The 576,716-nt window shown below is 41.5% G+C and overlaps 1 protein-coding gene across 3 annotated transcripts; it reads left to right on the top strand.

Annotated features, from left to right (window-relative positions):
• Positions 1–212,289: 212,289 nt before the first annotated feature.
• On the top strand, positions 212,290–526,721 carry NTRK2 (neurotrophic receptor tyrosine kinase 2). 3 transcript variants are annotated; one of them, XM_073633556.1, is made up of 18 exons: positions 212,290–212,436; positions 213,314–213,837; positions 251,614–251,688; positions 257,486–257,557; positions 259,031–259,099; positions 269,162–269,319; positions 278,974–279,110; positions 279,191–279,323; positions 280,676–280,981; positions 294,566–294,595; positions 306,992–307,095; positions 308,145–308,244; positions 435,561–435,749; positions 471,072–471,202; positions 473,570–473,742; positions 483,274–483,508; positions 520,520–520,678; positions 521,527–526,721. In XM_073633556.1, the coding sequence occupies exons 2-18, from the start codon at positions 213,632–213,634 to the stop codon at positions 521,710–521,712; spliced, it is 2,463 nt and encodes an 820-aa protein (XP_073489657.1). In that variant the 5' UTR covers positions 212,290–212,436; positions 213,314–213,631; the 3' UTR covers positions 521,713–526,721. The 3 variants fall into 3 exon arrangements, with proteins under 3 accessions (XP_073489657.1, XP_073489648.1, XP_073489663.1); XM_073633547.1 differs by lacking the exon at positions 212,290–212,436 and adding an exon at positions 212,861–213,042; XM_073633562.1 differs by lacking the exons at positions 212,290–212,436; positions 294,566–294,595 and adding an exon at positions 212,861–213,042.
• The last annotated feature ends 49,995 nt before the right edge of the window (positions 526,722–576,716 follow it).

Genomic DNA, 576,716 nt, shown 5'->3' with positions numbered 1-576,716 from the left:
CCTTCGTGGTGGAGCGCACGCACCGGCTGGCAGCGCGACCTCCTGCCCCTGGAGCCCCCCCGCGAACCTTCATCGCGAAATTACTAAACTTTCGAGATAGAGACACCATCCTGCGCCTTACCCGGGAAAAGGGTAACATCCCATTTGGAGATGCACATGTAGCGGTTTACCCCGACTTCTCCGCCGAGGTGCAAAAAAAGAGGGCACAATTTTCAGAAGCCAAGCGCCAACTACGCAACCGTCACCTGGCATACGCCATGCTGTTCCCAGCGCGCCTCCGCGTAGTCCGGGACGGCAAGGCACACTTTTTCGAGGATCCCTCGGCGGTCATCTCCTGGCTGGAGGGCTGAGCCGCGTCAATCCAGACGACATCATGCACTGAACACCACTTCTTCGCTCTCCCATCCTGCGATGTGCAGAAATCTATCATCCTGGAGTCCTACACCATCCTAACAGTGAGTTGTCCTGTTCGCTCTCTCCCTCACCCATGCTAAACCCAAACCCCTTGCTGCTTTCAAGGATACCTGTACTGTTTGACTGCACATCTCTCTCTTTCAACACCTAAACCATCCCCCAACTTTTGTCAATCCGACATCTTATTCAGCCCCCCAAGACGAACTGAAAGCCCAGCCGGACTCCAGCAGGGTGAGGCACCCCCCTGAGACGTTCGGATGCTGATTTGTTTTGCACCACCATGTTCTTCAGTTAACTTTTGTTCGCCCTCAACAGATTATGGGGTGGCACCTGTTTCAGCTATATCCCTGGTTTTGAATCCCCCGCATATGGTACTAATCGACCTGGGTGCCCCCCTACATCTGCATAAAGCAATGTTTCCCTGGCCAGCAACAACCCCCACGGCTGTGGAGGGTTGCCACAAGTTTGATGAGCCACGCTGGTCCAGAGTTGGCACAGTTTTTGTTTTTTTTCTTCTTTTAATCATTAATGCTTTCGGCTTCTTTACATACGAGCAATGTCTGACAATATATGCCATACAACACACAGATAGTCTGTTTATGCCTGCATTCACTGTACCGTTGTTATGTGGGGCCTCCCGCGGACTGGCGGAGCCTGCGCTACGGTGCTGGTTTGCCGCTCTGCGGGACATCCCAGCCAGGACCTCTGAGATTGGAAATGTTTATTATTTTTATACTATGATACCCGGTGCGGGAATGTCTCTAATAGCTGGGATGGTGGGTCCTCTCCTGCTGGTCCGACTAGTTATCACATTCCACTCAATTACTCAATGGCCTCTTTAAAGATAGTCACATGGAATGTGAGGGGGTTGCGCGATAGGTCCAAACGCTTAGCCGTATTGTCTCACCTTAAGCACATGCGCGCGGATATATCAGTATTGGTGGAGACACACATTACAGGGCAACTTCAAATCGCCCTAAAAAACCATGGGTGGGCTGGTTATACCAGGCTCCATTCACCAACAACTCCAGAGGTATAGCTATCCTCATAGCCAAAACAGTTAATCTCCACCTACATCATATAAGGTCGACCAGCAGGGGAGGTTTTTATTCTTGCATGTAACTGTGGGGGGTCTTGAAACCCTTTTACTGGCTTTTTATATACCTCCACCCTTCCAATTTACTGCCCTCAGAGAGGGGCTGGCCTTCATGTCTGAACACCCCACGGTACAAGCGATTTGGATAGGGGATTTTAACATGGTAATTGACCCTTCCCTGGATAGGCTCCACCCAACAGATGCGCCACAGACCAAGCAGACCCTTACCAGATTTGGTAGATTCCTTTCGGAGTTTGCCCTATCCGACACATGGAGACTTAAGTATCCCAACACAGCTGCATACTCTTGCTTCACACCTGCACAAAACGCAATGTCTCGTATAGACATGATTATTCTCACCCCCACTCTCATTCCAGGCCTCCTCGCGGCGGGATTCGGGGCGAGAGTTCTTTCTGACCATTCACCCTACTGGATCACTCTGAGGCTCCAGTCCTCCCCGCCGTCTCGCCTGTGGAGACTAAACCCATTCTGGTTCACAACCCTCACTGATATAGAGATCATACAGCGTGAATGGTCTCTCTATTTCCAGACTAACCAGGGATCGGCCTCGCCCGGAGCGGTATGGGAGGCCTTCAAGGCCCATGCCCGCCTGATTCTATCCACCCACATCAACAGACACAAAACCTCCTCCAACAACATTCTACTACAGGCCGAGGAGCACCTGGGCTCCCTCGAACAGGCTTTCCTGTCAAACCCAACTCCCTCAAACTCTGCCCAACTGCGTTTGCAATCTAGGCTCACTGATAACTTACACTTTGAAAAAGCAAAGAAAGGAATATTTTTTAGAAAACAAAGGATCTTCGAGCATGGTGAACGAGCGGGGAAACTTTTAGCCTACATGGCCCATCTGGACCATTCGCCTCCGGTGGTGGTTCAGCTCCGCTCACAAGATGGCACCATGCTCACGGACCCTGAACAAGTTGCCCACGAATTCAAAAGATTCTACGCCGACCTTTACACCTCTAGGACCGACCGCCCTATGGACGAGCTACATCTCCTCCTAGATAGCATAGACTTCCCCTCCCTCTCAACCACTCAGGTAGAAACCCTGGAGGCACCTATAACTGAGGAGTGCATCAAAACGGCAATAGCGAGCCTTCCAGCGTCAAAGGCCCCTGGCTCAGACGGCCTTCCTCTGGAATTTTACTCCCAGTTCCAGGAGGTTCTCATCCCTAGATTGGAGGCTTTATATTCACACATATACGCATCAGGCACACTCCCGCGCACCATGAGTGAGGCATTGATTGTCCTCATTCCCAAACCTGGCAAGGATCCCCTCCAACCTGGGTCCTATCGCCCAATTTCTCTCCTTCAATTGGATGTGAAAATTCTCGCTAAAATCCTAGCCATGAGACTCAACAACGTCATTCTTAGTCTAATCCACCCGACCAAACAGGCTTTATGCCCAATAAGAACACTGCATTTAACCTGAGAAGGCTATTTACCAATCTTCAAGCTACACATGATGAGACTGGGTCCAGGGTAGTGGTCAGCCTGGACGCCGCCAAGGCATTTGATTCTGTGGAGTGGAGCTACCTTTGGGAGTGCCTCCATAGGTTCGGCTTTGGCCCCAGATTCATCAAGTGGCTCCAGCTCCTCTACCAGGCTCCCACTGCTCGGATCCAGGTCAATGGGAAAATGTCCACCCCATTCTCACTGTCAAGGGGAACACAACAGGGCTGCCCAATTTCCCCCATGTTGTACGCCCTAGCCGTTGAACCATTGGCCATAGCCATCAGAGCGCACCCTGGCATTAAGGGCCTCCATCGGGGGCAGTTCAGCGAGGTACTCAGCTTATATGCTGACGATATGCTACTCTACTTATCAGATGCTGGTCCCTCGCTGGCTGCGGCCCTGCAGCTTATCCAGCAGCATGGGACCCACTCGGGGCTACAAATTAACTGGTCTAAGTCCCAGGTGCTCCCCATCGATATCTCTGTTCCGGCGAATACTCAGGTGCCCCTCCCATTGGTAAGAACTGACCAGCTCAAATATCTAGGCATACAGTGCTCACGATCCCCAGCAGATTACATACGCCTGAATATTGAACCAATTTTCAAATACCTTAAAAATAAGACGCAAATTTGGTCCAGACTCCCTCTGGGGGTGATGGGTCGCAACAGCTTGGTGAAGATGATTCTACTTCCCAAGCTGCTGTACCTATTCTGGCATGCCCCTGTGTGTGTCCCAGCTCATGTGTTCAGGTCCCTTGAGTCCATACTTAACACATTTATATGGGGCACATCCAGACACAAACTATCATGGCAGACCCTCAAATGCCCTACCCGCCTGGGGGGCACAGCCACCCCAGACCTCGCACTTTACTATCTAGCTTCTCAGCTGTCCCACTTTTACTATTTTAACAAGCACGACATGCTTCGCTACACTATTCTAGCATGCACACAAGCCTCTGACGTTGTGGCCCATCCCTTCCAGATAATCTTCTGCAAGCACAGGGGTATCTCTAGCTCTACGGGTGGGAACCGACTATTACAACATCACAGCAGAATTTGGCATCGTGCACTCACCACTATTGGAGCTCCCCCTATCCACGCTCACACTCCGCTATGGGATAATCCCCAGCTCCCTGAACTATTGACTATCCCTGATTACAAACTATGGATCATCTATAAAATCATATACTTACATCAAGTCGTTGCGGGGGGAGTGGTCAGGCCCTTTCAAGCTCTGAAAGATGAATTTGCCCTTCCTAACCATATGTTTTTTAGGTACCTCCAGTTACGCCACGCCCTTCAATCCCAGTTTAACAACTCTATCCCCATGTTGGAAGTGGTAACAGTCACAGATCTACTCCTGGGTGATGACCCCAAAAAACTGATCTCCACCCTATACAATATCTTACTCCTACCCGCGGCCACCAATCACACACAAAAATTAAGAGCTAAATGGGAGGCAGACACCGGGGCCTTTGATGATGACCAGTGGGGGGACATACTTGAAACTTGCACAAAAGTTTCCCCGAAACTATCAGATCTTATCTCACCCCTGCACGCATCCTTAAATATAGGCCAGAGGCTACTTCAGACTGCCCTCGATGCGGAAGCACCCCCAGTACATACTATCACTTAATATGGTCCTGCCCAATCATTCAGAACTACTGGATGCAGGTAGTCAAATTCCTTCATGACCAAATGGGCTCTCCTCTGACACTATGCCCTCGCCAATGTCTGCTTGGTCTGCTCGCGGTCTCAGAGGAGGAGAAATACCTATCAATATTTATGCAGGAATCCCTCTTCATAGCCAGATTGCAAGTTGCCCAACTATGGCTTCGGCCTGACCCCCCCACGGTGCAACAGTGGAAGAGAGCAGTGAATCTTACCCTTCCCTATAAAAAAGTTCTGTATACCCACCGCGGCTGTCCAGCCAAATATCACAAAATATGGGACAGATGGATAAACGAGGCCTCCACGTGCACGGACGGGTAATGCACAATATGTATGTGACTGGTGGTTTAATGGCATTTAACTCCACTTATGATCAAACCTTTTACTAATCCAACTGAGGGGTACACCCTGACATCGGTTTGTAATATTCTGTCAAGACTCTAAGTATAGAGGCTAGTCCAATGGTTTCCAGTGTATGCATTGTACTTCAATATTTCCAATATGTACTGTCTATTATGCTCAATAAACTTTATCTTTGATTTAAAAAAAGATTCCCCCAGAGGTTCTCCCCCCAGTGTATAGATTGCATTCATATTTTTGCCACCCAAAATGCATTATTTTACATTTTTCTACATTTAAACCTCATTTGTCATGTAGTTGCCCACCCCATTAATTTGTTCAGATCTTTTTGCAAGGTTTCCACATCCTGCGGAGAAGTTATTGCCCTGCTTAGCTTAGTATTGTCCGCAAATACAAAGATTGAACTGTTTACCCCATCCTCCAGGTCGTTTATGAACAAATTAAATAGGACTGGTCCCAGCACAGAACCCTGGGGAACCCCACTACCCACCCCTGACCATTCCGAGTACTCCCCATTTATCACCACCCTCTGAACACGCCCTTGAAGTCAGTTTTCAATCCATGTACTCACCCTATGGTCCATGCCAACGGACCTTATTTTGTACAGTAAACGTTTATGGGGAACTGTGTCAAATGCTTTTGCAAAATCCAGATACACCACGTCTAACGGCCTTCCTTTATCTAGATGGCAACTCACCTCCTCATAGAAGGTTAGTAGAATGGTTTGGCAAGAACGATTCTTCATGAATCCATGCTGATTACTGCTAATGATACCGTTCTCATTACTAAAATCTTGCACAAGCATTTAACACCTTCCTTTTCTCTTCTCACAGAATAGGGGGGATCATTAACCAAATTGTAAATCACAATGATCAGGTTGCACAAAGATCTTCAAACAAATTGCAAAATCTCAGTGTGTGATAAAATGTGCTGCCAGTCTTAGTGGTGCTTTTTGTCACCTCCAACAGAATTATATACATGAATTTGTAGATTCTCCTTCTGACTGCTGTATGTCCATCAAGCTTTGCAGTCAATATCCTTGCTGGACAGCTGCTGAGATAAAATCAACTATCCAGTAGCCACATTGACAGTGCATTATATTTACGCAGCCTGAATTGACAAAACAGACAAGTGCTGAGAGGAGGACAGCAAATCACAATCACTGTGCTGTGCTAAGTAGCGAAGCATAGACTGTATATGCAGTGAAAAAAACAGAGATACTTTGTGTACATGTATTAATGTAACTATAACATATATTTACAAGATTATTTTCAATTTGCTGCCACAAAATTATTATTTTACAGGATTTATGTAGTGCCAACAGTATGCACAACACTTTACAAAATAAAGAGAGACATAACAGTTACAATACAATTGAATACAAGAGGGTATTGAGGGCTCTGCTTGTGAGTTTTGTAATCTAAAAGGGAAAGGCAAGTGATACAAAAGGTAATAACTTCCCTGCACAAGTGATTTTTCTGGAATGTCCTAAAGGCAGACCGTGGGGGTGATTTATGAAAGCCGTGCGCCATCAGTGGAGGCACACGGCGAGGCGCAACATACATTTTCATATTATCGAAATGGTTCCGGTAACAGAGCACTATTCCCCATTTACTATAGTGATCTCGGCGCACGGGTGAATGCAATCTGTGCACCACTATGGACATGGCACACGGCATCTCCAAATCAATATTGATAGAAGATGGAGGTGCCAATATTATGGGGTGAGGAAGTTTAGTAACAACTGCCCAAGTAACAAATATGCCCAAAATAGAATGAGAAAGTAAGTTTTTCAGAGAAAGCCTTCTGTGCCTGCAAGAACGTTTAGAACTGCGTGAGATCGATGTAAGCAGTGCGCATGCGCAAGCGGCTCTTGAGTCACCGGGTGCGGTTTGTTCACTGTGCGGCCAAAATCTTAGTAAATGTTAAGCAACGTACATGCAATTGCATGGGTTGATTGGGCACACCTCTAAACTTGGAAAAATGTTTTTTACGCTGGTTCACCTTTATGTATTTTTTAAAGGAGATTTGCACACAGGTCATGTTAGCACATTACGTTGCCAACATGTGACATGCACCTTGTTAAAATTATGTAAAAAGACTCTCGCTCCTCTAGCTCCTCCTAAAATGGCATTTAACCTTTCCCCTCTAATGCATATGATTTCCTTGGGCTAGCTTTTGCTTTTAAAGGGGAACTCCACACTCCATTCTACAATGTTCTTCTCTCCCCCCTCTAATCCCTTGGATTTCCATGGGCTAACTTTTGCTGCCTTCACCAATCCAAACCACATCCTTTTTCAGAGCATACAACAGGGCCAGCTAGGAAAGGGGCGAGAAGAGCGATCGCCCAACCCCCTCCTGAACCATACAAGGCCACATGCACTCAACATAGCTGGCTGCCTTTGGGGCATGTTGGGCTCAGCCCAATACCAACTACAAAGCACCTTGTACCCACTAGTTTAAAGGGGCTTTCCACATTCTGTAAAGCCCCCTGTCTGCAGCCCCCCACATCCCCCGCCTAGGATTGTGTGGACGAGGCCCTTGTCTCCCTGAATATGGGAAAAAGGTGGTTGACTTTTAGGGTGCCCAAGCCCATCCTGCCCCCAAGCATACACCCCCCTTTCATGGGCTGGCTTGCTGTGTGTTTGGCTAGGGGTTTGTTAGTGTGTGGGAGAGGCACAATATTTTTTTAGTTTGGGATGGTATTTTTCATGTGGGGGTTCTCATTTTAAGCCTTAACAGACCCAAATGGCCTTGTATGTATTGGGGGGGGCAGGCTATTTTTTGTTTTTGGTTAAAATTTTGCTTGTGTGTGTGCATTGCGTGCGTGCGTGTGTGTGTGTGTACGTGCGCGTGTGTGTTACATTTGGGTGTCCTGGGGGTATTTGAGGACAGTTTGAGAACCACTGATTTAAAGCACTGAGCTAAAATCTAGCTCAAGACTATCCTATTCTAATTGTGGGCATTTGAGGGAAACCAAGTGAGTGTTAGAACCCCTGCTTGTCTTTTTTAGGTTGGGCTTTGTGTCCCTTTTCTGAAAATTGCCTTCACTTCGTGTCACATAGCCAAACAGGAAGTTAGGGTAAAACCCTGCCAATGTCTTTCCCTGGGGATACACAGGTCAGTCTAACTAGTGTCCCTATTAGGCAAATTGCACTCTAGCACTTTGTGGTGTACACCCCAAATTATAAGGTATATTGGGGTTTATTAAAGGCAAATCCACTCTAGAAGACAAGTGTACTCGCTGTAAATCTGAGGGGAAGCTCTGCTGATTTTATCATCCAATCATGTAGAAACAAAAATGCTGTTTTTTTATTCTCCTTGCATGTCCCCCTCGGATTTCCAGCAACTGCATTTCCAAGTGCACTTGTGGTGCAAAATGGATTTGCCTTTAGTAAATAAACCCCAAAATCCAAGATACCTAATAATTTGGACTGGATACAGCAAAATGCTAGAGTGCAATTTCCCTAATGGGGAAACTATTTATATTGACCTGTGTGTCCCCAAAGAAAGACATTGGTAGGGTTTTACCCTCACTTCCCGTTTGGCTATGTGGCAGGAAGTGAATAAATTTTAAGGAGAAACTGGCAAAATTTGTGAGGTGTCGTCACCCTATCAGGGGCGCAGACATCCCCAAAAACTGACAAGATTTCTAATCCCTCTACACTCTATCCCCAAGCAAAAATAAGAAAGGATTTCATTTAGTTTAACTTTGCAAAGACACATTCCTAAGTTCAACTGTGATGCATGTCAATGGCCCATTTAGACCTTGTTTAATAGAAAACCCCAGTTGCCTTTTACTAGAAACATTTGTTAGTCCAGTCCAGGAAATCTGCATTTGTTTTACCATTAATTTCCATAAAAATTGGGTTCCTGCAGCTAGATGCGCCAAATGCATCTAGATGTGTATGTGAGATGCGCAACTGCTTTGTGCGTGGAGGTATGTACCCGTGGCACATATCTGGTTCCCGGAAGTGGTGGCCAGCACACAGGAATGACATCACGCCCCTCCAGGAAGTTGTTTTTACTGCTGCTAATTTCTTCTCACCACCATGCCCCGCTCACTGTTCTCTGAGGAAGATATTATCCTTATTTGTAAATTAACCGCTTCAGCCCCGGAAGATTTTACCCCCTTCCTGACCAGAGCACTTTTTGCAATTCAGTACTGCGTCACTTTAACTGACAATTGCCATGCGATGTTGCACCCAAACAAAATTGACGTCTTTTTTTTCCCACAAATAGAGCTTTTTTTTGGTGGTATTTGATCACCTCTGCAATTTTTATTTTTTGCGCTATAAAGAAAAACCATACTTTTTGCTATAAAAAATATCCCCCAAAAATATATAAAAAAAACTATTTTTCAGTTTAGGCTGATATCTATTCTTCTACATATTTTTGGTAAAAAAAAATCACAATAAGCGTATATTGATTGGTTTATAGCATCTACAAAATAGGGGATAGTTTTATGACATTTTTATTATTAATTTTTTTTTTAACTAGTAATGGCGGCGATCTGCAATTTTTATCAGGACTGAGACATTATGGCGGACACATCGGACAATTTTGACACATTTTCGGGACCATGGGCATTTATACAGCAATCAGTGCTATAAAAATGGACTGATTACTGTGTAAATGATACTGGCAGGGAAAGGGTTAACCACTAGGGGGCGATGAAGGGGTTAAGTGTGTCCTAGGGAGTGATTCTAACTGTGGGGGATGGACTACAACTTACATGACATCGATCACCACACCCGGTGACAGGGAGCAGTGATCTCTGTCATGTCACAAGCCAGAACGGTGAAATGCCTTGTTTACATAGGCACTTCCCTGTTCTGCGGCTCTGTGACACGATTGCCGGGAGACCGGCGGACATCAAGTCCGTGGGTCCCACGGGCATGTTCACGCTGTACGCGGCAGGCGCGCGCCCATTAACCCCGCCAATTAAAGGGTACGCCCATTTGCCCACCGCTGCCATTGTGCCGACGTATATCGGCGTGCAGCCGTCAGCAAGTGGTTAAGATAATTTTTGATTTATTCTTACATGGGGTGGTGTTTGTGTGGGTCATGTGTGTATGTCTACACACCTACTACCTGTGTACAGATTCACTTCCGGCCAATGTATATTGCTTTCTGCTTCAGTGTGTATATATAGATATATCTATAGATATAGGTTCTTGTGTCCACCAGCAGAGAGAAGTTGGGTAGATGCCACACTCCCAATTCTGGAGGAATAATAATGGTCTAGCACAGGGGTCTTCAAACTATGGCCCTCAAGTTATTCAGGAACTACAATTCCCATCATGCCTAGTCATGTCTGTGAATGTCAGTTTTACAATGCCTCATGGGATGTGTAGTTCTGCAACAGCTGGAGAGCCGTAGTTTGAAGATTCCTGATCACTCTAGCATGTCTTGAAAAAAGGTGGTTTTTCATGTGCCTTGTATAATGCCCAAGAAATATCGTTAGGAAAATACAAGTGGGTCATGGCACATCTACATTCCAAATTTGCCACTTAAGATGGACATGCACTATGCAATCTGATTGGGCAATCTCTGTACAACTCGACATTTAGGCAAAATAGGTAAAAGGAAGATGCACTTGAACAATTATTGTATATACTCGAGTATAAGTCGAGATTTTCAGCCCTTTTTTTGGGCTGAAAGTGCCCCCCTCGACTTATACTCGAGTCACCGCCATCTGCATACATGATCAGAGTGTCATGCAGGCAGACGGTGGTCAGCATGTGCTACTACTATTCGGCGGCCAATTACTGTTCAAAAGCCGCGCCTCCTCCTCGTCTGTGATAGGCAGAAAACTCCATTTCCCAGCAATCAGTGTACAGCCTATCACGGACATTCTCATCCTCGTCCGTGGTATAAGGTTGAGAGAATTTCCATGATAGGCTTACCGCTGACTGCTGGGAAATGGAGTTTTCTGCCTATCATGGATGAGGAGGAGGCGCGGCTTTTGAACAGTGAATGGCCACCGAATATTAATAGCACACGCTGATCGGTGCAAAGCGGCACACGGAGGCATGCACAGGACACAGGTAGGATGCACACATACACAGGACACAGACACATGCACACATACACAGGACACATACACAGGTACAGGACACATGCACATATACACATGACACATGCACATATACACAGGACATATGACACAGGACAGACAAATGACACATGCACATATACACAGGACACAGGACACTTGCACATATACACATGACACATGCACATATACACAGGACACATGCACATACACACAGGACACATGCACATATACACATGACACATACACATATACACAGGACACATGCACATATACACAGGACGCATGACACAGGACAGACAAATGACACATGCACATATACACAGGAAACAGGACACATGCACATATACACATGACACATGCACATATACACAGGACACAGGACACATGCACATATACACAGGACACATGCACATACACACAGGACACATGCACATACACACAGGACACATGCACATATACACATGACACATGCACATATACACAGGACACATGCACATATACACAGGACACATGCACATATACACATGACACATGCACATATACACAGGACACATGCACATATACACAGGACACATGACACATGCACATATGCACAGGACACAGGGAGGTATACAGCTGCAGATGGGCATTGTTGACCCTCTTTTTCCACTTACAGTAGCTGCTGCATTTCTTACCCTCGTCTTATACTCGAGTCATTAAGTTTTTTCCCATTTTTTTGTGATAAATTAGGACCTCGACTTATACTCGGGATGACTTATACTCGAGTATATACAGTAATTCAAATTATAGGAAATCAAACAGGCTCTTGCACTAAATCGAATTTATTTAAGATCTAACTGATTGCAGTTTATGGTCACCTTTAACGATCTGAAAATATAAATTTAATGGGTTTAGAAACGCTTCTCTGTTCTTTGTAATGTATTGAAAGATTTGGGGAAAAAAGTAAAAAACACATTTCAAAGATATATTAGAAGTGATAGGAATGAGATTAGCATCAAAAGGGTTAATTAACTGAGAACACCTACTAATTGCCTAACAAGACACATCCAATGAAATGAAATTAACCAATTGTATTGGGCGTGCGCTATTATCTATAATAGATAATAGGGTACTAGGGTAACCCGCAGTTACCCTAGCGACAGTTGCAGTTTGCATATGCAGGTATTTATTATCGTTATTTGCGCTTCAAAATGTGCCGGTTTGAACGTTCGGTTAATGACTTTTCCGGCGCACCAATTAATGTATGAACTGGTACAGTGCCTTCTTCTTAGTAATTCACCCCCAGTGCAGGAGATGGCTGCACAGATTATGATAGGGAGTTTTTTTTTTTTTTTTTGCATATATAGGGAGGTTTGGCGTTTTTTTTACCTCCATTTACATCTATGTAAAAAAAATATATAAATCTTCAGATTCTAAATTCCCAAAATGCCATCCCAAAAGGGTCATTTATGCAACATTATCCTGGTAGTCTTAATAGAACAGGAAAAAGCTGTGTTTTAGGTAACAAAAACAACTCACTATTATGAATTCAATAGGTTTGGTTGGGTCTTCAGTGACCTTTGTACATTGTGCCACATGGGGGAGCTCTCTCCTTCTGTTCAAGCTAGACTTGATTATCCAACATTATATTGATAATACCTTGCCCTACAGCAGCCTTTGGGATTTCTTAGGAACTGGATTGAAATATATTTCAGTAATCTGTCTCCCATGACTTGTAATATCTCTATTAAATATACATTATGTTGTTTTCCGGTCACTTGCATAACCTGAGATTTACATTGTATTTTGGACAAATGATTACTCAGTGGGGTTGATATACTGAAGGAATAGAATGTTTATTTAAGCTTACTAAAGCTCCGCTCACTTCAGGGATCCAATCATGCAAAAGTAATGTCTTTTTTTTTTTCTTTTCTAGATTTCCATGACTCCATGATTGCACATGATTAGGTAATCTAAATAAAACAGATCTTCACTAAATTAAATTTCTATTTTTTTGGGGGGAATCAGCCTCATTAAGAAGGATAATGATTAGCATCATTTAGCACCTTTTGTATTTGCGTTTCATTAAAGTCAAATATAGAAAATGTCAGAAATATGTAAAAGAAAATATGAAAAAAAAAACATTACAATGTAAAATTGTATTTTTCAGCTTTGTTTACTGATCTAATTTTAGAAATGTATAAAAAGATAGAGGTAAAGTGAAGTTTGATAAGGATCCAGCTTGTTTTTCTTTTCAATATATTTTTTATTCACAAGAAAATTGTGTACATTTATTCCATAACATTTGTAACATGCAAAAAAATGATGCAATACATAGATTGATCCACAGATTTGTCAGCTAAAATTCTTCTTGCTGCTGTGAAAATACAGTATCTCAAAAAAGTGAGCACACCCCTCACATTTTTGTAAATATTTTATTATATCTTTTCATGTGACAACACTGAAGAAAATTACACTTTGCTACAATGTAAAGTAGTGAGTGAACACCCAGCTTTAATTACAGTATATTGGACACGTTTTCTCCACACTGTTTTTTTTTTTTTTTTTTTTAATGACTGCAAGATGCATAATGAGGCACATCTGCCCCAATCATTCACCTGTAAGGTTATGATGATAAAGTTAGTTGGTAATTATAGAAAGATCAATAACTAACATATATGAGTTCAAAGGTTAGTTTTTGTATCCTCCACACTGTTCTACACATAATGCTTGCTGTCTCACCTTCCACAATTGTCAGGTGCACACACTGCCCCGTCATGCCCTCCAGACTCCTCTACTGCACACACTGGCCATTATCATACCTTCCACACTCTCCTCCTGCATATGCTGCTCCCTGTTATGCCCTCAACATACCTTTCCTGCACATACTGCCTGCTGTCATATCCCCTACACAGGTTTTTTTTTTTCTTTAATTTGTTTCTCTTTACAGCTTTTATGAAGCCTCCTTTTTGCCCTCTGCAGCCAACTACTTGGCAGTGAAGGGTTATTGCCCTGTGATACTGGACCGCACTGGCCTTGCCCCGTTGGGCTGCCGAAGTATGTTTGTGTATATGGGGATGTTTGGGACAAAATTCCACCACATGGGAGTATTCCCGGGGTGTTGGTTCATTGGGAAGGGGGGATCAGACTCTCGGCACCATGCCGCCAAATCATTCAGTGACATGCATTATGTTATTGTTTGCTTACTGTTTTTTGTACTATATTTATGTTTCTGTTCTTTCTTTTTTTTCTATAGAGCCACATTGTTTTCTATTATATTCTTTTACTCTGACGAAGCCAATGCCTTGGCAAAACTAGTAGGCAAGTATTGACCTGCTGTCATCCTTCTTTGGTCAATAGAATATTGTAAAGTGCTCCCTTTTATATGTGATTCAACGAAATGTACCAATGTTTTTAATTCATTGTAATAAAATTGCTTTTTTATATAACTTTTGTATTGAGTTGTTGCTGGCACCGCAATAATCCCCTCTTCTCTGCTCCCCACAATCCTCTACACTCCTTTTCTGCACATACTGCCTGTTGTCATATCCCTACACTCCTTTCCTGCACACACTGCCACCTGTCATAACCTCTACACTCCTTTCCTGTACACACTGCCACCTGTCATAACCTCTACACTCCTTTCCTGCACACACTGCCACCTGTCATAACCTCTACACTCCTTTCCTGCACACACTGCCACCTGTCATAACCTCTACACTCCTTTCCTGCATATACTGCCTGCTGTTATTACCTCTACACTCCTTTCTAACACATACAGCCTGCTGTCATATCCTCTACACTCCTTTCTGCACATACTGCCCGCTGTCATATCCTCTACACTCTTTTCCTGCACATACTGCCTGCTGTCATTACCTCTATACCCCTTTCCTGCACACACTGCCTGCTGTCATAACCTCTACACTCCTTTCTGCACATACTGCCTGCTGTCATATCCTCTACACTCCTTTCCTGCACATACTGCCTGCTGTCATTACCTCTATACCCCTTTCCTGCACACACTGCCTGCTGTCATAACCTCTACACTCCTTTCCTGCATATACTGCCTGCTGTCATTACCTCTACACTCCTTTCCTGCACATACTGCCTGCTGTCATATTCCCAACAGTCCTCTCCTGCGCTCCTGCACATACTGCCCACTGTCATACTCTCTGCCCTTCTCTCCTGCCCATACTGCCTACTACTATTTCTTGCACTCCTCTCTTGCACATTCTGTCTGCTATCATATACCCTTCCCACATTCCTCTGCTAAAAATACTGTCTGCTGTCATACCCTCTGCACTCCCCTTGTACATGCCTACCACCATCATACTCTCTGCACTCCTCTCCTGCACATACTGCCTGCTGTAAAACCTTCTGCTCTTCAGTCCAGTACAAAGTACTACCAATGATATGACAGCTGTACCCATCTCTGCTCATTGCCTGTGAGAGCTGGAGGAGGTGTGGCTACAGCATCCACCTCACTCCTTATCCCTGTAACATCTGGGACCCCACAGAGGTATTTCCAGGGCGGAACATATTTTCCACACTATTCCGGTATGATGTGGCTTCTGGTCCACGTCATTTCCAGGTATTAATTTCCGCCTGTTCGGAACACAAGCACCGTGACGCACCTTTATGGTTGTGTTATTTCCGGTGCACTGTCGGTTCCTGTCCCCCTCCCTTCCATCCACCTGGGCATCGCCTCCTCTGAATCCTTCAGGTGGGAGAGACCCATCAAACCACCCTCCAGGCTGGTGGTACGCACTGGAGAGAGACTCTCACGGGTGTACACCAAGGTCTTGGTCTACACTCCTTACTGGTAGGTCATAGAGCAGATGAGCCTGCCTCCGTCCCTCTGGATTCAACATGGTCCTTCTGGACTTTTTGATCCGGGCAACGTGGGCGGTCGCAGGGATTCCTCCATCCTCCCCCCGTTAATTGAAATAGACTCCCTCACGCACATAAATACTTCCACCCATGACTGTTTGCCTGTGGCTGGTTATTCATGTGCAGACACGGACGGAGGAAGTATGAACAAGCTGTTAACATAGGTAAGGAATCCTCCAACAGAGATGAATTTTCTAATACATTTCCTCCATATATGTTCTATCTTCTATGATCACTTACTGCACAGTGATTTGAATAACCTTTTAATGGTTTTCACATAGATTTATCCACGGTTTCATCTTTGCTGCAAGGATAAGCATAAGCTTAGGTGTGGCTAGATTTACTCTTCACTTTTGCCCTTTGTAACTTGGGACACATTTTTCTGACCCATTTCTGGCCCTCTTTGACTGTTTAAGGTAAGGTCTTTTTGCTTCTTACTTCCCCATCTTTTACCGCCCCTCCTTCCCCCTTCCCCTTTCCCCTTCCTCCCTCCTTCCCCTCCTTCCCTTTTCCATCCTCTCCTCTCCCCTCTCCCCATTCCCCATTCTCCTTTCCCCTCCCCTTCCCCCCTCCACTCCCCTTCTTCCCCATCCCCTCCCCCCTTTCTTTTACCTCCTTTTCTCCCCCTTTTAATTTTTTATCATAACTATGTTTATTTCACCACCATCACCACACAGGGGTCTGTTGTCTCTTTTTTGGGGGGAACTGAGTTAATCCCCACGGGCTCGCCAGGTTTCTCCTCCACCGGACCGGCTGACATAAATTACACAGGTGAATTAGCAGTTTTCTCTGCATGGTCCCCTATATGCTTTAGGGTATAAATGTAGATATTAGAACATAGTTTGAATTCACATTCCATTTGAGATAATTTGTCCTCTCTGCCAACCTTCTTTGCCCATGACGTGCTTTGGTGCATGTAACAAGCTTTACTAAAATACTATTTTATAAGGAATGTAAAGTAATGTGACTCAGTTGATTGAAAGCATTTAACATTTAGTGTCCCTTGGTAATAATAAAATCATTTGTTAATATTTCCATATATTATTTATTAATAATATGCTTGTATATCATTGCAGTATATGTACAAAATTGTGCTTCAATCTAAGGCCCTAAAGGAAGCATGATTCCCCGCGAAACGCGTAGGCCACTTCTCTCGACTCTTCAGCCAGGACATCTTAAACAGATTTACAGTAACTGTGGTTTTAACCAGTTGTATTCAACTTTTTTAAATTTAACCATTTGTATATGGATAATAAAGATTTTTTTATTTTTTAAGATTTTTTTGGTAACTGTATTTATTAGACCCTGCAAGGTACATGCAAAGTCCCACCTCATTTTTGTCTTCACTCTGTAATTTCTGAATAACACAATTTTATTACAATGAGATCTAACACTAAAATTAATCCGAACACGAAACTAACCATTCATCTTAACCCAATTCTTGATAGTATTTCTAATATTACCTCTAACACTCATAACGGTCAAAAACTGACTTCAGGTCTGCTACAAAGCTACAACTGGAAAAACCTTCAGCACTTAAAAATAATGCTTTTGAAGCGATCGTATGATCATCTGATCGTTAGTACACAGCTTTTGTCTGAAATTTTCTGAAGGGACAAACACAATTTTTTTTTCCGGATGATTTTTGTTTAATCAGTACAGGTATTGTCCAAAAATACAATACAAATACAATACAATTCATTACATCAATTTTACACCAATTTTCATTTGGTCATACAAGAATTCTCATACTTTTGTAACCTCTTCATTTTCGATCTGGAGACTAGCATGCAAAAAAAACAAAAAACAAATATAAAATGAAGATGTTCTTTGGAAACACAACATAATATTTGTTTTATAGTGCTGCCTAGCAGATTAAGTCAGCAACTCAACAAGCCACAGCTCAATAGTAATTTATTAGTTGAAATATATCAGTTTCAAAGCTCTTCTGCATAAACTTTTGACTGTTATTTGGGAAGACTGTTGCAGAATCATCAACTCATTTTAGGTCTCTTGCAACATCGTCGATTATTAAAGGATACCGAGAGGTAACATAAAATATCCAAGAGCTAAAATGTGTGCAAAGTATAATATCTCAACAGAGAATAGGTGACTCTCAAGTTGAGCCAACAATATACGAGAGTTGCATGTGATTGCTGGATGTGAGTGCAGGATGGTCCCTGAGTTCTCCATTGGGTTGCTATTTACCCTTTAGTTCAGTGGTCTCCAAACTGCGGCCTGGGGGCCAGATGTGGCCCTTTGCTTGCTTTTATCTGGCCCTTGGGGCACTATTTTATCCACTGATGCCAACAATGGGGCAAAATTCCCCCCACTGACACCAACGAAAGATTGGGCACAATACCTCCCACTTACACCAATAATGAGGCGCAATTACTCTCAGTGGAACAAATGATGGGGCATTATTTTTCCCACTGACATTGGGACCTTTTCTACTCCCACTGGCCACAGTCCAGCCCCTGTAAAGTCTGAAGGGCAGTAAACTGGCCATTTTGTCTAGAAAGTTTGAAGACCCCTACTTTAGGTGATAAAAGTCTTGCTATGCTATTTCCAACTAAAGAGGAGCTCTTAACATAAAGATAAGAAGGTGAACATCAAGCACATACAAAATAACAATGAATGCAGTTATGTATTAAATAAAATATATCTTCAGCAAGCCTGAGGACAGTCTTCTTGCCTCTCTAAAAGCCTGTACGTTGTAACTGGTGGAAAAAACTTGAGGACCATGACTACAATGATGTTCAGAGGGGCTGAATGATAAGTGACACAGAAGATTCATCCATGACATGATGTTCGACATGATGTTCTGAAGTGCTGAACGTCAACTGGGATGGTACGGTTTTACAACCTGTCCTTGTTGCACAGTCATAATGGCAGACAGACAGTATGGAAGCAAGTAGGACTGGAGCGAGCCTTAACCACTTCAATACTGGGCACTTTCACCCCCTTCCTGCCCAGGCCAATTTTCAGCTCCCAGTGCTGTCGCACTTTAAATGACAATTGCGCGGTCATGCAACTGTACCCAAATGCAATTTCTTTTGGAGGTATTTAATCACTGCTGGGTTTTTTTTTGCTATACAAACAAAAAAAAGACCAAAAATTTTGAAAAAAAATGTTTTTTCATAGTTTTTGTTATAACATTTTGCAAATAAGTCATTTTTTTATTCACTGATGTGCACCGATGAGACTGCACTTATGTGCACTGATAGGCACTAGTGAGGCTGTACTGATGTGTACTGATGAGGCGGCACTGATGGGCCCTAATGAGGCACCACAAATGGTCACTGATAAGCTGCACTGATGGGCACTGATGAGGGGGCACTGACAAGGCTGCACTGATGAGGCGGCACTGATGGGCACTAATAGGTGGCACTCATGAACACTGATACGCGGCACTGATAAGCTGCACTGATGGGCACTAATAAGCTGCACTGATGGGCACCGATTGGAACCGATGGGGCTGCATTGATAATCAGAGCACTGATGATCAGTGCCCTGATTATCAGTGTAAATGTGCCTTGTCAGACAGCGAGTGAGGAAAGGAATGCTGATAATCGGCAGGTTTGTTTACATGTGATCAGCTGTGATTGTAGGCAGGTGACCACATGGTAAAGGACCGCTGTGATTGGCCCTTTACCTTGATCTATGATAGCTGTGTCTGAAGGACACAGCCATCACAGAGCGCTCCTGATGCACGCTGCAGGGGGCACGTGGGAGGCTTGTTCTAGGAGGATGTCCATGGATGACCTCCCAGAACAATTGAGCCTTGCTGTATTCGGTCTCTTTTATTCCACTACCAATGGAAGGGTTTTTTATATCTGCTCAAAAAGTGCAAACAAATACCTGTTGGTTTTGTCAGAATTCCTGTGAGCTCTGTTTTTGCACTGACTGTTATCAGTTTCCTTGTTCTTAGTTATCTCTGTAGACTACGAAACCCCTCCCCCATGTTATGAAGAAGAGACAAGGGAAAGGTTTCTATTGTCCAAATAAGATGTGCAGCCTAGGATGATCATGCCGCTTCCTCATGGATACAGTATGGCTAGAGGGCATTTGAAACCTAGGAAAGGAAGTGTGTCATTGGCAGATTGTAAGGTGCAAAAATGGAAAAAAAAAATTTGAAAAGAAAACTTATGTAGCCACCACATCTAAGGACTGGTAATCTGCAATATAATAAATCTTGGTTCTTATGTTTAGATACACTTTAAAAAACACACCAACACGCTTACAACTGGAACATCCAAGTACAGTTTTTATCTCCCCTACCATCTTGTTCACCTTGTTACATGTAGCACAGGTATACCAAAACTAGTGTGTTACCCATTCATCATGTTTACATTTGTCCAAATCAAAAAAGATCTAGCCAGCATTAGAAACATACAAAATATCAACACTCATACCATCATCTAGGGAGTGTGAGTACATTTTTTTCTGAACTAATGTATTTAAAAGGGCAGCAGAAGCAGTATCTACTACTGCACTCAAAGCTTCTCGGGGCCCATTCACAAGACCCTTGAATGATTGTTTATTAATCTGTTTAACAACAGAGAACATAAATGCATCTAGTAATTTTCCAGCTCGGGAGATCTGTGCCAATGCTAATCTGTTGCAATCATTCTGTGCATATATATGGTCAAACTATTTCATATTAACGTCTGTATCTTTTGGATTGTGCAACAGTATGTGATCGGAAATTATGTCAAAATATGCCATTTTTCTTAAAATATTTGAATATTTAAAAATGTTAACGTTTGATACTATAAACAGTTTACAAGAACATGTCTCAGAATTTTTTTTTTTATTGTGTATTAAAAAACTGCTAGTTGACCGGTGTCCACAAATGGTCAACTAACTGCATCATTGCATTAGCCTATTTCTACAAATGCAGTTTACTTCCAAATTTAGGAAAAAGAAGGTCCCTTTAAACCATAATTCAATGTCAACAGTTGTGATAATTTACAGTTTTGTCTATGTGATTTGAATAATAAACACTTACCCAATATTTGCTTAATCAGAAAATACACATTTTTATGAGTATTTATATAAGGAGCTATGTGTATCTGATAATGCTGACATTTGTTACTATAAACAGTTTACAAGTATATGTCTCAAGAGGAGGGTTGTTACTGTTTATTAAAATTGGCAAACTGATAGTTGTTCAGTACATAGCTTGTAAAACAGTGATAACACATAGCTGGTGTGTGTGACACTGTCTATTTACAGATAATGGAATCCTAATAGCACCCACACCACAACACATTTGATGAGCCTAGGTCTAGCACAGTTACAATAAATCTATGACACAAATGAACAACTGATTAGTGTGAATCTACAAAAGCAATGTTTCGCTTTATAATTGAATTAGAAATCCTCTCCTAGCTTTTCCCATGACCCCCGGGGCATTAATAATGAAGATAAGGTTTGTACAAAACATTCCAATGTTTCTTCTCTCACCTTCTGTCATTTTCATAATCTTTATCCTTTCTATGGTTTGACAGTTTCCTGATTTTACTAGCAGAGCAGCCCTCAAAAAAAAAAATCCAAAAAAAATCCACCACCCATTTTTTTTGTCTGCACTTGACATCTTGCATTTTAACTTCCTACTGTCCAGGTTTATCATCTGCAGTCATTCAAGAAAATATTATAACCCCAGTTCCTATCTTACCCCCCCCACCTACTCCTATCTTCCACTTCATCCCCCAATCCCATTCACGTCTATCTCTTCCTCCTTGCCTATTCCCATACCCCAATTGAACCGACGACGACAACCATCTACTTCCTCCCATGACTAACCTAACTCCGTGATGTAATTCGCCATCTAATCCTCACCTTTCAAAAATTGACGAGACTAACGTACCATACAAACAGACCCCACCCTACAAGCCCGACACATCCACACGTGTTCAGGAACAAACATATGGACTCATAGTTGACTACATTTGTCCATTTCCTCAACTAGCCCCTAAATCCTGAAATTACATTCAAGGCGATGCTCCCACCCAAGATGGTTCCGGATCTCAGATGATGAGGTAAACCTCGAGTTCGAGGCTTTCTTATTCTGTTAAACGTCTGTTTGACTTACAGTTGAATACATAACCGACTCGTTGCACTGTAACGAAATAAGTCATGTTAATAAGAACCATGTTGTCTTTCCACTTATTGTTTGTGAAAACCGTGTAACATTTTTTTGTTCACAATAAAACATTTATGGAAAAAAAAAAAAAAAAAAAAGAAAATATTATATGCAGTGGATAGATAGGTGATCACAGGCACCGCATACCTTAGGGCTCATTTACACTTGCTTCGGCTTCAGCACACACGGCTAGTTTACATTTGCTTCAAAACAAGGCTTCGAACCGGCTTTGTTAAAGCTCTCTGAACGCCAGTCAAAACTCCTGTCACTAAATAAAATGGTTAGCTTACAGTCCTGTTTACACCTTGCTTTTGCTTTGCTTTGCTTCAGGCTGCGCTTCAAAAATGATACCCCATGTAGCTTTAGTGGTGCTTCAAAGCATCTTCAAAGCCTCCATAGAAGTCTATGGCAAAGCTTGCTTGAAGCCCCACTGAAGCCTCATCAAAGCCCCACAAAGCCTCACCAAAGGTTTATTGAAGCCCCTTCAAAGCTCCACTGAAGCCTCATCGAAGCCCCACCAAAGCCTCACCAAAGGTTTATTGAAGCCCCCTCAAAGCTCCACTGAAGCCTCATCGAAGCCCCACCAAAGCCTCACCAAAGGTTTATTGAAGCCCCCTCAAAGCTCCACTGAAGCCTCATCGAAGCCCCACCAAAGCACCAAGCAGAAGCAAGGTGTAAACAGGACTGTAAGCTAACCATTTTATTTAGTGACAGGGGCTTTGACTGGCGTTCAGAGACCTTTAACAAAGCGTGTCCAAAGCCATGTTTTGAAGCAAGTGTAAACTAGCCCTATAGTTTCAAAAGACACAGCTCACTTTTTAATCAATCAGAGGTGCCGAACAAGATAATGCAAACTTAAAAAAATATATATTTTTAATATTGCATTATGTAGAAGATTGCCATTAAAAAATACACTTCATACGGCAAAAATGTAGTCAACAAGATAAAGGCATAAATGTCTCAGCCTCCATTTTTCGTTCTAATAATTTATATTGAAAATTTGAAGAAAAATATAAGTTTCCAATAATTACACACAGAGAAAAAAATATACCAGTAAGCTATAGATATACATCAAAATACAAGGGATATTGAAGGTGACATAAAGGTATACGTCAGCGAGCACAATTTGTACATAGCTTAACTCGATGAGCTACCACAAGATAATCAATGACAACAAAAAGAGACACAAAAAAGGGAAGTAAGCATATTCAGGTTTCCCTGTCACTCTTTTGAGAACAATATATATATATAGAGAGAAGGAAACTGGGATAACACTGACCATAAAGCCATCATATACACTTTATGAGGTACACCTTGCTAGTACCAGGTTGGACCCCCTTTAGCCCTCAGAACTGCCTTAATTATTCATGGCATAGATTCAACAAGGTGTTGGAAAGATTCCTCAGAGAATTTGGTCCATATTGCCCATACCATTACATCACCAACCTGAACCTTTGATACAAGTCAGGATGGATCCATGCTTTCATGTTGTTTATGCCAAATTCTCACCCTACCATCTGAATGTTGGTTGTGTGTGAAAATCCCAGTAGATCAGCAGTTTTTGAAATACTCAGATCAGCCTGTCTGGTACCAACAACCATGCCACGTTCAAAGTCACTTAAATCCCCTTTCTTCTCCATTCTGATGCTCGGTTTGAACTTCAGCAAGTCGTTTTCACCACGTCCATATGCCTAAATACATTGAGTTGCTGCCAGGTGATTGGCTGATTAACAATTTGTGTTACCAAGCAATTGAACAGGTGTACCTAATAAGGTGGCTGGTGAGTATATATCCCCATATGTTATGAAATTAGTGGGGATAAGAGGGCATAACAAGAGGCCAGAACAACAATCGGAGCTCTGCCTCCTCCTCTACAACACTTCACTTGTGATATTATGTCTCATATAGTATGGTTCACTAGCAGATCTAGGGGAGCAATGAAAACAAACACAAAGGGGAGACAACGAGCCAGAAAAGAAAAGGAAAAAAAAGGAGGGAATAATAAAAATTAACAAAATGTGATAGTAAAAATATGAGTTTTATATAAGTTTGCTTCTCTTGTTTGGCACTAAAAAAGTCCCACAGATCCATTAAAAAGTGAATCACTACACTGACCATTGCTATATCTGATTTTCCTGCTACTCTCTGCATTCCACATGCTCATACTCTATATAATTTAATATTGTATATTGTATTATTTTTTTTATTTTACAAAGAGTTTTATTGGAATGTGCTATTTTATTAAAAATAATAATTTATGTGTCCGTATCCAGATTTCGTAATTATTGTTTCCGCATCCTAATCCAACTGAAAACTCCTCTTGCATGCAAGTTATGAACCGACCTGCATCCTTTCTTGTTCCTGCTTTGTTATGGGGCTCCGTGGGTGGTGCTACCATTGATCCAGCTTTCTGCTACACTTTGCACATTTGTGAGGCCCCTTAATACCCCAATACTCAGTATCGTTGATTGGTACAGTACAAACATCCTTCCAGTATACTACGAGCTTGATATACTCCTTACAAGCCTGCTTTGGGGACCAACACAAAGCCTTTAATTAGAATTGGCATCCACACATTTTCCTTAAATTAATCTCTATTGGATACCTGCTTTTCTACAAGTTTCATGTCTATACCTTCAGCTTTTTTTGGGTGACCTGCACCAGTTATTATTACAGGACACTAATGCCCCGTACACACGGTCGGATTTTCCCACGGAAAATGTGTGATAGGACCTTGTTGTCGGAAATTCCAACCGAGTGTAGGCTCCATCACACATTTTCCATCCGATTTTCCGACACACAAAGTTTGAGAGCAGGATATAAAATTTTCCGACAACAAAACCTGTTGTCGGAAATTCCGATCGTGTGTACACAAATCCGACGGACAAAGTGCCACGCATGCTCAGAATAAATAAAGAGATGAAAGCTATTGGCCACTGCCCTGTTTATAGTCCCGACGTACGTGTTTTACGTCACCGCGTTCAGAACGATTGGATTTTTCAACAACTTTGTGTGACCGTGTGTATGCAAGACAAGTTTGAGCCAACATCCGTCGGAAAAAATCCTAGGATTTTGTTGTCGGAATGTCCGAACAAAGTCCGACCGTGTGTACGGGGCATAAGAGTTCTACCACTAAACAAACTAGTTACTCCTATGTTTATTGCACATTGTACCCCCATTTGAAATGCTTTTACCATATTTTGGATTAGGCAATGAACATCCTAAAGTTTTTTTATGGGGGTGGCAGGGAGGGTGTCACGTACCTGGTGAGCCTGACGTGTAGAGGAAGGCCTCTCGTACAGTTCCAGCTCGAGGACCACTGATGGTGAGACAGCAGCCACTGGAGCATGGCGGGGTAAGAGCTCCTAGGATCAGTCCAGAATCTGTGCAGATAGTAGCCAGGAACCCACGGACAGGAAGCCAGGCTTGGCTGGTAGCAGGCAGATGAGACAATAGACAGGCTTGCAGGTTTGGCTGATGACAGACAAACTGTGGATACATGAACAGGAAGCAGGAGCCTGGAGGTGCTGAGCTGGACTGAAAGAGCTGTAGCAGGCTGGAGGAGTTGAAAGCAGGGTCAGGCAAGCCAGGTCGGTAACTGTCAGGCAGATCAGGCATAAACGGCAGGCAGAAGCGTAGTCAGGTCACAGGCAAGGTTGGCAATGGATGCAGGGTAAACAGGAGCAGCAGGCAGAGACAGAGTCTGGGATAAAGCCAGAGGTTAGAGCAGGTAGCAGACAAGGATAGTTGAGAGCAAGCCAGATCAGGATAAGAAGTCAAACACAGGAATCAGAACATACACAATCGCTGTAGACCAAGGAGCAATTAGACAGCACTGAAGCTCTGTTTGAATGGGCCAATAGGCCGTTTGGCGCCAGTCCTGTTGACAGGTGCGCGTACGCGTGGTCATGTTTACGCATGCCTGTTCGCATATGTGCCCATAACTGTTCTGCTCGTTCTTTGTTGGCACCTGCGCACATGTGTATGTCTGGAAACAGCAGCTGTACTATGCAGGCGTCTTTCCTGACAGAGGGGAGAAGGGTTCTGTTATATTTTGTTAAGATTTTCTTCATTTACTTATCTACTGAATTTAAAGCGAAGTTCCATTCAAAAGTGCTTTAAGTGACCCCCTGACATGCCACATTTTGCATGTCACTTTTTTGGGAGAGATGCGGGTACCCTGTTTTTACAGGCACCCAGCTCCCACTTCCTCCCTGGTGCCGCGGCGAATGAAGATCACCTCGCCCCCCTCCCCCCTCCCTCCCTGCAATCTTCTGGGACATGTCACAGGTCCCCGAAGATTGCCCAGCCATTCACAGCGCGCAGTACAGCTTGCGTATGTGCAGTGCATGCCCGGCTGTGCGTGCCCTGCTGGGCACCAACAGTTAGAATGCCAGCATCACAGAGAGGAGGGGGAGAGGAGCAGGGCTTCGTACGCCCACATCGCTGGACCGTGGGACAGGTAAATGTCTGATTATTAAAAGTCAGCAGCTACACTTTTTGTAGCTGCTGACTTTTAAATGGGTGGAACTCCGCTTTAAGTGCAGCTTGTTATATTCTCTATTGTGTGTTTCAAGGAATACCTTTGTCTTTATGCCAAATACAGTACTCACTTTTGTCTTTGGTGCCATCTGAGTCTGGTCCTAGGTTAACTGAGACAAATATTGCTTTACCTACCAGATGTGATTATATAATATAGTGTCATAGAATACAAGAGGTTTGAATGCTCCTATTAAGTGCTCCTCTGTTATTCAATTTTTTAAGATGTACCATCCCTATATTTGTATACTCCAAGAGACACATTTGGTAGGTAGTAATGTGCTTAGTAAAAAAAAAAAAAAAACCTTGGGCAGGCCACCTCTACCATTCCACCTACACTAATAAGTCTAGGGGAGTCACTTTATTGATACATAAATCTTTTCCTTTTCGCCTTTTGGAACTGGACTTGGATGGTCGCTATATTATTCAAGAACAATAATTGATTGTGTAGAGGTTGTAATTGTAGGTCTCTATTTGCCTCCACCAGCATCAATATGGCTTCTCTCTGCAATAGCGGCAAAGCTGACTAGGCATCCAACGGATAATGTTCTTATTCTAGGAGACTTCAATATGGCCCCTGACCCTGGGGTGGATAGGTTGACCACAGATGACACTGCCCACGCAGAGCTCCTGTCTTGGGCAGAGACTTATAATCTTACAGATGTGTGGTGGTGGAGGAATCCATCTGTGTGAACATTTACCTGCCACTCAGCCACACTTGTGCGGGCTCGATCCCGAGCTGCACTGACTGTGTTTATAGACATCTCTGAATTGAGATCTGGCTTCAGGTAAGTATAATAGGGGACTGGGTGGGATACTGCAGCACAGACGGGTTTTTACCTTAATGGAGAGAATCCATTAAGGTAAAAATCCTTAAGCCTTTAGAACTACTTTAAGCTCCTTTTGCTGACAGGAGATGTAAGCTGCACTTTTCATGTATATTGCTTCTATTTCTAATAAACCTTTCTTACCTGTAAAAGGGCAGTAAAGGGATACATTTTGTGACTGTAGTGTTTCTTTAAGCTTACATATGCTTTAATGCAAATTATCATATGTTTAATGTTTGTTTTTTTACCAAGTGTTTGTTTTTTACAACAGTCTTAACAATGTTCTCAAAAATCCCATTTGTCTACAGTGCACAGCTGAAAATAAGCAGTTTAAATATTTGCCACTATATACATTTATCTGGAATGCATGGTCAAGCATAAGGGAGCAAGGCAGAAAATCAGTAGCATTAAATGAAAACTATAATGGTTTGGGTCAATTTTATTTGATTATTTTAGAACATTTATACTGATGTACTGTATATGTTTGTTACTATTTATGCATGTATATAAAATGTGTTATCTATATAAATATTTAAACAGGGTACACCCATGATACAGGAATCACAGAGTATTATCTGGTTTGTAAAGTAACAGCAGTAGCTGTTTACCTTCAGTCTCTTTCTGATTGAGACTTGATGTAGCTCTTTTGATCAGGAAGGTAACTTCCTGTAGGCAGCAGTAAAATTTCAAACAGCATTATCAGTTTTCTTAGCTATCCTCTGTGAAATGCAAAGCAACACCCCTCTATGTAATGTAGATGAGGAGCGGGTTAGGTTCTTGTAGTCCAAACTAGAAGAATAGCCTAGGGTGTGAACGATGCTCCTCGCTAGATACAGTTGAGTGAGTAAGTGTTGTCACCTTAGGATATGAAATGAGTTACTGGCAGTATCACCAAGTGAGAAAAAGGGAAAAAAAAACTTAAAAAAAAGGAAAACTAACACAGCCACCACTATCTATAAAATTGTAATCTACAATAAATACAATTTTTGTTTTGGTGTTACATATACTTTAGGTTGTGTGGGTACATTTAAACTGTCAAGCCATTGAAAACCCTAAACATCATTTTTTTCTTTTAATCAAAGCAGATGAGAATAATCTAAAAAATGTAAAAAGCTGTCCAGAGCACCGCCTGCTGGTAGCATAATAAAATTCACATACAGTACAATATTTCATATTTACTAATTGTTAACAATGTATTTTTTTACCTAACCACAATAAACAAAGAAATCAGATTCAAATTAATTCAAAATACTTTGTTACCCTTCAACAATCTGTGTCAAATCCTAATTATTTTTTTTAGACCCTGACAGGGAGATTTCTCCCAAGCTGACATTGTTTTTTTTTAACTATATCTTGAAATTTTTTTGTCTCCATAAATGTCTAAAAGAATATGTATAAACACACAGACTTAGGATAAGTAACTTAAATATAAAAAAAACCCAAACTAATAAGCGTATTATGACCACTCCAAACTGCCAAACAACAAAATTGTAAAAAAAAATTCTGAAAGAAAAACAAAAAAAAATTCTGACACATACAACGTTGTAAGTGTGTTACAACCCTTTTCTTGATTATCCTTTAATTAACAGACATAGGCATGCTCACAAATTACCTTGCTCATGGTCATTTATTTAAAATGATTAGGCCGTTGATCGATTATTTATTAATCCAATATAAACATCTGGCTTACCTCTGCTTAAACAGCAGAGAACATTAATGCACTTGGTAATTTTCCCAAACCAGAAAAATGTTAACATGTGCTATTTTTCCTAAAATATTTGCATATTTGAAAATGTTGACATCTGATGCTGTAAACAGTTTACAGGAACAATTTTCAGAACAATATTTTAATTGTTTATTAAAATTGGCAACCTGCTAGTGGTTCTATGTCCAGATATGGTCAACACTGGCCTCATTGCATAAGTCTCTTGTAGATAGTACCAAAATCACTTCCAAATTTAGGAGCGTTATTAGAAAAAAAAGGATAGCGAGGGCTTAAAATATTCAGGGCAAAACAACAGTTTTCTCCCCAAATTCCTAAGCATATACCTACCTATTCTTTGCTTTTCTTCATCTTTATTCAAGGAAGGAAATTCTGAGTATGGACGAGCATGTGTCTTACTTCATGTCACTTACTTCATGTCACAGTGGTGGGTCAATTAGCACTGTCACATGGAGAGTTCATAGCCCAATGTAGGTAAAGACTTCGGTGACTCCTAGCTTACACAGATATGTTCTTTCAATTTCAAAGCAAGCAGTTGAACAGACTGGCATGGAAGAGAAAGGAAGGTCAGTATATTCTGCTGGGGAGGGCTAAATTAGCGTTCACCTATTGCTTTGACCTGCAGTGGTGACATATATGTTTACCTTGATGAAGAACCATAGAAGATTTTTAACAACTTTTGTAATATTTAGGCAATATAATAAAATAGTAATTTAATATAGGTTTATAAACGGACATTTTTGATTTTATTACTTGTATCCAATATTTAATATACAATTAAATACTTAGTGCATCCAAGACAGTTAAGCTACTTTCACACTGGGGCAGGCGGCCGTTAGTGGTCAAGTGCCACTAATTTTAGTGCCACTTTACCACTGTAATAGCAGCATTTTTAGGCCGATAGTGGGGCGCTTTTAACCCCTGATAGCAGCCAAATACATGGTTAAAAGTGCCCGCAAAGTGCCGCTGCCGAATCGCTTTGCAGGCGCTTCAGCTGCGGTGCCCATCGTTTCCAATGGCAGGGGTGGTGGAGGAGCGGTGTATACAGCTCTCCCGCACCGCCTGAAAGATGCTGCTTGCAGAACTTTTTCTAATGTCCCAGCATACCGCCTAGTGTGAAGGCACTCAGGCTCTCACACTGGAGCTGCAGGGGAGGCGTTTTTCAGGCGCTTTACAGGCTCTATTTTTAGCCCAAAAGCGCCTGAAAAATTTCCCAGTATGCAAGTGGTCTTATTGTGCAGATCATGTTAAGGTTTTTGGTGTCAAAGCCAGCACTGCATACTCATTTTTCAACTGCTACTGTCTTAGTAAAACCTACATGGGTCTACCTTTGCTAGGAGAGAGGAATGGGTGCCCTTCCTTGCCCATTCAGCTGCATGCATGTTCTGCATTAATCAAATTACAAAGACTATTATCACTACAGTAAAATCAGCCTAGTGATAAGATGCAGATGTAGTCTCTAATGCATTGTATAACCTGTAAACCCATGGTATGTATGTGAGCCGCTCAGACTGCTAGGAAATGTAGTCCTGTAGTTGTTTCACCTGCTGGTTGCAAATGGCAAATATGAAAATTCATATGCAATATTTACCTTGTATATTAAAAACGTATATATGGTAAGAGAACTGAGTAGTGTATATACTCTTTATGACCCAGAGCTTTAGCTCCATTCCATCATCCCAGACATTTATTTATTTCAGGTACTTATATAGTGCCGCCAATTTACGCAGCGCTTTACATATATATTATACATTCACAACAGTCCCTGCCTTCAAGGAGCTTACAATCTAAGGTCCCTATCTTACATTCATACATGTAAATAGACAGTGCAGCGCTGATGATAAGTCCATATATCAAAAATACACCAATGTGTGATATCTTCAATGGTGCCAAAATATAGTAAACATGCAGGTGACTTCGTGGGTAAACCTCCACCAATGGAAAAAAAACCCGCTCACCTCCCAGTGTAGACCCTTGATTATAGAGGGTCACACACACTTTCCCTTATAGGGTGTATCAATGTATCAGTGGTCAGCCGAGGAAGACTACAGATCCTAAAGGATACCTCTTGATAAGCGGAACCAAAATACTAGGTGAAGGAAGCCAAACTCCAGAGCCACAATGAACATGTAAATAAAAACATATATATTGCTCTCTGCAAGCATAGACTTTTATTTTTTAAAAGATAGAATAAAACTTACAAGTCAGGCTGCCTGACTTGTAAGTTTTATTCTATCTTTAAAAAAATATATTAATACAACATGAAAAGACATAGGGGCTGCTTTTCTAAAGGCAGTTCTAAAGACACTTCACAATTCTCTAATATTTTTCTCCATAGCCTTATGTGGTGGAATTGTAAACATTTTTAAGGCTCCATACTATACTGAACAGGTAAAATGTTAATTTCTTTTGAAAGTACTCCATAGTGCTTAATTGTGCTCAATTGTGCACACTACTAAAGGAGCCCATCTGTCATTGCCTGTACAAGACAAAATTTGTCAGGTGCGTAACATACAATTAATGTCTCATATGGCATTGATTAGTATTGATCAATTTCTGAAATGTGTGGTATAACAACCCTATACAGGTAGTATGACATTTATGTTGCTTTATAATTTTGTTTCTAAAGTTTATCCATGTAACCGCTCTGGTCAGAAAAATTGATGAAAGTCAGTCAATGAAATCCATCAAACAAATATAACACCAATAGCGAGAAGAGCCCAATTATAAAATCAAAAGCACATAAAAACTAACTTTCCCTAACTTTTGCATGTGCTCTGATTCACCTGTCTGTAGTGCAGTTTAAATTAGTGCAATAACTTTGTGACTCCCTTGGTTTTAAATGTTTATTCCATGTGCAAAATAAAAAAAAAGAAGACAAAACAAGATCTTTGCTTTCACGTAATTGGATGGTTACAGTAAACCCAGCTTCAACTAAATGAACATTCACTTTTTCTTTAGGCATATATCACATGAGTAAACCTGTTGCTGGTGAGTGCTCACCAGCAACATGATCACTAACTTATCACTTACCTTTTTTATATAATCAATCCCTCCCTAACCAGACCCGCAAAAGTTTGCTGAGATTTGGCAGAGTTCAGAATCAGCAAGGGAAGACTCTCCTACGTCATTCAGCTGCTGGCAAAATATCACCTATGGTAATAATGCTTCTCCCTTTGGTAAATTGTGTCAGGGTGCTGAGATTCAGAGATCTTCAAACTTCTATATTATCAATTCACCTAATGTAGGTCCCATAAACCAAAAATAAATTATGTTCAACCATACTTGGAGATTAAAAAGTTCCTTGCAGTGCATATACAGATTTTAATTCAACAGCATTGTTAATGCTTATGCATCTAAAAATATTATTGTAATTTGAAATATAAAAGACCAAATGATATATTATAGATTTCCAGTTTAAGTGGTTGAGTATCTTTAATATGCTGCAAACGGCAAGTCAGCATTTGGCTTGCTAAGAGGAACTGCACCTTTATGTGTGAGAGAGAGGTTTGACAGCATTACCACTAATGCTGATCAGCCACTTCAGGAAGGCTGCAATCAGAGGAATCCCCAGGAGAGCCAGTTAAAGAATCATCATCACTTTCATTAGCTTTTTTTGACATATTTATCCCACAAATGGCTGGAGTGGCTGTTAAGTGTTGGAGAGAAGTAGAGGGAATCAGGTAACATGATTAGAAGTCCTTTTCTGTTGGTTATTTTAAGACATTATTATTCAGTTGAAGATCATAATGTTTATTTTATGATTATGAAATCAGATTGAAGATATTTCTGCATGTTAATATTACAGAAAACCTATACACCTAAATATACAACACTGCAATAATCACATTCTTACTATAAGGATCGGATTGTGTGGTCACACGCATGCTGTCCTCAACCTAATCAAAGAGCAGCTTATGTACTGTAAATTTGCATTTAATTATGCACATTGTGCTTTTACCTTGGAAACAATTAATATACCCTCTGACCTGACCCATTGCACAACACTGTGCTTTGAAACTGCTATATTATGATTTACCCTATGAGTAATGGAAAACTATAATGGTTTTGGATCAAATATATTAAATTGTTTTTTAAAATGTTAATCAACCAGAAAATATAAATCGTGCTCTCACAACCCCCACAAGAAATTAAGGTGTTTTCAAAATGTAAATAAACATACAACTAAAAAGTCTATAAGAAAAGTCAAATGAAAGTGCTCAGTGCAAAAGAACTCCAAAAGTAGTAAAAAAGTGACACCAAAAAAGAAATTATGCTCTTCCTCTCCACCAGATACATACAAAGTGGACTCACCAGAGATCTATGACCCCTTTTGTTCAAAGCAAGTCAAACGTTTTATAGGTCCCCAACTGACTGTCTTCTACACCAAGCCGTGGAGTTCAGCTCTCTGTTCCATTCAGTAGAGAATCCTATACATATGGATAAATGGATACCAGCATACCATTATTGCTACTCCTGTGCCTTTAAGAGACTCTATAAGTAGCTCAGTAACATGAAGAGGGAGATAAAGGAGCCTCTCATGGTTTAGTACTTTCGATTTATTAAATAAAAGTTTAAAATTGCACTTACATTCACCAGGAATACTCAGGCATTGAAGATGAAACTAAAAACGCTGGTTTGCATTCCACCTGTGTTCCAAACACCAGAAGTGACCTGTCGCGGTAGGGGAAGGTCCTTTACACTTATCTTAAGTCATATAACGAGCAGCTGTCAACCCATACACATCTTCTTGCATATATAGCGTATTATTTTGACTTTTCACCTTTGAATGATTTTATTTGTGTGGGGTATTTTTTATCATATACATTTTTAGGTCTGTGTGGGTGTGGGGATTTTGATCTAAGTTTTTTAAAATATTGCCTTATATCTGTATATATTATATAGTGCATATATATTGTCAAGCCAGTGCCACTGTTTAAAATGGCGGTCTCAGAAATGTTTTCTGGGAAGCAAGCATACTAATGATGCAGGCGTGTGCTGCATTCATGTTAGAGAAAGAGTTAGAGCTCAGAGCTCCACCCACCCAAAGAAGTCAGTGTGTGAAGGAAGCTGTGAGAAGTGCTGGTATGCACCATACTGTCCAGGTCAGGACAGACTAAGACCTGAGCCTGAGAGAGTCCAGGAGGCATAAAGCAGCTGAGAGGAAAGACACAGAGCTGAGGTACAGCCATCTGTGCATGAACACTGGGACATGTTTGATATAGGGTGACCAAATTTCCCAACTGCCATTCAGGGACCCCCCCCCCCGCCTGCCCCAAAAAAGATGATTCTTGATACATTTTGTTTGCCAATGTTTGGAACCTATCAGTGCCACCTATCAGTCCCCATCAGTGCCCACCAGTGCCGCCTTATCAGTGCCCATCAGTGCAGCCTCATCAGCACACATCAATGAAGGAGAAAAATGACCTGTTTGCAAAATTTTATAACAAACTATGAAAACTGGTGTTTTTTTGCAAAATTTTCAGTCTTTTTTAATTTGTGTAGCTAAAAATAAAAACCCCAGTGGTGATTAAATACCACCAAAAGAAAGCTCTATGTTTGTGAAAAAATGTAAAAAAATTTCATATAAGTACAGTATAGCATGATCGCAAAATCGTCCTTTAAAGTGTGACAGCGCTGGGCAGGGAGGGGGTTTAAGTGCCCAGTAAGAAAGTGGTTAAAATAGTCAGTCAGGAACATTTATACCTAGATTAATGTTTTTCACACTGCTGGCTGCAGGCCAGCAGTGGTCTATGGCTATGTCAAGTGGTCCCTACCCACTGTCCAGTCACTGTCCGCAGTGGGCAGGTTGCTTTATTTTCTGCTACAGCTTCAACCAATCCAAGGATAAGTATGGTTTCATACTGTGCTGTCACTCATGATATCACTAATGACACCATAAAGCAAAACACCATTGCCAGGGCAATATTTGAGCCATGAACAGAGCTTTTGGGTAACAGTAAAGGCAACCCAGCACCAAAAATATATGTCCACAGGGGTGGTTGCTGATACAGTATAAAAACTAAGCACCTCCTGCTTACATGCTTTTTACTTATGCTTAAATATGTATTCCTCTTTCCAAAGGTGTAACTATAGCCATAGCAGATTAGGTAACTGCTATGGAGCTCATAAGCATGGTGTCTGCTCACTCCAGTCCAGTACATGGCTTGGCTATGGACTCCATAGCCAAGCCATGTACTGGACCGGAGCGAGCGGACAGTCGGACACGGACACGGACATGCTTATGAGCCTCATAGCAGTTACCTGATCTGCTATGGCTATAGTTACACCTTTGGAAAGAGGAATAAATATGTAAACATAGGTAAGAAGCAAGTAAGCAGGAGGTGCTTAGTTTTTAGACTGTATCTGGAACCATCCCTGTGGACATATATTTTTGTAAGCACTGCTTACAAAGTGGAGCAGAGCAGAAGAGGAAGAGGAGAAGTCGGGAAGCTGTTGATCTGAGCCAGGTGCCAGTGCCACACAGTAACAGAACACAGACAAAGATGACAATCATAACACTCACACTGCACACAGTACTCCCGGCTGCTGCTCTCCTGTCACTCCCAGAGTCCCAGCTCAGGACCCAGACTAGTCCCTCTGCTGCATGGTCACGTCACCAGGTGGCAGACCACGGGCACCGGAGAAGGTGGGTGGAGCCACCGCAGCACTAGTACGGCCTTGCTTCCGACCTGGCCTCACTCTGAGAGCCTGTGAGTGTGACGTCACTGATCACCAGTGATCAGTTAGGGTGGCTGCCACTGGCTGTGTGTCCTCTATTTCATTCTGGGTGATCAGTTAGGGTGGCTGCCACTGGCTGTGTGTCCTCTATTTCATTCCAGGACACGGTATTGTCCTGGAATAAAGGAGCCCGGGACCTGGGACAGAGATGTAAATTGCAGGACAGTCCCGGGCAATCCAGGACATGTGGGCACTCTAGTTTGACAGTCAGGAGCACCAATGCGGTACTACTCGGAGCAGTAAAACTACCATAAGAGAGCCAGGAGGCTAAATATTATGTTTGTGGCATTGATGGTGTGAACCCCCTGCGTGGGAAGACTTGCTGTATCATGATTTATCATTAAATAAAAGTGGGCAGGAAAGGCCTGAAAATATTTTTGGTGTGGCACTACCATTGAGTTAAGAGTTAAGAAACCCCCAACTTGTCACAATATATATATATATATATATATATATATATATATATATATATATATATATATATATGCACTGTATATACAGTGGATATAAAAAGTCTACACACCCCTGTTAAAATGTCAGGTTCCTTTGATATAAAGGAATGAGACAAAGATAAGTAATTTCAGAACTTTTTTTCACCTTTAATGTGACCTATAAACTGTACAACTCAATTGAAAAGTAAACTGAAATCTTTTAGGGGGAATAAGAATAAAAAACTAAAATGATGTGGTTGCACACCCTCTTATAATTGGGGATGTAGCTGTATTCAGAATTAAGCAATAACATTCAAACTCATGTTAAATAGAAGTCAGTACACACCTGCCATCATTTAAAGTGCCACTGATCAACCCCAAATAAAGTTCAGCTGTTCTAGTAGGTCTTTCCTGACATTTTCTTAGTCGCATCCTACAGCAAAAGCCATGGTCTGCAGAGAGCTTAAAAGCATCAAAGGGATCTCATTGTTAAAAGGTATCAGTCAGGAGAAGGACACAAAAGAATTTCCAAGGCATTAGATATACCATGGAACACAGTGAAGACAGTCATTATCAAGTGGAGAAAATATGGCACAAAAGTGACATTACCAAGAACTGGATGTCCTTCCAAAAATGATGAAAAGACAAGAAGAAAACTGGATAGGGAGCTTGCCAATAGGCCTACAGTACCATTAAAGGAGCTGCAGAAATATCTGGCAAGTACTGGCTGTGTGGTACATGTGACAACAATCTGCTGTATTCTTCATATGTCTGGGCTATGGGGTAGAGTGGTAAGACGGAAGCCTTTTCCTACGAAGAAAAACATCCAAGCCTGGCTAAATTTTGCAAAAACACATCTGAAGTCTCCCAAAAGCATGTGGGAAAATGTGTTATGGTCTGATGAAACTTTTTGGCCATAATTCCAAAAGATATGTTTGGCGCGAAAACAACACTGCATATCACCAAAAGAGCACGATACCCACAGTGAAGCATGGTGGTGGCAGCATCATGCTTTGGGGCTGTTTTTCTTCAGAGGTCAAGGTAGAGGGAATTATGATCAGTTCCAAATACCAGTCAATATTGGCACAAAACCTTCAGGCTTCTGCTAGAAAGCTGAACATGAAGAGGAATTTCATCTTTCAGCATGACAACGACCCAAAACATACATCCAAATAAACAAAGGAATGGCTTCAGCAGAAGAAGATTAAAGTTTTGGAATGGCCCAGCCAGAGCACAGACTTGAATCCGATTGAAAATCTGTGGGGTGATCTGAAGAGGGCTGTGTACAGGAGATGCCCTCACAATCTGACAGATTTGGAGTGTTTTTGCAAAGAAGAGTGGGCAAATATTGCCAAGTCAAGATGTGCCATGCTGATAGACTCATAACAAAAAGACTGAGTGCTGTAATAAAATCAAAAGGTGCTTCAACAAAGTATTAGTTTAAGGGTGTTCACACTTATTATTTTAGTTTTTTATTTTTACTTCCCTCCACCTAAAATATTTCAGTTTGTTGTTCGAGTAAATTGGTATGCCACATAGTTTACACAAAGGAATAAAATAACATTGATAGGTCATCCTGGGTATGAATAAAGCCAAGAAATAGGATTGAAAGAGAAATTGGAGCAGGGACCTCTCCAATAGGGTCCTGCCTCTTTCAAAAGAGGGAGAGAGAAGAGGACTATTGCGGTACCATAAAGAGAAAACTTGGTTTAAAAGAAATGTAAATTTATTTCAAAATTGATAAAAAGTCCTGAAGGGGACATGTTTGGTACATATTAATAATATTAACATACAGAAACAAAAACAATAGTAATTGTTTACAGCATTGTTGACACTAAGTTTTGGTATAGCTAATGCCCACAAGGTGCATAGACAAAGGTTATATGGTGTGATAAATGCAGACGTAACCTCTACGGTTTCGCGGTCACAGCCGCTTCTTCAGGAGGCGTCTGGTAGTATATGGTCTATGAAGGTGAAAAATATAGTATCAACATAACAAGCATAAATATATAGACAGTTTTAGAGAATACACTAACTTGAATTGGAGAATATGCTCAAAGTTTACAAATTGCACTCACCACACTATAACCAGAGGGGTCTTCCTGGAGTGATGTTGTGAGACGCCCTCGAGGAGGCGTTCCCCCGGTGGCGGGCCAGGGAGGCAAATTTAGGGTATAGCTATTATGAAGGAAATTTTTAAAGATAAGGTTTAAAGGATAATACAATAAATTCTGTTAAGGGGTCACCCGGGAGTGCCAGGATTAAGGTGAAGAAAGAACCAGAACAGGGAAAGAAAGAGGGACGGAGGGGGGGGAAGCGGGATTGGGAAAGGGGGGAAAAAAGGGGGGAAAAAAAGGGGGGGGGAAAGAAGGGAGAGGGGGAGGGGGCCAGGAGGGGAAGGGGAAACATGGGAGGAAAGAAGGCCAAGGGGAAAAAAGGGGAGGGGGGAGGGGGGGGGGGAGGGGGAAAAAAGGAAAGAGAAGATGTGAAGGGGGAGGGGGGGGGGGAGGGGAGAAAAGGGGGGGGGGGGGAGGAAAAAAAACAGGGGGTTAGAGTGGAGTAGATGTCCCAATTTCACCTAATAAAAGGGAATTAAGGTAAGGAAGAGACATATAGGACTAATAAAAAGGGAATTCATGGTAATGAAGAAATTCCCTTACCTATCGTTGCTGTAGTAAAAGCCTAGACTCAGGGGCTGCTAAAACCCAGGAGGACATGAGTAGTGCAGTCAGTGGCACAAACGCCACATCACACTATCACAGAGGATCGCTGCAATAAATGTAAATCAATGGGAGAGGCATGAGAGACTGCTTTTAAAAGTAGGCAACAATCATAAGATGTTCAGTGCCAGGAGAGGGGGGGATACCATGTAAAAAAAGTGTGGGAATCCCCACCTAGTCAAGGGGGAGCATGACATAAGTACTCACATGAATTTCAGGTAGCGTCCGCAAAGTGCTGGGTGTCCCTCTGAGGCTCAGGCAGCTGGGTCTCAGGCATCTTAAATGCCTCCAACCCGGAAGTTACCATGGCGGGGACGGCCGCCGCGATTGCTTCCGGGTCCGGTCCTCCACTATTGCGCATGCACGGGGAATTGATCCGGCGCAGGCGCAAAGCTCAACATTGCTCAGTGCCTGAGCACTGATCGGGGCGAAGCGGCGGCTGGGCTAATGTTAGCCGAGCCCTCCGCCGGAGGAGCGCAAGCCCGCCATAGGGGGAGAATAAACTTCTCACATCCATCCAGGACAGGGTGGCCAGTGCAATTTTGATAATAATCCAAGTACAAGTGTGATAAATGAAAAAATAGACTGGGAGGGGGAGATGCATGGTCTCCAGCAACGGGGGCGCCAGGAACCCCCACGGCTGGGGACACATGCATCATGGCCCGTCCCAGGGCATATGCAGAACAACAATATAATCAACATCATACATGATTTTAAATAACAAAAATCAAACAATCACTAGGTCCACTAGGCCATGATCAGGGGGGAAAAAGGGGAAATACCTGAAGTCCTAAAAAGCAGAATCCAAATATTGTGTAGTTTGGTTGTGTTTTTTATTATTTTTATTTTTAAATTTTTTAATATGTTGTGTGTAATTGGGTCGTGGCAAAGACTGATCATGGCCTAGTGGACTCTGAATATTAGTGGATCCACAATGTATCCAAAACTTTCTATTCCTTATTGGTTTTCCTCAGTGGCTGATTTTAAATGTTCAGTGATTGTTTGATTTTTGTTATTTAAAATCATGTATGATGTTGATTATATTGTTGTTCTGCATATGCCCTGGGACGGGCCATGATGCATGTGTCCCCAGCCGTGGGGGTTCCTGGCGCCCCCGTTGCTGGAGACCATGCATCTCCCCCTCCCAGTCTATTTTTTCATTTATCACACTTGTACTTGGATTATTATCAAAATTGCACTGGCCACCCTGTCCTGGATGGATGTGAGGAGTTTATTCTCCCCCTATGGCGGGCTTGCGCTCCTCCGGCGGAGGGCTCGGCTAACATTAGCCCAGCCGCCGCTTCGCCCCGATCAGTGCTCAGGCACTGATCAATGTTGAGCTTTGCGCCTGCGCCGGATCAATTCCCCGCGCATGCGCAATAGTGGAGGACCGGACCCGGAAGCAATCGCGGCGGCCGTCCCCGCCATGGTAACTTCTGGGTTGGAGGCATTTAAGATGCCTGAGACCCAGCTGCCTGAGCCTCAGAGGGACACCCAGCACTTTGCGGACGCTACCTGAAATTCATGTGAGTACTTATGTCATGCTCCCCCTTGACTAGGTGGGGATTCCCACACTTTTTTTACATGGTATCCCCCCCTCTCCTGGCACTGAACACCTTATGATTGTTGCCTACTTTTAAAAGCAGTCTCTCATGCCTCTCCCATTGATTTACATTTATTGCAGCGATCCTCTGTGATAGTGTGATGTGGCGTTTGTGCCACTGACTGCACTACTCATGTCCTCCTGGGTTTTAGCAGCCCCTGAGTCTAGGCTTTTACTACAGCAACGATAGGTAAGGGAATTTCTTCATTACCATGAATTCCCTTTTTATTAGTCCTATATGTCTCTTCCTTACCTTAATTCCCTTTTATTAGGTGAAATTGGGACATCTACTCCACTCTAACCCCCTGTTTTTTTTCCTTTCCTTCCCCCCCCCTCTTTTCTCCTCTTCCCCCCTCCCTCCCCCTTCACATCTTCTCTTTCCTTTTTTCCCCCTCCCCCCCCCCCCTCCCCCCTCCCCTTTTTTCCCCTTGGCCTTCTTTCCTCCCATGTTTCCCCTTCCCCTCCTGGCCCCCTCCCCCTCTCCCTTCTTTCCCTCCCCCCCTTTTTTTCCCCCCTTTTTTCCCCTATTTCCCCCCCCCTACCCCCCCCTCCGTCCCTCTTTCTTTCCCTGTTCTGGTTCTTTCTTCACCTTAATCCTGGCACTCCCGGGAGACCCCTTAACACAATTTATTGTATTATCCTTTAAACCTTATCTTTAAAAATTTCCTTCATAATAGCTATACCCTAAATTTGCCTCCCTGGCCCGCCACCGGGGGAACGCCTCCTCGAGGGCGTCTCACAACATCACTCCAGGAAGACCCCTCTGGTTATAGTGTGGTGAGTGCAATTTGTAAACTTTGAGCATATTCTCCAATTCAAGTTAGTGTATTCTCTAAAACTGTCTATATATTTATGCTTGTTATGTTGATACTATATTTTTCACCTTCATAGACCATATACTACCAGACGCCTCCTGAAGAAGCGGCTGTGACCGCGAAACCGTAGAGGTTACGTCTGCATTTATCACACCATATAACCTTTGTCTATGCACCTTGTGGGCATTAGCTATACCAAAACTTAGTGTCAACAATGCTGTAAACAATTACTATTGTTTTTGTTTCTGTATGTTAATATTATTAATATGTACCAAACATGTCCCCTTCAGGACTTTTTATCAATTTTGAAATAAATTTACATTTCTTTTAAACCAAGTTTTCTCTTTATGGTACCGCAATAGTCCTCTTCTCTCTCCCTCTTTTGAAAGAGGCAGGACCCTATTGGAGAGGTCCCTGCTCCAATTTCTCTTTCAATCCTATTTCTTGGCTTTATTCAGTTTGTTGTTCGATTGAGTTGTACAGTTTACAGGTCACATTAAAGGTGGAAAAAGTTCAGAAATGATTTATCTTTGTCTCATTTTTCTTACATCACAGAAACTTGACATTTTAACAGGGGTGTGTAAACTTTTTATATCCACTGTATATACAGTGCCTTGAAAAAGCATTAATACTCCTTGAAGTTTTCCACATTTTGATATGTTACAACCAAGAACATAAATGTATTTTATTGGAATTTTATGTGATAGACCAACACAAAGTGGCACATAATTCTGAAAAGTGTGGTGTTCATTTGTATTCAGCCCCCCTGAGTCAATACTTTGTAGAACCACCTTTCTCTGCAATTACAGCTGCAATTCTAGAAAGTGATATTTTTGCCCATTCTTCTGTGCAAAATAGCATCTGTGAACAGCGATTTTCTTGTCTTGCCACATATTCTAAATTAGATTTAGGTCTGGACTTTGACCAGGCCATTCTAACACATGACTATGCTTTTATCTAAACCATTCCACTGTAGCTCTGGCTGTATGTTTAGGGTCGTTGTCCTGCTGGAAGGTGAACCTCCGCCCCAGTCTCAAGTCTTTTGCAGACTCTAATGCCTCATACACACGATCGGACTTTCCGACAACAAAACCGTGGAATTTTGTTTGAAGGGTGTTGGCTCAAACTTGTCTTGTATACTCACGGTCACACAAATGTTGGCCAACAATTACGAACGTAGTGACGTACTAGACATACTATGTGGTTTTTCAGCTCTTTAGCACCACCCTTTGGGCTCCTTCAGCTAATTTCGTGTTAGTAGAAGTTTGGTGAGCGTTGATTAGCGCTTTTCTTTCGCGTTTTTCATTTAGCGCTTTTCAGTTCGCGCTTTTCATTTTGTGCTTTTCAGTTTGTTTCTGAACGGTCGTTCGTCAACCAGACATGTTGCGGAATCGGAGGAGATAATGTGTTATTTCTTATTGGCCTTGGAGTTATTGCTTTGACAATATTTGTTTGGTTGAATAATAATTTGATTTGGTATATTTTCTATATTTTTGGATGCATAGAATGCACTTTTTGGTTAAGTTCTATTGGCAAATAGCATGTCTATTTTTTTTTTTTTAATGCACCATAAAAAAATTGTGAATAATACTTGGCTATGTGTTTTACTTCAAATGACAGTTTGGGAATAGGCAATTACATTTTAAAAAATACAATGTAAAATTGACAAGGGACACCACCATAGTTGTATCTTTGATCTTATAAACTACAATATAATGGTGTTGTGGTAACTTGCCCAAAAAAAAACAAAAAAACATAATAATATTATTCTTGATATCACTAGAAAAAAAAAGCCTTTGAAAATTCGTTTGCAATAACTGCATCAGTATCACCAGCAAAGCAGCTTCATTATTATCCCATTAAAGAAGAAGAGAATGTGCGCTGCATTTGGAAATTTCATCATTTGCCACGTCACGAATGTTAATTTTCCATAACGAACGCTAGTTTACAAGACCGACTACTTCTGCTTCCGAGCATGCGTGTTTGTACTTTTGTCTGATGGACTTGTGTACACACGATTGGAAAATCCGACAACACACATTTGTCGACGGAAAATTTGAAGACATGCTAGCCAACATTTGCTGGCTGAAAGTCCGACAACAAATGTCCAATGGAGCATACACATGGTCGGATTTTCTGCCAACAGCCTGACATCCAACATTTCCTGTCAGAAAATCCGATCGTGTGTACGGGGCTTAACAGGTTTTCTTCTAATGCCGCGTACACACGACTGGACTTTACGGCATACTTTGCCCGGTGGACTTTTCGACTGACTTTCCGAATGAACGGACTTGCCTACATACGATCAACCAAAGTCCGACGGATTCGTACATGATGACGTACGACCGGACTAAAACAAGGAAGTTCATAGCCAGTAGCCAATAGCTGCCCTAGCGTCGGTTTTTGTCCGTCGGACTAGCATACAGACGAGCGGACTTTTCGACCGGACTCGAGTCCGTCGGATAGATTTGAAACATGTTTCAAATCTAAGTCCGTCAAACTTTTGAGAAAACAAAGTCCGCTGGAGCCCACACACGATCGAATTGTCTGACAAAATCCGGTATGCCGGACCAAGTATGCCGTAAAGTCCGATCGTGTGTACGCGGCATAAGATTGCCCTGTATTTGGCTCCATACATCTTCCCATCAACTCTGACCAGCTTCCCTGTTCCTGCTGAAGAAAAGCATCCCCACAACATGATGCTGCCACCACCATGTTTCACGGTGGGATGAGTGTTCAGGGTGATGTGCAATGTTAGTTTTCTACCAGACACAGCGTTTTGTTTATATATCATAATATTTTGATCTCATCTGACCAGAGCACCTTCTTCCACATGTTTGCTGTGTCCCTCACATGGCTTCTTGCCAACTGCAAATGGGACTTCTTATGGCTTTCTTTAAACAATGGCTTTCTTCTTGCCACTCTTCTATAAAGGCCAGATTTGTGGAGTGCACAACTAATAGTTGTCCTGTGGACAGATTCCCCCACCTGAGCTGTGGATCTCTGCAGCTCTACCAGAGTTACCATGGGCCTCTTGACTGCTTCTCTGATTAATGCTCTCCTTGCCCGGTCTGTCAGTTTAGGTGGACGGCCATGTCTTCATAGGTTTTCAGTTGTGCCATACACTTTCCATTTTCGGATGATGGATTGAACAGTGCTCCATGAGATGTTCAAAACTTGGGATATTTTTTTTATAACCTAACCCTGCTTTAAACTTCTCCACAACTGTATCCCTGACCTGTCTGGTGTGTTCCTAAGCCTTCATTATGCTGTTTGTTCACTAAGTTTCTCTAACAAACCTCTGAGGGCTTCACAGAACAGTGGTATTTATAGTGAGATTAAATTACACAGAGGTGGACTCTATTTACTAATTAGGTGACTTATGAAGGCAGATAAGTAAATGTAATGCTGCGCTAAAGAGTGCTGAACGGCACAAAAAGGTACAGTGCATATACAAATAAGTACAGAAAAAGGTACAGTGCATATACAAATAAGTACAGAATAATCTGTCACATTTATATATTGTATCGCATAAAATAAATATATAATAATGTGCAAATAATGTGCAAAAATAACCGGTGCAATTAGCATATAATAATAATAATAATAATAATAATATAATATAATCAATAATTATTTAATACTTCAAATATAATTCATGGGTGCAACAAATGCTAAAAAGTGACATGTGCCAACAAAAAAGTGCTGAGTGTCCTGCACTGCTTATACTTAATAAGCCATCATAGAATAAGTAAATACATATTGAACAAAAAGTCCTTCACAGAAGTATTAATAAGTGATCTTCAGTGATGATAGATTACAACCTGCTTAAAATCCACGTGCTGCAGCATGCGATGGTGAAACAAAAGTGACCCCCCCCCCAAGGTAATGCGCTGACCTTAGAGGATGTGACTGTTTCGCTAGACAAAGTCAGGAAACGCCTTTGAGCCACCCTGGGCTCTAAGTGGATCACAAGATTGCAGGTTCCAGCACGGCTCATTCAATAAACAGGAAAAAGAAAGGGGACCATATAGTGTAATATCGTTTAAGATGTTTATTCCAAGGATAGATAAGAAAACACTCCCCAAAAGGGGGTACTCACATTGTGCTGGTGTGTCAGTGCACCACTCTGAACACACATGTAATATGGTTGTAATGGGGCGTACACACGGTCGGACTTTTCGTCTACAAAAGTCCGACAGCCTGTCCGACAGACTTCCGGCGGACTTTCGGCGGACTTGCAGCAGACTTTCTAACGAACGGACTTGCCTACACACGACCACACAAAAGTCCGACGGATTCGTACGTGATGACGTACACCGGACTAAAATAAGGAAGTTCATAGCCAGTAGCCAATAGCTGCCCTAGCGTGGGTTTTTGTCCGTTGGACTAGCACACAGACGAGCGGATTTCGGGGTCCGTCGTAGTTACGACGTAAAGATTTGAAGCATGTTTCAAATCTAAAGTCCGTCGGATTTGAGGCTGAAAAAGTCTGCTGAAAGTCCGGAGAAGCCCACACACGATCGGATTACCAGCCAGCTTTAGTCTGTCGGCGTCCGTTGGACTTTTGTAGACGAAAAGTCCGACCGTGTGTACGCCCCATAACAGTGAGGGTTATGGAGTCCGTCCTAGCACCGACAGCTGCTGCTGCCTAACACTCCATCCTGGCCCATCCCCTACGCGTCTTCGACACAGGGCATACGTGGCATCATCAGGGAATGTAATTGGACGGTTGTTGTATCAATCAAATATACAGTATAGTGTGTGCCGGCGGCCATCTTGCCGTAGATCGCGGACACTCTAGTGCTGGATGTAGGTGGAAGTTTTAATAATGCTTAAAAGCAACAATTAGCTAGTCAAATTTAGTCAGATATATATATATATATAATGAATCTCACTATCATTCTTATGACTGAAAAAAGGGTATGGTGAGTCTAAAAGGCATAAATTCAGCATCTTTTTACACAGAACGAAGGTTAATGGACGCTGAACCATATCCCTCATTGGAACACATTACATAATAATCGGCTACATAAATACAAAACAAAGGATACAAATATGCTATGACTGTGTAAATCCTGCTGATTATCATTAATGCATCCATAACACTCCTACAGAGTAAAAAAAAAATATATATATAATAACCCCTCTTATGACACACCCTGTCTACCAATGACATAATGTGTATGGAGAAATAGAATAAAATCACAATCTTTAATAAATTTGATAAAAATATGTAAAAGACCACATCTATATAATACAAATAAATCCCATCAATTTAAATAATGAAAAATGTAAACAATATTTAAAAAATAGTAATAAAAATAAAGATGAAAAATAAAAAATAAAAAAATAAAAAGGGATGAAAAATAAAATAAAATTAAAATTAAATGAAAAAAGATTAAATAAAAATAAAAATAAAATTATTGTAATTTAAATATGTGACTAATATAATTGTCAAGATAGTGGCGACAAACCCTGTGGTTGTTATAGGTGAGCATCCCCCTTTATCAACCTAAAAACAGGATACGAGTGAGCTAGTACAAATGGGTACTAAAGAGTAAACTCCATGTGTGAAGTGCAGTGTAAACATGCAAATCAAGCAAAACAAGAATGAAAATAAAATACAATTAATACATACCAGCTCCAATAGGTTATCTATATAACCATACTAGGAACAATACCCAAAATAATCGCTGACAAGTATAAAATCAATAACTGCTCAGGAAACAACCCAAGTCGTTACAATAAAATTACAATAAGATAAAATGAAAACAAAAATAAGAATAGAAATATAAATATATACCAGCCCCAATAGGGTATCCAAATGCCATACTAGGATCAATACCCAAAATAGTCGCTGACAAATATGAAACACTTCAATAATTGCTCATTAAACAACCCAAGTCGAATTCCTTATTTAGCCCCCCTGGAAACAAAGAGCCCAGTTGGTGTATCCACCAGGATTCATGTTGACTAATCTCTCTGGTATAATTGCAGCCCATCCAGTGACGCTTAGGTGTCTCTAGGCCCCAAAACTGCATCCCCTTCGTGCTCTGACCATGAACATCCCTAAAATGTATGGACAGATAGTGTTTGTCAAATCTCTTGTGTATGTTTCTGACATGTTCCTCCATACGATCCTTCAACGCTCGGATGGTACGGCTAATATACACCGCATATACAACCCCTATGGCGTCACAGGAAATAAAATCCTTAATGGTATATGTTTGATCAGTTTGGGGGTTTGTGAATTCCTTAACTCTCCTCAAATGAGTTGGAACTCTTGTGCAACTGTAGCACCTCCCACAGCTGAAGAACCCCTTTGTATCCCAAAATATTTTGACTTGAATGAAGGCAATTGGTTCCACTAGATTTTAGTTAGGGGTATCAGAGTAAAAGGGGCTGAATACAAATGCAAACCACACTTTTCAGTAAAAAATGTTGAAAACTAGTTATCATTTTCAATCCACTTCACAATTATGTGCCACTTTGTGTTGGTCTATCACATACAATCCCAATAAAATACATTTACTTTTTGGTTGTAACATGGCAAAATGTGAAAAATTTCGAGGGGTATGAATACTTTTTCAAGGTACTGTATATATGTATATATATATATATATATATATATATATATATATATATATATATATATAAAAAATCTTCAAACTGAGGTACCCAATAAGATAAGGGATGATCCCCCCCTCACGTCTCTTTCTCCCTCAGTAGTTTAAAGTGATTGTAAAGGAAAAAGTTTTAATTTTTAAAAATAACAAATGTGTTATGCTTACCTGCCAATGGTTTTGCACAGAGAAGTCCTCATTCTCCTCTTCTCAGGTCCCCCGCTGGCACTCTCAGGTCTTCCCCCCTGCCAAGTTCCCCCATAGCATGCGACTTGTTATGGGGGCACTTGTGTGTGCCCACTCCCGAGCCTGCTCTGTGTGTCTATATGACACACAAAGCATGGCTGGGCCATGCTTCCTCCTCACTGGCTATGAACAGCTCCTGCTGCTGTGTCTGAGCCAATGAAGAGAGAGAGAGAGAACTGAGAGAGCCTCTGCTCTCGTGCACATCGCTGGATTGAGATTGAGCTCGGCTAAGCATAAGGGGGTTGGTGGGGAGCTACATGAAGAAGGTTTTTCACCTCAATGTATAGAATGCATTAAGGTAAAACAAACTTCTGCATTTCGAACCACTTTAACATTGAGCTTCTGTTTGCAAAGCTGAAGTCTGAAATATCTAAATATGTGAAAAAGCATACTACAGCTCCATTTTATCACTCCAAAACATAATACAAAATATGTAATATTTCATATTTTCCTGAGTAAATAAAAAGAAAAATATTATTTGAAATCCTCACCATAATTAATAAAGAAATTTTTTTGTAAAACCTCCATACATTCCCTTGATATTTGCTATTTTTAAATGTATAAAATATTCTGCCTAATAGCAGATATCACATGATGCCTGGGAGAACGTTTTTTTATTTCTTTAGATAGATCTACTTTGAGGCTACACCAAACCAACTGCCAATACTCTGTGCAAAAAAAAACACATTTTGGTTGGTGACACAGTTAACAGGGCTCATCCCTAACGTCATGGAAGTCAGAGCCTTTTCAAGAACATATTGATTTATCCCAAATGGTTGCTCATTGTCTTCTCTCTACTAAATGGATAAAATATAAGGTCTTTTCTTTTTTGTCTATCACCCAGAAAATACAGTATATTCTGGAGTTGAACCCCAGAAGATCTAGAATCATAAAAGGCATGCTTCCTTTCTACAAGGTCCACTTTCCAGGGAGGCATTAAGAATTGTAGATCAATTTTCAAATGGTTTGTATCTTTTATCTATCAGAGTTATTTCTACTGTGTGTCTCCTTGAAACGCTGTAATAAATTAAAAATTTATGCTGAACAAAGTAATTCTCGGAGGACTGTAGGAGTGGTGAGCCAATATAGACTGCTGCTGTGCTAGCTGAATTTAACCCAACTCATTCTATCAAAATAACAAGATAGGTTTTTTTTTTTAGATTTTTTTTATTGTTGTTTAAATCATGGTTATAAACAAGAACATTGTTCAGTTAATCTTGTTTTTGTCATTGTTTTACTTTTTCCATTTTGAAAAAACATAATTACAGTCAAAATACAATCTAAACAATCAAAACTTTTGCTATAATATTGACTTTGACTATGTACAGAGCCTATGGTTCTAAAAGCAAAAATATGAAAAAAAATATGTACCTAAATGTTCAAAAGAAAAAAAAACTAATGTGCATTATGTGCATTGTTAGCTGAAAACTATTCAATAGAAATATTTAAAAAATAAACATAAAAAACATTTTTAACATATCCTTAAACAATTTTGTATGTTTCTGTAGAATCATTATAATGCACATTGGTTATATAGTGCTACATTCTGTATCCAGCCAACCATGTCATTTCTCAGTATTGCAGTAGTGTTATATCAAATACCGATGTACAAACACCAAAAATAATGTCTTTTGTCTAAAAAAAAAAAAAAAAAAAAAAGTTTAGCTTTACTGGAGAAGTTGGAAAAAAGTCTAACAATACATGTTGCTTGTTAAGCTTAAAAACCCGTTCTCAGTGATAGATCAAGGGTTAAGCCAGAGTTAAGCCATTGTTTAATGTTGACTTGGTTTAAACTTCAGAAGGATAAAATTATATGTGATGTGGAAATCATTTTGCAGGAATATTACAAAGTAATTGGTAAATCAGTTTTTACACAATTGCTGCCAAAGGCATTAGTAACCTATTGTGTTAAAATTCCAGCATGCGTTCCAGGACGTAGTCAGTCTTCCAATTTCCAACTGGCTTTTAAGTTGATATTCAGCAGTCTGCTTTCCAAACGTTGTATTTTTGCTCAATTCTGCAGTTCTAATTACACTTCCAGTCTCCAATCATCCTCTGAAATTCCACTTATGTGTCCAGATTCCATTGTGCTTCCAGATGTACCTATTTAGTATGAGACATCTCATTGTGTGTAATATGTACGCCCTTAGGATGTAGTAAAGTATTATGGTCACTTGAAGTGTATCTAAAACTGAATGCCCAAACCAAATATGTTATTTCACAAGTTTCTGCAACGTCAACAATTTTCATCTTTTTTTAAAAACATTTTTTGCTTTCAATAAAATCATATCAATAAGGCTAAGGCCCTCTTTTTTCCCTAGGAAACAAAACACACTCAATTCACTCAATTCAGCTGTGGTGTTGTCTCCTTTACCTGTGTGTACCTGAATTGGACTACAAGCAGGGAATGGCATGATCTGCCATATTTAGTAAAACTGGAGACCTCATGCATCCCCAGAAAGACATACAGGTATACCCCACTTTTAAGTTCACAATGGGGTTTATTTACTAAAGCTGGAAAGTGCAAAATCAGGCTCGCTTCTGCATAGAAACCAATGAGCTTCTAAGCCCAGCTTGTTCAATTAAGCTTTGGTAATAAAACCTGGAAAGTCATTGGTTTCTATGCAGAAGTGAGCCTAATTTTGCCCTTTTTCAGCTTTAGTAAATAAACCCCAGTGTGTAGTTAAAAGTGGGGTTTGCCTGTATAAGAACCTATGGTGTGTGCACAGTACAAAGAAAGAAAACACCAGCAAAGAAATAAGAAAATTGTCTTTTTAAAAAAAATTTTTTACAGTACTTTACACAATTTTGTAACCTATTTTGTTAGCGTTTTGTTTTACTTTAAAGAATAATTTACCCAAAACAGTATTGGGTGCAGATTGTTAGGTGAAACGACATATTATGGTAATTTTTTTCTGGGAAAGAGCAGAAAAGGTCCCAAGTTATCATAAGTTTCACTACCAGTTACAATGCAGTCTAATTTAACTCCCTATCATAAGCCCCATCCACAATTTCCCTATGTGAAGGGATGAAGCGATTGCAACAACATTTTTCAGGGACTGCCCAGGATGGAGTGTACATAAATTGACAAGTACTCTGTTTACTGCAGTATATTCCGTGAACAGGGGCTGACCTCTAACCTGAACTATTACACGGGGAGAAGCAGGAGAATCCAGAGTAGGGTGCCAAACGTGCTTCTTTTTCCTTGCACAGCAGGACTAGAACCAAGCTAGGATGCTGAGAAATTCATCAGCATTATATAATATTATATAATATTAGGATGCTACACTATTGGCACCACTGAAATCAAATAATAGGTTTGAATGGTAATTCATGGCAGGTACTGAAAGCAAAGTGAGGGGATGAACCTAGGAATAACTAGGAGGTAAAAGACATGATCCCAGGTGGTTTACATCAGAGACATGCCTCACGATTTTGAAACTGGTGCAAGAATGTGAGTATGACCATGGACAATTTATAATCCACCCTAAAGAAATGGTCCAAACTTTAAATTCGTTTTCAGTCTTCTATGCTCACCACCACCAGTTACAAATGTTTTCTGACTGATTGTGGAGGTTACTGTACTTTGTGGTTTTTCTAATTAAATAAAATCTAAAGTGCTGGATTTCTTGGTTAGAAATGTTCTGTTCAGTCCTCAGTAATAGCAGTGTCCTAAACCTGAAAACCTTACACCCACTTAAAATGCCCAACATGATACAGTATTGGGTTGGTTTAATAAATTGTGTAAATATTCACTTCAAGTATTCAATAATGTGCAAATTTTCTTTTCATGTTTGGATAAGTGAAGACATGTTGTTATTAGTAAATCAGCCTCTAAGTTTCTCACATTTTCCATACAATTCTTGAACCACCACTGACTCGCCAACAATTTCTACCTAAACCAGCTAGAGAAGTAAATACATTGCATTGGTGTAAATATCACACTTTTATAGAGAAAAACAAAGTACAACATTTTTGTAATAAAATGTAATCTGCGAATCGTAGCAAACTTTGGTAAGAACAATAATGGAGCTGTAGAAAAGTAGAAGTCTGTAGTTTAGCATACTACTGCTCCATACATTTTCATTAACTGGAAGCTTAATGTACTATACTAAGTCTGTCTGAATTAGCACAGCATCCTTATGCTGTTTATTAAATATTTAACTGATGGGCTCTGCTTGCTGCCAAATGATTTCATGGGCCTAGTAAATGTGATAACAATCTTTATCTGGCCAGCTTTAAAGGCTAGCTTTTATTCCTGCGCTCCATCACATTAATTAACCCTACTTGTGCCCAAGACCCTGCCAGCTCTAGACCATTTTTTACCACTATCCCTGAAATTAGTGAGATTAATGTGCTGAACACATGTTTCAAGTAGAACCTTTTTTATTGCATTGTGAATGCAAATGCCTGCATATTTCACATTTATGGGCCTTATTTAAATACACAACTTAATAGTAACATAACACTTTGCAATTCAATTGCTTAATGTGATGTATTTGTTTCTACTGCAACTAAATGTATATTTGCTTCTGACAAGTGATATTTCTGCCTTGGTGCTATTTAAATCAATATGCTATTTCCTGCATGGCTTAATTCTGTGTGAGTGCTGAAATAAGAAGATACATTATCTATGTGAGGAAACAAAATATGCTAGTTGGTCTAGGACGACACCTTCCTATTAGCATACTGGTGAACTGCAATTGTAGCTGCAGATTAAATAAGGTGACGTAAGGTTCAACGAATGAAAACTACATTAGGAGGCGCAAACAAGGACATGGGTCAGAAACAATGTCCTTACAAAACTTTTTGATGATGACCCGAGTCTATAGAAATGAGGGAAAAAACATGGGATTTGATATATAAATACTATGGCTCTGAAATGTTATAACGTGTACGTATGTAAAGAGCAGAAAGCATTTGACAGGATGAACAGGATGTCCTGCTTGGCTAAATTGGGAAATAAAGAGTGAAAGTGTCAACAAAAGGGCAAAGGATTGCAATTTCAACACAGATCTGTATTGCAAACTGTTATTTCTGTGTGACAGTCTTATCTGAGCTTTATTGTCTGTCACTATTCAGCCATCTACTCCATGCATTTCTTAAAAAAACAGGTACCAGGAAGTGCTATCCTATATAGAGAACTGTGCTTTGGTCAATCAAATATTTACATATTCTTAACAAGCACTCAATAAGCTTTAACAAAAACCCATTCTGATTTCTGTAGCTGCAGGTACTGTGGAGTATTTCTTCCTCAGTTTAAAATATCATCTTCATCAGCATATACCACGCACTTTCCCCCCCCCTGAAATTAGAGTGCAAATAATGCGTGAGTGTTATACGCCAATATTTTTGTAAAAAGTAAATTGGGGAGGGCGCCAGGAAGGGGGGGGGGGGGGCAGTCCCATACCTTTTAAATTAACTGGGACCTTGTTTGCCACTGAATCCAGGCTGAATCCTGTTGAAGCAGTGACTCACCCAGGAGGGGCATGTGCCGCTCATCTGAGGTCTGTGTGATTATTATACACACACTATAGATGGCACTTGCGGGGGGGGGGTGTCGAACAGGGAAGGGAAAAAGATGAACACTTGCAGTGATTTGGGGGTGGGGCGTTTTGGGAGGAGAGGGGACTTCTGCTAGATGGAGGGATGGATATGAAATCTGACCACCCTTATTTTGCTTCAAAGTTCTTTATTTAAAATGTAAGTTTTTTTCCCTTAAACTTCCCTCTTAAAATTAAGGTGCCTTTGCAGCTTAGGAGAGGTGGTTGAGGGGTGGTAAAACCCATGATGATCTGCAAAGGATGGGCAGTGGACAGAGGGTAATCTTATGCCGCGTACACACAATCGGACTTTCCGGCAACAAAACCGTGATTTTTTTTCCGAAGAACGTTGGCTCAAACTTGTCTTGCATACACATGGTCACACAAATGTTGGCCCAAAGTTCCGAACGTGAGAACGCGGTGACGTACAAGAGGTACGACGAGCCGAGAAAAAGGAAGCTCAATAGCCAGTGCGGCGCCTTCTGCTTGATTCCGAGCATGCGTGAACTTTTGTGTGACGGACTTGTGTACACATGATCACAATTTCTGACAACAAAGTGAAGTTGCTGGAAAATTTGAGAACCTGTTCTTAAACATTTGTGGGTGGAAATTCCAACACCAAATGTTCGATGGAGCATGCACACGGTCGGACTTTCCGACAACAAGCTCATATCAAACATTTCCCGTCGGAAAGTCCAACCGTGTGTACGCGGCATTAGACTCCGATAGCACCATTTGAACTATCTTAAACTATAATGTCACGCACACACGAGCGGACTTTACGGCAGACTTGGTCCGGCGTACCGGATTTCGTCGGAGACTTGGTCCGGCGTACCGGATTTCGTCGGACAATTCGATCATGTGTGGGCTCCAGTGGACTTTGTTTTCTCAAAAGTTGGACGGACTTAGATTTGAAACATGTTTCAAATCTATCCGACAGACTCGAGTTCGGTCAAAAAGTCCGCTCGTCTGTATGCTAGTTCGACGGAAAAAAGCCACGCTTTGGGCAGCTATTGGCTACTGGCTATGAACTTCCTTATTTAAGTCCGGTCGTACGTCATCACGTACAAATTCGTCGGACTTTGGTTGATTGTGTGTAGGCAAGTCCATTCATTCAGAAAGTCCGTCGTAAAGTTCGTCGAAAAGTCCGCCGGGCAAAGTCTGCCGTAAAGTCCGCTCGTGTGTACGCGGCATAAGAAGCCTTTTAACTCCTCTAAATAACCCTTGGCTCTCCTTACCTTTTCAGTTCTTTTGCTGAATTTAACCACCAATATCCATAATTGGCTAAAAAAGGAAAAGAAAAAGGAAGTTATAACAATTTAATATTGTTGGGGCTTTACTATTATTAAAAAATACAACCCTGACTGTCACCAACATAATCTGTCAGGACCTGGTTCATCTGCTGGTGGCGCTGTGGTACTCAGGGCTGATAGTTGCAATTCCAGTGTCCACCAGCAGGTGTCTCCCAGAAGCAAGCAGGCTTCAGTGATCAGGTCCACCTGGTTTCAGCTGCTAAGTGGTTATATAAGGCTGCTCCCACTTGCACATGGCACCTCAGTGTTTTCGTGGCTCCTGCCCTGTACTCTGTTTGCCGTGATGCTCCCAGATTCTGTTGTCATTCACTCGTGTTTTTGCTCTTGCTCTTGTTCCTGACCCTGCCCTGTACCCCACTGCCTTGCTCCCTGCTCCTCCAATTTCCCCCTGCCTTGTGTGTATTTATCTGTGTATATAATTAGTTTGTTAGGTTGCTGGTTAGGCATTTTGTCATCTAGTTTTGATTTTCGTGTGTTCCCATGTTTATATTGCTGTTGGTGTGTGGTTATTGTTCACTGTAAATAAATCTCACTTTAACAATATATATATATATATATATATATATATATATATATATATATATATATATATATATATATACAGTATATATATATGGTCTGGTTCCAGTTTCTTTGTGTAGCTACATATATATCTGGTCATCTCCTGTGCTGACTCCTGACATAATCATTGGCATGACTTAGGATGAGGACTATGTTGGAAGCTTACTGCTTTAATTAAACTTCATGGTGGGACTTTATGGAAGCGCAGCGTTCTTGCCATATGTGCCGAGTGGAATGAGCTCCTGAAATCAGTACCCAGTGTGGAGGGAGACTGGAGGAATATGCATGAGACTACAAAATTATTTAAAAGTATAAATATATATAAATATATGTCTCTCTATCCAAATATGCAAATATATGTATTCAAATGCACTACTAAGTGAATTATATTTATGAAACAATGGCTACCTGCTTGTTTAATCTCAGTACAATCTGTCAATACTTCTAAGACCATGACATAAGTGGTCCTCTTCAATACTATAATTACACCATCATAGAAGAACTTGTATGTTATTAATTATAGGTCACAAAAATATGTCTCCAGTTCCAGAAACCACAAATCATTTGTTTCTTACTTTGCAGAATAAATATAAAATTTAAGCTACATTCTTGAATGATCATTCATATGGCACTGGAGGTGATGTAAACACAAGTGAGCGTAAAGTTACACGACTGAAAAGCTTTTAAAGGAATAAAAATACACATGTCTGTTTTCCCTTTTTTGTTTTTCAGCATTTTTAACTAATCAAATTATCCACAGAAATAGAAATGTACTATGTCAGATTTTACTTCCCACAATAATTTATTTTTGTTAACTCTTGAGTGGCACTATTTTAATCTCTAAAGTCATATTATGATAGAAACCTGCTAAGTAATCCTCATAGCTAAAGTATTTAAAATATTTAAAATAACCACATACCATAACCTTATAACTCCATTCTAAATTTAGACAAAATACAAGAATCTACTTATGGTGTCAGAGCATATGCTGGCAAGAGTTCACTACAGGACGCAGTAGTAACATCAAGATTGCAGATGAAACCACACTACATAGTGGACGCAGGTATCTGATACTTCCACATGATTCTGAGTCCCTATGTCCTTGAAGAGAGCAACGTTCAGGTAACAGGTGATGGTACAGGTCTTCTTTTTTTTTTTTTTTGCATTGGCAATAAGGTCATTTTTTAAGACTACCCATTCAAACCTGTTTTCACTGGTAACAAGCTTTTTCTCTTTTTGAAATATTTGGTGCAGAAAGCTTTACAGACCACAATATTGGCTTAGCTAACTCACTTTCTCCCTTTCTTCTAGGTCTACAAAGAAAAGGACATGGGCCCAGGTGGTGAGGCACTATAGAGATGTCCAGTATCTACTGCTGATTGCTGCTCCTACTAGCTTGTTAGTTCAAAGGGAAACTCTGGACAAACCAGAAAATACAGTGGGGAAAATAATTATTCGATCCCCTGTAGATTTTATAAGTTTGCCCACGTACAAAGAAATTAAGGGTCTATAATTTTTATCATAGGTGTATTTTAAATGATAGAGACAGAATATAAAGCAAAAATCCCCCCCAAAAAAATGATACAAATGTTATGAATTGAGTTGCAGTTAAGTGAGTAAAATAAGTATTTGATCCCCAAGCAAAACATGACTTAGTACTTGGTGGAGAAACCCTTGTTGGCAAGCACAGAGGTAAGACGTTTCTTCTAATTGGCGACCAGGTTTGCACACATCTCAGGAGGGATTGTGGTCCGCTCTTCTTTACAGATCTTCTCTAAATCCTTAAGGTTTTTTGTCGGTCGCTTGGCAACTCGAAGTTTCAGCTCCCTCCATAAGTTTTGGTCTGGAGACTGGCTAGGCCACTCCAAGACCTTAATATTCTTCTTCTTGAGCAACTCCTTTGTTGCCTTGGTGGTATGTTTTGGGTCATTATCATGCTGTAAAGAAGAGTGGACCGAAATCCCTCCAGAGATGTGTGCAAACCTGGTCACCAACTGCAAGAAACTTCTTACCTATGTGCTTGCCATTGCCAACAAGGGTTTCTCTACCAAGTACTAAGTCATCTTTTGCTTGGGGATCAAATATATATTTTACTCACTGAATTGCAACCTAATTTATAGCATTTGTTTTATGTGTTTTTTCTGGATTTTTGGTTGATAAAAATGATAGACCCTTAATTTCTTTGAAGTGGGCAAACTTACAAAATCTGCAGGGAACCAAATAATTATTTCCCCACTGTACATATATGTTTATTGCTTTTCCTGTCTAAGGATTTGTAATACTGCACCGCCAGTCTTGCGGTTTACAAACACTTTTTATACACATTTCTTAATTACCGTATTTATCGGCATATAACACGCACAGGCGTATAACACGCACATTCATTTTAAGAGGGAAGTTTCAGGAAAAAAACTTAAATTTTAAATAAGGAACTTTGAAGCAAAATAAGGGTCAGTGCCCATCTGCAGCCTCACCATTGCCATCAATGCAGCCTGATCAATGCCCACCTGCAGCCTCATAAGTGCCATCAATGCAGCCTTATTAGTCCACATCAATGCAGCCTCACCATTGCCATCAATGCAGCAGCCTCAACATCGCCATCAATGCAGCAGCCTTGCCATTGCCATCAATGCAGCAGCCTCGCCATTGCCATCAATGCAGCAGCCTCGCCATTGCCATCTATTGACTTCCTATTACAGAGGCCGCCAAGTAAACAGGAGATTCTCACTGTATGTAATCTGATGGCACTCGTCCCCTCCCCTCCCCCCCGCCCATTGCCTCCAAGGCAGCCGAAATTGAAGTATTGGCGTATAACACGCACGCGCTATTTGCACCCGATTTTCATGGTGAAAAAGTGAGTGTTATACGCCAATAAATACAGTAAGTAATTATTCTTTTTGGTTCAGCAATTTGACTCCATTTGTCATCTGTATGTTTCTAGCCTCCATAGTGGATAGTAAAATGGAACTTTTTTCATAAAATTACGTCCTGCTAGATCATTTCAGGCAGGTCCCTTTTGCAGGTATAGCTATGTAAAACATTAAAAATACACAAATATATCATTTAAAAAACAGTTATATGCTATCTCACACTGCTCTGCACATGCTCAGTTGCTCTCTATTTTTAGGCAAAAAATGTTGAGAAATCATTTTGCAAAATATCCCCCATAATATTTCTAGCCCTGTCCATCTTGAGTGAGGGCAGATGATTCATGTAGCATTTACTTCCTGAAACCCATCTGCTCTTAGGTCAAGCATGAAGACAGAAGGAGGTGCTTCACTAAGAAGGTTCCCTCCTATCCACCTCTAGACTAAAGAAAAAAAAAACCCCAATGAAGCCTCCTGAAATGTATGATATCATTTTGGCCTAGACCAGGAACCAGGAAGCAACTGGAGAAATGTAAAAAAAAGGTTCAAAACAAGTAAATATAACATACCTTCCTATCTACTTATTAAGGCTAGCAGCATAAAGATTAAAACTAGTTAATGCTGATTGAGAAGTTTAGTTCCGCTTTAAGGAATTTTTGGAACGAGTCTAAAGATAACGTCTTAATTTCCTGATGTGCATATGTGTTTCATGTCAGTGTGACTGAAGGCAGGAGGGGGTCCTATGTCCAACATATTTGATTTAACTTCCACATGCAGGTGATAATACCAGATGATGCATTTCAGGCTCATCGGTGACAGAGAAAATGTTAAAGTTAGAGATGACTAATCAACTAGCATTTTCAAATGGAGGTCAGAAATGGCTGGGTTACTTCGGTTTTGATATCCAAATTCAATCAGTGCAACCACTGAAATATATACAACAGAAAAATAATAATAAAAAATAATAAAAGTTTTTTGCTTTTGCTTGCTAAACACTGTGCAGGTGATTCCACAACACCTCCTTTATAAAACCAAATAATCCAAAATTAGTGTAGCGCAACAACACAATGTAAATAATAGAAGTATATGAATAAAGTCCATAAAATGGTAAAAAATTCCAAAACACTACTGTGCAATTAGATTGAAGATAGAGGGGTTTATTTACTAAAGGCAAATCCACTTTGCACTTCAAGTGCACTTGGAAGTGCAGTCGCTGTAGATCTGAGGGGAAGATCTGAAATGAGGGGAAGCTCTGCTGATTTTATCATCCAATCATGTACAAGCTAAAATGCTGTTTTTTTATTTTCCTTGCATGTCCCCCTCAGATCTACAGCGACTGCACTTCCAAGTACACTTACAGTGCACCTGTAGTGCAAAGTGTATTTGCCTTTAGTAAATAAACCCCAGAAAATTGCACAGTGGTGTTTTGGACTTTTTCACCATTTTATGGACTTTATTCATATAATTCTATTATTCACATTGTACTGTTGCGCTACACTAATTTTGTTTTTTTTTAGGTTTAATTTGGTGAATGAGTCTTTGGTGTAATTAGTATATGCTGCGGCTGGTGTTGGGCAGACAGAAAGTACAGCATGGAAGGAGAAGATGGGTCCTAAAGAAGCTCGTAAAGGTCATCTTTAATGCTGTGTACAAGCTGTGTTGTCTACCAAGATAATGATGTTTGGTTTGGCATTGCCATGGTCTTCACTGCATTTTTCTTGTTTATTACAAGGCAAGTAGTTAAAAAAATGTCATTGGTTCATTATTCAGTCACTATTCAGCTCTGCTGTCAGACTTGAATTTATCAAGTCTAAGTGCCGATTCACACAGGGGCAACACGACTTCAGTGCGACTTTGCAAGGCGACTTCAACACGGCTTCAGCGCAACTTTAAGCAATTTACAACGCGACGATAAGTCGCCTCCAGGACAGGCGACTTTGGCTGTGGCCAATCACAGAATAATCAGCTCTCTGGGAGGGAGGGGTTTGCCTGGGTAAACTATTTTTTTTTCCTGTAAAGTCGCTTCAATATAGATGGAGATCCGACTTGAAGACGACTTCCATTGAATTCTATGGGTACAGGTCGCCTAGAAGTCGGATTGAAGTAGTACAGGAACCTTTTCTGAAGTCGGAGTGACTTCAGTAAGGTACATTAAGAGGCTCTCATTGACTATAATACATTTCCTAAAGTCAAGCAACTTGGGACGACTTGAGGGCTGACAAGTCGGATCCCAAGTCGTTGTAGTGTGAACCGACCCTTATGCAGTCATTTTAGAGAATATCTCATGGGGCTTGATTTACTAAAACTGGAGAGTGCAAAATCTGAGCTGTGCATGGTAGCCAGTCAGCTTCTAACTTTAGCTTGTTCAGTTATGCTTTTGACAAAAAAAAAAAAAAAAAACTGGAAGCTGATTGGTTACCATGCACAGCTGCACCAGATTTTGCACTTTCCAGTTTTAGTAAATCAACCCCAAGTTTTCATTACTGTCTAGATTTCTTTATGTGATGATAACCTTTTTGGAGACTTATATGAAACAATGCAGAGCTATATGCACAAAATGTACTAAAAAACATGCAAACGTGGAAAAACACTTTTATTGTCCTTTTTGGGCTGGCTATTCTTTGTTTGCAGTATATTTAAAAACCTAAAAATTGCCCATCTATTGCCAACACACCTGAGGGATTTTAAGACATCCGCAATGATTTAGTGCATGTTTAAAAATGTAATAGATAGACTTTTAGAAACCTGTTTCCATTAGGCTATCTGGATCTTCCAAAGACTTGCATACCATTAAAGTGCATTTTAATAATAAAATAGTAACCAGGGAAGGGCAAGGCAATGCACCTTCAAAATAGTTTTCTGCTATTAAAGACGAACTCTGATTTACCTACTTGTGTACTGGAGCTATTCTTACTCATGTTTAGAACAAATGTATATTAGCCAATCATAACTAGGTTTACTTTAGCCCACGGTGGACCAATATGAAGTACAGATGCGTTGCTCTTTTTTTTGTGGGCATTGGTTCTGCTAATAGAGCTGGTACTGTTTGATGTAGGAATGTATATTGACTCTCTAGAAGCTTCAATGATATCAGTCTGAAAAAAGAGTAATAATACCATTACAAAATATTTATTGGGAAAAATGAATAAATTAGAGGAAGCCACAGATATTTTTGAAACCACTGTGACCAAACTTATAGTGTCACTTGTAAGCACTTGGTCATTAGCCCTGACCTTTCCCAGTTATTGGCATTATTTGGCATTCATGGATTTCTGTGGAGTTTCAAATAGTCTTACCCAGCTGATGCAGACATTTTGTGCAGCTCAAAAGTAAAGTTGCAATGTTGCTCTTTATAGATTGCATTGAATCCTGCTGGCAGCAGGTCTGCCTTGTACATGGACACAGTGGGAGCAAGATTGATTTAAAGCGGAGTTCCACCCATTTAAAAGTCAGTAGCTTCAAAATGTGTAGCTGCTGACTTTGACGGTCCAGTGATGTGGCCGCCCGAAGCCTCGCTCCTCTCTTTCTTCTCTCCACGGCGCCAGCATTGTAAGTGTGGTTGTCCGGCTCTGACAGCTTGTGGCTTCACAGCTGGGACCCTGCTGCGCTGTCTTGAATGGCCGGGCAATCTTCTGGGACCTGTGATATGTCCCAGAAGATTGCAGGGAGGGAGAGGGGAGAGGTGAACTTCCGCTCTACGCCGCGGCGTCGGGAGAGGAAGTGGGAGCTAGGTACCAGGTACCCGCCCCCCCAAACCCAGGTCAAAACCAGGTACCCGCCCCCCCCCTAAAAAATGACATGCCAAATGTGGCATGTCAGGGGAGTCACGAGTACTTAAAGCGGAAGTTCCATTTTTGGGATGGAACTCCGCTTTAGGTTAATACTGTATATAAATAGTGTGGTTTGTAATGGTCCATTAAGGTATATATTTTATACCAGACATTTGTGGACCACCTAATAAAACACCTATATAAGCTCGTTGGACATGCCTTTCCAAAATGATATTGTATCAACTAAAAATGAATCAAGTTTTTCTGTTCTTCCTTGTCATTTTTTAGTTCTATATTTAACGGATTAGCAGAGGAATGAACAATTGCCTTATTGACATTCATCTCCAAACATGTCTTACTAACAAGGGGTACAAAAAACTTGCTATCATTGAAACTGTGCTTCCCTGTCTAACAAATAATTATATATCATACAGTAGCCTTGTTCTATTATAATATTACTATTACTCACTCTGATGGCAACACCCTTGACCTTGTATTCTCCTACCTATGCACTCCATGCAACTTCTCAAACAATCCTTTTCCTCTCTCCGACCATCACCTTATTAGTTTCTCTCTCCCCCTGTCTTCCACCACCTTTCCCTCCAATCGTCTAACCATCACCCGTAGAAACTTTCGCAACTTCAACTCCTCTCTCCTCTATTCTGCTACTGACCACCTCTATGACAAAATCTCTCCCCTGTCCTGCCCCAACCAAGCCATGTCCATCTACAATAAATCTCTGTCCTCCACCCTGGACAAGCTCGCTCCCCTCACTACACGCAGAATCAGGCCTCGACCCCTACAACCCTGGCAAACAGATGACACTAAAATTCTCAAAAAACGTAGTCGCGCTCTTGAGCATCTGTGGCACAAGACTAAGTCTCTCGAAGACTTCAACCAATACAAATCTGCCCTCCAAAAATACTATTCTTTCCTCCACACTGCCAAGCAAACCTATTTTACAACTCTTATTAACACCTTCTCATCCAATCCCCGTAAACTCTTCTCTACCTTCAACTCTCTACTTTGTCCTCCACCGCCTCCACCCACTGACTTACTCACTGCCCAGGAAATCGCTAATCACTTCAAAAACAAGATTGATACAATCCGTAATGAAATCTCCATTCTACAGGTATCTCCCCCAGCTAAGACCCCATGTCAACAGGTACAACTGACACTCCCCCTATTCAAATCTACTACTACAGATGAAGTTGCTAAACTCCTTTCTATCGCCCACCTAACCATCTGTCCCCTGGACCCTATTCCCTCTCAAATGCTACGGTCACCCTCTGACCCCATCCTACACTCTCTAACCCACATCTTCAATCTCTCCCTCACCTCTGGCATCTTCTCCGATGCTCTAAAACATGCACTGGTCACCCCCATACTCAAAAGCCGTCCTTGGACCCTACCAATCTTAACAACCTACGCCCAATCTCCTTACTCCCTTTTTCCTCTAAACTCCTTGAACGCCTGGTTTACAACCAACTGAGTGACCACCTCATTAAAAACAACCTTCTTGATCCCCTTCAATCTGGATTTCGCCCTCAACACTCCACAGAAACTGCTCTTTTAAAACTCACAAATGACCTACTAACTGCAAAAACCAACGGACACTATTCTGTACTCCTACTTCTGGATCTTTCAGCTGCCTTTGACACGGTTGACCACCCCCTCCTCCTCAAAAAACTTTACTCCCTCGGTCTCCGTGACTGTGCTCTTTAGTGGCTCTCATCCTACCTATCTCAACGCACCTTCAGTGTCACTTACAATTCTACTTCCTCCACTCCTCTTCCCTTCTCTGTCGGGGTCCCCCAAGGTTCTGTTCTTGGACCTCTTTTATTTTCAATCTACACCTCTTCCCTGGCCTCTCACGGCTTTCAATATCATTTCTATGCTGATGACACACAAATCTATCTCTCCACCCCTCAACTCACTCCATCAGTCTCCTCACGCATCACTAACTTACTAACGGACATATCTGTATGGATGTCACACCACTTCCTCAAACTCAACTTGTCCAAAACCGAGCTTATAATATTTCCTCCTCCACGTGCCTCTTCCCCCGACTTCTCTGTCAAGAGCAATGGCACAACCATCCACCCGTCCCCACATGTCAGGGTGCTAAGTGTTATCCTAGATTCTGAACTCTCCTTTCAGCCCCACATCCAATCACTTTCCATAGCTTGCCGCCTCAACCTCCGCAACATCTCTAAAACTACGTCCCTTTCTAATCAATGAAACCACAAAGCTCCTGATTCACTCCCTGGTTATCTCTCGCCTTGACTACTGCAACTCACTCCTCATTGGCTTACCTTTAAATAGACTATCCCCCCTTCAGTCCATCATGAATGCTGCTGCCAGACTCATCCACCTTACAAACCGCTCAGTGTCTGCTACCCCTCTCTGCCAATCCCTCCATTGGCTACCACTCGCCCAACAAATTAAATTCAAATTACTAACAATAAGTTACAAAGCCATCCACAACTCTGCCCCCAGCTACATCACTAACCTAGTCTCAAAATACCAACCTAATCGCCATCTCCGTTCCTCCCAAGACCTCCTGCTCTCTAGCTCCCTCATCACCTCCCCCCATATCCGCCTCCAGGATTTCTCCCGAGCCTCGCCCATCCTCTGGAATTCCCTACCCCAATCTTTCAGACTGTCTCCAACTTTATCCACTTTTAGGCGATCCCTGAAAACTTTCCTCTTCAGGGAAGCCTATCCTGCCTCCATCTAACAACTGCACTATTTTCTCCATTAGCTCATCCCCCACAGCTATTACCCTCCTAGATTGTAAGCTCTAACGAGCAGGGCCCTCTGATTCCTCCTGTATTGAATTGTATTGTACTTGTACTGTCTGCCCTAATGTTGTAAAGCGCTGCGTAAACTGTCGGCGCTATATAAATCCTGTATAATAATAATAATAATAATATAAACATGTAAAAAATGTAAATGGGGAACTTCTCTGATTGAGAACCTCTAAGCCTATAAGGTAATCCTTTAAAGTGTATGTAAATGTTAACAACAAACTTCTCTTATTTACTGCCATTTGGTCTGCTAACTATACTATTAAAAGTGTTTTGCTAATCTATTAAATTTTGTGCGTGTATAACTTTCTGTGCTTATGCTGCACTTTTATCAGTTACATTGTTTCTAGTGAATGATCACTTCCCACCAGTGGCGGCTAGTGCTCCATTTTGTTGGGGGGGGAATCCCCCCGCCAGGTCCCCGCCAGGTTTCCCCGGTTTTGGCGTCTTCCCCCCGCTTCTGCGGCATCCCCGGCTTCTCCTCCCTGCCAATCCTTAAGACCCACTTTATGTCCTGATTGGCTGGGAGGAGAAGCAGGAAGATAATAGCGAATGTTGGTTCGCTAATGTCACGGGTGGGTGGGCTCGGGGCGGAGGGCACTTTTGGCCCTGTGCCCTACATTTCCCTTTGAACTAACATGCTAGTAGCAGCAGAAATCAGCAGTAGATAATGGACATCTCCTATAGTAAGCATATAGGGCCTCACCACCTGGGCCCATGTCCTTTTCTTTGCAGACCTAGGGGAAAAGGAGATAGTGAGTTAGCTAAGCCAATGTTGTGGTCTGTAAAGCTTCCAGCCCAACCTTTTTGAAGCCAATTAGAGCCTCGGGCTCTAATTAAAAAAATTCTAATTCAAAAATAAAAAAAAAGCTTGTAGAAATCAACGCGTCCGGCGCCCGCATGGAGATTAGGGGCCGAAGCATGGAGTCTAGGGGGGGCTGTACCCCTATGCCACTTATGGACCGGCCGCTGCTGCTTCCCACTATGTTATAAATACGAGGGGAGGGATGCTTTGTAGTCTGTAGTCATGCCCTAGGAAGCCAACAATGCTCCTCCATAGACACATTTCAATGAATGAGTGTTGTCACCCAAGGACATGAAGTGTGTTACTGGCAGAACCACTAGGTGAAAATAAAGCAAAAAAGTCTGGAACAAAAAAGAGGGGGTGGGGGTTTTGTTTGGGACTTTAAATGAGCCCGGCCAGGTAATTACCTAAAGCTGTGACAGAGCGACCAAAGCCGCCCATGACAGTTTAGACACATCTCCCCATGTGCTAGCCACGATAGAAATCCCACTTACGCCAGCAATAGGATGCCCAGAGCGGGCACCATGTGCATGGTGCGGGAAGGCGTGGCGCTGATGCGCAGTGGGCTGGCCCGCCCAATCCCCCACACCAACCAAAGGTGGATGGGAGGGAAGAGGGAGGGCCCCCAATGCCCCTCGCAGCTCCCGGGTGAACATTTTAGACAGCCACCAGTTCTCATGTTCAAATGGTGTAGGCTTATTTGACATATAAGTACTTAGTGGGATGAGTTTATTTCTCCCCTCCTATATATATATATATATATATATATATATATATATATATATATATATATATATATATATATATATATATATATATATATATATGTATATTATATATATATATATGTGTATATATATATATATATATATATATATATATATATATATATATATATATATATCTTGTTCCCTTGTGTTTGGGAGTCTGGAAAAAGAAAACAAATGCAGCCCCACATCTAAGGACTGGCAAGCTGCAAAGTAATAAATACATTGTTGTTAGAATTCTGTAAACTTTAGACTTGAAGATCAGAGTCTTCTCCACATCTTATAATGCATATGTAATAAATCCTGTGTTAAGAAAGCTGGGCAGTGATTTTAAGTTACTAAAGAAAGTGCAGATCACTTACACCTGCAATCCCCAGCACCCATGTACACAGTACATTGGCTCCCACTGCTGTCAATCAAAGCCAGCGATGACAGAGTGGGGGGCGTGGCTGAGCCATACTGTCTGTTTCTATAGAGGCAGGCAGCATGGCTCAGGAGCAAACCTGCACGAGCGCCCCCATAGAAAGTGGCTTCCTATGGGAGCACAATAATCAGCATTTTTGTGGACAGAGTGTTTTCAACCTTGCCCAGTTCCCTTTTGACAGACTACGCAGACTTAACCAATCTCTGCAACGTAAAGGCTAATCATTCTATAGTCCCAAGAGAAGGACTTGGAGAGACAAAAGTTTATCAATGGTATGTTTAACATACCAAAAGAAAGCAAACAAGAGAAGTTCATTGTTAGGGTGTACACTGTGTAAAAAAAAAACACCTTTTTTTCTCAGCTTTAACCACTTACCATCCGCCCCATAGCAGATTTACTGCTACAGGACAGCTCTCCTGTGCAGGATCATGTATATAAACGTGATTCTGCACTTCCGGCTGCAGGGGGCACACACACCGCCATCGGGCCGATCTGTGGGTGCTGGGCACTGGGATGTAAACAAGGCAGATCTCCGTTCTGACAGTGGGCAAGGGATGGATTTCGTGTTCCTTAAAAACAGCAGGGAATAAAATTCATCACTTCCCCTAGGAAAAGCACCTCACACAGTACACAAAAACACTGTTTAGGCACACAGTTAAACCTTTGATCGCCCTAGATGTTTAACCCCTTCCCAGCCAGTGTCATTAGACCAGTGACAGTGCATATTTTTAGCACTGATCACTTTATTAGTCTCACTGGTTCCCGCAAAGTGTTAAAAGTGTCTGATTGTCCACCGCAATATCGCAGTCTCACTATAGGTCGCTGATTGCCACCATTACTAGAATTTAAAAAATTCCATTAATATATACCATAGTTTGTAGATGCTAGAACGTTTGCGTAAACCAATCGATATATGTACTTATTGGGATTTATTTTACCAAAAACAAGTTGCAGAATACATATATACTCTAAATTTATGAAGAAATTTGATTTTTTCAATTCTTTTATTGGATGTGTTTTATAGCAGAAAGTAAAACATATTGTTTTTATAGCACAAAAAAAAAAAAATGCAAAGGTGATCAAATACCACCAAAAGAAAGCTTTATTTGTGTAAAAAAAAAATGACATACATTTTATTTGGGTACAGCATTGCATGACTGCGCAATTGTCAGTTCAAGTAAAGCAGTGCGGTATCGCAAAAAATGGCCTGGTCATGAAGGGGAGTAAATGCTCCGGAGGTTAAGCAGTTAAGAAGCTATAGAAGCTCAATGCATTCTATTTAGTGAAGTGTTGGAGAAAGGCAGTGCCTCTTTAAACATTTGGAACTGTAAGTTGATATTTTCAAATGATGCACTTATGACTCAGTTTCCCAGAGAAGATGTGCAGCCAGCTCTCATTGTCTGGTTAAAAACATTTTAGGTCTGCATTACTACTTTTTTTCCCCTAACACATGTGATTCATCTAGAAAGCAATCACATAAAGCTAAAACAATGGTTTTGAGTGGAGTTGATGTGAAACCACAGGCAATGTTTACAGAGTTCAAACACTCCTACAATGGCCTACTACACAAACCCTTATTATAATGATGCTGAGATCCGTTCATCCAAAATCTAGTCTTCTAGAGTCTTCAGGCTGAACTGACCACATTTAAACGCAATTATAATCCTGGTAAAAGAGGTAAGCTTCATTGTGATAAAGACCAACTTGATTGATAAAAGAGAAGAAAAGTCACTTCCATGCTGTTTGATGTCATTAAAAAATAAAAGTGCGGTGTAAACTAAACGAGTGCAAGATTTGTGTACAAATGTATCAGAAGTCAACCAAAAAGAATTTAGGATGGAAATAATTTTTGTTGTTTCATGCTAAGCTTCTGAGATCCAAAATCTGATCACCATCACTACAGTTACCGTAATATATTTTTCAGAATGTTATGTCCTGTGCTGTTTAACCACTTCAATACAGGGCACTTTCACCCCCTTCCTACCCAGGCCAATTTTTTAGTTTTCGGCGCTGTCGCACAGTCATGCAACAGTCACTGTACCCATATTACATTTTTTATCATTTTTTTTCTCACACAAATAGAGCTTTCTGTAACCACTACTGGGTTTTTTTTATTTTTTGCTAAATAAATAAAAAAGACCAAATATTTTGGTAAAAAAAAAAAAACATTTCCCTTCATTTCTGTTATAAAATTTTGCAAATAAATAATCTTTCTTCATAAATTTAGGCCAAACTGTATTCTGCTACATATCTTCGGTGAAAATAACCCATATCAATGTTTCTTATTTAGTCTTAAGGAAAGTTATAGAGCCCACAAACTATGGTATATAATGTGTATATATATTATACACATTATCTGAAAATTGATCAAACCTGATGTACTGACGGCCTATCTCATTTCTTGAGGCCCAAAAACAATACAAATATCCCTCAAATTACCCCTTTTTGGAAAGTAGACAGTCCAAGGTATTTATTAAGTGGCATGGCAAGTTTTTTGAAGTTGTAATTTTTAAGAAAATTAAGAAATTAAAAAAAGTTTTTTTTATTATCTTATTATTTTTTAAATACCATCACCAGTGCAGTATAGCGTCATCATATAACTGGTGTGGCTGTGATCAGGGACACTGACTTGTGACAGCATGTAAAAAATAAAAATAAAAAAAAGTTTTAAGATTTTTTTCCCCTTTTTTTATCATTGTTTTTAACACACTGTGACCACAGCAATACAGTGTTACTACAGTAACACTACTACTCTGGGGAAGTGATCAGAATTATTTTATTTTTCACATTATGATTGCTCATACCAGTGAATTTCACTGTTATAAGCAACCATTTTTACTAAATGAAATGGATTCTTTCAGTGTTTACTATTGTGGTTAGCTGTGAATTGCCACAGCTTATCACATGGTGCAGATGGGCTGTGATTGGCCCTGTCTGTACCATGCGATCACTGTGATCAATCATAGAGGTCAACACAATAGTACACAAGTGATGGCATGAATGAAAGCCATCCATTGTGTACAATTTATATGTGATCTGCTGTGATTGGTCACATCGATCACATGGTCCCGGCAGCGTCCGGTACACTGATCAGTCATCCACTGTGCCCGGTGGACACAGCAGGTCAAGGACCGCGCCACAGCCTCCACCAGAATGGTGAATGTCCCGCCGGACAGGAAAGGGGAAAAGTATAATGGCTTTGTATTTATTTGTTATCTTTCTTTATTAGGAGAATGACTAAAATGTAAAAATGTAAGAACAATTTTTATTTTATTAATTAGGTAAATATAATATTTTGTATTTTTTTATGTAGCGCCTCTCAGTAGGCTACTAGTGTTAGGTAAATTTTGTTTTTGGCCTCCCTGTAATCAGGGAGAGCAGATATCATTTGTTAGTATCTGTTCTAGGTTCTGCTGGTACAGGCCCAGCTACTTTCCCTTGCATCCCACTGAACTCTGGGATATAGTGGGCGGAAGAGCTTTGACCCTGGCCTGCATATTCATGCCTCTTCAACCAATCCCTGGTCACAAGAGTGAGTGACCAGCAGGGGGCCGAGATGGGTATAAATAGTCTGGGTCCTGAAACAGTCTTCTCTTGTTCCTGTGGGAGTAAGTCCCAGCCTGAGGCATCCCTGGAAGATTACCTGCAGCTTTGAAGAATTCCTCTTGGGGTCCCAGCTCCTGCTTGAGCTCGGGGACCTTTGGCCTAGCTTCCTGAAAACATGCAGAAAGCTCATCTAAGGATCCAGGACACAGGCAAGTACAGAAGCTGACTGGCACTGCAGGAGGCAACACAGTATACTGCGCACAATGAGTACCTGCCATGTGGATTCCAGAGACTTTTCTTTGCCACATTAGGGTGAGATTACAGCAATACATTCAGGATTAAACAGCATGTGGTCTTTTATTAAACTCTCCAGTATCTTTCCGACTATAGAAGTTAAAATTTCAGCTCTATAGTTACTTGGTAAAGACTTTGATCCCTTTTTAAAAATAGACACCCCATTGTTCCTATGCTACTATTCCAGTCATTAACGAGTCCCCAAAAATTAGATAAGAAGGTGGGATATATAGATTTCTTTTTTAAAACTAACTAATTATTTAGTTCATTGTAATGGGCTCCCTTAGTAGCCAATCTGCGGAGAGTGGGTGGGCAAGTTCAGTCATTTTAAGACTCTGCATTTAGTATAATCCAAAAAAAAGTTAAAGTGTATAAATCAAAGAAGGACAACTGCACTCAAAATGACCTGAATACAGTATATATTGAAAGTTTAGGAACTGGTGTTTATCTCTTTAAACGTTTAAATTGTTTTGTCACAGGGGACATCATCAGGGGTAGACATGTGCACTGCCAAAAAATTTGTTCGTTTTAGTTTATTTCGTTTTTTTGTTTTTTTTTTTCGCTTTTCGGGTCATTCGTTATGATCGAAATTCGTAAATTCATAAATTCGTAAATTTGAAAATCCGAAAATTTGAAAATCCGAAAATTCGAAAATCTATAAAATTCGTAAATTCGAAAATTTAGAAATTTTGAAAATTCAGAAATTCAAAAATCCGAAAATTAAAAAATCAAAAAATAAGAAAGAAAATCTGAAAGTTTGAAATAACTAACTAACTAACTAACTAATAATACCTAACTATTAAATTCTAGGTATTGGAATTTCCTTTCAAATTTGGCTGTTAGTCAACGTAACGAATACAAATTTATCCAAAGTTATGAATTATCTGAAATAACGAATGCCGCATCTAAACAAATGTAATGGATAAATTAATAATATTTTGGACAATTCTAATATTTTGAATTTCGGATAATTCATAACTTCGGATAAATTCGTATTCGTTACATTGACTGACAGCCAAATTTGAAAGGAAATTCCAATACCTATAATTTAATAGTTATTATTAGTTAGTTAGTTATTATTTTGAATTTTCAGATTTTCGTTCTTTCAAATTATCCAAAATAACGAATGCCGCATCTAAAAAAATGGAACGGAATTATTAATAATAATAATAATAATAATAATAAAAAAAAGTTATTATTGTTATTTATTATTATTAATTTGTTACGTTCCATTCATTTAGATACATTTGTTATTTCGGCTAATTCGTAACTTCAGATAAATTCGTATTCGTTACGTTCACTAACAGCCAAATTTGAAAGGAAATTCCAATACCTATAATTTAATAGTTAGTAATGGTTAAGTTATTATTAGTTAGTCATTATTTCAGATTTTAGAATTTTCGGATTTTCATTCTTTTTTTCGGATTTTCGTTCTTTTGAATTATCATTCTCATTTTCGGTTTTCCGAATTTCCAGATTTTTGAATTTTGAATTTCCGAATTTTCGAATTTCGAATTTTCCAGTTTCTTGATTTTCCAATTTTCCAATTTCTGTATTTTCGAATTTCCAATTTTCAGAACTTTTGAATTTTCAAATTTCCGGATTTTCGATATTAGAATTTCCAATTTTCAGAATTTTAAAATTTACGAATTTTTCCAATTTACAAATTTATTAATTTTTGAATATTTAAATTTATGAATATTCGGTAAAATTTGTTAACATTAACTCAGATATTTCTGAATTAATGAATTTGTCAAAATTCGTTAAAAAACTAATTTGGAACAAAACGATTTGCGCTTGTCTAATCAGGGGTGGCTTCCTGTATAGCCCTACTCACATGGGCTGTCAGGTGAACTGTCAGATGTCATGTAACTGTATGGCTACCACTGGGTCTGTAAGACTACCCAGCTGAAAAAGAGGGTTTAAGAGAGGAAATAAAAAACAGTGAGTTAAATAAATACAATAATGTGAATTAATCTAAGTTAGTTTTAAATGAATAGATCTTCGTTTTTTTAATGAGCACTTTTATTGAAATTAGGGAAAACAAGTAAAATTTGAACAGGATAAGATGAAAATAAGGCCAGCTATACACAGTTCTGAACAGGCCGAGATTCGAAACGTTAATGGGCAGGCTGAATGTACCAAGTTGATTGATCAACTTGTGTACAACCAGCTTGCATGATTCTCTTGCAATTATCTATAGCCGCTAACAATGATCATTGTTTTCCCCCGGCGGGTATGGTTTCCCTGCTACCCCCCCCCACCACCACCACCAGGAGAAGACAACTGCATGTGTTTATGGGGGGAATCGTGCAACCGTGGTTGCAGGAAAGAAATTTGCACCGTTTATGGCCGGACTTAGGCTTGGTTCATACTTTAAATCAGGATAGGTTCACAGATTTCCTGGGAGGTGTGTTGCATTAACATAAGTAGGTTAAAGAGGAAGTAAACCCTGATGGGTTTTACTTCCTCTTTCGTCTACTGCAAACCCTGCAAAGTAAAAGCATAATGGGCTAGCATGCATCTCATCGCATACTAGCCCATTATGTGGCACTTACCTGCATACGAAGCCTGCGCTGTCTCCGCTGCAGGAAGCGTCCATCTTCACCACTCTTCTTTTCGGGGCCATAGACTCCGACTCTGTGACTGGCCTGAGTCGTGTGACGTCACTCCCGCGCAAGCGCGGGAGCTGATGGTCATATCACGGGCACTATAGAAATGGCACGATCATGCCCTTTCTTCAGTGTGCATGCGCCAATGATGTTGACGCAAGCGTAAATGATAAATATCTTCAAAACCGTACAGGTTTAGAAGATATTTCCAGTACCTACAGGTAACACTTTTTATAGGCTTACCTGTAGGGAAAAGTGGTCTGTAAGGGTTTACCACCACTTTAATGCACGTCTTTCTGCATGAGTTAAGGCAGTTCAAATGGATGGTCTGCCAATGTACCAAAACTTAAAAAAAAAAATTGAGCATGTACCCTTTTTGTCAATGCAGCACACCATAATGCACATGGTGTTTTGCAGCTCAGGTGCATTGTTGAGGTTAATTGGGGAGCCATTTCAAATGAATGGCACTGAAATACACCAACGAACGTACAGTGTGTTATCGTGTGTTGTTGTAAAGTGTTCGTTTTTATGTGTGCGACCTCAACGCACTTAAAATACAGATGTTATTGTGTGGCCCTTTGGACATGTATGGGGCCTCTCTCAAGACCATTAATATTTACCAAGCTGACTACCACTTCTCTAGCTGTTAGGCTTAGTGAGTTGGATGCAATAACCTTCTTGTTTCCCTTTTTCAGGTCGGGAAATGGTTTTGCAACCACAGCCTTTAATTTAATGCTTGTGGCTTAAAATGAAAACAGAATAGATTTTCTCAGTGGATAAATAAAATGGGATCCAGATCAATTTAACTGATGCTCTGTGGATTTCCTGTGGTTAGGCTCATGAACTATTAATTATTACAGCTCTAATAGTCATTATGTAAATGTTTATTCCTAAAAAAAAAAAAAAAAAAAAAAAAAAAAAAAAAAAACTCTTCAGCCCAGAAGAGTCAACTGCTTTGGTGATACAGTCACTAAGTGGTAAGTGAAGAAAATAGATCAACAGCTACTGGATTTATGGAGTGACACAAAATCAGCCTAGTCAGACAGAGGGCAGCCGAAAACCTCAAAGTGTGAGAAGAAAAATCCTTCAGCCAGGAGCATTCATTAGTCCTATGAGAAAATGTTAAGTGCTGAATGGAAAAATAAGTCTTCAACAAAAATAACATTGGACAAGTCCATTAGCCTTCTGGCATAGTTGTGATTGGCATAAAGCACTGGGTTAAAGTTGCACGTTGGATATGTGAACATTTAAAAAGAATGCAAGATTCTAAGAAAGAAAATATGTCCATGACCTCAGGCACCATTTCTCAAAAATGAAAAAAAAAAATCAGCTGTGATCAGAAATGTATCTGTAATAGTGGTCACGGTGGTTGCAAGAGCCAACTTTGCTAGTGTGACACTGTTTCAACAGCATAGGGTGTGTAAGTCCAAGGGAAACAAAATTATTGTCTTGGTAAAATTGGGATAAATGTTATTATTTAGGGCAATGTCAACGCTAACTGGATGACATTTATTTTGCTAAAGCACAGAGTATCATTGACAATTGCCATGTTTTTTCTCCATTAATACTGTTTTCACTTTTATTTTGTTATATATTTGAGTGCTGCTGATCTTCTGCAGCTTCTTTGTTTTCATTTCCTTTCTGTATGTAACAAATACTGCATGTCATTCCAGGTCATGCTTCCTTATGATGACAAAGGCGACAGCTTTAGGGTGTATTCACTATACTGTGACTGAGCACATTTGACTCCCAAAGTCCAGTTTATATGAGTAGTATGATTGCTCAATACCATGCACAGGCATTGTTCAGCATACTGTGCCCTTGCCCTCTTCAAAAAAGGTAGTCTGTTGCATGGTTCAGTTGTACTCCAGCACAGTATTCTTATGTGTGATCAATAAACCATACCTGAGCATGGAGCAGTCATGGAGTACAGAAGCAGGATTCACTGTGGTCTGTTGGCAGGTGTGATGACCTAAGCATGCTCGGGCCCAACACAGTATGAATGTAAACCAGTAGGGGAGTAGGGAGGGAGGACAACCGTACTCAGGTATAGTACAAAGCAACTGTGCCAAGTGTGAATACACACTTAAGGATCGATTTACTTAAAGCAAATAGGCTGTTCACTTTCCAAAGGAATTTCCCCCAGAGCTTAGTGAATGTGGTAAATTCTGACTTTGCAAAGAATACTCACACACAGTGGCATCGCTAGGGGGTGGCTATTGAGGCTATAGCCCAAAATCTGGGGCCCATAGCCCTAAGTCTCTTGTTGCAGGGGTCCCGGCCTAACCAGCGGGCTGTGGCCTCCCTGCAGCTGGGCAGCAGGCTGCATGAGAGAGCCAGGCAGGCGGATGAGAGAAGCGAGCTGGCGGACAAGCAGAAATGACATCACCTCTCTCTGCCCACCCTGCATCACCCCTCTCCTGCCCTCACTCAGAACCGACAACTGCACTTGCCTCTGTCACTGTGCTAAATGGACCAGTGCTGTCAGCTTGCCACCAATGCAATGACAATGCACATTTGGTGGCACTGGCTGGCATTGCAAGTGACAATCCACAAATAGTGGCAGGTGAAGTGGCAAGCGGTCATCCACATCTGGTGGCAGGTGACATGGCAAGCGATGTGGCAAGTGACATTCCACATCTGGTGGCAGGTGACGTGGCAAGTGACAATCCACATCTGGTGCCAGGGGACAGTGGCAAGTGACAATCCACATCTGGTGGCAGGCGACAGTGGCAAGTGACAATCCACATCCGGTGGCAGGAGATGCGGCAAGTGACAATCCACATCTGGTGGCAGGTGATGGTGGCAAGTGACAATCCACATCTGGTGCCAGGCGACAGTGGCAAGTAACAAGCTGCATCTGGTGACAGGCGACGGTGGCAAATGACAAGCTGCATCTGGTGGCAGGCAACTGGCAAGTGACACGCCCGGGGCTCCCACTGATTCTGCATTATGGTGAGTTGAACCACTTCATTATATATTACAATGTAACAATAGAAATAATCGGCTTCAATCACCCTCACACTGTGATGATTGAAGCGCCAACACCAGCCATTGCCCGCAAAAAATTGCTTACCACCCGTGTGCCCCCCGGCCTACAAAAAGGTTGGTGACTGATGCTATGGGCTCTAGCCCTAGATCTTTTGCAGATGTAGCAACGCCCCTGCTTACACACAAGGAAAAAAATGCATTGCTTGCACATTATTGGATAATAGAAGCCAGCAGATCCTCACCTCACTCACTAAGTTCTTGGGAAAATTCCCTTGCAAAGTGCAACTTGCCTGTAAACAGTCTATTTGCATTTGGAAAATCAACCTCAATGTGAAAGGGTTACAGCACAGCAAAGAAGCTGGAAGACAAAGAGCACTGCCACCCCATAAGACAGTGGTTCTCAACTCTTGTCCTCAGGACCCACTAACAGGCCAGATTTTAAGTATTACCTTGGGGAGACGCAGACTAGAATGAATGCTGCAATCACTGAGCAGAAAATTATATCATCTGTGATGTATTTCAGTTATCTTGCAAACCTGGCCTGTTAGTGGGTCCTGAGGACAAGAGTTGAGAACTACTGCTGTTAGAGGAAGTGTCGGAATGAGCATTTTCATGGCAGGGCAACAGTTAATATTTTAATTAAAACTATATTTAGAAAGGCTTACATTTGTAATTATATGATCATGCTTACGATTTTATGACATTTCAGAGATTGGGTTTACATCAATGTACAGTCTGAGTGTTTCCCTCCCTGTGTTCTGTATTTGCAGAGCTGTCAAGTCTACCAGCAAAGTCAGAAGTCATCTGGTTTTTTTTTTCGGTAGGTAGGTGGTTTAACAAAATCAGCAGAGTCAGCACTGCAGGTAAGTTTGTGCAGGCAGAGTGATTTCCTGTCCAGCAATCACAGTACCATCCTGGCCCAGAGAATAGAGCAAGGTAGAGCAGTGAAGGAGTGTGTGCTGGGATAAGTTTACCACCGAAAACAAATGCTGGGCCTAGGCTTATTTTGCTGCAATCGAGGCTCATTTTATCTTACAGACACCATTGACTGGGGCTCATTTTATCAGCAATAATTGAGGCTTATTTTTTTCCACTGACACCAATGATAGGGACTCATTTTATCTCATTGATACCGAAAATTGGGGCTTATTTTTTTGCCACCTACATCAAATGTTGGAGCTCATTTTTTCCAACTGATACCCCTGTCATTTAGATATGTTAAATATTTTTGATGCAGACTGCAGACTGATCATTGTTTTAATGATTGTTCCATTCACTGCTGTAGAAGCTCCCGGGATTTCGACTCTTTTCCCGATTTTATTGTTTCCCGGGAAATGTCCCGAGAAATCAGTTTTTCCACAGATTTTCGCCGTCGCTAGAGGTCCGCGGCCGGTGGAGACATTGTCTCTGCCTGCCGCCATTTTTAAGAAAACCAGGAAGACGTCTGGGGGCTAGACGGAGCTCCTGCGTCGCTGCCCACCCTCCGCCCCACTCCACATCACCCTGCCTACCCCCGCCCTATGGAAGCTTAGTATGCTTGTATGAAGAAGGGGATGGAAGAGTAGCTAAATTCTTTTAGGGCGCTGAACAATTGCCTAAAATTTCCAACCTAGACAGCATTTCCCTCCATCCGGGGTATGTTATATTAGCAGAAGGACACCTTCTCTTGTTTTTATAATGCAAGCTGATGAGTCTGCTGGTAACATGAAGTGGGTCATATTCCTACCAACTTCAGAATGACTCACATTTCTTTGGCTATTAAACAGGATATTCCCAGTGCAAATATTAGGACATTACTATGCACATTTCTTTCCATGAAATCAATACGGCCTGTTCCTGACATTGTATGGGGAACGTCTGTGGACATCCTGCTGTCAGGAATAGTTTTCTATCTTACTTGCTGTAAGACAAAGCATGTGCTATGGACTGAAGAATGTTTTCAATTATTGTCTCTTTTCCTTTTTTTTCAGTTTCCTTCTACGTATTCTTCTTGTAGTCAGGGTCTTTGCTCAAGGCCTTAATTCAAATGTGATAATAATCACTAATTATATGCCCTTTGCCATGAAATTGTGTTACCAGTGTGTTTAATACAAAGGAAAGTAGTGGATGCAGATGTTGTTAATAACCAAATCCGCTGTACCAAGTTCTAATCAGTACCTCCATATTTGCAAATCAGAAAAGGGTTGATATATTAGATATAACACATCTGTCCTTCATGCAGCCCATCATAAAAATTTTATTTTGTTTTACCTCCACCATTAACGACCCAAACTGCCAAGATGCTTTTATTGCTATGGGCTTTATTCACCAAAGAATTGTAGGGGAAGCCATTTCACGCTAAGCTTTTTAAAACTCTTTTATTTATTCATTTTTTTGGCTGGAGTTCCATAATTTGTTAAACCATCATTCTCATCAGAATCTTTGACCTGCATGTAAATGAACGCATAAAAAAATACCACACATATCCTTACTATTAATTTAAAGCAAATTCCAGTTTAAAAAAAATGAATAATGGCACCTTGTGATGCACTTCCATAATGCTGATCCTGTGTTTTTACAGGACTGACAGGGTTAATTAAAAAAATAAAAAATGTATTATTTGAAACAAAGAATTAGACTGCCAGTTAAGAACACTAGATATACAATTGTATTGGTCAACTCACTAAGTATAGTCTATTTCATCTGCAAGCACATGACATCACCAAAAGGCCACACATGCTACATTTACATTTACATCCATGTAATGCTAAAGAAAACTTGAGATAGTGTAGATGCATATTGCAGGAAATGGGGACAGGTGTGAGGACTGAAGGTATGCTGCTGGAGACAGTCATGTTATATGAGAGTGCTAGAGATCACTTTACCTTTTTACAAATAACATTTTACCTCCTGAATGCTGGGGTCCGAAAACCACTGAACAAAAGGCACATGCAGCCCTTGGTCCAAAGCTTGGACATTAGAAATATGCAGGCTTATATGTGCATATAGCAACAGGTCCAACAATTTGTAGTTTGCGGTCCACAGAATAGAAGCAATACCTTCTGATATACACTATATTGTATAAAGTATTGAGATGCCTGCCTTTACACGCACATGAACTTTAATGGCATCCCAGTCTTAGTCCGTAGGGTTCAATATTGAGTTGGCCCACCCTTTGCAGCTATAACAGCTTCACCTCTCCTGGGAAGGTTGTCCACAAGGTTTAGGAGTGTGTCTATGGGAATGTTTGACCATTCTTCCAGAAGCACATTTGTTAGGTCAGACACTGATGTTGGACGAGAAGGCCTGGCTCACAGTCTCTGTTCTAATTCAATCCAAAGGTGTTCTGTTGGGTTGAGTTTAGGACTCTGTGCAGGCCAGTCAAGTTCCTCCATCCCAAACTCGCTCATTCATGTCTTTATGGACTTTAGACATTAAGTTTACATTTTTAAGCTTTTAATTAATTTGTATGCTCAAAAAGTACCACACATTTTACATACTATGACCACACTATGTTCACACACAAAAAAAATGTAATCTTGTCTATTTGTTTTAATTCAAAATAGAACTATACAGTAAAAACATTTACCCACGTGTGCTTTTTTTAGATACTGCTGAAAACTGCTTTACCCAAATTACGAAGTTATAAATTAATTCAAATAGTAGGTGTAGGAGATCCAAGGTAACTAGTATCATCAATATGGTTGACCACCCCCTCCTCCTCAAAAAACTGTACTCATTTGGTCTCCATGAGCATACTCTTTGTTGGTTTTCATTCTACCTATCCCACCGCACCTTCAGTGTCACTTACAATTCTACTTCCTCCTCTCCTCTTCCTTTTTCTGTCAGGGTCCCCCAACGTTCTGTTCTTGAACCTCTCCTATTCTTGACCTACTGGGTCAGCCGATAGCCTCCCATGGCTGTCATTACCATTTCTACGCTGATGACACCCAAATCTATCTCTCTACCCCTCAGCTCACTCCTTCAATATCCTCACGCATCACTAATTTACTAACAGACATCTCAGTCTGGATGTCACATCACCTGCTCAAACTCAATCTATCCAAAACTGAGCTCTTAAAATTTCCTCGCCCATGTGCCTCTTCCCCTGGCTTCTCTGTCAAGATCAATTGCACAACTATCAACCCATCCCCGCATACTCTCCTTTCAGCCCCACATACAATCACTGTCCAAAGCTTGTCGCTTCAACCTCCACAATATCTCTAAAATATGGCCCTTCCTAACCAATGACACCTCAAAGCTTCTAATTCACTCCCTGGTAATTTCTCACCTCGACTACTGCAACTCCCTCCTCATTGAATTACCTTTACATAGGCTCATTGAATTACCTTTACATAGGGGAAATTGTGCTAGGAGGGGAAATTTTTTTTGGGAGGGGGATTTTTGCTAGTAGGGATATTTGTGCTAGGAGGGGACATTTGGAGGTGGAGATTTATGCTAGGATGGGAGATTGGAGTAGGGGAATTTGTGCTGGAAGGGGTGATTTGGAGTGGGGGGGGATTTATGCTCTCAGTGGAAATTTGTGGAGTAGAGGATTTGTTTGTTTTTTTTTTGGGGGGGGGGGATTGTGTCGGGAGCATATGTGAAATGAGAGGATTTGAGCTAAGCATGTAGATTAGCACTTACATTTTTTGGGGGAGGGGATTTTTGCTGACATATAATGCTCATACATCTTGGGGGAGGGTGCAATTTGGCATGTTCACCCTGGGCTCTAGATAACCTTGTCCCGGCACTGATTGGACCAATTTGTTTTTCTTCGGCTTTCCTTTTGCATATTCAGAAAGCAGCAGCTGGTGTCCTTAGCAACCATGACTCATCTGCTGTCAGCAGGATTCTTCACTGACAGCAGAATGTAAACAAAACAAATGGCAGTTAAAAAAAAAAAAAACACCGTGGGGCTCCCCCCATCCATACCAGGCTCTTGGGGGCATGCGGGGTCTATGATGTCGCAAGGGGCAGGGTCACCTGATGATGTCATCAGATGACTCTGCCCTTAGTTATAAGAAATGTCAGATGGCGGAGCAGGCAAATGGCGGGAGCCTTTGACAAGACTAGAGGTTTTGTTTTTTACTTCTTTCGGGTCTGGCTGTGCGGCAGTTGTCATGATTGATGATGGATCTACAGTGGGGGACTCTTTTTTATTTTTTAATAAAGGAACTGTCAAAAACTTGTGTGCCTTTACTCACTTTTTACACTTTTTTTTATTACTTACTACGTACCCCATACTCATTCACATAGAGAAGGGGCGGGATCTGGGGGCTCCCATGTTAAAGGGGGCTTCCAGATTCCAATAAGCCCCCCACCGAAAGACCCCATAACCACTGGCCAAGGGCATGTGTCCTGGTATGGTTCAGGAAGTTGGGCGCTTGCTTGCAACCCCTCTTTTCTTGCCTGCCAGGCTGCATGCTCAGATAAGGGTCTGGTATGGATTTTGGGCGGGGCACACATTATTTTTTTTTTAATTTTGGTGTGGGGTTCCCTTTAAAATCCATACCAGACGCAAAGGGCCTAGTATGGATTAGAGGGGAACCCTACGCTGGTTTTTTCAGAATTTTTCATTGCCGGCTTTCTTTCGTTTACATTTCAGAAAACAGTGGGGAAGCCCACTGACAGCTGATGAGTCATCGGTTGTTAAAGACGCTGCAGCTGGCTTTCCGGCCCACTCCTTAACAACAAGCTATTCTTCACACAGAATTTGAATCGGTCGATCATTTTTCAACTGATCCGAATTTGAATCATTCTGAAAATTTGAAATCGTTAGAAAACGTAAATATGAAACAAAATGAAACTAATTTGAACAAAATACATTACTATTTCATTGTATCCAAATCTCTGAATAACCCAAAATTTGTCTGAATTTATATTTGGACCGAAACAAATTGTACATATCTAATTTATGTCATTTTAGTAGAACTAGCCAATTGTTTGGTTATAAATATGCTGTAAAGTGCAATTAAAGTATCAATTTTTTATTCTTTTGCAGACAGACAGCATAACAAGTAAAGAATTTGGCATTATTTGTTCTGATTATTATGTGTTTATTTTTCATACAGTAGCAGTTGCCCTTTGGTAGCAGCATACTGTAGAGTTGGACCACTGCTTTCCTACATACAGAGAGCAGCAGGCTGGTCTACATCAATTCAACATGCCCCCCTACACAGTATTCCAATCAAAAATGCTATTGCTACCTGAGAAGCACTGTTTTTTTCATTTAAATCAAGTAACTTTTATTGAAAAAGTACAAGGCATCATAAGATACATATAGTCGGCAGCAGAGCCTCAACTTCAAAATTATATATAATATGTCAGAGCACAAAATATCACAGTACTTGCACATCCATCTGTATTTAACCAATTCAGCCCCGGAAGGATTTGCCCCCTTCCTGTACCGGCCATTGCTTTATTTGTCAATTGCGCAGTCGTGCGACGTTGTACCCAAACAAAATTGATGTCCTTTTTTCCCCACAAATTGAGCTTTCTTTTGGTGGTATTTGATCACCTCTGCGGTTTTTATCTTTTGTGCTATAAACAAAAGAAGAGTGACAATGTTGAAAAAAAACACAATATTTTGTACTTTTTGCTATAATAAATATCCCAAATTTAACCACATGCCGACCAGCCGCCGCAGTTGTACTGCGGCAGAATGGCAGAGCTGGGTGAAACGATGTTATGTAACGTCGCTTTGCCCTGTGGCCACTAGAGGGCACGTGCACGCCTCCGGAGGCGCGCGCGCACGCCCCCCGCTTGCCCCCCGATCCCATGCGAGTGCCCGGCGGTCTCGATCACCGCCAGGCTCCCGCGATCACTCGGGCCACACGGAGAACCGGGAGCTGTGTGTGTAAACATACAGTTCAGGATCTCTGAGGAGAGAACTGACAGATCGTCTGTTCATACAGAGTATACAATATGAACAGACGATCTGTTAGTTTCCCTGCACAGTCAACATCCCCCTTCAGTTAGAACACCTCCTAGGACACATATTAACCCCTTCACTGCCAGTGACATTTTTACAGTAATCAATGCATTTTTAATCGCACTGATCGCTGTATTAATGCCAATGGTCCCCAAAATGTGTCAGAATTGTCCAACGTGTCATGATAAAAATTGCTGATCGCTGCCATTACTAGTAAAAAAAAAATTATTAATAAAAATGCCATAAAACTGTCCCCTATTTTGTAGACGCTATAACTTTTGTGCAAACAAATCAATATACGCTTATTGCCATTTTTTTTACCAAAAATATGTAGAAGAATATGTATCAGCCTAAACTGAGGAAAAAAATTGTTTTTTTATATGTTTTTTGGGGATATTTATTATAGCAAAAAGTAAAAAATAATGCGTTTTTTTCAAAATTGTCTCTCTTTTTTTGTGTCTAGCGCAAAAAATAAAAACCGCAGAGGTGATCAAATACCACCAAAAGAAAGCTCTAGTTGTGGGGAAAAAAGGACGTCGATTTTGTTTGGGAGCCACGTCGCACGACCGCACATTTGTCCGTTAAACCGTCGCAGTGCCGAATCGCAAAAAGTGCTTTGGTCTTTGGCCAGCCAAATGGTCTGGGGTTGAAGCGGTTAAAATAAAAAAAATAATTTTTTCCTCAGTTTAGGCCGATATGCATTCTTCTACACATTTTTGGTGAAAATATCGCAATAAGCGTATATTGATTGGTTTGCGCAAAAGTTATAGTGTCTACAAAATAGGGTATAGATTTATGTCATTTTTATTATTATTATTTTTTTACTAGTAATGGCAGCGATCTGCGATTTTTATCAGAACTGCGACATTGCGGCGGACAGATCGGACACTTTTGACACTATTTTGGGACATTTATACAGTGATCAGAGCTTAAAAATAGCCATTGATTACTGTATAAATGTCACTGGCAGGGAAGGGGTTAACTGTGTTCCCTAGGTGTGTTCTAACTGTAGGGGGGATGGAACTGACTAGGGGAGGAGACCGATCGGTGTTCATACTTAGTACACACACAGATCCCGGTTCTCGCTCTGTCACGAGCGATCGCGGGTGCCCAAAGGTCATCGCGCCCGCCGGGCACACACATCGGCTCTGGGGACATGCGGCGGGCACAACGTACAGCTACGGCGATTTGCGCAGCCGTGCCAACCTGTCACAGTATAACTGTGGTGGCTGGTCGGCTAGTGGTTAAGCAAGTATTAAATACAATGAAAGACACCTCATACTAAAAACATATACAAAATAGAAATTTCTTGAACAAACTACTAAACATCCTGGAATACTGTATTTGGTGAATGCGAGACTTGTACAGTAACAATTACCCGCTGAGTCACTAAGGCTAGTAGTAAGAGTACCATCAATTCAACTTTATATCTTAAAAGTAAAAAACTAAGCAATAGAAATAATAGATCATACTCTTGGCCACAGTAGATTTACATCTATAATAACCTATCCATAATAAGTTGGGGGGGGGAACCCCCGGATTTTTCAGCCAACATTGCCAGATATTTACAAATTTCTTTGGAGAATTTCTATGGTGGTAAGTATTTTTTTCCCTGAGTATGGAATTGACTGCCTGGATCCACTGCACACACGTCGGAGATTGGGCAGAGAGCCAGAACCTCGTGATCAACTTCCTTGCTAAATATAACAACCGAACCAGGGCAATATAATTATGAGTATATAATTCCTCTTCAAGGCTTCCCAACAAGCACATTGGTGGATCTATCGTCAAATGAACTTGATAAATTTTATTAAGAGTTGTTATGATTCTGCTCCAATATCTCACTACTTTAGGACATTTCCAGAGCATATGGATGAAGACACCAGTGTGAACCTGACACTTGGGACAAATGGGTGTTTCCCGCCTACCTCTCGCATGAAGTTGTACTGGAGTTCTATAGGTTCTATGTAACATAAATAGGTGGGACAATTTGTGTGCTGCTGAAACTGAAACTAAAGGGCTAGCCTCAAGTATTTATTCTCATTGGTCACCATCAATAGGCCCCGACATCCCTCTCCCATTTTTCACGACAAGGCAGCAAACCAGGGGCCTGCACATAAGTAAACAGATGTGCATAAATCCTAGATACTGTATAATACCTTTCTTTTCCGGTTCCGTAACAATTGAGTCAAGAAAGGGGGATTCAGCCAAATGGATAGTGGATTGCCTGCCTTGACTAACGTGTGACGCAATTGTAAATATTGATAATGAATATTCTTTAATAAAGAAAATTCTATCGAGGGCAGGAGGCGGAGCCTAGCAGAGCAGACATGCATTGTTAGAGCTCCACACCGCTGAGGAGAGAAGAGAAGGACAAAGCGGAGCCTGCAGGCTCAAAAGGTATCAATTTGAACCTTTTTGCCCCAGGGAACAAACTGTGAAAGTTTGGGCAGGAAATATGGTACTGGGAGGAAACCGTGGCAGAAATAAAAATCACCTCACAAAGAGCTCACAGGCACTCACTGCAGCTGAAGCAGCTCCAGTCACCTCACAAGATACAGCATCAGGGCGCTCTCACAGACAGAAAATGTCACAGCAAGACTCTCCATTTGAGTCAGATACAGAACAAATCCTCTCACAAACTTCTCCACAAGCCTCCTCAGCATCCCCAGTAATATTATTACAATTTGAAAAGATGCTTCATAAGGCTTAAAAACAAACCTCAGACCAAATAACAAACAGCCTAACCAAAGAAATAAGAGAGCTGGGAAACCGCACCGCAGCCTTAGAAATAAAAATGGATGAAATTGAAATTACAACCCAAGAAAATATAACAGAATTAGAACAATTAAAAAAAGAGAATTTAATACTTCAAACTAAGCTCGAAGATTACGAAAATAGAGCCAGACGTTCAAACTTGCGCATAAGGGGAATACCTGAAACTGTGACAGACCTGCAATCTACTATTACTGCTCTATTACAAGAACTAAAGCCAGATATCCCTATTGAACGTTTAGAACTGGACAGAGTACACAGAGCCCTCACAGCCAAAAAGAAAGATGGACCCCCACGTGATATAATCACAAAATTTCATTATTACAGAACGAAAGAACAAATACTAATTGCTGCAAGAGAAAAAAAGAAACTTAATTTTCAAGGACACAATTATCAAATTTTTGCTGACCTATCCCAACTTACTATTACTAAAAGACGATCCATGAAACCCCAACTAATGGAACTGCAACGCCACAACATTATGTATCAATGGGGCTTCCCCTTTTCAGTCAGATTTAACTACCAAGGTACAATTTACAGAAGCAGATCAGCAGAAGAACTACAACAAACCCTTTTAAAATTAAATCTGACAGAACCCACAAGCAGCAACACTCCCACATGCAGAAGAATGGCATCATCTTCACCTTCAGGCAGCACCCAGAAAATTTCAGAACAAAATGGGAATCATCATTCTCACAAAAGAGGCCGTTATGCCACATCATCCATGGACCAAGAAGATTCAATGGACTGACATCCTAATTCCTGATATCTCTTCATTTATTATACTAAGAGATGGTTCTCTATAAAAAAACCTGTATTTATAACTGAATGTAACTGCATTCTGATAGTCACACACTGTGTGGGATCATGTTACATTCCAGTTATATTTCTTATTACTTCTGATTCATATAGCCTTGGAATATATAAGTGAAATAAGGAAATTCTTGTTCAGTTATATATTATCAGGTAATAACAATAGATTTATTACTTTTTAGGACAAATATGTTCAATAATCCAGAAGTAATGGAAGCTTTTTCTTTCTTTTCTTAAAACAAATATATTATTACCTAACTAGTTCCTAGAACTATGTTTTTGTTTATTCTAATCTGAAGCAATACAACCTCAATTTTATGAGTTAACATATCTAAACAGTTACATATGAATAAAATATGTAATTGTTTAGTCTAAAAGGGTTAAAATCCCAAAATAATTCAAACTATCTTCATCAATACCAAAGTTATTAACAGTACCTTTCTAACTGAATTATTTAGCCTAGGGCAAGACTAACCATATACAACCACCCTGGAATAAATAATTTCAACAAAAACTATATTCTGCACTCCAATTAATGAAACATCATTTTGATGTCTTTTGACATAGCACTTCTCTCCTGTAAGCGGAAGATCCGTGTACCCCCATTAGCCCTCCTCATTCTCCCAACCATATTATGTGGGAGTGTGACGAAGGCACTTATTCCCCTGAGAGAGATATTTATTCTCTTTCACGGGTAAATTGTGATTACTTGCAAAAAATAATTTATACAATGTATCATCTAATCTCATATGTTTTTTGTTTACTCTTTACTCCAGAATTCACTGGTTTCTTTTCTATCTATTCATCTCTTCAGTCCACACAGGTTGATCTGCACAGTCAGCTCTGCATAACAAAAAGTAAGTCAAAACTATTTGATCTATTGCCATGGCACCACTGAATATACTTTCCCTGAATGTTCAGGGAATAAATGTCCCTCAAAAAAGGACCAAAGCCTTCCGTACTTTCCATAACAAAAAGGCTCACATAGTATGCCTCCAAGAAACACACTTCACCAAAGATTCTACTCCAAAATATATTTCTCCTTTTTATCAACAAATTTACACGGCTTCTGCCTGTACCAAGCAAAGGGGAACTCTAATTGCATTTCACCGATCCACACCATTCACCTTATCATCAGAAATTAAAGACCCAGAAGGTAGATACCTGATACTCATGGGTTATATAATGGATACAGCAATCATGGTGATTTCCTACTACGCTCCTAACAAACAACCTACACCATTCCTCTCACATATATTACAAGTGATTAATACACACAAAATAGGAACAGTGATAATGTGTGGGGATTCGAACCAGGTCCTCCTCCCATTTCTAGATAAATCACCTTTTACACCATCCAAAATAATCTCTAGATTACCTTTTTCTCAACTTCTTTCCAAATACAATCTGGTAGATTCGTGGAGAGAAAGTAACCCAATGAAAAAGAAATTCACTTATTTCTCGCACCCTCATCAAACCTTCACCAGAATAGATCATATTTTTCTAACAATAGGAATGATACCAGAAATTATTGCATCAGATATAATTCCGATTCCGTGGTCTGACCATAATGCAGTATACACTACTATAGCCTCAGCCATACCAAAAGCGCATGACCCAACGTGGTACTTACCGGACATAATGCTCAAACACCCACTACATCAGATGGCCATTGAACAAGCTTTAAAGGAATACATATCAATTAATAATACAACAGACATCTCCCCAATAACACTGTGGGAAGCTCATAAGCCTGTCTTGCGTGGTACAATACAAAGACAAATGGCACTATTTAAACGGGAACGCAAAAATCTAGCAAAAAAACTAGAACTCAATTTTAATGCAGCCTACATATCATTTCAAGATAATCCATCTCAGAGTACAAAATCTCATCTGGAAAAATCTAGATTGGAATACGATCTATTTCTCACTGAGTCAGTTGATGAATCCCTCAAACGCTCCAAACACAATTTCTACATGAATACAAACAAACCAGGTACATATTTGGCTCCGGCATTAAATTCAACTAACAAATCTTTCAAACCAATACGTTTGAAATGATCAAAAAATGTTTACACTTGTAATCCAGTTAAAATAGTCCATAAATTTCACTCACATCTCGCAACTTTATACAAGACAAACAATGAATTTAATCCTACAGAGGCTGAATCCTTCTTCTCAAAAATAACCTTACCTGAGTTATCTCAGAATCAAAAAAGCAGTTTGGATGAGCCTATAACTATAGATGAAGTTGCTAACGCTATAAAAGACCTAAAACTTAACAAAAGACCAGGCCCAGATGGCTACTCGGCTTTATACTATAAAACATTCTCAGAAATACTCTCTCCCATTCTCACTGAAACTTTTAACAAACTTCTAGATGGACATTCTTTTCGGCAAGAAACACTAATGGCAATTGTTTGTATGATCCCAAAACCCCTTTCTGATGATACTTCCTGTGTGAATTATCGGCCTATCTCTCTGTTAAACCTCGATATTAAATTATTAGCAAAAATAATAGCAAAACGCCTCAATAGCATTATAGGAAAATTAATACATAGAGATCAAGTAGGCTTCATGCCAAATAGACAGGCAGGTGATAATATACGCAGGGCAGTGTTATTGGCACATATTGCTAAAAAACGGAAAATCCCTTTATGTTTTCTATCTCTCGATATTAAGAGGGCATTTCACACAGTACCCTGGCAATATATGCAATATTCATTACAAAAATGGGGTTTTGGACCCCACTTTTTAACATGGATCAAAGCATTATATAATAAACCCAAAGCCTATATAAAATATGCTGGATACAAATCTGAAGCCTTTAATATCGAAAGAGGTACCCGACAGGGTTGCCCATTATCTCCCTTATTATTTGCCCTTATACTCGAACCCATGGCCCAATACATCAGAACAAACCAAACTATAACTGGCATTGAAGTAGGAGGTATTACACACAAATTATGTATATTTGCAGACGATATATTACTTTTTCTATCATCACCACAGGTCTCTGGTCCTAACTTAATACCAGCTCTTGATGGATTTGCAGCCCTATCCGGCCTTATGATTAATCCTAAGAAATGCCTAGTGCTTAATATTTCACTCACAAACATGGAATTGATCCCGGCTAGGGCTGCACTCCCATTCACATGGGCAGAAAAATCAATCCCATATCTTGGAATTCATTTAACAGCATCTCATTCTGACTTATTCTCAACCAATTATCCTCCTGTATTAAGACAGATCACAAATCTAATAAAACAATGGTCGCAACTTCCTTTATCCTGGATAGGGAAGATTAATGCAATCAAAATGACTATTCTACCCAAATTGCTTTATCTATTCAGAGTCCTCCCTATTCCAATTCCTTCCTATTTTTTGAGAATAGTACAAAAAAGAGCAACTTCGTTTATATGGGGCTCTTCTAAACCACGTATACCTATACACACACTACATCTTCCCAAAAATAAAGGAGGCCTGGGATACCCTAATTTTACTAACTACTACAGAGCAGCACATTTGGCCAGTCTGTCCAAATACCATGCAAAACAGGAAATCCCATTATGGGTATTTATAGAGGCTTCAGAAAATGACCCTCTATTAATATCAAATTTATTATGGCTTGATCCTAAAGACCGCTTTAAAATTCATAATCCCATAACTAAACACTTCTTATCTCTCTGGGATAAACTAAAAACCAAATATCAGTTACAATCTCCACACAATCCTCTCCTTTCTTTTATCAGAAATCCGGCCTTTTATCCGGCATGGATCTACCCAAATTCTTTTAAAGCTTGGACAACATCAGGCATTCAGACACTAAATGACTTCATAGCATCTAAATCATTCCTTTCATTCCCATCGCTTAGAGAAAAATATGATCTACCAAACTCTGAGATATTTAGATATCTCCAAATCAAAAATTTCTATACACCATTCCTAAAGGGGGATACACCATTATCCCAATTATCCATTTTTGAATCAATCTGTACAAAAGATCCATTTGCTAAAGGTACAATTTCATCACTTTATAATCAATTATATGGAGTAGCAAATCTTAATAGACCCTCTTACGTTCAGAGGTGGGAGGAGGACCTGGGACGAACTTTAGAAGACACGGACTGGTCTAACATATGGCTCACATCTAAGTCATCTTCACCCAACATCTTAGCACTGGAGACAAATTATAAAGTCCTAACTCGCTGGTACCTTGTACCCGCTAGAGTGGCAAAATATTCACCTAATACCTCAGCTCTTTGTTTTCGAGGATGCCCAGAAATAGGCACATATTTACACATATGGTGGACGTGCCCAGTAATCCAAACCTTCTGGAAGGAAGTCTTCGTGATTGCATCTAAAATATTTAAAAAAATAATACAACTAGATCCATATTTAACTTTACTTAATCTAAAACCGGAATGGTTAACACTCTCTCAATTCAAACTTATGATCCAACTAATAACGGCTGCAAAACAAACAGTGGCCAAGGCATGGAAATCTCCTACATTGGTACTAGCAGAAACAATTCACAGAATGAATAATACAATGTCCCATGCTAAGATGGTAGCCATCGATCAAAATCAAATTCCAAAATTTGAAAAACTTTGGCATCCTTGGATAAAACAACAGTTCCTGTCAAACTTCAATGACTCTGTCCTGTTGCCATGGTAACAGATTAAATGACTTACAGAGACACCCATTCTAAGGCTTCAAAGAGAACTAAAAAGAATAATAAACTGACGAGCGGGACAACCTTGTGGACCATACCTCTACCTTTCAACCCTTTTTCTTCTTTCTCTTTCCTTTTCTCCACCTTACGATCAAAGCTCATTATCAGAATTTATTTGACCTATATACACTCTACTTGTAAACAATATGTATAGTAGGTATAAACCATTTAAATACCTACAAAAGTAACTAAGGAAATGATATATATCTTTAATTTAGGTTTACGTGAACCCAATGTTTAATATTTGAAATTTCATGATATTTACCTATATAAACCCTACTGTAAAACAATGAGCTTACTTTATAGATCCTTGTAAACTTACTTTATGTATCTTTATAACATTGTATACTCAATAAACTTCTTTTGACAAGGAAAATTCTATCAACAGCTGATTATATGATTTCAGCTCGGAGTTATTATAATATTGAGAAAAGTATTTAACACCAGCCTCTGTCCACCCAATGTAACAATGGAGCTGATCTAGTTCAATATAGAACCGTTAGATGGGAAGCCTGTGAGACATAGTCTCTGCTTAGTAGCTTTCCACAGTTTCATAAATAGTTGGGTCGTAGGACATTGTAAAGGGGTACTGGGGAAACCCAGTATCGACAAGGTCGCGGGTGCCCGACAAGGCTGAGTACTCTTCATATGGGAGCTTCAGTAAATTCCCAGAGGAGTCTGCTTTGGAGGGCAAATTCCAACCTGTGAAATGCTGAAGTTGTGCGGTTAAGAAATACGTCAACGAGTGCGGAACAGCCAGGCCACCTTGATCCTTAGGGTATTGCAAGGTAGTAAGTTTTATGTGAGCTATGCCATTTTTCCATATAAGAGTCCTAAACTGTGAATCCATTTGATGGAACCAGTAATTGAGTATACAAATGGGGAAATGATGTAATATACTGTATATAATAACTGAGGGGCCCAAATCGTTTTAGTAAGATTGGCTCGACCTGTCACGGTCAGTGGTAATTTACACCAACTAATACTTTTACACTTAAATTTTTGTAATATAGGTTTTAGATTCAAGGAAATATAATACCATGGGTCTCCCATGACCATAATTACTAGATATTTAAAAGAAGTAACTATCTGCAACTGGGAAAACTGTTCTGGTAAGGCTGAAAGTATAGGATCTAAAGGGAGGAAGACCGACTTATTCCAATTAAGGGAGAAGCCTCAGTATTTCCCAAATGCTTCAATGAGCTGCATCGTTGCTATCAGTGAGCCAACAGTGTCCCCCAGATACATAAAAGTATCATCGGCATAGAGAGAAATTTTGTACTCTCCCTGCTGTCGCTGAAATCCAACAATTATTGGGGAAATTCTGACCCTCTCCACCAGCGCTTCTAGTGCTAAGGCAAAAGGCAGGGGCGACAAAGGGCACCCCTGCCTAGTGCCAAGATACAAAGGGAAGGATTTCAATAAAGAGTCACTTATTCTAATCCTAGCCGTGGGTTTAGCATACAGTAATTGTACCCAAGATATAAACTTGGGTCCAAGTCCAAATCTGTGGAGCACCGCCAACAGATATCTCAACTAAACACTGTCATAAACTTTGGCAGCGTTGAAGGCCGGTTTCTTGGATTATCCACTGGAAGTTGAATATTTGGGAATAATTTCTGTATATTTAAAGCTGTAGATCTGGCCAGGATAAATCCAGACTGGTCTAAATGCACCAGCCCGGGAATAACCCTCACCAGTCTGGTAGCCAATACCCGTGCCAGTAGCTTAACATCACAATTAAGTAATGAAATGGGCCCATTTGAATCAGGTTGCAAAAGCTCTTTACCAGGCTTAGGGAGCACCACTACTATAGCTTCATTCATTGAGACTGGGAGACCCCCACTCGGGAGAGCAACATCGAGCGTGTTTAAGGGAACAGGTAGAAGGGTTTCACCATACTTTTTATATGTTTCTGCTGGGAGACCATCTGCACCTGGAGATTTACTGTTAGCCAGCTGCCAAGGAAAGCTCCTCAAGAGTTAGCAGAGCGTTTAACATGCAGAAATCCTTCCGCATGGGAGGGAGCACTGGGAGGGAGCACTGGTCCAAGAACTGGGCCACCTCTTTCTCTGTTGGATTAACCTTGGAAGTGCACATATCTCTAAAAAATTGTTTAAGAACAGAGAAGATTTGATCCTAACCATAGACCATTTCACCAGCCATATTCTGATTAGCCTCCGGGAAATAGCCATGGGAAACTCCCTGTTCGGCACAGGCAATTACTGCTAAATGATGTCCAGTGTTCTCCCCCTCATCAAAGTAATGCTGTTGCATAAACGAGTGTTTATTTTCATCTGCTGTGTAAGACACTTATTGATATAGTGCTTGGGCATCCAATGACCTACTTTCTGAGTCTACTGTATAGTAGAGGTAGCAGAGTAATAGTTATAGTTATAGGTAGCAGAGTAATAAGAAAAACATTTTACAGCAGGATGCCTATCCCTTCACATGTCCCTCAAGCCAAGCTCAGCAATTAGGTGAGCAAAAGGAGTTGGGCCACTAACAGCAACATTCTGAGTAGAATGCAAGAAGGAATTGTCTAGAGTTTTGTCTAAAACGTTGTTAAAATCTCCCATTACCCAGATAGGGACATTAGACTGTGGGGCCATGAATTACGCCAGACTTTTCAGGCTATCGGGGAAAAAAGGGTGGCGGGATAAAGACATTTGCTACAATGCAAACTAATCCTGCCAATCTACATAGCATAAAAATATAACGGCCCTGATCAGCTATACGAGAGCATATCAACTGAAAAGGAACTGTATTTGATATTGAGATACTGACTCCTCTGGAGTACCCTAAGTGAGTGGCGTGAAACTGCATGTGATACTGGTGATGTTTAAGCACAGGTATAGGAATAGGAGGAAGTTCTGAATACATATATACAAGATTTCAGTTATATACCAAAGTGAGAATTGGGATTGTACTGGGGTGGATACATCTAGGCACTATTCGGGCCTTCCTACCCTTCTGCTTTGGTGGCACATACATTAATCTCTTTTGATATTGATGGGTATGTCTGATATACAGTCCCTTTTTTCTACCTATATAATCTAGTTTGGATGAATCTACCTGCTTCTTGATTTGAGAACTGCCAATGACCTTGGTTATATAAGAGGTGGAATTTTTCCTTCCTCAATCCAAGTGTCAGGATATGTGGTTCACTCTTCACCATTGTTAATTCGTTTGGCGGGAAGGTATGAGCCTGGTCCCGAATCTGTCTTTGTATGGTGTTCCCTTGCACCTGGTTCTGAGGTTCATCAGCACCTACCCAGTAATGTCCTGAGGAAGCAAAAACTAGCGAAACACGTTGACAAGAAGGCATGGAGAAGCCTATGGACTCGATCTATTGATATTATATTTCGTACAGTACTTTATGTCCACACTTTCACTAATATCCATATCTCCATGTCTATCCTATTGGGAATCTGTTGACCCTGTCAGTAGGGTGTTTCTGTTTGTTACCGTATTTTTCGCTCCATAAGACGCACCTGACCATAAGACGCACCTAGGTTTTAGAGGAGGAAAACAAGAAAAAAATATTCAGAACCAAATGGTGTACTAAAATATTTACCAGTGCCCATGAAATGCAGCCTGACCTGTGTCAAAGAAATGCAGCCTGACCATTGCCATAGAAATGCAGCCTGACCATTGCCATAGAAATGCAGCCTGACCTTTGCCATAGAAATGCAGCCTGACCATTGCCATAGAAATGTAGCCTGACCTTTGTCATAGAAATGCAGCCTGACCATTGCCATAGAAATGCAGCCTGACCATTGCCATAGAAATGCAGCCTGACCTTTGCCATAGAAATGCAGCCTGACCATTGCCATAGAAATGTAGCCTGACCTTTGTCATAGAAATGCAGCCTGACCTTTGCCATAGAAATGCAGCCTGATGATTGCCATTAATGAAGCCTGACCTGTGCCAGTGCTCAGGCTGCTCTGTCTCCTCAGCAGGTGTCAGGCCCAGCCAAGAGTTCGCCCGGCGCTCGTGGGGGCCTGGGATGTCTGTCTTACAGTCTAGCATGGTGACGACGGCGGGGGGGGTGGTGGCGACGGCGGCGGGGGGTGGTGCCAGCGGTGGTGGGGGGTGGTGCCTGACATATATTCACACCATAAGACGCAGAGACATTTTCCCATTACATATTTTTTTGGGGAAAAAGTGCATCTTATGGCCCGAAAAATATGGTAAATGTAATTTTAAACTATTTTTGTAATAAAGATTTATACATATTTTTTAAATTACTGCCTCGTGTTGTGCCCACAAAATCCATCTTGTTTTGATAGAGTTGTTTCAATCCTTTTCTATGTTTAAGCACAGGTATTGTGGCAGACTGCGAGTGTGTTTCCTGTAAACAAATCACTGCTGGATCATAATCCTTTAAAGTAGAAAACAGAGCCACACGTCTCACTCCATTACTTAACCCTCTAACATTTCATGACACCAAAGTACATTTGGTAACCATATATGTATATATTGCAGAAACAGGATAGCAAGAGTCCGTAATGCTCATGGCAAAGAGAGTCCAGCTACCAAAAAAAAAAAAGAGTCACATAAAATCGGATAGAACCAAAAAAAAGAGCAACACAGTCTTTCAATTATAAAACAAGGTAAATAGTGAAGCGCAACCACATCCAGATATGAGGGCTAAGATAAGCAAACAGTATCAAAATAGTGAACAAACATGAACACTTGACAATAAACAAAAACAATAGTCCATAAAGATAAATAACTGTTGCTAGTAGGTTCAAAATGTGAATGATCATAAAATGCAGAGTGAATCACACTTCTTAGTGCACGTGTCTAAGTCTTCATAAGTGGCAATCCAAACTTTAGTGATTAAACACACCACTGTATCCACCACCGGTCTCTATATGTGCTCACCTCACATGAAGATCCACTATAGGGTCTAATGGCACCTTCCCCACAGGGGTAACAATCCAGCAATCTGTGATTCCTCTGTCCTACTGGGACTTCCAATCTCTCAAGTGAAATTCCTTGTGGTATATTTATCATAAGGGTAGGAAAAGACTCCACATAGTGTTTTACCGCTTTAAAAAACTTTTAATAAAAACACAATATATACAACTCACATTTGCAGATGCCCTGTCCTGGTGCATGCAGGTAAAACACTTGTGTGACAAAACTGGACAATCACTGGATCACTGAGACATCAGCAACTACTCCTAGTCTTTCAATGTTCAACTGTGATAGTACTTATGGGATTTGACAGTGATACAGCAGCTAATCATCCATTTTTGCAGCACTCTAGGAAAACAGTCAAACAATAAACCTTGACCCTCGCAACCGGCATGGGATAGAGAAAATAATAAATAAACATAGTCCAACAAAAAGTTCTGCAAATATAAAAAAAAATAAATAAAAAAAACACAGACCCTTTAAGGTACGTCCAAGCAGGACAATTGGGCAGGGGGGCCCCAATGTCTCAATGAGGTTCCGTGAAACTTGAAACTTACGTAGACAGTAGGAATGTTGCATAAGTGCTTCATGCAAGTTTACACCGCCTTAAAGGAGGACCATTGGCAACATATTGGTAAAGCATATAATCCAGGCACTTGATTGTGCAACCGTTTACTGAAGAAAAATCCCCTCAAGCTGGAGATGTATATGCCTTTTTTAGTTTATGTTCAACTCTATCCAGCCAACTCACGGCAGTAGCAGGATTATCAGAAAAGTGAGTCTCATCATTAGCAGCAATGCAAAGCCGTGCTGGGTAAAGCATCACATAGGTAACATCAAATCTCCTAAGGCATTTTTTAACATGAGTGAATTTGGCCCTCCGGCCCTGCACTTCTGCAGAGAAAGCAGAGTAGAAGGAGATTTTCACATTATCTATTTTTATAGCATCCCTTTTTGTTCTGGCTTGGTATAAAATAGCATCACGATCTTTAATGTAAAGAGCTTAAACAAAAATGGTTGAGGTGGTTCACTAGGCTTAGGTGGTCTAGCAGGAACACTATGAGCCCTCTCTACAGCAAACATTGGAGAGAAGGAGTCCCTTCCAAAGGTATTAGTAAGCCAATTTTTAAAAAAAGGCAACATGGTTTTTCCCCTTTGTATTCTCTGGTATACCCACTGCTTGAATGTTGTTTTGTCTAAGTCTGTTCTCCATATCTTCCAGATGGGTTGCATGGCCTGTAGTGATAGTTTGCATATGATGAAATTCATGTTGCAATCTACATTACTGTGCGATCTCTGTTTCTGCATATCTTGTCTAACCAAGTTTATCTCCAATTTCACCCCTTTTACTTCAGATGTTAAAGCTGTTAGAGCCGAATTGCAGGATGTGACTGCTGCAAATTCCGATCATGTGTACACAATTCCGATGCACAAAAGTCCACGCATGCTCGGTATCAAGCAGAAGAGTCGCACTGGCTATTGAACTTCATTTTTCTCGGCTCGTCATACGTGTTGTACGTCACCGCGTTCTTGACATTCAGAATTTCTGACAACATTTGTGTGACCGTGTGTATGCAAGACAACTCTTCAGGGTAAGACCACGCTATATTAAGATTCCTCTCATTCCTCTCAAATTTGAGCAAACATCTTTTGGAAAAAAATCCACGGTTTTGTTGTCGAAAAATCCTATTGTGTGTACGGGGCATAAGTGTAGGCTCAGTATCAGGTGAATCTTGGCCTCCTGTTTCAGGATCTAAGACTGCAGGGGCTGGGTTACTCACTGTGTCCCATTGCGGTGAGTCTGCAGAGTCTTCCGACCACACAGCCTCATGCTGGGAAGACGTGGATTCAGGATCAAGTGGTTCCAGAGCCTGGGAACTGGCCTTAGCAGGATTATCTTTTACAGGGGATTTAGCAAATAGCTTGAGTGCTGTTTCTCTGGCAGAGTGGATTTAATGGCCACCATCTTGGCCCACAAAGTCCGTTGCTGCCGGAGCATCCTTACCCCGCCGAGACATGTCCCCATCGGAATTATGTACACCAATCGATTTAGTAGAGCAAGGCGATCCGAGCAAGCCAGGGGAGAACAATCAGAGCAGTCACAGGAGTGAGAGATCAAGATAACTGTGCGGATCGTCAGCGGAGAGAGCACCACAAGCTTCCTACTCAATTAGCTGCAAGCCACGCCCCTGAGAAGCACTCTTGATTGGAGTACTGTGCAGGGCAAAAGTTAAATCACTGGAAACTTGGTCTGCTGCGTTACAGCAGTGGTCCAGCTGTGCAGCATTCCCGCAGCACAGGGCAGCTTTCTGCTGTGTTAAGAACAAACACATAATAATACAGTAAAAGAAAAGAGAAGTTGTTTACTTGTTATGCATACCAGCTAAAATATGAGACTTTAACTTGGCTTTAGTGAATTAATGCAAGTAAATTTTTTATCGTTGTTGTTCTGGGCATCCAATAAAATTAAATATTTGAACTAAACAATTGTTTATATCAATGCTTGTGTGGTGATAATAAGATAAGCCTAACTGGCATGTAACTTTAGTTTCTTTTAATGTACACTCTGTCAAAACTGATATAGGATTGCTTAAATGCTCATTGTTGGTGATAATCTGATAGTCTGGGAACACCAACTCTGGAGCCTAAAAATGTGCTCTACAGGTATTCTGAGTCCTTGTCATTCTAGGTTCCCAGCTGTCTCACAGAACTAGAGACAGAGAAACTTCTTAGCTCAGAACCTTATTACAAGAGACCCAGTCCAGAAAAACATAAGATAGCTTGCTAAATAGGTCTGCAAGGCAGCAATGAGTTACTAAAAATTAGAATATGCTAAGCTTAGTGGAATATCTGACATTAGCATAGCAGCATTATTGCCTGGTTAACATTAGCAGTTCACTCAGTGATTGCACTTGTTGCCTGGAGGTAGTGTTTAAAAATGCCATTTTTACTGACTTGCGCTGTGGAACATAAGCCTTCAAATACCAGCATTACCTAAACAATGTAATCCAAATCAGGAATTTGCAGCCCTGCAGGACAAAATAGGGGGAAATGCATTTGAACATTATTTAAATACTGGACAGGGCCTCAAACAATACATTTAAACATAACTTTTCTTTTAATATTGAAGCAAGATAATTTATATTCCAATTCCAACAGTAGAATGTCTTCCAATAATTCTCACTTTCAAGTAGACTTGATCTGCTGCCCATTTTCTATCAGACTCAGATGTCTGAGACACTGGCCAGTGTACTTTTATTTAAGTGTATTTTCTAAAATTCAAGTCATAAATACAAAGCATTGCAATGTTTAATCTCATTATCCTGTATCTCTTAAATGCAATTTCTGTCATTGTCCTGAAATGCAATTCCACAGCTGTTACTGATAATGTTATTTGTCTATGAACAGCCGGTGCCTTCAATATTGTCATTAAGTAATGCAGGGATGCACTAATCTATCTTTTATATCTGCTTATTCAGCATTTGGTTTCATAAAAAAAGAAATAAAATTAAACAAGAAATTAAACAAAAATGAGTTTACCTTTTCCTTCCAGAATTTACTTCTATAAGACAGTCTGCTAATTAGTGCAGTTAATTGACATTTCTGTAATGATATGGGATGGGAGATGATCAACAGTATTCATCCTGCCACTGATCTTTTTACAGAGCTACCTTCAGAGGAGGCCTGTCCATATGACACATGGAACCATTACTTTATTTGAAATTGACTATAGATATGGTTTTTGCCTATCCATTCCTGCTATTTACACAGCACAGCCCTGTCTGGCAATACAGCAGACCTGATATTCCTCTGAAAGAAAAAAAAATCCCTGAACAGGTATGTGTCCTTTTATTAAAAGTCAGCAGCTACAGTATTTATAGCTGCTGACTTTTAAGAAAAAGTACACATACCTGTTCAGGGATCTAGCAATGTCCACACCTGGGCCGGTTCTTCATGGGTCTTTGGGTCCCCGGCGCCAACATGTTTACTAAGGGAAGCCGGCTGTGTGGCTCTTTGCAGCTTCACAGCCAGCTTCCCACTGTGCATGCGCGATGCGGGCAGATTTTTTTCCCCACCCCATTGACGATGCACTATTGCTCCTTAATATGGGTGCTATAAGGCAGGATCACACACTAGGGGACTCCATCACCTGTATTTGTGTCATACAATTGGTTATATAAGGTTTATCATGACTGTTTATAAATTGTAGTCCCCATATTATTACTCTGCGCTGTCTTCGGGTTTTAATGTGCTGTCGTATTGAATAAATAAAGATTTTTAAAAAATTTTAAAAAGCACACAAGAAATACAACACCTCTCAAGATCAGAAAGAAAAGATTTTATGTAAATCTTAAAGGGGTTAAGTGTCTGTTTGCTGCACATATGGTATTGGTATAGGTGGACCAGAAGTAAAGAGTATATCCCTTCTGCCGTGATTCAAGCTATTGCATCTTGTTCACTGCATGCATATTGAACTGAATGGAACTGCCAACCACAGGCTTCCAATGGTGTTACTGGACTCTTACTTAGGACTTGATATATGCTTCATTTTTTCTTCCTGTTTTTTGGGTCCAATTTTGTATCTATATTTTACTCTTTATTTCTAAAAAATATACTGCTTATATTGGGTTATGTCCATGCACTTTGCTTTGCCCTTCCCCAGCATTTGATTAAACAAAGCATCAGCAAACTGATGCTGATATCATTCCTTTATCTCCTCCTATTAGCATGCTTTTTAGCACATGAACACTGCAGCACAACTGTGGGTCCTTGTACTGCTTCTCCCTGTCTGTGCTTTATTCTAGGGGGAATTGCAAGATCCTGTTTCTGGTACTTAAATGGTTTGGAATAATAAAATAATTTATTAATGAATACAGCACTGCATTAATGTATGTATATCGTATCTGTCTAGAGTTCAGCTTTAAAGCTGAGCTCCAGGCAGATACAGTCCACATACTCTACCAACCAACATAGCAGTTGTTTCTATAATGATGAACATACATAAGGTTATCTATCATCTGCCTCTACTTCCACTTTCTCCATTCCCAGTTGACTGCCCTCCTGCTGTAAGATTTCAGTGATTCTATCAATGTTTCATTGTCATCCATGTTTCTCATTTTCCCACTTCACTTCCTTTGAATTTTCATCAATGAACTGCTTTCATCGCTAATAATGCTGTCCATTTCCTTTACCTAATCTTTATTAAAAGCAGGTTTTTTTTCTGACTCCTGTAACCTTTGTTGTGTATATAAATAATATAGTAATTTTAAAAATCATAAAATAGTATGGAAACTAGCAGTTCAGATTCAGACCATACCTTCATACCAAGTGCATTTACTACTAACATTATTTTTAACTTTGAAAAACTACTCCGACACCAGTCATCTTCATATGATCCCTAGAAAGTCTGTGATCTGTCAAAAAGTTTTAACTTTTAGAATTTATTTTTATTAGAAAAAAAAAAATACCCTAACAAACACTACCAACCTGGAAGCCTGGTTTAAGGTACTCATATGTTACTCTCTACTTTATCTGGTCCTCCTACCCTTTTATTACATATGTGCTGAATAGATACAAAAAACAATAACAGCACCCTCCCCCCTTCCTGGTCATTGTTAATGATTTTATTAAAATGAAAAACAGATCCAGATGACACTGTGAACTCCACGGAATGTTATAGCATACCTATAGCCAATATGTCTGTATTGCCCTTTTTCCAGACCATGGCATAGCTGGTAGTAGGTAGGCACATTTAACTCGACCTGTTCTGTAATGTTGAAGATGTTTTGTCGATTTTTCAATCCACAAACCAATAGCGCAACATAGTTGACAAGTTCTACAGGCCAAGAACCAGTGGTTTTTCAATACTTTAAGGGACATTTGTTTTGAGGACAGAGAGGTGTACATACTACACAGAGAGGACAGCTGGTTTGCAAGAGGTGTGAAGGAGGTTATCTTCATACTGGAATAACCATCGTTAACCGCTCAAGTCCGGACACTTTCACCCCCGTTCAGTCCAGGCCAATTTTCAGCTTTCAAGCATAACAACTATTCAGGTATGCAACACTGTACCCAAATGAATTTTTATCATTTTCTCAAACAGATAGAGCTTTCTTTTGGTGGTATTTAATCACCACTGAGTTTTTTATTGTTTGCTATATAAACAAAAAAAAGTCTGAAAATGTTGTTAGTTTCTGTTATAAAATGTTGCAAATAAAATTTCTTTGGCACAGAGTTTACAATCTATGGTATACTGTATACATTTTGAAAATCAATTAGTCCTGATGTACTAACTGTCTATCTCATTTTCTGAGGCCCTAAAATGCCTGGACAATACAAATACCCCCAAAATAACTCCTTTTTAGAAAGTAGACAATCCCAGGTATTTAGTAAGAGACATAGTGAGTTTTTTTAAGTTGTAATTTTTTTGACACAATGTAATTCCCCACTCTGCTCTCCTCCCTCTTTCCTGACAGTCAGATTGGACTCAATCAGGGGGTAGGAGAAAAGGAGCCAATGGAAGCCTCAGGGAGGACTAGCTGGGCAGAAGCGAGAGAGAGAGAGAGAGAGAGAGAAGGAGAGAGAGAGAGAGAGAGAGAGAGAGAGAGAGAGAGAGTGTCGCTGCATCTTCAGGATTGGAGTTGAGAGACTGCAGCTTGTGTGAAGATCCAGGACCCGTCTTCTGAAACCTGCTGATCTCCAAGCCATCGGGAACAGACTAGCCGCCTGCCAGGATGTGGTGAGCTGTACTACACATCCTAAATGCCAGCCACACACTGTTAGCCCAAATAAAAACTGCAGCCTATTTTCTATTATCTACACACACATTTAAAGGGGCAGTGCACCACTTATAGAAAGGACCCATTGATGCCAGCCAACGTTAATTACTAGGCACCAAGTACTTTCTAACACCTCTAGTGGTACCCCCACACTAGAAATGTGTGTTAATTAATAAACCACATGCTGCGCTAACTTCTTGTGATAATAAATTAATAAGAAACATAAAACCGTAAGAAAATATATAAAAGAAAAAAGTTCAAAAAGATGATGTGATTGTTCCACAGTCATATGCTGAATCCAGGTGATTTAAATCAAAATATCCATGTGTCCCAGCTCCACTTAAAACACTTCATGTGCATACATCAGTGAAAATGTCTCCTTACCATAGGGTGTGAGACGCTCAGTGAAGAGAAGTCTAAAAACACTTGTTTGGAAAACGACTGATCACATAATCTTTATGAACTTTTTTCCTATATATATTTCTTACGTTTTTATGATTCTTATTAATTTATTATCACAAGAATTTAGCACATAATGTGGTTTATTAATTAATTTTCATGTATGTTATCCTGTATATATATTTTCTGCAGCTCATTTAGGTTTTTTGTTGCCATTTGCGCAGTTTCACTTGGATTGATATAATATAAATGTGTACGCCTGCCAGCTATTGGGGTTGTATGCACAAGGTATACACCAGGACCCTTTCTATCCTTCTGAATTTTTTTTTTTAATAATCAAAATTTTTTATTTCATTTATATGATTACACCAGTTATACAGCACAGCATACTATACCCCTTCACTCAAGAAACAGAAACACAAATTACATTGCATCATTCCACAATTACCCCTCCTATCCCAACATCAATAATTTACATATTATAAACTAACACCCAAAAAAAAAAAAAATGTTCCCCTTTCCTCTCCATCCCTTCTCTCCTCTCCCTCTTCCCCCTCTCTCCCTCCCTCCTAATATTCTCTCCTACCCCTTTCCCTGATCTTTGATTCATCCCTACCTCACTCCTAAATATTAAAATTACTCAGATTCCTCCCCCCCCCCCGTGTACGTGCATACTCTAAATAGAAAACTATGAAGTGAGTTCCCCCCTACACTAATTTAGTGTCATTGATTACAATTAATTCATTAATTGTTGGACTGTGTATGTGCTCTTTCATAAAAAAAAAAAAAAAAAAAAAAAAAGAAATTTTTTTTCCCCCTTTCTCTTTCTTTCCCCTTCCCCTTTCTTTTCCTTCGTGTTATACTAATTTAAACTTGCCTCAACCAAAATCCTTGTACCCTGTGAAAAGTGGTAAGGGGAAGACACTTTCCTCTTCCCCTCTTAGTTCGTAGTGCTCATGAATTCAAATATTGATTACTCCTTTATTGAATAGTGCAAAAAAAACCCCCCACCCTCTTTACACAGACATAGCATTAGAGAAAACATATCAGTATATAAAACTTTCTTTCCAGGGTCAATCTTCTTATTATCTTTATTCCTAATGACTATACCATATCTTCCTCCCCTACTCGCTAATATTTCCCTCTTCTGTTATCTCCTTAGCACACCGTTCCCATCTCGCCCAGGTCCTTTCAAATTTCCCCTTTTGGTTCTTAACTACATGAACCCACCTCTCCGCTTCATTTATTAAATTGACTTCATTTCTACATTCTATAACTGTCGGGCCCCGAGCTTGTCTCCAGTACTTCGGAATTAATTTTTTCGCTGCATTTAATAAATGCGGGGTTATACTTTCCCTGTAAGTTTTAATAGGTCCGGGCTTTCCATGAAATAAGTACTGTATGGGCCTGAACTCCAAGGGATCCATTGTTAGTTTCTCAATCCATGGGGCCACTGATTCCCAGAACAACTTAATTACTGGGCATGTCCACCAGAGATGAAGAAAGGTACCCCTCTGTCCACATTCCCTCCAGCACCTATCACTTGTTGTTGGGGAGATTTGTGCCAGTTTAACTGGAGTCCTATACCATCTTGCCAGGAACTTATATGCCATTTCTTGCACCTTTGAACTTATGGAAGTGGTAAACGTTAACAAAATCGTTTTTTTAATTTGTTTATCTGTCCATACCTGACCCAATTCCTTCTCCCATTCTTTTACAAAGTATGGGGTTGTCTCTTCCTGTCCCCTTAGAATCATTCTATACATCTGAGATAGCATATGCCCAGATTCTGGCATCTGTACACATTGCCTCTCAAAAGCAGTGAGTGAGTTCATGTGTCTTATTAAAGGCTTTGTTTTATTAAAAAAAACTCATCATTTGGTAATATTTCCATTCTGCCATACGTATCGTCCTGTATGTATCTCGAGACCATTTCTGTCAATGGCAATAGGACTCCACTTGGGGCGAACTTACCACACTTGGTGTCCCCATCTCGACCCCAGGCCCCCAGATATCCCATCTCCTCCCCGGGGTAAACCAAGGGAATCCCTCCAGAGGCGTCAGAGGGGATATCTGGGGGGCGTATTTACCCTTCCTGTTTATCCTGTCCCACACTTCCAATGTGTTCAGGGTCAACTGTGACGTCCATTGTGATAGCCCTCTCAGCGATCCTTGGATCCAGAGCGCTTCTGCCAGGTTTCTCCCCGCCATTGACATCTCTGCTTGTACTCATGATTTTCCCTGTAAGTCGTGACACCAATTCAGTATCCTAACTAGAGTCATGGCCTTATAATATGATGCTATATCTGGTAGTCCCAGGCCTCCCTCAGCTCTGTTCCTTCTCAAGATGTCATAGGCCAATCTAGGCCTCCTATCGCTCCACACAAAGGCCATGAACAGCCTACGCACCTGCCTGAATAGAGTCACCGGCAACCTGATTGGCACTGTGCGCAGCACATAAATTATTCTGGGTAGTATACTCATTTTTATAGCATTAATTCACCCAAACCAGGTCAGATATTTACCTTTCCTTTTTGTTAACTCTTCTGTTATTTCTTTCAACAATGAGCCATAGTTAAGTTCATACAATAATTCATGGTCTGCACTAATCTGTACCCCCAGGTATGTCCTTATTCCATGCAAATGGATACATCCCTCTCAATAACCTTTCCATCGCTACTGGGACATGGCTGGGGAGGATGACTGACTTCTCAAAATTAATCTTGAAATCAGACATCCTACCGAATTTATGTACCTCCACCATTAATGCAGCTATGGATGTCTGAGGGGCAGAGAGAAAAGGTCATCCGCATACGCTGCTACTTTATGTCCCACATGGCCTATGCACATCCCGGCTATCTCCTTATTATTCCTGATTTTACGTAAAAATGGCTCCATTACTATCGCAAATATCAAGGGGGATTACGGACACCCTTGCCTGGTACCATTTCGTATGCTGAAACATTCAGATAGTGTCCCATTGACCTTGATCCTTGCTCTTGGTTCTGCATACATAATCCACCCCAGCATTTTTTCCCCCAGGCCTATCTTCCCCAGCACTTCTCTCATAAAGCCCCAATTCACTCTGTCAAAAGCCTTTTCGGGATCCATTGACAGAGTGATCCTTGGGGCTCTATCCGGGCCAGACCGCATCCAGTGAAGAATGTGGAGCGCACGAGTGGTGTTGTCCCTTGTCTCGCGTCCCTTTATGAACCCCGTCTGGTCCTGATGGACCAAATCTCCTATATGTTCTAGAAGCCTCAAGGCCAAAATTTTTGCTAATAATTTGGTGTCCGAGTTAAGCAAAGAGATAGGCCTATAGTCAGCACAGGCCTGGGGGTCCTTCCCCTCTTTTGGCAGAACGGTTATATATGCCAATAGTGCTTCTGGAGGAAGTGGACTGGAGGCACTAATTGAATTAAAATAACTACAGAGTGGTTTTACCAGTACTGGAAGAAGCTTTTTATAGTATGAATTTGTCAGCCCGTCCGGCCCTGGACTTTTCCCCAGAGGCAGGGTTGCTATCACTTTGCTCAACTCCTCTACCCTAATTGGACGTTCAATATCCTCTATAATTGTTCTGGGTAATGTGGGCATAGAGGCTTCCTCGATATATTCACCTATCTCCTTCCTCCTTTGTCCCTCACTTTCCCCTGTTCCTGGTGGCTCTGTTTTAGAGGTATTAAACTAGTAAACTCTATTGCTATGGCTTTCGTATCAATTATTTTATTGCCTTGAACTAATAGACTATGCACATGTCTGGAATCTTGTTGTTTTTTGAGTTGTTTTGCCAGTAGCCGTCCACACCTATTTCCTTGTTCATATGCTCTATTTGCGAAAAACCTGGTTTTGTTTTTAACTCTACGCTCTAGGCACTGTGAGAGCTCCGCTCGTAAGCTCTCCAAGCGCCTGCCATCCACAGGGTCGAGATTTTTCTTATGTTTCATCTCTAAAACACTAATCTTCTCTAATAATTCATCTATTTCTCTTTTACCTTCTTTCTTTATATACGATCCATAAGCGATCAAGTCCCCTCTGATAATTGCCTTATGGGCTTCCCACACCACTTGATCTGACACTTCTTCTGTTTTGTTTATTTCAAAATATTCTTTTATCTTAATACTTAACTTCTCCACTATATCCTCCTTGTCCAACAACGATTTGTTCAGACGCCATATTCGTTCCGAGCGGTCCATTTGAGTTGGGCGGAGGATCAGGGTTATTGGGGCGTGGTCCGACATAGTTATAGATTCAATTGTACTTGCGATGACATTCCCCAGATAAAATTGATCCACCAGGAAAAGGTCTAACCGCGAGTACATATCATGTGTTTTAGAATAGTAACTAAAATTCCTAGTCCCTGCATGCAGTGCTCGCCAGCTGTCTACAAGGTGCTGTGAAAGTAGAATTTGTTTAACCCGCTTTATGGCTCTGAAAGATAGGGCGGTTCTGTCCGTAGAGGTGTCTGTACTCGGGTCCAGCACTATATTGAAGTCCCCTCCCACCACTAAACATCCTTCTTTAAATTCATCCAATTTTCTAAATGTTTTAACCAAAAAATTAACAGACCCTTCGTTGGGCGCATATATTGAAGCAAAGGTATATCGTTTCCCATGCAGTACACCTTTAACAAACAAAAACCGACCTTCTGGGTCACTTTGCAAGGTCTCCATTATCCAAGGGCATGACTTCTTGAACGCGATCGTGACCCCTCTTGCCCTTGCAATTGGTGACACCGCATGGTACCATTGGTTCATTATATTCTGGGGTAGGCCGGGGATTGAGCTACCCCTGAAATGGGTCTCCTGTAGGAAAACAACATCAGCCCCCAAATGTTGCAACTCCACCCAAAGACGCCCTCTCTTATTTGGTGAGCTCAGTCCCCTCACATTATATGACAAGATTTTCAGTATGGCTGTCATTTATTTTATCCTTAGGAATCCCCATTCCCCTTGTCCCTGTTCTCTGTCTTCTCCTCTACTGATCCCACCCACCCTATTAACACCACGACACCCAACATTGAACAAACTATTAAACACAAACCCATAAAGAAAAAAAAAAAAAACTGTTCCACATGTGTATCATAAAAATAAACCTTGCATACCCAAAACCTCCCCTTAGGGGTATATCTAAAAATCGGAGAGGGGGCCTGCGCACATAAACACCTCCTGCGCGCAGGCTACCTCCCTTCCCTGCCTCCCGCAGGTTGACTCTCCCCTTCAATTGGGGCTGACCTATTGACCAAAAGAAGGTCCCTATTTCCCACCACACCCTCTCATCTATTCCCCCCTCCCCTCCCCCCATAAGCATTAGCTTATGGATCCCTTCCTAGGTGGGAAAAAGAAAAAAAAGAAAAAAGTCCTTTATCAACTTTCTAGGTCTTCTTTTGGGCTGCACCCCTATTAACCCTTACCGGTACTTCTTGCCACTTATCAGCTCGCTGTGGGGGGGCCCTAGAAAATGTATTCTCCAGTCTATGAAATCCACCATAGGAAGGTCCAATTTCTCCACAAATGATTTTAAGTCATCCTTTGTTCGTAATGTTGCTATTCTCCCGTTCCTGGAAGCTATCAAGCTGAATGGGAACCCCTACCAATATTTAATCTCTGCCTCTCGTAGGGCCTCTAACAGTGGACGGACCGACCATCGCTTGAAAAGAGTCCTTCTTGACATGTCTGGGTACAGTGCTATATTTGAACCTTCAAATGTATTCGTGGGCTTGTTACGGGCCGTCTTCATTATACTCTCTTTCACTGCATATTTATGAACTTTGCAGATTACATCTCTGGGTACATTAGCCTTTGTACTATGGGTTAGGACCCGGTGTATCCGGTCTATTTCTATGATATTTGGGGCTTGATCCCCCATAATCTGTCCAAAAATTGTACTGTTGGGACTAATTCTGGCGTTGTGATTGACTCCTGCAGTCCTTTTATACGAATGTTTTGTCGTCTGTCCCTATTTTCGTACTCATCCAGCTGGTCCCTGTAAAAATTGAATACCTCCTCATACTTTTTAATGGAATCTTGAACATCCGCCACTGCATGTATAGTGGTTTCTTGCTCTTTTTCCACTTTCTCTACTCTGTACCCCAGGTCCCTGATGTCCTCCTTTAGACTTTCCACTGCCTGCAGGCATGATTGTTCAACTGCATTAATTAGTTGCTGAATGTCATTTTTAGTTGGAAGGGCCTTCAGCAATTCCCAGATATCCCTCTCTGGGTCCGCGCTCTGTCCGTTCAGCCCCTGTGACCTCCTATCACCGTTTTGGGGGCTCATCTGGTCATGTAACAAAGTCTGGCTGTGTGTAGACATACATAATCCCTTGTCCCCTCCTGTTACTGTTAGGTGGCCCTGTCTGAGACTTTGATCTGTATTGGAGACTGGGTCCTCCCCTCCTGTTCTGAGCATGATCTCTGTGCTCTGTGTCGCCTCTAATGTCCACCTATTAGTCTCCAGATGGGTCATTGTACCCAGGTTCTGTGCTGGTGAGCTTTGCATGTCACTATCCAATGATAGGTGTCCCATACCAGGGTTAAATTGTCCCTTTTCCTTAGCCCCTACTTCTTCCCCTCTCCTCCTGGGGCTCCCACCACCACCGGGGGGGCTTTGCTCAGGGGTCTTCCTCCCCCTACCTGCTGTAGGTGATCTCTTACCATACGCAGCGGCGCTCTCCCCTGTCATCTGGGTGTTCAACTTCTTCGTCCAGGGCTCCCATTCTGCTCTATCTGTACCCCCAGTGGCGTTCGCTCTGCTCCGCTTCCTTGTGTCCAATTTTCCTGCTTGTCTCCCCTCCCCATGCTCAGGGGTACGGGGCGACAGGTAAGCTCTAATGCCATCCGTTGAGCTTCGTCCCCTTCCCACTGTTGGCTGTGAAGCAGCTTGTCTGCGGGTTGTCATCATCTGATGCACCGCTGCTCTTATGCCTGCAGAGTCTACCCAGAGAAGGGGGGGAACAGCTGAGTGCCTCTCGTCCACGGTTCAGCTATCCGCTTGTCAGGAGCCCGTCACCCAATCAGCCGATCTGCACGTGTTTGCTTTGGTGCAGGGGGGGGCCAGAGCAGTCTCTCACACGCACTGCTCCTCAGCTGAAGACAGGATGATTGCCTGTGTGATTAGCCCAGGAACGTGGAGGGGGGAGGAGCACTCACTCACACACGCTCATCCATCCGTGATCGCTGCACCTCCTATCCTTCTGAATTGATTGATACCATTTAGAGACTCTAGTTACCTGTTTGTAGTTTAATTCATTCTTGTTATAGTTTTTTTTTGTGTGCCAGTTAGCAGGTCATTGTTCATGTTGCCCTTAGGTTTACACAATTATCTGTCTGTTAATTTACACCATGTTGAATTTCCTTGCTAAAATATATTGAAATAAAAGTTATTTGTGGCCTTATGGCGGTGTATTCTTATAGGGTGGTAGACTGCTAACTCTTAAGTTTACAGGTGTAAATGTTTTTTAGTCTACGACCAAGTGTGTCAGTGGGGACCAAGCAGTTAAGACAGTCATGGCAAAACAGAGAACCCATTTACACCAGTGGCTCCTGTGGAGGTAAGCACCACAATGCCATTAAAAGATAATACTTGGATGTTCTTTTAAGAATCCAAATACATTCCCTGTTATACCACCTACTGCGTTTAAAAACATTCAGTGACAGAAAAAAATGAATATATATTGACTTCAGGATAGTTAAATCTGCTGTCCGTGATAAGTCACGTTTGAACTTTGCATCACTAGAGTTTGCTCTTAATTCGTTTAAAAATGCATATTTTATGTCAAGTAATAGCTTTACAACAAGCATGTACTTACTAAAATAAAGCTTTCTGGAATGATTATTATATATTTGCAGAAACATATGGTTACGAATTCCAGAATAAGTTGTTTCATACAAATAAACTAACTTCTTAGTTTGAAACAGAAGGAAAACATTCATCATGTCTCCTCCTAATTTCCATTTATACAAAAAGCAAGAATCGGTCCTGCAAAATCTATAGCTTAACCACAGTTAGAACCAACAATAATCATCACAGAGATACTGATTCATTTAAAACCAGTTAATATCTGTGTGGTTAAAGTGTTACTAAACCCAGGACCCTTTACTATATCTGGTCTCCCACAGTACACAGAACATGGAAATGCAATTATTTTAGTAAATATAAACTGTGAAACACCTTTTCTCATCAGCAGTTAGAGCAGTCTTCTATCAGTATCTTTAAAGCTTGTAGGAGGAGGTTTCATACTGCTCTGAATGTCCTATCAGTCTGCAGTGCCCCTGACCCTCTGTCTGGGCAGTGCTGATTGGCCCTGTGCTGATCACATAAACTCTCAGAAGAAATTTAAAAACTTTCTAGCAATACATACCAAACTAAGCATGTGCAGCTTGTCCCCTAACCTCTGTTCTATCAGGAGATGGATTCGGGATTGTGGAAGAACGGGAGGAACAGAGAAGACAGAATTAAACAGCCTTTTTACACAATGCAGAGGATTAACCCCTTAGGTTCCAAAGTTAGTATAAAAGCAGGCTTTACTGCATATACAGAGTGATTTTACTGTTGTGGGTTTAGTAACACTTTAACGTTTTAGGCTTAAATTAAAAAGTCAAACAAAACTAAATTACATTATAATGCTAAAGCATTGTGTATTGTGAAAAAGTGCCATTTTTTTAAATATTAAAGTATTTGCCCTTACATATACACAGCAAAGTGATTAGCAAGTACATGTGACAAACAAGTTGTACCTGTATATCTGAAACCATCTCCCCTCTATAGCTGTTCACAGTACACAATTTACACAGTTTCCATAGCTCCAGGAAGCAGGAGGATGTCACAGACTGCCCAGCATAGAGCAGGGAGCTGAGTGTAATCTGGGACCTGGGTGAAGGGAATGGCCATACCCCCCTCTACACATTCTCTTAGAGAAACATGCACAGCTAAGCAGCTAAGACTGTCAATCACCTGCTGCGTGCTGAGGAGGAGCAGGGCCCTCTCTTGGGATTGTCTGGTGTTGGGATAACCTGTCAAAAGTGATCCGTGAAGATAGCAGAGGAAGGAGAGAGGAAACAGAAATCACACTAGGTGCTTTGGATAGAGGCAAGTGCAAACTATGGAAGGATAGATATGATCTGTTCATTTTTCATTTCAGAGGTTTACAGCCACTTTAAAATTTAATTTTACCTCTTTTCATTCTTTGTTGCATTTGAACACTGCTGATCTATTGCAACCCATTTGCAGCCTCTTCTTGTCCATATGCATGTTCTCCAATGATGGCTGTATGTCTTTTTTCCAGAGTGGGTTTCCTTATGGTGACAACAGTAAACCATGCATGTGTAATGTATGTTAAAATTGCCACATGATGTCTCCACCAAAGGCACTTGTGACTGGCTGACAAAGCAGGACTCCTCTGAAAGGCAAAGTTCTGACAGGTAGTGTCAAAGCTTGTTGCTAAGTCCCATCTCTCAAATAGTCCTACTGGTCCACCACCATGATGTTTTACCTTATTGGAAAATAGGAATGGGCAGGAGGAAGAAACGGGCTGCCAAGCTTGGACATTATGAGAAAATGGGACTTTGCCTGCCAGAAGCCTGGTATTCAGCCTTAAGTCGAAGTATTTTTATGGGTTTGTTCAAGCACATCAAGTTGTCTGCAATCTGTACCTACAGCTGTTCAGCTGTTTTTTTTTTTTCTTTTTTTAAGAGAATGGATCCAGCAAGTAAGGTAGGCAACGTTTTCCAATTGTTAGTATTTACAGTGTAAATTTGTTTTCCCCTCAAAATAACTCAACTCAGTCATTAATGTCTAAACCACTGGAAACAAAAGTGAGTACACCCCTAAGTGAAAATGTCCATATGGGCCCAATTAGCCATTTTCCCTCCCCGGTGTCATGTGACTCGTTAGTGTTACAAGGTCTCAGGTGTGAATGGGAAGCAGGTGTGTTAAATTTGTTGTTATCACTCTCACTCTCTCATACTGGTCATTGGAAGTTAAACATGGCACCTCATGGCAAAGAACTCTCTGAGGATCTGAAAAAAAGAATTGTTGCTCTACATAAAGATTGCCTAGGCTAAAAGAACATTGCCAAGACCCTGAAACTAAGCTGCAGCATGGTGGCCAAGACCATACAGCGGTTTAACAGGACAGGTTCCACTCAGAACAGGCCTCGCCATGGTCGACCAAAGAAGTTGAGTGCACTTGCTCAGCGTCATATCCAGAGGTTGTCTTAGGGAAATAGACGTATGACTGCTGCCAGCATTGCTGCAGAGGTTGAAGGCGTGGGGGGTCAGCCTGTCAGTGCTCAGACCATATGCCGCACACTGCATCAAATTGGTCCGCATGGCTGTCGTCCCAGAAGGAAGCTTCTTCTAAAGACGATGCACAAGAAAGCCCACAAACAGTTTGCTGCAGGCAAGCAGACTAAGGACATAGATCACTGGAACCATGTCCTGTGGTCTGATGAGACCAAGATAAACTTATTTGGTTCAGATGGTGTCAAGCGTGTGTGGTGGCAACCAGGTGAGGAGTACAAAGACAAGTGTGTCTTGCCTACAGTCAAACATGGCAGTGGGAGCGTCATGGTCTGGGGCTGCATGAGTGCTGCCGGCACTGGGGAGCTACAGTTCATTGAGGGAACCATGAATGCCAACATGTACTGTGACATACTGAAGCAAAGCATGATCCCCTCCCTTCATAGGCTGGGCCGCAGGGCAGTATTCCAACATAATAAGGACCTCAAACACACCTCCAAGATGACCACTGCCTTGCTAAAGAAGCTGAAGGTAAAAGTGGTGGACTGGCCAAGCATGTCTCCAGACCTAAACCCTATTAAGAATTTGTGGGGCATCCTCAAATGGAAGGTGGAGGAGTGCAAGGTCTCTAACATCCACCAGCTCCGTGATGTCGTCATGGAGGAGTGGAAGAGGAATTCCAGTGGCAACCTGTGAAGCTCTGGTGAACTCCATGCCCAAGAGGGTTAAGGCAGTGCTGGAAAATAATGGTGGCCACACAAAATATTGACACTTTGGACTCAATTTGGACATTTTCACTTAGGGGTGTACTCACTTTTGTTGCCAGCGGCTTAGACAATAATGGCTCCCCAGCAGCATGTGACCTCAGCATATATAGGAGGCCTGCTCCCTGCCAATGCCAGTTTGGGATTGGTCAGAGCTCCCACATGTGCTGCCTGCCACTCCAACTCTAGGCCCAGTCTCCTCTTCCAGAACATTCTGCCTGGAAGCAGGGGAGGCGCCTCAGACTGGAGCACAGCCACTGCTACTCTAAACACTCCCAGCCCCAGAATCAAAACAGACAGGCCTAGCACGCAGCATAAGCATGCCTAAATTTGCCTGTGCTGAATAAACCTAGTAAAACAACCCTTACTAGCACCTACCTTCTGGTAAAGGGTACTACATGTACAAACTAGTTGTGATGATATGTACAATTTTACTACCACATATCAAAGTTGTAAAATTGTGTGTAGGCATTAGGATTTGTTTTACCCTTAGGCATGAAGGGGTTAAAAACACTCGTATAAGAAATGTAGTAACAGCGGTGCATGGAAACCCCGCTCTGGAGACATGATGGTGCACTTCCAGTAGCATGGTGAGGCAACCGTGACTTTTAATAAAGCATTTTTGTGTATTTACACATAGTTACATAGTTGGTAAGGTTGAATAAAGACAGCAGTCCATCCAGTTCAACCTGAATGAGTGTGGGTGCCTGTCTACAATTGTCCCTATCCCTGTACATTGTGTCTCATTAAGATGCTCATCTATTATTATTTTTACTTAATGTACCCATATAGCACCGCCAATTTACACAGCGCTCCACACATTCACATCAGTCCCTACCCTCAAGGAGCCCACAATCCAAGGTCCCCAACTCACACCCATATACCAAGCCAATTTTTGGACAGAAGCCAATTAACCTACCAGCATGTCTTTGGAGTGTGGGAGGAAACCGGAGTACCCGGAGGAAACCCACGCAAGCACAGGGAGAACATGCAAACTCCAGGCAGGTAGTGTCGTGGTTGGGATTCGAACCAGCGACCCTTTTTACTGCTATGTGAGAGTGCTAACCACTACACCACTGTGCCGCTCCAACCATTATTGGGAGTATTTTACCTCTTCCATTCTCTTTTTGTCATATACACCTGATTGGATGAAATGAATTACCGATAAAAGGGAATGCAAGCTGTGGCATTTTATGACATCATGCACATTGTGACCACTCTAATGCAGGGGATCATGGCCCTCTGGTAAGGCTCCATTTTATTCACTGTGGTGATGTGGAGTGGGAGTGACAAGCACCGTTGAAGATTTTGGTTGTTCCAGTATTTCACACGTGGATTTGGTGGTCTTTTTTGCATGGGCGTATGTTATATGATAAGCAATTTGTTTCTTTAAAAAAATATATATTTTTTTTTGGTCACTTACAGTAGATCAATTGCTGTGGATTTCACTTTTTATGTGTATTCATTTTTGGTCACTTACAACTACTGTTGTATTTTTGGATTATCACTGCACTTTTCAGTTACATCACAGTACAGTTAATTGTGGTGTGTTGTAATGCATGTGTGTCAGTGATGCATTGCCTTATTACATTGGGGTGCCATTGAAAATAACTGATGGGTGTGAATGGGTCCTTCTTGATACAAAAAATAACATACACAAAACATGGTAATTGATCTGTGCATTATAGAATAACACCAGGGCCGATCCTAGGGTCACCGGCGCCTGGGTGCAGAAATATTTCTGGCGCCCCCACATGGGCGTGGTCATCTTACCAACTCCTCCCCTTTACAAATGTTTCTATGGCAATGACTCAAACACAGAGATGCTCTCCTAAGAACTCTTTGTTACCCTTGGATCCTCCCATGATCTTTTAACAATAAAAAAAAATACAGGAAGAGAGTACACTAATGAGACCTGGAGGGGAGTCTCTCTGATGCACACAAAGATGGCTTCTGTTAGAGAGTCTGTTAGAAAGAACCCCCAGACATAGTACAGGAGATGATCAGAGACTGCAGACATAGTACAGGAGATGATCAGAGACTGCAGACATAGTACAGGAGATGATCAGAGACTGCAGACATAGTACAGGAGATGATCAGAGACTACAAACATACTACAGGAGATGGTCAGAGACTGCAGACATAGTACAGGAGATGGTCAGAGACTGCAGACATGATACAAGAGATGGTCAGAGACTGCAGACATGATACAGGAGATGGTCAAAGACTGCAGACATGATACAGGAGATGGTCAGAGACTGCAGACATGATACAGGAGATGATCAGAGACTGCAGACATAGTACAGGAGATGATCAGAGACTGCAGACATGATACAAGAGATGGTCAGAGACTGCAGACATAGTACAGGAGATGGTCAGAGACTGCAGACATAGTACAGGAGATGATCAGAGACTGCAGACATGATACAAGAGATGGTCAGAGACTGCAGACATGATACAGGAGATGATCAGAGACTGCAGACATAGTACAGGAGATGATCAGAGACTGCAGACATGATACAAGAGATGGTCAGAGACTGCAGACATGATACAGGAGATGATCAGAGACTGCAGACATAGTACAGGAGATGATCAGAGACTGCAGACATGATACAGGAGATGATCAGAGACTGCAGACATGATACAAGAGATGGTCAGAGACTGCAGACATAGTACAGGAGATGATCAGAGACTGCAGACATGATACAAGAGATGGTCAGAGACTGCAGACATGATACAGGAGATGATCAGAGACTGCAGACATAGTACAGGAGATGATCAGAGACTGCAGACATGATACAGGAGATGATCAGAGACTGCAGACATGATACAAGAGATGGTCAGAGACTGCAGACATGATACAGGAGATGATCAGAGACTGCAGACATAGTACAGGAGATGGTCAGAGACTGCAGACATGATACAGGAGATGGTCAGAGACTGCAGACATGATACAGGAGATGATCAGAGACTGCAGACATGATACAGGAGATGATCAGAGACTGCAGACATACTACAGGAGATGATCAGAGACTGCAGATATTGTACAGGAGATGATCAGAGATTGCAGACATAATACAGGAGATGATCAGAGACTGCAGACATAGTACAGGAGATGATCAGAGATTGCAGACATGATACAGGAGATGATCAGAGACTGCAGATATTGTACAGGAGATGATCAGAGACTGCAGACATAATACAGGAGATGATCAGAGACTGCAGACATAATACAGGAGATGATCAGAGACTGCAGACATAGTACAGGAGATGGTCAGAGACTGCAGACATAGTACAGGAGATGGTCAGAGACTGCAGACATAGTACAGGAGATGGTCAGAGACTGCAGACATAGTACATATTGGCCGATCGGCCCTCTCACCTGACCCAGCGATACAGAAACGGTTCCTCTGATCAGGAGTCAGCTCACTCTGAATTGCCCATGGTGACTCCACTGTATTCCTGCAATGACTCCATTCCTTTCAATGCCAGCGATGGCGCTAGGCTGTGTGGCTTTCCCTCTGGTGGTGCAGGGCAGCGGGGTTCTCTCTCTGATGGTGTTCTCTCAGCACTGTCCTCTCCCTCTGGAGTCCTGGGTGTACTTCCCTGAAAACTTTCCCAGGCTCCTGTCTCTCTCTCTCTCTTTCCCATTCAGCTGAGCATGCTGTGTGGGCTGCAGTTTCCGTGTTACAGTGGGGCTGCCAGTTCTCGGGACTATATGTCCCACAATCCTCTTCTCTGCTCCTTTTTTCTTTTCCATTAGTACAGACCCCCCTCCATTAGTACAGACCCCCCAGGACAGACCCCCCCCATTAGTACAGACCCCCCCATTAGTACAGACCCCCCCTCCATTAGTACAGACCCCACCATTAGTACAGATCCCCCCTCCATTAGTACAGACCCCATTAGTACAGACCCCCCCTCCATTAGTACAGACCCCCTCATTAGTACAGACCCCCCATTAGTACAGACCCCCCAGGACAGACCCCCCTCCATTAGTAGAGACCCCCATATTAGTAAAGACCCCCCCTCCATTAGTACAGACCCCATTAGTACAGACCCCCCTCCATTAGTACAGACCCCATTAGTACATACCCCCCTCCATTAGTACAGACCCCCCTCCATTAGTACAGACCCCCCCTCCATTAGTACAGACCCCCCCTCCATTAGTACAGACCCCCCAGGACAGACCCCCTCTCTATTAGTACAGACCCCCTCTCCATTAGTACAGACCCCCCTCCATTAGTACAGACCCCCCAGGACAGACCCCCTCTCCATTAGTACAGACCCCCCAGGACAGACCCCCTCTCCATTAGTACAGACCCCCCAGGACAGACCCCCTCCATTAGTACAGACCCCCCAGGACAGACCCCCTTCCATTAGTAGAGACCCCCATATTAGTACAGACGCCACCATTAGTACAGACCCCCCCTCCATTAGTACAGACCCCATTAGTACAGACCCCCTCTCCATTAGTACCGACCCCTCCTCCATTAGTACAGACCCCATTAGTACAGACCCCCTCTCCATTAGTACAGACCCCATTAGTACAGACCCCCCCATTATTAGTACAGCCCCCTCCATTAGTACAGCCCCCCCTCCATTAGTACAGCGCCCCCTCCATTAGTACAGCCCCCCTCCATTAGTACAGCCCCCCCCTCCATTAGTACAGCCCCCCTCCATTAGTACAGCCCCCCCTCCACTAGTACAGCCCCCCTCCATTAGTACAGCCCCCCCTCCACTAGTACAGCGCCCCCTCCATTAGTACAGCCCCCCCTCCATTAGTACAGCCCCCCCTTCATTAGTACAGCCCCCCCCCTCCATTAGTACAGCGTCCCCTCCATTAGTACAGCCCCCCCCCTCCATTAGGGTACATATATACACCCGGGCGGCAGCTGAAGAGGAGAGAACAGTGTGCAGCCAGCCGCGCCGCCCGGGTGAAGAGCAGAGGAGTTTAAAGTAGGCAGGAGTGGGAGACACAGAGCAGAATGTGTCGGGCACATACCGCTCCTCCACTCCCTCCCCCCCGTGCGACATCACTATGCGGCTGGTCTCTCTCCACGCAGAGACCAGCCGCTCAGGAGGGAGGGGCTTGAGCAGCACACACAGCGGCGGCGGCGCCTTTCTTCTTTTAACACCGGCGGAGAGCGCCGCCGCCGGACGCAATCAAGAGGAGGAGGAGGGGGGAAGGGAGCACTCCGGCGCTTCAGCGCCCCCACCTCTCTGGCGCCTGGGTGCATTGCACCCCGTGCACCCCGTCTAGGACCGGCCCTGAATAACACAATGCTGGTGTTTGCAGTACAACGCTGTAGTTTAGGTATACTGTATATGAGTCAGGAACAGTATAGTGTTTGTCACACCACAAAGGTATGATAGGCACAGGGATTGCTATTATGTTTATTGTTTATTCATTGTTATTCATTTTATAGTAATAGGAGCATAACAGCGAGGAAAAAAAAAAAAAATCACGCTTTTTCAGATCAAAAGTGATCTTTATACATTCTAATTAGAGTCAAAAGGTGACGTTTTTCTTGGATATTAATGTGTTTTATCAAATTACAATGCTGGCAACAGTACATGCTTTGAAAGGACCATTTCCTGTAACAGAATTATTATGCTGTTAAGAAGGCTCATTTTAATATTGTTTTAAGTAAGCCAAATGTAATATATCATTTTTTTCCCCAGTGCTCTGTATAGAGGGGGAATTCCTTTTTTTATTTATTTGGTTTAGATTGTAGCAACTTTGGAAAGGGTTCTCTTGGGGGTGTTGTAAAAGCAAATAAACAGCAAACCTTCCAGGAATTAGGAATCTTTAAAAACAAAAACAGATAAAAGATATAAAATAAAACAGCTGGGATTTTTAATTTTTTTTTGCTTAGCTGTTTCAACAATATTATGCTTCTGCTACAACTACATCCAATAATTTTAGCAGTAGTAGTAAGTAATGTTAAAAATTATATATTTAATGTTAATGTACAAGACTATTGCCTCCATTTAAAATTCTGTATAATAAGAATAAAAATAATAACCACAAGTTTGCAGGTTAAGCAGAACTTTACTTTTATTGGGCTGGGTGTCTCTTGCACTGTACTCTTTCCTTTCAGCATGCCCTCCTTCAGTAATGTTATACCTGCTTTAAAGTGGTTGTAAACCAAAAAAAAAAGACCTGCAAGACAAAGGCATAATGAGCTAGTATGCATGTAATACTCACCTGAGATCGAAGCCCTCGTTGAGGTCCCCGTACACAGCACCGGCCGGCGACAGTTCTCCCTGGAGTTACTTCTGGGTTTAGCGGCTCCGGCTCTGTGATTGGCCAGAACCGCAATGACGTCACTCCAGCGTATGCGAGCCGCCAGTAATGGCACATTCACTGAAGCAAACAGCACGTACGTGACATTGCTTCAGTGCGCATCTGTCGATGACGTCGGCACATGCAGATACAGGGGATAGCTCCTAAACCGTGCAGATTTAGGAGATATCCGGGTAGCTACAGGTAAGCCTTATTATAGGCTTACCTGTAGCAAAAAGTGGATTGTAAGGGTTTACAACCACTTTAAGCCCCTTTCACACAGGTGCCTCCGTACAATGGATTCTGCTTGCTCAGAGGGGGATTGCTCTGCTGATCCCTGTTGAACAGGCGGATGACAGATCCTGTCCGCTCTGCTGTGCACAGTTGCGTTCTCCTCTATGGGGAAATCAGGTGGTCTGTTTCCATCTGATCCGATCCGCCAGATGGGTGGAAAATAGAACCACCATCTGTCTGGTTTTTGCAGGCAGGATCAGATCGGACAGCAGCAGGTATCAGCTGACATGTGTCTGATCAGATCAGTCTGAAAAATTCACGTGGACCTGATCGGACATCCCGTGTGAAAGGGCCCTTAAAAATGAAAAGTTACAAGTCCAGTACTCCAAAGTACACTGCTTTCATCATAAATTATGGGGCCCTTTTACATGATGTCTAGGCCCTTGCCTTCTGATATGTGATAACGTGCTATGGCAGATAACATAATTTAGTGTTTTGGCTCTTTCACATTTGTTCAAAACACAAACTGACAACCTCTTTCAATCCACTCATTTTGCTAATTGTATTTACATTCACATCGATCTCTAATTTAAGTTATTTTATATTGAAAACATAACACAAGATACACGATTCCTGACAATGAACCATTAAATGTGCTTCTTAAAAAAAAGTTACAAGAATCAGTTTACCTAATCAGCTATCAGCCTGCAGTCTGAAGTTGATTTGTTGCAGGAAAACATTCCTCTGTCTTAGCAACTAGACCTAAAGCTTTGAAAGGAGGGGAGTGCCACATCAGCTTGTATAGTCCTTTGGAAGATTGCATCATTAGGCTGCCTGTTTCAAAATAAAAAAAATTCAAATGATTATACAAGTTGGTGTGGCACTCCCGTCCTTTCCAAAATTTAGTAAACTCCTCTGGGGGTCCAGCAGGCCCCCACAGTTGCTGATGAACAGGCCATACATGGGTCAAATTCTGAAAGAATTTTCTTCCAAAAATTGTAAGAATTTTCTTTCAAATTTTGCACCATTAATTGACTGCAGCAATGGTCGATTTTCGTGCGGCCACCGAATTTGAGTGATTGGGCATGTTGGAAATTTTTGGAAAAACCAATGAATTTCCGATCAATGATGGGAGAATCGTACAAGAAATATAATCGAAAAAGAAATCTGCATGAGCTGTGACCTGGAAAGAAAAGATTCCCAGCCACAAATTTTCTTTTCTTTAGCAACACGAGGTGAATTTGAAGGCTTGGTTGGTCGAATTTCGAAATCAATGGTGACACCATTAGATCACCAGACGCATGAAACTTCAGATTTTAGAAAGAAAATTTGTTCTGAATTCGACCCATGTATGGCCAGCTTTAGACTGCAAACCACCTATCACTTTATAAGGCATCTCCATAGGGTTCAGCACTCCTACATTTCAAAGTTAGCAATTTGATCTGTCCTGCTCTAGTTTGCCACTGACAGCAAACTCTTTTTTCCTGTGTACAGTAATTACAGTATTTTTCTAAAGTCTCATGTTGTACTTTGTAGTCTGTTAGTGAGCTTTAGTCAGCTTAGCTATATGATGGTTCTTCAAGCTTAGAATAAATTAACCACTCGACCTCTGGAAGGTTTTGCCCCCTTATGACCAGAGCATTTTTTGCTATTTGGCACTGCACTACCCTAACTGGCAATTGCACAATCTTGCAACACTGTACGCAATTTAAATTTATGTCATTTTTTTTCACACAAATCAAGCTTTCTTTTGGTGGCATTTGATCACCACTGGGTTTTTGGAGAATGGAGATGGAGAATTTGGAAAAAAAAAATTTTTTTAATTTTCTGCTATAAAACATATTCAATAAAAAATTTAAAAATCTAATTTCTTAATGAACCTAGGCCAAAATGTATTCTGCTACATGTCTTTGGTAAAAAAAATCCCAATAAGTGTATATTATTTGGTCTCTGTTAAAGTTATAGTGTCTGTTATGTATGGGTATGAGCGGTGTGTGAATTTGTTTCTGGGTCTGGCACCTACAACATTCGGTAATATGGGTGTTGACATCCTATAAACAGGGCTCCCGTGTGGGGTCCATTTATATGTTAACACTCAGGTTACCCTGAGTGATGCATGTGCACTCATTGTGTTCACCGTATCATCATGTATTATTATTATTATTATAAACGATTTATATAGCGCCAACAGTTTATGTAGCATTTTACAATGTAGGGGGGGGGGGCAGCACAATTACAGTACAGTTCAATACAGAAGGGACAGAAGAGCCCTGCTCGTAGAGCTTACATTCTAAAGGGAGGGGGTGGTGATACAAAAGGTAATAGATGCGGGGAATGATTTGATGGGGGTGATTTGATGGGTGATGTATAGTTTATTAAAATTGTGGTACCTATTATTACTGCTTTATTTCCTAATGTTTATAAAAACTTTAAATAATCACCTTTCAAACAAAAAAGTTATAGCGTCTGGTATAGATACTGGAATTTTTATTCATATAATTTTTTTTATACTAGTAATGGCGGTGATTAGTGACATATAGTGGGACTGTGATAGTGTGGCGGACAATCTGACACTAGCTGATGCTGGATGGGGGTACACTAGCTGACACTGACATCAATAGTGACACTAATACAGTGATCAGTGCTAATACTATACACTGTCATCGAACTAATGACACACAATCAAAAGAAATCCAGAATTCACTGCAACACTTCCCCTTTATTGATCCTTTATTCAAAAGATATCACAGACAGTGCGGGTACAGTATAAGTTAAGTTTTACTGTATCCCACATTGTCTGTGATGTCTTTTGCATGAAGTATCAATAAAGGTGAAGTGAATTGTGAAGTGAAAGGTTGCAGTGAATTCTGGATTTCTTTTGATTGTGTATCTGCAGACGAGCTGTGCTAGCACCTTCACCTAAACCCTGGCTATGCTGTGGATGGATGGTTAGTGTGCTCACCTGGAGTGGCTTTCTACTCAACTGTACTAATGACACTGGCTGGGAAGGGGTTAGCATCTAGGAGCGATCAAGGGGTTAAATGTGTGCCTAACAATATGTAATGTGTGTGTGGTATGATGCTTTTACTACTAGATCTTGCTGTTTTTTTTTCCTGCTTTGCAGGGAATAAAAAAACAGCAGGATCACCTGTCAGTATCTGGAGCTCCCTTCCCTGAATGACAGAGCTGGTCAATGGGTGCAAGCGGTCAATAACTGGCCGGCACCCACTGATCAGCTTGTGCTGTGTCTAATCACAGCACAGGCGGGGCGGCCAGCATGCCTGCACGTGCCCCCTACCCGGTAGTGCTGGATCACGTATCTGATACGTGATCTAGTGCAGAGAGGCCGCTTTGCCACCATACTTGTATGTGAGGCGGTTGGCAAGTGGTGAATTCCAGGTATGGTTTATTTTTACACAGTGACATTGGTCCAGCTTGGACCAATGTAGCTATGTATATACCATGTCGATGCCCCTGGAAAATCCCTTAAGAAGACACTGCTACTTCAGTAATTTTCACTTGCTTCTGGATCCCGTGCTGAGCAGCTAACCTTCTGCATTCTGAACACAAGAGGTCAACCACTCAGCACAGGCGACATTCAGAGAATCCTTTGCACTCTCTGAATAAATGCAAACAATTCTCCAATTGGACAAGGGGGAGAGGCGGGGTGGTGATGTCACGTTCTCCACCTCATCCGATCAGAGGAAGCCTGTAGGATGCCCTGACCTTGCCTATAAAGTGGCACATCTGTGCAATGTAATTGCCATATTCTTTTAAATTATTTCGGCCTGCTTCACAATAGCACTAAACCTGCATGGCAGCTGACAATATTTCAAATAGCCGGGCTATTCTGATAGGTTTTTTATAAATGCCCCTTACAGACTTTTATGATGGGAACCCTGTATATATATGATAACGAGGACATAATAAGCTTGTTAATAAAAAGAGCAATAGGTATACAGTTAATGTAAATAATGCAAGCCTTTATTAATCCTCCAAGATAGATAGATAGATAGATAGATAGATAGATAGAGATCTTGCTATACTTGCTGAAGGGTTTGTTATTTTCTGTAGGCCATTTTGTAATTCAGGTACTCCTGTCAGCAAGCATGACCAGGTCCTAATTGTCTGGTGCATTGGATGAAGGAGCAGAGTGATGAGTCCTCACTTATTCTGCCTGCATAATCCTTGTCAGCTAGTAGAAGAGGCTGATTGTCAACTGTTGCAGCCCCTCTTCTCTCAGTTAAGTCTGGTACACACCACTCACTCACACATACCGCTCCTGTCGGAGCCACTGTACTAACGATCTAGCAATCTGATCTCCCCTGCTGTTCTTTTGTGTTCTAACAGAGGGACTGCTCCCCCCCACCAGAACATTCTGGTCAGCACTGTCAGCCATTGGATCGGGAGTTGGTTGGCTGCTGGTTTTCCAGCATGCTTCTGGCTTCTGGCTGGCTTCTGTCAGACTGGCTGCCATACACACAGGCCGAATGTCGGACAGTTTTCATTGAACTGTCCAAGGTCACCTGACATTCGGCCTGTGTGTACTAGGCTTAGGTGTTGCTATGCAGGCTTACAGGAGGCGGATACCAAGAAAAAAGTAGGCACGTATACTAGTTGCATTTAAAAAAATACATTTGATTTGTTAATGAATGCCAAATTGTGTTAAGGCCCAACCCCAGCAAAAACATGATTTTCTTCTTTTGCCGGGGGAACTAGAACCTGGTTACAATTTCCAGGGTAGCATTAGTAATTCTGTAATAGGTTTCACTTGTCCGAAATTGCTAATTATTTTAATCCATGTAAACTGAAGAGAAAGGGTAGTTTTAGGAGAAAAGTGATGGGATGATTTAAAACAAATATATCTGACAAATGTGTTAAATGAATTTGGTTTTACAATCCAGACTTCCTTTCTGTTAGAATAATCTTTTCTCAGTTAGTCTTAAGGGGAGTATCTATTTCTGCTAGCTTGAATTTTTATTACAACTGTTTTATATAAATAACTGTAGACATTGTACTTTTTTCATGTGCATCTGTTTTAAGCTCTTCCTTTAGACTTTTTTTTCTTTTTTGTTATTCCTGTATATAATAAAACAATCAGGCGCATCAATATTAAAGAATGGTACCTGACTATTATGTGAAACTAAATTGAAGTAAATTAAATTGTTTGCCTATTTATACAGTGAGGATGGAAAGTATTCAGACCCCCTTAAATGTTTCACTCTGTTATATTGCAGCCATTTGCTAAAATCATTTAAGTTCATTTTTTTCCTCATTAATGTACACACAGCACCCCATATTGACAGAAAAACACAGAATTGTTGACATTTTTGCAGATTTATTAAAAAAGAAAAACTGAAATATCACATGGTCCTAAGTATTCAGACCCTTTGCTCAGTATTTAGTAGAAGCACCCTTTTGATCTAATACAGCCATGAGTCTTTTTGGGAAAGATGCAACAAGTTTTTCACACCTGGATTTGGGAATCCTCTGCCATTCCTCCTTGGAGATCCTCTCCAGTTCTGTCATGTTGGATGGTAAACGTTGGTGGACAGCCATTTTTAGGTCTCTCCAGAGATGCTCAATTAGGTTTAAGTCAGGGCTCTGGCTGGGCCATTCAAGAACAGTCACGGAGTTGTTGTGAAGCCACTCCTTCGTTATTTTAGCTGTGTGCTTAGGGTCATTGTCTTGTTGGAAGGTAAACCTTCGGCCCAGTCTGAGGCCCTGAGCACTCTGGAGAAGGTTTTTGTCGTAATATACAGGTATCTGTACCCCCCTCCTCTCTGAAAGGTGCCAACTGTGTCACCGGAGGGGAGGAGGAATCTGATGAGTGGAAGTTCCACTTTTGGGTGGAACTCCACTTTAAGGCCAAAAAGTTCTATCTTGGTCTCATCAGACCAAAGAATCTTATTTCTCACCATCTTGGAGTCCGTCAGGTGTTTTTTTAGCAAACTTCATGCAGGCTTTCATGTGTCTTGCACTGAGGAGAGGCTTCTGTTGGGCCACTCTGCCATAAAGCCCCGACGGGTGGAGGGCTGCAGTGATGGTTGACTTTCTCCCATCTCCCGACTGCATCTCTGAAGCTCAGTCACAGTGATCTTTGGGTTATTCTTTACCTCTCTCACCAAGGCTCTTCTCCCCGATAGCTCAGTTTGGCCCGACAGCCAGCTCTAGGAAAGGTTCTGGTCATCCCAAACATCTTCCATTTAAGGATTATGGTGGCCACTGTGCTCTTAGGAACCTTAAGTGCAGCAGAAATTTTTTTGTAACCTTGGCCAGATCTGTGCCTTGCCACAATTCCATCTTGGAGATCTTCAGGCAGTTCCTTTGACCTCATGATTCTCATTTGCTCTGACATGCACTGTGAGCTGTAAGGTCTTATATAAACAGGTGTGTGGCTTTCCTAATCAAGTTCAATCAGTATAATCAAACACAGCTGGATTCAAATGAAGGTATAGAACCATCTCAAGGATGATCAGAAGAAATTGGCAGCACCTGAGTTAAATATATGAGTGTCACAGCAAAGGGTCTGAATAATTAGGACCATGTGATATTTCAGTTTTTCTTTTTTAATAAATCTGCAAAAATGTCAACAATTCTGTGTTTTTCTGTCAATATGGGGTGCTGTGTGTACATTAATGAGGAAAAAAAATGAACTTGAATGATTTTAGCAAATGGCTGCAAAATAACAGAGTGAAACATTTTTAGGGGGTCTGAATACTTTCTGTCCCCACTGTATCTGTTCAAACATATCTGACGTTTGACAATTCTATGGGCCAGATCTCTGGGTACCAAGAAAATTCTTTACATAAGTAATAATTTATATATATAATAAACTGGGTCTGTGTTATTATGGTGTCTACTGGTATCTATGTATGTATGTGGGAAAATAATTAAGTCTTTAATTGTAATAAGAAAAAGAGGAATACAAAAATTAAAGAAAACGAGCAAGGGGCATTTGCTGGATATATGTGCTGTTTTTCCAATGCATGCATATACAGATGGCAAATGTGACAGCTGGTGAATGTTCAGCAAATGTTTAAAGTACAGCAGCTGATGGAGCTCTCCATAGTGCTGAAACTGTATCTATAGCATTTGGATAGTTAATTTTAAACACTTTTTTTTAAAAAGGAAAGTCAAAGTGTGGGGCATTGAGTTTTCACCTAATGTATATATATTTTTTTTGTGTGTGAAATAAGTAGAGTTGTAAGAACCTTTCTGATAAACAGACATTGGCAGATGTCAGAGATAATGGGTGAATGTACGTAAAAAAATAGAATGCACATGCACTGGAGGTTTTATAAACATGCATCTATTTATTTAGAAAGTAGAATATATAGGAAAAATGCTAAAGAGAAAGAAAATACTTCCCCAACCAAAGTGGGGACATCTACATATGCATTATAGTTTTGTATATATTGCTGTCCATTTTCAGAGGTTGTTATCTTAATTGCAGATTTGTCTTAACATTTGGTAAACCTGTGTATTAGTCCTGTTTGGACCTAGAAGAGAGTGGTAAGAAGAAAGTGACTGTGCAAATTATTTAACTGTGTATACTGAGGAAATACAATTGTCAAAATCAAAGAAAGGTTATAACTGCTATGTAGTCAAGCAATCAGAATTCACAGGCAGCCCAAAATTTCCATATTTCATTGGATACCAGTCTGCAGGGACCTTCATGGCTTTGATTTTATTAATGTTTGTGTGGTTCTGTACCTGGAGACATACTTTTCACATAGCATAGTCAGGCTAACTGAAAACGTATCCTATAAAAAAAAAATCGAATATATTGCAGCTTACGAGCCTATAGAGTGGGGAATCTGTATTAGTTTTATTTTTTCAGGCTTTTTCCCCTTTATTTTTACCTGGTAATTTTGCAAAAAACTTACGTCTTGTATCTGGGTGGTTAATCTCACTCCTGCACTGTATTCACTGTATATGAAGGGGCCATTTTTGTAACCTAAACTAGAATGGATGAACAGTCTTTAGCTTCTAGAAGGGTCCCTAATAGGCTCGAATGCATTCTGGTCGAAAATGGCTGTTGTTAACCACCATTAAGCCAGAGACTGATTATGAAGCCCTATTTACTATTTACAAGTAATAGATATCTTTAAGTCTGGTCTTATTTGACCGGGAAACTGCGCTTTCATACAGCACAGCTCCCAACTCTGTTCGAATTCCATAATAGGCACAGTGGAGGAGTGATATTCAGAAAAAAAAAGATTACACAGTTGTATGAGAAGTTGTCAATCAGTTAGATACCAAACATAATTCTGCTACAGTTCCCAGCATGAAATCTGGTCACACTGGATTTCCTGAGCAAAATATGCATAATATTTATATTATATTTTGTCTTTATTTAGTCATGATTTTATTTTGTGCGCTAATATATTGGTTTTTGAACTGTGAAGCCTGGTCATCTGGAAATATTGATAAAGTTAGAAATGTTCACATTAAGGGAGTATCTGCTGATGTATAATAAAATACTTCCAACAACCCTTAAAGTGGTTGTAAACCCACAGAAAAAAAACAAAAAAAAAACCTGCAAGACAAAGGCATAATGAGCTAGTATGAATATCTGTGATTGGCCAGAGTTGCAGTGACGTCACTGGTAACGGCACAGCAGCTGAAGAAATGGCACGAGTGAGCCGTTTCTTCAGTGCGCATGTGCCGATGGAGTATGCTGATACAGTGAATATCTCCTAAATGGCTCAAGTTTAGGAGATATTCACGGTACTTAAGAGATCCACTACTATACTAGAACAATTGAGCAGAGACACTGCCAGAGAAAATGAACTATGGGCTCCTGCTCCCACCTTGAGGCTCAACCTTCAACAGGTGCATGCTGTTTCACTAAGCTCAAGAGAGAAACATTTAGGTCCTCCTAAAACAGGGGTACACCTGTGTGTAGTCTGGATATAGTGTTCTGGATCCTCCCTAGGAACAAACAAACAGATCTAAAGACATTACATAAAATGCACTTTACAAGCAGTTTTATTTTATAAACTTTGGTGAATATGAAAGCTATACTGGGCAGCATTTCTCATTTTCTGAATTAATGATACAAGCACAAATCATGGATTTGGACAAGTGTCTTTTATTAACACAGTCATTAAGTATTGGGAAGTTTTGCAGGGAAGAAGAATAGGTGGATCGGTTTTATAGTTAAAACAAATTAAGTACATATTGTGGGAAAATGTTCAAGCCTTTTCACGAATTATTGTGAAATGTGTTTATCCTCACAACTAGATTATCATTTCCAGGATCCACTAATGGTCTGTAAAGTAATTATTATGCCCCGTACACACGGTCGGATTTTCCGATGGAAAATGTCCGATCGGAGCGTGTTGTCGGAAATTCTGACCGTGTGTGGGCTCCATCGGACTTTTTCCATCGGATTTTCGGACACACAAAGTTTGAGAGCAGGCTATAAAATTTTCCGACAACAAAATCCGATCGCGTCAATTCCGACCGTGTGTGGCCTGTTCCGACGCACAAAGTGCCACGCATGCTCAGAAGAAATTCCCACACGGAACAGCTCGGTCGGGTAAAATTAGCGTTCGGAATGGATACAGCACTTTCGTCACGCTGCAATGTTAAAAATGGTTTAATACAGCGCACTCTCTTCTTCTTTATAATGTGAGAAGAATTAAGTAGTTTTGCTGCTCATATTCACGCAGACTTCTCACAAACTTATTTCTTTACTATTTATCGGGATTCCCTCAATATATTTAGATTTGTCACATTTGACAAAAATTTTTTTTTTTTTTTTTTTTTTAAAGGCATTTTTTTTTTAGATTTTAGGTTTGTATCTTTTCCAAGGCTGATCTTTGTTTTATTTTATTTTTAGTTCTACTCCAGAATATTTTTGTGTGTTTTTTGTGTGTCATGTTACCACAACACCATTATTATCTTGTATTATTTAATCTCAAGGAGATTGTTTGGTGTTGGCGTCTCTTGTTAATTTCACATTGTATTTTTGAAATGTACCTGAATCCTCACCAACAAACTGTCCTTTTTGAAGGAAAAAACACATAGGCAAGTATAATTGAAAACAAAAATCCTTTATTAAGGGCTCATAACCAAACAAAGAGGGAGGCAACACTGGATAAACAGCAGAAATTAGCGAAGCCTTGGACCCCCAGGGCAGACATCAATTCTTTAACATCAAAATTGGTGGCCCGAGGAGTCCATATGTAAGGAAGTGCAGTCTGGTCCAGAAGTCCCAGAGATCCGGAAAGCAGCAGATGACATCTGTGTCCCCAGGCTGTGGTACCACAAGAGGCTGCATCTTTTGCCAGACCAGACTGGATCCAGGGTCATCACTTTCCTTCCATGCTTCATTCCCAGCTGTGACTCTGCTGTTGGAGATGTGGCAGGAGGAGGAGTAGGACCTGGAGGAGGAGGAGGACTAGTAGGACCTGGAGGAGGAGGAGAAGTAGAAGGACCTGGAGGAGGAGGACCATGTGTGAGGTCACAAATGTGGGTATCATATGTTAGTTGGGCCCTCAACCCCTTATTGAGAGCTTCCAACATTAATGACTCACACATGAGTTGTTGGCCCTCCTCCATCCGCTGCATTTTACAGGCAATTATGGCAGCAAAGTCTTCCTCCACAGTGTGTGGTGCTCCCAGGGCCTCTGTAGCCTTCCAAAAGAGGCCTATGGCAGCCTCCTCTAGGGTACTCCTCTTCCTGCCACTTTCTCTTTGCAAGTGTAGGGGAGGGACCGGCATATCAGGCAGTCTGCTCGGCCCGGCCACCTCCTGGCTGAGACTTCCCTGTGTATAAAAAAGGGACATGGTTTTAGTTTTTGCATCATCAATCACAATCATAAATTAGTACTCCAAACTAACATCTAGTTAACATCATTGATTGGACAACCTGAACTATTTAGAGGAATGCTATACCTGGCTCAAGCTGGGCTCCTCCACATGTTGCTGCCTGGAAGGCCCAGGTTGGGCGTCAGAAGCCTCAGCTGGGGGGGGAGGAAGCGTGGAAGGAAGACTGGAGAGTGATGACCTGGGTTCAGTCTGACCTGCCAGAAAATGCAGCCTGTCACAGTACCACATCCTGGGGACATAGATGTCATCTACTGCTCCGGATCTCTGTGAATCCTGGACTTTCTTGCACTCCCTTAGATAAGTACTCCTCAGGCCACCAATTAGGATCCTCAAATAGGTGATGTCTGCCGTGGGGATCACCTGCTTCACAATTTCCAACAATTGATCCAGTGCTGCCTTCCTCTTTGTTTGGTTCTTATAATGTGTGTGGTTGATCTCCCACAGACAAGGCAGCTCCCTGAACATGTCAATGAAGATTGCCATGAAGTCGGTATCGTTCAAGATATCCATTTTCACTGCAAGACACAAGACAAACCCTAATGTCAGGCAAAACTCTCCTAATCTTGTTACAATATAGGCCTCGATGTAGAAGCAGTATAGGCCCAAGTTTGGCTCTTACCTTTGTTATCACGATCGGCGCCTCCGATAGTCCTTCGTCCGCTCACAGATCGTACGTACTACGCATTCGTGTTACGCTTTATACACACTGCGTGTAACTCCGCCCGCCCCTGATGTTCTTTCTAGTCTATTCCCCGCCCCTTTTCGTTCAGCGCAGTGGGTGAAGAGCACATGGCGGAGTCAGAGCAGGTGCGTGCTAATTATAGCAACGAGGAGGAGGAAAGCCCGGATCCGGAAACGTCCCGATCCAGAAGGAGACGATTTAAGGCCACAAATATGTCCTTTGGGGAGATGTTGGAGATGGTGGATATCCTGAAGAAGGCCGACTATGACGGGAAGTATGGACCTTACCCCAACCCCAATATCAGAAAGGCCAAGATCATGGTGAAAGTAGTCAAAAGTCTGCACCGGAATTTCGGGGTACGACGATCGAAAGATCAGCTCAGGAAGCAGTGGTTGGACCTGAAATTAAGAGAGCAGTACATAAAGATCAGGAGAGTGCTGCAAAAAAGTAAGTAGTTGTGCTGTGTTCCTATTCTTTTTGTCTTTATTACGTTCGTGCTGCTCCATATGCTTTTCTTAAGTGTTATACAGTTTAAAATGGCAACTTTAATGTTCATGGGCCCATTATTCGTTCGTATCAAACATTTTTCTTTCGGCCTATAAAACACCATTGTTTAGGCCATATGCATTTTCCTACATTTTTTAGGGCCTACTTGTATGAAAAATATTTGGTTGTGTAGATGGGTTTGTTACTAGAATGAAATGCAAACTAGATTCTGTGTAAGGAGAGGACACTCAGCAGCTGTTTTCACATCTGGACACTGGAGCACTAGTGTGGGACACCAGAACACCCTTTTTATTAGGGGGCCCACACAGGTGCTCCAGTGTATACTATAGGGGGGTCTCCATCTGTGAAGCTTGTACAAAACAGGTAAAGTCTTGAAGCTTGACAAAGGACAATAAAAATGCTACATCTTGGAACTCTGCCCAAATAGACAATTGTACCCCACTTCCAAGCAATGTTTCATCTTTAGATTTCGGCCATCAAATATCTGTGTGCTAAGTATACCATTTTTGTTTTACATATGGGAGAAAAGACTGGGAGGACACCCCTCATCCGAGGAGACCAGAGACCCCCCACCTCTGGAAGAAGGGGAAATACCCCCAACCCAAGCTGAACAGGAGGAGGAAGAAGATGTGGTGGAAATTGTCACAACAGGTGAGTGTCTGCGATCACAGACTTAGGTAAGATATGGATGCCGGCAGATTTTTGATACCTGTTTTTGTTTGGTTTCTCTCTTTTTAGGTGATCGTGATGTTGTGGATCTAGATCCTTTCACATCAGAAAGTGCCCAGATCCTGATCGGGGAGATCATGGGGTGTAATTTGGAATTGGAAAACCTCAAGAAAAAAATCAATGATGTTATTCAAAAAAATAATAACATCATTGATGTTTTGGGGCGAATTTAAAACCCCTCAAAATCACTTTGTTTTTTGTGTGCTACAATCTTAAAAATGTTTTAGCGATGTTTTGAAAAGCCAAATTTGGAGGATGCACACCGTGTGCCAACATGTGCTATCTGCCATCACGAGAGATCAATGGACGCGTTTTGGGGGTGCAACCCCTTCCTCAATAATAAAGTAGCTGTGAGGAAGGGGTTGCTCCCCCAAAACACGTCCCTTGATCCCCCGTGATGGCAGCTAGCACATGTTGACATTCGTAAATTGGTGTGCATCTTCCAAATTTGGCTTTTCAAGGGGTGACTTCACCCCATCTGAACGCAATATCAAACACAGTTCCTAAATACTCATGTCTGATATTGCCTTCAAGTTTTACCATATGTGAACTTTGTAAGTTCAAGATTTGTGTGTTTCTTGTTGGTTTTACACATGCCTGTTTTAACTTAAATGGACATTTCTATTTTTGATAATGCCACCCCAAAAATTGTTATACAACAAACATGTTGGTTTGTTTTAAAAACCTTTTCTAAATGCACATGTGGTTGTGCAGGTATTAAAAAGACTGTTATCAAGAATATGTGGATTATTGTCTCAATGCTACAACACTTTTGTGGTGATGTAATTGCTGTTTTCTGTGAAAATGGGGGTTATTTCCTAAGGGCAAATCCTCTTTGCACTACAAGTGCAGTTTCAGTGCAGTTTCAAGTGCACTTGTAGTGCAAAGTGTCTACGCCTTTAGTAAATAACACCCAACAGTGCTTTGTATAAGGTTACACAATCTCGCCATTTTCAGGACTACCCACATTGCTGTCAGAGTCAGCTAAAACAAACACAAGCAGTAAATGTCACCAAAGATTAGCTTTTTTTTATTTGATAAAGGCTTCACAAATTGTCTGGCATATTGATGGCCCCCCTACCCGCAAAGAACTCAAGGTATCTTAAACGGACATCATGGGCACTCAGGGAGGGCAAGCCAGGACGGCCACTTTCAAGCGCCGTCAGGGTTGTTTCATGTAGAATTCCGGCCTCAGGCCCAACTGAGCCAGCATAGTTGGCAGAATGTTGGCGTAAAAAGTTATGTAGAACATAGCACGCCAGGATTATATGATTAAGTTTATACTCCGCCATATGGATGGGTGTCAGAAATAGGCCGAACCGGCTGGCCATGATTCCAAATGTGTTCTCCACCACTCTTCTGGCTCTGGCCAGCCGGTAATTAAAAACCCTCTGTTCCGGGGTGAGGGTCCTCATCGGGAATGGCCACATAAGATGGTCCCCCAGCGCAAATGCTTCATCCGCAATGAAGACGAATGGGAGTCCTTCCACATTGTCTTCTGGAGGTGGCGAGTCCAAGCTGCCATTCTGGAGATGCCTGTAAAACTCCGTCTGGGCGATGACTCCACCATCGGACATCCGGCCATTCTTCCCCACGTCCACATACAGGAAGTCGTAATTAGCCGACACCACCGCCAACATCACAATACTATTGAACCCCTTGTAATTATAATAGTACGACCCCGAGTTGGGTGGTGGGACGATGTGGATGTGTTTCCCATCAATTGCCCCTCCGCAGTTAGGAAAGTCCCACCGCTGGGCAAAGTGGGAGGCCACAGTCTGCCATTCCTGTGGCGTGGAAGGAAACTGTTGAGGAAAACAAAAAAAATTACCATTTTTGCACATAAACATGGCAAGCAGATTAGACACAAACATTCTTGGCCAACCTCCAGATAACATTTATTAAGGGGAATTTTACAACACCAAAGTAAAAGGTACACCTATCATATCCCCCCCCCCCTCATGGGCCATTTCTAACATTATGGGGGGGGGGGATCTTGGACAGGCAACCCTCTCCACTTCATTGAGAGATGAATGCCTAAATACAGGGTATTACTTGGAACAGCCTCTCCTTAGTTACACTATTGGCAGCCCACTGGACAGGTAAGAAGTGTCCTAATACAAAGATATAAATACACACTGTGCACATTTGAGCACATTTGGACATTCTGCTATTACCTATCAAGATAATAAAAGTATCCAAAAACTTGAAACAGTACCATTTGAAAGTATACAGGCAGGCCCTTGCACTACATGCTTTGGGGAATTCATTCATACACCTGAGCACAAAAGAGATGGGTATAGTGTGTATGGGTTTGGCAAAGTCAGCAAATGGATGATTGAGGATAGATAGAGAATTGGGATCAGCTGACTTAGCAGTTGGGGGGGGGGGAGGGAGGGTTAATAAAAATGATTTGGGGACACCACAAAAAAAGCCTCTGGCACTCTGCCTGAATTTAAAGCACAAATCACATTTCAAAACATTTTAGGGGGTGTTTGGGGTAAAGCACTAATATGGAGCTGATAAAATACATTGTTAAGTGACTACATGAGGTGAATATAGGGCAGGAGAGCATGCTGGGGAGGTTAGTGAAGGCAAATATGTATGAAGGACTAAAAAAATAATTACATAAAAATCCAGCATGCAAGAGAACAAAGGGGACATTCACAGCATATTCCAATCATGGTAATTTGAGAATGAGGAGACAAATACAATATATTAGCAAACATTAGCAAATGTGATATTAAAGGATAAAAATCTTACCTTCATATACTCCTTCTGCAGGACCTGGATGATGGCAGAACAGGTCTCCGGGATAATGATCCCCAGAGCCTGGGGGGAGATGCCTGTCGAGAACTTCAAGGCAGACTTCTCCCTGTCGCTAAGTACCGCAGGGTAGCCACTAGCCTCTGCTCCGGAGTGATGGCTTGCCTCATGCAGGTATCCTGCCTGCTGATATAGGGGGTCAGCAAAGCCAGCAGACGGTGAAATACGGGGTCCGTCATCCTGAGAAAGTTCCTGAAATCATCAGGATTATTCTCACGGATCTCACGGAGCAAAGGCATATGAGAGAACTGGTCACGCTGAAGCAACCAATTCTTGGTCCATGAACTCCTCCCCACCCTGTTCATGGACTGGACTTGTGTCAAGGTTAGGACGCCAACACCAAGCCCCCGCACAGCACGAACTCTACGAGGAGTACGTATACGCAACATGGCTAGAAAACGGTCGGCTGCTCAGAACGAAGTAACAGAACGCACTGAAGAACAGCAAGGCCTGTGAAGAGCGACCTGAAAAACAGCAACGAGCGGGCAAGATCGCACAGAAAACTCCGATACGAACTGACTGCACACACTGAAGAGCAGATACAGACCCACAAGTAGGGATGAGCCGAACACCCCCCGGTTCGGTTCGCACCAGAACCTGCGAACAGACCGAAAATTTGCACGAACGTTAGAACCCCATTGACGTCTATGGGACTTGAACGTTCGAAATCAAAAGTGCTCATTTTAAAGGCTAATTTGCATGGTATTGTCCTAAAAAGGATTTGGGGACCCGGGTCCTACCCCAGGGGACATGTATCAATGCAAAAAAAACTTTTAAAAACGGCCGTTTTTTCGGGAGCAGTGATTTTAATGATGGTTAAAGTAAAAAAAAAAAAAAAAAAGTGAAATATTCCTTTAAATATCGTACCTGGGGGGTGTCTATAGTATGCCTGTAAAGTGGCGCGTGTTTCCCGTGTTTAGAACAGTCCCTGCACCAAATGTCATTTTTAAAGGAAAAAATCTCATTTAAAACTGCTTGCGGGTTTAATGTAATGTCGGGTCCTGGCAATATGGATGAAAATCAGTGAGACAAACGGCATGGGTACCCCCCAGTCCATTACCAGGCCCTTTGGGTCTTGTATGGATATTAAGGGGAACCCCGCACCCAAATTAAAATAAGGAAAGGTGTGGGGCCACAAGGCTCTATATACTCTGAACAGCAGTATACAGGCGGTGCAAACAAGACAGGGACTGTAGGTTTGTTGTTAAGTAGAATCTGTTTGTCATTTTGAACGGGTACATTTTTAACGTGTTTAGCTCCAGCCAAAAAATCTTTTTTAAGCTTTTTGGAAAACATAGGGAAGGGTTATCACCCCTGTGACATTTGTTTTGCTGTCTTTCCTCCTCTTTAGAAGATTTCACCTCACTTTTTGTCCCAATGACAAATGTTTTTTGAAAATTTGGGTTTTTTTGTGGAACAAGGATTGGAAAGCATCAGTGGAAAGGAGAAATGTTTTTCCCATATTAACACTTACAGGAGAGAATTTCCCTTCCTAGGGGTAGATTTCATCTCACTTCCTGTTGTCTCCTTCCGTTTGCAAGTAGGAGTCGTTTGTAAGTTAGATGTTTGAAAGTAGGGGCCTGCCCTATATACTCAGCATAAATTTGGGCCTTAGGTGTTGTTGTGGCCACAACAACGTAAGCCCTCACAGGGCCCTGCTGTGAAATATTAGATCAAGAATTGTAATTACATGCCCCTGTTGAACAGGGGCAGAAAAACTGGGCCTTTGGTGGTGGTGGTGGTGGTGCTGGTGCCACAACACTATAAGTCCTCACAACGTAAGCCCTCATACTCACAGTCGATTGACCGAGTCGGTGGACAGACGCACCCTGTGATCGGTTACAAAGCCTCCAGCAGCACTGAATGTGCATTCCGAAAGAACGCTGGATGCAGGACAGGCCAGTAGCTCAATTGCATACTGTGCAAGCTCTGGCCAGTGATCCATCCTCAAGACCCAGTAACCCAGAGGATTTTCGGTGGGAAAGGTGTCCAAGTCTGATCTTGCCCCTAGGTATTCCTGCACCATGTAAAACAGACGCTGGCGATGGTTGCTGGAACCGATCATACCTTGGGGCTGCGGACCAAAAAATTGTCTGAACGCATCGGTCAGACGGCCACCTTCTCCACCGCTCCTTCTTTGACTGACCGAAGCCTCAACAACACGTTGTCCAGGAACAGGAGTTTGTAACCTCCCAGTCTCTGGGAACGCGTTGCACAGACCTTTCTGCAAGGCCTCCCGAAAATGTTTCATCCTCTGCTCCCTCTGCGATGGCAAGATAAGGTCCGCAACCTTACCCTTGTAACGTGGATCAAGGAGGGTTGCCAGCCAGTATTGGTCCTTCTCCTTGATACCACGAATACGAGGATCCTTACGCAGGCTTTGCAGGATCAGGGAGGCCATGCAGCGTAGGTTTGCTGAAGCATTCGGTCCGGAGTCCTCTGGGTCACTAAGGACGACATGGTCCGCAGCCACCTCCTCCCAGCCACGTACAAGTCCATGTGTTTCTTGGGACTGATCCCTTAAAGACTGCTGCTGATGCTGAGTGCCAGGCTCCACCTCCATACTGACACAATCTTCCTCCTCCTCCTCCTCGTCCTCTTCCTGTGTGATTGGCGGGCATGCAGAAACACTGTCTGGATAAAGGGGGCCTTGAGAGCTAAGGAAGTCCTCCTCTTCCTGCCTCTGTTCTGCCTCAAGTGCCCTGTCCATTATTCCACACAGCGTGTGCTCCAACAGGTGGACAAGGGGGACAGTGTCACTGATGCATGCACTGTCACTGCTCACCATCCTCGTGGCCTCCTCAAATGGTGACAGGACAGTGCATGCATCCCTGATCATGGCCCACTGGCGTGGGGAAAAAAACCAAGCTCCCCTGACCCTGTCCTGGTGCCATAGTCGCACAGGTACTCATTGATGGCCCTCTGCTGCGTGTGCAGCCGCTGCAGCGTGGCCAACGTTGAGTTCCACCTGGTGGGCATGTCACAGATTAGGCGGTTCTTGGGCAGGTTAAACTCCTTTTGGAGGTCCGTCAGCCGAGCACTGGCATTATATGACCGGCGGAAATGCACACAGACTTTCCTGGCCTGCCTCAGGACATCCTGTAAGCCCGGGTACCTGCCCAAGAACCGCTGCACCACCAAGTTAAGGACGTGAGCCAAACAGGGCACATGGGTCATTTGTCCCTGTCGGAGGGCAGAGAGGAGGTTGGTGCCATTGTCGCAAACCACCATTCCTGCCTTAAGTTGGCGTGGCGTCAACCACCTCTGAACCTGCCCCTGCAGAGCTGACAGAACCTCTGCCCCAGTGTGGCTCCTGTCCCCCAAGCACACCAGCTCAAGCACCGCATGGCATCTTTTGGCCTGCGTACTTGCGTAGCCCCTTGAATGGCTACAGAGCACCGCTGGTTCCGAGGACAAAGCACAGGAAGAGGCCATGGAGGAAGAAGAAGAGGAGGGGGTGGAGGAGAGAGGTGTGTCACAATCATTAGCATTTTGGAGGCGTGGTGGCGGAACAACCTCCAACACTACTGCACCTTGTCCTGCATCCTTCCCAGCTGCCAGCAGAGTCACCCAATGCGCCGTGAAACTTAAGTAACGTCTCTGTCCATGCCTGCTGGACCATGAGTCAGCGGTAATATGCACCTTACCGCTGACCGCCCTGTCCAGCGAGGCATGGATATTGCCTTCCACATGCCGGTAGAGAGCCGGAATCGTCTTCCGTGAGAAAAAATGGCGTTTAGGTACCTGCCACTGAGGAACCGCACATTCCACAAACTCACGGAAGGGGCAGAGTCTACCAACTGAAAAGGCAGCAGTTGAAGTGCTAGCAATTTTGCCAAGCTAGCATTCAACCGCTGCGCATGTGGATGGCTGGGAGCAAACTTCTTTCGGCGGTGCAGCAGCTGGGGCAGGGAAATTTGCCTGGTACAATCTGACGTCGGTGTACCAAAAGCAGATTGCCCACAAGTACTTGGCTGTGACACACCTAATTCTACACCTTCATTCCTCTCAGTGCAGGTCTCAGAGAGGACTGAAGGTATAGTGGGGTTGGAGATCTCAGCTGATGAGGAGCAAGGAGAGGTCCTCTTTGTTCTTTGGTGTGGGTCTTTTAGATACGCTTGCCAACGAACTGCATGGCAGGTCAACATATGTCTGGTCAAGCACGTGGTACCCAAGCGGGAGATGTTTTGGCCACGCGAGATACGCTTGAGACATATGTTGCAAATAGCAGCGGTGCGATCTGATGCACTCGTCTCAAAAAAGGCCCACACCAAAGAACTTTTTGAATAACGCGCAGAGACTGCAGCGCCCTGCACATGTGGAGCTTTGGGGTGTGATGCAGTCAATGTGCTGCCCTTAGGCTGGCCCCTGGAGGGCATCCTGCCTCGTTGGTGATGTGCCGCCTCCTCCTCCTCTCTCCTATCAGGCACCCACGTTGAGTCAGTGACCTCATCAACCCCTCCCTCCTCATCACTGGAGCAAACCTGGCAGTATGCTGCAGCAGGGGGAGCATGACTGCCAGATTGCTGTCCTTCTTTGGCACCCCCTCTGTCTGCGCTCATGTTACTGCCTTCATCGAGCTCAGTATCATCATCAGAGCCTTCCAAACGCTGGGCATCCTCCTGGAGCATGTGCCCAACACTGTGGTCAAACAGTTCGAGGGACTCCTCAGGAGGACATGGTGGGGCTAGGGAAGGAGTCACTGATGACATTGAGCCGAGGGAAGAGGCCGCTGCTTTGCCAGACAAAGTACCCTGGGCATGGGTGAGAGAGGATGAGGAGGATGAGGACGGCTTGGTCATCCACTCGACCAAGTCTTCCGCATGTTGTGGCTCAACACGGCCAGCTGCCGAAAAAAAGCCCAAGCGTGTCCCACGGCCACATGCTGATGAGGATGCACCGTCTCCATGACCAGCACTAGACACAGAGCCTGCTTGCCCTCTCTTATTGGCTTGTGACTGTCTGCCTCTCCTTCTTGGCCTTCCAGACATACTAATAGCCTGTAGCTGCACTAAGCTGGGATATGTATATATATATATATATATATATATATATATATATATATATATGTACTGATACTGCAGCTAGCAAAATCAACTGCCTGCCTGTAGTATGAGAACACCACCAACCTTCTACAGGTAGCTTTAGCTGAACACTGTGAGGTGGACGCACCCCACTAACTTGTAGGTTTAGCTGAACACTGTGAGCAGGACGCACCCCACTAACTTGTAGGTTTAGCTGAACACTGAGGTGGACGCACCACACTAACTTGTAGGTTTAGCTGAACACTGAGCAGGACGCACCCCAATAACTTGTAGGTTTAGCTGAACACTGTGAGCAGGACGCACTGCACTAACTGTAAATAGTCTAGCTGCCTGACTGTGGTACTAATAGGATCAAAAGAACACCAGTAATTTTCTTCAGGTAGCTGTATATACTGTAACAAGACAAGCCTGCCTGTCAGTAAGAAGATAACAGGAACGGATCTAGCTGAACACTGTGAGGTGGACGCACCACACTAACTTGTAGGTTTAGCTGAACACTGTGAGCAGGACGCACTGCACTAACTGTAAATAGTCTATCTGCCTGACTGTGGTACTAATAGGATCAAAAGAACACCAGTAATTTTCTTCAGGTAGCTGTATATACTGTAACAAGACAAGCCTGCCTGTCAGTAAGAAGATAACAGGAACGGATCTAGCTGAACACTGTGAGCAGGACGCACTGCACTAACTTGTAGGTTTAGCTGAACACTGTGAGGTGGACGCACCACACTAACTTGTAGGTTTAGCTGAACACTGTGAGCAGGACGCACCCCACTAACTTGTAGGTTTAGCTGAACACTGTGAGCAGGACGCACCGCACTAACTTGAAGGTTTAGCTGAACACTGAGCAGGATGCACCCCACTAACTTTTGTAGGTTTAGCTGAACACTGTGAGCAGGACGCACTGCACTAACTGTAAATAGTCTAGCTGCCTGACTGTGGTACTAATAGGATCAAAAGAACACCAGTAATTTTCTTCAGGTAGCTGTATATACTGTAACAAGACAAGCCTGCCTGTCAGTAAGTAGATAACAGGAACGGATCTAGCTGAACACTGAGCAGGACGCACCGCACTAACTTGAAGGTTTAGCTGAACACTGAGCAGGACGCACCCCACTAACTTTTGTAGGTTTAGCTGAACACTGTGAGCAGGACGCACTGCACTAACTGTAAATAATCTAGCTGCCTGACTGTGGTACTAATAGGATCAAAAGAACACCAGTAATTTTCTTCAGGTAGCTGTATATACTGTAACAAGACAAGCCTGCCTGTCAGTAGGAAGATAACAGGAACGGATCTAGCTGAACACTGTGAGCAGGACGCACCACACTAACTTGTAGGTTTAGCTGAACACTGTGAGCAGGACGCACCCCACTAACTTGTAGGTTTAGCTGAACACTGTGAGCAGGACGCACTGCACTAACTGTAAATAGTCTAGCTGCCTGACTGTGGTACTAATAGGATCAAAAGAACACCAGTAATTTTCTTCAGGTAGCTGTATATACTGTAACAAGACAAGCCTGCCTGTCAGTAAGAAGATAACAGGAACGGATCTAGCTGAACACTGTGAGGTGGACGCACCACACTAACTTGTAGGTTTAGCTGAACACTGTGAGCAGGACGCACTGCACTAACTGTAAATAGTCTAGCTGCCTGACTGTGGTACTAATAGGATCAAAAGAACACCAGTAATTTTCTTCAGGTAGCTGTATATACTGTAACAAGACAAGCCTGCCTGTCAGTAAGAAGATAACAGGAACGGATCTAGCTGAACACTGTGAGCAGGACGCACTGCACTAACTGTAAATAGTCTAGCTGCCTGACTGTGGTACTAATAGGATCAAAGGAACACCAGTAATTTTCTTCAGGTAGCTGTAAATACTGTAACAAGACAAGCCTGCCTGTCAGTAGGAAGATAACAAGAACGGATCTAGCTAAACTGAATACAGTGTATATATATATATATGCAACACCTGGGATGCATATATATACACAATACACTGTAAGTGCAGCTAACTGACTGACTGTTCTGCCTAATCTATCTAACTCAAATCAAATGACACTGTCTGTGTCTCTCTCTCTCTCTCAATGAACGCCGGAACACACACTACACAGGGCCGCCGTGCAGGCGGCCTTATATAGTGTAGGGCGTGTACTAAATCCCCTGAGCCATAATTGGCCAAAGCCTCCTTGGCTTTGGCCAATTACGGCTCTCTGTTCAGGCGGCGCTGTGATTGGCCAAGCATGCGGGTCATAGTGCATGCTTGGCCAATCATCAGCCAGCAATGCACTGCGATGCCGCAGTGAATTATGGGCCGTGACGCGCCACACGAATTTGGCGCGAACGGCCCATATCGTTCGCAATTCGACGAACGATCGAACAGCCGATGTTCGAGTCGAACATGGGTTCGACTCGAACACGAAGCTCATCCCTACCCACAAGCACAAACTGAACCGCAGAAAACGATCTGAAAGCCACGAGTCTGAAAAAGCGCGAATTGTCTCTCACCAAAATTTTACTAACGCGAGATTAGCAAAAGGAGCCCAAAGGGTGCCGCGCTTGGTTCTGAACTGGCCTTTTCTAGTCTCGTCCGACGTGGTTGACGTCACCGCGTTGTTGGCGATCGGAAATTCTGACAACTTTGTGCGACTGTGTGTACGCAAAACAAGTTTGAGCCAACATCCGTCTGAAAAAATCCTAGGATTTTGTTGTCGGAATGTCCGATCAATGTCCGACCGTGTGTACGGGGCATTAGAGGTAAGTGAATAGATTTGTTCGGGTAAAGGTAAAACCTAAATCTAGCCTTCTTACTCCATATTCAAAAGATTTTTCATAATTATGTTTTATTGATGTTAGGTGGACCCATTCATGGTGGCTTGCGTGCCTTGACAAGCTTTGTCAATAAAACCCTTTTTTAAAAATATTGACATTTCTGTTTGCATATAGCCACATAATGCCTAATGAAACAAAGGCTTGTGGGCATAATTATAAAGCAGTGAATGTGACTTTTCCCAAGCATTCAACTGTGGTAAATCGATCATTGTCATTTAAAACACATGCAACTGAAAGATTCACCTGTAGTGAATGTTTTTGAAATATTTAAGTGTATTTATTCAGTTTTAGTAACATAAGACTAATGCCCCGTACACACGATCGGACATTCCGACAACAAAATCCATAGATTTTTTCCGACGGATGTTGGCTCAAACTTGTCTTGCACACGGTCACACAAATCTTGTCGGAAATTCCGAACGCCAAGAACGCGGTGACGTACAACACGTATGACGAGCCGAGAAAAATGAAGTTCAATAGCCAGTGCGGCTCTTCTGCTTGATTCCGAGCATGCGTGGAACTTTGTGCATCGGAATTGTGTACACATGATCGGAATTTACGACAACAGATTTTGTTGTCGGAAAATTTGAGATCCAGATTTCAAATTTTGTGTGAAGGAAATTCCGACGAAAAATGTCCGATGGAGCTTACACACGGTCGGAATTTCCGACAACAAGCTCCCATCGAACATTTTCCATCGGAAAATCCGACCGTGTGTACGGGGCATAACATTTTTCCAGAATTTTGGTAACAATCTTGAATGTACATTGTGGGGGTTAGCACAAGTGGGGATCAACTTACCTGAGAAAGAGGCAGTCCAACAGGCAGGTCTTTTCTTAAAACCTTGACTTGTGGTCAGTTTTTTAAAAAGGTTGCACAGAAACAAACAATACAAAATAGAAAATAAATCCCTACCATCCAGGCACTAGCTAAACATTGCAGGTTCCTATCTCACAGGCGAAGGGCTTCTCCCAGTCACCAACAAAAACCAAACGTTATGCAAACCTTTTTTCTTTCCCTTAGGGAGCAATCTCCACACCCACAGCTCTCTCAGGTTTGGCTTCCTGGGTCCCAGGCCAAAAGCCACCTCTTGCTCCAGTCCTTCCTTATTTATACCACCTGCTGCTGCTGGTGGAAAGAAAATTCTGGTCCGGAACCCAGACTGCCAAGATGGCCCCGGAAAACCTGAACCAGATTTCACCTTTGTTTCCTACATACGAAAGCATATGAGGTGATACAAAGTGTCCCTCAATCACCTCGGCTTTCATAATGCCACAACATATATATTTTTTAAATGATATAAAATTGCATTTCTTTTACTTTTGTTTTAAGTAACAAAAATTGGCCACTTATATGTAACTTTTTTCCCCAAAGGTTTTCTAAAACAAAAATAAAAAGCAAAGATTTTATTCTAGTAATTATACTGACTTTTTCTGATGTGACATTTAGTGCAATGGCGAATAGAATTGTGGCATTGAGAAAATGTTCTTCATTGCCACTTGATGGTGCCAAAGCTTTGCCTGTCAGAATGACCCAGCCTGAATGTAGATGAAAGCTTTGTAAACATGCAGGCTTCCCTAGTAGCCTTCCATTTATACTGGCAGCAGTTTTTTTTAGACAGAGTCTCTGACACACTGCCTATTCCATGGATCAGATCCATTACTGATGATACTGGAGCTATTCCCTAGATTCAGAGCAATGGTATTGCTACATTATATATTGTAGTAGACCTCTCCTCTCTAGAATTTTCTTTGCACATAAAACTGTTCCCCAGGAGGCCCCACCCTCACCATCCAGTCTTGAATTTAGGGAGTCAGAGGTGGTCCATGAGAGAAAATCTATGCTCAGGAACCATGTTTACTATCATGCATCAGTGTATATTTGTGTAGATGGTAGAGTTTGTTTTTTTTAAGTGATTGTAAGGTCTATTTTTTTTTTTCTTTAAAAATAACAAACATATTATACTTACCTTCTCTGTGCAGTGGTTTTGCACAAAGCAGCCCGGATCCTCCTCTTCTCGGGACCCTGGCTGGAGCTCCTGGCCCCTCCATCCTGTTGAGGGCCCCCACAGCAAGCAGCTTGCTATGGGGTGCACCCAAGCTGAGCTGCAGCTCCGTGTATACATTCATACACAGAGCTGCGGTTTGCGCCCCCCCCTCTCTCTCCTGATTGACTAACTGAGTTTGATTGGCAGCAGCAGGACCCAATGGTGCAGCTGCGGTGCCGCCGATGTGTCTCAGCCAATCAGGAGGGAGAGTTCTGGATGGCACTCGTGGATATCGCTGGATAGAGAGGAAGCTCAGGTAAGTAATAGGGGGCTGCTGCACACAGTAGGTTTTAAGATACATTAAGATAAAAAACATTCTGCCTTTACAATCACTTTAATACTCATTTTAAACGCCAAAAATATTTGTGGATCACCTATTTCTATGCAATCAGTGGTAGTACATCCCAGCCATGAATCCAGAGCCAAGTTTGACTTATATAATTTATACAAAATTAGTCTTTTAGTCATTAGTGACCAGAGGTCATTGATGCCCAGGCGAGGTTAACCTCCCTGGCGGTATGATTATTTCGGATTTTAGGTGCTGAAAGCGGTACAATTATTTTGCATAGAAATTTAGCGTTTTATATTATAGGCCTGTAATTCTTAACAATAACACACTTAAATCTGTCCAAACAAGAGTCTAGTAGATATCCCAGGTATGATGAAGTTTGAAACACAAAATCATAAATTATAATATAATAAATAAATATAAATAATTAAAAAAAATATATATAATAATAATAAAATAAATTTCCCCAGGATTCACTATTGCTCAATTCTGCAAGTGTTCTAATTTACTATCGCTTTTTTCTAGCTGGTCTAAAGCCACTTTTGATGTAATGATGTAAAGGGACACTTTTTGGTTGCTATGGACAATCTCAAGTTTCCAGGCAGAAAGAACAGTATATATAATATAAAACTTCATGCAGGGCACTGGACAAAGCACTGGGTACAAAAGGGATGTGAAATAATTTCATACAGTACTGTAATCTGTAAGATTACAGTACTGTGTGTGTTATGATTTTTACATTTTTTGAATTTGCCGCCAGGCTCCGCCCCCATGCGTTGCGACTCTCGCAGGGAACGGAGCCTGGCACAGAGAGGCTTCGGAGGAGGACAGAGCCCGCAGACAGTGTGGGGGGACATCGCAGGATCCTGGGGACAAGGAAAGTATACCACACCAGGATCCTGCAATGCAATCCCGAGTGTCGCTCGGGGTTACCGCTAATGGTACTGAAATTTAACCCCGAGCCACACTCGGGAATACCGTGAGGGAGGCTACGCAGCATTTGTATGCTTAAAAAAGCTTTACAATAACGCTATAACTAATATGCATAACTAATTTTTTTTAGGACACTTTTTTTCATTTTTATATTTTTTATTGTATTTTCTATTGCTGTACTTGTATATGACAATTGCAGCATTGAACAGATGGCACTGCAAATGCCATTGTAGCCTAAAAGTGGCAGTGTTCATTTGCAGTCTGAAGGCTTTTATTTTTAACAATGATACCACCAGGGTAATGAGACAAGCAACCGGTTGTTTTTTTTTTAGGTTCTCTCCTATGGTATACAGTCAGGTCCATAAATATTGGGACATCGACACAATTCTAATCTTTTTGTCTCTATACACCACCACAATGGATTTGAAATGAAGCAAACAAGATGTGCTTTAACTGCAGACTTTCAGCTTTAATTTGAGGGTATTTACATCCAAATCAGGTGAACGGTGTAGGAATTACAACAGTTTGTATATGTGCCTCTCACTTTTTAAGGGACCAAAAGTAATGGGACAGATTAACAATCATCCATCAAACTTTCACTTTTTAATACTTGGTTGCAAATCCTTTGCAGTCAATTACAGCCTAAAGTCTGGAACATATAGACATTACCAGACGCTGGGTTTCATCCCTGGTGATGCTCTGCCAGGCCTCTACTGCAATTGTCTTCAGTTCCTGTTTGTTCTTGGGGCATTTTCCCTTCAGTTTTGTCTTCAGCAAGTGAAATGCATGCTCAATCGGATTCAGGTCAGGTGTTTGACTTGGCCATTGCATAGCATTCCACTTCTTTCCCTTAAAAAACTCTTTGGTTGCTTTCGCAGTATGCTTCGGGTCATTGTCCATCTGCACTGTGAAGCGCCATCCAATGAGTTCTGAAGCATTTTGCTGAATATGAGCAGATAATATTCAATATACACTTCAGAATTCATCCTGCTGCTTTTGTCAGCAGTCACATCATCAATAAATGCAAGAGAACCAGTTCCATTGGCAGCCATACATGCCCACGCCATGACACTACCACCGCCATGCTTCACTGATGAGGTGGTATGCTTTGGATCATGAGCAGCTCCTTTCCTTCACCATACTCTTCTCTTGCCATCACTCTGGTACAAGTTGATCTTGGTCTCATCTGTCCATAGGATGTTGTTTCAGAACTGTGAAGGCTGTTTTAGATGTTGTTTGGCAAACTCTAATCTGGACTTCCTGTTTTTGAGGCTCACCAATGGTTTACATCTTGTGGTAAACCCTTTGTATTCACTCTGGTGAAGTCTTCTCTTGATTGTTGACTTTGACACACATACACCTACCTCCTGGAGAGTGTTCTTGATCTGGCCAACTGTTGTGAAGGGTGTTTTCTTCACCAGGGAAAGAATTCTTTGGTCATCCACCACAGTTGTTTTCCATGATCTTCCGGGTCTTTTGGTGTTGCTGAGCTCACCGGTGTTTTCTTTCTTTTTAAGGATGTTCCAAACAGTTGATTTGGACACACCTAATGTTTTTGCTATCTCTCTGATGGGTTTGTTTTGTTTTTTCAGCCTAATGATGGCTTGCTTCACTGATAGTGACAGCTCTTTGGATCTCATATTGAGAGTTAACAGCAACCAGATTCCAGATGCAAATAGCACACTTGAAATGAACTCTGGACTCTTTATCTGCTCCTTGTAAATGGGATAATGAGGGAATACCACACACCTGGCCATGGAACAGCTGAGCAGCCAATTGTCCCATTACTTTTGGTTCCTTAAAAAGTGGGAGGCACATATAAAAACATTTGTAATTCCTACAACGTTCACCTGATTTGGATGTAAATACCCTCAAATTAAAGCTGAAAGTCTGCAGTTAAAGCACATCTGTTTCATTTCAAATCCATTGTGGGGGTGTATAGAGCCAAAAAGATTAGAATTGTGTCGATGTCCCAATATTTATGGACCTGACTGTATACACTCACCTGCCACTTTATTAGGTACACCTGTTCAATTGCTTAGTAACACAAATTGCTAATCAGCCAATTAACGAGCAGCAACTTAGGCATCTAGATGCGGTGAAGACGACTTGCTGAAGTTCAAACCGAGCATCAGAATGGGGAAAAAAGGGGATTTAAGTGACTTTGAATGTGGTATGGTTGTTGGTGCCAGACGGGCTGGTTTGAGTATTTCAAAAACTGCAGATCTACTGAGATTTTCATGCACAACCATCTCTAGGGTTTACAGAGAATGATCCGAAAAAAAGAAAATATCCAGTGAGTGGCAGGTGTGTAGACAAAAATGCCTTGTAGAGGTGATAGGAGAATGGGCAGACTGGTTTGAGATGATAGAAAGGCAACAGTTATTTAAATAACCACTCGTTACAACCAAGGTATGCAGAATACCATCTCTGAATGCACAAAACATCAGATCTTGAAGCATATGGGCTTACACCAGGTACCACTCCTGTCAGCTAAGAGCAGGAAACTGAGGCTGCAATTTGCAAATTGGGCAATAGAAGGTTGGAAAAACATTGCTCGGTCCGATGAGTCTCGATTTCAGCTGCAACATTTAGATGGTAGGGTCAGAATGTGGCGTAAACAGCATGGATTCATCCTGCCTTGTATCAATGGTTCAGGCTGCTGGTGGTGGTGTAATAGTGTGGGGGGTATTTTCACGGCAAAGCATTGGGCCCCTTAGTAATAATTGAGCATTGTTTAAATGCCATGGCCTACCTGAATATTGTTGCTGACCATGTCCATCCCTTTATGACTACAGTGTAATCATCTTCTGATGGCTACTTCCAGCAGGATAATGCACCATGTCACAAATCTCAAATCAGCTCACCACTGGTTTCTTGAACATGACATTGTTGCCACGAATAATTAAGGCAGTTCTGAAGGCAAAAGGGGGTCCGACCCGGTACTAGTAAGATGTACCTAATAAAGTGGCAGGTGAGTGTATATCATATTAAAGTGAGGGAACTCACACAATTTAGTATTTTTATCCTCCATTGTTCCAGTGTGTTATAGGTCTACCAGGTAGCCTATTCTTTGCTGTTAAAGTATGGGTCTGACAGTCTGAGAATGAGGCACAGTGCACAACTACTTTCTTTTTTATTTTCCTTTCTTGAGGATCTGGGGAAGCTAGTTGGCTGTGGTATGCTTTGGGTCTTTAGCACTTCTGGGTCTATTTTTCTTTCTTACAACTTCTGGTTTAGCCGTGGGATTAAAAAAAGTAATAGGCTGCAAGAAGAATGATCATGCTATGCGTCCTCTTCTGAAGTCCACATCAGTGCCTAGATCTTTTTAATTTGTGATGCTGGGAAATCTGCCAAAATTTCATTTTCTTGTAGAAGATTTGTTTCCCATTAGGTAAAGTTGCACTAGTCATCCCACTGCAATTTCCTCTTACCGTATTCAGTGGAACTTCTTATCAGAATTATTCATGTCAGCTGTTTCAAATGACAAGAACACCCTGGCTACAGTGTGTATCGCTTAGCATAGCTTTATTTATATATATATATATATATATATATATATATATATATATATATATATGAGCATTTACAAAAAATGTGCCTGTTTTAGACTGATGTCATATCGAACTCATCTTCTAGCAAGAAAAATAGAAATACAATATAAATACAGCCCTCATTACTAGCATTTGTTTGCATTTTTTTCCCCTTTTTTTTAAATGTCATTACCCATTTTAAAGGGTTTATCAACGCAAAACTGAAAATCATGTAATTTAAAAGTTTCCTAAAAGTATTTGGAGATCCCTGAGTAAAGAGGTGACATTAGTAAGTTCCACACATTAGGGAAAAGGTACACATAGGGAGATTATTTTTATCATTTAAGTGCAAAATCCTTGGCACCTCGGCAAATGCTTCTAAATTATAACTTGTTTTGAAAATCATAATAAAAGTCTATATCTGAAAATTTAAAGTGGTTCAAAATGCCAAACGTTTCTTACCTGAATGCATTTCCTGGATTAAGGTAAAAATCATTCCACTAGCTTCTTCCTCCCTCGACCCCCCGATACAAAACACTGCCTCCTTTTATGATCCAACGCTGTCCCCATCTGCAGCACCTCCCCACTTACTTCCTGGTTTCACGGGAGACACAAGCAGCAGCAGAAGCCAAAGGCTCCTACTGCTGTCAGTCAAGTCCTGTTGGAGGGAGTGGGGGAAATGGCCAAGCTACGCTGTGTGTGTCTATGGACGCACACAACCCAGCTCAGGTGCATGCCCACACAGGTGCCCCCATAGCACACGACTTGCTTTGGGGAAACCTGCAGAGAGAAGGAGCAGACAGTGCCAACAGATGACCCTCCCTTGGGAGACTGGGCTGCAGGGCAGTATTTCAACATGATAATGACACCCAACACACCTCCAAGATGACCACTTTGCTAAAGAAGCTGAGGGTAAAGGTGATGGACGGGCCAAGCATGTCTCCAGACCTAAACCCTATTCAGCATCTGTGTGGCATCCTCAAACAGAAGGTGGAGGAGCGCAAGGTCTCTAACATCCACCAGCTCCGTGATGTTGTCATGGAGGAGTGGAAGAACCTGTGAAGCTCTGGTGAACTCCATGCCCAAGAGGGTTAAGGCAGTGCTATAAAATAATGGTGGCCACACAAAATATTGACACTTTGGGCCCAATTTGGACATTTTTCACTTAGGGGTGTACTCACTTTTATTGCCAACGGTTAAGGCAATTATGCCTGTTTGTTGAGTTATTTTGAGGGGACAGCAAATTTACACTGTTATACAAGCTGTACACTCACTACTTTACATTGTTGCAAAGTGTCATTTCTTCAGTGTTGTCACATGAAAAGATATAATAAAATATTTACAGAAATGTGAGGGGTGTACTCACTTTTGTGAGATACGGTATATTTGCTACATATGATATTCTATTTATTTTTGGATGATAGCATCTTTTAGTGCTCATTAAGTGCCCCTACACCAGTTGCTTTAAACTTTTCTTAGAGGTAATATCCATTTTTTTTATTGGTGTTTTGCTAGCTAAGGCTGATGTCGGTTGCACAAAGTAATTTCCCCTCATAATCAATTACTTTTCTTAGAAAGCGACAAATGCCAGATCATTAAATGAATAGCTGTGCTGTGGAGACTGTTAAATCTTCATCATATTTAACTACAGACATGCTACTGAACAGTGCTTTCTAGTAGTCACAAAGAGACCTGCTATTTGGTTTCTATGGAAACAGGAAGAGAAGAAAACTGCATTGATACTAAGAGGATGTACCAACTTCCCACATGATGCTCCTTACTGAACTTCAATGCAAGTTGCTGAGCAGTGATGTAATAATCCTTCCTGTTTTTAAAAAGACATGCTAATTCAAATAGTGTGTTAAAAAGAACACATATTCATGAGTATATGTATTAGTAAAAGACCTGCTTTTGTGGTTGTCAAGAGCAACGATCTTACAGGTTACTACAAGTGTGTCACAAAATTTGAAAAGAATGATTTTGCATTTTAGCTACAGTGAAGCTTCCCTTTAACCTGTTTTTATACTTGGCATACGTCTCTTAGCTCCTCTGAAGTCTTATGGTAATTAAAAGGCTTTTAAAACACCACTCTGAAACAATGAAAGATTGCCTATACTACTGCATTTACAGTAAATATTAGTATTGGTTATTACATCTATAATAATCTATGTGCCTTTTCTCAGCACAGGAAGGATCATGATTATATAAGCAGCCCAATATTAGGTGACTCGCTTCCAGTGAAATAGACAGGAATCAGCAGAAGTAAGCTCCTTTCAGGACTAAAATGTATTCAGAAGTACAGCACATATATAATATATACTGCATACAAATGGATGGAGAATATTATGACACAGTGTATAGAGAACCCCAGTCAGTCCCAAGTTTACTAAAGTATGTACTGCTTTATTAACAGCAACATATGTAGAGTACCGATCAAGTATACCTTGATTTAGATGCATTACCAGTACCCAAGAATTGTGCAGAAAATGGTTCCTAGACAAAGCTTGCTGAGGACTTCATAAAGGGTTACATAGTTAGTAAGGTTGAAGACACCAGTCCATCCAGTTCAACCTGAGTGAGTGTGCATGTCTACAATTGCCCCTATCCCTGTACATTGTGTCTCATTAAGATGCTCATCTATTATATTATTATTTATTTAAGGTACCCATATAGTGCCCTCAATTTACTCAGCACTCCACACATACATCACACACTCACATCGGTCCCTACCCTCAAGGAGCCCACAATCCAAGGTCCCCAACTCACATTCATATACTAGGGCCAATTTTGGACAGTAGCCAATTAACCTACCAGCATGTCTTTGGAGTGTGGGAGGAAACCGGAGTACCCGGAGGAAACCCACGCAGGCACAGGGAGAACATGCAAACTCCAGGCAGGTACTGTCGTGATTGGGAGTCGAACCAGCAACCCTTTTTACTGCTAGGTGAGAGTGCTACCCACTACACCACTGTGGCATCCGTAGACAGCTTTTGGAATTCTGTAAGGGAGCAGCACCGATTGTGTCAGTGCTGGCATCTAATTCATGTATCTGTCAGAGCCCGGTACTGAGGAAGGAGTGGCCACACTAGACATTCCTTCCTTAGTGCACTAATGCCCTAGCTTCCTCCCAAGCCACTGGACTGAATCAGGGCTACGGATCTAACTTGATGGGGAACTAGTCTCTCAGTTCCCCATCAGGCTCCGCCCACCCCTAGAATAACATTTCTTGGCCAAGCTCCTGTTAGTGCGATGGGTGCAGTGGCCATGATGGAGGTAGGGAGCGAGTGAGTGCACTGAGGAAGGAGTGTCCAGTGTGGCCTCTCCTTCCCCAGTACAGAAATGGACAAATTCATGTACCTGAATGTGACAGGTACATGAATTGGGCACAAGCCCTGACGCTTTCGGTGCTGCACCCTGATAAAATTCTAAAGGATATGACTCCCTTTATGAATTTTCCTATAAAGGTTTAAGGTTTGTAGTTGGAAAGGATTATGATATAATTGGAGCAATTCATAAAGGGTATCATATTTCAGTCCAATAGCGACTTTTAGTCACTCAAAAGTTAAGCAGACCTGATGGGAATCCAGTATCTCAGTTCCCCATCGGGCTATACCCACCCAATGGCATTGCCAATATTTGGGTAATGACATCAGCTGTATCCCCTGACACTCTTGTTTACATTTAGCTTTCGATCCAGGAATCTTTCAGCTGACAGCTAAATGAGGCAAAGGATACAGGCAGTCCCCGAGTTACGAACCTCCGACTTGCGAACGACTCCTACTTACAAACGGGAGGCGGCGTGATGTTCTGTGCATGCGTGGCCACTTTTCGACGGTGGGCACCTCGGAAAATATTGGAAAACATTGGAAAACGACATCTGCGCATGCGCGGCTACTTGACGGAACATCGCAAAACATTGGAAAACGACGTCTCTGCCGTTCTGCGCATGCGCTTCCGACTAACGAACATATCCGACTTAAGAACAAACCGGCAGTCCTAAACCCGTTCGGAACTCGGGGACTGCCTGTACAGCCCTGTCATGTATGTGACATCTTCCCAGCACAGGTCACAGCCAGCTCTAAATACTGGTATACCTCTGTACACAAGTTCAGAGTTGGTCTTAAAGAGGAGAAGAAGTCTTGTAAGATGAAACGCGTTGGGAGACTCCACTGCCTGCCATAATTTTATATAAAGCGCTTTTTTACTACAGAAATGTAAGTTGTTTACCTTTTTTAATAAATTTATTTTATAAACGGTATTATGCTATGTGGCCCCTTTTTATTTTATATGGGCTATTCACCTGAGACGGTCCATTGGACGTGTTGCCATCCACTGTAAAGAGGGTTCCCCCACAGTTCCGGACAAGTTTGAAGTTCCGTGGTCATCCAGTTAAGAAGTCCCCTTTTTCACCAGTCGGTGATACAAGCTTGGTTGACTCATTGAGCATACGTTCTTATGAGTCCAACCCCTCTGGTAAGCCTTCATTCTTCCTGTGTGGAGGGTCGTCACACTCACTTTTCCGCATGAGTTATCCACGTGGTGATTAGGATGTTGCATGTAACCATTAACTTCTTGTATTCATAGTGACATCTGAAGACTACCAGAGACTATATTGTGTGCACTAAGAATTGCTAAAGACTTTTTCCTTTCTCTCTCAATCTTTGTTATGCATATGTAATATTATAAGCATGTAATACTCCAAGCGCTACACCTGTTTGTGCACTTAAAGAGGAGGTCCAGCCCCTCCATGAAAAAATTAAAAGTCAGCAGCTGCACATACTGTAGCTGATGACTTTCAATATTAGGACACTTGCCGGTCTTGGAATCCAGCCCTGTCAGCACCCCAGATTATGTTTCCATCAGTTCTCGGGTGCTGCCGTCGTCATTGCCTGTAAGGAAAACTGGCAGTGAAGACTTGTGGCTTCACAGCCAGTTCCCTATTGCGCATGTGCAAATCGCACTGAGCTTCCTGAATGGCCCGGCAGCGGGGGAAGGAAGAGGGGGCCTGGACTTCTTGCGGGTGAGGTCCGTGGCGAGGTCTCTGACGTGGGGACAGATACCTGTCAAAAACAGGTTAACCGCTCCCCCCACCCTCCCGAAAGGTGCCAAATGTGGCACCAGAGGGGGGAGGAGGCAGATAAATGGAGCTTCCACTTTTGGGTGGAACTCTGCTTTAATTACCGCCAGATTGCTGACAGTAATTCGCTAAGAATTTGTTGCTGTCACAGCGATAGGTTCCTAAAGTGGGAGTAGTAAGAACTACCAGATTTTTTTGCATGTGTTGGTAATATTACGACAAATACTTGTCTGAGTTAGAAGCAGGTGATTCTTAAGGGAACTAACGATAGGGAACTGGTTTTAGAGCCGTTTTTAATCCCCATGAGTGAATGTGAAGTGATTAATAAAGAGTCTATGTACAATACACAGAAACAGCACAAATTAATATACGGGAGACATAGTGTAAATGGATTAATATACACTGAATGAAAGTTGCATATTAAAAGCTTTCATACAAATTTAATGGTAAGCACCCAGTACACAGTAATATACACTGATTATAAAGTATACCGTAAACATTAAATGTTCAGTGACTGAAGGATGCATAGTTAAGAGTTAATTTAAAATAAATATGGGCTACTTAAGTAAAGAACAATGCACAGTGGCTGTTTAGATAAAAGGTTAATGTACGGTGAAGCAAAGTTCACAGTAACAGGTAAAAATACAATGGTGGCAGGTGAATATTAAAACAGTATTGCAGCCCTGTTCTGCTGCATGTTGGGTGTTTTTCTTTGGTTCTTGTATTGGGTATAAGGTGTACTGCTGTGTGGTAATTGTGCTTGGTACAATGTGTCCACTCACATCCCATCCAGTGTGTGCACATAAATTTAAGTGTAGCGCTACCCCCCCCCCTCCCCCAGGGGTCACTGGTATTAGCTGGTTCTTTCCTAATAGTACAGAGGCTGCTCATCACCACAAACATCAGTCCATGCAATCTGGCTTTAAAAACTCCACCTATGGGATGTCTTTTTCAAATTGTTTGCTTGCAGAACATTAAACAGAGGTGGGGTTAGGACATTGGATAATCCAAAATGCTGCACCGTTACAAGAGGACACTATTCTCTGGTCTCCCATTCCAAAATTCTTTAGCGAACAGGGGAACAACCTCTGGCTCTTACATCCCAAAAGTACACAGTCACCAGGGATCACAATTCCGGGTTAGTCTCCAGGACGGCTGTGTATCTTTGCTATTTGTTGGGTATCCAGTGTACCCCCATGCCTTTAAGGAAGAGTGGGCTCCCTCCAGTCAAACCTGCCCTTAATGTATGCATTACTATATATATGTTCCTACAATGGAGGCTCTCAAAATTGATAGAGTTAGTATCGCAGATAATACTAGGATGCCTCGTCTCGGCCTCTGCAGCTTGCTCATGTATTTGCAAATGTGTGCAAACTAAACCCCTGTTTTTAACGTGATCTGTTAGACAGGACAATTTGGTTTGTTGTAGGCTGGCTGGTGAGTTGAGCTGGGAATTTTTCTTTGTTTTTGTTTGACAGCTGCGTACCTTCCAGCTTCCTCCGGACACGGTCCAGTGTAGGAGATCATCCTTTTCCAGACCAGATCCCTTATGGTGAAATCTTACAGCCAGTTTCTTATAAAGATCACTTTAGGTCCTCACTTCTGCCACAGCCAAGACCTAAGAGAACAGTTACACAGTCTATGGGCTGCCTGAGGGGGCAGCAGTCACAGAGGCTCTGGAACCCTCCCTGCCGAGGCAAGAACAATCTCTCCAGGGCTTCAGACTATTTATCACATCCCTGGCCAATTTCTGGACCTCCTTTCCAGTTATTGGCTAGACCATGATAAATATTCAGATTGAATATACACTGTGGCCATATATGGACTGCGGCCTTTGGCATGAGACTTTCTTGAGCTAAAAAAGATGCTTACAACTGATTTTTTTCTACCCCATGCAAGACATATCATCATAGGCAGAGGTATATTTCAGCAGCTTGCATGGAAGAGGGGTTGTGAAGGAATTAAAACAGGAAGTCATAGTAAGTAAGGATTGCATGCAAATAATCTCTTTCAAAAAGAACACAAAAAAATCAATGTATGACCCCAGGCTTGTAAAAAGGAGTATATAATCAAAATTGAAGAAAAAAAATGGAGATGTGGCACAAAGCAAACAATCCAATGTTTGCTTTTAATTGTACTGAAAGATACCACATATGACTGCGTGTAAGGAATAACCTTTTTCATTTTTCTTTACTCTAGTTTTTAGACAGGAGCCCTAGGTCACTTCATTTGTCTTCAGGCTTTCTGACTGGCTGACTGTGATCTCCAGGAAGTAATACATTTACACATTAATCACTAATACACAAAGGTCACTGGTTGCACCCACTGTCTAGACCGCATAATCTCTTCTATCCCTATTGTCAAAGTTGTATGCAGGACACTTTTAATGTTCATATTTTAGTATCAGACATAGCCTTAAACAATAACACAGACTGAGGTAGTGAATAAAGGCATCTTTAACCACAATGCATATTGCTAGCCCCAGCTACAAGATAGAAATAAAGGTCATGGATTCTATGACAGACAAAGTAAAAAGAAACAAATATATAAAAACAGAGATGAAAAGGGGATGTCCAAGAACCATATTTTGCAGCAAACTATGTACTGTATGTGTAATGTTTATACTACCTAAAATTGAATAGCAAAATACTGGGCCTACATGTGCCCACAGATGAAAGCATGCATTTCAAAGTATGCGATACGGCACATATGTGGGTGGGTGCAGCGTGGTTTGGTGGCAAAAACACACTCAGTCCAGATGCAGCTAAAAGAACTTGCATTGAAGTCAAAGTAAAACAGTTTGCAACAAGCCCAGCAGAAGGAAGCCCAACCAGGAACACTCATGGATGACAGCAATGTGTAGCAGAGCAATTCTCAGCTGGGCTGACAGCGTCTGTCTTGAGGGGCAGAATGTGGCCTAGCCAGTTTGAGCCTAAGTGGGGAAGTTTCCAGGAAGAGTGGCGGGTCCCTATGCTTTCCCTACTCATCTGGAACCTTTCCCTACCGCTAATACTGTCCCTGAAAGATGGGTGACCTGTTCCTACACTACCCACACACTAAATGCACACCAAAACCAGGAGCCAGGGTCTTAAATGGACTCTGCTTGACCCAAGATGGCCACCAGAGTCACATGGGCTGTCAGCATCCGACCAGATTGTTGCCACAGTGACCCAGGAAACCATAGAGGAACCAAGTTCCTCCTGACTTTCCATCCCTCTGCACTGCCGCTGTGGTTGAGCGCAACCTGCAGTGGAGAAAATAGACTGGCACCTGCCTAAACATATGGGCTAATTTAGTAAAAGAATTGAGAATGTTCGCACAATAAGTTGTGTAAATATGTACAGGTATTCTGTGGTCCAGGCATACATCCCTAAATACATAGGACCCTTAACAGGAGTAACACTCAGGCAGTGTTCAGCCATGTCTAGAGGCAACATATTTCAGCTCCAGGGTAGTGGGGCTGAACACTGCACCTGTGCTTCCCAGGAGCGCAAAAACACTGGGATTGGAAGCCCAGTGGTTATACGCTCCATGTGCAAGTAGCCTTATTGTGTGAGGATTGTTAGCTCCTTAAACCCAATATTACTAATCTCTGGACTACACTTCTATATCTTCTGTGCCAGGTTTTGATACTTCTGCACACAGCTTAATATGCAGATGTCCAACTATTTTTCACTGACACCTTTTAATACTATAATAAAGAGTACGTTTTTATGATTTTAATGAGCCTGTAAATAGTTTTTAGCTTCACTTCAGTCTAATTAGAAGAAAATCATCAATCAAGGTGAAATTAAAATAAATGTATATAGTATCCTGCATTTCCTAATAAAACAACAAATTCCTAATGTACAAACTACTTATAAAAAATTGTGACCCTTGATGATGTCAGATGTTTCTGACGAAACCCATAGGGTGGGACTTTCCAGGAAACATCATTTCCGGCTACTGGAACGCAGATGGAGCACAAACCGGTGTTTTTAGATATCATTGTATGGATGTATGGCCCTTTAAATCTGTGGGTGTTCCTCTAGATGTAAGCTCATGCAAGATGGAATACTCTCATAGTGTAGTAAGTTAAAAAATGTCTTGTTTATTTAAAAATTAGCACTTACATCATAAAAGCAACTTTAACACTCAGTGTGTAATACAGCAGAACTGCGGCTCCTCACTTCCAGTCCACTGCACAGCATCACCCAACTCTGCCCAACGCTTGTAGTCAAAATCACGTGACTTCTTCAGGGGTGCCTCTGGATTTAAAGGGCCATACATCCAATATCTGGAGAAGTGTAAAATTATATAGGAGGTTGAGGAAGCAAGGAGTAGTACTGGAAAGTAGCCTGGTTATGTACCCAAGTAGGGGATAGCATGGTGGGGCCTGGTTCAACAGGTTGCTGCTGGAGGTGAGCATAGTGGTGAATGGTGGTAGGAGTCACCGTGCATGGAATGAAAAGGATTAACACACAAGGGTGGATTACATGAACTATTTATCACTAGGAAGAACATTATTTACTGTGTAGAAGGAGACCCACTGACTTTATGATTCATGTTGATATTAATGTACATAGATATTGTTTTTGATTTATACCATATGGTTTAAGCTAATAGCATAATTAAGGGTAGTGCACAATTTTAAATACTTTTCTGTTTACTAGAGGTAGGTGCAACAAAATGTAATTGTCAGCAACTTTAAACTTTTATGCCCTGTACACATGGTCGGACATTGATCGGACATTCCGACAGCAAAATCCATGGATTTTTTCCGACGGATGTTGGCTCAAACTTGTCTTGCATGCACACGGTCACATAAAGTTGTCAGAAAATCCGATTGTCCTGAACGTGGTGACCTAAAACTCGTACGTCGGGACTATAAATGGGGCAGTAGCCAATAGCTTTCGTCTCTTAATTTATTCTGAGCATGCGTGGCACTTTGTGTGTCGGATTTGTGTACACACGATCAAAATTTCTGACAACGGATTTTGTTGTCGGAAAATTTTATAGCAAGCTCTCAAACTTTGTGTGTCGGAAATTCCTATGGAAAATGTGTGATGGAGCCTACACACGGTCGGAATCACACATTTTCCATTGGAAAATCCTATCGTGTGTACAGGGCATTAGGTCTCGTTTATACAGGCATACTGATGCATACATCTGTGTGAGGGCCGTGTTTGTCTGCACAGGATATACATGTATTTCCATGCATCCACGTGTGGGCAGTCCCATATCTATTGGGAGCAGTTACTGCACTGGCAAAGCCCCTGCTCCCAATCTGACATTTGTTCGAGTGCAGATGTCAAATTGGGAGCAGCGGTTTTGTCTGTGCATCTGCAGCTCCCAATAGACATGAATGAAAGTGCAGCATGTGGATAAAAAGGGAACACCTGTGCATCCTGTGTGGGCAACATAGGCGTGCGCAGGGGGTGAGCCGGGTGTGCCTGGGCACACCTAATCACCCTGTGTGGCGCAGATTCTCCCTGCTGATATTTTACCAAAGCCCCCCAGCGGGGCTCCTAAATTTTTTTTTTTAATTAATAAAAAATGTAAATAATAAAAATAAAAAAACTACTGACACCATCCACTGCCCTACTGACAAGTCCAATGGTCTACTAACACCGTCCATGTTTTAAAAAATTTGGGGTGCACACCCTAATGCAATAGGCTGCGCACACCTATGGTGGGCAAACACAGACTTTGCATGAGTGTATGCTTAAGTACACACTTGTGAGCGAGGACTTAAAGGTAAAAGTCCCATGTAAGAGCAGACACAACAAGATGTCTACTATTATACAAAATCCTATGTATGCTTCTTTGCAACTAGCTTCATTTTATTACTAGAAGCATGACCTCAGGACTATAATTCCCAAATTGGTATCTCTCTGTCCACTGTCCTGAAAGACTTTGTGGCCAGTAAAAGTACTTAGTCTTATGCCGCGTACACACGGTCGGACTTTTCGTCTACAAAAGTCCGACAGCCTGTCCGACATACTTCCGACGTACCTTCGGCGGACTTGCGGCAGACTTTCTTACGAACGGACTTGCCTACACACGACCACACAAAAGTCAGACGGATTCGTACGTGATGACGTACACTGGACTAAAATAAGGAAGTTCATAGCCAGTAGCCAATAGCTGCCCTAGCATGGGTTTTTGTCCGTCGGACTAGCACACAGACGAGCGGATTTCGGGGTCCGTCGTACTTACGACGTAAAGATTTGAAGCATGCTTCAAATCTAAAGTCCGTCGGATTTGAGGCTAAAAAAGTCCGTTGAAAGTCCGGGGAAGCCCACACACGATCGGATTACCAGCCAGCTTTAGTCCGTCAGCGTCCGTTGGACTTTTGTAGACGAAAAGTCCGACCGTGTGTACGCGGCATTATAGCCAGAGAAATCAGGCCACAGTATCAAACTAAAACTAAATCAGAGGGACACATAAGGGGCTTTTCTGGCTCAGAAAGGTAATAGCAGACATGTAGAGGGGTCTACTTCTAGGTGAAAATCTTAAGCATTTACATTGCCTGACAAGTTCACATTACTGGTAAGTTCACAAGCTATTTAATTTACTAATGGGTGGACATGGACAGCTAGAGCCTCTGTGGTACTACCCACCAAAGGTTCCAGCTTTGATTGCTTTCTGAAAATATTATAGTTCTGTTTTCTCTTAAAGCCAGGCAAAATAGGAGATGCTTCCGCGTTCTTTCTCTATTTTTATGGAGATTCTTGTAGGGTAGGGAGGTATTTCAGCTTTAAGTCGTACAAAGCTAAGTATAAGTATAATGGTCAAAAGGACAGGATGGGGAACTCCAAATAGAAGAAATTAGAGCTGAGAGCTGAGTTACTTTAGAAGTATTGGGTGCTTGTAGATCTCAGTCCTGTATTGAAAAACTACATTGTGTTGGGCTACGTTTTAAACGTTCACATTTCCTAATTAACCCCTTGAAAACCAGGTAAACCACCTTCCTGTCCAGGTCATTTTTCAGGTTTCAGCATTGTCATATTATGAATGACATACACTTGGTGATACAACACTGTACTAAAGTAAATTTTATGTCATTTCCTTTTAGACAGGCATTGTTTTATTTGGTGGTATTTTATCACCACAGTTTTTTTAAATATATAGGTGTCAGTTTATGAAGCAGTGAACAGCGGTGATCCAGAGGATCGCCACTGATCACAGTCCATAAACAGTTTATGAAACAGATAATCGGGGGGAGAAGTGTTTGAACATGTTCTCCCGCGGATGATCTCTGCACACTGAGAATCCTCATTGACTGACACAGAAACGGCCAGTTTATGAAGCTGCGATCTCAGCGCTTCACTGGCGATCTGTGTCAGAATTCACACTCTCAGATTCACCAGCTCAGAGGTGGAGAAACAGGGAGTGAAGAGAGAATCCCGGGGGATCTGAGGGGGAAGGGGGGAAGGAGGAAGACTTAACTTCTTTCTACCTCGTTCAGACCCCCAAGACAGTAACCATGTCCCCCTGTCATATTTATGTGTGTGTATATATATATATATATATATATATATATATATATATATATATATATATATATATATATATGTAGGAAGGCCAGTATGGTGGCCTGAATTTATGGGAGGAGCCCGGGGGGTATTTAAGAAGCCCGCTCACCTGTGGTACTTGTCGGTTTCCTGTGCGCGATATACGTCATTAGGCCGACTATTCGAATACCAGCGTTCACAAGTTCTTGTCTCGCAAGTTCCCGCATTCGCAATTTCCGTGCTCGAGAGTTTCGAAGTCCGTGTTACCAATTCGTAGTTCGTACCACGCGTCTGGCTCGGCTGTCGCAGGTAGGGTCCCGTCTGACTTTTGTTTTCACGCATTGTTAGATATTATGCCACGAAACCGTGATGTCAAACTCACGAATCACTCGGAAAATTTCACAACGTAACCGCAATGCATATCACTCGCACCATCGTTATGCTACCATTTCTCGTTATTTGAAAAGCCACCGCGACGTAGACGTCCCTTCATTTCAGGCATGTCTAAATTGTTATCATGCGTCAGTAGATAAGCGTTGTGTTTCGCAATTTGCAATTTCTTATCGACCCATGTCAGTTCGATGCCAAGTCATTTCTCATTTCAGAACATTTCTAAACATTTCTAACATTTCAAACCATTTCGAATCATTTCATTCATTTCAGTCACGTACCGCGCTCCGATTCGAATCCAGTTGCATCTAAAGATGCACCGATTCGCTCCGGTGTGCCCCAGTAGTTACGGCCTCATTTCAGTATATGCTCCAGAGTCACGTTCATTGTCAGTCGCTCGTTACGACTCACCGATTCGTACCTCTGTCATGGTTATCATTTCACTGCCACGTATCACGCTCCGATACGAATTTAGTCACATGGAAATGCACCGATTCGTCTCGGCGTGCCCCAGGTATTTGCCACATTTCAGTACATGCTCCAGAATCCGATTCGCAGTAAACCGCAACAGTGACATGATCTTTTTTGCTCCTCTGTCATGGCAACAAACTGTTACACCTGCACTTACTGCGCTCCGGTTCGAATCCAGTCGCATCTTTGATGCACAAATTCGTTACGGTGTGCCCCAGGGCTCGGCCTCATTTCTGGACATGCTCCAGAGTCCGGATCGTAGCTAGTCGCAGACATCGGGCGACCGATCCGCATCTCTGTCATGGGAATTATTACCATTCATTTCACTCCCACATATCGCATAACCGTTTCGGTTATGCACCGATTCATCATGGAATGCCCCAGTTGTTTCGGCTGCATCCATACCTATACCAGAGCTCGGTTCGTTGCCAGTCGCAAATGCGGCACAACCAATTCGAGTGTCAGTCGAGGTGAAAACATTTCTGCCATTTCGTTGTTTCATACTGCGCTCCGATTCAAATCCAGATGCATCAAACATGCACAGATTCGTCCCGGTGTGCACCAATGTTTTTCGGTTTCCTCATTTCAGTCCAGAGCCCGGCTCGCGGTCGGTCGCAGTCACGGCATGACCAAGCCGGACCTCTGTCATGGCAAGAGATTTCACTCATTTCATAATCAAGGCAAACATTTCAAATCATTTCGTTGTTACTAGATTGCAAATCACCATACAAGTTACTGCTTCAAGTTAGCCAGCAAACCCTTTACGAATTATCACCTTTCATTTTCCTCCAGGTCAGTCAAAGTTCAGTAGGTCCACCCTGCACCAGGTTGGACGATATCCCCCCCAGGTAAGAAAAAAACCAAAAAACAAAAAAAAACAAAGGGAGAAAACAAGTTGGGTAAGTATGGCTCAGGGAGAACAAAGCAAACTTGAAATTCATGTCACCCCCAATAGGTTACAGTCAACCAAAACACGATCTCAAGGACAGGATATCTTTACCAGATTAACCATGTCCCAGGCCGGCAGCGAAGACCTCACGGCCCCTCTGTCACCTTCTCCGGTCCCAGAGAGCGGCAGCATGCAGTCCCTCAGGGGATGGACTATCCCCAAATTGACGGCAGAGCTAAGACGCAGAGGCATGCCCTTCTCCGCTACAGCTAGGAAAGGCAAGCTCTTCAAACTCCTCTTCCCCCCACCAGCTGCAGCAGGACCCAGTACCCAGCAGGCATCTCCCCAGTCGATATCCTCTGCCATCTCACAACTTTACACTATGGTGTCGTCCCTGTCTTCCTCGGTCACGGACGTACAATCCAGGGTGGCACTCCTGGAGGCTCGGCCACGGCTATTCCCGACCCAACCGCAACCCAAGCTTTAACACCCCTTCCTGCAGGTACCACAGGGTGGAGCCCCATTGTCTACCCCTCCCATTTGGTTCCAACCAGCATCAGGAAGGACATCTTGGACGGCAGGGACGTCAACCTGGCCTCTCTCCTGATTTCTGTTCACGATCTGGCAGAAAATAAGGCCTATACCTGGGGTGACATATCAGTGGTCCTTAAAGCCAAAGACCCCAGACTGAATCGGAAATTATCTGTCCCAGAGTTCACCTTGGCCTTTGGCATGCTGAGAGATGTCCTATGTGCAGCCGCTCCCAGCAGAAGGGAAGAGCTGGACTTGTACCTCCATACGGTAGTAGACTTGGGCTACAAGTATGGAGGATTTTCCTTCTACGACTATCACCGTTCCTTTTCCGCAAAGGCAGCAGCCAGACTCACACAGTTTCAAACGACAACAAATTGGAGTCTCATGGACACAGAGCTGTTCTGCCGCCATTTTGCCGGCTTACACTCACCCCTCCCCTGTGTGCGATTTGCCAGTCCTCCACTCACACTGCCACCTGGTGCGCCAATGCGACAATCAGACGTCCCTTCGAATTTCCCTCTACCTCCGGTACACTTCAGGGTCAGTCGGCCCCTAAACAAACGCCTCGGGTGGACAAATTCGGACGCCCAGTCGGAACCGTGGGAGGGGCAGCCATCTGCAATAATTACAACTACGGTCCTGCAACTTCAGTCAGTGCTGCCTACTCCACATCTGCACCTTATGCCAAAGAGCGCACCCAAGAAACTTGTGCGAAGTCAAACAACAGAAGAGGGCATGACTAAGCCGGATCAACGTCTTGTGGCTAGGACTCTACCTCACCTCACACCCCACCCCCTCCCTGGCCACCTACCTTATCCAGGGGTTCACAGTAGGGTTTCACACCGGCCTCATTTCACCACCCCACAGTACCTACGAATGTAGGAATCTTCATTCAGTGGCCATTGACGAACAGGCCATAGATCGGCTTTTACAGACAGAAGTAGACCGAGAGTTCGTTATAGGCCCCTTCACTCAGCCCCCTTTCAGCACTTGGAGAGTCAGCCCTATTGGGCTTGTTAAGGGCAAGTTCTCAAATAAATTACGTTTTGTGTACGACCTGTCTGCGCCTCATTCTTCCCACATTCCCAGTCTCAATTCCCTGATCCCCTCCGAAGAATTCTCCCTAAAATATTCCTCCGTGGACATGGCAATCCAAGCAATCATCAAAGCAGGTACAGGCACCTGGCTCTCCAAAGCCGACATCTCGGATGCCTTCAAGCTCCTGCCTATACACCCATCCCTTTGGTGCTGGCATGGCATCAAGTGGAAGGAGGCATACTATTTTGCCACAAAACTGACGTTCAGTTCGAAGAGTAGCCCTTGGCTCTTCGACACATTCGCTCAGTCCCTCGCTTGGATACTCTTACACAAGGCTCAGTGCCAAGAAGTCATCCACTACCTGGACGACTTCCTACTAATAGAACCACCCAGCAGGCCCCCAGGAGACCTCGACAAACTCAGAGTTGTATTCGGGAATCTCAATGTTCCCATCGCCGAGCACAAAGTTGACAGCCCAGCACACAACATCACCTTTCTCGGGGTCAACTTAGACATCTGCACCATGCAGGCCAGTCTCCCCCTCGACAAACTAACTCGCATTAGGGCGGTCCTTCACAAATTCACCCACACTAGGGGCTGTACCAAAAAGCAGTTGCAATCTCTCCTGGGAATGCTTAATTTCGCCATGCGAATTATTCCACAAGGCCGCACCTTTGTGTCACGTCTGCTGAGATTCCTGTCAGAAACACAAGACCCCGATCAGATCCTAAATCTAGACTCCGCAGCAATAGCGGACCTATCTATGTGGGAGGAATTCCTGTCCGCCTGGAATGGCATATCCCTATTTATACCCATGGTTTCGGCCCTTTCACCCCAGGTGGTGACAGATGCTGCAGCTTCTACAGGCTTCGCGGCAATTTTTGGCCACCAATGGTTTTCAGGACCCTGGCCTCAACAGATACTGTTGATACCCGGCTTTACCCGAACATCCTCCCTCTTCAAGCTCTATCCCATAGTGGCAGCCGCACAGCTCTGGGGTCACCATTGGACAGGGCAAACCATGGTCTTCACCACCAACAATCAGGCCACGGCAGACATTGTCAACAAAGGCAGGTCCAAGTCCCTATCAGTCATGTCCTTCCTGCGCAGATTGGTACAACTGTCTTTACAACATCAGTTTAACATCCACTGTTCATTTATTCCAGGCAAATACAATTTAGCTGCTGACGCACTGTCACGTTTTAATTACACCTCCTTTTTTAAACAGGTTCCCGGAGCCGATCCAGTGTCGGCCCCTATCCCTGTCTGGTCACAGCTGACCCTGGACTAGTAGAACATTTACAAGGAGCAACGCAGCTCATCAATCACTCACTCTCTCATAACACACTCAAAGCCTACCAGACAGCTTGGAAGGTGTTCAATAAATTCCTGGCACCCTGCCGCAAAGGAACAACAGATGTCAAGCAAGTACTGGCCTTCATTTCATACTGCCACACTCAGCTGGCCTTATCTTATAACACCATAGGGCTATATCCACCTGGCATACATTTCTTGACTCTTCAAGACCCCGTCTTCACTGTTCTCATCCCATGCTATCCGAGCCATCCTACTTGGCATTCAGAAACACCAATCAGTGATCAGTACCAAGCGCTTACCCGTTACGGTGCCCATCTGCAGGGACATGTCGACCATCCTGACTACCTCTCCATTTAGTCTTCTCCCCAGTACGGTCTTACAAGCAGCCATATATTTGGCCTACTACGGGTTCTTGCGACCTGGCGAGTTCACCTGTAACAATCCCGCAGGCCAGGTACTACGCAGACAGCACTTGGTTCGCTACCAAGACCATTTCGTCCTTCACCTCGAGGTTTCTAAGACCCAGCAAACAGGCTCTGGAGTGGACATTCACCTATACAAAACCAATAACAGCTGGTGTCCAGTCACCGTACTCAACCGGCTTCTGTCACTCCTGCCTGAACAGCCGGACACCAGTCCTCTTTTACCATTCCCAGTCAAACCCTTAAGCACCTGTCAGTTTGTGAAACCCATAAGGATACTTCTCCGCAACCTTCGCCTTAACCCTAGTCAGTATTCCGGACACTCCTTTCGTATCAGAGCAGCCTCCGCAGCATCCCGCCATGGGGTCCCAGACCACGTCATTAAAAGACTAGGCAGGTGGAAGTCAGCCTGCTTCACCCGGTATATTCCTAATCCTCAAGTAGAGATGGCATTTTCAAAATTGGCCAAATGAATAACTGAAAACCAATAAAATATTATACCCCCACCTGAATGTTTTTGCCCCCTTATTTTGGCATACCGTCCATCAGACCACGGCACACTTTCAGGTCCATTTCATATGGTAAGTCCACACTTCCAGGTCTATTTCGGATGGTAAGTCCTATGTTTACTATAAATGTTATCTATGTCCATATCGGACATAGGGCTCCAACCATAAGTAGGAAGGCCAGTATGGTGGCCTGAATTTATGGGAGGAGCCCAGGGGGTATTTAAGCAGCCCGCTCACCTGTGGTGCTTGTCGGTTTCCTGTGCGCGATACCCACCCTCCCATCCCCATTTCAAGGCATTTCTCAACTATTCATTTCTCTTTACAGAATAATCATTTCTTAAACCAGGGTATGCCCCCTTATTTTGGCATACCGTCCATCAGACCAAGGCACACTTTCAGGTCCATTTCATATGGTAAGTCCACACTTCCAGGTCTATTTCGGATGGTAAGTCCTATGTTTACTATAAATGTTATCTATGTCCATATCATAAAAATGTATGTATGTATATATAATGTGTGTGTATATATATATATGTATATATAACGTGTGTGTGTGTGTGTGTGTGTGTGTGTGTGTGTGTGTATATATAGTAGGGGGACTCTTTATTTTATTAGCATTACCACCTTGTCTGTCTGTGTATTGAGCAGTGATAATTTATCACTGCTTAATAAACTGACATCTCTGTGTTTCTGTGAATTTCTGGTACTGTAATCTTGTAAAGTCTCATGAGATTCCAGTATCAGGGGCCATTCTCCACTGTTTGAAGTGTTTGTAGAACACTTCACTCCTCCAAAGGAGAAGCGATTTACAAAGTTTCATAAACTGGCACACAGATCTCCTCTGCGAATGCAGGAGAATGAAGCAGTGAATTTTTTTCACTGCTTCCTAAACGGACACCATAATGTTCCCTTCTGGTATAAAGATTTGCAAAAAAAAAAAAATCTCTCTTAATTAGGCCAGACCGTGTTCTGCTACATTTCCTTGGTAAAAACAAAACAGAAAAAAAACAAGTTAGCAATTAGTAATAGTGTATAATATTTAGGCTGTGTGAAAGTTATAAAGTCCACAAACTATGGTATATACATAGCACGCATAATTGAAATTCATCAACTCTAAAGTTCTGACTGCCAATCTCATTTCTTGAGCCCCTAAAATGCCAGGACAGGACAAACACCCCCAAAATGACTCCTTTTTTTTAAAAGTAGACACTTGAAGGTATTTAGTAACAGGCAAGGTGAATTTGTTGAAGTTGTAATTTTTTGCTACAATTTTTTTGAAAATTAGGAAAATTATTTTTTTTCCCTCACAAAGTGAAAAGTATGCCAAGATATACTTACAATTACACCCCCAAAACACTTTCTGCTACTTCTCCCAAGTATGGGGATATCACATTTTACTGCCTAGATGCATGAAGGGACCCAAAAGCAAAGGCATAAATTATGCATCTAATTTTCCTGACTATCTACCTGAATTTCTTTAGGCCCTGAAGTGACAGGACAGGAGAAACACCCACTAAATGACCACACTTTGGCACGTGAGATCACAAGCTTTTGGAAATGAAGAAAGTAGATGAAAATATATTTTTTACACAAAGATGTCAATTAATGTCATTAAAGATAACTCTAACATACAGCATTTTCTCACCTAGAATTACACCCCAAAATACACTCTGCTACTTCTTTTGAGTATGGTGATACTACATGTGTGAGACTTTTTTACAGCCTAAGACCTGCAATGCAATGAGGTGCATTGCACCAGATGATCAGTGCTGGGATAGCGTGGAGTAAGAGGGAGTGTGTGAGCAGGGAGCAGAGGACCAGACCCCCCACACCCCCGAGAGCAGCAGCATGGCAGACAAAACCCCCCGACTGGATCGGACCACCCACGACCGGACCACCCACGACCGGACCAAACCCCCCCATGACCGGACCAGACCCCCTCACGACCAAGAGCGGCAGCGGGTGACCCGGGAACCTACAGCAGGGGCAGAGCATATCTAATTAGACATGTGCAGATCGAAAAAATGTTTCCTTTAGTTTCGATCCCTTATTTGCATAAATTTGTTTAGTTAAATTAGTTTAATCCAGTTAATTAGTTTTCAGAATTAATTTTGTTCGGAATTCGTTTTGTTCGTATTCGAATAGATTCAAACCTTTGAATTCGAATTTGGATCGTTTTGGAGGATGTCGAGAGGAGCCTCATTTCTCTATGATCTCCTCAGTCACAGAGACCCAGAGGAGGGACAGAAGTGCTGGTGGTGCGGCCGCTTTGGATATGTAGCCAAGAACTGTGGCTGGTTTGAATCCAAAAGTACACACAGGCGTCCGTTAAATTAGTGGCTCCCAGGGAAGAGGGCCAACCCCCCGGGACAATCAGCATAAGGTCTCAGCAAACTAGAGTCCATGGTTGCATCAAGTTCAGTAGTGAATGCCCTTGTTAATGGACAAGAGGTCCTATGCCTGATTGACACAGGTTCTGAGGTCACTGTCATGGAGTATGATTTCTACACCCAGCAGTTTGTGGTACAAGACCAGCTGGACCCCTCTTGGCTATCCCTCAAGGTGGCCAATAACCTGCCCATCCTGGTAGAAGGTATCACATGGCTGAAGATTCAGATAGACGACCAGGTGGGGCAGCGAGTAGGGGTCCTGGTAACCTTTGGCCCAGTAAGTTCAAAAGTGTCTGTTGTTCTGGGCATGAATGTACTGAAGGACTTGGACGTACCCCACTTGCTGGCCAGCTTTTAGCATTCAGGCCAGTCTGTGAGCTGTTTGGTTCAATGTGATTTGGGTCTATGAGGCCTACCAGAGGGCAGCGAGGAAACAGACTGAACAGGTGGGGGTTGTCTGCACCCCCTCCCAAGCAAAAATTACTCCTGACACCCCTCCAAGAAGTGGTCTAGTCTCTGTCCATCGGAGCTCACAAGAAGCTTCAGGGGGTCACAGCAATGTTGGAACCCCGCAAAGACACAGTAAGGCCAGGGGAGTGACTGATTGCACGAACCTTATCCAAGGTCCACTATGGTAAGGTGCTTGTGCAGCTCATCAACCAGGGGACATCCCCAATCTCACGCTCCAATTATGCCACCATGGCAGATCTATACGTGGTACTCCGTCACTGTATCTTAGAGCCCCAACCAGGGGTAGAGGATGTTTGCGCCCCACTACAGGTGGCCATGGCCTCATTAGATGTGCCACAATATAAACTACTGCTGGAACAGCTGGCCTGTCACATACCTGGTAGGATGAATTGATGAGGTTGGCCTCTCTTGTATTTCCAGCCCAGGCCCAACTTAAGGTGGAACAGATGGTGCAGAAGGACAGGAGGAACATGAGTTCCGGCAGGTGTTGATAGCAGAACTTGCAGCAGGAGATACAAGCTTGAGAAGTCAGGCGGGACATCAGGCCAAGAGCAGATGTGAGGCACGGTGGACCAGCCGAGGGTAAAGGGGCACTCTGCATAAACTGCAGGTTTTGGAAAAGTGGCTTGTCTAAGCTCTCAGCAGGCTTTAGGCAGGAACACACTGCAATGAATGGAGCAGTGTGTTGTGCGGAGTTATGAAGGACAGCCAAAGCAGACACTCAGAAGTAGTATGATGCCAAGTTGGAAGCAGGAGCAAGGTCACAGAGATAGCCGAGCTCAGTAGCAGCCAGGCAATGAGGTACAGAAGCATAGGCGAAAGCGTGGTCAGGACAAACCCGAGGTCGGGAACAGGTGGGCAGAGGTACAAGCAAAATCCTGGAGCAGGTCAGTAACAAGTCAGGTCATCAACAGAAGTCAAATACAGGATACACTCAGGACACGGAAATATGAAGACCAGTCAGCACTGACAGTGAGCAAGAGCATTCCTTAAATAGCCTGTCTGTTGCAAGAAACTGTGGGAACACTCATGTGAAAAGACCTTTATCACACCCCTGGGACTATTCAAGTTTAACCGCATGACATTTGGGCTGAGTAGTGCCCACAGCATGTTCCAATGCCTAATGGTGAGATGTCTAGTGAGATTTCAACTTTGAGACTGTGTTAGTCTACTTGGACGATATCATCATTTTCTCCAAAACCCTCGAGGACCATGTCAAAAATCTGGACTGGGTGTTAGTGAAGAATACCAAAAGCGAAAGAGGCAGTAAATTGGATCCCAAGTGGGAATGCACCCGCTACCAGGTTGAGAAACAGCCCTTTCCTCTGACTTCAGTTTATGATGTAATATCGAAGGGTCCCTACCCCATCAAGAGACGGCTCCTGCAGGCCCAACCGACCGTCTTGGGTCTTTTGAGGAGCCAGGCTTGAGCCTGGGTGAAGGGAATGTGACTGGTCCTAAGGACTCTCATCTACCCGAGACGCCAGAACCACCAGCCGAAGATGACTATGTAAATGAAGATTCCACAGAAGACACTGAAGCTCGCCTCCCCAAGCGGTCTAACCATGGGCAGCTTCTTGCAAAGCACTTTGCTTATGTTGTTTGAAATGTTGTTGCCATTGCCTTAACCATGTTTATTGCAGTTTCATGTTGCTCTCTCCTGAGTTGCGATGCCGAGGACAGCATCTCTCAAAGAGGGGGGAGTGTAGGCACCAGTCTATTTTATCCACTGCAGGTGGAGCTTATCTATACAGGCAATGCAGGTGGAGGAGCCTTGAGCATCATGGGAAATGTAGTTCCAAAACATCTGGGGTGCCAAGGTTCACCATCACTGCTCTATGGTCTCCCCAGTCACAAAGAGGCAGGATCCAATTGGATGCTGGCATCACAGGCTGCTTTGGTGGCCATCTTGGGTCAGGCAGAGTCTATTGAAGTCCCTGGCTCTCGGGTTTGGCACACATTTTGCATATAGGTACAGTGGGGACAGGTAACTGTCTGTCAGGGATAGTGCTTAGCATCAGGGAGAGGTTCCAGACAAGTAGGGAAAGTGCAGGGACACTCTATCTTTCCTGGAAGCCTCACCACTTGGGTACAGACTGACCGGACCACATTCTGCACCTTGAGACAGACATTGTCAGGACACCTGAGACCTACTGCTATTACTCATGGCTGTTCATCCTGTGAGTGCGCCCAGTTGGGTTATCTTCTCACAGGGCTTGTTGTGCACTACCTAACTTCTATTTCAATACAGTTCTGTTTTCTGCGACTGGGCTCTAAGTGTTTACTGTCGCCACACCACGCTGCATCTACCCACACACAGTTAAGAAAAAAGAGGAAATGAAAAGTAAGGATGAGCTGAACACCCCCCGGTTCAGTTCACACCAGAACTTGCAAACAGCAAAAAATTCGGACGAACACACAGACACTATTAAAGTCTATGGGACACAAACATGAAAAATTAAAAGTACTCAATTTAAAGGCTTATATGCAAGGTATTGTCATAAAAAGTGTTTGGGGGCCCGGGTCCTGCCACAGGGGACATGTATGTAAGTTTTAAAAACGTCAGTTTTTTCGGGAGCAGTGATTTTAATAATGCTTAAAGTGAAACAATAAAAATGAAATATTCCTTTAAATATCGTGCCTGGGGAGTGTCGATAGTATGCCTGTACAGTGGCACAGTTTTCCTGTGTTTAGAACAATACCACAGCAAAATGACATTTCTAAAGGAAAAAAAGTCATTTAAAACGGATCATGGCTGTAATGAATTGACGGGTCTCGGCAATAAACGGTATATAAAACTCATTGAAAAAAAACGGCATGGGTTTCCCCCCCCCCCCCCCCCATCCTTTACCAGGCCCTATTAAGGGGAACCTTGCTCCAAATTAAAACAATTTTTTAAAAAATGGCGTGGGGTCCCAAAATCCCAAAATCCATACCAGACCCTTCAGGTAAATAGAAGGAGTTGATGGATGGATTTGCAGTGGGAACTGACAGTGTAGGTTAGAAGAAGCAAAGTTGCATAGGTCAGGAAGCAGTCTGGCGGAGAAGAGTGGGAAGCCCAGCTACATAAAGCCTACCAAACTGCTCAGGGACAAGATAAAAGGCAGCTATGGAACCAGTGTAGCAGTACATTCTTCATCCCATGGGAATGCAGCTGATCAGCCGTTACTGGGTGAGAGAGACAGAGCAACAGCGGGGGGGGGGGGGGGAGCCCAAGAAATATACAGGCTGGGCAGTTTGAGTTCTGGGATCAGACATACAGGAAAGATGAGATGGGATGAGTAACAAAGTTACAGAGGTAACAAACTCTCTGAGCAGAGCTAACATTAGAGCCAGCCCTGCGAGGGGGTGCCCACACAGGGAGGGGGACTGTCTTTTTCTAAAAGCTGGCAGCAGGGACATGGGAAGAGACCAGCTTTCAGCTGCTGGAGGAGGAGTTTAATTGTCATCCCTCACTAATCCCCCTCCCTTTTTATGTACAATGGCTGGATGACAAGTGAATAAAAGAAGCTTGTACTGGTAGAAACATACAGACTGCTATTGCTGAGACATCATTATAAAAATACTAGAAGCCTTCTTTACCAATGTTCTAGCTTCCACAGTTTAAATACTATGCAAATGAGAAAGACTTATATTCTTGTTCCAAATCAATGACTCCGACAGTACCTGAAGCCAATGGGTCAGGAGAATATCAGGTATCAAGCATTGTTTAGAATGGAGGCCAGCAACAGCAGCCTCCATAATTCAGTTAGGGAAAGTCTATTAGAAAGTATATTTACAGTTATTCTTTTCTGTAAGTTAACAACCTCATCTGGAAATATTTCATGATCTTTTATATCTAAAACTAAGAGTAAAGCTCCTCTGAAACACTAATGTCGCAAACACACGATCGCATATTCCGACAACAAAATCCATGTTTTTTTTCCGACGAATGTTGGCTCAAACTTGTCTTGCATACACACGGTCACACAAGTCTTGGCGGAAATTCCGATCGTCAAGAACGCGGTGACGTACAACATGTACGACGAGCCGAGAAAAATTAAGTTCAATGGCCAGTGCGGCTCTTCTGCTTGATTCCAAGCATGCGTGGAATTTTGTGCGTCGGAATTGTGTACACACGATCGGAATTTCCTACAACGGATTTTGTTGTTGGAAAATTTGAGATCTAGATCTCAAATTTTGTTTGTTGGAAATTCTGACGAAAAATGTCCGATGGAGCCTACAAACGGTCGGAACAAGCTTCCATCGAACATTTCCCGTCAGAAAATCCGACCGTGTGTACAGTGATAGATGAAAATGAACAATGGAAATTGCTCTTTTAAAGGAGACGAATATAATGTTAATTCTCTTTCACACCAACTTTCTGAACTGATCTATGTCCATTTAGACTAAATGATCTGGCATAAATGTTTGCAACAGATGGAATGATTGGATAAGTCCATGTTTTCTTGCATGCTGCAATGTGATTGCAGACCAATGCACAGAATATTCATTAAGCAGTCAATGTGCATCTTAAAAGAAACTTTGACAGACATTTGAAAGAATGACCATGATTTGTCAATTAGGTTATCTTTAGCTATGTGCTTTAAGCTTGCATTAGCCAGGTTTTCGCTTCTAAGTCACTGCTGTGAAAATATTATTAAGATGTATGTGTTAATGGTCTTGTTAATTAATTTTAACTTTGCATTCTCTACAAATCAGAGCTTTTTTACACTGCACTAATAGCATGTAGCCAAAAATTTCCCTGGACTCAAGGACCTTGCTTTACTTTCAGCAGCTTCGAAGGATAGCTTCAAGGCAACCCATCAAGGGATATCAATTATTACAGTGTCACTTTGGTATTTTAAGTGCCAGTTTACAAATGTATACATTAGAAAAAAAATAAGGGACAACGTTTTGAATAATTCAAGTGGAACAGAATAATCAGTTCATCAACTGAGCTTACTGATTGTAATAAAGTGCATCTAGATTTACATTTTGGCTATTTAGACTCATGCTCTGAACAAAACATGTTTTTTTTTAATGTACTTTTATAGTGTAACTTTAACAGTCTCTTCCAGGTAACATATATGGTATAGTTATAGCAAGGATTGTAGCAAATGTTAAATTCATCATGCATGGTAATATCAGCAGATTCATAAATAATAGGATCTGTCTTTATTATAATCACCTGAGCAATATCAGTGTTGCAGTGAGAAGACCTGCAGCATCAGCATCCCTTTAGTAGCGTATAAGTCTTACAGAGTCATTCATCATAAATTTAACTCCTGTTGCATGGAATGCCTGAAATTTTCTACAAGCAGGTAACCATGCAAGAAGCAAACATAATTCCCCCAAGCAATTTCTACATGAACATATTAAAGAACCCACTTAGATTGCCATACTGGAAAGAAGAAACATTGCATTTTTTGGGGCAGTTATAGAAAATTACAGCATGTGCAGACTTAAATAATAAGGTCATTTATTAACATTTAATTTCAAAATTAAATGTTATATGACTTTTAGCAATGAGTGTACGGATGGTACACTGAAAGAATATATTATGTGGACGTGTCTGTATGTGTGGTCATCATCATTATTTTCACTACCTTGCTGAATGCAGTGGAGAGGGCCTCACAGATGTGACACTACCTTCGGTCTTGTTTCTCCTGTGGAGGGCATTACTGAAAGCCAGTATAAAGAATTAAGTACTTATATTAACAATATTTAAAAATACATGTAATTGAACTCTATAAAATAATTCAGGGGGCCTAATCTCGCCTCATCTACCCTTACTGAACCAAGTAAAATGCCTCTGGCATGGATTTCCCAGCTAGATTTCACTGGTGGCTCTGAAAGTTATTTACTGACATCTATTCCTTACTTACTTTTAAAGAAATTAAACCTTTCAAATGATTTCTAGCAACTTGCAGCAAATGCAGCCCTCCACTACAGTGGGCAATTTCCTCACTGCTCCACAATGACCAGGGAATCAGCCTCCCACCAACAAAACAGCCCTGTGTAACCTAAATGGCTCACAGACTTTTTCTGGGCACTAACAGGAAGGAAGCCCAAGATGGCCCCAGAGCCTTTATGCAGCGATCTGTGTCGCAACCCTGTGTGGATGCTGATATCTGCTTCCTATATAATGGCTCCCTCCCAGGCACTCAGCATAAGGAGAAAACCCTCAGTAAACACACAGCTGTCTCACCCTTGGTATCTCCCTTGTTGGAAGGACTAGTGAGTAAAAATCAACATGCATCATTTGCAGAGTACAGCATGACAATCTGACCACATTTTCCTACCACAGACCAGGCTGCTTCTGAACATACACTCAAATGTTACTCTCTCCTAAAATTGACTTGCAGACAGACCTGTGCAGAAATATTTCCAAACCGAAACTCAGGTAGGACAAGTGGAGGAAAGGACCTAACATAATGGACGCTAACTAGGACAATATGCATCTGTCCACATGGGTGTCCGCAGGTAGGGGTAAGGGGGTCAAGTGCCCCCCGGAATCAGAGATCGGATCTTAAATTCAACACAGCTGCGTCGCTAATGGGGTGCGGGCAGCCCACACCCGGGGGCCACCCGCCAGTGGGGTGACATCATCAAGGTGCTGTCAAGCCCATCCATCAGTGTAGTGTAACTGTGGGCTCTTTTCCCTGCTCAGCCCAGCAGAGAACTCGGCGGCGCTGTGGCAGGAGAAAGGCAAGCTGTGGGCTATTGGAGGTTTCCCCCGCTTGCTCTCTTTTTCCCATCAGGGAGAAGAGACAACAGCTCTCACTAGGTTCCCTGCCATGCTTCCTGCCCGCTCTTTTCCTTCCCCATTGCCCATAACTGAGGGCCAATCAAAGGAGACTAGGAGAGGAGAGCATCATGGGACATGTAGTCCCAAAGATTGGCGGCCCCAATTTCCACAGGGAGGAAGCTACAGCTTGATCAAGAGAGAGGTTGAGAGACTGCAGCCTGGAAAAAAGCTGAGCAAGAGAGTGCTACAGGACAAAGAATGAGGAGTGTGATGGGCAGAAGCCAGAGTGAAAGCCAAGCCGCCCAGTGCCACCAGAGAGCCACGCTGCCCAGCGCCACCAGAGGGCCACGCTGCCCATCGCCACCAGAGAGAGAGTTGCGCTGCCCAGCACCACCAGAGAGAGGGCCACACTGCCCAGCGCCACCACAGAGAGCCACGCTGCCCAGAGCCACCAGAGAGAGAGCCACACTGCCCAGCGCCACCAGAGAGACATGCTGTCCAGCGCCACCAGAGAGCCACGCTGCCCAGCGCCACCAGAGAGCCACGCTGCCCAGCGCCACCAGAGAGCCACGCTGCCCAGCGCCACCAGAGAGCCACGCTGCCCAGCGCCACCAGAGAGCCACGCTGCCCAGCGCCACCAGAGAGCCACGCTGCCCAGCGCCACCAGAGAGCCATGCTGCCCAGCACCACCAAAAAGCCATGCTGCCCAGCACCACCAGAGAGAGCCATGCTGCCCAGCACCACCAGAGAGCCACGCTGCCCAGTGCCACCAAAGAGACACGCTGTCCAGCTCCACCAGAGAGAGCCACGCTGCCCAGCACCACCAGAGAGAGAGCCACGCTGCCCAGCGCCACCAGAGAGACATGCTGTCCAGCGCCACCAGAGAGCCACACTGCCCAGCGCCACCTGAGAGACACACTGCCCAGCGCCACCAGAGAGACATGCTGTCCAGCTCCACCAGAGAGAGCCATGCTGCCCAGCGCCACCAGAGAGAGCCACACTGCCCAGCGCCACCAGAGAGACATGCTGTCCAGCGCCACCAGAGAGACATGCTGTCCAGCGCCACCAGAGAGACATGCTGTCCAGCGCCACCAGAGAGACATGCTGTCCAGCGCCACCAGAGAGACATGCTGTCCAGCACCACCAGAGAGAGCCACACTGCCCAGCGCCACCAGAGAGCCACACTGACCTGCGCCACCAGAGAGACACGCTGCCCAGCTCCACCAGAGAGACATGCTGTCCAGCTCCACCAGAGAAACATGCTGTCCAGCTCCACCAGAGAGAGCTATGCGGCCCAGCATCATCAGAGAGAGCCACGCTGCCCAGCGCCACCAGAGAGCCAAGCTGCCCAGCACCACCAGAGAGCCACACTGCCCAGCGCCACCAGAGAGCCACACTGCCCAGCGCCACCAGAGAGAGCCATGCTGCCCAGCACCACCAGAGAGCCATGCTGCCCAGCACCACCAGAGAGACATGCTGTCCAGCACCACCAGAGAGAGCCATGCTGCCCAGCACCACCAGAGAGCCACGCTGCCCAGTGCCACCAGAGAGACATGCTGTCCAGCACCACCAGAGAGAGCCATGCTGCCCAGCACCACCAGAGAGCCACGCTGCCCAGCGCCACCAGAGAGACATGCTGTCCAGAGCCACCAGAGAGAGCCACACTGCCCAGCGCCACCTGAGAGACACACTGCCCAGCGCCACCAGAGAGACATGCTGTCCAGCTCCACCAGAGAGACATGCTGTCCAGCTCCACCAGAGAGAGCCATGCTGCCCAGCGCCACCAGAGAGAGCCACACTGCCCAGCGCCACCAGAGAGACATGCTGTCCAGCGCCACCAGAGAGACATGCTGTCCAGCGCCACCAGAGAGACATGCTGTCCAGCACCACCAGAGAGAGCCACACTGCCCAGCGCCACCAGAGAGCCACACTGACCTGCGCCACCAGAGAGACACGCTGCCCAGCTCCACCAGAGAGACATGCTGTCCAGCTCCACCAGAGAAACATGCTGTCCAGCTCCACCAGAGAGAGCTATGCGGCCCAGCATCATCAGAGAGAGCCACGCTGCCCAGCGCCACCAGAGAGCCAAGCTGCCCAGCACCACCAGAGAGCCAAGCTGCTCAGCACCACCAGAGAGCCAAGCTGCCCAGCTCCACCAGAGAGCCATGCTGCCCAGCATCACCAGAGAGAGCCACGCTGCCCAGCGCCACCAGAGAGAGAGCCACGCTGCCCAGCGCCACCAGAGAGACATGCTGTCCAGCGCCACCAGAGAGAGCCACACTGCCCAGCGCCACCTGAGAGACACACTGCCCAGCGCCACCAGAGAGACATGCTGTCCAGCTCCACCAGAGAGACATGCTGTCCAGCTCCACCAGAGAGACATGCTGTCCAGCTCCACCAGAGAGACATGCTGTCCAGCTCCACCAGAGAGAGCCATGCTGCCCAGCGCCACCAGAGAGAGCCACACTGCCCAGCGCCACCAGAGAGACATGCTGTCCAGCGCCACCAGAGAGACATGCTGTCCAGCGCCACCAGAGAGACATGCTGTCCAGCACCACCAGAGAGAGCCACACTGCCCAGCGCCACCAGAGAGCCACACTGACCTGCGCCACCAGAGAGACACGCTGCCCAGCTCCACCAGAGAGACATGCTGTCCAGCTCCACCAGAGAAACATGCTGTCCAGCTCCACCAGAGAGAGCTATGCGGCCCAGCATCATCAGAGAGAGCCACGCTGCCCAGCGCCACCAGAGAGCCAAGCTGCCCAGCACCACCAGAGAGCCAAGCTGCCCAGCACCACCAGAGAGCCAAGCTGCCCAGCTCCACCAGAGAGAGCCATGCTGCCCAGCATCACCAGAGAGAGCCACGCTGCCCAGCGCCACCAGAGAGCCACGCTGTCCAGCACCACCAGAAAGCCATGCTGCCAAGCGCTACCACCAGAGAGACACGCTGTCCAGCTCCACCAGAGAGAGCCATGCTGCCCAGCACCACCAGAGAAAGCCACGCTGCCCAGCGCCGCCAGAGAGAGAAAGACTGAGCCACTGCCAGGGTAAAGACATGCTACACTACTGACCAGAGTCGCCCCCAGGGAACTCTTCCAGCTGGAGGGATCACTGCTGTAGTTTTGCTGGGTCTGGAAAGAGGGCCTGTTGGCCATTATCCATTACTTATTCTAGGGACTGTACTACTTCTGCAGTCTCTGGCCATGATAATATGATAATGGCATTGTCGAAAAGGGACAGTGCATGGGTGACACTAAAATGATGCCCCCCCCCTGAAAAAAGTTCTGCGGATGCCCATGTCTGTCCAAACTGATATTCAAAGGAAAAAACGAAATTCAGATGGGATCCCAGAATCAATTACACAGCCGTATAGCCGTATGTACAGCTTGTATAACAGTTTAAATTTGCTGTCCCTTCAAAATAACTCAACACACTGCCATGAATGTCTAAACCGCTGGCAACAAAAGTGAGTACACCCCTAAGTGAAAATGTCCAGATTGGGCCCAATTAGCCATTTTCCCTCCCAGGTATCATGTGACTCATTATTGTTACAAGGTCTCAGGTGAGAATGGGGAGCAGGTGTGTTAAATTTGGTGTTATCACTCTCAATCTCTCACACTGGTCACTGGAATTTCAACATGGCACCTCATGGCAAAGAACTCTCTGAGGATCTGAAAAAAAGAATTTTTGCGCTACATAAAGATGGCCTAGGCTATAAGAAGATTGCCAAGACCCAAAAACTGAGCTGCAGCATGATGGCCAAGACCATGCAGCGGTTTAACAGGACAGGTTCCACTCAGAACGGGCCTCACCATGGTCGACCAAAGAAGTTGAGTGCACATGCTCAACGTCATATCCAGAGGTTGTCTTTGGGAAATAGACGTATGAGTGCTGCCAGCATTGCTGCAGAGGTTGAAGGGGTGGGGGGTCAGCCTGTCAATGCTTAGACCATACACCACACACTGCATCAAATTGGTCTGCATGGCTGTCGTCCCAGAAGGAAGCCTCTTCTAAAGATGATGCATAAGAAAGTCTGCAAACTGTTTGCTGTAGACAAGCAGACTAAGGACATGGATTACTAAAACCATGTCCTGTGGTCTGATGAGACCAAGATAAACTTATTTCATGTAGATGGTGTCAAGCGTGTGTGGCGGCAACCAGGTGAGGAGTACAAAGACAAGTGAGTCTTGCCTACAGTCAAGCATGGTGGTGGGAGTGTCATGGTCTGGGGCTGCATGAGTGCTGCCGGCACTGGGGAGCTACAGTTCATTGAGGGAACCACGAATACCAACATGTACTGTGACATACTGAAGCAGAGCATGATCCCCCCCTCGGAGACTGGGCCATAGGGCAGTATTCCAACATGATAATGACCCTCTAAGATGACCACTGCCTTGTTAAAGAAGCTGAGGGTAAAGGTGATGGACTGGCCAAGCAAGGTGGAGAAGCGCAAAGTCTCTAACATCCACCAGCTCCATGATGTCGTCATGGAGGAGTGGAAAAGGACTCCAGTGGCAACCTGTGAATCTCTGGTGAACTCCATGCTCAAGGGGGTTAGGGCAGTGCTGACGCACGGGGACTTGACGGGACTTCCCTGTGGCATTCCCCGTGACATCAGAGGGGGGCGGGGTCACCCGTTACGTAACCCCGCCCCCTTCTGACATCACGGGGGAAACCACAGGGAAGTCCCCGTGCATCAGAGGGGGGCGGGGCCACCCGTTATTTAAGAACCGTCAGAAGAGGAGAAGCGTCACACAGTGGGAGCCTCCCTCCATGCCATCATGGATGCAGAGCGGCCCGAAAAGAAGATGAAGACAAGAAGATGAAGAGAAGAAGATAAAGAGAAGAAGATGAAGAGAGAAGTGTCACACAGCGGGAGCCTCCCTCCATGCCATCATGGATGCGGAGCAGCCCGAGGAGAAGAAGGGAAGAAGACGCCGACGCCGTGGAGGAAGATGCCGGACGAGAACACCAGAGGAAGAACCAGAAGAACCAGAAGAAGAAGAAGATGGAGGAAGAAACCGAAGGTAGATAGAACAAAAAAGATAGAAGAAAGAAGATAGAAGAAAGAAGAAGCATTTAACCACTTCAGCCCCGGATTTACCCCCTTCCTGACCAGAGCACTTTTTACAATTTGGCACTGTGTCGCATTGACTGCTAAATGCGCGGTCATGCAATGCTGTATCCAAAGAAAATTTGCGTCCTTTTCTTCCCACAAATAGAGCTTTCTTTTGATGGTATTTGATCACCTCTGTGGTTTTTATTTTTTGCGCTTTAAACGGAAAAAGACTGAAAATTTTGAAAAAAAATTATATTTTCTACTTTTTGTTATAAAAAAAATCCAATAAACTCAATTTTAGTCATACATTTAGGCCAAAATGTATTCGGACACATGTCTTTGGTAAAAAAAAATGTCAATAAGCGTATATTTATTGGTTTGCGCAAAAGTTATAGCGTCTACATACTAGGGTACATTTTCTGGAATTTACACAGCTTTTAGTTTATGACTGCCTATGTATTTCTTGAGGTGCTAAAATGGCAGGGCAGTACAACCCCCCCCCCCCCCCCCAAATGACCCCCTTTTGGAAAGTAGACACCTCAGGGAAATTGCTGAGAGGCATGTTGAGCCCATTGAATATTACTTTTTTTGTCCCAAGTGATTGAATAATGACAAAAAAAAAAAAATTTACAAAAAGTTGTCACTAAATGATATATTGCTCACACAGGCCATGGGCATATATGGAATTGCACCCCAAAATACATTCATCTGCTTCTCCTGAGTACGGGGATACCACATGTGTGGGACTTTTTGGGAGCCTAGCCGCGTACGGAGCCCCGAAAACCAATCACCGCCTTCAGGATTTCTAAGGGCGTACATTTTTGATTCCACTCCTCACTACCTATCACAGTTTTGAAAGCCATAAAATGCCCAGATGGCACAAACCCCCCCAAATGACCCCATTTTGGAAAGTAGAGTTGAGTCCATGGAATATTTTATATTTTGACACAAGTTGCGGGAAAGTGACAAATTATTATTTTTTTTTTTTTGCACAAAGTTGTCACTAAATGATATATTGCTCACACAGGCCATGGGCATATGTGGAATTGCACCACAATATACATTTAGCTGCTTCTCCGGAGTATGGGGATACCACATGTGTGGGACTTTTTGGGAGCCTAGCCGCGTACGGAACCCCGAAAACCAAGCACCGCCTTCAGGCTTTCTAAGGGCGTACATTTTTTATTTCACTCTTCACTGCCTATCACAGTTTCGGAGGCCATGGAATGCCAAGGTGGCACAAACCCCCCCCCCAAATTACCCCATTTTGGAAAGTAGACACCCCAAGCTATTTGCTGAGAGGCATGGTGAGTATTTTGCAGCTCTCATTTGTTTTTGAAAATGAAGAAAGACAAGAAAAAAATTTTTTTTTCTTTTTTCAATCTTCAAAACTTTGTGACAAAAAGTGAGGTCTGCAAAATACTCACTATACCTCTCAGCAAATAGCTTGGGGTGTCTACTTTCCAAAATAGGGTCATTTGGGAGGGGATTTGTGCCACCTGGGCATTCCATGGCCTCCGAAACTGTGATAGGCAGTGAAGAGTGAAATCAAAAATTTACGCCCTTAGAAAGCCTGAAGGCGGTGCTTGGTTTTCGGGGTCCCGTACGCGGCTAGGCTCCCAAAAAGTCTCACACATGTGGTATCCCCGTACTCAGGAGAAGCAACAGAATGTATTTTGGGGTGTAATTTCACATATTCCCATGGCATGTTTGAGCAATATATCATTTAGTGACAACTTTGTGCAAAAAAAAAAAAAAAAATTGCCTTTTTCCCGCAACTTGTGTCACAATATAGGAAAAATAAGGACCCTGAAACAGGAGAACCTTTGTACCCCCCGGTACAGCGGGACTTTATAAGCCGACAGAAAATTATGCTATGGTAAAAATATTTATTCATTAGAAATTGCTTAAAAAAGCATAAAAGCAAGACAAACTAAACATAAATCTGTACAAAAGTGCTAATGCATGATGCAACAAGATTTTTCCATACTGATTTCTTTACACTTTAATTTATGAGTACATGTTTCTCTATAAGCCTGACATGTTTCAGGACGATGTCCCTTCTTCAGAGGCGTATTGAGGAGAGAGAATATGTATATAGAAGTATTCAGTATCCGGTCCTTAGAGAGAAAATATGCTGTGCAGAAAATTGTGCAAAAAGCAGACTTTTATATCAATGGAGAGGGGTAATTTGATTAAATGAAAGTAAGTAAATAACCTGCCAATTAGCCAATAACGGGCATGGCGGCTTCCACTTGGGTCGAGGAGAGACTCTGCAAAGGCCCCCGAACAGGAGGATGACCCCGCCAGGTCCACAGTGTAGCCTTGCTTAAATTTCAGGTATTTAGGCAAAGGGCTGGAGCGTAGTGGTCACTGACATTTGTGGTTTGACGTCAAACCACAAATGTCAGTGACCACTACGCTCCAGCCCTTTGCCTTATATTATATTTTATATATACTTATATTTTTTAAAGCAAATGCCCTACAGATTAAAATGGTGGGTGTTTCATTTTTTTTTCCACACAGTATTTGCGCAGAGCTTTTTCAAACGCATTTTTTTGGAAAAAACACACTTTTTAAAATTTTAATGCACTAAAACACACCATATTGCCCAAATATTTGATGAAATAAAAAAGATGATCTTAGGCCGAGTATATGGATACCAAACATGACATGCTTTAAAATTGCGCACAAACGTGCAATGACGACAAACTATATACATTTTTAAAAGCCTTTAAAAGCCTTTACAGGTTACCACTTTAGATTTACAGAGGAGGTCTACTGCTAAAATTACTGCCCTCGATCTGACCTTCACGGTGATACCTCACATGCATGGTGCAATTGCTGTTTACATTTGACGCCAGACCGACGCTTGCATTTGCCTTTGCGCGAGAGCAGGGGGGACAGGGTTGCTTCTTTTTTTTTTTTTTGCTTTTTTATCTTATTTTTAAACAGTTCCTTTCATTTTTATTTTTTTAATCATTTTTATTGTTATCTCAGGGAATGTAAATATCCCCTATGACAGCAATAGGTAGTGACAGGTACTCTTTTTTGAAAAAATTGGGGTCTATTAGACCCTAGATCTCTCCTCTGCCCTCAAAGCATCTGACCACACCAAGATCGGTGTGATAAAATGTTTTCCCAATTTCCCAATGGTGCTGTTTACATCCGGCGAAATCTAAGTCATGAAATGCTTGTAGCTTCCAGTTTCCAGTTTCTTAGGCCATAGAGATGTTTGGAGCCACTCTGGTCTCTGATCAGCTCTATGGTCAGCTGGCTGAATCACCGGCTGCATTCTCAGGTTTCCTGTTGAGACAGGAGAGCCAGAGAAAAACATGGAAGACGGTGGGGGGGGGGCATTCCCTCCCACTGCTTGTAAAAGCAGTCTAGAGGCTAATTAGCCACTAGGATTGCTTTTACATAAAAGCCGACCGCTGGCTGAAAAGAATGATACCAAGATGATACCTAAACCTGCAGGCATCATTCTGGTATAACGACTCAAAGTCGTGAATGGCGTACCTGAAGACAAAAAAAAGGTTAACAATAAAACACAGTAAACAGTAAAGTATAAAAAATTGCATACCTGAAAAGCAAACATGATAAAACATAATAACAATAAAACATTGCAGAATAGAATACAGTAAAAAAAAAGAGCAGAACAATAGAGAGAGAATAGAGAGAGAGAGAACAATAAAACGACAACTATTTTTTTTTTATTTTATATATTTTTGGGGGTTTTTTTTTTTTTTTACACTTTTTTTTGTAACTGTAACTTTTATAACTGTAACCAGTTCCAGGTTCGGGTCTCTCAAAATGCGATGGCATCTTGGGAGACCCTGTGTTAGTGTGCCTAGTCTGTGCAATGCTGTATGCTAATACACAACTAGTGTATGGTAGCGTTTAAAACATTCACCAATGCAAAGACCAGGACTGTCAGGACAGGAGGGACAATAATAGCGGGTGTCACGTCTATATCCACACTTGCTGCAGACACGACATCTTTTTTTTGGGGGGGTTCGTTGGGTAGGGGTACTCGGGAGGACATAAAGAATATGCCTCTCATGCAGCCGACTGCATTTGGTTGGGGATGTGAATGGGGGAAGTACGGGAGCTGCAGAAATGGTGGGTTCCCAATTATTAGGATTGGCGAATGCAGCAGGAAGGGCATTATGGGCATGACGGGCCTGTGTTTGTCTTCTTGGTGGCAGCGGGACACTACTTGTGCTTGCCACCTCACCAGCTTGAACTGCACTTATGGGACTCGCCACGTCACCAAGTGTTACTGCAGTGCTGGTTTGACTACGACCGGGGTGTACTAGGCCGCTGGTGCTTGCCAGTTACCCAAAACGCTACCAAAAGAACTGTTAGCAATTGCAGGGATCAGGCCTGATTCTGCGAACGCTGCAGTTATGCGTTTAGTGTTTTGTAAGTGACAGTGAGCGATTGATACTGCACTTGGGTGGGCTGGGCTGGGCCGGGAGGAGGGGCAAAATGCAGTTGCTAGCAGGTGTCTGTGCTGATCCCGCTAACACTGCGTTTTTAGGAAACCCTAAACTGCTGGGGACGCTAGTATAGATCTGATCGGATCAGATATTGATCCATTCAGATACTATGCCACTAAGGGAGGTGTACGGTGCATGCGTGGGTGTTAGCGCTACTGGCACTAACCTGATGCTGCCTGGGGATGGTGCTTGCCAGTTCACCAAAATGCTACCAAAAAAACTGTTAGCGATCGCAGGGATCAGGCCTGACTCTGCGAGCGCTGCAATTATGCGTTTAGTGTTTTGTAAGTGACAGTGATCGATCGATACTGCACTTGGGTGGGCTGGTCAGGGCTAGGCCGAGGGGCAAAACGCAGGTGCTAGCAGGTATCTGGGCTAATCCCGCTAACACTGCGTTTTTGGGAACCCTAAACTGCTGGGGACGCTAGTATAGATCTGAATGGATCAGATATTGATCCGTTCAGATACTATACCACTAAGGGAGGTGTATGCTGTGTGCATGGGTGTTAGCGGTACTGGCGCTAACCTGACGCTGCCTGGGGCGACGCAGACCCTATTTGACCCTAAAACCTAAGTGATATCACCGCCGGGCGATCAGGGGGCTAAACCTTTACTAGGTAATAAACGGCGGGTGCCCTGACACTATAAAAAATAAACTAACTAACCAGCGTCACCCGTAACAGTTTTACGGTGATCACTGGTGAAAGGGTTAACTAGGGGGCAATCAAGGGGTTAAAACCTTTATTAGGTAGTATATGGGGGTCCCTGATGCTATAAAACGCCGACAGCGAACCTATATATTTACCTCCCTAAATAGCGTCACCAGTGACACTAATACAGCGACCAGAAAAATGATCGCATAGTGACACTGGCGACGGGGGGTGATCAAGGGATTAAAACTTTATTAGGGGGGTTAGGGGGGTACCCTAGACCTAAAGGGGGCCTAACACTAACTGCCCTACCACACTAACTGTCACAAACTGACACCAATGCAGTAATCAGAAAAAAAAAACTGCTTGGTGTCAGTGTGACGGGGGGGGGGGGTGATTGGGGGGTGATCAGGGGGTGATCGGGGGGTGATGGGGGGTGTAATGTATGCCTGGCATGTTCTATTGTGTGTGTGTGTTGTGCACTCACTCGGATGTCTTCTCTCCTCGGCGCCGGAACGGAAAATACTGATCCGAGGAGAGATGACATCACTTCCTCTGCTGCTGTTTACTATACAGCAGCAGAGGAAGAATCCCATTGGCTGAGAGCAATCGCGAGGGGGGGCACGAATGGATGGTCTCCCCCTCACCTATGATTGCTCCCTGACAGAAACCGACCGCCTCGGGCACAGGGGGGTCCGATCGGACCCCCCACCCGTGGGAGGCAGATCACGTACCAGGTACGTGATTTTGCCTGCCCATGCCATTCTGCCGCAGTATATCTGTGTGAGGCGGTCGGCAAGTGGTTAAATAAAGGAATTGTCAAAAACTGTCTCTTGTCATTTTTAACATTTTTGACACTTTTTTAGTGAAATGGTAGTGGTACTTTTGTACCCCCTTACCATTTTATACAGGGGGGAGGGCCGGGATCTGGGGGTCCCCTTGGTAAAGGGGGCTTCCAGATTCCGATAAGCCCCCCGCCCGCAGACCCCCACAACTACCGGCCAAGGGTTGTGGGGATGAGGCCCTTGTCCTCATCAACATGGGGACAAGGTGTTTTGGGGGGCTACCCCAAAGCACCCTCCCAATGTTGAGGGTTCAGGAGGGGGGGCGCTCTCTCATCCCCCCTCTTTTCCTGTGGCCTGCTAGATTGCGTGCTCGGATAAGGGTCTGGTATGGATTTTTGGGGGGACCCCACACCGTTTTTTTTTTATTTTTGCCGGGGTTCCCCTTAATATCCATACCAGACCTGAAGGGCCTGGTATGGAATTTAGGGGGACCCCCACGTTTTTGTTTTTTTTTAATTTTGGTTCGGGGTTCCCCTGTGGGGAATTTCCATGCCGTTTTTATCAATGAACTTTTATGTGTATTGTCGGACCAGCAATTCATTAATAGCCGCGAGTAGTTTTAAACGACTTTTTTTCCTTTGAAATGTCATTTTGCTCTCAGACTGTTCTAAACACAGGAAACATGCGCCCCTTTACAGGCATACTATAGACACCCCCCAGGTACGAATTTTAAAGGGATATTACACTTTTATTGTTTCACTTTAAGCATTATTAAAATCACTGCTCCCGAAAAAACAGCCGTTTTTAAAACTTTTTTTTTGCATTGATTCATGTCCCCCAGGGCAGGACCCAGGTCCCCAAACACTTTTTATGACAATACCATGAATATAAGCCTTTAAAATTAGCACTTTTGATTTCTCCCATAGACTTTTAAAGGGTGTTCCGCAGCAGTCAAATTTGCCACGAACACCCCAAATTGTTCGCTGTACGGCGAACTGGTGAACAGCCGATGTTCGAGTCGAACATGAGTTCGACTCCAACTCGAAGCTCATCCCTATGAGGGGTGTACTCACTTGTGTGAGATACTATATATATATATATATATATATATATATATATATATATATATATATAGTAAAAAATTCTGCGCTAGGACTACATATAAAATAAGCAGCAGCAAACAGTGCGACAACACCAATCAGACACAGAAAAAAATATACCGCGCTAATATATATATATACTCTGCATCCAGTGTAGCCTATATCTACAGTGCATTCTGTGGTGTACTGTTTCTAATAAGTATCTAATACAGTATGTACTTTTTGTGTACAGTATGTACAGTGTGTACAGTACAAAAAATACATCATGTCCAGAAGGCCACCGAGAAGAGGCAGACGCTCACAGGCCACTAAAAGAGGGCAAGCAGCCTCTGTGTCTACAGTGAACAGTGCTGGTTGTGGATATGGTGCATCCTCTGCAGGTGGCCGTGGGGCACGCTTGTCCTTTTTTACTGCTGCTGGCCATGTTATTGAGCCAGAACATGCAGAAGAGTTGGTGGAGTGGACATTTTTTTCTTTTTTTGGGTTGGTGGTGGTGGCAGGCGTTGTGATTGATGATGGATCTACACCCAGGGGGACATTTATTTTTAGTTTTTAAATAAAGGTCTTGTCAAAAACTGTCTATTGTCTTTTTATAACACTACACATTTTTTTCTGGGTGAACGAGTAGGGGTACTATGTACCCCATATTCATTCACATAGAGGGGGTAGCGCGATCTGAGGGCCCCCTTGGTAAAAGCACCTTGTCCCCATCAACATGTGTTTTTTGGTAAATATCGCACAAACGGTCTAGTGAATTGACAGTTTCAGGATCGCATGAGATATTTAGGCAAAGTGCGTCCTGACACCTAAATATCTCATGTGAGTTCATCCTGTGAATTATCTATCATCCCATGCTTGACAAAGGGGTCCTGCGAGGCTCCGAAATGTTGCACTTCTCTTGCTTGTGATGTTATGCTTCAAAAAAATGATTGTTTGGACACGAAGATCCGTGGTGTGCTGGCAAATATTTACACTGCATTCTGTGAATGGAGCTCACTATACCTAAACCTAACAAAATTGCCCAGTCTCACTGCTCAACACAGACATAAAAATGTATGCAAAAACAAAAGCCTCATGTTTGGTAGACATCCTTCCTCAACTGATTCACTGCGGTCAGGTGGGATCTGTGAAGGCCGGACAAATCTCTGACAAGACACATGTTGAACCTAATAGGATGGGCTGATGGGTTGGTGTCACGTCTACTCCAACGCAGGTGGTCAGACACTATAGCTGGCTACTGTGTTCTTCACCTATAGCAGCCCTTTTTCCCATAATGCAAGCAGGCCTACCAGTACTCGGTTGCCCCCAGGTCTTATACACATTGCTATGGTGCCTGGCCACCACACCAGGGTAGGCGCAAACTGATTAAATCAAACAGGTACTTGCTGTTGGCAGTGGTTCTATGACAGTCCAGGTAAAAGGTGGGCTGAGTTCAGGGAATAGTCCAATATCCGGTCCAAGGTCATACACAGGTAAATCCAAACTAGCAGAGCAAGGCAGACAGCCAGGGGGCTTGATCAGGAATACACACATATCACTTTCTATCACGAAAATGGGAGTAAGTGTTTGGCTGGCTTATAACAGGTTTGGTTTCCACCCAGAGAATGGCCACATTAATCACCTTGCAGGCAGACAGACAAGGAGAGTGCTATAGCCAAAACTAGGATACTGGATTGAGGAGCAGGAGCACTAGACGCTTCTGACAGTTGGATGCCCTCTCTTTGTCTCTGGATGCAAAGAAAGCAATTAGCCAAGTACAATGCTACTATATGCAAGAAGTCTTTATTAAATTTGGCTTTACAGGCTTCACAGGTTCAGTCATCCATGCCCTGTAGTCTTCTCCTAACACTAGGATTTACACCTCAGGAGGACTACTCTCCACCCAATTTGGAATTACTAAAGGTCACAGACAGGGGTGCCCTCTGTCTCCTATCATTTTAAGAAAAACCATTAGAAGAAGCAAACAAGTAACATCCAAAACTATCAGGATTTCAAATTTGGGGTGTAAAGAACAAAACTGGTCTCTTTGCAAACATTGTTATGCTATCCTTAACTAATGCAATCTGTGGATGGTTCAACAATCTTTTAAGGAGTTTGTGGACATTACTCCTTATAAAGTCAATGTCTCTAGTCCTCCTCATATTCTTCCATCGAAACAAGTACTAATATTTGGAAATCTGCACGCAGCCTAAGCCCAAACCTTCTATGATATCCACATCTTCTCTGCCTGTAACCTCCTTGGAGCCCTTCACTACTAGGGATGAGCCGAACACCCCCCGGTTCGGTTCGCACCAGAACCTGCGAATGGACCGAAAATTCGCACGAACCTTAGAACCCCATTGACGTCTATGGGACTCGAACGTTCGAAATCAAAAGTGCTAATTTTTAAGGCTAATTTGCATGGTATTGTCCTAAAAAGGGTTTGGGGACCCGGGTCCTGCCCCAGGGGACATGTATCAATGCTAAAAAACTTTTAAAAACCCACGTTTTTTCGGGTGCAGTGATTTTAATGATGCTTAAAGTAAAAAAAAAAAAAAAAAGTGAAATATTCCTTTAAATATCGTACCTGGGGGGTGTCTATAGTATGCCTGTAAAGTGGCGCGTGTTTCCCGTGCTTAGAACAGTCCCTGCACAAAATAACATTTTTAAAGGAAAAAAAGTAATTTAAAACTGCTTGCAGCTTTATTGTAATGTCGGGTCCTGGCAATATGGATGAAAATCAGTGAGACAAACGGCATGGGTACTCTCCAGTCCATTACCAGGCCCTTTGGGTCCTGTATGGTTATTAAGGGGAACCCCGCACGCAAATTAAAAAAAGGAAAAGCATGGGGCCCCCAGGCCCTTTATACTCTGAACAGCAGTATACAGGCGGTGCAAACAAGACAGGGACTGTAGATTTTTTTGTTAAGTAGAATCTGTTTGTAATTTTGAACTGGTACATTTTTAAAGTGTAACTCCAGCCAAAAAATCTGTTTTTAAGCTTTTTGGAAAACATAGGGAAGGGTTATCACCCCTGTGACATTTGTTTTGCTGTCTGTGCTCCTCTTCAGAAGATTTCACCTCACTTTTTGTCCCAATGACAAATGTTTTTTGAAAATTTGGGGTTTTTAGTGAAACAAGGATTGGTGATAAAGCATCAGTGGAAATGAGAAAAGTTTTTTCCCATATCAACTCTTACAGGAGAGAATTTCCCTTCCTATGGGGTAGACTTCATCTCACTTCCTGTTGTCTCCTTCCGTTTGCAAGTAGGAGTCGTTTGTAAGTTGGATGTTTGAAAATAGGGGCCTGCCCTATATACTCAGCAGAAATGTGGGCCTTAGATGTTGTTGTGGCCTCAACACTGTAAGCCCTCACAGGGCCCTGCTGTGAAATATTAGATCAAGAATTGTAATTACATGCCCCTGTTGAACAGGGCCAGAAAAATTGGGCCTTTGGTGATGGTGGTGGTGGTGCTGGTGCCACAACACTGTAAGTCCCCACAGTTACTCTTAGTGGGCGCTGGGACGGGCCCTGCTGTGAAATATTAGATCAAGAATTGTAATTACATGCCCCTGTTGAACAGGGGCTGAAAAATTGGGCCTTTGGTGGTGGTGTTGGTGCTGGTGCCACAACACTGTAAGTCCTCACAGTTAATCTTGGTGGGCACAGAAACGTGCCCTGCTGTGAAATATTCAATCAAGAATTGTAATTACATGCCCCTGTTGAACAGGGCCAGAAAAATTGGGCCTTTGGTGGTGGTGGTGCTGGTGGCACAACACTGTAAGTCCTCACAGTTAATCTTGGTGGGCGCAGAAACGCGCCCTGCTGTGAAATATTCGATCAAGAATTGTAATTACATGACCCTGTTGAACAGGGGCTGAAAAATTGGGCCTTTGGTGGTGGTGGTGGTGCCACAACACTGTAAGTCCTCACAGTTAATCTTGGTGGGCACAGAAATGGGCCCTGCTGTGAAATATTAGATCAAGAATTCTAATTACATGTCCCTGTTGAACAGGGGCTGAAAAATTGGGCCTTAGGCACTGGTGCTGGTGCCACAACACTGCAACCCCTCACAGATACTCTAGTTGGAACGCAGGAACGAGCCCTGCTGCAAAAGAATTGCATCAAAAATTGTAATTACACACCCCTGTTAAACAGGGGCTGAAAAATTGGGCCTTAGGCACTGGTGCTGGTGCCACAACATTGCAACCCCTCACAGATACTCTAGTTGGAAGGCAGGAACGAGCCCTGCTGCAAAGTATTGCATCAAAAATTGTAATTACACGCCCCTGTTAAACAAGGGCTGAAAAATTGGGCCTTAGGCACTGGTGCTGGTGCCAGAACACTGCAACCCCTCACAGATACTCTAGTTGGAACGCAGGAACGAGCCCTGCTGCAAAGTATTGCATCAAAAATTGTAATTACACGCCCCTGTTAAACAGGGGCTGAAAAATTGGGCCTTAGTCACTGGTGCTGGTGCCACAACACTGCAACCCCTCACAGATACTCTAGTTGGAACGCAGGAATCTAGTATTGCATCAAAAATTGTAATTAAACACCCCTGTTAAACAGGGGCTGAAAAATTGGGCCTTAGTCACTGGTGCTGGTACCACAACACTGCAGCCCCTCACAGATACTCTAGTTGGAGCACAGGAACTAGCCCTGCTGCAAAGAATTGCATCAAAAATTGTAATTACATGCCCTTGTTAAACAAGGGCTTAAAATTGGGCCTTAGGCACTGGTGGCGGCGCCCAGAACCAAAAATGTTCTTACAAGCTATCAGCATGATCATTGAGGAGGAAGAGGATAATTACTCAGCATAACAGGATAGTCACTCAGCATCAGCATAGGCAGTCTTTGAAGGGATCTGTGATTTAAAAAAAAATTATTCGGTTACATCAGCATCAGGTGCTTGGTAGCTGGTGGTGATCCAAGACTGATTCATTTTTATGAAGGTCAGTAGATCGACCAAGTCGGTGGACAGACGCACCCTGTGATCGGTTACAAAGCCTCCAGCAGCACTGAATGTGCGTTCCGAAAGAACGCTGGATGCAGGACAGGCCAGTAGCTCAATTGCATACTGTGCAAGCTCTGGCCAGTGATCCATCCTCAAGACCCAGTAAACCAGAGGATTTTCGGTGAGAAAGGTGTCCAAGTCAGATCTTGCCCCTAGGTATTCCTGCACCATGTAAAACAGACGCTGGCGATGGTTGCTGGAACCGATAATACCTTGGGGCTGCGGACTAAAAAATTGTCTGAACGCATCGATCAGACGGCCACCTTCTCCACCGCTTTGACTGACCGAAGCCTCAGCAACACGTTATCCAGAAACAGGAGTTTGTAACCTCCCAGTCTCTGGGAACGTGTTGCACAGACCTTTCTGCAAGGCCTCCCGAAGATGCTTCATCCTCTGCTCCCTCTGCGACGGCAAGATAAGGTTCGCAACCTTACCCTTGTAACGTGGATCAAGGAGAGTTGCCAGCCAGTATTGGTCCTTCTCCTTGATACCACGAATACGAGGATCCTTACGCAGGCTTTGCAGGATCAGGGAGGCCATGCAGCGTAGGTTTGCTGAGGCATTCGGTCCGGAGTCCTCTGGGTCACTAAGGACGACATGGTCCGCAGCCACCTCCTCCCAGCCACGTACAAGTCCATGTGTTTCTTGAGACTGATCCCTTAAAGACTGCTGCTGATGCTGAGTGCCAGGCTCCACCTCCATACTGACACAATCCTCCTCCTCCTCGTCCTCTTCCTGTGTGATCGGCGGGCACGCAGGGACACTGTCTGGATAAAGGGGGCCTTGAGAGCTAAGGAAGTCCTCCTCATCCTGCCTCTGTTCTGCCTCAAGTGCCCTGTCCATTATTCCACACAGCGTGTGCTCCAACAGGTGGACAAGGGGGACAGTGTCACTGATGCATGCACTGTCACTGCTCACCATCCTCGTGGCCTCCTCAAATGGTGACAGGACAGTGCATGCATCCCTGATCATGGCCCACTGGCGTGGGGAAAAAAAAACAAGCTCCCCTGACCCTGTCCTGGTGCCATAGTCGCACAGGTACTCATTGATGGCCCTCTGCTGCGTGTGCAGCTGCTGCAGCATAGCCAACGTTGAGTTCCACCTGGTGGGCATGTCACAGATTAGGCAGTTCTTGGGCAGGTTAAACTCCTTTTGAGGTCTGCCAGCCGAGCACTGGCATTATATGACCGGCGGAAAAGCACACAGATTTTCCTGGCCTGCCTCAGGACATCCTGTAAGCCCGGGTACCTGCCCAAGAACCGCTGCACCACCAAGTTAAGGACGTGAGCCAAACAGGGCACATGGGACAGTTGTCCCTGTCAGAGGGCGGAGAGGAGGTTGGTGCCATTGTCGTAAAACACCATTCCTGCCTTAAGTTGGCGTGGCGTCAACCATCTCTGAACCTGCCCCTGCAGAGCTGACAGAACCTCTGCCCCAGTGTGGCTTCTGTCCCCCAAGCACACCAGCTCAAGCACCGCATGGCATCTTTTGGCCTGCATACTTGCATAGCCCCTTGAATGCCTACGGAGCACCGCTGGTTCCGAGGACAAAGCACAGGAAGAGGTCATGGAGGAAGAAGAAGAGGAGGGGGTGGAGGAGAGAGGTGTGTCACAGTCATTAGTAGTGGCATTTTGGAGGCGTGGTGGCGGAACAACCTACAACACTACTGCACCTTGTCCTGCATCCTTCCCAGCTGCCAGCAGAGTGACCCAATGCACCATGAAACTTAGGTAACATCCCTGTCCATGCCTGCTGGACCATAAGTCAGCGGTAATATGCACCTTACAGCTGACCGCCCTGTCCAACGAGGCCAAGACATTGCTTTCCACATGCCGGTAGAGAGCCGGAATCGCCTTCCGTGAGAAAAAGTGGCGTTTGGGTACCTGCCACTGAGGAACCACACATTTCACAAACTCACAGAAGGGGGCAGAGTCTACCAACTGAAAAGGTAGCAGTTGAAGTGCTAGCAATTTTGCCAAGCTAGCATTCAACCGCTGGGCATGTGGATGGCTGGGAACGAACTTCTTTCGGCGGTGCAGCAGCTGGGGCAGGGAAATTTGCCTGGTACAATCTGACGTCGGTGTACCAAAAGCAGATTGCCCACAAGTACTTGGCTGAGACACACCTAATTCTACACCTTCATTCCTCTCAGTGCAGGTCTCAGAGAGGACTGAAGGTATAGTGGGGTTGGAGATCTCAGCTGATGAGGAGCAAGGAGAGGTCCTCTTTGTTCTTTAGTGTGGGTCTTTTAGATATGCTTGCCAACGAACTGCATGGCAGGTTAACATATGTCTGGTCAAGCATGTGGTGCCCAAGCAGGAGATGTTTTGGCCACGCGAGATACGCTTGAGACATATGTTGCAAATAGCAGCGGTGCGATCTCATGCACTCGTCTCAAAAAAGGCCCACACCAAAGAACTTTTGGAATAACGCTCAGAGAAAGCAGCGCCCTGCACATGCGGAGCTTTGCGTTGTGATGCAGTCAGTGTGCTGCCCTTAGGCTGGCCCCTGGAGGGCATCCTGCCTCGTTGGTGATGTGCCTCCTCCTCTCTCCTGTCAGGCACCCACGTTGAGTCACTGACCTCATCATCCCCTCCCTCCTCATCACTGGAGCAAACCTGGCAGTATGCTGCAGCAGGGGGAGCATGACTGCCAGATTGCTGTCCTTCTTGGGCACCCCCTCTGTCCGTGCTCACGTTATTGCCTTCATCTAGCTCAGTATCATCATCAGAGCCTTCTAAACGCTGGGCATCCTCCTGGAGCATGTACCCAACACTGTGGTCAAACAGTTTGAGGGACTCCTCAGGAGGACATGGTGGGGCTAGGGAAGGAGTCACTGATGCCATTGAGCCGAGGGAAGAGGCCGCGTTGGCAGCTGCTTTGCCAGACAAAGTACCCTGAGCATGGGTGAGGGAGGATGAGGACGGCTTGGTCATCCACTCGACCAAGTCTTCCGCATGTTGCGGCTCAACACGGCCAGCTGCCGAAAAAAGGCCAAGCGTGTCCCACGGCCACGTGCTGATGAGGATGCACCATCTCCACGACCAGCACCGTTGCCTCTAGACACAGAGCCTGCTTGCCCTCTTTTATTGGCTTGTGACTGTCTGCCTCTCCTTGTTGGCCTTCCAGACATACTAATGGCCTGTAGCTGCACTAAGCTGGGATATATATATATATATATATATATATATATATATATATATACTGATAATGCAGCTAGCAAAATCAACTGCCTGCCTACAGTATGAGAACACCACCAACCTTCTACAGGTAGCTTTAGCTGAACAGTGCAGAGGTCGCACTACACTAATGTGTAAATACTTTAGCTGCCTGCGGTAGTGATAGGATCAGGAAAACACCACCAACCTTCTACAGGTAGCTTTAGCTGAACACTGTGCAGAGGTCGCACTACACTAATGTGTAAATACTTTAGCTGCCTGCGGTAGTGATAGGATCAGGAAAACACCACCAACCTTCTACAGGTAGCTTTAGCTGAACACTGTGCAGAGGTCGCACTACACTAACGTGTAAATACTTTAGCTGCCTGCGGTAGTGATAGGATCAGGAAAACACCACCAACCTTCTACAGGTAGCTTTAGCTGAACACTGTGCAGAGGTCGCACTACACTAACGTGTAAATACTTTAGCTGCCTGCGGTAGCGATAGGATCAGGAAAACACCACCAACCTTCTACAGGTAGCTTTAGCTGAACACTGTGCAGAGGTCGCACTACACTAACGTGCAAATACTTTAGCTGCCTGCGGTATTGATAGGATCAGGAAAACACCACCAACCTTCTACAGGTAGCTTTAGCTGAACACTGTGCAAAGGTCGCACTACACTAACTTGTAGCTTTAGCTGAACACTGTTCAGAGGACGCATTACACTAACTTGTTGCTTTAGCTGAACACTGTGAGGAGGACGCACTACACTAACTTGTAGCTTTAGATGAACACTGTTCAGAGGACGCACTACACTAACTTGTAGCTTTAGCTGAACACTGTGCAAAGGTCACACTAAACTAACCTGTAGCTTTAGCTGAACACTGTGAGGAGGACGCGCTACACTAACTTGTAGCTTTAAATGAACACTGTGGAGAGGTCACACTAAACTAACCTGTAGCTTTAGCTGAACACTGTTCAGAGGACGCACTACACTAACTTGTAGCTTTAGTTGAACACTGTGCAGAGGTCACACTAAACTAACCTGTAGCTTTAGCTGAACACTGTGAGGAGGACGCACTACACCAACTTGTAGCTTTAGCTGAACACTGTGAGGAGGACGCACTACACTAACTTGTAGCTTTAGATGAACACTGTTCAGAAGATGCACTACACTAACTTGTAGCTTTAGCCGAACACTGTGCAGAGGTTGCACTACACTAACTTGTAGTTTTAGCTGAACACTGTTTAGAGCACGCACTACACTAACTTGTAGCTTTAGCTGAACACTGTGCACAGGTCGCACTAAAATAACTTGTAGCTTTAGCTGAATACTGTGCAGAGGTCGCACTACACTAACTTGTAGTTTTTGCTGAACACTGTGAGGAGGACGCACTACACTAACTTGTAGCTTTAGTTGAACACTGTGAGGAGGACGCACTACACTAACTTGTAGCTTTAGCTGAACACTGTGCAGAGGTCTCACTAAACTAACCTGTAGCTTTAGCTTAACACTGTGAGAAGGACGCACTACACTAACTTGTAGCTTTAGATGAACACTGTTCAGAGGACGCACTACACTAACTTGTAGCTTTAGCTGAACACTGTGCAGAGGTCCCACTAAAATAACTTGTAGCTTTAGCTGAACACTGTGCAGAGGTCGCACTACACTAACTTGTAGTTTTAGCTGAACACTGTGAGGAGGACGCAATACACTAACTTGTAGTTGTAGCTTTAGCTGAACACTGTGAGGAGAACGCACTACACTAACTTGTAGCTTTAGCTGAACACTGTGCAGAGGTCACACTAAACTAACCTGTAGCTTTAGCTGAACACTGTGAGGAGGACGCACTACACTAACTTGTAGCTTTAGCTGAACACTGTGCAGAGGTCACACTAAACTAACTTGTAGCTTTAGCTGAACACTGTGACGAGGACGCACTACACTAACTGTAAATAATCTAGCTGCCTGACTGTGGTACTAATAGGATCAAAAGAACACCAGCAATTTTCTTCAGGTAGCTGTAAATACTGTAACAAGACAAGCCTGCCTATCAGTAGGAAGATAACAGGAACGGATCTAGCTAAACTGAATACAGTGTATATATACATATATATATATATATATATATATATATATATATATATATATATATATATATATATATATAAAACACCTGGGATGCATATATATACACAATACACTGTAAGTGCAGCTAACTGACTGACTGTCCTGCCTAATCTATCTAACTCAAATGAAATGACACTGTCTCTCTCTCTCTCTCTATCTCTCAGCACGCCGGAACACACTACACAGGGCCGCCGTGCAGACGGCCTTATATAGTGTGGGGCATGTTCTAAACCCCCTGAGCCATAATTGGCCAAAGCCACCCTGGCTTTGGCCAATTACAGCTCTCTCTACTGACGGTGCTGTGATTGGCCAAGTATGCGGGTCATAGTGCATGCTTGGCCAATCATCAGCCAGCAATGCACTGCGATGCCGCAGTGAATTATGGGCCGTGATGCGCCACACGAATTTGGCGCGAACGGCCCATATCGTTCGCAATTCAACGAACGGTTGAACAGACGATGTTCGAGTCGAACATGGGTTTGACTCGAACACGAAGCTCATCCCTATTCACTACTGATCTTTTACTAAATAACTGACTGTCCTCTGGACACTTTATAATGGAAACAGACTTGTGACAAACATATGACCTTCCTAACAGAAACTTTCACAACTACCCATGCCTCAGAAATACTCTACATTCAATACCCCTGAAAGACTAGCTTATATCTTATGAGGTCCTCTCTTAATATACAGGGCATCTCTAACAATGTCAAGATCTTCCCATTTTGGTAATATATTTTTGTCTCCTTTGTCACGCAGCTTGATATCAAACTGGACTCTGCCTTGGCTTTGCTACATTGAAATATAGATCAATGGCAATGAAAATCCTGTGCATACTGTCTGATAGTTGTGTAGCACCCCCCCCCCCCCAAGGAGCCGCAAGTAACTGGGATCCCCCACCCTGCACAGCCAAACACACCAAATTTCCACAGGCACTTCAGAGACAGAGAACAGTCTGTGACTTTGTTTTTGTTTTTTGGGTTTATTGAAGTATAATAACTTGGATAGGGATGGGAGATTATAGGATGTCCAAGAACACACTTCAGGGACAACTCTTCCTATACACAGTCTCTATACACAACTCCACCATATACAGCTCCTCTTCTTTACCCCAGCACTCGCTTGCTTACAGAACCCAGCTGGGACACTGTGAATATGCAACAGTCACTCAGATAGATGGAGAAATAGCCCATTATAGTGCAGGAACCAGTGAGGCCCCCTTAGTTGTGTAGCAAAAGGTTCAGTATTCATCTTTAACGACCTAAATACAGTGCACTTACACCCCCTTCCTGCCCAGACCAATTTTCAGCTTTCAGCGCTCTCACAGTTTGAATGACAATTACTCAGTCATGCAACACTGTATCCATATGAAACTTGCGTCCTTTTTTTCACACAAATAGAGCTTTTTTTGGTGGTATTTAATCACTAGTGGGTTTTTTTTATTTTTTGTGCTATAAATAAAAAAGACCTAAATTTTGTGAAAAAATGCCCTTTTCTTTGTTTCTGTCATAAAATTTGCTAATTAGTAATTTTTCTTCATAAATTTTGGCCACAATTTATACTGCTACATATCTTAGGTAAAAATAACCCAAATTAGTGTATATTATTTGGTCTTTGTGAAAGTTATAGAGTCTACAAACTATGGTGCCAATCTCTGAAAATTTTTCACATCTGATCTGGCCTTCAGTACATCAGGTGAATCTCATTTCTTGAGACATTAACAAGTCAAGAAAGTACAAATACCCCCCAAATGACCCCTTTTTAGAAAGTAGACATTCCAAGGTATTAAGTAAGTAGCATGGTGAGTTTTTTTAAGTTGTCATTTTTTCCCACAATTCTTTGCAAAATGAAGATTTCTTTTATTTATTTATTTTTTTTTACAAAATTGTCATATTATCGGGTTATTTCTCACACACAGCATATGCATACAACAAATTACACCCCAAAATACATTCTGCTGCTCTTCCCGAGTATGGCGATACCACATGTGTGAGACTTTTACACAGCCTGGCCACATGCAGAGGCCCAACATTGAAGTAGCACCTTCAGGCGTTCTAAGAGCATTTCTCAACCACCTATTACACTTTTGAAGGCCCTGGAGCACCAAGACAATGGAATTGCCCATAAAATGACCCCATTTTGGAAAGCGAACACCCCAACGTATAATCTATGAAGCATAATGAGTCTTTTGAACGGTTCGTTTTTTTCCAGAAGTTTTTGGAAAATGTGGAAAAAAATGAAAACGCATTTTTTTTTTACACAAAGTTTTCAATTTATAAGATATTTCTAAAACATAGCATGTATATAGCAAAAATTATAGCCCAAAATACATTCTGCTACTCTTTCCGAGTATGGCGATACCACGTGTAGACTTTTACACAGCCTGGCCACATACAGAGGTCCAAAATTGAAATAGTACCTTCAGGCGTTCTAGGAGCATAAATTACACATCTCATTTCATTCCTACCTATCACACTTTTGAAGATCCTGGAGCACCAGGACAGTGGAATTACCCACAAAATTACCCCATTTTGGAAAGCAAACACCCCAACGTATATTCTTTGAGGCATGGGCTGCAAATAGGTACTCGGGTACTCTGATGGGCTGCAGATACGTACTCGGGTACTCTGATGGGCTGGAGACAGGTACTCGGGTACTCTGATTGGCTGGTCACAGGTACTCGGGTACTCTGATGGCCTAGTGACAGGTACTTGGGTACTCTGATGGCCTGGTGACAGATACTCGGGTACTCTGATGGGCTACAGATAGGTACTTGGGTACTCTGATGGGCTGGTGACTGGTATTCGGTTACTCTGAAGGGCTTTGACAGGTACTCGGGTACTCGGTACTCATATGGACTGTGACAGGAACTCGGGTACTCATATGGACTGTGACAGGTACTGAGGTACTCATATGGACTGTGACAGGTACTCAGGTACTCGGGTACTCATATGGACTGTGACAAGTACTCAGGTACTCATATGGACTGTGACAGGTACTCAGGTACTCGGGTACTCAGATGAACGGTGACATGTACTCGGGTACTCAGATGGACTGTGACAGGTACTCGGGTACTCATATGGACTGTGAGAGGTACTCGGGTACTCTGATGGACTGTAAGAGGTACTCGGATACTCTGATGGACTGTGACAGGTGCTCATATGGACTGACAGGTACTCATATGGACTGACAGGTACTCAGATGAACTCTGACAGGTACTATGATAGGTGATGGCAGGTCCTCTTTATTGGGGGGGCAATCAGTGTGATTGGTGTACACTGTAAGCAGTAACGAGATGTTACCGCAATCTCCTCCTCACACACGATCGGTGTGTGAGGAGGAGAACCCGGTAACATCTCGTTACTGTGGTTTGTTGACATTTAGTGATCGACTGTGAAAGGATCACAGCCGATCACGTGGTAAACAGCTGCCGGCCAATGGCTGTTTACCAGCGTCGGTGACGAGCAGTGTTCCCGGGAACATGCCGCCACCGACGTGCACGCACAGCGCGCCTGCGACCGCATACATGCACTGTGCACAGTGGGGCGGAACCATCTGTGATCGGTCGTGACTTCCAGTGGCTGTTCACCCCCCTCAGTGGCAAGCAGTGTCTCCGTCACACGCCACCACCGAAGGAACAGGGATGTGTGCGCACGATGGTGCGCATTCCCTGTTTAAATGGAGGGCCGTCATATGACGCCTTCCCAGAACGAGAGCTGTGCCGCCTGGCCGTCATATGATGGACAGTGGGCGGCAAGCAGTTAATTACTCCTGTGGCTTTTGATCTCAGCACCACCTCTTCAGGTACTGCCAACCCACCTGGCTGCAGCTGCCCCTTTCACTAGCCCTCCAGGCAAAATTCTCCACGCAGTCATCCAGACTGACACACACCAGCCCAGCTGACTCTCGCGTGATCTCCCAGACGTGCTGACCTGTCCTCTCTCCTTGCTCCTGTGCATCCAGGAAGGGTTTCTTCCGTGTGTTTTAGGGAGAATCTTTCAGCACCGGAGCTCCATGCCCGAGGTCACCCCCCAGACTAAGGGGCACCCTCAAGGGCCAGGACAGCCTCCTCAGCACTCCATCTTCCACCCGACTGCTCCTGCTGGCATGGCTCATGTCTATTTATGAGGTAAGCTCTACCCCCTGTTGGCCCAAAGATTGGCTGAGGCCTCATAAATATGCATAGCAGCCCCTCCTTAATCCCACCCTCTAGCTCTGAAAGTTTCTACCAACTTCCAGACCAAGCGGAAGTCACTGAACCCTAACCCAGATTCACAACCCAAGCCTGGCCCTGTGCCAAGCTAAATTTTCCTACACTAACAACTACTTCTAGCATACACTAGAGGGTGCTACAGCTTCTAGGAAAACCATAGCCACGGCCTGAAAACAAAAAGACACCATGAATAAATGCATGTTTCTCAATACCATCAATGTACAAACACAATTTGAACTTGTCTTTGCCATAAAAAAGACTAAAAAGGGGAGTTCGAGACTTTAAATGAGACAAGTGGGTCACATGTCTCCATCCCTGAATCTGTATAAAGAAGGGGGGGGGTTGAGTCTTTGAATGAGGTGAGTAAACATGGCTATAAGATAAGTCAATATCAAAAACATGTTTTTATTGGTGAAACAACAAGGAACATTGCAAAAGTGCATGATACATGTAGAAATGAATAAAATTGTCAATCACATATTACAGACCATATATAGAAAAAAACATTAGTGGCAAACAGCCAACCAATATGTGATGTGGAACAAATCCTACGTGTAATAACAACACTTAAAAGTACATAGTAAGGTGGTAAACTCAAGATGATGAAATGAGTAAAAGCATCTGCAGGAGAATAAGTGCATCCAAATTATCCGATGCGTTTCGTGAACAATACCACTCTTCAGGGGAAGGTGCACAGAAATCTATAAAACAAAACAAGAGTAGACCAGTATAATCCATATAATCCAATTTTATACACCTCAACGGGGAGGATATGTACAAAAAGAGAGGGAGAGAGTTACTCGTCCCTATAAGTACTTACATTGTAATAAGTCTGGAACATGTAAGACGAGGAGTCAGAGGCTGCCCAAATTGTATGTACCGGGAGCTGTGGCAGGGACTCACAAAAGAAGGACTGGGCATACAAACATGATCCCCAAAGGAGGAAAGACAAAGGTTATACCACGTGGTAAGAAGTTGCTAGAGCCCAACACCAAAGTGCAAGTGGACGAGTTAATAGAATAGAAAATAGTGCATGAGGAGGACAGAGCAGGTAAATAATGAAAAAGAAACAGCAAAACATTAAAAAAAAATGAAAGAGAGATGGGAGTAAGCATCTGTGAGCATAGACAGGAAAGGACTAACCAAGTAATTACCTGCTAGTAATATGGGAAAGTGTATTCCAAATAGTGTGCAGTGTGCACAAAACGGTGCTGCCATGAGGACTCCTGGCTATAACATTGAATTATATTAGTCTTACCACTGATTTTTTTTTTTTTAGATTTCTGTGCACCCACCCCTGAAGAGTAGTATTGTCCACAAAACGCGTCAGTAGTTTGGATGCACTTATTCTCCTGGAGACACTTTTACTCATTACATCATCTTGTATTTTTAAGTGTTTTTATTACATCTAGGATTTGTTTCACATCAACTCAACTCAACATATTGGTTGGCTGTTTGCCACTAATGTTTCTTTTCTACTATGGTCTGTAATATGTACAAATAGTGTATATTAGTTGGGCCCATGTACAGTGCTCTATATGCACATAACACATCCCATAGTCCATAGTCTCTGGTCTATATCGGGAGTGAGCAAGAGAGGGTGTCTACATTCCTATGTACAGTGGGACCTTGGAGAATGAATGTAGCCATCCTCTAAGGGCCCTTTCACACAGGCGCCTTCTGTTTCAGTCAGCAGTGTATCTGTGAGCTGATCCCCTGGTGATTGGAGCACAACGGGACGGATGACAGGTCTGTGTCTGCTCAGTCTCTGCAGAGCGGACATGGAGAGAGCCCACTCTGCTCTATGGGTGGCTGGGTGTAAACGGACTCTGCTGTCTGATTACAGTTGGCTGCCTCTGATTCAGTTCACCCAAACGGAAGAGGGGGCAATCCTCCTCCATTTTTTTTTAGCGGGACTGATTTTTTTTAGCGGGCCTGGAACCCGGAGGTAGGTGAGTGTAAATGGACACAAGTTCTTTTACAGCCATCCGTTCTATAGGAATGCATGGACCTTCCAATCAGGTCTGCCTGAAAAACTGACAGGCAGACCTGAATGGATTGCCCATGTGAAAAGGGCCTAACATGAAACTTGATCACAGCAGATCATAAAGAAAAGAAGGAATTTGGAGATTTGGAGGAAGTTGAGAACAATAGAAGGTACTTTTTGAATTTAAAATATATTGTCTTGAATATAATTTTTGTAAAACCAAAACTTAAAGAGTTACTAAACCCACAACAGTAAAATCACTCTGTATATACAGTAAAGCATGCTTGTTATACTCACTGTGGAACCTAAGGGATTTCTCCTGCCCATTTTGTAAAAAGGCTGTTTAATCCTGTCTTCTGATAGCACAGAGCCCTAGGAGGCACTCTGCGCATGCTCAGTTTGGTGTGTATTGCTGGAGAGTTGTGTTTTTTTTTCAGGGGGGGGGATGCATGTGATTAGGACAGAGCCAAACAGCACTGTCCAGACAGAGGGTCAGGGGTCCTGCAGCCTCATAGGACAGTCAGAGGAGAATGAAAGCTCCTCCTACAAGCTTTAATCAGTCGCTAATAGACAAGACTGCTCTAACTGCTGATAATTGCATTTCTATGTTCTGTGTACTGTGGGAGACCAGATATAGTGACTGCGGGGTTCTGGGTTTAGTAGCACTTTAGCCCTGGTTCACATTGATGCTACTTTTAGGGCCAGTTCACACCATGGAAACGCAGTCCAGATGCGTTCCAGATGCTTTTCTGCATGACGCATTTTGATGTGTTCCAGTGCATTTTTCATGCGTTTCTGTGCATTTTTGATGCAGTCCAGTGCATTTCAACCCTCTTTTTTCTTAACCTTAAATAAGGACATGTGTGTTACAGTGCATTTAGGTGCGTTCCAGTGCATTTTTGATGCGTTTTACAGCATTCCAGTACAGTCCAGTGCAGGAAAAATGCAACACGTTCTACTTTTTTTCTGAAACACACTGGAACTGCAAGCACTGGTGTGAACTATGCCATTGAAAACCATATAACCTACTTTCCATGCCTTTTGATGCATAAAAAACGCACTGGACTGCATGTGGTGGAAACTGGCCCTGAGAGTCAATTTCATGGGTGTGTGTCTGCCCGTTCTAATTTCTCCTGAGCCCTCCTGAGTCCTGTGCCTGAGCTACTTACTTACTATATCTCAAATAAAATAAGAAATATGTTTTTTGCCTTAATATCTACCTTAAAGGATAAGTTCACCTTTGTTCACCTTTTTTTTCTAAATTCCAGCTCCCCTTTGTACCAATATAGCATTATTGTACTTTTTTGCAAAACTATCAAAGCTTTCCATTGAATCTACAGACAGTTACTTCACTTGTCCTCATCCATGTTTCCTAAACTTATCCATTCCTTCTGCCTCTATATTGTGTATTTAGTGAGAAGGGTGATCACTGACTGATTGTATTTCATTTAAAAACTCGCAGCTGGGAATAGTTGGGTAGGTAGGAGGGTAGATGACGCAGGGTGTGTGCCAATGAGGTCAGCTGGTCAACTCTTTCCTGTGTCATGACCTAAAGCCTGACCAGGAAGTAAGGCAGAAGCAATGGATACGTTTGGAAACATGGATGAGGACAAGTGACGTAAGTGACTGTAGATTTAATGGAAAGCTTTCATATTTTTTGCAAAAAAAGTACATTAATGCTATATTGGTACATAGGGGAGCTGGAATTTAGAGGAACAAAAAGGTGAACAAAGGTGAGCTTAGCCTTTAAGCCCAAGTTCACACACATGCGGTGCAGGACACCTCATGTAATTCACACAGAAATCGCAGGACATTCCTGTGCGCCTTACATGTGGTGTCTCTGGGGTGCCATTTGAGCTATGGATTTGTATGGCTCAAATCACACCACATTCGCACCAAACTCTGCACCAGAATCGAATTGCATGGGATTTGTTAACTTAACATACACTCTGTAATGGGTTCACATGGACGGGTTGCGATTTTGATACGGTGTGGAATCTGCAACAAATTTGGTGTGAATTTGCACCGCATCTAGTGTGAACCAAGGCTAAATCACATTGCTAATTGCATATTGTACTTGTTTGTAGCCTAAATACTGAAATTTGCACTTAAAACTGTACAGTGCCTTGAAAAAGTATTCACACCCCTTGACATTTTCCACATTTTTCATGTTACAACCAAAAACGTAAATGTATTTTATTGGGATTTTATGTGATAGACAAAACAAAGTGCCACATAATTGTGAAGTGGAAGGAAAATAATAAATGGTTTTCAATTTTTTTTACAAATAAATATGTGAAAAGTGTGGCATGCATTAGTATTCAGCCCCCCTGAGTCAATACTTTGTAGAACCACCTTTCACTGCAATTACAGCTGCACGTCTTTTTGGGGATGTCTCTACCAGCTTTGTACATCTAGAGCGTGATATTTTTGCCCATTCTTCTATGCAAAATCGCTCAAGCTCTGTCAGATTGGATGGAGAGCATCTATGAACAGCAATTTTCTTGTCTTGTCTTGCCACAGATTCTCAATTGGATTTAGGTCAGGACTTTGGCTGGGCCATTCTAAAACATGAATATGCTTTGATCTAAACCATTCCATTGGAGCTCTGGCTGTATGTTTAGGGTCATTGTCCTGCTGGAAGGTGAACCTCCACCCCAGTCTCAAGTCTTTTGCAGACTCTAACAGGTTTTCTTCTAAGATTGCCCTGTATTTGGCTCCATCCATCTTCCCATCAACTCTGACCAGCTTCCCTGTCCCTGCTGAAAAAATGCATCCCCACAACATGATGCTGCCACCACTATGTTTCACGGTATGGAAAGTATGTTCAGGGTGATGTGCAGTGTTAGTTTGTTGCCACACATAACTTTTTGCTTTTAGGCCAAAAAGTTTATTTTTGGTCTCATCTGACCAGAGCATCTGTCTCCACATTGTTTGCTGTGTCCTCCACATGGCTTCCCACAAACTGCAAACTGGACTTCTTATGGCTTTCTTTCAGCAATGGCTTTCTTCTTGACTCTCTCCCATAAAGGACAGATTTGTGAAATACACGACTAATAGTTGTCCTGTGGACAGATTCTCCCACCTGAGCTGTGGATCTTCTGCAGCCCCTCCAGAGTTACCATGGGCCTCTTGGCTGCTTCTCTGATGAATGCTCTCCTTTCCCGGCCTGTCAGTTTAGGTGGACGGCCATGTCTTGGTAGATTTGTAGTTGTGCCATACTCTTTCCATTTTCGGATGATGGATTGAACATGCTCCGTGAGATGTCCCTGATTTGGAGAAATGTTCCTCTGTCCCTCATTTCTCCTCATTTGTCCCTCATTTTGGTCTGATCTATATAGGTGTATATAAAATGCACTTTTTAACTATCAAAAATTGTTTCCCAGTGCTAAACTTTTCATCTGATTTCTAAATTGCTGCATTTGTAAATTCCAAAAGCCAGTATAAAGGAATAGTAGTGGTAAAAAAAAAACACTTTTTTTGTACAATTCCCTTTTTAGGGGGTGTGGCAAGGGGTGTGTCATATGTCTGCATACTTTTGCTGATAGGTGTCCCTCATTCCCCTCTCAACAAGTTGGGAGGTGTGCCCATAATGCTTATAAACAGGGGTTCCCTGAGATTTAGCTCTCAGGGAACCCCTGTTTATAAGCGTTATGTGTACATATCACCGCAACCTACCAGATTGAAATTTACTGACATGACACCCAAAACTTACTGGCACGGCAACGTTTTTACTGGCATTTCCTTTTTAGATATTTATTTTTTTAAGTTCTATATGTGTTTATTAACCCATTGTGACATTTTAAGAGTTAGCATTGGGTCCCTCCTTCTTGCCCAAAAGTGGGCACAACATTAACAAAGCGTCTGTTCCTCCATGATTAAAAAAAAAGGGGGGGGGGGGGGGGTTGAGTAAGGCTGCAGCAGAGCACAAAGGTGTCTCTTTTCTTTCAGCTGCAGCGCACCTTTCCGCCACACGGTGTCAGCAGAGCTCTCCGCTCCGCCGTGATCCTCCTCTGCTGTCAATGCGGTAGATTTCTCTGCCTCTTTTAAATTACTGCGGAAAAAAAAAAAAAAAAAAAACCTCCCAAAACCACAAATGAAAAGCCATCTTCCCAGACACACATTTCTAACGCCGTGCATTCCTGACTAACCAGGATCTAGTGATCACGTGTAGTAAGTCTGTCCCTGTATATACGCCCTGTACTGCCATCCAGCACACATGTGGGAGCCCTTTAATCGCTGGCATGTCCTGACAGGTGATCGGGGTGATCGCACCATACACACACACACTGGATCACATGATCTGTAGACACTCAGGTGGGTACCCAGGATGGGCACATAAGTGGCAGTCTGTATTCCGATCACGTCCTCCTGTGTAGGTTTGGATTTGGATCATGCAGCACCTGATCATGTGCATTGGATGGAGACATTTCTGTCCAATTCCAGGTATCTTATGAGGGCAATAAGTGTGTGCAGGGCAGAATGCATAATGATGAAGGCGACCCCCCCTGATCACCCCCCTGATCACCCCTCCCAGCCCCCCCCCCCCCATCACCCCCCTGATCCCCCCCTCATCACCCTTCCCAGCCCCCCTGGTCACCCCCTGATCATCCTCCCAGCCCCCCCGATCACCCCTCCCAGCCCCCTCTGATCCCCTCTGATCACCCTCCTGAACCCCCCCCCCGATCACCCCCCCCCCCCCCCCTCTTGTTGCTCCCTTTGGGCTCCAGGAGACTCAGATTCTGCCCCTGTCCTGCGTCAGTGCTAACGTCACTTCTTCTTCCCCAGCTATTGGCATGGGGATGGGAGGGAGAAGCTCCACTTATTATTAGCACTGGAGACAGGAGTGTGTGAAAAGGCGATAGAGCACAGGATGCATCCCTCCCTGGCCATCCATCTGTAGGGATCAGCCTTCCTCTCCAGGTAGGAGCACCCTGCTATCAGATCATCCTTCTCCTCCTCCTCATCCTCATCCATTGCTCAGCTGTCACCTGTCATTGATCCCTGTGTGCCCATTCATGGCTCACCCTCCACACTGGCACCGATGCCTTGAGGTGTTGGGAAGCAGGGTGAGGGCAGTGCCAGGAAGGTGAATGATGCAGCATGGGCAGTGATGAGTCAGGGCTACCTGGATGTCTATCACATGTTGTGTCCTTCTTTATCTGGGTCTCTGTCTTTTTCTTTTCTTTTACAGAGAGATCTGAGCAGCGTTAGCAACAGCAGCATCATCTGAGTGCCTTGTCTTCTCCCTGGACACCATCAGCATCAGCATCCCACTGCCTATAGGGGATCCCACTGCCTATAGGGGATCCCACTGCCTATAGGTGACCCCCCCAGCACCATGGTCTGCATTACATAAGCCATCACCAACCAGGATTATGACTCCACATTGACAAGTCACCAGTGCTGCCCATCGCTGGGACCCATCGCACTCTACTATTGGGGGGGAGGGAGGATTGGAACTGCGATCGCCGAACAAGGGGGGGCTTTCCCTGGACTTCTCACAGCCGGTATGGGCCTTTGGAAAAGGTTAGCTGGCCCCGAGTTAGCCCAAGTGTGGGCCGCTTGTTGGATCTTACTGCTCTTCTTCTGGAGGGGACTGGCCTGTCCGGACTCGTGTACTTGTAACTCTACGAGGATCGCTTGTGATAAGGCAGCGGCCATCGGAGCTTTCCCAGTGCTGAAGAACCTCTCCCAGGCTCAGAACATCACTGACATGTACGTACACAGCCTCTATATACAGCTATATACATCCAATCCACTACCGGCATCTTATTATTCCAATTACCCAGAATTATATATATAACATTCGTTTTATCATTAACCATTTACATATAAATATATAGAAATCTTATGTGCCATAGGGGGATAAGATTCTTCCAATATATGTCAATATATGCATATACATGAAAAAAAGATAGATAGATAGATAGATAGATAGATAGATTTTTTTTTATTATTAATAATTTTGCACATATATATATATATATATATATATATATATATATATATATATGTGTGTGTGTGTGTGTGTGTATATATATATATATATATATATATATATATATATATATATATGTATATGTATATAGCTAGAATCATAATATAAAAATATAAATATAAAGGATATAAAAATGTGTGTGTAAAATTACTAATAATAAAAATAATGTTATATATAATACTAATAATAATAGTTATATCTATATCTATCTATATATATATATATATATATATATATATATATATATATATATATATATATATATATATATATATATATATATATATATATATCTACATCTCTATCTATCTATCTATCTATCTATCTATCTATCTATCTATCTATCTATCTATATCTACATCTATATAAATATAGATATCTATATATATTGTTAGTATTATATAACTTTTTATTATTAGTAGTAATTATATATAATAATATTATATATAACATTATTTTTACACACACACACACACACACATATATATATATATATATATATATATATATATATATATATATATATATATATATACATATACATTATTTTTATTACTAGTAGTTTTACACACATATACAATCCCATAGAAGAATTTGCTCATATCTACCACTATATACATATGTATTATTTAACATCATTATTATTTAGATAGCTAGATAGATATTAATAGATATATAATAATAATGATAATAATGATTAAGTATTTTTATGCACCTACCAAGAACAAACAACACTTTCAGCCCCTGCTCAATTAAATCAGGCCTCCCACTACTACTAGTACTTGCTGGTATGTTTTGCTGATCAGATTTAAGCCCAATCTGACTGTGTGTGGCCAGAGCAACAATTTGCCGACTAAGGCTGGCCATACATTATACAATGTTCTTTTTCAATTTTCCCTACCCAATCAGATCAGGGCTCCCACTACTACTACTTGCTGGTATGTTTTGCTGATCAGATCTAAGCCCAATTTGACTGTGTGTGGCCAGAGCAATGTTTTGCCGACTAAGGCTGGCCATACATTATACACTTTTCTTTTTCAATTTTCTCGACCCAATCAGATCAGGCCTCCCATAACTACTACTTGGTGGTATGATTTGCTGATCAGATCTAAGCCCAATCTGACTGTGTGTGTGGCCAGAGCAACAATTTGCAGACTAAGGCTGGCCATACATTATACAATTTTCTTTTTCAATTTTCCTTTAGATTTACCAAAACTATATAATATGAGGTCATACCTAAACACTTTCTATTTGTATGAAACCAGGCAGGGCCTTGCACTACATAGTTGAAGGTAAATCTAAAGTTTGTTGAATAAGAAAATTGCATAATGTATGGCCAGCCTTAGGTGACCTATATCACTCAATCAGTTAGTCAATCAATCAATCAGTAAGATCATTGATAGCTGATTAGTTACTGTCCTTTCCCTTATGAAATAACCTGTGTTATTTTTTCTGCATGTTGAAGTGCCCCTTATTACAAAGCAACATGCTATGTATGGAAAGGAGCTTCTTGGTTAGGTGTTTGTATTGAAGAATGACACTATAGAATAGGATTGCCTGTAGGAGAGATGAGCAGGTTGTAGGTGATCAGGAGGCACACACACATATGGCGGGGAGGGGGTGATGCTGGTGGCATGTTTAAAAGCCCTGCTGTGATTTCATTTGACTTGACTTCTTGCTGATATGGTTTTAAGCACATTTAGATAATAAATCTCAATGGCTCAATAGGAAAATTCCCTAGGCAGGGATCTGATGACAGTATTGTCAGATCTAAGGCAGAAGGCTAGTGCATGGTGCACCTGATGCTAGCCAGACGTGCTGGAGGTGATAATAATGGGAATTACACTACCACTAAGTGCTAGCTATTACAAAAGGGGGTTGTCCAACAGAGGTGATCAGAATGACAGGAGCTAGACAGAATCAAGGTGACACATTAGCACAATGCTAATATAATGTAACCTGGGTGAATGTATGGATTATGCAGTAGTCCCAGAATATTATTGTCAGCCATTCCTCCTCTCCATCTCTTTGGTACCCACAGGACTAATTGTATGTACTATTGCCTGATGCCAATCTCACACTACAGTGCAATTGCTCCAAAACGCTGGGACTTGTAGCCCCCCTATACTTTGTCCTTAGATCCTATGCAAAGATATTCAGCCCCTGCCCTTAGTGTGCCATGGAGGGTTAATAGTATTTTTAGGTTAGTCATATATTGGCATAGATCACTTCTTGTTAGGTTTTCCAGAGCCTGTAGCCATATAATATTTCATCTACACCTAGCACAAAATCATTGCAGTGATTGTAGCTTAATTTATGCCTTTATCTCATTATGGCAAGCATATATCCCACTGATAGATCAATTACTGCTGCTTCACAGTAGATCCTTCTGATCTGTAATAATGTTAATAGTATTATTAACCTGTACGTCAGTGTGTGTGTGCAGCAGGAAATCAATAGGCTCCAGACAGAAAAGAATAGTCAAACCTAGTCAAGAACAGCAAGCCTAGATTGCAATATATTATATACTGTATCTCTCAGCAATATATTGCGGTGATATATGACCCACTGAACCCATGTGTAGCAGTCTACTGTAATTACATTTGTAGGCTAATGCATATCCTGTGGGTGAAGTATCTTAATTAGCAGTGTACCTGTATTGCATCTGCTGGGTATGTGTAGTGCTGCTGGTGGGGTGGATGGTAGTAGCAGTGTGGGTTTTCATTTGTAGCCAGAGAAGAGAGTCACCAAGTCCTTATAAGGTCTATCCTTCCCCTTCTAGATACCCACTGTGATCACGCCAGGATACATTTTACACAATAGTTTAAGTTCACATGAAGTATACCTGTATTGTAACTGCTGGGTACGTGTAGTACAACTGGTGAGGTGGATGGTAGTAGCAGCGTGGTATTACATTTTTATCTAGAGAAGAGAGTCACCAAGTCCTTATAAGGTCTATCCTTCCCCTTCTAGATACCCACTGTGATCATGCCTGGATACGTTTTACAAAATAGTTTAACAAGTTCACATGAAGTGTACCTGTATTGCAACTGCTGGGTACGTGTAGTACAACTGGTGGGGTGGATGGTATTAGCAGCGTGGCATTAAATTTGTATCTAGAGAAGAGAGTCACCAAGTCCTTATAAGGTCTATCCTACCTTTTCTAGGTACCCACTGTGATCTTACCAGGATACATTTTACACAATAGTTTAACAAGTTCACATGAAGTGTGCCTGTAGTGCATCTGCTGGGTATGTGTAGTACGGCTGGTGGGGCGGATGGTAGTAGCAGTGTGGCATTTCATTTGTATCTAGAGAAGAGAGTCACTAAGTCTTTATAAGGTCTATCCTTCCCCTTCTAGATACCCATTGTGATCACGCCAGGATACATCTTACACAATAGTTTAACAAGTTCACCTGTATTGCAGTTGCTGGGTATGTGTAGTGCTGCTGGCAGGGTGAATGGTACTAGCTAGCAGTGTTGCGTTTTATTTAAATCTTGTGAAGAGATTTACCAAGTCTTTATAAGGTATGTGGTTTCCCTTCCTCTCCCAGCTCCTACAAGATACTGAAATCATGCCAGGATATATTTTACACAATAAGTTCACATACCTGTATTGAAGCTGCTCGGCATGGGTAATGCTTCTGGTGGGATGGATTGTGGTAGCAGTGTGGCATTTTATTTGAAAGAGAGTCACTGAGACCTTATAATGTTTATTTTTCCCTTTCTAGATACCCACTGTGATCACCTCAGGGTACCGCTTACACAATGCTTTAACAAGTCCACGTGAAATGTACATGTATGTGTATAGTTTTGCTGGCATAGAGGATGGTAGTAGTAGTGTGGCATTTTATTGTATCTAGGGAAGAGAGTCACCAAGTCCTTGTAAGGTTTTTCCTTCCTCTTCTAGATACCCACTGTGGTCATGTCTGGGTACATTTGAAACAGTAGTTTAACAAGTTCACATGAAATGTACATGCATATGTATAGTTCTACTGGCGTAGAGGATGGTTGTAGTAGTGTGGCATTTTATTGTATCTAGGGAAGAGAGTCACCAAGTCCTTATAAGGTCTGTCCTTTATCTTCTAGATACCCACTGTGGTCATGTCAGGGTACATTTGTAACAATGATTTAACAAGTTCCCATGACATATACATGGGTATGTGTAGTTACGCTGACAGGGAGGATGGTAGTAGCAGTTTGGCATTTTATTTATATCTAGGGAAGTGTCACCTAGTCCTTATAAGGTATGTTCTTCCCTTTCCTCTCCCAGCTCACTGTCATAACGCCAGGATACATACGACCCAATCATTTATCAGGTCCACATAAATGCTAGGTACAAGGCATGATTTCATGGCAAACCAGTTTATCTCTTCTAAAAGTGTAAAACATATCTATCCTGATAAAGTAAGCAGTAAACACCATAATAATAATACCATAATAACCTCATTACATTGTTAATTTATTCAATAAGTTTACAAATTCATGATGACCACTGTAATATAATAAGAACAAACAGAATATATAAAATACCACTTGCGTATGTATTATTTTGTTATTGCATCTATAAATGTATATATACAGTATATATTATATTAGCAGCTGGTTCTACATTTTGTGTATCTGCTCTTTCACACTTCAATCAAGTCCATTGGAATTGTTTTTTGTTATGTTTTTTTTGTTTTTTATTTACCTTATGCTGACTATATGTTTGAAATCACTTTGAAATATTTTAGGAAGTCAGCTCCTAGATATTTATTATCCTGACAGATATTCTGTACACAGGAGAGGGGAGTTATTTATCAGAGAGTACACCTTATACCGGCACCATAGATGAGCACACATGAATAGCAGGTGGGGTCCTTTTGCTGCTAGGTGTTTACCCAATGAGTAATTGTGTCTTCATTGTTTAAAATCTCCTATATGATGATAAGTTCCATTGTGAAGATACTAGAATTAAGTGACAAACTTTAAAAAAAAAACGTATTTCCGTGGCCACAAATTAGTCACTCGTCTTGATAAACAAGCAGGTCAGCATAGCAGTACTCAGTACATCTGTCTATAAATCCTAATGACAATGTTCTACTTTCTTTTATGGGAGTCACCAAAATAGTACAGCACATTCATAAATGGTGTATACAGAATACTCCCAAGTACAGTTTACTCTTCCAGTGTTTGCTTTGTTTTTACGATTCTTTTGGAACCACACAATAGATTGTACATTTTACAAGTTGGATGTTACAATTAACTAAGCTGGCAGTTACAATAACATTAATGGAAATGTTTTTCAGTCCTCTTAGTTCTGTTGTCCTGGAAAAGTCTAAAGGATGTGCCATCCAAAAGGTCAAAATCATTCCACATTTAGTATGTTTTAATCAACATATTATATGGTAATTTATTCAGGGAATCCATATCCACCGAACATATGGAGACTTTATTCTTTTGATGATGGACAAGTAACATCAGCTTGTGAAAATGTTATTCTATCAGTAAAGTGGAAAGTATGACTTTTAAATACAGATGTTGTTTTGCAAGGATAATGGGTATATATTTATACTTGATCAAATTACTAATAATGGATATACATTTTTAATTTATTAAATTACTAATAATGTATATACATTTTTACTTTATTAAATTATTAATAATGGATATACATTTTTACTTTATTTACCAACTATTAAACTCTTGAATAAATGAAGAATTTGTTTAATTCTAATTTACATTGCCTTCAGTCTACACCTAATCCAAGATTACAGATTATAGTATTATATTGATAATATTAATCAGTAGTTTCACTATGATTTATAATGTCTCACATTGGGAAGTATTTTAGATATATATAGTTACTATTAGGAGTTCTAAATATGGTCATATGTTTTTTTTTTTTGTAATTAGTTCCATTTTGTCCTCAATGTACTGGAATGGACAATCAAAGGCTGCTAAAATATTTAGTTTGGGCCGTCAATATCAAGTTGTTAAAGATCACTAGCGTGCCTAAAAATCTAGCCATACACAGGAGTATCTAATTATGCAGGAAGGTCAGCCCTTGACCAGTTCTTTTTTGAGTTGGGTGTTACCCCCCATAATCATCACTGTGGTTCCAGCTTCTGTTTGCTGCATCAGCAAATTTAAAAACAAACTAGTCAGCATTTTGCCACATATGTCATATACTGATTAACTCCTATTTGATGGTGTGTTACTGATACACAGTGAGATTATCTCACATTATTACCAAAACCATACCTATCATACAATAGTATATGACACATAGAGGCTGATTTACTAAGCACTTGATAATCTGCACAGTGTAAATTGTGGGGATGTTCAATTCAATTGTCTAGTTATATGCAGATAAAATATGTAAACAGGGATTTTCTTTAAACGTGATTGGATAACTGGTTTATCACTGGGGTTGATTTACTAAAACTGGAGAGTGCAAAATCTAGTGCAGCTCTGCACAGAAATCAATCAGCTTCCAGTTTTTACTTTTTTTGTCAAAGCTTAACTAAATAAGCTAAAGTTAGAAGCTGATTGGCTACCATGCATAAAGGAACCAGATTTTGCACTTTTTTTTAGCAAATTAGCCCCCTCAATGTATTACGTGAACATTCCCAAATCCTTTATTGAAATCATACTCACTGCAATAATGTGCATAGATGACAGTTTGCAACCATCCAATTGCAGAGCTATGCCCCGTACACACTATCGGACATTCCGACAACAAAATCCATGGATTTTTTCCGACAGATGTTGGCTCAAACTTGTCTTGCATGCACACGGTCAAACAAATATTGTCGGAAATTCCGAACGTCAAGAACGTGGTGACATACAACTCGTACGATGAGCCGAGAAAAATGAAGTTCAATAGCCAGAGCGGCTCTTCTGCTTGATTCTGAGCATGCGTGGAACCTTGTGCGTCGGAATTGTGTACACACGATTGGAATTTACGACAATGGATTTTGTTGTCGGAAAATTTGAGATCCAGATCTCAAATTTTGTGTGACGGAAATTCCGATGGAAAATGTCCGATGGAGCCTACACACGGTCGGAATTTCCAACAACAAGCTCCCATCAAACATTTTCCGTCAGAAAATTCAACCGTGTGTACGGGGCATAAGACTGAATATAGATGCAAATGTCAGACAGGGAGTAATCTGGCCTTCCTCAATCACAGTAGGATCTACCACTGTCACTTGTACAACTTATCTAATGAATTGAAGCGGTGCACCAGTGGATCACTACTTCCTTTTCCTATTAAGAAGAGAGAATGATTGTCTAGGTCAGCCTTTCTTAACCTTTCTAATCCATTGGAACCCTTGAAATATTGTTCCAGGCTTATTGAACCCTTGCTTAACATTACTACATCTGCAGCTCACTGGACATTAGTGTGATGGTCAAGGGGAAGAATGCTTCTTACACTTGTGGAAATAAGGAACAATTCCTCCTCCAACAGATAGCTAAAATGTTCATTGATTTTAGTGGAAACTTTTCTGAGTGGTTGAAATTGCTCCTTTCTCAGAGAACCATTAGCAACAGTTAGATGAACCCTAGGGTCCATGGAGCCTTGGTTGAGAAAGGTTGGAGTAGGTCATTCAGAGATTTTCCAGCAAGTCAAATAAAATCTGTCAGCAAAAACAGCTGCTTCCAACACCAGGCACATTTGTTTTGGCTTTAACTTGAGTGTCAAATCATGAATGGTATCTGGCCATGTAGCGTTGGCCTTAGTGTCTAATGATGGAGACAGAACAAAATAAAAGTATCTTAGCACATGATTGTCAGTTAAGGAAAAGCTGTCATTTATAAAAGAATAGGGTGTAGGCCACTAATTAGAAAGGATATGTTTTTGCCAACTTCAGCCAAATTCAATCTGGGTGTGGCCATGCTGGATAATTCTCTGAAATATCCAAAGCTCAGACACCATTATATGGAGGTTTCTGTAAAAGTATTCAGACTTAACAGATTTAAATAAGAGGTACATTCTGATCTTTCTGATTTTCCACTGTTGACTTCAGAAACAAGAACTGAAAAACTAAAACGGCAATTTAGCAATTCTGCATTACCTTTTACTGCTACTATTTACATTGAAATTATATATATATATATATATATATATATATATATATATATATCGATAACTGACACATTGTACCTATAACATTGTCTCAGGCTTCATTGGGTAGAAAAGGAGCAAGTGTGGAAATATGGTATTGTGGCACAAGATATAATATACATATATATAAGTGGAGCATGTGTTTGTTAGAATTGATTAGCAGACATTATAATGCCTGGGTAAGTAGTAAATTGATGGACCATTCATTGACAATATATATTAGTAATTGCAAGACTACAATGAGTATAATGAGCCTCTATAAAAAAAGAATTATTATAATATAGTAATTTCAGGCAGTCTCGGGTTGCCCAGTTGTAATAACTAAATGTAATGTAGTGGATTTCCAACACTTGCACAAATGATAAACAGCACATAGCTTATTTCTCTAATGCACGCTAAGTGATATTTTTGATACACATCGAAAGCAAGTGAGTTCTGATGTATCTGTGCTTTTGATTTGTTACTGTATGTACTGTATTACCCTTTTCAGTAACAACTCCAGCACACTTCCGTGTTTATTCTGTTCATATTCTTGTACAGGTTTTGTTGGCAACTGCTGTGTTGCATTGGTTTCTCTTATTTACTGAGGACTTAGAACTTTAGTAAATCTATACACCTTCATTAAAAATTACTTTTGTTGAAGATTTGTGGTTAATTTACTCATATATATTCATTGAAGTAATTGCCTGGGGCATCTAACAGTTATCATGGTGGTATGAGAGGCTAGTAGAATTTTACAGATGACTAATATTTTGATGATGGCAATGAGTGCCTGAAGGTGACCACAGACATCAGATAATATCCTCTGTATAAATTGCAAATTTGATTCTTCCAATTCCGTTTAGCATATAAATCCATGTATTCATAAATACCTATTTTGGAGGATCAGATGAGCCAAGTAAAAAGGTTTTGCTACAATCAAAAACAAAAAATTACCCCCTCCTCAGTACCAACCTTGGTTTATTATTCTTATTATTTCCAATATATATCAATTACTACTGATGAATATTAAGGGCCATTGCATACAATGATTAGTAATAATTACAGCTTATCATTAGTGTTAAAAAAAATATCCATTTGGTATTGCCTTGCATGGTTGTTTATGGAAATTGCATATTACATAGGGTCTTAAGAACATTCTTAAGGAGGTTGCTTTTTTTTTTTTTGTTATAAAGAATTCCCACATAATTCCTCAGTTGTTCTTATTTAATCTGGTGGACTAAATTTCACCATTATTTTGGGTTCCAGTCATTTCATAGATAGAACTCATAAAACATAGCAAAATTCAAACCCTTGCTTACCTGATTGTAATACATGAGAGTAATTTAAAAAAATCACCTGCTGCAGGCTCATTGCTGTCCCTTAGGCCGTCCATACGTGGTTCGAATCTCGGCCAGTTCAGCAGGGACCGTGTACGGGCAGGCAGAATGTACCAAGTTGATCGATCGATCAACTTGGGTACAACCAGCCCGCTGAATTTTACTTGTGTTGATCGCTAGCGGGTGCTTTAGCTATAAACACTATTTTATTTTAGATCCATAAAAATAGCGATGTGACACCAATGGTACATACTGGTCAGCAGACGCGTTTCACACTCCTGTGCTTAATCCTTCCAGCAAAGTGTTACTAAACCCACAACAGTAAAATCAGTCTGTATATGCAGTAAAGCATGCTTGTTATACTCACCGTGGAACCTAAGGGGTTAATCCTCTGCATTGTGTAAAAAGGCAGTTTGATCCTGTCTTCTCTGATCCTCCCCTCCTTTCACTGACCCCTAATAATTTTCTGATAACACAGAGTCTATGGAATCAGGTTGCACATGCTCAGTTTGGTGTGTATTGCTAGAGATTTTTTTTTTTCTTTGGCGAGTGCATGTAATCAGCACAGGGCCAATCAGCACTTTACAGACAGAGGGTCAGGGATCTTGCCGTCTAATAGGATAGTCAGAAAACTCCTCCTTCAAGCTTTAACCAGTGCTTGGCTGGACACTGATAAAAGTCACAAGACTGCTATATACTGCAGAGGAGAAAAGGTATTTAGCAGTTTATATTTACTAAAATAATTGCATTTCCATGCCCTGTGTACAGTGGGAGAACAGATATAGTGAATGCAGGGTCATGGGTTTAGTAACACTTTAATCATTGCTATAATATGATATGATAAAGCACAGGAGTGTGAAAGGCGTCTGCTGACCAGTATGTACCATGTGTGGAAGTGCTGCCAGGCTTTCTTTCTCTTCATATGCTATTCTGGCGGACCAGGCAGGCACCCGGATATACATAGCAGCCAGAGATCTATACAGGTTGCCTTGGAGTGCTGTCACTCCACACAGGGCTGCTTAAGCTTCTAGCAATAATCACTGTCTTCCCCACCCCCACCAGGAGAATATAATGTCTTGGCAGGAGGGATTCACCTGTCAGCACGGTCTGTGTTAATGGGGGAATCATGCAAATTTCTTTCCTGCAACCCATGGTTGTAGGGAAGAAATTTGCAGCATCTATGACCTGCCTTACACACAAAAAGCCTGAATGTATTAAAGTATTGGCGCTTTTACAACCACCAGTCAGATCTACACCTGCCTTGTAGATTAAATCTGACTGGTGATGTATTAGGAAGATTGAGCGGAAGTTACATAGCACAGGTTTAGGGTCCTTTCACAGGGGCTTTCAGTCTACTTTCATCTGTCCGTTTCTCAGATAAATTCAGACTGAACCACAATATATGTCTATGGATGGGCGAATATACATTTACATCTGCCTACATCCGTATCTATTCAGTTTCGTTTTTTGTAAATGGAGCAAAGCTGCATCCTTTTCTGTTTAGACAGATCTAAATAGATGTAAATTGATACCGTCCGTTTACTTCCATTCCATATACACTATATTACCAAAAGTGTTGGGACGCCTGCCTTTACCGTAGGGTCCGTAGGGTTCAATGTTGCGTTGGCTCACCCTTTGCAGCTATAGCAGCTTCAACTCTTCTGGGAAGGCTGTCCACAAGGTTTAGGAGTGTGTCTATGGGAATGTTTGACCATTCTTCCTGAAATGCATTTGTGAGGTCAGGCACTGATGTTGGGCGAGAAGGCCAGGCTCCCAGTCTCAGCTCTAATTCATCCCAAAGGTGTTCTATCAGGTTGAGGTCAGGACAGTCAAGTTCCTCCACCTCATGTCTTTATGGACCTTGCTTTGTTCACTGGTGTGTAGTCATGTTGGAACAGGAAGGGGCCATCCCCAAACTGTTCCCACAAAGTTGGGAGCATGAAATTGTCTAAAATGTCTTGGTATGCTGATGCCTTAAGAGTTCCCTTCAATGGAACTAAGGGGCCAAGCCCAACCCATGAAAAATAACCACACACCATAGTTCCTCCTCCACCAAATGATTTGGACCAGTTTGAGGTGGAGGAACTTGACTGGCCTGCACAGAGTCCTGACCTCAACCCGATAGAACACCTTTGGGATGAATTAAAGCGCAGACTGCGAGCCAGCCTTTCTTGTCCAACATCAGTGCCTGACTTCACAAAAGCGCTTTTGGAAGAATGGTCAAACATTCCCAAAAATATACTCCTAAACCTTGTGGACAGCCTTCCTAGAAGAGTTGAAGCTGTTATAGCTGCAAAGGGTGGGCCAACTCAATATTGAACCCTACAGACTAAGACTGGGATGCCATTAAAGTTTGTGTGCGTGTAAAGGCAGGTGTCCCAATACTTTTGTTAATATAGTGTATACCTGTTTGTAGAGCTGGGGCACACCAGGAATCGCACAGGAAGGCATTGTGCCTTCCTGTGCAATTCATATGCCATTGCAGTGTGGTGAGATTTGACTTAATTCATTTTGTATGGGCTGATTCACACTGGACCACAGCAAAAGTAGTGCATGCACTACAACCGGATCGCATGGCATATCTGCACCATAAGATCCAATGCAGGCAAATGCACTGCATTTGGGATGTTAGGCAAGAAATATTTTTGGTTTAAACTTTTGTCTCCTTTGATTGATTTCTGCAGAAACTAAACTGAACTGAAATGCAAACTTATGTACAGTAAAACCTTGGATTGCGAGCATAATTCATTCCAGAAACATGCTTGTAATCCAAAGCACTTGTATATCAAAGCATTTTTTTACAGAGTATAAAAGAGAAGAGAAGCTCCTCTAAGTGTAGCAATAAGTTGCTAAATGTTGTACCTTCATTAAATGTAACCATATTGCTACACTTAGAGGCTCCTCTCTTCTTTTTTATACTCAGTTGTGACCTGACGCTACTCTTATATCAAGACATCGCTTGTTTATCAAGGCAACATTTATTAAAACATTTTGCTTGTCTTGCAAAACGCTCTCAAACCAAGTTACTCTCAAACCAAGATTTTACTGAAAATTGAACAGAACTCCCTTGAAGAAGGATGTGCAAACTGATGTAATCTGAATCAGTATTCATAAATTTTTCAGTCAATACAGTTAAGCAAATAGTTGTGGTGTTGAACAATTTCGCTAGTCCTCTGACTGTGGTTGTATGTGTTGCCTGGAATTGTGTTTTAAAATTTTGTAGTGCAGGAAATCATGATTATGAAAGAAATAACCTTTGAAAATATAGGCAGATTGTTATTTACTAAAAGACACTTTTAGGCTAGGTTCACACATATGGAGTAGGTGTGGCGCGCATTTGCGCGGGCACAACAGTCCATTCATATGAGGTCCCTGCACCTTTTTAAAAATTGCAGCTGCACGGAAATTGCATGGTGCATTTTCCGATACTGAATGTGGGGGTGCCATTATGAATTAATGACACCCACACATGTCTGCTAAAAACAGCATCTTTTTCTGGCGAGCGCCTGCAGGTATGGGAATGTGTGCCATTCACACTTGGGATCCAGGAGTAGAGGCTTAAACACCCAAGAACAATACTTATTGATGTGACATCATGATGTGATTTTAGGTAGCCACTTGTCACATTGTCTTAAAGCGATATTAAACCCCAAACCAAAAAATGTAATATATTGAAGCTTACCAATCCCTAGATGTGGTGATATCATTCGTTTTCCCTTTTTCCCTCCTATATTAGGGTGCCTACACTCTGGATGAAGGAGCAAAAGTGACACCTTTGTACACTACCATTGCCAGTTCGGGGAGAGGGGAGTGTTATGCCGTTTACACACGGGTGGACTTTTTCGGCATCAAAGGTCCGACGGTCTTTCCGACGGACTTTTGATGGACTTCCGACGGACTTTCGAACGAACGGACTTGGCTACACACGATCACACCAAAGTCCAATGGATTCGTACGTGATGACGTACGACCGGACTAAAATAAGAAAGTTGATAGTCAGTAGCCAATAGCTGCCCTAGCGTCGGTTTTTCGTCCGTCGGACTAGCATACAGACGAGCGGATTTTTCGACCGGACTCAAGTCCGTTGGAAAGATTTGAAACATGTTCCAAATCTAAAGTCCGTCTGATTTTTGACCGAAAAGGTCCGCTGCAGGTCCGATGAAGCCCACACACGGTCAGATTGTCCGATGGATTTGTCCCGTCGGACCAGCCCAGTCAAAAAGTCCGCCCGTGTGTACACGGCATAACATGTCATAGCAGATTTAGATATACTAACAAGCTGAAGCCAAACTCCAGCTAATACTTTATAAGCAGTTACAGCAACAGTTTTGTTCCTATTGGGAGAAAGGTTTTACATAAATATAGAATGATGAAAAGTTTTTATGGGGACCTGGATGTAGCGCTACAAAACACAGGCGTTTGGCCTCTCTACATACTACACGCTTGTATTAAATAAAGTCATTTATACCAAATAACTATACTGCATATGCAAAAACAATTTAGCTATTTTTTCAACAGTATGTTATTAATTCTAGCATTATCAAGAATTCTGTGGCTAAGTACATATATGCTTTTTATCACTGATAACAAATAAATAATGAGTGGACAGCTGCATTGTCTATTTCCTGTGCTGCAGATATTTGTTTCTTGGTGAGAATGATAAAACTGACATACTGATATACAATATATGGCAGCCAGGATTCCTATACCATCTATTATTTGCAGACAGTTCATGACATATCTGCAACACGGCAACCTTTTATAGTTATCAGCTATAGAATGTTGAGATTCTATCTTTCATTATATGGCATATCAATGCAAATTATACATTACATATATTATTTATTTAAAGGGACATTATGCACAGATTGCCTCATTTGCAAAAAAAAAAAAAAAATTAGGTAATAGAGGTCCAAAGTGCAATTCCAGGCAACAGGACAAATCAATCAGTGAACTGGTAATGCACTTTAGGGAACACTGCAGCTGTGCTGAAGACAGAAAATCCATTTAATTTGCCTTAATCTGAATTCTATGTAATCTACTGCAGTCTGAATCCAAAGGGCTTCTTATGAAAAGTAGGCTTTCTTTCTGAGGTTTGAACTGTGTAATGTGCTTTCCTGGTGCCTCCATGGCAGCATACCAATGGTTGGTTGCTCCGCCCCCGACCAACCCACAGGACCCCTTTTTTACTCTATAAATAAAAGAGTTGTTCCTCCCCACCGTCATTCTTTTCTCTGTCCTCGTTCCTACAGGATCAAGCGCTCAGCCCTACCTCACCGCTTTATGGTGTGACCATTGCAGGTTCATGCTCTCCTGCAGTATGGAGTCCCATTGCTTGGGCTGCTAAAAGCGCCAGATAAGTATGGGAGCCTTTTTTTTCTGTGGATCTTTTTGGGGCTTGGTGGGTTAACAGGAGCCAGTTTTTCTCTCCTATATATTCCCTTGTTCGGCATACTAAAACCCTGAGTGCTTAAATGCTTGTGCTTTTTACAAAAACGCTATGAGGTTTTTGCCTACCTCCACAGCATGCCTCATGTGCCTGTGTAGCTCTCCTCTGAGTGTGCAGCGCTTCGCGCCGTTCGGCTCTGCTTTCCTGGCTGGGGGGGCCAAATTAAAAAATTTTTGTTGTTCTTCCCTCCTCTGCAAAATCCTTTTTTGTTTTTAACTACTTTTATATTAAATGTTAATCGTTCCTTTTCAGCTGTCCCTAGTAGGGATGAGCCGAACACCCCCCGGTTCGGTTCGCACCAGAACCTGCGAACGGACCGAAAGTTTGCACGAACGTTAGAACCCCATTGACGTCTATGGGACTCGAACGTTCGAAATCAAAAGTGCTCATTTTAAAGGCTAATTTGCATGGTATTGTCCTAAAAAGGGTTTGGGGACCCGGGTCCTACCCCAGGGGACATGTATCAATGCAAAAAAAACTTTTAAAAACGGCCGTTTTTTCGGGAGCAGTGATTTTAATGATGCTTAAAGTAAAAAAAAAAAAAGTGAAATATTCCTTTAAATATCGTACCTGAGGGGTGTCTATAGTATGCCTGTAAAGTGACGCGTGTTTCCCGTGTTTAGAACAGTCCCTGCACCAAATGTCATTTTTAAAGGAAAAAATCTCATTTAAAACTGCTTGCGGGTTTAATGTAATGTCGGGTCCTGGCAATATGGATGAAAATCAGTGAGACAAACGGCATGGGTACCCCCCAGTCCATTACCAGGCCCTTTGGGTCTTGTATGGATATTAAGGGGAACCCCGCACCCAAATTAAAATAAGGAAAGGTGTGGGGCCACCAGGCCCTATATACTCTGAACAGCAGTATACAGGCTGTAGGTTTGTTGTTAAGTAGAATCTCTTTGTAATTTTGAACGGGTACATTTTTAACGTGTTTAGCTCCAGCCAAAAAATCTTTTTTAAGCTTTTTGGAAAACATAGGGAAGGGTTATCACCCCTGTGACATTTGTTTTGCTGTCTTTCCTCCTCTTCAGAAGATTTCACCTCACTTTTTGTCCCAATGGATTGGAAAGCATCAGTGGAAAGGAGAAATGTTTTTCCCATATTAACTCTTACAGGAGAGAATTTCCCTTCCTAGGGGTAGATTTATTCTCACTTCCTGTTGTCTCCTTCCGTTTGCAAGTAGGAGTCATTTGTTAGTTGTTTGAAAGTAGGGTCCTGCCCTATATACTCAGCAGAAATTAGGGCCTTAGGTGTTGCTGTGGCCACAACACTGTAAGCCCTCACAGGGCTCTGCTGTGAAATATTAGATCAAGAATTGTAATTACATGCCCCTGTTGAACAGGAGCTGAAAAATTAGGCCTTAGGCACTGGTGCTGGTGCCACAACACTGCAACCCCTCACAGACACTCTAGTTGGAATGCAGGAACGAGCCCTGCTGCAAAGTATTGCATCAAAAATTGTAATTACACGCCCCTGTTAAACAAGGGCTGAAAAATTGGGCCTTAGGCACTGGTGCTGGTGCCACAACACTGCAACCCCTCACAGACACTCTAGTTGGAATGCAGGAACGAGCCCTGCTGCAAAGTATTACATCAAAAATCGTAATTACACGCCCCTGTTAAACAGGGGCTGAAAAATTGTGCCTTAGGCACTGGTGGTGGCGCCCAGAACCAAAAATGCTCTTACAAGCTATCAGCGTGACGATTGAGGAGGAAGAGGATAATTACTCAGGAATAGTCACTCAGCATCAGCATAGGCAGTCTTTGAAGGGATCTGAGATTTCAAAAAAAATTATTCAGTTACATCAGCATCAGGTGCTTGGTAGCTGGTGGTGATCCAAGACTCATTCATTTTTATGAAGGTCAGTCGATCGACCGAGTCAGTGGACAGACGCACCCTGTGATCGGTTACCACGCCTCCAGCAGCACTGAATGTGCGTTCCGAAAGAACGCTGGATGCAGGACAGGCCAGTAGCTCAATTGCATACTGTGCAAGCTCTGGCCAGTGATCCATCCTCAAGACCCAGTAACCCAGAGGATTTTCGGTGGGAAAGGTGTCCAAGTCTGATCTTGCCCCTAGGTATTCCTGCACCATGTAAAACAGACGCTGGCGATGGTTGCTGGAACCGATCATACCTTGGGGCTGCGGACCAAAAAATTGTCTGAACGCATCGGTCAGACGGCCACCTTCTCCACCGCTCCTTCTTTGACTGACCGAAGCCTCAGCAACACGTTGTCCAGAAACAGGAGTTTGTAACCTCCCAGTCTCTGGGAACGCGTTGCACAGACCTTTCTGCAAGGCCTCCCGAAGATGTTTCATCCTCTGCTCCCTCTGCGATGGCAAGATAAGGTCCGCAACCTTACCCTTGTAACGTGGATCAAGGAGGGTTGCCAGCCAGTATTGGTCCTTCTCCTTGATACCACGAATACGAGGATCCTTACGCAGGCTTTGCAGGATCAGGGAGGCCATGCAGCGTAGGTTTGCTGAGGCATTCGGTCCGGAGTCCTCTGGGTCACTAAGGACGACATGGTCCGCAGCCACCTCCTCCCAGCCACGTACAAGTCCATGTGTTTCTTGGGACTGATCCCTTAAAGACTGCTGCTGATGCTGAGTGCCAGGCTCCACCTCCATACTGACACAATCTTCCTCCTCCTCCTCCTCCTCTTCCTCCTCGTCCTCTTCCTGTGTGATCAGCGGGCACGCAGGAACACTGTCTGGATAAAGGGGGCCTTGAGAGCTAAGGAAGTCCTCCTCTTCCTGCCTCTGTTCTGCCTCAAGTGCCCTGTGCATTATTCCACGCAGCGTGTGCTCCAACAGGTGGACAAGGGGGACAGTGTCACTGATGCATGCACTGTCACTGCTCACCATCCTCGTGGCCTCCTCAAATGGTGACAGGACAGTGCATGCATCCCTGATCATGGCCCACTGGCGTGGGGAAAAAAAACCAAGCTCCCCTGACCCTGTCCTGGTGCCATAGTCGCACAGGTACTCATTGATGGCCCTCTGCTGCGTGTGCAGCCACTGCAGCATGGCCAACGTTGAGTTCCACCTGGTGGGCATGTCACAGATTAGGCGGTTCTTGGGCAGGTTAAACTCCTTTTGGAGGTCCGTCAGCCGAGCACTGGCATTATATGACCGGCGGAAATGCACACAGACTTTCCTGGCCTGCCTCAGGACATCCTGTAAGCCCGGGTACCTGCCCAAGAACCGCTGCACCACCAAGTTAAGGACGTGAGCCAAACAGGGCACATGGGTCATTTGTCCCTGTCGGAGGGCAGAGAGGAGGTTGGTGCCATTGTCGCAAACCACCATTCCTGCCTTAAGTTGGCGTGGCGTCAACCACCTCTGAACCTGCCCCTGCAGAGCTGACAGAACCTCTGCCCCAGTGTGGCTCCTGTCCCCCAAGCACACCAGCTCAAGCACCGCATGGCATCTTTTGGCCTGCGTACTTGCGTAGCCCCTTGAACGACTACGGAGCACCGCTGGTTCCGAGGAAGAGGCCATGGAGGAAGAAGAAGAGGAGGGGGTGGAGGAGAGAGGTGTGTCACAATCATTAGCATTTTGGAGGCGTGGTGGCGGAACAACCTCCAACACTACTGCACCTTGTCCTGCATCCTTCCCAGCTGCCAGCAGAGTCACCCAATGCGCCGTGAAACTTAGGTAACGTCCCTGTCCATGCCTGCTGGACCATGAGTCAGCGGTAATATGCACCTTACCGCTGACCGCCCTGTCCAGCGAGGCATGGACATTGCCTTCCACATGCTGGTAGAGAGCCGGAATCGCCTTCCGTGAGAAAAAGTGGCGTTTGGGTACCTGCCACTGAGGAACTGCACATTCCACAAACTCACGGAAGGGGGCAGAGTCTACCAACTGAAAAGGCAGCAGTTGAAGTGCTAGCAATTTTGCCAAGCTAGCATTCAACCGCTGGGCATGTGGATGGCTGGGAGCAAACTTCTTTCGGCGGTGCAGCAGCTGGGGCAGGGAAATTTGCCTGGTACAATCTGACGTCGGTGTACCAAAATCAGATTGCCCACCAGTACGTGGCTGTGACACACCTAATTCTACACCTTCATTCCTCTCAGTGCAGGTCTCAGAGAGGACTGAAGGTCTAGTGGGGTTGGAAATCTCAGCTGATGAGGAGCAAGCAGAGGTCCTCTTTGTTCTTTGGTGTGGGTCTTTTAGATACGCTTGCCAACGAACTGCATGGCAGGTCAACATATGTCTGGTCAAGCATGTGGTACCCAAGCGGGAGATGTTTTGGCCACGCGAGATGCGCTTGAGACATATGTTGCAAATAGCAGCGGTGCGACCTGATGCACTCGTCTCAAAAAAGGCCCACACCAAAGAACTTTTTGAATAACGCGCAGAGACTGCAGCGCCCTGCACATGTGGAGCTTTGGGGTGTGATGCAGTCAATGTGCTGCCCTTAGGCTGGCCCCTGGAGGGCATCCTGCCTCGTTGGTGATGTGCCGCCTCCTCCTCCTCCTCCTCTCTCCTATCAGGCACCCACGTTGAGTCAGTGACCTCATCATCCCCTCCCTCCTCATCACTGGGGCAAACCTGGCAGTATGCTGCAGCAGGGGGAGCATGACTGCCAGATTGCTGTCCTTCTTGGGCACCCCCTCTGTCCGTGCTCATGTTACTGCCTTCATCGAGCTCAGTATCATCATCAGAGCCTTCCAAACGCTGGGCATCCTCCTGGAGCATGTACCCAACACTGTGGTCAAACAGTTCGAGGGACTCCTCAGGAGGACATGGTGGGGCTAGGGAAGGAGTCACTGATGACATTGAGCCGAGGGAAGAGGCCGCTGCTTTGCCAGACAAAGTACCCTGGGCATGGGTGAGAGAGGATGAGGAGGATGAGGACGGCTTGGTCATCCACTCGACCAAGTCTTCCGCATGTTGCGGCTCAACATGGCCAGCTGCCGAAAAAAAGGCCAAGCGTGTCCCATGGCCACGTGCTGATGAGGATGCACCGTCTCCACGACCAGCACTAGACACAGAGCCTGCTTGCCCTCTCTTATTGGCTTGTGACTGTCTGCCTCTCCTTCTTGGCCTTCCAGACATACTAATGGCCTGTAGCTGCACTAAGCTGGGATATATATATATATATATATATATATATATATATATATATATATATATGTACTGATACTGCAGCTAGCAAAATCAACTGCCTGCCTGTAGTATGAGAACACCACCAACCTTCTACAGGTAGCTTTAGCTGAACACTGTGAGGTGGACGCACCCCACTAACTTGTAGGTTTAGCAGAACACTGTGAGCAAGACGCACTGCACTAACTGTAAATAGTCTAGCTGCCTGACTGTGGTACTAATAGGATCAAAAGAACACCAGCAATTTTCTTTAAAATACTGTAACAAGACAAGCCTGCCTGTCAGTAAGAAGATAACAGGAACGGATCTAGCTGAACACTGTGAGCAGGACGCACCCCACTAGCTTGTAGGTTTAGCTGAACACTGTGAGGTGGACGCACCCCACTAACTTGTAGGTTTAGCTGAACACTGTGAGCAGGACGCACCCCACTAACTTGTAGGTTTAGCAGAACACTGTGAGCAGGACGCACTGCACTAACTGTAAATAGTCTAGCTGCCTGACTGTGGTACTAATAGGATCAAAAGAACACCAGCAATTTTCTTCAGGTAGCTGTATTTACTGTAACAAGACAAGCCTGCCTGTCAGTAAGAAGATAACAGAAACGGATCTAGCTGAACACTGTGAGCAGGACGCACCCCACTAGCTTGTAGGTTTAGCTGAACACTGTGAGGTGGACGCACCCCACTAACTTGTAGGTTTAGCTGAACACTGTGAGCAGGACGCACCCCACTAACTTGTAGGTTTAGCAGAACACTGTGAGCAGGACGCACTGCACTAACTGTAAATAGTCTAGCTGCCTGACTGTGGTACTAATAGGATCAAAAGAACATCAGTCATTTTCTTTAAAATACTGTAACAAGACAAGCCTGCCTGTCAGTAAGAAGATAACAGGAACGGATCTAGCTGAACACTGTGAGCAGGATGCACACCACTAGCTTGTAGGTTTAGCTGAACACTGTGAGGTGGACGCACCCCACTAACTTGTAGGTTTAGCTGAACACTGTGAGCAGGACGCACCCCACTAACTTGTAGGTTTAGCAGAACACTGTGAGCAGGACGCACTGCACTAACTGTAAATAGTCTAGCTGCCTGACTGTGGTACTAATAGGATCAAAAGAACACCAGCAATTTTCTTTAAAATACTGTAACAAGACAAGCCTGCCTGTCAGTAAGAAGATAACAGGAACGGATCTAGCTGAACACTGTGAGCAGGGCGCACCCCACTAGCTTGTAGGTTTAGCTGAACACTGTGAGGTGGACGCACCCCACTAACTTGTAGGTTTTGCTGAACACTGTGAGCAGCACGCACCCCACTAACTTGTAGGTTTAGCAGAACACTGTGAGCAGGACGCACTGCACTAACTGTAAATAGTCTAGCTGCCTGACTGTGGTACTAATAGGATCAAAAGAACACCAGCAATTTTCTTCAGGTAGCTGTATTTACTGTAACAAGACAAGCCTGCCTGTCAGTAAGAAGATAACAGAAATGGATCTAGCTGAACACTGTGAGCAGGACGCACCCCACTAGCTTGTAGGTTTAGCTGAACACTGTGAGGTGGACGCACCCCACTAACTTGTAGGTTTAGCTGAACACTGTGAGCAGGACGCACCCCACTTACTTGTAGGTTTAGCAGAACACTGTGGGCAGGACGCACTGCACTAACTGTAAATAGTCTAGCTGCCTGACTGTGGTACTAATAGGATCAAAAGAACACCAGTAATTTTCTTTAAAATACTGTAACAAGACAAGCCTGCCTGTCAGTAAGAAGATAACAGGAACGGATCTAGCTGAACACTGTGAGCAGGACGCACTGCACTAAATGTAAATAGTCTAGCTACCTGACTGTGGCACTAATAGGATCAAAAGAACACCAGTAATTTTCTTCAAAATACTGTAACAAGACAAGCCTGCCTGTCAGTAGGAATATAACAGGAACGGATCTAGCTGAACACTGTGAGCAGGACGCACTGCACTAAATGTAAATAGTCTAGAAGATAACAGGAACGGATCTAGCTAAACTGAATACAGTGTATATATATATATATATGCAACACCTGGGATGCATATATATACACAATACACTTTAAGTGCAGCTAACTGACTGACTGTCCTGCCTAATCTAGCTAACTCAAATGAAATGACACTGTCTCTCTCTCTCTCTAAGCACACCGGAACACACTGCACAGGGCCGCCGTGCAGGCGGCCTTATATAGTGTGGGGCGTGTACTAAATCCCCTGAGCCATAATTGGCCAAAGCCTCCTTGGCTTTGGCCAATTATGGCTCTCTGTTAAGGCGGCGCTGTGATTGGCCAAGCATGCGGGTCATAGTGCATGCTTGGCCAATCATCAGCAAGCAATGCACTGCGATGCCGCAGTGAATTATGGGCCGTGACGCGCCACACGAATTTGGCGCGAACGGCCCATATCGTTCGCAATTCGACGAACGATCGAACAGCCGATGTTCGAGTCGAACATGGGTTCGACTCGAACACGAAGCTCATCCCTAGTCCCTAGTACTATAATGCCGCATCAAAAAGATCCTCAACATACCACTAGGTAAGGGCTGCAACTTTCAGGTAAGTTTTTTTATCAAGAGAAAAGAGCACCCCGGGCTGATTGAAACACCCTTGTCTTTGTTTCTATTTTTTGTCTTAGCCCGCATCACGGATCTTCCTGCAGATCATCCCATAGAGATTCTATGGATAGAAGATCAAAGGACCATAGGAGCTCGGGTCATTCTCATTCGTCCTCGGCCCATACTTCCCACAGTGGGAACAGATCATCCCGACATACCTCTAGTGAACAGGACTCCCAGCACAGACCTGTGTATCCAGGAGAGAAAGCATGCTGGGTGTGTGTCAAACAAGTCCTCCCTGATAAATTGGTATGTGGTCAATGCCTCCTGGAAGCTACAGGAGACAAAGAGAGAGAGAAACTCGAGTCAATGGAATCAATCAAAAGAAGGATCAAAGACTCTATCCGGGAGTTAGCCTTATCCCAAGATCAAGCAACCCCACCCGCAGAGGAAGCAGCAGTGAATACACCCAATCCACAGCCAGACACAGAGGTTATTTCTGAAAGCGATTCGGATGTGGGCGAAGAGAATGCTTCAGCCTTTGATTTTGCTCTAGTGGAACCCTTTATCAATGCGGTAAAGGACGCAATCCAATGGGAGGAAGATCCAGAGCCTCCATCTAAAGCAAAGAAATATTTTCCACACCTGAAGAAAAAATTATCAACCTTCCCCTTAATGGAAGAAATAAAGGAAGTTGTGACAGATGAATGGCAGAAGGTGGATAAAAGACCCTTAGCTTACAATCGTTTTCTCAAATTATACCCACTTGCTGAAGCAGATGCCCAGCTTTTTGATTCGCTTCCAACGGTAGATGCTTCAATTATGAGATTAGCCAGGAATACAACACTGCCTCTAGAGGATGCAGTCTCTTTCAGGGATGTACTTGATCAAAGGATCGATTCAGATCTAAAAAAATCTTATCAAGCTGCAGGAGGGGCATGTAAGCCAGCAGTAGCCCTGACTTCAATCTCTCGGGCTACTAGAGTATGGTCAGACAATATTGAGACAGCCCTCAGACAGGGGGTGGGGTCTAACGAGATCATCAAAGCACTAGATGAGCTCAAGCTGGCCTCAGATTTCATGGCGGAGGCCGCCATTGATGTCCTCAAGTGTTCCTCCAGAGCTATGCTGTATTCCATCACTGCCAGAAGGGCATTGTGGCTAAAACCATGGTCAGCCGACCCAACCTCAAAACAATCGTGGTGTCGCATACCATACAATGGGAATGCTCTGTTCGGCGACAGAATGGATGCAGCAATTACCAGAGTCACAGGAGGGAAAAGTGGTCTAATTCCCCAGGACAGAAGCAGGAGGAAAAGATTTGTGTCACGTCCAGCTGGTCAGCAGAGAGCAAGAGACTCCAGAACGTACCACCCGGGCAGGGAGTACAGAAGAGGCTGGAAGGGCTCGCAGGCAACTTTCTTGAAGGCGGGGAAGCCGAAAACCTCAACATCCACAGTTGAGGGCCAGAAGTCTTTTTGACTCCCTATCCACCCAAACCGCTCCAGTAGGAGCTCGACTCAAGGCGTTCGCCCAGGTTTGGGTGGAGAATTGTACAGATCAATGGGCAGTCTCCACTGTCATTCAAGGGCATTTCTGGACATTCAGAAAACGGCCCCCACCCTTTTCATTCCAGCCAACGAAGATACCAACCTCCAAAGAGAAGAAAGAGGTCCTTCTTCAGTATGTACAAATTCTTATCCGGCAGCAAGCAGTAGTTCCAGTTCCGGACTTGGAAAAACACTCAGGGTTCTATTCCCCAGTCTTTTTGGTCCCCAAAAAATCGGGCGGCTGGAGGCCCGTGTTGGACCTGAAGAGGTCAAACAGATACATCCGTACAGAGCACTTCAAAATGGAATCCTTAAATACAGTGATCCTATCAGTACAGCCAGGGGATTGGATGGTCTCTATAGACCTTCAAGATGCATATCTCCATATACCTATCCTGCAGCAGTTTCAACCTTTCCTACGTTTCAAAGTAGGCGATTTACACCTACAGTTTCAATGCCTGCCGTTCGGGATCTCAACAGCTCCCAGAACCTTTACCAAGGTGCTAGTGGCAATCCTGGCTCCTCTTCGAGAAAAAGGGATTCGAGTGCTTCACTACTTGGACGACATCCTCATTCTATCCCAGCACAAAAGGAGCCTAGAAATGCATGTACGGCTGGTCCTAGACAACCTGAGCAAGTTCGGGTGGTTAATCAATTACTCGAAAAGCCAGCTCACACCTACACAAAAGATGACATATCTAGGAGCACTTTTCAACACTCCAGAGAGGGCAGTTTCACTTCCCCTAGAAAAGATTCCTGTCCTGATAAGGAAGGTAAAGAGAGTATTGGCAAGCCATTCCATGTTGGCATCAGACTGTCTGAGTCTCCTGGGCTCCCTTTCCTCTTGTATACCCATGGTGAAGTGGGCCAGGTGGCATCTGCGGAGATTCCAACTGGGCTTTCTGGCACAGTGGAGGAAGAATCGCCTGGATCAGAAGATATTAGTCACATCCATAATGAAGTCCAGTCTCTGGTGGTGGACGAGACCATCCAACCTGCAGATTCACTGTTCCCTAGGGCCCATCTCATGGACCATTCTTACGTCAGACGCAAGTCAGTTGGGCTGGGGTGCGCACTTCCAAGGTCAACTAGTCCAAGGGAGATGGCAGTTCAATTCGGAGGCGGTAGTATCGAACATACTGGAACTAAGGGCGGCAGGGATGGCAATCTTATATTTAGCCACCTACCTCAGAGGAAAATCCATACTCCTACAGATGGACAACAAAGCAGCAGTGGTCTATGTCCAGAACCAGGGGGAACACACAGCAGGTCTCTACTCAGCGAAGTGACGCCCATTCTGACCTGGGCCGAGAGGAACTTAATCAACCTGCGGGCCTCATACATCCCAGGGTCCGAGAACCAGTTAGCCGACCATCTGTCAAGATCATTCGTCAACAACAACGAGTGGTCCCTGAATCCCAAGGTTTTCGACTGGATATGCCAACAATGGGGCACCCCCCAAATCGACCTATTTGCCTCTCCACTCAACGCGAAGACGCCTCTGTTCTTCTCAAGGTTCCCGTCCCCAGGGTCAGCAGGAGTAGACGCTCTAGCCCAGCCTTGGAATTTTCAGAAAGGATACGCATTTCCTCCGACTCCTCTGATATTGAGGTTTCTTCAGCGCCTGACGACGGAGAAAGTCACAGTCTTGGCAGTAATCCCAAACTGGCCCAAGAGACCATGGTTCACACTCCTAGTCAACTTGGCTGTATGCAGACCGCTTCCTCTTCCACACCTGAACGACCTTCTGTCTCAAAACTGAAAGAATGGGGATTTATTAGATCTCATCACAGGATGGACTGTGGAGGTCTTATATGTAGGGCAGTGCCAACGTCCTATTTACAAATCTTCGAAACATGGGAGGGAAGGGAATATGAATACCCAAGAGAACAAAACAAATGGACTTTGTAGGCACCATTTATAAAAATCAATGTAAACTTTTATTTATACATAATTGTTAAAAAGAATCAGATAAACGTAAACATTTTTAAAAAAACGCAGTACATTGCGGAAAATGGTAGTGTGTATCACTACCTAAGTGTATGAGAACGAATCAAGGGATGGTCCCTACAACAAAGGAAGGGATAACCCCCTTCCGTTCTCATTCAATAACCTCAAACTGATATGGCTCGGTAAGGCTCTACATGTTTCGCAAATTCTGATTGCTTCTTCAGGAGCTTGTTTGGGTTACCTGTAATAGGGAATAATAAAGAAGGACATACACCGAAAAACATTGAATAATATATTAATATTGTTTTTATATAGAGGCTTTACAATAATGCGTCTCAATCAAAACCACTGAGTGCTGTGAGAGAGCAGTCCCAAAGGCCCAAAGTTTCAACAAGCATATGGTGACATGTGATCACATGCGGGGACGTGTCTGGTAGGAAAGTTTGTATCACCAATAAACTCAAGGGGGTAGTGACCTAAAGAGTCCCAAATGTCCGAGGGAGGGGGAGTAATGACTAATTCATATGTAGATGAGAACACGGGGCACAGTAGAAGGGGGGTGGGGGTTGGGGGAGAAGGGAGAGGGGAGAGAGAGGGACAAACAAAGGGGGGGGGGGGAAAGGGGGGGAACGGAAAGACGGGGAAGGAAAGGAGAGAGGGAAGGAAAAAACGAAAGGAGGGGGAGGGGGGGAAAGGGGGGGGGGGGAAGGGAGAGAGGGGGGGAAGGGAGAGAGGGGGGGAAGGGGGAAAAGGAAAAAAGGGGGGGAGGGGAAAAGGAGAAAGAGAGAAGAAAGGAGAAGAAAGGAAGAAGAAAGGGAGCAGAGGGGGAGGTAGGTAAATTACTTATAATTGATGTCCCGATCACGGCCGCCGGTGATCGGGTTTTTTTTTCTCCTCATGCTGTCAGCGCGAGGAGGAAAAATAGCCAATTACCGGCTTTTACATCACATGATCAGCTGTCATTGGCTGACAGCTGATCATGTGGTAAGGGGTCAGGACCGACCCCTTACTCTGATCTGTGATCAGGCGAGTCTCATAGGCTCGCTGATCACCGAGCGCGCCGCGTGCGCCCTGCAGGGGGCGCGCAGGGCGCTCGTGCACGGGACGACGTCAATAGACGTCGTCCCAGCAATTTAAATCCGCGCTGTTGCCGTCATTTGGCAATGGCCCGGATCTGAAGCAGTTAAATAAGAGGCAGTGAAGAACTTCCTTGTAATGACACATTGGGATTTCTGTTTGTTAGAGATAGGAAGGTGCTTACACTTGTGTTTGGGACTAGCTCACCTGCATTACCAACAGGCAATTAAAGGAGGCGCCAAGAATACCAGTTTATTGACAAAAGGGAACAAGGTAGAGTGGAGGTCTACAGCTAGACCTAGATAGGTAGGCAGAATTACTTGTCCATTTCAAGTCTTAAGCCGTGTACACACGATCAGAATTTCCGACGGGAAATGTGTGATGACAGGCTGTTGGCAGAAAATCAGACTGGTTGTACGCTCCATCGGACAATTGTTGTTGGATTTTCCGCGGACAAATGTTGGACTGCAGGTTTTAAAATTTTCCACGGACAAATGTGTGTTGTCTGATTTTCTGAGCGTGTGTACACAACTCCGTCAGACAAAAGTCCAAAGTACAAACACGCATGCTCAGAAGCAAGGACGAGCCAGAAGCGGTCGCTCTTGTAAACTAGCGTTTGTAATGGAGAATTAACATTCGTGACGTGGCAAATTATGAAATCTCGAAATGCAGCGCACAATTCTCTTCTTCTTTAATGGGATAATAATGAATCTGCTTTGATGGTGATACTGATGGAGTTATTGCAAACAAATTTTCAAAGGCTTTTTTTTCTAGTAATATCAAGAATAATATTATTATGCTTTTTTGGTTTTTTTTATTTGGGCAAGTTACCACAACACCATTATCCCATGGTTTTTAAGATCAAAGATACAACTATGTTGGTGTCCCTTGTCAATTTTACATTGTATTTTTTTAAATGTAACTTCCTACTCTCAAACTGTCATTTGAAGTAAAACATATAGCCAAGCATTATTCTCCACAATTTTTTTATTGTGCATTAAAAAAAAGAAAACAAATAAAATTAGACATGCTATCTACCAATAGAACTTAACCAAAAAGTGCATTCTATGCATCCAAAAATATAGAAAATATACCAAATCAAATCATTATTCAACCAAAAATATAATGTCAAAGCAATAACTCCAAGGCCAATAATAAACAACACGTTATCTCCTACGATTCCGCAACATGTCTGGTTGACGAACGACCGTTCAGAAACGAACTGAAAGGCGCAAAATGAAAAGTGCGAAATGAAAAGTGCAAAATGAAAAGCGCGAATCAACACTCACCAAACTTCTACTAACACGAATTTATGCAGAAGGAGCCCAAAGGGTGGCGCTAAAGAGCTGAAAAACAACGTAGTACATCGCTATGTTCGTATTTATTGGCCGACAAATCCTTGCCGTTTGTATGCAAGACAAGCTTGGGCAAACGCCCTTCCGACAAAAGTCCACGGTTTTGTTGGCCAACAATCCGATCGTGTGTACGAGGCTTTAATCTACCATCTTGATTGGAGTACACCTTCAGTAACAATTATGGATAAATATATAGGAATGTTGAGGACATTGGGGTTGATTTACTAAAGGCAAATAGACTGTGCACTCCGCAAAGTGCATTTACACTCTGCAGGGGCAGTTGCTCCAAAGCTTGAGATTAAGCATCACTTTCCAAAGAATAATTCACATGCAAGGAAAATTTAAAAAAAACAGCATTTTTACTTGCACATGATTGGATAATGGAAGCCAGTAGAGCTTCAGCTCATTTACTAAGCTCTGGAGCAACTGCACTTGCAGAGGGTAATTGCACTTTGCAAAGTGCACAGTCTTTAGTAAATCAACCCCATTATTAGAACAGAAAATAATTAGGATCGGTGTGACATTGCAGCGGGCATGTATTTTGGGTTGAAAGCCACTAGTCTACACACATATATATAGGTCAGTATAAAGGAAGATCTTTTCTAGGCTGGCCCTGGATATGGATTGGCATAACTGCAGTGCACAGTAATCTCCAGTTATATGTTAGCCCCATCCCAAACTCTGTGCTATTGTTTTACTAAAGGCAGATTGACTGTGCAGTTCGTAAAGTGCAGTTGCACTCTGAAAGAGCAGTTGCCCCAGAGCTTAGTAAATGAGCAGAAGCTCTGCTGACTTCCATCATCCAATCATGTGCAAGCAATGATTTTTTTTTTCCTTGTATGTGATTGAGTATTCTTTGCAATGCAATTGCACATTGCAAAGTGCACAGTCTAGTTGCCTTTAGTAAATCAACCCCTGTGTGTTTATGTATGGAGATTCCTTATTTAGCGTTTTAGCATACACATGATACGAAATTCAGAAGTAAAATTTTGTCCGATGAGCGATCTGCTGATTTTCGGATCGTTCATATGGTGCTTTCGACAGCTGATTCTGGTTTTTCATCAGACAAAAGCTGGATGTGCAGACTATAACATTTTCGTCGTACGCGACCTCAGCGTCCAATTTTTGTTTAATCATTATGGTTTTTGTACGAAAAAAATTGTAAGAGCAAGACTATGCATGCTCAGAAACGAAAGAATACATACAAAACTATTCAACACATTACGTCACTTCTGAAGTTCTGTCGTACGAAAATTTTCATATGGTGAGTAACCTCTTCACTTTTGACATGAGACTAGCATGCAACAAAAAATAGTCGTCCGAAAATCTGAACGTGTGTATGAGGCTTAAGGATTGTCCAGAAGCTAATGTGCAAAGTTTTGACCAGAGTGGTTGTTATTTTAGGAGGAGGAAGCCATTACTAAGGGTATATTTGCTTTAAATTGGAGGGGGGGGGGAGTGAAATCTAGAAATGGTGCTTGGAGATGGGTAGGGGGCAGAGACATGAATTGACTCACAAAGGGGCAGTTCCTGCACCTATTCTCTGAGAAAAAAGCCCTGGGGAGTAGAAGCTTTTCCTCTGAAAACAGCTGGGATCTGTGTAGAAGGGGGTGGGCTGCCGATATTGAGATTACAATGCAGCCCAGTTTAAAAAGTGAAACCAAAGTTAAAAAGAAAATAATAAGCATTGTGTGCTGAGGCTTTTCTCTAATATGCATTTTGGTGCTTTTTTTTAATGAGCATTGCGGTGCATTCTGAAAGTTATATAGTCTACAAGCTATGGTAGCTATCATTGAAAATTGATCACACCTGATGTACTGACGGTCTATCTAATTTCTTGAGACCCTAACATGTCAAGACAGTACAAATATTCCCCAAATTACCCCTTTTTGGAAAGTAGACAGTCCAAGGTATTTAGTAAGAGGCATAAAAAGTTTTTTGAAGTTGTAATTTTTTCCTACAATTCTTTGGAAATTTAATAAATTATTATTATTTTTTTCACAAAAATGTCATATTAGCAAGTTATTTCTCACACACGGCATAGGCATACTTGCAACTACACCCCAAAACACATTCTTCTCCTGAGTATGGTCATACCACATGTGTGAGACTTTTACGCAGCCGGGCACATAGTGAAGCACAACATCTAAGTAGCACCTTCAGCCATTATCCACTTTAAGACCAGGCCTTCTTCTGAAAAATCTGTATTTTTGCTAGAAAATTACTAAGAAACCCCCAAACATTATTTATTTTTTTAGCAGAGGCCCTAGAGAATAAATTGGTGGGTTTTGCAAATTTCTATGTCACACAGTTTTTCGAATGCAATTTTACACACTAACGCATAAATACGTTTAAATGGATTTCAATGCACACAGAGACAATATAATACCCACATTTTTGGTAAATAAAAAATATGGTGTTGTGCCAGGTAAATAAATACCAAACATATCATGCTTTAAAATTGCGCACGCTTGTGAAATGGTGCCAAACTTCGGTATTTGAACATTTCTATAGGTGACGCTTTATAAGCCTTAACTGGGTACCAGTTTAGAGTTACACAAGAGGTCTGGTGCTAGAATTATTGCTCTCGCTCTGACGTTCGTGGCGATATCTCACATGTGTGGTGCTATAGCTGTTTACGTATGCGTATGGGACCAACGTGTGCGTTCACCTTTGCAAGCTAGCACGGGGGGACAGGGGCACTTTAAATGTTCTATTTATTTATTGGTGGGACACTTTTACACTGACAGATGTTCTTGTGAACTTGTACACTGACAGATGTTGATCGGCCACCGGCGGACACTGAGAGATGTTGATGTCACAATGGAACACTATTGCACTATTGCAGATGTTTTTTGCACTGGTACAGATGTGATGGGGACACTGACAGATGTTTTGTGTACTGGTACAGATGTGATGGGGACACTGACAGATGTTTTGTGCACTGGTACAGGTGTGATGGGGGACTGTGACAGATGTTTTGTGCACTGGTACAGATGTGATGGGGACACTGACAGATGTTTTGTGCACTGGTACAGGTGTGATGGGGGACTGTGACAGATGTTTTGTGCACTGGTACAGATGTGATGGGGCACTGACAGATGTTTAGTGCATTGGTACAGATGTGATGGGGACACTGGTACAGATGTTTTGTGCACTGGTACAGATGTGATGGGCACTGACAGATGTTTAGTGCATTGGTACAGATGTGATGGGGACACTGGTACAGATGTGATGGGAACACTGACAGATGTTTTGTGCACTGGTTCAGATGTGATGGGGACACTGACAGATGTTTTGTGCACTGGTACAGATGTGATGGGAACACTGACAGATGTTTTGTGTACTGGTACAGATGTGATGGGGACACTGACAGATGTTTTGTGCACTGGTACAGGTGTGATGGGGGACTGTGACAGATGTTTTGTGCACTGGTACAGATGTGATGGGGCACTGACAGATGTTTAGTGCATTGGTACAGATGTGATGGGGACACTGGTACAGATGTTTTGTGCACTGGTACAGATGTGATGGGCACTGACAGATGTTTAGTGCATTGGTTCAGATGTGATGGAGACACTGGTACAGATGTTTTGTGCACTGGTACAGATGTGATGGGCACTGACAGATGTTTAGTGCATTGGTACAGATGTGATGGGGACACTGGTACAGATGTGATGGGAACACTGACAGATGTTTTGTGCACTGGTTCAGATGTGATGGGGACACTGACAGATGTTTTGTGCACTGGTACAGATGTGATGGGAACACTGATGTTTTGTGCACTGGTACAGATGTGATGGGGACACTGGTACAGATGTTTTGTGCACTGGTACAGATGTTTTGTGCACTGGTACAGATGTGATGGGCACTGACAGATGTTTTGTGCACTGGTTCAGATGTGATGGGGACACTGGTACAGATGTTTTGTGCACTGGTACAGATGTGATGGGCACTGACAGATGTTTAGTGCATTGGTACAGATGTGATGGGGACACTGGTACAGATGTGATGGGAACACTGACAGATGTTTTGTGCACTGGTTCAGATGTGATGGGGACACTGACAGATGTTTTGTGTACTGGTACAGATGTGATGGGACACTGACAGATGTTTTTTGCACTGGTACAGATGTGATGGGGACACTGACAGATGTTTAGTGCATTGGTACAGATGTGATGGGGACACTGACAGATGTTTAGTGCATTGGTACAGATGTGATGGGGACACTGGTACAGATGTTTTGTGCACTGGTACAGATGTGATGGGGACACTGACAGATGTTTTGTGCACTGGTACAGATGTGATAGGGACACTGACAGATGCTTTGTGCACTGGTACAGATGTGATAGGGACACTGACAGATGTTTTGAGCACTGGTACAGATGTGATAGGGACACTGACAGATGCTTTGTGCACTGGTACAGATGTGATAGGGACACTGACAGATGTTTTGTGCACTGATACAGGTGTGATGGGGGACTGTGACAGATGCTTTGTGCACTGGTACAGATGTGATGGGGACACTGGTACAGATGCTTTGTGCACTGGTACATATGTGATGGGGACACTGACAGATGTTTTGTGCACTGGTACAGGTGTGATGGGGGACTGTGACAGATGTTTTGTGCACTGGTACAGATGTGATGGGGCACTGACAGATGTTTAGTGCATTGGTACAGATGTGATGGGGACACTGGTACAGATGTGATGGGAACACTGACAGATGTTTTGTGCACTGGTTCAGATGTGATGGGGACACTGACAGATGTTTTGTGCACTGGTACAGATGTGATGGGGACACTGGTACAGATGTTTTGTGCACTGGTACAGATGTTTTGTGCACTGGTACAGATGTGATGGGACACTGACAGATGTTTTGTGCACTGGTTCAGATGTGATGGAGACACTGGTACAGATGTTTTGTGCACTGGTACAGATGTGATGGGCACTGACAGATGTTTAGTGCATTGGTACAGATGTGATGGGGACACTGGTACAGATGTGATGGGAACACTGACAGATGTTTTGTGCACTGGTTCAGATGTGATGGGGACACTGGTACAGATGTTTTGTGCACTGGTACAGATGTGATGGGACACTGACAGATGTTTTGTGTACTGGTACAGATGTGATGGGAACACTGACAGATGTTTTTTGCACTGGTACAGATGTGATGGGGACACTGACAGATGTTTTGTGCACTAGTACAGATGTGATGGGGACACTGACAGATGTTTAGTGCATTGGTACAGATGTGATGGGGACACTGGTACAGATGTTTTGTGCACTGGTACAGATGTGATGGGGACACTGACAGATGTTTTGTGCACTGGTACAGATGTGATAGGGACACTGACAGATGTTTTGTGCACTGATACAGGTGTGATGGGGGACTGTGACAGATGCTTTGTGCACTGGTACAGATGTGATGGGGACACTGGTACAGATGCTTTGTGCACTGGTACAGATGTGATGGGGACACTGACAGATGTTTTGTGTACTGGTTCAGATGTGATGGGGACACTGACAGATGTTTTGTGCACTGGTTCAGATGTGATAGGCACTGACAGATGTTTTGTGCACTGGTTCAGATGTGATGGGGACACTGACAGATGTTTTGTGCACTGGTTCAGATGTGATGGGGACACTGACAGATGTTTTGTGCACTGGTACAGATGTGATAGGGACACTGACAGATGCTTTGTGCACTGGTACAGGTGTGATGGGACACTGACAGATGCTTTGTGCACTGATACAGGTGTGATGGGGGACTGTGACAGATGCTTTGTGCACTGGTACAGATGTGATGGGACACTGACAAATGTTTTGTGCACTGGTACAGATGTTTATGGGGGCACTGTGACAGATGTGTATGGGGACAGGGTCAGTGGTGCTTGGTGTACTGTGTGTGTGTGGGGGGATCTGTGGCAGCTCTGTGTGTAAAATCATCCTTACACACAGAGCTGTTACAGACATGCAGATTCTCCCGCCCCCCCCTCTCCCGCACTGAGCTCTCACTGAGCTCAGCGTGGGGAACTGACACAGAGACGTGTCTCTGTTTACACCGTGAAGGCTATGATTGGACACAGCCGTCACGTGATCGGTAGGGCCAATCACAGCGCCCATATCCCACTATGACCGTGTCCTATGATCACAGCCATCACAGGAGCGCATTTTTCACATGACAAAACATGCAGCAAACTGCACGTCCGCTAACCACATTTGGGGTGCCAGTAGCAATAAATAGCACCCAGAAGCGCGTTGCACATTTTAATGCAATTTTTGCATGATTTGGGATCACAGAAAATTCTGCCAATGATTTTACATTGCTCAGATGTGAACAGTGCCTAAAAGACAATATAGTATAACTATATATAACATTACATATATATTTATTTATAGCAACCCCTAGGCACCGACGGTGCACAAATATGCTGCCTCTCGGCGGGTGGGCCTTGGTGCCGAGTGAACACGTATTTGCATAACAACTTGCACAGTTACTGGCGGCTAACAGAAAGCTCCCGACCGCTTCTTGTGATCACATGATCATAAACCCCACCTCCCAACATCTGAAACCTCTTAAAGGGCTGGGAAGCACCGTCGCAAAGGGGTTTAATTATATATATATATATATATATATATATATATATATATATATATATATATATATATATATTTATACATATACAGTACATATATATATATTTATATACATTTTTACCTACTGGTGCTGAGCTCTAAGCTGGAGAATCTGGGACAGAGATATTTCAAAGTAAAGGCCAGTGAGATCTTCAGATGTCACTTTCATAAGACAGCCATTTGTGACAGAGCAGTTGTGTGCTGTGATGGGAAGTGGATAACATGTTCTCTGTTCCTCATCTCAGCTTCATAAACCTGTACACACAAGAGATCAGCCGTGATTCTGAGGATCTCTCTTTCATTAACTGTCTGGATTTAATTGTTAACCCTATAAAAGGTGAAAAATTGAGAATGTAAAAATAAAAAAGTCACATCAAAATTTCTTTAACCACTTGCTTACTGGGCACTTAAACCCCCCTCCTGTCCGGACCAATTTTCAGCATTCAGCGCTGACACACTTTGAATGACAATTGCGCGGTCATACAACACTGTACCCAAATGAAATTTTTATCATTTTTTCCCCACAAATAGAACTTTCTTTTGGTGGTACTTGATCACCTCTACGGTTTTTATTTTTTGTTAAAAAAATGTAAAAACTCAGAATTTAAAAAAAAAATTTTTTTTTTTATATTTTATTATACAAATTTTAGAACAGGTAATTTTTCTCCTTCATTGATGTACGCTGATGAGGCGGCACTGATGGGCACCGATAGGTGGCAGTGATGGGCACTGATGGGTGGCAGTGATGGGCACTGATGGGTGGCAATAATGGGCACTGATCAATTACACTGATAGGCAGCACTGCTAGGTGGCACTGATTGGCACCACTGGTGGGCATTGATAGGTGGCACTTGTGGGCATTGATAGGTGGCACTTGTGGTATTGCTAGGTGGCACTCATGGGCATTGATAGGTGGCACTGGTGGGCACTGTGGGCACTGTGAGGTGGCAATGGCATATGGCACAGATGAGGCATAATTGCCTCTTCCTCTTCAGAACCGATGTCCCTTGCAGATGAGCAGATGAACGATTACCAAGCTTTTGTTTACATCATGTGATCAGCTGTCATTGGCTGACAGCTGATCACATGGTAAGGGGCCGGGACCGGCCCCTTACTCGGATCGGTGATCACCCAAGTCTCAGTGACTTGGTGATCACAGCGCACTTCGCGTGCGCCCTGCAGGGCGCGTGCACAGGGGAGGCGTCGTATGACGGCCTCCCGGAAATTCAGGTCCGCCCTGTGGCCGTCATTCGGCTATAGCGCGGACATCAAGTGGTTAATGCAAATGTTTGCAATAATAACTTAAACTATGTGCTAACTAAAAATAGACTATATTTAAACATAGCTTTAAACCTTATTGATATGGTCCACTCAGAGTATTTAGGGTGCCCCACCTCCATAAAAAGCTAAATAAAAGTATGAAAAAGAAAACCCAAAGTGGGAAAAAAGCTGGCTTTTCTCGACTTTCTTGCATAGTGCTTAGGGAAAGGTCATATCATCCTCCTTCAGTTTAGATCCTGGAGGTTGAGTAGCCCAGTTCTTGCATGTAAATGATGCTATGTTGTGTTTCAGTTTCATCTCATATACAGTATGGGCTACTCAGCATTCCCAGGGATCTTGTTAGCAGGAGGATGAGGTCACCCACCCTTTTACTACATTTTCCCCTCCACGGGTTCTTTTATGCACTTTTGCTAGTGTATAAGGAAGGGGCCACATTGAATACGTGGACATTGCTTGAAGTGCAAGGTCTGCTTTAAATACAGCTCATGTGGAGGGCAAGACTGAAGTTGCTGTTGATCTACTAGCAGATTTTGTATAAACTCCACAAAGGAGGGAACTAGGAAAAATGAAAATGGAATCCAGGTTGGATCAGATTCCATTCAAAACAGTTCACTCATTTCAACTAGGGATTAAATTGATTCACATCTGTGGCAAGATTGTACATGTACAGTACACTACTGATTTCTGTAGTGATTGTTCCAGTGACAGTGCATGCACCAATAAACCCCCCCAAGAAATAGACTACATTCTCAAGTGGTTTAACTCTCTGGTTTTGGCAAAAAATTAAATATCAATTTTTGGATGCTGGATCGACCCTTTAACTGCATTGCACAGGTTTTTTTTTAATATTGTAGTTCTTGGTAGCATTATAATTTATCTTCACATACTCTGCTGTAATGTTTGCCTCCCACTTATTCTAGTCATCATTCTTATACTTTTCCTTTAAATTAATGGTTGCATTAAAATGCTCTTCAACTAAATTGTTGTAAAAATAATTTATGTTTTCATAGGAAAATGTGGCATTTCATTAAATTTTTATGCTCAATTCTCTCTTTTTTTTAGCTACATTGCAAACCAACGTTTTTTTGCCTCAATCAATGAAGATGATGTTAAGATTTACACTGGGCTCAGAAATCTGTAAGTATATTTTATTTTATTACTATATTGTCACAAGCTCTACCATATGTAATATATTCCTTTCGTTTAACTGGAGCTAGTTGATGAGATTAGGGCAGAACAGAAACAAAATTTGTAAGTGTCCATAGGTTCTCCTACGTAGTTTATGGATATTTTGCTTCATTTGATCACATTTCTGGACACATGACCTACACCTGATTGCAATCGCCCCTTAAACTTTAACATGCTGACTGCTAGGACCAGCTGTAAATTAGATATTTCTGCAAAGGCCAATAAAATAAAAAATTGTCTTCTCATTCAATGAAGGCACAAACCAGAAAGCTCACTAGAATTCAAAAAGACACATAGGGGTTGATTTACTAAAGGGTGCTCCAGAGCTTAGTAAATGAGCAGAAACTCTGCCGACTTCCATCATCCAATCATTTGCAAGTAAAAATGCTGTTTTTTTTTTTTTTTATTTTACTTGCACGTGATTTGGGTACTCTTTGCCTCACCTCATTTACTAAGCTCTGGAGCAACTGCACTTTGCAGTCTATTTGCCTTTAGTAAATGAACCCCATAGAGAAGTTTAAAGTGGCCAAGCCATGCCCTGTTTGTCAATGGACACACAGAGATGGCTCGGAAGCAAGCATGCATGAGTTCCCTCGTAGCAAGCAGCTTGCTATTGGGACACTCGGCAGGTGGAAAGAGCCATAAGCACTGACTGGGGACCCAAAAAGAGGAGGATGAGGATCAACCATTGCACAGAGCAGGAGAATCAAGTAGTATTATGTGCTAAGGTAAAACAAGAAGTGACAGTGAAAAATAGCAGCGACTAACTATGTGATATAAGCATCGTAAAGATATATTTGAAAAAGTCACGTTCTACAAAGTGAAACAAAATAATGAAGTGACATAAATCAATATCAGTAGTTAAACACAATAAATCTCAATATGATTAAAAGTCAATGTATATCCATGAATGATCAGTTCTAAAAATGTTGTAGAAGTTCACTCAATGTGGTATATGAGAAGGAAGGAAAATGAGTTCAACAGAATTCCACCACCAGAGTTTAAATAGGTCCTCTTGTGACACCCATCATCATACCTCCCAACTTGTTGAGATGGCATCTATATAGATCAGACCAAAATGAGGGACAAATGAGGAGCAATGAGGGACATTGCTCCAAATCAGGGACAGTCCCCCTAAATCAGGGACAGTTGGGAGATGTGCATCACCCTATTCACAGGGGCTCTTACCAGAGGAGATGGACCATCTACTTCTAGAATGGTCAAACACGCATGCAGGTAAACTTATATATGATAATAAAAGTGATGAGACCTTCTCTGGATCACAGAAGCATATTAGTGCTGTGGGAATGCATCCAAAAGTGACAACCTCCCATAGGGATGTCCGGATCAATCTTGGCCAGATACAGTGGTATGTGGAGAAAGAAGGGGCTCCTCCAATAGTGCAATAAAGTATGGACTGTTTTATTATAAAGGTCAATATATATATAAAGGGCACAGAGCAGGAGAGTATGACATGTTTGTCATTTTAAAGAAAAAAATATAGGTTCAGATTCACGTTAATATTTTTACATTTCCACCCATCTGATTATTTAATTCCTGGTTCCAATAGTTGTTTGTAGTTACCCTTTAGCCACTACAATCAAAGCAAATATTTGACATTGGACATGTTCCCAGCTCTACCTTCTGTAATTATAGTATAAATGGGATTAATAGATGTAATGATTATGTTCAGTACATTCATTGTATCTGTATTTCATGTGTCTTTCTTAAGGAAATCTTTAGTTACAGCATAAAATTTTATTTTGTAAGATCAGCAATGTAATCAGATTTAAACTATAGTTATTTTTGACAATCCAATATAATCTTACTTGAAAAATCCCCTTTCATGTTGTGAGGTCTTTCTGTCTGCTGGCCATCTCGTTCCATAATTTCCTAAGTTTCTCAGCATGCTTTGCAGCTTCTCCTCTTTTACTTTCAATTAATAAGCACTATATATCCCATGGTACCTTGCTGCACGCAAGCAGCGATTGCTGTACTGACTCCGCCTCCTGAAACTCCTCCTCTCAGCATTGCTGTTGTCCAGAAGGCAGGCTCTGTGAAATGTGTGACACAGCAGTGCCTACTCACAAGCATAGTCAATACATGTCAAGGAACTAAATGTGTGGGGATCTTTACAAAGGAAGTTTACAAACTTCAAGATCATTTAGAGTAATAGGAGTAGATTACAAATTATTGAAATACAATATAGAACAGAATATATGATTTTACATTTTGAGCGTAGATACGCTTTACTATTTTTTTGTCAACATTTACAGACAGATCAAACTGTCCAGCAAATGTCACAAGTGTTTGGACTAATTCTAACATTGCAGGGTGCTTTATTCACATGGTTTAAGGGCCAGTTCACACTACTGCAAATTCTATTGAGAATTTGAGCCGTTGCGATCGCTCAAATTCGCAAGTCGTTTAAATAATATAGTTTTCCATTAGTGGCGTTCACATCAATGCATTGTGAATCTAAGCTGCGTACAAAAAGGTCCTGTGCGAGTTTGACCCATGCGCGATGCAAATTCAATGCAATATTTGCCGTAGAATCACAGTAGATTCACCAGAACACATAAAGAATTTGCAACGAAAATATGCAACGAAAATTTGCAACGCAATCGGATCAAATTTGCGCAAAATTCGCAACGCAGCAGTGTGAACCGGCCCTTAATCTTTAAAAACACAAAAACTGTGTTGCTCTGTTCAAGTGTCCACTGTTATGGTTACTTTTGCTGGACATATTGGTGTGTATGTTAATGTGGTGAAAAATATAAAAGGCATACAATATGGAAAGGCATTCATAAAAATTCATTTACTGAATACTACTGTATACTACCATTACCGGTATGAACCACAGAAAGTTATCAGAGTACAATTTTTCATGTTGGTGAGGCCTTTAAAAGCATTATCATCACTGGATTCATGTGACCTATAACTATCATCAGTGGGTAGAGATAGAATCATCAGTGAGTGAAGCCAGATTTCTGTCTAGCCAACATAAGTTGTAGACTAGGGCAACAGGGCTGCCAAGGGTGGCACACAGACACCCATAATTCATGTTGCTGGCTGATCGGCAACATATTCTCATGTAAAATGAAAGGTTCCTGACTGTTGACCTGCTGGCCAGTGCAATATGGCTGTACCCTAATTGTTACTGTCTGGGCAGAGTTTGTGTATTTTTTTTTTTTTTTTTTTGGTGGTGGGAATAATGAGCTTGCTTTACCAAACACAAATACTGTGCACTTTGCAAAGTGCAGTTTTACTCGGTGAGTGCAAGTTGCTCCAGAGCTTAGTAAATGAGCTGACTTCTATCATCCAGTCATGTGCAAGCAAAAATGCTTTTTTGTTTCCCTTGCACACGATTGGGTATTCTTTGCAAAGTGAAGCTTTATCTCATTTACTAAGCTCTGGAGCAACTGCACCTGCAGAGTGCAACTGCCTTTAGTAAATCAACCCCAATGTGTATTGTTTGCAGTTTACAGTTCACCCATTTTGAGATTGCACATTAAAGTGGAACTTCAGTCATTTTTTCATCTTTCCATCTATTAAACCCACTGCCCTTGTTGTTTTAACTTTGGATAATAAAACTTTTTTTCTGCCAGTAAATGCCTTATACAACCCACTTCCTGTTTCTTGTCTGGTCATTAGCCAAGGCTTCTGATATCATTCACAGCTCTCTTTCTCACCCTTGTGAGAATTTGCAAAGAAGAGAGGGGGGATGAGTCATAAGAGGGCCAATGGGAGCTGCAGGGCTTCAGAGCTGGAGGTGTGCCTCTGTGTGTCTGTGTAAATCATGGAAGTGAACAGGCAGCAGCTTCAGCTGCCCACAGTTAAAATGATTGCAGGCAGACTCAGTGGTTGGAGATTTCTGCAGCATATTTGGCAAGTACAGAATCACAGTATATATAAAATAATATGCAAAGTGGTTGGAGGGAAGCTTCAGAATGGCAAAGATGTTTTTATTACAAATTATGTGAGCAGACTGCAGTACAGGCATACCCCACTTTTAAGTACACAATGGGGTTTATTTACTAAAGCTGGAAAGTGCAAAATCAGGCTCACGTCTGCATAGAAACCAATGAGCTTCCAGGTTTTATTACTAAAGCTTAATTGAACAAGCTGGGGTTAGAAGCTCATTGGTTTCTATACAGAAGTGAGCCTGATTTTGCACGTTCCAGCTTTAGTAAATAAATCCCATTGTGTACTTAAAAGGGGGGTATGCCTGTATAACTAAACTTAGTTTTGGATAGAGTGTAGAAGCATTAGAACATCTGTCAATTTTTATTGCTGTCTGTGCCCCCGTTAGGTAGATCCACTGTCTATTTGTCCTGTTTACCATCGAAAGTGAAAGCAAAAGAAAATCCCAAATTTTGGGTTGACACTAGAACAGAACAGAGAGGAAATCTTCCAAAGGGGGCCCTGGTTCTGGTGATCCTGGTGACATTCCCTGACTTTGGAGGGATAACCTCCCACTTTCTGTTCTGGCTTTGGGACAGGAAGTGATGGGAAATTTCCCCTATGGGACACGTATGGCAAAAAAAAAAAAAAAAAAAACTGACAGGGGCTATAACCTTACTCTATCCAAAATGAAAAAATTAAAACATTTGCCTATAGCTCTGCTTTAAAACTAAACTGCTAAGCAGTGAAGGGTGACAGTTTTCCTTACTTTTCCAGTTGTCCAGTTTTAGGTATACTGGACAAGCTATCTCTTTTATTTCCTGATCTTAGCATGCCTTGTGTGACTGTGTGACTGTGACTTATCTTGTTAGGCCCCATTCACATTTCTAAAAAGGAAGCAATCAAAACTACAATTAAAATAAAATTCGATTAAAAATTAGTCGAATTAGCGCTGCTGAAGTTTGAAAGACTATTTTTCTAATTTTATTTTAATTGTAGTTTTGATTGCTTCCTTTTTGGAAATATTTGTTTTTACTATAGCAGCTGCTTTTCCACTTTATTAGTATATTTCCCTAAGCTCCGGATAAGTGATCTTTTTTGAGAACTTCTGTGTTGTTAGGCCCCATTCACACTTGGAGATTTGGAACTTGCCACTATTCTGCCCGCAATTCCAAATTGCGTGGCAATTGCTGCAAAACACCGAACATGTGCCTTTAAAAATTGCGTCTACCAAAAAAGGAGCAGGAGCTTCTTTTGGGCGACAAACGCGCATAGGGCAGTCTGTTGAACTGAATGAGCTGCCCTATGTGTGACACACAGAATTGTGTAAAAATTGCCCCCCGCACAAATTCATGAGAGCTACGTGAAGCGTGAATGGGTGCAATACAAAATGTAGCCAATCGACTAGGGGCAGCATAAGACAGTTGACTTAGCAGGGAAGAAGTACAAATCTGACACTACAAGCATTGTGATCAACCATCATGGCGTATCCATGAAGTCTGTGGGTGACAGCTTAAAATTTTAAATCAAATAAAAAATACAATTAATTTGAATTACATTTTTACAAATCTGTTTTGAAAGGACTAGCTGTACATAGTGAAATATATTTATGAAATAATAGGGAGTGTGGTATTTACATTACATACTTAACATAACTAATTATGAAGTATATATGTATACTGTATATTTTAATCTGTATAATGTATTTTTAAAGGAAAGTAAAGGAGAACTCATTACTTATATATGAGTTTTATGGAGCTAACGTCTATCCTGAGACTATTAAATCCTGGCAGCAGATTGTGTTATTTGGGGACTTTGCTAAATTCTGATTGTTTCCTTTTAGAACCGTGGTAGACTCTAGCCTCAAGTTTGTGTCTCGCCAGGCATTCCGCAAGAACCTCAAACTTACTTACATGTGAGTAATCAATTTCTTACTTGAGCAAATGCTTTGCCATTATAGCAGATGATCTGCAGCATACAGACATTCCTTGAAAGTGTTACTACACCTCTGAATCATATAAAGACAAGCTGTTTGCGCTTTTACTGCACGTTACAAAAAGATGTGATATGTATCCTTAAATTTCATTGAAACACTAGTAAAGTTATCTGAGAATTCATAGCCTTCCTTTTTTTTTCTTTAGCAAGCTTTGTCAACATTTTATTTTTAGTTGGCATAGACCACATTAATAATTATCTAAAATTATAGAAGGTGTCAGATGTCTATTGCTGCTGAGCCTAAAGGTCAAGTCTCCCAAACTGACATGCCATATAATTAGACTGTTATTAATGTTTCTGTTATGCAGATATGGTACAGTAATTGTAGTCAGAACAGACACATATAATGTCCTTGTTTATTTAATAAAAATAGTTCATTTTGATAGATTATTAACTATTGCATTAACTAAAGTTTTAAGCCTAGAGTATGATGATTCTGGATCGGGACAAGATATTGTTACCTTCTCAATCTATTTCCTACCATGTTGACAATTCTTGTTCTATGCTTATAGCTTAACAGTCAAGTGAGAAGTAGTAAATAAATTAACTTATCTGCATTCTTGTATTTAAAAAAATTAGTTCTGCTTTATTGTGCTTTACAGAGCTTTAGTTATTGTATACATTTGGGCTCTAGGTTGGTTTTCTTTTCTTTCCACCATACAGTATTTTTCTGCTATACATACAGGGTATGCAAAGGGTTTTGGTTAGAATAGGGTCTCTACTTATGAGATTTCCCCCTCTATTTTATATACAAATTCTTCACAATGGGGACATAACCAGCAATAAAAAACATTTTAGAGGATCTTACCCCTACCCCTTGAAAAAGAAACATTTTCTGGCCATTGTTCAACTTCAGACCTATTAAGTGCCATATGATAGTTTGGAATGTAAGTTGATATTTTAGTAATTTGGATCACTTCTAAGTAATTTCAAATTCTAGTCACAAGTTTTTATGATGCTACAAGAACAAATAAAGATAAAATAAAAATATATAGTGGGACCAAAAGTTGTGGAGCATCATTAAAAGTTATCAAGCGATAAGCTACTAACAGTCTCTGAAGTTATTGTAGGTACTGCTAAACTACTTCTCACACAGTGGAGAAAAGGTAGTAGTCCATTTCCTGGTATGTACAGAGTTGACAATTTACCATACTGACTGCTCGGTATTCAGTGCCTCACTTAGCCAGCGTAGACTACAGGCAACACACCAGAGGGCCTCTCAGGGTGTGATCGCATTCTTGTGTTACCACCCAACCCCTGCACTTAGCCTGCTTACCTCAGGAAAACTGTACTTATATTTAGGTGCTACATACATTTTTAGTTAGGCCACAGAATATTATCATTTAGATTATGATGTTAAGCCATTTTAACTCAAAATATCTAATTTTTGCAGAGATCTTTCCAGAAATAAGCTGCCAACTTTAAGTAGAAAACTATTTCGTCATCTCTCGTTGACTGACCTGTAAGTAATATTTTCAATTTAATTTCTACTAAACTTTCTAAATTTCTAAAATTAATGTGGATTAAGCGTTATGTAAGCTTCAATAAAGTTAACATATATTCTGATAAATATATTATATGAGTGATTATGCTGACATGTCTGCATGCATGTGTGTTGATAAATGAAGGATGACCACAGGCTTGCCTTGTGCCTTTCTGGCCCAGATGTAAGAACATGTTTAGACCACAGTATGGTGAGTTACACCACCAGGAGCCTAGCGTTGTTAATTTAGAGGACTTTTGGTGCTGAAAACACCATAAACTATCAAACCTCCCTGACTGGTGAAAAAAATACAAAGTATGCTTAACTCTTCAACTCTTTCCTCTCCTAAACCTCCATTAATACTTACCACCAACATTTAATATACCCTAAGTCAGCCCTTAACACCAAACCACTCTAACACCAAGTTTTATGATAAGTGCCAGGTGTTCTCACCAGGCTATGCTACGGCATTTCTGGTAGTGTCAAAAATTGCTTGTAAGACCCACTCCACAAAATCTTATTGGCTATGATGATCTGTTTCACCAGCAAATGGGAATGTGGTAAAGGAGAAGGAGCACTCAATTTTGCACTGGTAGGATGCTAGCAGCTCTTAGTATTCTTAAGTTGACAGAGTCTCCAGTCTAACCTAACTTCTGCCCCTTGGCACTACACACCTAAAATTGCCCTTAATACCTATCTCACTGGCACTAGCTCTAATATTAATGAACCCCTTCTTCCATTCTCACCTCAAGCTATACAGGTAGCAGTCATGTCATTATGGTGGTCATGATGTCTTCATCCTAGCTGACCTTTCCTTACCATTACTGAGCAATGTAGTAAAACTAATTAAAGTGGTAGGATAAATTGTGGAGAAAAAAAAAAACCTCAGAACTTTAGCCAGGTCAAAGGTCACAGGCTAAAGTACAAAGTGTTGTTTCTTGTTTTCATTGTATTTGTCTGATACAAATATCAAAGGATAACTTCAATCGCTTGTCAGTAGTGGGAAAATATAGCCTAAGTTTTAGAACTTGAAGCATAAGGCCCCTTTCACACTGGGGCGGTGGGGGCGTCGGCGGTACAACAGCGCTATTTTTAGCGCTGCTGTACCGTCGTTCTTGTAGCGGTATTCGGCCGCTAGCGGTTCGGTTTTAACCCCCGCTGGCGGCCGAAAAAGGGTTAAATCCGCTCGTACAGCACGGCTATAGCCGCGGTATTACCGCGGTATAGCCGCGCTGTCCCATTGATTTCAATGGGCAGGAGCGGTTTAGGAGCGGTGAATACACCGCTCCTTCCCCGCTCCAAAGAAGCGGCTCGCAGGACTTTTTTTACCGTCCTGCGAGCGCACCGCTTCAGTGTGAAAGCCCTCGGGCTTTCACACTGAACAAACAGCAGAGGCTGTTTAGGGGCGGTTTTCAGGCGGTATTTTTAGCGCAATACCGCCTGAAAACCGCTCCAGTGTGAAAGGGGCCTTAAAGACTTGTAAACTGAGTAGTAACATGTTATGTATTACTTGCCATGCTTGGTTCACTACAATCAGTAAAGAAAAAACAATGATGTAATGAAGCTGTACAGTGATTGATTTTTGTGAATTAATGTACCTGCAATATCAGGATGCAGGCGCAAGTACACTCATGTTCTGTTCCAAGTATGCTAGATCGTGTTTACATTGTGTTGTGTTGTATTCCACCATACATTCATCGCAATTCACTTTACAGATAGATAATCTCTAATGGAATTGCTAGTGCAGTTTACATTACTGCTGTTAACTTGTGCTGGACAAAGAAACAGAACAGTCCATAATAGAGTATATTTGTATCAGTAGTGTGCAGTGCATTTCTATTTATAAAAAAAAAAATTACCCCTAAACCGACTTGATAAAAATGCACTATGCTCAGACTGATTCATTGGAAAGAATATTCTGATTGGCAGAGTGTATGTACTTTTATGAATAAGTAATAACAGTAATAGCATTAGTAAAAGAAACTAGTTACTAGCAATAGTATTAGTTTTTTTTTAGTCTTTTTTCCTCTGTTTTCACCCTGTGATCCTAACAGTAAGTGTGTTATTTTTCAGTGTTAACAGACCAAGCTGTCTAGACAAAGTAGCAGTTAAAGGAATGAGACAAAACATTTAACACTAACACAGTTGTTTACAATGGTCAGCTTTTATTCATTTGTGTAAAAACTTTATCAGAAAAGGAAAAAAGCTATTTGCTTATAAAGTGGAGTTCAGCTTCAGTTTGCTTGTCAAGTCCATCTCAATCTGATAGTCTAACATTACCCAATTCCCAGATTAACACTGCTGCTCTCAATGTCTGCTTTACTACTTCATCCAGAATGCAGACATCCTTATGCTGCGTACACACAAGCGGACTTTACGGCAGACTTTGCCCGGCGGACGGGATTTCGTCGATCATGTGTGGGCTCCAGCGGACTTTGTTTTCTCAAAAGTTGGACGGACTTAGATTTGAAACATGTTTTAAATAAATCCGTCGAAATCGAGTCCGGTCGAAAAGTCTGCTCGTCTGTATGCTAGTTCGACGGACAAAAAGCCACGCTAGGGCAGCTATTGGCTACTGGCTATAAACGTCCTTGTTTTTAGTCCGGTCATACGTCATCACGTACGAATTCGACGGACTTTGGTGGATTGTGTGTAGGCAAGTCCGTTCATTCAGAAAGTCCGTCATAAAGTCCGTCGAAAAGTCCGCTGGGCAAAGTCTGCCGTAAAGTCCGCTTGTGTGTACGCGGCATAAGATAGGAAGTGTTTGCTGGCAGTATCAACAGGTGAAATAGAGGAAAAAAAGTAAAAAAAAAAAAAAAAAAAGGAAATCTAATGCAGACTCCACATATAAAAATTGGTAAACTGCAATATATTACATTTTTGTTTTTGGGGCTTAATACCACTTAACCACTTCCCGCCCACCATATAGCACAATAAGGGCCAGAAAGTAGTTGTATTATCCTGACTAGGCGTCATATGACGTCCAGCAGGATAAGCCGCTAGTGCACGCTGGTGCAGCACGGCGTTCGGTGGTGTGGTGTGTTAGCCTGACCCACCGCATCTCCGATCCTGGTAAAGAGCCTATGACGTAGGCTCTTTACCATGTGCTCAGCTGTGTCCAATCACAGCTGATCACATGGTAACCAGGAAGTGCAGTTTATCGGCTTTTCCTCTACTTGCGCTGACAAGACACGAGTAGAGGAGAGCCGATCGGCGCATTCATTATCGATGCAGACCCATTGAGGATGGTCACTAGAGCCCACCAGGGATGTCCACTAGAGCCCACCAGAGATGCCAATCAGTGCCCATTGGAAATGCCAATCTTTGCCCATCAGTGCTGCCGATCAGTGGCATCTATCAGTGCCGCCCATTAGTGCTCATCAGTGCCGCCTATAAGTGCCCACCAGGGCCGCCTATCAGTTCCCATCAGAGCCGCCCGTCAGTGCCCATCAGTGCCACCTATGAGTGCCCATCAATGCCACATATCAGTGCCCATCAGTGCTACATATCAGTTCCACCTATTAGTCCTATTAGTGCTCATCAGTGCTGCTTATCAGTGCCGCCTATCAGTGCCCATCAGTGCTGCATATAAGTGCCTCATCATCAGTGCCCATCAGTATTGCCTCATCAGTGCCCGTCAGTGCAGCCTCAAGTGCTCATCAGTGAAGGAGAAAACTTACTTATTTACAAAGTATTATAACAGAAATTAAGAAAAACTTTTTTTTTTTTCGAAATTTTTGGGGATTTTTTATTTGTAGCGCAAAAAAATAAAAACCCCAGTGGTGATCAAAAACCACCAAAAGAAAGTTCTATTTGTGGGAAAAATTATAAAAACTTTGTTTGGGTACAGTGTTGTATGACCGCGCAATTGTCATTCGAAGTGTGACAGAGCTGAAACCTGAAAATTAGTCTAGGCAGGAAGGGGGAAAAGTGCCCGGTATTAAAGTGGTTAAACTGTAACTGATGGGGACAGATGTTCATCCCCTCATTCTGATGAAATAGTAAAAGGGTTTTTTGAACCCATTACTTGTTCACTAAAATGCAAAGTTTAAGTGTAAAGAACAGACAAGGATCGGATTTAAAATAAATGTTATTTAAAGTGAATAAAGCATTTGAGCTTTGTGTTATTAACAAACGCCAGAAAAAAAGAGCATGCAATAAGTGCAACAGGGGCTGCCCCTTTGGACTTTTAAGGCAGAAATAAAGGTAATGGAGTAAATAAAAGGCAACCATGTGTAACTTTTATTGAGTACACAGTATCTGATAAATGTTGTAGTCATAAACAATCACATTAAAATATAAAAAAAGTACACCAACGAACCAGTTAATACATAGACATATATATCAAACCCAAAGCTAATAATCCAGGCACTGCCAGAGTCAAGCTGAGGTCAGTCCATGAAGATTTGTAGCATACATCCCGACATGTTTCAGAAATTTTATTGGTACATATTTTCCTTCATCGGGGGAGATTTATACTTGGGTGACTTTATCTTTATTTGCAACATAGTTATAGTTACATCCTATTTGTACAATAGTACATAAAAAACAACCCAGAGCCGGTCACTGATTCACATCCACAAGGGACCCCCTGATGTTAAACCAGCAAAGGACTATTGCTGTCTGAAAGGCCATAAATAAACAAAATAAATTCAATCAATGTTTTTAGAATAAGTGTACAAGCACAACTAGTGTGCTGTAACCACAGGTCAAGGGCATGTGTTACCCAGAACTGCCTATATAAACTAGTATGTTACCTTTCACTGTGCTGATAGAGGTGCAGACATCAGAGCAGCAGTCCTCAGACTGAGACATGCCAGCTGTGTCTGCATGTTTTTCTAATACAGGTGGGGACATTCCTTCCACTGGTGACGCGCCAGCGCGTGACGTCAGCATGCCTCCGCGTCAGAAAGACGCTTTGAATTCTGGCTTCAGCTGTTTTTCATACAGCTAATGGGGCAAAATAACCAGCATTACCCAAACAGCCCATGAGGATTGTCTCTCTCATCAGCTGACTCACTATTTAGAGCTCTTGTTGCATGCTCTTTTTTTCTCATGTTTTAAAGATGTTGACAGTCCTACACATTTAATTCCCATAAAAAACCTTTTTCTCTCTTATTAACAAACTCCGCATATTGCTGCTGTCTTGAGACTGCAGATACTCCCAGCTAGACCACCCTTGCGCAAATTGGAAGACACTCAAGTTTTGGTGGCTGGCTTTAGCTACAAAATGATTTTCCTAATTTAAAGCCAATTCCAGTTCCTTAAACGGATATTAAAGCCTTGTTTTTTTCTAAAATAACAAACATGTTATACTTACCTGATCTGTGCAGTGGTTTTGTGGCTCTGTGTGTCCATTCACAAAACAAAAATTCATTTTTTAGACTAAAGGCTCATACACACTATAAAAAAATTGGGTGAACGATCTCCTAGTTTTCCTCGATGTTTCACAGCAGGTCGGGACCGAGAGAGAAAATAATGGGTGAAAATTCTCGTATGACGAAGGTTTTTCTTGTTTATTGTTTCTGATCATGCACAGTCTTTCTTATTTGATATTTCTCATGCGAAAATCGTTTGAAAACGGTACACATTAAACAAAAATCGTTCGTTCTGTTCACGTATGAGAAAAACTTTGGAGTTTGTCCCTTCTGAGATTTTCATTTGCAAAATCGGAATCAGATGCCAAAAGTTTGTGTACACGCTATATGAAAGTCGAACAATTTTCTCATAGCGTGTACCCCCCTTTAGAGCAACTATAATAAGTAGTTATGTTTCTGGTGACACTGGGATAGATTTATTAAAACTGGAGCACTTAGAATCTGGTGCAGCTGTGCATGGTAGCCAATCAGCTTCTAACCTCAGCTTGTTCCATTAAGCTTTGGCTATAAAACCTGGAAGATGATTGGTTTCTATGCGAAGTGAGTCTGATTTTGCACTCTCCAGCTTTAGTAAATACACCCCACTGTGTTCACACAATGATAGAACCTAATAGTACATAGTATAACATAATATAATAGTAATCACCGTCACTTTCAGCACATAAAACATGTGGAAATCATCTTCACAGCATGTTCTATTGCATCTAAAGTCTCATGTTGTGAAGCATTGAATGTCAGCTTGGAGCAGCTGTATGACGGAGTTATGCTATCTAAGCCAATGTTTGCAGCATCTCATATTGTTGTGCAATAATGTATTACTTTAACCTAATGTGATGGGTATTCCATGTCCCATAACACACTAAGCTGTGAGATATGCCAATTTCCATTCCGTATTATGTTTCCCCAACTTCTTGGACCCGTTGTGAGAAAGAGGTCATGTAGTTCAGGAATTTATATTTCTTTTGGATAGTATGATTACAGAATGAAGTGTGGAGAAATGGATAGTGTAAACTTATTAACCCTTCGTTTTATTTAATATCTTGACATATAGTTTAGTTTTTTTTTTTTTTTGATGCTTAAACAGAATTCTTACTAATGTAAATACTTAGTAAACATTTTAATATAGCAATTAGCCCATTTGTCCAATTGTAAACAAGTAGCACACCTTTAAAGAGGAACTTCACTTTATCTAGCTAAAGTCTTACTTGTAGTCCCTGGTAACTGTTTCTGCATAAAAATTAAAAAAAATGTTTACTAGTCCATGAAGTCCAGCATTGTCCTCCTTCCAGCCCAAAGTTCTTCTTTGTCACTTTGCCCCTGAACCACCATCTTGTGCCGATATCCTCCTCATTTTGCCACATTTTGTCACGCCATGTTTATAGGTTGTGCTGTGATTTAGAAGCTATGCAGTCTCTACAGAGAAGATTTGTTCAGGGGGTTAAGGAAAATAAAGTTCTCACTTACATTTTCTGCTGTGCAGTGCTCTGTGCTGGCCCATATCAGCTTCACTGTGCAGCCCTGCTTTGTAGAATATGGCTGACCAGTACCACTGTGTCTGGTTCATGATGTCCCAGTATTGGATGCAACTGTAACTCCTAATTCTATTTCCCTGGTTGCCAGCACACCTCCTTGAAATTTGACCTAGGCACATATATCTGTAGTCTTTACTTATCTATCTCCAAAGCACTATGTTCCGTGTCTTTCTGCTGCTCCTTTCTTCTGTTATCAGCATGATAACTTCTGACAAGTGCTCCGACAACTGAGATAGAAACCAGTCAGAAAATTTGTGTTGGGGTGGGTGCTATAAATAGATTAGCAGAGAGTTTGTCTAGTCACAGTACAGCTCTGCAAGTTTCTTCGTTCCTCTGCCTATGTGGAGGAGGGGTGTGTGCCTTTCCTCCAATCAGCTGTCACACAGTGTATGTCAAGACACCCACTGCTGGAACAGGTAGAAAAAATTTCAATGCCGCATACACACGACCGGTTTTGCCATCGGAATAAACTCCGAAGGTTTCTCCGATGAAACTCCGACGGAATTCCATTCAAGCGGTCTTGCCTACACACGGTCAAACCAAAGTCCGACCAAAGTCCGACCGTCCAGAACGCGGTGACGTACAAGCACTTACGACGGGACTAGAAAAAGGAAGTTCAATAGCCAGTAGCCAATAGCTTACGTCTCGTACTTGCTTCAGAGCAAGCGTCGTTTTTGGTCCGTCGGAACAGCATACAGATGATCGGTTTTCCCAATAGGAATTGGTTCCGTCAGAAATATTTAGAACATGTTCCATTTCTAGGTCCGTCAGAATTTTCGAAAAAAAAGTCAGATGAGGCATAAACACGATCAGAATAGACAATGAAAAGCTTCCGTCTGACTTTTTCTATCGGACATTCCGCTCGTGTGTACGTGGTGTTTCTTTCTAAAGAATATAGAAAGCTGAAGACAGCATATAAACATGTAAAACATATGTAGGAGTATTTGTTTCATCTCTGTGTATCAGCTGAGGCTGTTAACTTCACAGGGTATATGTGAGAGTCTACATCAACTTTAAGAATTCATATGTATAGTAATTTTGGAAATAGTAGGGTGTTCATATCGAGAGCATGGAATGAGAGTATTTTAGTAAAAGTATGTGATATCCTGGTCGCTGCTAGATCTCAAGTGTGGGATTGAATATATAACTGAAGAAGGTAAAAAACAAAATTCTGGTTAAAAATACAGTGGGTAAATTTAGAGATGAGGGGCAAAATGAGAAACCTAATACAAAAATTAGGATCAGGATGAGAGAAGTACAGGACAGGGCAGAATCAAATCAATAATGGGCAAATAGAATGGAGAGAGGTCCCTTTAAGGAGTTCTTACTGGTTGTGTCAACATTCACAGGCATGTGCATAAAAATGTACAGGTGTCAAAATGTTAGTGTGTGTCCAGGAGACACCAAAATTACAGCAGGTAACAAAGGTTACAAAATTGTGAGAAGCGGGTAAAATGGGTTTGGCACACTGAAGGGTTTAACAAACAAACGGGAAGCAATTTGATCCACAATGGTCAACTGTATGACAAGCAAATATTGATCAGAGTCGAAAGTTTAGCAAAAACTGCAATGGAAAATGAACACCATCCATTATCAATTTAATATTAAAAGTTTTTTTTTTGTCATTCTTCTTTCTTATTTTAATCTTTTTCCATTAATTTTTTCATTTTTATGCTTGATGATTTATTTTCTGTTCATTATGGTGTAGACAAATGTTACATTTTGATTCCTTTATTCTCTGTCACTTAAAATTGTTATAAAAAAAGCTTATGTTGGCTCTGTTAGATCAAGTTATATCTCATTATCACTTATACAGCTGGATAACATTAGGATGAGGAATGTTAATATGATTCACTTAGGAATGATAAACTGCTTTTAAGGGTCCTTTTAAAGCATTTTGTGACATTGTACAGCCAAGCAATACTGTTAGATGATCTTTAGAGTACTAGTCAGGAGATTAAATGGAATGCAACTTGCAAGGTCATCACAACATTAAGAATTAAGAGTAACTGATATATGGATTCATCAACACTTATCAGCAATCTGCCATGTTAACCATTCAAGTAAATTAAACTGCTCAATAACAAAGTTTGATGGTCCCATCCCTTTTAAACCATTGATTAGACTGGCAGACATTCTACTTTTTCTGTTTACATTAATCTTGTCATCCAAAAGACTAGTACTGTTATGTGGTTACTAGTAGCCCTTTTAAAGACTAGTTGAAATCTGTTCCTCTAGCAAATTGCACACTACTTCATCAGCAATTCAGATTGCCAAGCTTTCATTTCTCAATCTCAATAATATAAACCAATTTAAAAATAACCACCAGCAAAAGAGGCATAAGCGCTGGTATGCCAATAGCAAAAAGAAAGTTACTTTGTCCTTAGGCCCAAGACACATGAGCAATCCTGTTGTTGACAACAACCAACAGCGACAGGATCATGAGCAGACCATTTACCTTTTGCTATACAGTGGTTTCCTTGGTAGCTGGACCAACTGAAAGCTCTGATTCCATTAGGGCAAGGTAAATTGCCCCTATTTCATCTAGGTGCAGTAAGTGCAAGGCTCTCCTCTGTAATTCTACTGATGCATGTATCAAATGCAGCAGAATTGCTTGTGTGAAATGGCCCTTACCAGGTTTTTAGCAGGAAAGGTGTCCAAAAAAATTGCATCCTCTAAGGAAACACCAGCCAAGAACTGGCTGACACTTTTGGCCCACTGGGAGAAAATTTTAAATCACAAACATACAAACATCCCCCATCAGAGGAAGGCTGGATGAATTTTATGAAGTTTAGCAATGCTGATTGGCTACCATGCACAGCTGCACCCGTGCATGGTAGCCAATCAGCTTCTAACTTCAGCTTGTTTAATTAAGCTTTGACAAAAAAAAAATGGAAGCTGATTGGTTTTTATGCAGAGCTGCACCAGGATTTTGCACTCTCCAGTTTTAGTAAATCAAACCCTCCAGTTAACCAAGATAAATAATACTAACACCTATGCAGTTTACACTACTACTGTGAAAAGGTATGTGTCTTAAAACATATGTCTAAAAGAGGTAGAAAAGTGAATGTGAATATTTATTACATTTTGAAAGTTGAAAGTTGTTGTTAAAAAGGTAACTTTTCTTTCAGACTTCTAAGTGACAATCCATTCCTGTGTTCCTGTGATTTAATGTGGATAAAGGTGTTTCAACAGGCAAACATGTTCAACATGGACAAGCAGAACATTAACTGTTTTAATGAGAATGATAAAAGGATACCAGTGAGTGTAATGCACATACCCAACTGTGGTAAGTTATAATTATTGTAATCTTTCCTCTTTTCAATCAGCAATCAGAATTCAGTCTACAGTGATGGCTACTAGTTAATCTAGTTGAATGAGATTAATCCTCTTTTATTCCTATTTTTTTTATGTTATCGCTTTCAAAAAACAGTAAACCAGTTTTTCTTGTTTCAACATCATCACGGCTAAATAGAACGTACAATGATGCAAGCTTTATGATTTGTTGCTCATAAAAAAACAGATATGTGTTAACTACAGGTCATTTACTTGTGACCACTTTTAATGTAGAAAAAAATGGTAAAATGCCAGCAATGTAGAAAGCTTAACATTTCACATTGTGAAATTTTTATCACATATTGCTCTGGTTCAAAGAATCGTTATTTGGAACAATGCTGTATTTATATTTTCTAAAATTGCCTATTCCTAACAGTCTAGATATCTAAGGCCATAAGTTGCTATATGCAATGCTTTAATAAAGTACAGCAAACAAAAAGATGACATTAAATGTCTTCTCAAACGTTGTAGTGAGAGCAGCTCATCTGCTGAATACACTGTAAAAGTGACGTAACTAAGACAGGAAAATTATATATTCCAGATTTATGGACTTGCAGAGTAATATATATTTATTGTTTATAGTAATATAAATGGTAAATACCACCAATCCGCGCAGATGAAAAAACTTTTAAATAAACGTGAAATTTATATAGGAGCAGCACGTTATATGAGATGAAATAGAAAGAAAATAATTAACAGGTTAATTAGAAACCGCGCTCACTCTAAAATGCAGGTGCAAAGATTGATATTACTTAACACAAAAACTAATGAAAATTGCTTTGAAATTAATTGCCAACTAACAGCTGAAAGTCCAAACACGAAAACACCACATGAGTGTTTTAGTGATGAAAATTAGACAATCAAAAATCAAAAATCAAAAAAACAAAAAACAAGTAGTGTTCAAAATGAACAATTTCTTAATAGCTTTTGGATAAAATCTTCCTAGTATTCAGCAGTCATCAAGGGAATAATAATCCACCACCATCACCGGCCACACAGTCTACTCACCAGAATGCAGTGATTCCCATTACAGGAGTCAAAAGCGCTTATGAACAATGCCAGAAGGATTCTCACGTTCAAGGCTTGGTCCAAATACTGTAAATCAGGGACGCTGTGACTGCATGGACACTGGGTGGATTTGATTAAGCCCTCAAAACGGGATTGGTCATTAAAGACCATCAATGCCATAGATTTGGAAAAAGTAAATAAAAGGCTCCATCGTGAAATATGCCAAACATTTATTGATAAAACAAGCTAAAAAAGCTAAGAAAGCTCAAGCTGCATGTGAATTTGTGCGGACAGTCTTATAACAAACGCCACTGGAGCACCAGCTGCGTAGCAGGCGGAAGTGATGTGTCACACTCAGTGAACCCCACCGGTTTCGTCAGTACGCTCTGACGTCATCAGGGGTTGTGAGGGCGGTTTATAGACCTGAAGAAGAAGGTCATCTCAACAGGTATATACAGTATATATTTAATTTCAAACATCCCGCCTAGGGGTTGATTTACTAAGGGCAAATATACTGTTCACTTTGCAAAGGAAGTTGCACTTTACAAGGGAACTTTCCCAAAGCTTGCTGAATAGGTGAAGCTTTGCTGACATAATTCAATCATGTGCAAGCAAAAAATGCATTGTTTTTTTCATCTTCCTTTTCTTTATTTTCCTAAGCCATTCGGAAAACTCCCTTGCAAAGTGTACCTTCCCTTGCTGAGTTGATTTCAGTAAATCAACCCTAATCTCCGCAGAAATAATTTCATTTAACATTTAAAACTGTAAATAAAATAATTAGGGCATATAACTACCGTCTATAGATATTAGAATAGTTAAGTGTGACACAAAGAATACCGATACTGACAGAAACTACAAGTGTGTCTTACATACTTGAAACCTTGGTAAAGTCCACCCAAACATTTTATGTACTTGCAGAGGGGTGATATTAAAGAACCTACTAGTTCTGGGTCTTTTTTCCAGCCAGAAAACGTCCCTGACAAAAAAAAAATAATAACTGCCTATGTGTACATGGACACATAGGATAACATGCTGGGGAGTTTACTGGCTGTAGAAAAAAAAAACGCCTGAAGCCAAAAACAGCAGCTGTAAAAACACTGGAAAAAGTTATAAAAGTGTTTCTTAAGACTTGAACTTCCATCAATTCTTAGTCTGGCAAATAGTTTACAAAAGGAGGATATTCTGTGCAGGCCTCAAAAGGTGACAAAAAACCCCAAGTGTAATGGCTAACGATCTGCAGACATTTTGCAGACATTTTTTCCACTCAATTACATTTGTGTTTCTAAGGCCTCATGCATGCTGGACGTTATAAAAATGGCAGTAGCATTAGCTGTAGAAAGCTGTAGCTGTAGGAAGAGTTTTGCAGCATTTTTTCACTAGCGTATTTCAGCGTTTTTTTAGGTTTTTAAGTGTTTTTTAGCTTTTTTTTAGCAAAACTATTCTCCCACAAAAGCTTATGGCTAAAAAACGCTGATAAACATCAAAAGCTATGTTTTTTTCTGCATTTTTAAGCTTTTATTAGAGTTAGAGCGTTTTTTTCAGCAGAAAAACACCTCTGAAAACCCACTAGTTCGGGGGGGGGGGTTTCCAACCAGAAAGCGCCCCTGCCAAAAAACGCTGATAACAGCCTATGTGTGCATGGTCACATAGGATAACATGCTGGGGAGTTTACTGGCCAGTGGCGGCTGGTGTTTTTTTTTTTTTGGGGTGGTGGCAAACAGGCCACCCACCGCCACCCAAATCCCCTCTCCCCCTGGCACCCCCCCTGGCACCCCCCCTGGCAGGTCAGTCATTCAAGACCCTGCACTTACCCTGCACTTACCACATCTCGTGGGCAGCAGGCAGCGGCGGCTTCTCTCTGGGCTGTGGGCAGCTGCTTTCTTGGTTCCCCTGCGTTTCCTCCCTCCTCTCCTCCGTGCACCGTGTGTCTCCTCCCTCCTCCTCCTGGCGGCCAATCCGATTGGATCTCCTTTTGGCTGATTGGTCTCATGACCCACTTCCTGATTGGTCGGGAGGAGAATCAGTGTTACAATAGCGAATATTCATTTGCTATTGTCACACAACTGGGTGGGCTTCTGCGCCCAAGCCCACCCTTTTTTGAAGCCTATTAGAGCCTCTGGATCTAATCACGTTTAAAAAAAAAAAACCCAGATTGGAATCCATGCATCCGGAGCCCTGCATGTAAATCAGGGGACTGGACGCATGCATAAGGGGGGCGGCGCCCGTGCGCCCTTGATGGACGGGCCGCCACTGTTACTGGCTGTTATTGGCTGTTACTGTCACTGGCTGTAGAAAAAAAATGCCTGAAGCCAAACACAGCAGCTGTAAAAAACGCCCAGTGTGCATGAGGCCATAGGCTGAGTTATGATTAGAGGCAGCTACTAATTGGCATAAAACTTGTCACTGATTACAGAGGTTACAATTTGTAGAAAAAAATTATTACAGTGACCCAATCACTACTGAAAACTCTTCCAGTGAGGACGAAAGCAGTGGCAGTCATGAGAAATGGTCCCCTGAAGTATGCTCGAAAACAAACACTCGTGGGAATGTCAATTTTTGGTTTCCCTGCAGCTCTCACTATTGACCTCCAAGCCACCACTTTCTCCTCACATGGAAGTCAGCAGGAGGAACAAGTAAGAGCTACAGGGAACCCAGAACTTTGACAGTCTCAGAAGCGTCATGTTTCCGGGAAGAATTTGGGGGACCATTGCTTGGGATCGGAGTGGCATTTAGTGACATGGGCACTAGAAAGGGTAAATATTTACAGTATTCTTCTTTCATGCTTTCCATGCTTTCACTGGAAATGTTTTCAATAGTTACAAGGTCACTTTAACTGCTAAAAAATACGGGTTTGCTTTTTTTCTGTTAATTGCTTCCATTGCTTAAATAATGTTTTCAATAACATAATGGCAGTGTAAAATGTTTTATAGACAAGTTAAAGCAACCTTCAGGCACCATCATTATACCTGAATGCCAGATCATTCTGACAGGCAAAGCGGTGACCTTTCTGGTGTTAATGTTTACCTGCTCATCTCATCTCCTAGAAATTCCTATTGGCCTGCGTTGACCATGGCAAAGAGACTTTCTCTTTGAAAAGGACTTTTCCTTAGCTTAGTGACTGTGGTGACAACTCACTTTTCAAAAAATACCCAATCACATGCATGGAAAAAAAAATAAGTATTTTTTGCTTGCTCATGATTGGATGATGAAAGTCAATAGAAATTCACCTCATTCAATCATTCAATAATTCCCTTAGCAAAGTGATCTTTTTGCTTTTAAAAAATCAATCCTGATGTGTTTTAATGTGAGCTATTATTTCAATTGCTAAACTGACAATATAGGCCCTTCTACAAACCAGCTGCGCTCATTCAGGTGGTGAAGACTTTCAGTAAGGTTACTCTCCATGACCTTCATCAATATGTAGATAAGACCATAAGCAAAATCAGAATAGGCTGCATTTTTTCATTCTAGCATACTAGCTTAGGCAATATACCCTACCTTAGGGTTATAATAGAATGTGAATTCACTACTTGCCTTGCAACACTACCTGTGTTTTTCTTAAGAAAAGAGAAGAAAATGGCGCTAACTAGGCACATGAAATTTCCAGAGCCTCATTACTGATTAAAATTGTAAACGTGGCGTTCTGCGGTCCCATGTTGCAATATAGCACTTACACTTGAGAGTCTCGCCATTATGTCCCTCCACCCCTGTCACCGCAGAAATGTAGAGGCACTGTGCTAGTGAAAATGTAATTCTAGTTCTTACTTGTTTCTATGGCAACAGAATACAGAAATGAATAAACTAGTCATGTAGTGAAATGTTCTCGATCATTTTCTTGTTCTTTCCTGCAAACCATAGAATTCTGTCAGATTTTCATGCTGCTGTTTAATTACAATATACAGTATAGAATATAAAACTCTCGATAAAAAGATGCATTTAGAAGACTCTTAATGGCTTCGCTCCTGTAGATATTATTACAATAACTGGCTTCCTGCAATGTAGAGAGATGACTGCTAGACATTTTGAGAATGGTTTTGTTCCCTCTTCTCTTTCATTCTTTCATCCGTTTTCTTCAACCTCCATTTTATCAGAAGGCTAAAATGGCTGCTGTAATTGCTACTATATTAGAGTGTTTATGTTTCACACAGTGTACATGCCCAAACCCAATTATTTATAATGTTCAGCACAACATGCATGGATGGATTCAATTGATGGATAGACAGATAGATAGATGGACAAAGAGAGCTGACTAAATGATTCAATAAAAAACAACTAAAATTAAGCACACGTTAAAACTTATTGGGATCCATAAACTAAATACTCTACAGACTTACAAAATGGATTTAGTGCCACAAAGTCTTAATATTTATTTTACGTAAAATGTTATATATTAGGAAGCCTCATTATCGGTTTCATTAATTACAGGAATCATATATCATAGCCATTTCACAACTACTTCATAAATGAACAGACTAGACATTATAACAGTTTTCATGTTCTTTTATTGATTAAAAATAACTATAGCTAGGTCTGGGATGCATGATGAAATGGTGATTGGTTTTCATGTACGGGTGCTGGGGCCTTGCTTTTAGAGCTTCATGTGTAAATCTGAAGAAAAGGAACGTGAAGATGTTGCCTTAGCAACCAATTAGAATCTAATTGTCATTTTCTTAGTGCAGGTTGGAAAACAATAACTATGATGACATGCATGTTTAAAGAGGAACTGCAGTCTGCTCACATTATTTGTAATAAAAAACATCTTTGCCATTCTAAAGCTTCCCTCCATTCACTTTGCATATTATTTTATATCTACTGTGATTCTGTACTTGCCAAATATGCTGCAGAAATCTCCCTCCACTGAGTCAGGCTGCAGCCATATTGACTAAGGGCAGCTGAGGCTGCTGCCTGTTCACTTCCTGGATTTACACAGAGACACACAGAGGCACACCTCCAGCTCTGCAGCCCTGCAGCTCTCATTGGCCCTCTTATGACTTATCCCCCCTCCCTTCCTGGCAAACTCTCAGAGAGAGAGAGAGAGAGAGAGCTGTGCATGATGTCATAAGCCTAGGCTAATGACCAGACAATGACCAGACAAGAAACAGGAAGTGGGCTGTAAAAAGGTATTTCAGATAAAATAACAAAGGCAGAAGATTTAATAGATGGAAAGATAAAAAAAGACTGAAGGTCCACTTTAAGGAAAAGTATTCAATGCGTTATGTCACATATTAGAAAAGCCTAAAGTATACATTAAGCCAAGCATTTTTTTTTTATTACATTTTGGATGGATTATTTTTGACATCTGTGCCGCTTTCCATTATTTCTTTGTTTTTTGACACAACAGAAAGTAAGAGAAAATCTGTACAAAGTGAGGAAAATCCCCAGTTTGACATTTGTCACCTGAGTAGACATCCCTATTGTAATATCTCTCTTCTTGTTCTGGTCCCTGTTCAATTTTAGTCCTAACAATAATGGTCATTAGGATATATATAGAATATATATAGAACACAGACAGCAATAAAAACATAACAGGGGTCTAACCCCTTATCACTGTAGCTAAACCCGAAAAAATTAATTTAGCCTTTAGATATCTGGGATGAAGATAATTGTTCCAGTTTTTTTAAACAATGTAGAGCACCTGAGATATGCTGTGAAGGCAACCATTCCACGGAATTTGGAATTCACCCAATTCTTTGCTTTACTTTTATTTACAAAATAGCAATTGTCAGGTTTATTTCAAATGTGCAAACCAGAAAAGTGGTTTTAAAGCAAAACATTTTTTACCTTAATGCATTCTCTGCAAGGAAAAAAAAGTTTTAGGACTTACTGTGTCCCCTTCCCCCTCTAAACATTTACCTGACACCTCGACAGGTCCAGCAATGTGCCTGGCTGCAGTCTCCTTTCCTCCCTCCCTCTTCACAGACTGATCGGCAGCAATGAGAGCCTCCCTCCAGGGAGTGGGGGGCAGGGCCGGGTTGCTCTGTGTGTAAAAAGACGCACACAGCCTGGCTCAGGAGTGAGCCTGCAGGTGCACCACCATAGGAAGCGGCTTCCTATGGTAGGCCACCAAGATGAGAAGAAGCCTAGAGCACTAGTGGAGGAACCCAGAAGAGAAGATTTGAGGCCGCTCTGTGCAATACCATTGCACAAAGCAGGTAAATATAACATGTTTCTTATTAAAAATAAAACAAAACAAAAAAAAGCCTTAGACTTTACAATCACTTTAAAGCTGATGTTTAAACCTCTAATATTTTGCATTCTGGATAGGGTTAGGAGTAGGAAATGGTTTAAACACGGCAGGGCTTTTTTTCTCAAACAATAGGTGCTGGAACTCAACCACGACCCCCCAAAACCCTCCCCCTACACACACCCTCCAAATCACATCAAATAGTGGGTGTGGTCAGTCAAATTTCACAAACAGTAGGAGGGTCCTAAAGGGGCATTAAATACCAGGATTGCATTACATATAAAGTGCAGAGTTCAGGGGGGTTACACTTTTAAACACAGAAACCTGACTTCTGTGTTTACAAGTAATTGTGGTGAGCAGCCCCCCCCCCCCCCCAAAGGGTCTGAGCCAGAGGTGGTGGAACTGAGTTTCACCAAGTTCCCCCTGAAAAAAAAGCCCTGAAACACGGTTTATTTTTTATTGTCTGTGAACTATTGGAGAGATTTTGCTTTACTTCCTACCCTGGGGAGGCAACAGTAACTTAAAGGAAATCTTTACAAAGTGATTTGAAATTCCATCTTAGACAGCAGTCACCAGTAAAGATGTTCCCATGGACAAATGCCCTCAAGCTGCTGACAACTGTAAAATTCTGGACCTTCCATCTCTTTCTGTGAAGACAAACAAAGGGGTGACTCCCTCCACCCAGAGAGCAATATAAACTTGAAAAAGGTTCTAACCCTTTCCCACTCTATCCAAAACTGATCATTTTAGCCAGGTATACATGCAAATAAAAGATAGTCCTGTAAAAACAAAGGGATCCCTCAACATATCGACTTCACTAGAAGCAGCGATTACTATGTTGAAAGTGTTTTAATTTGGACATAATATGAGATGAACCAACTCTCCGTAAAATAAAATTATGCTTGGAAGAAAAAAGAGAAATGGACTACCAGCAATAAGGTAGTTGAATACAGTCACAGAAATTATGAACATGCTGCATTGAGGATTTAAGACCTAAACAGAAGACAGATCATTTTGGAGAAACACTATTCATGTGGTCACAAGGAGTTGACATCAACTTGATGACACTTAATAACTAATAATAATTTATTTGCAAACACCTGAAAAAATACCATATTCATTATGCTTTAGTACAATGACCCTACCCCATCAACAAGTTGGTCATTCAGCAGTTGCAAGAAATATTGACCCTTTCGTACTGCTATTTAGTAATCTAATATAACAGTATAGCCAATAATGTCAGTATACTTTCCTATAAATGGTCCATTGAAAGAGCAGTATACATGCAATGTTTTAATTAAAATAAATACCTGCATCTTTCAGTGTCCAAATCAAAGTGTATTCTAACAGAACAGCAAACATTTTATATTTTGAAGCTTACCGATCCATAGATGTGATGATTGCATTAGTTTTCTTTTGTTAGCTTTTTCTTTCTTTATTTTCTGGTGATCTTGCCAGAAATATTGATCAAACTAGATGGACTTGTGCCGTTTTTCAACCAGACTAACTATGTAACTATAGGGTGGCTACGCTTACGCCTTAATTGTAGCAATGGAGGAGAAACATAGCCAACTTAGACAGCAGCATTGCCAATCAGTGGAAAGGATAGTGTCAATGGACTAGTAGATTGAGATGAACTTTACGTAGGTGACTAAAGTTTAAAGCCTTTTCCTTTTGGGATAAATGCTGAGCATTGCAGGTCTCCATGATGCTGTACATTGCTTTCTTTTGATGAAGACAAGCTCTAGAGAACCATAGCTTCCAGGCCCATCTGCGTACACAAATCCTGTCGATGGTTTGTTAGAAGTACAGGTAGACTGGGCTGAACTGGTAACCATGCCTCTTTGCATATATCACTCTCCCTACCTCAGTCAGTTTTGTCAAAATAGGACTACTGGGGTATGCCGAGGTTACAGGTCACACAGAACTCAGAATTCTGCCTGGGGTGACCGTAAACTCTACTCAATAAGAAATGCAGTCCTTGTTCAAATCTTTACTGGCAGCATTTCTAGAGGGAGTGCTGGAAAAGACAATAAGTTAGGTGAAAAAGATTTTGCTTTTTCTTTTTATAAAAGGCAAGCACTTTTCTGAATATGAGGGATGACTTTACATGTGTTCATTACAAATATTCCTATACTGATTATTGGATAGCAATACAAATGTGAAAGCAAAAAAAGTTTTCTGCAGTATCTGTAAAAGGTAAAAGAGTTTCTGCAGTTGTTATATAACACTTTTATCTAGTTTCAATATGTGACCCATTCATTTCAAACCAGTACCCCTAAATATCCAATTACCATTGAAAACGTTCTTCCCGCTAACAATAGAGAATAGTCTATGCAAATTTGTATCTTTTTTTTTTTATGTTATTTTATTCCTCCTCAGCAGTGTGGCATTGATTCTTTCTGTCATTCACAGTTTTGCCAAAAGTAAATGTCAGCAAAGTAGAAGTCATGGTTCTAGAAGGGAACAGCGCGACAGTGTCTTGTGAAGCCACCGGGATCCCTGACCCCAATGTCTCTTGGGACATATCCCAGATTAAGTCAAATACCCTGGTAAGAGTTTTTGGTTGTAGGTATGCACTTATTGCCTTGTTTCTCAAAACTATATTTCACAGTGTTATTTTTGTTTTCAGATAGAAACCGTAACACGTGCCGCTTCCCTCATTTTAAAGAATGTGACATCACTGGACAATACAAAAACTCTGGTTTGTTCAGCAGAAAATATTGTGGGAGAGGACCAAGTTGTTGTTGAGCTCAATGTACATTGTAAGTACTACAAAATACTTTTTTTTTCATGTAATTTCAAGAAATATAGGTCCTTCACTGTGCATGTTGAGTAAATGCATATATGAGCTGCAGATCTAGTACTACAGACACTGCCGACATGTAGTGCTATGATGGAGTCTTTTGGAAGAGGTGTTGTATGTGAGGGGTTGTTGTTCCCATACACATTGGCTGCATGACCTGTGATGCTGGTAGATCTGTCACTGATAAGTTATCCAAGTGATACATTTTATTTATATCTAAAGAAAATATCTCAAATATTATTTCAACCAGTTTCTTTCTATGTGATAAATAAGACATTTTAGGGCTTAAATGTGTTAGGCCTTAGGTTGTTAATGTATGAAAAGCAATATTTAAACTGGTTTTGGAAAATGATCTTCAATGAACGATGCAACCACAAACTGATTCTTTGTCTAACTGCTAGACATGGATGCTAGCCGTCTCTTATCAACATTATGTAGGCTGTGAGCAATGCATTTGTTTTTAATTTAACATTTCCAACCATTGTCAAACATTCTATCCCAGAAGATTATGTTTTTGTCCATTCATTAAGAATGGTCAGTTCCTCAAAAAATGGTCTTGTCAACCCATACAAACAAATGTTATAATCCCTGTTCTATACTAAGGGTCTGATTTACCAACATGTGAAGGAAGTAGTAGAGCAGTGGAGGTTAACTTCCCAATGTAGTAATGGAATTTTAAGGTGCAAGAAAAGCAATCAAAATCTAATTTACAAAAGATATAGGTTTTTTATTACATAGATAGTATAACACAATTTATAAAATTTGGGCCATATCAACCCAATGGTCAAGGTACAAAAGTGTGATTGCCTCTACATGTTTCACCACAAACGTGGCTTCTTCTGGAGCTTTTGTAGGACCTTGTTATTTAATATATTACCACCTTTCAAAGTGATCTCGGTTCCAATTGATCCCTAGACCCATCAAGAGGTTTAATGGGGAACGTCTGTGCCACAAAAAATGAGAAGAGCAGAACGATTGCCTTATAGTCACACCTGTTGGCAAATTGATCAATCAATATACATATGCTTTCCCAAATGCACACTATATTGATCGATCAATTTGCCAAACTTCTTAAAACAATAGGTGTGACAATAGGGCAATCGTTCTTCTCTTGATCATTTTCACTGCCTTTACATAGTTAAGGTAAGATTACTCTAAATGTTTGGGTTACAGGACTGGAAAGTCATGTATGTTCTTTAGGTGTCATTTATCGTGGTAATAATTTGGTTGCAGAACGCATGCTTATGAATGGTCAGTAGTGATTTTCCTACTTCAACATGCATGTTCTTTTTTTGGTCTTTTTCATTATAGTTCCACCAAACATCACCCTAATAGACTATCCAACTTTGGACCATCACTGGTGTATCCCTTTCAGTGTAAGGGGTAACCCAACTCCGAAGTTGCAATGGTTTTATGAAGGAAGTGTTCTAAGTGATACAGATTTTATTTGGAGTAAAATTCATCAATCAAGCAACAATATGAGCGAACATCATGGTTGCCTACAGCTGGATAGTCCAACACATTTGAACAATGGCTTTTATACATTACAAGCAGAAAATGAATATGGAAAAGATGAGCGCACCATTATGGCTCAGTTTATGAATGATCCTGACATTGGTAAGTTCATAAATCTAAATGTTTAGTTAAACCATGTTTGTCTTTATGGGTGACTCTCAAAGTTTGCATGCTTTTTTCATGTGAACAATAGAAAATGCTTTTTATATGTGCTTAGGGAAGAAAACATATGTTTGCACTATGCATTAATTGCTGTCTCTTATAAGCTCATTGAGTAGGGTAAAGAGCTGTGTGCAAGCTGGAGAAACCCATGGCAATCACACAAAATTCATCTTTCAGAAGCACATCCTCCTTGGGAATAAACATACTCCAGCATCCTTACCTTCAACTGCATATGTGCTCTCTACTGTAATAATGAATAGCATAAATGCATTTTAACTTTAATGTAGACATGATACTTTAAAAGGTCAGATAACAGTCTTAGTCCTACTGTTCTTATTTTATTCTATCAGCATTCTGTCTTATCATTTTCCATATGACCCCTGCTAGGGGAACCGAGCTTTGATTTCTCCATGGTTATGTGTTCAGTTAATCTTAAATGGACCCTGTGATCCTGTTGACAAAAATGAAACATGAACAGAATGTAAAAGAAGCATATTAATCTGTACCTTTATGGTGGGTGCCGTGGCAAGTCAAATGTTTGTTTACCTCAAGAGATACCCGCTTCTGTAGCTATCCAACACTTCCAGGTTTGTGAGAGAGGGTGCCCGCCACCACCTGCTGTGGTTCTTTCCTCAAGCCTCTATATCACTAAAGAACACAGTGGTTAACATGCTAACCACAGCAGGCTGTGGGATTGCAGTAATACTTGTGTAGCTTGAAGAAATTGAGATTTCACCTACTACACAGGTGAGTATTAATCTGCTTCCTTTACTCGCACCCATGTTCTTTTCCTTTAACCAAGGCGACGTTGGCCCTTTATGAGCTGTAGCTTTTTTTTTCTAAAAATAATTATAGGCCTTAATAAAGTAATATAACAGCATATCTCTACATCTGGAAATAGTGAGGTGAAGGTAGGCTGGTAAACTTACCATTATTCTTTATATCCAGACCTGGTACTTATTTCAGTGTATGCAACAGGTGGTATTTAAATAATAATAGGGGAAAGTGTAATAACTCTATAAAGGATAATTGAAAAGATAAATCAGCCCCTACTCCTCCCTCCTTACTGATAAAACTACTAATTTACATACCAAAGCTCTAAAGTAGACAGTACCCAGTCCTTTTGCAGGCCAAGCAGTATGCATATGTCATGCCAGCCCTAGAAAGTAAAGTCGAGTCAAGTCCGTTTTCTTTATAGTCAGATATGATGCCTCTTCTCTGGCTGGACTATGGGACTGGGGCAGGACTAAGGCTGGGTTCACACATATGCAAATTGGATGTGGGTTTCCCTGCATCCAATTTGCATGACAGTAGAGTGTGATCGGCTCTCAATGGAGCCCGTTCGCACAGCTCTGGGGTGGCCACGGTCAAAATTGAAGAAGGGTCCTGTGCATTTTCTGGTCCAATTCAGGTGCGAATTGGTGAAAAGGGACACACCGGACCCCGTGCTGTGAGCCGCGGCCGCAGCATATGTGCATGGAGCCTAAATCCTTCAGGGTACATTGTAGAATGCCTCTGTTTTATCATTTCAGTTTACCTTTGACCAATGAAAAATAACCATTACTGACCTGACTTTAGGAACTTTAGCTGAAATTTGATTGGCTGCTGTGTGTTGTTGCAGTTCATAGACCTTTATTGTTGTTTTTATTACTTAAGTATACAAGCTCATAAGTTTTTTAACATAATTAACTGATATGAGTACACGGAACTCATTTTAGTTTTCTCTCTATTGGATTTAAAATTGATAGGTAGAAGTGGAATGCTTTTGATCGAGACCACCTTGTAGTATTTTTGACTCATATCCAGTTTTATTTGTAGATGAGGTAGAGCATCCTAAACAATGATGCTGTCACTTTGCTGCCTGTAAAGGATCAGTGTAGCAGTTAATCTGTTTTCTTGACATTTTATAAAGGTGATATTATCAATGACATAGCGGGGTTGATTTACTAAAGGCAAATCCACTTTGCACTACAAGTGCACTTGGAAGTGCAGTCGCTGTAGATCTGAGGGGAAGATCTTAAATGAGTGGAAGCTCTGCTGATTTTATCATCCAATCATGTACAAGCAAAAATGCTGTTTTTTTTATTTTCCTTGCATGTCCCCCTCAGATCTACAGCGACTGCACTTCCAAGTGCACTTACAGTGCAAAGTGGATTTGCCTTTAGTAAATCAACCCCAGTATGTGCTCAATCTACTTATAGTGCTCACATTTATATCAACCCCTATGGAAAATTTCACATTTTGTATTGTTGCAACCTTACAAACCTCACCCTAAAACTGTGATTTTAATGCACAAACTGGTTCAATTATGTTTTTAAAAATATAGTTACCTAAATACATATAAATAAAACGACAGAAGATTCTTAATTGCATAGGTATTTACTTGAATCCCTAAATAAACTTTGAAAAACAAAACTTGCTTTCAGAGAATATGTAACCAGTTGAGTGGAGTCTAGCTGGGTGCAATAAAAATGTCATGTGATTTTAAAATAATTGTACCTGTTTCTGGAAAGTCCCATGGATTTTTAGAGTACCTATCTAAACAAACAGCATCATGCAGGAAAGGGAGCTATCCAAACAAGTCTGGGACAACAGTCTGGAAAAGTCCCTATCAGAGTTGAGTTATTAAAACAAATCTCAAGATTTGAACATCTACTGGAGTGTTGTTAAATCAATTATTAAGAAAGAGAAAGAATATGATGCAACTATGATGCCAAACTTCAGTGACCAGATAAGGAGGACATAAGTAAAAGAATAAGGACACCACATATAATTCTGGAGGAGCTGCAGAAATACACAGCTGAGACAGGAATTTCTGTACATGGAACAGTTATAACCAGAAAATTGTACAAAACTAAACTTTGTGGAAGAGTGACATGAAGAAAAAAAAATGAAATCTTATTTGGAGTTTGCATCTGGGAGAGAACAAACACGCATGTTAAAAAAGGTTCTCTAGCCTGACATGACCTGAATTGAACTTTCTGGCCTTAGCTCCAAATACTCTGTGTGATGGAAAGCCAAAACTACTTGTCGTTCTGAGAACACCATCCTGACAGTAAATCGTGTTGTGTGTCTCATTGTGGATATGCTATACAGCTATATATGCTATATAGTCTACACTTCACTTATGAGTGCGATCTATAGTCATGGGGAATCATTTAAAGTGAAGACGTAACGGCTTTTGATTGTCCAGTTGTAATTGTTTACCTTTTACAAATCTTTGAAATTGTTAGAATTTTTGGGACTTCTCATTGTTATTTGAATATGTTGGACTTTTTACGCATGGTTAAAAGTTTTATGTGTAGAATCTTTAGGTAAAAATACAGAACGTCACATGGAAAACAATGTATTTTACATAGACTTTGAACTTTGTGTATATTGCAACCGCTTGTAATTAAAAGTTATTCTACGGGGTAACCATATAAAAAAGTGAATGTGACATTCACCAAACATTCACTGTAGGTGTACCTTCCTGGTGCATTGGTTTTAAATAGCAGCGGCTGACTCACCTGCAGGAAATGTTTGGTAAATGTCACATTCCCTGTTTTAAACAAGGTCTCTACAGCCAAAGCTACAATGCATTTAATACAGGAGCCTGAATGTCTAATGCCGTGTACACACGATCGGAAATTCGGCCAGCAAAAGACCGATGAGAGCTTTTGGTCGGAAAATGCGACCATGTGTATGCTCCATCAGACTTTTGCTGGCCGAATTCCAGCAAGCAAAAGATTGAGAGCATGTTCTCAATTTGTCAGTCGGAAAACGTTTCTATCCGAAAATGCGATCGTCTGTAGCAAATTCCGACGCGCAAAATTCCTACGCATGCTCAGAAACAATGTGACGCATGCTCGGAAGCATTGAACTTAATTTTCTCTGCTCGTCATAGTGTTGTACGTCACCGCGTTCTTGATGGTCGAAAGTTCAGTGAACTTTTGTGTGACCGTTGGTATGCAAGGCAAGCTTGAGTGGAATCCCGTTGGAAAAGCCATCATATCTTTTTCCGACCAAAATCCAGATCGTGTGTAAGCAGCATTGGAATGACCCAATCAAAGCCTAGGTCTCAATTTAACTTTAAAATTGCTGTTCACCAAAGATCCCAAAAATAAAGACATTTTGTCAAGAAAAGAGACAAAAACTGCAGGTTCCAGATGACCAGAGTGAGTATAAAATTAATCTTAAAAGTCTATGAAAGTGGTAATAAACCCAAAACCAAAAATGTATTAAATTGCAATTCACCAATTCTTAGATGTGATGGCTGCATTCGTTTTCTTTTTTAGGTGATTTTTTTCCATTATTTTCACCTGGTAATCCAGCCAGTAAGTCTGTTATTTTTCAACTTCTTTTAATAGACCAAGCTATCCATGCAAAATTGCAGTTACAGGGTTGAGAAAAACCATTTAACACTGTCAGGGGTGCTTATAATGGTCAGCTTTTATTAATTTCTGTAAAACCTTTATCCCAAAAAGAAAAAAACTGATTGCTGCCAATAAATAGTGTTGAGCGAGCAGTTCAGACCGAGCATAAATTTGGCCCGAATATCGCCTGGTTGTGTGTTCGGCAAACACCTGAATTTGCGGGGCGCTCGGTGGAATGTTCGGCGACCGAGCGCCACCACAATGCACTGCACAGTGCACAGTGCATTCTAAGCCCTGATTGGCTGAAGCAATGAACCTGACCGCTGTCCAGGTGCAAGGCTTTCCCCAATCAGGGCAAAGTGGATAGCTGGTTGTTAAGGAGCAGGCCGGGAACCAGCCACTGTGTTCTTAACAAGGGATAAGTCATCAGCTGTCAACGGGCTTCTCCGTTGACAGCTGAATGAAAATAAAAACATTGCTGGCAATACAAAAATGTGAAAAAGAACAGCGTGCCCCCCCCCCCAATCCATACCAGGTCCTTTCACTGTCTTCTCCTGGCTTCCCCTGCCCCCTGCCAGGAGAAGATAATTACTGATTTCCCTGCCAGACCTGTCTGTGTTGATGAGGGAACCATGCAAATTTCTTTCCTGCAACCCATTGTTGCACAAGAGAAATTTGCACCATGTATTGATTGCACTCAGTTCCCTGCACTATGCTGTGCGGTGTGTGATGTCACACCCCCTCCCCTGCCTTCTTGAGTTGAGAAAAAGCCTTCAATCTGTGTACTTTGAATGGCTGTAAAGAAGAGATGGTGCAAATAAACAGGTACAACTTATGTAGGATAATTTGTTTCATCTCTGTTTATCACTTGAGGCTAGTCACTTCAATGGGTTTACAACCATTTTAAGGATAGGAGGACAGGCAGTGTGCGAAGGAGAGGAGTGTGAAGGCTATAAGGGCAGTAATTGAGGACAGAAGTGCAAAAGTTATAAGGGGGTAGTATGTGCAATAAAGGAGTGTGAAGGGTGAGATGGGCGGCAGTATGTATGGTAGAGAAGTGCAGAGTGTATGAGGGTAGGCAGTATGTTCAGAAAAAGAATGCAGTGGGTATGTGGGTTTGCAGTAGGTGCAATAAATGGGTGCTGAGGGTGTGTCAGACACAGTAAGTGCAGGAAAGTAATAAGGTGGGTATAATAGCAGACAGTATGTTTTCTTTTTTTTTACTGTAGTGACAGGTGCTTTTTATGAAAACATCCAAGGTCTGTTAAACCCCTTATTCCTCCTCCGTGTCCACCAGATATAGACTGGCTCAGAGCACTGGCACAGTACAGTTTTGAACTCAAAAGTGCTAAGCACTTCTGTGCTCAGTTTTTGTGGAGGAGATTGATAAATTGAAGTTCACTGATCTTCTCCCCTTCTGCTGTGTCTTGCCAGTGGTGCTGAGATCAGGGGCTCACTGTGAAGCGTTGTTAAAATGATAGCTCATCCCTACACATTACACAGAAAAGCCGATCTCCCAGTATAATGTGATGGATTAAGCTATCAGTCTGACAACAATCCTGCACTGTGTAGGCATATGTGCTGGGTGACCATGATGGGGAAGGGAGTGGAGAGGGCACATAGTAAAAAGTGGGGAGGGGAGGTACAGTAGACGCAGCAAACAGAGCAGGGAGGAGCGTGGAGTGGGCACAGCAGACACGGGATGGCTGTTGCAGTGATTGGAACAGGCCCAGGAGTTGTAAGTTGAAAGGGGAACAGAGGGAAACATGTACCTGTGTTCCCAGTAAGTGGCTGTGTTTCTGTCCACTTTCTGTTTAATAATATAACACAGTTGGTAGGATATAAGATATGATAGAAAGGATGGAAGGAAGGATAGGATAGTAAGAATAGAATTGTAAATGCATTATCCATGACTTACTGTCATAAGTAGTAAGAGCACTAGTAAAATGATAACTGAAAAAAAATAATTGGTTGTTGGGGCACCAACTCTATTAATATTGTGGTATTTTAACAGGATTTAATTAGGATTTAATTAATGTATATCTGTTTTACTGTTCTTGTATATTAAAATGAACTCCAGCCATTGTAGTGCATATCTTAAGTTGAAAATATATAGGCAGTACATAAGCTTCATATGTACAGTATTTAAGTTGAATTATTTGCTAGAGGTGCTTGACTGACACAACTGTTCAGTAAGCCAATGATGAGCAATGACTACAGTATATGCAAAGTCCAATAACCCAGAGAAGCTAATCAGAAATCCTTGTTGGACTGTAAAGACTTCAGTAAATTGAAACCCGATTGGCCATAATGGGTATTCTTTGCATTACTTTCCAGAATATTGCTAATGTATATTTTTTCAGACATATTAACTAAAGGTATATGTTAAATGGTTGCTGGCTGTTCTTAATTTCCTAATTTCTCATCATTTTTGAATTGGGTAACATGAGAGCTTTTCATTCCAACAACTTCATGCCAACATGATATTCTCTCAGAAAACATTGCATGTCTGCATGAAAGAAATAAAACATTTTAACTGGACATCCTTACTGAGATCCTGCAGTGACTATTAGCTCAGTAAGGAATTTGTATGCTGCAGTTTTCAATTCTAAAATGTACTTCCATGTAACTCAGTTCTTGGCATCCAAATTTAAACCTTTTGATTAGTGCCTCTCTTGATTTTTCCTATATGCTATAATTAATGTACACTTAGCAGTACATTCTATCCCAACCTAATTTAATAGCTCTTCCCTACACTTGGTACTTTGTCTTGCTTTAACGCCTGTCATTAGCAAATTGCTCTCAATGTATCAGCCTATCTTCCTAGTTTAAGTGTTTATTTTTTCCTTCTCTTTACAATTGTTGCATTTCAAACCCAACAAAAGATTGAAAGTGCATGTCACAACATATATATATAGATATTTATATATCTATATATATCTATATATATATATATATATATATATACAACCCTTGGCAAAAATTATGGAATCACCAGTCCCTGAGGATGTTCCTTCAGTTGTTTATTGTTGTAGAAAAAAGCAGATCACAGACATGGCCAAAAACTAAAGGCATTTCAAATGGCAACTTTCTGACTTTAAGAAACACTAAAGGAAATCAAGAAAAATAATTGTGGTGGCCAGTAACAGTTAGATTTATAGAACAAGCACAGGGAATAAATTATGGAATCACTCAATTCTGAGGAAAAAATTATGGAATCACCCTGTAAATTTTCATTACAAACACTAACACCTGCATCAGATTAAATCTGCTTGTTAGTATGTAGGTAAAGAGGGTAAATCATCACGCAGTGTTGCACAAGATGTTGGTTGTTCACAGTCGGCTGTGTCTAAAACATGGACCAAATACAAACAACATGGGAAGGTGGTTAAAGGCAAGCATACTGGTAGACCAAGGAAGACATCAAAGCGTCAAGACAGAAAACTTAAAGCAATATGCCTTGAAAACAGAAAATGTACAACAAAACAAATGAGGAACAAATGGGAGGAAACTGGAGTCAACATCTGTGAACGAACTGTAAGAAACCGCCTAAAGGAAATGGGATTTACATACAGAAAAGCTAAAAGAAAGCCATCTCTAACACCTAAACACAAAAAAACAAGGTTACAATGGGCTAAGGAAAGGCAATTGTGGACTGTGGATGATTGGATGAAAGTCATATTCAGTGATGAATCTCGAATCTGCATTGGGCAAGGTGATGATGCTGGAACTTTTGTTTGGTGCCGTTCCAATGAGATTTATGCAGACGACTGTCTGAAGAAAACATGCAAATTTCCACAGTCAATTATGATATGGGGCTGCATGTCAGGTAAAGGCACTGGGGAGATGGCTGTCATTAAATCTTCAATAAATGCATAGGTTTACATTTTGGACACTTTTCTTATCCCATCTATTGAAAGGATGTTTGGGGATGATGAAATCATTTATCAAGATGATAATGCATCTTGCCATAGAGGAAAAACTGTGAAAAAACTCCTTGAAGAAAGACACATAAGGTCAATGTCATGGCCTGCAAACAGTCCGGATCTCAATCCAATTGAAAATCTGTGGTGGAAATTAAAGAAAATGGTCCATGACAAGGCTCCAACCTGCAAAGATGATTTGGCAACAGCAATCAGAGAAGGCTGGAGCCAGATTGATGAAGAGTACTGTTTATCACTCATTAAGTCAATGCCTCAGAGACTGCAGGCAGTTATAAAAGCCAGAGGTGGTGCAACAAAGTACTAGTGATGTGTTGGAGTGTTATTTTGTTTGTTTTTCATGATTCCATAATTTTTTCCTCAGAATTGAGTGATTCCATAATTTATTCCCTGTGCTTGTTCTATAAATCTAACTGTTACTGGCCACCACAATTATTTTTCTTGATTTCTTTTAGTGTTTCCTAAAGCCAGAAAGTTGCCATTTGAAATGCCTTTAGTTTTTGGCCATGTCTGTGATCTGCTTTTTTTTCTACAACAATAAACAACTGAAGGAACATCCTCAGGGACTGGTGATTCCATAATTTTTGCCAGGGGTTGTATATATATATATATATATATATATATATATATATATATGCAGTACTCAGTCTCTTTAATACAGGGGTCTCAAACTGATGGCCCTCCAGCTGTTGTGAAACTACAAGTCCCATCATGCCTCTGCCTGTGGGAGTCATGCTTGTAACTGTCAGCCTTGCAATGCCTCATGAGACTTGTAGTTTTGCAACGACTGGAGGGCCGCCAGTTTGAGACCCCTGTTTAATATATGCACATTTCCCCAAATCTAATCCGTTTATAGACCCTGCAAGCACAGAAAAAATACCTGTTAATCTGTCAGAAATGCACTCAACTCCAAATTCAGGCTTGGGCTCCAGCCTGAATTTGGACTGATATTTTTTTAGTCCTGCCCAGTTGTCTCTTGCCAAACAACTGAGACCCACCTACCCCCCCATTTCCAAAACATAAAGGCTAATCATTCAGTAGTGCCAAGATAATGACTGGGAAAGCTATTTGAGACAACACAGGTGGGGAGTACTAGATACAGATCAGCTCCGAGTTTCTGACATGATCAATAGGTATATTTTGCATTGATAGAACACATATAACAACATGCTTCCTTTGACCCAAAAAGACAAAACATTAGGTGCCCCTCAGGTAGAGGGAGTCCAACTACACTGCTGTGAGTGCAGGCAGGGACAGGGAGCTTGCCCCAACTCCAAGCTGCAGCAATGTCAAAAGAAAAGGTCTAGAAGCTGCACATCATGAAGCAGACCCATGTGCATGAAGTGAGATGAATGCCAACCTCAGCCCTATGATTGAGCTCCATGGGGCAGAGCGAAATGCATTGGAGTCGTAGCCTGGCTGGAGTCCGGGCTGAGGCTGCCATTCATCTCACTTCATGCACATGGGTCTACTTCATAATGTGTGGCTTATGGATCTTTTCCTTTAACAACATGCTTCCTATGGTATATTTAACAAACCAAAAGGTAGCAAATAAGACAAGTTAATTAATATGGTTTACCTACAATTTAAGTTTTCATAAGATTTATCACACTTCAATTGAGCTGGTTCATACTTAATATTTTACATAAAAAAACGACACCTCATTGCCCCAAACCGACATACACGCAGTAATCACTGCTCTTTATTAATAGTGCCTATGTCGATGGGCTTTTGTTTGCTTTAGAAGTGTTTTTTCTTATATATATATAGGTCAGTGGGAGTCCTATGCTACCCTTTTCTCTAATTCTGTATGATTAGTCAAAGACAACATAAGTGTTCAAATTCTCTGATGCAATATTTGTCTACATTTGACTTTTTTATGCACTGTAACAGTAAAACATTTTCCATATATTAATGCTAAATATACCATTAAAACTTTTTTATATAGTATACATCTAATGAGAGAATTACAGAATTCGCCACTGTTGAGTTCCTTCTGAAAATGCTAGTCGCCAGACTGCTACACTAAACCTCTAGCTTTGTTCTTTTCTGTATCAGTCAGGAACATGTATGCAGATCAGGAACACTGAATAAGTATAAGAAGTGTTTTCAAGGGCAGAACATAGCCACTCACAAATGTTGATATCTGTTGGTACCCCTGATCAATATGTGCATTTTTATTGGTGGAATAGTGTAGTGATTGTTTACCCACTTTAGGTCCTTACACCTAAAACTAAGATGATACCACAATAGAGTGATGGTTTGCCTACCTTTTTAGTGGTCAGTTCTAGATCTATTGAAGGCAGTATTTCTTCCAGTCTATCTTCTTTCAGCTTGAAGTGGAATGTTTTGCTATGATGTCTTTTTTATTATTTATTTATTAGGGTTTGTTTTTAATATTCTTTTTTTATTGAGATATAAGGTGTACAAGAAGAGTTAAGCCAGCCATACATGGACTGAAATTTGTCCGGTTCAGCAGGGACTGTCCCAATTTCAATCCGAGTATGGGCAGTGAGGATGTATAGAGGTCAATCTACCAATTGACTTCTGTACAATCACCCTGTCGGATTTTTACCACTTGATCAGCGCCACTGGCTATAGTGTATTGTGATAGTTGGGAAGTTTCCCCGCTTTCAGATTACATTAGCACAGTGGGAGGAATCCCACATCCGTTCTGATGGGGGGATATAGAGTTACAATGACTGTTGAAACAGTTTAGATTACTAATGTATAGGTGATAACAGACTGATAAGGAAAAGAGGAGAAAGGGGGAGAAACATAAATATATATATAAGGTATGGATGAGGTAGTAAATAGTTATTCTTTTATTACAGAATAGGTATTTTTTTTCACATTGCCTCCAGTGTACAGTATTTTTTTTAAATGTTTGTAAAGGGCAGTCAGTTGAACCCTATTTTTTTGTAAAATGTCGTCTTTAGAGGGAAAAGGAAAACTTTTCCTTGGCATTTTTCAAATTGTTAATTTTATTGATGCATTTAACTAAACTAGGTGGTACCAGTTAGTTCCAATGTTTTAAAATAACTAGTTTAGGAACAGTAGTTACAAAGGTTAAGAAATACTTTTTCTTAAGAGGGGTCTTTTTTGCAAGCTAGTCTCAAATCGAAAATGAAGAGGTTACTAAGCTTACAAAAATTCTCGTAGGACAGAATACAACATCGGAAGTGATGTAATGTGTTGTATAGTATTGTAATATATTCTTTAATTTCCAAGCATGCATGGTCTTGCTCTTCCAATTGTACAAATACTGTACCGATTGAACGAAAATTTATCGATCTAGTATCATACGAGACATTTTTTTGCGTTGTCCCTTCAGATAATTTTGTATGAACTGCTGTGATTGTCTCTCAAAAGCTGTGTACTAACGATCAGATTATCGTATGATCGCTCCAGAAAGTGGTATTTTTCGTCCGATTTTCTGATCGTGTGTAATAGGCTTTAGTGTGAACTATGGCTAGTCATTTGACCAGAAGGAAGCTGAACATAGACAGTTAGGCTTCATGTACACCAGCAGCTCCTAAACTTGAGTTTTGGAGCTTTTGGCGTTTTTCTTCCCAAAGCTCCTAAACTCAACTCCATAAGAGCTTATGTTGCAATGTACACATAGGCCTTTAGCAGAGTTCAGGAGCTGCTGCGGTTAGATGAGGTTCAACCTCCCTCAACTTCCCTCTTTTGAAAGCAAAATAAATCGCGATCAGGATAGGAACATTTTGACTGCTGGTCGCGGGAAAATGAAAAATTTGGCAAAAGTATACATGAAGCCTTAGCCTAGGGTGGCAAAAAATATAAAGTCAGCCCCTAGTATCTGTACTGTTGTCTCAGGTCAGTAAAGCTGGCCATACATGACTTATTTCTTTTCAACCAGCCAGTGGACTGATCAAGAAAAACTGAACAGATCTCCCCATCCACACAAGTGAGGTAATGGGGGAATCCTCCCAGCTATGTTGTTGTAGTTTAACAGTGGGATCTCCTCCACTGTCATAATAAACTGATCAGCACTGCAGCCTATAGGCTGCAGCACTGATCGAACACAAATTTTCCAACAAACCTGTTCATGGGAAGTCGATCATTAGATCAACTTCCCATGAACAGGAATGGCCATAGATGGATCAAAAATCGTCCAGTTTCTACTGAATCAGCCACATTTCGACCTATGGCAAGCTTGAGTGAAAATGATTGATCTACTAATAGGTGAACAGTGTTTACAATACATAACAAAGTGAATGCTCAAGTAGTTTAGTGAATATGTTATTGCTGTGTTCAAATTGTATATACCAGATCACATGCAAGGGAATTTTAAAAAAGATTTTTCTTTCCACATGACTGCAGTCCAAACAGCTTCTAAGTTAAATGATCAATTTTTACCTCTTTAGTAATTGAAATAAGTGAATCACCGTGGATGGCAGCCTATAATTTTCAGAAGGAATGGTCAGCAATGGCATCTTCCATCTTTGTCTTAAGCACAAGGTGCTACAATGTGCAGTTAGCAACCAGATTTTACTTAAGTATGGTGACCCAAGTGAAATATAATATCTGATTGTTGCCTTTTGCCAATTACTACTGTTTGCCTAACTAAATAAAAGCAAACAATAAGAAATGTGTTTGTTCTGTGTTAATTGCCTTTATGTCACTGCAATTAAATTGACTGTAGTTGTTGTGGTTGCTGTTATTGTGCTGCTGCTGCTGCTGCTACTGCTCCATTGTTGCTTTTTATTGATTTGCCACATACCTTTGTGAAGAAACTAAATTATCCTTGGTTTAGGCGAACCTTTGTAATATATATATATATATATATATATATATATATATATATATATATATATATATTCATATATTGCCAGGCACCACCTCTATGATGAGGAGTACCCCAGTTTTCCTAGAGGAAAGCACACAGAAGTTCTAAATTTAGTGATTCTTCCTGTGTGTGTATTTTACTGATTTCCAAAGCCAGAGGAGAAAAGGAAAAGTTTAGAAAACGGCCTTGCAAAAAGAATATTTCCTTTCTGAGACAACTGAAACATGAATAATTTAATGGAATTCCGATGCTCATTAGTAATATAAACATATATTACTGGCGTCATGAGTGGCCATGTGGCCACATATTCATAGATGCTTTATATTGATAAGAAAAAGTAAAATAAAATACAGTACAACATGAGATTATTCTCACATATGTTCTCTTTGTTCTTTTTTTTGTTTTTGTGTTTTAGGTGGCCCAAATACTGACCCTGGATTTTATGGTACATATAATGTATTATTTCTATTGTGAGCTGGGTGGGTGAGTGGGAATTAACATATAATTAACTTTTTCATTTAGTTGCTAGAAAACACATCATTAGAAATGCAATAAATAGCAACAAATAGCCATACCATTTCAATATCATATTTCATCAGATATATTATTTTGTGCTTCTGTTGTTGCTGTTTCGTGCTTGTGATTAGTTATGAACCATGGAGTAATTGTCATGGTCACTGTACATGCTATTCCCTTTGACACCCAAGCAATTTACTTCATATACTGAATTTAGATGGCTTGCAAGATCTGAAATTCACTAGTGAGCATCAGCATCTATAATCTCTGAGTCAAGAGCGATTGATGTGATGATATCCAGCACTCAATGGACATTTTGAAGATGGAAGATTGTAGAGTTAACTTTGCAATGTGTCCACCCCTATCCTTAATATAGTACTCCCAAATTTAGCATGGGACCCAATGTGGTTGATGTATGAGTCTTAATCTGAGTTTGGTCTTCACTTAGGGATAATTAATTATGCAAACCACCAAGCTTAAATAGAGTAAGGAAACTATGCAGGTCTTCAAAAAGGAAAATAGACTTGCTTAAAGCGATTTTTCACTCACTAGTTCTTCGCCGGTCTTTGGGTTCCTGGCTGTGAATCCTTGCAGCTTCCAAGCGAGTCGCACTGCACTGTGTGAATAGTCTGTAGCCTGCTGGAAGCTGTGACATATTCCTGAAGGCTGCAGGCAGGGAAGGAGGGATGGGGTGCTGAAATTCAAGTAAAATAGGCTAGGCGATCTGCTGTCACCAGAAAAAATAATTCCAAAAGAAGAAGGGGGGACATGAAGCGGAACTTCCCCTTTAGGAGGAAAAGCTTTGCCAATGTGTAAAAAAATTGCTGTCAAAATGTAACTAAGTGTATTATATCAATAAACAAATGCCCTTCCTATATGCCTCCTGAGATCCAATGTTTTCACCATAAGGCTCTGCCATATTGCTCTCCCCCGGCTGCATTTACTCACAGTCTAAGAGCAGAGATCAGAGCTTCTCCCCTGCCCATGGAGAGCCAGATCATTACCAGTACTGAGGTGAGGTCCATTCATTGGTCTTCCTGGTGGTCTATGGTGAGATTAGAGTATTGATATCCATATCTGTGCATTGATCAGCATACCTTTGGCGGAGTGGTTTTATCTGCTTGTGATGATCGCTGTTTCTATCATTTGACCATCCACTGTGCAAATCCCTTTGATTTAGGGTAAAAGTGAGTACTATTGGGTGTTGGTGATAGCTTTTTCTATCCAGCATACCAGTATTCATCTCAAGAAGTGTTTTGGCGAGTCGCACTGCGCTGTGTGAATAGTCTGTAGCCTGCTGGAAGCTGTGACATATTCCTGAAGTCTGCAGGCAAGGAAGGGGGGATGGGGTGCTGAAATTCAAGTAAAATAGACTAGGCGATCTGCTGCCACCAGAAAAAAAAAAGTTCCAAAAGAAGAAGGGGGGACATGAAGGGAAACTTCCCCTTTAGGAGGAAAAGCTTTGCCAATGTGTAAAAAAATTGCTGTCAAAATGTAACTAAGTGTATTATATCAATAAACAAATGCCCTACCTATATGCCTCCTGAGATCCAATGTTTTCACCATTAGGCTCTGCCATATTGCTCTCACCCGGCTGCATTTACCCACAGTCTAAGAGCAGAGATCAGAGGTTCTCCCCTGCCCATGGAGAGCCAGACCATTACCAGTACTGAGGTGAGGTCCATTCATTGGTCTTCCTGGTGGTCTATGGTGAGATTAGTGTATTGATATCCATATCTGTGCATTGATCAGCATACCTTTGGCGGAGTGGTTTTATCTGCTTGTGATGATCGCTGTTTCTATCATTTGACCATCCACTGTGCAAATCCCTTTGATTTAGGGTAAGAGTGAGTACTATTGGGTGTTGGTGATAGCTTTTTCTATCCAGCATACCAGTATTCATCTCAAGAAGTGTTTTGGCAAGTCACACTGCGCTGTGTAAATAGTCTGTAGCCTGCTGGAAGCTGTGACATATTCCTGAAGGCTGCAGGCAGGGAAGGGGGGATGGGGTGCTGAAATTCAAGTAAAATAGACTAGGCGATCTGCTGCCACCAGAAAAAAAAAGTTCCAAAAGAGGAAGGGGGGACATGAAGGGGAACTTCCCCTTTAGGAGGAAAAGCTTTGCCAATGTGTAAAAAAATTGCTGTCAAAATGTAACAAAGTGTATTATATCAATAAACAAATGCCCTTCCTATATGCCTCCTGAGATCCAATGTTTTCACCATTAGGCTCTGCCATATTGCTCTCACCCGGCTGCATTTACCCACAGTCTAAGAGCAGAGATCAGAGGTTCTCCCCTGCCCATGGAGAGCCAGACCATTGCCAGTACTGAGGTGAGGTCCATTCATTGGTCTTCCTGGTGGTCTATGGCGAGATTAGAGTATTGATATCCATATCTGTGCATTGATCAGCATACCTTTGGCGGAGTGGTTTTATCTGCATGTGATGATCGCTGTTTCTATCATTTGACCATCCACTGTGCAAATCCCTTTGATTTAGGGTAAGAGTGAGTACTATTGGGTGTTGGTGATAACTTTTTCTATCCAGCATACCAGTATTCATCTCAAGAAGTGTTTTGGCTCTTCAGGAACTTTAAATTACTTATTGGACGTTTATTTAATAAGCGCTGCACCTCTTCATGTTCTCTGCCATATTGCTATTTGCACAGCGTAGAGAAGGATAACGTAGGCCAGTAATGGGGAACCTTGGCACCCCAGATGTTTTGGAAGTACATTTCCCTTGATGCTCAACTACACTGCAGATTGCATAAGCATCATGGGAAATGTAGTCTCAAAACATCTGGGGTGCCAAGGTTCGCCATCACTGACCTAGGCTATTAGCAATAGCTTACCCATCAAAGACACCTTTACTCTTTCTATGACAGCAGGATTCGTAAGCCAGTACCTGGAAGGGAGAGATAGGTTACCATGCATTTTTATTATACTTGGGCTGTAACTTTTGGGAAACAAAGGAGTGGGTTTGAAACAGCTGGTGGAGCAGACTGTGAAAGTACAATTTTGCTTATATGTTTGGAGAAGTGAAAGGTTCACTTTAATAAGGCAAAAAACTTTGTGCAAAGCACAGTATCCTATAGTAACCAGGAATCAGCTTTTATAATTCTAAATGCTCAGTAATGATAAATGGTAAAATCTTGGATGCTGTTGGTTATTGCACTTTTCACATTGTCATTTCTCTTTTTTTTTTATTTTGGACTGATCAGTAGTATGCATAATTTGGTGTCATACTGCACTCGCTTAAAATAAATTGGCCTCTTATGTCTGACAAGTGTATTTATCAGGGCTTTTTTTTCTCAGAGAGTAGGTGCAGGAACTCCCCCCTTATGAGTCATCCTTCGTCTCTGCCCCCCTACCCACCTCTGAACACTGTCTCTTGGCTCCACCCCCTACCCACCTCCCAGTACCGCTCCTTTTAGAGAGTACAGAACCAAGTATGCTACTAAATTGTATGGAATTTGATAGACCCCACCCAAGCAGCAACAGACCCCACCATGGCAACAATTGATCCCCCTACACACAACGACAGACCTCCACCCAGCAACAATGGACCCCCCGCAACAAAATACCACCCCAGCAACAATAGACCCCCACAAAAAAAATAGATCCCCAGTGACAATAGATCCCCCAGCAGTCAGCATCAATTGACCCTCCAGCACACCTTGTCATAGAACACATTCAGTGCTGGAGGTGGTGGAACTGCGTTCCCCCACATTCCCACTAAAAAAAATCCCTGGTATTTATTCTCATTCCTTTGCCTATAAACATGTGATGTCTAAAGTATTATTAAATCCTCAGCGTTTTTAGCTTAATACATTAAGCATAGTAACATGAACATTCCCCAGTAAACTATGTGTTAAAATTCTTACCCCAGCACTTGCAGTTTACAACGTTTTAATGCTGCTGGCTCCTGCTTCCCTGCTTCTCAGTTTTCACAGGAAAGGGTTAACAGTTGACAGTTTGTTAGCTTGGTGAAGGTAATAAGGTGGGGGGAGGGGGTGGGGTGGGGGCAGGGGAGTGCCCCGCCAATCTAGGCTGTGTGTTTCTATTGATGCACACTGTGTGGTGAGACACAACACTAGTCCTTGCATACAAGGTTAACTCCATAGGATGCAGCAAGAAAAACGAGTCACCCTGCAGCAGTGATAGCACCAGCTTAAACTGAAACAGAGGCAAAGATGTAAAGATAAAGAGGCTGCATACTCAATAGGTTTAAAAAAGAACTCCAGGCATTAAAAAAAAACATTCTCCCATGTCGTGGGGCTGTGCCTGCACTGCATGGGTTAACTGCTTGTTTTTGTCTAGGGGATTTCAGAGTGCAGATATACTTACCTAATACTCTGATCCTCCGAGCACAAGACTGGTCCCTGCTGCTCCTGCCACCCCGCACAGTAGCCGTCTTGTGAATGGACTGTTTCTGATGTCATCACGCCCATAGGCTCTGGACATCAGCATGGCAGGAACAGTCCACCTCTGGACATGGGGAGTGGGTTTTCCGGAGGATCAAAGAATTGGGTAAGTATACCCTTTCGGTGCGCCCCTAGACAAAATAAGCAGGTAACCCATGTAGTGGGGCTGTGAGAAATGAAAAAAATGCATGAAGCGCTGCTTTAAATGACCTGCTGAAAGTGTCTAAAATACTGAGGGTTTAAATTGCTTTAAGCTGGAAATCGACATTCATTTTCTCTGATTCTAGTGATTTAACTGTGTCTGGATAGTAAATAGAGTAGTGTGCACAGAATGACTACAAAAGTCAATCTCATGGCTGGTGAAAGGTTGAAAATGTATTAAAGAATCTCCTTACTTAATGTACATCTAGAATGGTCAGGAATAGAGAGGAAACCTTCTAAAGGATTAAATATAATGTGACTTTAGGTATACTTTAAAGTAGGAGGACTTCAAGAAAAAGTGAGATGCTAAAATTAATGATTTATATCTTTAAACTTTGTTATAAAACTAAAAACTTACTAAATACTTTATTTTAACATAACTCATAGGGGTGCACTTTGCAAGTACAGATGCACTCTTTTTTTTCTTAAAAAAGTAAATGTAAATGTGAAGAATACCCAATCAGGTACAAGGGGAAAAAAAAAAAAAAAAACATTTTTGCTGGTTTATGTTTCGATGATAGGGGAATCAACAGAGCTTAACCACATTTGCTAAGCTCTGAGCAAAATGAGTGCAGCAGTGCTTGCAAGGTGCACAGTCTATTTGCCTTTAGTAAATCAACCCAATAGTAGCAAAGTGTCTCTATATGTAGTCTATAATAACTGTATATGATTTTAGGAACATCCAGGTTATTTGGAAGTCTATATAATAGTGTCAGTTAAAAATTCTCAGGAACTTGAATAGAATGTATTTAGATAGAGTCTCACTGCAGACAGTGTAGTGCGTCTGTGGTGTGTTTTCTTAGGATTGTTCTTTTTTATTACTATTGGAATATCTAATATGTTAAAAAAAAAAACTATTGGCACAGTAAAAATTCTCATCTTGTAAAGCTTCAGCAGAAAGCATTTGTTCTACTGCTGGGAAATTTCGCTTCTGATCCAGCATAAATTTAATCCCAAGATATCAAGTTTGATTTGACATCAAAGTTAGTTTACTTCTATGGGCTAGAATGCCTTTTGAACACTGCTTTAGATAGTTTTCCAAGTTTCTGTTAATTGAAATTAATATGAAACATGAAAGGGGTTTATGTGATGTTTGCTGTGTTTTCTTTGGTAATGTATATTAAAACATATAGCATTTAAAATAATTGTAAAGGTATTTTTTTTTAATAACAAAATCATACTTAACTGCCCTGTGCAATGGTTTTGCACAAAGCAGCCCCGATTCTCTTCTTGGGTCCTCCGCTGGCACTTCTGGCTCCTCCTAATCTATGCCACCATAGGAAGCCGCTTCCTATAGGGGCAAATGCGTGATCCCGAGCCAGGCTGTGTGTTTGTCTATAGACACACACAGCGTGGCTCGGCCCTTCCCCCTCCACTTTGCCACTGGATTTGATTGACAGCAGTGGGAGCCAATGAATCCCACTGCTCTCACTGAGTCCAATGAGGAGAGAGAGAGCAGCACTGCTGCTCTCGGGCACAGCGCTGGATCGAGATCAGGCTCACGTAAGTATCTGGGGAGCTGGCAATACCTTGATGTAGAGAATGCATTAAGTTAAAAAAAAACTTCAGCCTTTACATTAATGGCTTTGTTGCCCTGGTATACCTTTTTGAATACTGTTTCAGTGGTCTGCACACAGGTTTATAGAAAGGTGAGTTAAAGTAGACTTGCCACAAATTTTGCAATCCTGGCTTTGCTTTATATAGAGTTTCAAATACATTTTTGGATATTTATCCACATGTGATCAAATGATCCGTGTGTCACCAATTTTTTTTTCTTTGTTCTCCATTCTCTCTTTTCCAGCTGCCACCATCTTTCATCTGACTTCCTTTTGGGTCAGAAGACACAAAAGTAAACTCTGGCAATAAGCCAGTATTTACTCAGGAGAGGCAGAAAATATTTATCTGTTCCATTTAGAGCAATAAGGTAAAAGCTAAGTTCATGCTAGTCTATTAACTGGTATATTCCACTAAAACTATCTTTGTTTTTTTTTTAGAAGATATTTATTTACACTGGATAATTACATGTTCAGTTTTTGGCATAGGCGCGTCCAATGATTTGGGAAATAATTTTTTCCCAAAGTTTTTTTTTTGTATCTTAAAAGACCAGCATATCACTGTGTATGAAACAAAGCAACAAAGCTCTCAGTGATCCCCTTTTTTGAGTGTATGCTTCAAAGAGCAACTTGGGCTAATACTCATTTGGGGCCCTGAAATAATCCACTGAGCCAATCAGTATAAGTCAGGTAGACTATGGCAGACAGCATAATAGACACTCTTTAGCTTTAGCTCTTTAAAAAAATGAATCCCTACATCTGTGCCTGCACCCTCTGTCATGTGAAAACAGCTCTAGCTTTAAAAGTAAGATCAATATAAAACAACACAGCAAAAACAGCTGTTAAACCTGTTATGCAATATGTTTATGTACAATGCCAACAAAAATGTGAATTTCTATATTTTAGCCCATATTTTATTATGTAAATAAAAACAGACGTTTATCAATATGCTGTATCTGAAAATTGTATAAATGCCCTGACAAAAAATTCAGCTAGGTATAGCGCTTTATATACCATGAGGAAGTCATAATCTCATTCCTAGGGCATTGCGATTAGACGGGGCATGACAAAAATGTTAAAATGTATAGATTTTGATAGCCCTTGCCTATCTTATATCCTTATTCTGTTCTTCCCTGTAAACTGGCGGATACATTTAGTAAGATAATCACAGGGGGTTGCAAGGAATGTTGAAAGAAGTCAGGGTCTTCCTAGTTTATGAAACATAAAGCCATCTTGATTTCTCATGATTGGTGGTCTTTGCGGTGGAAAAGTACATACAGTATCTCACAAAAGTATTTTATTATATCTTTAAACCGCCGGCAACAAAAGTGAGTACACCACTAAGTGAAAATGTCCAAATTGGGCCCAAAGTGTCAATATTTTATGTGGCCACCATTATTTTCCAGCACTGCCTTAACCCTCTTGGGCATGAAGTTCATGAGAGCGTCACAGGTTGCCACTGGAGTCCTCTTCCACTCCTCCATGACAACATCACAGAGCTGGTGGATGTTAGAGACCTTCCGTTTGAGAATGCCCCACAGATTCTCAATAGGGTTTAGGTCTGGAGACATGCTTGGCCAGTCCATCACCTATACCCTCAGCTTCTTTAGCAAGGCAGTGGTCGTCTTGGATATGTGTTTGGAGTCGTTATCATGTACTGTCCTGTGGCCCAGTCTCCGAAGGGAGGGGATCATGCTCTGCTTCAGTATGTCACAGTACATGTTGGCATTCATGGTTCCCTCAATGAACTGTAGCTCAACAGTGGCGGCAGTACTCATGCAGCCCCAGACCATGACACTCCCACCACAATGCTGGACTGTAGGCAAGACACACTTGTCTTTGTACTCCTCACCAGGTTGCCGCAACACATGCTTGACACCATCTGAACCAAATAAGTTAATCTTGGTCTCATCAGACCACGGGACATGGTTCCAGTAATCCACGTCCTTAGTCTGGTTGTCTTCAGCAAACTGCAGGCTTTCTTGTGCACCATCTTTAGAAGAGGCTTCCTTCTGGGACAACAGCCATGCAGACTAATTTGATGCAGTGTGCGGCATATGGTCTGGGAAAACGGCTAATTGGATCCAATTTGGACATTTTCACTTAGGAGTGTACTCACTTTTGTTGCCAGCGGTTTAGACATTAATGGCTGTGTGTTGAGTTATTCTGAGCAGGAAATTTACACTGTTGTACAAGCTGTACACTCACTACTTTACATTGTAGTAAAGTGTAATTTCTTCAGTGTTATATAGTTACATAGTTACATAGTAAGATTGAATAAAGACACCAGTCCATCCAGTTCAACCTGGGTGAGCACCCACAATTGTCCCCATCCCTGCACATTGCATCCCATCCCCTATATATATATTTTTTTTTATATATATTTAGGGTACCCATGTAGCACCATCAATCTACGCAGCGCTCCACACACGTCCCCAAGGGGTCTGCAATCTAAGGTCCCCGACTTACACCCATACACCAGGGCCAATTTTTGGACAGAAGCCAATAAATCTACCAGCATATCTTTGGAGTGTGGGAGGAAACCGGACCCACACAGGCACAGGGAGAACATGCAAACTCCAGGCAGGTAGTGTCGTGGTTGGGATTCGAACCAGCGACTCTATTGCTGCAAGGTGAGAGTGCTAACCACTACACCACTGTGCTGCCAAAGTGTTGTCACATGAAAAGTTATAATAAAATATTTACAAAAATGTGAGGGGCGTACTCACTTTTGTGAGAAACTGTAGTTCAAGGAGAAAAACTCAAGTGAGTATCATCATTCAGGTGTGCCTAGGATGCATGATATCTTTATGCAGTTTATGTAGACTTAAACAAAAAAATTGAAATAGTCATTTCCATCTTGTTATGGTATTCATGAAAGGGAGTAAATCTCTATTAAAAAGTGAATTATTGCTCCTTTGATACCCCAAGAGCTTCAAACTGAACCTGTGCTTGGTCCATGCAGCTAAACTTATCACCTTTCCTTCACTTCCCACCTCTCCGTTTGACTTCTGGGGCCCTGTGATGGGACTCATTACCTTTCCTCCTATGTAACAACATTGTTCTTTAGTGATTGGTCTCTGAGGCATCCAGTCCTTTCACAGTGGGCAGGAGAGAGTTCTCAGCCCTATGTAGGCTCCAAGAGGTGAGCTCACACAGGACATCCTCTCTTAGGCTGGCCATATAGTATTCAATTTTCTTGTACAATTTTCCATTAGATTTACCAAAACTATATAATAGGAGGTCAAACCTAAACACGTTAAATTTTGTGTGTAATCAGCAGGCTCTTGCACTAAATAGTTGAAGGTAAATCTAAAGTAAATTGAATATGAAAATTGTGTAATGTATAGCCAGCCTTATTCTTATGGTCGGAGTGGTGGGTTAGCAAAGGGTAGTTAATGATGTGTAGTTGGGAAAGATAGCAGCCAAGTAAATCTGTTGCTTTGCCCAGTATGGAGAAAACACATGTTATCCTAAAGGCAGTGTTTAATGGCATATCTGACAATTTAGCTGTGGCTAAAAAAAACATTAAGGACTTATAAAATGTACCCCCTGTGTGTAATTTTGATTTCTTGTTAGTCTTCCTTTAAACTTTCTTTGGACACTCACAGTTACCTTTATGGAATTTAAAATAGCATGTACTTTTTAGAAAGGTGACTTTTTCCTGTTTTTTTTGTGTGCATATACCCTTCTCATCATTGCTTAATTTAGCATTTGTTTGCTTTTTATTGCTCCCTGCTTTTTCCTGTTTTCATACAAAAATTGCTCACCCCCTACCATTTTCATTGCTCAGCACTGTCCCAGAGTGCTTTTGGGCAGTCAGTGTCTTGTTAGTGTCTGAGTAATGTTCACCTGTCTCTGTATCATGTAAATGCTTACACCTTTTGCTCCCATAAAAGAATATTGTTTTGAACTTGTACCACTATGCAGGTATTCTCTACATTTGTCATGCAACGCAGAATGTCATAGTGGCTATTAGCACTGAATAAAAACTCTTCCTGAGCTTCTAGGAAAGATAACTCTATTGATAAAAATGTTCCAGGGAAAAATATTTGCTTTCATTTTGTTTTTAGTGAAAGTGGAGCAACCCTTTAAATGTGTTTATTAGAATAATTCTTCAGACTTTGGAAGGTTAAACAAATTGTCATCATGGCAGCAACCCCAAAATCATTGCACTGTACCATCATCAATGCTTTACAGATCCTTAATGTACCCTTGGGAGCATTTGTATCCCTTCATTGGATTTTAAAAGCCATCCACTGTACTTTAGTTCATGCTTTTGCCTCAGAAAAAGTCTAGATTTTGTTTGGCTACATTTGGAACCTTGCCTGTTGTCAAACTACTTTCTCATAGACACAGTGGAATAAATTATATAAATGCATCATGACATTAAAGCATAATGATTTACAGTTTTCCATTTGTGCTAGGACATAAGTGTTTATTGCGTATTTTATTCCTCCCTTTCAATGCTGTTCAGACTTGTGCATTGTAAACTGAGCAGTGAGCACATAACATTAAGTAAGTCTCTTCCAGATATGTCATGAAAGGTATATTGTCAGATACAATTCAGCATGTAATCTGGTGTTCTCTTTAAATTGTATACATGCAGTGACTGACTAACCCACACAGTGCAATAACTCATTAATATTGACTATTTTTTTTTATTATACGTTGTTTTTCACAAAAAAGTTCTCCTCTGTACATACTGAAATGCACCAGTTACTAGTCAATCCCAATTAACGGCCACTGATTTTACTTGTTGTAGGCAATCTGTTTGATTTTGGTAGTATCAGCCGAGCCAAGCATGTCATTAGAGATGACCATTAATATGGATATACATAAAATATTTTATAGTATATTCCCTCTTGTACCATCCTAAGCTACTGAATTGTCTTCCCTCCATAACTAGTTTTAAACATATGCACAGTTTTTAGCTTTGAAAGAGTCACGCATTCATTTACAGACTCTTTCAAGTAGTAGTGAACCCTCAGCAATTTTTAGCTTGAAGGGGTAGCTTGGGATTGTTAAAAAACAAACCTACATGCTCACCTCCATGCTGCAGCATCGATGTGGTGCTGCAGATGTCCCTCACTGGCACGAAGCCTGAGAACTGAGCGATCACATGACAGCTGTTTGCTCAGTTCTTGGCCAGCTCTAAGCAGAGAGCGGTGACTGTCAGTCACTGCTCTCTGCTCTGTCTCTCCAGCGCTCACTGGAGCGCTAGGCTGGGGAAAGGGCAAAAATGTACTAGCTTTGGCTCTTAGCCAGCTACCAATTAGCATCTGGGTGGATCCCAACAATATGGTTTTAGATCCTTCTAGAGCCTGAATCTCTGCAAAGTCAGCCCACAGTAGACCTTAGCCCACTGTCTGCTGATTCTCTGTCCCATTAGAGCACAAGTAAGTGCACTCATGTAAAGCTTTAGTCTTACTTCTCTTTTAAAAAACTGAGCGCAATCAAATAAACATTACCCAGTAAATTATGTGTTAAAATTCCTACCCCAAAGTTTGCAGTTTAAAATTTTCAATGTTGTTGGCTCTTGCTCTCTGTGCTGCTTCCCTGGACTTCTTGGCTTTACAGGAAAGAGTTAACAGTGGGCAGTGAATTCTCCAGCAGGTCTGTTAGCTTTGATAAGGATGAGGAAGGGAGGAACAGGGGAGTGCCTTACCATCCTAAGCCATATGGCTGTGTGTTTCTATTGGTGCACACTGGGTAGGAAGGCACAACTATAGTCCCTGTATGCAAGAAAATAGGATGCTGCAAGAAAAAGGTGACATACTGAAATAGGAAACCTGGGGCAGTGGCCATGGCACCAGCTTAATCAGGAACATAGCCAAGGATTAGAAGATAAAGAAGCTGCATACTTAGTAAATGATTCAATCAGCTGGTGAAAGTACTAAAAACTGAGGGTTTAATATCACTTTACCTTTCTAGTGTATTATTTAAGTGTCACAAATATTCTGTAGATGAATGGTAATAAACTTTGTAAATGTGAGATATGTGTATAGTATGTACAGTGCCATGAACAATACAGTTCATTGTTCCAATCCAATGTATCCATCCAATGTAACTGATGCTGCTAAATGTACTGCAATTATTGAGTAGTGTTGTATTCTAACAGTAACTTTCCCACTCTCTCTGTTTTAAGATTACGAGACAACTTCTAATGATATTGGGGGAACCAGCACAGACAATAGCAATGGAGTCACTTCTACAGATGTCTCTAATGAAGGGAATGAAGACAGCATTACAGTATGTGTAAACTAAGACATTTTTATGTGTTATTCTGTATGTGTCACAGAACAACACATTTCAGGGTTTAGGTTAGAAACCCTAGAAGTGTTTGCCCAATCCTGCAGCAGCCTCCAAAACCCCACTGTCATGGCCGAATGCCAGACTGCTCTGACAAGTCTTTGAATCTTCTCTTGGTAATGTTTGAGCTTCCTGCTAAACCTCACAATATTGGCCTATCACTATAATAAGCAGCCTTGCTGGCCAATAGGATTACAAATGAGGCTATAAGATATGGACAATGTTTTTCGGGAAGTACTAAAGCTTTGCCTGTCATAAGAGCCTGAGATTTGGCTGTGGACCGGGAGGTTTTGGAGGTTGCTGCAGAAATATGGAAGGTGTAGGAAACACAACCTAGCTGCTAAGTAGTTCAGTTTTATACATGATGTAGCGCAACACTCCATCCCACTCCCTGTTATGTGCATCATGGTGATTCTGATACAAACCTGCTGGTGAATGTGAGAAACTTACTTAGGGTTCCTTGCTTCCAATGCTAAGTTCATTTTCATAGTCAATCCCTTTCATTCTTGCCTTTGGAATTTGTATGTGGTTGGTGATGTATGCAGCATAGAGGGAGAGAGAGGTAGTTGCTTGAGGAGGCGCATCAGCACTGCACTCCTACTGCTCCAGTATAGAAGTGTACATGCTTAGACTTGTTTTAGGTCTATACATTATGCTGGATTATCTCATTTACATGAGTACCTTTAGGTTTGATAGAGCATAGCAGTGTAAAAATGTCATCAGAAATAATATAATTTTATCAACAACTTTCTGTTAGCCAACAGTTCTAGAAAAAATTACACCAAGAGGAATTATTTTTTTATTTAAGTTACTACTAATAATAATAATGTAAATGCCAACGTGTTAGCATATTCATTATTTTATCATGTGATCTGTATATAATTAGCATTGTAATGTAGTATTTAAAAAAATGAATTCAGCTGGTCAAGATTTGGATTATTTTTCAGTTGTGGAAATCTGCATTGTTTACATTTTGTTTTGTTTTGCAGGTTTATGTGGTTGTTGGTATTGCAGCATTGGTATGCACTGGTCTGGTTATAATGCTGGTCATCTTAAAGTTTGGAAGACATTCCAAGTTTGGATTAAAAGGTAGGAAGCACTGGTATTTAGAACTATTTTCTCTAAAGGTTGTCTTGAAATTCTGATTACAATTTCTTTTGCTATCTGCAATGCAGTAAACTTAATTTGCTTGTTTGGCACTATACAAATAGCAGGGTCTATGATATTTAATATTCTATGGCTTTGGTTAACTCAGTATGTTTATTCATTTTTATGGATATTTTTTGGTGCTTTACTCATGCATACAAATAAAACAAGTTATACAATTTTCCAAATTGACAGTACAATGGTGTATGCTGTTAACCTTGTTACTCATTAATCCTTAATGTTATGTATTATAGCTTGTGTTGATGGGTTTTGGTTTACTTCAGATGGGTCTTGCATTCATATACAAGTCTATGGGAATGCAAAAGCCACTTGAAGAAGGTCAATTGCAAGTCAAAAATGTTTGTCATTGAAGTCTGAATGATCGCAGTGTCAAATTAATTCCTTGACATGTGTCCAAAGCCTGTTCACATACTGTAGGTCCTAAGCCTTGTATTCTCGTCATTGAGACTAAGCTTGTCTCCTAGTACATAATAATTCAATGTTGGCAGCCTTTCAACGGACAGCATGACTGCTATAGCAGCCAATGAGTAGCGTGAGGGGCGTAAATGGTCTTGCATCTAGTTCATTGCCCTTTACGATTGAAGCTTCCTCTAAGATCCTTGACAGCAGAGACAAATACATTGTTTACTAGTATGACATGGGGCTGGTTTGTCTTAGGTCATAAATGTTGTAATATCTGCAGTAAGCACTCAGGTCCATAGCTTTGTTGTTGGGTTCTGTTGTACAAGTTTTAATAACCTGCACCATATTTCAGTGCAGTGACAAGTTAGTATGCTGCTTTTTCCCTTCCAAAAGAATACCTAACTCTCAAACATTAATGTGTAACTGAAGGCCACACTCTTTTTTTTTGTAGTTTTGGATAGAGTGGAGAGGGATTAGAACACCTGTCAGTTTTTATTGCTTTCTGTGCCCCTGTTAGGGAGATTCACCCTCTTTATTTATCCTGTTTACCGTTATTAGTGAAAGTAAAAGAAAATCCAAAATTTTGGGTTGACATCAGAACAATAACAGAGCAGAAATCTTCCAATGGGAACTAAAGTTCTGGTGACCTGGGTGACACCCCGGGATTCTCTCACTTCTTGTTTTGGCTATGGGACAGGAAGTAAAGGGAAATCTTCCTTATGAGACACAGATGGCAATCAAAAATAACTGAGAGGGGTTATAACCCGTCCTTGAAATAAAAAAATATATATTTTGCCTTTTCCTATTGCACTGTTCTATAGATTATACATTATGTTTTATTGGAGATAGTCAAACTACAAATATATTATTTTCACACTTCTCCAAATTCCAAACTTTGCTTTGTTTTGACATTTCTTTTTCCGGAAACAACCTCCATCCTTAACTTTGGCGTGCCTATTCAGCATATGACATACAATTAGCTAGTTATACAACCCTGAAGCAATGACGCTGTCCCAGGCCTCAGCTGTCAGTGGTCAATTAGAGCATTGTATACTGTGGAATGTACACAACTCTCTCCCGAGTGACAGTTCCTTATTGCACAGCCCACTCTTGTTCACTGCAGCACAGATGTCAAGTAGACTTTGCCGAGAGGTGCCTCCAGGTATATCAGAGGTCTCTCTGTTTACCTAGACTGGTGAGATCTGAATTAGCTTAAAGATGTTAGGACTTCATATTTCACTTACATGTTTCCATATTGCTTTTCCGACATATTTGACAAATGCCTAATTACTTTGTTTGCTTTATATTTTTACTAATTGTAATGGACTACAGTGATATCATTTAATTTACTTTTACTTTAGTGGGCTAAAAGATATCATTGCTACTTTTCAACACACAGATTCCTGCTCTTTTATAAAGTAATGCGTTATTGCTTATTTTGCTACTGTGCTTTATTTTATTATATCTTTTTTTAACTTGCACCAGTAGACTTTGCCTAAACCTGTTATAGTTTTCAGAGTGAAACCAGGAAGCAACTGAAGAAATGTAAAAAAAAAAGTTTAAAACAAATAAAAATTTACTATACCCTAATATCCACATACTAATGCTAGCAGCATAAGTATTAAAAATAGTTAATGTTGATTAGTTAAAATTTTAACATAAACGGTTTAATATACTATAAGCCTAATGTACTCATAGGCACGATCATCTGCTGCTTATGACAACCTTTAGTTATATTAGTAGCATATGCCAAAAATATTACCTTCATGAAAATGAAGTAATCAGATCTAGTAATAGCACAAAGTGTTGCAATGGTGTGGAAAGTATGATGACCCATATACAACAGGTTAGATTTTATAGTTCAGCTTAAAGTGATACTAAAGGCTTTTTTTTTCTTTAATAACGAACATGTTATACTTACCTGCTCTGTGTAAGTGTTTTGCACAAAGCAGTCCTGATCCTCCTCTTCTCGGGTTCCCCCGCTGAAGCTCTGGGCTCCTTCCCCTGCCAATTGCCCACCATAGCAAGCGGCTTGCTATGAGGGCACTCATGCCTGCTCGACCCCCGCTCTGTGTGTCCTGCTCCCTCCTTACTGACTGTGAGTGACAGAAGTGGAAGCCTATGGCTCTCGTTGATGCCTCTGAGCCAATGAGGCAGAGAGCCAGGAAAGCAACCGTGCTCGTGCACATCGCTGGATCAAGATCGAGCTTGGATAAGTATTGGGAGGCTGCAGGGGGATCTGCATACTGAAGGTTTTTTACCTTCATGTCACACTTGTGGAATGGCCCCGAACTTCAGTACTTAAAAATCTCCATATTTTTTTACAGTTTACATGTTTAGAGTTACAGAGGAGGTCTAGTGCTAGTATTATTGCTCTCGCTCTAATGTTCACGGTGTATGTAACCTGTGTGTATCTGGCTCTGATACTAGATACTACTGATACTACTGACCTCACATCTCTGAGCGGTGCCTTTGGATAGTTATACTAGATGTGTTTAAATATACTGTAGATCTTGATTTTGCTGTGATGCTGTATAAAGATGGTTCCTGGCGATGAAATATTAGTGCAACAATTACAACTATTGAAAACTGAAATCATTAAAACAATCCAGTGAAGATGGTTTATGTACTGCTTCCATCTCACTAAAGTCGCCACGATGGTTAAATTTGCTTGATTATGTTAAGTGTGCTTTAGTACAGATAATTCTGCACTTGATCATCCTCTGGCTGTGTGACATATCTAGATATATACTGTGTTTGTAAGGAACAGTGTTTGGCATATCTCCCAGTTACTCAGTGTCTTCATAACATGGTTACTGTACAAAACTAAAGACAATCTACAGATTTCATGGATATTATTGCAACCATAGAAATTCCTTTGGCGTGCTGTGTTTTTCTACCCCTTTTTTCTTAAAGGAAAAAATATACTCCCCTCAAAATAGTCCTCTCTTCAAAATCAGACAAGTAATTGGAAATTGGGAAAATCACTGGCTAAGTGGACTTTGTGGCTTTACTGTGCGAGAAGCTACAAGAGGTTAAAGGCTCATCTAATCTCTTGTAAGGTGACAGTTGTCGTCAACATCTACATTTTGTTGGAAACAAACTATAGGGAGGTAGTCAAATTTTTACAACATCAGATAGCTCTTAGACCCCTTTCACACTGAGCGACCCTGGGCATCAGCAGTAAAGCGGTGCTATTTTTAGCGCCGCTTTACCGTCGTTTTAGCGGCGCTATTCGGCCCCGCTAGCGGCCTAAAAGGGGTTAAATCCGCCCGCAAAACACAGCTGCAGCGGCGCTTTGCCGGCGATATAGCAGTGCTGTTTTCAATGGGCAGGGGCGCTTTAGGAGCGGTGAGTTCACCGCTCCTAATGCGCTCCAAAGAAGCTGCTGGCAGGACTTTTTCTGACGCCCTGCCAGCGCACCGCTCCTGTTTGAAAGCCCTCGGGCTTTCACACTGGAGTGAATGGAGCCGTTGTTTAACCTCCCTGGCGGTATGATTATTTCATATTTTTGATGCTGAAAGCGGTACAATTATTTTGCATGGAAATGTGGCGTTTTATATTGTAGGCCTGTAATTTTTAGGAATAACTCACTTAAATCTGTCCAAACAAGAGTCTAGTAGACATCCCGGGTATGATAAAGTTTGAAACACAAAATCATAAATTATAATATAATAAATAATTATAAATAATTATACCAAATAATAATATAATAATAATAAAAATTATTCAATAATGTAATCAAATCAAAAACACTGAAATTTGCTCAGTTGCAGAATTGTTGCTGTAACTACTTTTCAGTGTTTGATGACGGATCTCCCCACAAATCACTATCGCTCAATTCTGCAAGTGATTCTAATTTATTATTGCAGTTTTCTAGCTGATCTGAAACCCCTTTTGATGTAAAGGGATGGTTTTGGTTGTTATGGACAATCTCCAGTTTTCAGGCAGAAAGAACAGTTTTTATAATATAAAACTGCATGCAGGACACTGGAGAAACCACTAGGGACAAAAGGGATGTGAAATAATTTCATACAGTAATGTAATCTGTAAGATTACAGTGTACTGTATGTATTGTGTGTGTTTCACTTTTTGAATTTAGTGCCGTTCTCCATCCCCGTGCGTCGCAACGCTTGCAGGGAATGGAGCCCGGCTCCGTGATGACTCGAGCGGAAGACGAGTTGCTCACACTGCGGGGAGACATCGCAGGATCCAGGGGACAAGGTAAATAAGCTCTTCCTGGATCTTGCGATGAGATCCCGAGTCTGGCTCGGGGTTACCGCTTTTGGTTCTGAAATTCCACCCCGAGCCAGACTCGGGAATACCGCCAGGGAGGTTAAGGGTGCTTTGCAGGCGCTATTTATAATGCTATAGCGCCTGCAAAGCGCCTCAGTGTGAAAGGGGTCTCATACTACAGCAGTCAGCTGTTTCTGCTTCTTTACTGTCATATCAAGCTTATGGGGTTGATTTACTAACTGCTTATTTCACTTGACAAGGAAGTTTCCCTTTGCATTGGTAATTTATCTCAGAACTTAGTGAATGTGGTAGAGTTTCATTTAGCAAAGACTACCCAATTACGTGCAAGGACAAAAACATTAAAACAGCCTAACTAGTTCAGTATATCCACTAAACAGCATATTTACTTGCACATAACTGAATGAGGGAAGTCAGCAGAGTTTTATCTCATTCACTAAGCTCCTTGGAAAGATTCCCTTGCAAAGTGAACGGCCTATTTGCCTTTAGTAAAGCAACTTCTGTGTGTCAGTGGCAAAAGATAAGTGTCACTTAAAGGAGTTGTAAACCCTCGAGATTTTTGTAAACCTTCTGTAGTGCAGCAGCCCCCCAGAGCCCCCCTTTAACTTACCTGAACCCTATCGTTCCATCAATGGGGACGAGCACAGCAGCTCCAGCCGCTGTCTCGGGTCCTCATTGGATAGATTGATAGCAGCGCAGCCATTGGCTCCCGCTGCTGTCAATCAGATCCAGTGACACAGGAGTCAGGAGGCGGGGCCGAGTCCTGCTGTCTGTGTCAATGGACCCAGCAGCAGAACTCGGGAGCGCGCCTGCACGGGTGTCCCCTTGGAATGTGGTTCTCCAAGGGGGCACTCGATGTGGAGAGGAGCCAGGAGCGCCACTGGGGGATCCCAGAAGAGGAGGATCGGGGCCACACTGTGCAAAACCCTTGCACAGAGGAGGTAAGTATAACATGTTTGTTAGGTTTTGATTTAGTAACCTAACTTTTTATCTGTTAGTCTATCTATCCTCTGTATCTACTGTATGCGTTCCAATTAGATTTTTGGGCATTAGAAAGGATTTTTAGAATGAAAAAAAAAAGAATAAATAAATTAGAAAGCTAAACATTTATTATATATTACTACCAGCTACAACCAATGCATAGGCAAATACATCGGCTACACAGCATAAATAAGTTTACAAATCAGAGTTATAGAAACTCCAGTGACTGCAGTTACAACAACAGTAACTATGGGAGGAGGAAAACACTAAACATTCAGCATTCAGCAAGATTAACAGGTGCTTCCATTCTCTTAGGAAGATCTCCAGGTTTCTGGAATGATGTAATAGCCCATACACACGATCCGCAAATCGGACGACAGATCGTCCGACTTTTTTCGCTTAAGAGTCGCAAGTAGATATTGAATAGGTTACTAAAGTCACGAAAATTCTCGTACGACAGAAAAAAAAAAATCGGAAGTCATGTCATGTGTTGTAATGTATTTGTATTGTATTTTCGGACGATAACTGTACTGAATAAATGAAAATCGTACGTTCTGGTATCGTATGAGGAAAATTTTCGTGCTTGTCGGATCGAATAATATTGGATGAATTGTCGTGATCGGCTCTCGAAAACTCTGTACTAACGATCCTATTATTGTATGATCACGTCGAAAGCGGTATTTTTCATCCGATCAGATCGTGTGTGCCAGATCATACGATTTTCGTTTAGTCAGTACAGTTGTCATCCCTAAATACAAATACATTACAACAAATGACATCACTTCTGATTTTTTTTTCTGTCGTACAAGAATTTTCAGGACTTTAGTAACCTATTCAATTTCTACTTGCGACTATTAAGCGAAAAAAGTCAGACGATCTTTCGTCCGATTTTCGGATCGTGTGTACGGGCCATTAGGCATGTAACTGAAATTTAGAATCGATTGACAACAAGAAATAGGAGTAACAGTTTGTCCATGTCTATTTTTTTGCCCAGTACTATAATTCAAATGACTTAGCATTTGTGATGCAATAGCAACAGGGGTGCATTTCCAATTAAAATGTGTTTTGCAGAGAAATGGCACAATTGCCTGGTTCTCTTTTGAAAAGCAACAAGGTTTATTTAGAATTTAATTTATAGAGCATAAATGTTTAAATCTTTGTATATATTAGTGCTGTGATTAATAATGTATTTTATTTCATTTATTTATATATTTAAATTAAAAACATACTGTACCATTGAAAAGTAACATGTTACAATGTTTTAACTGCAGTATTCTAATTTGCATTTAAATTGTATTTATTTAAGAGCCCTAATAACTTTTAGCTATAATATGCTAGTGTGCATAACATATTTTCACATTATGGCAGACTTACCAAAGAACAGGATTTCCTTCAGCGCTTCCATTCTTTGCTTTTATCTTTTCCTGGTCTTATTTTGGGTTTGGAGTCTTTGGCTGCTTGATTGTAGTTACTTCATATCGACAAACAATCCTCCTGAGACTGTATATTGAGCTGCACATGCATATTGACCTTGTGCTTCAGCTCAGGGTCCCAAAAGTTGGTAGCAAATCCAAGAGTCCATTACCAGGCTTTGGAGTTGCTCTATCGCCCCTGCCCTTGTTCACGTAGGTTCGGAGGGTGGGGTAAAGTCCCCAGCTGCCAATCTGCCCAATCATATTGTGACTTCATCACCTCTCTCCTCTCCAAGGCTCTTTGTCCAATCAAGGGGCAGGGAGGAGAGGGATCCAGGGTGGTAGCCATTATGCTCAGACTGAGGGGCTCCCAACCATACTTGGATATCTTTTGATGAAAAAATGGAGAGAGAATGCAGCACTAACTGAATCATCAATGTGTGCAGTGAGTGCACAGTTGGCCGCTCAGCCTTGGGTCTCATGTACACTGCGTACACTACACACATTAAGGACACGTCACTGATCCAACTTAACTATGAAATAATGCCTTCTAGGGGAACAAGTCCATCAAACACAGAATCAAAACCCTAATGCAACAAATAGGTTAGGAGGTAAGCTACACTAAAGTTGACAGGCAGTGTACAAAGGTATTCAAGGTACTGAAATACTATGCGGTATCATCATTGATTGTCTCCTTGATACTGGGGTGTATTTATAAAGGTTGAAATGTCATATTCACCCAAAATATCCTGTACATTCACCAATGAACCAATCATTATTAATAAGCATATTCACTGTCGTTATTCACTAGTAATTTGACCTCTTTCAAAAGAATATGTCAGCATCTGGATTTCTTCTACTTTACTTGTTACCATATGGTTTTCATAACATTTACCATATTTATTATACAGCAAATACTACATTTGCTGTAGAGATTCAACTTTTACCATATTTTAAAGTTTATGTTCAATATATTGCTCTTTTCACCTAAGTCCACATTGTCTGCATATCTGCACCACTCTGTTATCTAAGACCACATTAGCTGATGTTCTTTTAGGTGTGCCTTCTGCAGCATATACCATTCAGTTCTTTAGATATAGGTAAATGTTTTTTGGCAAAAGTGGGCAAATCCAGGCCAAATGTGTAATCCATTCTTTTTTCCTAAAAGGTTGCTAATGTCGTTACTTTGAGGCTGGGTTCACACTATTGCAAATTGGAAATTGGATGTGGGTTTCCCCACATCTCCAATTTGCATAGCAGGAGATTGTGACCGGCTCTCTATGGAGCCAGTCACACATCTCCAGAGCGGCTCCGGTGCGAATTGCACAGGAGTCCTGTGCATCTTTTGGTCCATTTCAGGTCTGAATTCAGCCAAAAATTTGGGGTGAAATTGGACCTGAACCGGTAAATGGAGATGCACTGGACCCCCTGCTGCGAGCTGCTCCATGTCCTAGTGTGAACCCAGCCTGAATACTTGTATACAATGTACATAACTCAGAATGCTCCCAGAATGGTTGAATAAACACTACAGGTTCAGTTGAGCCCATTTAACTTGGAATCATTGTGATCATCATGGGGAGGCATCGGGAGGATTTAGTTTTTGCCCATGCTGGATGTTGTGACTCAAGGTTCACAACAACCTTCAGCCATTGGACTTGCGTGCTTGGAACCACAGAACCAAGAAGTGACATTGATACCATTCTTTTTTTCTCCTAGGAGGAGGAGAGGGAAAAATTTTTACCCTTGCCAGTAATGTAATTATTTACCTTTTCCATTACTGTCATCCTGTATGAAGACCTTTGAATGTACAGTAAATGCAGTACTGTTTTGTGCAATAGTTGCCCTTGAATTGGAGCTTGCTGTTCCTGCTATCCTTGGTTTGTCAATAGCTAAACTCTTGCTGTCATCACTCTATAGTTGCCCCAGTAACTACTCAGCTCACATAGCATTGCCTGAGTAATCTATCATCCATCGGTGCTAGGTCTTTGCTGGACACAGTGGACAGCACTTGATGTTTTACTTTACAAGGGTACTGGTCATTAATTGCACTGGGGAATTAGCTTATTTTTTAACTCACGAGACCAGGTTTGAGTATAGCTTATATAACATTCCCTTTTATTTGTGTGTCTGGTGCCAGCTCTTTGGAGAATAGCTGAATTAAATGATTGTGGCACACATATTATGCTTTTATTGTTCAAATACATTGTAAGTGCCATAATTAGAATAGGGTTATAATTTCCCAATTCCCTTTGGGATTAATAAAGTATTCTGTAATCTGTTCTGTTCAAAGAGCACACGTCAAAGTAAGCGCCCATATACCAAACATTTGATCTTTTAACCAAACCTTCTCTGATAAAGTTACTTCGATTGCATACTATATAGCCAGCAAAACTTCATTGTATATATATATATATATATATATATATATATATATATATATATATATATATCAGTAGAGTTTCTCTAATGTCACTTTACAGCCAGATAACATGAATAGGTGCATGAAAAATATCATGACTTATTGCAATGCAGCATTAAGTTATATATATTTTTTTTTTTCATTTTATTCCTTGACATCATACCAGCTATCTTACTTTTTTGTCCACAAGATTTATTTGTCTGAATGTCTCCATCTCCCCATTGTGTGCCGGAGAGAACATAATAGTAGCCATGAGACTTTTTATCATTTGTGTGATCTATCTGATTTATTTCCTTCTTATTATCACTTAAACAGACCATCTAGTCTGTAAAAGGAAGAGAAGGGGTAGGAAGTGCAGAATGTACCCCAGAGACTTACAGCCCAGATACAAGTCTATATTAAACTATCATGTGCACAGCACCAGATGTACAATGTGACTTAATAAGACTGAGAGGAAGAGATGGACGTTTAGGAGGAGAAAGCTTTCCTAATAAATTATTGCAGTCAAAATTATTACAGGATTTTCCAAATTTCACACTGCAGCTTCAGCTGTATTACTTTATGTATTTATTCCCCTCAAATGAATATGAAGCCATATAACACGACACTTTAAAGAATACCTTCATCCATTCTCAGTCACTGTCCCAGTGAAGTTTACTTCCAACTATTCATATGTTGCACAGGCATACAGATTTTAGAACCAGTTAGGGTGTAATCCAGTTGGTCTACAGTATTTTTTTTGGATATGGAACATCCCAGGACACCCATGGTGCTTATTTGTTTTACCTCAGACTGTCATCTACAAATCCATGTAAAGAGAGAACCAGTGGCGGCCCGTAATGCAGGGCGCCGGCCCCCTAATCTAAATGCGAGGCGCCGGACGCATTGATACCAATAGGTTTTTTTTTTTTTTTTTTTTAGAAGCACATGATTAGAGCCAGATGCTCTAATAGCCTTCAAAAAAGGGAGGGCTCAGGGCGCAGACCACACTGTTGTGTGTCACACCCAGTTGTGTGTCAATAGCGAATTAATATTCACTATTGTCTTCCTGATTCTCCTCCCGGCCAATCAGGAAGCGGGTTCTGAGACCCATCACCCGATTGGCCGGGAGGAGAAGCGATGCTATTGGCCGCCGAGGAGGAGGGAGGAGACACAGGTGAAAGCCTTGTGAAGCATCAGGAGGTGGAGACGCAGCCAGCCGCCCGGAGGAAGTGCTGCCCGCGACCTAGATGGGATAAGTGTGGGGCTGGGGACCGACCGGGGGGGGATTGCCTGTCACCCGACCGCGGGGCACTGGAGAGAACATATAGATTCCATGTAAATAGTGTCCATCTGACCCTAGAAGTCAGGGCTGCATGATTTAAATGGGCATTTCAAAGCAAAAAGCTAACCATACTTGAACTTTTCATATACAGTATTTATGCAGCCAACAAATCTTCGCCGCAATGCATATCCACAAACATCACTCTATTACTTCTGGTTCAACATTCTGGGTCACACTCCTGCTAATTGGACAGAGTTGATTAATCTGATTTATTGTCCAATAAACAAGCTGGAGGTGAAAAAGTGACACAGGAAGCTAAATTGCTGAACCAATAAAACATTGGGGGTGGATTTACTAAAACTGGAGAGTGCAAAATCTGGTGCAGCTGTGGATGGTAGCCAATCAGCTTCTAACCTTAGCTTGTTCAATTAAGCTTTGGCAAAAAAAACCTGAAAGCTGATTGGTTTCTATGCAGAACTGCACCAGATTTTGTACTAGAGTTTTATTAAATCATCCCACCTGCCTGACTCTGTATTGTGGCAAAGATGGGTAAATGACAAGATTTGCTAAACAGAATTACAAATCATTTGCCAGTTAAATATATATATTTGAAATGTGTATTTACCTTTTCACCTGTAGTTTCACAGAAGAAGTGATTTTTGACCTCTCAGGACAACTTTGGGTGCTTTTCTGAGGGAATAAAGCCCAGTATCACTCTCCCAAAGATTCAACTAACCCATTTCCCTCCATCCTATTTGCATACCTAACTGCACTTAAAGTGATTGTAAAGTCTCGTTTAAAAAAAAGCCCAGATCCTCCTCTTCTCGGGTCCCTCTTTGCTGCTCCTGGCCCCTCCCTCCTGTTCAGTGTCCCCACAGCAAGCAGCTTGCTATGGGGGCATTTGAGCCGAGTCACAGCTCTGTGTGCCCATTCAGACAGGGAGCCCTGACCTGGCCCTGCCCCTCTCTCCTGATTGGCTAACTGACTTTGATTGACAGCCCCGGGAGCCAATGGCGCCAGTGTTGTGCCTCAACCAATCAGGAGGAGAGTCCCGGATGACTAAGACACTCGTGGACATCGCTGGAGAGAGATGGGGCTCAGGTATGTAAATAGGGGGTGCTGGGGAGGCTGCTACACACAGAAGGTTTTTGTGTGTAAAAACCTTCTGCCTTTACAACTCCTTTAATTTGAAAAATATTTAACTAAATATTATACTAACCTTATTATTGCAAGTGTAACTATGGTCACAAGACAACAACTGTTCCTGCTTCTTCGGCTCCATTATCAAGCTGTAGGAGGGCTTCAATGGCATTCACACATCCAAATGTAGTAAGATGTGAGTGGGAATCATTCCAGACAGAAATCTGTCAGTGCAGACGGCAAGATGGGCCAGCAGGAGGGGATAAATGATATTGTGTGCCATTCAGTCCAGACGTAAGGCTATGACAACTATCCAAGGAGAAGGCAGCAAGCAGCAATGGAGCTTTGAAAAGGAAACTGTGCAATTTATACAATAAAAGCACATATAAGATAGTCCAAATATTAAAATTTAAGTTCAAAATAAAAGGGGAAGCAAAAAACAGCAAATGTTATTAAAAAGTTATTTTATTATCATCCGATTTAGAAAAAAAATTCTCTATTACTACTTTGAGGCTAAGTGTAAGGGTCAGATTAAGTGTTAAGGGCTAACTCACAGGGTTGTGTTAAATGGCATGATGGGGAGGTTAAGTGTTAAAGGCTAATTTTTCATATAGGTTACATTTTACATCTTGAGTAGGAGGAGCATTAAGTGCAAGGGTTGATTTAAGAGTCAGGTAATATAAGGGATTGAGGGTGTGGAGAGTAACTTTACTTGTGTACTAATTTTTTGCTCTGAAAATGCTGCTATAAGAACGACGATACCTATGAAGCACTAACTCCCGGAGAGGCCACTGGAAATATATTGGGTCCCCCTTGCCTGTTCAGAGGCTGCCTGCCCTATGTTCAGTTCCAGAAGCCTACAGACAAATTCAGGTTCAGTCTCGGGGGTTTCTTTTGAACTGATTGCAGAATTTGAACAAATGCATGTAGGAGGGTTGAGGGTTGCAGGATCCTCGAGGCACAAAATTTTGAAGGACAACTTTCCCTAAAAAAATCCTATTCCAGCAGTATTTGTCCCTTCTGTAGCAGCTTCAAAAATAATGCTGAAGAAAAAGAGGATAGATAATCTGAGACCCTATGTGAGAAGTCACAGTCTTTTTTTATCAGCATCAGGTGATAAACCGCATGCCCCCTAGTGGCCACAGGGTGAAGCGACGTTACATAACGTCGTTTCACCCAGCCGTGCCATTCTGCCGCAGTACAACTACGGCGGCTGGTCGGCAAGTGGTTAAAAAGCTAAACAAGAAAACTTTAGTATATATGAATTTACATTGTCCCATAATACTACTGCTAGACTAACAAATCGTCTACACAAAAAAGATTTGTTTACCAGGTGAAATCAAACATAGTACTCCAAATCTTTTGTGCATGCAAACTTCGGTTCTGTCAGTGGGAATTTGTATGTATGTAAAATAGGGGCTTATTTAACATTCTTTGAGGAAGTGAGCTGTCATTTAGGTAAAGGTATGCCTGTGGACATGGTTTATCTGGATTTTGCAAAGGCATTTGATACATTTACTTTACAAACTGAGGTCTATAGGCATGGACCATAGGGCATGTATCTGCCCTATGTAACTGGTTACCGGGGCGTGTTCAAAGGGTGGAGATAAATAGTGAGCACTCATAATGGGCTGGGGTGGTATGTGGGGTCCCCCAAGGATCTGTCCTAGGACCAATTCTGTTTAACCACTTCAATACCGGGCACTTTCCCTCCTTCCTGCCCAGGACAATTTTCAGCTTTCAGCGCTGTCGCACTTTGAATGACAATTGCGCTGTCATGCTACACTGTACCCAAATTAAAATTTTATCAATTTCTTCCCACAAATAAAGCTTTCTCTTGGTGGTATTTGATCACCTCTGCGGTTTTTATTTTTTTGCGCTCTAAACAATAAAAGACCAGCAATTTTGAAAAGAAAAACTGATGGGCACTGATAGGCGGCACTGACGGGACTGATAGGCAGGACTGATGGGCACTGATAGGCGGCACTGATGGGCACAGATAGGTGGCACTGGATAGGCAGCACTAATGAGGAGCTACTGACAGGCATTAATGAGTGGAATCTGAAGGGCACTGACAGGCATTGCTGATGGGGCACTGATTGGCACTTTTATGGGCACTGATTGGCACTGTTATGGACACCGGCAGGCGTTCTTTCTGGGGCACAGGCTGGCAGGTGATGGGCACTTATTGGCAGCTGATGGGCACATCTGATGGGGGCTGCACTGATAATCAATGCGCTGATTATCAGCGCAGACCCCCTCTCTGACAGGGAGAGCCACCAATCAGCTCTCTCTGTCAGCGTGAACTGAGGGAAGCCGTTTACCGGCACTTCCTGGTTCACACGATGATCAGCTGTGATTGGTCACAGCTGATCACTTGGTAAGAAGCCTATGTCAGAGGCTCCATACCACAATCAGAGTTGCGGTGTGTCAAACTGACACACAGCAGGTCCGATCGCCGAGCTGGGCGCCAGCTTGTTACCCTGATCACGTTATATGACTTCTGATCAGGATAACTAAACCACTTTGCCGTCATCATATTGCTATATGGCGGGTGGCAAGTGGTTAATTTATTCATAAATGATTTAGAGGATGGGATAAATAGCTCAATCTCAGTGTTTGCTGATGATGCAAAGCTAAGCAGTGCAATAACTTCACAACAAGAAACCTTACAGGAGGACCTCAATAAAATAATGGGTTGGGCAACTACATGGCAAATGAGGTTTATTTTTGAAAAATGTAAAGTAATGCATTTGGGTGCTAAAAATACAAACGCAAGATACTCGCTAGGGGAGAACCACCGGGGGGAATATTTGAATAATAATGACAGAAACCTTTGGTTTAAGGACCAGTCTGATAATAGAGAGATTTGTTTTTTAGATGTCCATCTATGTGGCGATGACACTGGTGTACAAACTAATTTGTATAGGAAACCCCTTTCAGGCAACACCTTATTGATCGCCAAATCGGGACAGCATACGATCAAAATCATCCCGCTTTGCCAATTTCTAAGGGTTCGCCATATATGTAGTGATCAACTGATTTATGAAATGGAGGCACAGGCTTAATATTCATGTTTTATACAAAAGGCATACCCTAGATGGATGCTAGACAAAGCCATGTCCATTGCCAATTCCAAAAATAGGGATGATTTGCTTAGAGGTGATAGGCACAAAGACTACAGGAGAAAAAATAAGGGCTTCAATAAAGAGCAACCCACACTTAGCACACCTTTCAGTTTGGAATTTGAGGACATTAGAAAGACTGTACACAGGTATCTTCTTATTCTCTCTCTGAGGATCGGATCTGTGCTGATTTATTGAAGGATGGTATCAATATGGTCTCAAGGAGGGCTCTCACACTGGGTAATTCTCTATCACCTAGTTTTTTCAACTCCAGTAAAATGAAGTCAACCACATGGCTGCATTTTAGAGGCAACTATAGTTGTGGTGCGTGCAGTTGTCCCTGCTGCAGGCATATTATCAAAGGTGATATTGTGCGTTCCTATTCTAATGCTAAAGAACATAAACTACAGCCATTTTACAAGTGTAATACAAAATATGTTGTGTATATTATTACGTGCAAACTTTGTAATGTACAGTACATTGGACGCACAATTAGACGTCTCGAGTAGATTTTATGAGCATTTATCCAGTATTGAGAAAAATCAATCTACTAATGTCGTTCGCCACTTCAATCAGTATCACAATGAGGATACTTCAGCAGTGGGAGTGCAGATACTTGAGAAAGTCAGTGTACCCAAGAGGGGGGGGGGTGTCTTTAGACTTTTATGCAGACAAGAGTTGTTTTTTGATCTTTCAGTTTAAAACACGCATACCGTATGGCTTAAACTTTGAATAGGATATAACACATTTCCATGACTGAAGGTTCCCACATCTCCCCCACTTGCTTTTCCATTCCCTTTTTTCCCCGGTCTCCCGGAAGTGGTGAAGGGGACCTGTCAAAAACAGGTCCCCGTTCCCCCCTCCCCCATGAAAAGTGCCAAATGTGACACTGAAGGGGGGAGGAAGCAATTAAGTGGATTTTTCACTTTTGGGTGGAACTCCGCTTTAAGTTTTGTCCATTGCAGTGTCTACTTGCAGTGTCACATAATTAAACATTTTTAACTTGCAAAACAATATGGAGTCGTACCTTAGTATGGCATGATGGTGGTATTTGATAAGTTACATTCTATTAGTGAAGCAGGTTGGTTGCAGGAATGCAGGATGGAAGTGAGTTTGACTCGTGAACAGCTGGTCATATTAGGAAATGGAATGAAAGTGTACTTCAGGGTATTGTGTGAACTACTGCACAGCTGGTCTCATTAGAAAATGGAAGGTGAAAGTGCTATTATTGCTATACACACACACAACAAAAATGCCATTCAGGGAAGGTTTTAAGCATACCTCATTAATATACATTAACTGACCAATTGACCATCTACTTTCTATTTACCATTATATTTGCCATAATAATGAAGGGTAATCATGATGAGTTTTTTAAAGTATCAGCAGCATGCATAAGTAATTTACATGCACTGTATACAGAGGTTGGCTGATATCACAGAGGAGTCAGGCATTTCTGCAGTGCAAAAGAAGATAGACTAATGTATCATTACTCTTTGCATTTGTAGAGATTAAATTCTTAAAGTTTATATTTAAGACTTGATGCACATGAGGAAGTTTTGTGGGTGACATAAAAATTGTACAATCTAAAAATGATTACCGTCTACTGCTATCAAAGTAAAATTTCCCCCAGTTCTTAGCAATGTTGTATTTGGCATATGTGTATATGTGATAACCTGTTGGACTGTATACATATGTATATACAATACAAATATACTGTATGACTTTAATGTCCATAGCAATGGTTAGATGCATTGTTGTTGATTTACTAAAGGAATATAGGCGGTTCACATAGTAAAGTGAATTTTCACTTTGCAAGGGAATTTTCCCTTAGCTTACTGAATGAGGTACAGTAAATGTCTGTTGACTTTGAGCAGGGCCCTCTGATTCCTCCTGCATTTAGTTGTATTGTAACTGTACTGTTTGCCCTAACGTTGTAAAGTGCTGCGCTAACTGTTGTCGCTATATAAATCCTGTATAATAATAATAATAATCATCATCCAATCATATGCAAGAAAAAGGACAACGCTTTTTTAAATTTTTTTCCTGAATACCCACATGAGTGGGTATTGCTTGCAATGTAAATTTTTACCATATTTACTAAGCTAAGTAAAAATTCATTTACAAAGTGAACATGATCTACTCCTTCATTAAATTAACCCTGAATTGCTAGTGAAAATTAACCCATGTATTGCCAGGCAGTCTTTCATCATCGAATGGTTAATGAGAAGCCCAAAGACATTAGACCGGAGGAGTGTGTCCACCTTTTGGCCACCATTAGCAGAGGGATAACGCTTATTTTACTTTGTTAGTTTAGAGACAAGAATAGTTGTAGTTCTTTGCCTCTCACATACATGTTCATATATGTTCATATTTATGGAATATAAAAGAGAGCATATGTGTGCTACAACTGAACAGGAAAAACAGTTTATAGAAATGATGTGACTACTCTGTAATATGTATGATCAGCACAGGGCCAATCAGCACTGACCAGACAAAGAGTCAGGGGTCCTGCAGCCTCATAGGACAGTCAGAGTAGAATGAAAACTCCTCCTACAAGCTTTAACCAGACATTGATAGAAGTCACAAGACTGCTATATACTGCTGATGATAAAAGATATTTAGCAGTTTATATTTATTAAAATAATTGCTTTTCCATGTTCTGTATACTGTGGGAGACCAGATATAGTGAATGCAGGGTCCTGGGTTTAGTAACACTTTAACCCAATGTACATTAACTCAAGACAAAACACATGTTAACACAATGCACCAAAACGGCAAAGTGTGAATGGGCTCTTACTGCCACATAAGAGCACATATACGATGTGAAATTTAACACATAAAAACATATATTATTATATAATGGTATTTTTTAATATTTATTTTTATTATATATTCTAATGCTATGAACAAATACGTATGTTCTGTCAATTCACATTTGTTTTGTTTTCTCAGTAGAGAACATATATCAAGTCTGATCTGATGTCCGATATATATATATATATATATATATATATATATATATATATATATATATATATATATATATATATGATATATGTATTTAGGCTTGAATTGTGCTGCAATGGGGTTGTTTAACTAAAAATGGAAAGTGCAAAATCTACTGCAGCTGGGAATGGTAGCCAATCAGCTTCCAGTTGTTTTTTGTCCAAGCTTAATTGAACAAGCTGAAGTTAGAAGCTGATTGGCTACCATGCACAACCACAGGAAAGTGTTAGTGAGACACTAATACATTCCAATTTCAGAATTCCCTACGCCCGCACCTGCACTGAAGGGGTGGGATGCGTCTCATCTCTGCTTCCTTTTACCACTCTGCACATCACACATATCATAGATGAGAAGAGGGTACAGTGGTGGAGCAGATTAGCAGGAGAGTACAGCGGTGGGGAAATTGAGCAGGAGGGGTTCAGAGGTGGGACAGATGAGATGGAGGGTAGAGTGGTGTTAGAGATGAGAAGGGGGTTCAGCAGTGGGACAGAAGAGCAGGGGGGCACAGTGATGGGGCAGATGAGCAGGGGGTTACAGTGGTGGGACAGATGAGAAGGGGGTGTTCAGTGTTGGGCCAGACGAGAAGAGGGTTACAGTGGTGGGAAAGATGAGCAGGGGGGGTTCAGTGTTGGGGCATAGGGAAAAGGAGGTATATTGGTGGTACAGATGAGCAGGGGGTTACAGCGTTGGGGCAGAAGAGCAGGGGGTACAGTGGTGGGACAGATGTGCAGGAGGTACAGTGGTAGGGCAGATGAGAAAGGGGGTTACAGTGGTGGGGCAGATAAGCAGATAAGTTCAGTGTTAGGACAGATGAGAAGATGGTTCAGTGGTGAGACAGAAAAGTATGGGGATACGGCGGTAGAGCAGATGTGCAGGGAGGTACAATGGTATGGCAGATGAGAAAGGGGGTACATTGGGGCAGATGAGCAGGAGGTTACAGTGATGGGACAGAAGAGCAGGAGGTTACAGTGGTGGGACAGATGTGCAGGAGGTTACAGTGGTGGGACAGAAGAGCAGGAGGTTACAGTGGTGGGACAAAAGAGCAGGAGGTTACAGTGGTGGGACAGATGTGCGGGAGGTTACAGTGGTGGGACAGAAGAGCAGGAGGTTACAGTGGTGAGACAGATGTGCGGGAGGTTACAGTGGTGGGACAGAAGAGCAGGAGGTTACAGTGGTGGGACAGAAGAGCAGGAGGTTACAGTGGTGGGACAGAAGAGCAGGGGGGTACAGTGGTGGGACAGATAAGCAGGGGGTTACAGTGGTGGGGCAGATGAGCAGATAAGTTCAGTGTTAGGACATATCAGAAGATGGTTAAGCGGTGAGACAGAAAAGCATGGGGATACAGCGGTGGAGCAGATGTGCAGGGAGGTACAATGGTATGGCAGATGAGAAAGGGGCTACATTGGGGCAGATGAGCGGGAGGTTACAGTGGTGGGACAGAAGAGCAGGAGGTTACAGTGGTGGGACAGATGTACAGGAGGTTACAGTGGTGGGACAGAAGAGCAGGAGGTTACAGTGGTGGGACAGAAGAACAGGAGGTTACAGTGGTGGGACAGAAGAGCAGGAGGTTACAGTGGTGGGACAGAAGAGCAGGGGGGTACAGTGGTGGGACAGAAGAGCAGGGGGTTACAGTGGTGGGGCAGATGAGCAGATAAGTTCAGTGTTAGGACATATCAGAAGATGGTTAAGCGGTGAGACAGAAAAGCATGGGGATACAGCGGTGGAGCAGATGTGCAGGGAGGTACAATGGTATGGCAGATGAGAAAGGGGCTACATTGGGGCAGATGAGCGGGAGGTTACAGTGGTGGGACAGAAGAGCAGGAGGTTACAGTGGTGGGACAGAAGAGCAGGAGGTTACAGTGATGGGACAGAAGAACGGATGGTTACAGTGGTAGGACAGATGTGCAGGAGGTTACAGTGGTGGGACAGAAGAGCAGGAGGTTACAGTGGTGGGACAGAAGAGCAGGAGGTTACAGTGGTGGGACAGATGTACAGGAGGTTACAGTGGTGGGACAGAAGAGCAGGAGGTTACAGTGGTGGGACAGAAGAGCAGGAGGTTACAGTGGTGGGACAGATTTGCGGGAGGTTACAGTGGTGGGACAAAAGAGCAGGAGGTTACAGTGGTGGGACAGATGTGCGGGAGGTTACAGTGGTGGGACAGAAGAGCAGGAGGTTACAGTGGTGAGACAGATGTGCGGGAGGTTACATTGGTGGGACAGAAGAGCAGGAGGTTACAGTGGTGGGACAGAAGAGCAGGAGGTTACAGTGGTGGTACAGAAGAGCAGGAGGTTACAGTGGTGGGACAGAAGAGCAGGGGGGTACAGTGGTGGGACAGAAGAGCAGGGGGTTACAGTGGTGGGGCAGATGAGCAGATAAGTTCAGTGTTAGGACATATCAGAAGATGGTTAAGCGGTGAGACAGAAAAGCATGGGGATACAGCGGTGGAGCAGATGTGCAGGGAGGTACAATGGTATGGCAGATGAGAAAGGGGCTACATTGGGGCAGATGAGCGGGAGGTTACAGTGGTGGGACAGAAGAGCAGGAGGTTTCAGTGGTGGGACAGAAGAGCAGGAGGTTACAGTGATGGGACAGAAGAACGGATGGTTACAGTGGTAGGACAGATGTGCAGGAGGTTACAGTGGTGGGACAGAAGAGCAGGAGGTTACAGTGGTGGGACAGAAGAGCAGGAGGTTACAGTGGTGGGACAGATGTACAGGAGGTTACAGTGGTGGGACAGAAGAGCAGGAGGTTACAGTGGTGGGACAGAAGAGCAGGAGGTTACAGTGGTGGGACAGATTTGCGGGAGGTTACAGTGGTGGGACAAAAGAGCAGGAGGTTACAGTGGTGGGACAGATGTGCGGGAGGTTACAGTGGTGGGACAGAAGAGCAGGAGGTTACAGTGGTGAGACAGATGTGCGGGAGGTTACATTGGTGGGACAGAAGAGCAGGAGGTTACAGTGGTGGGACAGAAGAGCAGGAGGTTACAGTGGTGGTACAGAAGAGCAGGAGGTTACAGTGGTGGGACAGAAGAGCAGGGGGGTACAGTGGTGGGACAGAAGAGCAGGGGGTTACAGTGGTGGGGCAGATGAGCAGATAAGTTCAGTGTTAGGACAGATCAGAAGATGGTTCAGCGGTGAGACAGAAAAGCATGGGGATACAGCGGTGGAGCAGATGTGCAGGGAGGTACAATGGTATGGCAGATGAGAAAGGGGCTACATTGGGGCAGATGAGCGGGAGGTTACAGTGGTGGGACAGAAGAGCAGGAGGTTACAGTGGTGGGACAGAAGAGCAGGAGATTACAGTGGTGGAACAGAAGATCAGGAGATTACAGTGGTGGGACAGAAGAGCAGGAGGTTACAGTGGTGGGATAGAAATGCAGGAGGTTACAGTGGTGGGACAGATGTGCGGGAGGTTACAGTGGTGGGACAAAAGAGCAGGAGGTTACAGTGGTGGGACAGATGTGCGGGAGGTTACAGTGGTGGGACAGAAGAGCAGGAGGTTACAGTGTGGGACAGAAGAGCAGGAGGTTACAGTGGTGGGACAGATGTGCGGGAGGTTACAGTGGTGGGACAAAAGAGCAGGAGGTTACAGTGGTGGGACAGATGTGCGGGAGGTTACAGTGGTGGGACAGAAGAGCAGGAGGTTACAGTGGTGAGACAGATGTGCGGGAGGTTACAGTGGTGGGACAGAAGAGCAGGAGGTTACAGTGGTGGGACAGAAGAGCAGGAGGTTACAGTGGTGGGACAGAAGAGCAGGAGGTTACAGTGGTGGGACAGAAGAGCAGGAGGTTACAGTGGTGGTACAGAAGAGCAGGAGGTTACAGTGGTGGGACAGAAGAGCAGGGGGTTACAGTGGTGGGGCAGATGAGCAGATAAGTTCAGTGTTAGGACAGATCAGAAGATGGTTCAGCGGTGAGACAGAAAAGCATGGGGATACAGCGGTGGAGCAGATGTGCAGGGAGGTACAATGGTATGGCAGATGAGAAAGGGGCTACATTGGGGCAGATGAGCGGGAGGTTACAGTGGTGGGACAGAAGAGCAGGAGGTTACAGTGGTGGGACAGAAGAGCAGGAGATTACAGTGGTGGGACAGAAGATCAGGAGATTACAGTGGTGGGACAGAAGAGCAGGAGGTTACAGTGGTGGGATAGAAATGCAGGAGGTTACAGTGGTGGGACAGATGTGCGGGAGGTTACAGTGGTGGGACAAAAGAGCAGGAGGTTACAGTGGTGGGACAGATGTGCGGGAGGTTACAGTGGTGGGACAGAAGAGCAGGAGGTTACAGTGTGGGACAGAAGAGCAGGAGGTTACAGTGGTGGGACAGATGTGCGGGAGGTTACAGTGGTGGGACAAAAGAGCAGGAGGTTACAGTGGTGGGACAGATGTGCGGGAGGTTACAGTGGTGGGACAGAAGAGCAGGAGGTTACAGTGGTGAGACAGATGTGCGGGAGGTTACAGTGGTGGGACAGAAGAGCAGGAGGTTACAGTGGTGGGACAGAAGAGCAGGAGGTTACAGTGGTGGGACAGAAGAGCAGGAGGTTACAGTGGTGGGACAGAAGAGCAGGAGGTTACAGTGGTGGTACAGAAGAGCAGGAGGTTACAGTGGTGGGACAGAAGAGCAGGGGGTTACAGTGGTGGGGCAGATGAGCAGATAAGTTCAGTGTTAGGACAGATCAGAAGATGGTTCAGCGGTGAGACAGAAAAGCATGGGGATACAGCGGTGGAGCAGATGTGCAGGGAGGTACAATGGTATGGCAGATGAGAAAGGGGCTACATTGGGGCAGATGAGCGGGAGGTTACAGTGGTGGGACAGAAGAGCAGGAGGTTACAGTGATGGGACAGAAGAGCAGGAGATTACAGTGGTGGGACAGAAGATCAGGAGATTACAGTGGTGGGACAGAAGAGCAGGTGGTTACAGTGGTGGGATAGAAGTGCAGGAAGTTACAGTGGTGGGACAGATATGCGGGAGGTTACAGTGGTGGGACAAAAGAGCAGGAGGTTACAGTGGTGGGACAGATGTGCGGGAGATTACAGTGGTGGGACAGAAGAGCAGGAGGTTACAGTGGTGGGACAGAAGAGCAGGAGGTTACAGTGGTGGGACAGATGTGCGGGAGGTTACAGTGGTGGGACAAAAGAGCAGGAGGTTACAGTGGTGGGACAGATGTGCGGGAGGTTACAGTGGTGGGACAGAAGAGCAGGAGGTTACAGTGGTGAGACAGATGTGCGGGAGGTTACAGTGGTGGGACAGAAGAGCAGGAGGTTACAGTGGTGGGACAGAAGAGCAGGAGGTTACAGTGGTGGGACAGAAGAGCAGGAGGTTACAGTGGTGGGACAGAAGAGCAGGAGGTTACAGTGGTGGTACAGAAGAGCAGGAGGTTACAGTGGTGGGACAGAAGAGCAGGGGGGTACAGTGGTGGGACAGAAGAGCAGGGGGTTACAGTGGTGGGGCAGATGAGCAGATAAGTTCAGTGTTAGGACAGATCAGAAGATGGTTCAGCGGTGAGACAGAAAAGCATGGGGATACAGCGGTGGAGCAGATGTGCAGGGAGGTACAATGGTATGGCAGATGAGAAAGGGGCTACATTGGGGCAGATGAGCGGGAGGTTACAGTGGTGGAACAGAAGAGCAGGAGGTTACAGTGGTGGGACAGAAGAGCAGGAGATTACAGTGGTGGGACAGAAGATCAGGAGATTACAGTGGTGGGACAGAAGAGCAGGTGGTTACAGTGGTGGGATAGAAGTGCAGGAGGTTGCAGTGGTGGGACAGATGTGCGGGAGGTTACAGTGGTGGGACAAAAGAGCAGGAGGTTACAGTGGTGGGACAGATGTGCGGGAGGTTACAGTGGTGGGACAGAAGAGCAGGAGGTTACAGTGGTGGGACAGATGTGCGGGAGGTTACAGTGGTGGGACAAAAGAGCAGGAGGTTACAGTGGTGGGACAGATGTGCGGGAGGTTACAGTGGTGGGACAAAAGAGCAGGAGGTTACAGTGGTGGGACAGATGTGCGGGAGGTTACAGTGGTGGGACAGAAGAGCAGGAGGTTACAGTGGTGAGACAGATGTGCGGGAGGTTACAGTGGTGGGACAGAAGAGCAGGAGGTTACAGTGGTGGGACAGAGGAGCAGGAGGTTACAGTGGTGGGACAGAAGAGCAGGAGGTTACATTGGTGGGACAGAAGATCAGGGGGATACAGTGGTGGGACAGAAGAGCAGGGGGTTACAGTGGTGGGGCAGATGAGCAGATAAGTTCAGTGTTAGGACAGATCAGAAGATGGTTCAGCGGTGAGACAGAAAAGCATGGGGATACAGCGGTGGAGCAGATGTGCAGGGAGGTACAATGGTATGACAGATGAGAAAGGGGCTACATTGGGGCAGATGAGCGGGAGGTTACAGTGGTGGGACAGAAGAGCAGAAGGTTACAGTGGTGGGACAGAAGAGCAGGAGATTACAGTGGTGGGACAGAAGAGCAGGAGATTACAGTGGTGGGACAGAAGAGCAGGAGATTACAGTGGTGGGACAGAAGAGCAGGAGATTACAGTGGTGGGACAGAAGAGCAGGTGGTTACAGTGGTGGGACAGATGTGCAGGAGGTTACAGTGGTGGGACAGAAGAGCAGGAGGTTACAGTGATGGGACAGAAGAGCAGGAGATTACAGTGGTGGGACAGAAGAGCAGGAGATTACAGTGGTGGGACAGAAGAGCAGGAGATTACAGTGGTGGGACAGAAGAACAGGTGGTTACAGTGGTGGGACAGATGTGCAGGAGGTTACAGTGGTGGGACAGAAAAGCAGGAGGTTACAGTGATGGGACAGAAGAGCAGGAGATTACAGTGGTGGGACAGATGTGCGGGAGGTTACAGTGGTGGGACAGAAGAGCAGGAGGTTACAGTGGTGGGACAGATGTGCGGGAAGTTACAGTGGTGGGACAGAAGAGCAGGAGGTTACAGTGGTGGGACAGATGTGCGGGAAGTTACAGTGGTGGGACAGAAGAGCAGGAGGTTACAGTAGTATGACAGAAAAGCAGGAGGTTACAGTGGTGGGACAGAAGAACAGGGTGGTACAGTAGTGGGGCAGATGAGCAGAGGGGTACAGTGGTGGGATAGATAAGCAGAGGGGTACAGTGATGAAACATATTTGCAGGGGTAACAGTGATCTGAGGTGTGGAGTTGCAGGAATTGGGGCTGATCTGAGGCGTGAGAGTGCATTATGTTAATTTCTCACTACTAGAGTAGTTTACAGCATTTACTTTATAAAAAATCATTTTCCTGATTGAGAGCGTGAAGTTGCCATTTTTTTGTTATAAAATCGGCACGCTCAATTTCTTTAAAAACATTTTTCGGCACACTGTGCTCAAAAGGTTGCCTATCCCTGGCGTAGAAGGTTGGAGAGTATACAATAGCTCTAGCAGAGTGATTATTGAAAAAGGCATGCTGTATTCTGAATTCAGTGGGCAGTTAGCAAGGAAAGAAGTTACCATAGCAACCGCTCTCAATCTCAGACACAAATGCATCCTGATTTCAAAGCACTGAATAGATACATTTAAAAATGTATGAAGGTTCAAACATGGTTCATATATAAGTTAGTGCTCAGAACTGTCAAGGGAAAAATACTTGCTACTCCCCCTTCCGAATTGTTTGCTTTTTCGAGATCCTTTCACTGCTTTAAATCGGTAAGAACTGACTGCAATTCAGATCTATTTATAGACAGCAAATAAAGATCAATGCACCAACTTTGCCATGACCATTTACTTTCTACCTCAATGTCACAGCAAATTTCCTGTTTTCACTTGGTAAACCTATTATTAAGCATATTTATAACAATGTATTATTTAGGATCTGTGGTTTTCTATGTTAGCCTCTTTCCAGTACATGTTACTTTTCTGTAACTGTTTCTAAACTAGAAACCTCAGTTACCCATATTTAAAATGACACTAAACTCTAGTTTTACACAGTAAAAAATATATTCCAGTATGTATTATTAAAGTGTAAAGGTTTTTTATATATATACTATACTATATATATATATATTTTATGTTATACTTACCTGCTTTGTGCAAGGGGTTTGCACAGAGCAGCCCAGATCCTCCTCTTCTGAGGTGCCCCACTGGTGCTCCTGGCTTCTCTCCTTCATTGGGTGCCCCCCACAGATAGCCGCTTTCCATGGGGGCTCCCGGGACCCGCTGCTGCATCTATTGATACAGACAGTGGGACTCAACCCCGCCCCCGCACCCGTGTCTCTGGATTTGATTGACAGTAGCGGAAGCCAATGGCTCCTGCTGCTATCAATCTGTCCAATGTGGAGAGAGACAGCGGTTGGAGCCGCTGTGCTCATGCACATCACTGGATCGGGCTCAGGTAAGAAAAAGGGGGGGCCTGAGTTGGAGCTGCAGCACAAAAGGTTTTTCACCTTAATGTATAGAATGCATTAAGGAGAAAAAACTTGAGACTTTACAACCCCTTTAACTTAAAAAGTACATTATATTGCTCGCAACCTCCTCCAAATTTCCAATTCCATTTATTTTTTGCTGCTGTGAACTGACTTCCTGTTAGAGGGTGGTTATGTTGATTCTCCATGATCCTGTGGTATGTAGAAATGTAGCCACCTTTTCTTGCTCGCTCATGAGATGGACTATAGACTATGGACTATGGGACTTGTAATGTGCAAAGGGCAGCTAAAATGTACTGCTTGTTCCAAGCGGTGAGGTAAAGGAGGTTCTGGAGCCCATGGAGGAAGTTACAAGACAGAAAAATACAGTAAGGAATGGTTTAACCACTTGACCTCCGGAAGATTTACCCCCCTTCACGAGCAGGCCATATTTTGCGATACGGCACTGCGTTAATTTAACTGACAATTGCGCTGTCCTGCAATGCTGTAGCCTAATAAAATTGATGTCCTTTTTTTCCACAAATAGAGCTTTCTTTTGGTGGTATTTGATTACCTCTGCATTTTTTATTTTTTGTGCTATAAACAAAAAATAAGCAAATAAATCAATATTTTTTACTTTCTGCTATAAAACATATCCAATAAAAAAATGATGCTACACAGTTTTGGTAAATAAAAATCCCAATAGGTGTATATTGATTGGTTTCTGCAAAAGTTATAGCGTCCACAAAGATGGGATATTTTTTAAAATTTTTTTTACTAGTAATGGCGGCGATCAGCGACTTATTGTGGGACTGCGATATTGCGGCGGACATTCTGACGCTAACTAACACTTTTGACATTTTTTGGGGACTGGTGACACTATACCAGTGATCTGTGCTAAAAATCATGAACTGTCACTGTACTAATCACACTGGCTGGGAAGGGGTTAACATCATGGGCAATTAAAGGGTTAACTGTATACCTAACCAGTGTTTTACTACACTGTGTGAGGTGCTTTTAGTAGAGGAAGAGATGGAATTTATTCCCTGCTTTGCAGAGATACAAATTCCATCCCTTCCCTCCTGTCAGAATGGCGATCTGCCTTGACTGCATAGGCAGCTTGTAGTTCTGTCTCTTTGCCTGATGATCTGCGGATGCCGGTGGAGATCCAGTCCATGGTACTCGCCAATCAACTCTCACGGCGGGAGTGAGCCGCTGGTGGCATGCATGCGTGCCCCCAACCAGGAAATGTCAGATCATGTATATAAAGTATCTCACAAAAGTAAGTACACCCCTCACATTTTTGTAAATATTTTATTATATCTTTTCATGTGACAACACTGAAGAAATTACACTTTGCTTCAATGTAAAGTAGTGAGTGTACAGCTTGTATAACAGTGTAAATTTGCTGTCCCCTCAAAATAACTCAACACACAGCCATTAATGTCTAAACTGCTGGCAACAAAAGTGAGTACACCCCTAAGTGAAGATGTCCAATTTGGGCCCAATTAGCCATTTTCCCTCCCCGGTGTCATTTGACTTGTTAGTGTTACAAGGTCTCAGGTGTGAATGGGGAGCAGGTGTGTTAAATTTGGTGTTATCGATCTCACTCTCTTATACTGGTCACTGGAAGTTCAACATGGCACCTCATGGCAAAAAAATTCTCTGAGGATCGTAAAAAAAGAATTGTTGCTCTACATAAAGATGGGCTAAGCTATAAGAAGATTGCCAAGACCCTGAAACTGAGCTGCAGCATGGTGGCCAAGACCATACAGTGGTTTAACAGGACAGGTTCCACTGAGAACAGGCCTCACCATGGTCAACCAAAGAAGTTGCGTGCACGTGCTCAGCATCATATCCAGAGGTTGTCTTTGGGAAATAGACATATGAGTGCTGCTAACATTGCTGCAGCGGTTGAAGGGGTGGGGGGTCAGCCGGTCAGTGCTCAGACCATACGCCGCACATTGCATCAAATTGGTCTGCATGGCTGTCATCCCGGAAGGAAGCTTCTTCTAAAGATGATGCACAAGAGAGCCTGAAAACAGTTTGTTGAAGACAAGCAGACTAAGGACATGGATTACTGGAATCATGTCCTGTGGTCTGATAAGACCAAGATAAAATTATTTAGTTCAGATGGTGTCAAGCATGTGTGGTGGCAACCAGGTGAGGAGTACAAAGACAAGTGTGCCTTGCCTACAATCAAGCATGGTGGTGGAAATGTCTTGGTCTGGGGCTGCATGAGTTCTACCGGCACTCGGGAGCTACAGTTCATTGAGCGAACCATGAATGCCAACATGTACTGTAACATACTGAAGCAGAGCATGATCCTCTCCCTTCAGAGACTGGGCTGCAGGGCAGTATTCCAATATGATAACGACCCCAAACACACCTCCAAGATGACCACTGCCTTGCTAAAGAAGCTGAGGGCAAAAGTGATGGATTGGCCAAGCATATCTCCAGACCTAAACTCTATTGAACATCTGTGGGACATCCTCAAATGGAACGTGGAGGAGCACAAGGTCTCTAACATCCACCAGCTCTGTGATGTCGTCATGGAGGAGTGGAAGAGGACTCCAGTGGCAACCTGTAAAGCTCTGGTGAACTCCATGCCCAAGAGAGTTAAGGCAGTGTTGGAAAATAATGGTGGCCACACAAAATATTGACACTTTGGGCCCAATTTGGACATTTTCACTTAGGGATGTACTAATTTTTATTGCCAGCGGTTTGAGTTATTTTGAGGGGACAGACAATTTACACTGTTATACAAGCTGTACACTCACTACTTTATATTGTAGAAAAGTGTCATTCCTTCAGTGTTGTCACATGAAAAGATATAATAAAATATTTACAAAAGTGTGAGAGGTGTACTCATTTTTGTGGGATACTGTATGTATGTTATTACTCATGTTGCTATGAAAGAACCTTGAGCTCTCATTTAGTGAACTATGAGAATGATTGGGGCATGAAAGATGTGGCCTAGAAGATTTGCTGCAACTTGAAACTGGAAGCCAGTTCATAACACAATAACTCCTTTTGAGGAAAAATGTGAATTCTGGTTGTGATAGGAGATCAATAAGGATGCTTTCATAAATGTATGAAGTGACTCAGATTAGAAATGAGAAGATGCCTAAATACAGATGTTAAAGGTGTTAGATTAAAATGTCCCTTGCTAGAGAAATGCCAGGGACATACTTGTAAGGGGTTAAATATCAGTTTGCACCCAAAGATTGAATCAACATGCTGTGTTCAAAGTATCCAGAGAACTCTTATATCAGTTCATCAGGGTTTGTGGGCTTTTATCTTGCCTGCCCCATTGGGGCAGATAAGTTGAATATAATCCCCTCTGATCATGCTCCACTTGTTATAAAGGAGCAGTTGAGGGGCAGTAGTGTCCAGTGAGCTGTACACAGTAGACTGGAGTTTTGAGAGTTGGAACTTTGGCTGTTAAGCACTGACCTGATTCTAATGGCTATATGGACTGATATCACTATAGTAGATGGTTGCATGCTTGACAGTTATTGATATATACATCTATAAGCCTGGTACCCTAGGCTTCAAGGTGGGCAGGAAAATCACTTTAAGAATGAAATAATAACCTGAAGCCTGCCCATGTATCACATATGGGGGCTCAATAATACTGCTTTTAGTTACTTATCCAATCACTAGGAAACACTATAAGCCAAGTATAATATCTACAATAGCATAACTGTGAGCAGATCAATATGCTATACATAGCGGAAAGACTAAAATAACATTATGTGAAGCCACAAATGCAGGGATCTAGTTCTATTAGCTTAAAGTGCAGATCATTGTTAGCTGAGATGATAGCATGTTTATTATTCTAAACCTAAAACCAGACACATTCATTTAGCTAAGAGATTCTGGAGCAGTTTAGTCAGACAGCATTTGCAAACTATTTCATCTTAAAGGGTAGGGGGTGTTTGATGTTCCTGGGCTAAACTCATTATCATTTACTTGAACATAAAGAGAACCAGTCTTGACTGGGCTTATACAAGAATCGAAATATTTGGTACAGTTTCAGAGTTGCTGCCTTTTAACAGCCAGATTATATACCGTGTTTCCCAAGTAATGCATGGTTTGCAAAGGTCAGGTAGCCACAAGGGCAGCAGCTAGTACTTATCAGGTGGCCTGCTCACATTGACTCAAGATGATCTGTCAAGACTAAGTAAAGGCAAATACGAGGGTGCATATACATTTTTCATAAGTAAGACCACACAGCTGTAAAATGTGAAGTGTATATCTAGACAAAATACATTTTAAAAAATGTTCAGCACATCTCTGCAGTACATGCTAATTTCCCCATGTTTTGTCTCTTTTAAAATGTTGCAAATAGAGAAAAATCCTTGCTGGTCTGCCAGATATCCAGTGAGCTCAGAATTTCCTGTTTGAGCTTATACGGCCTCTAATGCACTAAGATCCAAACTAATTTTGGCGATGTGTTTGCCCACACCAGATCCGGTTCCAAAATGACTGCATGCATGACTTTGGTGCAATGCGGTGCAATGAGCCCATTCAAGATGAATGGGCTCAAATCACACGGTACTGAATCACATGTTGATTGAACAGGAATGCTGTGTGGTTCCTGTGAAATTCACATGTGGTTCATAGTGTAAACTGAGGCTAAAGGAAATCTATGGTCACAGCATACATTTTCATTTTAAAAACATTAGCATTGTAATAACAACGTAAATAATAGTTATATTTTATGAACCTATATAAATTTACCTGAAAAATCTCATTTCAGTCTGTGAGTGCTGCGTGTCTGCTGACCATCCCTTTCCAAAACTTCCTGGTTTCTCTGCATGCTTTGCAGCTTCTCCTTTGCAGCTTACTGTCAATTTCTAAGGACTACATATCCCATGGTACCTTGCTGTGCCTTCAAGCTGTGATTCCTGTACTGACTCCACCTCCTGGCGCTTCTCCTCTCAGCAGCTCTGTAGTTCAGCAGACAGGCTTTGTGAAATGTTTGACACAGCAGTGCCTATCAACAGGGCATAGTAAACGTGTGTCACGGAATTCAATTAGGTAAATGTGTGGGGATCTTCACAAAGTAAGTTTACAAAGTTCACGATTGTTCAGACTAATAGACGAAGGATAAAAAGTATTGAAATACAAATGTAAAATTAATATAAAATTTCATATTTTGATCAGAGATACACTTTATTACTGAATGTTCAGATTTCTACATAGGCCTAATTATGACTGATTCTCTTTGAAGGATTAGCTTACCTTTACCACAAAACTGCCTATGCAGATAAGAGACATCTGTAGATTAAAAAAAACAATGCAGCTCTGACTAAAGTTGAATAAAGTCCTTGCTATAGCTGTTCGCCATTTACATACCTTATGAAACCTGACTGGAATACTCCCAGGACATTGCTAAGTGAGACCTAGTCATCCTCCACCATCACAGGAGTGAGCTCTCAAATGCTGAGCTCAGAGCTACTGCTTCAGGGGAGAGAAAGAGAGAGTATGTGAGGAGGTTTGAATCTGAGAAAGAGCTCACTCCTGTGATGGTGAGCCGTGATGACTAGGCCTCAGTTAGCAACGTCCTGGGATTATTCCATTCAGGCTTCATAAGCTATGTAAATGGCCCACACCTATAGTAAGGGTATAATTTATCTTTAATCAGAGCTGCACAGTTTGTTTTTATCTACAAACATCCCTTACTTGCATAGATAGTTTTTCTCTGTAAAAGTGAACTATCCTTTTAAGTAAATCCATCGATTTAACAGTTTCAAAAAACAGTTACATTTCCAGCACGTGCCAGGAATGTAACACTCCCATTGGTTGTGCTCTCAAGCAAACTGTCAAACCATCCAATGGCTGGTGGTCACATGTGCAGCATCATGGCAGTTGAAGATTAAACAGAGGCCAAGATGGCAGCTTCCTTGGCTGAAAATGATAGGAGGGTTTACTTCCACTTTAAATGCAGTCCAATTACTTTATTCTGTACAGTATATATATATATTTTCATCAGTTTTATGTAAATGTATGTAAGATGCTCACCATGTTTGGTGTTTCTTTTCATCTTTATTTGTGTCAGGAAAAAAATGCAAGAATGATTTTATCTTAGCTTCATTCTGGGTTGTGGAGGTATGTGGAAGTATAATGTTCAGTTTTTTAAAGTGATACTAAACCCACAGTATCGGTAAAATCAGTTTGTATATGCAGTAAAGCATGCTTGTTATACTCCATGTGGAATCTAACGGGTTAATTCTCTGCATTGTGTAAAAAAGCTGTTGGATCCTGTCTTCTCTGATCCTCCCCTTCTTTCACTGTCCCCAATCCATCTCCTGATAGAACAGAGGCTAGTGGACAAGCTGCACATGCTCAGTTTATTGTGTATTGCTACAGTTTTTTCTCTGGGGGGGGGGGGGGGGGGGGATGTGATCAGCACAAGGCCAATCAGCACTGTCCAGATAGAGGATCAGGGGTTCTGCAGCCTTATAGGACAATCAGGGGAGAATGAAAACTCCTCCTACAAGCTTAAACCAGACACTGATAAAATTCACAACACTGTTATAACTGCTGATGAGAAAAGGTATTTAGCAGTTTTTATTTACTAAAAAAATTGCATTTCCATGTTCTGTGTACTGTGGGAGACCAGATATAGTGAATGCAGGGTCCTGGGTTTAGTAATACTTTAACAGGACTTTCTTATTTGATTGGTAATTTAAGAGTAAGAGGTTAAACCAAACGTGTCAAACATTTTAAGCTTTAGAAAACTAGTGATAGCTAAGATTGTGTATCACAGGGTACTTGCGATTTGTTTTAATCTCAAGCTATTAAAAATAAGCCCTAAGTCATTACCAGTATGATTTTACAAATATATAACAGGTGTAAAACATCCACAGATCAATGTGATTGGAGAATCAATAAACAGCTGTTTAGCTTGGTGAAATGTTAAAGTAGAAAAGGCAAACCTTTTTTTTTCTTTTTGCATAGAGTAAGGGAGAGTTATAACCCTGTCAATTTTTTTTGCCATCCGTGTCCCATGGGGGAGTTTTCCCTTCACTTCCTTTTCTATAGCCAAAATAGGAATCGAGGGGAAATCCCTCCAAAGAGAGGGAATTCCTGGTTGTCACCAGGGTCAGCAGAACTAACGTCCCCATTGGAAGATTTCGCCTCTATTCCTCTTGTGGTGACAACCCAAAATATGATATTTTATTTCACTTTCAGTGATAATGATAAATAGGACAAATAGAGAGGGTGAATCTACCTCATAGTGGCTCAGATGGCAATTAAACCCTGACAGGTATTATTATCCATCTCCACTATATCCAAAACTAAGAAAATTGTTTTGTTGTTAGTTATATTTTAAAGTGATTGTAAAGGCAGAAGGTTTTTTTATCTTAATGCATGCTATGCATTTAGATAAAATGCCTTCTGTGTGTAGCATCCTCCCCAGTACCTATAATACTTATCTGAGCCCCATCTTGATCCAGCAATGTCCATGTGTCTCTCGGCCTGACTCTCCCTCCTGATTGGCTGAGACACAGCAGCGGCGCCATTGACTCCCGTGGCTGTCAATCAAAGTCAGTTAGCCGATTGGGAGAGAGAGGGGGTGGGGCCGAACGGCAGCTGGACACAGAGAGCTGCAGCTCGGCTCAGGTGCCCCCATAGCAAGCTGCTTGACAGGAGGAAGGGGCTAGGAGCAGTGAAGAGGGACCTAAGAAGAAGATGATTCAGGCTACCCTGTGCAAATCCAACTGCACAAAATAGGTAAGTATATCATGTTTGTTTTTTTGTTTTGTTTTTTAAAACAAAACTTTACAATCACTTTAACTATTGGCCAATGTTGAGGACTCATTCACACCAGACCCAACACAATCCTAAAGCAACTTGGCAACTTTTATTATGTCCTACGACTTTAGCTCACACCAATGTGCTGCACTGGTGTGGTCTGCCAAAAATATGTCCTCTTATAGCACAGCACAACATGTTCTGATACACTGTAATGCATCACAATGGCTGCAGTGCATCAAATTATATAGATTTATATTTAGAGTTATATATGTGTATTAGAAAGTGCAATCACGTTGCACAACAGTGTAATATGAGCACAAAAACATAATGTGCGTTGTGTACATGCCCTAAAATGCTATTCTGTTAAATATGATCCTGCATTTTTTTGCAGCAATTTAAAATATCATACATGTGATTGATACTTATGAATATTTGGAGCACAGTGACACTGCAGAGACAAAACATTTACATATTAATTAACTCATGGAAAAAAAGCTGAACTCCAGAAAAACAGTTATATACACAGATAAAATACTGTGCATATAGGGGAGCTGTTGAACCTGCCAAACGATTTGCATTTTCTGTCCATCCAGCCCTTATATTTATATAACCCCCATCAAATCATTCTCTGCAGCTATTACCTTTTGTACCACCACCCCCTCCCTTTAGAATGTAAGCTCTACGTGCAGGGTCCTCCTGTCCTTTCTGTATTGAACTGTACGGTAATTGTGTTGTCTCCCTATACATTGTAAAGTGCTGCGTAAACTGTTGGCGCTATGTAAATCACGTATAATAATAATAATAAGGACCCAGTACAAGCCACAGCCCTGTCTAGCAGAGCAGAACTGCAGTTAGGTAACAATGACAGGTTTTCTTCCTCCCCACACTGTGACTAGACAGTGAAAGGAGAAGCAGCAGACTGATGAGCTCATCTCTCTGTCACTTACAATGCTTACATTTAAAAATATATTTAAAGTAAAATGAAAGACAAAACATTTTTTTAAGTTGTCAGGTTTGTATTGCTGTCTATGTCTTCACCTTTCCTAGTTGTCCTGTTTACCATTGTCACTGAAAGTGAACGTAAAAGAAAATCACAAATTTTGGGTTGTCTCCAGAACAGTAATAAAGGGGAAATCTTTTAATGGGGACACTTGTTCTGGTGACCTTAGAGGGATTTCCGCTAACTTCTTGTTTTGGCTAATGGACAGGATGTGAAGGGAAATCTCCCCAATGGGACACAGATGGGGAAAAAAACAACAGGGGGTTATAACCCTCCATTACCTATCCAAAATGACAAAAAAAGTTTTGCCTAATGCCGTGTACACACAACCTGACTTTTCGACTGAACTGGTCAGACGGAACAAATTCGTCGGACAATTCGATCGTGTGTGGGCTTCATCAGACCTTTTCTGTCGAAAAATCTGTTGGACTTCAGAAATAGAACATGTTTCAAATCTTTCCAACGGACTCGAGTCCGAACGAAAAATCTGTTCGTCTGTATGCTAGTCCGATGGACAAAAAAGGACGCAAGGGCAGCTATTGGCTACTGGCTATGACTTTCTTATTCTAGTCCAGTCGTACGTCATCACGTTTGAAACGATCGGACTTTGGTGTGATCGTGTGTAGGCAAGTCCGTTTTATTGGAACTCCGTTGGAACTCCGTCGAAAAGTCCTTCGGAGTTCAGTCCGACGAAAAGTCTGGTCGTGTGTACACGGCATTAGTTCTACTTTAGTGGTGTAATAATGAATATAGAACATTGTTAATTTGTGTCTTTTTTTAATCTGCTCAGAGTTCAGCTGTAAGGGTCCTTTCCGATCAGTTTGCCTGTCAGTTTTTCAGGCAGACTCGATCCGACCCTCAGGTCTCCTCTATGGAGCGGTGGGTATCAACAGACCTGTATCCGTTGACACCGGCCGACATCCAATCCAATCCTGCTCACTAAAAACAGACAGATGAGGATCCATTCCCTTTCCATCTGGCAGATCAGATCGGATGACAGTTGCGTGTGAACGGACAGGTGGTCCATTTACATCCAACTGCCCATAGGGGAGAGCAGACCAGCCTGCTCAGCAGGCAGATAAAATAAAAAAAATATTATTTCCTCAATGCCAGGGATGACGCTAGGCTATCTGCGCTCAACCACTCATCAGAAATACAAATGATGAAGTTAAAAAATAACCCATAGAATAAATAAAGACAATGATACAGACCAAAAATAAAACAGGCCAAAATTGAGGGGGGGCTTTATGAGCGGGTAGCCCTTACAACTAGTCAAAAGTAACTGATGACCTAGGGGTGCTGCTTTCAAAACAGAGGTGGGACACTATCTGTAAAACAAAGAGAGGGAAAGGGAGGGAGGCACCGTGACCACTCTGGTGTAGTAAATTCCAACAAGGTTTAATTACAAAGAAAAGTTAAAAATGAACACTCACAAAAGTATAAAAACCACACATATATATATATATATATATATATATATATATATATATATATATATATATATATATATATATATATATATATATATATATATATATATATATATAGGAGTCCATGGGGAATAGGGTGAACCTGTGGTGAAGGCATAGTTCTGAAAGGATGCAGCTGGATGGATGATGAGCTGCAACAGGCCCATCAGCGGACAGATTCCCTGCTGAGCAGGCAGACTCCAACTGAGTTGGGGCCTTAGGAAGAAAATCATTTAGCACTATTTTTGTCTTAAAAGGACCCACCTTTACCAAAAAATGGCAATGATCTATAATACATTGTACATCAAAAAGGAACATTTACCTATGTCCATGTTGCTTTTCTTTCCTATTGTACCTTTTTCAGGCTGCCTCTGTGTCTGTGGATGCGCTCTGTTTCACCCATGTGCTGTATGACAGTACAAGCCTACCCCGAGCTCTGGCAAAGGTTTCAGGGGGGACGTTTTTTTAACAACAAGTCATGTCTTACCAAGCATGCATGAGATGTAGTACATGATGTTATGCGGTTCATGTCATGTGTGTATAAGAATGCTGTGAGATCCTGAGAGATCCCATAGTGAAGGTATGAGGTCTCCCTGAAGGCACCAGTGATTTTGCTTTCCTCGGGGGCATCTGTGTGGTTGGGACTATGGGACTACACCACTAATGTCTTCAGGGGAAAGAAGGAAGTTGACAGGGAGTGGACACAAGAAACGTAAGTTGAGTTAATTTTTTTTTTATTATTAACATAGTGTTTGAGGATTTCACATCATGCAGAGATGCACGCTGATGTGGATTTTTAGTAAAAGCGGCGACAGGCCCGCTTTAGGATGGTCCCAGGACACAACCCATTAGAATTCCAGAAGAACAACACTTATATTTCAGTCAATTAAAAATGTACTTTTTTAGGTTGTCCCATAACATTCACTGCCAAATACATGTGCAGAATTTGGTTTGTTTTAGAATTTAGGGGAAAGAACCTAACTCCCATTTTGCATATAGGTTTTCCCTTTATCTGTCTTTACATGAGCTGCACCTATAAGCAATATCGTGTTCTAGAAGGGGCAAGATCAGGAATTTACTGAAATTTGGACACAATGGAAGCTATGTACAGTATATGCAATTTCAGGACATTTAGAACATATGCTTTTAAAAGCACATTTAAAGTATTTCACTTCTCCGTTTAAAATAATGTCTAATCTATATATTTAGTGCTGCTTTATATAGTTGCCTCTGCTAGACTGTTTTCTTAACTAAAGTCTCAGGAGTAAAAATAGTCATTGTGTTTGAGAAAACGTTTAATTTAACATGTATCATGTCACCTATTAAAAATATCTTTCTTATCTGGTGCTTTGCCAATATCAGAATGCTGTGTTTTAAGCTTTATAACCACTTAAGCTGCACTATGACAGCCTAAATTGAATCCGCTATGTACCCAGACTCAATTGATGGTTAATGTTTAATTAACAGAACATTTTGAAAATGAGATGCAGTTATAACAGTGCTTTAAAGACTTCCTCTATAATCATTTATATAAACATACTGCTGCCAAATACATTGCACTTAAAGAAAAAAATACCTTACAAATGATGGGGTTTTAAGTAAAGCCTATCTATCTATCTATCTATCTATCTATCTATCTATCTATCTATCTATCTATCTATCTATCTATCTATCTATCTATCTATCTATGTCACCTAGAGGTAGGAGTAGATGTAGTAACTAAGTGGTAAGAGCGCATGGAGGGAAGAGGTATGGAAGAGGGAGAAGAGAAAAGCCAGGGAGGGGAGAGGTTTTCCATGACCTGGCTATAGCTTGCTTGGTAGCCATATAGATATGTTGATCAGGATTTGCTAGTCTCCATTTTTATTTGGTATATGTTTGCATAGAGCTTGTGAACTCGGAGGGGGAGGGGGATGGGGCGGGGAAGGGGGTAGGTACCCCAAATTTTGTGGCATGGTATCTAAGTGGGTGTGATCATTAAATCAGCTGAGAGAATAAATAGGTATACTTTTGGATAGATCCACAGTGGTATAGTACCATCAGAAGAGCACTTTAAAGGAATGTTTAAGAGCAAGTATATTTTTGAACTGTTAACTGTTGCTGACCAGATATCCTTCCAGTCTTTGCCTGATAAAGTAGACCCAAGCTCTTCAGTCCACTTTGTTTGGTATGTGGTATTATTGCATATGTGGAGCATGTTAAAAGACAAATAGAAGGACATAAGGTCAGATGAATTTAGATCATTTCTACATTTTCTTTTGAAAAAAAGTTAGTGAAAGTGGTGGTGTTTGGGCTTTGATTAGAGTGTGGACACAATGCAGACCAGTTGAACATAGTAGAAGAATTCTACATTTGAGAATTTGTGAGAATCTTGAGAATTTGTGTAAAGGTTTTTAAGTCCATGATATGTAAATAAGGAAATGTACATATCAGAAGCCACTGGTATACCACCAATGGAATTGGTAAAAGTTTTGCTGAACTGGGAGAATAATAAACGGTACAGAAGTAATAAGTGGGGAAGGTGGAGAAGAAGCAGTTTGATATTTTAATATTTTACTGAGTCCCAGATTTTCAATGTATGGGAGAGGATGGGGCTTAGTAGTTTTGGTCGTAAATGTGGTAGGGGTCCAGCAAGGTTGGAGATCGGTGTGGGGTGGGGAATCCACAGCACCAAGAGAGACTAACAAGAGTATTTTGTATCAAGCTTGTAAAAGAGCTTGACTCTCAGTCTTCCATTTATTTTTGAACCAAAATAATTTGTTTGTTAAATCTAAGCCTAGATTGCACACAAATATGTACATTTTAAAATGTCATGTTGCAGGATATGTAGGATATGGTAGAGAACAGGAACATGTAACACCCTAAAAAAAACTTTTTTTTTGTTAGGTAAATCATTTCAATGGTATTGATGCTGCCTTATCACAAGATGTGGAAGTGTTGCCATATATTAATGAGATGTTTAAGTTTATGTATTAGTGCTGGAAAGTTAGCTTGATAGAGAGTGTCCTATTCAAAGTCAATGTGATTCCTTGATAGAAGGGAGAGGTTACCCAGGGAATAGATAGCATTGTTCAAGTGTGATATGCTTTTGTTTGAGTCATCCTAGGACCAGGAATATATTCCTGAAAGTAGGCGACCTCTCAGTAGACCATGGTCAATGAAGGAGGACGCTTGCTGTTCAGTAAGCATGTAAGAAAAAGAAGTGATTATGGGATGGTAAGGGCAAGGGGTGCAGTTAGAGCACATTTAAAAATAGTTTGTCACTAGAAAAACCCTCAGATATGGATTTACTGACTACTTCTAGAAGTCAATGATGCCCCCTCCTTCCTACATACACAAGCACACACCATTGACTTGATTATTAGAAAACAATTCCAGTATTTGCAATTATAGAGTGCTCTGGGTTTTAGGGGCCATGGAGCACTCATTAACCGCTACCGGACCAGCCGCCGCAGTTATACTGTGGCAGGTTGGCTCCCCTGCGCAAAAGCACGTGCTTTTGCACGTAGCTGTACGTTGGCTCGCAGGGTCCGGATAGCAGGCGCGCCCCGCTGCATAGCGGGGTTGCCGATGCTCGCGAGCGATCGTGACCAGGAGACACAGAACAGGGGTGAGTGTATATAAACACACACTTTCCTGTTCTGTTCTGACAGGAGTGACAGATCATGTGTTCCTATTGGCTAGTCCCTCCCTCTTCAGTTAGAATCACGTAGCAGGGAACACAGTTAACTGCTTCACCGCCCCCCTAGTGTTAACCCCTTCACTGCCAGTGACATTTTTACAGTAATCGATCCATTTTTATTCGCACTGATCGCTGTATTAATGCCAATGGTTCCAAAAATGTGTCAAAATTGTCCAAAGTGTCCACCATAATGTCACAGTCAGGACAAAAAATCGCAGATCGCTGCCATTACTAGTAAAAAAAAAAAATAATAACAAAAATGCTATAGATCTATCCCCTATTTTGTAGACACTATAACTTTTGCATAAACCAATCAATATACGCTTATTGCGATTTTTTTTTTTTTTTACCAAAAATATGTAGAAGAATACATATCGGCCTAAACTGAGGAAAAAAAATAGTTTTTTTATATATTTTTGGGGGATATTTATTATAGCAAAAAGTAAAAAATAATGCGTTTTTTTCAAAATTGTCGCTCTTATTTTGTTTATAGCGCAAAAAATAAAAACCGCAGAGGTGATCAAATACCACCAAAAGAAAGCTCTATTTGTGAAAAAAAAAGGACGTCAATTTTGTTTGGGTACAATGTCGCACGACCGCGCAATTGTCAGTTAAAGCAACGCAGTGCCGAATCACAAAAAACAAGAAACCAAATTACATGCAGGCACCAGAGCTTGCCTGAATTTTATTACCATTGCAGGTTTAGTTATATATATGTGAGTTTTGCTTGATCTGCTTATATTATTATGTGTCCATAGTTTTCTCTAATGAAACATTATTGAACCATGAATGAAGGATTCCTTACTTAGTGTTAAACTAGGTAAATATCACCATACCAGTATTATCACTAGCTAAAAAAACATAGTTACAACTGTGTTTTAGCATCCACTGAATCTACTGCTAGATCACAGTCTAAGTGAACATTAAGGCACAGTGACATCCTGAAATTAATCTATTATGCTGCATAATCCCCAGTCACACATTATGTGATTTATTCATATAGGTCAGGGGTTTTGTATTTCACATCAATGTAAAAGATACACTGGTGGCAGTCAAAACAATGTCCATGTGTTCATCTATAGACTGGCAACTCCTGGACAATTCTTAAAGAATGAAATGTTTCATATAGTAGAAATGTGGTGAGCTAATCACAAAACTACAAAGTATTTTATTTCTTTTATGGAGGTCCACCTTGCATTTACATAGGGAACAAGGCATAAATCATGCATGAATATGTAGTAACATCTCTCCTTCCTGCACCCTGTGTAGAAGTAAGTCACAGCAGTTAGTCATGCTATAAAAAGACTCAGCAATTAGCAGCAAAGGTTAACATCAGACATATTAAACATTGCTTTGCCAATAAAACCCTAGCATCTCTGCCAGTGACTGGGGTCAAGTAAATATTCCTTGGTGTAGGGAATTTCATAAATGTATTTCAGTTATACATATTTTTGGAAATAAGCAGTGTTAGCATGTATTAATATATTTGTAGAAAGGCCAATTATATTGGGCTCCAATGCCTCTGACAAGCAACACACTTACCTGTCGTCACTCTTTTGAGAACACCACTGGGTTGATTTACTAAAACTGGAGAGTGCAAAATTTGGTGCAGCTGTGTATGGCAGTCTTCTAACTTTAGCTTGTTCAATTAAGCTTTGATTAAAAAACAAAAAAAAAGCAGCTTGGTTTCTATGCAGACCTGCACCAAATTTGCACTCTCCAGTTTTAGTAAATCAACCCCACTGGCGTTGTCTGCTTAGCACCACACTGCATCATCTTGACTATCTTCACCATTAGCACCTACTATTGTATAGGGAATACCTATAAATGTTATTTGTACCTAAGCAGTACAATAAAAGTCCTTTGTTTCTAATTCCTCCGCACTTCCTGACATCTGAATGTGCATAGGCACTTTTGTTCCATGGCCTAACAGTTATATATGTTATCAATATGAAACCTTTTAAGGCACTGCTGCCTCTGACTGCTAGTCTCATGAGATTTGTAGTTTTTGGTGACGCTACTCTTATTGTGGCCTGAAGGACCTCCAGAGCATAGATCTCCCAATTCCTGCTTTTTTAATCCTTAAGATCTTTTCTTTTTTCACCACTGCTATTGGTTTTTGAATATTACCCTACCAGTCATTGGAAGGGTGGGGGAGCTCAGGCATTAGGAAGCAAAGTTTCTACTAGGTTTCTTTCATACAGAGATACAACGTGGTTGATTTACTAAAACTAGAAAGTGCAAAACCTGGTGCAGCTCTGCATAGAAATCAGCGTCTAGGTTTTTTTTTTGTCAAAGCTTAATTGAAGAAGCTGAAGTTAGAAGCTGGTTGTCTACTATGCACAGTTGCACCAGATTTTGCACTCTCCAGTTTTAGAAAATCCATCCCACTATGTCAGTAACGGGCAAAGGGTCAGCTGCAGTTTGACTACATGCAATACTGGTGACTAATCCTTTGTCTTCTGCTTACCACAACTTCCACAGTTCAAGTCTTTAATTAAACTACCAGTATTCTGTAGTACAATGTTGGCATGTTTTACCATTTTACTAGACTCGGGTCACCAGACATTTATGGCTAATAGACCAGAGTAGTTTTAAAATTGTTTTTATTGGGCTTAGGCAAGTATGTTTGGATCTTTATGCTATTGCTATGTGCTATTTTTGGAACTGTTCAAATGAACTTTTTCAGCTTTTTTTAAATTATGTTTGATTTCTCAAGATTAACCTATTAGCTATTAGCAGTATACCATGATACTATAGGTTTTTATTTTCTAAAGATTTATTATTGTAAAAAAAAAAATGATTTTGTGTACTGTAGCAGCAATATTGTCTAATATAAGTTGCTCTTTAAAGTGGATGTAAACTTGAAAAAAAAATCTTTAATGAAGACTTCTACCTGGTACAGTAGAGGATGTCAAGTCATCTGTGTCCAGTCTTGCCACAAAGAGTTAATCCAGCTCTGAGCAATCCTCCTGCCTTTTTTACTAAGCTAAAAAATAACACACAGATAAATGTGTGTCGCCAATTCCCCGCTGCTCTGATTGAAATCTCATCTCATGAGAGCAGAGGGAGTGTGTCAGATTAGCTATTGAAGCTGAACGGAGTAGATATAACATGTGCACAATGGTGGGGGCCATGAGCGTGCTCGCTCTGCTTGCGCTGTGCGTGCAGTAAGGACTGATTTGCGTGTACTTTTCATTTTCCAGGCGCGAGGTTCGGCCTCGCAAAACTGCCTGGCGATGGGGAGTGTAGAGGTTGGCGGAGAGTCATGTGACATCATGACTCCGCCCCCCAAGCGTCAGCAAAGAGCCCCACCCACTGATTCCTGAGTTTTGTGGGGCTCCTACAGTCGAAGGGAGTAAGATTGGAAAGGATACATGCAGGAGGTTTTTATGTATGGACAGCTTTATATTCTACCTTTACTTTAATCTGGGGGATCAGTGGGTTTACATCCACTTTAACACGGAGGTATATTTAAAAAAAAAATTGTATAAAAAGTCATCCAGTGAAAGTGCATGTATGGAACAAGAAAGCTGCTCTAGATAAATAAAAAATTATATTGAACCTGAAAAGAATATTTACTTTTCAGTATAAGCTATGAAGCAAAATAATATTAAATTAAATGAATTGTGAAAAAATATGTAAATGAAAAAATTATAACAATCTGAAAACATATATAAAAATAAAACCTTCTGTGATAGTGCTAAATAAAGTCCAAAATAATGAATGTTCCAATAATTCAAAAATAACACTCAGTGATTTGACATAACGAAGTGTATTCCCAACTAGTGAATTGCATGCTTACCAGAACGTAAGCCAATTAGACTGATGGCTTAAACCCAGCCCGGGCCTTGATTGAAAAATAGTCACAATATGATGAATTCACAGCAGACTTAAACCACGGGTTAATGTTGATTCCACAATACGAAATCATCCCAGTAAGGAAATAAATATAACATAGAGTAATATTGTCACAGGTAAGCAACTAAAATTAAATCAAATAGCACTCACACTGTGAAAAAAGGGGGAAAAGTGCATAAGAGACACCCAGTGAAAGTAGCAAATCCAGTGCACCACCGCCACACAGAGAGCCTCCTTACCAGATGGCAAACCCAAAATGCAGATAACCTAATAGGTAAGTGGAACATCAACCAATAAAGATACCAATTCCAGTGCACCAACACCACACAGAGGGCCTCCTCTGTGTGATGTTAGGATCACCAACTGGATGTGATGAGGCTAATGGATGGATGGAACAGACTCGCAGCATTAAACCGAAGGCTCCATACCTCGTATGGGTTGGATAAATACCAGTCCCAAAAAGAAGGGAATAATACCAATAGCGTAATTTATTATTAAAAAGAGAATCACTTACAAATGAACAATCAAATGAGGCTAAAAACTAAGCCGGCTGGCAACATTACAGAACTCCCGTCCTCCTCAATGGGGCGACGTGGTGACGTCAGCACGTACCTCCCATGAAAATGCATGTATATTTGTTCTTTGTGAATGGGGCAAAAAACAAATGTTACTAGGCTATTTCCTTCTGGAATGTTTTTCAAAAAATACCAGATTTGTCCACTAGATGGTGCTAAGTATTATAGAGAATCCCTATGATACTTAGCACCATTTAGTGGCCAAATGCAGTAATTTTTGTTTTAAACCGATCAAAAAGATTAGGCAAGCACAGAAAATAGTTTTATAACATTCATTTTTTTCTTTTTTGGCCCATTTGCACAAAACGGATGTACATGCATTTTCACTGAATGACTTGCTAGCCAAATTTTTATGACTACACCTAATTTTTATATGGGCCTACTTGCATTTGCTATTGATAATATATCTTACGATGCCACTGATGTACAGCAACAACAGAAATACAGGAGACGTTTTCTGTGCCATCAAGCAGCAGCTGTTCCCAGTCTCCTAGCTGCTATTTGCCTAATAAGCATAATGCAGCCCACCTCTGCATTCTCTGACAATATATCCCTGTGGTAAGCACAGCTAAGAAACATTTAATGTTAAGTACAGTCTTAGCTACAAGCTTTGGTTGATAATGAATTATATATTTCATTGTAAGTGTTGTGCATCATTTAGTAAATTGTTTAACTTTTCCCACAAGAAATTAACTGAACTGCAAAAAGAGGCTATGGGACCATAAATTACACACAATTAACCTGTTACTTGTTTTTTCAGTTGGCATTAGTCTTAGAAAAATGCAGTGAGTGCTCACAGCACTGCCTATAGTTGCTAACGGCATTTCACTGTTTACAGTTAATGCTGCCGGTAATAATGCTAATCTGATTTTTTTTTATAGTGAAACGTAATGGGTTCATGGGTAGCAAGCATCAAAAGCACCATGCAGTAACTGCATTTGCATGGAAAGAGGAGCGCTGCAATGCTGGCTAGGAAAGGGAGGTTCTCAGACTGGGCTGTCAGAGTTCTGTGGAGGAGCTGTTGCTGAGTGGAACAATAAAGTGGAGAACCAAAGGCCAATTATTTTATTTTTTTTCCATTTGGGATAGAGTGAGGGTTTTGTTTCCATCTGTTTCTCTGTTTCCTATTGGTGAGATTTCCTTTCACTTCCTGTCCCATAGCCAAAACAGAAAATAAAAGGCAATCCCTCCAAAGCGAGGAAATCTTTTGTTGTCAGCAGGGTCACCAGAACTACTATAGCATCCCCCACTGAAACATTTCCTCTATAAGCCTGTTCTGGGGACAACCCTAAATTTCTCTCTCGGTGATAATGGTAAACAGGACAGATAGAGAGGGCGAATCTCCATAGCAGGGACGCAGACAGGGACACAGGGACGCAGATAGAATCACAGACACATCCCTCTCAACCCTCTCAACTCCAAAACATGCAAGTCTATGCCAGCCCCTCTAGTAGAGCCGGGCATAGCAAACTGTTCCTGTCTTTTCTAAAAACGAGCATTGTACATACCTGTTCAGAGCTGTCTACAGGTCGGTCACATGACTCGTGGCCGCTGTACAGCTCCAATGGAGGGCTTCTGCAGGAGGGGCCGTGATCTCCCTCTGACATCAGTCAGGGAGATCACATGGGCCGCTCGGCCCCTCCTACAGTAGCCCCGGAAACCGTCCGAGAGTCACGTGACCGGCCTGAAGATCGTGCTAAATGGGTATTTACACTGCTTGTTTTTATAAAAGAATAACACAGTGTGCTATGCCTGCCTATAATACAGGGCTGGCAGTGATCATTTCAAATTTTTTATTTTATAGGGGCGCGGGATCAGAGAAGGAGACACAGAGCAGCAAGGAGCTGAAAGGCAGGGAGGAGGGGAGGAGGGGGTGAGGGGGAGAGAGGAGAGCTGAGAGCAGGGCTGCGTATGACGGAAGGACGCAAACTAACCACAGTGGTCAGGGCTCAGCAGCCTTGACCACCGTGGAGAGTGCAGAGAGGGGGATACAGGAAGTGGCAGGTTCAGGGAGGTTTTTTACAGTTTAGAGGGGAGCAGATTACACAGCACAAGCACTGTGCTGTTTAATATGCTTTAAGGGACCAGGATCTGTATTTTGTACAAACACTTTAATAATTTAGGAGTACTGTAAAGTTCCCCAGAATTGCACATTAAGGAGCTTCTCTTCCTGGCCAGAATTGTGGTGCTCCCCTCTCCATCCTGCTGGAGTGATAGAAGAGAAAGCACATATCCTTAGGCTCTACAAGAGTAGGTACTAAATAGAACTTTGGTGGGTAAAGCTGAAATCTAGGCAAAAAGCTAAACACACCAATGAAATACATTATATGGAAATGCTATACCTGCCAGAGAGTTTACATTTTTGTTTACCCAGTTTTGAGATTTACACAGCTCTACTAGTTAGGTGTTTAGGGGGAGCCAGTAGGACAGGTAGTAGAGCAAGTTTTACCCTAATGCAGACAATGCATTAAAGTGGTTTTAAACCGTTACGTATACTCAGTGAAGTGACTAGCAGCAGGTGGCACACATAAATTAAACAAATACTCTTACATAAATTATACTTGTTTATCTGCAACCTTCTCTACAGCCTCCTCAAACAAATAGATCAAAGCATTTTTCTCAGCAGTAGAAAGCTAGGGACAGGAATCTGACATCTCACTGCAGACCTAGAGCACAGAGCTGTAGTTAATTCTAAAAGCAGCTGAGGCTCTGAGTAACCTCTGAGCCACCTGCTGTGTGCTTTAGGGGGGCAGGCCATCTCCAGGAGGCTGAGATGTCAGCTTAGAGTTCTATCAGTGACTCTTGCAGATAACAGAGAGAAGAGATCAGAGAGAAACCAGAGTTGGTGGTTTGGATTTGGGCTTGTACACACAGTAGTGGGATGTGCTTTGTTTCTACTTTAAGGTAAAAAAAACAAAACGATTTTAGTACTACCTTAACCATGTATTGTACATAGAGGAGACGAATATGCGACCACGACTGGGAACTCCTCAAAGAGGTGGCTGGGGGGGTAACAGACGCACCACCGGAGGGACCCTGCTGGAATGAGGAGTCAGTTAAGTATTTCACTTTATGCCTTTACCCCTAAACCAAAATAAACTTTTAGCCCTTGTTTTTTTTTGTGGCTGGGACTGGGGTTAAGGCTCGGTTCGTGCCTAAAGCAGTGGCGGACCGCACAGCAACGCTGTCTATCCCTGTTCTCCGTTTGAGGGACGAATCAGGGCAGAATCTTTGCCTGAATTCGGCCCTGAAGCGGAGGCAAAGACGTACAGCGTTTCTGTGCAGTGCGCAGCCTCCCTGGAGACATGTGAACCGGCTCCATAGAGAGCCGGTCACATTCTCCTGCTATGTGATCTGGGTGCGGGGAAACCCACATCTAATTAGCATAGGTGGGAACACAGTCTTATAATATTATCCTTCATTCAGTTCAAGCAAACTTTGTAAGCAAAGAAAAACCCTTCTATTGGACTTGACTTAAACTTTTATGTCTAGCGTTTCTATGTTTTGAAATGTATTTACCTATCAAGAATATGTTAAAGTGTACTACTGTATATGATCATGTGTTTTTAATTTTATATCAAATACCATTGAACCTGTCCAACAGTTTTTAAGCACAATTAGATTGATGCTTTTAAGTATGGACGTGTTAATGACAGCACTGATTACTGTATTTTTATTATAAGGAAGATGACGCTACCTCAGGCAGAGCTTGAAAGGTAAAAAGGATTAATACAGTTAAGTACTACTTAGGTATAATATCAATTTCAGCAGTTATAGTAATGTATAAGGAAAGGAAAACAATTCTTTATGTAAATCCTTTAAAATACAGTAAAGATAGTGTTGGCGTTTTGATTGCCATGATGATCATTTAATCTTTTGTAGTTTAGCATAATTTAAAGACTCTAATTTGCCCATAGCACATAACACATTAACAAAAACACAAACATGGCATTGTCATGAAATCCAGAGCTGTTAGGACTGGTTCACAGTGGGACTGCGTTGGGCAGCTATTCTGGCGCAGTCCCACCACATGGATAAGTCAAAATGCCTTGTCTTCTATGTGCCTGGTTCACACCACTGTACTGCACTGCAGTGGTGTGCAGGCATGATGCACTGAAATAAGGACTACAGCAATTCAACTTAATGAAATGTCTGTGTGACATCTCCATAAAGTTCTTAAAAAGAAAAAGGAATCTGCCGAACTTAGAGCATCATCACTGGGATGATCTCAGCTGGATCGCACCGCACACCAGCCTCTGTGCTGCTAGTGTGAACTAGCCCTTAAAGCATGAGTTAAGTAGAAAATGTATTTTCTAACTTGCTGTTTCCAAACAATACAAAAGCACCAACACAATCCTACTATATTGTACAATACATGCTGTTAACCAACTAAATCTGTAATCTGGTCCAAGCCGGAACAATGCAAAAGAATTACACCGTGGGACTTTCAATGAGGTGAGCACAAAACGGTCAATAAGAGTATACAAGGTAAACATAGTTTAGCAGTTTATTAAAATTGTATAATATTCATCATATATTAAATGCATAAACAGAGGTGCCAAACCACTTGGCAGTGATAGACACAGCATACCAAGCAGCCACATACATGTATATTGAAATTGTTGATGTACAGTAATACACAGGCATCCTAAAACTCAACGCGTTTCGCAAGTCACTGCACGCTTCTTCAGGAATAGATGTAAATGCAGTGTATCTACAGAAATATAATCTGGAACAATGTAGCTATGTAAAAGTATACCATGCCTTGAATTATTCTTTAATTATTTTCATAGTGGTTTTCCACCATTTCTTTACTGTGCAGAATCCTTTTTCAAGTAGTTAATGTCTACAGTTTACCGATAACTATCAGTCTTTCCTGTTCTATTTACAGTCTTCTTTAGCCCTTATAACTATAGCTTTCTTAAGCTGGCCATAGATGGACCGAAATTTGACCAGTTCAGCAGGAATGTGACTAATCTCGGTCCTTCTATGGGCAGTCTATAGATCGACTACAGTACAATCAGCCTTTTGGGGTTTTTTTTTGTGTGATCATGATCACTGCTATAGCCAGCAGCAGTGGTCATTGTATTTTGATGGTGGGGAAACCTCCCGCTGTAAGAATACAATAGCGCATCAGGAAACAGCCACTGTAGGGCATCTGACTAAAAAGCGGGACTGTCCCAGCAGATTCGGGATAATTGGCAAGCATGCACTTCCGCAGTTATAACAATCTTGATGATCCATAGACTTATAAAAAGTGTTTCATCAACTGTTATATTTGTAGTTGTAAATGAGTCAATAAACATGGATATTACATTAATATGTGACTGTATGGCAGTTGCGGGGTTTTGCAGCATCTGCACTTGACTCACTTGTCCTCCTGTGTTTTGCCACCTCTTTTTCTCTGCATTATGAATAGTGCCAGACCTGCCCACAGAGCAAAACAGCGTTTCAGCTGCAGTTTTTTTTTAATGTCCTTGGTTTGTACTAATCAATAGAGAGAACAAACACATCGGCTGCAGCACAGGCTCTGCAGCAGCAATGCCCTCTAAAATCTGGTAGACACGGGGACCTGATGTTAGCTGTAACGTACATTATGTAGAGTGTAAAGGCTGTGTGTTTACTTTCACACTGATTTGTGTGCTTTGCTAGATCTGTTTTCTTTTAGCTAAAACTAAACTTGTTACGCTTAAGACTGAAATTGCACATGTTTTAATGTAGGGAGATTTAAGGTCATTATAGTGACACACTTTGTTCAGCTTGGATTCCCTTCTCCTCCAAAACTTTTCTTTCAGTTGTGATTTTTTTACTGTGTCAAGCCACATTTTGAAGGAAAGCAAAGGAGATTTTTATTTTTTTTGCTGACCATTTCTTCTTGACGCTATGAACTTTTAGATCATTTAGTGATGTCAGCCTCTAATGACTAAAGCTGCATTGATTAAACAGACAGAGTCCTTTTGCAGTAGTGTTAATTCGGTGGATCGTGTGTTGAAAGTGTAAAGAAGGGGAGATAAATGGGTCTTGTAGATTAAAAATGTCTGAGAAGAAGGATATATGTAATTTATTCCAGTTTACTAGTAAAAATAAAAAAAAAGAAGGTAAATACACCCAGCAAAAACTTTTTTCCTTAGTTTTAGATTGAGATAGAGATATAGAGTGAAAAAGTTTAGAAACATGTTGGGTTATTACTGCTATCCAGAAGTCCAGTGGAGAATTTTTCTTTTACTTCCTGTCCTGCTAACAACGTTTTACCAAACAGGAAGTGAAGAGAACTATAACTATCCAACAGCAACCTAGACATATAAAAACACCTTGACAGGTAGAGTAAATGACAGAAAGGATCCAAGTTAGAGTAAAAGCAACTGTTTTAATAACAAAAATGATAGCATGCTTACTGTTAAAATCTGATAAATCTGCGTGGGAAGCAGAGGGCACCAGGACAGACACATAACCAGGCTAAGCTGAAGTAGCAGCAGCTCCCGATCTCATAGCCAGCATACAGAGATCTTGCTCTGACAACTGTCAAAAAAACCACCAATGGACAGTGTCCTCAGCTGCTAGCTGTTGCTCGTGGTAACCTCTATGTGGAGGCAATAGGGGGTGGTAACATTTCCCTGTGGTTTGAGAAAGAAGGGGCTGTCCTCCAAAACGTTTTAGATTGAAATTTGAGCTACACTGGATCATCCCGGATCCCCTTTTGGAAGCTGTAGGATCCTACTACTCTATTATTCTTTGTTCCCTTGTGGTCTGGATGGAACTTTTTGGTGCCATTGATTTTGAATACTGAAGCTGGGATTTGTGATGTGCTGTGGTGGTTTTTTGAATTTACAGGTAGAGTAGGAGAAGGTTAGAGCACTTGTGAGATTTAGATTTCTGCTCCTGTCCCTGTTGCACACTTTCTGTCTGGTGAAACTCTTGTTACCAGGACAGAAAGTCAGGGATATCTCTGTAACGGAGTCCTGGATAGCAGTAAAAGCCAGACAGGGATTCCAATTACCCCCACCCCCACACCCACTCCCTAATCCCCACTCTTTTGGCTTGACACACTTTAGGCATATGAAATTCATTTTTTAGAAAATAATCAATCTGCCAGATGGCCAATTGCTACTGTAATCCGATAAATAGACACCGCAGTATTGTGGTTATCCTCATGGGAACAATAACTAAATCCAACCTCATGGGCTTTTCCCCTTAAAATTGTTGACCAGGGTTGTCTGGAGAGTAGCTTATTCATCCTGGACAAATTGGGCAGGATCTGGAGATAATTGCTTGATGTCTATGGGTATCTTAAGAAATATTTGAGTGTGTTAAATCCTTGCGATAAATGATATCACATTTCCTGGCCTAGACTGCTTGCCTGGCTGTAATAGCTCTTAACAAAACTATCTGTTTATTCATTTAGAAAGTCAAATGTGTTTGCTAAACAGAAAATATATCTAAAACAGATTATTTCTGCACAATTTGGATTAAAACCAACAAGAGAGGTCACACATAATCTTACTTAAGTTACCACCAAATGAATCAGATGAGATATATGAGAGGTACTACAGTCATAATTCCAAAACAGTATACAGTATTGAATAGCTCTTCCTATTACAGTCAATATTGGATTCCATGTACGTGGAAACACTCATTTGTTTCATGTTATAGTAGGAGGCTTTGAAGAGTTAATTGAAGAATCTGAAATAGAAGAATTGATGAATGAGGAAGCTGGTTAAGCACGAAAAGATAACTTCATAGGAAGGAAGAGGTCCATTACCTGAGGACACTTGCAAAGTGGATAGAGTTATAGAGGTATGTCCAAGAGGCGTGTCCAGCGAAGCTTTGCCAGTGTCCTATCATCTTAAAGTACCAAGCTGTAACCCAGGGTCTATGAATATTCCGCCTGTGTCCTGTACTGTATAATTAAAGCAGAACGAATGTCTTTTAAAAAAAAAAAAATATGTGACCAAGCAGGCTGTTTATTGCAAAAGAGACGTGCAATGTCTATTCTGCAATTAAAAAAAACTACCTGTCTGCTCACAGTTTTTCTAAAAATGTACACTGAGGTGTGCATGTGCAGCTCGGTATACATTATGGCACTACACCTGTATGCTGAGATGACTGAACTCGTGAATTGCATTAACCCATGGTAGCCAAAACAAGATGGTCAAAGTCCAGCAGCCAGAAGAAGCTGGGGAGAGGATGGTGGTGCCAGGGGGCGAGCTCACGCCCATAGGACCATTGGTGCTAAGATAAAAATTGCAGACTTTAGTTTCACTTTAAAATATACTTAAACAAGCCTTACCTTTTTTGAGATTTTGACACAGTGTAATTTTAGGTGTATGCAAATGTACACTTTGGGCTCTTTCAGACGGGCGTTCAGGGGGTGGTAAAAACTAAAAATGTGTGGCTAAGTTGTAGTTTTACCATTCTCTGGCCGCCCACTCAGACTGTCACAATACAACTGGACTCGAGGTGCACAGTTTGACAAACGGCACCACTTGTGAAACTCACCCATTAAGTTCAAGTTGGGGCCACATCACATCCACGTGCAATGCATGCAATTGGGGTGCTGTAGTGTAGTGTTACAGGACTTAATCTGGCAGTGAGGAGGCAATATAACGCCTCCTCACCATCTGTCAAATGTCCTCTGAAAAGTGTTTTAAACATGAGTCACTGCTCAGAGAGCACCACAAATAAGAAAGAGCCCTTTGAGTGATTAAAGGGTTGTAAAGGTTTTAAAAAAAAATAAATAAATAACAAACATGTTATACTTACCTCCTCTGTGCAAGGGTTTTGCACAGAGTGACCTGATCCTCCTCTTCTGGGGCCCCCCAGCGGCGCTCCTGGCTCTTCTCCACATCGAGTGCCCCCTCGGAGACCCGCATTCCAAGGGGACACCCGTGCGGGCGTACTCCCGAGTCCTGCAGCCATTGACACAGACAGCAGAACTCGGCCCTGCCCCCAGGCTCCCGTGTCACTGGGTTTGATTGACAGCAGCGGGAGCCAATGGCTGCCCTGCTATCAATATGTCCAATGAGGACCCTAGACAGTGGCTGGAGCTGCTGTGCTCATCCCTGTCCATGGAACGATCGGGTTCAGGTAAGTAAAAGGGGGGCTCTGGGGGACAGCTACACTACAGAAGGTTTTTCATCTTAATGCATAGAATGCATTAAGGTGAAAAACTTTGAGGGTTTAAAACACCTTTAAAACCATTCTTGTTCCAGAGATCTTGGACAGCAAGCAAAAGGAAACAGTTATGCCGCGTACACACGACCGGTTTAGGTGTCGGAATAAACTCCGAAGGTTTCTCCGACGGAATTCCATTCAAGCGGTCTTGCCTACACATGGTCAACCCAAAGTCCGACCAAAGTCCGACCGTCCAGTGACGTACAACACTTACGACGGGACTAGAAAAAGGAAGTTCAATAGCCAGTAGCCAATAGCTTCCGTCTCGTACTTGCTTCAGAGCATGCGTCTTTTTTGGTCCGTCGGAACAGCATACAGATGATCGGAATTGGGTCCGTCGGAAATATTTAGAACATGTTCCATTTCTAGGTCCTTCAGAATTTAAAAAAAAAAAGTCCGATAAGGCCTACACACGATCGGTATATATGATGAAAAGCTTCCGTCGGACTTTTTCTGTTGGACATTCTGCTCGTGTGTAAGCGGCTTTAGAAAAAACACAATGAAAGCGTGTTGTGCATGACACACTAACTAATTAGTGGTTTTGTATCTCCCGTTAGGTGATGTCAGACATGTTGGCAATGACAAAGCTTGGTTTGTACACCACATTTTACAGGTTTTACGCGTGATAACAAGCTTGGCTTTTAAAATCTGATTTGGGTGGTTTATAACCAATAAACAAAAACTTTATTAGGCCCTTGTCAAATGTAACTACTATATACACTCTCAATATGAGTGCATTCTGATTGTACATGAACCAACTTTATGATTTGTGCTGCAATGCTTGTAACTAACTGGAACAGTTCACTAAATGGGTAGAAATTGTGAATCTAACATTGAATCCATTTAGCCAGTGATAATAGTGAAAGTAAAATAGGAGCAGCAAAGGTTGTGAAATGCATCGTTTTCATGGGCTAAACTAAAGTTGTTCATAGAAAGGGAGTCATTCATCAGCAAATGGTCCAAGCTAAGTCCTAATAATAATTTCTTCTCACCTCCACTTCTCAGGAAACATTAATAATTAAATAAGTAATGACACCTCTTTAACTCCAAGAAGAAGCATGGGAGCACTAATTATTAACATTCTTGCTCGAAAATAACTTTTTTATTTTGGCACCAACCATCAGTCCCTGCCCTCAAGGAGCCTACAATCTAAGGTCCCTGTCTCACATGCATACATATGGACAAGAGTCAAATAACCTACAATGTTGCATCAGCATTTTTTTTGAAGTGTGGAAGGAAATCCACGCAAGCGCGAGAAGAGCATGCAAACTTCATGCAAGTAGTGTCATGGTTGGGATTTAGATGGGCAACCTTAGTGCTGCCAGGCAAAAGTACCAACCACTAACCCACTGAACTGCCCTATAACAGACTTTGCTAAAATTAAAAGAATAGGTTCTGTTCAGATGTATGCTTTTTTTTGCACTTAAGATCACATGAAACTGAACACAAAATGCTGAAACCTCTGTGCCCTATCATCAATGGTGCTGGAACCACATGAAGAAAACACAGCAACGTGAACAATACCATTGGTTCATAATAGCAGAGATCTTGTGATGCACTTTTTATGGTGTGTTTCACATACATTTAGCTGTGCCATAAATGTGACCATTTTCTAAATGAAACTGTCAGTTCTCCTTGAGAGAGTTAAATCAAAATCACAAATCAGGGCTTAGCAAGATCGAATCTATATTTCCCAGGCAACTTTTTATAAGCAGAGGCGTATACCTAGCCTAGAACCTTTGCCTAGAAAACAAAGGTTAGATGGCCTGTTTATATGTCCATTTATGACTCTTGTAAAGCTCTAAAGTGAGATCCAATTTTTTAGATTATATTTGTGATTGGAAGTAGGTAAGACATAAAAGACTTAAAGTGATTGTAAAGTTTCGTTATTTTCCTTATAAAAATAACAAACGTGTTATACTTACCTGCCCTGTGCAGTGGATTTGCACGGAGCAGCCCAGATCCTCCTCTTCTCGTGTCCCTTTTCTGTGATCCTGCAAGCAGCTTGCTATGGGGGCACCCAAGCTGAGTCATTCAGACACGGAGCCCTGACCTGGCCCCGCCCCCTCTCTCCCCTGATTGACTAGCTGACTTGGGGGGTTATTTACCAAAACTGGAGAGTGCAAAATCTCGTGCAACTCTGCATAGAATCCAGCAGCTTCCAGGTTTTATTGTCAAAGCGTAAGGCCCCTTTCACACATGCGGACAGTATGTCCGTATTTCATCCATCCGTTTTCGGATGAAATACGGACATACATGCATCCCTATGGGATAGCGGGTGTCAGCGGATGTACATCCGCTGACACCCGATGTTGTCCGGCTCCGCTCTCGTCCGATTCTGCCGACGGAAGAAAATCCTATTTTTCTATCCGTCTGCAGAGCGGATCGGATGAACACGGACAGACGGTCCGTGTTCCTCCGATCCCCCATAGGGGAGAGCGGAGATCTGACAGGGCGGTCCCTGCACAGTGTGCGGCTCCCGCCCTGTCACCTGCCTGCTCAGCTGGGGAAAACGGAGCGATCCCCGCTGAGCAGCGGATAAACACGGGGCGGATCAACACGGATCCGTCCCGTGTGAAAGGGGCCTAACTGAACAACCTGAAGTTAAAAGCTGATTGGCAATCATGCACAGCTGCACGAGATTCTGAATACACCAGTTTTAGTAAATCTACCTCTTTGCTTGATAGCAATAGGAGCAAATGGCATCACTGCTGTGTCTCCCGTGGATATCGCTGGACAGAAAGGGACCTCAGGTAAGTGTTGGGGGGGCTGAGGGGGGCTGCTGCATTAAGATAAAAACCTTCTGCCTTTACAATCACTTTAAGTTTCATTTAGACGTGTGGTTGGAGGACAGAATAATGTGCCTTTCTACTGGCCCCTTTTTAAAGTGGAGGTCCGCCCACCCCGCGAAAAACGAAGTCAGCAGCTACAAATACTGCAGCTGCTGACTTTTAGTATTATGACACTTACCTGTCCAGGGAGCCTGTCGGCACCGCAGCCGAGCTTTGGATTGGCGGTCGGGTGCAGCCGCCGCCTTACTGGTAAGGGAACCCGGCAATGTGAAGCCTTTCGGCTTCACAGCCGGGTTCCCTACAGCACTTTCTAATTGGCCCGGCGGTGGAGGAAGGAAGAGGGGGCTGAACTTCTGAGAGATGGTGCCACGGGCCTGGTCTCCCGGAAGTAGGGAAGGGGACCTGTCAAAAATGGGTCCCAGTTCCCCCCTCCCCCCCGAAAGGTGCCAAATGTGGCACTGGAGGGGGGGAGGAGATGAACAAGCGGAAGTTCCACTTTTTGGTGAAACTCTGCTTTAAGCTGCAATAGGCAGTGGACAGGGGTGTTTACATGCCGCAAGTGCGATGCTTCACTTCCCACCTGTGGTAAAAATTACCTAAAATGTAGTGATCAGCAGGAGACAAACCCACTGAACATGATCCATTTGGCAAAATGGGGGCGTGCCATAAATACTCCGCAATGCATGCGGTTGGCGATGCATTTGTTGGGAAAAATTTGTGTTAAAACAGGGCATGAGAAGGTGTCTCATTGCCTCCTAACCACCTGTCAGTTGCCTCTGAAGAGCAATCCATATGTGGATTGCTCTTCAGAGGAATGGTGGATTTAGATGCACGTCTAACTCTATCCTAAAGGTTCAAAGATATGTGTGTCATTTCATAGAGCTTTTTAAGTGGCAAAGATGCTTGTGTCAATATTAATAATGTTGATATTCATGTAGGCACACAATAGCACTCACTAGAGTGCCATCATCATTTTGTGGCAATGAAAATGACAACATTGCAACATTGTATTTGAGTTTTTGGCTGTGTTGGTGCTAATAATGTAGTGCTGAGTAAATGTCCAGAAAACACCCACAAGGCATTTATTTTTCAAATGCATGTTAAAGTGTTTTGGGAATGAGCCCTATGAAGTTGAACATTTATTATAAGTAATCAGTAACCCATAGCAGTAATTACCAGTATATTTAATAGTTGATAGGGATTGTTTTGGCTAAAGAAAGGTGAAATGTCTTTGTGGGACACTGAGCTTTACATATCATCATTTCTCTTTGCATTGGCTTATTAAAGGAAAACTGAATGTTAAAGTACAAAATACATGCATTAGCAGCACTCTAAAGATATATTTGCTAATATCAAATGTATATGCTATTTAGAGAGCTGGTGACTGTAACACTTGGCTGTCATATTTGTCGGTGAACACGTCTTCCTTTCTGGAGCTTTGATTCACTGTTATGCCCCGTACACACGGTCGGACTTTGTTCGGACATTCCAACAACAAAATCCTAGGATTTTTTCTGACGGATGTTGGCTCAAACTTGTCTTGCATACACACGGTCACACAAAGTTGTCGGAAAATCCGATCGTTCTAAACGCGGTGACGTAAAACACGTACATCGGGACTATAAACGGGGCAGTGGCCAATAGCTTTCATCTCTTTATTTATTCTGAGCATGCGTGGCACTTTATCCGTCGGATTTGTGTACACACGATCGGAATTTCCGACAACGGATTTTGTTGTCGGAAAATTTTATAGCCTGCTCTCAAACTTTGTGTGTCGGAAAATCCGATGGAAAATGTGTGATGGAGCCTACACATGGTCAGAATTTCCGACAACAAGGTCCTATCACACATTTTCCATCGGAAAATCCGACCGTGTGTACGGGGCATTACTCTGTGGTTGGGGTTAGAGCTGAGACTGTGATGCAGGATGTACCTTAGGTTCATTTTAAAACACAAACAAGTCACACACATAACAGCAGGAAGGTTTCTGCATGTAAGCACCCAGCCAGTAGTTGAATGATTGAGCAAGTACATTCTGTGGTATAGAAGATTAAAATGATTGAATTGTCTCTGGCAGTAGATGACAACCCATGCATATGCTTTCCAAATATATGGCAAGCGTTTTGGGCCTGAAGGGCTTAGATTGTTTTGGAAACTTGACAAGGACTTATTATATGGCTGCATCAGAATATATAAACTACTACTGAGTTCTTTCGTTAATAAACCAATAGTAACTATACAACCTTGCACAAGATGACATACATTTCTGAAGAGCAGGTAATGAAAATAGAATATGTCCCCCCTGGCAGACACCCTGGCTGTTGCCAATTCATCCCTTTAGTTCCTAACATATACAGGATATACAGATTTCATGATTAATTTGATTGTGAGGATTGACATTTGTCATAGGATACATCTAATGAATAAAGTAACATTGTTTTGAATGCAAGATCCTAATTTGTCTATTATGATACTCTGCAAGATTATTACTAGTATAATCTCTTTTGTGTGTAATGAAATGTACAGTTTATAAGGATAATGTGCTACTTATAATGAACAGACATTTACTTGGACAACATTTTTATATCCTTTCTCAGTTTGATATCCCCTTCTCTCTAACATATTGCACTAGTGACCCCCATATCCAAAAAGCCCTTGCTCGCCCCCATTAGTCTGAACAACTTAATAAACAACTCTTTGCTACCATGGACTTCCAAACTTCTAGAAGGCTAATGCCCCGTACACACGGTCGGATTTTCCGATGGAAAATGTGTGATAGGACCTTGTTGTCGGAAATTCCGACCGTGTGTGGGCTCCATCACACATTTTCCATCGGATTTTCCGACACACAAAGTTTGAGAGCAGGCTATAAAATTTTCCGACAACAAAATCCGTTGTCAGAAATTCCAATCGTGTGTACACAAATCCGACGGACAAAGTGCCACGCATGCTCAGAATAAATAAAGAGATGAAAGCTATTGGCCACTGCCCCGTTTATAGTCCCGATGTACGTGTTTTACGTCACCGCGTTTAGAACGATCGGATTTTCCGACAACTTTGTGTGACCGTGTGTATGCAAGACAAGTTTGAGCCAACATCCGTCGGAAAAAATCCTAGGATTTTGTTGTCGGAATGTCCGAACAAAGTCCGACCGTGTGTACGGGGCATTAGTCTACAACTATTTGAGCTGCTACCTTACTGATAATGACTTGTTTGACCCCAGCCTGGCTTTTCCCCCCCCGCAACACTCCATTAAACCACCCTTCTAAAACTCACTAACGACTCACTAACTGCTAAAGCCAATGGTCACTACTACATATACATGCTCCTTTCTGCTGCTTTTGATACAATTGGCCACCTGCTCCTCCTCAAACAAATTCACTACCTTGGCTCCCAAGACTATGCTCTTTCCTGCCTCTCCTTCCATATTCTCTTCTCCTCTTTCTTCATTCGTAGAGGTCCACCAAGGATCTGTCTTTGGATCACTTTAATCTATATCTACACCTCTCCCCTCAGTCAGTTGAAAGCCTTCCATTACTTTCAATAATAAAGCCTAGTACACACTACCTGTTTTTTTTTTCATTCAACCCAGATGGCTGAATGGGAAAAAAACTTAAGAGCTCGAGAGGAGCCGCTGTACTAACTATGTGATGTTAGTACAGCAATCTCCCTGCTGAGTTATTGTGTTCTGACAGGGGGATGGCCCCACAACCAGAACACACCGGTCTGCACTCTAAGCCATTGGCTGAGAACACTGATCGGAAGCCGATCGGCAGACCTTTTTCGGTCATGCTCCTTCAACTGACTGATTCAACTGACTCCTTCAAGTCAGCCGGCTTCTGTCAGACCAGCTGCCATACACATGGGTCGAATGTCAGGCGGTCTCCACTGAACCGGCCGATGCAGCCCGATTATCGGCCGATGTGTATGACCCTTAAATCTATGCTGACGGCACCCAAATCTACCTCTATAATCCTCAGTATACCCCTAGTCTCATCACACATCACTAATTTACTAACTTACATAACAGAATGAATGTCACACTGCTTTCTTAAACTCTCTCTATCCAAATTTGGGCTTATAATATCCCAGCAAGCCCCCTGGCTCCCACCTCTCAACTTTTCCATTGAGATCAATAGCACAAACATCCTTAACCAATGGCTCTACCAAGCTACAAATCCGCTCCCTTTTTATCTCTTACCTTATTTTCTGCAACTCTCTCTTAATTGGCCTACCTCTGCACAAGCTATCTCTACTGCAGTCTATCAGAAATGCTGCTGCCAGATTCACTTTATCAAACTTTCAGTGTCCACCGCTCATCTCTGCCAGTCCCTCCACTGGCTTCCATTCACCCAATGAAAAAAGTTCAAAATACCAAAATGGACATACAAAGCCAACCACAACTCTGCCCCAGGCTACCAGCCTAGTCTCAAAATGTTAACCAAATAATCCTCCTCACTCCTCCCATGACTGCCTGCTCTCTAGCTCCCTTGTCATCTTTTTCCATGCTTGCTTCCAGGACTTCTTCAGAGCCTCTCCCATCCCCAGGAATTCCCTACCCTAATCTCTTCAGCTATCCCCTACTCTGCCTGCTTTTAGGTAATCACAACAACTCATCTCTTCAGGGAAGCCTATCCCTCCTCTACCTAAAAACAAAACTTTGCTTTGTTCGTCATCTCATCCAATTACAACTATTACCCTTTGCTTGCCCTTCCCACTTCTTGATCAGGGCCCCATTACCAGCCCTTTGTCTCCTTCTATTTTGAAAGAGCTGCTCAAACTGTTGGTGCTATAAAAATCCTGTTTAATAATAATAAATATGCCATGCATCAACCAGAAGTTCTCACACATTGACAGATCACAGACGCTTGGCAGTTCTAAACTTGATATATAAGCAGTAGGTCTGGAATGCTATTTCGTTAGACTGTGATAAGTTAAGACAGTTTTGTTTTTGTTGGCTGATTGTTATACGCTATAGTCATTGTTCAAAATTCAAGGAATTTTGTATCCACCCTTAAACATTTCTCACCTGAAACGTGTACATGCTAATATACTTAAGATGCATACAGTACTTGTAATAGTGCCTTGAGGTAGTGACATGAAGCATGTTTCAAAGACTTGTCAAAAAAATTAAAATACTCTTGCTCTTCCAAAAAGTCTTCAGAAAGTGTAAGTATGATGATACCTAATTTTGTTCTACTGCTCTTTATACTATGCATTATAATTCTGATTATTTTAAAATTAACTTTATATGAAAAGTTCAAAGTTTATACTCAAAGATAGTTTGCTTAGACTCTTTTCAACTATAAAAAATGCAGGTAAAAGTGCAGAAAAACCCAAGTATTTTAAATGCTTACTTGCAGTTTTTTTTTATTCCAAAAATCATGTTTTAATCACTTGACACAGCTACACCACCCATCCCTTGACTCCCACCTGGTTGAGGAGCAAAGGGAAGTACTATAGAGTAATTTTAGTAACAGCTCCACAGTCTGCTGGGACTGCTGAAATCCCATCCAAGATGGTGGTACCCTACAGTAGTGTCAGGGTTTTTGGATGTCTACACAAGCAATTCTTTTACAGGTAACTAAATTTGTTTTGTCATTTTGCGGATGACTGGATGTCAGATTTTTTTTTTTTTAAATAATGTGCTGGAAAGGAACAGGGTTTATTATTACTACTAAATTGAGTAATATAATCTATGAATGAGTCTTAGATGGACTAATCAGACAGTAGTCATGGTATAGGAAATAAAGAGCCACATCAGAGTTCCAATCACAAGAAATCCTAAGCAGGAAATCCAAGGCAAAATGTATTCAAATTTGGGAATTTCAAAGGTCACGTAACAGTTTAGAGCTAATTTCCCTTTCTCCTTTTACATGTGGAATGGTCCCAAAATTACTGTACATGTGGGAACACTTGGTACCTGTCTGTACCTGATTGGTCAAGACATTTTTAACACTCATAGGGTATATGTGTGTATGTATTTCAGAAAATTACAGAGCTGCAGATTGAAAAGGAAAGGTCATTTTTAATAACATTCAATTACAATATAACTTGTGTCGCAATTGTATACACTATATTATTTTTTTTCTTTATTTGCTGTTTTTTTTCCCCCATGGAAATGGAGTTACCCTTTAAGAACAATAACATTAATGTCTTCCATACAGTGGTCTGGTTTTGAATGATGTCTCATAGATGTGCAGTAATCATCTTATGTTCTTTATGGTGTGTTTTCTCATGCAAGTCTTACTACAGATTTTGAATTGGATTGCGGGCTTTGACTGTAAAATTTATTTTATTTTCTCTATCGGTAGAATAGCCCTAAAATTATGATAAAGTCAAAGTTTTTTCAATAAAAAAAAAAAAAAAAAAAAAACATGCTATACTTACTTGCTCTGTGCAACGATATTGCACAGAGTGGTGGTTTACCTCCTCTTTTAGGGTACCCTTGTCAGCAATCTCTGCTCCTCCTCTCTTCGTAGTATCCTCATAGAAATCCATGCTGGCGTGCTCTCCATTGACACACATAGCGTAGCTTGGCCATGCCCCTGCTTCATCCTCACAGGATTCGACTGACAGCAGCAGGAGCCTATGGAGAGGAGAGCACAGGGCTGCTGGTAGGGACAGCACTGGTTTGTAAAAGATTGTCAGGTAAAAGTTGAGAAAGGGCGATTTCACAACAAGTTATGGGGTGTTTTTGATCCTAATGCAAGGAATGCATTAAGGTAAACATCACCTAGACTTTAGAACTAATTTAACTCTTTTGGTCCAATGTTCTTACATCTATTTTCTCTTAGGATTAAATGTTAGGGAGTATTAAGTTTCTCTTGCAAAAGACAGTAAATCAAAACTGACATTTCCTTAATTTTACAAACATTACAGATATTATTTGTGACTTTTGCAGGAATGCTGAATCATTTGTAAAGCATTTCTTTTATAAAAGGGCCCAAAAGTGTGACCTTAAAGCATATGGCAACATTGAAAGTAAGGGAGCACATGCGTTTATGTTTCATATGTGCAATGAATTTGGTTTATCATGCAAAACCTGATTGCTTTTCATAGTACATGGCTGTTTGCAAGTCTATTGAAAAAAATACTTATTTAGTAAATATTTCATCATTATTTCAAGATTATCTTAACATATAAATAGCACTGGTAGTTTATTTTCTTAAAGGGTAACTCCACTTTCGTGGGGGAAAAAAAAGAAAAAATAATATAGAGCATATCAGGGCTTTTTTTCTCAAACAATAGGTGCTGGAACTTAACCACGGCCCACAAAGCCCCTCCCCCCACACACACCCTCCAAATCACATCAAATAGTGGATGTGTTCAGTCAAATTTCACGAAAACAGTAGGAGGGTCTTAAAGGGGCATTAAATACCAGGATTGCATTACATACAGAGTGCAGAGCTGTCACTTTTAAACACAGAAACCAGACTTCTGTGTTTACAAGTGATTGTCATGAGCAGGCGCCAAGGGATCTGAGCCAGAGGTGGTGGAACTGAGTTCCACCAAGTTCCCCCTGAAAAAAAGCCCTGGCGCATATAATTGCGACACTAATCATATTGTAATTGAATGTTATTAAAAATTACCTTTCCTTTTCAATCTGCAGCTCTGTAATTTTCTGAGAATGCATTGCAATATGGCTACCTGGGGTTGTTCTGTACACAGAGTGTGTATTGACCACTCCCCAGAAACATCATTTCCTGCTTGTGTGATTGGCTCACCAATTTTCCCAGAAATCTGCCTAAGATACAAGTCAGATTTCAGGCATCCCCTGCAACAAAAATTTAATTTTTGGAGAGATACTTTCAATAGGAACCCTTCTAAAGGGATGCAGGCCAAACAAATTTCCTCATTAGTGCCCAGCTGCTGCCACAGCTGACTGATAATTATGAAACCACTTCCATTAGACCTACCCAGAACAGAGGCACAAACACACATGGATTTCTTCAGAATAACAAAAGGTAGGAATCTGCAACAAGGTTTGTTATACTCCTTGCACTGTACATAGATCACCCAGAGGGCAATGTTTTTTTCTCAACAAAAGTGGAGTTACACTTTAAGTTAAAACATGCCTATTTTTCTGTCATGCATTAAACAAACTTACTAAAATTAATTTGTTTTGAACTTGAAATACATTTTTTACCTATCTAAGTTCTATTTAAAACCCATTCTAAAAGATCAAGGCTGCATTTTATAAGAACAACTATTTCCAGAAATACGTTCATTGCCTTAATTATTTTGGCAACAATGTTAAAACAGCAACAGATATTGTAGGGAACTGTGATGATATTCATATTAATAATATGAAATATAATATTATAATGAATACCAAAGAATCAGAATTTGCCTTTCATTAGTTCAGAGCAGGCAGAATAAGTGACTTAGGGTCTAAAATCTTTTTGATAAGAACATCTTACACCTTATTTTTATCAATTACTTACACATACAGTACCTAGTAAGCAAAAGAAGACTGCTTCTTAAGGTGTTTTTTCATGAAAATACATATATGCTGCAGTTTGTCAAGAACAATAACACAGCAATTGTTTAGTCTACCCCGTATATTTTTATTGCCAGTTGATCCTGCCAGAAGTTCCTTTTTTTTTCACTTCTTTTATCAACATGACAACACTGTTTGTTCTGCAGTGAAATCACACAGCAGCATTGTCACCCTCTGGACAGAGTACTGTAGTCTTATATGTGACTTGTAGTTTTAAATTGATTTTAAGTAAGCAATAAACAAATGAAAGCTTTAAGCTGGTCATACACTATTAGGCCTCTTTCACACTGTTTGACCTTTCAGGTTCGCCTGTCAGTTTTGTCGGCGGACCTGAACGGGCGCTCCATGCTAGTCTATGGAGTGACGGATGTCAGCGATGACATATCCGCTGACATCCGACCCGGTCCGATCCGCTAAAATCAGACTGATGCCCCTACGTTCACATCCGTCCCTGGCGGATCGGGTGAGATCTGATGAAACGGACATGCTGTCCGTTTTTGTTCGATCTCTCCATAGTAACCAGCGGCGATCGACAAGCCCCTCCCCACTCAGTGAGCAGAGAGGGACCTGTCATCCGCCGGCTCAGAGGAGATCAACGGAGAGATCTCCCGCTGAGCTGGCAGGCAGGGGCGGACTCCGAGGCAGCGTATCTGCCTCATGAAAATGATGATTTTAGGAAAATCAAACAGATTTCTCCATCAATGCTATACAGCACAGATGAATGAATGTCAGGCTGTGGCTATTGTATTCTGATAGCCAGCACTGCTGGCTGTCAAAATACCCTAACAGCGGTTGCATCTGTTTGGATGCAGCTGATGTTTAGCCAACCAAATTCCTCCCAGCTCTTTAAATTTTTCCATCAAGGGATGATGGACAGAAAGCAGCCAACAGGGTCACCCACTAAGCGCATTTAATTGAATTCACTGGCAACCAAACAAAAGTCGATCAGCACCCACTGAGCAAACTTTGAAGAAACCAGCTGAAAATTGATCACTGTATGGCCAACTTTACTTTCTTTTTTAGGGAGAAAGGGTTCAGACAAATCCCAGTAAGAGCCCTTTCACAATGCTAGCGTGGCTGTGTTAGCGGTAAACCGTCGCTAGTTTTAGCGGTCCTTTACCGGCACTGTGCGGGTGGGAGCGGGGTGCTTTTAACCCCAAAGAAGGGGTTAACAAGGTGTTAAAAGCACCCGCAAAGTGCCGCTGCCAAAGCGTTTTGCAGCAGTGCCCATTGATTTCAATGATAGGGGCAGTTTAGGAGCTGTGTATAAACTGCTCCCGCACCGCCCCAAAGACACTGCTTGCACGACTTTTTTTTGGTCTTGCAAGCACACCGCCCCAGTGTGAAAGCACTTGGTGTGAAAGGTGTCTTATGCCGTGTACACACGGGCAGACTTTTTGACCGGACTGGTCCGACGGGACAAATCCGTCAGACAATCCGACCGTGTGTGGGCTTCATCGGACCTGCAACATGTTTGGAACATGTTTAAAATCTTTCCGACGGACTTCAGTCCGGTCGAAAAATCCGCTCGTCTGTATGCTAGTCCGACGGATGAAAATTGACACTAGGGCAGCTATTGGCTACTGGCTATCAACTTCCCTATTTTAGTCCGGTCGTACGTCATCATGTATGAATCCATCTGACTTTGGTGTGATTGTGTGTAGGCAAGTCCGTTCGTTCGAAAGTCCGTCAAAAGTTGGACGAAAGTCCGTCAGAAAGACCGTCGGACCTTTGATGCCAAAAAGTCCACCCGTGTGTACAGGGCATAAGTGTCACTTTTACTAGACAGCTTGGCCTGCATGTTAATGTGGAAAAATGTCAATAAATTACTGTGTAATTAAAAAAAAATAATTCACATACTGTAAACTATAAACACAAGTATTACCCCATACAGTTACCATAATACAATATTTTCTGTTATAATGGTTCCTTAAATTATTCATTATAGTGTATTTTGCTGTAATTTCTGCATCTTTCCTGTTAACAGCAGTACATTTTTTCTGTGCGTGTATTCATACCAGTTGTTGGTCAGTTTTGACATCAGTGTGAGCAGGGCCTGAAGTTGGTCATTATTAAAAAATAAAAATGTGTTTGCATTGTATTTTGTTTCAAAATGATTTTTTATCTACATTGGGCATTTATATATTATGTGAAATGGCCACAAAGCTATATTTTCTATTTTCCGGCTGGAGAATTTTACAGAGTGCCTATATTCCACAATCCAGATAGGAGTACAGGCCAGTGTTACCCTGTGCTGGCAAGGTTTTCCCTTGAGCTATCTTGGCAGCTGGAGCCATTTTTCAATGTCAGTGAGGTCTTCCCTTGCAGGAACAGCATGAAAAAAATCACACAGACATGAACAAAATGTTACACATCAGACTTATTTATTGTAATTTATTTGACTGGTTCAGCCTTTCCTTTTATTTAGCATACTGTATCATTCCAAATTCTGCCATCATTGAAGGGTGATGCCACAAAAGCAGCAGACAACTGCTAGTCGAGGGTTGAGGAGACACCAATGTCAGAGTGAGGACACTTGAGGAAAACAAGATTGTGAAAAATCTAAAGATGGTGTCAAGTATGAAAACCAGAGAGGAACAGTCAGAGTGGGCTGTAGGCAAGCCAAGCTTAGAAAACTGAAGGGTGGTATTAAGACAGCGCAACTTAGGTGGCATAAGAATGTGAGGGCAAGACAAAAACCTAGCACTTTGCCGTGGATCCAAAGAAGTATTCTCCCCTTCCTTGTGATCACTGATACACAAGGGTTGGACAGTCGGTAAAATTTCAATTCAACTAGGAGCCAATCATATGTCAAATTAAGATATAATCTTACAAAAACCTAGCTTTAAAATGTGAGTAGGGGCAGAATCACAGGTAGTATTTGTGTAAAAGGTTATATATACGCCATAGGCATGGCCAGAAATAAATGTTTTTCTTGAAAGACTTAAATAGTTGCTAAGTCCCTATATTAGATCTGGTACTGTTTATTATACTTCAATTTTAAAAACATATTTAATATAAAACAATGTAAGTCAAAATAAAATTAATAAAATAAATCAAGTTCACTTTAAAACCAAAGAATTAGCTTAGCCAATAAATATTTATACTAGCACATACTGTGCACTTTGCCAGAATGAAGTGTTTGCCTCCAAAAGTCTTAATTTCTACTAAGAATTGAAAGGACATGATTTTAATCATACCTTTAACCCAAACCAGAAATTCAGAGTGTGCATTGGAAATATATCAGTTTTAGTAGACACCTTCACACATAGAATTCTTACAAAAATGGAACACTGTAAATGCAAGTTTAGTTCACATATCAATTTTAAATCTGCATTGCAATTGTATTTGTGACCTTCAATAGCTGCCACATTACAAACCTGCAAAATAAAAAGGGCCAATACACAATGGATGTGGGCTCTACCTACCACCATACACACTAAAGTGCGAATGATGACTATTACATGAAACATGAAAACTTATACATCTCTAAATATATAACTCAGCTCCCAATATTCACATTACAAACCTGTATGATCTTTCACTGAGGTAAGATCATACAGATGTAATATTAGGAATAATGAAAATAGAAATGTTTTATGTTAAGTGATTTCATGTGGTAAAATCAATTGTATTTTTTATAATGACACTGGGGACTCGGCTGTAGTGTAGACACACTGATTGGCCACTGTGTGATGTGGTAGATATTTTAGATCAAAAATATTCATGCAGTATAGATTTAGAAACAGAGATGATTATGATAAGGACAATTACTTTAAAGTGCATATACTATACTATAAACTTTAAAGCATTTACATATTTGTGACAAGCAGTAAATGAAGCACTTAAACAGGCCTTCACTGTCTTCAGTAGCTGCTGGCACCGTGGAATAATTCATTCTCAAATTTCAGAGAGTCTGAGGTTTGGTTTCAGTCAAATTCCTACAGCTTAGGGTATTCAAAGGCTGTCAAGTCTCTGCTGCCATAAAAAAAGGGAGAGGGACTGTCATTTCGGTGCCTCTATTGTGAAATTTGAAAATTTATTTCCTCATTGTACCTGTGAAGTCTTGTTTGGTTGCTTCTTTACTGTTTGTTAAGAATTTATAAATACTTTAATGTCTATAGTATGGTCACAGGTTCACTTTAAATAAATGTAAAACATTATATCACATATTCCCTATGGTTTGTTGTTACTCCTTTGCTTCTCTGTAAAAAAAAGTGTCCATAGGAACAGTATTGACAGCATTGCATATCTTGGCAGTGTGCTGGTGCAGGTAACAGCCAAAGGGACCAAAGTTGTTCATGCTTGGGAAGAACATGTCATTATATCTACTTTTGCTTTGGCAGTATATGTGTCTTTTATCATGTTAGAAATATGGAAAAAGTATAATTACCAAATGGATAGGCAGATGGAAAGGCATATTTATGTAATTTAAACTACTTTTTTTACTTTTAATGCCCTTGTTACAAGATGGAAGTCCCATGTGTTCCCTTTCCTTTACAGTCTGGATCACAATGATACAGAAGTCCTAACTGACAGTCACATGTATGGATTTATTCTTTTGCGTCATCCTATTATCAGTGCTGCTAGCTACATAAGGAGTAAAAACCAGAACCTTTCCATATCCTGTTATTTTGTTTATATTTCAAAGTTTCTATTTGCCATACATATTTATTCATATTTATTGATTTTTTATGCATTTATTTCACCATTTGTGTTTGGTATATTTTCTATATATGAGTCTCTTTTAAAGCGGTTGTATACCCCCAGGGAAAAAAAAAACTGTAAGACAAAGGCATAATGAGCTAGTATGCAGCGCATACTAGCTCATTATGAAATACTTACCTTAGAATAAGGCATCGGTATCTAATCCCGGTCCACGCCAAGGGAGCTGACATTTTGCCCTCGACGTATCTTCCAGTGAGTGGCCGGAGCCGCAATGACGTCACTCCCGTGCATGCGCACGGGAGTTTTCTTCCCGGTTATGTCCAGCAGCGCCGAGCATTCACAGCTCATGTGCCGCTGACATCAGCGGCTGCATGCAAAGTGAATACTTTCTAAACCATACAGGTTTAGCTGATATTCATTTTACCTACAGGTAAGGCTTATTATAGGCTTACAGTACCTGTAGGTAAAAATTAATAATTAGGGTATACAACCGCTTTAATTTGAAACATTTTACATTTTCTCCTGAATGTGGCTTGCTTCCTAATCGTATTTTGTTTCTATATGATTTTTTCTATTTCGTTCTATTTACTTTCACATATTATTTTAATTTGTGTTATTTTTTTCTTTTTATCATGTCTTCTGAATTGTTTATTTTGTATTTCTTTTAGGTTTTGTTTTGTTTCATTCGGTCCCCTTGGATGGGTAGGTGACATAAACAAGAGGCAGAGAGGGGTCCAGTAGATCGCTGACATAGTACAGCCTGGGAATGGATTATCTTATCTATGTCCTTTATTGTTATGAAACATAATCTGTCTCTGACTTGCCTCTGTCAACTTGAGGTAGTATCTGGCGGACTGTTGATGTACAGATTATGTACATAAACTACAGAAAACTTTAAAACTAACCCCACATGTGCCTTGATTGTTTTCTAACAAAATAACCCCAAAGTAGACTAACATTTCAGAAAGTAATGGTATTCAAAGTTAACAATAACTGTTTTTTTTTGTAAACAAATATAAGACTAAGCTTTTAAATAAATTATTTATTTTATGTCTTGTAATACAAATGTATTATTCCTTATGTACAAACCCTAGACCCAGAAAATAAAATCATTATTTATGTTTTAACATTATTAATATAGCTATAAAGTGTGTGAACAGACAGCCTCCCGAGAATTAATCTGTACATAAAAAATTGCACACCCCATTACAGGTGAATATTTTTATCTCAATATTATATAATTATCTGTGTATGTCTGTAATGCAAACTACAAACTTAAAGTGGAATTCCAGGCTTTACCTAACTAATCTTAAAAATGCCCCCCCCTCCCAACATCTATGTTGACTAGCCAGTATAAGAAAGATGTATATACTTACCAATTTTCAGGTCTGCTCTATTCTGGTCAGTTCATCTCCCCTGTGTCAGCCAGCGGCAGCAGGCGCTCGACAATGGCTGGTAAAACCTGGCAGGGGTGAAGCCATCCATAGGTTCCTATGGCGCTTCTGGTGTCAGCGCTCTCTCCTCTCCCCTGCAGCCAGTGCTGGCTGACCCAAGGAATCCAAATCATGTGACCGGACTGGAGAGGCCTAATCATAGGTAAGTATATGCATCTAGTCAGCAGTTGTGTTAGAACGGAAGGGAGGAATTTTAACATTAACTATATGCTATGTATAGCCAGGAATTCTGCTTTAATTGCATTCAATGCATTATTCCACAATGCTTATACATATCAAAGTCACTACATTTGGTGCATATGTTTTAAATTTACAAGAACAATTAGCCCTCAAAGGTGAACATCCCACTGCAGTTTCATATAAATGTACTGCAGAGACAACTATGCCTTTAAATTATATTTGTTTATTATGTGTGTATGTGATCTAAATAATCGTTCATTGGTGTATTGCATTGTTGATATTCTAAGCACATTTTTATCCCACAATGCGATTTAGATTTTATAAAATAGCACAGGAAATATAAACCTGCATTCATGGAATGCATGTAGCTTCTAAGCACATATATTTCTTCACCGTATTATTATCCTGCTCTAAGCAAGGAATAGCTTTGTTTAATATTTGGCTATGCAGTAATTGGTATGTGTTGCATAAAATATTACATTGCGATATAGTACATATCTGTATACAAAGTGCCTTACAAATATATATATATATATATATGTAGGAAGGCCAGTATGGTGGCCTGAATTTATGGGAGGAGCCCGGGGGGGTACTTAAGCAGCCCGCTCACCTGTGGTGCTTGTCGGTTTCCTGTGCGCGATATACGTCACTAGGCCGACTATTCGATATACCAGCGTCCGCAAGTTCTTGCCTCGCAAAATTCCGCATTCGATACCGTTCTCAAAACTTTCGAAGTCTGCGTTTTTTCGTTCGTAGTTTGTACCACGCGGCTGGCTTGGCTGTCGCAGGTAAGGTCCCGTCGGACTTTTCGTTTTCATATCAGGTCACTAAACCATAATTTCAAAAATTTCGTTTCACTCGCTTTTCATAAACTGCAATGTATATCGAATTTTTCGTTTCATGTCATGTCACTAAACCGTACAAATTTCGCTACTCGCACTTCACTATTGTAATGTGTATCGCTCGTACTTTCGATATGTTGCCATTTCGACAGCACCGCGACGCAGACGTCGCTTCATTTCTAGCATGTCGGTGTTAAAAATATGCATCAGTAAACAGCCATAGCAAGTCGCAATTTGCAAGTTATCGGATCAAGTCAGTTCGATACCAATCATTTCTCATTTCTGAAACATTCTAGAACTCATTTCTGACATTTCAAATCATTTCAAAACATTTCTCATTTCAGTCACCTACCGCGCTCCGATTCGAATCCAGTCGCATCAAAAAGATGCACCGATTCGTTCCGGTGTGCCCCAGTTATTTGGCCTCATTTCTATACATGCTCCAGAGTTACGTTATGGTCTGTCATTAGTACCTCTGTCATGGTTATCATTTCATTCCCACGTATCACGTTCCGGCATGAATCCAGTCGCATGGCAATGCACCGATTCGTCTCGGCGTGCCCCAGGACTGGCCTCATTTCTATACATGCTCCAGAGTTACGTTTTCAGTCATTCATACCTCTGTCATGGTTATCATTTCATTTTTCACCTATCACGTTCCGACATGAATCCAGTCGCATGGTAATGCACCGATTCGTCCCGGCGTGCCCCAGGATTGGCCTCATTTCTATACATGCTCCAGAGTTACGTTTTCAGTCATTCATATCTCTGTCATGGTTATCATTTCATTTCACCTATCACGTTCCGACATGAATCCAGTCGCATGGTAATGCACCGATTCGTCTCGGCGTGCCCCAGGATTGGCCTCATTTCTATACATGCTCCAGAGTTACGTTTTCAGTCATTCATACCTCTGTCATGGTTATCATTTCATTTCCACCTATCACGTTCCGACATGAATCCAGTCGCATGGCAATGCACCGATTCGTCTCGACGTGCCCCAGGACTGGCCTCATTTCTATACATGCTCCAGAGTTACGTTTATCAGTAATTCGTACCTTCTGTCATGGTTATCATTTCATTTCCACCTATCACGTTCCGACATGAATCCAGTCGCATGGCAATGCACCGATTCGTCTCGACGTGCCCCAGGACTGGCCTCATTTCTATACATGCTCCAGAGTTACGTTTATCAGTAATTCGTACCTTCTGTCATGGTTATCATTTCATTTCCACGTATCACGTTCACACATGAATCCAGTCGCATGGAAATGCACCGATTCATTGTGGCGTACCCCAGGGCTCGGCCTCATTTCTGATACATGCTTCAAAGTCCGGATCATAGCTAATCGCAGACATCGGGGGATGGATCCATGTCTCTGCCATGCAGCTTACTACCATTTCGCTCCCACAACGCATCACCGTTCCGGAACCAGTCGCATCTGACATGCACCGATTCTTTACGGAATGCCTTGCTGGTACCAAACAGCATTTCATACCTATACCAGAGCTCGGATGGTTGCCAGTCGCAAACACGGCACAACCAATTCAAGCCTCGGTCTAATAATCATTTCTCTCATTTCATTTCATACGGTGCTCCGATTCGAATCCAGATGCATCAAATAAGCACCAGATCGTCCCGGGTGCACCAATGTTTTCACTTGCCTCATTTCAATACATGCTCCAGAGCCCGGTTCTCGGTCGAATCAATGATGACGACCAGGCCGGACCTCTGTCATGGAGTCCATTCATAATCAAGGCAAACATTTCGAATCATTTCATTGTCATACAAATCGTTGCTTCAAAAAACCAGTTAGCAATCCCTTCACGAATTGTCACCTTTTCGTTTTTCTCAGGTCAGTCAAAGTTCAGTAGGTCCACCCTGCACCAGGTTGGACGATATCCCCCCAGGTAAAAAAAAAAAAAAAAAAAGGGGGAATGGGAGAATAAGTCGGGTAAGTATGACTCAGCGGATCAAAGAAAAACTTGAAATTCATCTCACCCCTAATAGGTTACAGTCAACCAGGAAACAAAAGCTCAAGATAATCCTCTCCAGAGCAACCATGTCTCAGACCGGCAGCGAAGACCTCGCGGCCCCGCTGTCACCTTCTCCGGTCTCAGAAAGCGGCAGCGTGCAATCCCTTAGGGGATGGACTATCCCCAAACTGACGGCAGAGCTCAGACGCAGAGGTGTCCCCTTCCCCGCCACAGCAAGGAAAGGCGAGCTTTTCAAACTCCTCTTTCCCCCACCAGCAGCAGGACCCAGTACCCAACAGGCATCCCTTCAGTCGATATCATCGGCCATTTCACAATTACACACGATGGTGTCATCTCTATCCACCTCAGTGGCAGACGTCCAAACCAGGGTTGCACTTCTGGAGGCCCGACCGGCCACGGCTGTCCCCGACCCAACGGCAACTCAAAGCTTGACACCTCTTCCTGCAGGTACCTCAGGCTCAAGCCACATTGTCTACCCCTCCCACCTGGTCCCAACCAGTATCAGGAAGGACATCTTGGACGGCAAGGACGTCAACCTGGCCTCTCTCCTCATTTCCGTGCATGATTTGGCAGAAAATAAAGCCTACTCCTGGGGCGACATATCAGTGGTCCTTAAATCTAAAGACCCCAGATTGAACCGCAAGTTAACAGTCTCAGAGTTTACACTGGCCTTTGGCATGCTCAGAGATGTCCTGTGCTCAGCCACCCCTAGCAGGCGGGAAGAGCTGGACTTATATCTCCATACTGTGGTAGACTTAGGCCACAAGTACGGTGGTTTTGCCTTTTACGACTACCACCGTTCCTTTTCAGCCAAGGCCGCGGCCAGACTCATACAGTTCCAGATCACGACAGATTGGAGTCTCATGGACACAGAGCTCTTCTGCCGCCACTTTGCCGGCTTACGCTCACCTCTGTGTGCGATTTGCCAGTCTTCCACCCACACTGCCACCTGGTGCGCCAATATGGCAAACAGACGGCCTTTCGAGTTTCCCTCTACCTCAGGTTCAGTACAGGGTCAGCCGATCCCTGAACCAACGCCTCAGGTGGACAAACTCGGACGCCCAGTCCGAACCGTGGGAGGGGCAGCCATCTGTAATAACTTTAATCAGGGGTCCTGCAACTTCAGCCAGTGCCGTCTACTTCACCTCTGCACCTTATGTCATAGAGCACACCCCAGGATTTTGTGTGAAGTCAAGCAACACAAGAAGGCGTGACTAAGCCGGATCAACCTCTTATGGTTAGGATGGTATCTCACTTCACATCCCACCCCTTCCCTGGCCACCTTCCTTATCCAAGGCTTCACAGCAGGCTTTCACACCGGCCTCATTTCACTACCCCACACTACCCACGAATGTGCCAATCTTCGTTCGGCAGCCATTGACGAACAAGCCATAGATCAGCTCTTACAGGCAGAGGTGGATCGAGGTTACGTGATAGGCCCTTTCAGTTGCCCCCCTTTCAACACATGGAGAGTCAGCCCTATTGGGCTTGTCAAGGGCAAGTTTTCAAATAAATTGCGTTTGGTGTACGACTTGTCTGCGCCTCATTCTTCCCACATACCCAGTCTCAATTCCCTGATCCCCTCCGAGGAGTTTTCCCTAAAATATTCTTCCGTGGACATGGCAATACAGGCGATCATCAAAGCAGGCACAGGCGCCTGGCTCTCCAAAGCCGACATCTCGGATGCCTTCAAGCTCCTGCCCATCCACCCATCCCTTTGGTGCTGGCATGGCATCAAGTGGAAGGAAACATATTATTTTGCTACAAAGCTCACCTTCGGTTCGAAGAGTAGCCCGTGGCTCTTCGACACGTTCGCCCAGTCCCTCGGTTGGATACTATTACACAAGGGTCAATGCCATGAAGTCATCCATTATCTAGATGACTTCCTACTGATAGAACCACCCAGCAAGCCCCCAGGAGATCTCGACAAACTTAGGGTAATTTTTGGAAACCTCAATGTTCCTATTGCTGAGCACAAAGTCGATGGCCCAGCAAATAGCATCACTTTTCTCGGGGTCACCTTGGATACCTGCGCAATGCAAGCCAGACTCCCCCTCGACAAACTAACACGCATTAGGGCAGTCCTTCACGAGTTTACACACACCAAGGACTGTACCAAAAAACAGTTGCAGTCCCTCCTGGGTATGCTCAACTTCGCTATGCGAATTATTCCACAAGGCCGCACATTTGTATCACGCCTACTCAGATTTCTGTCGGAAACTCAAGACCCTGATCAGATTCTGAATTTAGACTCCGCAGCCATAGCGGACCTATCCATGTGGGAGGAATTCTTGTCCGCCTGGAATGGCATATCTCTATTCATACCTATAGTTTCGCTCCATTCACCCCAGGTGGTTACGGACGCCGCAGCCTCCACAGGTTTCGCGGCAATTTTTGGCCATCATTGGTTTTCAGGACCATGGCCTCAACAGATACTAATCATACCCGGCTTTTCCCAAACATCTGCCCTCTTTGAGCTTTACCCCATAGTGGCAGCCGCACAACTCTGGGGCCACCACTGGACAGGACAAACTGTAGTCTTTAGCACCGACAACCAGGCCACGGCAGACATCATCAACAAAGGCAGGTCCAAGTCCCTAGCAGTCATGTCCTTCCTGCGCAGGTTGGTACAACTGTCTTTACAACATCAGTTCAATATACACTGTACATTTATTCCCGGCAGATACAACTCAGCAGCTGACGCACTGTCACGTTTCAATTATTCCTCCTTTTTCGAGCAGGTTCCCGATGCCGATCCGATGTCGGCCCCTATCCCTGTCTGGTCACAACTGACCCTGGACTAGTTCAACATTTACACGGAGCTACACAACTTATAAATCATTCCCTCTCCTACAACACACTTAAAGCCTACCAGACAGCTTGGAAGGCCTTTAACAAATTCCTCACGTCCTGCCGTAAAGGACCAACAGGTATCAAGCAGGTACTGGCCTTCACTGCACACTGCCACACGCAGCTGGCCTTATCCTACAACACCATCCGGCTATACCTAGCCGGCATTCAACATTTTATGGCGCTTGAAGACCCCACGAAACCTTCACTATTCTCATCTCACGCTATACGAGCCGTTCTAAGGGGAATTCAGAAACAACAACCAGTCGTCAGCACTAAGCGCTTGCCCATTACGGGACCCATCTTTAGGGACATGTCAACTATGCTGGCTACCTCGCCGTTCGGTCTGCTCCGCAGCATCGTCTTACAAGCAGCGATATATCTAGCGTACTATGGGTTCTTGCGCCCTGGAGAATTCACCTATAACAAATCCACAGACCCAGTACTATGCAGACGACACTTACTTAGATACCAAGACCACTTCATCCTGCACCTCGAGGTCTCTAAAACCCAGCAAACGGGCTCAGGAGCGAACATTCACCTCTACAAAACCGACAATAGCTGGTGTCCAGTCGCCGTACTCAACCGGCTCCTGTCACTCCTGCCTGAACAACCAGACAGCAGTCCCCTTCTACCGTTCCCAGTTAAACCCTTAAACGCCTCTCAGTTTGTGGAACACATAAGAATACTTCTCCGCAATCTTCATCTTAACCCTAGTCAATATTCAGGACACTCTTTTCGCATCGGAGCAGCCTCCGCGGCATCCCGCCACGGAGTCCCAGACCACATCATTAAAAGACTGGGCAGGTGGAAGTCAGCCTGCTTCGCCCGGTATATCCCTAACCCACAAACAGAGATGGCACAGGCGTTCTCCAAATTGGCTCAATAAGTAATTGAAAATCAATAAAATCATAACCCTACCTGAATGTTTTTGCCCCCTTATTTTGGCATACCGGCCATTAGACCAAGGCACACTTTCAGGTCCATTTCATATGGTAAGTCCACACTTTCAGGTCTATTTCCGATGGTAAGTCCTATCTTTACTGTAAGTGGTATCCATGTACATACCGGACATAGGGCTCCAACCATAAGTAGGAAGGCCAGTATGGTGGCCTGAATTTATGGGAGGAGCCCGGGGGGGTACTTAAGCAGCCCGCTCACCTGTGGTGCTTGTCGGTTTCCTGTGCGCGATACCCACCCTCCCATCCCCATTTCACAGCATTTCTCAAACTATTCATTTCATTCATTTCTCTTACAGAATAATCATTTCTTAAACCAGGGTATGCCCCCTTATTTTGGCATACCGGCCATTAGACCAAGGCACACTTTCAGGTCCATTTCATATGGTAAGTCCACACTTTCAGGTCTATTTCCGATGGTAAGTCCTATCTTTACTGTAAGTGGTATCCATGTACATACCGGACATAGGGCTCCAACCATAAATATATATATATATATATATATATATATATATATATATATATATATATATATACAGTTTATATATACTGTATGTTTACACACACATGCACCCACAGATAGCGACAAGACAGCAAACATATCAATCAACCTTTCCACCCAGTAGCAGGCTGGGGATCAGAAACCATCCATAATCTTGCCAGCCAGTGCCTCACGCCATCCCTCTCTGCTCTGGTGTGGGAAGGAGCACATCTTGCCAGCATACATTGTACATGTGATTGTCCATCAGAATTCCCTGGCTGAGTTCCTGACTTGTGTTCAGCATAAAATTTAAGGTCTAGCAAAGCCAGAAATCATCTTGTGACCCTTGTATTGTTTTCTTTGTTCCAAGCCATCCACTATAGTAGAGAATGGTCTGTAATTAGTCGGGACTGTCTGCTCCAAAGGTAACACCATAATGACACTAGTGCCTAGTTTATGGCCAGACATTCCCTTTCCAGCATTGAACAGTTTCTCTCTGCAAGGGTTAGATGACAACTGAGGTATACTACTAAATGTTTTTGCCCACTTATGTCCTGGGACAAGACTGTTCCCAGGCCAATATCAGAGGCGTCTGTTTGTAGAAGAAAGACATTTCTGACTGAAATTGGTATTAGTTAACATTGGTCCCTTACACAATAATTCCTTCAGCTCTTAAATAGCTTCCTCTTTGCCTTTTCATGTCATTTCACAATAGTGGACTTGTTCCCTTAGGTGCGATCAGTGGGTAATATTGCTATAGTAGAATAGTTTGGCACAAACTGGTACTATCATACAATACCTATAAAAGCTTTAACCTGTTTTTTGACACTGGCTGAAGCCAACCATTAATTGCACCAGTCTTGCCCATTAGAAGCTTTTTGACCCTTTGCTGGGTACTGTAACCCAAATACCAGGCTACTTCCTGGCCTATTGAGCATTTTTTTTTGATTGCCTTAAGAATGTGTTTTATCATGCGGCTCCCATTCTCACTCAACAATGTCTGGTAAAACCTGGCAGGGGTGAAGTCATCCATAGGTTACTATGGCGCTTCTGGTGTCAGCGCTCTCTCCTCTCCCCTGCAGCCAGTGCTGGCTGACCCAAGGAATCCAAATCATGTGACTGGACTGGAGAGGCCTAAACATAGGTAAGTATATGTATCTAATCAGCAGTTGTGTTAGAACGGAAGGGAGGAATTTTAACATTAGCTATATGCTATGTATAGCCTGGAATTCTGCTTTAACTGCATTCAATGCATTATTCCACAATGCTTATACATATCAAAGTCACTACATTTGGTGCATATGTTTTAAATTTACAAGAACAATTCATATAATTTCCTAAAGTCATTGCAGAACCTTAGGCTGCCATCTGCCTTAGGGATGAGCACTATGGGACTTGACCACTTGCTATTAGATTCCTCTGTAAACTCAGGGGCTAAGATTTTCTGTCATTATTAACTTGCTGTGAGCCTTGGGTACCAAATAAGGTCTTAACTTTATTTTGATATGTGGCTCCCATTCTCATGACAAGTTCCATTAGTTCAGCCAAGTAATTCTAAAAATACTTCTTGATTTTTCTGCAAGGATTCTGTAACCTGCAGTCACAGATAGGTCCCTGACATCCTAACCTCCTACAGTATATACCTTTCAGGGGTGAAACTTTATGGTCACTTTCTCTTCAAAGAGCCTCACAACCTTTCCAAGCTTTTATTAAGTTAACGGTTAAATGGTATATTAGAAGGAGCTTTGGTTTTCTAGGCTGGTATACCTGGTAGTTGACACCAGTGCCTTTCTCTCTAAAGTAGGCACCAAAACCAAGACTTGTGGCCTGCTCCTCTTGAGCTTGCTGTATATGACTGTCGCTATTCTATCCTATCTCTGAGTAATCTGTGGACTTTTGCTTCCATGTTTCCCAGACTATATCCAGGAATCCTGGGGATGTTTACCAGACAAAGGTTCAGACACAGTAAACCCAGTGGAGGAGGTCCCAGTCTTTTCCATACTTATCAACCACTTTTTTGAATGCCAAGTTCCATGAAAGGATTCTACCAGCCCATTAGTTGGGGGGTGGTGCTGAGAAGTGTGATTTAGTAAATTTCAAAAACTGACACAACTCTTGGTTATTTTTGACATGACAGCGATTCCTTGGTCTGTCAAGTTTCCTTAGGAATACCAGTAAGAAAAAACAAATGGAACAACTGTTTCCCTATAAGCTTAAAGAACGTGTTTCTGAGAGGGATTGCTTCTGGATACTAGGTGACATAGTAATAATGACTACCATAATGTGCTGGTGGCCCAAACAGATTCACAGCAACCCTTTGAAAAGGGACCTCAGTTATAGACAAGAATACCAGGGGTGGTTGGGTGCATTCATTTGACAGGAAACAATTTACAATACTACTCAACTGCTTTGAAAATATGGGGTCAGAAATGACTGCTCAATAAGGTTTTGTTTTTTCTAACCCCACATCACCACCTAACATATAAGAATGGGCTAGATCCTACACCATCCTTGTATGAGACTAGGAAATAAACAACCTGCTGTCCCATTTCTTCTTTATATGATACAGTAAGTCACGGTGTACTGGAAAATAGGGGTATACTAGGCTAACTTCAGGTTTTTGAGATACCTCAAAGCTTATCACCTTTACATTTTTTTTTCAACTAATTTGCCAAATTGAGGTCCATCAACTGTAAATCTTCCCCGACCACCAATATATTTGTCATATATATAATGTATAACATTAATTATTCTAGACACATTTCCAGGACTGCTTACCTGTTTTCTTCCCTCTGTTCCCCAAAATAGAGGAAAATCACAGCCCTGTATTACACTGCGAAACAAGTTCTTAACTTCACCCGTGACTGTGTAGCAAGTTCTTAACTACACCCATAACATGTGACCCAAAAACACAAAATTTAGGTGCTGCTCAGGTAGAGAGTTAAAGTCCAACTAGACCACTGTGAGTACAGGCAGAGACAGGGAGCTCGTTCTAGCTCCAAGCTGCAGCAATGTCAAAGAAAAGGATCCACAAGCTGCACATAATGAAGCAGACCCATGTGCATAAAGTGAGATGAATAGCAGCCTAAGCCTGAATTCCAGCCAGGCCACGCCTCAACACGTTTTTCTCTGCCCATTGGAGGTTAATTATGGGGAGCAGAGTGTATCAGATTGGGGGTGTGGCCTGGCTGGAGTCCAGGCTGAGGCTGCCATTCATTAGTTCATGAATATGGGTCTGCTTCATGTGTGGCCTATGGATCTTTTTCTTTGACATTGCTACACCCATAATAGGCTTTATAGTTGCAGTATGTTCTTTCACTGAGAGCACTGAATTAGAGTAGCCTTTAGTCATGTACAGAAATTAATTCTATTTGGTCAGGGACAAGCATAGCAGGATCCATGAGAATTGGCATGGGCCAAGGTGATGAGGTTTTCAGAATCTAAAAGGGCTTCCACTGGGTATCTTTCTATGGTAATAGGACATACCTTCCTTCTAGGTGTGCTGGCTTGATAAATGGTGACATGTGCTTCCTCAAGTCAGCACACAGAGTTTTATGTATTATGAGACAGCATCCACATGTTCTAGTCCTTGGCTTTGCTAGGACCTAATATGATGTGTCTCCCAGGGAAAATACTCTTTTTTGGGCTAGGAGGCTTTTCAGATCTGGCAACCCATGGGTGTCAAACCACCTTTCTTAGGAACCTAATACTGTTTGGAACAAAAAGACTAGTCTTACTCAAGGTTGATGTTTTCCTGTTTGCAGGGGTTACTGGCTTCAAAAGCTCATCCACGTCCTTTGGGTAAGTAAGCCTAATGTGCTACTGTATCTTAAACAGCAAGGCTCTGATGTAACAGGTGTAGACTTACCCCACAATCTGAGCAGGGTGCTTGAGAACCTTCCATTGCAAGCACTTGTTTCTAAGACGGAGCAAATCATACATCTGGGACCTTGCATGTTTTCCAGGGTCATTCCCTGGCCTCTGAGTTTAGGATACTCTTTGATATCATGAGGCTGTAACAAGGTAGGCATTTTTTGGGATCCCTATCAAAAAAGGTGCTAGCACATAAGCCCATTGCTCCTTGGGTAGCTTCTTCTGTTCTGTGAGTGTCAAAGATGGCCAAGTAAGTTTCTGCATTATCCTCAAGGAACAATTTCTGTAAAGCATCAGTTACAGTTATCAAAATGTAGACATCAGCCCCTGTGTCCCCATCTGCCTCTCTGTCTCTATTTGTTTTGTAGAGACAGACTCACTTACTGTTGTCCCTCCAGGAATACCTGGTGAACCTCAGTCGGCTGTTGAACAATATTCACTGCAATACATAGACTAGAAAGATGCAAATAACCTCATCTAGGGAGACTACTTATACATTCTTCTTGCATTTGGACACTTATAGACTAGTCTGGCCTTAAATTTGGATTTAAAACATGTAAAACGTGCATGTAAGGTATTGTATGACTCAATATAACTTCCTATAGTGAGGTTTAGGACAATAGTGTCTACATTATTATGATGTAGGGGAGGTTTTAGTAAGGAATGTATTGGCTTCATAGTGTAGTCACACAGCTAAACACACAGTTGAAATGTACAGTATATATGAAAACTGTTATACCTGACAGAAAAATTGGGAATTCTGTTTAGTCAGTCACTGTACATTTCTCTACTGTATTCAAATGATACAGCTTGGTCAAGATTGGGTGGATAATGATGAAATAGTAGTTTGGTGATAGAGTTGTCTCTGTGGCATTCAAATGACCCCCAGTTGGTATTAAAAGACCTAAGGTGTGCCAAGAAATCACAGTGGCTCTCTTACACAAGCAGCAACTTGGCTCTCCTGCGGCCTGATATGTCCCACTAAATGCTGCTCTAATCAACACCACTCATGCTCCTTGAGCAGTGCTGTTGATTTGAGCATTGTTCAGGAGATGTTTCGGATAGCTGGGATGCTGCTTGTGTGAGAGAGAGGATCTGATTGTCCTAGTTTTCTCAGCACAGGGTTTTTTTTAACCCTTACTGCAGTACTTAGATTAATAAAAAATATAAAAAGATTTAGATTTACAGTATTACTGTATGTGCAACCAGACTGCAGTACTGCAATACATTTGAAGGGCTCAGTTGGGCTTTAAATATGTGTATGTACAGTGCTAGTGCACACATGTCACTTGAAGGATAAGCAAAATGTATTGGTTTTGCAGGATGACTCATTCTAAACAGAGCTAAACCATGATTTAGCCCAAGTAATGGTAAATGAGAAAATGCACTTGTAGAGTTTTTTCAGTTAATGATGACCTAAAGGCCCCTTTCACACTGACGGACCAATTGGGTCAGTTTTTCAGGAGGACCCTATCTGACCATCCATTGCTCTCTATGGAGTGGCGGATGTCAGTGGACACCCACGGGCATCCGATCCGGTCTGTTAAAAACAGTCCGGCGGATCAGATCAGTTGACAGTGAGATGGAAACGGGCAGGAGGTCCGTTTCCATCTGACCGCCCCATAGAGAACAGCAGGCTGTGTCCGTGTCCACCCTGCGTAGTGGAGCAGACACAGACCTGTCATCCGCCTGCTCAGCGGAGATCAGCCGACAGAACCCTCGCTGAGCAGGCAGATCCGCCCTGTCTGCAAGGGGCCTTATGTTGTTTTTCTTCAAATGTAGCTTTATCAAACTTAAATTTACAGGTTGCAGTAAAATTACTTCTTTGTCTGGGTTTCTGCTCCACTGTAACCTTTATTTCTACCAGCTTATCACCCACTGTCTTCATATTAATACTCATCACAAAAAAACTGACTGGGTAAGGTAGCCCCTACAGTGGGTTGAACAAAAAAAACAATGATCTGATTCCCCCATCCACACATTCTAGATGGATGGGGGAATCCTTGCCACTGTGGTATTGTTTTCTGCCAGCAGAGAGACTTCCCCACCTTCAAAAAACAATGACCAGTTTTGCCGGTTAAAGCCATCGGCACTGATCGTTTGGAAAGAACCTGACAGACTGGTTTTACTTAAGTAGATTGATAGATTGGCTTGTGTACAACAAGCCTGCCTGTACATGGATGTAAATTCATCCAGTCCTTGCTGAACTGGCTGAATTCAGATCCATATATAGCCGTCTTAAGAAAGTGGCCTTGAATAAACACATTTTTTTCTTATGTTTATTATTAAGCTTATCACTTCTCTAGGTGTGTGATCAGGTTGGAAAATAAGGGATGGCATGTCTAGAAACTTGAAAGAAAAAAGGTTTATTTCTATAAATGTCCATACTTAAAAGGCAAGTTTACTTGTTACATAAACATATTATGAGACTAATTCTTATGCCGCGTACACACAAGCGGAATGTCTGACAGAAAAAGTCAGACGGAAGATTTTCATCGTATATACAGATCGTGTGTAGGCCTCATCAGACTTTTATTTTTCAAAAAATCTGACGGACCTAGAAATGGAACATGTTCTAAATCTTTCCGACGGACCCAATTCCTATCGGGAAAACCGATGCATGCTTTGAAGCAAGTATGAGACAGAAGCTATTGGCTACTGGCTATTGAACTTCCTTTTTCTAGTCCCGTCGTAAGTGTTGTACGTCACCGTGTTCTGGACGGTTGGACTTTGGGTTGGGTTGTGTAGGCAAGATCGCTTGAATGGAATTCCGTCGGAGTTCCGTCGGAGTTTATTAAGACGGCTAAACCGGTCGTGTGTACGTGGCATTAGAGTATAATTTAAATAATCTATACATTTCTTGCCACAAATAAGTATAAAGTTCATGAAATATTTTCATAGGTCTTCATATGTTCAGGTCTTTATCAGGTATTTCTTTAAACGTCTTCTGACACACCTTGCAAGTTGACATCCTCTGACACATTAGCAAGCTCAAATTTGACAAGTAATAATAATATGCTATTCCATTAAAACTTCAAAACAGGATGAAAGAAGACTTTTGTTTTGCTTTTTAAATTTTTCCTGAAACTTATTGTTTTCTTAACACGGTTGTCATGGCTTAAATATAGTTAGCAAAGAAAGAAACCTTAATCTGAAAATAAGCTAGATGATACATACCAAATTTTTCTAATGGTATTCAGTGTAACCACCCACATTTACAAAAAAAAGTTAATCTCTTCTTCTTCATTGATGTCACATTTTAAAGCTGGCCGTACGCTGTGTGAATTTTGGCTCGTTCCTGAGGAACTGGCCAAAACTCACAAACTTGGTGGCCCTGTCAGCCGTCACTTGCCCAACATCTCCTCAATTAAAAAATCAACGGAGCCAGGCAAAAAATTGTTGGCCAAAAAGTGCCTCTATCTAATCTGAATGGGGGAATCTGTTAGTTCAGTGTTAGTGTATGGCCAGCATTAGTGAATGACATTAATCGCCAATAAACACCTTAAAGTATGCTAACCTTGTAAACGGGGAATACAGAAAATGGCGTTGCCTACAGCTAATAAAAAATACTGTATTTAAAACGTATGTACATTCTAACAATAGACTTCTATTTTGGTCTCTTTTGATCTGATAAATATACACACCTCAAATAGGTGTTCCATCCTCAAGCACGATCCCCCTGCCATGTTTTCCAGACTCTGCTATCCCACCTGCAGGCCCAGGACCCACATTGCGGATGTCACTGGGTAGAGGGGATGGAGACACTTCCACACACGTTTTCTAATCTCATCTAGATAATAAGAACCCAGAAGCAACAAGGATTTTGTCAACTGTTTTTTGCTATTACTTTCCCCAGCTGTCACGACAGTTATGCTATCACATGCTATTGGTTCCCTACAGTGCCTTGAAAAAATATTCCCCCCCTTGCCTTTTTATCTATTTTGTAACATTACAGCCTTTAGTTCAATGTTTTTTTTAATCTGAATTATATGTGATGGATCAGAACACAATAGTTTAAGTTGGTGATGTAAAATTAGAAAAATATATACATAAAACTATTTTTCAGAAATAAAAAAAATGATAATTGGCATGTGCGTGTGTGTATTCACCCACTTTGTTATGAAGCCCATAAAAAGCTCTGGTGCAACCAATTACCCTCTGAAGTCACATAATTAGTGAAATGATGTCCACCTGTGTACAATCTAAGTGTCACATGATCTGTCATTACATATACACACCTTTTTGAAAGGCCCCAGAAGCTACAAAACCTAAGCAAGATGCACCACTAACCAAACACTGCCATGAAGACCAAGGAACTCTCCAAACAAGTAAGGGACAATGTTGTTGAGAAGTACAAGACAGGGTTAGGTTATAAAAAAATCTTTGGTGATCCCTAGGAGCACCATCAAATCTATCATAACCAAATGGAAAGAACATGGCACAACCGCAAACCTGCCAAGATACGGCCGCACACTAAAACTCAAGGACCGGGAAAGGAGGGCATTAATCAGAGAGGCAGCACAGAGACCTAAGGTAACCCTGGAGAAGCTGCAGAGTTCCACAGCCGAGACTGGAGTATCTGTGCATAGGACGACAATAAGCCGTACACTCCATAGAGTCAGGCTTTATGGCAGAGTGGCCCGAAGAAAGCCATTACTTTCATCAAGAAACAAAATGGCACGTTTTGAGTTTGCAAAAAGGCATGTGGGAGACTCTCAAAATGTATGGAGGAAGGTGCTCTGGTCTGATGAGACTAAAATTTAACTTTTTGGCCATCAAAGAAAACGCTTTGTCTGGCGCAAACCCAACACATCACATCACCCAAAGAACACCATCCCCACAGTGAAACATGGTGGTGGCAGCATCATGCTGTGGGGATGTTTTTCAGCAGTCAGAACTGGGAAACTGCTCAGAGTTGAGGGAAAGATGGATGGTGCTAAATACAGGGATATTCCTGAGCAAAACATGTACCACTCTGTGTGTGATTTGAGGCTAGGACGGAGGTTCACCTTCCAGCAGGACAATGACCCCAAACACACTTCTAAAGCAACACTTGAGTGGTTTAAGGGGAAACATGTAAATGTGTTGGAATGGCCTAGTCAAAGCCCAGACCTCAATCCAATAGAAAATCTGTGGTCAGACCTAAAGATTGCTGTTCACAAGCGCAAACCATCCAACTTGAAGGAGCTGGAGCAGTTTTGCAAGGAGGAATGGGCAAAAATCCCAGGGGTAAGATGTGGCAAGCTCATAGAGACGTATCCAAAGCAATTTGGAGCTGTGATAGCCGCAAAAGGTGGCTCTACACAGTATTGACTTTAGGGGGGTGAATAGTTATGCACATTGACTTTTTCTGTTATTTTGTCCTATTTGTTGTTTGCTTCACAAAAAAAAAAAAAAAAACATCTTCAAAGTTGTGGACATGTTCTGTAAATTAAATGATGCAAATCCTCAAACAATCCATGTTAATTCCAGGTTGTGAGGCAACATAATGAAAAATGTCAAGAGGGTGAATACTTTTGCAAGGCACTGTATGTGATACGTTGTAAAAAGAGTAAAAAATTAAAGATACAGTGCCTTGAAAAGTATTCCTACCCCTTGAAATTTTCCACATTTTATCATGTTAAAACCAAAAACATAAATGTATTTTATTGGGATATTATGTGATATATACCAGCACAAAGTGGCACATAATTGTAAAGTGGAAGGAAAATGATAAATGGTTTTCAATTTTTTTTACAAATAAATATTTGTAAAGTGTGAATACTTTTTCAAGGCACTCTACACCAAGCACTTAACCCCCCCCTCCCCCAAAACATATTGAGTCCCATCATGCACATACATAAATGTATACACAGTTTGGGGGTGCATACATATGAAAATGTTTGTTGCTCCTTATACATTATATATCACCACATATGTCTGAAAGCAATACTTTTAGGGCCATATTTTATGGTTAACCCTAAACTGATGTTCTATCAGAGCTTTTAAAGCATCGCCTATAGGAAATTTTTGGTACTAAAGTTTGTTGCCATTTCACGGGCATGGGAAATTTTAAGGCTTGACATGTTGGGTGTCTGTTTACTCAGCAATGTCATCTTTTATATTTTACCAAGAATTGATTGATTTAATAGAACTGGAAAGTGCAAAACCCGGTGCAGCTCTGCATAGAAACCATTCAGGTTGGAGGTTTTTTCGTCAAAGCTTAATTGAACAAGCTGAAGTTAGAAGATGATTGGCTACCATGCAGAGCTGCACCAGGTTTTGTGATCTCAAGTTTAAGTCAATCAACCTCAATGTGTTTCTGTGCAATAAAATTAACATTAGTGTATTTTTTTGCGCTTGGTAAACTGTTGCGCTAATATTGTCTCACATACAAAATTGGATCCACTCCTTTTTTGTTCTCCAGGGTCTCTGCTTTCAAAAATTATATAATGTTTGGGGGTTTTACCTAGTCTTCAGGTCTCTGATTTTTCAAAGTGTGCAAAAAACAAAAGCAGATTTGGCACCAAAACTCAGTGAATTTAAAATATTTATTTGTACTTTTAAAATCACCTAGTGTAAGAACCTGAATTTGAACTTGGTATTAGCCACCTGCAATCCCCAGCAGCCTGGGAGAGAGAGGGTCAGGACTGGGAGCCAGTCAGGCAAGCTGTAGTATTATTGTTCTAATGGGGAACATGCTGGAAGGAAGAGAGACAGAAGAAGGCTGCATCTTCTTCACTTATTAATCACAAGCTAGGGGCAGGGACAAGACCTAGTTATATTACTTAACTGCAGTAAAGTCAGGTCTCCAGGCTGTTTGTGCTGTGTGGCAGGACTGAATAAATCTCAGAAATTGTTAGTCAAAAATAGAAATCTTTGGCCAGTGAAACAACTCTCATATAGGTGTTTTTATCTGTTCACCTGGAGTTCAGCTTAAATTTCCTTCTGTGCCAGGTTTCATAGGAAAGTCCCATTACTGTGCACACATTACCATGGTATATTTTGCAGATAGTCTATACTATAATTACTATTTGGTTTGGCATGCAATGAATAGCAGGCTTTAAACGAAATCACCGCTGGGTCTTCCTGTTGTTTTTGTATATGCAACAGAGATTAGTGTTGCCACAAGTTTTACTTAACTCAAACCAAAGGGATTGTTTTAAAACGTGTGAGGAGTTTAATGACGGATTGTTTCCATTTGCATTATTTTGTCTGTCAGTATAGAGAGATTAGAATCTTCTAGAGAAGTTAGATAAAGAGCAAAAAGAAAGGTAATTACAGAGACTCCCTTATTTTCACACAGCTGTCTACAGATATTTATCTGTGTCTGTCAGTTCCAGTCAGTTCAATGTCTTCACTCAGATTTATTTTTTTGCTTTTGCTCTGCTGATGTTTTTATTTAACCATTTCTGTATGTTGATGTTACTGTTCGTGGTGGTCTGTGGGACTGAGGACTATCTTACTGGAAAAGCCAGTTGTCCCAACACACAAGTTGCCTTATACAAATTGCTATTAGTACCTTTAAAGCCAACACACAAGTTGCCTTATACAAATTGCTATCAGTACCTTTAAAGCCAACACACAAGTTGCCTTATACAAATTGCTATTAGTACCTTTAAAGCCAACACACAAGTTGCCTTATACAAATTGCTATTAGTACCTTTAAAGCCAACACACAAGTTGCCTTATACAAATTGCTATTAGTACTTTTAAAGCCCAACTTCAGCCAAGACATTTTTTGTTTTTGACTTGGGAAGGGTAAATACTTCTGTGAAGTTTTATGGCTGTCTGTGACCCTGCTGGGGTCCACTTCACTTCCTGTCTTCTTGACAGCCTGTGAAGGTAGCACAAGAAATGAGGGGAACAGTTGTCAATTGGACAGGAAGAAACAGTAAAAAATTATTTTTTATAGTTAAGACAGATGAATGGTTCTAACTCTATCCTATTATACTGAAATGCCGTGTACACACGATTGGACATTCCGACAACTAAATCCTGGGATTTGTTTCAGACGGATTTTAGCTCAAACTTGTCTTGCATACACACGGTCGCACACATGTCGGAAATTCCGAACGTCAAGAAGGCGGTGACGTACAACACGTACGACGAGCCCAGAAAAATGAAGTTTACTAACCAGTGCAGCTCTTCTGCTTGATTCCGAGCATGCGTGGAATTTTGTGTGTCGGAAATTGTGTACACACGATCGGAATTTCCGACAACAGATTTTGTTGTCGGAAAATTTGAGAACCAGCTCTGGAATTTTTGTTGTCGGAAATTCCAACAAAAATGTCCGATGGAGCCTACACATGGTCGGAATTTCCGACAACAAGCTCCCATTGAAAAGTGTTTTGTTATTGTTGGACTGTGTTTTGCATAATATCCAGAAAAATAAATATTTGAACATTACCATTACTGCCTTAGTAACTAAGCATTCACAAAGAGATTAGGTGGCATTGAACCTCCAACTCTTTACCAGAGGCTGTATGCAGGTAGATGGCAGAGTTCTCCCATGTGCCTCTACGATTTCTCATGCATTGCCGCTAGGGACTTGACTTCCAAGACTTTTCATGATATTTTTGACCTGTTAACAAACATGCATCGTGTCAAATTAAACTGCCCTTCATGGCCATTGAAGTACTCTTGCTGGTGGCAGCTGGGAAAAGCCTAACCCAGAAATCAGATAAGTCAGGCCCATGCTTCTTCAGAAAGTATATAAACAATATACAAGGTACATACAATATACAAGTATGTACAAGGTACAAACACATAAAATTGAGCGTAGGGGTTACTTTTGACAGTTTAAAATAGCTGACAGGTCCATTTTAAGCTGACAGTTAGCTCTTAGTAAGTACAAAGAAGCATATTTTCTAAGTAAACTCAGATTTTAATGACTCATAGTTACTAGCTCTGGCCTATGGGATTTTGTGGAATCTGGATGTTGATGTAATATAAATATATCAATCTAATGAAAGGTTTATGGCTATTAAAGCTATAATGCAGTAATTTGTTTTAAATGCATTCCATATGAGTTTACTTAATTAACTATGTGCTATATTATTTTATGATTAGGCTTTGGCTAAGAACCCTAACTAATGTTATTGGATGCCAGAATCAACACTGGTGTCTAACTAGCATTATTATTAGTATCATATCAATGAAGGAATGGAGAGTGAAGCTACCGTCGATGCTTCCCTCAATACGTAGGAATTGGAATGGGGTAAAAGAAAGGACGGAGCTGATTTTATCATGAAAATCTAGTTCATCTGTTCACTCTGAGAATTATATTTGTATAAGAGACACTTTTCTACCCCGACTCTTAAAAACAATAGCTAATATAAGATTAAAAAGCATCTAAAAGCTTTTATTGCCTACAGTGTTCTAAAGTATTGACATTTTTTAAACATTAGCAAAAAAATCTTAAAATGTGCATATATAAAGTTATCAACTTTAAATAAAAGAAGAGAATGAAAAGTTTTATTCAATAAAAAATAAATAAATAAATAAATAAATAAATAAGGGAAATGGATAATAAAAAAATAAGATCTGTCAATATTGTTTTTTTTTTTTTGCAACAAAATAGAAGATGGGTCTAAAAATACCAGGGAAAAGTGCCATTGACATTTCAAATGTGCTGTAACTATTTTTTTTTTTTTGGGGGGGGGGGGGGGCTGGTAGGGTGAAAAGTTATTTAGGTTTTTGCTGTGTTAAATCTAAAATTAAAAAAATAAAAAAAAAAAAACAGAGAAAAAAAAAAGTGTCTCGAGTTGGGCTTTACAGGCCTTTTTGATTGTTGGTGGATGCTACTGTATCTCCTCTTTTTGCTTTGCTCTGACTTTTATACTTAAACCCTGTAGTCTGTAGTCTGTTTTCTGGGATGAATAGGGTTTGGCACTCCCACTTTCCTCTTTACATCTCCTGTAAGGTTCACTGAGTCCCTGGGGACATAGTTTTGCAACAGCTGGAGAGGTGAAGGTCACTATATTAGGAACTAGTCATGTACACTAATAATTAATTATACATTTGTTAACCAGTAAAACAATCCTTTGCAGTTAGTGTAGGTTTTAAAAAAATCTATTTAAGGTCAGTGAGAGACAGTTTACTACTTTCTACTTACCCAGCTTATAATGTTACAGTGCTGGACATTACTAATTTTTATTTTGTAAATTCTTTATTTATAAAAAAATTATTGCAATAAAAGGACAAGGCAAATATAATTTAACTATATGGTAACATTTTGATTAATTGTACTGTATGTCAAGTTTGACAAATGGAATGCAACCGCCTAAATAAATTAAATCAAGCCAATTATAATGCATGCAGAGTTTAGCAATAAGAACATAGACAATAGAGTTGATCTGGAAAAAGATTAGAGACTGTTCGCATTTATTAACTAAGTGAAGTTGTGATCGGTTGAATTTCAATCATTTGCAAGGCGAAATCCTGTTCTTTAAAATTTCTCTGCACATGATTGGATATTCTAAAGAAAACATTGTTTTCTGGTATTCACTAAACTAAGTGATCACTGATTTAAGTGAACATTGGGGGTTATTTACGAAAGGCAAATCCACTTTGCACTAAAAGTGCAAACTACAAGTGCAAAGTGCACTTGAAATTGCACTGAAAGTGCACTTGGAAGTGCAGTCACTGTAGATCTGAGGGGGACATACAAGGAGAATAAAAAACAGGATTTTAGCCTGCACATGATTATTATTATTATTATACAGGATTTATATAGCGCCAACAGTTTGCGCAGCGCTTTACAACATGGGGCAGACAGTACACTTACAATACAAATCAATACAGGAGGGATCAGAGGGCCCTGCTCGTTAGAGCTTACAATCTAGAAGGGAGGGTCAAGTGAAGACAAAAGGTAATAACTGTGGGGGATGACATGATTGGATAATAAAATCAGCAGAGCTTCACCTCATTTCAGATCTACCCCCTCAGATTTACAGCGACTGCACTTCCAAGTGCACTTTCAGTGCAATTTCAAGTGCACTTTGCACTTGTAGTTTGCACTTGTAGTGCAAAGTGGATTTTCCTTTCGTAAATAACCCCTATTGTTTACTCTACATACAATATAGCATTCACTTACTGAGGGATTGTTACCAAACTTGTAATCATTGAAAGCTCGCATTAAGTAAAACTGGTCTGGGATAACTATTTTATATTAGAACCAATAATTATATTAATAGGAAGAATAATGCATACATGCATTTGAAATATGTATTATTTTGACAAAGCTCCTACTTGTGATATGTGCATTGAAGTCCTCCATGCTATATTTTTCTTCTTTTTATTTTACCAATCACTGCATGGCACCTACATTTGCACTGGAATGTAACAGAATCATACCATCAAATTGTTCATATGTTCATCTTATATTTTATAAATGAGAATAAAATTTACATGAGATTGTTGTTTTTTTGTTTTGTTTTGCATCTATGTGTTTAAAGGATCATAACTGTTGAAATGGTCAGTATGGTCAATTTATGGTGCAATGTATGAAGGCCACATAAGGAGACAAAGTGGCTCCATGCAGCAGATAAAGCACTGTTCTTTTCTGAGGTATTAAGAGTATTTGTATAGCTGTGTGTCCATAGCAATGTTAGAAAAAGAGATTATGGCGCTGAGGTGGTGTGTTTCATTAAAAAGCAACATTACCAAACATCATCCTTAATTAGTTGTCTTGCACACTCAGAACACATATGCCGTTTTGTTAATTAATGAAAAAAATACACTACTTCAGTTTTGGCCAGTAATGTAGATAGATGCATCCCTCTAGCTACATGTAGGTTGAACAAGGAGCTAGCACCTCATCTTAAATGTCAGAGAGAGCCAACTGGCATTACAAATACATTAGTGTCACATGGGTCACAGTAATGTACAGGGACTCTTTGTGATCAACATAAGAGGATATATAACCTATTCACCTTTAACCTTGAGGTCACAGATCACTCAGTACACCATGCTTTAAGATGGATCAGTTTCTCTCTTGTGCCCATGATGTGCTTTTTCAATCAGGTAAGGATATGAAAACGACAGGCAGCCCTTTAATTATCTGACATAAAATCTGAACTTTACATGTAGGCGATATCCTTAAACAATTGTGTTTGGTTTTTAGTTTAAGAGTGTACGGAGAAATTAAACTACTCATCTGTCAAAACTAAAGTGTAAGCCTAAGTTTTATTTTTTTTATATGTGTATATATATATATATATATATATATATATATATATATATATATATATATATATATATATATATATATATATATATATATATATACTTTATATAAAACACTGGGACACAAGAGCAGCTGGCCAATATACAGTAACGTTTAATGGATTGGCCCAGTTTCATGAACTTCCACCTGTACAGTCATCAACACTTATTTCTTTATAAACTGTTTAAGAAACCAAGGCCTAACCTCAGAGTACAGGTAAGTTGAACTTAGAATTGTATCATCAATGTGCAAATGAATGAATAAATGAATGAAGATATGAATTGCATCCATACACAATAACAAAGGGCTTTTATGGATCTGCTAGTATTCCGTGATGCAATGATCATGCAGCATCTGGTGGAATCAGTATGTAAAGTTTGACTTCCTCTTGAATTGAATACCTACTTGATTATGTTACATACTGTATTTTATGAAACCTGCTAAATCATTTTTTTCTTTGAGCTGGGGTTAGTTATTTTTAAGGCAATTAGTTCATTAGCTAGTACAAATATTAAAGCTGCATTATAAACATTAGGATCACAAAAGAATTGTCTTTAATCTCCATAATTACCCCATGGACAGTAAAGATGATTCTCATTTTAATCAGCTAAATTGACCACAAATTTTCTTGTAACCACAAGAACCACAAGGACAGAATTACAAAACTACTGTGGGATAGGAACTTTCACTGTGCACATAAATAAACTACACATGCTCTATTGTTTACCTACTGAAAAATGTGTGTGTGTTTATATATATATTGTGATAAGTTGGGAATTGGGAGCGCCAAACAGTGAGTTTACTCCACACCAGAAGGATGTTTCAGAGCTTTTTCTGCCCACTTTTATTTAAAATAAAGCAAAAAGAAACAAAAAAGTTCACATGGATATCTTCCCACGCAGGGGGTTCTCATCATCAATTCGATAAACAATATTCAGCCTCTTGGCTCTCTTTGCAGCTTCACTGCTCAGGCCTCCTGCCTTGGTCCTCCAGACCATCAACCATACAGTCCCAGTGCTCATGCACAAAACGCTGTACCTTTGTCAGCTCTGACTGTTTCTCCTGCAGCTCCCAACTAGGGATGAGCTTCAAGTTCGAGTCGAACTCATGTTCGACTCGAACATCGGCTGTTCACCAGTTCGCCGAACAGCGAACAATTTGGGATGTTCGCGGCAAATTCGAAAGCTGCGGAACACCCTTTAAAAGTCTATGGGAGAAATCAAAAGTGCTAATTTTAAAGGCTTATATGCATGGTATTGTCATAAAAAGTGTTTGGGGACCTGGGTCCTGCCCCAGGGGACATGGATCAATGCTAAAAAAAGTTTTAAAAACGGGCGTTTTTTCGGGAGCAGTGATTTTAATAATGCTTAAAGTGAAACAATAAAAGTGTAATATTCCTTTAAATTTTGTACCTGGGGGGTGTCTATAGTATGCCTGTAAAGGGGTGCGTGTTTCCCATGTTAAGAACAGTCTGACAGCAAAATGACATTTCAAAGGAAAAAAAGTCATTTAAAACTACTTGCGGCTATTAATGAATTGTCAGTCCGACAATACACATAAAAGTTCATTGATAAAAACAGCATGGGATTTCCCCACAGGGGAACCCCGAACCAAAATTTTAAAAAAAATGGCGTGGGGGTCCCCCTAAATTCCATACCAGGCCCTTCAGGTCTGGTATGGATATTAAGGGGAATCCCGCACCAAATTTTTTTTTTAAAATGGCATGGGGGTCCCCCTCAAAATCCATACCAGACCCTTCAGGTCTGGTATGGGTTTTAAGGGGAACCCCGCACCAAAATTTTGAAAAAAATGACGTGGGGTCCCCCCAAAAATCCATACCAGACCCTTATTCGAGCATGCAACCTGGCAGGCCGCAGGAAAAGAGGGGGGGAAGAGAGAGTGGCCCCCCTCTTGAACCGTACCAGGCCACATGCCCTCAACATTTGGAGGGTGCTGTGGGGTCCCCCCCAAAGCACCTGGGGACAAGGGCCTCATCTCCACAACCCTTGCCAGGTGGTTGTGGGGGTCTGCAGGCGGGGGTCTTATCGGAATCTGGAAGCCCCCTTTAACAAAGGGACCCCCAGATCCCGGCCCCCCCGTGTGAAATGGTAAGGGGGTACTTTTACCATTTCACAAAAAATGTGTCAAAAATGTTAAAAATGACAAGAGACAGTTTTTGACAATTCCTTTATTTCAAGTCTTCTCTCTTTCCATCTTCTTTCTTCTATCTTCCTTCGGTTTCTTCCTCCATCTTCTTCTTCCTCCATCTTCTTCTTCCTATGGTTCTTCTTCCGATCCTCTGCTTCTTGCTCCGGTGTTCTCGTCCGGCATCTTCCTCAGCGGCGTCTTCTTCCCTTCTTTGTTCTCGGGCCGCTCCGCATCCATGATGGGAGGCTCCCGCTGTGTGACGCTTCTCATCTTCTGACACTTTTTCAAATAATGGAGGGCGGGGTGGCCCCGCCCCTCTGATGCACTGGGACTTGACAGGGACTTCCCTGTGGCATTCCCCATGATGTCAGAGGGGGCGGGGTCACCCCCTTACCATTTCACACAGGGGGCCAGGATCTAGGGGTCCCTTTGTTAAAGGGGGCTTCCAGATTCCGATAAGACCCCCGCCCGCAGACCCTCACAACCACCGGGCAAGGGTTGTGGGGATGAGGCCCTTGTCCCCATCCCAATGTTGAGGGCATGTGGCCTGGTACGGTTCAGGAAGGGGGGGCGCTCTCTCTTCATCCCCCCCTCTTTTCCTGCGGCTTGCCAGGTTGCATGCTCGGATAAGGGTCTGGTATGGATTTTTGAGGGGACCCCACGCCATTTTTAAAAAATTTTTGGCGCGGGGTTCCCCTTAAAATCCATACCAGACCTGAAGGGTCTGGTATGGATTTTGAGGGGGACCCCCACGCCATATTTTTAAAAAAATGTTGGCGCGGGGTTCCCCTTAATATCCATACTAGACCTGAAGGGCCTGGTATGGAATTTAGGGGGACCCTCGCACCATTGTTTTTTTAAATTTTGGTTCGGGGTTCCCCTGTGGGGAAATCCCATGCCGTTTTTATCAATTAACTTTTATGTGTATTGTTGGACCGAAAATTCATTAATAGCTGTGAGTAGTTTTAAATTACTCTTTTTCCTTTGAAATGTCATTTTGCTGTCAGACTGTTCTAAACACGGGAAACATGCGCCCCTTTACAGGCATACTATAGACACCCCCCAGGTACGAAATTTAAAGGAATATTACACTTTTATTGTTTCACTTTAATCATTATTAAAATCACTGCTCCCGAAAAAAGTCATTTTTTTCAGTTTTTTTTTTTGCATTGATCCATGTCCCCTGGGGCAGGACCCTGGTCCCCACACACTTTTTATGACAATAATTTGCATATAAGCCTTTAAAATTAGCACTTTTGATTATTCATGTTCGAGTCCCATAGACTTTTAACGGTGTTCACATGTTCGAACAAATTTTTTGCCTGTTCACATGTTCTGGTGCAAACTGAACAGGGGGGTGTTCAGCTCATCCCTACTCCCAACTTCTACATCCTCACAGGCTTGTGCCTTTGTCTGTCATGACCTGGACAGTATGGAACAATATGCACCCCACAGCTCCCTACACAGACTGAACCCCTTAGGGGGGTGGGCCCACTGACCTCCAACTATGTCTCCAACATAAACCCTGCACACAGCTGTGCCATTAGTGTGCCTGTTTCCTAAAAAATCTGTCAGATGGCCATTTTAAGTAGTGGCACAGGCTCGACTGCCACTAGATAAATATATACTCATTGGCCACTTTATTAGGTACACCTTGCTAGTACCAGGTTGGACAGGTCACACAGTTGCTGCAGATTTGTCAGCTGTACACCTATGATGAAAGTCTCCCATTCCACCATATCCCAAAGGTACTCTATTGGATTGAGATCATGTGACTGTGGGGATCTTTGGAGTACAGAGAACGCAATGTGGTGTTCAAGAAACCAGTGGTGAGATGATTTGAGCTTTGTGACATGGTGCATTATCCTGCTGGAAGTAGCCATCAGAAGATGGGTACACTGTAGTCATAAAGGGATTGACATGATCAGCAACAATATTCAGGTAGGCCATGGCATTTAAATGATGCCCAATTGGTACTAAGGGGCGCAAAATGTACCAAGAAAATATCCTCCACACATTACACCACCACCAGCCTGAACGGTTGATACAAGGCAGGATGGACCCATGCTTTCATGTGGTTTACGCCAAATTCTGACCCTACCATCTGAATGTCGCAGCTGAAATCATGACTCATCAAACTAGGCAACATTTTTCCAATCTTCTGTTGTCCAATTTTGATGAGCCTCTGCAAATTGTAGCCTCATTTTCCTGTTCTTAGCTGACATAAGTGGCACCCGGTGTGGTCTTCTGCTGTTGTTGCCCATTTGCTTTAAGGTTTGATGTGTTGTGTGTTCAGAGATGGTATTCTGCATACTTTGGTTGTAGAAAGTGGTTATTTGAGTTACTATTGCCTTTATATCATCTGAAACCAGTATGCCCATTTTCCTCTGACATCAACAAGGCATCTTCCTTCACACAACCGCCACTCACTGGATATTTTCTCTTTTTCGGACCATTCTCTGTAAACCCTAGAGATGGTTGTGCGTGAAAATCCCAGTAGATCAGCAGTTTTTGAAAAACTCAGACTGGCCCCTCTAGCACTAACAAACATGCTACATTCAAAGTCACTTAAATCCCCTTACTTCCCCTATCTGATGCTCAGTTTGAACTTTATCAAGTTGTCTTCACCATGTCTAGTTGCCTAAATGAATTGAGTTGCTGCCATGCGACTGATTAGCAATTTGTGTTACCAAGCAATTGAACACCTCATAAAGTGGCCGGTGAGTGTATATATGGGATCTTCAAAGAGTTTCTGCACTTTTATATTTTCTTTGGAAACAATGAGGGTGGGAGGAGTATTAACTGGTCATGTCTGAGAGTGTCATGTGACTAGTATGTCTGGCAAGCCGGCTGACCTTGCAGTTTAGTATAAGAATTGTCATGCTGTGGGGGAGATGGCTGCAAAACTTACAACCTGCACCAAAGAGAAGTAGCGTTCGGTCATATGCTTTTTATGGGCAGAAGGTGTGCCAGGAGCACAAATTCATCTTCACATGTGTGCTCAGCATGGGGATAAAGTTCCCTCTCGTAGAGTCGTTTATGAGTGGGAGGTTATGGAATGCCCATCCCGATTTAGCGCCATCTGATTTCCACCTTTTTGGACCATTCAAAGAAGCTTTAAGGGGAAGAAGATCTTCATGTGGTGATGATGTGAAAGTAGCAGTGCATCAGTGACTACGCATTCAACCAAAAACATTTTTTGCTGATGGAATTAAAAAGTTGGTACAACGTTGATAAAAATGCATTGCAAAGGAAGATGACTATGTAGAAAAGTGTAATTTGTTTTTGAAATCCTTAATAAATAGAGGTAAAAAAAAAGTGCAGAAACTTTTTGAAGGCCACTTGTATATAATATATATATATATATATATATATATATATATATATATATATATATATATATATATATGTATATATATATATATATATATATACGTATATATATATATATATATATATATATATATATATATATATATATATATATATATATGTATATATGTATGTATATATATATATGCTCTTAAAACTTACCACACACATAATCTGAAAGTACAATTTTCTTTAGATCTTTGAACAACTATGTAGTGAGAGGGCCTGTATGATTGAATACAAATTCAATAGATAGTCTAGGTATGACCTTCTATTACAGTTTTAGTAAATCTAGAGGAGATTGTACACTAGGATTGTAATGTCTATGGTGATTTTACACCAACTTTGACTAAAAAAAGCTTTTTGTGAATAGTAACTTATTCCACATCACTGCACTTTATGCTGGGTTATTTAATAATCTCAAAGGTTTTGTGAGAGGAAAATTTTTCCTGTACGCATCATGATTCCCACTGACAAAGGATTGCTAGCCCTTTGTTATTCTTATCTATTATGTTGTTAATATCCTTGGCCACAAGATCGTCATTCCAGTCCTCCCTGCCTTGGTGATAAGAATCATAAAACAAAGATTCAGGACTCCTGCAGTGTAAAATGGAGTGTGAAATTGCAGTGTTAGAAATTAAAGACATCACCCAGCCTGCAAGAAAGAATATTCTCACAAGGACGACATCACTCAAACATGTCAGCAAAATATTCTGTAAAGGTTGCTTGGAAGCAGTAAGGGCAATAAATATGTTGTCTGAGAGCCTCAGAATCTTGCAGAACCACACCAAGACTGTCTGTAACAGCTACAGTACAAAACAAACTTCTTCATTACTGTTAGGTTAGAGTGGTGCATTCACAGACAGAGTTTTATTATGGACTGGTTTGACATCATTCATGTATTGCAGACAATTGTTGCTTGCAAGGTGGGGTATTGGTTGCCTAGATCTTGTTATGGTTAGAACAACCAGCTACCAGAGTCCAGATGGAAAAGTTTCCTATGTCTCACACTGTCTTTTGTGCAAATCAGTACTTTGATGGCAACTCAGAGGCACAGGGGCATTAGCGATTTTGAGTGTGCTTGCAGCACTAATGTCCAAATTCAACCACATATCTCCCTATAGTAAAAAGAGTTTTCCTTCTGAAGGTTATCTGATTTCCTCCCACAACCCCAAAACTGTTATTTTAACTGGCTTACTTCCAACATATAGAAGTGTCCCTAGATTGCAGCTATGGGTGCTTCTGCTATAAGACTCTGGAAATGGTCATTAGACTGTAAGCTAGAGTTGCCACCTCATCCCTTTAAACCCGAACACCTTTGAATTACACAGGTTCTGAGGCTAATTAAATGCAGATTAGGCACCAAGTGAGTTTAATTACAACCAGAGGCGTTGCTAGGGGGTGGCTACTGGGGCTATAGCCCCGAATCTAGGGCCCATAGCCCCGAGTCTTTAGGGCAGGGGTCAGCAAGCCCCTGCAGAGTGATCCTGGAAAACCACCTCCCACACGCAAAAGCCAGTCTAATATTCAGCGGCTGTATATGAGACGCTGTGCGGCTGGTTCCCGCCCACCTCACTCACGCTGACATTGGCACTATCGATCTGTGCAGTGAGAGAGTCGGATGCCCTGGGGTCAGACAGAGTAGTAGTAAGTGGCAGCGGCAGTTTTTTATCATCTGGGTCATGGCCAGGCTTCTGTATGTTGAGTGTTCATCTGTTGTTTCTGAGCACTGCTTAAACCTAAGTAGCCACGCGACTAGCTGAAGGTGAGACCATGTTGGCTGTGGATGGGGTTTTTTTACAGGTTAGTTGTGTAAGCAGTGGTGTCACTACAGGGGCGGAGAGCTGCTGTGCTTAAAAATCTCGGGAGTCAAGTATTTTCCTGCCCCTGCCTAATGCAGCTCAAAGTGCACACAGGGAGGGGTCCACTCCCCCACTGCTTGCAGAGAGCATACGGCCAGCGGACTGAGTGCACAAGTGACAGATAAGAGTGTTATCTCTCCCCCCTCGGCTGAGAGGCACGAGAGCAGAGCACCTGGAGCTGCATGTAGGAGTTCTGGATGCCTTTGCCCTACAGATGGTCACTTTACTCCTAGATATTTTGCCTGTTCCAGGTCACAAAGCTCTGCAGCCCTAACAAGTTTCCTGATGAAATGCTCCCCTGGGATAAGGTCAGCAAAGAGACACAGACAGTGCCAGAGCAGAAAGGAATGCTCAGGTCCAGGACAGGGGGAGAGGGGGAGGGGGGATCGGGGTGGTGGCAGCCTGGCATTGAACTACAGTGAACAGTAAAGTTGGGACAGAAGTGACAGCAGTAAAGAGAAGAGAGCTTGGAGGAGCAGGCTCTGCTATATTCTCCCTCCTCCATCTCCCCCTCTAGTCAGAACAGTGCTGTATTATACATTACTGCCTACTCTGTACTCTGCCCTCCCCACTTGCCCTGCACTGTGCCCCCCCGCCCGCTCTGCACCCACCTGCCCAGTCTGTACTGTACCCTGAAGCCTTCAGTGAACTGTACCCTCCTGCCTTCCCCGTACTGTACCCTCCTGCCTTCCCCGTACTGTACCCTCCTGCCTTCCCCGTACTGTACCCTCCTGCCCGCCCCGTACTATACCCTCCTGCCCGCCCCGCACTATACCCTCCTGCCCGCCCTGCACTGTACCCTCCTGCCTTCCCCTGCACCTGCCTGCCCACCCTGTACTGTAAGCTCCTGCCTTCCTTGCACTGTACCCTCCTGCCTGCCTTGCACTGTACCCTCCTGCCTGCCCTGCACTGTACCCTCCTGCCTGCCCTGCACTGTACCCTCCTGCCTGCCCTGCACTGTACCCTCCTGCCTGCCCTGCACTGTACCCTCCTGCCTGCCCTGCACCTTCCTGCCCACCCTGTACTGTACCCTCCTGCCTTCCTTGCACTGTACCCTCCTGCCTGCCCTGCACTGTACCCTCCTGCCCGCCTTGCACCCTCCTGCCTTCTCTGCACTGTTCCCCTTCTGCCTGCCCTGCACTGTGCTCTCCTGCCCGCCCTGCACTGTACCCTGCTACCAACCCTGTACTGTACCCTCTTGCCCACCCTATACTGTCCCCACCTGCTCACAATGTACTGGCTTTGTGAGAAATGCTTTATATCTGGCTTTGTGAGCAATGCTTTATAATTGGCTTTGTGAGTACTGCAAAGCCAGTTTTATAAAGCATTTTTTTACAAAGCCAGTTACAAAGTATTTATCACTAAGCCAGATATAATGCATTTCTTACAAAGTCAGTTATAAAAGAGCACTGCTTTATATCTGGCTTTGTGAGCAATGCTTTATAACTGGCTGCACTATACACTGTAAAAAAAAATCCAAAACTGTGTATAAACAATAGAAGAAAAAGAATCAACAAAAAATACTGGGCAATAAATTTTAATGCAAATATTAATAAAGTGAATAGTGCCTAAAGTGCATATACTGTATTTTAAACATATGTTTACTCATTCAAGTGCATCAATAATAGTAATTCATCAATGAAGTCCATTCAAGATATGCAGCAAGTCAAATTCTTGTGATGGTGCTCCAAACTACATATACATACATACATACATACATACATACATACATACACATATACACATATACATACATACATACATACACATATATATACACATATACATACACATATACATACATACATATACATATACACACACACATTATATACATATGTATGCCCACCCAAGCATATGACTTTCTTTACTTCGCTGCTATGGGCTCTAGCCCCAGATCTTTTGTAGACCTAGCAACGCCCCTGATTACAACCTTAATCAGCCACAGAACCTGTGCAATTCATATGTGTTTGGGTTTAAAGGGATGAGGTGGCAACCATACTGTAAGCAGTAGTTTTTTATATAGTTTATCACCATTGGTGATAAAAAGCACCTCTCTAGGACACAAGCTTGACTGGGGTGAGGAGTGCTACTAATGCAGAAAATGTTAAAACTGTATTGCAGTTTACTGTATAAGTGTTATATTAACACATAAAATAAAAACAGGATGTGTACTCCTGTAGTCAGGTGATGCTATGTGAGGCAGCAAAATAGACTTAACAACGAGCTATGTGTAATTAGCTAACAGAGAATAGTTATGGGAAGATCTCTGAGCTATCTCACAATAAAAAAACAGATGTATCTCTCTGTAGCAATCTACACACGTGAATTTACTGCATTTGTTTCTCTGCTGTGTTTATATTTGCCTACATGTTCTTTCATGGAGAGGAACAATCATTGAAAGGGAACAATTCTTAATTGAAATTTTTAAAGTTTGATTAAAAAAAAAAAAAAAATGCTGATTACCTTGTCAGTACTGGTATGGTGATCACATGACTTTGTTAAAAATAGAGCTGTGAACTTTTTTCTTTAATTACATTTTTCCAGAGCAACATTTGAAGATACCTTTAACTAAAGTCAAAATGGAAATTTTACAGCAAAATCATTTTGAGCAAAATAACTTTGCCTATTCTTAGTTATAAGACTTATACAGCCTTTTTCTTCAACTTTACCTGTTTGTTATCTTAGAGGGTTTTAGACGGCCACCTTATGCCTTGTACACACGATAGGATTTTCCAATGGAAAATGTGTGATAGGACTTCGTTGTCGGAAATTCCCACCATGTGTAGGCTCCATCACACATTTTCCATGGGAATTTCCGACACACAAAGATTGAGAGCTTGCTATAAAGTTTTTTGCGACAACAAAATCCGTTGTTGGAAATTCCGATCGTGTGTACACAAATCCGATGCACAAAGTGCCACGCATGCTCAGAATAAATTAAGAGACGAAGCTATTGGCTACTGCCCCGTTTATAGTCCCGACGTACGTATTTTACATCACCGCGTTCAGAACGATCGGATTTTCTGACAACTTTGTGTGACCGTGTGTATGCAAGACAAGTTTGAGCCAACATCCATGGGAAAAAATCCATGGATTTTGATGTCAGAATGTCCGATCAATGTCCGACTGTGTGTACGGGGCATTACAGTGTTCCTGCATACCTAAGCCCTAAGCAAAGTGCTCCTCACTCTCTACATAAACAGTGTTCTCTACGCAAAGGAAGTGGCAACACCTTAAATAGGCACACCAATTAGCCCCATTCCTTAATGTCCACCTGTGACAGTAGGCAAACCACTGAATCACAGCATGTACTCCAGTCCCTATGCATTTGAACAAATAGGCATGAACAAGTCTTGACAGAAGAAGTTGCTTTCCAAATGTATTTTTTGGGATAGGACTGGGAAAGGTAAAGTTAGATTTTTACTATATATGTCTTTTTGGGGACATTTCCACATTACTTTCTGCCTAAATAGGAAGTGATGGGAAATCTTACTCACTGACAAAATCAAAAACATTTATGGTAGAGGTTGGAAGGGCTGCATTTCATGTAAACGTTTTTATTGCTGTCAGTGCCTTCCTGTTTCAGTGAAAACCACTCCTCCACTCCTCCTCCTATGTCTTGTATGGGCCTCAAGAGGAAGGGAGGTGAGGATAAATGTTCCCAATACAGCCACATGGAAATAAAAACATGGCAGGGTTAACTCTTCCACACTCTATCCGAAAATTTTAAAAATGGTTGGAGTTAAGCTTTAACACTATTATGTAGTGAAAACATTTGCTGTCACAAAATGAACTTAAAAGAATTACATGATATATATATAAAAACATTATAGATAAATAGAAATCTTGTGAGCTACCATTAGACAAACCAAGGTTACAACTACCATCAGGTGTGGTGTTGAAAAAATGATAAATGTGGATAGAGAACCAATTCACAGCAGCTTAGCACTAATCACAATCCCATAATCTGTGAAAAAAGTATATAAATAAAATGCAGTGCTATGTAATAATAACCTTACTAGTTGTAAATACCAGAAATTGATGCCGTGAACAATTACATCCAAGTTACGAGAAAAAAAACAATAATAAACAAATAATTAAAAAAATAGTTGTGTCAAGTAAGTTCACAGTGAAAAAATCAAAATATTAAAAAACTCAGGGGAATCAAATTCCCCCCGAGGAAGACACGTGATTAGCCCTGCACCATCACGCGTAGGGGAGGGGCCAGGATGGTGGAGGAGACAGTTACATGCTCTCTGAGTAAGCTGCTGATACACGCAAGTTTGCAAACCGTTTGTAGAGGATTTTTTATACTGAATGTTTTCTATAGTTTGGTGCGCTTGAAGCAATTGTGAAATGTGAGTACCCTGATGTTGTTTTACCTACAATAAATTTAAACTCAAACTGTAATGCACTATTCAGCCTCTTTCTTACTTTAAATTGAGGACAACATCTCTGGATTATACCTGTGGGATCCTGCAAAGCCCGTTGAGGTGAGCACAGTCACACGGGGGGAGCATGTGTGTGAAGTCACTCTCTCTTTTTATTTACCTGGATCATCATCACAAGAGTCACCTTATGGGACAATATATATATATATATATATATATATATATATATATATATATATATATATATATATATATATATATATATATATATATATGTATATATATATATATATATATATATATATATGTATATATATATATATATATATATATATGTATATATATATATATATATATATATATATATATATATGTATATATATATATATTTTTTTTTTTTTTTTCAACATATACCATTTTCACTGTGGACTTTTTTGTGAGAAAAAAGTTTTTTGATACTTTTTGATTTTGATTTTCTCACTGTGAACTTGCTTGACACAACTATTTTTAATCTATTTGTTTATTATTGTTTTTTTTCCCTCGTAACTTGGATGTAATTGTTCACGGCATCAATTTCTGGTATTTACACTAATAAGGTTATTATCACATAGAGCTGCATTTTCTTAATTTATATATATAAAAACATGAAAAGGTGGAAGAATTTTGCCAGCAAGAAGGAATCATTTAAAGCAAAAGTATTTACCTGTACATAGAACCAGCCATTTGTAAATATAAAACATATACATTCATTATAAATACAGCAAAAACCAGGCTCTAAAATAGTCTCTTTCCAGAGATTCTAGATATTTCTAGCTCATGAGCTTGTGAAATGGCATAGCACTGGCAGGATGGATTTGGCCATAATACAGTGTAATCCAAAGTATGAATAAATGGTCATGTATGAGATAAAAACCAAAGATGAGATAGTATGGGATGTCTGGTCATTTAAAACATTTTGCATGTTTCCTTTTCTTACTTTGAAAATAAAACAAATGTCAAGTCATCCAGGATAGTGAATTCTATAGAACATATGTACTGTATGTGAGAATACATCCCAAAGGTGAGAAGGAGAGGCAGTAATATGTATGGTTGAGAAATAGCAGTCATTATAAGATCAGGTCTCAAGTGAGGTAGTAGGTGGAAATAATAATAATAGAAGACATATGTATGTCATAAGACTTTCCAATTTTATTCAGTACCTATCTGGTAACTACAATGGACAGCAATGGTTAAAGTGAAATACTAATCAAATGGTTTAAGATGAAACCGAAGGGTAACCAGCTTGCTGGAAACACAGTAACCAAGGTTATGTATGGAAGGTGTTAAACAATAACATGAATGTTTTTTTAAGCGTTAGCAATAATTATTTTCCTTGCTGCCTTATTAACCTCCCTGGAGGTATGATTAGGTCAGATTTTTGCATCTCTATGCGGTACAATTATTTTGCATAGAAATTTGGCATTCTATAATGTAGGCCTGTAATTCTTAGTAATTACACACTTAAATCTGTCCAAACAAGAGTCTAGTAAACATACCAGGTATGATAAAGATTGAAACACAAAATCATAAATTATAATATAATAAATAAATAATTATAAAAAATAACTATATAATAATAATAAAATGAATTTCCCCACGATTCACTATCGCTCAATTCTGCAAGTGTTCTAATTTACTATCACTGGTCACTTTTGACGTAAAGGGACACTTTTTGGTTGCTATGGACAATCTCAAGTTTCCAGCCAGAAAGAACAGTTTACAGTATAAAAATGCAGGGCACTGGACAAACCACTAGGGACAAAAGGGATGTGAAATAATTTCATACTGTAATGTAATCTGTAAGATTACAGTGTACTGTATGTATTATGATTTTTACATTTTTGAATTTGCCGCTGGGCTCCGCCCCCGTGCGTCACAAAGCTCGCAGGGAATGGAGCCTGGCACACAGAGGCATCGGGCGGAGTACACAGCCCCCAGACACAGTGGGGGGACATCGCAGGATCCTGGGGACAAGGTAAGTATACCGCACCAGGATCCTGTAATGCAATCCCGAGTGTGGCTCGGGGTTACCGCTAATGGAACTGAAATTTACCTACCGGGCCAATTCTGACACTTCTCTCCTACACGTAAAAATCATAAATTTTTTTTGCTAGAAAACCCCCAAACATTATATATGTTTTTTAGCAGAGAGCCTAGGGAATAAAATGGTGGGCGTTGAAACTTTTAATCCCGCAACGGTATTTGCGCAGCAATTTTTCAAATGCGTTTTTTTTTTTAAAACTGCTTCATGCATTAAAAAAAACAAAAACAGTAAAGTTAGCCTAATTTTTTTTGCATAAAGTGAAAGAGTAAATAGATACCTAAAATGTCACGCTTTAAAATTGCACACACTTGTGAAATAGCACCAAACTTCAATACCTAAAAATCCCCATATGCAACGCTTTAACATTTTTAACAGGTTACATTTTTAGAGTTACAGAGGAGGTCTAGCACCGCAATTATTACTCTTGCTCTAACGTTCGCAATACCAAACATGTGTGGTTTGAACGCCGTTTACATATGTGGGCGCGACCTACGTATGAGTTTGCTTCTGCGAGGGAGAATCCGGGGGGCGCTTTAAATATTGTTCTTACGGTGTAGGGAATCGATAAATGATATCTGAATGATGCCTGTAACTGCAGGCATCATTCAGATATTACCATTCAAACTCTGCGACGTCATATGACAGCGGGCGGGCGGGAAGTGGTTAAATAAGCCCAACAGAGGAAAGGTTTGTTAATAAGCAAACTTCCACCTCAAACTATGTTATTTTTAAACTATGACTTTTGTCCTCAATCTAACTGTCATAGCAAAGACATGGAGCTTACTTGAGCTTTGAGTATTTCCTTTTTACACAGGATCTTGTGTTTAGTGTGGTCTCATCTTTCATGCACCCGAGGGTTCTTCTACTTAGCATGTGCTGACAGAAAGCATTTAACATGGATACAAAATTCCATTCCTTGATTGATCTCCAAAAGTCTCATGTTGTGAGTAGTGTGAAGTACTAAGATTGATGAGCCTATAATTTTTGTATACTATTGATACTTGACAACAGTCAGATTTTTTTTCCAAAGCACAGGAGGTTTTTCTACAAATGAAAAATAGGCATAAAAGGAGTTTTAAATATTGTCAAACATTAGATATGTGCACCGTCAATAAATTTGTTTTGTTTCATTCCATTCCGTTTCGTATTTGAATTAATTCGTATTTCGTAATTCGTGTCCGAAATTTCGTATAAAATACGAATTTTTGTTAGGTTCGTAAACTTTTCGTAACAATTACGAATGTTCGTTATGATGAATTTATCATTGTCAGGGGCTCCCACCATCCCTGTGCTGTGCTGACTTCATGAGTTTTTAACTTTTAGGTTCGTTACCTTTTCGTAACAATTACGAATGTTAGTTAGGAATTTGGATCCGAAATTCGTAAGCGAAATTTCGTATTTCGTACAAAATTCGGAAGCATAGCAATTCGTATTTCGGATCCTCCCGAATGTACGAATTTACGGAAGTTAGTACGAATTTTCGATTCGTACTAAACTAATTGCACATGTCTTTTAAACATGTGAAAGTAGTTATTCAACCACACCCACATCTGTTATTCATAAGATTTTCTATAAAACATTGACTACATGAAAGAATATGATAAAAAAAAATCTAACAAATGGACTGATAAAGTCACGGGGGGGTATCTATAAAAGGATTATGTTTTTTTACTTAGCTCAGTGCACATAAATGTACTTTAGTCATCCAATCAGGTTCAATGTAAATTCCCGTTTCGTGCATGTTACCGGCTAAACTAAAAAGGCATCCTTTCATTAAATTATTCCCAATATACTAGTCTGGATTAAAATTAGGGAAATTATGTGGACAGTAGGTTAAGCAAAGGAAAATGTTTTTAGTATGTGGTACTTTTTCCAAATTTTTATGGGAAATTGAATGCCATGAATATGCTCTCCTTAAATGCCCACTGTATATACTAATCACCTGTAGCTACCAGCAACATCAGAAAAAGTTGACAAAGAGAAGGAACAATAGGAAGAGTTATAAAAAGGTAATAATGATAAGTAATAATGCAATATTACAATAGACTATTTTTAAAATAATGAGTTATCTTGTTTCCTTCATCTACAAGGTTTTTTTCATTTCTAATGCCGCGTACACACGGTCAGACTTTTCGACCGGACTTGTCCGACGGATGCCGATGGACCAAATCATGCGGACAATCCGATCATGTGTGGGCTTCACCGGACCTTCAGCGGACTTTTCCAGTCGCAAATCTGACGGACTTTAGATTTGGAACATGCTTCAAATCTTTACGTCGTAACTCCGTCGGACCCAGAAATCCGCTCGTCTGTATGCTAGTTCGACGGACAAAAACCCACGCTAGGGCAACTATTGGCTACTGGCTATAAACTTCCTTATTTTAGTCCGGTCGTACGTCATCACGTACAAATCCATCGGACTTTGGTGTGATCGTGTGTAGGCAAGTCCGGTCGTTAGAAAGTCTGTTGAAAGTCTGCCAAAAGTCTGTCGAAAGTCTGTCAAAAGTCTGTCAGACAGACTGTCAGACTTTTGTAGCTGAAAAGTCAGACCGTGTGTACACGGCATAATACCAAAACACAGGATAACAAAGATAGATGGGCAACAAGAATGGTCAAATGTCTGGGGGATAAAACATATCAAGAGAGACTTCAGGTACTTAATATGTACCGTCTTGAGGAAAGAATGAAAAAAGGGGAAAGAGGTTTGAAACATTTGAATACATCAAGAATGTAAATAAGATTCAGGAGGACAATATTTTAAATATGAAGCTAAGATCAAGAACACGGGGACATGACCTCAAACGAACAGTAGGGAAAGTTCAAAACCAATCTTAGAATGTATTATTTTACCAAAGCATGGTTGATGTTTGGAATTGACTTCCAGCAGAGGTAGTGATTCAGTCAACAGTAAGTGGATTCAAACATGCTTGGGATAAAAATAGATCTATACTCAGCCAAAAAGTTAAAAATAAAAAAAAATAAAATAGAAACAAATGTACAGCTTTTTCAAGCACCCTACTATGTGACTGATGTAACTCTGTGGAATATTTGGGTGTTCCTTCCCGCTTTAATATAATTATTACTTTCATCATCATTACCAGTCAGATCCTTGTAGCTGCCAATACCAAAGGCTCATAAATTCATCATTTATTAGTGGTTATATAATTTGTCCTACTGCTGGTATAAATGATCCCATCAGATACCTAACTGCTTTATGACTGTTATTAATTCCCTACTTTGCAGACTGTAATAGCCTACTGTACAATACATATGAATTAAACACATAGCCCTTACTTGAGTTCAGGAGCTCCATTACTTTAATGTTTAACTGCCATTAGTAGAACATTACCATGAACTTTTCATGTGATTTATTTGTAACTTTTATATAATGTTCATGCGCAGACACATTGTTACACTGATCAGATCCATTCTAGGAAATAAACCCAGATTGATCCAAAGCAGACCAGCTGGGATTACAGCAGGAGTTGTGCGTTCATATTGGACAGTGGCCATAGTCAGCAGTGGCTTTCAAGTGACTTCACAGACTTCACACAGCAGCCATAACCAAAGATGGTTTACCAAACAATATTTACAATGAATTTTGCTATTGAAGTGACGACAGTATCAACTATCGAAGTAAACGTGCAAAAATTATCAAGTATGGTTCCTTAAAGTACTATTCACTTCTGATATAATATAATTGTGAAGTCGTATTGGGTATTTTTTAGAGAGAACAGGTAAAGAAAAAACTGAGATTAATGAGATAAATTACTAATCCATAAGATATGTGATATTCAGGAATTAAATACGCTTTTAGGCCGGGTTCACACCTATGCAAATTAGATGTGGGTTTCCCCGCATCCAATTCGCATAGCAGGCGAATGTGACCGGCTCCCTATGGAGCTGATTCACATATCACATATCTCCGTTGCGGCTGTGGAGCGCACTGCACAGAAACACTGTGCGTCTTTGGCTCCGTTTTAGGGCCGAATTCAGGCATAAAATCGGCCCTGATTCCTCCCTGAAACGGAGAACAGGGATGCACAGCGCAATTCGCAGCCAGTTCCAGTGTGAACCCAGCCTTAATGTAAAAAACCAAAAACGAAACAATTTCTATGTTTTTGAGTTAAACACTTTCATCAAAAACTTAGCATGAGATAAGATTGAAGTAAAAAAGAAAGACATGCATCTTAGTGAATTGACTCTAAAGGTATTTAACCACTTAAGGACCAGCCGCCGCAGTTGTACTGTGTCAGGTTGGCTCTCCTGCGCGAATCACCGCACATGTACAGTGGCTCGCGCAGGCGCAGTTGCAGGTGGGCATGTGCTGCCGTGCTCTTGAGCCCGTTGCTCGCTGCGGGAGCGTGCCCACGGGTCGGGCTGACTCGATTTTAGCCCGCGACCAGCGATCACCTTGTACAGAGGCAGAATGGGGATCTGCCTTTGTAAACAAGGCGGATCCCCATTCTGACAGATGACATGACAGAGATCTACTGTTCCCAGTGATCGGGAACAGTGATCTCTGTCATGTCCCAGTGAGCCCACCCCCCCTACAGTTAGAACACACCTAGCGAACACAGTTAACCCCTTGATCGCCCCCTAGTGTTAACCCCTTCCCTGCCAGTGTCATTTTTACATTGATTAGTGCATTTTTATAGCACCGATCAATGTAATATTGTAACTGGTCCCCAAAAAGTGTCATTTGGGGTCAGATTTGTCTGCCGTAATGTCGCAGTCCTGCTAAAAATCGCTGATCGCTGCCATTACCAGTAAAAACAATAAAAAAAAATAAAAGTCCCTAAATTTATCCCATAGTTTGTAGACGCGATAACTTTTGCGCAAACCAATCAATAAATGCCTATTGCGATTTTTTTTACCAAAAATATGTAGAAGAATATATATCGGCCTAAACTGATGAATAAATTAGTTTATATATATATATATATATATATATATATATATATATATGTGTATATATATATATATATATATATATTTTTTTTTTGGATATGTATTATAGCAAAAAGTAAAACAAATTGTTTTTTTTTTTTCAAAATTGTTGCGCTTTGTTTACAACACAAAAAATAAAAACTGTAGAGGTGATCAAATACTACCAAGAGAAAGCTCTATTTGTGAAAAAAAAAAGAACGTTAATTTTGTTTTGGTACAACGTCACATGACTGCGCAATTGTCAGTTAAAGCGACGCAGTGCCGTATTGCAAATAGCCTGGTCATTAAGGAGGTAAATTCTTATGGTCTTTAAGTTGTTTAAGAGAATTTGCCTAGAGGAGAAAAATGGGATTCATATAATCTCTCAGAGACCAGATTTGTTTGAAAAAATAATGTTTTACTATAGACAGCAGAAAGCAAATAAGGCCTTTCTGCCTTTAAATGGGGTCATCTTCTAGAGTATCTACCTTCTGCTGGCTTAAGTGTCAATTTTGCCTGCATTCTCTGACTTCCAATACCACATTTGGTCTAGTTGCACCCTTGCTGGTATCAGTGCCAATAAACCAATTACCACTGAACAATAATCATCTCTCAGGCCCTAAGGCCCACGTCACACTTGCAATCCTATTGCTTGGGGAAACTCACCAGCCACAAATCGCTATGCAGGACAGGGCAGAGAAACACTCAACTGTTTGAACAGGTCTCTCCTTTAATAGCTGTAAGAGCTTGGTGTTGCTCTTTCTCTGGTGATTGACATTCTGCAGTGTTTCCATTTGTGAAGGAGTGATACTCCACTCATCTGTTCAGCAACAGAGTGACCTTTGGAAACAGGTGAATATTTTCACTGCGCTTGCAAAGTGTGACATTCGCTTTATCAGGGTGTGATGACCAATAGTAGAAATAAGGAACCGCTTTTATCTGAAAAAATATGCTCAGCTCCTGTACCTTCCTGGAGGGCTGCAAATTTTGGGGCCTTTTACATCATTATCCAGTGTACAGTATGCACTAGGCAAAGTCACTAGTTTTAATAATAAACAGTACAGTTTAGTGGGTTTTTTTTTCGATTGCTGTATATTGTGACATGGCAGAAATACATTATTTGATAGATTTGAAAAGTTACTGAAAGGTCCACTTTAAGAGCACATGTACTCTTGATATATCTCTTTAAATGCACTCACATTGCCTGTGCATAATAGGTAAAAAAAAAATCCTGACTGTCCCCAATTGAATGATCAATGTCTTTAAAACCTCCGGGAAAATAAAAAAAATCTCCCTGGCAGTGGGGCTGCCCCCATACTGCAAGGGTTAACTGCTTATTTAATCTAGGGGATGTTAAAAACAGTTTTACTTGGTCGATCCTCTGCTTTCCCAGCAAATAGTGCTCCCCTATGCTCCACCAGTAAACTGTCCCTCAGCATCCTCATATCCACTGTAGGGCTATGGGTTCTGCATTGGTCTTGGTGATGCAGGATGTAGGCAGGTGCAAAATTTTGGGGTGCACACTGCCTCTTGCTGCTGTTCAGCAGTATGTATATATTAGTGAGGCGTTATTAAGGGGTTAAGACTGCTAACCCCAGGGTGTTCATGGCTCTGCCCACTTTTGATGGACTTTAAATGCAAGGGGAGGCAGCCTATCAGGGTCGCTCTTGGCCTTCTACATGGGAACAGACAGGAAAGAATGCTACAGTTTGTAGTCCTACTGTGAGCACAAGAAGTGTGAGTTGGAGCACTCAGTCAGGGCATGGAAAGTTGGATCATGGACCTTATTGAAGGGACTCTTCCTATCTGAGAGGTACAAACTGGCAAGCCTAAGCTATGATGAACTATAGCTGTTTATAGAGGAATCTATGAGACACTGTCATACACTAATCTTAAAACTGCAATAGGTTTAAGTAACTGTTCCAGAAGTTCCACCAGGCCTGGTCTGAAGCTTCTAAAAGCAGTGCATTTATGGTGTACAATAGAACATGGCTTATATCAGGGGATGCACAATACCAAGGGTCAACAAGTGGTGAATGCTGTGAAGAAAGAAACCATCTGTCATTGCCATGAGTAACCAGTGGAGTGTTTGGTGCTGAAGCCACCAGCCACTGGGTGTATAGTGTGATTTGGCAGGGATGACAGAGTTTTCTTGTAGCAAAGGGGTCTATTATTGTGACTCCATCCCTAGCGACTGGTGCCCCATACCAGGACTGACCTCATGGCACGGAGCCCCTATTGTATAAAGACTGTATGTCATGGGGTAAGAGTGGAATATCCTCAGAAGTAGTCTGTGCTTAACACTGTTGAAAGGCCTTAAGTATGTCACTGCCAGTGAGATGACATTAGAACTCAGCTGGAATAGTGAGATACAAGCTCTGCAGTGTGCCCTCAAAAGTGTTGCACCCATTTAAGGAACTCTAAGTACACTTACAGGTGTGGAGTGTACTGTGCACAAAGGGTTAATTGTGCCAAGAAGCTGTGCTTGCTTTTAAGTTGGAGTGCTACCTTAATGCAGATTTCTCATAATGGTGGCCTCTGCCTGCTTAGTTGGGCATTAGAAAGCTAAGTTCTCCAGTGTCCCCATTTGAGTGTGTTAAGCTCTGCCCACAAGGAGCCTGAGGGAATGGAAGATCAGGTAAGTAAAAGTGCTTTTCCTAGACCCCCTAGATGTAAATGAGCATTTAACCTGACAGTGTGGGGCAGTCCCCCTGCAATGGAGGATTTTTACTTTCTCCGGAGTTAAGTGTTAAGTATGGATACCCTTAGTCGTGTGAGTCTCAGGCTAACATTAGGAATACTCACAATAAAATTCATCACTGTCGTTTTTTTTATACTTTTTAAATATAGCAATATAAAGTGAAATAATCTATAGATTTCAGTTTATTGTATTCACATGGATAAGAGATAAATTGCTTGGTTGTAATGAATTGCTACATATAGCGCGTTCATTCTGCACTGCCTTATTAAATAAGCTTGATAATGTGCACTTACCATTATTTGTTTAATAGCTTTCATTTGTGTTAACCGAGCTAAGGTGTTTTCTACACATTTGGTTGTTGTTATTAAACTTTAATAAAATGTACTGGATTCCCATGGCAATGTCAAGAGTCTTGTTCTTCCTGCTGACCCATGTGATCTTCATGTTTCAGTATTCAGCAAGTAATAAATCTACCATCTGCTTTACTATTGATTTTTACCCCACACATTATACATGTTAATGAAGCACCAGGTTGCTGCATCTGCTTAGTCAGTGCAATAATATCCAGAATACAGTTAACGCTTGCGATTTTCTTCCCCTCTTTTCCCTTTGCTAAAAATCACACTGCTATTTGTCTTTATGATATCTTCTATTTGAATACATAAACCTAATTACTAGTTATATGAGCTATGTACTTCTGTAGGGATATTTCCACCAACTAAATAATAAACTGGCAGTTGTTAATATATATAATGTGCATAATGCATTTACTAACTTAAAGTAGAAGAAAAGCCTAACTATAACTATTCTTAAAAATGTTTCCTCCCCCCCTCCTCCTACTTACTCTGCCTACCCTGTATTAAAATTATATACTATATATTACTAAAATATATATATACTTACCTCTTTGCAATCGCTCCAGTCTGGTCATGTGATCCTTTAGCTCTGTGTAAAGGAGTACTCAACAATGGCTGTGAATTCCGGGAGCCGTGACATCACCCCTAGGCTCTCATGCCCAGCGATTGTTGGCGCTCCCTCCTCTCCTCTGCAGCAGCCACTCACTGATGTTAGGCAGGTTAGGCAGTATAGGAAGGAGGAGGTGGGGAGGGAACATTTTTAAGAATACATAGAGTTATGCCACGTACACACGACAGGTTTTGCCGTCGAAATAAACTCCGAAGGTTTCTCCGACGGAACTCCAATGGAATTCCATTTAAGCGGTCTTGCCTACACATGGTCAAACCAAAGTCCGACCAAAGTCCGACCGTCCAGAACGCGGTGACGTACAGGACGTACAATGGATCTAGAAAAAGGAGGTTCAATAGCCAATAGCTTCCGTCTCGTACTTGCTTCAGAGCATGCGTCGTTTTTGGTCCGTCGGAACAGCATACAGACGATCGGTTTTCCCAATAGGAATTGGTTCCGTTGTAAATATTTAGAACATGTTCTATTTCTAGGTCCATCAGAATTTTCGAACAAAAAAGTCCGATGAGGCATACACACGATCGGAATAGACAAGGAAAAGCTTCTGTTGGACTTTTTCTGTCAGACATTCCGTTCATGTGTACACGGCTTTAGGGTTTTCTTCAATTTTAATAAAGCTTTTATATTGCAACATAAACAGCCTGTACTCTTTTACTAAATCAACCCCAAATTGTTATTATTTGGTCCCAGAACTTTCAGACCAGAATTTTGATCTCACTGTGCGAGGATTTATTAAATTCCTGCTTGTGTATGAAAACAGCAGACATAATTTTTTTATTTTTTTTCATTCTGGATAGAGTAAATGGTGGTTGTAACCCCCATCAGGTTTTTTTCTTTTTGCCACCTGTGTCCCATTGATGAGACTTTCTTTTACTTCCAGTTCTATAGCCAAAACAGGAAGTGAGAGGAAATCCTTCCCAAATGAAGGAATCCCTTGTTGTCACCCAGATCACCAGAACTAATGTTCCCGTTGAAAGGTTCCCCTCTATTCCTATTCTGGTGACACATTTTCGATTCTTTTTTTTTTTCACTTTTAGTCTTGGTGATAACAGTAAACAGGGCAAAAAAAGAGGGTGAAGTTTTTATTTTTACCTTAATGCATTCTATGCACTGTGCATGAGAGCAGTTTCTCTCCACTTTCTCCCTCCTCACAGGGCAGATTTATAGCAGCAGGAGACATTGGTTCCTGCTCTTGTCAATCAAATTTTGTCAAGAGTTTCCCCATAGAAAGCAGGGGGGCACTTGGTGGTGGTGGTGGTAGGTGGAGGGTGGACTGGAGGAGGGCTTGAGGAGGATAGGGGCTGCTCAAAATCATTTTGCTGGGCAAAATCATTGCACAGAGCAGGTATTACATGTTTGTTACTTTAGTAAAAAAAAATAAAGCCTTACATCACCATATTGTGTAATTGTCTCTGGGCCTTTTGAGACAGGTTAAGACATAATGGAAGAAATTGAAGAAATGTTTAATGCAGGGTATATCCCCTGTGTGTCACAAAGCAATTATAGTTGTAGTGCTCACCCCAGAGGGGCTACTGGGAATGTGTCCAGGTCTCCCTTACTAGAACAGAGGCTGCCTGCCACACACACAGTTCCATGCATACTGACAATAAAGGCTCATTCTAGGGGATGTCTTTTTAGAATTTATTGCTGAATCACTTGAATAGGAGAGCCTTTCCTGAAGGTAATATATCTAGGACTCTATAAGTGCAGTCCCAATCCATATAGCATCCTCTGGCACTTAATCCTTTCTAGCGCTTGCACACGGAAGAGTCCACAGGGTCTTTACTCACAATGTCGCAGGCTGTGGCTGTCTGCCATCCAGCATCCTTAGGTAGTTCCTCAGTGAGAGATCCTTCTCCAGACCAGGACTCCAGGATGATGCCCTCCAGCAAATAATCCTTTATCAATCTTCTCTAAGCTCAGCACCTGATGTGGTAGACACTGCAATTTCTTACCACACTAGCTGTCTCCCAGGGGAGCAGCCCCAGGAGAACTGGAACCGTCCACGGAGAGGAAAGCACACTCTGGTAAGGCATCTCAAACATGTATTACCTCCACAGCCATCTTCTGGGTGCCTCGTTGAAGGGATTGGCTAGGACATGATGAATATTCATACTGGACATTTGACTCTGCCTGCCCTATGTTCTGGAAGTTTCTCCCAGAAGCAGGTGGGAGAATTAAAACACCCAGACAGGAAACCCTGACCAGACAAAAACAACAGATTCCTGCTCCACTGACTACAGTGAAGCCAAAAACTAAACTTAGCCAGCAGCCTAACAAGAGGAGGGCACTACATCATGACTAGAGTTGGGCGAACAGTTGGAGCCAAGCAAAAGTTTGGCCGGAACATTGCCTGTTCCCCGTTCGGCGATCAACCAAATTTTTGGGATGCTCGGCAGGATGTTTGTCCACCGAGCGCCCCACAATGCACTGCACGCTGCACAGTGAATTCTAAGCCCTGATTGGGCAAACATTTCCCCAATATGGGCACAGCGAATAGCTGGTTGTTAAGAAGCGGGCCGGGCAGCTACATCCCTATCAACGGATGTGTCATCAGCTGTCAACGGGCTTCCCCGCTGATAGCTGAATGAAAAAAAAACATTGCTGACAATAGAAAAAACTGAAAAAAAATAATGTGGGGGTCCCCCTCAATCCATACCAGGCCCTTTGGGTCTGGTATGGATTTTAAGGGTAACCCCACGCCAATATAAAAAAAACGGCACGGGGTCCCCCCTAAAATTCATTCCAGACCCTTATCCGAGCATGCAGCCTGGCAGCACAGAAAAGGGGGGGCAAGCGAGCAGCCCCCTCCTGAACCATACCAGGCCACATCCCCTCAACATGGGGGGTGATTTGGGGCAGGGGGGGCTCTGTGCCTGGAGCCGATGCGAGTGACCGGCGGGCGCGATGACCACTGGGCACCCGCGATCCCTCGTGACAGAGTTCTCTCAGGGGAGAGGAGAGAGATTGTGTGTTCATACTAAGTATGAACACCGATCTCTCTCCTCCCCTAGTCAATCCCCTCCCCCCCACAGTTAGAACACACCTAGAGAACACAGTTAACCCCTTGATCGCCCCCTAGTGTTAACCCCTTCCCTGCCAGTGACATTTATACAGTAATCAGTGCATTTTCATAGCACTGATCGCTGTATAATTGTCAATAGTCCCAAAAAAGTATCAGAAGTGTTTGATGTGTCCGCCGCAATATCGCAGTCCCGATAAAAATGGCAGATCACCACCATTGCTAGTAAAAAAAATAAATATTAAAAATGCCATAAATCTATCCCCTATTTTTTAGATGCTGTAACTTTTGCACAAACCAATCAATATACGCTTATTTTTTACATATCGGTCTAAACTGAGTTTGGGATATTATATATTATAGCAAAAAGTAAAAGATATTGTGTTTTTTTCAAAATTGTTGCTCTTCTTTTGTTTATAGCGCAAAAAATAAAAAACGCAGAGGTGATCAAATACCACCAAAAGAAAGCTCTATTTGTGGGAAAAAAAGGACGTTAATTTTGTTTGGGTACAGCGTTGCACGACCGCGCAATTGTCAGTTAAAGTGACGCAGTGCCATATCGCAAAAAATGGCCTGGTCATTGAGCAGCCAAATCTTCCGGGGTTGAAGTGGTTAACAAGGGGGCCCCTAGATCCCGGGCCCCCGCTATGGGAATGAGTATGGAGTACATTGTACCCCTACCCATTCACCAAAAAAAGTGCCAAAAATAAAGACAGGAGGCAGTTTTTGACAATTCCTTTATAAAAAAAAAATTGCCCCAATGTAGATTTATCATCAATCATGACTACCCATACTCATTCACATAGGGAGGGGCCAGGATCTGGGCCCCCCCTTGTTAAAGGGGGCTTCCAAATTCCGATGAGCCCCCTGCCTGCAGACCCCCACAACCACAGCCCAGGGTTGTTGGGAAGAGGCCCATGTCCCCATCAACATGGGGACAAGGTGCTTCGGGTACGAAAGTTGCCGATGTTCGATAGTTCTGGCATGAACCGAACCGGGGGGTGTTTGGCCCAACTCTAATCATGACAAAAAGAAAACCAGACGCAAGTTTACAGTGCATGTGAATCTTCTGACAACAAAATTTAACTTTAGGCTAGATTCACTACAGAACTGTGTATGTTAATGTTGATACACATTACCATACACTGATGTGCATTATTTTAAAGATTTAATTGAAATGACTTGAATAGCATAATACAGGTGAAAGCACCTGAAGTGCAACATAAATGACTTTTTTTACAATACATTGCAATGTAGGCATTTGTGTGAACCGGTCCTATTAAAAACAGTGCATTTTCTCCTGCACGTGCTTCAAGCTGCTCTAGAAAAAACTGCAAAATACATGCAAACACCTACAGAGAGATTTAAAGAATTGAAAGTGATCCATTGCTTTACCAATACATGGTAAAGTAAAAGTTCACTTACCTTCCCACCCTCCTACAAAGCAGCATATACTCACTATTCCTTTGGTTCCCCACTACTCTATTCAGTCGTCAGTACGCAAAGTGAAATACCCAATATGTCTGGATAAGAGGAAGACTCTCGTTCCCTCTCCCATGTGACAGTTTTCTTGCTTGGCACAGTGTTGTCACATTGGATGGAATACATAGCCCTGTGTGAGCTTTTACATATCTGTCTGGAATTTACATAGCTTGGACTTTTCTGGCTGCCAGAAGGAGCAGTGGAGAAGTTAGGAAAAGCAAGTATATGCTGCTGGGGAGGAGAGGTACTAAGTAAGCCTTTTACATTGTTCTGCATTTTTAAAGAATTGGTTAATTTAATGCTGAGTCTAAAATATTAACTAAGAACAAAATTACTATAGTGTATATACCAACTGGAGGTGCTATGGGGTTGATTTACTAAATTTACTAAGGTAAATAGGCTGTTCACTTCACAGTAAGTTGTACTTTGCAAGGGAATTTTCCCCAGAGCTTAGTGAGTGTGGTGAAATATCACTTTGCAAATAATACCAAATCATGTTTTTTTTGGATGATTGGATGATGGAGGTCAGTAGAGTTTCCTCTAATTCACCAAATTCTGTGGAAAATTCCCTTTCAAAATGCAACTTCCCTTGCAAGGTAAACAGTCCATTTGCCTTTAGTAAATCGAAACCTATGAATATTTCCAGTCACAGGAATGACTTGCTTGACATATGACAGTCAATAATAGGTGTCAAAATCCAGCTATTTAGATCATTGTGACAAGTAATTAGGTGACCTCATTTAATCAGTGTAAGCAGAGATTTTGCACTCTTTCCAGTGCCTGCATGATTCATGAGAGGGCATGCCACGGCTGCTTGTCAGCAGAAATCTGTTTTTTTTTAAATGACTTTTCAGAAAATTGTTTTCTCATCTGTGATTCTTGGGTATTCTGCTCCACAGCTAACATCATCTGCATGTCCGTAGCTGTAATGTGATTTAGTTGGTGCATTAAGGGAATGGAATTTAGGCGATTTCATGTAAAACAGCTAATTTGTCAAATAAGAAAGCATTTAACAGCATGCGTCATCATTGGGTCCATTTATCAAAAGCTTTGCTATAAGCTGATGTAGTCAATGACCACATAGAGTTCAGACATGACAGACCAAGCAGGAAGCAGTGTTTCCACAGCAACCATTTGCAATCTACAGTTGCATTTATTCGATTTTAAATGTTACTCTTTTTCCTTATTCACTAGATATGTTTTGAGATGTACAGCTTTTTTTTTTTTTTTTTTTGAGATATGCAAATTGTTGGGCGTATCTTGGCAGTTACATCATATTTTTGGGACTTAAAGAACACTCTAACGAAACTGTAAGAGTTTATGTCAATCTGTGGCCACACTATGGACAAACAAGTATTTACATATTCTTAAAGTGTATGTCAAGCCAAAACATTTTTTCTTAATTTTGGATAGAGAGGGTCAGGTTTTTACAGATATATGGGGCTCTGTTTTGCCACATACACACGATCGGAATTTCGGCCAGCAAAAGACCGATGAGAGCTTTTCGTCGGAAAATGCGACCGTGTGTATGCTCCATTGGACTTTTGCTGGCCAAATTCCAGCCAGCAAAAGATTGAGAGCATGCTCTCAATTTTTGGGTCGGCAAAAGTTTCTTTCCGAAAATGCGATTGTCTGTGGCAATTCCGACGCGCAAAATTCCTATGCATGCTCGGAAACAATTCGAAGCATTGAACTTAATTTTCTCGGCTCGTTGTAGTGTTGTACGTCACCACGTTCTTGACGGTCGTAAGTTCAGCAAACTTTTGCGTGACCGTGTGTATGCAAGGCAAACTTGAGCGGAATCCTGTCAGAAAAGCCATCATATCTTTTTCCGACAAGAATTCCAATCGTGTGTACGCGGTATTAGAGATCCCCCTCGCTTCCTATCTTGCTGACAATGTTTTACCTGACAAGAAGTGAGGGGAACTCTCCTACAGCAACACAAACAGAAATCAAATAATTTTTTAGAAGAATAATAGAAGGCTAAAAGCCAAGTTGGATTTTTTATTTTTGTCTGTGTCCCTGTTACTGATTTTCTCTCCTTTCAATTCTGTCACATCTGGAAGTTCGCCGTTGTCACAAGAACAGACAGAGAGGTTCAAATCCTTTTTCAATCAATTCAAAACTAAAACAAAGTTTTTCGTCTTGACATACGCTTTAACAAACTGTAAATTAGTTTTATAACAAGCCAACATTGACCTTTGTAGCTTTAAACACTGTGGGGCAATTCATTCTTAAAGTTCAAAGCAATACCTAAGTCATTCAAGTCATCCTCTGGGGCAGCTGCTCTCTATTTACATTATAGGGGGTGGTAACTGGTCAATCACATTCTACTCACCAAATTTAGCAAAGTAGGTGTCACACCGGTTCGAACGGTGCCATTGCCGACAATAGCCGCCAATTTGGCATGCGATTTGACATCAATGTGAACCTAGGCTCACAGTTGCCACAGTAAAGCATCTCTGCCTCATTTCAGCATGTTATGCACTTACTTGGTTTTCTCAATAGGAAAGCACACATTACAAAAAAATGTGTTTATTTCACCTGCTAATCCCTAAGAATTGCAGACAAGGGACTGCAGTAAATTATTCCAAAGGGGAACTTTATTCCTGTGTGTTTAGTCTTACTTGTGCTGTGATTATTTTTAAAGATGGTAATTTACATAACTAGTCTGTTCAATCTACAGGCAGGTAAAAGAGAGGGTTTTATGTTTTATTTTTTTAGTGAAAGATTTTGAGTACATCAGAGTTTATCCACATTTGAAGCTCTGCATGGTACACCACAAGTAAAGTTAAGAAACCAGTCAACAACTAGCGAGTGTTTTTTTTTTTTTTTTTCCTTTGCGATAGCTTTGGTTTTGGAATTTATTTCACATAAAAAACATATATTAAAATACATATGTAGTAGAACCTTTTTTGCAGTATTATTTTAAATATCTGGACCTCCATAGTTCTGCCATTTGATCACCTCATGAGATGATCTTTATTCTACCAGGAAATGGTGTCCTTTGTACAGGAACACTAAATCTATATTGGTGGAGAAAGGAGATAACTCTAACTGCAAAACTTCCTACAGCCATGAGATAGAATTCAAAAGACCTGCTTGATTTTTCTCTATGACATTGACATAAACAAGAACAATCCTTTAGGCCAGGGACACATTTTTATGCACAGAACAGAAAACACCCTTATCCTAGAAGAACAAAAGTGATCATCCAGAAAAATCCATTTCAGACAAAAGGACTTTGACGATCATTTTATTTGCCTGCAATGAATATCATTATTAATGCGGGAGCTGGAACTAAAAGCAAAAGTTGCTACAACTTGGGGTTGATTTACAAAAACAGAAGAGTGCAAACGCTGGTACAGCTCTGCATATAAACCAATCTGCTTGTATTTTTTTTTTTGTCAAAGCTTCATTGAACAAGGTGTAGGTAGGAGCTGATTGATTGCCATGCACAGCTGCACCATATTTTGCTGTGCTAAAACGCAGAGAAAAGGAGTGCAGAGCCAAAAATTTTTAATTCACTGTATTTACATGGTTACCATATACAATGTATATATTATAAAGAATTCCCATGGAGTATTTTATTAAAGATACCATAGAAAAAAAAAGTATTTTGCTCCAAAAACAATATTAATTTCCAATTAAAATTGGTCAATGTGCAGGTATCCCAGGGCAACCACGAGCATTAAAAAATTAGCATTAAATTTTTTATTGTACTGACTGTTATCAACTGATTAGAATTGAACTTAAACAGCTATATACTCTATTGTATTTAGATAGCTTTTAAGGTAGCTTTACCTACCAAAGACTTTGTATTTCTGTCCATCAAGTCCTAGGATCTAAGGAGCCCTTTCAAACAATACAGCCAGACGGGTGACTTGACTTTTTTCTACTCCAGTTCAGCAACACAATCACCTCCTTGCTTTCCCTTTTTAGGTTCTTTCTCCTGTAAGCACAAATGCATGCAAGCCACCTGTACTCCCTCTCTCATACAGGGCATGACAAAGCATAAAAGCACATACAATACTGTGCAAAAGTCTTGGGCAGGTTTGAAAAAATGTTGTAAATTAAGAATGCTTTCAGAAATAGAAAAGTTAATAGTTTATTTTTATCAATTGACAAAATGGACAGTAACTGAACAGAGGAGAAATACAAATCAAATTAATATTTGGCGTGACCACTCTTTGCCTTCAAAACAGCATAAATTCTTCAATTTTTCTAGGTACACTTGCACACAGTTTTTGAAGGAGCTTGGCAGGTAGTTTGTTACAAACTTACTTCTTGGCATATTAAAGGCTGTTTTTATGCTTACATCTGGTGAGTGAGAACCCCTAAGGGGAGTGTGACGCACGTTTTGGAGGATCTTGGTGTGAGGTGCACTAGTACTATCCAGCATTGGAACCACATCCCATGTCTTTTGGACTTTTTCTCATCACCACCTGTCATCTATATTTCCTCATGTGTTTATAAACATATGAAATCTTGTCATACGGCGAAGTGACAATAGCGCTGCTTTAGTATATATACTAGTACTTATTGGAGTACCTGTGACTTGATACTATTTTCTGATATAAGGTTGTTACAAACATTTTGGAAAACTAACCACAGATCTTCTGTGGATATAGGCTCCCTCAAATCCTTCTGTCTCCTCATGTAATCCCAGACAGACTCGATAATGTTTAGATCAGGGCTTTGTGGAAGCCAAACCATCACTTCCAGGGCTCCTTGTTCTTCTTTATGCTGAAGTTCCTAATGACATTGGATGTATGTTTTGGGTTGTTGTCCTGCTGCAGAATAAATTTGGGACCAATGATGGTATGGTATGATGTATAAGTATCTGCCTGTGTTGAGGACACCATTGATCCAGACACAATCTCCAACTTCATTTGCAGAAATGCAGCCCTACACTTTCAGCCCCAAACCAGGAACCTTCAGGCAACTGAGCTGTTGCCTGCAGACTCTAATTTATGTACCTCTCTCCAGCCCTTCGGTGAACAAACTGCCTCCTGCTATAGCCAAATATTTTGACTCATCAGTCCATAGCACCTGCTGCCATTTGTCTGCACCCCATGTTTTTGTGCATAATTGAGTCACTTAGCTTTGTTTCCATGTCTTATGCATGAAAACATAGGAACTGGGGAACTAGTACTTTATTATTCATCACATACAAACAATAGATAATCCATGCTCCTATTTAATAAACCAGGGTTCCAACAAGACACCTCAGCTGCAGCAAAAGCCTGAATGATATTTGTCTTATAAATAGTAAAACCTGAGCTGTTGTAGTGACGGACTGTGTTACACACCTTTTGGCTTTCAGCAATAGAATACAGTGCACTTGTCAATATGACTGCAAGTACAAAGGGAACTCTAGCAGATCAATCTTTGACTGGATTCGTTACCAGGATTTGTGTTCATATAGTGGCTTGCCAACTTAGTCCTAGGCTATGTTGAACATGTTTACTAATTAGGCCTGCTGGAAGTTATCCCATTATTTGCCAGTGTGTTCCTTCTTGATGAATTACCATGAAGTAATAGAACTTGTTTTTTTCTTCTAGGTCCCTCCTCTGTGATTAGTAATGATGATGACTCAGCCAGTCCACTACACCATATTTCCAATGGTAGCAACACACCATCTTCTTCAGAAGGAGGCCCTGATGCTGTAATCATTGGTATGACAAAGATCCCCGTCATTGAAAATCCCCAGTATTTTGGAATTACCAATAGCCATCTTAAACCTGACACATGTAAGTTATGGTGTTTTCCTATTCAAACATCCTTTTTTTGAAGTGGTACTACGCATAGATGCATTTGACATAATCACTGGTATATATGTTACAATTTCACTGGTGTTTTTCCATTATGCAATACCCCGATTTATGGTTTAAAATTCAAACAGGGTCAGGCAGCAAAACAATCTCTTCACTTCCAGGTCAAATGACATCAAGAGGAAATAGGGGACACTTTCTTCATTTCTCAAGCTGGACTTAGATGGCTAGAATTTCAAACAAAAAGTCTTAGGAAAAGAACGTACTGAGAATCATTAGTGGTCCAAATCGACATTCGTTTTTGACCTCAGAGATTAGAAAATTTGAAGGAGCAGGATGGAACATTTTTCTCCTTGTCAAAAGAAGTTTATTGAGTATACAATATTATAAAGATACATAAAGTAAGTTTACAAGGATCTATAAAGTAAGCTCATTGTTTTACAGTAGGGTTTATATAGGTAAATATCATGAAATTTCAAATATTAAACATTGGGTTCACGTAAACCTAAATTAAAGATATATATCATTTCCTTAGTTACTTTTGTAGGTATTTAAATGATTTATACCTACTATACATATTGTTTACAGGTAGAGTGTATATAGGTCAAATAAATTCTGATAATGAGCTTTAATCGTAAGGTGAAGAAAAGGAAAGAGAAAGAAGAAAAAGGGTAGAAAGGCAGAGGTATGGTCCACAAGGTTGTCCCGCTCGTCAGTTTATTATTATTATTATTATTTTTTTTTTTTATAGTTCTCTTTGAAGCCTTAGAATGGGTATCTCTGTAAGTCATTTAATCTGTTACCATGGCAACAGGACAGAGTCATTGAAAATTGACAGGAACTGTTGTTTTATCCAAGGATGCCAAAGTTTTTCAAATTTTGGATTTTGATTTTGATCGATGGCTACCATCTTAGCATGGGACATTGTATTATTCATTCTGTGAATTGTTTCTGCTAGTACCAATGTAGGAGATTTCCATGCCTTGGCCACTGTTTGTTTTGTAGCCGTTATTAGTTGGATCATAAGTTTGAATTGAGAGAGTGTTAAACATTCCGGTTTTAGATTAAATAAAGTTATATATGGATCTGGTTGTATTATTTTTTTAAATATTTTAGATGCAATCACGAAGACTTCCTTCCAGAAGGTTTGGATTACTGGGCATGTCCACCATATGTGTAAATGTGTGCCTATTTCTGGGCATCCTCGAAAACAAAGAGCTGAGGTATTAGGTGAATATTTTGCCACTCTAGCGGGTACAAGGTACCAGCGAGTTAGGACTTTATAGTTTGTCTCCAGTGCTAAGATGTTGGGTGAAGATGACTTAGATGTGAGCCATATGTTAGACCAGTCCGTGTCTTCTAAAGTTCGTCCCAGGTCCTCCTCCCATCTCTGAAGTAAGAGGGTCTATTAATATTTACTACTCCATAAAACTGATTATAAAGTGATGAAATTGTACCTTTAGCAAATGGATCTTTTGTACAGATTGATTCAAAAATGGATAATTGGGATAATGGTGTATCCTCCTTTAGGAATGGTGTATAGAAATTTTTAATTTGGAGATATCTAAATATCTCAGAGTTTGGTAGATCATATTTTTCTCTAAGCGATGGGAATGAAAGGAATGATTTAGATGCTATGAAGTCATTTAGTGTCTGAATGCCTGATGTTGTCCAAGCTTTAAAAGAATTTGGGTAGATCCATGCCGGATAAAAGGCCGGATTTCTGATAAAAGAAAGGAGAGGATTGTGTGGAGATTGTAACTGATATTTGGTTTTTAGTTTATCCCAGAGAGATAAGAAGTGTTTAGTTATGGGATTATGAATTTTAAAGTTTGATATTAATAGAGGGTCATTTTCTGAAGCCTCTATAAATACCCATAATGGGATTTCCTGTTTTGCATGGTATTTGGACAGACTGGCCAAATGTGCTGCTATGTAGTAGTTAGTAAAATTAGGGTATCCCAGGCCTCCTTTATTTTTGGGAAGATGTAGTGTGTGTATAGGTATACGTGGTTTAGAAGAGCCCCATATAAACGAAGTTGCTCTTTTTTGTACTATTCTCAAAAAATAGGAAGGAATTGGAATAGGGAGGACTCTGAATAGATAAAGCAATTTGGGTAGAATAGTCATTTTGATTGCATTAATCTTCCCTATCCAGGATAAAGGAAGTTGCGACCATTGTTTTATTAGATTTGTGATCTGTCTTAATACAGGAGGATAATTGGTTGAGAATAAGTCAGAATGAGATGCTGTTAAATGAATTCCAAGATATGGGATTGATTTTTCTGCCCATGTGAATGGGAGTGCAGCCCTAGCCGGGATCAATTCCATGTTTGTGAGCGAAATATTAAGCACTAGGCATTTCTTAGGATTAATCATAAGGCCAGATAGGGCTGCAAATCCATCAAGAGCTGGTATTAAGTTAGGACCAGAGACCTGTGGTGATGATAGAAAAAGTAATATATCGTCTGCAAATATACATCATTTGTGTGTAATACCTCCTACTTCAATGCCAGTTATAGTTTGGTTTGTTCTGATGTATTGGGCCATGGGTTCAAGTATAAGGGCAAATAATAAGGGAGATAATAGGCAACCCTGTCGGGTACCTCTTTCGATATTAAAGGCATCAGATTTGTATCCAGCATATTTTATATAGGCTTTGGGTTTATTATATAATGCTTTGATCCATGTTAAAAAGTGGGGTCCAAAACCCCATTTTTGTAATGAATATTGCATATATTGCCAGGATACTGTATCAAATGCCCTCTTAATATCGAGAGATAAAAAACATAAAGGGATTTTCCGTTTTTTAGCAATATGTGCCAGTAACACTGCCCTGCGTATATTATCGCCTGCCTGTCTATTTGGCATGAAGCCTACTTGATCTCTATGTATTAATTTTCCTATAATGCTATTGAGGCGTTTTGCTATTATTTTTGCTAATAATTTAATATCAAGGTTTAACAGAGAGATAGGCCGATAATTCACACAGGAAGTATCATCAGAAAGGGGTTTTGGGATCATACAAACAATTGCCATTAATGTTTCTTGCCGAAAAGAATGTCCTTCTAGAAGTTTGTTAAAAGTTTCAGTGAGAATGGGAGAGAGTATTTCTGAGAATGTTTTATAGTATAAAGCCGAGTAGCCGTCTGGGCCTGGTCTTTTGTTAAGTTTTAGGACTTTTATGGCGTTAGCAACTTCATCTATAGTTATAGGCTCATCCAAACTGCTTTTTTGATTCTGAGACAACTCAGGTAAGGTTATTTTTGAGAAGAAGGATTCAGCCTCTGTAGGATTAAATTCATTGTTTGTCTTGTATAAAGTTGCGAGGTGTGAGTGAAATTTATGGACTATTTTAACTGGATTACAAGTATAAACATTTTTTGATAATTTCAAACGTATTGGTTTGAAAGATTTGTTAGTTGAATTTAATGCCCGTGCCAAATATGTACCTGGTTTGTTTGTATTCATGTAGAAATTGTGTTTGGAGCGTTTGAGGGATTTATCAACTGACTCAGTGAGAAATAGATCGTATTCCAATCTAGATTTTTCCAGATGAGATTTTGTACTCTGAGATGGATTATCTTGGAATGATATGTAGGCTGCGTTAAAATTGAGTTCTAGTTTTTTTGCTAGATTTTTGCGTTCCCTTTTAAATAGTGCCATTTGTCTTTGTATTGTACCACGCAAGACAGGCTTATGAGCTTCCCACAGTGTTATTGGGGAAATGTCTGTTGTATTATTAATTGTTATGTATTCCTTTAAAGCTTGTTCAATGGCCATCTGATGTAGTGGGTGTTTGAGCATTATGTCCGGTAAGTACCACGTTGGGTCATGCGCTTTTGGTATGGCTGAGGCTATAGTAGTGTATAGGGATGAGCTTCGAGTTCGAGTCGAACTCATGTTCTACTCGAACATTGGCTGTTCGCAAGTTCGCCGAACAGCGAACAATTTGGGGTGTTCGCGGCAAATTCGAATGCCGCGGAACACCCTTTAAAAGTCTATGGGAGAAATCAAAAGTGCTAATTTTAAAGGCTTATATGCAAGTTATTGTCATAAAAAGTGTTTGGGGACCTGGGTCCTGCCCCAGGGGACATGGATCAATGCAAAAAAAAGTTTTAAAAACGGACGTTTTTTCAGGAGCAGTGATTTTATTAATGCTTAAAGTCAAACAATAAAAGTGTAATATCCCTTTAAATTTCGTACCTGGGGGGTGTCTATAGTATGCCTGTAAAGGGGCGCATGTTTCCCGTGTTTAGAACAGTCTGACAGCAAAATGACATTTTGAAGGAAAAAACTCATTTAAAACTACCGCGGCTATTGCATTGCCGACAATACACATAGAAGTTCATTGATAAAAACGGCATGGGAATTCCCCACAGGGCAACCCCGAACCAAAATTAAAAAAAAAAAATGATGTGGGGGTCCCCCTAAATTTCATACAAGGCCCTTCGGGTCTGGTATGGATATTAAGGGGAACCCCAGCCAAAATTTAAAAAAAAAATTGACGTGGGGTTCCCCCTAAATTCCATACCAGACCCTTCAGGTCTGGTATGGATTTTAAGGGGAACCCCGCGCCAAAAAAAAAAAAAAAAAACGGCGTGGGGTCCCCCTAAAAATCCATACCAGACCCTTATCCGAGCACGCAACCTGGCAGGCCGCAGGAAAAGAGGGGGGGACGAGAGTGCGGCCCCCCCCCCCTCCTGAACCGTACCAGGCCACATGCCCTCAACATTGGGAGGGTGCTTTGGGGTAGCCCCCCAAAGCACCTTGTCCCCATGTTGATGAAGACAAGGGCCTCATCCCCACAACCGTGGCCGGTGGTTGTGGGGGTCTGCGGGCGGGGGGCTTATCGGAATCTGGAAGCCCCCTTTACCAAGGGGACCCCCAGATCCCGGCCCCCCCCCTGTGTGAAATGGTAAGGGGTTACTTACCCCTACCATTTCACTAAAAAACTGTCAAAAATGTTAAAAATGACAAGAGACAGTTTTTGACAATTCCTTTATTTAAATGCTTCTTCTTTCTTCCTTCATCTTCTTCTTCTTCTGGTTCTTCTGGCTCTTCTGGTTCTTCCTCCGGCGTTCTCGTCCAGCATCTCCTCCGCGGCGTCTTCTATCTTCTTCTCCTCGGGCCGCTCCGCACCCATGGCATGAGGGGGGAGGCTCCCGCTCTTCTCTTCATCTTCTTCTTCATCTTCATCTTCTTCTTCATCTTCTTCTTCTTCTTCTTCTTCTCTTCTTCATCTCTTCTTCCTTCTTCATTTCTTCTGCGGGCCGCTCCGCATCCATGCATGGAGGGAGGCTCCCGCTGTGTGACGGCGTCTCTTCGTCTGACGGTTCTTAAATAACGGGGGGCGGGGCCATCCGGTGACCCCGCCCCCCCTCTGACGCACGGTGAATTGACGGGACTTCCCTGTGACGTCACGGGGAATGCCACAGGGAAGTCCCGTCATGTCCCGTGCGTCAGAGGGGGGCGGGGTCACCGGGTGGCCCCGCCCCCCGTTATTTAAGAACCGTCAGACGAAGAGACGCCGTCACACAGCGGGAGCCTCCCTCCATGCATGGATGCGGAGCGGCCCGCAGAAGAAATGAAGAAGGAAGAAGAGATGAAGAAGAGAAGAAGAAGAAGAAGAAGAAGATGAAGAAGAAGATGAAGATGAAGAAGAAGATGAAGAGAAGAGCGGGAGCCTCCCCCCTCATGCCATGGGTGCGGAGCGGCCCGAGGAGAAGAAGATAGAAGACGCCGCGGAGGAGATGCTGGACGAGAACGCCGGAGGAAGAACCAGAAGAGCCAGAAGAACCAGAAGAAGAAGAAGATGAAGGAAGAAAGAAGAAGCATTTAAATAAAGGAATTGTCAAAAACTGTCTCTTGTCATTTTTAACATTTTTGACAGTTTTTTAGTGAAATGGTAGGGGTAAGTAACCCCTTACCATTTCACACAGGGGGGGGGCCGGGATCTGGGGGTCCCCTTGGTAAAGGGGGCTTCCAGATTCCGATAAGCCCCCCGCCCGCAGACCCCCACAACCACCGGCCACGGTTGTGAGGATGAGGCCCTTGTCTTCATCAACATGGGGACAAGGTGCTTTGGGGGGCTACCCCAAAGCACCCTCCCAATGTTGAGGGCATGTGGCCTGGTACGGTTCAGGAGGGGGGGGGGGGCCGCACTCTCGTCCCCCCCTCTTTTCCTGCGGCCTGCCAGGTTGCGTGCTCGGATAAGGGTCTGGTATGGATTTTTAGGGGGACCCCACGCCGTTTTTTTTTTTTTTTTTTGGCGCGGGGTTCCCCTTAAAATCCATACCAGACCTGAAGGGTCTGGTATGGAATTTAGGGGGAACCCCACGTCAATTTTTTTTTTAAATTTTGGCTGGGGTTCCCCTTAATATCCATACCAGACCTGAAGGGCCTTGTATGGAATTTAGGGGGACCCCCACATCATTTTTTTTTTTTAATTTTGGTTCGGGGTTGCCCTGTGGGGAATTCCCATGCCGTTTTTATCAATGAACTTCTATGTGTATTGTCGGCAATGCAATAGCCGCGGTAGTTTTAAATGAGTTTTTTCCTTCAAAATGTCATTTTGCTGTCAGACTGTTCTAAACACGGGAAACATGCGCCCCTTTACAGGCATACTATAGACACCCCCCAGGTATGAAATTTAAAGGGATATTACACTTTTATTGTTTGACTTTAAGCATTTTTAAAATCACTGCTCCTGAAAAAACGGCCGTTTTTAAAACTTTTTTTTGCATTGATCCATGTCCCCTGGGGCAGGACCCAGGTCCCCAAACACTTTTATTGACAATAACTTGCATATTAGCCTTTAAAATTAGCACTTTTGATTATTCATGTTCGTGTCCCATAGACTTTAACGGTGTTCGCGTGTTCGAACGAATTTTTTTCCTGTTCGCATGTTCTGGTGCGAACCGAACAGGGGGGTGTTCGGCTCATCCCTAGTAGTGTATACTGCATTATGGTCAGACCACGGAATCGGAATTATATCTGATGCAATAATTTCTGGTATCATTCCTATTGTTAGAAAAATATGATCTATTCTGGTGAAGGTTTGATGAGGGTGCGAGAAATAAGTGAATTTCTTTTTCATTGGGTTACTTTCTCTCCAGGAATCTACCAGATTGTATTTGGAAAGAAGTTGAGGAAAAGGTAATCTAGAGGTTATTTTAGATGGTGTAAAAGGTGATTTATCTAGAAATGGGAGGAGAACCTGGTTCGAATCCCCGCACATTATCACTGTTCCTATTTTGTGTGTATTAATCACTTGTAATATATGTGAGAGGAATGGTGTAGGTTGTTTGTTAGGAGCGTAGTAGGAAAGGAACATTTTTCTCAATCAAACTAATTTCTAGCAGTGTATGTGGTTTTGTTTGGTAAAGTCCACTCATTCCAAAATCAAATGTTGAAAGCAAACAAAATCTTTTAAATGACATTCAAATGTTCTGGGAATTCTGATACACATTTTCCTAAGACTTTCCAAAGAATTTTAATTCACTATTCTACCCATTTATGGTCAGCTTCAATGTTGGTCAGTCAGAGAATGAAAGAAGGAATCAACTTCGATATTACAAAACAAGGACACAAGCTGCAGAGGGCCCTTGTGCAGCTGAACAGTCTGCATATATATAAATTGCCCACCTTAAGGTCAACTTAAAAGAGAAGCATGGGATTTTATTATTTTTTTTAAGTCATACTCACCTATGTGGATGTAGCTTCAGTCTGATGCTGCATCTGTCCCCTGCTGGCTCTAACACTGAGAACCGAGCGGTCAAACACCGCCGATCGCTTGATTCTCAGAACTCCGTGAGCAGAGAGCTGGTGACTGTTAGTCATCGGCTATCTGCTCTACCCCCCCACGATTACTGCAGCGCTGGGCTGTGGAGGGGGTGGGAGTGACCGGCTTAGGCTCTCAGCAGCTTGCTGAGAGGCTGAGCCAGGTGCCAGCACTCAAATGAGCTTTGGCTGTACTTCTCCTTTAACGTGCACAAGTAGATTGGATCACATTCTCAAGGGCTTCAGCAGTTAGATTAGCAGTTAGAAAGATGTTAGATTTAGGGCCCACCTGATTGGGGATACATTTAATGGACTGTTTAGAAAGGCTTGCATGGTTTATAAATGCTAGTATAACTAAAAGAGATTGTCCAGAGATTCTTTAATCAGAATGTGTGTGTTAAAACATCATCATTTAGCTTTGTAAAAGCTGTGGCTGGGAGGCAGAACTATGATTTCTGATGCTGAAGTTGCTTTCTTATAATTGATTTAGTGGCATTACATATACTTTTATTTAATACAGATAGCAGATTTCAATAGTGATTTTAATTACAGAATATATGAGTAAAATATTGCACAATTAAAAAAATTGTTATTTTCCTATTGTTAATTGTAGTGCTTATATCTTTGGTTGTAGTCTGTATTTTAGAGCCAAGAATGACATTTATGAGATTAATATATTTTGTAAAATATACGATGGCAGGGTTAATGAGTTTTGGCATCCGCTGAAATCATTATTCTTTTTGTTTTTTTTTTCCTCAAACCTTTTAGAGAGTTGCAACACATGCTATAAAGATTTATCTGTGCATAAAAAATATACCAGACAGATTTACTACCCAAAAGACTTCCTATGTAATAACAGATAGTCACCAAGTGAAATGTTTCAGTGATCTGTCGTTAGGCCATTATATGCCAACCATATATTCCTAATCACAAGCAAATTAATAGCTTTCAGACTTCTCTCTACAAATGCAGGAAGTTTAAGTGATCCCACTTATGATTATAGGCAGAACTTTTTTCTTATACTATACTATTATTCTTTACTGGTAATGCAATTATCAGCAGACCACAGGCAACGTTTGTGATGTCAACACTGTTGATCACTATGAGTAATATTGCCAAGTGCAATTTGAAAATATAGAGTTCAGATACTGTAGAATGCCGGCAAAGTAGCAGTATGATTAAAAGACCTTTAGATGTGCCGAAATGCCGGCTTACAAAACGCTACTTACGAAACGTAAACTTGTTACGCATTTCTCTGGCCTGACTAATTATAAGTATTCGGCCTTCTCATATGTCCCTGATTAATCAAATCATTAGAATAACAAAACCAGTTGCCTGTAAAGTTTAGTACTGGTGAACATTTGGTAATAATTATAAAAGCTGCTGAAATTATATATACATGAACATTAGATATTATATAATGATTACCTTTTGTTTCACTAGACCCTTCCTTCTAGATTGTAAGGTCTAACGAGCAGGGCCCTCTGATCCCTCCTGCATTGAATTGTATAGTAACTGTACTGTCTGCCTTCATGTTGTAAAGCGCTGTGCAAACTGTTGGCGCTAAATAAATCCTGTATAATAATACTGAAACACTAAATTGAGAGATTAAAGCAAACCAGTCACATCTGACAAGCTATATCAGTCAACAGCAAGTGTCTGCACACAGCTCTGTTAAGTTGAAACGCCTCCTTGCTGCACCTTACAAGAGCCCCAAATTAAAACTCCAGATCCAATGTTACACTACTGCTGCGTGATGTTATTATTATTACTATTATTATTATTGATGTATATAGCACCAACATTTTATGGAGCACTTTACAAAATAAAGGGAGACAGAACAGTTACAATACAATTCAATCCAAAAGGATTGGGGGCCTGCTCTTGGAGTTTACGGTCTAAAAGGGACGTACATATCAAATGTAAGGTGGGGGTCTTTTATTAGCAGTCCCATTGCATTATGAGCAACATCAAGTGTGTCAAAGTTTTGACTTTGTAGACAGTCAAAATTTACATAATCCAATGGTGCCTGATTTCAAAATCTCTACTTACATTTATAACTTTTCTTGTCATCGTTATACTTTATAGTGTATCTAAAGCCAACATTTTTTGGTTTTGATAGCATTGGGAAAGGCTAGAACATCTATCAGATTTTTTAAATTGCTGTCCAATTTTTAATAATTCACCCTCTCTGTTTGTCGTGGTGACTATTTTCTTTAGGACAGAAAGAGAGTGAAAATCTAAAATTTTGAGTTGAACTGAAACAGGAAAAGTGCCTAAATCTTTCAACAGTGACACTTGTTCCAGTAATAACTGTCCAAAAAGGGATTTCCCTAAGGAGCTCTTCTTCCTTGAGATAGAAAGTGAATGAAAATCTTACCAATTGAACATTAAGACAGCAAAGAAAAAAATGTGCAGGGATTTTACCCTTATAGTTAAAAGGTTCATTCAGTTTACCTCATCGAGTAATGAGGTGAAGGGGGGGCGCCTAACAGTAGGTTTGTAGCTGCAACATAGGAGACTGAATTTAAAGTGATTGTAAAGTGATTGTAAAGTCTCGTTTTTTTCCTATACAAATAACAAACCTGTTATACTTACCTGCTCTGTTGCAGCAGCAGCCCAGATCCTCCTCTCCTCGGGTCCCTCTTATGTGCTCCTGGCCCCTCCCTCCTGTTCAGTGCCCCCACAGCAAGCAGCTTACTATGGGGGCACCGGAGCCAAGTCACAGCTCCTTGTGTCCATTCAGACACAGAGCCCCGACCTGACTCCACCCCCTGTCTCCCCTGATTGGCTAGCTGCCTTTGACTGACAGCAGTGGCAGCCAATGCTGTGTCTCAGCCAATCATGGAATGCATTAAGATAAAAAAAAAAAAACCTTCTGCCTTTACAATAACTTTAAGTTACAAGTTCAGTTGACCTTGCTGGGTTTGGTCCTTTGCCTTTATCTGGCCCTTGGGGCATGTTTACTCCCACTGACACCAACATAATTCCTGTTACTAACACCAAGCACTATTCTTTCACTGACACCAGTGATGGGGCACTATTCCTCCCCCTAAATGCCAAAGACGCACTGTTTACTCCCACTGACTCCAGGACAATTTTTACTCCAAATGGCCACAGTCTGACCCCACTAATGTCTGAAGGATAGTAAACCGGCCCTTTGTTTAGAAAGTTTGGAGACCCCTGACATATAGGATGCAGGTTGTCAATAGCATTACCAGAGCAGTTTTTATTTTTCTGAAACCCCTGTAACATCGTTTATTACTTGTTGATCCTTATAGTAGATATTTTATTTTTCTACCTCCAATAACAAGCCAAGCTGTCCAGCAATAGCAGATAGAGGGTTGGAGCAAACCTATTTTTAACATGCCAGGCTAACCTTTTGGTTACATGGGCTGGGACTAACCATTGAACATTGACCCATCTGCTAACAAGAATCAGCTTTTATTTATATGGTCAAAACCTTTTTTTTTCCAAAAGAAATCAACAAAACTGTTGCTGTATCTGCTTAAAAAGGTGTTAGCTGGAGCTGGGCTATAATTTAGTTATCATTTACCCAAATTCCATTTAAAAACTATGGGGGAGATTTACTAAAACTGGTGCACTCAGAATCTGGTGCAGCTGTGCATAGTAGCCAATCACGTTCTAACTGCATCTTGTTCAGTTAAGCTTTGGCAATAAAACCTGGAAGCGGATTGGTTTCTATGCAGAGCTACACCAGATTTTGCACAAGCCAGTTTTAGTAAATAACCCCCTATATGTCTATCTACGATGCTGTTGTGCCATTTTAGGGCGAACGTTGTTCACATCCTATTGCAAAAGTGGAAAAACGCCATCTATCTTCCTTAACACTTATGTGAGAGGATACTTATGATGAGGGGTGTGGCTGTTACTCATCTCTGCCATATACAGATCCGAATCAAAAGGGCACAAAGTGCATTTCCACTTACAGAAACAATATTTCTTCCAAAATCAATACAATAGAGATCTATGAGGGGAAAATAGGGTGGAAGTTAATTTTCATTCTTGAATGGATTTCTTTGGGATAGTAAAATGAACCTCCCTAAATTTGATGATGTTAACTGCTTGCCCGACCATATACTGTATATAAAACGCGGCAAGGCAGCTCTCCTGGGCAGGATCACATACCTGCATCCTGCACTTCCGGGTCTGGGGCACGCACGCGCACTGCTGGTGACCCGCTCTAATTGGACACAATGGGAGCCAATAAGCCGGCGTCCCGGGACACAGGCAGAATGGCGGTCTCTCTATGTAAACAAGACAGATCGCCGTTCTGTGATCCTTTGTTCCTACAAAGCAGGAACACGGATCTCTGCCTTCCCATAGTACAAGTACCCCACACACAGTTAGTAAGCACTCTCTAGGCACACATTTAACCCTTTGAACTCCTCTGTTAACCCCTTCCCTGCCAGTGTCATTAGTACAGTGACACTGCATATTTTGAGCACTGATCACTAATACGTGTCACTGGTCCCCAAACAGTGTCTCTTAGTGTCCGATTTGTCCGCCGCAATGTTGCAGCCCGCTATAAGTCGCTGATCGTCGCCATTACTAGTACAAAAAAAATAAAAATAAAAATTCCATAAATCTATCCCATAGGTTATACACACTATAATTTTTGCGCAATCCAACCAATATACGCTTATTGGGATTTGTTTTTACCAAAAATATGTAGCAGAATACATATTGACCTAAATTGATGAAGAAATTAGATTTTTTTTCAATTTTTTTTGTTGGATATGTTTTATAGCAGAAAGTAGGAAATGTTTTTTTTTTTCAAAATTGTCGCTCTTTTTTTGTTTATAGAGCAAAAAATAAAAACCGCAGAGGTGGTCAAATACCACCAAAAGAAAGCTCTATTTGTGGGGAAAAAAAAGAACATTTTTTTTTTTTTTTTTTTGGAGTACAGCATTGCATGACTTCGCAATTGTCAGTTAAAGTAACGCAGTGCCGTATTGCAAAAAATGGCCTGGTCATGAAGAGGGGGGGGGTAAAACTTTTGTAGGGAAAGTGGTTTAAGCCCAGGTTCACACTGAGCTGCGGGAATGAAGCCGAACTCACACAATTTCAATCCCGCATGTTAGTCCCGATTTCGGCTGCGATTTCACAAACATCTGTGCGGGTTTCTGCGCGATGGCAATGGAAATCGCACCCCGAAATCACAAAAAGTAGTACAGAAACTACTTTTTGAAATCAGTGCGTCACTGCAAGTGCGGCGTTGCACCGATTAGGGCGGTGCCATTGACGGCAATTACCACTGATTTGGCATGCGATTTGACATGTCAAATCGCACCAATGTGAACCACGGCTAAATGAGAATACTTTGGTTTTCCAACACTAAAATAAACTTTATACAAACCTGAACAACTTCTGTTTTGGGTAAGCACATCCCTGGGATGATTAATGCCACACTACCTGGACTGAGCACAATCTTTTCAATTTATTGGAATTACTTAGTGCGGCTATTTAACTTTGGCTCACTAATCATAAATCATATCCCTATTTATATTACAATCAATAAAACAATTGGCTTTCAGCTGTAATATACTATTATGGAGCGCTTCACTGCATAAGTAATACAAACCTATACAACACAGCTTACAGTATATTATTATTATTATTATATAGGATTTATATAACGCCAACAGTTTACACAGTGCTTTACAATATTACCATTTTTGCAGTCAAATTTGAGAAAGAAAAACACTGAGGGGTTGATTTACTAAAGGCAAATACACTGTGCACTTTGCAAAGTACAGTTGCTCCAGAGCTTAGTAAATGAGGTAAAGCTTCACTTTGCAAAGACAACTGTATGGCTGAACTCGCATTGCTCAGACATTGCATGTGATCAGCACCTGCAGTGCGAACTAGTGTGAACCGGGCTCAATGTATACGGGAGTGATGAGCATTTTGTCACTTTCGGTTTTAGGGCCAGGTCACACCACAATTTCTGTATTTCAGATGAGTTTCTTCATGCATGGTTATAATGTGTTTCAGTGTATTTCTGATGCATTTTTGATGTGTTCCAGTGTGTTTTCACCCTTTTTTTCTTCATCTCAAAACACTGTTCATACATTTTTAATGAATAATAAAAATGCATTGGACTACATCTGGTGTGAACCAACCCTTTGTTAATTTATTCCCTTGCTGCTATGGCCAGGGAAGCACCTAATCAAGCTCAATCTGTTCTTGATTAGATGCAGTTCTACACCTGGTGCAACACCTGCCTCATATTCAAAATAAAATACAGACAGTTTGTATCTTACGACAGTTGAGCTAATTACGACCCACTGTCTTTTGGCGTACAGAGACAGGTTTTGTGAAAATGTCTATAATGCATTCTAATGGTGGCGCAGCATGCGCCAATTTTAAGTACACGTTCTAGACAGGTACATGAATTTGGCGCATACTGTGCTACTTTTAGAATGCATCAGAGACACTTTTGCAAAAATCTGTCTGCAGCAGTCTTTATGAATTCCAGGGATGGTTTTTAGGGAATAGCCATGTCTGATCTGTATGTAACAGCCCTTTCACCATGGGCGGTGCGGGCTCCGGCGGTAAAACGGCGCTATTTTTAGCGCCGCTTTATCGTCGTTTTAGCGGCGGTATTCGGCTGCTAGCGGGGGCAGTTTTACCCCCCTGCTAGTGGCCGAGAAAGGGTTAAAACCACCACAAAGCGCTTCTGCAGCAGCGCTATGCCAGCGGTATAGCCACGCTGCCCCATTGATTTCAATGGGCAGGCACCGCTCCAAAGATGCTGCTAGCAGGACTTTTTTCACAGTCCTGCCAGCGCACCGCTCCAGTGTGAAAGCCCTCGGGGCTTTCACATTGGAGACACAGCAGCGGCTCTTTCAGGGCGATTTGCAGGCGCTATTTTTAGCGCTGTAGCGCCTGCAAAGCGCCAAAGTGTGAAAGGGGTCTAAGGCTATTTTCACACTGAGGCACTTTATAGGTGCTATAGCGCTAAAATTAGCTTCTGTAAAGCGCCTCTCCAAGGGCTTTCACACTGGAGCCGTGCGGTTGCGGAACGTTAAAAAAAAAGTCCTGCAAGCAGCATTTTTGCAGCGCCGCCGAAGCACCTGCAAAGTGCCGCAGGAGCGGTGCTTTTAACCCTTTATTCCACTGCTAGCGGGGTTAAAAGTGCCCCACTAGCGGGCGAAAAGCGACTCTAAAACGGCAGTAAGGCGCCGCTAAAACTAGCAGAGCTTTACCGCTGACACTCCCGCGCCTCAGTGTGAAAATGCCCTTGTAGTCAGAATCGATTTTCGGTACCATTTACAGTGACCAATCATGTTCAATGTGTAATGCTCCGATTTAGGTCTAAATTGTCACATCGTTATTTGCTAAAAGTTATATTTTCATCTACAGCCCAGTTGATAAAAAATGCTGTTCATATAAAAGTAAAATCCATGCTTAGTGTAATACAGAGATTCATTTAGATAAAATAAAAGCGTGACAGCATTCTGAAAACAGACGTTCAATCTATTATGTTTAGATATGTTGAAGGATAAAAATAGCGGCAGAACACTGAAATACTTCAAGATGTGACCCTTTTAACTCAGCACTATAAAAGGATCAAAATAGAGAATGGTAGATCGTTGGTTTGATCAAAAAAGTGAAAGTACTCTAGTACAATCAAATATCTTCATATAAGGAGGACAGTTGCTTAGTTTGTGTGTTGGTAATTAAGACGTCTACATTATAACAATTATTTATCTCACATACATAACTGTAGTATTTAGAAACAGCTTAGCAGTTAACTTACTAACTGACATATCAGACCGCCACTTTCTCAAACTAAATCTTTTTGAAACCAAGCTGATAATATCCCCCCCCCCCCCCCCCCCGCGCGCTTATGCCCACCCTGACTTTTCTATCAAGATCCATAATACAACCATCAATCCCTCCCCTCACATCAGGGTACTAGGTGTAAACTCTGACCTGTCTTTTCGGCCCCAAATCCAATCGCTGTCAAAAGCTTGTAGACTTCACCTCCATAACAGCTCTTAAAGTTGCCCCTTTTTAACGAATGAAACCACCAAGCTCCTCATTCACTCCTTTGCTATCTCTCACCTTGACTAGTGTAAATCCCTCCTCATAGGCCCACCTCTCCATAGACTATCCGCTCTTCAGTCTATCATGAATGCTGCTGCCAGACTCATCTACCTTACCAACCGCTCAGTGTCTGCCACCCTTCTCTGCCAATCCTACCACTGGCTTCTCATTGCCCAGCAAATTAAATTGAAAATACTTACAGCATACAAAGCCATTCACAACTCTGAGCTACATCAACAAAAACCTACTGCTCTCTAGCTCTCTTTTCTTCTTCTCCCATGCTTGTCTCCAGGTCTTCTCCAGAGCATCTCCCATCCCAATCTATTTAGCTATCTCCTACTCTGGCCACCCTTTAGTGATCCCTGAAAACCCATCTCCTCAGGGAAGCCTATCACGCCTCTAACAACTGAACTTTTAAAGTAATAATAAAGGCAACTTTTTTATTTTTAAAAATAACAAACATTTCATAGGTACCTGCTCTGTGTAATGGTTTTGCACAGAGCAGCCCCAATCCTCCTCTTCTTGGGTATCCCGCCAGCGCTCCTGGTCCCTCGCTTCTGTCTAATGCTTGCAAGCAGGCAGCTTGTTATGGGGGCACCCATGCAGGCTCACTCCCTAGCTGCTGCTCTGTGTGTCCATTCACACACGGAGTCTCAGCTCAGCCCTGCCCCCTCTCTCTCCTCATTGGCTCACTGGCTGTGATTGACAGCAGTGGGAGCCAATGGCTCTCGCTGCTGTCTTAGCCAATTAGGAGGGAGAGTCCCTGGAGAGCCGAGGCTCTTGTGCACATCGATGGAACGCGATGGGGCTCAGCTAAGTATTAGGAGGGGCTGAGGGGGCTGCTGTGCACAGAACCTTGAGCCTTTACAACCACTTTAAAGGGGTTGTAAAGGTTCGTGTTTTTTCACCTTAATGCATCCTATGCATTAAGGTGAAAAAACACCTGGCAGTCACCGGCCCCCTAGCCCCTCCCCCATTTTACTTACCTAAAACCCCTTCATTCAGTCGGCGGGGACGCGCTGTCCCTTTCGCCATGGGCTCCCGGCTCTTGATTGGATAGATTGATAGCAGCGCAGCCATTGGCTCCCGCTGCTGTCAATCAAACCCAATGATGAGAGCTCCGGGGGGGTGGGGCACAGTCCTGCATTCCGCCTCTATGGACGCCGAATGGTGGACTCAGGAGCTCGCCTGCAACGTAACCCCCCAGGAGAGCGCTTCTCCTAGGGGGTCATCTGACGCGGAGAGGAGCCGCGAGAGCCGCCGGGGGGACCCCAGAAGAGCAGGTTAGGGGCCACTCTGTGCAAAACAAGCTGCACAGTGGAGGTAAGTATGATATGTTTGTTATTAAAAAAAAAATAAAACCTTTACAATCACTTTAACTCTTCCATCAGCTCATCCCCCACAGTTATTACCTTTTGTGCCACTTGCCCCATGCTATTACATTGTACGCTCCTATGAGCAGAGCCCTCTTAACCCTCTAGTATTTTATTTTATTGTATTGTACCTGTATTGTCTCCCTTTAGATTGTAAAGCACTATGCAAACTGTTGGCGCTATATAAATCCTGTATAATAATAATAATAATTGTATATAATATTACTGAGCACTTCAGAATTGTCCCTCTACTTTGATTGTTAGCACATGATTAAAGATAGTCTAAACTGGCTTTTTACAGAGACAATTTGCTCATTGCTAGCTTTCCTTTCCCACCCCTTGGATTTAATCCTGACAAAGGCATCATTTAGTGGGCTGCAGTGAATCTGAATAGGATTCTAACCACAGTTTCACACTGAAGAATCTATGGGCACTATAAAGGGAATTGCAGGTCAGTAACCCAAGCTATCGATTGCACTGACTGATTATTTCTCTGGTGACTTTGGAAACTTGTGTGGCTCTTCAAGTGCCATTCATTCTTTAAAAGTTGATGTGGGATGTCCTCTTGAACTTTGGGTGGCTTACAGATATGGCCCTGGCTAGAATAAAGATTTCAGATCGGTAAAATGAGTATAATGGTAGGTCAAATAAAATGTTGTATGGATACAAAGGCACTAATGATACCAGTCTAATGGGTATAATCCTGCCATTTGTTTAAGCACAAAGAAAATAATTAAGCAGGTAAACGCAACTTAACTATGGAAAACCTCCTACTCAAGTAGAATGACCTGTATTTCAATAGGTCTCTTCTGCCTCATTAACGCTTAACTGGTCAAGGTCTTTTATCATTAAGAAATTGAAAAACAGTAAGGCAGGGCTATAATTTGTATTCTTGTCTCAGCTGTGCACGTTTCCTTCTATTTTCTTACTATATACGAAGGTTCTTTTTAAAGTTCAAAATTAGAGAACTCTATGTATTTTTAGCCCTTTCCAATATATATATATATATATCTTCTCTACTTTACTCTGGCAACCAACAGTGAATGGTGCATTTATCTGCATCAAAAGAAATCATTGGTGCGTGAATTGAATGTACAGATCATTTCACTAAAGCACTGCAATTTTGGCTCTGGTACTAGAGGTACTAGCATTATGTTTAGGCGCCACAAAATTACTAGTTTTGGGGGTATACTAGGTGATGGGTTAAAGGGTATATAAACTCAAGAACAACATGATATTGCAGTTTACCAGTTCTTAGATTTTGTGGCTGCATTCGTTTTCTTTTTATTTATTTCACCAGGTGATCCAGCCAATAACACACTTTTTGTCCCAGGATAATAATGTATTGCATCTATGAAGGTGCTATGTTGTAACCCTTGGATAGGGTTAACAAAAGTAAATTGAAAAATCAAAGAAGGCAGGTGGAAAACATTCAGCTGAACAGTAACTGCATCCAATCAGCAGCTGCACGTGCTGCATCTCCTTTAATATAATATCCAGCAGTGCCAATCCTTCCAGCTGTGCTAAATAGGCTAGTTTTGAAGTCGTAGGTTATGAAGGTAAATACAAATATTAAATAAGGAGGTTTTTTTTTTTTTTGTTTGTTTTTTGTTTAACTGGGGTATTTGATGGAAATGTTTTGTGTTGTGCTGTGTGTTTGTTGTATATGAGAAAAAATCTATAAAAATTATGTGATTTTAAAAAAAGGAGTAACATTTAGGGGGTTAAGGCGGAGCTCCAGTCACCATAATCATTTTTTTTTTAAAAAGCAGTCCCATGATTGGCACAGATTGTACATTGTATACTATTTGGATACTGTCCCAACTGTAATTGTGTGTTTTTTTTTTAACCTGTAAAAAATTAATTGATCTCGGAAGCAGGCAGGAGCTATCACAGTTCTGGGCATCTAAAGCCCGCTTGTGTCTATTTTCTCAGTGCAGCGCAGTTTGTTGATTGCAGGTTGCCATAGCAATGGCGGTGCCGGGGGAAGTTCCTACCCCATAGTTATGGCAACCTGTCAATCAAAAAAGAATCAGGCGATTCCCTTGGACTCCTGGGATAGATGACGCTGATATCCCAGGAGTCTAAGAGCCCTTTTACACTGGGGCGAGCGGGCGTCAGCAGTAAAGCGGTGCTATTTTTAGCACTGCTTTATCGTTGTTTTTGTGGGTGGTTTAAACCCCCGTTAGCGGGCGAAAAAGGATTAAAACCGCCCGCAAAGCGCCGCTGCAGCAGCGGTTTTCGGTGGTTTGGCAGCGCTGCCCCATTGTTTTCAATGGGCAGGGGTGCTTTAGGAGTGGTGTATATTGCTTTTTGCTATAATAAATATCCCCAAATTTTAAAAAAAATTTTTTTTTCCTCAGTTTAGGCCGATATATATTCTTCTACATATTTTTTTGTAAAAAAATCGCAATAAGCTTATATTGATTGGTTTGCCCAAAAGTTATAGTGCCTACAAAATAGGGGATAGATTTATGGAATTTTTATATATATATATATTTTTTTTTTTTTACTAGTAATGGCTGCGATTTTTATCAGGACTGCGACATTGTGGCGGACACATCAGACACTTTTGACAGTTTTTTGGGACCACTGAAGTTTATACAGCGATCAGAGCTAAAAATAGCCACTGATTACTGTATAAATGTCACTGGCAGGGAAGGGGTTATCACTAGGGGGCGATCAAGGGGTTACATTTGTTCCCTCAGCATGTTCTAACTGTAGGGGGATGGGACTGCCTGGGGGAGAAGACCGATTGGTGTTCCTATATACTAGGAACACATTTTCCGTGTCCTCTCCCCTGCCAAAAGGTGGATTTGTGTGTTTACACTCACACAGATCCTCGTTCTGGCTCTCCCAGGAGCGATCGCGGGTGCCCGGCGGACTTCGGCTCCTCAGTACCGCAGCGGGCGCACCCCCTATACCCCTGTACAGCTACGGCAATTGGCGGAGGGGAGACATTCTGCGGCAGGCAGTCGGCAATCGGTTAAAGCAATTCAGTGCAATATCGCAAAAAATGGCCTGGTCAGGAAGGGGGGGGGGGGGGGGGGGTTGGGGGCTGAGCTGAAGTGGTTAAACATCAGTACCATGTACAAGTAACCTACAAAAAAAGCAAACTAATGCAGCCATGAGGCCTAAGAATTGGTGAACTGCAATATATGCTTTTGGGTTTAATACCACTTTAAATGTTAGGTTTATGATAACTGTTAGGTAAAGGGTTAGATGATAATTAGGTGGCATGGGTGTTTAACATAGTATCAGTGATGGTTCTCGATGGTTCTCAAATGTATTATGTTAATTACCAAGTGCTGTAAACTAATGCACCTCAGAAGGAACATTTTTAAAACTATAATTATATTTCTAAATATACTTCTAAATATAATTATAAATATAATATAAAGCACGTGCTGTAAGAAGCTGAGCAGCAGAACTGTGTGGAGTACAGTCACCAGTCAGAGTGTACAACGTAGGTAAGTATCAGTACTTAGCAAGGGTAGGTAGGTTAGTATCAGTACTTCACTGTATCTGAGCACCCCAAACAATAACGCTGTTTAAATTATTGCTAATATCCAAAGCAAACTCCTCCATCCATCCATGTCTCCTATCTTTATTTTGCTAAGAAATCACTTTAAAAAAACACCCTCTAGTATTTCTGGCTGTGGCAATCTTGAGTAAGGGGAAATGATTCATGTAGCATTTACTTCCTGGAATCCATTTGCCCTTAGCTCAGGTATACAGGCAGGAGGGTATGCTTAGCTAGGAAAACCCCTCCTCCCCTCCTGAAGACCCCTGGGATGTATGACATCATTTGCCTAGGCATAGAAATCAGAAAGTAACAGAAGATATGAAAAAAAAGTTTAAAACAAGTAAATATGATATACTTTCCTATCTATTTATTAATGCTAGCAGAATAAAGATTTAACATAGACAGTGTTGACTGAGAGAGTGAACTTATGCTTTAAACTTTCTTGAAAAAAGGCTGTATCTGAAAAGCAAAGGAATGCTTACTCTCCCGCTGCCCAGGCAGTTGAACACAACTCTGATGCTGATTAAGCTTCAGTTCACATTAGTGCTTCCACATAATCATGCATCTTTTGGTGCAGTTTTGTAGCTCATTTATGTGTTGGTTTTGATGCGTTATCATTTTTTATTTCTTTTTGCTTTGACCAATGGCTTGTAATATCTGCTGTGACATCATTGTTGCTAGAAGCAGGAGACTTCCTTTCCTTAAGGAAGAGTTCTTTATGATAAATGGGCATCTTATAATGATAAACATTATCTGCTATGTTATTCTAATTTAATTCGTTTATTATTGAATGATCAAGCATCGTTTTTCATGAAAAGCAACTAGACATTTTAACAAGATAATATTTTTAAATGTATTACACTTATGCCGCATACACACGAGCGGACTTCCCGGCATACTTGGTCCAGCGGACCAGAGTCCGCCGGACAATCCGATCGTGTGTAGGCTAGATTTGAAACATGTTTTAAATCTTTCCGTCGGACTCAGTTCCTGACGGAAAGTCCGTTCGTCTGTATGCTGGTCCGACGGACCAGATACGGCACAAGGGCAGGGTATTGCATCTCGCGCTCGCTGCAATAGGAAAAACAAATTTTCCTACTGCGGCGAACGCGGGGCATACCAGGCCCTTAGGTCTGGTATGGATTATAAAGGGAACCCCCTACACCGAAAAAACGGCGTGGGGTCCCCCCTAAAATCCATACCAGACCCCGATCCGAGCATGCAGCCCGGCTGGTCAGGAAAGGGGGTGTGGACGAGCGAGCGCCCCCCCTCCTTAACCGTACCAGGCCGCATGCCCTCAACATGGGGGGTGGGTGCTTTGTGGGAGGGGGCGCCCTGCGGGGCCCCCCTACCCCCACCCCAAAGCACCTTGTCCCTATGTTGATGAGGACAAGGGCCTCTTCCCGACAACCCTGGCCATTGGTTGTCAGGGTCTGCGGGCGGGGGGCTTATCGGAATCCGGGAGCCCCCTATAATAAGAGGGCCCCCAGATCCCGGCCCCCCACCCTATGTGAATGAGTATGGGGTACATGGCACCCCTACCCATTTACCTAGGGAAAAAGTGTTAATAATAAAACACACTACACAGGTTTTTAAAATAATTTATTAGACAGCTCCGGGGGGGTCTTCCTCCGGCTTCGGGGGTCTTCTTCTGGCTTCGGGGTCCGGTTGGTTCTTCTCCGCTCTCTCTGGCCTCTTCTCCCGGTGTTCCAGTTCTTCTGCCGGCTCCTCCGCTGTCTTCATGCCGCTCTTTTGCCAGCGCAGGCCCGGACTTCTGTAGTCTGATTCTGGTTCTCGCTACAGTTCTTTCCAATACATTTGTTATAATTACTCTAGATGTTATACAAAAATATGATAACTAAAAATAAGCATTTCAGGCCCAAAATGAAGGGCCTTAAGAGGCATCAAGACCTAGCTCTACAGAGTAAAGCTCACAAGAAGAGGAATCCTTGATGATTTACTGTGACATCTATTGGGCTTTTATAGAACATAATACATATGTTTCTACCATCACTATAAAATTAATCGTTTCTAATTAGTCAGCTCTGCCAGCTTCCAGGTCCTTTCTCTGTTAGTACAATATGACAGTACAGCTCTGTTGGATTTATAGGGCCACTAACTGGGATATAGTTGTTTTAAGAGCTGAATTGATTGTCCTGGAAGTAGTTCCACTCTGGCTGAAGCACATGCACTTAGCCCAAGGGAATGTACATGGAGATGAAAGGACTATGTAATAATTAAAGTTCCTAACATATGAATATAATTTTGCAGAGGGGCCGTACTACTGAACAGGTGCATATATAAGCATGCCACACACAGAGCAACCAAAGCAAAGTTCTCTGCATTAGTACTATTACCAACTTGACTCAATTGTTGAGTACAACTGATGTGATATTTCTAAACAGAAGGGTGATGCATACTGATTGAGAAAAGTCATAAATCCAGGCACTGTTTTTTTCCCTAACTTCTTAGGATTATTACAAGCAGTACAAACTGGCCTGTTTATAAAATGCTTACCATGTTAAAGCATTGGGAACTATTGTGTTGAAAACTAAATTTGACTGCTACACTTGAGTCAATAGTAGTATTTTGAAGCTTACCATGCACAATTACTGTACTTGTGCTTACCACATACTTGCACAGAAACATATTATATAATGTTTAGTGATCTTAGAGGGTACATTCTAGGGGTAGCAGACCCCTCAACATTTCAAACTGAAAAAAAATCCCATTCTAATTCAGCCCACTACCTAGTTTGCACTATATACTATTATCTAATTTTATTATATTTATCTAATCTCAAGTTGAATATGTTCGTAAGTTGGAAGCGCATGTGCAGAACAGCAGAGACGTCATTTTCTGATGTTTTTTTCTGATGTTCTGTCAAGTAGCCGCGCATGCGCAGACATCGTTTTCCAATGTTTTCCGATGTGCCGCCTCCCATTCGTAAGTAGGAGTCATTCGCAAGTCCAATGTTCGTAACTCGGGACTGCCTGTACCTAGTTTATTTTATATATCTTTTTTTTTTTTCATAAAAGGGTTTTATATATCATGATGTAATTTTAGAGATTACAACCTAGGGGCAGCATACCCTTCAACATTTCAAACTGAAAAAATCCTATTCTGATCCAGCCCTGTACCTAGTTTGTTTTTCATGCCTTTATGCAATCTTATAGGGTGCATCCTAGGGCAGTGATGGTGAACCTTGGCACCCCAGATGTTTTGGAACTACATTTTTCATGATGCTCATGCACTCTGCAGTTTAGTTGAGCACCATGGGAAATTTACATCCAAAACATCTGGGGTGCCAAGGTTCGCCATCACTATCCTAGGGGCAGCAAATCCCATTCTTAACCAGCCTTGTACCTAGTTTGCTTTATATACCATTATGTAATGTTATAGGGTACATCCTAGGGACAGCATACAACTTAACCTCTCAAACTGAAAAAATCCCATTCTGATCCAGCCGTGTACCTAGTTTGTTCATATTTTGTCATTTCTTTGGGCATGGATATATGTAACTATAATGGCCTATAATGGCCTGGGGTTTGCTGAAGAAACACTGTCCCTGCAAAAACTAAGACATAATATGAATATAAGGGACAATTCACAAAAGCTTTACTGTGTATTAGTTTTATAATCATTATGGAAATATTGCATTGGCTAATTCACAAAAGTGGTTACTTTTGGTTACCAGTTAAGATATCATGTGCAAGATTAGCAGTATTTTACCAAATCATGTGGTATCTTCTAACTTGTTTCCATAAAATGTCTGTAAAAGGTAACACAAGATTATTACATTATTTAAGAAACACAGTAGATCATTCTTCAAACAGACAGTAATTGATTGGCTGACTTCCATTACAGATTAAAAAATAAGGGGTTTATTTCTTATTTTAGGGTAGTTGGAGGAGCCGTTTAAAACATTTCTTTATGCCCCTTTGGTCAAATATACATCCATTTGGTTTATAGTGATATTATAGAGATTTTAACTCCAAACTGGCAGAGGGGAGGCTTTTTGTTTTCTTTTAGCCTACCTTATCATAAGGTGTATAGTTAACAAAATTGGAGAAAAATTGTGAGGGGACTATTATTATTATTATTATTCAGGATTTATATAGCGCCAACAGTTTACGCAGCGCTTTACAATATAAAAGGGAGACAATACAGTTATAATACAATACAGTACAATAGGATTAAGAGGGCCCTGCTCAGAAGAGCTTACAATCTAGTAGGGTGGGGCAGGTGGTACAAAAGGTTGTAACTGTGGGGAATGAGCTGGTGGAAGTGGTAGGAGATTAGTTGGAGACGTGATAGGCTTTCCTGAAGAGATGAGTTTTCAGGGATTGCCTGAAGGTAGCAAGAGTAGGGGATAGCCGGATAGATGGAGGTAGCGAGTTCCAGAGGATGGGAGAGGCTCTGGAGAAATCCTGGAGACGAGCATGGGAGGAGGAGATGAGAGAGCTTGACAGCAGGAGGTCTTGAGAAGAGCGGAGAGGTCGATTTAGGTGATATTTGGAGACAAGATTAGTGATGTAGCTTGGGGCAGATTTGTGAATGGCTTTGTATGTTGTGGTTAGAATTTTGAATTTAATTTGCTGGGTGATTGGGAGCCAGTTTGGGACTACTGAGAAGAGCAGAAAATAAAGTAATTTGCGGTGGTAAAAAATACTGATTCATGTAACAACTTACAGATTCATAAGAAATAGACTTTATATAGTAAAATAAATGTTCCATAATAAAAAAAAAAATACAGATAAAATAAAATAACAATGGATAGATGTAAAAAAAAAATAGTAAACTGATACGAATGCATTTCATCTAAACTGAAAAAAAGTAAGTGAAATTCTAGACTTGATTTACCTAAGCTTAAAACGGCTCCCATCTCCCTTCTAACTCCTATTCTAACTACCCTGTAGAAGGAAGAGGCATATATTTACCTATTCACAGAGCACTCTGGTCTGGTCACATGATCTATCCAGCAGCCAGCTTAAGGGGAAAGGGGAGAGAGCGCACAATAGGGGATGGAGTGCCTGGGCAGTGATGTCACTAATAGGTGTGCTGTTTTCATCCGTTCCCTCCTCTCCCCTGAAGCCGACCACTGGGAACCAATCACATGACCGGACTAAAACGCCCTGAGAATAGGTAAGTATAAGCATCTTCCTACTACAGGGTAGTTAGAATAGGAGTTAGGAGGATGGGAGCAGTTTTAGACTTAGATATAGACTGGATTTTCACTTTTAGAATTAAGCACTTGTCAATAAAGGTCTCTAACTGCTGATTAGTACTAAGTACTTTTTTAAGTGTAAATCCCTGTATAGTAAACCTGTCACTGCAAACAAATGTAATCAGTAACAACCTGTAAGAGAAGAAGGAAAGTACTTACTACAGGACATTCTGACATAGTGGCTGGTGAGAGGAACCACAACGTCCAGCGGAGAAAAGCTAACTGACACCTAAAAGTGGCGACTGGCAGTGGCACCCGTGGCTTTTCCAAAGATTTTACTTACCAACCACTGGAAAGGTGATTTTTAAATGTTTCATTTTACAGTCTGGTAAGGATTTCCTTTTTTCTTGTAGTGGCAGGGTCATGGTTTAACCGTAGATACTGTATAGACCCGTAATGTCATAGATAATGAAACAACACAGAGATCAAATTATTGCGTTTAGTTCTGCTACTTTTATTGTGGTAAACAGTTTCCTTTCAATCTACCACTGATTATTTTAAACTGTTCTTTTAATGTTTATAGATAAAAACATGCAGTTTATATTTCTGAGATTATACAGAACATATTTCTGTGACAGGATGCATTCTGCAGGATAATGGGTTTGTGGTTGAAGTAGCAGTATTGTTCAAAGGAATCTACTTTTTTGTGCTGATGTGAAACATGTTTCTTAATTATGATACCACATCCATTTTTAAAGCTACAAATATGAATGCTATATAATACTAAAATGTAGACCTTGACTAATTTGATGTAAAGTAGACCAGAAAGAATAATAGACATATTTTTTACTACATTGTGCAAATGTCCAACACGTCATGTCATTAGGCCAACATTTGTTTTAGGTAAACGGTTATTATATTTTGCCAGTGCCATAGGTTGGACGAAAGTTTGTGCAACATTACTGTCATTCATGGTATCCCTTCTAGTTCCTTATTTTTATAATGTTAGTAATTCATTGCAGATGTTAAGATGTATCAGAAATATCACTTGCCCCTTCAAACTGTTCAGAAATGGTTCCTGTGGTATAAGCAGGCTTACCTCCTGACTCCTCTGAAAGCTCCCTCTAACTTAAGATATGAGTTATCTTCAATAGAAACTTACATCTTAGAAGGTGCAGATGCTTGGAATCTTCCCTTCTCTTGGAAAGGGTCTACAAGGTGCTGAAAAAAAATGGTATGCACAGAAGAGGTAAAAACACTCTGCTAATGAGAAAAGTACTAGGAAAAATTACCAAGATTAGTGCTACAGAACTCCTGCAAAGTCCATTTATGGAAACAAGCTTGTATTCATACTCTTAATGCCTTTGTTTCTTCTTTCAGTAATTAAATAGATATATATATTATATTTTGGATAACTGTAAACCCCCAAAATGTATTTTAGAACTTCAGTATTATTTTTAATCAAAACTCCCTAAAATGGCTTATAGCCAATACTTTCTTGGAATAAAGTAGAAAAAGGTTAAAAACCCTTGTTGATTTATTGTTTGCTGTCTGTGTCCTGTTTGGAAGATTTCCCTTCACTTCCAGTCCTAGAGACACAACAAGACGTGAGAGGAAATATCTGAAAAGTGAAGGTAATTACCCTCTTAGACAGTTGTTATAGTTACTTATTGTCCAAAACTTATAGAAAATTTCACAAATTAAAAAATCGCTAGTAAACAGTATTATTGTGCAGAATATTTATACTCCACATAGACACATGCTGCAAAAGAAAGCTCTTGATGCATATTCCTGGAACATGTTGAGTGTTGGCCTAAGTTCAATTTAGAACTGCTGTCTACACTAGATTTAGCCCTCTAAAGAACAATCTGCAGTGGATTGCTTGTTAGTGTAATCTAGCCTAGAGCAGTTGCTAACTGAATCATTAAACTTTGGACAACACTCAACATGTGCCCGGAATATGCAACAAGCACTCCTTTTAGAGGCCTGTGTGTTTGAGGACAGTTGCCACGTGGCCCTATTCGGGTTATTGGGTTGTGTTCGACAGACTGAGAGGCTGATCCGGGTGCCAGTCCAGGCATGTGGGTGTATCCCGACCATATGGTCACAATCTTTCCCGAGCCTTGACCAGCTCTGTGACGTCAGCCGAAAACATCTTCTGAAAATGGGTCACAGGAGTGCAGAACGAACTGCACTCCTGTGACCCACAGGAGAAGTACAGCCAAACAAGCTTTGGCTGTACTTCTCCCTTAATGGGAGAAGGAAGGCCAGAAAAAAATGACTGGGGATTTAACCTCTACTTTTCTGTCCAAATTGAAAAAAAATTATGCTTAGGAAATACTCTAATATTGTTTGGTTGGATACTTTAGGAGAAGTAACTTATTTGGTGAAAGCTCCCTAGGTCAATAATATGTTTAATTTGACTGCAATATCGTGAAGCCAACAATATTAATCATTTTCAAAGGGACCTGTCAGAGCTGTGTATCTATTTCAGCTCTATAGTCTGTTTGGAATGATTTGAATACTAGAAGTTGTGCTAGTTCCAGGACAGTCTTGTTGTCAACTTAGGCAATGCTTTCCAGGTGTTACCTAAATCAGAACTATGGTAAAAGCAATGTCAGCCTCCTACACTGAGTGAGAAGCTCGGTAGTATTTTCTACGTAAAGTAAAATTAAAGGCAGCATTTTTGTTTTCATTTTGGATAGAGTAAGGGAGGGTTATAACCTCTGTAGTTTTTTTTGCCATCTCTGTCCCATTGGGGAGATTTTCCTTCACTCTCTGTCCCATAGCTACAAGAGGAAATGCCACTAAAGTGAGGACAAGGGATGAGCTTCGAGTTTGAGTCGAACAGCGAATTTTATGGGGCGTTCGCAGGCAAATTTGAGCGTCCCATAATGCACTGCAAGACCGCAGTGCATTGCTGTATGATGATTGGCCAAAGCATACACCTGACGTGCATGCTTTGGCCAATCACAGCACGCTCCTCAGTGAGAGCCATAATTGGCCAAAGGCCCCCTGAGCTAGATTAGGCAGGCTGGTTAGTTAGTTAGTGGCAGTGTATTTGATATATATATATATATATATATATATATATATATATATATATATAGTCAGACTAATATATACAGTGGGGACGGAAAGTATTCAGACCCCCTTATATTGCAGCCATTTGCTAAAATCATTTAAGTTCATTTTGTTTCCTCATTAATGTACACACAGCACCCCATATTGACAGAAAACACAGAATTGTTGACATTTTTGCAGATTTATTAAAAAAGAAAAACTGAAATATCACATGGTCCTAAGTATTCAGACCCTTTGCTCAGTATTTAGTAGAAGCCCCTTTTGATCTAATGCAGCCATGAGTCTTTTTGGAAAAGATGCAACAAGTTTTTCACACCTGGATTTGGGGATCCTCTGCCATTCCTCCTTTCAGATCCTCTCCGGTTCTGTCAGGTTGGATGGTAAATGTTGGTGGACAGCCATTTTTAGGTCTCTCCAGAGATGCTCAATTGGGTTTAATTCAGGGCTCTGACTGGGCCATTCAAGAACAGTCACGGAGTTGTTGTGAAGCCACTCCTTCGTTATTTTAGCTGTGTGCTTAGGGTCATTGTCTTGTTGGAAGGTAAACCTTCGGACCAGTCTGAGGTCCTGAGCACTCTGGAGAAGGTTTTCATCCAGAATATCCCTGTACTTGGCCGCATTCATCTTTCCCTCGATTGCAACCAGTCGTCCTGTCCCTGCAGCTGAAAAACACCTCCACAGCATGATGCTGCTACCACCATGTTTCACTGTTGGGACTGTATTCGACAGGTGATGAGCAGTGCCTGGTTTTCTCCACACATACCGCTTAGAATTAAGGCCAAAAAGTTCTATCTTGGTCTCATCAGACCAAAGAATCTTATTTCTCACCATCTTGGACTCCTTCAGGTGTTTTTTTAGCAAACTCCATGTGGGCTTTCATGTGTCTTGCACTGAGGAGAGGCTTCCGTCGGGCCACTCTGCCATAAAGCCCCGACTGGTGGAGGGCTGCAGTGATGGTTGACTTTCTACAACTTTCTCCCATCTCCCAATTGCATCTCTGGAGCTCAGCCACAGTGATCTTTGGATTCTTCTTTACCTCTCTCACCAAGGCTCTTCTCCCCTGATAGCTCAGTTTGGCCGGACGGCCAGCTCTAGGAAGGGCTCTGGTCCCAAATGTCTTCTGTTTAAGGATTATGGAGGCCACTGTGCTCTTAGGAACCTTAAGTGCAGCAGAAATGTTTTCATAACCTTGGCCAGATCTGTGCCTTGCCACAATTCTGTCTCTGAGCTCTTCAGGCAGTTCCTTTGACCTCATGATTCTCATTTTCCCTGACATGCACTGTGAGCTGTAAGGTCTTATATAGACAGGTGTGTGGCTTTGCTAATCAAGTCCAATCAGTATAATCAAACACAGCTGGACTCAAATGAAGGTGTAGAACCATCTCAAGGATGATCAGAAGACATGGACAGCACTTGAGTTAAATATAGAGTGTCATAGCAAAGGGTCTGCATACTTAGGACCATGTGATATTTCAGTTTTTCTCTTTTAATAAATCTGCAAAAATGTCAACAATTCTGTGTTTTTCTGTCAATATGGGGTTCTGTGTGTACATTAATGAGGAGAAAAAATGAACTTAAATGATTTTAGCAAATGGCTTCAATATAACAGAGTGAAAAATTTAAGGGGGTCTGAATACTTTCCGTCCCCACTGTGTATATATATATATATATATATATATATATATATATATATATATATATACTCTGCATTCAGCGTAGCCTATATATACAGTGTAAACTCTATATTCAGTCAGTACAGGCAGTGTATTTGATATATATATGTATATATATATATATATATATATATATATATATATATACAGTCAGACTAGTATACATATATATATGTATGCATATACTCTGCATTCAGCGTAGCCTATATATACAGTGCATTCGGAGGTGTACACTTTCTGATACATTGCAGGCGGTGTACACAGTATATAATACAGGGTGTATAGTTTCAAATACACTTCAGGTGGTGTACACAGTATATAATACAGTGTAGTGCGGTGTTAAAAAAAAAAAATACCCATCATGTCCGGAAGGCCTCCTAGGAGAGGCACACGCACACAGGCCACTAAAAGAGGGCAGGCAGCCTCTGAAATAATATTTAACAGCAGGGACCGTTCCTGTACCCAACAAGAGTAACTGTGAGTTACAGTGTTCTGGCACCCCCAAGACCTAAGACCCAATGTTTCTGCCCCTGATTAACAGGGGCACGTAACTACATGTTTTGAAATAATATTTAACAACAGGGACTGTTCCTGTGCCCAACAAGAGTAACTGTGAGGGGTTACCATGTTCTGCCACCACCAACACCTGAGGCCCAATTTTTCAGCAGAGTATATAGTGCAGTCCGTATAGTATATATACTGCAGTTCAGAGTATATAGTGTAGTCCGTATAGTATATATACTGCAGTTCAGAGTATATAGTGCACTCAGTGTAGTGTATATATAATACAGTGCAGGGTATATAGTGCAGTGTACAATATATAATATAGTGTATTGAAGTGGTTAAAGGGAGCCTTATGACAGAATTAAGAAAAAAATGGCATGGGTTCCCCTCCGTCCATACCAGGCCCATTGTGTCTGGTATGGATTTTGGGTTGGACCCCCACACCATTTTTTTAAAAAAAATTTGGAGTTCGCCTTAATATCAATACTAGACCTGGAGGGCCTGGTATGGACTTGGGGGGAAAACCCACACTATTTAAAAATTTTTTTTTTTATGTATATTGCCGGGATCTGGCAATACATTACAGCCGTGAGCAATTTTAAATGACATTTTTTCCCTTAGAAATGTCATTTTGCTTCGGTACTTTTTTAAACATGGGAAAAATGCGTTACTTTACATGCAGACTAAGGGGACCCCCCAGGCATGATATTTAAAGGAATATTTCATTTGTATTGTTTCACTTTAAGCATTCTTAAAATCACTGCTTCTGAAAAAAACGTCAGTTTTTAACATTTTTTTGCATTGATACATGTCCCCTGGGGCAGGACCCGGGTCCCCAACCACATTTTATGGCAATAACTTGCATATAAGCTAAAATGAGAACTTTTGATTTTTCACGTTTGTGTCCCATAGACTTTAATGGTGTTCGCATGTTTGCACAAATTTTTTGTCTGTTCACAAGTTCTGGTGCGAACGGAACCAGGGGGTGTTCGACTCATCCCTAGTGAGGACCAGGGTCACCAAAAGTAATGTTGGCATTGGAAGATTTCCCCTCTCTTACTGTTCTGGTGACAACCCAAGATTTGCAATTTTCTATCACTTTCAGTTATAATTGTAAACAGGAAAAATAGAGAAGGTGAATCTCCCTAACGAGGGGTACAGACAGCAATAAAAACCTGACAGGGGTTCCAGCCCTTCTCCACTTTAGCCAAGATTAAAAAAAGTTTTGCCTTTAGTTATACTTTAAACTTTACTTTTTGTTTTGTTTTGTTTTGTTTTTCTTTTCACAGGAACTGTAAAAAATCATGGTATATTTAGTTATTTTGTTCTAGAAGTACTTTCCAGGGTTCCCAGTATTATTCTTTCCTTGTTGCCAGAACCTCAGTCATGTTTTCCCGTATAATAAACAAGTAATCAGACAGAAATATTCAGTATTTTCTTAAACACCATAGAACACACTGTGATTGCTGCATTGGATGGGCTGTACTATTCTAAGAACTATTATGAGTGATTAGGATATTTGTTATAGATGTTATCATGCCATGTCTAACAAGCGTTTCAGTGAACCTTAAAATACATTTAGGATACTTCATCAAAATATTTCTAAATTTGGCACCCCCATCTACTCAACAAGTTTTCCACACGTTCAGATTAGCTTTTTCTATTTATACTACATTCTGGCTGGATTGTACGCATGGCTAGAAAACCCTGGCATTTATAAACAGGGCAGATCAGCTTTTCAAGTATACCACGTGAGATAAGTGGCAGAGAAAAAGATCGCCTAAATCTTGAATAAGGCTACTATCAACTACAAAAGTCAGGTGTGACAGTAAATGATTGTCTTTCCCAATATTTATTGACTATTTACAGGTACATTATGTGTTGCAAGCCAGCTTCATTCACTTCATTAAATTTAATTAAGTTTCCAATAGAGGATTTGTTAATAGGCATGTAGGTGTTCAGTTACAGTAGTATATAAGATTGACCTTTCATCCAAAGTTGGAAAGCATACCATTTCGACAAGTACATGGGAAAGCGACATGCTCATAATGTCACATACAACTTTCTTAATAACTTTCTTGAATCCTGGGACAAGAGCTGTAATGTAAATTGCATGTGACCATTGATAGTCAGTCAAGAGCCCCTTGGGACATTTCTGCAATGTTAAGTAAGGTTCTTATTCTGTGACAGCAAGTTAGCTTTGCTCTTATGTGTATGTCTGCCAATGATACCAAAATGGCACCTTCTTCACATTCATTTACTACTAGACAACATTCTAGTTCTGAGACAGTGTAGCTAAACCCATTCAAGTTGACTACACTTTTGCCGCGTACACGCGATCAGAATTTCCGACAACATTTGTGCGACTGTGTGTATGCAAGACAAGTTTGAGCCAACATCCATCGGAAAAAAATCCACGGTTTGGTTGTCGGAAATTCCAGTCGTCTGTTTGCGGCATTAATGTTACTAACCTGGACTCATTATTAGGCCGGGTTCACACTGGTACAACAAACACTCCAACATTGGGAGCTCATGTCGCATGACATGTGAAAATCAATGTTTCCCTATTTTCCCTTGTTAAAGGGGGCTTCCAGATTCCAATAAGCCCCCCGCCTGCAGACCGCAACAACCAATGGCAAGGGTTGTCAGGAAGAGGCCCTTGTCCTCATCAACATGGGGACAAGGTGCTTTGGGGCCCCCCTGCCCCAAAGCACACATCCCCCCATGTTGAGGGCATGTGGCCTGGTACGGTTCGGGGGGGGCGTTCGCTCTTCCCCACCCCCTTTCCTGACCTGCCAGGCTGTGCTCGGATAAGGGTCTGGTATGGATTTTGGGGGTTTGGGTATGGGTTTTGGGGGTTCCCCTTAAAATCCATACTAGACCAAAGGGTCTGGTATGCTCTTGGAGGGGGAATCCATGCCGTTTTTTTTAACATTTTGTGTGGAGTTCCCCCTAAAGATTCATACCATACACAGTGCCTGGTATTGTCGGGGATCAAAGTCGGATCCCTGTTCATTGAAGTCAAATGCATGTCACTACAAAAGGTATCATAGTGATACAAAACAGCAAGTTCAGGTTGTATAACAGTCTTGCAGACAAACAAATCTCAGCAAGGAGCATTACAGGTTTGTAATACACAACTGAGTGAAGAACTTTACGGGTTTAACCAGAGGTAGGGAGTGTAAAAAACCCAGGTGGTCCAGGAGAGGGGGAAAAAGGGAAAATGTCAGTGGACCGAGACTTAAGGGAATCTGAAGAGATCCAAGTAAGGATTAAGGATAAAATGAAGAGCTTGATAGATATCCATCACTCTGAGAGCTAAAAATTGGGGATTGTGAGTACCTGGGGAAAAGGCACTGTTCTCCCAGAATGGGAGGAGACAGAGTTGAAGACAGATCCGATATACCCAAGAACTTTTTGGCTAGGATCCAAGTGAGAAACAACGTTGGGTGAGATTTAAAATTCTGTGAATAGAGCAGATCACACCACAGCATGGTATGTACAGTAGGGGAATAGAAATTAAGAATTGCTCAATAGTGTTCCACAATTTGCTTTGTCTGTGCCTGCACTAGTCTATAAGTTGACTCAGATGAGAGGCAACATATTACAGCTGGATTTCAGGAACAGATAGTTCCTCTTCAGTTTTTGGATGTTGTAGGATTGCATTTCTCAACATGGGGGGGGGGGGGGGGGGGTTATAGGCTCAGTTGAAATGGAAAAGAGAGGTTGGATAGCTCTGAGAAGGGGATTGGGAACTGAGATAGGTAGGGTCTTAATCAAGTAGAAAAGCCTAGCCATGATGTTCTGTCTAATTAAATTGCACCTGTCCAAGAAAAGATAACCCTGGTCCAAACTTGAAGATCTTGTTTTATTTTTTTGTTTCATTTTAATTATATAAGTGAATGTATACCTAGATGAAATACCTCTTTTAACTTTTATTGAATAATAGTAAATGTTTAGGTAGCATTTTAATGGGTATTTCAAGTAACATTTGTATTACAAAGTTAGATTAGAATTTTGAGGTATTGCGGTCTCCGTTTTGATATCTTTATTAACTCATAGGAATCTTTTAAAAGAACAAAAAATCACTATAATGTTGATGCTGATTTTTAACAGTTGTTCAACACATAAAGAGGCACAACATCGTCCTGAAGAGAGAACTGGGAGAAGGAGCGTTTGGCAAAGTGTTTCTTGCAGAATGTTATAACCTGTACCCAGAGCAGGATAAAATCCTTGTGGCAGTAAAGGTAACATTTCTATTGTATTTTTCTGTCTATTTAGCTACACACAATAAAAATGGTTGTGCCAAGGGGGAAAAAAAAAATATGAGCTAAGCACAGATGATAGTGTGACTGATCTTGTTGTGGAGATTGACCCACTCCAAAAAGCACTACACACAGACTTTTTTTGGAGTGGATTATTGTCTAAGATCCTGTTATAGAGGACAATCATTTGCTTTAAAGTATATGCTTAAAGTGCTAGTTTGAAATGCTTCAGTCTTTGAGCAGCTCTGCCTGTACCCGTGGACTATGCAGAGATTCACAAAGACTACCTGGCTATAACAAGTTAGTGTTCAGTTAAAGAGGCCATCAGTGTTACGAGGTATAACATTGAACCCAGTGGGGGTGAACAAAGGCCACCTGCCATTGACAACCAGTGTTAAAGTGGAATTAAACTGCTGTTTCAAAAAAAACACAGACAGAAAAGCTTTTACTAACAGAAGATACTCTGTATGCCAGTACACTTTGCACATAATGCACAGCTCGGTGTCCATACCTGGCATGATTCTTTGGTGGGACAAAGTAACTCCTGTGCATATGCATGGCAGTTACATCATCTCAGTCTGGTAAAGATACGCCAAACCTAGAAAACTGGCTGAAGATAAAAGCACTGGTGACAAGAGGGACCACAACTTTTTCATTGATGAAAAAGAGCATTCACAAGGTAAGCATGCTATAATGTGCAAATATTCTGAGCATATTTTTACATTATGGAAAAAGCCTGGAGGATCCAAATGGTTTAGTTCCATTTCAGAGGGATATCAATAGGGGTACATGCCTGAAATGAATATGATCCCATTAAATTTTTAATATGGGGCCCTGTGATTTTATATATTTATTTAAAATATATATTCTATTTTTAAAAATGTGATATATGAATGTAGATCATTCATGTGTATGAATTATAACACTTGAGCACAATATTTCTATAGTCTGTAACAACCCAACAATAGTAAAATATTAGATATCCACTTAACTGTGCAATGTAAATGAGTTAAAGTGTATGCTACACCATATTGTTGTGGGTAAATGTAGCCTGTCCTGTGATCCTCCCCTTCTATCCTGTTTTATTCCAACCATGCCAAGCTCCTTCTTCCTGTTTGGATTTAAATAATGCCTTGCCAGTGCACACATGCCTGTACCTCCTGTGGTCAGTTTAGCTGCCACGCCGACTGCCCAGTCCTGCTGTGTTGAATGGTATTGGTTCCCAGCAGGGTCCTTGCTGTCAAAACAGCAGCTGCTTATAGAGAATGGATTGCAGAATGTACACCCTTCTGGAATGCAGCACACAGAAGAGGAACATCACTGGTATGTCACATAATACGCTGCCCACCTGCTTACTAAACAGATATGCCCCCTGCTCTGTGGAAGAGGGAGGTCAGATCACATGGCCACTGAATAAGGTTTAAAAAAAAAAGGAAATAACTATTATTTGTTATTAGAGTCAAAAAATACTATTTGCTGTATTACAATCAACATTTATAGAAGTGTGTTCGCAAATACTTTAAATGAACAGAGCTCAGGTGCTACAGACATAGTGCAAGTCAATCCCCCAAGAGCTCAGGACAAATGGAAATCCTTTGAATATTTCAAAATGATTTGGAAAGATATATAGCTGGGCTTCTCTTTCTAGTTATTAAGTAGTATGGACAACAAATGAAGATCTAGACATGTACCCAAGAAATCACCATTTCAGTATGTCTATTAATTTAAGTACGTATATGTGTAGTGTTTGTATATCATATGTAAATATGATTTTCTATGGTAGAAGGACTATTTAAATACCTTACTATAGGGTTTTTTCCCCCAGTGTTTCTGAGTGTGTAATCTGACCAGCCAAAATTCTTCAAGTCCTTCTTTTAAATATAACCATCCTCTTGACACCTCTTTCACAGAATCTAGCCTCTCCTTTTGTAAAATCATATTTTTTTTAGGATGAACAGAACATCATGCAATCTAATAATAAATGGATAATATGGGGAACATGGGCCGAGTGGGAAGTATTGTGTTTTTGCTTATGTGAAATGATCGACACAGGCAGCATCCCTTGCCCCCCCCCCCCCCTTTATACTGGCCTCTCTGGCTTCTTCACTTGCCGTCTTCTAGTTGCCAAGCAACACTAACAGCTTTGAATTCTACTTACAGACACAGATCCCAGATTGCTATTATTGTGTGTGTGTGTTTTTCTTTTCGGTTAAGAGCTTCATACAATGTCTTCAGTCTTGTCAATTCTTGCGTATCATTTTTGCATAGTGCAGTATTTATGTACACACGTAGAATACCAATGATCTGCTTTATTATATAAGACTGATTTTCAGTGTCTTTATTTTGCAGACGCTAAAAGATGCTAGTGACAATGCACGGAAAGATTTCCATCGAGAAGCGGAATTACTGACAAACTTGCAGCATGAACATATTGTAACGTTTTACGGGGTGTGTGTGGAAGGAGACCCTCTTATTATGGTCTTTGAATATATGAAGCATGGTGACCTCAACAAGTTTTTAAGGTAAAGTCCAGCCTACTGATCTAAAAGAAAAACTGCCATGTTCAAAATTTTGTGTGAGTTACTTATTGTAAAAGAGATACTGGATACTGGTATCTTTAAAGCATTAGTATACATTTATAAATTCTTATACATACCAAACGTCTCAACAAAACAGTATGATAATTGATAGTATGTATGATTATTTTTTCTCTTACACCCTCTTTGTGGCCCTCAGCTGGTTTGAGTCTCCAGACCTTTTCCAGTTGATAAAGGCTATGCTTCCTCTATATTTTTGGAACTGCCTACTTCACACAATGCTTTAGGTGCCCTTTCACTTGAATAAAATATTTTAAGTTGGAGTTTTCACTATAATATTAATTATCTAAGAGATGTAACTTTTTAACAGAATTGAATATGTGTGGCCTTCAGCAGACATAACATCTAACTATCATAGGCGTGCCCACAGGTTGTGCCGGAATGTACCTTGGCACACCCTAATCACCTAGTGTGCATTAGCATTATTGCTCTGTGTAGAAGTGGGGAGATGGGAAAGATCTCCCTCTTACCAGCTCTGCCATAAGAGAAGTGCTTACGCATTTCTCTTTCACTGTGCTGGCAGAGAGATGAATGTGCCAGGGCCATATATATAGACACACACACGTGTGTTTTTATCTTTGGTGTGCACACCCTAATGCAATAGGCTGCGCACACCAATGCTAACTATATAAAGGTTCTAGGTAAAATGGGGGGGGTTGAGAAGGAGATGTCAGACATCCATTAATTTTATGCTGGGGCATAGAGCTAAAAAGCCTTTAGCGCTAATTGACCATCCCAGTTTGTCACCTATTTGGAAGCAAACATATTCTAGGAATCAAAATCATGGATATTTTAAATCACATATACATAAACCACAGCAGTTTTTTAACTGCCCCCACTGAGTGTTTGAATGTATTTGTGTTTGTATATGTATCTATCTATTTATATAGCTAGTTACTATAAAGCAGTGCATTCTGCATTCATACCTGTGTTATGCTATCTCCTATCTAGTAGTTTCTGGCAATATCTGCATGCACATAAGTTCCTTCCTTAGAGTATTTTTAGAATATTAGAATATTAGTATTATTAGAGTACTCACACAAGACTGTGCACTAATTCATGGTGGGGGACTCCACCTTTACCAGTGTTTTTTTCTGGTCATAAAAAAGAGAGAATTGTTTCATAGGGCACTGCCTAAAAGAAAAGCATGCTGTGATGAAATGGAACAATATGTCTTCATGAAAATAATTTGTTATATTTGCTTTTACAAATTCAGCTCCACCTAGGCTCTTATCCTAATCTTCATACATTGTTTGTTTTAACTGCTCTGGTGATTTATTTTCTACAGACTGAAACACATATTCTAACACACGTAGAAGAGGGACACATGTGAAACAGATTGTATCTTCACAACTCTGATCATCAATAGTTAAATAGGGAATCTTAGATGTAGTTACTGAGGCTCTTTCCTGTTAAGGCTTCCATCAAATTGCTTGTGATTATCAAGCCATTTCTAATGTGCTGGTAGGCCATTTCTAATGTGCTGGTAGGAGAGTCAAACACTTATAAAACAAGTTTTTTGACTTGGGCCTCCATAATAGAGAAGAAGATTAAAATCCTGAGTATGTGCCACTGATATTGTTGTGTTAAAAATCAGGCATGTTTTGGAACTCAGTAATCATATTTAAAAGGGGATTTTTGCCTTTTATAGAAAGTTTAAGTCCAGTTTGTAGCCATTGCTAACTAAAGCTGACCATAGATGGGTCATTTTTTTTCATTTAGCCAGAGGGGTGAATGAAAAAAAAAGAACAGATTTCTTCATTCACACAAGCGAGGTGGATGAAGGAATATCCTGCAATTGAAAAAGGTTTGCCAACATTCCCGTTTAACAGAAGTCGATCTAACAATCAACTTCTGTCTAGCAGGGGAAGCTGCACATGGATCAAAATTCCTCTGGTCTCTGCTGAACTGGATGAATTTCGATCCATCTAGGGGCCAGCTTAAGTTTTTTGGAAAACCTCCCACATTCGCACATGTGCATGCACACATACATGCATTATCTCATAAAGAAAGTTGAGTAAAGAAATCTGAAGCATTGCTGTAAAAGTGAGGCCCTTTTCATTACTTTAATGCTGAGTGATAGAGAAATTTGGATTCTCATTACATTCTGAGATTTTTTTCTTTCGTCTCAGTTCAATTGTTTTTTAATATAAATTTATTTTATTGAGTTTTCAAAGAAATAGCACAAGAATGATTCCATACAAACTACAAACTGAGTCCATCTACAAAAGAAAGGAACAAAAAACAAAACTTTGTTTTCAACACCAGAACACCCTCATCAGGATCATCAACAGGGTAGACGTTATACATTAATTCCCCAGACATCATACAGAGGACTAGATAGACTAGGCAGCACATAAATGTAAATGTAAATCCGCAGAGAAAAGAATTCCACAGAACAAACATTATGCCCCCCAACAGCAGAGAACAAGCCCCATGGGAAGCTTCCAGGGGGAGACTGGGTAAAATGTAATGTAAGTCAAAAAAGGTGACACATAAAGAACGATCCTTATAGATAGGGCAAAGCCCTACCTTCCAACCATGATACCAAAGGAAGTCATAATCACAGTATCGGTGTTCCCAAGTCATGTGGATCACACTTTATCAAATTAAGAGGGACATCCTCTGCTGTTGTATATGGCTCTATACAAGGGAAGAGTAGTACTCACTATCATTTTCCATTTATCCCGAGTCAGTGATGTAGGGGATTTCCAATGAAGGACAATAGCTTTTCCAGAGTTTCCTAGTGCTCTCCTAGCACCCAAGGAGTCTCTCAGTTCAAATTTTAAAGTAAATATAATATACTAGTTTACCTAGTGAATGCTGAATGATCAGCTGAAGTCTACGATATTAAGCATACAATGTAAGCTGTTTTTCACTGGGATTCTGCCTCATAGAGTTGAAGGTGAATCTTTATGCAGCAGTATGTATCTTTTCCTGGTTTCTGAACCACTGATCACAGGTCCTGGTACATGAAAACCTTGGTTGCTTTAAGAAGAAATGTCTACACATTAATCTAAAAAGATCTTGGAGCCTGTTCTAGCTAAATCTTTAAATTAGTCTTTTCTACAACAACACATAAAATATATTTGTTACAGAACTGTGGTTAGGCCAGACTTTTCTGGCGCTGTCTGTTGTTTTACATGTGAAATTAGATTACACACTATTAGTATACAAGCGACATACCATAGATGATTTTGACCACTATATCTGTTAAGTATGAATACAAAATAACTTAGCGAGGATCTATAAAATATGAAAATTGCATGACAGAAAACATATGTAGCACTACCCGCGTGAGGGCCACTGATAGAATCGGTACCCCACTGGTTGCCCCGACTCTGCAAGTCCTCCGACACCTCTGACACCCTGGGTTTCGTCATTTTTACCAATTGTCACCAATAACAATAAACTTACACGATGCAGGTGAAGCAGTTTAAATTTGTTTACTGAGGCAAAAATGACATGCATAGCATAAAACTGTACGTCATAAGGATTAAATAATTTAGCACTAGTATGAAATGCGATTGTGTAATCTAGAGATTTATATTTAGCAGGACAAAATGCAAATAAACACAGTGCAATCCAACCCATTTAGGTCACTGAGGCCTATGTGAATAGGCAGAAGAGAGGCAGGGGACTGACACTTAATAGAACTATGTCAGACCACTCCACTCTATCTCCTCAGCCCACAGGCACTTAACATCAAACAACTGACAGACATTCAACAAACTGTTGTGTTTAAATTGGATGGCTCCTTTAAGCAGAGTTCCAGGGAAATGAGAGCAGGCCCCTTGTGTTAGACCACACTCAGTCACTTGTGACGTTAAGGAGAGGATAGAAGGGTTTAATGACAACCTCGCAAGATCCAGCAGATCTTCAGCTAGCACTTAAAGTATGATGAAGGGAATGATCCTTGATGTTAGAGCAGAGCAAATTTAGCTGATATGTGATTAATCCCTTTAAAAATACAGACTTTTCCTGTGTGACCTAAGTGTGCATAGATGTCTGCATACAGTGTCTATGGGATTGGCTGAACTTGCATCCAATAGCACTACAAATATCAGGAATATGGCAGAGACAATGATGTCTATATGCAGTGTCTATGGGATTAAATGGGCAGGTGACCGCTCACCAGCAGCGTAACAGAAGTTGCTGGTAGCGATGCAGATGATGATGTGGACTCCTTCAGGTTCTCCCTCTGGGTCCTGGCTCAGGGAATGGCATCTGACCTCCGTCACACTGTGCCGCGGCCTACGCGGATCTGAAGTGCAGGTAACACTGGAGGATCAGGAACAGCCTCCAAACCGCTGTAGATAGGAAGCGATACTGTCCGCGGATGTCTCTCTGGATGCAGCTGTATAACTCTCTCCCATGCAGGCCACGATTCAGCCACAGCTCACACTGGCACAGAGCTCCTGCTGGCAGATCCAGGGCGACGTCCCAAGAGAGCAATCTAGGCCTAAACCAGCATTTTTATATCCTCTCCCAGCAGTCTGTTCTTCTCTCCTCAGCAATCTGGTGGTTGTAGTTCAGGCCAATCCTGCTGGAATTGAAACCCCAGCATTCTGAACTACACATCCCATGATGCTTTGCTCTGCTCTAAGTTCTGTCTTTAGGAAATGACACATGGAATCCAAGCCAACACTAGAGCGAGACAGCTCCACATTAACAGCACTGCGCGATGTCCCTGAATTGCAGGCACAATAGCCAGCTCCTGGCTACACATATTTATTACTGTCTGAAATACAAACCCAAATAAGGTCCATAAATAAATGTATTTGCCCCAAACCCATACATTTTTGTAAACCACTTGTCCTGGCTTACATAGGGTCACATGAGAAAGTGCTGAACGCACCATAAAGCAGCATATGTCCCAAAATATGCAAGTATTTCATTTAACTGCATAGTCTGGGGCCAGAGATAGTGATTTCCTCATTCAGAAGCTGTTTGAGTCTGAACAGAGAGTATACAGCATGCTTTAGCCTCCTTGTGCATCAACAGAGTGACTATTGTATGCAAAAAGATATACTGTTTGTACAAGATTTAGAGGTTGGCTATTCTTAGTAAGCAAGTCATAAAGCATTGGTTAATATAAACAATGCTTGATTGGTTTTGGTGTCCTAGAATTCATAGATCTATGTTTAAAAAAAGAAAAGCAATGTGCACTCTCATTGGATCATATGCACAGTGGGGACGGAAAGTATTCAGGCCCCCTTAAATTTTTCACTCTTTGTTATATTGCAGCTATTTGCTAAAATCATTTAAGTTAATTTTTTTCCTCATTAATGTACACACAACACCCCATATTGACAGAAAAACACAGAATTGTTGACATTTTTGCAGATTTATTAAAAAAGAAAAACTGAAATATCACATGGTTCTAAGTATTCAGACCCTTTGCTGTGACACTCATATATTTAACTCAGGTGCTGTCCATTTCTTCTGATCATCCTTGAGATGGTTCTACACCTTCATTTGAGTCCAGCTGTGTTTGATTATACTGATTGGACTTGATTAGGAAAGCCACACACCTATCTATATAAGACCTTACAGCTCACAGTGCATGTCAGAGCAAATGAGAATCATGAGGTCAAAGGAACTGCCTGAAGAGCTCAGAGACAGAATTGTGGCAAGGCACAGATCTGGACAAGGTTACAAAAAAAATTTCTGCTGCACTTAACGTTCATAAGAGCACAGTGGCCTCCATAATAGTTAAATGGAAGACGTTTGGGATGACCAGAACCCTTCCTCGAGCTGGCCGTCCAGCCAAACTGAGCTATCAGGGGAGAAGAGCCTTGGTGAGAGAGATAAAGAAGAACCCAAAGATCACTGTGGCTGAGCTCCAGAGATGCAGTCGGGAGATGGGAGAAAGTTGTAGAAAGTCAACACTGCAGTCCTCCACCAGTCGGGGCTTTATGGCAGAGTGGCCCGACGGAAGCCTCTCCTCAGTGCAAGACACAGGAAAGCCCGCATGGAGTTTGCTAAAAAACACCTGAAGGACTCCAAGATGGTGGGAAATAAAATTCTCTGGTCTGATGAGACCAAGATAGAACTTTTTGGCCTTAATTCTAAGTGGTATGTGTGGAGAAAACCAGGCACTGCTCATCACCTGTCCAATACAGTCCCAACAGTGAAGCATGGTGGTGGAAGCATCATGCTGTGGGGGTGTTTTTCAGCTGCAGGGACAGGATGACTGGTTGCAATCGAGGGAAAGATGAATGCGGCCAAGTACAGGGATATCCTGGACGAAAACCTTCTCCAGAGTGCTCAGGACCTCAGACTGGGCTGAAGGTTTACCTTCCAACAAGACAATGACCCTAAGCACACAGCTAAAATAACGAAGGAGCGGCTTCACAGCAACTCTGTGACTGTTCTTGAATGGCCCAGCCAGAGCCCTGACTTAAACCCAATTGAGCATCTCTGGAGAGACCTAAAAATGGCTGTCCACCAACGTTTGCCATCTAACCAGACAGAACTGGAGAGGATCTGCAAGGAGGAATGGCAGAGGATCCCCAAATCCAGGTGTGAAAAACTTGTTGCATCTTTCCCCAAAAGACTCATGGCTGTATTAGATCAAAAGGGTGCTTCTACTAAATACTGAGCAAAGGGTCTGAATACTTAGGACAATGTGATATTTCAGTTTTTCTTTTTTAATAAATCTGCAAAAATGTCAACAATTCTGTGTTTTTCTGTCAATATGGGGTGCTGTGTGTACATGAATGAGGGAAAAAAATGAACTTAAATGATTTTAGCAAATGGCTGCAATATAACAAAGAGTGAAAAACTTAAGGGGGTATGAATACTTTCCGCCCCCACTGTATGTACATTCCCATGCCTATCTTCATTCAGTTAAGTATAATCTTTATTGTAGCTGTTATCTTTGGATATTTAAAGGGTTCACTCCTTAATCACTGCCTCCTGCATGGTTTGTTCATGTTCAGTCCAAACTGAAGAATGTCTCCCAAAATTTAGTCTGTCCTGTACCGCCATCACAACGTTTTCTATGTGCCACCTGTAATTATGTCATACTATCCATTGTAGAAGGTTTTAGTTTATTATGTAGGTAATCCCTACTTCATAACATTGCTGGTCATCTTTTTTTTTTTTTTTTTTACTACTGCAGCAAGATTAATTTCATAACCTGTATTGCAACACTCACTTACAGCTCCTTACAATCTTGCATGCAGTAGCTATTGCCATTCTAGATAATTGGTAGAAATATGCTTAACAATCACTGACATACAGCAGCCCTGAATTTACATCTTGGCTTGATATTCTAATGCAGTATAACTGCAGGGTGCAGAATCACAGTAAGCATAAAGACAGAGCAGAAGCTTTTGTGCAATAAACTGGTCAAGAATGTCAAAAACAGTATTTTACAGTTACTGTAATTAAGGTAAAAATCTAATTAAGTCCAAATGATATAATTTGTAATATAACCTATTTGCTTTCTAATCTCTTTTTACATTTCACCACGCTAATAGCTGCAGCTGAAAATAACCTTTTGTTGGATAATTTGTTAACCTGCACTGCCCCCAGAGGCTGTCACAGGAAATGCGTCTGAGACCTTAATGAATTTTGAGATCACAGTTTATGCTGCACAGCTTCATGTTTCAGACATCAGACCACATGTTGAAGGTCAAATGCAATGTCTGAGTGCAGAGTTCATAGTAGGGAGAAAGATTTGGGGGAGTGTAGGAAGCACAGCTAAAACTGTTGTGGCTTTGTACAGCTGCACGCTGTGGGAGACTTTGATTTCACGACTGAAGGAAGGATGCTGAGATAAGAATGTGGACTGAACATTTCAAAGCAAATAAATGAGTTCCGTTATTAAACTAAAACATCTTCCAAAAATACAGGCCGCAGATGAACTTTCTGAAATAAAAAAGCATTATTCTTAGGTTGTAAAATGGAAAAGAAATGTTGGTTCTGAAAATGTTTTTCTTTCAATGCTTGATGTTAAGAATTCACAACAAATTATTAAATGTGTACATTCAATGTAATATTTTTTGAAACTGGGTATATTTGTTAAGTACATTGATGTGCGCACGTATACCCAACCTGAAGCTGTCTGGCTGGTTGTACACTGATGTTTATTGCATACGGATCCATTTTCATCTAAATAGTACTGCTTTTTTTTAAATCTGCTCTAATAAGGTGCATTAAGGCATCTGTGTTTTTTTCACCCTCTTGAAAAATGAAATAAAAACGAGAGTGACAAGTTGCCTAAGCAGTAAAATGCGCATGTGCTAACCAAAGCGGGAGGTCTAAAAATTTGTACATTGTGTTGTCAAATAAGAAAAAAGTCAGCACATGTACATTAAAATCTCCAATCTCCATTCCACTCCAATCTCCATTCCACTCCAAACTCCATCCCAAGCACCAGCATATGAAATCTTGTACACTGACTGGTGTAGTTTCTATGCACTCAAACTTTTACACATACTCACAAAAATACCTACATGTCCTCACCCTTCCCATTATAAGTGTTAAACTTGTCAGCAGGTTTGATAGGCCCAATACATTTCAGATAGACACTTGAGAATTACAATTTTGGCTTAGTCTGTATATTTTTCGAACGCTAAAGTGTATATTCCATAGCAAAACTGACTTGTTCAGTTCAATACACTTACGATGGTGTCAGCACACACATTTCCATGCACATTGTGGGTGGCTAGTAAATCACCTTGCAGATACAACTTGCTTGTCCACGTATGATCAATGCTGCAGCGTATGTGCATATCCTTTAATAAATCATCCCCAGTGTTTTGCAATATCAATTTATAAATTCTATATTAGCAAATGAACTTGTTTGCAGAATGCTCAGTGTTAGTATAACATATCTTGCATGAACACTCTCCCTCTAGGTTTGATATTTTTACATTGAACTAAAGAAGGCATCGCCATCAAGAAATTTTCATTCACAATACCCATTTCTTGCATCTAATATTCACTATTACTTATAGCAAGCAATTACAAATCATCTTGACTACATAAACTGCTGAAAGCCAATATCTGAGTGGCTACCATAGTATATTACACATTCTTTATCTGTCAATTCATTTAGGAACTTGTGCATTTTAGCAAGTTCCTCTATGAGAACAGTGAACCCCATGTGCAATAAAAATACCTTGTGGCCTATGCTTGATGATCATTGAAAACAGCAATATTACAAATAAGTACAGAAACTCTAAACATACATTTTTTACGTCAAATTAGGTAAAACTATGTATTGTAACTCTTTTGATAAGGGTCTGGGTGCTATCAGGGAAGCATAATAACTTCTGGCCCTGATTCCTTTTCCTTTAGCAAGTCCATAAATGTAACCACTGTAATCCCTATTTGATTAATTTACTATTTATATTTAGAATTCCTAGGAAACCTATCCAGTTACAGTACTGCTCAGTTGCTGTGATCTTTTTTTTTTTAATAACAATTTTGTTTCTATTTCAGGGCCCATGGACCAGATGCCGTGCTTATGGCAGAAGGGAACCGCCAAACTGAATTGACTCAGTCTCAGATGCTTCACATAGCCCAGCAGATTGCAGCAGGTATGGTGTACCTAGCCTCACAGCACTTCGTCCATCGAGATCTGGCAACAAGGAATTGCCTGGTGGGAGAAAACCTCTTAGTGAAAATTGGAGACTTTGGAATGTCTAGAGATGTGTACAGTACTGATTATTACAGGGTAAGTTCAGATTTTGTCCTTTGTAGGGACTGTGAAAATGGTATATGCTACAAGACACAAAACATACATCAAAGCAGACCTTTCCCTTTTCAATGTTTACTGAAATTATTCTTAACAATGAACTGTAAGTGTATAATCAGTTACCAAAAACTGCTCCAGTCTGTCCCCCCAAGACTCAGCTATTCATACCCAAAGGAATGCTGCCATTTTGTTTCTCACACAGCTTAGAGAAGGTGAAGCCATGCTGTCACCTCTGCCCTTTCTATGACATGCCACGTGTGACTGATTTCTACAGAGCAGTAGCAATATGTCAGCTGCCAGGGGAAGCAGTTAGAGAGGAAGATATAGACTTGGCTACTGATTTGCATATCAGTAAGAGTCTTCATAGACTGCACATTTTGGGAAAATAAGGAGTACTGGAGGTGAAAGAGATGAAGCAGAAAATTATGATGGTATCACTATATTTACATGCTTGAGTAGTGTAAAAGTTCCTGTTAAAAAGGATAGTAGCTGAAACGAGGTCTGACTCATGACTTAAATTTGAAGAATTGCTGGGAAGTCAAGAAAGCAGTATTGCAACTTCTGTTTCTTCACTTTAAGTAAAAGCTTTTAGATTATAAACAGTAATCATTACCACACAATCACCTCTATTTATGTAATCTGTTTGTTTCTTGTCAAAGATTGATATTCCCACTTATTACTACATTAGCAATTTATATTTTGCTGGAGAAGTTTTCTTTAAAACAATATATGTTATCTTCTGCAGATTAAACTCTAGTAAGTTATTTTCCCCCATTGTAGATAAATTCTTATATTTACTTCCCAGTCATTTCAGTGTTTTTAAGCTCTTATGCCCCATACACATGATCAGGTTTTCCAACAACAAAACCGTGGATTTTTTTTCCGAAGGATGTTGGCTCAAACTTGTCTTGCATACACACGGCCACACAAATGTTGGCCAAAAATTCCGAACGCGAGAACGAGGTGACGTACAACACGTACGACGAGCCGAGAAAAAGGAAGTTCAATAGCCAGTGCGGCTCCTTCTGCTTGATTCAGAGCATGTGTGAACTTTTGTGCGACGGACTTGTGTACACACCTTTAGACTTTCCAACAACAAGTGTTGTTGTGGGAAAATTTGAGAGCCTGCTCTCAAACATTTGTGAGCGGGAATTCCGACAGCAAATGTTCGATGGAGCATACACACGGTTGGACTTTCCAACAATTAGCTCACATTGAATATTTCCCGTCCGAAAGTCCGATCGTGTGTACGCGGCATTATACTTTAGAATGTGTTGAATGATCTGAGCTGTATGGATCCTTCCACAGGTCTGCACTTGTGGTTGCTTTTAATAGGAGAAGCACCTGTATGATTAAACGCTGCACCATTCTGAGGGAGGCCATACTGGAAATAAAATAATAACAATAAATGGAGCCTGTAGTTGGGTACAAGTGGGTTGCTCCAGTCTGTCTCCCTGAGACTCAGCTATTCGTACCTAAATGGGTTCTGCCATGTTATCTCTCACACAGCTCAGAGAAGGTGAAGTCATGATGTCACCTCTGCCTTTCCTATGACATGCCATGTGTAACTGATTTCCACAGTGCAGTAGCAGTATGTCAGCTGCCAAGGGGAGCCCTTAGAGAGGAAGATGAAGACTTAGCTACAGATTTTTAACAGAAAGTTAAAATTTGCATCTCAGTAATATCAATGTTTAGTCTTTGTAGACTACACATTTTGGGAAAATAAGGAGTACTGGAGGTGAAAGAGATGAAGAAGAAAATTATAATGGTATCACTATATTTACATGCTTAGGTAATGGAAAAGTTCCAGTTAAAAAGTATAGTAGCTGAAAGTGCTGAAAGTGGGTTGATGTTTTATCTTAACCACTTGTGGACCAATAATGGACTAGATGAAGTGGAAGAGCTTTAGCTAAACCTTGAGTTACCTTGTGCACCCTAGAATGCCCATAATGGTGCACATTCCCTTGTTTGCTATGCCAAGACCATCTGCCAAGGTCCTGGTCTGTTTACTAGAGCTGTTGACAGCAGCTCCTTCTTTAATTATTGCTGTGAGACCTTGCAACAGTAATAATTTATATATTCAATGTATATTATTATTTTGTAGTTATTGGCAGTTGTTATGAACTGAAAACATACTGTTTTTTTTTAATCTGCTGGATGTTTCAGTAGGAGAAATCTGCAAAATGGAAAGAAACATTATAATGCATCACATTTTGGGCTCTATGTATAGAAAAAAGTCCTGTGCTTGGATCTCCTTAACTTGTTTCAAAATTTGTTTAATGTGGTTTTTCCTATGATCGTCAGATCCATCTCGTGGTCATAATCCAGTATTTTCCTAATTGTGGTATTTCAGAAAATAACACATTATGGCTATTAGCTGGAGCTGACAATCAGCAATTTTGTTTTATTTTTTTATTTTTATTTTTTATAAAAAGACCCTTTTGTACCATACTTGGCACTTGATGTAGCTCATTAGTCTCTTTGGTAATGCAGTATTGTGTGGAATGGATTAAATTACAGCTACTGTGACATCTATTAGTTTAAAGGAATTGACTGAGTTAGCTGGTGGTCAAAAAAGTTGCCATGTATAAATGTTGGAGGTAACATTTACCTATGCCAAACTAATCATAGAGACAAATAAAAATAACCTATTTCTTCTGAAGAATTGACTGTAACACACTGTAGTCGTGAAGGGAGTTATATAAACTGTTGTGTAACAATTTGTGAACTGAATATTAGTATTTTTTTTACTTTTCTGATTAACCTGATATCATCAACAAGACTTCCGATAGCAGTTGCAGCTACCAGTGCCTGTTTATAAGCACCCCACGAAGGCAAATATAATGGTGCCATCTCCACTTCACCACAGCTGTGATAATGACATGTTAGCAATACAGAAAACAATCTGGAGATATAATTTGCATGCAAAGCAGCAGGAAATATTAGATGAAACTCAAGGCAACATTGCTCTCCTTGTGAACTTTTTAATGTGGGCATTTAAGGATGGAATGACACACAGGGCCAGAAAAAGTGGAATAAATGCAGACATTTTATATAACAAGAAAGATGGAGAGGGAGGAGAGAGAGAACAATCATAATAATTTTTTTTTTTGCTAACTTTGTTCAGTTATGCCTGCATAAGTCCTTGAAGTATTCATTGTGCCCAATAGGAAATGTTTTAAATAGGTTGGTAGCTGTGGTTTATATCTATAGCTTCTTAAACTTAGCTACAATTGACGTGGAACATATTTTAGCATACAGAATGCCACATGTTTACTGTTCCCATTTGTTACTGAGCTAAAATTGCACTGCTCTCACAGGGCACTACATATATACTGGATCATCTAAGAGGGTGTGTAAGAACAGTAAGACAAAAAAAAGATTTAAACAATTCTTTTTACAACGTTCCTTACTCTTGTGTCCTGTAATCGGGGAGGCAAAGTAGTTATAGATTGCTTTATTAATAAGTTCAAGCGTACATAATTCATGTACAGGCTTCTGGTTATATCAAAGCAGGAACAAGAGTTATTTATTTGTACAGAGTATAGAAAGTATTATACATATAACAACTGTAACAATTGTAAATAGTGGCATATTCCCCTCATAGTATATAAGAATCTTTTCCTTAATATTGAAAAATAAAAAACAACAACAATGCAAAGAATTATATCATAAACTGTACTGTGCATTATGACTTCATCACATAATTCTTTGTCTACACTAGAGACCTTCTAATTCCCAAATATGTCTAGGTGGTTCAGGTTCCTCGTCTACAGTTTGGTTGTTATCAGTTGGACAGGAAAATGTACTTATTCAAACAAAACCGCTGAAAATTCCTGCTTAACAGGCCGATTGGCATTCCGTATGCAACCACTAGAGAGTTCACAGGTCCTCATTGACTTGTCACTCTAAAAAGATTGGAAAATTTGGATTGCCCCGGGTTCAATAAACCAGGTTTCCTTACTCTAACTAGAGATCGATACAAAAAGTGTACTTCTTTCACATCATGTTTCTGACCAGTACATGTCTTACTTTTATTTTGTTGATCTTTAATAGTCATAGCAACTGATGGTTTCAGAGGCACTGGACTTTGTGAGAGTTGTATGTTTGCAACATGTAGTTTAGTGAACATTTGTATGCTACATAGCAGTTTAGTTGGTGGTGCTTACTGTAGTTACATGTCTAGTCACTCTGTAGACATATAGGGACTTTCCAAGATTTTTCTTTAAGATTTGCAGTCTGAAGAGCTTCTTTAAAGCTTCTGTTGAGCTTTTCAGACTCTCAGTTTGCCTGAGGGTAAAAAACTGAGGATTTTCTTGTACAATATTTCTCTTTCCCAGAAAGGTTTCAAATTCAGATAAAACAAATTGTGGCCGATTGTCAGATACTAGTTTCCTTGGGTTAGGTTCCCTGACGAAGATTGTGGAAATAAATGTTAGCAAGCAGCAAGTAGCAAGTAGCATATGCTATATTTGAGACAAAGGCCATTTACTGTACTGATCCATTAATGCGGAACTGCACTGAAAAACTGAATTTTCGCACTTAATCCCCCCTCCTCTTCTACTTTTGGAACATTATTTTTTGAGGAGTGGGTACCTAGTTTTGACAGGTACCAGCTCCCCACTGCCATTGATAACACTTACCTTCTGGGACACATCACAGGTCCAAGGAGGCTGTGGAACCATTCACACAGTGCAGCGCAGTTAACACATGCACAGCGGGGAGCCAGCTTCCCACACTCAGCATGGCCACACTGGGGACCCAAAGACCCGGCTCTGGTGATTACAACACTGGATCCCTGGACAGGTAAGTATCTTATCATTAAAAGTCAGCAGCCACAGTATTTGTAGTTGTTGACTTTTATTTTTTTTTAAAGTGACTGGAGAACCACTTTAATGATATAGCAAATCAGCAGTCAACAGGTGCCTCTGTGAACGGACCCACAATATCAACAGAAAGCTTCTTCCTAGCAGACTTAGTAAATGGCACTGGTTGGGGTGGGGTGTTGGAGTGTGTGTGACAGCAGATTTGTGATGATTCATATAATGCAAGACTGAACAGCAGTTAGTACTTGGGCATCCATGGAAATTACAGCAAGCAAATAAGAACAGTTCATGTTTAACCCTTTAGTAAGATGTAGAATAGGGATTAATTAATTTTCTGAGTTTGGCCATTTGCTTTGCAGAATGTCCCGTATTTATACCTGTTTTGGAAAAACAGCTTCTCTTACAGAGAAGGGTAAGCATCTCTGGCACACTGGTTTCACATCTGATCACACTTTAATTTTGTGTACAGTTTTTTGCTCAGTGAGATGTTGCTGAGTGGTGAAACTTTGGACACTGATAGCATAGGACAACTGAAGCTGTTGTGTTAAGACCATCTACTATTTGTAGAATTAGTGCAGCAAAAGGTCCCTGCCCAGTATAGCAGTGACATTCCTTGCAATGTAGACTTCAGCTCATGAACTTGTTGGCCAAAATGTAATAGTCGCTGTCAGGCAACCACAGGCAAGCACAAGATTGGGGTCTCTAAGGTAACCAACCAGTTTTGCAGGAAATGCTTTCTAGTAATAGGTAAATCCTCTGGATTAGCAATGAGTACAGTACATAATTCTCATACAAATCCAAGCAGTAAAAGGTATTGCAGGCTCACCAAGATGTGGAAGAAAAGGTGCAGGCTGAGGTAGAAATAGAAGAGACATTCCCCTCTTACTTATAGAGTGCTTCATTAACAAGTTCAAGCATGCATAATGCATGTGCATGCTTCTGATCAGCAACTGTAACTAACTGGTACAGAATATAGAATGGATTATACATGTAACAACTGTAAATAGCGACATTTACAGGCCAGAGGTATGAACACCACATTTATCTCAATATTCTATCCCTCACTATAAGATCTATAAGAAATGAGCAGACAGTATAGGGTTAATCACTTTAATACAGGGCACTTTTACCCCCCTTCCTGTCAAGCCCAATTTTTAGCTTTCAGCACTGTCGCACTTTGAATGACAATTGCGCGGACATGCAACAATGTACCAATAATACATTTTTATACATTTTTTTTCACACAAACACAGCTTTCTTTTGGTGGTATTTAATCACCACTGGGTTTTTTAATTTTTTGCTAAATAAATATAAAAATACTGAAAAGTTTGAAAAAAACATGTTTTTCTCAGTTTCTGTTGCAATCTTTTGCATATAAAAAATGATTCCTCATAAATTTAGGACAAAATGAAATCTGCTACATTTCTTTGGTGAAAATACCCCAAATCAGTGTATATTATTTAGTCTGTAGGAAAGTTATACAGTTCGCAAACTATAGTATATACAGTATCTGAAAATCGATTAATCCTGATGTACTGACTGATCTCATTTCTTAAGCCCCACAAATGTCAGGACAGTACAGATATCCCCCAAATTACCCTTTTTTGGAAAGTAGACAGTCCAAAGTATTTTGTAAGAGGCATGGTGAGTTTTTTGAAGTCGTAATTTTTTGTCATTTTTTTTTTTAAATGAAGAAATAAAAAGAAAATGTTCACAATGTCATCAGTGCAGTATAGTGTCATTATATAACTGGTTGTGATCAGGGACACTGACTGGTGACAGTATGAAAAAAGTATGAAAACAGTATGAAAAAAAAAAATATATATATATTTTTATTTTATTCTTTAAAATAATTTTTTGTTATTTTTTTTTCTTTTTCTTACGATTTTTTTTACACACTGTGACCAGAGCAATATAGTTTTACCATAGAAACATTGTACTACTCGGGAGAAATTATCATGATCACATTATGATTGCTTATAGCAGTGAATGTCATTGCTATGAGCAAGCATTTTACTAAATGAAATTGATTCATTCAGTTTGTTTTGTTGTGATTAACTGTAATTAGCCATAGCTAATCACATTGTACAGATAGGCTGTGATTGACCCTGTCTGTACCATGTGTTCACTGTGACCAATCACAGCTAACAACACAATTGTGACAATGAATGGCATGCAAGGAAACTGTCATGTGATCTGCTGTGATTGGTCACAGTGATCACATGGTACTCGCAGCTGGCTGGTACACTGATCAATCATTGGCTGTGTCTGGTGGACACAGCCGGTGACATATCATGCCTGCAGTGTAGCTGCACAGCCATGGGCGAGGCTCCTTCTGGGAGGACATCATATGCTATCCACCCAGAATTATGAAAGTCCCGCTTGGTCATCAAATTGCTATAGGCTGGGCGGGAACTGGTTCATTTACTAAAGTGCAAAATCTGGTGCATGGTGGCCAATCAACTACTAACTTTAGCTTGTTCAATTAAGCTTTGACAAAAAAAACTGGATGCTGATTGGTTTCCATGCAGAGCTGCACTAGATTTTACACTCTCCAGTTTTAGCAAATCAACCCTTAGACCGCTTTCACACGGAAGTGGTTTTTAGGCATTTCATCGCTAGAAATAGCCTCTAAATAGCACCTGAAAACGTCCTCCCATTCATTTCAGTGTGTCTTTTCACACTGGGGCGGTGTGCTTGCAGGATGTTAGGAAAAGTCCTGCACGCAGCATCTTTGGGGCGGTTTGGGAGTGCTGTATTTAGAGCTCCCAAAATGCCCTGCCCATTGAAATGAATGGGCAGCACTTCCAAAGTGCCTGAAAAGTGATTCAGAAGCGCTGTAACACCAGCGTTTTTAACCCCTTTATTGGGGTTAAAAGCTCCCTGCTAGCAGACGAAAAGCACCTCTTAAACTGCGCTAAAGCGCTGCTAAAACAAGTGGCGCTTTAGCGCTAACGTGGCCACGGCCCCAGTGTGAAAGGGGTCTAAGGTGATATTATTCGGTCGGTTGCAGAGTAAACACAGTCAATGTAATATAATAACAGTCGATAACTATAATCCTAACTAGCAATGCACATAAGTAAGTACACTATATTCAAAATATGTGCATCACCGTATTTAAAAAAAAAGTCGTTTTATTTGTAAAGGAAAGCCGTGAACAGCTCTCCAGCTCTGTTCTGCTACAAAAGGGCATGTTGTAGTGATAGGTAGAAGGTGAAAAAATGTGCAGTAGGCTGGTCTCACACATGTGACAGCCAACCTGCAGCCCAGGTATCCTTGGGTGAGAACGCTGCTTCCCCAAAGACATATGCTTTTTAGCATTGTCACCATAGGACAGGAGGTCTGGCTTGGATCAACAGGTCAAAAATGAGGGAATAAAAGCCCCAGGGAGAAAAGCACCTCCCTCCTAACAATTAATGGAAGCTAAGTTACCAGGTCTTTTTGTGATTTACATAAACCTTTCAATTCTGTTAATGTCTAGAAGTGTATTTGTTTTGCTATATAAAAGTACAGGGGTCTGCTGTGATATCGCCTACTCACATAACACAGACCATAAGCTATGTGTCATGTAGCAAAGTGTTGTACTCATCTGGATTTCAAACTGAAGATTTCTCTAATATCAAGTGTCATCACAGGATTTCTCTGACTCTCAAGGCATCTCTAATTTGTAGAAATGTGAGAATCTAATCTAAGCTGGTAGATATTTAGAGTGGCAGAAAAAAAGTCCTCACTTTACCCTCTGGTCCCCAATTACGTACTCTAAAAGCTGATGGGAGAAAAGGACTAATGTAGATCACGTGTATTTTCCCCCAGTCACTACTTAGAGCCTGTTAGTTCAGACAATTTCTGTACAGCGACTGGGGGGAGAAGCACACGTGGTCTGCACCACTGCCTTCCTCTTTATTTACTAGTGAAAAAAGTAGCAAAAGGAATGGGGGAACAAGATGGTTAAATATTTTTTGCCTTGAGCCCCTGGTTTTTAAGGGGCACCATACACCTGACAGGACAAGTATAAATTCCACACTCCATTAACATAGGATACGATAAGAGGCCACATGCAAGGACCCCAATATTTAAAGCCCAACCCCAGATAAAAATGAAATTTGAGTAGTGAATTGTGCATCAATTATGGTACTTTACTCCTCAGTCCTGATTTCAAAGCCCTATCACATCCTGCGGTGTAGTGGATCAAAGTCACAGTTTAAGCTAAGCTGATTTCCTGCCCTTGGGACCAGGCATCTTTCCAGCTAGTTATCTTCTTGGGCACTGGTCCCGTCACCGCCCCTCTGCATTCTCCTGCCTCATGACCCTATAAGAGAGGACCCGGCCTCTGTAAGTGTCGCTTCCACCAATAGAAGGTGTCGACATCATTCAGACAATGATGTAGACACCAGGAAGTAAACAGAAGAAGAGCAAAAAATCATCATGGCTTTAGATAAGTAAAATTGGCATTAGGATAGTTTTTTTTTTAGATTTGCAGTTAGTTAGCAGGGCTAGGAGTGGTGGGTGGGGGGTTGCTAGTATCCTGGAGTTGGGTATTAACAAAATGTATCCCATTGCTTTAAAAACAATTTCTGCACTTCCATAAACTTATAATGTACATACTGCCCTTCATACAGGGAGCAGGCCACCCCCAGTTACTTAGACCTACGTGAGGTAATATTTTCACAGGATCGCCATTTTCTTGTGTTGCACAGTACAAATTTATTATGTTATGAGTAAAAATAAAGCAAAATCCTCTGTACATATATTGCATTTAGGGATTAATGGTTTCTCAGCAATACTTCTCAGAGTCCACGTTCAGGTTTCCTAGGTTACAAATCCATAGAACAAATGAGCAAGAGACACACAGGCGACATTTATTGGAGCACAGGAATCAAGACTTTCAGTCTCCCATCTGCTCTACGGATCTTAAAATAATTCAGATTATCATTTCAGACTACCCTTCATCTTCGGACTGTGCTGTCATTTGTTTGCCACCTATTAAAAATGATCGAAATCTCTACATAAATCAAATTTGTTTAATATACAAAGACCAATCAACTATTGTTTTTTTTGTTTTTGTAGAAAATGTCATTAACGTAAATTGTTCTAATGCAGAACAGTTTAAATATTTATTAGATGTTTTATTTCACTGCCAGTCCTTGGTTTCATGTTCATTAACATTCTCTGAGAGAAATTTATGCAGAGCTTCCCAGTCCTTTATTTCACACTATTAATGTATTTTTTTTCGCAATTGCATGCATTTAACAAGCAAATTTTTTATTTTTCCCACAGATGCACATCTATTTCATGCATGGTTATTGTAATTTTTTGGATATAATTAAGCAAAATCTCACCATAAAATAGGCAGTAGGTAGTCTTTGTGTGCTGCCACACTAGAGAAAATATATACTTAAAATGAAGAACTAGATTGTTTCCTTCCTCAGTATTAACCCATGAATTGAGTGCATTTTTGGACTCATCTCTGCACCACTACCAAGCAGTTGCCTAGTAGCCAATTAATTCAGATCTCAAGCACTTCATCTGCACACAGCACAAGAGATGCTATTCAGAGGTTGCTAGGATACCTTTTCCTGCAGTGTAAAGGCAGATCTGATTTAAAAAGGGTTAATAAACGAAAGATATGCATACACAGTAGTCACATTTTAGCAATGACATTCTAAAAATAATATTTTTGGTCTAATGTATTGTACAGTGCCTTGAAAAGGTATTCATACCCCTTGAAATTTTCCACATTTTGTCATGTTACAACCAGATATTTCAGATTTTTATTTGTAAAAAAAAAAAAATTCAAAAACAATTTATCAATTTCCTTCCACTTCGCAATTATGTGCTACTTTGTATTGATCTATCACATAAAATCTCCAAAAAAAAATGTTACGCTTTTGGTTGTAACATGACAAAATGTGGAACATTTCAAGGGGTATGAATACTTTCTCAAGGCACTCTATATACAGTATCTCTCAAAAGTGAGTACACCCCTCACATTTTTGTAAATATTTTATTATATCTTTTCATGTGACAGAAAGTGTATGCGAAAAAATAAATAAAAATACATTGCAAATGCGAAAACAAAATCCACCAGTGAACAACCCTACTACCTTAAAAAAAGGACTACCTGTCTCTAGAACCGCTATTCTTTCAAACAATGTGATTGGCTCATGTTTGAATCAAATAGTTCAGATTCATTATTATATTTTGATCTGCATATATAGATAGATGACTTGGGGATGGGCTGTTTAAAAAGCAGCAATTGTGCTCCTCCCCAAAAATTCCTATTTTTCTTTAATTAATTATTTATGTATTACAAATGTATATTTGGCTGTTTGGTTGAAATTCTAATTAATGCCCAACTCCAGTTAATAGAAAATAATTGAATATAACTTTGTTAAAAAGCAGCTATCTCCTGAGCAGTACCATGCAGAATCATTGGTCCTTGTTCCAGTGTTGACCATCTTTTCAGGCTGAATAATGCCCAGCATCATGACCACTTCTTATGAACCCTGAGGGTACATCTTAAAGCCATGGATTTATTGGAAAATGCTGCAGAAAGCAGGACCTATTCAGGACCTATTGTGGACCTATTCTCTTCAGCATTTAGGGCCTGCCCACCACCAGAATAAAAAGCATAGAAAGTGCATGATGGGACAAGATCAATGACACATAGAAAAAAGGTATGTTTAATATTACAAAAAACAGGTGTCAGGGAACACCAAGGGGTTGGGGTGCAGTTTTGAGCTTGAGCTGGACTTTATGTAGAAGGTTAACTAGTGTTTAAGGTCCAGTTTACCACTGTTGTTAAGCAGATCTCAGTTTTACCTTTGTCCTCCAATATAAAATACACAGTATTTTTCTTTGTTTAAAGTGGTAGTAAAGTTTTTTTTTGAACTTGTACTACAGGTAAGCCTATAATAAGGCTTACCTGTAGGTACATTGAATATCTCCTAAACTTGCAGTGTTTAGGAGATATTCCCACTGAATACAGAAAGTGACATCACCGTCATCATGATAAGCTGTACCTTCAGAGCTCCATGCTACATCTGACGGGAGTGACGTCATTGTGTCCCTGGCCACTTATACAGCCGGGGCCCGCAAACCCAGAAGGAAGACCAGGGGAAGATGGAAGCCCTGTCAGCGGTTAGGGCTTTGTTCTAAGGTAAGTATTTAATTATGTGCATACTAGAACATTATGCCATAGCCTTTGCAGGGGATTTTTTTATTTATTTTTTTGCCAGCCATGGTTTACTATCACTCTAAAGCGGTATTAAAGCAGTATTAAAACCAAAACTGTAATACCTTGCAATTTAACAATCATTAGATGTGGTGGATGCAGTAGCTGTCTTTTTTTTAGGTGTTTTTTTTCTCCTTTTTTTTCACCTGGTGATCTGGTCAGTAGCATATCTTCGGTATTGGGGAGCCTACATCCTGGATGAAGGAGCAAAGGGGCATCTTTGGACAGCAGTATTGTTAATATAGGGGGAGGGGAGTGTTAGATGCACTAGCAAGTTTAGATACACTCCAGCTATAACTTTATAAGCAGTTACAACAACAGTTTTGGTCCTTTTGGGAGAAAGGTTTTATTTAAATAAATTTAAAAAATGGCATTGCAAGCACTCCAGTGTTGAATGGTTTGTCCCAAGTCTGTAACTCCTACATCTGCAGAACAGCTTGTTCTGTTTAAAAACAACAGATTTACTGGCAGGGTCACCAGGTGAAAATAAAGGAAAGAAAAACAAAATAAGAAAGCTAATGCAGCCATCACATCTACAAATTTGTTAGGCTGCAGTATAATTAATGTTTGCTTATGGGTTTAATACCACTGACGGTAATCCCGAGTGTGGCTCGGGGTTAAATTTCAGTCCCATTAGCGGTAACCCCGAGCCACACTCGGGATTACATTGCAGGATCCTGTTGCGGAGTTACTTACCTTGTCCCCAGGATCCTGCGATGTCCCCCGCAGTGTCTGTGGGCTCTGTCTCCTCTGAAGCCTCTCCGTGCCAGGCTCCGTTCCCTGCTAGAGTCGCGACACACGGGGGCGGAGCCTGGTGGCAAATTCAAACCAATTTACAAGCCATAACACATACAGTACTGTAATCTTACAGATTACAGTACTGTATGAAATTATTTCACATCCCTTTTGTCCCCAGTGCTTTGGCCCATGCCCTGCATGCAGTTTTATATGATATATACTGTTCTTTCTGCCTGGAAACTGGAGATTGTTCATAGCAACCAAAAAGTGTCCCTTTATGTCAAAAGTGGCTTTAGACCAGCTAGAAAACAGCGATAGTAAATTAGAACACTTGCAGAATTGAGCGATAGTGAATCGTGGGGAAATGTATTTTATTATTATTATATTATTATTTTTTTAAATTATTTATATTTATTTATTATATTATAATTTATGTTTTTGTGTTTCAAACTTCATCATACCTGGGATATCTACTAGACTCTTGTTTGGACAGATTTAAGTGTGTTATTGTTAAGAATTACAGGCCTACAATATAAAACGCCAAATTTCCATGCAAAATAATTGTACCGCTTTCAGCATCTAAAATCCGGAATAATCATACCGCCAGGGAGGTTAATTACTGAAATGACAAACTATTCTGCAGCATTTGGAAAAAAAGGCAGAACTATCAGCTTTAGTTATTATGACAGTCGGTCATACCAATGAATCTTCATAGTTTGCCAAAGTTATAAGCAAGTGTTAGGATGTGCCAGCATGATCCAACAAACAAAAGATAATTTGTTTACAGAGTTATATAAACATGCATATTTATATCACCAAACATGCATGTTTTGTCGGTGGAGATGGGAGAGGGAGTAGTTAACTATAAAGTTTCTTACAGAACTGAAGCACCTAAATTTGTATATTTTAGATGACATGGATATGTGGGGTTGCATGACATAAAGGAGAAGGTCATCCAAAAAGAGAGAACTTTGTTTGTAGAGAGACAATTTAGATACTTGATATGGGGGGTTGTGTCTGAGGGTGATGGCCAAGTGTTCCATGGTTAATACACATAATAGGAGTTTTAGAGGACATTCGTGGCTTATGTCATTTCATATCAATAATTTAGGCAATAGACAGCTGTTGATCCTGTTGACTATGGCTGGTGGAGAAGTACAGAACCATGATTTTGTGGAGGAGGCTCCAACTGAGTTGGGAGTGAAATGGTGGCTCTGAATGGTCTTTAAGGAAAACCGAAGATTGAATTGAGAATAGAGTGGTGGGTCTTATAAGAGGGAAATGTTGGGACACCATCCATTATCATTTTGGGGCTGTGGGGATGTCAGGGGATAGTGTAAAGGGCAAATGGTTTGACCAGATCATGGATCTGGTGTGACATCAAGAAGATTCTTGAGGGCACTTTTAAATTATTGAAAGATAAGTGGGAATTGGATGTCGAAGAGTCTAGGAGGGGTTCCAAGGTCAGGTTAAGATCTCCGCCAAGCAGAAAAGTTGTGGAGCATTTTTAGGTATTGTTTTGCAACAGTAATTTAGTTCACATTTGGGAGATAGAAGTTAATAACGGGGAACTTTTTTTTCCATAAGGTGACTTTTAAAAGATGTATCATTTCTGGGGCCGTTTTTTTGTTTCTGAAGTTGGATGAGGAGATATTTCTGAATGGCAATTGACACACCCTTTGGTATGTGGTCTGGATTAGTGATATGGTACCATCCAGATAAGTATCTGTTGTGACAATTTGGTGTATGTTTTAACTGGAAAAGGGTCTCCCTAAATCGTACTATGCCAGCCTTGGCTTTGTGCAGACAAGCTATTCTTCAAGGAAATTGTTAGTGTGGAGCCTATTTCCTTCAACTAGGTCTTAGAGTAAATTGTTGATCTCAGATTTGAGAAAGTACATCCCAGACCAAAGCCACTGTCTATTCTTTTCCATCTCAAATCTGATAGGTAGTGCTTTAATTCACTCCTGCCAATCCCAGTCCCACTTGTGCTTATGAATTTAGGGGAGCTGTGAGGGTATGAGAGGGGATGACTGATCCATAGGTTCTTCCGGGAGAATATTTAACTGTATGGGTCCTGTGCTTAGACTAATGCTGTTAACTTTGGAAGCTGCTCGCACCACAACCGTTTCCCTATAATACAGGGTGAACAGTTATGTATAGGGCCAGTTCACACCATAGAAATGCAGTCCAGATGCATTCCAGATGCTTTTCTGCATGCACGTTTTTGATGTGTTTTTGATGTGTTTTTGATGCAGTCCAAATACTGTATATATTTTATTGAATACAAAATGTTAAATCTCTCTAATATTTCTAGTGAAGAAGTGGACAGGTGTCCACAAAGCGCGTTTAATGGGCTTAATACTACTTTACATACATTTATGATTGTATAGAAGTTAAGTTACAAATACCATTGTGGGCACACACTAATGGGCTCTATTTGGAGGTTTCTAAATTGATCTACTCTCTTCTATATGTATAATATCATTTTATATACCTTTTAACCTTTCTATATTAAATTTAAATTCCCATTCAATCTGTTTCTTGATGTGTAGCTTTGAGTATTAGGGATATGGTACACCCCAAAAGGGTTAAAACTTGGAATCCATGAGGCTTTCATTTTATACTGGACGGGGAATTGGGAAGAATTATTACTGGGAACACAAACAGTAGTATAGCAACTTGAAAATGTTTTAACCTTTCCCAATCTTTTCAAAATTATTTCAAAATTATCTTTACCAAATCCCCATGTTTTCAAGGGAAAAAAGTTAACTGTATCAGAGCTATGAAATACCACATATTGTTTTTAAATATTTTTATTAAGCAGGTAGCCTTGATTATTTGGGAAAATGGTGTCTTTGTATCAGAAAAAAGGAAAGCAAGACATTGTTGCAGAAATACAGTGACAAGTGATATTTAATAAGTTTACAGCAGAGAAATTAGAACACAAGAGTTGTATGATGTGCTGCTGTTTGTAGAGCCTAATGTGAATGCGGCACCTTTACCGTTCCTCAGGATGGAAGTGCAAATAGCGAGGGTGCTCCCGGGAGGAACAGCCATTTTAAAAACAAACACATCATTCACCAAGAAAAATAGATCAAGCACCCCACCAGTACTGTACATTAAATTGCTCATTTAATAATTTATTAAGCAAACTGGTGCTTAAGTTGCAGAAGGTACCTTAGTGAAGGTTATTTACCATTAATACTAATGCATTATTAAACCAGTAATTTAATCTATTTGCTGGCATGGCCACCTGTCTGCAGCATGTGTACTTTGTAATACAGCATTCCTTAACAGCAATATGCTTGACCTGTTAGTTAACATACCATTCTCGGGATAATGCTTCATTTTACTTTATACAACTATTTCAGGTTGTAAGCTCCTTGAGGGTAGGAACTGATGTGAATGTACAATGAATATGTAAAGCGCCGCATAAATTGACGGCGCTCTACAAGTACCTGAAATAAATAAAATAAATAAATATATTTTAATTTAACCTCTTGAATTTCCAAGCTGTTGCCAACCAAAGGGTTAAACTTGGAGCTGCAGAGCTCAGAGCAGTTGTTGATTGCATGGGTCCTGTGCATTCCAGGGCTCAGTTTCCATGGCAGCCGACCTGCTCTGCTTGAAATAGGCAGTTCAGAGTATGGAAGGTAGAGATGGGAAAGAGTCATTAGTTTCGAAATTAGTATGCGGTACCATCACTGCACTTCTCTATCGTTCCCCATGTAAATCATGTTAATGTATTTCAACAGGTAAACAGGTGACTTGTGGTTGAAACCTTAAAAGATGTTCTCTGACAATTGCTTATCAATGTACCTGAATCACAAAAAGTGCAAACGAAAGGCAATCAAAAGTCTGTGTCAATGGATCTATGTGTGTGATAAGTATAGGTTTTTGTATTCGAGATAATACTAAAATAAAAATGTATGTACTCATTAACAGTGCTTTTCAAGTATTTACTTCCCCTTGACTTTTTGCACATTTTGAAGTGTTACAAATTGACAGGAGGTTTAACCCCACCTCTCCCACCAGAATGTATTTTTTTAAACATTTTACCTGTTTGCAGATGCATTCTGCCCAGTTTTATGATGTGCAGGATCCTCTTCACTCCTTCTCTGCCACAGGGCAGTTTTTAATAAAATAAAGAGCACAACTAATATGACATTAGTCCCATTCTGCTCAGCATTGTGCTGTGATCCAGGGGTGACATGATGATGCGTCCCTAAGGGGTGGCTCCATGACATCCTGGGCTCACAGGAAGTGGGTTAAATTCATTTGGGCATCATTCAATCAAGAAGAGGATCAGCACTGGACCACAGAGCAGTGAGTGACAATGTCAAGGAGAAAGTATTGCAGAGAAGAATACACAAGCAGTATTGCAGAGAAAGCTGCCCTTTAATTTTTGGCCAGTGCAGGGCTTTGTTTTAATACAAAATACTGGAGTTAGTATTTTGCTTTTTAAAGATGCAAAATGTTTTTATCATGACAGAGGACTGAAGGAAAAAAAGACTTTCTTGGATGCATTTAGCAACAACCCCTCTCTCTCTTCCCTGAATCAATATTTGGTAAAACCTAAGTTGACTGCAATTACAGCTGCAAGTCTTTAGGGTATTATTCTGTACCAGCTTTGTGTATTCTATAACTGTGCTTATGTTGACCCCCCCTTCTTCTTGGTCATATTGTTCTGTCAAGTTGAATGGGACTGCTGATAATTTGCTGGTGATCTGCAAGTCTTGCTAAAGATTCACAATTTGACTGAGGTCTTGACCTTGACCAAACTATTCTTAGACATTTATGTCCTTGGCTTTAAGTAACTTCAGTGTATTTCTGGCTATGTGCATAGGATCATTGTCCTGCTTAAAAGTAAGGCTCCGCCCTATATTCAGGTCTATTGGCAAAGGAAACAGATTTCCTTCTAGAGTTGCATTGTACAGTATTTGCCTATTTCTATCAGCCATGACCAGTTACCAGGTGTTCTCAGCGTAATGAGAACTATTGATTTTCTACTACACAGTGGGGTTAATTGACTAGAGCCTAGTACACACTAGCAGTTTTTTTTCCGTTCAACCCAGCAGGGCTGAATAAAAAAACTAACAGCTCTGGAGGAGTGGCTGTACTAACCATGTGATGTTAGTACAGCAATCTCCCTTGCTGTGCTATTGTGTTCTGCCCCCCCCCCCTCGCCAGAACACTCCGGTCAGCGTTCTCAGCCATTGTTTGATATCACTGATTGGGAGCCGATCAGCAGACCTTTTTCAGTCATGCCCCATAGACAGAAGCCGGACGAATGTCTGGCTTCTGTCGGACCGGCTTCAGTGCACACAGGCCAAATGTCGGCCAGTTTCTATTGAACCGGCCCCATGCTGTCCGACATTAGGCCCGTGTGTACTAGGCTTAAAACAGGAGAGTGCAAAATCTGGTGCAACTGTGCATGGTGGCCAATCAGCTTCTAACTTCAGCTTGTTCAATTAAGCTTTGACAATAAAACTTAGTAGCTGATTCGTTTCTGTCCGGAACTGCACCAGATTTTGCACTCTCCAGTTTTAGTAAATCAACCCCACTGTGTTTTGCACTAAGGCCAAAACATTTAGTTTTGAGCTCACCAGACTAGTGAATCTTTTCCCTCATGCTTACTGTGTGAGCTTTAGTGGTCTCATGGATAGCTTCTAGCATCTCAGTTATAACTCTCCACAGGTACTTCAGAGATACTAGTGAGAAAAATATAACACTGCCAGGGTGTTTACAAGGGTCAGTGCTTATCCCCAACCTGTCCCAGCCTTTTGTCTTTATCTGCATGTAAATATGTACAATTATAAATAAAGGGATGGGCGATATAAAAATGTGATTAACATACTGACCTTTATTTACTAAAGTAATAGAGCAGGGTTACTTTAAAAGTGAATTTTTACTTAGCCTAATGAATTAAATAAAACAAAGTGAAAAGTCAAAGAATACCCAATCATGTGCAAGGATAATTAAAAATTAGATTTTTACTTTGCTCATATATTATTGGCTGATCTAAGTAAACACAACTACACCTCATTCACTAAGCTAAGGGAGCATTCCCTTTGTAGAGGGAATATTCACTTAGCTTATTGAATAAGGTGAAACTGTGCTGACTTCAGTCATCCATTTATGTGCAAAAATCCTGTTTTTCTTATTTTCCTTGCACTATACTGGGATGTTTACTTTGCAAAGATAACGTGTTTTCAAGTATACACTCTGCAGCTATTAGGGTAATATTCATATTTCATAGTTGTGTGTAATTTGGACACTTGATGTACAGCCTATTAGTTACATAGTCAGGTTGAAAAAAGACACAGGTCCATCTGGTTCAACCAACTGAAAAATAAAAAATAGACAACCTCCATATACAGAACTCTCTCTATACCCACAGTTGATACGGAGGAAGGCAATCACCCTTTAGAGCCCTTGCACACTGGGGCGGGGGCGGCGTCGGCGGTAAAACGCTGCTATTATTAGCGGCGTTTTACCGTCGGTATTCGGCCGCTAGCGGGGCGGTTTTACCCCCCGCTAGCGGCCGAGAAAGGGTTAAATACCACCGCAAAGCGCCTCTGCAGAGGCGCTTTGCCGGCGGTATAGCCGCGCCATCCCATTGATTTCAATGGGCAGGAGTGGTAAAGGAGCGGTATACACTCCGCTCCTTCACCGCTCCGAAGATGCTGCTAGCAGGACTTTTTTTACCGTCCTGCCAGCGCACCGCTCCAGTGTGAAAGCCCTCGGGGCTTTCACACTGGATACATAGCAGCGGCACTTTCAGGTCGGTTTGCAGGCGCTATTATTAGCGCAATAGCGCCTGCAAACCGCCCCAGTGTGCAAGGGCTCTTACTTTCCCCTTGGGATGTTTATTTTGAACTTATCTGTGAAGATGTATCTATATAAACATTCCATGTAGTCATTAGGTACAATTGATAAGTTGTGTTTATGATGGAATACAAAGCACACATCCTTATATAAAATGTCATTACTTTTTAGGACCATTGTTGCCAGATTGCCCTATTTTGTATCTCCTTCGACATCACCCAGGGTATTTTTTTAGCCAATGGTTAGAGCATTTTTCTCCTATACATTTGGTTTATTTAAGTGGTGGAATACATTTACTATATATTAACGAGACGTAACCCATATGTATATTATTTTTAATTCTGTTGCAACATTATAGATATCTTCCCCACATGTCCTGAGAAAGCAGATTTCTGTGAAACACACTAAGGCCACACTAAAGCCTCGTACACACGATCGGATTTTCCGACAGGAAATGTGTGATGTCAGGCTGTTGGCGGAAAATCCGACCGTGTGTATGCTCCATCGGACAATTGTTGTCTGATTTTCCGCAGATAAATGTTGGATAGCAGGTTTTAAAATTTTCCGCGGACAAATGTCTGTTGTCGGATTTTCCAAGCGTGTGTACACAAATCCGTCGGACAAGTCCAACGTACAAACATGCATGCTTGGAAGCAAGGACGAGCCAGAAGCATCAGTCTTGTAAACTAGCGTTCGTAATGGAGAATTAACATTCGTGACGTGGTAAATTATGAAATCTCCAAATGCAGAGCACAATTCTCTTCTTTAATGTGATAATAATGAAGCTGCTTTGCTGGTGATACTGATGGAGTTATTGCAAACAAATTTTCAAAGGTTTTTTTTTCTAGTGATATCAAGAATAATATTATTATGCTTTTTTTTTTTTTTTTTTGGGCACAAAACACCATTATCCCCTAGTTTTTAAGATCAAAGATACAACTATGTTGGTGTCCCTTGTCAATTTTACATTGTATTTTTTTAAATGTAACTGCCTACTCCCTAATTCTCATTTGAAGTAAAACACATAGCCAAGTGTTATTCTACACAATTTTTTACTGTGCATTAAAAAAATAAAATAAATAAAATTAGACATGCTATCTGCCAATAGAACTTAACCAAAAAGTGCATTCTATGCATCCAAAAATATAGAAAATATACCAAATCAAATCATTATTCAACGAAAAAAATAATGTCTAAGCAATGACTCCAAGGCCAATAATAAATAACAGGTTATCTCCTCCGATTCTGCAACATGGCTGGTTGACGAACGGTCGTTCAGAAACGAACTGAAAAGCGCAAAATGAAAAGCACAAAATGAAAAGTGCACATCAACACTCGCCAAACTTCTACTAACACGAAATTAGCAGAAGGAGCCCATGGGCGGTGCTAAAGAGCTGAAAAACCTGGTAGTACGTCACTACGTTCATGTTTGTTGGCCGACAATTCCTTGCCCTTTGTATGCAAGACAAGTTTGGGCCACTGCCCTTCGGACAAAAGTCCAAGGCTTAAGAAAGTGACCCTGTCCCTGATACAGCTGATCACCAGAATATTTGCTGAACTCTTGTTTGGAAACTTGAAAATGTACAAACCCGATTGAACAGTGGGAAATATAAGGCTCTTATATGGGGATGTATGGGCAGTACATAAATGTACTAACAATAGATCTGTTTAATCTTATAGCAACTCAAAATTCCATGGGTACTTTACATTTGTTTGGGTTGTATGCAATCTGGTAAGGGAATATACAAAATTAAGCTCTTGGCTCTAAACACACAAAACAAACCAAATTCAACACTGTCCCCACTGCTCCTATTGCAACAGTATCAGTCTGTGTGAACGTTCTCTGCTCTAGGTGCTGCAGCTCTCCCACAAGTCCACTTGGTGGCGGACATAAATCTGAAAGGCAAGAGAGAGCGCAAGCCGGCCCTAGTGTAATACTGTATTTATTGATAAAATATAATTATAAAATCAAGGGTTGCACTCACAAACATCCGATGTAAATAAGCTTGAACAGCTCAATGCAAGCCTCCTCTCCTGGTCTGTGTAAATCAATTGGCTCACAGCGACTTGCGGCGTGGTGAAGGGTTGTGACTGTTGGTACAAGAAGCCCACTTCCTTATCTCACACGCTGCTCAACACTCGCACGGACCAGCCGCCGCTGCGTGACTTCACTCGTGGCTGGAGAGGGGATTCACAGTGAATCTGCTAACTCCTCTGACATGCATACAAGCGGTTGCTATGGCAACATGTATCGAAGGTGCGGCCTTCTTCTTCAGGTAACGCCCTTATCACCTCTAGTGTTCCTATATACATGACACCCCAAGCCCCTCCTCATAGTCAGCCAATGGCTTTATCACAAACCAGGAGCACGAAGTTCACAGCAGGAAGTATCTACAAAGAGGAGGGGTTAAAAAATAGCAACAAAATCCTAAACTAACTTTTACAATTGTATATACATTAATTACAACTACCTATAATATAGAAACTAATAATGATAAGACTAATCTTATCATATATTATTTAAAATTGTTATAAAGATTATATAAAATGTGCTATATAGAATATAAAATATAAAACATAGCATACATTTATCTATATTATTATCAACATCAGAATATACTGCGAGAACATTATCATGTATTTCAATGAATTCATAATATATTATAAAACATCATGTTAGTATAGATGTAATAGATCGTGATTCATATTTGTATACAAATTATATACAATTTACGGTAATTATAATTCATTTTTAATTTTTAATATTAGATGGTTTTTGGTTTTATGTAAAAATATTATGTAAAAATATATTATATAGGAAATATTAAATAGAACTTTGAACTCTATGGGGCCAAAATCGCCCTAGAATCGCACCAAAGTAGTACATGAAAATTTTCTAAAATCGCTCCATGTTGAGTCACATTGATGTGAAAGGACACCATTGAAAACAATGTAATTTCTATTGTCATGTCATTCTGTAGGGTTGATTTACTAAAGCAGGAGAGTGCAAAATACGGTGCAGCTGTGCATGGTAGCTAATCAGCTTTTAACTTCAGCTTGTTCAATTAAGTTTTGGCAAAAAAAACCTTAAGCTGATTGGTTTCTATGCAGAGCTGTACAAGATTTTTCACTCTCCAGTTTTAGTAAATCAACCTGGTGTGAGACTCAAGTCGCATCAGAAATTACACTAGTGTCAAGCAGGCCTAAAAGTGCAGCACAACATTTAAATTCCTCCATGTAGGATATGGTGATGTTTCAAGCCTGGAGTACGTTGCATTACATTTTTGAAACTGCTATGTGGAAGTCCCCAGTGTGGATTACTGTAACTTGTTAGGATACAGAGTGTGTAAGCACCACACTATTGCAAACAGGTTGGTGATCATTGCAAGCTTAACAAGGGGAGGGATTGGAGTGTATGTGAACAAGATTTTGGTCTGTCCGACCCAGAAATTAAAACAAAGAAAAAAGCCTATGGCAAAGGGCATAATTGGAACCCCTAGGAGTCTATTATAGTCAGACCAACAAATTCAGTATAAAGAATATAAGATTTATTAAATGTAACAATATTGTGCATATAGATCAATACATAAAAACAATGTCTGATAACCAATTGTACAGTTGTATGAAGAAACCACTATCCTGGAACTGAGTGGACTAGTGATGATCCATATAGACGTAAACACCTTAAATGTTACGGACTACAAAGTCCTTCTTCAGAGGTCAATTTAAGTCAGATGGGTACAGATTTTCTACAATAGAAAAAGTATGCAAATAGTACAGTTTAGTATACAGTAATTAACAAAAGTAAAGTAATCAATATCATAACAATTGCAAAGGACACAGGAAATATACAGAAACAATCATGTATGTTTAACCATGTATGCAGACTACTTACAGGATAAAATAATCCACACAGGGTAAGTTTGAGGGATAAAAGATGGAACTTAATGGTCATTCCAACCATGGGAAGCATACACGATCCACTCCAGGGCCCAACAAATTCCGGAAAAACACAAGGCAGACAATGCTTCACTACAAGGACTGTACTGGGCTGATGTCCCTGTATTAAAAAATATAAGGCCTAACAAAAGGTCACTACTAAGTATATTAAGTGCGTCCAGTGGAGCACAAGATAAAGACTTGGTAGTGCCAATAAGGCTGCAAAAGGTGAAGATGTAAAAAATAACAAGTAAGATCAGCATACCTTAAAGTACTGGATGTCTGCAAAATGTACTGCTTTTCAACCATGGACTCCCTCAGCGTGTGTGGTAAATGATGAGAGTGCAGGTATAAAAAGGACCTGTGTCAGAGCGTCAGGCCAGCCACAATAATTGATTGTGACGGCCATCAGCTGGCCTCAGTAGGCGGACAGTGAGACACAGCTGAAATTGCCGGTAAACTCCGTCCATAAAGTCCCCCGGCGTGATGACACGTGGCGCAAGCCTGCCCAGAGGGGGCGGAGTCATGTCCCGCGTCACCTCGCCGCCGACGCAGGAGCGCAAAACAAAGTAAAACCCAGAAATCGGGGAACCCATAGCCAAAACAATGTCCCAAGCCACCCCCCAAAAAGTGGAGGGGTAAAACAGGGGACCCCCATGCGTCGGGAGTGAAGCAAAGGGTGTCCCAGACCGGAGAGTGAGCGAGGGAGGAGGACCACAATACTTACACAAATGGATGGAAGTTACAAACAATGACAGCATATTGAAGGAAATCGCATAGTGAATATAACACACAAACATAGCAGATAAACCTACAAGAGAGTTCTAGGCACTATGATAACCAATTGACTTGACATCTATTAATGATATACAACGTTTAATAAAGTGTGTACAATAAGAAATAATAAAAGTAATAAATGTAAATATAAACAACGCTGTTAGTAGACTACTAGGGATAAACAATGTAATCAACTATAATAATCTGTAATTGGGAATTAGTTAGAGATGGACTGAAAAGGCTACTGTGATGTACATTAGAGATCTAATTCACAGACTCCTGATTCAAAGCCAGCAAGATTGGGCCTAAAATTGAAGGCCTCATTGAGGCTAGGTGCTGTGGTAGCCTTAAGATGGAATATCCATCTGAGTTCACTCTGTAAGAGAGATTTATTGTAGTCACCTCCACGTGGGGTGGCACCGATGTGATCTAATGCAAAAAATTTCACTTTGGGAATAGTGTCTCCATGTACTAATGCACTATGCCTACCCAGGGGGAGAGAAGGATCTTTTTTCTCAACACTAACAACATGTCGGTATATGCAGAGCCAGAATTCTAATGTAAGCAAGCTTGGGTTGTACTCCTTATTTTGAATTAATATTTAGTAGACATGCATCTTCCACATAACTCCCAACTTTCTGAAATGATAAAGAGGGACACCTTTTAGCACACGGTATGTAGGCAAAGGACACATCCCTGTCATGGCCCTTTTTACATGGGCCACAAAGAACTAAAATGCAGAAAATATTGGCTTAACCACACAAGTGTTTTTTTTTTTTAAACTCCAGTTTTCCTTTATATTGACTGTTCAAAATAACAAATCCAATAAAAGAAGTATGGTAAAAAAAAAAGTTTGGTGCAGCACAACACTTAGAAGTAAAATAGTACATAGTGTATAGTACAATAGTGTATAGAGATGTACACATAAGACCAAAAAGAGGGATAGCTGAAGCTGTCAGAGGAATTAAGTCTCAAAAAAGGGACAGTCCCTTGGAATGAGGGACAGCTGGGAGCTATGGTTCTATAAAGTCTAATGCCCTGTACACATGGTCAGACTTTCAGACGGAATATGTGCGATCGGAGCTTGTTGTCAGAAATTCTGACCGTGTGAAGGCTCCATCGGACTTTTTCCATAGGAATTTCTGACACACAAAGTTTGAGAGCAGGCTGTAAAATTTTCCGACAACAAAATCCGTTCGCGTATATTCCGACCGTGTGTGGACAATTCCGACGCACAAAGTGCCATGCATGCTCAGAATAAATTAAGAGACGAAAGCTATTGGCTACTGCCCCGTTTATAGTCCCGACGTACGTGTTTTACATCACTGCGTTCAGAACGATTGGATTTTCCGACAACTTTGTGCAACTAGGTGTATGCAAGGCAAGTTTGAGCCAACATCCGTCTGAAAAAATCCATGGATTTTGTTGTCGCAATGTCCGATCAATGTCCGACCGTGTGTACAGGGCATAAGTATTACAACTTTAATAAATTGTGTTAGCCGATAAGAATGATCACTACAAATCTTCTGTATTGCAATAAGCATATACTGTATAGATAAACTAAAATATATAAATAAATAAAAATCCCTAGAGTTACGTTCACTTTTGTGGCCTTATGAGGATTTAGGTGAAATGAAGTCATTCCCAATTCCCAAGCCGGCAAGTAACTATTCCATATGTGAGCAGTTATTATTGCTAAGTCCTAAATAATTTATCTCAAATTCACCATGATGTTAAGGAACAATTCATTACTACATCTGGTAACTTCAATGGGTGCAAATGAAATCCAATCTGCTATTAAATGCAGGCACTTACCAATTTATAGCAGTACTGATGAAGTATTAGCATGCAGAGAGTCCCGAGGAGTGTGAGTCAGGATTCCTATGCCTATTCTCTTACATGGATGGTGGAATTTACACATGTGGACTGGCTAGGAGTTTCCTGTTGCCAGATCATTAATTTCAGCAAAAACTTCTTATAAGATGTGCATTTAACATATTATTGTATGCATAGGCGTGCGCAGGGGGTGTGCCGGGTGTGCCTGGGCACACCCTAATCACCGCTTGAGGTGCAGATTCCTTCTGCTGATATTGCACCAATGCCCCTGAACAAGGCTCCTAAAAAAATTGCATAAAATTAAAATAAAAAAAATAAAAAACTAGTGACACTGTCCATGGCCCTACTGACACCAACCTCTGCTCTACTGAGAAGTCCACTGCTCTAGTGACACCGTCCATGTTTTAATACATTTGATGTGCACACCCTAATGCGATAGGCTGCGCACACCTATGATTGTATGGATGTTATTTATCTGTAAACGCTTCCCCTGTGTAGACATCCAAAAAGCCCTGAGATTGCTGGGCTGGGCGCTGGGCACTACCATTTTCCATGTGATGATAGCAGGCCCCAAAGACTCAGAAATATAATTTAATTTCACTTTATAGTATCCCCCCTTCATTACTCCCTCCATCAGCAACATAAAGGGGACAATTTATCAAAACTGAAGAAGACAGAATCTAGAGTAGCTGTGCACAGCAAAAATCACCTTCTATCTTCAACTTGTTCAGTTAAGCTTTGAAAATGAAAGATAAAAGCTGATTGGTTGTCATGCACAGCTGCTTCAGATTCTGGCTTTCCAAATTCTAGTTTTCGATAAATTCCCATCAGAAGGTCATGTAGGGAGGTAAGGGAAGGGGCAGAGGAGTTGGGTCAGCACATATAGTAGTTAGACATTCTCAAAGAGGAAAGAGCTATGACATGGAAAGAGGTTGTGCTAAGGAACTACCTAGCCAATTTTTCTAGCAAGTTCAAAGGCACACTGTAATTGAATAAACATAATTTATGGAAAAGAAAAACACTGCAAGTAGGCAGTTACAATCGTTGATTTTCTGGGCTTTTTAACTATTTGATTAAATATTTGCCTGATGAAACTAATCTTGTGTCCACTCCACTGAATAGATGGCACAGTAGATTTGCTAGTAAAGATCTATTAAACCTGCTTCAACATTTTATTTTGTATAGACCTTAAAATGTGAGTGATGAATCTAAGTGAACAAGTACACTGAACCTAAAAAGCACCAGAGGCAATGTAATTGCTATTTATGGCATTTTATTGAACCGGCATTTCAGATGTTGTTGCAGCTATTGCACTAAGAAGGCTCAGTGACTTTTTGTAAGTGCCGTTGAGATTTGCAGCCAACAACAGATTTCACTTCTGACGAAACATGTACACGGATGTCGGTAAAAGCAAATGTCTGCCTATTTGTTATAAATCAAATAAAATAAAATATGAATCACTTATTCCACAGTAGTATGTTGGCTCTTGTCAATAGAAGTAAAGGAAAGGAAGTTGTAGGTGTTGTACGAAGGAGCTATTCAGTTTATGGCTGTAATTCATCCAGTGCTAGTAAGAAGATGGGAAGGGCTTTAATTTCTTGTTACTCCAGTTTTGTATACTATATCAAGTTCCTTTCCATCAAACCCTTAGGTTTCTGCAGTAGGTTAGCAGGATCTGTCAGGGGCTTTTCTATGCAAAGCTGTAGGCAGTTGTTAAATTGTAGTCTAATGCAATACAGTGTACCTTTAGTATACTAGGGTAGTGTTCTGACCATGTCTGCAACAATTTGGAAACAATACCAAACAAGCTACATTACAAGCATCACATCAAACATTCTTGTTGACGCCAAAGAACAAGTCCCTGCCCCACTCCTGTCTTTTTTAGAACACTAACCCTCCTGCTGAGGCTATACCCTCCGCCATATTGTCCCCTACTCCTTGCCAGAGCTCTCCACATGAAATTCCTTTGACTTGTATATCCTAGATTGTAAGCTCTAATGAGCAGGGCCCTTTGATTCCTCCTGTACTGAATTATATTGTAACTGTACTGTCTGCCCTCATGTTGTAAAGTGCTGCACAAACTGTTGGCGCTATATATATCCTGTATAATAATAATAAAAATAATATCACCAAAGGAAGGAAATTCCACACATAAATAAGGTTGCAGCACTTTACTAGTGATATTTGGAAAATGGCACAAAGAGTCACATCAACATCGACATACGTTCTGGAGTTCCTTGACAGTATATTGCTATTAACATTTGGTGGATGGTCTGCAGCAGTCACATGTGAAAGCATATGCAGCACTTTAAGCAGCCATCTTCCCTCTGACAGTCTTTCTCTTCCCTTATGAGCACTACCGCGCTGGGACCCATCTCCCTATATACTATATCTGCAGCATTGTGCTCTATTCAAACTGAGATTCACCAGGTGAAGCATCCTGCTCTGTCAGCCGAGATTAACAACACTCCTTCTATAGTATACTAGTCTCTCCTTTCAAGTTCCACTCCAAAGCTCTAGCCAGCCAGGCTCCCGGCAGTTACTCTCCTAAACCCACAGTTAATAGTACTCACTCAGAGGGCTCTGACTTGCCCATTAGGCTTTCATCATCCAGCTTACGACTCTCCTTTTTCAGAAACTTGCTGGAAAATTGCTGTACATTTGTACAACTTTCCTGGCACTTCTGCCCAGAGTAGGACCTTAGCAGTGCTGGGTACAGCTGTATAGGTGTGGGGTACATGGCCCCCCATGCCCCATCTGCGCTAAGTCTCCTCCCCACCTGGCTTTTATATGAGCCCTGGTTCACCCATGGTATCACTAGAAAAACAGGACTTCTCTCAAAGGGAACCTGTCACTTGCTTGTAACTTTTCCTTTTACCATGCTACTTTAGGACAGAGCCACCTAGTGGCAGACTAGCTAGATGTACAGAGGTAGGACATAACTCGGAATGAGGCATGCCTGTGCTGGGAAGCTGGGAAGCTGGGGAGCTTCCCACACAGGGCTCTATCCCTGGACCAATTCAACTGTGGGCCTAGAAATCCTCGTCCCGAAGCTGAATGTAAAATATGGGGTTGGGGATGCTGGTGATGTCATTATCCAAATATGACTGTGCCCCTATTTTGGAAATGACTTGTCACTGGGTGGGCAAAGCCTGATGGGAAACTGACAGTGCACGGCAGTGGGTGGATTCAAAAGCTGACTGAGCAGATATCAATGCATTCAATGCTGTGCACTGTCAATCAAAAGTAAGTGGACTTGATGGGAAACTAGTCTCTCAGTTTCCCACCAGGCTTCACCCACCCCTAGTAAAAAACTCTGACTTCAGTATGAGCGCTGACAGATTCATGTACCTGTCTTTTTAACACCTAAAAGGTTCAGATTCAATTTGAAGTCCATCTAAATCTGTTAGTACATCTAACACTACCCTTTCTCCAGATTGACAAGGCTGCTGTCCAATGGTGTCTCCTTTGCTCATCCATCCTGAATGGAGACACCTTAAGACAAGAAGCGTGTTAGAGGACTGATTACCAGGTAATAAGAGAGAAAAAAAGCTTTAAAAATGTTTTTAATGCAGCCACCACATTTAAGGAATGGTGAGCTACAAATAAAGACATTTTTGTTTTTGGGTTCATTACCACTTTAAGCTACTATATTTAAAAAAGGAAGGATGACAGTAGTAGAAAAAACCTGCAGATTTCACCAACACATATACAATACAGTAAAAATTGAACTAAAAAGTAACATTTGCTCAGACAGATACTGTTATAGATATGAGCTAACAATCCTTTTACATTTACAATCTGTGCACGTTCAAAGGCTTGATATGAACGCTATCGCATAGAATAATTTCACTATTGGAGAAAAACCTAACTATGGCTCCACCATGTGGACATATCAGTGTACTTGATTACAAAGAAAACATAAACTGAAGGAGCACAGTTTTGTAACACAAATATGTATTACAAACATTAATCACTACCATTTATGACAGAATGAATTGTCATTGTCATATAAATTAAATATAAAAACTTTGTTTCAGGACTTTTTATTAATAGTATATTTCTGGTACAAGTCTAAACATAAATTAAGATTTGATAAACAACTAGTCCCTGCGGATCCAGGCCATATCCAGATCTCTTCCAAACTGATTATTTATTCATGTAATCTACCAGGTATAATCTAATGAATGTGAGCAAAACATTCAAATCTTATCATTTTGCAATTTGAAAAACATACATTTAGGAAGGCTGAAAGTAAGGTATTCTCTAAATATAACCTTTTCTTAAAAAAAGGGCTACTTAAAGTGGGGTTCCACCCAAAAAAACAAAAATACATAAAAAATCCTAAAAAAAAACCCCAAAAAAACATTTGGATATTTTTTTTTTTTTTACTCACCTCTAAATGCCTGTTGCTAGGGGGTCCCTCGTAGTCTGCCCCTTCCACTGCCTGGGCTGGTGACATCACTTCCCCCTCGACACAGGAAGGGCACCGCTCTGCTCCCTCCGTCCTGTCAATCATCTGGGACCCATTACAGGTCCCAGGTGACTGAGAGGCCAATCACGGCGCGCGGCGCCGCTCGCGCATGCGCAGTGGGTGCTAGGCTGTGAAGCCACAGCCCGGCGCCCACAGTTGCAATGCCGCTGAACGGAGGGGGAGACGAGCGGGGCTTCGATCCCCCGCATCGCTGGACCCTGGGACAGGTAAGTGTCCAATTAAAAGTCAGCAGCTGCAGTATTTGTAGCTGCTGACTTTTAATTTTTTTTTTTTTTTTTTAACCGGCCCCCTGGGTGGAACTCCTCTTTAGGATACGGGGCCAAGTATAGTCAGATCAGCCTGCAGATTGCTCTCTTGAAAATCAGATTTTACAATGTTCAGTTTGATTTTGGGATGAATGACCAGTGTAAAGTTTGTTTGCCATATAAGTTGTTATATAAACTCAATTTGATTGCATCCTAAGTTTTTTGGATTGGTGAAGTTTAAGTACGGTATATCATGTCACGTGATGTTGTGTCATCTTTCTCATATTTTATGCATGTGTATGCAGTGTCTGAAGTGTATTTATTACTAAATCTAGTGTCAATGAGTACAGTTTTGGATAGATTTGTTATGTTACTAATTTCGTTTTGTTATGGAATTCGTTTAGTTTGAATTCGGAATTCGTTCAGTTTTGTTTCATTTTCGTAAAATTTTGTTTCATTTTGATAAAAAAATTTGTTTCATTTATTAATGTGCTAACAAATTCCAACTTTTCAGAACAATCAGAATTCGGATCGGTCGAAGAAAACCAATCCGAATTCTGTGTGAAGAAATAGCTGGTTGTCAAGCAGTGGGCCAGGAAGCCAGCCGCCCGCGTCCTTAACAACCATGAGTCATCATCTGTCAGCTGGCCTCCCCCCCCCCCCCCCACTGACAGATGAATGTAAAGATAAAGAATGCCAGCATTTCCTGGCAATAGAAAAATGTTTTAAAAAATGGCGTAGGTCCACCCCCCCCTCAGTCTGTACCAGGCCCTTTCGGGTCTGGTATGGATTTTAAGGGGAACCCCACACCAAAATTTGAAAAAAAATCAACGTAGGGTCCCCCCAAAATCCATACCCTTATCCGAGCACGCAGCTCGGCAGGTTAGGAAAGGGGAGGGAGGTGATGAGCGAGCGCTCATGTTGATGGGGACAAGGGTCTCTCCCCGACAACCCTGGGCTGTGGTTGTCGGGGTCTGCGGGCAGGGGGCTTATCGGAATATGGAAGCCCCCTTTAATAAGGTTAGATCCTGCCCCCCCACCATGTGAATGGGTATCGGGTACATCATACCCCTACCCATTCACCAAAAAAGTGTCAAAAAGTAAAAACCACAAGAAACTATCCTTTATTAAAAACAAATAAATAAATAAATAGTGTCCCTCGATTTATGTCAATCACGACACCCGCCGGACCCGAAAAATAGAAAAAAATAAAAACGCTCTGCCTTCTGGGAGGCTACCCGCCATTTGGCCGCTCTGCGCTTTGAAAGTTCTTATATAGGTAAGGGATGGGGTCACCCGGCTACGTCACCCAGTGGCACTGCCCCTTCTGACGTCACATGACCCTCCGACCCGGCAGAAGGTGGAGTGTTTTTATTCTTTTCTATTTTTCAGGTCTGGCGGAGTCAGGATTGATGATGGATATCGAGGGACACCATTATTATTTTTTTTTTTTAATAAAGGACTTGTCAAGAACTGTTTCTTGTGGTTTTTGCTTTTTGACACTTTTTTTGGTGAATGGGTAGAGGTACAATGTACCCGATACCCAGTCACATGGGTGGATCTGGGGGCCTCCTTGTAATCTCTGATTAACCAAAAATTAGTCCGAATTTGTATTCAGACTGAAACAAATTGCACAAGTCTAGCACCTTGCACATACTCAGCCCTTGGGAAAAGGATGGAACGACCTCCTACAGTGCTAGGGGGTGCTTGTCCTAATGGCTGCACTGTAATAATAGTAAGACTGGACAGAGCCATACTAAGCAGTGGTAGTTTTTCTGGAAGTTTTTATCACGAATGTTGCCCACAGTTTTGTTACCAGAGGACAGACATGATTGTAAGATCCAATCAGCATAGGGTGTGGCTGTGTAGAGTTTTTGTTTTTAATATAAAGGTGAACTAACCCTTTGTGAAAATGCAGATCATTGGTCCCAAACAACATCTTCTTCAGCTCTAAGCAGGGAAGTGACACAGCAAGGAATCATATGATAAAATTATGCCTTTCTACCTTGAAGCATTGTGAAAAGCTTGCTGAATCTCTGATAGATATTATGCACCTCACAGCACAGTTAAACTTTTAATCTGAGGTTTGACTTAATATTTCTTAAATGGCTATTATCTATTCTCTCCTTTTTTATTTAAAGTGAAACAATACATTTACATTGAGCATTACTTTTAATAAATATGTAGGTCTAAAGTGCAGAGGGCAGACATACAAAAACCGCAGCAGGTGAGTATGTGCACATCTTGGTTATTTAGATATGATGACCTCATGCTGCTATTTTTCTCAAGTGATGCTATGATGTCATCAACTCACATTTGCTATTGCTTCATTCCTATAGTGAACTGTTATGTAGTCATTCTCCTGTGGGATGCCTGCCCCACCCTGATCCTCATGATAATACATTATTTCATTAGAGGTGAAATACTGTAGACATTAACTGTCCCATGCTTTTAATAAGTTACATCATTTCCAGAAAACCTGATACCTCATTTTGATAAGCAATCTGTACAATATAACATAATGATTAAAACAAGGAAGCTATTGAGGCTAATATGATCGCCATACAGACTATGCCAATGATGAGATAAAAACATAGCAATTCCAAAACATGTTTCTTGTTATTTATTCATTACTTTTGTGGTTAGGCAATTGCCCCTGTGTTGATCTGAGCTGTTTGGTTGGTTTTAGAAGCTCTTAAGAGAATATCATAATGGTTCCTAAAGCCACAAAATCCAGCTCATAATGAAAATGTTATTGTCAAGGTGGTGGCTATTCTTTAAAAGGACCCTTCATTCATATCTAGACGTTTAATGATGTGGTTTTATCTCCAACACAAAGAGATCACAATGTGGTTTTTTTGTAAGCTTGCTTGTCACCATAATGTATTAAAGTGAGTTAAACTTTATTGAACTGATCATGTAGACATAACAGGAAATAGTATCAATAAATAAAGCTGTGATGGATAGTCAAGGTTATGTATATTGAGTGTGTTAGGCTTTTAGGCACATTATCTGACTGTTAATGTCTTCTTACATGTCATTGTTAAAAAAGGGTTTGAGATAAGTTACAGTAATGATGTATACATTTTTAAATGAAAGTGCTGAGCAACTATAAATACAATTATTTAAAAAGGACCTGCAAACTTTTTGATGTTTCTTTTATGTGTGTATATGAAAAAGATTATCAAAATGTAAAAAAAAAATATATGTTAATATTTTAAACATGATGTTTTATGTATAGTTCATTATCAGTATATACTGTATGTACATAAGGGTAGTACCCCCTTTAGTTTGTAAAGTTCTATGCAAACTTTTCACTCTATATAAATTCCATACAATAATAAGTTATACAATCCAGATTAGATTTCTTCTGATGTTCTTATCTCACTTTTAGGTCCCCTTCACGCCTGTGTGCTATATTGTGGTGTGTTAACGTATAGTATTTCATGCATTAGCACACCACAGCCCATTTATTTTGAATGGACTGCCAAATCACCACAACATCCTGCCGATCATCTTCTACAAATGTCTTATCCTGAAGACTTTACAAGACCATGCTTTATTGTATTGCCTAGAGCAGGGATATGCAATTATTGGACCTCCAGCTGTTGCAAAACTACAAGTCCCATCATGCCTCTGCCTCTGGGTGTCATGCTTGTGGCTGTCAGAGTCTTGCTATGCCTCATGGGACTTGTAGTTCTGCAACAGCTGGAGGTCCGCTAATTGCATATCCCTGGCTTAGAGGATCAATAGGAAGCATAGTTAGTGTAATGAACATATATGCCTGCCCAAAAGCATTAATATTACAAATGATTTATAAAAAGGAAGCTAATTAAACAGTTTGTTACGATTTACATCTAGCTAATCTTTTTTCACTTGCATATCTAAAAAACATCAAAAAGGCTATAGGCTATCTTTAATCTCTTGTGCAAATACCTTACACTGAAAAATCACTGTTGGGTGGAGAAACTTGACCCTTTAAATACAAATTTTGCTGATTACCACTACATACTCCACAACTAAAATAAAATTCTGGTTGATATTAGAATTGTCTTTTTACAGAAATGCTGAAAATGAAAGTACTTTGTTAGGATAGGTATAAAATTACTGAAAGTGTATTAAATTTAAAAAAAAAGAGTTATACATCAGATGAACTATTGTTGCCAAAAAATATGTAATCTCGTGAGATTCTGCTTTTAATGGCACCTGTCTGCAGATGGCAATTAAAACAATACAGTGCTTGCACAATTAGGAAGCAGTAGGACACTGAGTAGATCTTCATTCTGCTCTTGCCTCTTGTTAGAAAGTTCTCAGTGCTAGATGGACAGCACTGTGTGATGCAGTCTAGTCTGATATACTTAATGTGCTAGCATTCTGGATTGGTGAGTTAAATAGTGGCTTTTTTTTATATTTGCCTGGAGTTTAGTTTTAATAGTGAAAGAGGGAAATGAAGGTAATAAACGTTATTGAAGGACCCCATACGCAGAGGATTAACTTATGTAAAAAGTCTGCTAGGGTAGACAGCTGTGGCCTCAAGTTAAGAAAATAAACAAAATCATGTTTACACGAGCAAGCTTTAATGTAGCAGATCCAACAGTATATGAATTCAACATTTTATACAAAATACGTTAGTCTCTGGAATAGTCATAAATAACAAGGGTATCAGGTGAAATGTCTGTTTGGTTTCTCCTAGAACTCCTTTTATTTTGTAACATCAATGTAATTTAGAAAAAGTTAGGCTTTCAGCTAATGCATCTTTTATGATGCTTGTACTAGGCGTATAAATGTGTATATTTTCAAAACAATTAAGGCACATTTACAGCGTGTATTCCAAACATTATTTGTGCACCCTTCCTGTTAAATAAAGACGGGTATCTAACAAATACTCAAATAAACTAAGTGTTAAAAAAGAAGAACCTCAATCCTAACAAATCTGATCTACAGGCATACCCCACTTTTAAGTACACAATGGGGTTTATTTACTAAAGCTGGAAAGTACAAAATCGGGCTTACTTCTGCATAGAAATGAGCTTCCAGGTTTTATTTCCAAAGCTTAATTGAACAAGCTGAGGTTAGAAGCTCATTGGTTTCTATACAGAAGTGAGCCTGATTTTGCACTTTCCAGCTTTAGTAAATAAACCCCATTGCGTACTTAAAAGTGGGGTATGCCTGTATAGTACTTTCTGGACCTCTAAGGTCCTATTCACACTGTTGTGCCATTTTGAGCAGCACCCCAACACATCTTGCCAATGGATAATTGCCAATGGATAATTGGATAATTGTGGTGGGTGTTGCAGCCCAACCCAATTTATGGTAGTCAACTACAGGAGTGCCACACCAGAATATAGGGGTCAAAAATGTTTTCTTTTAATACTCTAAGCCCCGATTTCAAACTCTGAAACACATTGGCTATACACGCAAATTTTGCTTGGTCCTGTTATTGGAGCAAATATGTTTTGACTCCAACATTCTGGTGTTGTGCTTCTGTTCTTCCTCCTGTACCAGTCTGAAGTGACCTTGGAAGCTCTTTTGTATGTAAGAGCCGCCAGCCCAATGTCAAAACTTTATGCACCATCAACTCCACACCACTGTGTAGAAGTACAGTCATACTGGGAATCTAGCTACCTATTTATCTATCCATATATCTTCATTAGGCATAGTGACATCAAAGTAAAGGATTGGAGTTAATTTACTAAAGACATAGAGAATATTCACTTTTGTGTAATATTAGACTTCAAATAGAAGCTTTTTCCTTGTGATTGGAATGACTTTGCCTTATTCACATGAACATTTTCACTTCTCTACCACTTGAACCCCACGGTGTTTTCTCTTTGTTTAAAGAAAGCCAACAGCTCTGAGCTCTCTATGGCAGAGGGGTAGTATGTGGATGGATATGATCTCGGGGCTCAAAATTAATTCTCATGTAAATGTTTTTCATTCTTTTGTTTACTGAAAATGAAAATCCAAAGTACTTTGATTACATATGTTTGTATATAAAATTATAAAATAGTTTTATTGTATTATACTACATAAATTAACCTATAGTAATAGATCACCTTTTCTTTTTAGGTTGGAGGACACACTATGCTGCCTATTCGTTGGATGCCTCCTGAGAGTATCATGTACAGGAAATTCACAACAGAAAGTGATGTCTGGAGTCTAGGAGTGGTACTATGGGAAATTTTCACCTATGGAAAACAACCATGGTACCAGTTATCCAATAATGAGGTTTGTGTTTCGGTATATTACTTATATCTGTCAAAGGTATTATTTTCTCCAGGAAGAAAGTACAACTAACCAATGCATGACTAGTAGAATAAATAACATATTTACAAAGCATACTTTTGCTCTATTTAGAATTTTGACAATGTCAATTTTCATGACATTTAAAGGGGTTGTAAAGGCAGAAGGTTTTATGCATTAAGATAAAAAACCTTTTGTGTGTAGCAGCCCCCTAGCATCCCCCAATTGCTTACCTGAGCCTCTTCTCTCTCCAGTGATGTCCACGAGTGTCTAAGCCATCCAGGACACTCCTCCTGATTGGCTGAGACACAGCAGCTGCGCCATTGGCTCCCGTGGCTGTCAATGAAAGTCAGTCAGCCAATCATGGGAGAGAGGGGCGGGGCTCAAGGTCTGAATGGATACACTGAGCTGTGATTTGCTCCACAGAAAGCTGCTGGCTGAGGGGGCTCTCAATAGGAGGGAGGGGCCAGGAGCAGCAAAGGGGGACCCAAGAATAGGAGCATCTGGGCTACTCTGTGCAAAACCAACTGTACAGAGTAGGTAAGTATGACATGTTTGTGATCTAAAAAAAAAACAAAAAAAAAACTTTACAATCACTTTAATGTCCTCACATTATATGAATGATTGCATGTCAAAGAGTGCTAATAATATATATTTCCCATTTTACTCAGTTTGAAACATTTTTGGAGTGATCCGCTGTGGACTCTGATTTTTTACCCTTTGAACAGTATCAGATGACTTTCAGATTATGCCTAATTTAAAAATACTGTATTATCTAGTAGCTTTTTATCCATTTGATAAAGATGACTTTTTAATCTGCTTCTATGTTACAGGTGATTGAGTGCATAACACAAGGTAGAGTCTTGCAGCGACCTCGCACTTGTCCGAAGGAAGTCTATGACCTTATGTTGGGATGCTGGCAGAGGGAGCCTCACATGAGGCTGAATATCAAAGAAATCCATAGCCTACTTCAGAACTTGTCCAAGGCATCCCCTGTATACCTTGACATTCTTGGCTAGACATTCCAGGTGTCACCTGTATGGGCTTGATGAATGAATGTGGTGAACGGCCGCTGAACTCTGTGAAATGTGTTATAACCTCTGACAGTATTATTAACAAAGATGCTGAGAAGCTATCAAAGGGCAAGCAACACAAACTTCTCCATCTGTACAATACACAGTATTGATATTTGCCATTAATAAGTTGTATCTTTTTATTCTGAGCCTAAATCTTCTTTTACTCTTACTCCTCAGTCTATGTTTGGTTGTGTCTCACAGTTCCTCTTTCTACATGCTTATGCCTTTATGTAACTCAGCATACATAGACAAAGGCCTTAAAACCTTATCTGTTAATCAGCTGGCACGCATGTCTGTCCACCACATCTAACAATGCCTTCTTGTATTCCTGCCTTTGATGTGGATGAAAAAAGGGAAAAAAATATTGTATGACACGGACATGACGACTTCTTCTGTACATACGTATAGACTTTATATTGACTGTCGCTCACTTCTACGTTTTTGGACTGTGCACTACCAAGAAACTTTTTGGACATCATGAGTATGTGGTTGCTGTTATAAGGAGATATAACAATGGAATCAAGTTTAACCATCTATCTAAAGCAATTTGAGGAAACACAATCAATGCATATAAGAAGAGAATAAATCCACCATGCTCTCTATGTGGCTAGTCTTCTATCACCATATTGGCCATGATAAAAAAAACAAAAAAACATTTGTTTCCTGTTTGTAACAACCTACCATAGTTGTAGTCATCTTCTTCCTTTAAGCAGTAAAAACAGTATTAGAAGAGATACTACTTGTTTTCAGAGACTGAGATCATCACAGTGTGATGGTAAATGTATCTGACAGTTTGTTCAACAGACAATCTCTCATTCACTGGTTTACTTTGCCACTATATGCAGGCAATACAAGCAAATAGTGCATGTGATGATTGCAGCCTGTGATGTCCAACATGCTTGGGTTGTTTTTTGATTGGAGACTGAAAAGTGTGCTAAGGTGTATTAAAAAGTGATAGCCTTGTGTAAGGCAGTCTATTACTTGTCCTCTGTTCTGGTAACAGAGTCAGTAGGCAATGGCACAACCAAAAGATGTCTTGAGTGCACATTTATTGGTTGGTTGGCTACATACATCTTTTTTTATTTATTTTTTTATTTTCAATCTGTGGGCTCGGGATTGAAGTTTATATTTCTCTATATTAGATTGTAAAAAGAGGAAAAACATTACACAAATGTGTCAGCCTTTCTAAAGATAGTTGTGATGTTATACTCAGAGGCAGCGCATGTTTATCTATGTTACCGGCATGATGTGTCCAACTATTGAAAGATGTTCCCAGATATACAGGTAAGAGAAAAGCCTGTATCACAGTTACATATGCCAAAGTGTAGAGAACGATTGTTCTGGTGAGGCCCTGTTTTAGCTTTCATGCAGTCCTCTCTAGAGGGGTCAGTTATTGAAGAATGTAGTTGCACAGTAATGAAAACTACCATTTGTACAGGTTCTTGTAAATAAATACTGTATGTTGACAAAACTGGTAACTGTAAAATATATTTGAGATTAAAAAATGATATGAGTATTAGCCTCTATGCCTGAGGCATTAGCAAAGAGCTTATTCTCAGTTCGAGGTCTGCTAATGATTCTGACACTCACGGGGTTAAAACACATTAAAAAAGTGAAATAATAATACACGTTCAAATGTGATTGTGCTGTTGCTTCAGAGCATTGTTAAAGGTTCTTCAAAACTTTATTTACTATGTATAATTTTTCACTCCCCGGATTGGAGTTAAAAAAAAAAAGAAAAAAAAAAAAAAGAGCAAAAGATATGTAAAAATTTGCTTAGCTAGCAAGATGGACGGCAGGTTCAGTTGAAACTCACAGCTTGTGAAGTGAGAGGAAACTGTGGGAGCATCTGTCAATGTTTTATATTTTCTAGCACCTGCCTATAAAATAGTTCTGCTGCAATAGTTCACTTTTCCTCAATACTTTCATAGACTGAGATATACAAGATGCACACACTGGCATTACATGATGCAAGCACTGGCATCATAAAAATAAACCTCTGACTATCAGGGCTAAACTTCAATTGCCTTGAACTGATGCTGCTGTTGTTCCTTGTCCTTCAGAATAATGGGGCTTATTTAATAACATGGTTTAACAGGCGGACTATACAGTCTTCTTTAACTACTGTCAGTACACTATTATTCTATTCTATATTGTAAAGAACAATTATATGCTGTAACTCATGGCAGCCAATCAGGTATTAGCATTAGTGGTGATGTATAAGAAGACTAATAAAAGCGGGTATCTGATTGTCTGCTGTGGCTGTGCTATTACAATAGTTTATTGAAAAAGTAGGAGCAATTTGTTAGGTTTTCATAAGCAGTGCACCTGAGGGATGTATAAGTAATGAAACTGTGATTATATTGTTGTCCTACGTGTTATCATTGCTTCAGAGTGCACCTTGGGCTTAAACATTCTATGAGCCATCTGTAAAAATGAGATGAAGGAATGTGGTATTAATCAAGTATTTATGATACAAAACACATTTTTACATATCGATCAGTCACTGAGTTACAAAATATTATTCTGAATGTAGTTCGGTACCACTTAATAGTGAATACTATAAATGCTTTTTGATACATATATTCTTGCTGTACTAAGATAACACATGGAAGAAAGAGAAGATGTCAGTCTTGGTGAGTTTCTTAGTCCTTTTTCACCATTATGTTGGTTTTTAAAATGGATCCATACAGCTCATTTAAGAATTTATGAGTCTCATTAAATAGAGCATACTCAGTTCTGATCTATGTAATGTCGCAAAATACGAATAGAGTTAAACTGAAGTGGCTTTATTGCTTTACCTTTACAGGTGGTTTATTTCTGGGAAATTATCTTTCATCTAACAGTTTAATAAATGTTCACGCAAGCTGGAGACATAAGAAAGTTTTGCATCATCATAGTTAAAACTTGTATAGATAAGACCTGCTGACCATAACTTTCATTTGAACTTGAGAGTAGGAGTCCATCCTCAACTGTGGTCTGCATACCATGTATACATACACATGACTGAATATAATCCATGACTGAATAATATGGGGTTGATTTACTAAAACCGTATATTGCAAAATCTGGTGTAGCTCTGCATGGAAACCAATTAGCTGTTAGGTTTTTTATTTTTGTCAAAAGTTGATTGAACAAGCTGATTGACTACAATGCACAGCTGCCCCAGATTTTGCACTCTCCAGTTTTCTTAAATCAACTCCTTGTAAAGCAAGTATAATGATGACAGACATTGCACATTTAAAATAAAATTTACAAGTGGTAGTTTCTATTAATCTTTAAATATGCCCTTTAGTCTTCAACAAAGTGCCTCGTTATTTGCGCTAATTATTAAAACTGATCTCTAGGCAGATATTTAAAAAAACCCTCTCTCAGCAAATCAGGGCTCTATTGTTTTGCACAGTGCTGTTAGTCTAACACAGGCATACTCAACCTTGCAATTAAGCATTGCAAGGCTGACAGTTACAAGCATGGCTCTCAAAGGCAGAGCCATGATGGGACTTGTAATTCTGCAACAGCTGGCGGGCCACCGGTTGAGCACCCAAGGTCTAACAGGTTCCTAAAACGTGTAAAGAACAAATGACCTCATTGGTTTGCGGTTTCATAGTTCATTCAAAAGCTAGAGCAGACCAGGTTGTATTGTGCATGAGTTTGTAAAGTCTGCAAGGAGATCCAGGACTTGTACTGTTTGGCAGGGGTGCCTGCATCACGAGTCTAACTCAGTAGACCTAAAGAACATTTGGAAGCTGAAACAGTTGCAATATGTGTACCTTGACTGTGTAGTTAACACTGTACCTGGAGATCAGCTCAAAGACTATATACACTTTGTTTAAAATATGGAACGAAATGATAACATTTATTACCTATCAATGGCCAAAATGTGTTATACGGTTTTGCTGTTGCTGCTTTCAGTATGGTAGGTTGAGCCAACCAATCTGAATTATCCACTATCCATTTAAATATATATATTTGTGGTTTGTCATTTATAATAGAGCATATTGTTTAATATGTGTATTCATGGGTGTGGGCCTGGTTGGTTTAAAGAGTATCTAAAACAAGAAACAAAAATTGAACATATTGTAACTTACCACTCCTTAGAAAATATTTGTTGATCTTGCCAGAAATACAGTGTCCTTGTCATTTCCAATGAACTGTAAAGACAGCAAAAACAATGTTATCAGTTTTGTGTAAACTACTAATCCCATCAACTACCATGTATTGGACATGAATAAAGTCCAGCCCGTGTTACAACCATGGATGCCTTCGTAGGCACAGTGGAAAAATGAATGTATTATTCACAGGGTCACCAGGCAAAAAAAAAAAAAAAAGGAAAATGCCTGGACAAAAAAAAAAACTAACACAGCCACCAAGGACTGGTAAGCTGCAATATATTACATTTTTGTTTTGGGCTTTAGATGCAGCAGCAATGGTTAGCACATCATTTGTAATAGGTAATTCCAATAGCCCTCAATTCCCTAAATGGTGTAGTCTGGTTAAGTCATAAATCAAGGCACAAAAGTTCAAGTGTCACCCACGCACAGGAGAGGAAGCTAGGATATGTTTTAGGATGTATTAGTTCTACAAATTAAAAAATGGTCACTGGCTTTAAATATGCAAGCTAATTAATAAAGATAATGCCATTGTGTACTGTAACTCATAGCAAACAATCCGATTTTTATTTTCATTAGTTTAGATCAGTCAGAATAATCAAAGCTGCTTGCTGATTTGTTGCTGTGACCTGACAGGTTTTAGCGGGTCACTGGGCTTTAAACATTGATCTTTGTGTTATAAAACATCTATCTAACTCTCATGATAGCGGTATCTAATCTGGATGAGTGACAGGTCCACCTTAAAAGTAAAATAAAACAGCCACTTCATGACACTGCTTCATATAGAATGTATTTTGTTTCATTTTTAAATGTGAAATTGCTATTAAATGGAATGGATTTTAAGTATTATTTGCTCAATGTGTTGAATAATTTCTTATAGTTTAAATACAGTAGCCATGTCAAATTAAACACACATGTTAACTATGACAAATTCACGGTTTCATTTTTCTAGTGTTGTACAGGAAAAGAAAACAGTAGCACAGACATATATTGTTTTAGAGAGGCCATAACTTACTATTAAGCTTACTATTTGAAGTCTTACATCTTTTATTCCTTTTTATTCCTATGGCTCTGTAATTTATGATAGTTAAAGTAGAACGAAAAGCAAACCTTTTTTTTCATTGGGGATAGAAGGTTATAAACCCTGTCAGGGTTACTTTTGCCATCTATATCCTATTGGGGAAATTTCCCTTCACTTCTTGTCCCAAACATGAAGTGGGAGGAAATCCTTCCCAAGTGAGGGAATCCATTGTTTTCTCCAGGGTCACCAGAACTAGTGTCCCCATGGGAGAATTCCTCTTATTACAGTTCTGGGGACAACCCAAAAGTTGAGATTTTCTTTTACTTTCACTCTCGATGATAACTGTAAATATGAAAAATAGAGAGGGTGAAGCCCGAAAGATGTTCTAATCCCTCTCCATGTAATCGAAATCTAAAAATAAAGTTCTGCCTTTAGTTATACTTTAACTGAATGTGGCTTGAATATCCCTTAAAATATGTTTTTGCCAGGGATGTGGGAATGCATTAGTTGATCTCTCACTCCAGTGCTCTATGCTGACATAGATGAGGAATGGCCCTCATCACCAGTATCCTAATAAAGACCTGTAGTGCTAAGGCAGAGAGCTGGTGTGTTTGTGCGTGATGTTTATGCAAAACTGCCATAACAGCAAAGTGAAAGTATATGGCCTTATGTACACTAGGCATTTGCCCAGCTCCTCTGAATGCCCTGTATCCTAGCAGGAGAAAGCAGTTTTTAAAAACGTCCCTAAAACCATGTTTCACAAACGCTTTTAGGTGCATTTAGGCATGACAAGCATTTGGACATTTATTCATTCCATTGGCTATTGAAATTAATAAACACTCAATCGCTAAATGCACCTAGCGTTTAGGTACGTTTAGACGTGTCAAGCATTTTTTCTGCTCAAAAACTCCTCTCCTGAACGTGCAAGTGATGATTTTTTTTTCGAAATGCTCCACTTCTAAAATGCTTGTAAATGCCTGGATGTGTGCATGGCCACAAAAGCTAAGAAAGAGGGCATTTAAAGGGTGAAAAAAATAAATAAACGTCAAATGCCCTGGTTGTTTTTTACTCCCAGTGTGCATGAGGCCTATATTGTTAGTTTAATATCTACCTGACTGAATATAGATTTCTGTTACTTCAGTTGGGCTTTAAACAAAGCTTCAAAAAATGTATTTAGCTTCTCCCTGGCCCAAAGTAAAAGAATATATTTTCTAAAAAAAAATGTAATTGCAGTTTATTGCAGCTGTGTGTGCCTGAATGCTTTCTAAACAATCATTTGGTATGTTGAGGTTCCTGTAAATGTATCCATGCAGGCATTGCACACCACGGGGGAAATACTGTATGTTGACATGCACTTACACGTGGTTAGTACTGATTCTAAGGGAAATGCATAAAAGGAAGGAATGCATGTTAATACAGGTTAGTAATTGTAGAGCTAGTTAATCTGTTTGTCCCTGGTGCTTGTTCCTTCACTAGGCTGTCTATCTGAGCACCTTCTGAGATTACAGAGACTCAGGGGTAGGCTTCTCAATGCCCACTATCGAACCTATTGGGTTGCTCCATTCCTTGTCTACTTGGCTATATGTTGATCTAGAAACATACTCTGTTTGTTTGTGACACCAGCAAAAGTTCCTCCTTTGTTTATCAGCATTCATTATTAAGTAAGATTCTTCAGGAAGAGTCAATTGCCTAGCATAGCCCCCTATTTCCATGCACTGAAAAGCTCTTTCCTCTTCTAGGAGGGTCTTATTACTCACTGTACGGATCCAATGTCTCCAACCTCACCTCCTTACATATCCTTTTATGTAGCAGTTGGGGAAAAAGCAACATGGAAAACTACAAAGTGTCACTTGAATGACAGTTCTGAGTCTGTTTGGGTTATTGACATTACATCCAAGATGTTAGTACCCAGCAGCGGTTGCAGGGCTTTTGGGTGTCTACACGACACCACAAGAAAGGCTTTTACAGGTAACATGAAACATGAAAATCTTTACAATGTACACAAAATCATATGAGAATATCATTTTTTTAATTAAAGGGTCTATTTAAGCTCTAACAATATTGTAGTAACAACCATAAATGATTTTAAATCTATTTTTTCATTTAGGTGCATTTTTTTCATTACAGTGATCTAACTTTAAGGCATAACTCCACTTTTGTTGAGAAAAAAACATTTCCCTCTGGGTGATCTATGTACATTGCAAAGATGTTAACAAATGTTTTTGCAGATTTCTACCTTTTGGTATTCTGGAGACATCTCTGTTTGACCCTCTGTGCTGAGTGAGTCTAATGGGAGTGGTTTCATTATTATCAATCAGCTGGCACTAATGAGGAAAGCTGCTGGGCCTGCATCCCTTTAGACAGGATTTCTTATTGGGAGCAGCTTACCAAAAATGACATTTTTGTTGCAGGGGATGCCAAAAATCTGATGTATCTTAATGTAGACTTCTGGGAAAATCAGTAAGTCAATCACAAAAGCAGGAAATTATGTTTCTTGGGGACGTTCTGTATATATTCTGTGTACAGAACACCTCCACCTCCCTCTGGGTGATCTATGTACATTGCAAGGATGTTAACAAATGTTTTTGCAGATTTCTACCTTTTGGTATTCTGAAGACATCTCTGTTTGACCCTCTGTGCCTCTGTGCTGAGTGAGTCTAATGGGAGTGGTTTCATTATTATCAATCAGCTGGCACTAATGAGGAAAGCTGCTGGGCCTGCATCCCTTTAGACAGGATTTCTTATTGGTAGCAGCTTACCAAAAATGACATTTTGTTGCAGGGGGTGCCAAAAATCTGATGTATCTTAGTGTAGACTTCTGGGAAAATCAGTAAGTCAATCACAAAAGCAGGAAATTATGTTTCTTGGGGACGTTCTGTATATATTCTGTGTACAGAACACCTCCAGGTAACCATATTGCATTGCACGTTACAGAAAATTACAGAGCTGCAGATTGAAAAGGAAAGGTAATTTTTAATGACATAGTAAACATAGTAGTAATTCACACTTTCCTAGAACATTGTTTGTTCATTGAGTTTACTGTGAGAATAACTGTGCATGAACTTAACAGACAGAAACCTCAGTGTGCTTCCAGTAGCCATTACACTGCACATGGGAAGTGAATTACTAAAAAATGAATTTTTTACTTAGCCAAGTGAGCCTGTGTTCCTATTGAATACCTAATTATATACATATACATTTCCGTTATATGGGGTTAGATAACTGTGGTGTTAACAGTTTCATGGAGCCAAGGAGAAAAAAATCACTCCTTAAATAAATCAATTCCACAGCCTGGGAGGCATACTGACTATGGCCAAAAGTATTACGGTAGGCATTGGCAGAAGGGCACAGCAAATGAGAAAGTAAAAAAAGCCTAAATACACATAAGACCTCATGCACACTGCTGTCTGATCACACTCAGTTTTCAGTCATACAGGCAATTTGTTATTGATCCAAATGCAGCCCAAGGTTTTCAATGTGCCTGTACACACAGGCACGTAAACATTTGCTGCATATTGATCAAAAAAATATATATACAATTGTTGGTCAGTATTTTTGCAAATATACTCACAAATACACACAAATAAAAATAAGCACAAATACGTGCAAACACCACGCTTCCTCGAGAAAATGAATTTATACTTTAACATTAAATTACTGTAAAAAAAAATAGATATAATTGTCAAATATTTCACTTGCCACAATAGTGCAACCCTAGACATAATGACCATAACCCTTGTAATGGGGGGGGGGGGGGGTACTGCAGAATTTTTCTCTAATTCCTGGAGTTGGTAAAGGTGATTGCACTACCAACATTGGACAAAAAACACTTCAAACCACATATTCTAGGAAAGTGTTTGGTAAAAATTGGCTAGCATCAAGATGGTATGCAAGCTCTTGAATAAACAACAAATAGAAAGAGGTAAGGCAGGTGTTATCATGTAATATAGCTTAGAATGTATTTTTCAGTGGCTGTATAGTATGTAAGCAGCTGGGTTAGGACATTAGAGTGTATTATTTGAGGGGCAATAACCACAAATATTGTACAATAGCTGGATAGTATGTAAGCAGCTTAGTAAGGCCGCAATATAAAAGAAAGAGAAAAGGCAGGTTTAATCTTGAAATATTCATTAGAGTGTATTATTTAAGAGTCAACAGGCACAAATATTGTTTTATCTGAAAACAGAAATGAGATAGTTTGATTTGAGTCAATAGCCAAAAATTTTGTACAGCTGTATGTAAGAAGCTTGGTAAAGCCGCAATGTAAAAAGGAGAGGTGAGGCAGGGTTTATCTTGAAATAAACATTAGAGTGTATTCTGAGTGACAAATTTTCAGCTGAGGTTCACCTGTGGAGGCATTGTGTGGCAACTTTACAGTGCTGATGAACCAGAATAGGCCAGAAGAGGTGGTGTGAGCTGGTATTGGTGGCGGGTATCTTTTTTTTGGGGGGGGAGTGTAACCTCAGTAGCAAAGGTTTTGTAGTCATTGGTAACTAATTTTAATGAAATTATGCCAGACCTCACTGTCAGTGGACAGACAGATTTGCCTCTCTGTAACAAAATACCTTGAAGCATGGAAGGCCCTCTTACAAAATCACCCAAGACAGAAGCTCCATCACATACTATACAAGCCCCAGCCAGTGTCACAGCTTGAATATCCAATAGTCCATAAGGTCCTCATGTCTGAAATTGCCTGCAGCCCTGGTCTGATGCAGTCAGCATTCATATATTTTAAGCGCTGCTTGTGAGTGCTATCTGCAGTCAGTTCTGGCTGATGTGGTTTAAAAAATTTTTGTCACTACTGCTGCTCTAACTTTAAGGAATCAGAGGATCGGAGGCCCATCGGTCATCAGAGGGGAACCTGCCATTAAGCAAAGAGGTTCTTACCCAACACTTCTTCAAAGTGCTGCATCTTGGGTTTCCTCTTGGAAGGTGGCAGTAGATCTGCCATTTTACTAATAGGGTAGCTACCCAATAGTGGTCACTCTCTTTGATGACCCTGCCCATGCTTTGGCCATGTGTACCCTGCCACTGACAGCAGGTGCAGCAGAAAAGATACATTACATACTGTACCACATGCTTGAGGATGGCCTTCTAGGCAAAATAATGGCAGCTAAGTACCTGGAACTGTAGTGTAGACCAAGCTCTAACCTCACCCAAGTGGGCTGATTCCATAAGCTGAAAAGGAAGCAGCTGTAAAGCCAGCAATCTCAACAAACTGGCATTAGGATGCTAGATGTGAGGGTGATTTGGGGACATTATTTTCTAATGCTCCAGCAGCTACAGAAGAGACAGCCTTGGGAAGGATGATGATGAAGATGGTGGGGTGGGTCTAGGAGATCTCTTCAGAGGTTCAATCCTTGGCATGATCCACTTTAGTGTAACCCTATGATCCTCTTCTCCACTTGACATGGTGTATCCTAGGTCTCTGAAATCACTTTTGAGACTTCCCCTCCTGTCTTTAGCGGTTACAGATGTTCCTATGGATAAAACATGAGAATATTGTTGGGTGAGGATACAAAAAATGAGAAACAAAGAAGAGTGCAGGCCTTGTGCTCACAAATCATTTAGATGCTTGTGCTATGCATGTGGTACCCAAATAGCGGGTACTTTTACCACAGATGATATGCTGCAGCATTGCCTGTGCCAGCAATGGATCCTGAAAAAAGGCCCTAGCCAAAGAGAATAAAAACACCACAATAAAACAACAAAAATAAAGGCTGCAAGGTTGGATCAAACAGCTAAACAGCAACTAAAGTTGTTTCTTAAAAGGTAGTTCTAAAATTGATTGTTGGGTCTCTGAACTGTAAATGCAGAGATGTACACATGAATATAGAGCCTACCACACTGCAATCTACAGTAATTTAATGCAATATAACACAGTATACTAGCAAATAGCAACTAAGTCTCCCTACATAAACTACTCCAACACACACTGACAAATGGCTTCTGGGAACCCACCCTTTTATTGTGACTGGGATGACCCATAACAGAGCTACAATTATTAGCCCTTCAAAGCCAGTTAAACTAAGTTCAAAAGCCAGGCATTTCACTGGCTTTTGAACTGAAAAAAATTCAGTATGGTGAATTTCTGCCAACCTATGATAGCAACACACCTGAATCTCATCCCCAATCTGCATAAAGTATGAAATTACAGCAATGGCATAGTATTGTATAGTTGCTTAAGCATAACTTCCTAATGTTGCCTATAAATGATACAGTAGATAGCAGTACATTTAGTATGTATAAAATCATGTTATCTACACTTGAATGATCTACAGAATATGTTTTACCTCAGACATGGTGGTGGAGCAAGATAGCAGTGTTCCTTAAAGGCACCTAGTCTGAAGACTCATTAATTTCTATGACATAATTCCATGCCATAATTATATTTAGGCATGGTATTCACTGAAGTACCGGATGAAAGACATTGTTTATGCTATTAAGCAATAGGCAGATAGGAGTACCCAGTACAGTCAAGTCCCCTAAAATTTTAGGGAGACACCTGACTTTGCCCCTCCTTCTCCTAAGAGCCTGCAGCTCCTACCTCATCTCCCAGGTACAAAAAAAAGTCTGACTCTGCAATGCCTCTACTGTGATTGTTTGCCAGCAGAGCTAAGAGACATTTTCTTCATTGGTTCACTGTAGCTCATAAGTGACATCAGAGGTCACATGATAGCTGCAGGGAAAACATGGGAAAGCATCCCTGCTCTTAGTGATGAGTAGCAGCAAGAGCTAGAGGAAGCTCCTTGTGCAGCTTTACAACAAGGCAAACGCTACTACATACTCTCTTATCCTACTAAACTTTTTTTTATCCTGAGTATGTATTTAGCACATACCTATTCTTCCCTGCATTATCAGTCACACACAAGTACTCAGTGTATGGAACAAGGTGTTTGTGCACAGCTGTAAATTTACACACAGGAATATAGCTGAAATAGCTTGGATCAAGACAGAGGAGAGGAAACTGTAAATTTAATGTATTGGCCTTGAGTGCTCGTATTCTATTTGTATGGGTATGGCAAAGTAAAACATCTTGTTTTGTCTGGGGGGTGTTATCCTCTGCATCTGTTATTAGGTCTGCATGCACACTGTATGGTAATATTTCTCTTGAGTCCTGAAAGTGATTCCTGAAATCTGTTCTTTACAGTAAGTGTTCTGTACAACATTGTACAGGATTTCTTCTCAACATCTTTAAAAGGTGTGTGTTAAGCCATGCCCTTTAAACAATTTAGGTATACCCCCCAGGATGCCTCTCATTTTGCAAAGTCTATGCTATAGTTTTATTAAGTGTATATGAGTGGTTGGCAGCCACATGGGCCTAGCGTCAGGCGTCACAATAGCAACCCTGTCCATGCTCCAGGGGGGCCCATGCGGCCTCCCTCTCACTTCAGATGTTATGTCTGTGTTATGTCGGCGCACACTGTCACATCGGGGCACTCAATGAGAAGCTCAGCTGTCACAGCCAAGATAGGGAGAAGCATATTATGGCAGACAGAGATTGACCCCTCTCTGTGTTTATAGTGCATAGGCCCAACGGTCCCTCCAAGGACTACCTTGTTGTGTCAGCAACAACTTCAGTTGCTCTTTAGCTGCTGATGTCTCACTTTGAAATTGTAGCCTAATAAAGCCTCTTATATAGTGTTCATAGAGTCTGTACAATTTTTTGTAGCTTTTTTTTGTTGAATAATTTTGATTTATTTTTTAAAACTGTCTGGTCTGTCCCTCTTAAACTGCGACCTACTAACATTGCATATGTTGCATGCATCAAGCCTGTACTATTTTTCTGTTTATTTTTCTGGGAAATAATATACTCATATTTTTTTATCTCCCGTTTGAAATTGCAGGCTAATAAAGCTGCTTACTTACTTTTCATTTCTGTAAAATCTCTGTCTATCCCCCCTTGCCCCACATTGACCAGTGCAGTGTCCATCTGTGTTGGATACTAGCAGGATAGACACCAGCTTCTTCAGCTGTCATCCTGTTTTTGACAGGTCACTGATCAGAGATCATTGTGTTTTCAGCCTAAATAAGGTGAACGACTTCATGAATGTGATTCAGCTGTACAACAGTTGCCAATCACATTCAAAACAACCTTTCAACTATGTGCTCCCCTCCATTCATCTCCTCTGTGCTCCCCACCATTCAATGGCTGCTTTTAAATGTTCACGAAGCACTGTGGGTGTGATCTTGCAGCCAAATGCCTGCCTATCACATTCACAAGATTGCAGCCAGTGTCCTTCATTCACAACAGCCGGGTAGCAGGATCTCCAATCTGCTCTGGGGTTGGGGGTGTCAGCACACTCCTAAACCGGAGCAGGCACAATGATGTACATGTACGTCATTGTACCTGCTGGTGTAGCCTTGCCACAGTATAATTACTGTGGCAAGTCGGCAAGTAGTTAAGCCTTGTACCTCTCCCCCTGTAGCTTCCCAGGCTCTTACCAGGATTTCCAACTGTCAAAATGAGCAATGTGAATTCTAGATTAATACATCTGCTGTCCCTCTCCCTCTGTAGCTCCCCAGGCTCTTACCAGCATTTCCAACTGTCAAAATGACCAATGTGAATTCTAGATTAATACATCTGCTGTCAAAGACATGTATTTCTTCTGAATCCTCTCTGAACAGTGTTTACAAACCTTGTTGTATTTACTCTGTTTCATTTAAATGAAGATCATACGATTTACCTTTGAGCTTTATATGAAGTTAAGGCAACCATAGAAATAAAAATTGTTCCTGTTTAACCCCTCTTATGCCCTAGTTAACAATAATCAGCCCTAAAAAAACTCTGTCACCCTTCTCCCCAAAGCTGTAATATTTCAGATTTTATTATTTTTTTCAACCTCCTATGCATTCTATTTATTTTTACATTTTTGAATTTTTTAGTGTCGTACCAAAAAATGAACTGTGCATTACAAATCAGTCCAATGTGCAATACATATCCCAGCACATGAGAAGTTTTAAGAAATATTATAGGCTAGATGCATTAGCCTCACCATCCTTGCAGAGAGTCATATACTGGGAAAAAAAAAACTTCAATCAGTATAGGAATGTCAGTCTATGCTCAAATGTGCTCAAAAGAGAACTTAGAGAATGACTATACAATTCGTGTCTGTAGTTATCAAGTGAGTCCCGTGCTATTTCAGGAGCCGTTTCCATCCGGGCAATTTGGTTTACTCTGTTCTGCCATTTGTTGTTGGTTAAAGGTGAGGTAGGTTTCCAGTGCCTAGGAATTAGTGTTTGTGTTGCGTTAAGAAGGTGAGTTGTTGGGCTCTTTTGTATTTGCCAGCAGGAGCACTGTATTGTGTACAAGACCTGGGAGGTGTACGGTTAAGTAGTTTTGTGATTTTAGAATTTTTTTTATTAAGGAAACAGGTTTGACAAACATTTACACAACTATCATGAGACGTACAAAACTAGTATCTCCATCTTTGAATTCTAAAGGTCCTGTGCTGTCTGAAAATATTTTTCCTACCTTTAGGCCCCTTTCACACTGGAGCGGTTTTTGGGCGGTATTGCGCTAAAAATACCGCCTGAAAACCGCCCCTAAACAGCCTCCGCTGTTTGTTCAGTGTGAAAGCCCGAGGGCTTTCACACTGAAGCGGTGCGCAGGCAGGGCGGTGAAAAAAGTCCTGCAAACCGCTTTTTTGGAGCGGTGAAGGAGCGGTGTATTCACCGCTCCTTCACCGCTCCTGCCCATTGTAATCAATGGGACAGCGCGGCTATACCGCGGTAATACCGCGGCTATAGCCGCGCTGTACGAGCGGATTTAACCCTTTTTCGGCTGCCAGCGGGGGTTAAAACCGAACCGCTAGCGGCCGAATACCGCAGCAAGAATGACGGTACAGCAGCGCTAAAAATAGCGCTGTTGTACCGCCGATGCCCCCACCGCCCCAGTGTGAAAGGGGCCTTACTCCTGAGGTAAAAAAAAATGGACGTAAAGGCCACCAAAATAAATGGCTGCTTTGAGGCCCTAGGGAGGAGGAAAAGAGTGCATTTGCAGGCCCAAAATAAATGACTGCTTTGCACCCCTGAGCAGAAGGAGAGGGGGGAGGTGAAAGGCACATAAGCAGTCCTAAAATACATGGCTGCTATGCATCCATGAGGAAGAGGAGCAGAAAAAGGGCCAGGAACATTCCTCTAGATGATATGGGAGGTGTTACAGTGCAAAGAACTCGTCCAAAAATGACTGCTATGAACCCTTGAGTAGGAGCCGGAATAAAAAGGCACATTGGGCTCCATTTACAAAAACATCTCGGATGTGGTATTTAGATGTCCGGACACATTTTCCCTAAATATAGCATACAATCCTGAAATTGTCAATTCACTATACTGCGCAAAACTGTCAGTATATACCACATGAAAAGGGGTTAAAGTCAATTCACAGAAGAAAATGAATGATTAAGCGCATAACATGAGGTATTTAACCACTTCCCGCCCAGCCTATAGCAGATTGATGGCTGGGAAGTGGTTCTGTTATCTTGACTGGGCGTCATATGACGTCCAGCAGGATAATATGCCAAAACGCACCCATGGGGGTGCGCGGCATGGCGATTGCGGGGGCGCGCGGCACAGAGACCGCGGGGCGTGCAACATGGCGATCGCGGGGGCATGCAACGTGGCGATCGCGGGGCGTGAAGACTGACACGCCGCATCTCCAATCGTGGTAAGGAGCCTCTGACAGAGGCTTCTTACCACGTGATCAGCTGTGACCAATCACAGCTGATCATCGCGTGAACCAGGAAGTGCCATTAAAACGGCATTTCTCGGTTTGCGCTGACAGGCAGAGCCATTTGGTGTCTCTCCCTGTCAGAGGGGGGGTCTGTGCTGATAATCAGCAGATTGATTATCAGCACAGCCCCCATCAGATGTGCCCATGAACTGCCAATCAGTGTCCAACAACTGACAGTCAGTGCCCCTTCAATAAAGACTCTCAGTGCCCACCACAGTGCCAATCGCAGCCCACCACAGTGCCAATCAATGCCCATCACAGTGCCAATCAGTGCCCAGCAGTAACACCTGTCAGTACCTCATCATCAGTGCTGCCCATCAGTGTAATTTATTAGTATCCATCAGTGCCATCAATCAGTGCCACCATTAGTGCCAATCAGTGCCACCTATCAGTGCCCATCAGTGCCGCCGGTCAGTGCCCATCAGTTCCGCCTTTCAGTGCCCATCAGTGCCACCTGTCAGTGCCCATTAGTGCCACCTATCAGTGCCCATCAGTGCTGCATATCTATTGGTGCCCATCAGTGCTGCATATCAGTGCCATCTATCAGTGCCCATCAATTCTACATATTAGTGCCTTCTCACCAGTGCCCATCAGTGCCAGCTCATTAGTGCCAACTCATCAGTGCCCATTAGTGCCACCTCACCAGTGCCCATCAGTTCCACCTTATCAGTGCCAACTCATCAGTGCCGCCTCATCAGTGCCTGTCAGTAAAGGAGAAAACAAAATTTTATTACAGAAACGAAGAAAAACTGTTTTTCTTTTCAAAAATTTCAGTCTTTTTTTGTTTATTTAGCAAAAAAGAAAAACCCCAAAGGTGATCAAATGCCACCAAAAGAAAGCTCTATTTGTGGGAAGAAAATTTTGTTTGGGTACAGTGTTGCATGACCACGCAATTGTCATTCGAAGTGTGACAGCGCTGAAAGCTGAAAATTGTCCTGGGAAGGAAGGGGCGAAAGTGCCCGGTATTGAAATGGTAGCGCTATGTAAGCACACGCATAAGGTCTAGCATCGTGCACGCAACCACTGTATCTAATACACGAAGCGCCTTACTGGTACGGCGATTCACGCAATAGAGCCGCCCTGCCGCAATTTAACTGTGGCTGCTGGTCGGTAAGTGATTAAAGTAGGGTTTCTCAACCAAGGTTCCATGGGACCCTAGGGTTCCTCCAGAGGTTACCAGGGGAAAATAGTATAAAAAATGACACACATATTAAATATCGTTCTTCCACCAATAAAAAAGACAATGTATTTTTTTATTGGTGGAAGAAGGGTATTTATATATGTGTGTAGTTTTTGATACTATTTTCACTCTAAATTTGATATTTTTTAAAATATTTTGTATTTACTTAATTGAACGTAGTTGTTTTTAATACACCACGTGTCCTATGAAAGCAGCTTTCCTTTGACTGGTATTCTAGTCACTTTTTTCTTTTGTATTAATACATATGCTGCAGAGACTTAGTGAGTTGGCCTATTTCTACGGTTTAAATGTTTTGATCTCTTTATTAGCAATAAAAAACTGACAGGGGTTCTAATTTTTCTCCACTGTATCCATCCCACTGGATATTGCATGATATAAAATACTGCATGGTTTCATAAGATAAATACTGCATAATTTGATGAAATGCCACATGCGGTATTTTAGTAGCGTTTTTTTGTGAATTGCAAACAAATTTTTGTAAAATGCTATGAGCTATTTTACTGCAAATTTTAAAGAGGAAAATACCGCTTAAATGGAATTTATTATCATTAGTAAAAAAGCAAGGCCATATGCACTTTCGAGGAGGAGAAGGAAGAGGAAGAGGAAAAATTGTTTTGAAACTGTTATGCCAATGACCATTTTGTATGAAGTTCACTTTAATATTTTACTATTTTTTTGTAAGAAAACTTTCCTATAATTTTTAGTTGTGGCTGCTACTTCCACTATACAATTAAAGGCAATTGCCACTGGGTAAGAAAATCAGGAGTCACATTCAAAACTAAAAACACTATCTTAAAACACCTTTTTTTCAAGTTGTAATGAATCAAAATGGGCTGCTAAAGTTTTCAAAGTAATATTAAAGTAATTTTTTTTAAAATAACAAAGTTATACTCACCTGCTCTGTGTAGTGTTTTTGCACAAAGCAGCCCCAATCCTCCTCTTCTGGCCCCTCCTGCCGAGTGCTTTCAAAGCAAGCAGCTTGCCCCCGCCCCCTCTCTCCACTTCTCTCCTAATTGGCTCAATGGCTGTAATTGACAGCTGCTGCCTTTGCCAATGAGGAAGAATATTCCCTGGAGAGCCGAGGCTCTCGTGCACATCATTGGAAGAAGATTGGGTTAAGGTAAGTATTAGGGTAGCACCGATACTAATACTAGTATCAGTATCGATGCTGGTACCGAGCATGGCGGTGGAGGCAGTTCTAAGCATCAATCTCCCTGTATAGCTTTCAATAAAGCAGCTGACAGCCGCTTCTCCTCCTCTCCCTTCCGCGGCTGTCAGCTGCTTTATTGAAAGCTATACAGGGAGATTGATGCTTATAACTGCCCCCACCGCTACACCGATCACCCCCGACTGTCCCCCTTGTCCTCCCTTAGCTCCCGGGGTCCTCCTCCGGCTCCCGGTGTCCTCGTCTGGCTCCCATGCCTATGTCATTTGTTTGACAATCCCTTTTCTATTTTCCTTTAAAATAGGAAGAATTGATTTTTAAGATTCATCCCTCATAGAGTTTTGTTGGTGGAGTTCAAATTAAACGATAACTTCACTTTTGTGGAAAAGAAAAAAATATTCATCATATACCATTGCTACACAAGCCATATTGGAATTTAAAATTATTAAAAATTACCTTTCCTTTTAACTCTTCAGCTACTGTAATGTTTTGTAAAATTCAATGCAATATAGAAACAATATAATATAAATATAGAAAGTACACCAATGCTGTACAGAACACTCCCAGAAATTTCCTTTCATGCTTGTGTGATTGGCTCACTGATTTCCCATGAAGTCTGCATTAAGACATGAGTTACATTTTAGGCAACCCCTGCAATGGAAATTGGTTTTGGTGAGATACTCCAAAGAGTTCAGCACTTATAAACTTATGCAGGCAATGCAACTTTCCTCATTAGAACTTTGAAAGATCTGCAACACAGTTTGTTAAAATCTTTGCAATAGGCATAGATCACCTAGAAGGCATTGTTTTTTTTTCTTAACAATAATGGAGTTACATTTTAAAGTTCATAATTTTGGGACTTACCTATAATAGGTTGGGACAACCTACAATAGGTTTGATAAATGGCCTGTAAACCAAACCCAGTTTGAGTCATTAATTGCTACTGGCAGGTAGACAATGCAGAATTGGGAGACGGTTTTCACCCCATAACAAGAAGTGTCTAAACAAGGGCCTTTATGGCAGGATCACCAGATAAAGCTGAACATTTAAAGAAATTGCAAATAATGTTTGAATATATAATAACCATTTACATTTGATACAAGATATTAGTGATAGAATTTAAATCTATTTTGATTAATAGAAAATAACAGGTATATTGGTTTGTGCATAACATACACATAACAGGAACAAAGGGTAATGTCATATAAATATATTTTTCTTTCACTGGTAATATGATTTTAAAAAGTTGTTCTCATCAGTATTACCAGTAAAGCTTAAGGAAAATCCACCTTGTTAAAGAGTACTGTGCACTATGCTTGTTCTTTACAAAAAAAAAACTACAATAATATTAATAATACTAATGAACATTATCCTAGCTGCCTCCTATACTTATTCTATTTCTGTCGAGCTCTGACATGGGACCTTTGTCAAAAGGCTAGTTTCCATGGTGCTGTCTCAAAAATAGCATTAACCCAATACACATCAATATCTGTACAATAAATAGAGTAAATTGCTACTTATAATACATTATTTTGCATGTACTGAGTAGTAATTTGCGCAGAGGGCCGCAATTTATTCTTTCTCATTTAATCAGGGGGAAGCAGCTCCCCAATTCAGATGTAGAGATTGTGAACAATATTAGCCTTTTTAGTGATTCCAGAGATAACTTGCTGTTTAACTAACTTTAAATATGATTTCTTTCTTTGCAAGACACATATCAGTGCGTGCATCCTGCATTTGAGTCACAGCATGTTATTATTGCTGTTATATAAATAATTTAGGTTTGGACAGACCATAATTAGGAACCATTTGGCCAAGATAGCAATATAAAGTAATATGAAAAGTGATATAACCACCTCTCTTTCAGGGTGGTAACGTTTATCTGATTTGTTGATATTAGCAACTGCACTGAGCATATATTTGCTTTTTGTACTTCTCTGAAATTAGTGTGGATTGGATGATTTCATAATTGGGCTTACAAACCTCTCTAATAGCAGTTATTATGCCTATAAACTCCTTCCCAGCCTCACAAACTGGGAAGTTCAATTTTCCATTTAAAAAAAATAAGATTTTTGAATTAAAAACACAACTGGATGCGTGAAGTGAACAAAGCTTTACATTATTTTCTAAGTTAAGTAGACATTAAAGCTCGGTTCAAACTACTGCGACCTAAAAGTCATGTAACTTAGAGTCTGACTTTGATTTGCTGGATATTTGAGTACTAATTTGATGCTACTTGATGGGACTTTAGAAGCAAGTTTCTGGAATGTCTGGGTAATCTTCTTGTAGTGTCGGATCCAAATCACATCAATATAGATGGGGAACCGACTTGGAGGCAACTTCCAACAAGCCAGGTTCACACTGCTATGACAAACGCTCTGACATTGGGAGCTCATTATTATTATTATACAGGATTTGTATAGCGCCAACAGTTTGCGCAGCGCTTTACAAAATGAGGGCAGACAGTACACTTACAATACAAATCAATACAGGAGGGATCAGAGGGCCCTGCTCGTTAGAGCTTACAATCTAGAAGGGAGGATCAAGTGGAAACAAAATGTAATAACTGTGGGGGATGAGCTGATGGAGAAAATAAAAATACAGTTGTTAGGTGTGGGTAGGGTAGGCTTCTCTGAAAAGAAGGATTTTCATGGATTGTCTAAAAGCTAATAAAGTAGGAGATAAGCGGACAGATTGGGATAGGGCATTCCATAGGATTGGAGAGGCTCTGGAAAAGTCCTGGAGGCGAGCATAGGAAGAGGTGATGAGGGAGCTAGAAAGCAAGAGGTCTTGAGAGGAACGAAGAGAACGATTAGGTTGGTATTTAGAGACTAGGCTAGTGATGTAGCTGGGGGCGAAATTGTAGATGGTTTTGTACGTAGTTGTTAGTATTCTGAATTTAATTCTTTGGCCGAGCGGAAGCCAGTGGAGGGATTGACAGAGAGGAGTGGCAGACACAGAGTGATTGGTAAGATGGATGAGTCTGGAAGCAGCATTCATGATGGATTGAAAAAGTGATAGACTATGTAGAGGTAAGCCAATGAGAAGGGAGTTGCAGTAGTCGAGGCGAGAGATGACCGAGTGAATTAAGAGCTTTGTTGTGTCATTGGTAAGAAAGGGGCATATTTTGGAGATGTTGCGAAGATTGAGGTGGCAGGATTTGGACAGTGATTGGATGTGTTGCTTGAAGGAGAGTTCAGAGTCCAGGACTACACCTAGAACCTTGGCATGTGGGGATGGGCTTATAGTTGTGCCATCGATTTTGACAGAGAGATCAAGGGAAGGGGCATATGGGGGAGGAAAATTTATGTTCGGTTTTGGATAGATTGAGTTTGAGGAAGTGGTGTGACATCCAGACTGATATATCTGATAGTAAATTAGTGATACGTGAGGAGACAGAGGGAGTGAGCTGAGGGGTAGAAAAATAGATTTGGGTGTCGTCAGCGTAGAGGTGGTATTGGAAGTCATGGGAGGCTATCAGTTGACCCAGGGAGGAGGTGTAGATTGAAAATAGGAGAGGTCCAAGAACAGAACCTTGGGGGACCCCAACAGAGAAAGGAAGAGCAGAGGAGGAAGTAGAGTTGTAAGAAACGCTAAAGGTGCAGTTGAATAAGTAGGAAGAGAAACAGCGAAGAGTACAGTCATGGAGACCAAAGGCATGTAGTTTTTTGAGAAGGAGGGGGTGGTCAACCGTATCAAAGGCAACAGAGAGGTCCAGGAGTAGGAGTACAGAATAGTGTCGATTGGTTTTGGCCCTTAGTAGATCGTTTGTTAGTTTTAGGAGAGCAGTTTCTGTGGAGTGCAGAGGACGAAATCCAGACTGAAGGGGATAAAGAAGGCTATTATCAGCGAGGTGGACGCCCAGTCAGTTGTAGACCGGACGTTCGAGGAATTTGGATAAGAAGGGGAGCAAGGAGATGGGGAGTAGGTTGTTAAGATTGGATGGGTCCAGTGAGGGCTTTTAAGTATGGGTCTGACAAGTGCATGTTTTAGAGAGTTGGGGAAGATGCCAGAAGAGAGGGAGAGATTGAAGATGTGGGTTAGAGAGTGTAGCATAGAGCCAGAGAGTGAACGTAGCATTTGTGAGGGAACAGGATCCAGAGGGCAGGTGGTAAGGTGGACATTATCAAGTAGTTTAGCAACCTCGTCTATAGTGGTGGGGTTGAAAGAGGGAAGTAATGATTGTTCCTGTGGGCATGAAGTGTAAAGCGTGGAGGGTATCGGAACAGTAGAGATCTCCGCGCGAATTGTATCAATGTCATGTCGCATAACGTGTGAAAATCAATGTTTCCCTATGAGAGCTGTCTTAACTGGTCTGACACAAGTCGGTCCAACTTTGAAAATGCTCCCTGCACTACTTTGGTCCGACTTTGACCCTACTTCAGCAAATTGAATATCACTGAAGTTGCGGAGGAGGCAAAAGAGACAGAGAGGGGAGAAGAGATCGGAAACAACGCCGGAGCTGCCTTAATATATTACTTTAAAAACCTGTGTACTGTGTTTTATTTTTGACACTTTTTTTTGGTGAATGAGTAGGGGTACAATGTACTCGATACTCATTCACATAGGGTGGGGGGGCAGGATCTGGGGGCCCCCTTGTTAAAGGGGACTTCCAGATTCTGATAAGGCCCCCGCCCGCAGACCCCGACAACTAACGCCAGGGTTAGGATACCTAACTAGAATACAATTTGTTAATGTACTTTCAATGGCAGAATGCTAGAATAGATACCTTCCCTCCCAAGCCATTCTTCCTAAGGAGTCGTAAAAAATATTAAGGTTGTTGCGATTTCATAATAATGGGGATAGGGAGGGGAGGAGCTGCCGTGCATTGCAGCTCCGGAAACCAGACCAAAAAAAGGGAATCTCCTCCTCCCCCCACTTGATGTTGAATAGGGGTAGAAATGGATCAATACTGAATAACCCAATGCTAATAAAACTATTATAAATATAGTCAACTGGGGCACTGTATTATATATGGAGTATATATATAATTTATAATCAAAACTTTATTTGTCCAACATGATTTCATGGTCTAGAAATACATGATAAGACTTCAAATACAAATATAGATACAACCATATACAAAAGGCTGACATAAGGATATAAATAAACCACATGGACATATAGAATTCATACAATAATTATACATGATTATATATATATACACAATTTAAAACATCATAGATGTAGATAATGAAGAGCCAGGCTGTTCTTTGCATCCTATAAAATCAAACTCTACATGTTTCATGGGTCACGCCCAATCATCAGGAGTATAAATGTAAAAAAGTCACTGTAAGTATAAAAAATATGATTTAAATATATTTATTAGATGAAGAGTGTCCTTCAGAAGAAGGGAAACATTCTCAAAAATCTAAGATCTAGTATTCACAAGGCAGAAATACAAGAAGGCTTCATGGTGCAGTATGTTCCAGCAAAAGTATTTATTTAAAAAACAAATCATACAAGGAAAAAGTCCATAAATCCAAGCAGAGGATGTGACTACTGAAAGCCGGTGAATCATCCCCTGGACACGGCCGTGCTGAATACAGGATCGGTGGGAACGTCCCATCCGGGATAGGAGCTCATCCACCTTTTATACTGCACGCTTTTTACCCCTGTAGGGGTGCCGGGAGCTGGTGAGTGGGGACCCTTGAGGGGGATTACAGAAGTCACTGGATGCTGTTTGGAGCACAAGATTCACCTAGATGTTCATGAACATTTATTATATATTTTTCTTTTTCTTTGGACATAATTTTTTGGGTGCATTTTTTGTATGATTATTTTTCTGCTATGAACACTATGCCATTTTTGGAGTTTTATTTTTATATATATACACTTTTTGATCACTTTCTGTACCATTTTTTGCCTTATCATACTTACTGTTTTGCACATTTTGATATTTAGAGCTTCACCTTCATAACTGAGGAATCCCTTATGTGATTTGGACATTTATCATTTATGTCATATATTTTTTTTTCTGGATGTCACTTTACTGGTAGTTGGGAATCCCTGTGGGGGAGTTCCCCATTTTTTGGTGGTGGTACACCACTGTAGGGTTCGTTCTGATTGATTTATTTGCACTAGATGCTTCGCTATTGTATTTATTTACATAGTGACACACGCACTACACACCTTGTCCACACTAGGTGAGGCACATCTACTTTTAGGTGTACTATACATATATATGTCACTCCTTGTTGTGCTATTGTATATACACACTTAGTGACACAAGGCACAACACACATTTTATTTATTTTTAGTTTTGAGGTGGTTGGAGCACATCAACACTTGAGTGTAGCATAAACATTCTTGTAGAGACTCAGTTTTCCGTCATTATAGGGAGCGCCACTCTCCCCTACCTTTTATTTTATCTGATCACTTTAAGACACCCCCTTAGTTTGTGGGTGGTGCCATTAGGGGAGGCTGCATACCTACCTATTTGCCCTAAGCGCGGAGTTAATGCTATTTCCTGAGCGTCCGGATATGTCGACCAAGGTGAAGGCACAGAAGATCTGATCCATGCAGTTTCAATAGCTAGCAGAGCTAGCTGATGAGCAGGAAATGAAGACCAGGTGAGTCACTGTGAAATGAAGAGTGCTGGCAATTAACTGACAGCTGAGCACAGACCCCTGAGAAGGAAGGGGTATGCCCAGCCCTGACAGTACCTCTGTGTTGCCCTGGGAGTTGGATAACTCCACAATAAAATCAATTGACAGGTGGGTCCAAGGCCTCTCTCCCTTGGGTATGGGTTGTAAGAGGCCCACTGGAGGTGTCGTGGTGTCTTACTCTGAACACACCCAGAACAAGCAGCTACGAAGGCGGCTACATCAGTGTGTAGATTAGGCCACCAGAATTGTTGGGAAATAGCCCAAATGAGTTAATTCTTCCCTGGGTGGCCAGCAGCCTTGGGAGAATGGTAAGTCTGAAGTACTGCAGTGCTTAAGGAAAAAGCAGCGGTCACAAGGTTTCTCAGGAGGAGAATGGATCTGAGTGGCAAGAATTCTGACACCCAAACGGTAAGTGAGACTGGCTTGAATCGTAGCCAGAATATGATCGGGAAGAATTACGGGAACAGGACCGACTCCATCTTGGAAGCGGAGGAAAACTGTAGCGACAATGCATCATCCCTTACTTTCTTAGTACTGGGTAAGAATGAAACTATGTAATTGAAGCTTGACAAGAAAAGAGCCTATCGTGTGAGAGTCTTATGGTCAGTCAGAATAAGAACCAGCACAGTGGTACCTTTGAGGAGATGCCCTCATTCTTTGAGGGCTAAAATGATCACTAACAACTCTCTGTCCCCAATCTCATAATTGCATTCCGCAGGAGACAATTTCTTGGAAAAATAGCCACAAGGATGCATAGCGTTTTCAGAGGTAGGCGTGAAAGTGATAACTCCTGCGCTGCCAGTGGAGGCCTAACCTAAAGGGACACTGCTGCAACACCTAAAGACTGATCCAAACAGGCAAAAAAAACATAAGAATAGGAGATGGTGATTGCGCTGAGATGAAAGGGGAGTAAGAAAAGGGTGAAGGGGACTATACTAAAGTGCATAAACAATAAATGCCAAATAACCTGAGTACATGAGTCAGGTACATCAAAAAAGGACTCATGGATGCAGATATATAAAGTGTAAGGATATATGTAAAAACATATAAAGACACTAAAAAATAATAGTGCATACACAAAGTGCTGACATCAATAAATATACAAACGAACAGTGCACATGGATGTGTAAATTAAAATAGGGGGTGCATAGGCCCAAAAAACATCAGGTACATATCCCTTATTGAATGTATCAAATTGCTGACACTGTAAACAGCTGATAACATAGAAAAAGTAATCAAAATAGAAAAATAATAAATAGTAGTCCCAATGGATATGTGCTAGTATTACCCCAGCACGTAGCAACTTACAGACTCTGTAAGTGACAAGTCCAAGGAGTAGAATAATAACAGTCCCACCACCAAATGTGACACTTCTAAGTATAAACCAAATGTCAATGGTGAAGGGGGAGGGGGGATTTCTTCAGTGAGGACACCTCCGTGTTCGCAGGCCGCTTACCTTACTGTTGTTTTCAATGATTGCAGGCCTCAACCCACGAGCGCCGGGCTCGTATACCTCCAAATGTTGGCTACAATCCTCAGTCTGTCCCTGCTTCCAACTCCTCACAGCTCGTCAGGCAGAGTAAGAGTGTGCAGTATAAAGAAAATAAAGCACACATAGCGTGATCCCATATAAAAGTACAATTTATTGCGTAGAAAAACAGTCCATAAACTTACATTTAAAACCAGCAGGGGGGTAATACATCCACGAGCGTCGAGCTCGTCACACTCAGCTGGTTTGTGGCAGCGCCCCGTGCTCCTAACACGTATCATCACGTCACGTGACTTCTTCAGAGGAGAACTCCTTCAGTTAATCTGAAGAAGTCACGTGACGATATGCGTTAGGAGCACGGGACGCTGCCACAAACCAGCTGAGTGTGACGAGCTCGGCGCTCGTGGATGTATTACCCCCTTGCCGGTTTTAAATGTAAGTTTATGGACTGTTTTTCTACTCAATAAATTGTACTTTTATATGGGATCACGCTATGTGCGCTTTATTTTCTTTATACCGCACACTCTTACTCTGCCTGACGAGCTGTGAAGAGTTGGAAGCAGGGACAGACTGAGGATTGTAGCCAACATTTGGAGGTATACGAGCTCGGCGCTCGTGGGTTGAGGCCTGCACTCATTGAAAACAACAGTAAGGTAAGCGGCCTGCGAACACAGAGGTGTCCTCACTGAAGAAATCCCCCCTCCCCCTTCACCATTGACATTTGGTTTATACTTAGAAGTGTCACATTTGGTGGTGGGACTATTATTATTCTACTCCTTGGACTTGTCAATTACAGAGTCTGTAAGTTGCTACGTGCTGGCGTGATACTAGCAGATATCCATTGGGACTACTATTTATTATTTTTCTATTTTGATTACTTTGCCTATGTTATCAGCTGTTTACAGTGTCAGCAATTTGATACATTCAATAAGGGATATGTACCTGATGTTTTTTGGGCCTATGCACCCCCTATTTTAATTTACACATCCATGTGCACTGTTCGTTTGTATATTTATAGATGTCAGCACTTCGTGTATGCACTATTATTTTTTAGTGTCTTTATATGTTTTTACATATATCCTTACACTTTATATATCTGCATCCGTGAGTCCTTTTTTGATGTACCTGATTCATGTACTCAGGTTATTTGGCATTTATTGTTTATGCACTTTAGTATAGTCCCCTTCACCCTTTTCTTACTCCCCTTTCATCACAGCGCAATCACCATCTCCTATTCTTATGTTTTCAGAGGTAGGACGTTGAGACAGCAGGGCACCAACTCCAGTCTCAGATGCATTAACCTCAAGGATGAAAGGTAGCTCAGGATCAGGATGTACCAACACAGAAGCAGAAACAAAGGCAGCCTTGAGACTCTCAAAGGCACTAATGGAATCCGGAGACCAATTTTGTGGGTTACCATCCTATCTCTCAGCCTCTGAAGCACACAACAGACATCTGTGTGGTGGCTCTCTAGGGAATTGGAAAATATGAGGATATCGTCAAGATAAACCACCACACATAGCTGCAACAAATCTCGGAGGTCATCATTGATAAATTCCTGAAAAACTCAAAAACCAAACGGCATTACAAGGTATTCATAATGGCCAGTTCTGGTATTAAACACAGTTTTCCATTCGTCACCCTCCTTGATCCTCACAAGATTGTATGCCCCTCTCAAATCAAGCATCGTGAAAACCGTTGCTCCCTTGAGGCGGTCAAATAACTTCATAATCAATGGAATCAGATAAGCATTCTTAATCGTGAAGCGTTTGAGACCCCTATAATCAATACAAGGTCTCAGTTCAGCACTCTTCTTTTCACAAAGAAGAAACCAGCACCAGCAGGAGATGAGGATTATACAAGAAAGTGCGTCGGCAACATACTCCTCCGTGGCTTTGTCCTCAGAGACAAACAAAGGGTAAACCTGGCCACAAGGGGGTATGGCACCAGTTTAAAGGTCAATTGCGCAATCATATGACCAGTGTGGAGGCAAACTACCGGCTTGACCTTTGTCAAAGACATTGCTAAATTTGTGGTACTCCTCCAGCAGGGAGGAGAGTGAAGAGGTGCACAAGACCTTAGCCACTTGCTGAAAACATGTCTTCCTGCATTGTGGCGACCAGGAAAGAACCTTAGCATGAAGCCAATCAAAAAAGGGGTTGTGCCTCTAACCAAGGAAAACCAATGACCACCGGGAAATGAGGTAAGGAAATTACTTGGAATTGGATTATCTCATGGTGAAGAGTCCCTACGGACATGGTCAATGGAGCAGTCTCATAAGTCACATGGGCAGGCTGTAGAGGTCTCCCATCAATAGCCTCAATGGCAAGTGGATTGGCATGAAGCTGCAGCAGAATTGAGTGCTTAGACACAAAGGCACCATCAATGAACAGGCCTGCAGCCCCAGAGTGGATTAGAGCCTGTATCTCGATGGACGACTCAGACCAAGAAAAGTTCACCGGAACCAGGGGCTTATCCTTCTGGATAAAAGAGAATTTATGGTAAAAAGTGCTTGGACTTTTTAAGCACAACAAGTGTCACGATTGGAATTCCGCCAGCAAAAGTCCGATGAAGCATACACACAGTCGCAATTTCCGACCAAAAGCTCTCATCGGAGTTTTGCTGGTGGCTTTCCGATCGTGTGTACGGGGCATTAGAATACATTTGGAGGACACAAGATGCATTCAGGTACATAGGGTTATGCAACTGCCTTTTGGGAAATGAAACACTGGCAAACAAAGCTGTAAAGACAGCTCAGTATTACCTTTCTCACTCCCATCATGACTCAGCTTTGGAGCAAGTGATAGCAGGAGTGCATAAAAAAAAGGGGGAACAACCAGTGTCCCTTAATGTATACCATAAGAAAAGAGTTGGGAGGTTATACTGAGCTGTCCTTACAGTTTTGTTTGCCAGTGTCCAGTCGCCTTAAGATACCTGTATAACCCTAAGTACCTGAATACATCCTGTGTTCCTTAATGTACAATAAAAAAAAGTAGATTTTTTTCCCCCAATAAACTCCTTTTTTAACTTGTGTCCACCTTATTTTCTTTTTATAGTGCTGAGTTAAAAAAAGCCACAATGAATTTGTAAATACTTTAACTGTGCTTTATACCAAAAACATAATTTTGGTTCTTAGATAGAAGGACCATGTCGCAGAATAACATTTACACATTTGATGGATTACATATTACTTTGGTTCCCAGATAGATGAGCAAATGCTAGTTATCACACTATTAGTGAAACTTTGGTCTGTTTAGTATAGAACTTCATCTTAAAAACTGATGCTAGCTTTTACTAGAAATAAATTATCTGGAATCTAGGATCCTAGACATGTGGACATGTTTTCTAGACAGATGCAGTGTAATTTACACAATTGGGTTTTTTCACTAAAGGAGTTTTAAATGTTCACTTCACAATGTGAGCTTTTACTTAGCTTTGTGAATAAAGCAAAGCACGTTTACTTCAATCGTCCAATCGTGCTTAAGTAAAAAAACATTTTTTTACATGAACATTAATTTTGCAAAGTGAAGATTCTCAACTCTAAATCATTTCCTTTAAATTACAGTAATGAAAAATACCTTTAAAAGTCTTCCTGGCATTACAAACATTTATACATAAATCTTGAAAATGTGTTATGAGAAATCCAGGACATTTACTCGCAGTTTACATGTTTGTTTCATTGGCATGAAATGAAAAGGCAGCAGGCCCACAGAATGTGAAAATGTTTAATTCAGTAAAAATGATATGCAGCAAATAAATCACAATCCATTAAGGGTCAGCTATGTCCCAGCCAGCCCTGAACCCCCCCCCCACATGAAGATAATCTATGCCAAAGTATTTTAAATGTCACCATGGGATCTATTTTCCTGAAGTCTGATGATACCCCTTGGCTCCAGTCCCCAAATCATTAGATATTTTTCAGCTATAAAACCATGCCGGAATGTCTCATTCTTAACAAAAGTGAGTTAAACTTCACTGGCTGATTACATTTAAATGAAGTTCTGACAAACACGATGACTGCCTATCTTTTTTGCAGCAGTAAGTAACTGAACACTACATTGTCTATGAGAGATTGTATTGTGGACATCCTAGCAGAACAAACAATATATTCAACTCTTTCACTTCCTAAAGTAAAACATCTTCCATAATCTTCTAAGACATTAAGTCTTTATGGGTGCATCTCATGCTCCATTGGGTAAAGAAACATCTGACAATGGGGCATCTAATAAACACATCCTGAGAAGAGGTGGCCTAACAAGTAATATTAAACAGACTAACACAAAAGTAGTAAATGGACAAGGATTTAACTGCACCATTTACCACAGAAAAGCTACATATGTTGAGAATTTACAAAATCCTTCTCACAAAAACAAACAGACGGTGAGCCTGCTTACAAAGACAAATGTACTCATCAATCACATTACAAAACCTACAAGTTAACAAGTTAGAGCGCTTGTTATTCAGTATGTTATCAAATATATATATATATATATATATATATATATATATATATATATATATATATATACACTATATTGTCAAAAGTATCAGGATGCCTGCCTTTACACGCACATGAACTTTAAAGGCATTCCAGTCTTAGTCCATAACAACTTCAACTCTTCTGGGAAGGCTATCCACAAGGTTTAGGAGTGTGTCTATGGGAATGTTTGACCATTCTTCCAGAAGCACATTTGTGAGGTCAAACACTGATGTGGGCGAGAAGACCTGGCTCGCAGTCTCTGCTCTAATTCATCCCAAAGGTATTCTATCGGGTTGAGGTAAGGACTGTGCATGCCAGTCAAGTTCCTTCACCCCAAACTCACTCATTCATGCCTTTATAGATCTTGCTTTGTGCACTGGTACAAATCATTTGGTGGAGGGGGGATTATGATGTGGGTTTGTTTTTCAAGGGTTGGGCCTGGCCCCTTAATTTCAGTGAAGGGAACTCTTAAGCCGTTAGCATACCAAGACATTTTGTACAATTTTTTGCTCTCAACTTTGTGGGAACAATTTGGAGATGGCCCCTTCCTGTTCCAACTTGACTGCGCACCAGTGCACAAAGCAAACTCCATCAAAGTTCTCAACTCTTTCAGTAGATGAGCCCATTTAAATTACCGTAGTACTATTTACCTTTAGTAGACTTGTCTGCTTAACATTACAAACATTTATACAACATTCTTTAAAACCTTCTACAAGCAATCATTTTGACATGTACCTGGTTTTTCAATGATATGAAATGGAAAGGAATCAGGACCACAAAATGTGAATATACCTAATTTAAAAAAAGATTATATGTTACTATTTTACTAAGAGTCAGCTGTGTCCCAGCAAGGCCTGAAAAAAACTTTCTCTTGCCACTATTACAGTATAAGCCAGTCTTAGGGCAATGAACAGCAGCTGAAGCTGGAGTGAATGCATGTTAGGTAGGAAGTTGCTAAAATAGGCTGGAGGAGATTGGTAGTAATGTCCTTTTTATCTGTAGCAGTTCAGATGATAAAGCTATGTGAGAAACCATTTTCAAAATAAGAGGTTAATGTAGAGGGGAATTACAATATAATGGGGCAGAAAGGTCAGACAGGGGTCAGACCATTATGGTGGGTGAAAAGGGGGGGGGGGCTTTTAGATGGGGGGGGGGGGCGGGGGGTATGACAGGTGATGAGAAAGAAAGTTACAAACAACCATTGGAAATTATACTGTAGTACTATTTGGATCACAAAAAAACATGCACAACACTTGTGCAAACGTTGACAACGAATTAAAGTTCACCAATGCCAGAAGTCTTCCAAGCAAATAGGTGGGTTGTAAGCTTTGGTGCATGAAGAGAACTCTTGATTTACTTGATTATTGCTTCATATTGGCTTCATTCTTCACATGATTGGCTATTAATATTCCTGGCTATGCTGTAATTTAGAGAGACATGGGTAATACGGTAAAGGTGGTGGTGTGTCTCTATGTGAGAAGTGATTCCAAAGCATGCATGAAGGAGGACCTTGTTAATGGAAAGTGTGATGGTTCTGAAATATTATGGGTTGAACTGCACATGGGTGTGCGCTCTTCAAAGTTAAATATTGTAGTTTGTTACAGGCCATCCAGTGTAACGTGGTGGGGGAGATTCAACTCCTTGCACAGATAGAACAGACTGCAAGGGCTGGGTCAGTGATAATTATAAAGGATTTTAACTAATCTGAAATTGACTGGAGTAATGACACTGCTGAAACAGTAAAATACATTTATTAACTTATTACAACACAATTTTATGTTATAGTTCATAGAGTCCCCAACTAGAAATTATGCTCTGCTGGACCTGTTAATTTCAAACCATGCAGAGATTATTACTAATGATCATATAAGGGAACACCTGGGTAGCAGTGACCATAACATAAACTCATTTAATTTAACCTGTAAACAACAAAAACATACTGGAAAGATAAAAACACCTAATTATAAGAGAGTCAATTTTCCAAGGCTGAGGGCTGCTCTCCAAGATTTAGACTGGGAGTGAATGTTGTCATCAAAGAACACAGAATAGAAATGGGAATGCTTCAATTCTGGGCACGCTCCAGTTGACGTCCCTATGACGAAACGCATAGGGCGTGGCCTATTCTGACGCTTTTGCATCATCTCCCAGAGGATCACCAACTTAAATCTGACGCTCTCCTGTTTTGATGACATTTGGTTGCCTATTATAAACTGCTTAAATGTGAGTACCATTCTGTCATCTGCGTTCAATAAAGAGTGTTTTATGGTTTTACGCTATGGAATCTCCTCTTTCTTCTCTTATGCCTAAAACGTCACCGTGACCCAGAAACAGCCTGTGGATTGCCGCACAGTGGCATACACTGTGACTGTGCATTACCCCCGCAGGGGTTAAAGAAGCTGCCTAAAACGTCACCGTGACCCAGAAACAGCCTGTGGATTGCCGCACAGTGGCATACACTGTGACTGCGCATTACCCCCGCAGGGGTTAAAGAAGCTGGTGAGTGTCCGCATGATCACAAGACACGAGCACCTGGTCACCAAGATTAATACAAATACCTGCCTTGTTTTACAAAGATGTCAAGTTTTTCACTTAAATTGCACTGAGCACTAGTCACGATTTAACCTATGTAATTATTCAGCAATGTTATGTTTGTCAATCACTATATAGGGTTTTTATGCGGATGGAATAGCTTTGGCTAAAGTCATTTTTTGATTTCATCCCCTGTTCCCCTTCCCCCTCCCCCAATTCAAAGGGGGCCAACCTAGCCGTTAAATTTGCTATATGCGATTTTGTTTATATTTTGTTTATAATTTACATGCGATTTTACATGTGGGATTTGGCTACACACGATTTACAAAGTATTTTTAAACTAGGACAACATTACACCTACACACTCCAAAGGGGGTCACTTTGCTGTTTTATGTTTGGTTTTATTTTCGTTGAATTTTTTATTTGCAATTTTGGTTTATACTTTATATGCGACTTTACATATGGGATTTGGCTACACACGATTTACCAAGTATTTCTATGAATTAGGACTGCGCCACACCCATACACTAACCCTTCACTTACCTTCTGTTTTTTCCACCTTGGTGGAAATCACATTTGTGGAGGCAGCAGTCCTTTATGCGATTTCTTCCATTGTTTCCATTTTTTTCCATTTTCTCCACTTTTTTCTCCACGAGGACAACGTTACACCTACACACTCCAAAGGGGGTCACTTTGCTGTTTTTTGTTTGGTTTTATTTTCGTTGAATTTTTTATTTGCAATTTTGGTTTATGCGACTTTACATATGGGATTTGGCTACACACAATTTACCAACTATTTCTATAAATTAGGACAGCGCCACACCCACACACTAACCCTTCGCTTCAATTCGACTGTATGAAAACACACTGTAAAACATATTCCAATGGACAAAACATTAAAAGGCTAAAAACAAAACCTATGTGGTTCTAAAATGAATGGATAAGGTCACCTTTGGGAATATGTTACATGTTCCCACTCCTGCAGAATCTCCCCATCTAGTAACAGCAAGCGAGGGATCTTCTCCCGCTCACTGTCACTATTTAAAAAAAAAATCATTCACAGGGTTCTGTGAATGGGAAACTACAATTACTGACAGCCTTTGCGGCTGTCTGCTTGTAGTTCTCAATGAACTATCAGGGCGCTGTTGAGCGCTCTAGTAGTCCATTGATCCTTCCTGTCAGTGTGTATCTGCCTGAGTGATTGGCCCCAAATATATTCTGCAGCAAGACAACAAAACATCATAGTACATAGTTACATAGTTACATAGTAGGTGAGGTTGAAAAAAGACACAAGTCCATCAAGTCCAACCTATGTGTGTGATTATATGTCAGTATTACATTGTATATCCCTGTATGTTGCGGTCATTCAGGTGCTTATCTAATAGTTTCTTGAAACTATCAATGCTCCCCGCTGAGACCACCGCCTGTGGAAGGGAATTCCACATCCTTGCTGCTCAACATACCGCCAATGTCATTAAATTGATTCTAAAGGTATTAAAAAAAAAAAGAAAAAAAATATACTTACCTGGTTTTGCACAGAGCAGCCCTGATCCTCATTTTTTTGGGTCCCTCACTGGCAGTCCTGGCACCTCCCCCTTGCCGACTGCCCCCAATAGCAAGACCCTTGCTATGGGGACACTCGAACAAGCTCACTCCCAAGCTGCCCTCTTGTTAATGGACATGGTCCATTTACACACAAAGCATGTGCATATGCTCAATGGTTTTGATTGACAGCAGCGGGAGCCAATGGCTCCCACTGCTGTGTGAGCCAGTGAGGAGAGAGAGACCCAGGAGAGCTGCTGCTCTTATGTACATCGCTGGATCAAGATGGGGCTCAGGTAAATATAAGGGTGTGGGGGCTGGGGGGCTGGATCCAGAAGTTTTTTTTTACCTTTTTCCATAGAATGCTTAAGGTAAAAAACATTCTTCCTTTCGAACCACTTTAAGAACTATCTTCAGCATAAAAAAGCTCAAGGAGTCCTGGAAGTCATGGTTTGGCTCCCCCATAGCCCTGATCTCAACATCATTGAGTCTATCTGGAACAACATGAACTTGTAGGGATAGGTAAAAGGAGCACCCGATATCCAATTAGAAGCAAAATTAAGGTGAATATGTAGTCATTTTGAAAGTAGCAAAAAATTATCAAGCCAATGCATTTTGGGGGGAACAAAGACTCCCCCTTCTTCAGGGCTATCAGAGAAAAAATAAAAGTGTGCAGAAATATATATGTATATATAGCATGTTCCTATATATAGATGCAGTATATATATGCATTTAATATTTTCTCTGATAGCCCTGAAGAAGGGGGTCTTTTTTCCCCCAAAACGCATTGGCTTGATAATTTTTTACTTCTTTCAATAAAACGACTACATATTCAGCTTCATTTTGCTTCTAATTGGATATCGGGCGTTCCTTTTACCTACCCTACAAGTTTATGCGGAAACGGTCTTGAGGCTGTACCCAGAGGTAGCAGCCAAGCCCCTCAAAAAGGCTCACCGCCACCCCTCTGTTAAGTTGGGCCAGAATCATCGGGAGTGAACTCTCCCAACCCACCCCCACCATTACCCACTCACAGCCTCACACCCTCAACTGAGCGAGTCAGTTCAGCGCAGTCTCCTACTTTTAAGTGGAACTACATAAAGAGACAGAAGGATTTGACGCAGCCTACATCCACAGATGATCTGTGGGTAGTTCTCCAATATGTTTGGAACAGCCTACCTGACGATTTTTCTCAGGAGAAATGGCTGGAGATACACAGCTACAACTTATGTAGGAGGATTTGTTCCATCTCTGTGTAACACATAATTCTAGCCACTTCACTGAGTACATGTGAGGGTTCACAACCATTTTAAGGTTCAGTTTAGGGGTACAAGGGTAGGAGTTTTAGCTAGATCCATGGTGTATAGGATCGGTAAAAGGATGCTAGCTGGTCTCCCTCTTCTCCACCAAACGACAACCTCCATGCAGGCCCCTGGCCTGCATGTGAGAAAACAGAGCTTGGAAATCATGGTGGAAGGAGACACAATTCTATGGTCAGAAAAAGTGAATGTGTTACTGGAAGGATCACCAAGTGAAAGTACAGGAGCCTAAAAAAGGAAAGCAAATGTAGCCACCACATCTAACAATTGGTAATAAGCAATATATTACATTTTGTTTTTTTATGGTATAGATAAACTTTGAATGTATAGTTGTGGTCCTCTTTCTCCAGTATACAATTTTTTCAATGCAGTGCCCAAAAACTATTTTTTTTTACCCCAAATTTGTACAAAAAGAAAGACCATCTCCTTGCTATATAGTATTTACATTTTGGGGGTTCTTTTTGCATTTGCACATGTTTTTTGCAGTGTCCCATTCCTATTATCCTTCAACCTGTTCTCCAATTGTACACAGTGGATGGCATAAAAGGAAGCCATCCATTGTTTACAATTGTCATGTGATCTGCTGTGATTGGTCACATGATATTAGCAGCAGGATACCCCGATCAGTCATTGGCTGTGTCCAATAGGCACATTCGGTGACAGGTCACTCAGCGTGGCACGATCCAGGAGGACGTCATATGGCGTTCACCCAGATCGATGAAAGTGTGGGACTTTCATCGATCCTGGTGGACGTCATGAGTATATAAAAAAAAAATGTAAAACATTTTTTTTACATTTCTTTATTTTCCAATAAATTGTGACAAAAAGTTACAACTCCAAAAACTTTACCATGCCTCTTACTAAATACATTGGACTGTCTACTTTCCAAAAAGGGGTCACTTGTACTGTTCCGGTATTTTCAGACCCCAAGAAATGAGATAGGCCATCAGTACATCAGGATTGATCAATTTTCAGATACAGTATCTCACAAAAGTGAGTACACCCCTCACATTTTTGTAAATATTTTATTATATCTTTTCATATGACAACACTGAAGATATTACACTTTGCTACATTGTAAACTAGTGAGTGTACAGCTTGTATAACAGTGTAAATTTGCTGTCCCCTCAAAATAACTCAACACACAGCCATTAATGTCTAAACCATTGGCAAAAAAAATGGGTACACCCCTAAGTGAAAATGTCCAAATTGGGCCCAATTAGCCATTTTCCCTCCCCCGTGTCATGTGACTTGTTAGTGTTACGAGGTTTCAGGTGTGAATGGGGAGCAGGTGTGTTAAATTTGGTGTTATCGCTCTCACTCTCTCATACTGGTCACTGGATATTCAACATGGCACCTCATGGCAAAGAACTCTCTGAGAATCTGAAAAAAAGAATTGTTGCTCTAAAAGAAGTTGAGTGCTCTTGCTCAGCTTCATATCCAGAGGTTGTCTTTGGGAAAAAGATGTATGAGTGCTGCCAGCATTGCTGAAGAGGTTGAAGGGGTTTTGGGTCAGCCTTTCAGTACTCAGACCATACACCGCCCACTACATCAAATTGGTCTCCATGGCTGTCATCCCAGAAGGAAGCCTCTTCTAAAGATGATGCACAAGAAAGCCCACAAACAGTTTGCTGAAGACAAGCAGACTAAGGACATGGATTACTGGAACCATGTCCTGTGGTCTGATGAGACCAAGATAAACTTATTTGGTTCAGATGGTGTCAAGCCTGTGTGGCGGCAAATAGGTGAGGAGTACAAAGACAAGTGTGTCCTGCCTACAGTCAAGCATGGTGGTGGGAGTGTCATGGTCTGGGACTGCATGAGAGCTGCCGGCATTGGGGAGCTACAGTTCATTGAGGGAACCATGAATGCCAACATGTACTGTGACATACTGAAGCAGAGCATGATCCCCTCCCTTCAGAGATTGGGCTGCAGGGCAGTATTCCAACATTTTTTTTTGTTTAATAATTTTTTATTAGAAATGATTTAAACATTGTACAGTATCAGGACAGGAGCAGCTGGGAGAGGTACATTATCTCCACTGCTCTAATATACTGGAAATATAACATGTCATTTGGCATATACCACTTATGAAAGCATTTGAATTACTCTATATAAGTATCATAGTGAAAAACTGGACATTACATCATAACGCACCAATATCTTCAACTTCAAGATGAAGTCATTTCTAATAATATTGAGGTGTCCATGACATCTATACCTCTCAGAAATATAACTTTCACATAACCGGCAATAAGGCACTGTACTGTAATGTAAAGTGGATAGTGAAGAAAAAGCAAATAATAAGAAAATAGAAGAGAAAGTGGGTATGGGGGGGGGGGGGGGGGTTAAGGGAGGATATTCAGCCATATTAGGATTCATCCTTACAAATCTATCTACTTTTTTCTACTGCCCCTGTTGGGACATAATTTCTGCATATGTTGTTGAAAACTTAAAGATGAACCAACAGGACCATATTTTATTTGCTAAATCAGATTTGTTTCTCAGTGTGAGCGTGCTGCTTTCCATATGGTAGATACGATCTACCTCTACGAGCCATTGGGGTAACGTGGGGATTTTTTGTTGTTTCCAGAATTTTGGGATAAGCAACTTAGCTGCGTTTAGGAGGTGAGGTGTGATAGACTTTTTATATGACCCTATTGGTTCATCCATACAGTGAAAAAGTATTACCCATGGATCATTAGAAACTTCACTACCCTGTATTTCCTTAATCCAATGCAATATAGTGGACCAATACGGTCTAATAAGAGGGCACAGCCACCAGACGTGAGCATGGGTCCCTCGTTCTCCGCATCCTCTCCAGCAAAGCTCCGATTTGGATGGAAAAGTTTTATGAAGCACCACAGGAGTATAGTGCCATCTTGTCAGGAGTTTGTAGTTAACTTCAGCTGCTTTCGAGGATATGGACGAGGTATGTGATAATTGAAGTATTGTGGTACGTTGACAGTCTGATAATGGACTTTGGAGCTCCTGCTCCCATTTAGTAAGAAATGGCTGTTGCAATACAGGAGACAAAGACAATAGAGCTTGATAAAAGTATGAAATGGGTTTATCAGGTGGTAGGTCCCCATCAAGCAGACTCTCTACTGGATTCAGCTCTGTTTCAGACCGCAGGGGCTGCGGAAGAGATTTAACAAATTGCGATAGTTGATGATATTTCCACTGGTCCATAAATGAAATCGGAGGTTGTTGTTGTAAGTCTGGATATAGGGAGGATACCTGTGCCTGTAGTCACTTGGTGTAGCAAAAGAGGAGTATCCGATATCCAGTTGCTGAATCTCGGGTCCATGTTCCCTGGTGGGAAGTAATCATGACCAGTCAATATCATAAGCGGAAAGTTGTAGTGCCACTTTTGTGTTTTACATAGCGAATCCCATGCTGCTAGGGACGATTAGGTGAGTGGCGATTTTGTGTGAGCTACTGTGCGGAATCTGTTAGGTATCCAAATTAAAGGAAACATGTCCACGCCACTTAGTTCCATTTCCAGCTGTACCCACAATTTGGAATTCTTATGGTATTTCCCATCTGATATCCGGTTTAGTATATTGCAAGATAATAGCGTTTAAAGTCCGGTATCGCTAAACCTCCTTCCCGTTTTGGCTTAATTAGATACTTATAAGCAAGTCTAGGTCATTTACGGTTCCAAACATATTTGCATATTATAGATTGTACTAGTTTAAAAAAGCCAGGGGGAATCTTGTAAGGGATCATTTGGAACATGAAGAGCAGTCTGGGCAACACATTCATTTTTACAATGCTAATTCGACCCCAGCCACGAGTGAGCCATCTGGGTCCACTTTTGTAGATCTGTTTTAATTGAATTTAATAAAGGTATGTAATTCCTACGAAACAAAAAGCTGGGTTAGATGTAAGATATATTCCTAAATATTTTAGTGAGTGAGGTTGCCAACTGAAGGGAAAAGATGGTTTCAATAGCGCGGTTGTGCTATGGGGGATTGATATATTTAAGATTTCCGATTTAGCAAGATTCATTTTAAAATTAGAAAGGGTTCCAAATTAGGAAAGGCTGACATGAGATTGGGGAGGGTAATAAGAGGTTGTTGAACATAGAATAAAATATCGTCTGCGTACGCCGCATATTTGTGTTCCGTCGTGCCTGTTTTAATACCGTGGATATTGGGATTGTTACGTATCGTCGCTAGAAAAGGTTCTAAAGAAAGGGCAAAGAGGATTGGTGAGAGGGGACAACCCTGTCGGGTGCCATTATACAGGGAGAAAGGTTCACTCAATGTACCATTGATCCTCAGTTGCGCAGAGGGTGACTGATATAACGCTGAAATTCTTGATAGCATATTTGGTCCTAATCCCAGATGCAACAACGTTGACATCAGGTACTCCCAGTCCACCCTATCAAACACTTTTTCAGCATCCGTAGACAATAGAAGGGTGGGCTGGGAGCACTTTCGTACATAGGAAATCAGGGATAGTGTTTTGAGAGAGTTGTCTTGAGCCTCCCTTCCTGGGATAAATCCCGTTTGATCTTTAGTAATCCATTGAGGGAGTAGGGGTAATAATCTGATCGCGATCGCTTTAGCATAAATTTTAGCATCTAAGTTTAACAAGGAAATTGGGTGATAGCTACCGCAAAGGCTTGGATCTTTTCCTGGTTTGGGAAGTATTGTGATGTGGGCATGAAGAGTCTCCGGGCGAAAGGCCCCCCGCGGAGATTGAGTTGGCATATGATGTTAGATATGGAAGCAGGGTATCAGCAAATGTACGGTAATAAGCGACTGTGAAACCATCCGGGCCTGGTGCTTTGCCAGTAGCCATGGATTTAAGTGCCTTTCCGAGCTCCGCGGGGGAAAACCCTCCCTCCAGAGCTTCGATCACCGAAGCGGATAGCTTAGGTAATTTAGCCTGTGTAAGATAGGCTTGAATAAGCGTTTCCCTCGACTCCCCATCTGTAATGACCTTGCCAACATTATAAAGTTGTTGATAAAAGGAACAAAATTCTTTCGCAATTTCATTTGTTTTATATAACATAGCATCCGTAGGAGACTTAATTTTAGCAATATAAGAAGCCGATTTCTTCTGTCGCAATGAATGGGCTAAAAGACGACTGGGTTTGTTTCCCCATTCGTAAAATTGTTGGGATATTATGCGGAGTCGGGATGTATTTTCCACATGGAATAGGGCCTTTAACTCTTCCCTTTTCTGTGTGAGGGAGTGAAGGAGCGAGGGTGAATTAGAACGTTTATGATTCTTCTCAAGGTTACCTATGTCTTTATGTTCTGCGGATACGTTCTCCCGGAAATAGACAGAGAGTCCATTCTCAATTTCCTTTCTGTCAATTTCTTCAGATATGAGTGAGTCGTTCAGTTTCCAATTCGTAATTTTTCTAGGTAAGGACTGTATGTGTAATTGCATACTAATGGGGGCGGGATCAGAAATTGTTGAGATTTCAATATGAGAGCTAGACACTAACTCTAAATGGTAATGGTTTATGAAAAAGTAATCTATGCATGAATGGGATCTATGAAGATGCGAATAGTGTGTATAGTCCTTTTCCCGCGGATGCATCATCCTCATCATCCAGGGCTCCATAGGAGTGTTAAAATCTCCTGCCAGAACAACTCATCCGTGGGAAAAATCCCTTAGTTTAGATAGAGTGGAAGCCAGAAAGCTAGCCTGTCCTTGATTTGGGGTGTAAACATTAGCTAAGGTACATAGTAGGTTACCCAGACTGCCCTTTAAAAATAAAAATCTACCAAATGGATCTACAAGAGTATCTTCCAAGGCTATTGCCTTTGAAATATTGGATAGACTGTAATACCACGTAGGGTAATGATGAGCATTAAGTTTAACCAAAGTTATGTGCGTGAGATGGGTTTCCTGAAGGAATATAACGTCCCCTCTTAAACGTTTAAGTTCTCTATATAATGAATGTCTCTTACCAGGGGCATGAAGCCCTCTCACATTGAGGGAAATCAAATTAATAGTAGCCATTGGATTTGTTGGGAATACCTATCCTCCACTTTCATCCTGCAAGGCTGCAAAGGGGATGGGGAATGGATAAAGGAGAGAAAGAAAGAGAAAAAGTAGGAACCAAGAAAGAGAACATAAAAAAGACATCTGAAAACAGATCTTTTAAGTGCACGCAAAGCCTTGCGGTGCAATCTACAGAGCGACATGGGACCCAGCCAACCAAAGCACAGCACCCCAGGTGGGGTAAGCGCCATGGAGTACCAGGCCCCCAGTCGCCCCTTGGCGGGGGGCGGTGCCATCTTAGGATCTAGGCCACGCATGTCTAAAACAGGCATACGTCATCTGTGTAGTCCGGCACTGGCACAAAAAAGCAAATTTGCAACACGTGAAATTAACATTGCCACCCACAGCTTTAACTATATGCAGGAACCTAGTCTGATCAAGGGTAGCAGACAGTTCTCCGAGAGGAGTATAACCACAGCAATTGAACTTAAGAAAATAAAATATAAACCTTATGTAAATAATAAAAGATACCCAACTATAATAAAACAAGGGATCTAGAATATTTTCCATCCTGCTAACTGGGTAAAACGAGTTTGCTGAGGATGAGTATATATACTCAGATTAGGCTATAGCATGGTCGGGCAGAGGAAGAAGGAAAAAGAAAACAAGAAATTTTTCAGCCCACTTGTGAAGTAGCGCCTGGTGTGGCTGAACGGCAGTGTCGAGATACTTTCTGCAAAAGGAGAAAGGAGGGTGGGACTTTATATGAAGAATGCATCCCTGGAGGAGTCACGATGCATATGAAAATGGACAATACTAGGTATATTAAAACTATGGGCATTGATGACAACATTGCAAGGCAACAATTAGTAGTCAGCGGTTTATTGATATAAAAAATGATAACAGTAGTGGTAATGATACCATAAAAAATATATAATCATGACATAATAAATTAATGATATAATCAGTTCATATTGTTAATATTATATAAAAACAAAGTACATAGGGTAGATATATGTAACAATAATCATAACAACAACAATAATAACATAATGAATTCATATCATGCACATCATAGAGAGCCATTTTCATAAAAGCGTGTCTCCCTGGTAAAAAGCTATATCTGGATATGTTGGTACGATCCAATTAGTAAGTATGGTAAGTGTTGGTAAAATGCAGTATAAGCGAAAGGGCATCTATTGGCTCTACGCGTTTCGTGGCGACTGCCACTCTTCAGGAGCAAGTATGAGGTAGATGTCTGTGTATATTGAAACACATGGTTAATTTGTAAAGTAAGCTAGGATAATCATTGTTTTGAAGAGGAAAAGGAGAGGGGGAATAACCCCAGTTTACCACAACTACTTACAGAGATGTCAATGGGACTGGGTGAAGGCATGAAAGGGCCGGAAGGCCGACCGGGTGTAGACGTCAGTCCCGGGAGCTGAGGTGGACAAACCCGGGCGTAGGTGTATCGCCAAAAGGAGAAATTGCTCCCCAGGGAGGGGCCCCCCTGGGTAGAGAGGAGATAGTGTAACACAGGAGTGTAGCTGTCTGTGAAGAGGGAATATAAAGTGAAATGAAAAAGGGGTATGACAATGGATGTGTAACTAAAAAAGAGACCAGTAATGAAAAAGATAATAATAGAATAAATTATATGACAAGAACCATCCAGTGATAATGGTGTCATAAAAATTATATCTACGGTGCAGAATATAGGGATGATTGGGTGACAAAAGTGAATAGAAAAAAGAGTAATTGCTGGTAGAACCCCAATACTGGGGTGTAAGTACCCACGATAGAAACAGTTTGGAGCAAAAACGTGGTAGAAAAAAACGTGATAGAAAAAATATTATATTATATATTAAGTTGTAAACAGGGGGGGGGAAGCAAAAAAGATACCTGGTTTGCAGTGAAATTGATTAAATCCAAAGTACATCATAACCATGGGGGAAACAACCCTGGAAGGGAGCAGATATCTGCTGAGAGGAGTATATATACACTCCAATGAGGGGGGAAGGTCCACCAACGTCACGCTAACGGCCGAATAAGAGGAGGAGGCGCCAAAACTGGCGAACGGCAACCGCCATCCCCGTCCGGCGCCAATCACCTCATGGAGGGCATAGAATGTAAACACAGCGTCGCCGCGCTGACGTCACAAATGTGCGACGCAGCGCAGGCGGCGTGGGAAGCGTGACGCCGATGCGCAATCGGGCGCCCACCCAATACCCGAGCGACCCGAAGAGGGAAGAAGGGGGAGGGGGAGGGCCCCAGGAGCGCATCGCAGCTCCCGGAACTAGACGAGCCCCGGCCGGAATACACCAGCCCTAAACATGGCCCAGCCCTGTACCCATAGCACCCCAAGTGGCCATAACAACATGGTAAACAGCAGAGCTCAGCTCCTGAAACCTATAGTATTATATATCTCTCAATAATAGATAAAGGAAATGTGTTTGAATATACAAGACCTAAGTGACCATGAAAATGGAAAGTACCAGCGTAAATGTATAAGAGTAGGGTGCATCCTTCCATCCCTGTTGTATATATGAAAAACAAAGAGCAACCAGATGGGACTTTATATGAGAACGCAGGGCTACCACCGCCAAGCGCCTCCATCCCTGTTAATTGAAAAAGGAGAAAGGAGGGTGGGACTTTATATGAAGAATGCATCCCTGGAGGAGTCACGATGCATATGAAAATGGACAATACTAGGTATATTAAAACTATGGGCATTGATGACAACATTGCAAGGCAACAATTAGTAGTCAGCGGTTTATTGATATAAAAAATGATAACAGTAGTGGTAATGATACCATAAAAAATATATAATCATGACATAATAAATTAATGATATAATCAGTTCATATTGTTAATATTATATAAAAACAAAGTACATAGGGTAGATATATGTAACAATAATCATAACAACAACAATAATAACATAATGAATTCATATCATGCACATCATAGAGAGCCATTTTCATAAAAGCGTGTCTCCCTGGTAAAAAGCTATATCTGGATATGTTGGTACGATCCAATTAGTAAGTATGGTAAGTGTTGGTAAAATGCAGTATAAGCGAAAGGGCATCTATTGGCTCTACGCGTTTCGTGGCGACTGCCACTCTTCAGGAGCAAGTATGAGGTAGATGTCTGTGTATATTGAAACACATGGTTAATTTGTAAAGTAAGCTAGGATAATCATTGTTTTGAAGAGGAAAAGGAGAGGGGGAATAACCCCAGTTTACCACAACTACTTACAGAGATGTCAATGGGACTGGGTGAAGGCATGAAAGGGCCGGAAGGCCGACCGGGTGTAGACGTCAGTCCCGGGAGCTGAGGTGGACAAACCCGGGCGTAGGTGTATCGCCAAAAGGAGAAATTGCTCCCCAGGGAGGGGCCCCCCTGGGTAGAGAGGAGATAGTGTAACACAGGAGTGTAGCTGTCTGTGAAGAGGGAATATAAAGTGAAATGAAAAAGGGGTATGACAATGGATGTGTAACTAAAAAAGAGACCAGTAATGAAAAAGATAATAATAGAATAAATTATATGACAAGAACCATCCAGTGATAATGGTGTCATAAAAATTATATCTACGGTGCAGAATATAGGGATGATTGGGTGACAAAAGTGAATAGAAAAAAGAGTAATTGCTGGTAGAACCCCAATACTGGGGTGTAAGTACCCACGATAGAAACAGTTTGGAGCAAAAACGTGGTAGAAAAAAACGTGATAGAAAAAATATTATATTATATATTAAGTTGTAAACAGGGGGGGGGAAGCAAAAAAGATACCTGGTTTGCAGTGAAATTGATTAAATCCAAAGTACATCATAACCATGGGGGAAACAACCCTGGAAGGGAGCAGATATCTGCTGAGAGGAGTATATATACACTCCAATGAGGGGGGAAGGTCCACCAACGTCACGCTAACGGCCGAATAAGAGGAGGAGGCGCCAAAACTGGCGAACGGCAACCGCCATCCCCGTCCGGCGCCAATCACCTCATGGAGGGCATAGAATGTAAACACAGCGTCGCCGCGCTGACGTCACAAATGTGCGACGCAGCGCAGGCGGCGTGGGAAGCGTGACGCCGATGCGCAATCGGGCGCCCACCCAATACCCGAGCGACCCGAAGAGGGAAGAAGGGGGAGGGGGAGGGCCCCAGGAGCGCATCGCAGCTCCCGGAACTAGACGAGCCCCGGCCGGAATACACCAGCCCTAAACATGGCCCAGCCCTGTACCCATAGCACCCCAAGTGGCCATAACAACATGGTAAACAGCAGAGCTCAGCTCCTGAAACCTATAGTATTATATATCTCTCAATAATAGATAAAGGAAATGTGTTTGAATATACAAGACCTAAGTGACCATGAAAATGGAAAGTACCAGCGTAAATGTATAAGAGTAGGGTGCATCCTTCCATCCCTGTTGTATATATGAAAAACAAAGAGCAACCAGATGGGACTTCATCTTCATATAAAGTCCCACCCTCCTTTCTCCTTTTTCAATTAACAGGGATGGAGGCGCTTGGCGGTGGTAGCCCTGCGTTCTCATATAAAGTCCCATCTGGTTGCTCTTTGTTTTTCAGAGATACTTTCTGCCATTTCATTTCCGATGATATGGGAAGTGCGGGTATGGTGTCTTGCCAACTAGGTAATTCTGGAGGTTCTATGCTGAGATCCATACAGAATGCATCCAGATCTTCCGGAAAACGAAGAATGGTTGTTTTACCATCCCTATGTGCTATGAGGGCAGCCGGGAATCCCCATCTGTAATTGATGGATGTCACTCGCAGTTTATCTGTGAGGGGTTTGAGTGCTCTCCGCCGTTCCAGTGTTTCCCTAGCTAGGTCGGGAAAGAAGGGCAAAGTCACTCCGTCAAATTCGAGTGTAGCTGCCTCTCTTGCTTTTCGCATTAATTATTCTTTTTCCTCGAAATAGTGTACCCGGCAAATGACATCCCTGGGAGTGTCCGAAGACAGGTTCCGCGGGCGGAGGGCACGATGGACCCTATCTAATTTCAGAGGGTGATCAGCAGGGTTACCCAGGAAGTCATTGAAGATGCCCCAAATGGAGGCTGCTAGGTCATCATCTTTTGTCGCCTCAGGTAGCCCTCTAATATGAATGTTGTTCCTCCTGTTGCGATTTTCCTGGTCCTCGATCTTATAGAGTGCCATTCTATGGGCTAGATAAGGGGTTACGGGTGGAGGATTGCAAGTCTCTGATAGCTGCCGCGTGTCTGTCGAGACGTTGCTCCGTCTCCTCCACGCCCTCCAGTACCTGAGCAAGATCCGCTCTCACCCCCGAGAGTTCTTTTTTAATTACCTTCTCCAGACCGAGAAGCATAGACGCCAGATCCGATTTCGTGGGGAGTCCACTCATTAGCTCCACTACTCCCAAGCGTCTAATCGGGCTTCCCTCCTTGTCTGAGCCGCCGGAGGAAACTGGAGACCGGCGTCTAGCTTCGGGCCTGTGATGGGAGGTGGAGCTCGCTCCTGACTCGTGTGGTGAGTGGCCTAGTCCATCTGCCTCTGTGGGATCCTCGGGGACCGCAGCGAGGAATCGCTTAATTGCATTTTTAGAGGTGCCCTTTTAGGCTGGGACTTACCTCCTTCCCATGCTGGCCATAGGTGGTAAAGTGTAGAAGATAGTTGTTAAATGCTGATATTACAGGTGCCGGCGCCGGAGCCCACATGAGACGCGTCTTCACTGTCTCATGTCCAAGTCACGCCCCCCAGAATTCCAACATGATAACGATCCCAAACACACCTCCAAGATGACCACTGCCTTACTAAAGAAACTGAGGGTAAAGGTGATGGACTGGCCAAGCATGTCTCCAGACCTAAACCCTATTAAGCATCTGTGAGGCATCCTCAAATGCAAGGTCTCCAACATCCACCAGCTTTGTGATGTCGTCATGGAGGAGTGGAAGAGGACTAAAGTGGCAACCTGTGAAGCTCTGGTGAACTCCATGCCCAAGAGGGTTAAGGCAGTGCTGAAAAACAATGGTGGCCACACAAAATGTTGACACTTTGGGCCCAATTTGGACATTTTCACTTAGGGGTGTACTCACTTTTGTTGCCAGTGGTTTTGACATTAATGGCTGTGTGTTGAGTTAGTTTGAGGGGACAGCAAATTAACAATGTTATACAAGCTGTGCACTCAATACTTTACAATGTAGCAAAGTGTAATTTCTTCAGTGTTTTCACATGAAAAGATATAATAAAATATTTACAAAAATCTGAGGGGTGTACTCACTTTTGTGAGATACTGTCTATACCATAGTTTGTGGATTCTATAACTTTCCTAGAGACTAAGCAATATACACTGATTTGGGTTATTTTCACAAAAAAATGTAGCAGAATACATTTTGGCCTAAATCCATAAAGAAAGATTGTTTATTTGCAAAATTTTCTAACAGAAATTAAAATTTTTGGTCTTTTTTCATTTATTTAGCAAAAAAACCCAGTGGTGATTATATACCACTGTGAAAAAAATTATAACATTTTTATATGGGTACAGTATTGCATGAAACTGCAACAGTGCTGAAAGCTGAAAATTTGCCTTGGTAGTAAGGGATGTAAAAGTGCCCTGTATTGAAGCAGTTAAAATAGGCATAATTAATTTTCAAGATTTGTCCCTTACAGACTTCAGTGGGGTTCAAATTACAAGAAGTGTCAATATTTTGTGTGGCCACCATTATTTTCTAGCACTGCCTTAACCCTCTTGGGCATGGAGTTCACCAGAGCTTCACAGGTTGCCACTGGAGTCCTCTTCCACTCCTCAGTGACGACATCATGGAGCTGGTGGATGTTAGAGACCTTGCGCTCCTCTACCTTCTGTTTGAGGATGCCCCACAGACGCTCAATAGGGTTTAGGTCTGGAGACATGCTTGCATCACCCTCACCCTCAGCTTCTTTAGCAAGGCAGTGGTCATCTTGGAGGTGTGTTTGGGGTTGTTACCATGTTGGAATACTGCTCTGCAGCCCAGTCTCTGGATCATGCTTGGCTTCAGTATGTTACAGTACATGTTGGCATTCAAAGTTCCCTCAATGAACTGTAGCTCCCTGGTGTCGGCAGCACTCATGCAGCCCCAGACCATGACTCTTCTAACCACCATGCTTGACTGTAGGCAAGACACACTTGTCTTTGTACTCCTTACCAGGGGCGGATCCAGAGTCTAGTCTTGGGAGGGGCACTGCCAGAAAATAAATTTTTGGGGGGGAATTTATCAGGGAAATGGCTGGTGTTAGCGCTTCAATCATCACAGCACCATGGTTGTTATGGTGTCAGGATGATTAAAGCGCATTATTTCTATTATTACATTGTTGTATAAAATGAAATAGTTCAACTCACCATAATGCAGAATCAGTGGGAGCCCCGAGCGTGTCACTTGCCACGTTGCCTGCCACCAGATGCGGATTGTCACTTGCCACTTCACCTGCCACGCGTTGCGGATTGTCACTTGCCATGTCACCTGCCCCCAGATGTGGATTGTCACTTTCCTGCTACAATTGTCACTTGCTACATCGCCTGCCACCAGATGCAGATTGTCACTTGCCACGTCACCTGCCAAACATTGCGGATTGTCACTTGCCACATCCCCTGTCACACATTGCGGATTGTCACTTTCCATGTCACCTGCCCCCAGATGCAGATTGTCACTTGCCTGCTACAATTGTCACTTGCCACGTCACCTGCCACCAGATGGGATTTGTCACTTGCCATGTCACCTGCCCCCAGATGCGGATTGTCACTTGCCTGCTACAATTGTCACTTGCCACGTCACCGCCACCAGATGCGGATTGTCATGTCACCTGCCACCAGATGCGGATTGTCACTTGCCACGTCACCTTGCCACCAAATGCGGATTGTCACGTCGCCTGCCACACATTGCGGATTGTCACTTGCCACGTCACCTGCCACCAGATGCAGATTGTCACTTTCCACATCATCTGCCACATGTTGCGGATTGTCACTTGCCTGCTACAATTGTCACTTTCTGTTTTCGAGAGGGTGAGGCAGCAGATTACCAGTCAGATCATCTCTCTGCTGCCCATGGCTGCCTGCACAGTGAGGGCGGAACTGCAGGGATGCAGGGCGGGCGGTGAGAGATGATGTCATCTCTCTGCTCCCCCCGCCCGCCGGCTCCCTGATTGGCCAGCAGCCCAGCCGCTCTCTAACTCTCACCCGCCCATTCTCTCAGACTGTCCCCAGCCCAGCCGTCCGCTCTCTCACCCGCCCACTGTCAGTCTCAGACTGTCATCAGCCCGGCTGTCCGCTCTCTCACCCGCCCACTCTCTCAGACTGTCCCCAGCCCGGCCGTCCGCTCTCTCACCCGCCCACTGTCAGTCTCAGACTGTCACCAGTCCGGCTGTCCGCTCTCTCACCCGCCCACTCTCTCAGACTGTCACCAGCCTGGCCGTTCGCTCTCTCACCCGCCCACTCTCTCAGACTGTCACCCGCCCGGCGTCCGCTCTCCACCGTGGAGCCAGCCACCTGCCCTCTCACCAGCATTCTTGGAGGGGGCAATTGCCCCGTTGCCCCCCCCTGGATCCGCCCCTGCTCCTTACCTTGTTGCCGCCACACACGCTTGACACCATCTGAACTGAATAAGTTTATTTTGGTCTCATCAGACCACAGGACATGGTTCCAGTAATCCAGGTCCTTAGTCTGCTTGTCTTCAGCAAACTATTTGCGGGCTTTCTTGTGCATCATCTTTAGAAGAGGCTTCCTTCTGCGACGATAGCCAGCAGACCAATTTGATGCAGTGTGCGGGGTATGGTCTGAGCACTGACAGGCTGACCCCCCACCCCTTCAACCTCTGCAGCAATGCTGGCAGCGCTCATACATCTATTTCCCAAAGACAACCTTTGAATATGACGCTGAACATGTGCACTCAACTTCTTTGGTAGACCATGGTGAGGCCTGTTCTGAGTGGAACCTGTCCTGTTAAACCGCTGTATGGTTTTGGCCACCGTGCTGCAGCTCAGTTTCAGGGTCTTGGCAATCTTTATGTAGAGCAACAATACTTTTTTTCAGATCCTTAGAGTGTTCTTTGCCATTTGGGTGCCATGTTGAACTTCCAGTGACTAGTAGGAGAGAGTGAGAGTGATAACACCAAATTTAACACACCTGCTCCCCATTCACAGCTGAGACCTTGTAACAGTAACAAGTCACATGGCACCGGGGAGGGAAAATGGCTAATTGGGCTCAATTTGGACATTTTCACTTAGGGGTATACTCACTTTTGTTGCCAATGGTTTAGACATGATTTGCTGTGTGCTGAGTTATTTTGATGGGACAGCAAATTTACACTGTTATACAAGCTGTACACTCCCTACTTTACATGTAGCAAAGTGTCATTTCTTCAGTGTTGTCACATGAAAAGATATAATAAAATATTTACAAAAATGTGAGGGGTGTACTCACTTTAGTGAGATACTGTATATACAGTATACAGTGGATATAAAAAGCTACACACCCCTGTTAAAATGTCAGGTTTCTGTGATGTAAAAAAAATGAGACCAAGATAAATAATTTCAGAACTTTTTCCACCTTTAATGTGACCTATAAACTGTACAACTCAATTGAAAAACAAACCAAAATCTTTTAGGGCGGGGGAGTAAAAGTAAAAATATAAAATAATGTGGTTGCATAAGTGTGCATAAGTGTGCACACCCTCTTATAACTGGAGGTGTAGCTGTGTTCAGAATTAAGCAATCGCATTCAAACTCATGTTAAATAGGAATCAGTACATGCCTCCCATCATTTAATGTGCCTCTGATTAACCCTAAATAAGGCTGCATTCACACCTGAGCGTTTCAAAGTAGCGTATTCTTACCACGATTTTGCCACAGGTTTATAACCGTGTTTTTAACCGTGATTTTGCTACGTTTTTACCATGATTTCGTTCAGCTCACCAATGTAAGCCCTGTTTCACATTGGTACGATTTGACATGTCAAATCGCATGTCAAATCGGCGTCAATTGCCGGCAATGGCACCGTCCTAATCGGTGCAACGCTGCGAGCGTTTCAAAGTCGCGTGTTCTTACCGCGATTTTGCCACAGGTTTTTAACCGCGTTTTTAACCGTGATTTTGCTACGTTTTTACCATGATTTTGTTCAGCTCACCAATGTAAGCCCTGTTTCACATTGCTACGATTTGACATGTCAAATCGCATGTCAAATCAGCGTCAATTGCCGGCAATGGCACCGTCCTAATCAGTGCAATGCTGCATTTGCGGCGCCGCACCTATTTCAAAAAGTAGTTTTTGTATTACTGTTTGCGATTTTGGGCTGCAATTTACATTGACATCTGTGCAGAAACCTGCACAGATGTCCCTGAAATCGCAGCCAAAATCGGGACTGATATGTGGGAGTGAAATCGTGCGAGTTCAGCTGAACTTGCATGGCTTCATTCCCACAGCTCAGTGTGAACCTGGGCTTAAAGGCAGACAAACGCCTGTAATCTGCCCCAAAGAAGCTCATGTTCTTTTTTGAGCTTAGGGCATTTTTTAGGCGTTTTTGCTTCAGGTGACAAAACGCTCAGATGTGAACAGGTGCCATTGAAATATATGGGATTTTTCTTGTTGGCGATTTTTCGGGCGTTTTACGAGCTGAAAACGCTCAGGTGTGAATGCAGCCTAAAGTTCATTGTTCCAGTAAGTCTTTCCTGACATTTTTTTAGTCACATGTTACAGCAAGAGCCGTGGTCCGCAGAGGGCTTCCAAAGCATCAGAGGGATCTCATTGTTAAAAGGTATCAGTCAGGAGAAGGGTACAAAAGAATTTCCAAGGCATTAGATACACTATGGAACACAATGAAGACAGTCAATATCAAGTGGAGAAAATATGGCACAGCAGTGGCATTACCAAGAACTGGACGTCCCTCCAAAATTGATGGAAAGAGGAGAAGAAAACTGGTCAGGGAGGCTGCCAAGAGGCCTACAGCAACATTAAAGGAGCTGCAGGAATATCGGGCAAGTACTGGCTGTCTGGTACATGTGACAACAATCTCCCGTATTCTTCATATGTCTGGGCTATGGGGTAGAGTGACAAGATGGAAGCCTTTTCTTATGAAGAAAAACATCCAAGCCCGGCTAAATTTTGCAAAAACACATCTGAAGTCTCAAAAAAACATGTGGAAAAATGTGTTATGGTCTGATGAAAACAAGGTTGAACATTTTGGCCATCATTCCAAAAGATGTTTGGTGCAAAAATAACACTGCACATCCCCAAAAAAACACCATACCCAAAGTGAAGCATGGTGGTGGCAGCATCATGCTTTGGGACTGTTTTTCTTCAGCTGGAACATGAGCTTTAGTCAAGGTAGAGGGAATTATGAACAGTTTCAAATACCAGTCAATATTGGCACAAAACCTTCAGGCTTCTGCTAGAAAGCTGAACATGAAGAGGAACTTCATCTTTCAGTATGACAACGACCCAAAGCATACATCCAAATCAACAAAGGAATGACTTCACCAGAAGAAGATTAAAGTTTTGGAATGGCCCAGCCAGAGCCCAGACCTGAATCAGATTGAAAATCTGTGGGGTGATCTGAAGAGGGCTGTGCACAGGAGATGCCCTCGCAATCTGACAGATTTGGAGTGTTTTTGCAAAGAAGAGTGGGCAAATATTTCCAAGTCAAGATGTGCCATGCTGATAGACTCATATCCAAAAAGACCGAGTGCTGTAATAAAAACAAAAGGTGCTTCAAAAAATTATTAGTTTAAGGGTGTGCACACTTATGCAACCATATTATTTATTTTTTTTTTTTTTTACTTCCCTCCAACTAAAAGATTTACGTTTGTTGTTCAATTGAGTTGTACAGTTTATAGGTCGGATTAAAGGTGGAAAAAGTTCTGAAATGATTTATCTTTGTCTCTTGTTTTTACATCACAGAAACCTGACATTTTAACAGGGGTGTGTAGACTTTTTTTATCCACTGTATATACACATACAGTGGGGACAGAAAGTATTCAGACCCCCTTAAATTTTTCACTCTTTGTTATATTGCAGCTATTTGCTAAAATCATTTAAGTTCATTTTCTTTCCTCATTAATGTACACACAGCAACCCACATTGACAGAAAAAACAGAATTGTTGACATTTTTGCAGATTTATTAAGAAAGAAAAACTGAATATCACATGGTCCTAAGCATAGGCGTCACCAGGGGGTGGCTATCGAGGCTGGAGCCCCGAATGTGGAGCCCATAGCCCCGAGTCTCAGTGGGTGTGGAGGAGAGACGAGCTGGCGGGTCACAGCTGTGGCGGGCGGCATTGGAGGTGGAGGAGGGGCGATCAGGCATGTACAGGCACTGAGCCATCGGACCGCCACCTCCCTCACCCCCCCCCCCCCCGCAGCGCTCACCTCTTCTCCCTGCTTAGTTATGCAGCGCGGCTGCATACAGACATGATCCTAGGAGTGGACACTGATAAGCTCATCGTACGATCCAGAAGTCATGCAGCCGCACACAGCTGTGACATGAACTTCCTCGGCACTCGTTCACTTGTTCTTTCCTTCCCCCGCTCTTCATCCTGTCTGCTGCCACGGAGAATCTAGATGAGAGTGGGGGAAGGAAAGAACAAGTGAACGAGTGCCGAGGAAGTTCATGTCACAGCTGTGTGCGGCTGCATGACTTCTGGATCGTACGATGAGCTTATCAGTGTCCACTCCTAGGATCATGTCTGTATGCCTATCTAAGCAGGGAGAGGAGGTGAGCACTGGGAGGGGGGATAGAGCAGCATGGCGGGGGGAATAGAGGAGCACGGGGACCAGAGTAGGGGGGG

This window comes from Aquarana catesbeiana, linkage group LG01 (genome assembly GCF_042186555.1).
Source record: "Aquarana catesbeiana isolate 2022-GZ linkage group LG01, ASM4218655v1, whole genome shotgun sequence".
Lineage (NCBI taxonomy): Eukaryota > Metazoa > Chordata > Amphibia > Anura > Ranidae > Aquarana > Aquarana catesbeiana.
The sequence above is the reverse complement of the archived record's forward strand: the minus strand, read 5'-3'. Positions and strand labels throughout refer to the sequence as shown.

Excerpts from the sequence above, each read along its gene's own strand:
- NTRK2 (XM_073633556.1), top strand. The coding sequence starts at position 213,632 with ATGGGCCTTTGGAAAAGGTTAGCTGGCCCCGAGTTAGCCCAAGTGTGG. Across the intron at positions 279,324-280,675 it reads TGTTGAGCTCAATGTACATT|TTCCACCAAACATCACCCTA; the intron begins GTAAGTACTACA and ends TTTTCATTATAG. Across the intron at positions 483,509-520,519 it reads ACAGTACTGATTATTACAGG|GTTGGAGGACACACTATGCT; the intron begins GTAAGTTCAGAT and ends TTTTCTTTTTAG.